We start from the raw sequence: 560,479 nt of genomic DNA on the forward strand, positions 1-560,479 counted from the left end.
TTGGTTTTTTAAGTCATTAGGATGTGGAATGCAGTGTGCTAGCCAGGTAACATCTTCCTTCATACCTTGTGGGGCAAGCTGGGATAGCTCAGTGGTTTGAGCATTGGCCCACTAAACCCAGGGGCTACGTCTACACTGGCCCCTTTTCCGGAAGGGGCATGTAAATTTCACTAGTCGTCGTAGGGAAATCCGCGGGGGATTTAAATATCCCCCGCGGCATTTAAATAAAAATGTCCGCCGCTTTTTTCCGGCTTTTAAAAAAGCCGGAAAAGAGCGTCTAGACTGGCCCCGATCCTCCGGAAAAAGTGCCCTTTTCCGGAGGGTCTTATTCTTACTTTGAAAACATTCAAAACAGCTTCTGAGCATATTTCCACAGTAGCCCGAGCACCTGGTGAGCGTAGGCAATCAGCAGGACTCTTCCCAATTGCCTTTAGTGAGCGGTACTCTTACTAGTAAATAAAAGACACAATTCAGCTGCCAAATTGTGTAGTTAGCCAAGAGAGCAGAGCAGGGGCTCCCCCAATACAACAGCTTCCTCCTCAGTCAAGATGCCACCCAACGATACCTTCGAGATACTCTTCCCCGTCCTAGGGCCAGTGTATGAACCTAACAAGCAGTTTCTCTCTCAGCCTGGGGTGTCAGGCACTCCGCAGCCCTCCAGAAAATGGCACCCAATAGCTCTTCAGTCCGATCCCTGGGTCAAAGTGTCCTTCATCCAAGTGCACTTCCCCCCACCGGCCGCTTTTGGGGCCATTCTGAGACTTGTCAGCAATAGATTCCTTCTCACTGAGGTGTCCCCGCCTGGGCGCTCTGAGGAGACATTGCAGCCACCACACTGTCCCTCTGCGGTCTCCCTGCACTGACCTCCCCCTCACACTTTGGAATCTAGTCAGAGCGCTGCCACCTGGCGGTTTGCTCCAGTGCCCGAGAAAGGCCAGCCTTGGAATAGCTGCCGTGCGCATGCGCCCTGGGCGCAGTGCACTTTGTGTGCCTCTGTCTTACCTCTCTCTACACGGCACACTCCACAGAGCAGAGACTCTCTAAACGCTGTTTGTCCAACATCCAAGAATAACGGGCCCCTAATTCCGACAGGCCCCTGGGCACTACTGTAATAAAAATTATATACACAAGGGGTCACCCACCAGTAAGGTCTTCCATGGTACATGTCCGACAGAAGGCTTAAACAATCAGCCATGTGAGCCATCTGGCATCTGAGGAGCACCTTTTGTGGGTTTTGACGATGCTTCAAGTGCCTTGTCATCGGCTACAAGTTTGAAGCAATCATGACCCGACAAATACCTTGTGAACTTCCTGCACCCTCGTATGCTCACCAACCGCTCCCTCTCAGCTACCTGGCCGAGGTACACCCAAACAGAACGGTGTCAGGACCAGCACGTTTCCCGCCATTTTTGTGACTGAAGTATTGCCCCAGCCAAATCACAGCTGTTGGCATTTTCTGTGATGCGTGTCGATTTTAGGTCACAAAAGCTGATTCTTGGGGCAGGGTCGATGCATGTGGGACATTTCTTAATTCCACCTCTTCTCCTTGCCTCTTCTCTCCATCCCATCCACTCTGCTCCACAGGCCACTTCACCTGGGAGGCAGGGTCACAGTGACCAGCCCCCACCTGGAGCAAGCGGGCCCTGTCCATCACTTCGGCTGCTGGGGAGGTTTTGGGACATGACACAGCTCATAGGCAGCAAACTGTCATAATTCTGAGCCACCCCCAGGACAGCTCTAATTTACACCAGGGGCTGGATTAAAAATATGAGGGGCAAAAGGTGACTTAAAGCTTCCTTTTCTCGCTTGTCCATTCTTTGAGCAGCATCCCCAAGAGACACATTAGTGACCTGGGTGTGCAATCTGTTAGTTCATCTCCGCTCTAACACATTGCCACCGTGCATTTACCTCCCATCCGCACGTCCTGCGTGACGGAGCATTTCACTCCACACAGCGTAGGAAGCACAGAATTCAATCTTTCAGGTGCAAGCGCAGAGACAGTCGGGTCAGAAGCGACCCCACCTCTTGGGAGCGGGGCCACGGAATCTAATGACAAGAAGATGCTGGGACCTCTCCATCCAAAAGATGTGGGCCTCCTGCTAGGCAAAGGAAGTAGCTCCATACCGACTGAGAAGGAAGGACCAGTTCTGATTCCTGCTGTTCTTCCCTGGGGGTCTCCGTGCTCTTTTCGAGGTTGACCAAGGTGTCCTGAGGTGAATCTCTGCCACCTGTGTATGAAGTGAGGGAGTCTGGTCTGTGCCCACTGGAGGAAACTCACCTCAAGCTACCAGCTGCAGGCCACAGCAACGTCCCACGTGGGGCCATCACAAGCCCTGCTCTTTCTCACTGCAGGCTGGTGTAGTAGGCAGAATTCACCATTGTGGTGTCCTGACAGGTATCCTGCGGCATGTGTGCTCAGTAGTCAACACAGCACACTCTGAGAGAGCCCCCAAAGACCACACAATCAGATAAGGGTCAAAGATGCCCAGCCAAGTTTATTGTCAAACGAAGTACAGTCATAGTTGTCAGTAGACTCTGCTGAACCACTATGCAGATGTTCCTCCTGACAACGGACGTGGCTCAGTCACTGCCAGGAATGAGACACTGCCCCCTCGGCCGGACAAAGACATCGCTTGATCTGCAGGTAAAGCATGTTATACATCATTCTTGATGTATCAAGTTGCCACCTTCCGACGTTACTTGGATACAACCCATCGCCCTCAACCTGGTGGTTCGATTAGCACATCTCTGTCCAGCATGCTGTCATTTTAGACCCTTTCCTGAGCCTGGGCCAGTATGTCCCTGTTGTCTGTGGGTACCAAGATGCTTCTTTGCAAAGTGGTGGAACCGTCTTTCTGGAATGTAACTTCAACCTATGCCCAGTGCCAATTCCTGTTCTGCACATGAGCCTGTTGCCAATCAGTGTTCTATACTCTCCACCCTGTTCGTGCCACGTTCAGTGAGCAGGGGCCTGCCTCTTGCTCACAGCTTAGCTTTGCTTTATTTTAGCAAAATCTTGACCATTGTTGGCTGAGCCTCAGGCCTCACACCAGCCTGTGCTTCTGTTTCAGGCCCTCAGCTTACTACAGCTGGACGTATACAGGGAAGTGTCCAGTCCCTTGTCTTCTAGACACTGATCTGCTGCTTGCATGGAATCCATGCACCCCTACTTACTGTCTGCACCTCAGTTCAGAGCTCTGCTTAGCACAAGGCACTTGGACAGGTTGATCTCACCGAACCAAAGTGAATTTGACAAAGCTTGAGCTAAAGATTCAACTAAAAGCAAGTGAAAAGATTTGGAGCCAATGTTGCAGGTAAAAGAAAACACAATGCAATCTAGAGCCAGGACTTCTTAAGAAGTTCAATTTTGGCTTAGTAAAGTATTTCTCCTCCAATGACCAGTCTTTGCAATGTGCGTCCAGTCCAGAAAGCTGCTCCCAAAACACTCCCTTGGCAGGGCGCTGCCTCTGTAGTGGATAACATCTTGTGCCTTCTCCTCTGCTCTCAGGCAGGGCTGGCCTTATCATGAGGTGAACTGAGGCGGCCGCCTCGGGTGCCAGACTGGGGGCGGGAGTGCCACTAGGACCCAGAGTGTAGAACATTGTGTCTGTGCTGGTGCAGATGTCTCCTCTCTGCTCTAGATGCACAGAGATGGTGGAGTGCTGTGCTGGAGGAAGGAGGGCACAAGAGACATAACAGGCAGGCAGGAGAAAAGGTGAGAGGGAATCACAGAAAGCAGCAGGAGCTGCAGGGAGAGAGAGGAGGAGGAGGAGCAGTACCATGAGAGTAGAACAGGAAGAAGGCAGAATTGAGACCTTTCCAAGTTTTGGCCCAAGTGAGGGGGCATGGGGGCGTCATTTGAGCTCCCCGCCTCACGTGCCAAAATGTTGTGGGCCGGCCCTGCTCTCAGGCAGCCCCAGACTTTTTGTCTCTTTTCATCACCAGGGTGGTTTGTTAGTCTGTTCAGAGGCTTTTCTTGGGGTTCCTTGCTCTGTAGATGCTCACTCAAGCTTGCATCTGGTCAAAGTAGTAAACACAGGCTTGGGCTGGGGTGAAAGACGTGGATTGTTCTTACGCTTGGGTCAGTGACTGGCCCCATCTCACGTGACGTGCTTATTCAGCTCTGGTGAAGCCACATCCGGAATATTGTGTCCAGTTCTGGGCCCCCCACTATAGAAAGGATGTGGACACATTGGAGAGGGTCCAGCAGAAGGTGACCAAAATGATTAGGAGGCTGGATCGCATGACCTATGAGGAGAGACTGATGGATTTGGGTTTGTTTAGTCTGAAAAAGAGCAGAGTGAGGGGGGATTTGAGAGCAGCCTTCAACTTCCTGAAGGGAGGTTCCACAGAGGATGGAGAGAGGATATTCTCTGTAGTGACGGATGGCAGAACAAGGAGCAATGGGCTCAAGTTGCAGTGGGGGAGATCTAGGTTGGATATTAGGAAAAACTATTTCCCTAGGAGGGTGGTGAAGCCCTGGAATGGGTTACCTAGGGAGGTGGTAGAATCTCCATCCCTAGAGGTGTTTAAGTCTCAGCTTGACAAAGCCCTGGATGGGTTGATTTAGTTGGGATGGGTCCTGCCTAGAGCATGGGGCTGGACTTGATGACCTCCTGAGATCTTTTCCAGCTCTATGATTCTATGATCTCAAGCAACTTTGGAGGAGAAGAGTACGTGTTCCATCAAATATATCCTATACAAACAGCTTGTCATAATCATGGCACTCTGCTCGTTCTTAGCCTTGGGCACAGGCTACACTTGGCCCGTTGCTTCAGTGCGGGATGGAGAAGCTGGTCAGATATGCATACGATGCCTGCCTGGACAAGTCTGGGCAAACCTGTGTCACACTCTCCCATCCAGGCACTGAGCTGCCCAACTCAAATTAAGCTTTGAGATTTTATAGGCTCGTCACATAACACCACATGACTTCATTTTAAAAAGCGAGGGCTTCAAGTCTGTTTAGCTGCTTACGGTGAAAGTGACTCTCGCATGCCTTATAATACACACATGGAGTAATCGTGTATCACTATTTTCTATTTAACAAGTTAATAATGTGCCAACCCAAATCCTTCAGTACTAACACCACCGGAGGGACTCATTAACCAACTTGAACACATACTAGGGGAATACTAATATTCACAAGACACATTTTTTATATTCATGTTGTTGTTTCTTGTATCCATGACTCAGTTAATGTATTTGGTTTAAACATTTGCTGGCAGATGATTTTCTCTCTCTCTCTAAACATTTATACTGTGCACATCACCATAGTACCCCCTGGTGAGCGATGCGAATGACAGTTTGTCATCACGTGAAGCTGCTTCTAGCTGTCAGGTGAGGGGTCTTTCCATAGACTCTTAGAACCCGAGAGCTGGAAGGGACCTTGAGAGGTCATCAAGTCCAGCCCCCTGCCCTCACAGCAGGACCAAGCACCATCTAGATCATCCCTGGCAGGTGTCTGTCCACCTTCTCTTAAATATCTCCAGAGATGGAGATTCCACAACCCCCCAGGCAACTTATTCCAGTGTTTCACCACCCTGACAGGCAGGAAGTGTTTCCTAATGTCCAACCTCAACCTCCCTGGCTGCAGTTTAAACCCATTTCCTCGGGTACATCTACACAGCAACATTATTTCACAATAACTAGCATTATTTCAAAATAATTTAGTCCACGTCTACACAGCAGGCAGTTATTTCGAAACACAGGAAACCCCCGAGATGCAACTGCCCGAGTTCCGAGCCCCCGCACTTACAACCATTTTTGTAAGTGCAGAAGGGGACAAAAATCCCCGACTTATGTCCTCATCCCGTCTTTAGGACAGCGCACGACACCTATCGTAAACGAGGGTTTGAGTTACGATACCCCCGACATGCAATGCTTCCCCAGGAACCGATCGCATCGCAAGTCGGGGGCCACCTGTAATGTCAAAATACTGACAAGCTGGAGGACTTCTTACTATGACTCTTGTAACCCTCATTGTAGGAGGCGCAAGAGAAGTTGGAGCAAGAGTGCTCTATTTTGTAATAAGTGCGGTATAGACGCTCCCAATTTCGAAATAAGTGATGCAATTGATGTAGCTCAATTTGTGTAGCTTATTTCGAGTTAAGCCCTGCTGTGTAGACGCACCCCTAATGTCCAAGCTAAACCTCCCGTGCTGCAGTTTAAGCCCATTGTTTGAAAAGGGAAAGCAATGCACTCAGTCTTCATGGTGGGGCAGGTGCCTCGTATTGCTCGAGAGGGACCCCTAACACATTCCCATCCAGTTCTCTTTGGCCAGAAGGTTGGGAGGTACGGCACATGGCTCTGGGGAGAGGGGGCGAAGAAGCAGAGAGGTTTTGAGTAGCATAGAGTTGCTCTGGCCTGGGAAGAACAATCACCCCAGTATCATATATATAGTAGCCCAATGTCTATGACTCTGTAATGCCGTAACACTGGCTGTTCCCTCTGGGTGGCGCTGTTGCCTCCCGCCGTGGCGCTCAGCTGACTTCTGCACCGCTCAGCCGGGCCGCTGCGCAGGAGCAAGTGGCCATTTGGGGTCTGTGCTCCCCATGCAGCACCCCCGTGTTGCATGGGGAGCGTGGGGCCCAAACGGCCACTTGCGCCGCTTGCTCCCGCGCGGCGGCCCGGCTGAGCGGTGCAGAAGTCAGCTGAGCGCCACGGCGGGAGGTGAAGGGGGGGAAGGTGGTGACGTGCGGCGTGACAGCGGCTCCAAGCCCTGCCCCTGGCCATGAACAGAGGGAGGGCGGGGAAACGAGGGGGAGGTGGAGGACAACTGGGAGGCTGCAGGATCAGTGCTGGGGTGAAGGAAAACGGTGCAGGGGGGCAGCTGGAGCTCATAGGCAGCTGCTCAGCTGGGCTGCCGTGCGGGCGCAAGCGGCGCAAACGGCCATTTGGGTGCCACACTCCCCATGCAGGAGGAGGAGGAGAAGAGAAAGAGAGAGTGAGAGGCAGGAGGAGGAGGAGAAGAGAGAATGAGAGGCAGGAGGGGGAGGAGAAGAGAAAGAGAGTGAGAAGCAGGAGGGGGAGAAGAGAAAGAGAGACGGCGAAAGAGGCAGGAGACGGAGAAGAGCTCAGGAGACGGAGACGGAGAAGAGCTCAGGAGACGGAGAAGAGCTCAGGAGATGGAGAAGAGCACCTGAGAGAGAGAGGGAGGGAGGCAGTAGGAGGAGGGGAGAGAGAGAGAGATGGAGTGAGAGACCGGAGGCTCAGGAGAGAAGACTGAGATAGAAAGGGAACAGGACGTGAAGGAGAGACCTGAAAATCCCATTTTATGATGGGCTAATTGCCTAGTAAAGACAAGAAATCCCTAAAGCAACTGATCCTCTCCCAGCTGAGAGATATTTCTCACACAACCCAACAAACATCATTTACCTTAGCACACACAAGCGTTTTCTTTTCCCCCTTCACCAGGGTGGTCTGGGCTGGAAACTTTCTCATCCCCTTTGTTTTTCTCGATTCTCTTTGCTTCATAATAAACATGTGCAGACTCGGTGGGGAGGGATATTTTAACTTCAAAATGTGCAGACTTGGTTCAAAACCAATTCAGTGTGCAGGTCATGGAGAGCCAGCGTCAGGACCATGTTTCCAGTGAAAGGGAGGGGTGGCTTGCAGAATGCCAGTTTCCCGGGAGACGTTAGGGGCTACAACAATTAACATTACCATTACTCACAGGTTTATACGGCACTGTAAGGTTTCTCAAGGGAGATTTAGGTTGGACATTAGGAAAAATTTCCTACCTGGCAGGGGGGTTAAACACTGGAATAAATTGCCTAGGGAGGTTGTGGAATCTCCATCCCTGGAGATATTTAAGAGCAGGTTGTCAGCTCACAGGGCCGGAGCCCAACAGGGTTGTTGATTCGCTTCACAACAGAGTTGATTAGGGATAGTTGCTTTTATTAATCTTACTACGTCGTTACTATTACAGGGTTAATACTGCCAGGTGGCTACATGCACAGCAATACGTCAATAAGCATAGGGAGAGCAATGCATAAAAGTGAGCAACAGGCACTTGGAAATGCTTACGCCCCTTCAGTCTGTGGGGAGTCCTCTTCTGGTCACCTTGCACCGCGCTGCAGTAGATGTGGCTCTAACTAGGGGGATCCAGGGCACCCTCCGAAGTCTAGGTCATTGGTGAGACTCCCAGAGGGGCGGGACTCCCAATGATCTTATATTTTAGCTGTTTACCGAGTGTGCGCGAGTTGGCCCAATGCCACTCTCAACGTTCCCATGGGGCTGAGACCCGAGTTCATGTTATCTGTTCCATACGGGGTTCTCAGCATAGCAAGGAAGTTTTGGCTGGTGAAGGCCGTCTGATAAAGAACACCTGGGCTACGTCTACGCTGGCATGAATTTCCGAAAATGCTTTTAGCGGAAAAGTTTTCCATTAAAAGCATTTTCGGAAAAGCGCGTCTAGATTGGCAGGATGCTTTTCCGCAAAAGCACTTTTTGTGGAAAAGTGTTCATGGCCAATCTAGAAGCAGTTTTCCGCAAAAAAGCCCTGATCGCCATTTTCGTGATTGGGGCTTTTTTGCGGAAAACAGTTCTGTGCTGTCTACACTGGCCCTTTTGGGCAAAAGTTTTTCAGAAAAAGACTTTTGCCCAAAGGGGAGCAGCATAGTTTTTCCGGAAAAGCACTGATGATTTTACATGAGATCATCAGTGCTTTTCCGGAAATTCAAGTGGCCAGTGTAGACAGCTGGCAAGTTTTTCCAGAAAAGCTGCTGATTTTCCGGAAAAAACTTGCCAGTCTAGACACAGCCCTGGTGTTTTCACTAGCAGTGCTCAACGCTGGCCTAGAGGAATACAAGTTTAACCCCTGCAGGCCCACATATGGCTTACACTACACAGGTTAGAGAGACACCTGCCAGGGATGATCTAGATCCATGGTTGTCCAACCAGTTCTGAAGCAGTAGCCACTATAGCAAACTAGCCATGCTCAACTAACTACACTCAACCGGCCAAATAGCCACATTCAACCAGGCAAATAACCACATGTGGCTAATGAGTTGGACACCATGGATCTAGATGGTGCTTGGTCCTCCCATGAGGGCAGGAGACTAGACTTGATGACCTCTCGAGGTCCCTTCCAGTGTTCTATGATTCTAGCAAGAAAAAATCCATTTCATCCAACACTTGGGGTAGGTGCTGCCAGGCCCCGTACCATGCGAGTGAAATGGATTCTGAGTCGGAAGTGAAAGCGGCAGAGGAGAGCGACACAAGTTCATCTTACCCTGATGAACTTCCTGCTATGACTGAAGAAGCAGAGGATGTGGTGAGGACACTGAAGAGCAATAAACCTCCTGGAGTGGGTAACATACAGGCTGGACTAATTAAAAGGAGTGGCAAGGCAACCACAACATTTTTGTCAAAGTGATTTGGGGGTCTGGGCAATGGCCCAAGACTTGGACATAATCTCTGATGGTTCCTGCTCAAACTATAACAGTAAGATCTACTTGGAGTCCTCTTGAGGCAGTTCCATGGCTTATGATACACAGAGGGCCAGACAAGATGATCACAAAGGTCCCTTCTAGCCTTGGAATCCAAGAAAGTGTCTGTTTCTGGAAATTCCCACTCAGTCTCACTGACATCCTAGCAAAATACCCTCGCCCATCTTCCTCCAGCGGACTGTGCCCGAGAGAGTCCCTTCCGACTGAAGAGCAAACTGGGTGAAGACCTTCAAGAGTTGCCAGGGAAGACTAACTCCACCTGCAGGTGCTATGCACAGAAGTGTGGAGGGACAGGGGGAGGCGGTGCATGGTGGGGGTGGATTTTGCCAAGGCATTTGGCAGCAGATCGCACGCGCCTTGTTAGGAAATTCTGCCGCCGGTTGCACATGATGAAAGGTAATACGACTGTGGGACTGCAGCAGTGGTGGGGGCTGGGACGGGAGCAAAGTTTGTTTGGTTTGCAGGTGGGTGTCAGACAGGGCTGCTTGCTCTCACTGCCTCTCTTCAACTCTTCTCTAGGAGGTACCATACGAAGTGCCGCTGAGGGAAGCTGGCAACAGGGTTTACCTGTTGGTAGATGAACGATTATTCATCTGCGCGTTGCCAACGATGTTAACTCAACAGGATCATTGCAAGCAGAGGTGCAAACAGTGCTCGAAAGAGCAGAAAGAAGTTAGGCCAGAAGCTGTCACGCAAAGAAGCCGACAGTGATCACGTCTCAGGCAGCTGAAAAGGCAAAGGAATTCCACCCCGATCTGGAGTGCGTAGAGCGCCTGAAATAGCAGGGTAGTGTGACTGCAAGGTATGCTAAATAGCACTCCGAGAAGAGACTGACATGGACTCGTGACAGCTGCGCCAGTGACACCCAGCCACACTCAGAGACGCAAAGGTATTAGCAGCAAGTGTACAATGAAACCGCTTCTGTCTCTTGTCTCCAGCATCTCGCTCGCTGCCTCAGAGGCACCGACGTTAAAGAGACGGGACATTAAGATGCTTCCTGCTTTGGAACTGAAATGCTCCAGGCAATCGCTTCCCCTTCCCTACATTGCATGTACATTTACAGCCTTGCAGGAGCAACGCCTGTTCTCGAGACAGTCAGACAAGGGCAGCTTGAGGGTGTGAGACACGGGGTTTGGATGAGTGGAGGAAGGTTGCTAAAGCAAGCTTGGCATGGACGAGTGCCAGCGGTAGGGCACCCACAGTAAGGCTATGTCTACACTTGTGGCATCTTGCGCGAGTAATATGCAAATGAAGCTAAGCATGGAATATCACCGAGCCTCATTTGCATACCTAATGAGCCACCATTTTTTTCAGACGAGGCTCTTGCGCAAGAAGGAGAGTCTACACTGCCCCTTCTTGCGCAAGAAAAACCCTCTTGCGCAATGCCGTTACACCTATTACTTTTCAGGAAGAACGGCATTGCACAAGAGGGTTTTTCTTGCGCAAGAAGGGGCCGTGTAGATGCTCCTTCTTGCGCAAGAGCCTCTTCCAAAAAAAATGGTGGCTCATTAAATATGCAAATGAGGCTCGGCAATATTCCACGCTTAGCCTCATTTACAAATTACTCGCGCAAGAAGGCGCAAGTGTAGACATAGCCAAAGTGTGGTTCAGTAATGTAGTGTATCCACCACCAGATGGATTTGAAACTGGGACCTCTGGAGCTTAGTATAGGAGCCTCTACCGCTTGAACTATGAAGCCAGCTGGCTCCCAGCTTAGGTTGTAGAGCTCCCTTGTTCTTATCTCTTGCTATAAGTGGTCTAAGTGCCACTCCGTGGGACAGTGAACCACGCTAGGGGTACATCTACACTGCATGTTTATTTCGAAATAAGCTATTCCGGAAGAAATACTCCAAACTAGAGTACTTAGAAATAGCATGTCTACATTTCAAGAAAGCCTCAAAATTAGTCCAAGCAGGCTTCCCTAATGTGGACACCCTACCTCGATTTAGAGCCCCAGGAGGCACTGGGGAGTACTTAGTTTGAATGGCCCTGGGGAGGAGCTATTTCAAAATAGCAGCAATGGAGCGTCCCTGCTACAGCTATTTTGAAATAGCTATTTCAGAAGAGGCGTTATTCCTCGTGGAATGAGGTTTACAGAAGTCAGAATAAGCTGTGTCAGTTACTTCAAAATTATTTTGAAATATCGGCATTGCCGTGTCGACGCATTGTTATTTTGGAATAACGGCCGTTACTCCGAAATAACACAGCTGTGTAGACGCACCCTAGGTGTATGGGGTACAGTGGCTGCCTGGCTGGGATGCTGGACGGGGCGCTTCTCAAGGCTGGGTGAGGTCCACAACATGTGCAGGAAGATTTCTGGCTAGAGACTCTCGTGGGCTGAGACTACTGTTCTTTGAGCTGTGACTCCGTGGACTCTGCACAAAGTACGTATCTTCGTGCGTTGGAGTCTTTGTAAAAGATCGGCCCCAGTTGATTGGACTCCGTGCTGGAATCACTAGGTGAAATCCCTGTGCCACGCAGCGGATCCGAGTAGGTGATCATAACGCTCTCTCCTGGCCACACAATCTACTAAACGTGCGTCGTGCTCTTCAAAAATCTGTCACGCCAACAGGTCCTTGCTTCAGAAAAGCCCGTGTCTATAAGAACACGCGGGGAGAATGAAATGCAAGACAATAGAGAACAAACCCAAGTGGCCGGTGGATTGATGGACCCTAGAGGTTAGGAGGCACACTGTACTAGAACAGGTCCAAGAGAGGCCAAGCAAGCCTCACTACATGCACCCTTACCACTCTGGTAAATCCCCACATGAGAACAAGGATGAAAATATACAGATGGCTGGCGGAAGAGACACATTGCTTTGTCCAGGCTATCTAGGCACCAATGCAGGTTGATCCTGACCTGATATTTTCTAGTGTCTTTCTAGTTTACTTATGAGAATCCCCATGCCCATTGGGCGACCATTCCGCAGCCTTATACATCTCGGTCATGATAGTCATCCTGATTTTTCCCTTTCTTAATTTTTCCCGTGACTCCTGGTTGGAAGGGCTTGCCCCTTTCATAGCTGAAGAAGATTGCCTTGCTTCCTCCTCCTCCTCCTCCCATCTAGCACAGCTGGGTGCACTTAGTACCAAACTCCGTTTTGTTGGCTGGTTTGTGTTTGTTTTTCCAGACCGGTGTGGCTTGGGGCCTCAGGCGCAGAAGCCTCATACTGTGGAGCAGGACAAAGACACCCTAGCTGCATGGCCATGGTGAGGCCACCCTGGGAAGACTGCATGCAAGGAAAGGCACCGCAAGGTACTAACCAAAGGGAAGTAGTTCAGCGAAGAGCAACACAAGAGATCGGGGGTGGCAGAGCTGGAGTCGTTAGGAAAGATTAAAAGAGCCACCTCTATCTATTTTCAGTAAGTGGTGACTCTTCATGGACCCAAAAGCTTCCTTGATCCTTACACCCGTATGTAGAGAGGGTGCAAGCAACAAAGAGGGAGAGGAAGGATCAGGGTGACAGACCGAGGCATGGGAATGGGATAGATCTGAGCAAAGGAAAATGTAGGGTGGCTCTCAGGGGAAATCTCTTAACCCCGAGATGTCAGGATGTGGGATCGTCTCCCCAGAGAAGCGATCAGAGTGCTACTGCTTGATACTTTTAAAACAAAACCAGATCAAGCACAGTAAAATGTCCTGGCAGGGCCAATCCTTGATAGATGGAATGGAGCTAGATGAAAGGTTCTGATACCTGTTCTCCAACTCTGGCTATGTGTAGACTGCAGAGCTTTTCCGGGATACCTCCAGTATCCCGGGAAAGCTCTGCCGCGTCCCCTTTTCCGGAAAAAAGTCGGAAAAGCGGACTCATTTTGTCGACATCCCCGTAAACCTCATTTTACGAGGAAGAAGGGATGTTCTGAAAAAGGGTTTTTTCCCAAAATTTGGCCCCGTGTAGAGGGGCCAAATTTTGGAAAAGCCTTTCGGAAGTAATTCAGAAAAAGATATACAATTTGCGTACCACAAATTGCGTTTCTTTTTCTGATTTATCTTTGTAGACATAGCCTCTAACTCCTGTGAATCCAGCCCTAGAGGGAGACAATAAGTGATGTCCACATATGCAAAAAATAAAACTCTTTTTAATGTGCAGTCTATATAATACAGTGAAACCTTTGTTATCCGGCACTCTGTTACCCAGAAAACTTTGTTAACCGGCATTGCCCTCAGCCACAATACTGTCACATATTCAGGCACACAGGCCTGGCTTAGTTTACCATGATTGGCTTAACGATTTTTTATTTAAGTAGTACTAATCATCTTTAACTCAAAATAGAAATGTGAGACCAACTACCTCACACTACAAAACTACCAATGTTAAAAACTTGAGTTTTACTAATATTGTCCCTTTGTTTTCCTTGGTTGATGGGACCCTTAGATAACTGGAATTTTTAGATAACCGGAATGCCCTAATCCCCGAGCGTGCCAGATAACACGGGTTTTACTGTAAAAGGTTTCATTCATATGGTACATGCAAGGCTACTTTTTTATCTTGACATTCTAATACCATCCAAAAAAAAGTCAAGAAAAGTCAACCCTTATGGTTTATATTTTTACTATGAATCCTAGTGAAAAAACATTGCTCAGTTGGGTATCGTTTATTTTTTACATTGTAATGGTGATAGCAAAAATTCTATTGCTTATGAAGTAAAAGAAAAGTTGAATGCATTTTACAGCTACGTTGTCGCAGGAGAGCTATATTTCAAAGTGAGCATATCATCGGCTCTGAAATGGGATTTTTAAAGGGTAAAAAACCAACACCCTGCCAAAATCTCTTTGCCAGTGTTTTAACTAATAGGGTTACCGAGCATGAAGGACTGGTTCCCACGCCTTGTCAGGCCACCCAATACCGACTGAGTGACTCCGCACACCCGTCTTGAACTTTTAAGTGTAAATGGAAAAAACATCTACAATAAAGTGTTTCTGTTAGAGGAACAAACCTCTTATAGAATGAGTCTTCCCACGCACAACTACACCTTCTGGAAAGGTGGAGGGTCGGTTGTGTGTGTAGGATTTTATCTTGAAATAAAATACCTGTGGTATGAAATCATATAGAACAGAGATGGCTGAAAAATGGAACTTCTGTCCCCCAGGAACGGCTGAGATTTTTCAATGCCCTTTCACCTTGAATCAGAATTTTAAAAAAATCAAAATCTGACTTTTTTGGAAAATGAAATAGTTCTTTTTCATAAGGCTGAAGTGTTTTGTTGAAAGATATGCTGTAAGTCAGTCATAAGGAAACCTCTTGGTGTTATCAATAGGTCATGTTCTGACAGCTTTCTGTTGAAGATGTGGACATAAGCAACATGTTCTCAAGACATTTTTTTTTTATTTTTGTTGAATCTGCGTGGGGAAAAAAACTGTGCCGCTGGAAAATGGCCAACCAGCTGTGACATGGAACCTTTTGGATTCTTTGTTGACTTGGGCCCAGACAGCGTGCTCAATGGCACACAGAACACATGGCCCAGATAGTTCATTTGCAAATTCAGTGCAATCAGTTTAGGGCTGAAGAAGGATCTTAACTGCTCAACGCACTATAACAGCAATTTCCCCTCTCTTTATAGTCACATCTCCGCATCAAACGCTGCAAATGAGCCACTTCTGCCCTGACTTGATTAGCCTCATTAATACTGGTCCTACGCTTGACAAGTAACTTCTTTTGTCGTTCTTATATATACCCCTGCCTCTAATTTCCACTCCGACTCATCTGATGAAATGGGCTGTGCCCACTGAAGCCCTAATAAATCTGTTAGTCTCTAAAGCTACTTCTAAAAAAATATGCAAATGAGGGGAAGCGTGGAATATCAGAATACTAGGACTGGAAGGGACCTTTTTTCCTGAAAAAAAAAGGAAGAATGGCTCTTGCACAAAAGCGTCTTGTGCAAAAATGGAGCCTAATTAATTATGCAAATGAGGTGCGGCGCTAGGCCATGCTTTGCCTCATTTGCATATTTTTTGCACAAGAAGGGGCAGTCGACATAGCCCTCAGGTATGTCTACACATCAAAGTTATTTCGGGATACCAGAGGTGTCTTTTGAACACGGCCGCTATCCCGAAATATAGTGGACGCGCTATTTCGCCATCCACATAAACCTCGTTGTACGAGGAGTAAGGGATGGCTTGAAATAGCGCTTTATTTTGGAATAGACTCGAAATAAGTACGCAATTTGCATAGCGCAATTTGCGTATCTTATTTTGAGCGTAGAGTGCAGTGTAGACAGCCTAAGGTGCCACAGGACTCCTCATTGTTTCTTAAGAACAAAGGGATGCAGGGCAAGCAAAGGCCAATGTTCTATGTTGCAATGAATTGCCAGGCTGGGGTCATGTCCATATTCCAGGTAGTGCAGTATCCTGTCGCTGAAAGAACCTCAGAATGGCCAGATGGTCCATCTAGCCCAGGGTCCATCTAGCCACTGTCTGCCCACAGTGGCTACTGCCAGGTGCCCCAGAGGGAGTGAACAGAACAGGGAATCATTAAGTGATCCCTCTCCTGTCACCCATTCCCAGCCCCTGACAAACAGAGGCTGGGGACACCATTCTTACCACCCTGGCTAATAGCCATTGATGGACCTAACCTACATGGATTTATCTAGTCCTGGTCTTCACGACATCCTTATAAAGTCCTGGTCTTCACAGCGTCCTGTGGCGAGGAGTTCCACAGTGACTAACACCGCCTGATTCAGCAAAAGGCACAAGAATGCCACAATAGCAGGCATGGGATAGTCAGCTCCCCATGGTCTCCTCATCTCTATTAGTTCGAAGCTGACGGACTTTGGTTTATAGCCCTTCCAACATTTTGGTTAGCTTTGCTACTCTTACTCTGGCTGTACATTTTATCCCTCTAAAGCAGTGGTCCTCAACGCGGTGCCCGCAGGCTGTGCGCCTGCCGAGTGACCAGGGCTGGCCCAAACCATTCTTGCACCCCGGGCCCCAGGCGTGCAGCACATGCGCAGCCGGGGGCAGATGACCGTTTTGCGGGGCCCTGGGCAGCATAATTCCACGGGGCCCCCTTTGCCACGGCGCATGCGCGGGGCTTTTAGAAGCGTGGGGCCCGGAGCGGCCGCCCCGTTCGCCCTGCCCTATATCCGCCCCTGTGCGCAGCCCCGCCCCTGGGCACCCGGCAGCCCCAAAAGGTTGGGGACCACTGGTCTAAAGGTCCGATCTCTTTCTGGAGCTTTCCCGAGTTATTGGTCTCAATGGCGTCCTGCAGCAGTGAGTTCCGCAGTCTGGCTGGTGGCTGTGGGAAGAAATCTTTCCTTTTATCGGGTTTGGATTTGCCAGCTCCCCATGTAATTGAATGCCCCTTGGGGATGAGAGAGAGCACAGCAGAGGCTGACTGCAGGAGAGTTATTCCTCATTCAGAATGGTGCAGAGGGCAGGAGCGTCCTTGTGCCTCCATCTCTGTGTTCTGCCCCCTCCCCCCAGTCTGATCCGTGTTCCCATTTTTCAGCCTTGTTTTTTTCCCCCTGCTTCTTTCTCTCACAGCGTCTGCCGTCTCCCATTTCCTCTTCCCTGCAGCGCCTCCTGCTGGCTGTCATGGGAAGTAGCTCTGCTGGCCTGTATGCCCTCTCCTGGTGGCCACCCCCTGCAGCCCTGCCCCAGTCCTCTGCAGCACTGCAGCGTCCTCTTCCTGCCTCGGCCCCAGCTTTGTCACGTTCCTGTTCCCCCGGCTGGGGCTGGGGCGGGGAGAAGCTCTGTCCTAGAGTCCAGGCACTTCCCAATGGTGAATGACGGCAGGGGCAGGGGGACACCTGGGCCCACCTCCTACTCTAGAACCCGGCCAGGGTCCCCGTCATGAGCAGCCTCCCCTACTCACCGTTCCATGGACCATTCCTCCTTGGCCCCGGCACCGTGAGTCTGTACATCTCTCTCTCTCTCTAGCTCCCCGGTCCAGCAGCCCTGTCTGAGGCGCTCTCTTGCGCCAGTCTCCAGAATCCCAGCACCTAGGAACCCGACTGCTCCCTGAAGCAACTGACCCCCTCTGTCCCTGCAGCTCTTTATATGGAGGCCTGCTGGGCCCTGATTGGTTACTCTCCGACAGCCTCTCTCAGATTGGCTGCTCCCTGCGCAGCCTCCCTACGCTGCTTTTAACCTCTTCTCTGCCAGTTTGGGGCAGATGCCCCACCTCACTCGGCATCTCTCCCCCCCCCCCAGCGCCCCACCCACTGTGGATTTTGCCCTCTTCTTTTCTGCACTCCACCCTGGAGTCTTTCCTTGACTCCCCTCCCCTTCGTGCTTACCAGCAACTCCGCTGCTCTTTCCCTCCCACCTCCAGTGGCACTTCCCGGTGCTCCGGCTACGCCTCTCCCTCCCTCCCCGGCAGAAGCCAGGGAGGGGGAAGTGGGCACTCCTGTCTGCCAGCCCAAAGCTCCCTCTGATTTATTTAACAACCCTCCATCCCCAGTTTTGCCGGCGTGGTGGCACCCACAGTCCAGTGTAGCTGGAACCCCGGTGAGGCGCGCCCTTCCCACCGCCCCAGGGGGCTGCCCCTGAGGCCTGACCGGAGTATCCCTCTAAAACCAAGAGAATAAACGTGCCAGGGAGAGAGAGATCCGCTCGCGCTCTCCGGCCTGGGGGCTCTGTGCGAAGCTGTCCCTTCTCCCTGGAAAGAAGGGCTGTTTGAAATCTCACTGCTCCCGTAGACACCGTCACTCTGTGGGGATGCTGGCTGCCACCCAGGAATATAGCTGAGACCCCAACAATTCATCACGCTTGTGACCCAGGTGTGAACTAAGCGATAGGTCCCCCCCCAGCCAAAGAGGCCAGGGTAGTAATGTGCTACCTTATCTTGAGTGTCACTGACTTTGGTCTATTTAATTTTCCCTTTGATTTTAATATAGATTTATTGAAAGTTTCAGTTATCAAAACAAACTGCAGTGGCAAATTGGTGTTCTTCTACAGCCGTACAAGCACCTATAAAGCTGCCAGTGTCTGAAATAAATGGTGCTATAGGGGAGGTCAGTTGTTGCAATAGAAACTCCCCTGGGATTTGCACGGAGTAGTTTAATATTTTTCTTATTACCCTCTTTCTTCACTGATATTTATGCCCTTCTCTTTAAATTTAAAACAACATGCAGCCGTCTGCCAAAACAAGACACTGTTATAAAGTCACCTCTGATCAATCTGTGTCCAAACACTCGCCCTGGCAAACCTTGTCAGCTCTGCCTTAAAATAACCCCTGGGACAGGGAAAGGGAGGAGAATAAAGGGATTTTAGTCCCTACAAAGTTTGCCTGGGCAAGGCCAGCTCCTTGGTTGCTGCTCTGGAAATAACACGTCCTGGCTTTAGGGGACCCCTAGGACGCTTTGTGTCCCCAACTGGTGGTCTCGTAGCTCCTGAGAAACATGTGCAGCATTGTCCAGAATCCCCGCAATGTGTTGTCCTAGCCAGAGTATAAAAAACCATCATTGGGACATTGGTTCATAGATTCCAAGGCTAGAAGAGACCCCTGTGACCATCTCGTCTGACCACCTGTAAATAACGCCCCAGCCTCTGTCAAGTTCCTGGCTTGCGCTAGGGGCTGTACATAATAACAGCATGTCCCCACCAATGTTCCCTCTAATTTTTCTATGCATATGCGGATTTTTTCCATCCACGTGCAGAATAAAATGTGTGTATGCGCACTGAGAGATGTGGGAATGTGCACCACCAGAAGAGACACAAAACCCAGCTGGGGGCACTCTGCTAGTCAGCGGGGAAGCACTGGAATCTTTCCTGCACAGCCGCACAAGCGCCCGGCATACCAGGAACGCTGGTCCCTGCTCCAAAGGGCTTGCGATCCAGACAGGACGGACAGGGCAGGCGAGAGCGAAGGGAGGCACGGAAGGGTTAAGCGATTGACCCAAGGTGCTGTGGGGAGTCTGGGACAACGCTGGAAGCTCAGGTTGGGTCTGTCCCGGTGCCGTCTCGTGCCGGAGCGCGGGACCGTCCGTCCTGGGAGGGCCATGCTTGGCTCTTGCTGGAGTCTTACAGCAGGCTCCAAAACGCACTGGGGTTTGTGAGGAAGAAACAGATCCTGCCGCAGCGAAGAGCCCGTGGAGCAGGTGGTCGTCACACAGCACTGGGCCCTCAGGCGTTGAACCCTCCCAGCGTGAGTGACACGTCTCCAGCCCATCACACTTGGTGAGGCAGCAGGGGATGCCACGTCAGCGCGGGTCTGGAGCTCCCCCCGGGGGTCACCCTGACGAGTAGCAGCCGCTGCCAAGCGCCCCAGCTCGTGCAAAGCGTCCATGCCGGACCAAGGGGGTACGCCTACGCCACGTGGGGAGGCTCCGAGTTGCTGACGGCCTGTTGCTCCTCATTCTCCCTCTCGTGGGTGGTACCTGGGGCAGCATGCTAGTCGCCCCGTGGATGTCACTGGTGTCACAGCCCACCGCCACCTGTCGCTTCTCCAGGGCTGCTGCTTAAGAGATGGGTCACCAGACCATCAGAGCGGCCAGACGGGCTCAGACCAAAGGCCCATCCAGCCCCGTGTCCTGGCTCCCGCCAGCCACCAGGGCCAGCTGTGCCAGAGGGAGTGACCACAACCAGGAATCATCACGTGATCCATTCCCAGCCTCCGCCGAGGGACACCATTCCGACCCAGCCTGGCTAAGAGCCATTGATGGGCCTCTCCTGGAACGCGAGTGGTTCCAGGCACGAGGGACTTCCCGGGCACTGACCATCGGGCACGGGGTTCAGTCTGCCCACCCCAGCGCAGGGACGGAGTGAAGACTCGGGCCTGTGGTGAGTAGGTCGGTCAGGTGGCTGCGTGGATGGAAAAGGTGCTGTTGTCCACTGTCACTGATCTCCGTGGCTGGTGCCAACATGCACAAGGTAATCAGTGTGGAGCCGAAGCAGGAGACCTCCGTGGATCATCTGCAATGGAAGGGAGTGAAATCAAACGGGAGTGACCTCAAACCGTTTCATGGGGACCCGTGATGGGCGAAGCCCATCTCAGAATCCAATAGCTCAATTCAGGCGAGAAATGAGGCTCAGCTTTTTAACAGGGAGGATAATTAACCCACCGGACAGCTCTCCTGGGCTAGTGTGATCAGCCAGCACCCAGCGTCCGTACTGGAGATCAGCTCTCCTTCCAATAGACATGCCCTAGAGGAACCCACACCCCTAGGGGCGGTCACTGTCCCATGGAGTGGCACTTACACCACTTAGGGTACGTCTACACTGCAACACTATTCCGAAATAACTTATTCCGCATCTACACAGCAGGCAGTTACAAAACACTGTCAAGCCAGAGGACTTCTTACTCCGATTCCTGTAACCCTCATTGTAGGAGGAGCTCCCAATTTTGAAATAAGCTGCGCAATTGACGTAGCTCAATTTGCGTAGCTTATTTTGTGTTAAGCCCTGCAGCGAGAGATAAGAACAAGGGAGCTCTACAACCTAAGCTGAGAGCCAGCTGGCTTCATAGTTGAGGCTCCAGTACTAAGCTCCAGAAGTTCCAAGTTCAAATCTGCCTGCAGATGGTTACACACCAGCTCAGCTGAATGTTGCGTGTGATGTAGGAATCTGTGGGTGAAATTCCATAGCCTCTGTCAGGCAGGTGGTCAGATTAGGGCCCATACGTGTCCCTTCTGGCTGTATAGTTTATCAATCTGCTTTGGGCTTTGCCCTGTTCTGATCCAAGTTGCGTTTTATCTCAAGCACCAGAGCAGAGCGTGGAAAATCAGATCTTACCGTTTTGTTCTGTCTATTGGGAGACCCAGTAACCTCTTTATTAGGGACTTCACATGGTTCTGGGTAGATCTGCTTTGAAAACTGCGCACAAACAGATTTTTTTTAAAAAGTAACGAGTTGCAAATCCCTCTGAATTGGGGGGGAAAGAAGCTACACCACTTGGCAATGTTGCCAGTGGATTTTCCAAGTCTGTCGCAGTAATTCAGCAGGGAAGGGAACGCAGCCGACTGGAAGCCTCGGTGTTAACAAGGCCGAGTGACACATGTGCTGCCAGATTGTCTGGCTTGGTGACAGTTGCTAGCATCTCCATTATTGGAAAAATACTGCGAGTGTGTTCCCGTGCATCTCAGCAGTGTATTACCGCAGGTCACCACGGCTTCGGCTCCGGAGGGGGAGGGGGACGGGTGGCAAATGGCTTGCCAGCCCCATGACTTATTCCACCTGCAGAGCTGGCAACGCGCGCTGTCCGCCTGCGCTTCTCCCTGGGCGACGGAAAATCACAAGTAGATTACAGATCTGGTCGAGGTAGCCACCCGCCCGGCGTGCACAGGGGCTGGCCGGACCTCTGCGTGCTCTTTTGCGTAATTATAAGTCCATTAATCTGGCTGTTAGGTGAGTTTTCATCTCTCTGCGTTGCTCTGCTGCTCTCTTTAACCTATCTGTCTTGCGGGGCCACCCGTCTTTCCGTTCCTGGCGTTCCCGGGCATGGCCTCACTTTTCCACCCTCCCTATTGATTTCTCCCTTCCCCCTCTCGTCCTTGCCAGGGTCCCAGTGCCCACCCTCTCCCAGAAGGTGATGAGCTCGGATTTTCTCCGGTGGGACCTAGCGCATTCCGTCTTCCCTCCCCCCATTGTTCTCCCTGTCTCCGTTGGCTCTATGTCAAGGCTGCCAGCGGTCCTCCTCTCCCTCCCAGCCCCGTGAGCTAGAGGAAGGATCGGGTTAGCGCCTCCGTATCCTCGGGTGGGTCAGGCCAGCTGACTCCTAGCGCGGGAGCCAGCCTCTTGGCCGGCACAGCGCAGCTGCACCAAGACCTCCAGGGGGAGAAGCGTCCACTCCTGCGGCGTGCACTAAAGAATGTGAGAACACAAGACCAGCCACATGGGGTCAGACCAACGGCCCGTCCAGCCGAGGCTGCCCACAGCAGCCAGTGCCGGGGGCCCCAGAGGGAGGAATCACAACAGGGAGTCCTCACATGGTTCCTCCCCGTCGCCCATTCCCAGCTTCTGACAGACAGAGGCGGGGGACACCCTCCTACCCCTCCTGGCTGACAGCCATCGATGGACCCACCCGCCATGAATCCAGCTAGCTCTTTTTTTTTTAAAGAACCAAGAGCCAAGCCTTCGTAGCTTTGTACAACTGAAACCTGAGGGGGACCATGGCAGGCGCTCAGCACTGCCGGCAGGACCACATGGCTGCAGCCAGGGGTGGGGCGACTGCAGCAGGCCATGCTGGTGGGCACGCCCGTCAAAGCCCCCTCTCCTCCGTGCCTAGAAGTCACCAGGCCTGATACGGGCGTTGATGCCTCCTCCCAGCTCAGACAGCGGGGACCTCTCCCTCCAGTAGTGAGGTGCCTGTTTCCCATGTGCTGTCGCTGGCCAGAGGGCCTAGCCACTGAAGCCAGGCCGGCACTAGCTGGCCCAAGTGCTACCCAAAAGCAGGACTCAAGCAGTGTCTCTGCCCCAGCAGGGTGTCTGGGAGCCTGCTAACGCTCCCGGCATGGCTCTGGTAACGCCTCCTCTGGTCCCCTCGCTCCCCACTTCGCATCCAACTCCCGAAAGTGCTTGTAGGAAACACCCTGCCCTCTGGCTCACCGGACACTGCCGGATGAGACACCACAGCCAGCAGCCCCCTTCGGACCTGCCCCCGCTCTCCCCAGAAGTCTCCTCACCCGCCAGGCGGATCTTCCGGCCTCTCTGGATAAGCACCCGGAGGAGGAAAGCGCGGAGCAGAGCTCTGAGAGAACGTTGGGAATCCAAGTCATTTCCTTGGCTACCATGTTAAACGGGGGGGTGGAGCTGTAAAAAGGCTTGGAACCGGTGTGAACAAGGTCAAATTAAATCACATTTGCAGGCTGGGGAAATTACTTTTGCCTGCAGCAAGAGAGAGCGGCGCATGGTGTGAATGAAGGAGCTGAGGGCTCCTGCCGTCGGTCTAGCTGTGCTCGCATCCAGTTAACGCAAGATGGATGGCGTGTGTAATTAGTCCATTGAAATACGGCCATGTGGCATGCCAGCCGAGCGGCTTGCACTCGCAGGGTGTGCGGGAGAAGGTGCAAACGAGGCCTGGGACCCCGCCGACCATTCCAGACTGGCACTGTTCATGTCCGTGTCCGCAGGCCTGCTGCGGCAGCTCACGCCTTTTCCACAGCGTCAGGTGAGCTGAGGGAGGAGGCAGCAGTGGGGAACCAGGAACACGGGACTGGCCTCGCTCCCCTTCGTATCGGTGGGAGTAGGACTAGACCCAGCCTTCCCTTCCTCAAATGGGACCCTTGTGTTTAAAGGTGAGTTAAAGAAACCCCACCCGAACCTACACTGGCTTCTTGGCGGCAGGGGATGGAGAGAGCTGGCAATGTTCTCTCTTCCCCGGCGCTGCTCACGGACCGGTGAGTGTGGGGATGGGGGGATGGAAGGAACAGGCGTGAAGCCCTTTGTCTGTCCGAACACACATCGAGTAACTCCGCTGGCCTTTCACAAACCCCAGGAGTGGAAGGGAGCCGTCATGATCATCTGCTCTGTTTCCCTGCGCTCACGGCAGGACCAAGCAGGACCTAGACCTGACAGGTCAGGGCCGGACGGGGTTGCCAGTTTTGGTCGGAGGCATTCTCGGAGATTTAATCACGTGACATAAATCTTTCATTAAAGATTCCTCTTTAATTCCTGGAGGCTCCAAGCAGCCCTCCGATGGCTGATGCGCTCTCCACTCAGATACAAAACCTGGTTACCGTAACGTCCAGTGCATCTCAGCAAGGCCGGTTGGTAACTCACCTCCCACGGCCACTAGAGGGCAGAAGCTAGTCCAGTCCTATGGAGTTACGCCAGCCGAGAATTTGGCCCAAAGGACTGAGCTGTGAGCAAGGCCCGGGAAGCGCCTGGTGCCAGTAACTCTGCGGCCACAGTCAGACACCTGAGGAGGGGTTGAAAATAATATTGAATTGGTTTTAAAATACTCATTTCAAAACCAAGGAGCAGCCCTGTGGCACCTTAAAGACGTACCAACGGATTTATCTGGGCATCCGCTTTCGTGGGCATCTGGCGAAGTGGGTTTGAGGCACAAAAGCGGATGCCCAAATAAATCCGTTCGTCTCCAAGGTGCCGCAGGGCTGCTCGTTGGTTTTGCAGGTACAGACTCCCACGGCCACCCCTCTGAGTCGTCTCATTTCAATCCTTCTGCCTATCCAGGCTCTTGTGCAGGGCCACTGGCAGTCATGGGCTAGCACCGAATAACAATTGAATAGAAAATAACAGGCACCCAAAATGGGACGAATTTAACCCTTTGGGTTCCAATGCCTCCACCTGGATTCTCGGAGCCAGAATCTTGGAATTGTGGGGAGCCCGTTGGCTCCAAGGGAGCATCAGCCAGGCAGCTCCCATGCCAGGAGCGGGGCCTTGCTGCGTGTCTTTTATCGTTCTCATTAAAGAGCACCCAATAAAGGAATAACGGTCGGTGGAAAACAGGGAGGAGACATTCACCGCCTCATGCTAACTCATGGTAGACAGGAGAAGCCTCGTGTCAGACTGGTCATAGAATACTAGGACTGGAAGGGACCTCGAGAGGCCATCGAGTCCAGTCCCCTGCCCTCACGGCAGGACCAAATACTGTCTAGACCATCCCTGATAGACATTTATCTAACCTACTCTTAAATATCTCCACAGATGGAGATTCCACAACCTCCCAGGGCAATTTATTCCAGTGTTTCACCACCCTGACAGGCAGGAAGTTTTTCCTAATGTCCAACCTAAACCTCCCTTGCTGCAGTTTAAGCCCATTGCTTCTTGCTCTATCCCCAGAGGCCAAGATGAACAAGTTTTCTCCCTCCTCCTTAGGACACCCTTTTAGATACCTGAAAATGGCTATCGTGTCCCCCCTCAGTCTTCTCTTTTCTAAACTAAACAAACCTAATTCTTTCAGTCTTCCCTCCTAGCTCATGTTCTCTAGACCTTTCATCATTCTCGCTGCTCTTCCTGAACCCTCTCCAATTTCTCCACATCTTTCTTGAAATGTGGTGCCCAGAACTGGACACAATACTCCAACTGAAGCCTAACCAGCATAGAGTAGAGCGGAAGAATGACTTCTCGTTTCTTGCTCACAACACTCCTGTTAATGCAGCCCAGAATCAGGTTTGCTTTCTTTGCAACAGCATCACACTGCTGACTCATATTCAACTTGTGGTCCACTAGAACCCCTAGATCCCTTTCTGCCGTACTCCTTCCTAGACAGTCGCTTCCCATTCTGTATGTGTGAAATGGATTGTTCCTTCCTAAGTGGAGCACTTTGCATTTGTCTTTATTAAACTTCATCCTATTGACCTCAGACTCAGGTCCCACCCTGCAGTAGGAATTCATCTCCGTGAGAAATCAAAGAAGGAAAAAACAGGTAACCGAACTCCTGACTTAACCCGGCAGTTCACATAAGCTAAGAGAGAAGGTTTCGCCTCTACCCATCTTGCCAACCCCCCCCCCAAGTAAAGCAGCTAAGCTCCAGTGATGTGACAAAGGGAATTGCTGCCCATTTCTGTCTTGGTGTCTCCCCAAGGAGATTTGGTTTCCCTGTGACGTGGCCTGTGAGAGAGCCCTCCAGCAGTAGCCTGCTTGGGCCAGAGTAGCAGCAGCAAACCCACAGAGAGGAGTCAGGGCATGTCTAAAACAGTAAGGTGTGCTGGCGCATAGGAGAGCCAGGCGCTTGGCAGGCGTGTGTGGGGACAGGCCTCCCTCGGTAAGTTTCCCAACGCAGGACAGACAAAGGCGAGGGGTAAGGCTGCGGCGCCAAAGTAACGGCTTTCAGCGTCCAAGGTTCACTCCTGTTGGGTGCCCAACCGGGAATAGTGCAAGCCTCATTCTCAGCACTGTGGGGTCCTTGCAGCTCCCACTGATTTCTGACTGGGAGGTAGGTGGGAACGTACGACTTTTCAGATGGCGTCAGGCTTGTTATCCATCTAGACTAACAGCTTGTCACTGACAGTGACCCCCACCAGATGGTCCAGAGGACATGCAAGAAATCCCACAGGATTCAAATACACAACAGGGATAGCCCGCTCTCTGCGTAAGTTTCCTCCTCACACCAGAGACCCTGATTTTTCCTGCAGAGAAGACTTTATAGCCCTTCCAAAAATCTCAGCTGATTTTGGGCTTTTTCATATTTACTGTTGCAGTTTGGGATATTCTGAATCCTCTTACGTTCCTGGAATCTTGTGGCAATGAGTTCCACAGACGAATAGTGCCCTGTGTGAAGGAGTGATTCCTTTGACACTCAAACGAGGCACCCAAAACTGGTGGACAGTATGGAAATGGGGGTCATGATGACTGGGTTTGTGGGTCATGATGACTGGCTTTGTGATGTCTGGAATGCAGGGTGGTAGTTCCACACTTGTTGGTGTTGTGAATAATGTCTTGGGAGCGTAATGCAAGCCAGACTGAGGGACTGAGGTGAGGCATGAGACTGGAGTCAGGAAAGGCTGAGAAGAGCAGTGCGAGAGGAAGGTGACTCCTCCAGGTACCGAGCAACCAGGAAAAGGCGAAGTCCCTGCAAGTGAGGCAATGAAGAGAGTCTATTTCAATATGAAAGTCCTGCCACGTGCCCCTGGAATGGTCTGTGTATCCCTTAGGAGGCCGGGGTCAGACACCAAGGTGCGGAAGGCCGCAGAACCTGCATAGGCTGAATGTCGTGTAAACTCTGCCCTGGCCCATTTGCACCACATCTTGAGACTCACACTCCCATTTGTGCGCTCCGTGGCAGGGCTTTGAACCCGGCTCCAGCGCTTTCCACGGATGTCAGCAGGAGCCGGCTCAGGCTCTCACTGGCGGAGGCTGCTGTTCCGAGCCGGCCTGCGGAGCAGAGATACCGGATGCGCCATGCAAAGAGCAACAGCAGTTTCACTTGCTCAGACTAAACCGCGCCAGCTGGCTCCAAAGCTAGTGCTCCGGGTTCCATCACCACCGGGAACAGCCGGGACACCGCCGCACGGCAGACTCTAACCATGGGTGGTGGGTGAAGGTAGGACTCGGGGAGGCAAGCTCCCAGCCCCACCCCTTCTGCCCAGGCCCCGCCCCCTGCAGGAGCCAGGCCACACCCCCAGCACCATGCGGAGGTAGGGGCGCAGACCCCAGCCTCCCCAGACCCGGAGCACAGGGAGGGCACTCGGGGGCAGCAAGACTCCGCTCTCACTACGCCTACAGCAGGCCTTCCAGGGGCGGAGTGTGGGCGGGGCCAGCCTGGTGCTTTGGGAAGGCAACGCCTGTCCCGGCCTAGCGTACCCGCCGCCCATGACTCTAGTGCAGGGAAAGGAGGCTCCCTGATGGAGGAAGGGGTCCGGAGGCTCTATTGCCGCAACATTCCCGTCTGCCGGTCCCCGTGAGGATAGCGTGTGGTCGGGGAGCGGGGCAGGGGGCGTAGGCAGCCTGTGTTGGATAGGGGCAGACTCAGGAGAGGCACATTGTGCCCCTCACAGCGATTGCGGGCAGCGTAGAGGCTGCATGGCCGTGGCGACGGGCGATTCAGATGCCCCACAGAATTTGTGTTCGCCCCCGGCTCTGTCCTTGGGGAACAGGGTGGGGTGTGCAGGGGCTCCAGCTGGAGCTCTGCTACCAGGCGGCTGTCCCAGCGGGCTCTTGGCAAAGGGGGTGGGGAGGAACCTCCTGGCAGCCTCGGAGAGGGCGAGATGCACGCTGGATTTTGCTTGCCCTGGAACTGCCATCGGTTTGGTTTTTCAGCCTGTCTCCCCCCCCTCCAGGTTTAACCTCCAATCTTATTAAACAAACATCCGTCCAGCGACAGAAAGTATTTACTTATTTGGGGTTTTTTTCCCAGGGACGAAGACCATTTTGTTGGCATGACAACAGCACTGTGGGCTACCAGGAAGGCTGGCTCATTAGCACCGCACCAGCGCCTTGGGCCATTACGCGAGCCCTGGTCAGTCAACGTGCTGGAGGGGTGCGTGGGTTCCCGGCGCTCCCTCGCTGGCATCGCGGCGCTGGTATCCCAGCCCCTCTCAGCGGGGAGCGCGGCCATTAAGGGGAAGCTCCGCTGCATGCCGGACAGCCCCGCTGAGGCGAAGCTCACCTCCGGGCAGGGGGCCAGCGACAGCGGAGGCACCGCGGCCGTCACCTACGCTCCCAGCCGGGGAGTCCTGCTGACACCGGCCTCGCGCCGGAGCACCTTGGCCGCCCTCCGAAGCCGCGCACACTTGGCCGGCAGGGAACCCCAGCGTGTTACACGGCAGCGTGGAAAACCTCTCACCAGAGGCTGGAAGGTTTGGCTCTAAAACCCGGCCTCTTCTCTCCGCCTCGCTTGTCACACCCTCCCGCTGTGCTGAACGCGGACGCCAGCCCCGCCCTGAATTGCGTCGCGTCTTTGTCTTTATGGCAAAGCAACAGCACACCTGACAGCGCCCTACAAATACGATTGGCAACAGTGAGCCTGGTCCTTCGAAATCTCGTTCAGGAGACGAGCCCCTACTCACACCGGTTATCCCCGGGGCTCTCCCTTCACCGAGGGACCTCACGTTCCACCCTCGCTACCCACAAGGGAGAGAGGCCTTCAAAGCTGGCTAGTTCTACCCGGCTGCCGTCTGGTGGGCTGAGCTACAAGGGAATCTGGCGCCAAAGTTTCCAGCTCCTGGGGGAATGGTCTTTCCCTTTCCCTGCTGAGTCCCGAGGCCTGAGAGTAGGAGAGTGGGTCCCTCAGGACCCGGGGGACAGTGTTCTGTAGCGTGTCCACGCCACTGGAGCAGCGAGGGGCCCTCTGCGTCTCAGCAGCTACAAGGCGGTCCCTGGGATGGGGTGCTTGTGGTCCTGGCGCTGGCGTGCCTAGCGTTTGCGGGCGGTGCCGACTGACCTACAGCCATGCTGGGATTGACGGCGGGGAGGCGCCCCGACTTCTACAGTCAGTGTTGCATGCAGCCAGCTCACAGCTCCCTGCACGGGCCCTCACGCTACGTGCATGCCACTTCCGTACCAACGGCAGGAGAAAACCACGCGGGCGAAACCCCCCGGAGTCTGGCCACCCTGGGTGTGGTGCAGAAAATGGCTTGCAGGCCACACGTGAAACCCCCAGGGGCCGCGAGCTGCCCACCACTTGCGCTGTAGCCTCCTCTTTTGGGGGGGGGGACTCTGCATGCTACTGTGCACCCTTTCTAAAGTGCCCCTGCTCATGTCCGCTTCCTGTCCTGCTGCTCCAGCCGTCCCCTCCTCCAGCCCCGGCACGCTCTCCAGAACTCTGTTCCCTGGACTCTCGCCTCCATGGGCCCAATCCTGCGAGAGGCCTCACACACAGCCTCCCTGCTTGGAGTCCCACAGCATGCCTGCCTCCACGCTGTTCCGCCCCCGCCTCCCTTATGCCTGGAACAGCCCCCGAGTCCCTGTGTGGCTGGCTGCCCTCTCTCCTCGTCCACATCCATGTCACCTCCCCCAGGCCGGTTTCAGCCCATGCACCTCTCTCGGCTGCTGTCCCAGGTATCCCCGTGTCTGTGTTAGGGCCAGGGCTCTTCAGCACGGCGAGCCTGGGCCCAATCCTGAGAGGAACTGAGCACGCTCCTTTCTCAGGGAAGTCGGGGGGGACGGGTGAGGGAGCACAGCACGTCACAGGATCTGGCCCCCCGGTGTGTGCTGTGCCATGCTGTATCACCTCGGGGCGCTCCATAAATAAAATACCAGCGCTAACGGTCCGAAAATAGCCGTAGCGACCAGGGTCACAGCTCTTTGCCAGCCTGCCAGGATCAGAGCTGGGTCAAGGATTGAAGGAAATAACTGCAGAAAGGGTTGTAAATTGCAACTATGGTTCCGTTCTGGTTTTGCGGCATGGCCCGATTCCCATTTCTCCCACAGCACTATTTAGCTTCACGCAAATGTTTCACAACGGAAATTTGTTTTAATTTTGAAAGAAATCACAGCATCTGACTAAGGCTGTGTCTAGACTACAAAATTCTATCGGAAAATACGCAATCTGCGTATCTTTTTCCGCTTTTCTTCTGGAAGAGGCTTTTCTGACAATTGGCCCATCTACACTGGGCCAAATGTAGGAAAAAAAAGCCTCTTTCAGAACATCCCTTCTTCCTCATAAAATGAGGTTTACAGGGCTGCTGAAAAAACACGTCTGCTTTTCCGAAATTTTTTTCGGAAAAGCAGATGCATTCCTTGGACGCGGCAGAGCTTTTCCGAGATACCTCCGGTATCCTGGAAAAACTGTAGTCTAGATGTACCCTAAGATGATCAATCAAAATGGGCAATAAAACATTCCTCTCTATTGCTGCCAATTGGGGGGGAACAGAGCAACAAAGGTATTTTTAATTTTAAAAGTCTGTTAACATTTTAAAAAACTAACAGAAATAGCTGACTGCGTCAGCAATTATGAAAGTTTTTATTCATAAATTCTGGCCAGTTCTATGAATCATTGCCCATTATTAAGCTACTAAAAGTAGCTATCCTTGCTTTGTGTTCAGACTGGAAGGACACACGGAGAGTCAACCGTGGGTCTGGTGCCAGTCAACATTTTCATTCGTGACTTGGATTACGAAGTGCAGAGTATTTTTATAAAACTTGTGGATTACGCCAAGAGACGAGGGGTTGCAAGCACTCTGGAAGAGAGAAGTAGAATTCAAGGTGACCCGACAAATGGGAAAATTGATCTTAATTCTGCAAGATGATATTAAATAAAGTTAACTGCAAGAAACAATAAAATCCACCCCTACAAAATGGGGAATAACTGGTGAGATGTTTGTGCTTCTGAAAAGGGATTAGAGTGGATCACACACTGAAATGAGCCGACAATATGCAAAAAATGCTGGTATCTTGTGGAGTGTATTAAAAGGACTGTCATAGGTAAGAGACAGGTGGTAACTGGCCGGCTGTACTTGACACTGATGAGGCCTAAGATGGAGTATTGTGTCCCGTTTTGGACCCCACACTTCAGGAAAGACGTGGACAAATTGTGGGGAGTCAGGAGGAGAACCTGTAGGTTTTTCTCACCAAGCACTGTTCCAACTTCCTTGATCTTTTTAAGGCCGATATCTCTGGCCGTGGAGGTTGTGTGCAGTCGCCCCATCAGGACAATGGGGATAAATACTCATGCTTTGCATTTATAGCTATTCTAGTTCTAGATTTTATCCCAGGCTACTTATCTGCCTCCCACCCTTCCCCTGTAGAAGCACATACAATAATGAAAGGCAGACAGCAGGCAGGTCGGGCAGTGCTGGGCAGACTGCCAATGAAACCAGAAGCTGGCAGACTCAGAACTGGGCAAAGGAAATGCTTTTGGGCACACAGAACCATCTGTGGAACTCACTGCCATAGGGTATTTTTCGAGCTAAAAATATAGTTGGATTTTAAAAAGGGATTGGACATTTCTATGGAGAATCAGAATACCCAGAGGGAGACTAGAAAATATTTTTTTAAAAATAAGCAAATAGTTTGGAAGAGATATCAACTCTCGTGCCTCCAGGCTTTAGCCCGCATCTAACTATGGGATGTTAGGAGGAAGCTTTCCCCAAGGACAAGTTATGCCAGGAGGCTGGACTTGATGCCTTCTCGAGGTCCCTCCCAGCCCAACGATTCTATAATTGTTACCACCTGGTTTCTCGCATCTGCCGGCGGCGTGTCTGGTTCTGTGTCCTATCGACGCCACACCCCAGGACACTGGGACTGAGTAAGACAGCCATGTGCAATTCAAGCGATTGCCTCTGGCAGTCATGTTGGTGTCCCCAGGGCTTATAGGGTGGCAGCCTGAAAAGCTCCATAAAGCAGAGTCGGGCCTCACAAAATGCCGGGTGTCAACTGCCGTGCTCCTGTAGCGATACAGCGTGGGCCAGGACCTGGCCGCCGGGTGGAATCCCGGGAGCTTTGCAGAATGACGGGAAAGCCAGACCTCAGAGGACCTGTGCGATGCACAGCCCGGCCGGAAAGGAGAAGCAGCAGAGGGCGTGAAGAAAAGGAACGGGCTCGTGATGTTGGTCTAGAGCCACCAGTCACCGGACTCTGGGAAAGCAGAGCTCCTACAGGGAGCCTCATGGTGGCCAGCTCTGAATTCCAGACCTTTGGAATGCAGTGGGGAGGCTCAGCCTGTTCCCGCCTGCCCCCACCACACCGCCGGGCACAGACTGGCAGAGAACAGCACCCCTGGGAGGGGAGTACGGCAAACGCCCGCAACTACAGGTCAGTCACTAGAGCAAGCCCAGCTCCGCTGCTTAGATCAGAAAAACGGTCCCAACTACAGAGGTAAAAGCCTCATCGTCAGGGCCCTTGCGGAGCTGGCCTGAGGCTGAGACAGGAAAATCCAAGTGGCTTCCAGTTCTTGCCTTGAAGTGTGGACTCACCCAGTAAGCCCAGGGCCTCCGTTGGGGTTAAACGAGAGGAGAACAGAGTCTGGACTGGGGCCGATTTTACATTGTCACTTTTCTGGCACATTAACTCCATTTTACAGGAGGCCGGGAGACTCCCAGCGCTTGGGTAGACCAGGGATGTTAACTATCGGTTAATTGAATAGTCGGTTAACCTCACGAATTCTTATCGGTTACTCGACTATTCTATAGTTCCCGGAGGTGGGGCCAGCAGCCAGTGCGCTCCGGCCCCACGCCTGAGGAGCCCCCTGTCACTCTGCGCTGCTGCCTCTGGATCAGCGCGGGGTGCCAGGCAGGAGCTGTCTGCGAGGGGCGCCAGTTTAAAAACCAGCTCCCCTCACGGGCCAGCTGCCTATCACCCCACACTGCTGCCTCTGAAACAGAGGCAGCAGCACAGAGTGGCAGCAGCCCCGTCTAGGGCTACGTCTAGACGGGCATGATTTTGCGCAAATACTTTTAATGGAAAAGTTTTTCCGTTAAAAGTGTTTGTGCAAAAGAGCGTCTAGACTGGCATGTGCTTTTGCGCAAAAGCATCCGTGCCCGTGTAGACGCTCTCTTGTGCAAGAAAGCTCTGATGGCCATTTTAGCCATCGGGCTTTCTTGCGCAAGAAATTAACTTGGCTGTCTACACTGGCCTCTTGCACAAGAATACTTGCGTAAGAGGGCTTATCCCTGAGTGGGAGCATCAGAGTATTTGCGCAAGAACCACTTATTTTATGCATTACAAAGTCAGTGTTCTTGCACAAATACTCGCAGACAGTGTAAACAGTCTAAAACAGTGTAAAATCTTGCCAGTCTAGACACACCCTAGGGTGGGTCTGAGCTCCCAGACCCGGCGTGAGCCAAAACTGATCTGGGCTGCCTGCCCGCCCGGCTCCTAAAGAACTTGAAATGCAGAGCCGCAGCAGGGGTAGGGCCCACACCTCTTTCAAGCCAGAACTGCACTAGGCTGCTGAAAAAAGTACTGGCAAGTAGAGGGGAGAATGTGTGTAGTCTACAGCATTAAGCTACGACCTTTTACTTATCGGTTAATCGGTTAATCGACTAGCACAGCTGTTCTCAAATGTTTTGGGCTCCAGAGCCCTTTACATGCCTAAAAATGTATGTGGAGCCCTAGTGGTCCACTGATTGTATGTGTTGTACCTATCGACGTTTCCAGTTTGTCGACCTCGCAGAGCCCCGGAGATGTCTCGGGCTCCGTGGAGCACAGTTTGAGAAACACTGGACTAGACTATTACACCTCGGCTACGTCTACACTGGCATGATTTTCCGGATATGCTTTTAATGGAAACGTTTTCCGTTAAAAGCATTTTCAGAACAGAGCGTCTAGATTGGCACGGACACTTTTCTGCAAAAGCACTTTTTGTGGAAAAGCGTCCGTGCCAATCTAGATGCGCTTTTCCGCAAAAAAGCCCCGATCGCCATTTTCACAATCGGGGCTTTTTTGCGGAAAACAAATCTGAGCTGTCTGCACTGGCCCTTTTGCGCAGAAGTTTTGTGCAAAAGGGACTTTTGCCCGAACGGGAGCAGCATAGTATTTCCGCAACAAGCACTGATTTCTTACCGTAGGAAGTCAGTGCTTTTGCGGAAATTCAAGCAGCCAGTGTAGACAGCTGGCAAGTTTTTCCGGAAAAGCGGCTGATTTTCCGGAAAACTGGCCAGTCTAGACACAGCCCTCTAGACACAGTGCAGATGGGTGTTGGCCTCAGTCTGTGTACAGATCTGTCCAGAGCGCCACACCCTGCATGCTTCCCTCACTCACGGAAACCGTCTCTGTTTCTTAACCCAGCAGGTTTCAAACTTTTTTTCTCATGACCAAGTTGAAGAGGGGCAGACCTTGAGCAGCTCCCGGCAGCGGGGCAGCGGGCGGGCTAAGGCAGCTTCCTGCTTCTCCTGGCCCCGCAGACCATGCTGTGCCCAGCAGCAGGTTCCCAGCCAGTGGGAGTGTGGAGCTAGTGTGCAGGGCAGGGGCAATGAGCAGAGCCCTAAGCGCTCTTCCCCACACACACCTAGGAGCTGGGCTTCTGGGGCTCAGCGAGTCTGTGGAGCCAGGGCAGGCCAGGAGCTGCCTTAGCACCCCCACTGCTCACCTGATCCCACTGCAGCCACGAGCCCCAGCGCCCGCCGTCCCCCGCCCAGTCCTGGGTCATGACCCTAAGGTTGAAAAACTGTCTTAACAGAACGCTCGCCAGTCGCGTAGGGACAAACTTTAAGTTTCTTTTTTGAATTACATACAGGAGGTCGAGCAGAAATATTTTCTTAACATTAGAGTATTAGAGAGAATTAATTAATTCAATTAATTATTACTGTGCTGGTTATTTGTATGGTGGTCCCAGTCAGGGGCAGAGCTCTGCTGTTCTAGGCACTGGTATGCAGACATGACAAATCATCAAAGGCTTTAAGCCTGCTCTCTCACACATGCGCTTAACTGGGCACACCCTGAGCTGTCCCATTGACGTCAGTGTGCACAGAGTTAAGCGCGTGCATATATCTTTGTAGGATCAGGTCTTGCATATGCTAATTTAATTCAGATTTTAGCATCCTGTGTGCAGTGTTTGCAATCCAAACATTGCAGCCCTCTGCTAGTGTTTGGGGATCTGACAGCTATCCCTGACTTGAAAGGGAACAAAAGTGACAAAGGCAAGTCTAGAGTTATTGCCAACGCTGTATGGTCTGCAAATTCTTTCCTTCCCAATAGGCCCAAACTTGGCCCAAACTTCAAGGGAGTTTTGTTGGTTGAGGTGAGAGTCCTTGCTCATGGATCTGATCACAGGATCAGGACCTTCATTGGTAACACAGATAAGGATTTTTTTTAAACAATCTAATGATAGTAATTCAGTAATTTTCTCAAGTTTGCCTTTGCTGATATTTCTCACAGAAGATAAGTGCCAAGTTTGTATTTTTTTACTCTACGTGTTGTAACTAATTATATGCAACCACAAAACCAAGATCCCCCTGCACTTTTTAAAGCGATTTTCTTAAAGTCTAAAACACAGCACTAGGTCTTCAGCTGGTATTAACTGTGTCTGAGGAATTGCCCCCTTTTTCCATACTAAGAAACTCTACAAACTTACAAAATTGTTGTAATTGCTTTTTGGCTGAGAACAAGAGTAAGAAATTTACACTGAAAAGGTCATTTTTTTTCAGAACGTTGTACCTACCTGAACATATGACATTATCCTAAAACATTTTTAAACCAGAATTCTATAATTGTCCTCGTAAACTGTAATGTGAATGTGATTAGTAACATTGTTCTCATAAGAGTATAACAATGGCCAGGCTGGGTCAGACCAACGGTCCATTCAGCCCAGTGTCCTGTAGGCCAACAGCAGCCAATACCCGAAGCCCCCAAGGGGGTGAACAGAACAGGTGATCCCTCCCCGTCACCCATTCCCACCATCCTAGCTAATAGCCATCGATTAGCCCATCCTCTATGAATGTCTCTAGTTCTTTTTCAAATCTTGTTAAAGTCCTGGTATTAACAACATCCTCTGGCAAGGAGTTCCACAGGTTGACTGTGTGTTGTGCAAAGAAATATTTCCTTTGGTTTGTTTTAAATCTGCTACCTATTAATTTCATTTGGTGACCCCTCGTTCTTGTGGGAACAGGTAAATAACTTTTCCTTATTCACTTTTCCCACACCAGTCGTGATTTTATAGACCTCTAGCATATCTCCCCATAGTGTCTGTTCTAAGCTGAAAAGTCCAGTCTTTTTAATCTCTCTTCATATGGCATCCATTCCCACCCCCTAAACATTTTTGTTGCCCTTCTCTGAACTTTTTCCAATGCTAAGATATCTTTTTTGAGACGAGGCAACCACAACTGTATGCAGTATTCAAGATACGGACATAGTATGTTCTTATGTGATTAGTCGTGTTTTTCTCAAAGAATAATTGTAAATGTTTCTGGAAGGGATGTGTTGATTTGTAACTTGATTTCCTTGCTGTGTGTCAAAGCCATACCATTATTTAAAATGTGGGTAATACATATGAATCCAGAGGAGTAATTCTGGTAGGAGCTGATTGTTCATTCCTCTCGGTATGGAGCTCTTTGCAAAACCAGTGCCTTGAAAAGAGCACCCTTGTGTTTGTGTGTGTGTTTGCCTTTGCAGCTTTTTTAGCAGCTTAGGTTTGGAAAAAAAAAAAAAAAAAAAAAAAGATGTTGGAAGTGAGCAACATGAAAAGCACTGTTTTATTTTAGATGGTTCTGAATGTATATTTCAGTTGCAGAAATTCAACCGTAAGCAGGGGTAAAGGGTGGCTATTACAAATAGCTAGATTCGGTGCATAGAGAGCTGGAACATGAGAACAAAAGAGCTTCAGCTGGAATGGTTAAAGACCAATTTTTACATAACAGTAGAACACTATCTCAGGACTTTGGAGGTACCCGGCCTTCTTCCGTAAAGGGAATCTAGAATTACAATGTTTCATTATTTGCAAAGATCCTTTGTCTGTGGCCTGGATCCTGCCAACAATCAAACATGCACCGTTACTCACATGGCATGTGTCAAGTTGCACACATACTTACTTCTTGTGTCAAGTTGCACATGTGCTTACACACGTGTAGGAGTGGGGTGAGCGTTTGAAAAAGTCTCCCGCGGCCGTCTGCCTTGGGCAGGTGATGCCACACGTCGAACCGCTTTCCATGCGTCTGCTCAGCGAGCGGGAAACCAGCTCCCTGACACTGCGTTATTTCCCGCCAGGCTGGAGATACCAAACCTTGAACGCAGTTCTTCGAGCTTGAACGTCTGACGCCTTCACGAGCACAGAGAACGGTGTCCATCGGCTGCCCCACCCAGGCTGCCCTCTTGCTAAGGACTCAGTGTTTATTTGGGCAGAACACGCAGGCTAATTGTCTTCTGAGCAGCCTTTGAAGTTGGCCGTGCAACTTAAGACACCTCACTTCGGATTTCTTGAAGCCAGTACGCTAGAGGGTGTGGGATGCTCTCCAGCCTTAGCTGTCTAAAGGGGGCACCCTGAGAACGCCCCAAAATCAGTGTCCCCTTCTGAAAATCTGGCTGCTGTTCACGTCCGTGGGCACGAGGCATTCCTGGGAGGCGGCCAGTCGGGTTCCACGAGGAACCCCGGCAGGAAAAGGTTGAACCAGAGAGGAGGGGTGCTGTGAAACGTGGCATGCATTCAAATTCTCCATGGCCCGAGCATCACTTCTTAGGATGCGACGGATGCCTCAGAAGTACCTGGTGTACGTTGTAGCTCTGCCCCCACAAGAATAAGCTGCCTGGAAGGAGGGAGAAGGGCGCCAGGCTGTTCTCGTGGAGATTTCCCTGAATTCTTCTGTCCAGGGCAGGGGGAGCCACTCTTCCAGTCCTAGAACCCCTCCCCGCGGCCCCAGGCAATCCACGCACTCCAGGCTGGCTCCGTCAGGGGCCTCTGCCGGTCTTTCCGTGTCAGTGCCAACGTGGCTCCAGAATCCCCCTTCAAGCCACAACTCCGCACCAGCCTCAGAGCATGGGCACTCCTGATTGCATGGTCTGGGGTTTGTGGGAGGGGCTTGGAGGCCGGATCAGTGCGTGGAGGTTCCTATTTGTACACCGGCCCAGGGAGAATGAGTCCGGCCACAGCACAGCTGGGTGGTACGGGGTGTGATTTCCCTCCATGGGGGTAAAAGAGTTTTGCAAAGCATCCTTATGCGCATTTTACAAATGGCAACGCAGTGAGTCATTCCGTGAGTGTGTCACAGAGCCAGGAATAATCCCTGCCTCCCAGCCTGGCCTGCTGCGGGCTAATCCAGGGAATACAAAGGCCTTTTGCTGTCTGTCCAAGGACCATTCTGACTCACACCACATGCTGTAAGAAATGGTGGAGCAGACACCTCCAAACAGTCGCACGCGTATTTCCTGGAGTACCAACATCTGCATTGCTCTGCCAGGACATGGCCTACAGCAGGTCCTGGAGCAGCGGAAGTAGGAAAGTGCAAATAAAGCGTGTGCAGCATCCTTAGGCACAGGTGTTTGCTGATTTCAGAGGCTTGGAATGTGAGGTTATTTTTATTTTGAAATATTAAGCATAAGGAGAAAGGCTTTGTTTGGCTACTTAGCCTTTTAAGGTTTAATCATGCATCCGGCACACAACCATGCTGACTAGCTAAGAAACCTGGTCTGTCGGAGGTGTTGTAAAAAGGGTGGGTAGATTTCAGGCCAGAAGAGAAGCAAACTTGTGGTCTGCAACGTGTCAGGAGAGTAACTTGCATTTCTTAACCCCCACCCCCACCCCAAACTCCCACTGACTTTGGGCTCCTATGTAACACTTGGATAGTGAAACAAAACTGAAGCTCTAGACAACGGTAGTAACCCTGCACAAAAGCTGTTGCTATTCTCCATGAAAGAGTGAGGATGACAGGAACACACAGGTGTGTGACTCACATCATGCAGACTCACATGAGACAACAACCCAAATTGCTATAATAAAGAGCGGATAGCAAACACATCCCCATTACTCTTCAACAGTGTTGATGAGCAGTCAGATAAGAGGGAGCAAAACAACGTGTCGCTGTATTATTTGATTTAAAAAAAGGAAAGACCTGACTTTTTTAATGTTAAAAAATTATTCCCCTCCATCAGTGCATAAATGTCTCTGATATCAGTTTCTGATGTAGGGGAATTATATAATTCCTTTGTGAACAGGCACAAATGTGTGTGTGCGCATATAGTTAGCAAAACAACCGAGTGGCAAAGGACCTGAGTTTTTTTTTTTTTTTGCTCTGCCACTGATTTTTTGCATGGATTTGGGCATGTCACTTAGGGTACGTCAAACTAGGGAGGCTAACGAGGGCGACCGAAATTGCAAATGAAGCGCCAGATTTAAATATCCCGCGCTTCATTAGCAGGTCCCTGGGCGGTAGCCATTTTGGAAACTGACTAGCCCGGAATAACCACCTTCGTCTACATATGGCAGCGAAATGGCAGTTCAAAGTAAACCCCTTAACTTGAATTAGCTGTTAAACCTCATTCCACGCGGAGTAACAGCTAATTCGAGTCAGGGGTTTACTTCGAACTCCAGTTTGGCTGTCGCGTGTAGATGAAGGTGGTTATTCTGGGCTAGTCAGTTTCCAAAAATGGCTACCGCCCGGGATCATGCTAATGAAGCGCGGGATATTTAAATCTGGTGCTTCATTTGCAACTTTGGTCACCCTCATTAGCCTCCCTAGTTTGAACTAAGGGGCTAGTGTAGACGGACCTTTATACTCTCCATGCCTATCTTTCCCCCTTGCATAGTGTTTTTAACCTGCCCCTGCCTCCCCCTGCTGTTGTGGGGCTACATCACTGAATGGAGCGGAGTGGCTACGTGTGTGAGGTGTGTGAACCAAAACGCGCCTGACTATTATTACATCTGAAGAAGTGGGCGGTGCCCACGAAAGCTCACGATCCCATCTGCATGTTTTGTTAGTCTCTACAGTGCTACCAGACTAGTTGGTTTTTAAGTTTCTCCTGTATCCCGCTGAAGCCTTGTTATGACACCCAGGAGCATAGGATAGCGGTAGAGCTGAGGAAGTGGGCCTGGCCCACGAAAGCTCATCACCCAAGAAACCAGCTTGTTAGTCTTTCAAGCGCCGCATAGTCCTGCCTTTTGTTTCATGGGCTGGGGGGATGGGTTGTGCCCCTCCGGTTACCACTTCTGAATGGCTGCGGGGTTTCTCCGTGGACTGGGCCAGCATCTGGAAGAGGTGCCAGGTGCTCTGTGGCTGGAGTCACAACTGTCGGGCGCGGAACGTGGCGCGTGGGAGACCGACCCACCCGCAGGGCCGGGCGCGCTGGTGGGCACAGCCCGGGGGGGGGGGGGGCGCAGGCCCGTGGTGCAGACGCGGCTCTTCCACCAGCTCTCGCTGCTGAAGCGTGCGCAGGGCGCGGTCCGTGGGGAGGCTGGGCCGGGCTGGCCCCGCGCTGCGGACTCCATTTCCCATGCTCCCCCAGTGCCCTAATGTATTCGTGCTCCGCCGGGCTGTGTGTGTGTGTGCGCGGCTCCAGCCCCCGGAGAGTGGAGGTTCATTCACTGATTAGAGCCAGCCCGGCGAGGCAGCACCCGCCTTCGCTCGCGCCGCGGGAGACTCCAGCGCCCAGGACTTCCCATGCCCCGCGCCCCGCTGCGGCTCCCCCGCGCCTGACCCCGCCGCCCCCGCCCCAGGCGTTTCCACTGTGAGTACTGGCGAGCGAAGCGGGGGAGGCAGGATCCGGGACGAACTTTGCAGGAGCCAAACTTTGCAAGTCGGATTTTGGTCTGTTCTCCCGGCGGCCCCGCACCCTCGGGCCGAGGCAGCTGGTCAGTGGGGCCGGGAGGGGGCAGGGCGCGGATCATGATAACGGGGTAAATGCGACCAGAAAAGAGAGGACCCCCCCCCCCGGCGCCTCATCCGTCCGCGGCCGGACCAGCCAGGGGGCACAAGGGGGAGTCAGGTGCCAGGGCAGCAGCTTTCCAAGTGCGACCGAAAACGGCGCGGCTCCGGCTTACGCCGAACCGGGTTGCAGCGCCGTGTGAACCCCCTGGCGGAGTTCGCTGTTGCCCCGGGGGAGTGAGTCCCTCGCTGGCCCCAGGCTCGCCCGGCGGCATCCGCTCCGGGCAGCCGCGATTTCCATGGTCCCGGGCGCTGCAAAACAAAACCCCGAACAAAACTTTTTCTTCTTTTTTGCAAAGGAAACCAGGCAGGCTCCGCTCCGCTCCGCGCCGCGCGCCCCCCGCACGCTGCCCGGCTGAACTTCGGGTCGGATCCGCAGCAGCCGGTCCCCCGCCCGCCCGCCGTGGGACGCGGGGTTCCGAGCGCACTTTGCACCTGGCCTCTCGCCCGCACTTGGGGGGCCCGAGGGAAGTTTGCGCAGCTCCCTTCTCCCGTCCCGAACCCTTCACCCCAAAGCTGCGCCGAGCCCGCTTCGTGGATCTGGGCGGGACCTGGGCGCTTTAGGCTTGAAAAGCAAAGCGGGGAGCGGGGCCGCGGCGGTATCCGGGGCGCGCACGGCGAAGGCCGGCTGGCCCCCTTTGGCCAGGGGACGCGACAGGAATCGAGCCCTCTTTTCGCGCGGCTACTGCAGGAAACTTTCTGCGCCCTGCCCGGGGGCAGCCCACAGACCCCGCGGTCTGCCTCCTGCGTAGGAACCTTCCCTCCCCCCCCCCCAAATGCCAGCGGGCCAGGCTGTAGATGGGCTGGAAGCTGGAAAATCAGCCCTCACCTTCGGCTCTCCATGCGGGAAACCCATCTGCTTGGCCACAAGGAACCCATTAGGCACCGTCTCCGCAGCGAGCGGCGTGGGGCGCTTGTCCCCCCCAGGAAATGTGCCGGGCACGAAACGCCAACGGCGCTGGGCATCCTCGCGTCTCACGCGCTTTGTTTCGGGTCTTTTCGGGCTTTGCGCGGAAAAGGGCGCACGCCCCGGGCTGTCGGACGCGGGTGGGGAAGCGCCCCGCGCCCCGAGAGAGCGAGCCATTGCTCCGCAGAAAGGCGAGCAAAGCCGGCCTGGGTTTGTGCCCCGACCCCGCTTTCCCCCACTTCGGAGCATTGTTTGGGGTCGGCGCGTTGAACGCGCGTCCAGAACCCGGCAAGTCGCGGCGGAGAAACCGGGGAAGGAAGCGAATTTCTCCCGCTACTTTCCGCGTTGCATTGCGGGGCCGTGGGTGGTTTCCGAGCAAACGAAATCCCCGGGTCGCTCCCTGAAAACCCTCGGCCCCCAACGGGGAAGGCGGGGGCGGGGAGACACCTGTTTAATGTGCAGCCGCCGAAAGCGCAGGCGGTGCGCGCTGCGGGGTTTTGTTTCCCCTGCAAACCCTGGCACCCCCCGCCCCCGGGGGGCTGTGGGGGAAAGGCTGGAAGTTCACAATAATCAGGGACTGGGGGGGGGTGCAGCGAGCGGATCTGGAGCAAACCCAGCTCTCCCCAAACCAGCAGCCGCCCCGGTCCGGCGGAGCGCGACTTGGCCTGGGGCGCCGGGAGGAGCAGCCGGAGGAGGTGCCGGTCGGGTCGGAGCGGGGGTGGATGGAAAGTCCTGGTTGCTTTGCTGGCCGCTTTCTCCTCCTTCACTGTCCCCCTTGCCAGCCGCGGGCGCCTGCTTCGCCCTGGCCGCTTGGCCCTTTCAGTTTCCTTTTGCAACATCGGGAAAGGGGATTTTCCCCAGAGGGCGCGACCGGGCCAAACCCACCCCCCAAACCCAGCCCCAAACCCAGGCGCCCGTCTTCGTCCGGCGGCCGCCTGGCTCGTTTGCAGCCTTGCGAGCGGGACGAAATTTTGCCCAGAAGTTTGCAGCAGAACCAAATCCGGGCCAGAATCTCCCCGGCCGCTACCGCGTCCTCCCTGCGGCCGGGCGAAGCGCAGGGGCGATTTCTGGTCCCTACCCCGATGCTTTCAAATGGCCCCGATTCCCTTTCCATTGCCAGCTGGACCGGCCTCCTCTGCTCGGCGTGGCGGGGCCCTCTCGGGTTCTCTTCTAACCCGGCTTCTTCCCGGGGCGCCTGCAATCGGCATCTTCGGCACCTTTTAAAAAATAAACGGGTTTCCCTTTGCTCCGTAACCCGCCGGGCTGCCTTTCTCGCTCGCATTTGTTTGATTTTTGTGTAATGAGGAAATCCAGCGTAGTTCAAATATATAATCCATTTGCGCACTGAAATCCCCGAACAGCTGGCAGGATTTTGTTTTATAATCTTTGGCTTTTCTACGCCGGACGCATTTCTACATTCCGACCTGACATTTATGGGGGGGAGTTGAATGTAAATGTATATTACGATTTTTTCAAAACCCGTCCTGATTGCCTCTTTGTTTTATTTTTTTTTTGCTGAAGTTTCTTTGCTTTTTTACATCGCGCCTTAATTCATTTTTGAAAAAGTTTGTTCGTGGAAGGAGAAAACTGTGACTTTGTCCCTTTCTTTTCATTTCTGCCGTTTGGAAATGTCTGAGCGCGCACAAAAATGCAACCTGTTGTAATAAACAAAGCGGTGCGCTTGCTTTCTTTCAACCGAGCAGAGAAGCGATGTGGGTTGAGCCGCTTCACGCTTTAGGATATGCCCGGGTTTTAGTCTTGCTTTCCAGACTGGTTAGGAAAAAGGGGTTTATACGTAGAACAGCGGCCAGCTCCGTTTTCTCCACTCACACAACATTTGTGCTGCCTGTTAAATCCAGCCCGTCCTAGATTAGCTTACTTGGCTCTGTCTTTCTCTCTACCTAATTCCAACCCGCGTACGATCTCTTAGAAACAGGGGAATCGAATTAGAGGCAGAGATTACTGATAAAAAGTTGTTCCTTAGTGCGAAGTGTTTTTTTTTTTTTATGGATCAAAGTTAAGGCTGTTGATTCAATTTCTCTCGCTTTTGGCATCTTTAACCTAGCAATTAGTAACATATAATATGTTGGTAATTTATACACCCCTTAAACAAGGCGTTTTAAAAAATCTTCGTATATCAGAGTGGTCCTTTAAAAGCAATTAAAATCACAATGTTTTTTGGTCTGTCGGTCTTACCTCGGTGCCTTATGCAGCCTCATAGATTGTTCCCTACCCCCTACTCCCTCCACTCCTCGTGTAGTTAATTCAACAAAGACTTTTTGCAATCTGTTTGGAGTTTGTCTGATGCCGTGGAAAAGTAGCTGCTGATTTATTCGGTTGCTTTTCGATTTCTGTCTCCAGCCCGTCTTTTTTCCTCCTTTCAGTGGGGATGTCAGCTGTTATTACTTCCTATTGATCCCTTTGCAAAGTGAGAAGTGAACTAAAATTAATGTCAATTCCACTGCTCAGATCAATAGCTGGAGTTATTTTAATCTGGATTTGCACGGGGTGCTAAATTAAAAAAAATCAGCATAGAGGCAGAAAAGTAACAGTTACTTACTTTGCCTTGTGCCTACTACCTTACAGCCACCCAAATGGTCCATCAAGCTGATTATCCTACAATCCATATTTTTTTAATTAAGAAGGTCAGTTAGTTTTCTTATTTTGGGTTCTGTATTTAAACCCATGACATTTTGACATTGGGAGTGTATTAACTATAGATTTTCATAATGACTGGTCCGCCGCAGCCTCATCTGTACATGTTGCTAATGGGGGTTGGGGGGGGAGAGAGAGACAGAGAGGGAAGAGGGAAGTGGGAGTTTAAAAAAAATTAAATTTGGCTGGGTGAGATATTGTAATGTGTTGATTTATTCCTGGCATAATGAAGTTTGCAAACGAATAAGGCGGCCGGAGTGATTCAGAGTATCCTATAAGGAATGTCAAGTGTTGTAGCCAGAGTTCTAATTTATGAAATACATTTAATGTAGTGAGGTGATGGAACAAGTAAAAATAGAAAAAGTGGCAAAAGGGGGGAGGGGAGAGGAATGGTGCTGCTCTCTTCTTTTTTTTTAAAGTCATATTTTCCAGTGATTTCTTAGCCTGACTTACATATTAATTGTTACGTATTTCTGTGTGAGTGCTTTTTTATTTGTATGTGTGAGTTCATTATTTGACAACAGCCTGAAAAAAACTCAGTACCCCAAAATTTACAATTTTGTGACCTGTGTGTCCAGCTGTTCTGTGCTATAACCGCCTGCCCTTGGTTTCTCCCTCTCTGTGGCTAGAACTCGACAGAAAAACTCAGTACCCCAAAATTTACAATTTTGTGACCTGTGTGTCCAGCCGTTCTGTGCTATAACAGCCTGCCCTTGGCTTCTCCCTCTCTGTGGCTAGAACTTGACAGGAAAGTTATTTAAAATTTGGAAGAGAGCAAATCTGTTAATGTGAGATCCATAATCTGGTAATTTAGCAATGATGTCTGTAAGGACGGGTGCCAAATGAGGAAGTCGAGAGATGATGTCCACTCATCTTTACAATTAATAACAGTCACTGAAGCATTTGGGTACAGGATGGCAGAAAGGAAATGTTATCACTGACTGCATTAAAACCGCAGACTGCATTTCATACAGTTTGTTAACCTAGGCTCCCTCATTGACGGAATACAAAAGGCACTCCATTAGGAAGACAGTCTCTCAGTAAGTTTTATTTGAGATGTTTGACCCTTTGGATTTAAGAGAGACAATTTGTAACAGCTTTTTAGTATTATATGATTTTCTGAGCCCTTTGAGCTCTGGCAGGCTAGATTATTGTTTCAAAGTTATAGTTCTTGTATTGTAAGACAGGGCTTGGGGCCTGAATGGGCGGGAGCGGAAGCCGAGAAGAAAAGGCACCGGGGTCGATTGGGATAAGACATACCAAACCAAACCAAACCAATAAAACAGACTAACTCAGAGAGATACAAAAGGGAGGCTTTTTTCCCTGCCTCTTGCTCCTAGGGCTTTGTGGCTGGGCAAATGGATGTGGTTGAGCTGGGAGGCTGAGCAAAATGCAAGGCAGAAATTTTGTTAACATTTCCCTCTAAATGTTAATGGGGGATACAGAGCAGTTTACAAATCCACTTAAGAGCGAGTGCATTAGGAACTAAAATTACCGATCCGCTCTCCACTGCCCCAGACCCGACAGGCAGACGTTTGCAGAGATCGCATGGCAGAGGCACCCGTTACGATTTTAAATATTGTCAGAGACGCCAGGCATTTTATTGATGAAGTCTCTGCTCCTTTAAAAAAAAAAAAAAGAAGAAGAAAGTGTGCGTGCTGTGTGTGTATATTGCACGAGTATGTAACATCGACTCTTGCACATGGGCATGTACCTGCACATACATCACGTGTGAGGAAAAATACACGAATTGCACGTTCCGTGTGCACCATAGGCAGTGCAAACAACTGTATGCATGTTTATTTGGGTGCATGGCACACCGTACAGTAGATAATATGTGGTTTATATGCATTGCATTGCAGTGCTCAGTGGGGGAACATCTCCGTTTTCAGCCACACCTAGATAACTGACGTGGGGATATTTATAGCGCCCGTAGGTCTTTTATCCCCGTGCGTTCAGTAGGGCTTGCCCTCCCTTGTCTGGAGTGGACCAGAGCGGGTTTCTGTTGCTGTGGCTGAACGAGACGGCTCGGTGCGCTGCCGGCCGGTGGGCTGTAATGCGTGTGGCCTTCCCGCTGCGTGGAGTTTCCAGGAGAAGCCGGCGCGGAAACCTCACCGCTCGTGTTTTCTCTTCCCTTCTGTTTCTCTGCAGCTTCGGGACGGCGACGATGCCCCAGTGATCTGCCTGCTCCAGACCCGGGCCTCGCTTGACTTTCCTTCCAGGAAAGACTGTTCCCCTTGTGACCCTGCCGAGGAAAGAGACGCCGATGGACTTACACCGGGCCGCCTTCAAGATGGAAAACTCATCCTACCTTCCCAACCCACTGGCATCTCCGGCCCTGATGGTCCTGGCCTCCACGGCGGAAGCCAGCCGGGACGCTTCCATCCCCTGCCAACAGCCAAGACCTTTCGGAGTCCCGGTCTCGGTGGATAAGGATGTGCACATCCCCTTTACCAATGGCTCATATACTTTTGCCTCCATGTATCACCGGCAAGGCGGGGTGCCAGGGGCCTTTGCCAACCGTGACTTTCCCCCGTCTTTGCTGCACCTTCACCCCCAGTTTGCACCCCCCAACCTGGACTGCACGCCCATAAGTATGTTGAACCACAGCGGGGTGGGTGCTTTCCGTCCCTTTGCCTCCACGGAGGACAGGGAGAGCTACCAGTCAGCCTTCACGCCGGCCAAGCGCCTGAAGAACTGCCACGACACCGACTCGCCCCACCTGCGCTTCTCGGATGCCGATGGCAAGGAATATGAGTTTGGAGCCCAGCTGCCTTCCAGCTCCCCGGGCTCCCTCAAAGTCGATGACACGGGGAAAAAGATCTTTGCGGTCTCTGGCCTCATTTCGGACCGGGAGACCTCGTCCAGTCCCGAGGACCGAAACGACAGATGTAAGTACCTCCGTTACCCCTCTCGGTGTTGCGTCGCTGTGCCGGGTGGGCGCGTGCCCCTCACGGGCTGCCCTGGCGTGCGGCCGGCCCTGCCGAAGGAATGGGCACCGTGCTCGTCCCTTCGCGCCGCGTGCAGTGGTAAACTGGTGCCTTGTTTTTCTTAAATGGACATTGATGGATTTCATGGTAAGGTATATTGGAAGGAAACCCATTTTCAAATGCACCTGCGGGAGAGACGCTGTTCTCTCTGCTTAGAACGGGGGCAGCGACCCGGAAACATGTCTGTGCCACAAAGCAGGGTGTGTGTGTGTGTGTGAGAGTGTGTGAGAGTGTGTGAGAGAGAGGCTGTGTCTGCTTGCGCGTATACAGAAGGGCGCATCTGTGATATACAGCTAGAACTTTTTTCGGGGCACTTATCAGTTAAAACTGGACACGTGGCTCCCCTCCATAATCCCCCCGCCCCCCATGTGCAGTTCTTGACCCTCGGCTGCCTCCCCAGAACAGGACAAAGTTCCCTTCTGCCGTATTTCTCCTCGCAGTAATTTGGGCCCTCGAGCGTTTGGCCGCAGGCCTGAGGCTGGTTACGCTCTTAAAGTGCTGGAAGGGACCCAGCCAGGCCCCTCTATGCACGACCATCGGAAGGCGATCGGCCCCTTCCCCGACCGGCAATTGAACTGAAGCAAACCTGTCCAACGTACGCTGTTGTCACAACTCCCCATTCCTCTGTCATTCCCCCCCCACCCCAGTGTCTTTGCCAGTGGTGGGCAGGCTCCCCTCCTCGCATGAAAAGCTTAAGCATTCGGTAAGGGTACCCCGTTTGGGGGAGCGGTCGCGAGAGAATGGGGCCTGTGGTCCCCTGCTTCAGAGCTACTCGATGTGGCCACATTTAACTGGTGTGATTTCTTTTAAACATCAACGCTTAGCTCAGCGGCCAGGACGGATTTGGTTTTATACGGGCCCCTTTGTACCTTCGCCTGGATTTTCTTCTTTGTAATTTGTAGTTTTTTTTTTTTTTTTTTTTTTGCAAAGAAAACTGCAGCCTGTCTTTCCCGCTCCCCTTCAGATACCATTTTTCTTCTTCCCTTTATGATGCCGAAGAGAGTAATAGAGACATTGCGGCTCTCTCTCCCCTGTCGGCACTGCTTCCTCAGGCTGTCTCCTTGAATTAGGCACTGTGTTAACTTCTAGCTAAAAGGTATCTGCCTCACCCTAGCGTACTTCTTCAAGAAAAGTCCTCATCAAATCACCCTGCCTTGTAAATCCATTGCTCTTTGGTGTTGAAATCTGCACAAGGCTGTCTTATGTCAGCGTTTGCAAGCGTGGGACGATTCCCACCAAAGGCAGAGACGTCTGCAGCCGCTCACAAGCACAAGTGTGATCTCTTCCTCCCACCTATATTACTTTCTGTGCATGAGAACGGCTTTCCTTGTTCCGTATCTCCTCATCAAGGTTGTTATTACGGAGAGACAACCATCGTGGGGGGAAGTGTGTGGGTGGGGATAGAGCTTCTTCAACATACATATTTTTTTTTTTTGGAAGGGGAATGTGGGGTCACGAGGTTCAAAGATATTCTGTGTTGATATTGTATGGCTCCTTCCCCCTTATCGGCATAACCTGGATGTGGAAATGAAGCTTGCTCAAATGAATACTCGGGGAGATAACAGCGCAAAGAGCAGGTGCGCTAGCTAAATGAATTTAAAGCGCATCAGTTGCTGTGAATCTTGCTAGCAAAGCCCTGTCAGATAGCTGATTTAAAGGAGTAAATCTGTTAAAGGAATTAGACCACACGTAGCGCAGCGGTGGACAGAACATCCGCCACATGCACACGCTCCTGGGTGGAAGGGAGAAATCTTGTCTTCACTAAAACTGAGGGTTCTTGGTGGGTGAGGGACTCCTGAAAAAAAAAAAATACATGCTTCACACAGGAGCAAGGCAGCTAGCAGAATACCCGTGATGCGTTCGCTTCTACCCCTCCACTGGGAACAATTAGACGGGGCGTGATAATGAGAGAGGAAAAAGAATAACTTTGCAGGTTGCTTAACAAACTTGGGAACATAGGAAAAGCTCCCTCCCCTGACCCCCTTTCTTAAAAGCGAAAAAGAAATTGGATAAAAGTGATCCACGTTGAATACAATGAACGGAGCCATCTCATCGGTGAATCTCCCAGAGAAAACGGATTTTATTTTTGTTTCCCGTGACTTCTTAAAACCTGGAAGAGTTAAAAATGATTTGTTTCCGTATCATCCCAGTTTTTAGACCTAATTGCTAGCACAGCCGTTTGTGTTGCTGCTTGCATACCCTTTAGGTGCGTATTAGCACAACAAAAAAAAATGCATCTGACGAAGTGGGTCTTTGCCCACGAAAGATTATGCTCCAATAAATCTGTTAGTCTATAAGGTGCCACAGGACTTATTGTTTTTGCAGCTTCAGACTAACACGGCTACCTCTCTGATAATTAGCACAACAGCCATTCATGTTTCATTCATCTTAAAGTTACAAAATAAGCACTAGAAGAATTTAAGGTACATTTGACCTTCCCTCCTTCCTGTCGTGTTTAGATGCTGCACCAAAGAGCATGGATGTCTGAGAATCTTAAAAACAATAACACGGTGGTTTTCTTTACTGTGGGGATAGGATTTAAAAAAATGCATCATCATTATCGTCTTATGGCAGTTTTTAGAAAGGGAAAACATGAGGGGTGACGTGGCTGACAGACAGCACCGCGGAATCTGTTGGGCTGAGACGTGCCCAGATACTCGCAGGGTTATTTATGGTTGTCTGTAAAAATGCATTTCAGGGCCTTTAACGTTTCTCATCTGTGACTCTCCGGATGTTTCTTGGGTTTCTTGTGTGAACACGGATACATAACCCATTGGGAATGAAGGATTCTTTTCCCGCTAGTGCCGGGCCTGTTGCCGGAAAGAGGGTTTGTGCACAAGCTTCCAGGCGCAAGTGTACGGACGAGTGTAATGAAGGTTCATTAGATCAGCAAAGTCTTTACATATTCAGCAGAGGCTCCACAGCACTGCAGGCTCCAATTGCCTGTTTGTATTTTTCAAAACCCTGAAAGGGATTAGACTGTGCGATGGGTGAACGGCTTCGTGGCATGGCCTCGTGTCCCAGCACAACAAATATTTTAACAGAGGTTTTAAATATTTTTGTACTGTTCTCAGAAAATCATCTTTACAGTTAGTCGTTTTCCTTTATATTTAAAAAAAAAAAAAAGAGAGAGAGACTTGGGTGCACTAAGCTTTAAACGCCCCGCAAATGGGTTGTAGCTCAGAAAGTATGGCACGCCATAAATGTGGCATAGCGCAGACAGAGCCCCCTCTATGCACAGCTGTAGCCATACGCAGATAGAGACGCTGTGTGTGTTTGTACACACGTGTACTCTTGGGACCTTGTTCTCATTCTAATTACACCGCTAGGTTCAGGATCCGGCCCCTTTATGTATGCCTGGGGGCTGGGGGAGACCACGTTGTTCTCCTAGAGTACCACTGTTTTATTTTTAAGCCAGGAGGTGGTGTGTCTGTGGCAGCCGCACATCGGACTGCTAATGAATTACCAAGGCATGGATGGCGTGTGTTTGTATGAATGGTCATTTTGTAAATCTGCGAGAGTGGTTTGTGTTTGGGCACGTTGCCTGTGATGGTAGGATGTTGCTCTCGGGATGCCGAGAGAGGCTGTGTGCGCCGTCAGACGTGCATAGAAAAGACACGCTCCATCCAGGGAGGAGACGTTCCTGTTTGTTTAGACACATGCTCTGGACGGGGCCGTTCTGTTTAGATGCTCGCCGGGAAAGATAATGACGTGTATAGAACGGTTTAGGTGCTGCGTGTACAGCACGCATTGCAGACCCTGGCAAACACATTCCATGGGGCTTTGAAAATAAACGTGCCTTCGTTAGTGTAGCTTTCCAGCAGCGGTGGACGCAAATGTCGTGCTCTCCGGTGTGCTAGACATCTACAGCCCCCTGCTGAAAATGATCCCCAGTTTTATTTTGGGATTTAAAATTCAAAATTGTCATGATCACTCCCTGCAGACAGTCCCCACGGCAGTACCCCACCATCCGGCAGAACAAGCCAGCAGGAAACCTGCACGCCGGCGCCTGGCTCGCGAGGCAGAGATCTCGGAGTCTGCGGTGCGGAGCTCTTGTGCTTCTTCAGCCTTCCCGTAGAACCTCCCCAGAAGTGACTTTCCCCCCGCACCTTGAGACGTGTCCAGACTCTCCACAGGGCCCGTTTCACGACTGTGACGGCAAAGTGTTTTTCCTGTGACTGTTCGCTTACTTTTTATTGTGTGTTTCCTTTGCTGTGTCGGGAAAAGCCTGATCTAATGTTAAAAAACACCAGTCAGGAGACCGAGGTGGTTTTTTTTTTTTTTTTTACTTCCATCTCTGCCACTGACTCTCTTTATGATCTTTGGCAAGTCACGTCACTTTTGCCTCAGTTTTCATATCTGTAACATGATAATATTCTAGCTGCTGAAGCTGTTCTAAGAATTCATTAGTTCATTTGCTAGTACTTGGAGAGCTCTGCTCCTCTCCAGCAACATTCAGACAAAGTAGCGATGGTATTTATTCATGTTATTTTTACTCCTACCTTTAAAATAAATGTAAAAAAAAAATCTGTTTGATTATTGGGGGGCTGTCAATTTTCCCAACGTCCCGTTTCTCCCCCTGCGGTTAGGTTTGCGCCTGGGAGGAGGGGGAGAGATTCTCATTCCAATTTAGGGTTTTATTTTTGGCGTTTCTGAAGTGCAGTTAGTTCTGGCTTTTTAAACTAATGATTTAATATTTATCAAGTGCCATGAAAATGTAAATCCCTGTTTAGGTGCTGAGAATTATTGCCATGATGGAGAGTTTTCATTTCTGAATAGTTGTACAAAATGCAACAGCTGTGGCCTGTAGGCCTCACAATACGATCTCCCCTCCTAAGGCATGTGCATGGCTGTGTTTGTGTTGACATGGCAGGTAGGGCCTGTGCTAGTGGGTGAGTGTTGTGGAGGGGTGTGCGTGGAGGGGGAGTGTCTCCTTTTTTTAATTAGTCTATGGCACAGCAGTGGATTTGAGGATGGAATATTTACTGGGGAATGAGCAGCACCGCTCGAGAAATCAAAATCAAACAAATGGAACAATTGCATTTCGTGTGTGTGTGTGATGAGAGAGCAACAAGCGATATGGTGGACAGACAGGTAGTGAGGAAATACAGTCACCGAAGGCCACATTTTATCGCGGTGAAAAAGCAGTGAATTCAGTGGAGTTCCTCCAGATTTTACCCTGGTCGGAGGGAGCTCAGAGCCGGGCCCGGCTTGAGCGGCTGGAATACACAGCAACCTCCTCTTTGTTTTTTTTCGGCAACAACCTTTCTGTGCCCTCGGCAAACTGTTGCTGAGACTCCTTTTCATGCTGTTTGGTTTAATTGTCTTGTTGGGATAAAGAAATGTTTGAACAGCTAAAGTGGAGAAGGGCTGGATGGGAGCAGCCCCTGCCGGCTGCAGGGCCATCTGGCCTGGCGTGGATCTGTCGGTCTCCAGTTTATATTTCTCTTTCTGTTATCCAGGGCTATCTCGCGCACTTGGAATGTCTAATCACCATGGTGAGAAAACTAACCCTGCTGCCTCTTCCAGCACTCGGCCCCCTTCCCCGCCTTCCCTTGCCATCAATTGTCATGCAGAACCGATCCAAGTGACCGTTTTACTGGCAGCCATCCTTGGCCGTCTTCGCCTGGCGCTGGGCAGAAGGATGGCTTTTAATTGATCATTTGGGTGGGAGGGCCAGGGCTGTTTTCTCCTCCAAAATGGTTCCCCAACCAGCCAGCTTTCCCGTACTCTCAGAAATGCCAGCAATTCCTTGTGCCCCCGGCTTCCTCTCGGACTTCTGGTGGCTGGTTTCTGGGTTTATGGCAGCGGCTCTACGGGCGCTGAGCAAAATGTAAATGACACATTTATCCCTCCACATCTGCAGGAATGGGCACGCATGCGGTCAATAGCGATCCTTCTCTTTTGCGCTGTGTGTGTCTGTGTGTGCATGTGTATTTACTGTACTGCGACCGGACAAGCTGCGAATCTCACTGGGCAATTGGCCACCCAAACTTTTCTCCAAAAAAACAAAACAACAAAAAACCCCAATGGCCAAATCCTGCTTCTCAGCAAATATGATATCAGAGGCTGAGTTGGGTTGATTTAACTGTTTTCACAAAATTATACAAGGGACAGGGCAGGCTGACCTTGAGGGTAAAGCATGGATTTGGGTGTCAGAAGCCCCCAGATGTGCAGAGATCTTGGGCAAATCTCTGCACCTCAGTTTTCCCATCTATGAAATGGGGAGAATACATACCTACTTACCTCTCAGCAGCTGAGATTCTCTGACAAAAGGCACTATGTGGTGATATTAATACAGAGCAGTTGGAATATTAGCTACTAACATTAGCCATTACAGTTAAACTTCAGTTATTAAAAGCAAGCACCAAAGCACATTTAATGAGCCAGTGTCCCTGATAGTTACATTTTTCTACTATTTTATTTGCTAACTTGCAAAATTTAGAAATGAGCAGTGGCATTTCCTGCTTGTCCTGCATAGCCAGCTTAAGGAATTAGTAGGGTTACGTTCTGCGGGTACATGGGTACATTCTCCAGGGACCGAAAAAAGAGAAAATACGTATTTTTGCCTCCCTTATTTCTCTCTCTCTCTCAGCTTTACTGGTCTCAGTAACTTTCCTGGGCATTTCTTGGATATTAACGGTCTTGCAAGGAGAGGAAATTCTCAGACATGCAGACTCACAGCAGTGCAAGGGCCCGATCCTGCTCCTTATGGTTAAAAACATACGAGGGATAAGGTATATTTAACATCTGGGAGTTTCTGGAACTCTTCCCAGGGAAATTTTCTGAGACCATCTTTGAGCTGAGGGTTACCCCTTGGTGGGCTAGTTGATGTCTTTTGGACCCGTCACATCAGAACAGCAACATTAATTTTTTTCTTGCTTCGTTCATCTTTCCGATGCTGAGAAATGGTAGAATTATAGATTTTACGAGCCACCTTCCATCCTTAGTTGGTTAATATCTATAGGAATAAAATGTATTCTGTGTGTGCTTGTAGAACACTTGATTAAGATCAATAACTGACTAACCCTAATCTGCATAAAGACCACTGTATGCATGAGTTTTTCTGTTCTGAGAACGAATCCTACCCATCAGTATACTACTGCTCTGTCTTGATGGAGGTTTTCTGATTGTAAGTATACACTGAGGGCCAAGTTTTCTTTTTATACTTGTGCACCAACAAACGCTGAAAGTGAGCGGTAACAATTTTTATTCAGTAATTCATGTCACTCACGGTCTTCCTCAATGTCGATTTTCTTGATAGCCTATGAATGTTTCTACTCTCTGTTGTTTAAGAGACAACGGCAGATTCGGGGACTTTTGAGGACATTTTGCTGCCGCGCAGAGGAAATGAAATTCTTTCTAAAAATATATTTCTAATTGGGACATTAATTCTTTATGCAACGTCCCCCTGAAAAGGGCATGGATCTTTCTTTCTGGATTTATGTGTCTGATCTGTCTCTCCCGTTCTGTGTGTATCTGTCACTGTGTGTATGTTTAGCGCTATGGACATGTAATAAGCACGTACGTCTACATCATGCATGTGTACATAAACATGTGATCTATAGGCTTTCCAGTTAACTTACAGGAATAACTTACTGATATGAGTTAGATTACCTTCTACCCTCTACGGAACGGTGCCGTATTTTGTTGCTGAATGGGTCAAATCGTGCGGTCCTTAATTAGGACCCAGTCCAGCAGTACCAGATGTTCTCCATCTACTTACGCTGGTGTCTTTTGGGATGCCACGAAGGACAGTTTGGTTTACACAAGTGCAAAACTGGTTTGAGAGGAGACTCTGGGTCGTTGGCGTCTGTAGGGTTTTCCAGCTCCGGAAGGACTCAATGTGTCCGGCTGTGCAGGGTTTCATCCTTGAAGTCCTATCTGCACCTGTCATCTTGAGTGTGTGGTGGTGGTGGGGTTTTGCTTTTCCTCTTTAAAGCACTGAGTGTGGTTTTGTAAACCAGTCATTCTCCAAAGATCGGGTAACGGAGTCGTTTTGCACAGCAGCTCAGAGCTACGAGAGAGGGGAAAAGCAGGGCTGGAAAAGAGAGGGCCCAAGAAAGATTTAGTGACCTATGTGCACACCGTGCCTCCTCTCCGTGCCACTGTACTATTTCCAGGGCCAGGTCTCTTGTGCTCCATGTTTCTTAGCTCTTTCATTATGGTGAAGTATTCAACATTTCCGTTTGGGGACAGCATCCAGGCATTTTTCATCATTTTAGGACACGATTAAACTCACTTCTAGTTCAACACCTTCTGTTGCGTGTTTCTGGAAACTCAGAATGGAAATTTGCTTTCTGACCAACGTCTCTTCCCTCCAGTACACAAATATACCTTGTTCGTGTGGGTTGCCTGTGCGCGCTCGCTTTACGGTGTCTGTTCGTTTTATGAGGGAAAATAAAGACGCTAAAAACGTTTCTTTTGGAGGGAAACTGGAAGAACGTATACAAGGGTTTTGCACTGGCACAAAAGGCATTCTCCGTTTGTCTGCTTGTGGCATTAGAGGTCCTTATGAACTTGTTCCTGTCAGAAGTCCAAAACCAAAGTTCTAGATCGGCGGAGCCACGGGCAGGCTGGCTGGCTGAGTTATTCCTGAATGACGCTTCTTGCCAGCGCCATGCTGCGGGTACGCACGCTCCTCTGATTTCAGTCTGTGGTTTCACAGGTGTGCCGGGCTGCGGCAGAACGTGCTCTTCCGAGTTCTCGCTTGATGAATCAAGCAAAAGGTGATCAGGCATCCATCAGTGGGCACACCGTGCGTTTATGGGAACGGGCCCCATTGTCGTATCCGCGCCCAGCTGCAGCAGGTCTGCTCAATAGAATGAGATGCAGCTCGGGAAACTCGGGAACCGAGCGGAAACGTTTCAGCCCGTTGGAATTTTCAGCCAGAGTCCTTTGGATTCTGCTCAGCAAAACGTAACCCCGCCGTGTCTCGTGCTCCCCCAAAGCGATGCTCCTTAAACGGCTCCCCGGGAGGACCTGCCAACTCCTCTCGCGACGGGGAGCCCCAAGATAGTCCCTCAGCGGCGAGGCTCTTTGGGGAGCAGCGCCGGCGTCAGAGGAGTCTGAGAACACGGCGCTTCCTCCGCCCAGGCCTTTCAGTGTGTGTGGACGGCTCCGCCGGCGGGCTGGGGCGGCGGCTGCGTGGCGCAGGGGGTGGACCACTGAGCGGGGGGAGGGGGTCTCCCATCTCTGGCACACCGTGCCTCCTCGCCGTGCTGCTGTACTGTTTCCATGGCCAGGTCTCTGGGGCCCGGGCTGTCACCCGAGCCGGGCACAAACACTCCCCGTGAGGAGTCTGCCAAAGCCTGCCAAGGAACAAGCCCCAAATCCACTGGAGAATGGAGGCTTTGCAACAGAACCCGAAGCGCTGCAAATTCCGGGGGGGAGGGCGGTCCCGGAGCTGAGACACCCCCTGTCCCCAGCTGCCTGGGCTTAAAACCGCAGCTCTCCCATGTGTTCCCTGCTGGACTCTCTGCGCAGAGGCTGGGGTGGGGAGCGGGTGAATGCTTTTCTCGGGGATCCAAGTTGGCGCAGAGATTGTGGGGCGTGTGCCGGTGAGCGGGGAAGAGGGCTCCCCGCGAGCTGAGCCCCCTCATCACAGCCCCCCGCTGCCCGGCCTCCTGGCTGTTCTGGCGGGGGTGGGGTGAGGGACAGACGTGTCACAGTGGCCCTGCCACGTGGCAGCTGGAGACGCACCGTGCGGGCCGGCCGCTCTTCGCCAGCCTGCTCCGGCGCCTGCAGGGGCCTGGTCCTGCGTGGTGCCGACCGTGCTCCACTGCCGCAGAGGGAGGGTGCGCCACACCCCTGCCATGCCGCTGGGGGCCAAGCGCCCGGGGCAGTAGCGAGCCGGAGAGCCCCAGTTCCCAGGCTGGCTCACCTTCCGGTCTGCACGTTCCTACAGGGGGACTCCCCACGAATGGGAGAGGAGCTTGGGGGGGGGGATGGGCCATGCGGGCACCCACCCCACGGCTGCGCCCTTCACCTCTTATTCCCCTCGCTGCCTCCACCGAGGCCTGTGCACGCAGGCTCTGAGCGCCGCTGCGAGGGGCGGGGAATTAACCGGCCGCCCAGGGAGCCCGGCAGTAAATCTGGCGGTATCACCCTGGCCGTCACGGTGCAGTCCGGCTTTGCGACGGCAGGTCCCACAAAGCAAAAGGGGTGTTGACAGATCGGGGAGAGGGGGTGCCCACGCTGGCACAGGTGGGGACATCCCCCGCGGAGCAGGCTACTGGGGGTTGGGCGGGGGCGGCAGGTGAGGGCCGAGATAAAATCATGAGTGGTGTGGAGAGGGTGGATAAAGAAAAGTTATTTATTAGTTCCCATAATAGAAGAACTAGAGGACACCAAATGAAATGAATGGGTAGCAGGTTTAAAACTAATAAAAGAAAGTTCTTCTTCACACAGCGTGTAGTCAACCTGTGGAACTCCTTGCCAGAGGAGGCTGTGAAGGCTAGGACTATAACAGAGTTTAAAGAGATGCTAGATAATTTCCTGGAGGTTAGGTCCATAAAAGGCTATTAGCCAGGGGATAAAATGGTGTCCTTGGCCTCTGTTTGTCAGAGGCTGGAGAGGGATGGCAGGAGACAAATCGCTTGATCGTTGTCTTCGGTCCACCCTCTCTGGGGCACCTGGTGCTGGCCACTGTCGGCCGACAGGATACTGGGCTAGATGGACCTTTGGTCTGACCCAGTATGGCCGTTCTTATGAGATGTGGGAGCAGAGGTCTGTGCATCCCAGGGCAGCGCTGGGATAACAGGGCCGGTTCTGAGCCGAGTCGATGGGGCCATGTCGACACACAGGAGTGCACCAGCGAAGGGGCGGGGGTCAGGACACAGGCCAAGGGGAGTTAGTGCTGCTCGCGGCTGCCTCAGCGAATAGCAATGCCTCCTCCTCCCCCTGCCCCCGGTGAGAGTGAGCCCTCCCACCTGTGAATGGGGAGGCCGTGGCGCAGCGCGGAGAGGAACGGTTTGGGCTTGTGCACCTGAGAGGTAGCATCAGCAGAGTTCCGCTGGCGTAGGTCAAGTGGCAGTGCCGTCAGGATCAGGCCCGCAGGGTCAACGGGAGCCATGCACTGAAGACCCGTTCTGCTCCCTTGTTCCCCCAGTTTGGAAACGCCCAAAGGCCCCCCCACCTGCCATGGCACGGGTGGGCGTCTCCCAAAGTTGCAAGCATGCTGGGCTGTAAGGCCGGTGAAGGACGTAGTGTGAAGGGAGGGTCTGAATCCACTGACGGGTGCAGACTTGGCGGCATGGGCACCAGTGCGGGATCCGCGAGGGAAATCCCAGGGAGTCTCATGCTGTTGTCTTGGCCCCCCCAGGGCTGACAGGCTTCTGGAGGAAGATTTGTTTTTGCTAGCACCGCCCTTCTCCCCCCCGTGCGAGGCAATTCTCCAAGAGCTGCTCACGCTCTCAGGAAATGCACGATTAGTAGCTGTCGTTTTATCGCATGCGTCTACCCTGCCCGTCGCGCTGACCAGTGCATTCTTGGCGTGAGTGAGCAGGCCTGCTGCTCGCTTGGCTCCTGCCTGGCAGGGAAAGTGTTGCCCGTACACTGGGAAAATCGGGGTTCCCGTGCTCACGGTGCCCCTGGCTCTCGGGGGCCGTGGGGGCAAACCAGTTACTCACTGAGAAGTAGGGCTTGCTGCACTACTCTGCCACGTCGGGAGATGTACTTTGAAGAGCGACTGGCGATCGTTCTTGTTTGAAGTTGGACGAGCTGTTGCAGACGGTGGCCCAAGAGCAGCCAGGGAAGACACAGAAGAACAGTCGTGAGCGAGGTGCATGAAAGTGAGAGAGAGAAGGATTAACGCAGGGCAGGATGAGTAATCGGCATTCTTGGAGTCGAAGCGCAGGCTCCAGCTTCCTTCCTGAACTGTAAAGTAAAATAATAATCAAAAAAAGTCTGTAGCACAACAAAACCCTGGACGCGCTGGTTTCCTTCCTGACAGACCCAGCCTCGTGGCGTTTGTGCGTCCTCATCAGCAAGGAGCGCGGATTTACCAGCCAACAGAGCAGGACGGGTGGATTTAACTCTTTGATGGACAAGTAAAAACTCGGTTGCAAAACCGGCCTCTGCTTTATTTGTGTGTGTCTTCCACTCCGGGAGCGTGACTGGCCGACATCTCTGTGTGTGTTAGACCGTCATCGCTGTGAGCATCTGAGAGTAAGGACTTGTCTGCACTTACCCAGAAATCCACCCTGCAGAGATCCATCTCCCGGGGTTTGATTTAGCGGGTCTGGTAAGGACCTGCTAAATCGACTGCCGATGACTCCCTGTCAGTCCGGGTCATGAGGAGTAAGAGAAGTCTCCTGTCGACCTCCCACAGTGGCAGCGCCGTGGTAAGTCGAGCTAAGGTACCTCGACTCTAGCTACGCTATCCATGTCGCTGGAGTTGCGTATCTTAGTTTGCCTTTCTCCTGTAGCATAGACTTGCCCCAAAGGGCCACGTGACTTTAGTTTGCTGTGGTCCCCTGGATTCAGTTCTTCATTTTAACCTTCACCCCACCGCGCTTTTGGGGACAGCCCCCTTCGTGTGTGGGATTTTGCTGCATGTTTCATTCTATACAAAGTTAATCCTACTTTCCGATCCTTTGGGATTTATTCACCTTAGAGCCCCTTCCCCCTCGTATGCGCCGTTGGCTGCGGGTTGCGTGCTTCACTCAGGGGTCTCCAGAGCAGCATTTCGGGGCCTCTCTGTTTCTTGAGAATTTGTGCTTTTACTGTAAAAGACCCCAAATTCCATGTCTGGTTTGTTGGTTTGTGAAGAAGACCCCCCCAAGACCTGGCCCAGCACTGCGTCAACTAACAGCTGGAAGTGCCAGACCAAAAAGGATTAACTCTGAACCCTAATGATGAACACTGAAATGCAAACATTGCTGTTCCGTGGCTGCTTATTCTAGCTGTGGCATGCAGTTACTCTGCTTTCCCAGGACCCTTGCATGGCGCAGGCCGTAGAGATGCGAAAGGCCGGGTAGGTGTGCAGTGTAAACCCTTCTCCCCCTGCATCCAGGGTTCCTCTGGAGGGGAGGGAGAACGCTAGGAGAAGCGTGCAGATCCGGAAGGGATGAGTGGGCTTTGAAGCGAGCTCTCCAAGCGCTGACCGCACTCCGCGGGGCTCCACTCTCGGCAAGTCCGAAGGCCCGACTTAATTCTCCACAGCTGACAAAATATTTATTTTCAGGTACTTAAAATATTGTAATTGGAAGTGGAGTTGGGGGGCCCTGGCAGGAGCGGAGCTTTTTCACGAACGGCGTCAGAGGCATGGCTTTCCCCCTCTGCCCTGCCAACAAACACTCCGAAACCAGCCGTGAGGCAGGCATCCCCGTGCTGAGTCGATGAAGCAACGTTCCCATTCGCCAGGAACTTGCCAAAGGCTGAAGCTGTTGCTAGCCCTGCGTACCCGATCCCTTAGTCACCCCAGGCCGGTCCCTCTGGTTCACTTGGCAGACCCGGGCAGAACGTCATGCAAACAGGAGAGGGCTGCTTTTTAGAAGTGCATCTATTTGTATGTGGATCTGAATGAGTCCGCACGCCCCTGTTCCCTGCGGGATGCAGACCGGCCCCCTCCAAGGAGCGTGGTAGCCGTCCATGTTGTTATACATTGTCTGCTGAGGACCCTGGCGCTTGTGATGTGACCAACCGTGGTGGCTCTAACAACAGGTGTCAGAGTGAGGTTGTCAGATCAGGTGTGAATTTGTGAAAGTCCGGGGTGGCACCAGGGTTGCATCAGGGCCAATGATCCCTTTAATATTTCCCCCCCATTTATGTGCAGAATAAATTTTGTTCTGTGCACCAAGGTATGTGTGGATGTGCACCACCAGTAGAAACATTTGCGACTGGCTCTGGGTGCTGTGGGTACTCTGCTAATCAGCTGGGCGGCATTTGAATCTCTCCTGGGCAGCTGCCCAAGCGCTCGGCTTACAGGGAGCCCTGGTCAGGACCGATCCGTTGGAGAGCCTGGTGCGCGAGGGTGTTATGGTCCATCCTGGGGGCGTGTGGCTGAAAAGCATCCAACGCCACTTCTGAGCGACTGAGGCAGGCCGGGTCTCCGAGCGCTTATGGCCTTTCGCAGCTCCCAGGCTGCTGGGGGAGGGTCTGGCTCTCGCACCAGGATAACAGGACAAAGCCGAACACCGGTCTGGTGGAGTCTTAGCTCTGCTCACCCCAGAGCTGTCTGCGCGTCCAGCGGCGAGACACGGCGTTCATGCCGGAGGTGGCTGTCGGAGGATGTCCGGTTTGCTGCAGCTGTTTGACCTCTGCCTGCAGCTGTGTGCTCAGCTCCCAGCCAACGCCGCCCTTCAAGCAACTGGATTCCGAGGAGCAGCGCCAGCCTTTTCACTCGTACGCCTGCTGTGCCGGGGGGGAGGCAGGTTCGTAGAAGCACAGAGCCCTAGAACTGGGAGGGACCTCGAGGGTCACTGAGTCCAGTCCCCTGCCCTCACGGCAGGACCCAGCACCGTCTAGACCAGCCCTGGCAGGTGTCTGTCCACCCTGCTCTGACATATTTCCAGAGATGGAGATTCCACAACCTCTCCAGGCAATTTATTCCAGTGTTTCAGCACCCTGACAGGAAGTTTTCTCAATGTCCAACCTAAACCTCCCTGGCTGCAGTTTAAGCCCATTGCTCCTTCTCCTATCCTCAGAGGCCGAGGGGAATAACTTGTCTCCCTCCTCCTCGTCACGCCCTTTTAGGTATTTGTGGTCATTTAATCCTGTTTACTATAGCAGTGCCTACAGGACAACCAAGACGGGCCCTGTTGCCCTTGGCACCCTAATACGGAGCAAGAGGGCCTCGAAGAGCAGGCCGTGTAAACAGACGCGGGGAAAGGGATGTGACCCGCAAGTGCGCGGCGGCTGCGGAAGTCGCGGTACCTCCGTGGTCAGTTGGCGTGGGTGGAGGGAGCGCTGGTTGGATCCAGGCTGACACTTCCGAGGGCTCTATGGTGACGTTTCAGCGCGACACTAACGCAGCACCTGGCAAATAAGGAAATCCGTAGTGCGCAGGGGGGTCGTAACGGAGGGAAAAGGCCTAGTGGGACTGCAGGAGACCGGATCGGAGAGGAAAGCACTGCTAGATTGTGCTAGATCTCACTTGGAAAGCACAAGACGTAGTTTTGTGTCCCCGGTAAAAACTTTCTTCTGTGGCTCTCGGTTAATTCCCTTAGGGCAGGTCTACACAAGGAAACTATTTCGAAAGAACTAAAATCACTTTCATTACCCCCGAAATAACAAAATCGAACGCGCGTGTCCTCACTGTGAGGTAGCCTCGAAATCAGTCCAAGGCACGCTCCGTTAATATGGACGCGCTACCTCGGCTTAAAGCCCCAGGAAGCACTGGGGAGGAATTAGTTTGAATGACTCTGGAGCTATTTTGAACTAGCAGCACCGGAGAGTCTGCACAACCTCTCTTTTGAAATAACTATTTCGAAAGTAGTGTTATTCCTCGAGGAAAGCAGGAGCCCAGATTTCGAAATAACGGGCTTGGGGGTTAATTCGACCTCCGGGGGTTATTTCGAAAGAACGCCCTCGTGTGGACCAGTGCTGACTGTGTTCTGCAGGGGACTGGTAGCTGTGGCCGCAATGGGGAATACAGCGGGGGGTTTTACCATGAGCGGTACGGTGCCGAGCTGAGTGGGAGGTGCAGTCAGTTGCACACGGCTGTAAACGGGTGCTCCCAGCGGCTGGGAATTTCAGGAGCTGCACAGTGATCAGTAAACGCCAGTCTAGGGACAGTCCGATGACGCGGGTAGTCGTGGCGAAAGGCCGAAGTGTTCCAAACTAGTTTGGACACAGCTCCTTGAACGAATTTGCGGGGAACAGCCTGGCACCCGCCAGACGGGTGGATTTTCCCTCCTCTGGCTTCTGTGTGTCCGTTAGCTCCTAGGGCGCTGCTGATCCGTCTGCCACGCGTCAGCGTTGTGTTGCTGCTTGTAGGCTTGGCCTGTCGGCGCAGCCAGACTGGGTCAGCCCACGGTCACTCCGGTCCAGTCGCGGACGGCGGCCCGTGTCCGAGTGTACGGGCCAGGCCGTTGCAGAATGACCCGCGCTTGCGCGCCCACAGGGCTGGCCTTATCATGAGGTGAACTGAGGCGGCCGCCCCAGGTACCAGACTATGGGGGCCAGAGGGTACAACATTGTGTCTGTGCTGGTGCAGATGGATTCTCTCTGCTCTAGGTGCTCAGAGATGGTGCAGTGCCGTGGGAGGAGTAGCACAGGAAGGAGGCAGAATTGAGACCTTTCAGACTTTTGGCTCAAGTGAGGAGGTATGGGGGTGTCGTTTGAGCTCCCCGCCTCTGGTGCTAAAATGTTGTGGGCCGGCCCTGCCCCCCACCCTGGCCTTTGGTAGGCAGGAAGCTCGGGCTGCCTGGAGCTAGGCGGGGGGAGAGAGGGCTCAGCTTTCATCCCAGGGGGGACTCCTTTGGTGAGGGACGCAAAGCGGCTCTCGTGGGGAAATGCGGCCTGTGCAGGGGCGCGAGACGTGCACGTCCGTCGGGCCAGGTCACTGTCTCTGGTCCACAGAGTCCATCGAAGGGCACAGCGAGCTCGCAGGCCGGCCGGCCGCGTGTGCCGCCGAGGGAGCCGGCTCTGGGCGGCATCGCGGGGGCAGCAGCCCGGGCCCTTGAGAGGCAGAAAGCAAACGCTACTTTGCAGGGTGTTCCCTGGCCCGCGGAGCGCCCTGCCCTCCCGGTACGAGTAGGGGCTCCGTGCAGCCTCTGCTGAGCTGCGGCTGAAATACCCCCGCGTCTGACCTAGAGGGAGCTCTCTTACACGCAGATCCAGCCGGCCTGCCCGGCCGTTATGCTGCATCCCCCCTTGTTCTTTGTGCATGGGGAGCACGCTGCTTCCTGGTGTCTCTCGGCATCCATTGGGCTGTGGGGTCTGTCCCGGATCGGCCCGGCGCGGGGGAACCCGGCCTGGAGGGCAGGCGCACAATCCCAGTCGGGGGGCAGACAGGAGGCAGGGTTTCTCCTCCCTAGAAGACATTCTCCTTGATTACATGCCGATTCGTTAAGAAGATACCAGTGCCTAGGTCCCCCCCGTGACCCAGGCAATGCCTGCGCTGGAGCTGGTGGCATGCTAAGAACAGAAGCACAGCCCCAGGGCTGCAAGGGGGGGTGCCGATTCGGCGCCCCTAGGTATGTACGGGGGTGGCTAGCCCCGCTGGCTGAGACAGCACGTCGGTGGTCAGTGCTCTCGCCCGCCAGAGTTACTGAGCAGGACTTACACCTCCCGCTCCTGTATAGGCGCACCCCGCAGCAGCCCCCGGGCGGTTTTGTCTCTGGAAGGCCCCGGCCAGCTCCCCATGCCCCCCGTGGGGAGATCCAGCCTCATCAATTCCAAGCAGAGATGTGTCTGGTGTCCGCCGTCGGGGTGTTGGGCTGGAAGGGACCGTGAGAAATCGTCTGTCCAGTTCTCTCGTGCCGAAGCAGGGCCGTGTGACCCTCGCCTATCCCTGGGAGGGGTGTGAAATCCAGTTGAACGGTTAACGGGTTGAAGGGAGCATTTAATGGGTTAACCGATTAAATTGGGGGCAGGCGGGCTGGAGCAGGCTCTCCCTGCGGTGCGCCAGGGCCCGCCGTGGACAGCGACTACTCCAGATTGGTTGGAATGTCCCTATCCGTGGCAGGTTCCATGGGGCTGGAGCATCCCCCAGCCTGTGGTGGATAGGGGGCTGCTCCAGCCCCCGTGGGTTAACCGGAACCAGAAAGCCTCACCCGTTAACCCATTAACTAGCTAACGTTTCACATCCCTAATCCCAGGCCGGAGTTTGTTCAGCCTGTGCTTCCGAGGCTCCTGCAGCTTCCCTTGGATGCCTGTTCCAGCACTTACGTGCCCGGAGAGTAAGAACGTTTTCCCGGCCAATCTCCACGGCTGCCGGTTGAACCCGTCACTTCTTGTCCTACCTTCAGAGGACAGCAGAGAACAGATCACAGCCTGCTTCATGGCCCTTCGGCTGATTGCAGACTGTTCTCGGGTCCTCCCTCAGTTGCCTTCTCTCCAGACGCCGCATGTCCAGTGTTGTCAGCTTTTCCTCTTGGGGCCAGCTTTCCAACCTTTTCATTATTCCCGTTGCTCTTCTCTGGACTCTCTCCAGTTTGTTCACATCTTTCCTAGAGTCCCGTGTTTTACATGCAGCCCTCCTCGGAACACACCCTAGAAAGCCACTCACATTTTTCGTGGTCACATCCCAGGGTAGCTCTCACATTGAATGTGCATCAACACCAGCCCCCAGAGCTTTTGCAGCAGGACTGCCTCCGCGCCAGGTCTTCCACACTTGGTAATGATGTATTTGGGTTTTTTTCCCCTTTCTAAATAAAAAAACGTTGTTTCCGACTTGATCACGTTTCATGTTGCTGAGTTCAGACCAGGGCTCCACACAGTCACGGCTGTCGGGGATTCTAACCCCATCCTTCCAAGTGCTTGCAACCCCTCCCCGCTTGGCGTCATGCGCCAGTTTTGTAAGTCCGCCCCGCATTGGGAGCTGCAGGACCTCACTACATACACCCTCCCCGTTGACAGTGACCCATTGATAACTATGCCTGAAGTATGGTGTGTCAGCCAGTTTCGCAGGCACCTTATAGTAATTTCGTCTAGACTGCATCTCCCTACTTTGCTCATGAGAATCTCATCGAATCATAATCCTAGACTGGAAGGGACCTCAAGAGGCCATCAAGTCCAGCCCCCCACCCTCACAGCAGGACCAAGCACAGCTAGATCATCCCTGGCAGGTGTCTGTCCAACCTGCTCTTAACTATCTCCAGTGATGGAGATTCCAGAACCTCCCTAGGCAATTTATTCCAGTGTTTCACCACCCTGCCAGTTAGGAAGTTTTTCAACCTAACCCTCCCTTACTGCAGTTTAAGCCCATTGCTTCCTGTCCTATCCTCAGAGGCCAAGGAGAATAATTTTTCTCCCTTCTCCTTGTAACAATCTTTTAGGTATTTGAAAACTGCTTCATGTCCTCTCAGACTTCTCTTTTCTAAACTAAACAAGCCCAGTTCCTTCAGCCTCCCCTCCTAGCTCATGTTCTCCAGACCTTTCATCATTCTTGTTGCTCTTCTCTGGACCCTCTCCAATTTCTCCACATCTTCCTTGAAATGTGGTGCCCAGCACTGGACACGATACTCCAACTGAGGCCTAACCAGCGCAGAGTCGAGCAGAAGAATGACTCCTCGTGTCTTGCTCACAACACTACTGTGAATGCAGCCCAGAGTCATGTTTGCTGCTTTTTTTTTTTTTTTTTTTTTTTTTTTTTTGCAACAGTGTCACAGTGTTGACTCATATTTAGGTTGTGGTCCACTCTGACCCCTAGATCCCTTTCTGCAGGACTCCTTCCCAGACAGTCACTGCCCATTCTGTACGTGTGAAACGCATTGTTCCTTCCCAAGTGGAGCACTTTGCATTTGTACTTGTTGAACTTCATCCCCTTTACCTCAGACCATTTCTCCAACTTGTCCAGATCATTTTGAATTATGACCCTGTCCTCCAAAGCACTTGCAACCCCTCCCAGCTTGGTGTCATCTGCAAACGTAATAAGCGTAGTCTGTATGCCATCATCTAAATCGTTGCTGAAGATATTGAACAGAACTGGTCCCAAAACAGACCCCTGCGGAACCCCACTTGTTATGCCCTTCCAGCATGACTGTGAACTATTAATAACTACTCTCTGAGAATGGTTGGTTATCCAGCCAGTTATGCACCCACCTTATAATAGCCCCATCTAGGTTGTATTTCCCTGGTTTATTGATAAGAAGATCATGCTAGACCGTATCAAATGCTTTACTAAATATGACATCCACCCCTTCTCCCTTATCCACAAGGCTTACTATCCTATCAAAGAAAGCTATCAGATTGATTTGTTCTTTACAAATCCATGCTGGCTGTTACCTATCACCTTATTTTCTTCCAGATGTTTGCAGATGAATTCCTTAATTACTTGCTCCATTATCTTCCCTGGGACAGAGGTTAAACTGACTGGTCTGAAGTTTTGTGGGTTGTTCTTATTTCCTTTTTTATAGATGGGCGCTAGATTGGCCCTTTTCCATTTCTGGAATTTCTCCTGCCTTCCATGACTTTTCAAAGATGATCACTAAAGGCTCAGATACCTCCTCTCTCAGCTTTTTGAGTGTTCTAGGATGCATTTCCACAGGTCCTGGTGACTTGAAGACATCTAACTTTTCTAAGTGATTTTTAACTTGTTTTTTTTTTTTTTTTCTTAAATTTTATCTTCTAACCCTACCCCATTCCCACTAGTATTCACTGTTAGGCGTTCTTTCATCATCAGACAAACAAAGAAGTCATTAAACACCTCTGCCAATTCCAAGTTTCCTATTGTTGTTTCTCCCTCTTCACTGAGCAGTGGGCCTACTCTGTCCTTGGTCATCCTCTTGCTTCTAATGTATTTGTAGAATGTCGTCTTGTTCCCCTTTATGTCTCTAGCTAGATTGAGCTAATTTTGTGCCTTTGCCTTTCTTATCTTGCCTCTGCACACCTGTGTTGTTGGCCTAATTACAAAGGATGAAGATAAGCAAAGTTCCCACTTTTTATATGACTCCTTTTTTATTTTTAGACCATGTAAGATCTCCTGGTTGATCCAAGGTGGTCTCCTGCCAGACTTTCTATCTTTCCTTGCAGCGGAATAGTTTGCTTTTGGGCCCTTAATCATGTCCCTTTGAAAAACTGCCAGCTCTCTCCAGTTGTTTTTCCTCTCAGTGATTTGGACTGTATTGAAAGCCTCACTAAAATCAAGATATATAACATCTACTGCTTCTCCCTTTTCACTATGACAGTAAACCTGTCAAAGGAGGAAAGGAGGTTGGTTTGGCACATTTTGTTCTGCACAAATCTCTTCTGGCTGCTCCTTATAGCCATATTATCCTCCAGGTGCTTACAAAATGACAGCTTAATGTTTTGTTCCAGTATTTTTCCAGAGATTGAATTAGCAGCCTGTTTGTTCCCCTTTTTAAAGACAGATGTGAAGTTTGCCTTTCTCCAGATCCCTGGGACCTCACCTGTCATCCAGTTCTCACAGATAATGGTTCCAAAGTTGAAAGTGGCCCGTTGCCTCAGTTTCCCCCCTTTCCCAAGGGACTGCAGGGACTCTCGTCTTCTTGTCCAACAACAGTCTGTTAACAAACACTGTGCAATCAGTCTGTAGCAAAAGTCCCAAAATAGGGGCCTCTGATCCCAGGGCAAATAGTCCTTAAAATCGCAAATCCTCTTGGGTGTGAACATAACACCTGCCCCATTCCAGCCTCTTCCTCCACCTGCAGCCTCTGCTAGTCCTCCTCTGTCCTTCTGCCAGGACAGCCCTCGCCCTTCCTTCAGGGGTGCCATCCTGCGCTGCCTTGTGGAACCCCACAGCCTCCCTGCTAGGAGCATTTTCCTTTCTCTGTTCCTCCCCGTCCAGCTGTCCAGCCGGCAGGCTCTTCTGCTGCTCCCTTCTTCCAGCCCTCTTCCGCCTTTGGCTCTGACTCTCCAGCTGGGAGCAGAGGCAGCTCCTTCCGCAGCTGCTGCAAGCTTTTGGGCCCCCTCCAGCCCTGCCTCTCTGGCTGAAGGACCCTGCCAACGCCTGCAGCTCTCCTGCCTTTCTCCCAGGAACCGCCATCAGCCCCCAGGGCCTTTTCCTGTCCCCAGACAACTGGCTGGCTCATTGAATGACCCAGCTACCCTGGTGCCGTGACTTTCTCCACCCTTTAAACCACAGCTGGAGCTCACGTCTCACCCTCCCTATCTCCCCCGTCCTTAGGTCTTTTCTAAGCCTCTTGGCACGGTCTCGCTTTCTTTAGCAGCTTTCTAACTTCTAAGAGGCTTAAGAGTCGGGGGAGTAAGTGGGCTGCGCTCTGCCTCACACAGCCCCGGGCCATGAGGAGTTGATTCTATTCAGCTGATTCCGGTTGATTGGGAGGAGTAGAGGGTGGAGTGGGGCAGGAGAGGAAGTTGTCCCTTGCCCTGGGTTTTGGAGTGTTGTTTGTTAAGACCACAAGCACGGAGAGGGACCGAGTGCCCCTCAAACACTGCTCAGGGAACAAGGGTGCCGCCAGAACTGGTGCCTCTTCGGCCTTGCTCTTTGGGCATCGCTCGTTCTTCATGTCTCTCTCCCTGCCGGGATAGCGGGGTGCTGCTTCCGTCTCGTCCCCTCTTAGTCCCCACCCCTAGAATCATGGAGTAGAAGAGTGAAAATAACTGGCAGGTTTGACGGGCGGATGAGAAAAGCCAAGCATGGAAAACCAGACAGACCAACATTTCCGTTGCAGAATGAAGTCGGAAGCTGAGGGACCCCCCCTCCCCATGGAGAGTTTTGATAGTGGAATTAATATGTAACTGGATTAATTTGTCCTGATAGCTTGGCCCCTCTTTATGGCTTTCTGGGTGACCCTGTTAGCTCTGCTGCCCTCCACCATAGGGACTTCTTTAAAGGAGAGTGTGAGGTGGGTGAGGCTGGGGAAAGGAACCAAGGCCGGGGTGAGGGGAGGAGATGGAGACTGGCAGAGGATGTTTTCCTATGGTAGCTTTTTTCTTCCCTTTGACATCTGAAGAGAGGGCTGGGGGGGAAGGGGATGAGAAGGTAAGTGGAGAAGATAGCGGGCGGAAGGAAGCCTAGGGAAATGCAATGAATGAGATCCACACTGCGAGATGTATTTTCATCCCGACAAACGGGGTTGTTTTTCTGGAGGCGGGGTGGGGAAATGGGGTGAGAGAAGAGCTACTTGCGCAGCCGGTGGTTTTGAAATGCCAGCATCATTTGGCATGAAACAGCAGAAGAAAAGGTCTGGGCCTTGGAACAGGAACCACTTCTGAGAGTGGAGGCCCATAGAATCTTTCCTCGGGGCTGATTCTTTTGGTCTCTAATCGCCCACCTACGTAGGGGCCCAGAGAAAGCCAGCTCTCCTCCTTCCAGTCCATTGGGCTGGAGCAGGCTTCCCTGTTCCATGCTGGCAAATCATGTCTAGCTCCTCCCTGTCAGTCCCTCCCTTTGTTGGGGAGGGAGATGCTGGATCGAGGAAACTACCTCCCTGGGCCTGTTACCTTTACTTTTTGAGGAACTAGATGACTGTTGTCGGGCCAGCAAACTGATCAGTTGGATTTTGGGGCGCAGTGAATGTCCCTGTTGGTCAATAATGCCCATTCCCCGTCTCTTCCCACCCCCAGCCCTTTTCTCCCAAAGAAAAAGCCACAGTGTTGCATATAGCTGGCATGAAATATAGCACTGCAAGGACCTCGGCAGCAGGGAAAACCACCTCAGAAGCCCGACACGGTGGCATTTCATTTCAGAAAGGAGAACTACACGAAAATGAGGAGGTTAGTTACACAGAAATTAGAAGGTACAGTGACTAAAGTAAAATCCCTGCAAGCTGCACGGAAACTTTTCAAAGGCACAACAATAGAGGCCCAACTTAAATGTATACCCCAAATTAAAAAAATACAGTAAGAGAACCAAGAAAGTGCCACCGTGGCTTAACAACCACATAAAAGAAGCAGCAAGAGATAAAAAAGACATCTTTTAAAAAGTGGAAGTCAAATCCTAGTGAGGAAAATAGAAAGGAGCATAAAGTCTGTCAAATTAAGTGTAAAAATATAATAAGAAAAGCCAAAAGGGAGTTTGAAGAACAGCTAGCCAAAACCTGAAAAAGTCATAGCAAAATGTTTTTTAAGTACATCAGAAGCAGAAAGCCTGCTAAACAACCAGTGGGGATCTTGGATGATCGAAATGCTAAAGGAGCAATTAAAGACGATAAGGTCGTTGAGGAGAAGCTAAATTCTTTGCTTCGGTCTTCACGGCTGAGGATGCTAGTGAGATTCCCAGACCTGAGCCATTCTTTGTAGGTGACAAATTGGAGGAATTGTCCCAGATTGAGGTGTCATGAGAGGAGGTTTTGGAACAAACCGATAAACTTAACAGTAACAAGTCCCCGGGACCAGATGGCATTCGCCCAAGAGTTCTGAGAGAACTCAAATGGGAAAATGTGGAACTATTCACTGGGGTTTGTAACTGACCCTTTAAATCAGCTTCTGTACCGCGTGACTGGAAGGTAGCTAACGTGACGCCAATATTTAAAAAAGGCTCTAGAGGTGATCCTGGCAATTATAGACCAGTACGTCTAATGTCACTACCGGGCAAATTAGTTGAAACTATAGTTATGAATAAAATTGTCAGACACGTGGATGAACATAATTTGTTGGGGGGGGGGAGGGGAGTCAACATGGGGGAGGAATAGCTCAGTGGATTGAGCATTGGTTTCCTAAACCCAGGGTTGTGAGTTCAATCTGTGAGGGGCCCATTTAGGCATCTGGGGCAAAATCTGTCAAGGTGGTACTTGGTCCTGCCGTGAGGACAAGGGACTGGACTCAATGACCTTTTGAGGTCCTTTCCAGTCCTAGTATTCTATGGTTCCTATAAAGGGAAACTCTGCCTTACTAATCTATTAGAGCTTCAGGGGATAGACAAATTAGTCTGTACAGGATAAACTTAAACAACAAATAGTCTGGTAGCACTTTAAAGACTAACAAAACATGTAGATGGGATCATGAGCTTTCGTGGGCACAGCTCTTAAGTAAAGTAACTTGTCATGGGATAAGAGGGAAGGTACTTTCATGGACTGATGACTGGTTAAAAGATAAGATATAAAGGGTAGGAATAAATGGTAAGTTTTCCAAATGGAGCGAAGTAACTAATGGGGTCCCCCAAGGGTCTGTCCTGGGACCCATCCTATTCAACTTATTTATAAATGATCTAGAGAAAGAGGTGAACAGTGAGGTGGCAAAGTTTGCAGATGATCCCAAACTGCTCGAGATAGTCAAGACAGAAGCAGACTGTGAAGAGCTTCAAAAAGATCTCACCAAACTAAGCAATTGGGCAACAAAATGACAAATGAAATGTAATGTTCATAAATGTTGAGTAATGCACATTGGAAAAAATAACCTCAACTATACATACAATATGTTAGGGACTAATTTAGCTACAACTACTCAAGAGTCATATCTTGGAGACATTCTCTGAAGACATCCACTCAGTGTGCAGCGGCAGTCAAAAAAGCAAACAATGTTAGGAATCATTTAAAAAGAGATAAAGAATAAGACAGAAAATATCTTATTGACTCAATACAAAATCATGGGATGCCCACATCTTAAATACTGAGTACAGATGTGGTCTCATCTCAAAAGAGATACTGGCATTGGAAAAGGTTCAGAGAAGGGCAACAAAAATGATTCGGGGGTGGAATGGGTTCCTCATGAAGAGATTAAAAAGACTTGGACTTTTCAGCTTAGAAAAGAGTAGATGAAGGGGGGATAGGATAGAGGTCTATACAATCATGACAGGTGTGGAAAAAGTGAATAAGGAAAAGTGATTTACTTATTACCATAATATAAGAACTAGGGGTCACCCAATGAAATGAATAGGCAGCAGGTATAAAACAAACCAAAGGAAGTTTTTCTTTCTGCAGTTTTTCTTTCATAGTCAACCTGTGGAACTCCTTGCCAGAGGATGTTGTGAAGAGCAGGACTTTAACAGGGTTCAAAAAAGAGCTAGATAGATTCATGGAGGTTAGGTCCATCAATGGCTGTTGGCCAGGATGGGTAGGAATGGTGTCCCTGGCCTCTGTTTGTCTGGGAATGGGAGACAGGGGAGGGATCACATGAGGATTCCCTGTCATGTTCCCTCCCACTGGGGTAGCTGGCGCTGGCCACTGTCGGCAGCCAGGACCCTGAGCTGGATGGACCTTTGGTCTGACCCCGTCTGGCTGTTCTTATGTTCACCTGCCCAATTGGGGTTTAACAACCCATAACTCCAGCGGTTGGTTTTCCAAGCCTCCAGGAACCCCAGCACACCACAGTGCACCTTGATGCCTCCCTGGCCGTCAGGAGCTGATTGGGCTCGACTTGCAGACCTCCCATGGCCAAAGCCTGACGTTTTACCTGGGCCAGAGTTGCCCTGCGGGGCCGACAGGACACAATGCTAGACCGTCCGTGGCTCCTTTCACTAAAGCTCTGATTGGTTGGATTGACACCTCCACCCCATGGTGAGGCCCCGACTGGGCCTAGCTGGTTGTATTGAGGTGCGGCATCGTCGCGTCAACGGTCCTCCGCCACTGGCGAGGAAATGCTGCCTGCATTCTCCCGGCTTCTGTGGCTCGGCTCGGCTCGGGCTGCTCTGGGTGGGGTGGTTTGAAAGTCTCAGGGTTGAGGCACGTTTCCTTTTCGCATACACCCAAGTGCCCTGCCTCAGCTGTGTCCCTCACAGCATCCCACCTCTGCCCCGGGTGATTTTGGCCTTGCACAGACTCTTTCAGAAGCATCGGTGGGTCTGTAGTGTGTGCAGGGGCTGGGCAGCTTGTCCTTGCCATCCTGGAAGGGCGGGGCATGCTGGTGTGGAAGCAGGGAAAGGAAAGAGGGAATTTGTGTAGAGCCATCTCTCTTGTTTGTTAGCAATAATGCAAGACTCAGGCTAATCCCGAGGCCATGCAACGCGAGAACGAGAATTGCAAGAGACGCTTTCTTCGCCTCGCTCTAAAAGACTAGGATGGAATGCTGATTCCAGTGGGAACCTTGAGATAAAGTAGCATCTCAAGGGAATTGTGTGGGCAGACAGATAATTTCTAGCCCTTGTTGCATGTAACGGGAAGGTATATATATTGCCCTTTATACTGCTTGTATTTCAAGATCTGCTTAGGAAGGAGGACCCCTCGCCTGTCCGGCCGCAGTCTTCCCTTGCAATTGCTTGAAAAATAAACCCTCTCTGACTTGTTCCTTACAAACACAGAGTGAGGACTTTGTTTTCTTCCACACTGGTTTAACGATGAAACTGACGATTCATTGCGGCTCATGAAACATTTGAACTCCCTTGCTCCCGCCTTTCTCTTATCAGCCAATCAACAGGACTTACCACTCCAGCATGTTTGTTTGAGGAGTTGATGGAGTCTCTTTGTAGCAGGGGAATTGTCTTTTTTTTTTTTTTTTTTTAAAGTCCATAGAAGAGACAAAATCCTAGAAAATACGGCCGTATGGTACTGACTCCATGGAGCGTTGTGTTCTAATGAAACGTACAACCTGAAGTGAGTCTCAAGTGACGGTGTCTTCCATTTGTGGCAAGAAGGTGAGACATGCTGAGTAAACTCTGAGCACAAGGCAAGTGTTTTTGAGCCGCCTGGAGGGAGTTTTGAGAAGAACAAGAGGGTTCCAGGAGCGGGTGGAAGATTAAAGGAGCTTGCCAGAGTAACTACTCGTGAAAGGCAGAATTGTTTACCTGAAAGGTGTAAGGCCCTACGAGGGCGTGAGATTGGGTAGGGGTGAGACAAGGGGATATAATGAGGAGTTGCGGGCTGGACACAAGAGGAAAAGGTTGGCTTTAATCTTAGGGAACTCTCCCTGGCTTCTGGGGTGTTCACAGTGATGTGGCCTTCCAAAGGAAACATCATCCTTGCAGACACTGTAAAACCGGCCCATGCAAAAGGCTGGAATGTTTGTGGAGAACAATGTTGCAATGGCTGGAACATGGAATTACTGGCAGGTTGGTTTGTGTGTCTTGCCTTTGTCCATTATGTGATACGTTGAGTCAATAGTCAAAAAGACCATTCTCTGCTTTTAACAATGAACGATTCCAGCGTTGACCTGGATCTCGGATGGAGACAGATCCCTGCCTTCTCAGACAGAGGTGCCCCGTGCTGGAGTTCTGAACTCCAGGCTGGATTTCCACCGCTGCAACCCTTTGAAAAGACCTTTCCTTCTCTCCTTCCTTCCTTGCAATACAGCCGTGTAGGCCACACTCAAAGCCAGGAATCTTCAAACATTCATGCTTGGGTTTAAGATAAAGTGGTAGATAACTTGGTCCAAAACTGTCCTTTTGTGGGAGTCTAATTAGCAATTAAAGCATAAAAAATAGCTCCAACCAGCAACTCCTAAATAAATGCTCGTCACTGCTGATCAGAGTCGCTTTATTTCCGTGCGTGTTTTCCTCGCCTCTTTTTTTGTGTGTGTTGGGTCTAACTTACGGCTCGGTAAATGCTTGGCAGCTGTTAATATGATTCTGTCGATACGTTTCCCATGGTGATTTGGCTATATTTGGCGAGCGTGTGAAGAAATTACTCACTGGTTGGAAGGAGGCAAGACAAGCTGTCGATATCTAGGGAGAAATGCTAATAACCCTGCTGACAGATCATCCCAGGGAATCTCAAAGGGTTAAAAAAAAAAAAAAGCAGGTCGTACTTTCCAGAGAAGGAGGCCCTGGCAGAGGGAAGGCGGAGCTAAAAAGACACCAGCTGTCATCTCCCACTCGTGTGCTTCACCACCTCATTTAAAAAACCCCTCGGTTCTTATGCAAACAGACTGAGATTTGTTTGTTTTGAATTATTTACTGGTGGGCGGCCTCTCCAGGAAGTATCTATCTTCATTGAGAAATAGGTGGGCTCATGAAGTTCTGCTGTGAACCGTCCCCAAACTGGCACGTTCTCCCCACGACTGACCAAATGCCGCTTTTTCTCACCGGGGCAAGCTCAGAATGAACTCCCAGGGAGCCAGCGGAGCTACTGTGAGTGAGAGCGGCACGTGGCCATACGCACCTCAGGGTTGTGTTCCAGCGTCTGACTCTGCCACGTTAGACATACACCTGCTGCCGTTTCTTGTGGGTGCAATCACCCCATCTTCCTGGCTCCCCGCAACCCTTATTCCCGTATGGGGTGCGTGTTCAGTCCGTGCTGCACACCGTGCATGCACAAACGCACGCCTCTCCTTCTATCCCTTTCTTACCAGCATTAACCCTTTTTAGACTCCAAGTGATGTGTTTTTGTTAATTATTAAACCAAGGGCAAAATTCACTTGTTGATTCCCCTCTCTGCACGTATGTAACTTCCGTTGACATCAAGAGCTCTGTGCTATTTTGCAGTCTCTAACGAGCTAATTGCGCAGCCAGTAAGACTCTCGTGAACATCGGAGGGCGCTGTATTAGGCCAGGGGTCATCAACAACAGACAAACCACCGGGCCACTGCTGATCTCCAGGTGCTTTTGAAAGGACCCTGAAATCTTTTTATTTACTTATTATTATCGTGGTCGCGGCTAGTTTTTTATTTTCTTTGGTGTCTGGACCTTGGCTTACTTCGACGAAGAAAATTGCACCTTGCATTGGGCCTGGCATGCATAGTTGGACAGCTCTAGGATTTTGACAGACAAATAACCCCAAAGTTAGTGCGATCAGAATAACTGATACATCTCCCATAGGTATTTCTGGGCTGCCCGGTATTGCTGTCATCTGCCAGCGTCAGTCACCTCCTGACTCAGTGACTTGCTTCTTCCCTTTTCTTCATGGTCTGAGGTCAGAGAGCACTGGTTTAACATCCCTTTTATGTTTGCGCATTAGCTCCTCCTCTTCCTCTTGGCCGTGTTATGGGATAATGCGACTTGACTCCCATAGCTCTAATACCAGTTAATTATATGGCTTTGTTACCAGGCAATCCCAGGGTTTGTAAATATAGTGAGCTCTCCTTCCAAACGGCCGGTCCGCAATGAGTGAGGAGGCCAGTGGGTAGCGGTCGCACATTTCTGCACATCTCTGACAACAAAGAAAGAGAACACCCTGAAAAGAGTCTTTAAAGGGAAGTGAACAAGCCTGGTTTTCTTGCCTGGATTCACTTCTAGATTCACCAAACTACAAAGAGAGAGTCTAAGGTCTATTTTCTGCTTCCCATGGGAAACAGAGCGCAAATCAGAGCAACTTCAAGGGCTGTTCGTCGCAGTCGCAGGGACCCGGTGTTCTGTTCCTGCCTCAGCACAGAGATGAACGTCAGCCTCCTTTTTTCTTTGCTTTGGGCCAGGCCGGCTCTGTGTGGGTGTAGCTGTCGTGGACAGGTACAGGGAGTGATGGGTGCACGGGGCAAGCAAAAGTGAGTCCTTTATCTGAACCAGGAACATCATCGTGCAAGATTCCACTAATTCTTCCGCTCAAAGTCTCTGCAGAAACACTTGAGAGCCCTCCCCCCCGAAAGTAAATAGCAAATGCTGCTCTGACATCTAGCTCCTGCAGGCTTGGTGCGGCCTTTCTGGGCCCCAGTCTCGTTAGAACATAAGTACGTCTACACTGACATGATTTTTCGCAAATGCTTTTAACGGAAAAGTTTTCCGTTAAAAGCGTTTTCGGAAAAGCACGTCTAGATTGGCACGGACACTTTTCCCCAAAAGCACTTTTTGCAGAAAAGCGTCCGTGCCAATCTAGACGCGGTTTTGTGCAAGAAAGCCCCGAGCGCCATTTTCACCATCGGGGCTTTTTTGCGCAAAACAAATCTCTGCTGTCTGCACTGGCCCTATTGTGCAAAAGCTTTTGCGCAAAAGGACTTTTGCCTGAACGGGAGCAGTACAGTATTTCCGCAAGAAGCTCTGATTTCTTACATGCGATCGTCAGTGCTCTTGCGGAAATTCAAGCGGCCAGTGTAGCCAGCTGGCAAGTTTTTCCTCAAAAGCAGCTGCTTTTGCGGAAAAACTTGCCAGTCTAGACACAGCCAAGCAGTTTGAGGCCGGGTCTTTGGGCTTTGCTCAGAGGCCATGTTTTGCTCACTCAGGCTATGTCTACACTGCGATCTTCTGCCAGAAAAAGATGCGCATGGACGTACCTTTTTCCGCTTTTTTTTCCAGAAGAGGCTTTTCTGACATTTGGCCCGTCTACAAGCCAACTGTGGGAAAAGCCTCTTTCGGAAGAGCCCTTATTCCTCATAAAATGAGGAATACAGGACTTCCGAAAGAACGAAACTATTCCGAAAAAGCGGTGGCATTCCCTGGACGCGGCAGAGGTTTTCTGGGTATCCTGGAAAAACTCTGTAGTGTAGAGACAGCCTCACAGAGGAGTCTAATTTGGTGTCTACACTTACAATGCAGTTGCCCAGCTGCACGGTGGTAACCCTGCGGTAGAGACACTTGTGACAGGACAGGCTCTCCCGTTGCTGTCAGTACTCCTTCCCTCAAATGAGCTACCATCCGTCAGGCAGGAGCATTCTTCTCTGGGTCTAGTGCTAGCTAGGCTGGGGCTTAGGTCGGCTGAACCGCGTCACACCGGATAGGTTTTTTTCACGTCCCTGGGAGATGTAGCTAGAGACACAGATGTAACTTTCCCATGTCGCTGGTCGAAGGCGTCAGCGGTACCAAGAGAGGCCAGCTCTACAGTAAAGCTCGACCCAGCCCCATTACTCAGCAGTGTCAAAACGACATCCCCCTACACAATGTTGTTAAACCAACCTCGCCCCCTTGGTAGACAGACTTCTTCTGTCGCCCTGCGACTGCGTCCCAGGGAGGTTTTGTTAGCGGCAGGGTGAGAGAACCCTTCTCGTCACTGGTGGGTGTGAACACAGTTGTGGGGCTGGAGTAGTTGCAATGTAGCTGGTGCCTTTGATGAACATCTGAACCAGCCCTTTTGGCTTCATGCTTGTGTGCCCCGCGCTGCTGTTTTTCTAAAAGTTTTCTTAAAGTATCTTGATTTGATTCAAATCAGGGTAACAACCTTCGATATTTACTCTACAATTACGTAGGCGTATAAACCCCGTCACAGTATTTTAAATAAAATTGCCACGTGATCATCTTCATATAAAATGAGGCCTCTTCGTTTCCAGCTAATTGGCTAGCTCCGTGTTAACCCAGGGCAACCCGCTGAGAATCACTGGCAGAATAAACGCCTGCCAGTTGTACTAAATACCTAGCAAGGGGTTGCTGGGTGTGATGGATTCCCGAGTCCTTAACCCGCCTCTGACACTGACCCTCTGTGTGGCCTTTGGTAGGTCATTTAACTTCTGTGTGGCTCCGTTTCCTCATCTATGAAAGGTCCCCATCACGTAATATCTGGATGCACATAAAACCGCAGAATAAAACACACGATTCACTAGCATCCAGATAAAGCTTTGTTTGGCCATCGGGCTCAGTGCGGCCAGGGATGGATCCCCGGGAAGAGTTCAAATCCTGGGGTAAGCTGTACACACATAACCCACCCCCTTCAATTCGGGCACAAGTCTGAGCATGGAGATCAGCCGGTCGCCCTACTCGGAGTGCCCACAGGCCTGGGCTGCATCCATCCATGAGCAGGACTCGGGCCTCAGAGCCGGAGGCCCCAGATGTTCCAGTCGAGGGCTGGTTAGCGAGAGTCCCCCAGCTAATTCCAGCTGCCGCGACAGCACATGGGAGGAGAGGGCCCGTATCTCTCCTCTGAGGTCATCAGCCTGGCGAGAGGAGGCGGGGCCAGGCCTCTCAGCCAGACAGGCCCCTCCCACTTTTCCTCTTTTGGGCCATTTCCATCTCAAACACAAGGCCTTGGGTCTCCCGATCACCAGAGGGAGTTCCCAGCCTGAACCCTGACCCTGGAGACATTCCAGGGGGAGGACTCCGGTCTGCTAGCAGGTGGCTCATGGGGTTGGTCGCAGATCCCATACCCTCAGAGCCCTCAATAAACACCTCGCCTCCTCGGCCTAGACAAGGTTCCGGGCTAGATTCTGTGGTAGATTCTATCTATCGGATTACACCGAACAAAAAACAATATCAAAGACTCACATCCTGGCAGTGCAGGAATCAAACGACGAGGGGAGACACTCGCCTGGCTCTCCAGAGACCTCCAATTCAACGTACATCAAAAAGAGAGCCGGAAAAGCGCAGCAAAATCCAGGAAACAAAAGTCCTCTTGGCCTTCCTCTGAAGAAGGAAAATTATTGGACTCCAGCCTAAGAGGAACCAGAAGTAGAAACTCAAGAGCAGCTTCAACCTACAGTTAAACGGGACACGGTGGAAGGGAAGGTCCGGCAGGCTCTAGGTGTTGAACCAGATGAGGAGGAACAGGAGCGGAGGCATCGAAGGGTTCTCCAAAGTGTATTGTGTCGTCCTCCACAGGCAAGCTTGGTGCCCCCAGCGTACCCTAGGGAAAAGGATAAAATCATCGGGGGAGCCTGAAGTAAGTAAAGGGATCTCCCAGGCCCTGTGCAGTCCTGGAATAGGCACCAGCCTGTCGTGCTTTCGGGTGGTTTCCTCTTGAGGATGGACCTTTCCACGATAGGCTACATCAGCCCGATGACCAGGTTTCTCTTGACCTTCATTTGGGTTCTTTGTGTTCAGGGGGAGCTTGACTCGACTTCAGGCCGGCCGAGCAGGCAAAAGGGAGTCAGCCTGGAGCGCGATGGAGTTGAAACGATTCAGGTGTCCATAGAGTGAGAAGGAAATAAAGACCAGTGCAGCCAACTGTGGTCCTGGCTCAGACTTTCCGAGGCAGAGGGCCACCAGAGACTGGTGCGGATGGGATGTGCAACACCCTCTGGAACCCACGTGGACGTCCTGGTCTAAGCCTAACTGAACAGGAGGAAGTCGCCGAGAAAAGCCTTTGAGCAGCTCCTAGTCACAGGCAAAAGAGAACCACGACCTTCGCTGGGAAGGCCTGCGTCACGGAAGAGCACAAGGCAGGGGGACGGGATTCTCTGGTTCGCGTCAAGGCTCGTCAGTGATAAGTGTGTTTTCGTAGGCTCCCTCGGTACATCGTGCCAGCTGTGCGCATCATAGACTTCACCGAGCCCCCAAGGACCACAGACTCCGATCAGATACAAAGGCACCCGAGTTGGGTTTATTGTCGAACGAAGTACATTAATAGTTGTCGGTAGCCAGACGGCCTCCGAGCCCCTACGTCTCTGTACCCAGGACAACGGACACGGCTCAGTCGATAGTGTGGATTTCACTGTCGCCCCCTAGGCCGGCTTTCACTCTTGTTGTTTCAAACTATTTTATCACGTACTTAGCTGGGTGTCGCGTGGCCGGTGGGCGGGTTCGTCCTTCGTCCCTGCAGCACTTGCCCGTTAGCCACTGGGGGCGCGAGGAGAAGCCGGGGACCGTGCAGGGGCCACGTCCGAGAAGAGCTGGGCTTGGGAGGGGTCACGCACCCGCTCTTCCAGGAGGCACCGCGTGAGGCGCAGGAACAGGGTTCTCTTTCAGCACTTTTGCAAGGGCCCTTTTGGCTGAATAAAATCTAATGTGGCATAGCCCTGGTGTGCCACAGAGCCCTCAGGTGGGAACGGGGTGGGCTAATGTAGGCCCATGTGCAGGAATTTCTGTGTGGGGGGGGGTGCAAACTGTGGGAAGGACTGGTGGCTGCCCTGCCCCCAGGCCTCTGTCCTGGGGGAGGAAGGAAGGAATCAGCTCCAGGCTTGCCCCGGCCGGCCAGAGCACGGGGAGGGAGGCTGGCAGCACGCCGTCTCTGCCTTTCTCAGACTGGCCGGAGTCAGCCCCATGGTGGACCATAAAGGGCCGTGTGTGTGTGGGGGGGGAGTGCGTTTGCACCCCCCGTGCGTACGGGCCTGTAATGGATACACCCTTCCCTGCAAGGGGGTGGAAAGAGTCCTGGAGTTAAACAGCGAGACTGCTACAGCGGCATCCCCGTGGCCTTCCGGGGAGGATTCCTTGGCGCCCGGGGGCTTCTGCAGGGTTTTCCGCCTTCTCTCTCCCGGCCGTCCCTTCGTGCCTAAATACGTCCCACCGGGCGTGCACTTGTGCAGCTCCAGGGAGGGCTGGCCTGGGGAAAGCCACCCCTGTTCGCCCCTCTGCCATGTTTCCTGGCAGCCTCACTGCTCGGTCAGCAGGCTGGTGTTCCGAGCCGTCGCCGCGACGCACAGAGCCAGACACGTGCCCTGCGGGTCCCCGCTATTCCTCTGCTGTTAGGTGCGGTGGAAGGGCCCGTGCCTGAGAGCATCTCCAGATGTGCGCTGGCCGGGCAGCCTGCGATTACATCACCCCGCGTGGCACCGCCCGAGGCTGCGGTCCGGGGGAACAGGTGGGCAGCGGGGCAGGCAGCTCTACTTCTCCTTCTCTTTATCGAAAGAGGGCTGGGAAGGATAAATTCTATGGAGATTAAGTTATAATTTAAGGCAGTGAAACATGTGCTCTGCTGGCGGCTATAAAGATTCAAATCATAAAGTTTTACAGTGGAACGGTTTCTGTAAAAGCATCGTTAGAAAGTGGGAACCGTGCCTTTAATCCTTATGACATATGGGGCTGCCTGGTTTGTTTTGGTTTCAGTGGCATTTGGTGAGTGTGTGTCTTTGTAATTAAAGTCAGACCTTCCTCCTCCTCCTCCTCCTCCTCCTCGCCCTTGTTATGCATGTGCCTTGAAACGGGCTGGGGACGCGGCAAACCTTTCCCTTTTCATCCTTTCCCAGCGAGAGATTTGGGGCTTCTGCTGTGGGCCGTTACAATGACTTGTGGGTGCTTAGTTTTTATTTGACATCGTCAGCCCTGCCGGTGTCTGTGCACCACGCCCGGTCTGTGTTTCGGGGCCTTTCCGTCCCAGCGTTGAGATCAGTGGGACAGGGAACTCTTCTGCGAGTGCGTGCAGGTGTGGTCTTAAGGGCAGCACGTGTATGGCACACAGGGCGGTGTGTGCATGGGAGGGAATGCCCCCCCCTCGCCTCCCGCCATGGCTGTTCTCTCTAGAAACAAGAGACCGGGAGACTGGTCGGCATTTGCAGCTGTGACGCTGGAGGGTGAAGCAATGGGATGGGATTGGGGCAGTGAAGGCTCAGAGAGAGTTAGTGAGCCTATAAATGCCTAGATACTGTACATGTTAACAACGGTGCTGTTCCAGATGCCATCCTTAGGGTTCAGGGCCAACACTCCACTCGGGCGCAGACCCGCTGGGCGGCTGTTTCAGGCTGTCCCGGGGCTCTGGAAGATGCTCCTGCTCTGATTCCACCTGGTTCCATTTCCAAAGCGCTCTGCATAAAAGGCTGGGCTGGAAACGTGTGTGAAAGGGAAGCGAAGGGCCGGAGGGATAATACGGCGGCGAATTCTGCCTGTGGATCCGCGGGGCCCAGGCTGGGAGCCACGGGCTCTGTTCTGCTTAGCAGCTCCTGTGCTCCGGCCGTGGAGTTGTTGGGTTGGCAAGCGAGAGCAGGGTGAGCTGGCGACGGTCACCGTGCTGAGTGTTAGCTGGTAGCCTGGGGCCAGCTCCCCTTAGCACGGGGTATCCCAGGCATGTAATCCCAAGAATGGCGAAGGGGCAGTGGAAGTTTATTCCAGCTGGGGGCCGTGTCGGCAGGGTCCTCGTGCACCCCGCCCATTGGGTGATGCTGTCTTCTTACTTCCTCGCCTTTGCTGGTGCCTGCAAGCCTGCCGTGAGCTCTGAGTGGGCTGTAGAGACTCTTGTGGCCCTGGCACGTTCCTGTTTCACATCCTCCCATTGCAGGGACCACGGCTCAGCCTGGGTGATGCCCGTAACCCCGCGTTATCGAACCTGTCCTCCTTGCTTTCCTGGGCCGTCACACCCGCCTGGCCGGATTTGCAGGACTCAGCCACGGACAGCCCGGGCCCCGTTTACTCCGAGGAGCGGATCGATAGCGGAGGCGGGTGATAGATGAGGGGAGTTAGGGATGGATAATCTGCTGAATTTACATGACCCGGGGTGGTCCGGGGAAAGCTGCAGCTTTGCTGGGAGACTTTCAATAGGAGCCAGAAGCCTCCTCACTTTCCAGCTGCTGCCTGCATTTTAAAACCATTGCAGAGCCTGTTTGGGTGGGAGGAGGGGACTCTACCAGTGGTGAGACAGAGAAGAAAAAGGCCCGTTTGCTGCCTCCACGCCGGGACCCTCCTCCAAGCTGCTCTTCAGCAGCCCCGAACAACCCAGTGACACACAGGGCTTGGCACAGAGCTACCCCCAGGGGTGGATATTCGGTAATTTCCCACTGTCACGCCTTGGGGTCTTTTTTCAATTCCCTTTTGTTGCGTCTTTCTCGGAAGCTTCGGGCACTGGCCAGCACCGCAGAGAGGATACCAGGCTAGAGGGGCGTCAGGTTTGATCCAGTCCGGCAATTGTTCTAGTCCAACGCGGCCGCCTCCCTCGCGAGACTCCTCTCTGAGTGGTGCCTGCTCTGAGTTTTGGTTCTGTAAAAGATATTTAAGATGTTTACCAACCCTTAGCAGAGAGAACATTCTGCAATTTCATCTGACTACTTAAAAGAGTCCAATAGAAACCCACCTTTTCCCCTTGTTTTTCTTGGGGGTTTTTTAAGACCCCTTTCCTGCAACATCAGGAATTCAAACACAACAGCTTTAACCCACTGCACAGTCCAGTTAACTAGAAAGTGGCTTGAAAGAAGGCGAAACCAACTAAATTATTTTCAGCCTCCAAACTGAGGAAAATGCAAAACCCAAAAACATTCACTCTACTCAGTCACTTTTCCCTCCCCCAAGAAATCCCAAATTCGTCAGCATTAGCAATGTAAAGAAACATACATTTTCAAAGATCTTTCAGATGCCATAAACTCCAGACATTACTAGGAACAGAGGTGAGGAGAGTGATGGTTTTTTTTTTAAACCAGACTGTATCCCATTAAGCCTGCCCTATAGTCTATTATTTTACTGGCTGAGGCTTTGCACCTGCAATAAGATCTTTCCAGGCAAACCCAGGCATGAGAAGAATCCCAGGGGGAAAGTGGGTGCCGACACAAGGACACCCCCTTTTTCCCATTGAAGGGATATTGTGAACTGCCCTCGCAGATGCCCTGAGCCGTTCATCTATAATTTGTCCCACAATTCTAGTGCTGGTGGACGTGCCGAAGGGCTGATGTTATGAGTGTTGGGTTGCGTAAAAATTAATAGGGGCCTGGGATAGTGGTAAGGGGCCAGCCACAGCGGGCACTGCTTTTTAATCATGTTTCCCCCCTTTGTCCTGGCAGCCTTAAAAGATGGTTACACCAAACAGCCTCTTGTGTTGTCTTTGCACTTGCTCTACAGACACTTCCAGGGTCGGAGTTCTTTCCCCCTCCCTGTAAGCTGCTGATTAAAACAGTACGTAACGTTAATTTAACTAAAACCCAGTAAACAACAAACAGGGGTGGGTACCATTGTCTTCATCACCTGCTTGTTAATATTCAGTGCATACTAGTTAACATGACTAAGCAAAGTTTAAAAAAATAATAACAATAATCATTAACGTACTAACATAAATAAAAGGGCATCACGGGTGCCAATTTGTTGCCAGTTGGAATGTGGCGCTGGGGGTCTGAGGTTAACGTGCGTGGGCAGTAAAGCAGTTCCGTTCACCCCATCCACTCCTGGGTCACTGGTTTCTTCTATAATGTGGAGCAAACTCTGGACAGAGGTGGAAGGGGGTTGGCTCTAGTTTTTTATACTGGATGTAATCGATCCATGAATGGTAGTGGTCAGTGATTGGTCAGTGTCTCAACCCCAGGCTGTGCCTACAAGAAGAGCCCGGGGACATGCACATGCATCACGTCTGATATTTTTAAAGCCAGGCACCACATTTTATCTTCCAGGTTCATGTAAAAGGACCCGTGACTCTATTGCAGTGTTTCCCAATTGGTGCTCCGCGGAACCCTGGGGTTCCGCGAAGAGCCGGCTCTTCCCCGCCTCCTCTTAAAGAGACAGAGCCGCGGCGGCGGGGCTTTTTTTTTTTTTTTTTTTTAAGGCAACCCTAGGGATTCCGTGGCCAAATAACAATGGGAAACACTACCCTAACGGGAGGCTTGTTTTCTGCTCTCGGGCTGAGTTAAGCGTCCCAGGATCTGGCCTTCAAAGGATATGATTGTCATACGGAGACATGAAGAGTAGGGAGGGGTGAACGGGGTTGGCGAGAACAAAATCTCTGCTCCTGGCCGTATCGTTCTGCGTATCATTCTGAAGAAGTGAAAGAGGCTTGGCCGGGTTCGGAAGCCCACGCTTGTGTCTGTTCTTCTGCTTCTGTGTGGTTGTAGAGTTTTTGCAAATCTTCCCGGCGACTTGCCCACACACGCCTCTTGGGGGGCCGTGACTGCCCTGGTATAGCAACAGTGGGAAAGCCCCCTCCGCTCCCTGTGTGGAGACGGTTATACTGGTATAAATGGGCTTAGTGCACACAAGAGAAGAGCAATAAACCACACAGGGGCCAGACGCTGCTTACGTAATCTCTTGCCGACCTAGCCAAAGTAGTTAGACCAATACAGAAACTATTTGCAGACTAAGCCTTGGTTTGAATCTGCTTTAGTGCTCCTTCCCCGCCCCTTTTGGAGTGGGGAAACGTCAGGGCCAGCCCCCTAGGAACCGAGCACAACAAACGAAAGTGTGAAGGGCAGCATTCAAATGAGCGTGTGTGCTCAGGCCCTCAAGAGCCGTCTTGTAAAGGCCGCCCTGGGCTGAGAAGACACTCTGCAGTGGCATGCCAGGGCCTGCGGGACAGCCCGAGGGGAAGCGGTCCAGGAAGCCTGGCTGTCGGGTGACGGGCGAGTGGAAAAACTGGAGCCTGCTCCCGTGGAAAGGGGACGAGCAAGAGGGCCACGTGTGCAGATTGTAAACCGATCCAGCGCCAAGGGGACGAGCCCGCAGGAATAAGGAAATTCAAAACGGGAGCGGAGGAAACGTGTTTGCGCTCGGCGACTGGCTAGACGGCGGCTCTCCTTGTCATGGTGTGTTGCGGAGGGCAGGAACTCAGCCGGGTCGGAAGAAGAATTGGATATTTATAAGGATAACAAGAATATCCAGAGTTGTTGTAGTTAATGCAAGCGACGAGTGCTGGGAGGGATAAACCCTTCAAGCTCCAGGGCTTAAACCAGTCTCTGTTAGGGATTATGACGAGACTTCGCTGGGGGCAGATTAGCTCACATCTGTTTCCTTAGGCCTTTCCTCTGAAGCATGCCGTGTTGGCCACGGTTAGAGGCAGGCTCCTGGGCGAGAGAGGTCTACGGGCTTATGCCTGTGTAGGGGAGGAACGGAAGCGTGCAGATGGACCCAGGAGTTCCGTTTCCAGCTTTTGAGGGGTGTATGTGTCCATATATGTGTGTATACTCGCTGTATCTCTACCCACACTGTGCATGTGTATACATGCATGCATGCAAATACACGAGAAAACAGATATACCCAGATGGGCTCCTTTTTAGTTATGTTTTATTAATAGGCACACGACGGAGCAAAGATCCTTTCCCTTTCTACGGCCTGACGTTTCAGGGAGAAAGATGCCCCCAGATTGCTTCAGTGAAATAGCCGCTTGAGTGATCTAAACCAAAAAAAGCCCCTGTATCGCTCCCGACTCCCGCCGCAGCTCCCGCTTCCCCCTCGCTGTCAGAGCTGCGGCAGGCACCCTCCACGCTGTGTTTTAATTCTAGTCTCTAATCTCAGCGGCTCCTGTGATAAATTAATTGTAATGATAGAGGCCCACGTTACGAGGTCTGCACCGTTTGCTTGTAATCTGAGCGACAGGTTTAGGGCCTGCTTTATTTAAGATGCGAGGGTAATTACATGGGAGTTAGCATATGCAGGCAGGGAGATATGATTCATTCTCCCGGCGACGGCCATGACACAGCTGTTTGTCGGATAAAATAGAGGAACCGTGTTGTTACAAAATGTTCCCCTTATTATACCTCATTAAAAACAAGGCTGCGATAAGTCAGACCTGGCAATGAATAAAATGTATTGCCCCCTGTAAAAGCTGATAGGCGAGAAAGGGGGTCTCTGAAGCAGCCGTTGGTCATTTATTTATTTTTCTGGCCTCGCGCGCTCGGTCTTTTCTTTTCTTCAGTCGCCGTGTTCCTGCGTCTCTCCAGCCACTTGGAGAAAGGAGAAAAATGTTTCCCTTTTCTTTTCCGAGCCTGCTGTTGCCCTCTTGGTCTTGGAGCGATAACAGAGAACACAAAGTGTGGCCAATAGCAATTAGCAAAGCCTTTCCCAGAGAACAAACGGAGAGATTTGTTCTCCTCGGCCTCACACAAGTTGTTCCTCTTCACCTCTCCTGAACGCAACAGGCGGAGAAAACTCTGAAGCTCATTGAGGGAGCTAATAGGCCCAATTCCTTCAGAGTCCAGTTATTAAAAAAAAAATCCAAAATAAGGCGAAAACCTTTCTTTCGGGAGAGGAAAAATAGATTTTTTTCTTTCTTCTTTTTTTTCTTGTCAATAGCTGTCACAGTTAAAGCTGGCTCCCCTCTCCTCCCCAATCGCCCCTCCCTGCCCTTCCTCCTCGGGCGGAGAACAGTGACAATTTAAACAATAAAAGTGAAAAGCTGGAGGGAAAAGCAAGCGACTTCTAAGGATCCGAGCAGGGCAGGATGTCGGGAAAGGGTTTCTCTGAACTGGCTTGCTGGAGCAGATGCATGAATCCGTCGTCTCGGAGAGCACTCGGGTGCTGAAGTTCAAAGCAACTCTGTCGCTAGCTGCCCCACTTTACACATACTTACTGCTGTCAGACTTTGTGGGTGACAAGCACTTGGTTTATTTATTTATTATTTCAGCGCCCTAAGGATAAGCCTTGACTTTTAGTTTAACTTATTTTTATTTGAGAGGAGATGGAATAGATTTGAAAGAGTAACCATATCATCCCGTGCATTTCCCCCAGAGGTACCAGGGTGGGCCGAAATCAACAGCCAAGCTGAGCAAAATCAGGGAGGATGCAACTGTGGCTTTTTAAAGCTGTTTGCATTGGAAGGTTTAGGTGAATCCAAATTTTTTTTTTAAAGGAAAAACAAGAATCTATTCAGCTCAATCTTACCCACTCATCTCCTGTCCTGACCTTTGGATGGACGCAACTGAACTTCTCTTCTTCTTCTTCTTTTTTTTTTTTTTTAATCACAACAGTGGAGATTAACCTGAGAGTTAGTGAGACTGGCTACCACTAGATTGGCCAGTTATTTTTAAATTCAGCTGTTACGGTGTGATTTACAAAAGGACCAAAATCTTTTTCTCCCATGAATGTTTAATCTGTAAACGGCTTAAATGCTGCAGCAATGTAGTTGACTAATCAGGATTTTTTTTTTTAAAGTGTAAGATGTCTGATATTTTGGGAATAAACTTTTCAGAAAGCCATCCCAGTCCTGCTGCCGTTTTCTACGAAGTCTAAGGGAAACGGGTTAGGCAAATGTTTTAGAATGAAACCATTTTTTACAAAAGAAGGCAGCGATGTCTAGTGGTCAGAGACCTCTACTGGCTGTAGACACCTGGGTTCGGTTGGCCAGGAAGCTGCCTACTGTGGAGGATAGTAAGGAGAGAGCACCCCAGCTTTCTGAAGGAAGACCCCCAGCATTCGTGGGAGAGAAGTGCCCAAGTGAAGTGAAGCTGTCCTGGAAAAAGCGAGAGGCTGGATTCTGCTCCATGGTTGGAGAAGCAGAGATGGCAGTAGGCAGGCTGGGATGGTGGGGGAAAAATGCCTGGAATAGCAGAGGCTGGCTGTCAAGGCCGGGAGGGTCTAAGAGATTCCCTAATGCCTGTGTGTACAGGAAGCTCAGAAACTGGACTGCCGGTCTCCTGCGCTGAGGAAGGCTGAGAGGGAGAAAGCTCGGGTGTGTCAGAACTGGAGGCCCTGCCACAAATACAGACTGGGAAACAGGACCTGGTCTCGGCAGGGTGTGTGTCCAAGGCTATGTCTACACTACAGAGCTTTTGCGGCAAAGTGGCCGTTTTCCCACAAAAACTCGCAGAGCGTCCACACCTCAAGCGTGTTTTAGCACAAAAAAATCCAAAGAGCAGAGGGGGTTTTGCGCACTAGGTATTCCTCTTTCCACGAGGAAGAACTCCTTTTTGTGCAAGAGCTCTTGTGCAAAAATGTGTGTGTGGACAGGGAATGGGGGATTTTTGTGCAAGAAGAGGCAATCGAAAAAAGGCCTGGTGCCCATTCTATAAATAGCAATCAGCGTTTCCTTTTGAGACCGCATCCAGACTGCCTGGATGCTCTCTTGCGTAAAAGCGCATGGCTTTTTCAATGCGCTTTTGCAGTCTGGACGCGCTCTTGCACAAAAGCGCATGGCTTTTTCAATGTGCTTTTGCAGTCTGGACGCGCTCTTGCACAAAAGCGCATGGCTTTTTCAATGCGCTTTTGCAGCCTGGATCTCTTCTGCAAAAAGCGTCTTGCGCAAGAAGCCTGCAGTGGAGACGCAGCCTGAGCGTGCTCCCGAAGGGCAGCCTTCCCCCGGCTCCCCAACGGGCAAGGTCTGACCTTGTTGCTCCCGCCCCGGGAAGCCTCGTCAGTGGCTAAAAAGTCCAGTTCCTCAGCAACTGTTGTAACCCCAAATAGCACAGGCCCAGGGCACAAGGCCAAAGAGTGAAACTAAACACTGTTTGCACACGAGTCCTGCTATTCTCCTCTCTCGTCATCGCCTCTCTGACTCCCTGGGGCTGGGTCTCCCATTAGGCACAGACGACAGGTGTTTAAGGGCACCTGCAAGTTAAAAGTTTCATTTTTTACAGAAAGCAGGAAGGTCAGCTCTAGGAAGGGGGGCACGGACGGTTCTGTGCCCAGGGTATCTCTGGTGGGAGTCCAGCCCTGGGGGCAGCCCTCCGAAGTGCTCCTAGCTGCATCTGCCCAGCTCGCCGGGTCGGTGCCGAAAGTTTTTTCACCACCATGCAGATATCGCTGATCCTGAGCTTTAGTCAGCCTGGTGGCCTTGAAGCGTCTGTAAGTTGTCCGTGCAGGAGGCCTTTGGTAACGCATCTATCGTCCGCCTGCTGCTGCTCCAGCCATCTACTTAAGCAGACACCTGTGTCTGGGAGGGGTGACTAGAACGGGCAGGTTTGCTTTCTCAAGTAATTTGGTGTCAAGAACTTCGGTTTCCTACCTGATTTTTAGACTATCACGAAGACAGCCTGTATGGACGGCGTCCAGCCTTCTGTCTTGCCGTCTGTAGGGGGTGCAGGTCTTGCCAGCAGCGTGCTCAAAATGCAGGTCAGGGACATACCTATCTCGGTGTTCAGTGTTAGTTTCCTGTTGTAGAATCATAGAACACTAGGACTGGAAGGGACCTCGAGAGGTCATCGAGTCAAGTCCCCTGCCCACATGGCAGGACCCAGCACCATCTAGATCATCCCTGACAGATATCTATCCAACCTGCTCTTAAATATCTCCAGTGATGGAGATTCCACAACCTCCCTATGCAATTTATTCCAGTGTTTAACCATCCTGACAATTAGGAAGTTTTTCCTAATGTCCAACCTAAGCCTCCCTTGCTGCAGTTTAAGCCCATTGCGTCTTGTCGTGTCCTCAGAGGCCAAGGAGAACAATTTGTCTCCCTCCTCTTTGTAACACCCTTTTAGGTACTTAAAAGCAGCTCTCATGTCCCCTCTCAGTCTGCTCTTTTCTAAACTAAACAAGCCCAATTCCTTCAGCCTTCCCTCATAACTCGTGTTTTCTAGACCTTTCATCGGGTTTTTTTTTTTTTTTTTTGCTCTTCTCTTATCCCAGATGTGCTTGGTCAGGGGGCGGAACGCAGTCACTCCCTTTAGCTAGCTGTAAGAATTAATCTTCTCTGCTAGAGGTAAGTTATCCAGTACAGTTGATCTTAGACCAGCCCTGTGTGTTTGGTGAAAAGCATTCTCATGAGCAGGTATTCGGCTTTGCTGTTTGCTCTCAGACATGCAATGTGGAGTCGTGTTTTGTCTGACCGTGTGTGGAGACGTACGCCCTCCGTGCTGGGTGAGAAAGCACGGCAAAGTTGAGAGAGGCAGGAACTGGAGAGAAACCGAGTCCCATTTTGGTTACTTCACGTGAAGACAGATGACTAATATTGACCAGTTTGATAAAGGCTTGCATGCAAATACTTGAATGCTAAATCCTAAGATGGGTGAATGTGAGCGCCTGGTGTTGAATGAAAATGTGATAAAATAGGTATCCCAGAAGTTTGGTGGAACAGTGATATTAGGGTGCAGTAGACGTCTGGTTGTGCGGAGGAGTGGAGTGACACTGGAGGGGAAGACAGCCTGGAGTGACACAGTAAAAATCTTAAAGGGACCAACCTGTGCTATAGAATCTCTGTGGAGCCGAAGTCCGTGCTTGAATAATACGAGGATAGCAGGAGGAGAACGCGACCAACCGCCTGGCCAAGGTGTGGCTGTGAGACGCTCAGGAGATGAGGCAGGCTACAAAAACAGAAAACGCAATAATAATGGGATATTTCAACTCATTAGAACATCAGAATGGCCACACAGGGTCAGAGCAAAGGTCCATCTAGCCCAGTACCCCGTCTGCCCGCAGTGGCCAGCGCCAGGTGCCCTGGGGGAGTGAATCGAACAGGTAAGGATCAAGCGATCTCCCTCCTGCATCCATCTCCATCCTCTGACACACAGACACTGGGGACAACATTCCTCCGCATACTGGCTAACAGCCATTTATGGACCTAACCTCCATAGAATCATAGAATACTAGGACTGGAAGGGACCTCGAGAGGTCATTGAGTCCAGTCCCCTGCCCTCACGGCAGGACCAAATACTGTCTAGACCATCCCTGATAGACATTTCTCTAACCTGCTCTTAAATATCTCCAGAGATGGGGATTCCACAACCTCCCTACGTAATTTATTCCAGTGTTTAACCATCCTGACAGTTAGGAACTTTTTCCTAATGTCCAACCTAAACCTCCCTTGCTGCAGTTTAAGCCCATTGCTTCTTGTTCTATCCCCAGAGGCCAGGAAGAACAATTTTTCTCCCTCCTCCTTTTAGATACTTGAAAACTGCTATTCTGTCCCCTCTCAGTCTTCTCTTTTCCAAACTAAACAAGCCCAGTTCTTCCAGTCTTCCTTCATAGGTCATGTTCTCTAGACCTTTCATCATTCTTGTTGCTCTTCTCTGGACCTTTTCCAGTTTCTCCACATCTTTCCTGAAATGTGGTGCCCAGAACTGGACACAATACTCCAACTGAGGCCTAACCAGCGCAGAGTAGAGCGGAAGAATGACTTCTCGTGTCTTGCTCACAATACACCTGTTAATACCTCCATGTTGGCTTTTTTTTGCAACAGCGTCACACTGTTGACTCGTATTTAGTTTATGATCCACTGTGATCCCTAGATTCCTTTCTGCGTACTCCTTCCTAGACAGTCGCTTCCCATTCTGTGTGTGAGAAACGGATTGTTCCTTCCGAAGTGGAGCACTTTGCATTTGTCCTTATTAAACTTCATCTTATTGACCTCAGACCATCTCTCCAATTTGTCCAGATCATTTTGAATTATGACCCTATCCTCCAAAGCAGTTGCAACCCCTTCCAGCTTGGTATTATCTGCAAATTTAATAAGCATCCTCTCTATGCCAATATCTAAATCGTTGATGAAGATATTGAACAGAACCGGTCCCAAAACAGACCCCTGTGGAATCCCCCTTATTATGCCTTTCCAGCAGGATTGGGAACCATTAATAACTACTCTCTGGGAATGGTTTTTCAGCCAGTTATGCACCCACCTTATAGTAGCCCCATCTAAGTTGTATTTGCCTAGTTTATTGATAAGACTATCATGCGAGACCATATCAAATGCCTTACTGAAATCTAGGTATCCCACGTCCACCGCTTCTCTCTTATCCACAAGACTCGTTATCCTATCAAAGAAAGCTCTCAGATCGGTCTGACATGATTTGTTCTTTACAAACCCGTGCTGGCTGTTACCTGTCACCTTATTATCTTCCAAGTGTTTGCAGATGAATTCCTTAATTACTTGCTCCATTATCTTCCCTGGCACAGAGGTTAAACTGACTGGCCTGTAGTTTCCTGGGTTGTTCTTGTTTCCCTTTTTATAGAGGTGCACTATATTTGCCCTTTTCCAGTCTTCCGGAAATCTCTCCTGTCTTCCATGATTTTCCAAAGATGATAGCTAAAAGCTCAGATACCTCCTCTATCAGCTCCTTGAGTATTCTAGGATGCATTTCATCAGGCTCAGGTGACTTGCAGACATCTTACTTTTCCAAGTGATTTTTAACTTTTTTTAAATTTTCTCTTCTAATAAATCTCCATGAATGTATCTAGCTCTTTTTTAAACCCTGTTATAGTCCTAGCCTTCACAACCTCCTCTGGCACGGAGTTCCACAGGTTGACTGTGCACTGTGTGAAGAAAAAGTCCTTTTATTTGTTTTAAACCTGCTGCCAATTAATTTCATTTGGTGGCCCCTAGTTCTTATATTATGGGAACATGTAACAACTTTTCCTTATTCACTTTCTCCACACCACTCATGATTGTATAGACCTCTATCCTATTCCCCCTTAATCTCCTCTTTTCTAAGCTGAAAAGTCCTAGTCTCTTTAATCTCTCTTCATATGGGACCTGTTCTAAACCCCTAATCATTTTAGTTGCCCTTTTCTGAACTTTTTCTAATGCCAGTGTATCCTATGGACTGGCTACTTCTCAGCTCTGGGGGTGATGCATGGGTAAAATTTCTTGGCCCCTTAGTGACGGCATCTTGGAGCAGCTAGTCCTCGACAGTATAAGAAGAGACACAATTCTTGCTTTAGTCCTAAATGGGGCACAGGGTCTGGTCTAAGAGGCGAAGAGTGCTTTGGAATAGAGACAATAACGTAATGACATTTAACGTGTTGGGGGGGGGGGGGAGGAAGGAGTACCAAAGAAGCCCCCATTTAACTTCAAAAAGGGCAACTCCACAAAAAATTAGGAATCTCAATAAATGAAAAGTAAAACCAGAACATACACAGTAGTGAAATGCCTGCAAGCTGCATGGAAATTAAGTAAAAACACCATAACAGAGGCTCAAATTAACTCTCCCCTCCCCCCCCCCCCCCAAAAAGTAAGAGGACCACCAAGAAAAAAAAAGCCACCGTGGCTTTCTTTCTAGGTGGCAGATCTGAGGAACTGTGGCAGATTGAGGTGTCAAGAAGATTGTGGAACAAACTAGTTGAAGAGCAATACGTCACCAGGACCAGGTGACAAGGAGTCCTGTGGAACATGCATCTGACAAAGTGGGTCTTTGCCCACGAAAGCTGATGCTCCAATAAATCTGTTAGTCAAAAGGTGCCACAGGACCCCTTGTCGCTTTTGCAGATCCAGACTAACACGGCCACCCCTCTGATACTCAGACCAGCGGTATTCACCCAAGAGTTCTGAAGGAACCGAAATGTGAAATTGCAGCCCGGGTCATCCCTGTGGGGGTGGGCACAGGGTCTGGACAACCCCCCGGGGCAATCCTCTTGGTCGTAAGCCTGCCTCTGCTCCACCCTGCTCCACCCCTTCCCCCAAGTCCTACCCCTGCTCTGTCCCCTTGCCTGATGCCCCCTCTCCCAAGCAATGTGAGCCAGCGAATTACGGGGGACCCTGGCGGGCGGCAACAGCAGGGGTAGTCTCGGCAGCCTGCTGTGCTCCATCCTACTGTACAGTCCTCTCCCAGCCACTGCACCAGAAATCATGGGGAACGGGAAATCATGACCCACCGATCGACTAGAATTCTTTGAGGTCATCGACTGTATGGCCAAGGGGGAGCCAGTCGTCCCTCACCAAAAGCTCTTACGCGAAGGAGGCAGTTGTGGGATGAGAGCGAAAGCCCCGTCACGCATTGCTGACTGGTTAAAAGGCGGGAAAGACAGGCTAGGGGAGAGTGAAGTGGCCAAATGTGGAGATGCTACAAATTAGTCAAGATGGCCAAGCCCCGGGCAGACTGTGAAGCGTTGCACTGACCTGGGAGCGGGGACAAGAAAAAGGTGGATGAAACTCATGGTTGGGACGTGCAAAGCAATGCACATTGAAAACCAGCCTCGGCTCGATACATCGCTATGCAGCTGCTACCCGCAGGAAAGTGTGGGGGCGCTCTCTGAAAGCATCTACTCAGCGCGCCGGGGAAGGGGAAATGCAAACAGACTATCAGGAAACGGATGGTTAGGAAGACACTAAGTGGACGGCTAATATGTCAATCCATGGTCTGGAGTGCTGCATGCGGTCTAGGCTATGTTGAGACTGCACTCATAAAACGGAAAAAGATATGCAAATTGTGCATCCTTTTTCGATTTCATTTCAAAAGAGGCTTTTTTGAAATTTGGCGCGTCTCCCTGGGGCCAAATTTCAGACACGAGTGCTCTTTCACGCCCTCCCGGATTCCCCGTAGAACGAGGTTTACAGGGATGGCGAAAGAGCGCGTCCGTTCTCACCAACGTTCTTCCGAAAAAGCAGACACGTTCCTTGAACACGGCGTTGCTTTTTCGGGAGGCTTCCGGTATCCTGAAATAGAAACACAGTCTAGACCTAGTCACCCCATCTAAATGTGTATAACTGGGTTTGAAAGAAAACGAGGCACGCTCATGGAAGATAGATCCCTCGGTAGCTATTAGCCTAGACAGTCATGCGGGATGCTCCTAAACTTCTGCCTGCCAGAAGATCCGACTGGACAGTGGAGGATGCGTCATTTGATTATTGCCCCAGTCCCGTTAATTTCCCTCTGAGCACCTGGCAGTAGCCACAAGACAGGACACCGCACTAGACAGACCCAGTGTGGCCGCTCTGAGGTTGCGATGAACCAGCAGGGACAAGACTATACCGCAGAGTGTCTGCTCCCGCTGCGGTGGGTTTGAAAGCAGCTGGGTTGTGCGCCAGCACACGGGACCGTGGTCCTGGAAGGGTTGAACCAGGCTGGCTGAGAGGCTGCTGGATGTTCCAGCTCAGCAGAAACTCGCATCTCGAGGGCGGCCCGTGCGAACGGCCTGTCAACCGCGCGAGGGAAGGGAAGTCCGGTGGCAGTCACTCTGGTTTGCTACAGTGCCAGGTGCCTGGCAGGGAAGGAAGATGCGGTGACCCAGGCTCGTTTCAGGACCGCGGCTGGGATCCCGTCTCTTCCCGAGGCCGTCCCCGGTGCGGGGAAGGAGAGGAACTTTCCAGACCCATTTCTCGATGGCTCGGTGTCAAACTTTTCGACAGCCTGGCGCCTGCAGTTAGAGGGAAGAGTGGGGCCGGTCGCGCGTACAGGCCTGCCAAAGGGAGGGGGCGACAACTGGGGCAGTTGCCTCGGGGCCCGGTGACTCAAAAGGGCCCATGGCTCCTGGCCACTAATGCTACAGTGGCAGCGGCCAGAGGCTTCCAGATCTCCACCGGAGCCCCACGTGCCTCACGGAGGGCCGGTGGGACGGTGCGGTGCGGCCTGAGTGTCTGTCCCGGCCCTGTCCCCTCTGGGGCTGTGGCACCATTCCCCCGCCTTGCCCAGGGACCAGGCGGGTCTGTCTTCTTCCCCTGAGCGCGTGTAATAAGTCACCGCGGCAGGCGCTCTCCTGACAGCGGGCTGGGGTGTGCGTGGGGGAATGTCCAGGCAGCACGGGGCTGGCCGCAGAGTCCTCTCCCACCATGGGGCTGCTCACACCGGCCAGTTGGTCCCTCTGCCGGTGACATCCCCCTGAGGATGGGGGCTGCACCTGGAGGGGGAAACCCCATTGCAACAGCCCTCCTCTAGATGAGAGACGTAGCGCCCAAGACTGCCCCACGAGCGCCGTGTGGCCCAAACTGCCCGAGACGCCGAAAGCTGCGGCTTCCCTGTCTCCCCCCACTGGGCGTGGCATTTCTTTAGAGCCGGGGGGAGGATGCCCCAGCTAGCTCTCCCTCCTCTGATTCGGGGGGGACTCTGGCAGGCTGCCCCAGACTGGCTCTATGGAGAAAGATGAGAGGAGGCAGTCGCAGGGGGACACGGGTTACGAGTCCACGTGCAGGGCCAGCAGCGTGTGCATTCTGTGGCCGGTGCAGGCGTGGGCTCCTCTCTGTGGTCGTGGGCGGATCCATCCATCTCGAACCCAAGTCCTCCCAGATGTCCCGTGGGGCCTGTGCTCTTGGATTGCTTTGATCTTTGAGGAGCAGCGGGGCTGCCGGGCGTGGCGCTCCAAAACGCCGCAGCACCCGCTGGGGCTAGTAGAACAACGGGGAGTCCCATGGCACCGTAAAGACGAACGGATTCATTGGGGCCGGAGCTTCTCGCTGCTTGGACGAACCCGGCTCCCTCCCCGAGAGTAGACCTGGAAGGGACGGGGGGTTAGCGGGACCTCGGGCCGGAAGCGTAAGTGAGGCCACCGCTTCACAGCGCAGGCGCCGGGAGCCCTTCCGCCGTCGGGAAGGGACGACCCTCGTGCCTGCGAGGAAAGGGGAGCCCGGTGGAAGAGGAAGAGTCTCAGCTGTGTCAGGTTGAAGGGGAAGGAGCCGTGCTCTGTGGCCATCAGACGCTGGGGCCTGGCGCCCGGGGCAGGACCGTCCCTGAGCTAAAAGTGGAAGGTCCTGAAGGGGCTGCCTCCCCGAGAGGGGGCAGGAGGCAGCCCGAACAGCCAAGGGGGTGGAACCCGGCGCTGCCTGGTGGCTCTCAAGAGGCAGGCGAGTAAACCAACCCGCCGGGCCCTCTCGCGGCAGGGCCTGTCTCTGGGCCCCGCACAGAGGCGCTTGCGTTTGGGTGCGTGTGGGGTGTGCCGGGCCCTGTGGAGCCGCGACCCAGGCCCGCAGAGGCGCTGGGGGGGAGGACAATAGAGCAAGCCGGCCCGGAGCAGCCAGCGGGGCACAATGCCGGGGGTGGGCCAGGGAAGGGCTCTTTGTCTGCCTGTTTTATCCCCTCTCTTTTCAAGGTGCGGAGGAGGGAGAGGGGCCGAGAAGTTTTTGAATTTCAATCAGATTGGGCTTTGAAAGCGTTTGGCTTTTGTTGAGTGTGGGTGGGTGTGTGGGGGGTGCGTTTCAGCTGAGCCGGGCCGGGGGGTGGTGCTGGGCAGGGTTTCGTTTGCAGGGGCTGTGATGACGCCCACGTTGGCTCTGGGGCTAGCCATCCCAAACGGGCCCTCTTAGAGCCACGGCTCCTTGTGGCTGCGCCCGCCGGGGGGGGGGGTGGGCAGGGCTCCGTGTGCCGCCTGCGGGACTGTCCCGGGGGCGGGGAGCTGTAAAGCACGGTGCGTAACATACAGGCCTTTCTGAATGGCCTGTCCCCTCCCCGCCCCCTCCCCCCCCCCCCCGCCTCCACGGCAGCTTTGACGGGAGTAAGCCGGGGAAGAATGAACCCACCCATGCCTAGAAACGCCCCCCCTCGAGAAATGAAATGGACCAGCGCGGAGCGCGAGCACCTGCCTGCGCCTTGGGGGCCACCCGCCCTGGGGCTCTGTCCGACCGCCTGGCTGGGAGGGGGCAGAGGGTGTCAGGCAGGTTCAGCGTTCAGGTCTGGTCCTCCCCCCCCACCCGCCTCTTGGGGAATTAACGCCGGCGACGCTGTCGGGCGCCCTCAGGCGTGTGGTGCACCGCCCCGGGGCCGCCTGGTTCTGTGGCCCGCCCGGCCGCGTGTGTTCCTCCCCTTTCAGGGGGGAGGGCAGTGAAGCGTGTAGCCCCCCGCCAAGAGGACACGGCGGCCGAGGGCTTCTTTGAGCTGACAACCCCAAAACTGTGGGGCGGGCCGCATGATTCCCAGTCTCACGGCTCTCTGAGGAGGCAGCGCAGGCGAGAGGGCAGCCTGCCCCGGTTCCCCCGGCCCCTCCATTCCAGGGCAGTGGCAAAGTGGGGACACCCACCCCCCTCTGCCTCGCAGCTGGGCTGCGCTGTCGGGGGGCGGGAAGGAGGCAGCTGAATGGCTAACGTCTGTCGCTGCCTCTCGGGCACACACTGCGAATAGCCGCCGCGCCGCGGCACAGCCCGTTCCCTGGCCGCCTGCCTGCGACGCCAGCCCGCCGGCCCCGCTTCCAAGCGCTGTCAGACGCACCGTGCAGATGGCCCCCTCTCCTTTTGTACGGCTCTGCGCTGGGCTCCTCCATTCAGCGCCAGGAGACATCACTGCCCTTTTGTTGGGTGTCAACTGTTTAAAACAAAACCAGAGAGGCCCCCTTGGCACTCGGCGGCCAGAGGGACACGCCGCTCGCGCCCACGCATGCGGTGAGCCGGTCTCCATTCCGCGCCTTGGCTTGCCCCCGCGCTGCAGCGGGACTAGGGACGGAGCAGCCTGGGTGGTCAGTTCACTGGTTAACTCATGAAGTAGGATGGGGCAGGACCGCGGTAGCCGGGCTGCCGCCGTCCCCCTTCGTGCAGCTGCTGCTGGCCACTTCGGCTCCTCCGAGCAGGGCTGCTGCTGGCCCCAGCTGCTGCCTTTCCTGACGCCAGCTGCCTCCCCCAGCCCCTGTGGCCTGGGCGAGGCTGCCTCCAGCTGTCCTAGCCCTGTGCAGGGTTCATGCAGGGCTCCTGGCTCCTGCCCCAGCCCATGGGCTGCTCCCAGGTACCGGTTAACTATTACCCAGTAAGCGTCGCCCAGTAAGGGGAGTGCTTTCCGGGTAACTGGTTAACCAGTGACTCCCCTCTCAGGCCAAGCACACTAATGAAGAAGCGGGGGTGGGGGAACCAGCCGCCTGCCGGGGCGAGGGTCATTCAAACTTGATGAGAACCCGACAGGAATCCTTAAGGCCGAGTCTTGCCTTCCAGTTCGTAAACCACAGAGCGAGCGGCACACTCCCGACCAAGGAATCAGCTGTCTGGATGGGGGGGTGTGCACAGGGTGAGCTGTGGACGTATCCCGTGGCTGTCCACGCAGTGCGTGTGCTACCGCCCGTTTCCTCTGCCCTGTTACAAACAGCTGTGCCCTGGCATCTGCCTATTCGTGCTGCTGCTTCCCACCCTCTAAAGCGCTACCCATAGCAGCCACCTTCCATTCAAACACAACCAAAGTGCCAAGAATTTATCTGCGGGCCTCTCTGTCCATCTTTCCTCAGACTGGGTGGAACCACAGCAGGAATTACTGGCCCAAGATCCAGGTGTGGCTACATGCGGTCCTGGGCCAGTGCAGGTCCATTGAGTTGGCAGGCCGTGCAGAATCATGATTGAAGAACAGCGAAATAGGAGTCAACAGGGTGTCACTGTTGCAAAAAGAGCAAACCTGATTCTGGGAGGCATGAACAGGTGTGTTGTGAGCAAGACACGAGAAGTCATTCTTGTGCTCTCCTCTGCACTAATTTGGCCTCGGTTGGAGTATTGTGTCCAGTTCTGGGCACCGCATTTCAGGAAAGATGTGGAGAAATTGGAGAAGATCCAGAGAAGAGCAACAAAAATGATGAAAGGCCTAGAGAACATGAGCTGTGAGGGAAGGCTGAAGGAATTGGGCTTGTTTAGTTTGGAAAAGAGAAGACCGAGAGGGGACATGAAAGCGGTTTTCAAGGCTCTAAAAGGAGGAGGGAGAAAAATTCTTCCTGGCCTCTGAGGACAGAACTAGGGTTCACCAAATGAAATGAAGGATGTTCCATGCTTTCGGGATAGGATATTTTATTTCAGAGGCTGCTTAGGCACGTGAGTGGCTTAGGGTCATCCCAGCCGAGATGAGCAGTGGGCAGAGTCCATGTGACATCGCTAAAGGAATAGAGCGAAACCTACCACTTCCTCCTTATCTGCTGGGGGGGCGGGACATGCTTGTGGACAGCGCTTGTCCACTTCTAAACCCAGACGTGTTTGCCATTCAGCGTGACTCTGCCGGTAACGATGTCCATAATCTCCCCTGTTTGGGCGCGACCCACACCTATGGGACGGTGTTTGTCACCAGCCTTTTCCACCTGACGTGGGGGTTTCTTAAACAGCCTTGAGAGCACACTGCCTCCCTTCCCATTTAGATAAGAACATAAGAACGACCGTACTGGGTCAGACCAAAGGTCCATCTAGCTCAGTAGCCTGTCTGCCGACAGTGGCCAGCACCAGGTGCCCCAGAGAGGGTGGACCGAAGACAATGATCAAGCGATTTGTCTCCTGCCATCCCTCTGCAGCCTCTGACAAACAGAGGCCAAGGACACCATTTTATCCCCTGGCTAATAGCCTTTTATGGACCTAACCTCCATGAAATTATCTAGCTTCTCTTTAAACTCTGTTATAGTCCTAGCCTTCACAGCCTCCTCTGGCAAGGAGTTCCACAGGTTGACTACACGCTGTGTGAAGAAGAACTTTCTTTTATTAGTTTTAAACCTGCTACCCATTAATTTCATTTGGTGTCCTCTAGTTCTTCTATTATGGGAACTAATAAATAACTTTTCTTTATTCACCCTCTCCACACCACTCATGATTGTATAGACCTCTATCATATCCCCCCTCAGTCTCCTCTTTTCTAAACTGAAAAGTCCCAGTCGCTTTAACCTCTCCTCATATGGGACCCGTTCCAAACCCCTAATCATTTTAGTTGCCCTTTTCTGAACCCTTTCCAAGGCCAAAATATCTTTTTTGAGGTGAGGAGACCACATCTGTACACAGTATTCAAGATGTGGGCGTACCATAGTTTTATACAGGGGCAGGAAGATATTCTGGGTCTTATTTTCTATCCCTTTCCTAATAATTCCTAGCATCCTATTTGCCTTTTTGACCGCCACTGCACACTGCGTGGAAGTTTTCAGAGAACTGTCCACGATAACTCCAAGATCTCTTTCCTGATTTGTCGTAGCCAAATTAGCCCCCATCATACTGTACGTATAGTTGGGGTTATTTTTCCCGATGTGCATTACTTTACACTTAGCCACATTAAATTTCATTTGCCATTTTGTTGCCTAATCACTCAGTTTGGTGAGATCTTCTTGGAGTCCCTCACAGATCACACGGCTGTGCAAAGTCGCTTCACTGAGTCTCTTGTTTTTCCAGTTCCCTGGGGCGGATGGGACTGCCACCTTTCCAGCCCTCCTCCCCGGCCACTAAGGTCTCCAGGCTGGCCACGGAGCAGTCTGGCTGGTGTGTGGTGCTCAGAGGTTAAAAGAAGGGAGGAGGGGCTGAGCAGGGAAGATCTGCCGTCCCGTGGCAAGAGTTTCTCTGTGCCCCAAGTGCCTGGTGAAAAGGAAACCTCGCCCCTCTCGGGTCCGGCCACGCTTTCCCGGGCTTCGCACACCTCTCCGGCCGCAGCCTTGGGCAGTGCTTGGGCATGTCTGGAGCAAAGGCTTTGCCCGTGCTGCACTGGCAGGTCTCCCGCAGCGTGTAAGATCCAGGCAATACGGGTGGGGTTGTCCTGCCAGGCGCTATGGCGGACGGGTGCCCTGTGCAGCTGGCTCCATGGCGGAGCGCGAGTGAGGGTCGCCGGGGGGGGGGGGGGGAAGAGGGGGGATGGGAAGCCTGCCCCTGGGGTCAAGTGTGGCCGGACAGACGGGCTTAGCCCCAAGACTGCTTAGTCCCACCGTGAGGGTAGGAGCCTGGACTTGATCACTTGCCTTCCTGCTCCAGCTGTTGATAGTACTACGGTGGCGGTGGCGGTGGCTGCTGGCTGCGGGCAGCCAGGTCTGTTCCCTCATTGCCACCAGCTGGGGACTCTGCCAGGGCAGGGCACCGGACCGGAACCACCTGCAGAAATTCCAGCGGTGGCTGATTTGGGGTGGCGCTTGGATCCTTCCACCCTGGGTGAAGGGGAAAGGTTTTGCCACCAGGGAAATTTTAAAAACCCAGCAGGCGTGGAGCGGGGACAGTCCTGGGGCGTGCAGACCCGCCAGTAGCGGCCCGACCGTGCCGTCGGCCCAGTTTGCCGAGCCCCTTGGTTCCAGTGGGATGCTGGGTGGACACGTGGCTCTCCCTCCCCGATCCAGTTGTGGGAAGTTGCAGGTCTCTGGCCCCGATCCGGAGGCAGAGAGGAATGTTTCCTCGTGTGAGTCAACAGTGTGATGCTGTTGCAAAAAAAGCAAATATGATTCTAGGTTGTATCAACAGGTGTGTTGTAAGCAAAACTCGTGAAGTCATTCTGCCGCTCTACTCTGCACTAGTTAGGCCTCAGCTGGAGTACTGTGTCCAGTTCTGGGCGCCACATTTCAAGAAAGATGTGGAGAAATTGGAAAGGGTCCAGAGAAGAGCGACAAGAATGATTAAAGGTCTAGAGAACATGACCTATGAAGCCAGGCTTCATGAACTGGGCTTGTTTAGTTTGGAAAAAAGAAGATTAAGGGGGGACATGATAGCGGTTTTCAAATATCTAAAAGGGTGTCACAAGGAGGAAGGCGAAAATTTGTTCCTCTTGGTTTCTGAGGACAGGACAAGGAGTAATGGGCTTAAAGTGCAGCAGGGGAGGTTTAGATTGGACATTAGGAAAAAATTCCTAACTGTCAGGGTGGTCAAATATTGGAATAAATTGCCAAGGGAGGTGGTGGAATCTCCTTCTCTGGAGATATTTAAGAACAGGTTAGATAGACATCTGTCAGGGATGGTGTAGACGGAGCTTGGTCCTGCCTTGAGGGCGGGGGGCTGGACTCGATGACCTCTCGATATCCCTTCCAGTCCTAGGATTCTATGTGTGATCCAGAGAACAGGAATCAGGGGAGTTTGCTGGGGACCTCAGCAGGGGCTTGCCCAGAGGGCGCTGCAGTGTGTTGCTTTGTTTTGGGGTCTTTTCCTATTCTAATCTCCCTGGGGCAGAGGCCAGACCGAGGGGCAAGAAGGGCTGTTTGTCACCAGGAAATGTGTGTTTGTTTTATTTAGAAATCGGGGGGTGTATGGCGGGGGGGCTCACAGCTGGCTTTCGGATCCAGCCTCTCTCTGAACTGAGCTGCGGTGTGATTGAGCAGCCCCTCTTCGGGGCTCGGTTCTGGTCCGCGGGAGGCCAGCGTGTCCAGCGCAGTGACTCTGGATTTGCACCCGCCTAACGGAGACCAGACGGCGGCCCCGCAGCGTTCGCTCTGCGTGGGGCGACGGCGCGGGGCCTGTGGGAGTTGCCGTTCGTTTGGGGCGTCTCCTGCCACACGGTGTTTTGCTTTTGCCTTTGAAAAAGACTCGGAGGATTTACTCCACGCTCCCGGGGCTGACCCGATTCCCACGTCTTGGATCCCTCCGGAAAAAAAAAAAGAAAAGTCCCCGCTGGTTTAGTAAAACTGCTTTCCTGTGCATCCCGCAGGGCAGGTTGAGCCTGTGCGGGCTCTGGTCTCAGGAGATCCTCCGCCACCCCCTTGCCTCGCTCCGTCGCCGGCAGCTTTTTCATTATTTATTTAATGTCTTGTACCGTAAATAATGGTGACTTTATGGTTATTAGGAACGGGTTAAGGTACATGCGGGTAGCACCAGGCTGCCTTCAAAAGGAACAGGCCCGGCATAAAATGTTGTGATAATTGCTTTACTGCTGAGTGCTTGGTCTTTATTTTGTGTCCGATTTGTCTCTTAAGCCAGCGTAACATTCTCCCCGCCGCAGGAGAATGCAGAGAGCAAATTGAAGGTCTGAGCATGAACAATGCAACATGGTGCACTGCTGGGTTTTTCTTTTCTTTTCTCTTTCTTCGTTCCTCTCTCGACCTCCCTCCAGTCCTCTGCGCTCCCCCTCCCACCCCGGCTCTCTCCTGCCTCTCGGCCGCGCGGGTTAACCGGCCGCTGCCGGCTTCCCCGCGTCCTTTTCAGGGCAGGTGAGCTTGAAGGCAGGTCGTGTCCCCGAGCCAAGCAAAATAAAGGGGGGAAGCGCCGCCCGCGCCCGAGCCGAATGCGTGTTTCTGGCTGAGCCCCACGCCAGCTGATTCCGTCGCTGCATTGCGGGCAAAATTTGTGTGCAAACAGCTGGCGGAGGGGCCTAGTCCGTCAGCTGCATGGCAGCCGGGTGGACTTGGCCCCTCGGGTGACCGGCGAGGAGAAATCAGGGTGACGGGTGTCTTTCGAAGCCATGCTGGTTGGGTGCTGACTCCCCGGGAAGGGCCGTGCCGCTCTGACCTGGCCGAGAATTGCCTCGTTAGCAGTGATGAAAGGTGGATTTGGGCTCCGGTTAGCACAAAGCTGCCCCCTTGATCATAACAGGCACTTGCGGTTGAGCTACGAAGAGCGGATGGTCCCTGCAGCCGAGCAAACCCACTGATACCTCAGTCGCTCCAGGGCCCTGTTAGCCTCCCTCTTCCCCATCCCTCTCCTCCCAATGAGCTGGCAAGGCTGGGCTGCAGTTTTTTCTGGTGAGATTCAACCTCAGCAAAGGGGGTTTGGTGCCGCTTGGGGCTGATGGAGAAAAGGGTCCGGGAGCGCCGCCCACGGGCGCCTGGTCTCCGCCCTCTCCTCTCTGTGCGACTGGAGTAAGTCGCTTGGCCGCTCTGGTGCCTCAGTTTCCCCGCTTGTACGTGGGGACCATCTCCGGGATTAATGCCCCCTCCCTGCTTGGCAGTTCTGGGGGTGTGAGGATTCATTCCAGACACAGCTGCCGACCGGCTTTCGGCACGGAGGCGTCTGATGAGAAAGCAGAGCGAAGTTGTACAGGGCGGATGGTTGATTGAAAATCAAGCCAGCGGGTGCCCCAGTGGTGATAGAGGAGGGAGCTGTGCAATCCTGGGGCTCACCTGTTGCTTCTCCACGGCAGCTGTCAGGGTTTTCGTCAGTAGCGTCAGGTGTCCTCTTGGGCCGGGGAAAGCAGGCCATGCTGGCTGGCTCAGTTATCTGGGCTGATCTGCTTTGGAACACGCGAGCCCCTCTTGGGTCCAGTACGTGCCACGGTGCTGTGACTGCCCGGGGTCCGGCTCCCACGCCGGCTGCACTCAGGATCTTTGCTTTGCTGGGGGAGAGACGCTGCCATGGTGGGTCTGATTTAGAAAGGCTTCTCCTGGCTTCCTTTGGGCGCAAGTCTCTGGAGTTCTTTTTCGACCTGGCCTCTCTCTTGGGACCTTCAGTCTCTCACCTCCCACCCAACCCCTGCAAGTGCAGAGGAGCAAGGCTAGCCCCCTCAAACACGCTCGCTTGGAAATAGCCCTGGGGTGAGTTTTGGCCACAGTTTGGAGGTCTGCCTTTATCAGGAGTGCACCGTCCAACCTGCAGAGCAACCAGGCTGAGCTGTTTGACCCCAACTTTCAACTCCCTCTCAAGACCCCAAAATGACTGGAAAGAAAAAGCAAAGGCGGGGCGGGGGGGGGGGGGGGTTCTGCCTTACCTGTGTCTCTGAGAAATGGCTTGCTTAGTGAAGCAAAATTATTATGCAACAAAGGGGGGGTGTTTTGTTTGGTTTTTTCTGCAAGGAGCAAGAGGTTATTTTAATTAGAAATTGCTAATCGTCCATTTCAGTGCACCAATCGATGGGCTGCCGTCCTGGCCCAGAGTAAATGGGTGTTGCACATCAGAGCCGTGGTCAGGTTCGGGTCCCTGTTGCCCCTTCCGTTCCCCGGACGGCGACAGAGGGAGCAATGAAAAGCCAGGAGTGGAAATAGGGATGAACAGGGGCAAGGCCGGGGGGAGAGGAAGGATTTTCTCTGAGTAGCTGAACAGCTTTAATGAGATATTTGCTGGGCTCTAGCATGGTAGCTTGCTGGGGCAATCCACTTAGAAGGGTTGCCTTTCATCTCGGTTAGAGGCTCTCGTCTCGTCGGGGAAAGCTGGCAGGCGGTTTTTAGCGAGGCGCAGGGGAGAGGAGCAGGGCTTAGCTCTGGCCCTCGGAACCCCCCAATTGGAGTGACCCTAAAGGAGCTGGCTCCTTAGGAGCGTAACTTAAAACAATCCCGCTCTCCTATAGATGGCTCCCCGGCCACCAAAGTCAGCAGTAAAATGGGCAGCGCAGCCTCTCCAGGCTTAATGTGGCCTGTTTTCTGACCCCGAAACGTTCGCTTTGTGAGAGGATCAAGTCGGGAGCATTGTCCCAGCGCCTTGAAAAGAGCTGCACAGAACGCTCTTTTGTGTTAAGTTGCCTTGTTTTTTTTTTTTTGAGCTACTGCCTGCTGGTTCTTTCCCCTCCCCCCTCCCTTTGCTGTGGGTGTAGGGGAGAGAGACGGGGACAGGCAGCCATACAGAGACCGTCTCGATGAACCATCTGTGCCGGGGTGTAATCCAGTGGAGCTGAAAAATTAAACAGCATTTTCAATTAACTTTCGGCTCTTTTTTCCTGTTGTGTGGAAGTTTTATTTTAACCCTTTTACGGCCCCTGGGTTGGGAGGAGGCTGGGTCGGGGCTGGGTTCTGTGGGGGCTTTGCGGGGAGGTGGTAGGAATGTGTGAATTGACACACTGGATCAGATTAGCAGTCCACTACCTCCAGTCTCCTGTCTGGGACTGTAGCCAGCACCTGATGCTTCAGAGGAAGGTTAAAAAAACCTCATGCGGTAGGGATTCTGGAATAAACTGGCTTTAGGGGAACAAAAATTCCTTCCCACTATGGCTAAGTGGTTGATTTATCCCCTGAAGCAAAAGGGTCCATATCTCTCCTAGCAAATAAAAGAAGAGTTTAGCCTAATTAATGTAACAGGGGATGCTCTCAAGATCCATATACCCAGCTACCCATTTAAAAAAAATCCTCCTGTGACCTTTGCCTTAGTGATATCTTGTGGCGGTGAGTTCCACAGTTTAACTGCATCTTATGTTTACACCTATTGCCTTTTGATCAGTTTTAAATTTGTAGCCGTTCAGTTTCATTAGACATCTCCTTACTTTCCTCACTGGGGAAATGTGTGAAATAGGAGAACCCAGTTTCTCTTCTGCCTATCATTCATTATTTTGATACATCCATCATGGGCATCCATATTCATCTTCTCTAAGCTGTCTGTCTTTTCATTCTCCTTGGATGTAATGTTCCCCCCAGGCCTTTCATATTTTTTCTCCCCTTCCCCCGCCCTCGGTTTCTTTCTGAGATGGGGTGACCAGAACTGAAGCTGAATACAATATCCCAGCCAATGATGAGCTATTGACTTACAAACTTGTTTCACGATGTTTTCCATATTGTTCTTCATCCCTCCTCTTATGCAGCCTCACATTTTGTTTACTTGTTTTGCCTGCTGCTTCGTCGTGAGCTGAGGACTCTATTGATTGTCCAGACTGACTCCCAGGTCTTTCTCTTGAGTGGCTGCCATTAATTTAGAGCGCAGACATGGGTGTTAAGAATGCAAATTATTCCTTCCACTGCGCGTTACCTTGCATGTGTTAGCATTTCATTTCATCGCTCGTCATGCCACCCATCCCCCCAGCGTTGGCGTGGCATTCAGAGAAGCACCTTGTTTTTAATAATGGCAGATCATTAACATCTGTTTTTAATCTGAGACAGAACCTTGCCTCTCAGACCTTGTGTAAACTTGGAACATTTAGCTGCACCGCTTTAGGGCTCCAGTGTAGACACAACCGGCGCCAGTCTCCCACTGCTCCCATTAATCCCTCTGCCTGAGGCTACATCTAGACGGCATCCCTCTGTCGACAGAGGGAGGCAGATTAGGCCCATCGAAATTGCTAATGAGGCAGGGATTTAAATAGACCATGCTTCATTAGCATAAACATGGCCGCCACTTTTTTCGACATGGAGCTTTGTCGACAAAAAGCGACAGTCTAGAGGAGGAGCTGTCGAAAATAAAGCCTTTTTTGACAGATCCTGTATTCCTCCTCTAGACTGTCGCTTTTTGTCGACAAAGCTCCGTGTCGAAAAAAGCGGTGGCCATGTTTATGCTAATGAAGCATGGGATATTTAAATCCCTGCTTCATTAGCAATTTTGATGGGCCTAATCTGCCTCCCGCTGTCGACAGAGGGATGCCGTCTAGACGCACCCCGAGAGGCAGTAGCAGGCCTGATGGACGAAATCTTCCAACAACCTAGTGCTGTCTACAGGGGGACGTCGGTTGACATAACTTTGCCATACAAGGGTGTGAATTTTTCACTTCCCTGAATGACATTGTTGAGTTGACCTAGTTGTCTAGTGTGGAGCAGGCTAAGGATGTTAAGTATTGGGTAATAGACTAATCGAGTAGTCGATGCATTTTTGCATCGACTATTCGATGAGTCGATAGGGCGCTTAGCTGATTAGTCAATAGGACACTAGTCGACTAGTCGATAGGGCACTATTTGATTAGTCGATAGGGCTGTTGCTACACTTCAAAGGCAAAAGCGCTGGAGCCCGGGGTCAGCTGGGGACTCCCCCGCAGCCCCTGGGCTCCGTGTGGCACTGCCACTGTGACACACTGGGCTCCTGGTGGCATTTCAAAGCGGCAGCGCCGCATGGAGCAGCTGACCCCGGGCTCCGTGCGGAGTTGCCTCTTTGAAGTACCCCCGTTCCCCTCTATCAAGGGGGAGGGGGAAGCAGCTAGTCGCCTATCCTGTTGACTGTCCGATAAGGTTGTTTGGGGAGCCGCTCAGCCCTTGCGGTCGAACCTCCCTGCAGAACTGCGGGGCGGGTGCCCTAGCTCCCCCTCTTTTTTACACCCCGGCCCTGGCAGCCCCACGTCCCCGCTGCCTGCGGCGTGGCAACCGAATGGCCCTTCTCTTCTGCCGCTGCTTCCCCATGAGCCAGCTGGCCTGTGGGTTTCTCTCTGAGCCCTGCGGCCCTCCCCTCTCGCTTCGGGCCGCCAGGGTGAGCCTGCGTGGAGGAGACGGGCGTGATGCCATTTGGCCCTGCGCTGGCCGCGAGCAGCGGAAAGGGGGCCCTTGACTTGAGACAGCGCTACCCCCGCCGGGCGTCTCCGCAGCAGCGTGGGCCGGCTGCCGGTGCCATTGTGACCCTTCCCGGCCCTCACTTGGCCACGGAGCCAGGCCACGCCGCGGCCACTCGGCATTCCTGGAAATCCTGCCCCTCGCCCCCTCCCCCCCTCAGGATTCTTCCCGCTGGCCAGGCTGCAATGGATGCAGCCCTGGCTTCCCCCTCGCTCTCCTGCCAAGGGCTGAGGCTTTCCCCAGAGCCAGGCCTGCCTGCTCCGCCCGGCCGCTGGGTCCTGCCCCCCGAGGCTGGCTGTGGGCAGCGCCGCACCTGCTGTGTCCCCTCCCCAGTGAAGCCCAGGAAGCCAAGCTCACGCTCTCAGGGGAGTTATTGCAGCCCGTGGCGGGGCCGTTCTCCGGCAGGGGCTGCCTGCCCAGCCCCTTTCCCCTCAGTGTCCCTGGAGCCGTCCCCAGCTGCCCTCCCCGGCTCGGGTCCCTTGTTGTCCTGAGAGCCAGCGGGCTGCTCTCCCTCCCCCCGACGCTGCTTTGCGGGGGCCGCCTCGTGGCCACGCTGGCGCCAGGCAGGCACAGAACACGCCACCAATTGCTGAGCTGCCCAACTTCCCGGGGCCCTGGGTTAGACGTAACAAAACCCAAGAGGGGGCTTGGTTTAAAGCCGGCGACTGGCGGCCGTGGCCCCGCGCTGGGGCTCGCACCCCCAGGCTCAGCGCGCCGCCCTTCCGCACCGTCACTCCGCTACCGGCTCGCTCACGTTTTCTTTCCCCTCTCGCCCCGAGGAGCTGGCCGGCCCTTTGCGCTCAAAGCCGGGCGCGGCCTGCGAGGCCCCGTCCCGCTCGGCGTGGAAGGGAAGTGGCTGTAGCGGCAACACTTCTTCCTTCAGGGGCCCTCTTCGGCCAGCCCGCGGCCTCCGGGGCGGTTCCCTGCAAGGCCCACGCGGGCGCACGCGGCGCCCCATCCAGAGGGCAGGCTGGTGGGAGGGAGCAGGCTTAGCAGAGGCGCGAGGCCAGGTCCGAGAGATGGGGGGTCTCAGCTGAGGAGCAGTCGCCGAGCTCAGGGCTTCATTGGGGCCTTGTGGCCTTTCCTTGCGGCTGCTGGGACCTGCCCCCCCCCCCACTCTGGCTGTCCCCAAAGCCTTAGGCTGGCTGGGCCTTTCTTCTCCCTGGGTCCGAGACACCCCGCGGTGGCTCCCGAGCCCGCTGGGTGCCAAATGGTCCCTCCCCAGCCCTCTCAGACTTGGCCGTCCAGCCGGGCCCGGCTCTCCCTGGCTCTTCTAGCATTCGGCGGCTGTGGGGATGGCAAGAGAACCGCCTTTTCCCACAGGGCTCCCGCCTGAGACAAAGCTGGGGCACAGGGGGCATTGGGACCAGGGTCTCTCCCCCTTGATTTCTAGTGGAGCCGGCGCGCCCGTCTCCAGTGCTTGTGTAACCCGCACAGCTAGTGTGGTTACTGAGCAATGCAAGTGGTACCTAGACCACAGCAACAGTTAAGATCACGAGACCTCTACAGCATGGGCTGGGCAGCCAGGCCACTGGGCTGCGGGGGCCCTGGTCTGACCTGTCTGGCCGCTCTTACGAATCCGCCCCCATTTCTCCTTCCCGCGCAGCTGTGAGCCGATAGACTCGGGGCCGGCTGCTCTGGGTCCCAGCCTGGAAACGGGCCCTACGCTGGTGTTCCAGGCAGGGACGTTGAGGCGGGTCCCAGAAGCACCTGTTCTGATGTTAGGCCAGAGCCCCGTGGGATCGTGGGCCAGCCCTGGCAGGGGTGAGCATGGGCCTGGCACGTCTGTTCCAAGCCATGCCCTGGCTGTGCTCCCCAGGCGGCCAGGTTGCTCGCTGCCCCCTTCTATAGTAGGTCCAGGATCCTCCTCGCGCTCTCGCGTGGTCCTGAGGAACGCCATGGGAGCGCTGCCCCTGCCCGCACGCAGCTCTTCTCTCCGGCGTTGCACAGGTGGCATCGTGGCAGCAGCATGCAGCAGGCTGCAGTTCCTCCGGCGTTACGCCGCCGACCGGGCGCCAGCGTGGGGCTGGCGGAGCCGGAAGCGGCAGGTGGAATGTCAGCTGGGCCCGTGGGCTAGAAGATCCTTCTTGGACTTAGTCTGGGAAGAAGGGAGGCAAACGGCTACGTATCGAGTGAAAACGCCGGCGGCTCCACGCCCGGTGCCGGCTTCCTCTCGCTCCTTTCGGCAACCTCACAGTTAAAAACTTTACCAGTTTCTTTCTTTCCTTTTCTCCCCTCTTCCTTCCTTTTCAGAGTTGACAGGGGCAAAATAAAGGCTTTATTTTTTTTTAAACAATTTTGTTCCTTCTGGGAGTGATGGAGCGAGAGTGAGTGAAGATTATAGCTCTGTGTGCTGAAGACCTTCATAATGGGGGGAGAAGCAGTGACATAATGGGAACCTAATGGCAGTAATTGGCCCTGGTTTTGACAGGGCCTATATCACGGCTCGGGAAAAAAAGAGATGTTTAAAGTAAAAATTTACACAAAATTATACGGTTTGGGGGGTGAAAACGGCTGTTTGTTTTCTCTCTCTCTTTCTTCCCTCTCCCCTCCGGGGATGGGCCCTGGCGCTGTGCGCGCGTGTGTCTCCGCGGCCGTCACTCCGTCAACGCCAGGACTCAAGTGCCCGGCAAGGGAATCCGTGGTGCATCGCCTGGAGATCAGAGCGCCGGGGCGGGTGCAGAAAGCCTGCGCAGTTGGACGTCCTCTGGGGAGAGAGATGGGCCGTGGGACGTTATTTCCCGGTGGGCTAAGAACGGGGGCGGGGTGCTCAGGTGGGGGCCAAACTGTCCGAATGAAGTCCCGTACTAGCAGGTGAGGGTGGAGTGCAGGATACAGCTGGGAGAGAGGGCACGAGCATGCCGCCAGATGTTATTCACGGCTCCACCCCCCACAGCCTCGTGACCCCGTGCGGGAACAGCCCCACTTCTCTCCTGTCTGTGCTGGTCTCCTTGTGTCCCTGTGCGAGAACAGCCCCGCCTCCTGCAGCCTTGTGTCCCCGTGCGGGAACAGCCCCACTTCCCTCCTGTCTGTGCCGGTCTCCTTGTGTCCCTGTGCGAGAACAGCCCCGTCTCCTGCAGCCTCGTGTCCCCGTGCGGGAACAGCCCCACTTCCCTCCTGTCTGTGCCGGTCTCCTTGTGTCCCTGTGCGAGAACAGCCCCGTCTCCTGCAGCCTCGTGTCCCCGTGCGGGAACAGCCCCACTTCCCTCCTGTCTGTGCCGGTCTCCTTGTGTCCCTGTGCGAGAACAGCCCCGTCTCCTGCAGCCTCGTGTCCCCGTGCGAGAACAGCCCGCTCCCCTCCATTCTCCTTGTGTCCCCGTGCCAGTGGAACTCCTGGCACTCCAAAAGGGCCAGGAAAGGGAACGATCCCTAGGAAGGAGGGTGCAGACTCAGGCCCTATGATTCATAGAATCATAGAGCCATAGAGCTGGAAGAGACCTCAGAAGGTCATCAAGTCCAGCCCCCTGCCCTAGGCAGGACCAGCCCCAACTAAATCAACCCAGCCAGGGCCTTGTCAAGCCGAGACTTAAACACCTCTAGGGATGGAGACTCCACTACTTCCCTAGGGAACCCATTCCAGGGCTTCACCACCCTCCTAGGGAAATAGTTTTTCCTAATATCCAACCTGGACCTCTCCCACCACAACTTGAGACCATTGCTCCTTGTTCCGTCACTACTGAGAACAGCCTCTCTCCAGCCTCTTTGGAGCCTCCCTTCAGGAAGTTGAAGGCTGCTCTCAAATCCCCCCTCACTCTTCTCTTCTGCAGACTAAATAGACCCAACTCCCTCAGCCTCTCGTTGTAGGTCATATGCTCCAGTCCCCTAATAATTTTGGTTGCCCTCCGCTGGACCCTCTCCAATGCGTCCACATCCTTCCTGTAATTGGGGGCCCAGAACTGGACACAATACTCCAGATGTGGCCTCATCAGAGCTGAGTAAAGAGGAATAATCCGCAAACTTGCTGAGGGTGCAATCCATCCCCTCATCCAGGTAATTCATAAAGATATTGAACAAAACCGGTCCCAGAACCGAACCTTGGGGCACTCTGCTAGAAACCGACCGCCATCCTGACATCGAGCCGTTGATCACTACCTGCTGGGCCCGACCTTCCAGCCAGCTTTCTATCCATCGTACCGTCCATTCATCCAATCCACATTCCCTTAAGTTGTGGGAGACCGTATCAAAAGCCTTGCTCAAGTCAAGGTATGTCACATCCACTGACTTCCCCACGTCCACAGAGCCAGTTACCTCCTCATAGAAGCTAATCAGATTGGTCAGGCACGATTTGCCCTTGGTGAGTCCATACTGACTATTCCTGATCACCTTCCCCTCTTCCAAGTGCTTCAAAATGGATTAATGAGGATCCCTCCATGATTTTTCCAGGAACCTGAGGTAAGACTGACTGGCCTATAGTTCCCTGGGTCGTCCTTCTTCCCTTTCTTAAAGATGGGCACGACATTTGCCTTTTTCCAGTCATCCGGGATCTCTCCCGATCTCCACGACTTTTCACAGATAATGGCCAAAGGCTCCTCAATGACATCTGCCAACTCCCTCAGTCCCCTCGGCTGTGTTAAGTCCAGACCCATGGACGTGTGTACGTTTAGCTTTTCTAAACAGTTCCTAACCCGTTCTTCCCCCCCGAGGGCTGTCACCTTCGTCCCATCTTGCGTCACTTAGCGCATTAGTCTGGGAGCCGACCTTGTCCGTGAAGACAGAGGCGAAGAAAGCATTGAGTGCTTCAGCTTTCCCCACATCATCTGCAACTAGGTTACTGCCCTCATCCAGTAAGGGCCCCACACCCTCTCTCATCACCTTCTTCTTGCTAACACGCCTGTAGAAACCTTTCTTGTTCCCCTTCCCTTGGATGCTCGCAGAGCGGAGGTGCAGGCTGGTCAGGGTGTTCTGTTGCTTATACATCCCTGGGCCCCAAAGGGCTTTTCCCCTTCATGGCGGTCACCGCCCGGGGACTCCCCGATTGTTAACGCGATGTGGGTGCAGCTGAAAACGGGCTGTGAACGGCCGTGCTCGGGTGCGGTTCCTCTGCGGGCCGCGCGGAGGCAGAGGTCAGAACACGGGCAAGGGACGCAGTACGTTAAGCGGGGAGCACGCACGCTATGTGGGGCCCTCCCGGATGTGCGGGATGCATTTTAGCCGGCCGCACACACAAAAGGGCACCTTCCTCTGCAGTCGGTGGAAGCTGTCTGTGCTGAGATCCAGGCCGTATTTGGCTGGGGTCGCCCGTTAGAAGCTCAGCCCCAGCCTGCAGATCCCAAGTAGCTATTTCCTACTCCAATTACAGGATGAAATTGTGGCGGGTGAGGTCTTGGGGCAGGACAGGGGCTGCAGAGGGAATGGAGCCACCCCTGTATCCTGTCCCAGGGCCTCACGTATCACCAGTGCCCAAACTGGAGGGTGCAAGAGGTTCTCGGGGGCGCATGAAGAAGGAGGGATCCCTTTCCCCCCTCAGGACCAGCTGCCGTGAGAGTGGGCGTGAGATAAAAATAGAGGAGGTATTGCGGGGTGGAGTGGGAGCAGGGTTGAAAACATAGTCCTCCCACATTGCAGAAAACATGAATGGCCCAGCCAGCAGCCGCTGCTGTCCAGCCGCCCAGCTCGGAGGAAGCAGCACAGAAGCCAGGGAGCCCTTCAGATTACAAGTCATGGGGGAGTGGAGTGGGGAGGAGGGGGAAATTCTGTGAATGGGAAAGGAGGCATGACCGGAAAAGATTATGCACCACTGGTCTAAGAGACCTGGATGGCCACAGTTACTGTAGTTTAACATATTGCCGTACGGAGAGGCTCACACGCGCCTGTGAGGTACAGCAGTGTTGTTATCCCTCTTGCACACAGGGGAAACTGAGGCACGGGGTAGGAGTTTGCAAAGACACACTCCCCAGTGCAGATACTCCCGGTTGTCTGCACTTGTTCTGTGGCGTTCCAGTGCATGTACGGCTGTGTGCGAGAGCAGCCTGTAGATGTATTAGTGCACTGTGTGTGTGTGTGTGTGTGTGTGCGCGCGCGCGCACACCTGCCCGTGTGTGAAAGTCGTTGGCCTTTTCGGCTCGTAGGCAGCAGGCTGCCAGGGATTTGGGGGGAAGCAACATCTGCTCAAAACCAAACACTGCCTCCTGCTAAATGGCCTAGAAAGCGGGTCTTGGGTGGCGGGGCAAACGCTGGGAATGTTTTGTCTGGAGGAGCCGGGATCGGAGGGGGGCGTCCACGGGGACTCCCACATCCTGAGAACCAGCCACAGCTGGGGAAGTCGTTTGGCCTGCCCGGCCGGCTCCCCAAGCATTCCTGGCTTTAATGACTCGTGGTGCCGCAAGAAGTGGCCCTGTAATGGCCATTCCATGCCTGGCCAAGGGAGCAGACGGGGTTTCTCATCCCCGCCGGGGGAGCGGGGCTTTCCGCTTCCAGATTGCCCAGGGCTAGGCAGCCGGGAGACTCCCTCTCCTGCTTGTAGGGGCTCCGGGGGCTTAGGGGGCAGTGAGGTGCCCCTCGTAAGGGGAGTGCGTGGGGAGTTTCCTAAGGGACAGCAGCTCGGTGTTAGCTTGGCTCTCTGCTGTGCCCACTTCCCGGCCCAGTGACTCAGAATGAGCCCGGACACGGAGCTTCCTAGCCGCTGGCTCAGCCATGCCATGGACTACAGCCCTGGGTCGGCAATAGGGGGGTCATTAACCGTGCAGGGCGAGGGTGAAATGGCCGGCCAGTAGGCTAGTGCCCTTGCAGCCGGGCTGGTCCCGATCAGCCCCCCACGCTGTAACATTCGCGTCCGGAGCGGAATTCTGCAGAGGACGGAGTTCTCGACAAGGCCTGGCAAGACTGAGTGAGCCACCCCACGGGGTACCGACTAGGAGTCAGGACGCCAGGGCTAGTCCCGGCCCTGCCAGCTGCGCCCCCTTGGCTGGGCTTCGGTTTCCCACCTGCGCAATGAGACGCCACTGGCCCCTTGCACACGGCCTGGATGTCTGTGGATGACGTTTCGCAGGATGTCCAAGGCATTTTGTTGACTACGCCCTTTCCCTTTGTGGTGCGATTGCCAGCTGCTCCCTGAATGTGACACTCGATTTTTTGTTAACGGACCGGGCCGGGTCTGGCACTGCTGAGGGCGTCCGCTCAGGGCGAATTGCTCAAACTCAGGGCTCCTTACAGCCTCAGACTGGAGACCTTCCCAAATAGGCCACGAACCAGTCACACAGAGCACTTCAGCTGCCTGCTTGGCCAGCCAGAAGCCTCAAGAGCAAAACCCCCTCCGACATCCAGAACCCAATCTCACCTACCCCAAACGGGTTCTTCCGGTCCCAAGAAACCAGCCACAGTTCCCAGGTCAATTTACACTGTGGATCTCACCACAAGATCACGCTGAGCCAATCCTTTAGAATCTAAACTCTAAGGCTGCGTCTAGACTGGCAAGTTTTTCCGCAAAAGCAGCTGCTTTTGCGGAAAAATTTGCCAGCTGTCTACACTGGCCGCTTGAATTGTTTTGCGCAAAAAAGCCCCCATCGCAAAAATGGCAATCGGGGCTTTCTTGCACAAAACCACCTCTAGATTGGCACGGACGCTTTTCCGCAAAAAGTGCTTTTGTGGAAAAGCGTCCTTGCCAATCTAGACGCTCTTTTCCGCAAATGCTTTTAATGGAAAATTTTTCCGTTAAAAGCATTTGCGGAAAATCATGCCAGTGTAGACGTAGCCTAAAGGTTTATTATTAAAAGAGAGAAAAGCATGAGCGTGAGGTTGTTAAAGGAGAATACATTACATGCATCGAATCTCCCAGTTCTCAATGCAGGCTCTTAGCAGAGATGTTATAAATTGCTGTCTTAAAAGTCTCTGGTGTACATCCTATGTCAGGATGGGTCACAGTTCTTTCCGGCTCATTGTTCCCTGCAAGACTGCATCTGGCATTCGGAGCAAAACTGAAGACCAAGATGGAGTCTGCCACATGGCATTTTATATCCAACCCTGGTCTCTTCCAAGCTGGAGTGGGTCACATGGTCAGTGGCCAGGTGTGTCTTTGGCGTTTAGCGATCCATTGTCCCTGTAGCCTCGCTCATTAGCATATCCATTGGCTGAGCATTCCTCGCCCATTGCTCAACCACAGACAGACACGTTTCCAGTATTCACACAGAGTACATGCCTATAACTCTACATACAGACACTATGCAATTACATGAATAGCCGATACAGAATCAGTAGAAGGTTAGCTTTTGTCTGACACCTCACATGGCCCCTTTTGTATACACTTTTAGGGCAAACCCCCCCCCCCCATGGGTGCAGCAGTGATCTTGGCTGCTCCCCTTAAAATCCAGTAATGTGACGTACGTCCTTTCCCTTTGTAGTACGATTACCAGCTCCTCCCTGAACGTGACCCTCTATTTTTTGTTAACCTCTAAGGGTGCGTCTACACTGCGGCGCTAGCTCGAACCGAGCTACACAATTCGAGCTACGCAAATTGCCTACCTTCTTTTGTACGCATTTCGAGATGGTCGAAATAGAGCGCTATTCTGACAAGTCCCTTAATCCTCGTGGCACAAGGTTTACTGGGACGTCGGGATAGCTTATTTCCATTGCATTTTGAAATAACAGGCGAGCTGTCGAGATGCGGAAAACGCTACTTTGAGATGCTGGAGGTATCTTGAAGTACTGCCGCGGTGGAGACGTTCCCGTGGTGCCCCAGGATGGTGCGTTGGTTTTAAAGTTGCTGGCTAACACGGATGTAAGACTGCCAGGGAAAGGCCTCTCAAACCGACGTTGCCACTGCTGTCAGGGCCGTGCTGATCACTGCAGGATCGGGGCAAGGCAGGCGGGGTCGTATCTCTTACTGTAGTGACTTCCGCGGGTGAGGGAGGCCCGAGGAGGAGTTCTGTGCAGTGCCGACGCTCGTCTCTTTCCCCAGCCAGGGACAGACGTAACCTCGCCCACCTCGTTTCTCTCCCACCAAAGCATTCGTCAGACGGAGGTTTCTAAACGCGCCCCTTCCGAATGATTGATAAATGGCTCTGAACGTGGCTTGAACCCTCCGATCCCAGCGTCAGTACAGTGCAGGGAGGCTCCGGTTTAAGCAGTAAGCATTGCCTTACCGGCGTGCTCTCCGTGGTTAACCGGCGCCCCGCCTGGCTGGAGCAGCCCCCTGCTCGCTGTGCTCCATCGCCCCTTCTCCCGCGGTGCGGCAGTGTAACCGGTTAACGAGCTACCCAGGAGTTTACGTCCCTGGGGGAGGTCAGCACAGCGTCGCCGCCCGCACCGGGCCTCGCGCTGGATTTCGGGCGGAGGGGAAGGACTATTTCTTACAGGCGCCGGCAGGTTCTTTGCCCTCGTATAAGGCGTCGATGGGTGTCCGGTGGGGTGACATCAGTGGTGCAGAAGGCCTCGTGCTGAGTCTCTTCACGTTGCTGTTAGTGACCATGTGCTGCTGCGAGGCCTGGCCCGAGCCCCGTCCGTCCGAGCTGGAGCCTTGAGGCACCTCAGCCTGAGTAGCGAGAGGGCTGGAGGGTTTATCCTGTGTCCCTTTCAGGACCTGTGACTCTTCATTCCCACTGACCCCTGTGTGGACCCCCCACCTGCCCCCAGAGACCAAGCCCCCCCCAACTGCGTGGCAGGTCCCCTGCCCAGCCGCGCTTCACCCGGATCGGGGCGGCTACTCAGACAGATCGGTGTCTGTTTTCCATGTCGCGTCCCCTAATGGGACTTGCCCCTCCCCATCGGCCACGTCTCTGACAGGCAGTGGCCAAAGAGCCCCTGCCCCAGGCAGCCGCGTCGGCCTCATCCGGGCCTGGAGTAGTCAGCAGCTGGCTTCAGTCACGAAGCCTGTCAGTAAAGTCAGCCCTCACCCAGCAGAGGCGTGGCACCCGGCCGCGGTGGCGCTCGCTGGTGAACGGCTGGCAGAGCGTCTCCCCTCCGGCTTCACACTGAATCAGAACGTTCTGAGAGCCACAGGGCTCCGTGTGTGCCACGGCCAAACCCCGGCACCTCTGGGCCCGGCGGCTCAGAGCCCGGCACCCCTGGGCCCGGCGGCTCAGAGTCCGGCACCCCTGGGCCCGGCGGCTCAGAGCCCGGCACCCCTGGGCCCGGCGGTTCAGAGCCCGGCACCCCTGAGCCCGGCAGGTCAGAGCCCGGCACCCCTGGGCCCGGCGGTTCAGAGCCCGGCACCCCTGGGCCCGGCAGCTCAGAGCCCGGCACCCCTGGGCCCGGCGGTTCAGAGCCCGGCACCCCTGGGCCCGGCAGGTCAGAGCCCGGCACCCCTGGGCCCGGCGGTTCAGAGCCCGGCACCCCTGGGCCCGGCGGCTCAGAGCCCGGCACCCCTGGGCCCGGCGGTTCAGAGCCCGGCACCCCTGGGCCCGGCGGTTCAGAGCCCGGCACCCCTGGGCCCGGCGGCTCAGAGCCCGGCACCCCTGGGCCCGGCGGCTCAGAGCCCGGCACCCCTGGGCCCGGCGGTTCAGAGCCCGGCACCCCTGGGCCCGGCAGCTCAGAGCCCGGCACCCCTGGGCCCGGCAGCTCAGCATCCTAGCACCCCTGGGCCCGGCGGTTCAGAGCCCGGCACCCCTGGGCCCGGCGGCTCAGAGCCCGGCACCCCTGGGCCCGGCGGCTCAGAGCCCGGCACCCCTGGGCCCGGCGGCTCAGAGCCCGGCACCCCTGGGCCTGGCGGCTCAGAGCCCGGCGCCCCTGGGCCCGGCGGCTCAGAGCCCGGCACCCCTGGGCCCGGCGGCTCAGCATCCTAGCACCCCTGGGCCTGCCACATCAGTCGTGAATGTAAAAACCTTGAGGCCCAGCACGTTTCCCATGACGAATGGAGCCTGCAGTCCTGTGCTGGCCGCCCCGAGGGGCAGGGAACCATGCCGCTAGCAGCCCTTTGTGTCTTCCCCGCGCCGTATTTAACCCGCTGCGGAAGGAGTTGGGTGGGCCCCAGCCCAGGGTGTAATGGGCAGGCGTCCAGAGTGCAAAACCCGCTTGCAAACGGGCCCCCTGGTTGGCAGCCTTGGCCGAGGGGCCGAAGACCAGCTGGGGCCATGGGGACGCAAGGGTGAGCCTGGGACGTGACGGGCGCGGGTGGGCCAGTGGATCTGTTCCGTGGCTGGGCGTGGCAGCGACTCTGTGCTCCCACAGTGAGCTTCGAGGCCCCCGGCGGGCAGGCCGCACGGCGCTGGCTGCAGGGGGTGATCACGGCGTCTCCCAGCGCGAGCTCTAGCGCTGCTGGCAGGAGAGCCAGTGGCAGGGAAACTGAGGCAGCGCAGGTCTGCCCCGTGAGTCTGCACCTCGCCCTTGGGCTGGCGTGCCGGAGGGGCGCGCCCCACGGAGACGTGCGCCGGAGGAGTCACAAGGCTCAGGGCCCCCGGAGCAGCACAGGGAGACGGTGTGTTTAATGAAAAGGCCTGGGCTATATAGAGAGAGTCACACACGGGAGGATCCGTTTGTTCCTTCTGGCCCCCAGCGCCATGAATCAGAGCCCTCCCATCCTGGCTGGGCCCAGGTCTCCGCTGCACCTCCTTGCCCCGCAGTTGGGTTCGGACGCGGCTCTCCGCCAGCGCCTGGCGTCAGCGTGCGGCAGACCCGGGAGGCTGCAGCTCCCTCACGAGGCCCTGGATACGGGGGCCGGGGGGCAGGCTGGGAGCTCTGAGGGGCTGGGGGTCAGACAGAACCTCTGGCCTTCTTCAGAGAAGGGAAGGGCTGTTTCCTGTCCCCCTCCCCTTTGGTGCACCCGCTTAGTTGGCCCAGGCCTGTGCTTTGCTCGTGGTCACTCTCTCGGCCACGGAACCGTGGGCGGGAACTGGCCTGGTGGCGCCGTATGAGCCTCAGCGACCGTCCCAGTGAGGGCTCTGCTAAACCTGGCCAGCAGGGGGCAGTCTCAGAGTAGATGGAATTTGGGATGCCCCTGATCTACCCACGGGCCACATGTGGGTGCGTGGGTCAGAACGCCCCGTGTGCGCCCCTGCACCTTCTCCCCTCCACTCTGCGGGCCCCCCAGGCCACAGGGAGTGACTGGTCCTGCAGAGAGCTGGCTTTCCACCCTGAGCCACATGGCAAGAAATTTGCATATGCAGATGGATGCTTGGGAGGCCACACTCGATCGGTCACGCCAGGCGCTGGCGTTTGCCTTATGGGGAGGGTCCGGCGTGTCCCTGGGAAGTCGGGAATTCCCCTCCCCTTGCTCAGAAGGGCTCGTAAACCCGCAGGTGTGGGATGTTGTTATTTAGTCTACGGCCTGGTATGTGACGGTTTCTTTGCTGCTCAGAGTGGTTTCAGATAATTAGTACATTACGATCCCCCCACCCTGTGTGGGGGAGAGGGGAGGGGCGGCCCGGCAGCCCACCCTCAGACTTCTTGTAATTTCACATCCTGTGTTTTATGGACCCAAACTGTTTGGGGTGGGGAGTAGAATGGGGGCGGGGGGGGTCAAAGAGTAAATAGCCCGGCCTCCCCCACCCCCATCAACCAAATCCCAGCGTTGTTACGGCAACCCAGTGTTATGTCCCAGGTTTGCATTTGACTCATTTGTAAAAGTTTTTTTTTTTTTTTTTTGTAAAGGGGTTGAATGCCAAGCGGGGAAGAATGAAAACAAGATGCTCTTTCTCCCTATCCGCCTGCTCTCCTCTCTCTCTCCCTTTTTATTACACGCTTATCGCTTCTTTCCCTCCTGCTTTTGAAATTGATTTCCTTTCCTTTCTCCCCTATTCAGGGCCTAAATGCTGAATGTTCGATATTTCATTTGAGGCCGCTAATCGCATTACCGCCCTTGACGTTTTACAGATATCATATTATGGGCGCAAATTTGGCAAATTATTAGCGCTGTAATGTATAGCTTGTCAAAGGTATTTAAGACTCTAAGAGCCCTGGGCTTATCGGGGTTAGCAGAGAGCTCTGCTTGAGCTTTTGAAATGCAGAGAGCCGGTTATAAAACACACTGTGACTCTCTTTTCAGCTTGTAAAAAAAAAAAAAGGGAAGAAGAAGAGAGAGAAAGTGAGAAAAAGGAGGGGGAAATGTCATCCGTCTATCAGGGGTTTCCAGGGCTGATAACAAGCAAAATTCTTCTCTGTGGCTTTCACTGGAAATGTGAGACGCTTTTAAAACATTTCACAAGCTGTCTGGGAAAGAGGGGAAAAATCTTTATTGAAAGGATGTAGCAATCTTTTTATTGCCCTCGATTTATTATCTCCTGGGAAAAACCTGTGACGAGCAGCTCCCCTACTGGTCAGTGGCCTGTATCGGGGGCTTCAAGCCGGAAAAGTTAGGAACTGCAGTTACCGGGTGCTCTCGGCGGTGACTCCTGCTGGGACGTTCGGGGATTTCGGGGTCTGTAAGCCGCAGAACCAGCGCTCCAGCTCCTGCCCGGACTTCCACGGCTTGAAGCTGATTTCTGCTCCCCCCCAGCTCAGCCACAGTTGAGTGGTGGCTACCTCCCAACGGGCCGGGTACCGAGTCTGACCCAGTAAGTGCTGAGGTTTGCTGCGTGGTGGCTGCTTTCCTCCACCTCTCCCAGAGGGAGGGCGAGCTGGGGGGGGGGGGGGTCCTCTCTAACCTGCCCCCCCCCCGTGAGTTTATTAAAACGGTTTCAAGTCCTAGAAAACCCCGGTGGGGAGGCGAGCCTGCCCCTTGTGTGCGTGTCTCCTTTCAGACCCGGGGAGGAGAGGGAGGTGCTGGTGCCGGGGTCGCCCTTTGCCCCCGACATTGTGATGCTAACAAGCAGCGGAGTTCGCGAAGGCGAAAGCTCTGCTCTCGCCGCGCTGGGGAGGGGGCGGTGGTGTCTCCGCGCGTCACTCCCTGCTGGCAGCAGAATGGATATCATGCTCCTTATTATGGAGTTAGACAGACAGAGGCCTACCGCCGAGAGCTGTCAGTCCAGCTTCTCGCTGACAGGAAGAAAAAAAAGGCCGTAAATAAGCAAATGCTTGGCAGCCAGGGTGTGGGTGTGTGCAAGGAAGAGAGAGAATGGGCGTGTGAGCGTGTAACGGTGCGTGTGTGACGTGCGCAAGGCTGGCCCGTGTCCGGGAGGTGCCATGGGAGTGTGTAGATGGAGCCGGGACAGGGAGGGAACGGTGTAGGGGTGGGCGGGAGCACACAGGCGGTCATACGGCAAGGCGGTAGGAAGATGGTGGCCGTGACTTTGGTGGCGTGACTGTGCCGAGGAGAGCTGGTCCCGGCGACAGGCGTGCGTCTACGCATGGCCAGCAAGTTTTACCAGGGCCTGCGAAGGTCTCCGGCTCGCCCGTCCTTTGGAAGCAGCCGTTGGCAGGGAGGGAGGCACCCTAGCTCTTGACCCTGCCACAGTCTTTCTGAGCCCCTGCCAACCAGAGTGACGTGGCCGGCCCTGCGAGGGCAGCTGTGGGATGGATCTGACACCGCTCACTTTCTGAGGCAAGCAGGGGCTGACCTGCCGCTCTCTGCCTCTGCCGGCTGCCTGCAGCCCTCCTCAGCCGTGGGGCCTGCTGGCTTCTCCTGCCCTCTCTTCGCGGGATGTGTGTGTGAGGTACACGTCCATCAACAGACCTCTCCAGGCTGCTCCTGCGTAGCCGGTCCGTGCCGGGGGGCGGCTCATGGCTGTTGCCGAAGGCCCCACTGCAGGGTAGAGGGGGCTAGACATGGATGTTGGGGGGGAGCTTGTGTGTGTGGTGGGGAACACTGTGTTATCGGTGTGCCCGCTGGCAGTAAAGAGGTGGCCCCGTCGTGGTCGGGGGGACGCGTGCGTGTTTGGCACGTCTCGGCCCCGGCCGCTTGCACGTGGCAGGCCATGTGCTGAATGAGGGGGAATGAGGAGCGGGTTTGGGGAGCACCCCGTTGTGCCCCTGAATGCAGCAGCTGGCCGTTCTTGAGTGACAGGCCAGCCCCCGTCCTGGAGCCACCACCAGGTTGGGACACATGCAGTGGACCTGCCCCAGCACTGACCGGGGCAGGGGGGGGGGGGTCGTGTTTGCAGATAACACCGTGGCAGGGTTCCCGCTAAGCTGAGCGCTTGGACGGCCACTGAGGAGAAATTCAGAAGACCTGCAGCATCCGCAGCCGGCAGCGTGTGTTGCTACGAGTGGTGCACGTCCGCACCTGCCTCAGCGCACACAACAAAATTTATTCTGCACATGGGTGGGAAAAAATAGAGGGAACGCTGCATGGCCGGCGCAGGGGGTCATTTTCCCAGGCTCTCTGCCCTTCAAGATTTTTGTCCTGTGGCATGAGGTTACGTGGGGCTCCTCCGGACTGAAACGTGTCAGTAGTCTGGTGCCCCATTCCGGTCCCGACGCTTGGTACCAGCCGTGCACCAGCTGGGAGTAGCCGTCCCACCGGGTCTGCACGTCTCAGGGAAAGAAAACGACAAGGGAAGGCCTCGCTGCCTCAGTTTCCCCTTCCAGGCCAGGCTAACTACACTCCCCCGCCTTTCGGACACAGGGTGAGCACAATGGGTAACTTGGTGCCGGCAGCCGGGGCGACGCAGCAGCCAGCGGCTCTGATTTTGGGGTGGCTCTCTGTGAATCGGGGTGTGGGGGCCACGCTCCCCCGTGGAACGCAAGGAGGCGGAGGCGTTTGGGCGGGGCGTACAGAGCTGTGCTGTTTAGGACAGAGGGACGCCAGGCAGAAGCTCCTGGAGAACCTTTGCGGTAACAGCCCCAGCGCCTGCGGTTTGGGCGCCAGGGCGGGCGTGGCAGTAAATACGGGTAAACCACAATCATCGGCGTTACAGGCATCGGCGGGGAGCCCCCAGCTTCACCCCCTCCCCGGCATGTCGTCCTCTCCGGTTGTTCCGACTCTTGCCTGTTATCCTGGGATCTGTCAGACACAGACTGTGTTAGCACCCGGCTTGCCCTGTGCTATAGGGGAAGGTGCCTGTCACCTGGCTTCAGGGAGGGCTGGGGCCAAGCCTTAGCTCATAAGCCCTTGGCAACAGGCCCTGGGGTTGTTGGTAGCTGACAGTAGCCCTCAGGGCTCGACGCGGTAGCCTCGACCCAGGACTCCTGGTTCAATTCCCGGATCTGCGAGAGCGTCGGCGTGACTGTCAGTAGCTTGCTGCCGTGGCTCTGCATTCGGAAGGAACCCCGCTACCGCCCCAGGCCTTGTGTGGCCGTTGGGGTTTTCTCTAGCACCCAGCCTGGTTCCAGCGGCGTGGGGTTAATGGAAACAGGCTGAGTGTGCTCCGGGGTATGTTACGGAGCCGACGCTAGCCTGGCTCCACATGCTGGGCCGCAGCCTGGAGTAACTCGGCTGGAACGGGCGGGATGGCTTCGCGGTTGGGCCTGCGAGAGCGGAGAGCAGGGTCCGGTCCCTGCGGGGGGCGTTGGCGCCCTGCTCCCCCACCGGGCAGAAGTTTTTGCTTTGCGTGGGGAGCGCCGCTGCGCCCCCTCTCTGCTTCCTGAGGATGCAGTATTCTCCCGCGCTCCTATGAAGTGGCGCATCGGTAAGTGCTACTTAAGAAAACACATGTTCTCCCCCTTGAAAGCAGTCCCCCCTCCCCCCCCAACACCTTTCTTTATTCGACCCAAACCTCACCAAGGGGAATTTGCAACAACTGCGGTGATAAATCCGCCCGCAGATAATTGGCAAGAAAACAACACTTGTGCAGTATATAACGTTTTATGGTTGTTTCATGTACTTTATTATAATACTAATGAGCAGTTATAACTCAGGAGCTAACTGCACGCCGGATTAGCTTGTTAGCATGATATGAAATGGCAGAGCAAATAGTCCAGTCCCCTCGCCCGCATGCCCTCCCCCCCGCCCCTCCTTCCCATTTGCACGGAGTAATTAGTATGCAAATTAGACCCTGGGACCACACAAGTTCTAGTATATTACAAGGGCTTTATTATGCTCTTGTGAGTAGATGATGGAAACGGCCCATGACAGTGTTTATCTCACTACCGCTCTCTTTCTCTCTTACACACACACGGGCAGAGTAAACACACACAGAGCCGGGCCGGCAACCTAACGGCTCCCTGAAGGTCCCCCAGCCCGCCTTCCTCCCGCTCCGTGCGCTACAGGCCTCCGCCGGGCGCACCGCCGCAGGGGTGTGGATGGGGCGAGCAGCCGTGGCTCTGGTGGGGACGGCCACGCGTGGAATAGCCAGGGGAGAGCCCTGGGTGGAACAGCAGTGGCTAGTCGCTGCTTAGACGGCCCTTTGGCTCTGCCCGGCCGGCCCTGCTTTCCAGACCTGGCTGCGGCGTCCTTCCTCTGGAGAGGTCTGGCCGCGAGCAGCGTGTGTCCCGAGCTTGCCGGATCTGGAGTCGGGATGGGCGTGGCGGCGCGCAGGGCATCCCTGCTGTGGAGAGGACACAGCTCGGCTCTTGTTTGCGCCCGACACCGCCCGTCTTGCCTCCCGTTCGCTGTGGTCCTGGCTGTCTCCTCCCCCTCGGCTCAAACACAAGGGCCCCGGGATGACCTCTCTTTTCTAACGGGTGCTCGGGAGAGGCCTGAGCTCCATGGAGTCTGGAGTCCCCAGCTTCTCCACAGAGTGCCCACAGCCGGCAGCATGTGTGTCTCTTGGTGGTACACATCTGCACAGGCCAGGGTGCACGGAACAAAATTTATTCTGCACATGGATGGACAACCTCAGAGTGAGCATTGTTGGCAAAGGGTGAGAGTGGGGTTCGCCTCCATGGCGTGCCGACCCCCCGCTTGGGCTTCCACGGGGGGGGGGACCATTGTTGCGATTTTTGAAGGCTCCATCACCACAAGGATGGACCACCAGCTCCTGGTGCTCAGGGTGCCAAAGAGCTGACTTCTTGTCATCATGAGCTGAGTTGGACTAATCTGGCGCCGTGTCCTTTCCCCTGGCCCATCCCTCCTCCCCCTCTGTCTCTTTCCCCTGGAGTGCCGGGCGCCAGTGGAGATTGCCCCCGGGGGGTGTCGGGTTTGGTCTGGCTCCCGGCGTTGGACTTGGGCGTGGGCCCGTGGCGGAGGAGGAAGCAGGCAGAGCGGAGGATTTGCCGGCGAGGGCAGTGGTCAGTTTCCACGGGAGACGCAAGCTGGGGGAAGATGACCCCTATCAGAACCCCGGGGCTCCTCCCTGCGGCTTCGGGGCTTCCCCAGGAAGGCCGTTTGGTCTCCCCCTGGCGTTCCCAACCTGCGGCCCTGGGACCAGCCGGGGTGCAGCGCTTGCAAGAGGTCCCCAGAAAGTCGCCAGGGCTCGTGGCCCTACTTGGGAGGGGGCGTGGAATCGAGGTGCGTGGTTCACGTTATTCTTAAAGGGCAAACCGAAGACAGGAAACCCTCCTTCCCCCCGTGTTCCTTTGCTGGGCAGGCCACAGGGGTCGTGTGTGTGTCCACGGAAGGGGGCCCGCCCACCCTCCCGTCTCCCGATGCCCAAGACGTGGCCTGAGCTGTCACGTGTCCGAGCAGCCTGCCGTGGCAGTTGGGTCAGGTGGCTGAGCGCCAGGAAGAGGTGAGGCCACCGCTGCCCTGCGTGGCCCTGAGGGGGTACCGGTCTGGAAGAAGCAGGCAGGGCTGTGGGTGGGGACCGCCGGGTTGCTGTCATAGCAGCGGGCGGCTTGTTGGGTTTGAGCGTGGTGAGCCCGTATCTATGGAGGTTGCAAACACGGTGTTCCATGCAGCCGGTGTTTCTGGGGGAATCTGGTGTTGGGACAACGAGAAGCAGCTGAGGTGCAGAGCAGGAAGAGAGATACATGACATGAAGCTGAATCCACATTGGGGAGGGTGCGTAGGTCCCCCGGAGCAGGACGTGACGGGTCCATGCGCAGCCAGAGAGCTTCCAGTCTCCCAGCCCCTGGCACCGAGACATCCGCCTTTTCAGTTTTCTTCTGAGCCTTTCTTTTTGTGGCTGGCGTTCTCGCTTTCTTCCGGCATTTCGGGCTTACCCCTCCGGGTACCTGCTCTCCCAACGGGGAAGAGGAAAAGCAGTGCTCGGAAGGGGATTGAAGTGGGGGAAACCTACAAGCCAGGAGAGAGAGATTCCAACGTGTGCCTCTTGGAGGTGTTCTTTCACGCCCGGATGCTGAAGTGCTCAGTGCCTGAGCCGAAAGATCCGTGAGCCCCTAAAAAGAAAAAAATTGGCTGCATTGGTACTTAGCATAAGGAAGGAGGGAGGGGGAAAAAAAATCTGTGTAGCCGGCAGTTTTTGTAAAGCGTTGAAGTGCACCACACATCAGCCTCTGACAGGCCCTGATGTTAGCTCCCCGAATGGATCACAGGAGACTCATTAGAAAAAACAAATATTATCGCACGCTGAGATGATTTATGGAGAAAAATGAAAAATTTGGTGGTGCTGCGTCTTTCTCTCCTCGGCTCCGTTCGGGGAAGTTATTTATGGCCGCGGGCCCTTAACAAGAGAACGGCGAAGCGCTGAGCCAATCCTCCCTGCAAACGGCCTGCATTTGATTTTTATTAGGGACTTAAAACTTCCTTCTTTTCACCCCCCGCCCCCTTTATTATCCCGACCGCACTGAAATGCATTGGAACGTCTGCTACCTGGGCCTTTACCGGCGATCTCCCCCGCCTCAGCAGCACAGAAAGTGCCTTTGACAGAGCGGGGGAGGCGCGAGAGCCAGCCGGGCAGACAGGAAGGAGTTACTGGCCCGGGTGTGCTCCCCTCGGCTGTGCGGCGCCGTTACCTTTGCAGTAACCGGAGAGGCATTTTATTGTCAGAGGAGCAAGCGCAAGGGGGGAAATTCCTGCTCCCGGCTTTGTGTTGCTTTCCATCGCGGTATCGCGCTGCCGTGGAGGCCTGGAATCAGGCAGGTATCCCGGGGCAAGGGTTCGAATCCCCACAGAGCGCGCCGTTTTTCCACCCCCACGGGTCCTCTGTCACGGGTGCCGTGCTTTAAAATCGGAGTCGGTAGCGACGCAGAGCACACGCTGGTGATGCCAGACTTCCCGAGGGGAGGGGGCACGCACGGGAGGTGCTGGAGGCCTCGCCAGAAGTAGCTGGCCTCTGCTGTGCGCTCCGCTCCAGAAGGGGCTGCATCGTAGAGCCGGGGAGCCCCGGGTTGTTACTGGTTTCCCAGCGCCAGCAGGGAGCTTGACTCTGCCCAGTGCCTGCGCTGGAGGCGGAGAGGAGGAGGTGGGTTTCTTGCCAGTGGTCTGATCCCTGGGGTGAGAGCTCAGACTGGCTCCCGCACGGGCCTCAGCCCGGCCTGCCTGAGCCGAATGCAAGCCCCGGACTGGACCCGTAGCTGCTGCACCCAGCTCTGGCGCACGCTCGTTGGGTGGCCTGGCGCAAGGGCCCAGGCTGCTTTCCCCAAAACGCACAGGGACAAGGCCCCGCCCTGTGCGCCTCCGTGGCCCGCTGGAAAGGTGTCTGTCGGGCGGGGCTGTTGCACCCAGCCCATGCCGCGGGGTCTGCCCGGTACAGGCGAGGGAAGGGGCTGTCACTGCAGCCAGCCCCCCCCCCCCCCGAGCGGCTACGGCGATGGCACGACCCTTCCACGGACAGGGCGCCGCTCGGCCGGGGTGTAGGGCCTGCTGAGCGGCGCCTCTCGGGAGCCCTGTGCAGTGTGCGGGGCTCAGCGCAAATTGAACCTCTGTGTCCCGCCCCTTTGAAAATTATACTGCTCCCCACGCCGCGCCTCTGTCTCCCCACGCCGTGCCTCAGTCTCCCCACGCCGTGCCTCAGTCTCCCCAACCTGCGCCTCAGTCTCCCCACGCCGCACCTCTGTCTCCCCAACCTGTGCCTCCGTCTCCCCACGCAGCGCCTCCGTCTCCCCAACCTGCGCCTCAGTCTCCCCACGCAGCGCCTCAGTCTCCCCACGCAGCGCCTCAGTCTCCCCACGCCATGCCTCAGTCTTCCCGTGCCGCACCTCAGTCTCCCCGTGCCACGCCTCAGTCTCCCTGCCCTGCGCCTCAGTCTCCCCACGCCACGCCTCAGTCTCCCCATGCCACGCCTCAGTCTCCCCACCCTGCGCCTCAGTCTCCCCACCCTGCGCCTCAGTCTCACCATGCCATGCCTCAGTCTCTCCACACCGTGCCTCAGTCTCCCCACCCTGTGCCTCCATCTCCCCACGCCACCCCTCAGTCTCCCCACCCTGTGCCTCCATCTCCCCACCCTGCGCCTCAGTCTCACCATGCCATGCCTCAGTCTCCCCACCCTGCGCCTCAGTCTTCCCACCCTATGCCTCAGTCTCTCCACGCCGCGCCTCAGTCTCTCTGCCCTGTGCCTCAGTCTCCCCACGCCGTGCCTCAGTCTCTCTGCCCTGTGCCTCAGTCTCCCCACGCCGTGCCTCAGTCTCCCCACGCCGTGCCTCCGTCTCCCCACCCTGTGCCTCCGTCTCCCCACCCTGTGCCTCAGTCTCCCCACGCCGCCCCTCAGTCTCCCCACCCTATGCCTCAGTCTCCCCACGCCACGCCTCAGTCTCCCTGCCCTGTGCCTCAGTCTCCCCACGCCACGCCTCAGTCTCCCTGCCCTGTGCCTCAGTCTCCCCACGCCGTGCCTCAGTCTCCCCACGCCACGCCTCAGTCTCCCTGCCCTGTGCCTCAGTCTCCCCATGCCACGCCTCAGTCTCCCTGCCCTGTGCCTCAGTCTCCCCACGCCGTGCCTCAGTCTCCCCACGCCACGCCTCAGTCTCCCGACACTGGGCCTCAGTTGCCCTGCTGTAAAATGGAGAGAGGCTTTGGGCGGCCTCCGTGGCGCAGGCTGAAGTCGGACGCTGCGGGGGACAGAGGCTTCGTTCAAGCCCAGGCGTCGGCAGTGGCGGAGGGACGCTGGTTTGGCTGGGCCCTTGTTCCTTCACCTTCCACAAGGGTTAACAGCCTCCGCGGCGCCCGGCTCCAGCTCTTTGGGGGGCATTCCCATCGCCCCCCTCCAGCGCCCCTCCCAGGCCTCTGCGTTCATGCTCCAGTAGCTGCTCTGAGTAAATAGCGAGGGAAGATGGAGTCCCCGCACAGGAAAGGTGGAACGTGCGTGTGTTTAGGCGCTTTCTCCAAACATAACAAATATCCCTGGGCCGGGGGCCTCTGCCAGCTGCCCTACGAAACACAGTCCCTCTGTCTGTCTGTCTGGAGGCGGGAGGCCCTGTGCGTCCGGACAGGAGCTAGGTCCTCTGCCCCCCGAGGCCTGAGGGAAGGGCGCGCGGCGAGGTGAATGCTGTGGTGGTTGAGCTACGAGGGGGAGGAAGTGGGGCTGGAGGGGGGCGGTGCGAGGGGGAGGAAGTGGGGCTGGAGGGGAGCGGCGCGAGGGGGAGGAAGTGGGGCTGGAGGGGGCGGTACGAGGGGGAGGAAGTGGGGCTGGAGGGGGCGGTACGAGGGGGAGGAAGTGGGGCTGGAGGGGGGCGGCGCGAGGGGGAGGAAGTGGGGCTGGAGGGGGGTGGCGCGAGGGGGAGGAAGTGGGGCTGGAGGGGGGGCGGAGGGGGGGCGGGGGTGGGGCGGAGGGGGGGCGGGGGGAAGAAGTGAGGCCGGAGGGGGGGTGGCGCGGGAGGGAGGAAGTGGGGCCGGAGGGGGGGGTGGTGGGGCGAGGGGGGGAGGATGTGGGGCTGGAGCGGGGGGGAGGGTGGTGCGGAGGGGCTAGAGGAGAGTGGGGCGGAGGGGGGGAGGGGGGAGGAGTGGGGCTGGATGAGGGTGGTGTGAGGGGGGGCGGGGGGGAGGAAGTGGGGCCGGAGGGGGTGGTGCGAGGGGGGGGAGGAAGTGGGGCTGGAGGGGGGGGTGGGGGGAGGGGGGGCTGGAGGGGGTGGTGTGAGGGGGGGAGGAAGTGGGGCCGGAGGGGGTGGTGCGGGGGGGAGGGGGGGGGAGGAAGTGGGGCTGGAGGGGAGTGGTGCGAGGGGGCTGGAGGGGAGTGGTGCGAGGGGGGGAGGGGGTGGGGGGGGAGGGGGCGGTACGAGGGGGAGGAAGTGGGGATGGTATGAAGGGGAGGAAGTGGGGCCGGAGGGGGGCGGCGCGAGGGGGGAGGGGGGGGGGAGGAAGTGGGGCCGGAGGGGGGGGAGGCGCGAGGGGGGAGGCAGTGGGGGGGGAGGGGGGAGGCAGTGGGGCTGGAGGGGGGCGGAGGGGGGGCCGGAGGGGGGCGGCGTGAGGGGGAGGAAGTGGGGCCGGAGGGGGGCGGCGCGAGGGGGAGGCAGTGGGGCCGGAGGGGGTGGGACGTGAGTGGGGGGGTGTTGATTGTGCAGTGTTATAGGGTCCTAGCCTGGCTTGGTAAGGGGGCGTCCCCCCATTCTGCCCCGCTCCTTGCAGGGCACGGTGGCCGGCCAGGGGTGCTGCGTGCCGAGGCCCCAGAGCCCGGGCGCCAGGCCGAGCCAGACCCCTTCGGCGCGGTGAACCCGCCGGCCAGCCTGCGCCCGGCACACACGTGGGCAGGCCCGGGCCAGCGCGTCCGAGTGCCGTGTGGACCTACAGCGGCAGGGCCCCCCGCCTCTCCTCACGCGCCCTGGGCCTGGCCGAGCCGCGGCAGCGGGGCGCTGAGCCGGGTGCTGGGGGCGAGGGGCTCGCCCGCGCCCTGGCCGGCCTGCCCGTGACAGGCCCCCCGCGCCGGCCGGCCGTTGCTAAGTGTCCCTAGAGCAGCGGTGAGCACGCCGGCTCTGGGCCTCCCCCAGGAAACTCTTTGGGTGGCTGGACAGCCCCATTCTTCCCCCGGCTGCTCCCTGGCTGAGCGTCCCCACAGCGGAGCAATAAGCTTTCCGGAGCGATGGTTATCGGCTGGCCTTTTCCGCAGCGTCCTCTTTGTGCTCAGCCTTCCACTGAGCCAAGCCCGGGAGACCTCCCGGCCTGCCCCTCCCTCCCCGGCTGCTTCCTCGCGGGGGCCGGGCCGCCTTTCAATGGGGCTGGCAGCCAAGCATGGGTTAATAGCAGGGACACCTGCAGCACGGGGGGCGGGAGGGACGGGGAGAAGAGATCGTTGGTGGCTTTATTATGTAGAGCTCAGCAGGGCCGGGGGCCTTCCATTGTCCAAGTGGCAAATAAATAAATAGGAGAAAGCAAATCTTCCCTACGGCTCAGCAACGGGAGGTTAACAGCTGGACATGACATGACAAATTGGGCATTTTTCTGTGGGGGCTGATCCTAGCAGCTCCCTGTGTGAGAGCCAGGGAGGGGGAAGGGATGGGGGACGGGCAGAAGCCGGGGAGAGAGGGAGAGAATTTTTGCAAATATCCCGTTCACTTTGTCACTTCGGTGCAGCCCGTGGCTCGGTCTGCCTGGCTGGTTCTCCCCCAGCCCACGCCCAGCCCTGTGCGGGAGTAACTGGCCGTGCGCCAACCTGGGGGGCGACTCTCGGGGAGGGATTCCGAGGGGTACGCACAGGGGTGCACCCCCAGGCCCGATTCCCATCGACGTGCGACGTGAAGAGCCGAGGACGCCTCGCACGGGAACCCTCGCGGGTCTCTACCTGACTGCTGGGTCCCTGGATGGAACCCGACGTGGCTGTTCCGTGGCCAGGGAGCCATTCGTGCCGAAGGGGCGGCGGGGAGAGTGTGGGCGGCGAACGAGAGTGGGAATTCACAGGCAGGAAAGGCAAGAGAATTCGTCGGCAGTTGTGTCCGGGGGGGTTTGGGACCAAGGTCCCGGGTTTCCCTTTCAAAAGGAGCCGGAGAACGCGTTCCGTGCACCTTCCCCTTCATGGGCGGCCGACGTGGCTACAGTGGATGTGGGAGGACGTGAAGGGCTGTCAGGGCTGGCTAGAGGCTGCCACGTCATCGTGTGGGCTGTTGGGATTGAAAGGATTCTCCCCCGCGCCACAGAGACCTGCCCCCCCGCCCCAATTTCCACCCTCCTCCAGTCTGTCTTGCGTGCCCAACACGCCTCTCTCCTGGGGCTTCTCCGTTGGGATGAGCTGCTGGGTATGGGATGGGCACCATCTTGGCTGACACGCCGGGGCTGGACTGTGGCTCTCGCGCCGAAAGCATGAGCTGAAGCCAGGAGCCCATCTCGAGTCTAGCCGAGAGCTGTGGCAGACCCCCAGCGTCTGCGTACGGGCCGCCGAGACACACGGCACCTGCTGACCAGCCGCAGACGGGGCTGCAGTTCCGGCCTGGCCGTGGTCGCAGGGCGTGGGATGCGATCCACCCTCCCAGGTCCCTCCCAGGCACTTGCGAGGGGCGGGGGAGGAGGCCGTAACCCGGTTGTCTGCTGCGCACGGGTGATTTGGGGAGACACCTGCCTTCGTTTCCTCCCTAACGAGGGGCTGAAATATCACCTGGAAGAATGTGTCCAAGACTCAACCTCCCGCTCCGGCTCTTCTCCCTCCGGGTGGAGGGCAGGGGCTTAGGACAGCCCAATGTCAACTCATGAATAGGAGTTTAGTGGAAGACTTCCGGAACAGCTGGCGTGGGGGAGGGACAGACGTGCCCCTTGTGCCTTGAATCCCGTCAGCAACCCAATGCCCATTTCCGTGGGCTCCAGGGACGGTGGCGGCTTTGGGCGAGGACCGAGGGGTGTGCCTGGCTCCCGCAGCCGCATCGCTGCTAGTTGGGGGTCACTGTCTCCCGGGAGCGGAGCCCCCGCGCTCCGACACCGAACACAGAGCAGTGCCGCTGCGTCTCGTTCCCGAGACCGGGCCGCGTGGAGCGGGGAAGCCGTTCTCTGTTACCCCAGTGCACCGGAGACCGAGCCGGGTCGCGCTTGTACCGATTTATTCCGCGGTGCTGTGGGATTGAGCGAAAAGGGACCAGGACTCCTTCACGCCCGCGCACTCCCACACTTAGCGGGCGGCGGGCTGTGCAGAGGGGACAGAAGAAGCCAAGCTGGGGGGTCTGGCCTGCAGTCACCAATCCGGGCCGGAGAGCTGATCGTACGGCCTGGGGTCTGCGGGCTCTTCTTTTTATTGAGCTGGGCCGCCCCGTCACGCGCACGGAGTTCTTTCTCTGTGTCCGTCACCGAGAGGCCCACCCAGACCCCATTTTCCTCCTGCATATGAATTCTTCCTTCTCATCCTCACGACACCTCCGTTTCTTGTCTTCCTCGTGTGCATGCGAAGATTAGATCAGACCCCACCTGGCCCCTGGCTCCTCTCTGTAGCCTCATGGCTCCTCTCCACAAAGGCACAGACATTTACCCTGTTCACACACTGACGCACCCTGTTCACACCACTGGCATGCACCCTGTTCACACCACTGGCATGCACCCTGTTCACACCACTGGCATGCACCCTGTTCACACACTGACGCACCCTGTTCACACCACTGGCATGCACCCTGTTCACACACTGACGCATCCTATTCATACCACTGGCATGCACCCTGTTCACACCACTGGCATGCACCCTGTTCACACCACTGGCATGCACCCTGTTCACACCACTGGCATGCACCCTATTCACACCACTGGCATGCACCCTGTTCACACCACTGGCATGCACCCTGTTCACACACTGACGCACCCTGTTCACACCACTGGCATGCACCCTGTTCACACCACTGGCATGCACCCTGTTCACACCACTGGCATGCACCCTGTTCACACCACTTACGCACACCCCCTATTCACACCACTGACATGCACCCTGTTCACACCACTTACGCACACCCCCTATTCACACCACTGACATGCACCCTGTTCACACCACTTACGCACACACCCTATTCACACCACCTACATCAGGGGTGTCCAAACTTTTTTCAAAGAGGGCCAGATTTGATGAAGTGAACATGCGTGAGGGCCGACCATTTTGCCTGACATTCTTTGAACCATTAAAATTAAATGCAAATTAACTATTTTATGCAAAGTTTATTGCAAACGGCATACTTTTCATTTCGTCACATAGATAACAAATCTAAACAGGTGTTAAATCACTCTGCCTTTCATATCTGAAGGCCAGATGAAAAAAAATCCAGGAAGCTGAAATATATGTCAGGAACATTGTAAAGTACATTACATATTATTGGTAATAAAGGTTGTCTGTCAACTTTTAAGTTAAAAAAATATGAACAGGAACATAACACCAAGTATACATGTTGTGTCCAAATATATTTATAACTGATTTAGACCAACTGACATTAACTGAGATTTTACAATGTATTCATCTCAATACATATGGATTCGTTGGGGGCCATAAAAGATAGATATTGCCAAATTACCTGGGGGGCCGTATTAAACCGGAACACAGGCCGCAATTGGCCCGCAGGCCGGACTTTGGACATGCCTGACCTACATGCACCCTATTCACACCACTGGCACACCCCCTATTCACACCACTTACACACACCCTATTCTTACCACTTACACACACCCTATTCTTACCACTTACACCCCCATTCAAACCACTTATGCACCCTATTCACACCACTTGCACACCCTATTCACACCACTTACACGCACCCCTACTCACACCACTGTCTTGCACCCTATTCTCACCACTTACACACGCTGGCTACCTCTACATTGCACTCTCTTGCGCAAGAACATATGCAAACGAGGCGCAGCAATGAATATCACTACACCTCATTTGCATACTTAATGAGCTGCCATTTTTGCGCAAGGGGCTTTTGCGCAAGAAGGAGCAGTCTACACTGCTCCTTCTTGTGCAAAAAACCCCTCTTGCACAAGGGCCGTTCTGCCGATGATTTTCAGGAAGAACGGCTCTTGTGCAACAGCCCCTTGTGCAAAAATGGTGTCTCATTATGTATGCAAATGAGGCGTGGCGATATTCATCGCCGCGCCTCATTTGCACACATTCTCACGCAAGAGAGTGCAATGTAGACGTAGCACTCTATTCACACCACTTGCACACCCTATTCACACCACTCGCACACCCTATTCACACCACTCGCACACCCTACTCACACCACTGCCTCCCCCTATTCTCACCACTGACACATTCTCTTTTCATGCCACTGACATGCCCTGGTCCCACCACTTACTCACACCCATGCACTCCCTTCTCACGGGATAGACTGGAGCTTAAAGATCCCACAGGCAGTAGCTGGAAGTTACAGAGTTTGCAAGAAGTTGCAGAACTTGAAACCTGCCATGGAAGTTCCCGGGCTGGCAGCGGAATGGGACCTAACTTGGAACAGCTGAGGGCTGCGTGGCTTGCCAGAGCAGCGCACCGGGGGACTTGCAGTGTGGCTGAATCTGACGTCAGCTGCATGTCTTTCATTCCCGTGACACTGCATCGGGCGGAGGTTTTACACAGCATTCACCAGCATTTCCCGTGGAAAGGGCCTTAAAGGGCGGGGGGCTGACTTTGCTTTGGAGAGCTGGGATGGTGGAACCAGACGGCTGGTGAGTGTTTGGCCCAGCACCTCTGGTTCTAGCCCACAGGCGCCTGCGTGTGGCTGGTCCCGTTCTCCCGCCTGCCTGGGCTGGGTCTGATGCCGCAACGAAGGCCTGGTAGGAGGCAGATGCACCCGCACCGGAGTGATGGGGCCAGCTGCTGTCACAGCTCCCCCGTCTGTGTCTGGGCTGTTGGTTTCTTCACCCTTTCCAGTCACACCCGCCCCGTGCAGCCGGCTCCCTCTCCCCAGGTGATGGAGCCAGGGCTCCGGTTGGCCCCTTTTGCTCTCCGGACCCCCCAAACAAGCCAGTGCCTGGAGGGCCAGAAGGGCAGGTGTGGCGGTTGTCCCCGCAGTGGCTGTGAAGCTCTCTCCCTTGGGTGCTCCGAGTGCCCAGCCTGGGGTATAGATCATGGCCCCACTTACCTTCCCGTCCCCTGAGCCATAGCTCTCCCTGCGGCGCCAGGCTGGCGGGGGTGTGCGTCGGGGTGCCCAGAAAGCCTGATTGCCCTCGCGGGGCAGGGGGAGACGAATGCCAGGGTCTGCCTTCACCCCGGCTCATGTGCCAAGGGCGTCACCTCGGGGCTTCAGCCTGGGCCTGGGGCCCCGAACCAGACCGACCGTGAGCTGCCTCCCCCCCGCTGGTCTGAGTGGCCTTTCGCGGGCTCCCTTCGCGCTCTGCCTGCGTCTGCCTGCCTCTCGCAAGTGGGGGACCAGACGGGCCCCCACCCAAGCGTGGAAACGCAGCGTGTCTCCCTCAGGGCCTCTGCCTGCCCCTCACGTGGCTCTCCCCTGAGCTGCCCTGCGTGGCCTAGAGAAGTCCAGAGCCCCCCCGGCAAGGGGCGGGAGCTTAGGGACCCTGGGGGGCTACAAAACTTGAGCCGCTTGGGGATTGGCAGGGGGCAGCTGTCGGAGAAAATGGAGGACGCGTCCGTCGTGGGGGCTCTGACGAGTCCAGACCGGACCGTGTCCAGCGCTGCCCTGCGGCTGGACACGCGGGTCGTGCTACCAGATCCCTGCCAGACGGTTACAAACGGCTCCTCCGTGCCCTTCTAAAGCAGCAGCGGCCAGCCTCCACGCTTGCCCTGGGCCCCTCTCCCTTTGCTCCTTCCCCAGAGCCTCTTCCGACCCCCAACTAGCCCCGTCCAGGTCAGAGGCAAAGGGAGTGATTGAGGGTGGCCCTGCCCTCTTCTGGGTGGACTCAACTGTGTCCCATAAGCCTTATACTGCTCTCTGCTAATGGAGAGTCTCCTTTAGAACTGACAGCACGAGGGAGCAGGAGGAGCTGCGTTCTGGGCCTGCGAGTCCTAAGAAGTTCCACGTGGCCACAGGGTGCCACGTCCTCCTAGCTGTGGTTAGCCCTAGCTTTGCAGGCCGGGGGAGCAGCCAGCTCGGACGAGCAACAAGACTGTCTATCACTTGTGACAGATTCCCTTCCCTGAGGCCATGGAGGAGCAAAGCCACCAAGAACCAGGTGGAAATCCAGTCCTGTGCTCCCAAAGGAGGTTTGAGGAGAGGAGCCGGCGTTGGGAGGCATCTGATCCGGCGCTAAGCTTGGCGCTTCGGGCTCTACCACAACCCGCCTCCCTGCAATGCCAGAGATCTTGCTGGAGAGGGGCAGAATTTGGGTGCTCGGGTCTGGTGCTCGCGGGAGCCGTCCACCTCCCCGTGGCTTTGCTGGAGGGCCCGGCTCTGCGTCTAAGTGCTGAAGGCAGGTTCCCCCTGGCAGCCGGTGTCCTAAGAATGGGGTGGGATGCTGGAGAGGGGAGCCGGGCCGCCCCGGCCTCGCCCGGCACGGCACCGTGGCACCGCCGTGGCACCGCAAGGGTTATCATCGCACGAGGGGTGGGGAGGTGGGGGTGAGGGCTATGAGGTCTTTCGGTTTCCAGGAATCCACCCCCCTCCCCCGTCGCCTTTGCTCTCCTCCATAATATTCCATGCCATGGCCCATAAAGGCTGCTGCGAGCCCACAGCCTGATTGAATTTGGAAGCCTTTGTTTACAGACGTCTGGCTGTACAGGGGTATTTATTGAATTTTCCATGAAATGTTGCTCCCCTAATGCTGTAAAGCACAAGCTGCCCACATCAGAGGCGCTGTGCGTTAGCGGATCGGGTTACTCCGAGATGCATTGCTCTCCTGCGCCATCGTTCCACCCGGCCCCGGGAGGCGGGCGCACGCCGCAGACCAGGCGTTGCTGGATGGAAGGGGAAAGGGGTCTCCGGCGGCCCAGGGGACTGTGGGGGTGGTCGGGACCCACCCTCTAAAAGGGGACCGCTGCCGTTTGGTGACCTCTATCCCGGCACCGGGAGAAGAGCATCACCTGAGTCGCCAGTCTCGTTTCCTGTGTCGTTCCCTGGGGCCCCCCAGCCTCTGCCTGGTGGGTTGGGATCCGAGGGCGCGTCGGCGGCAGGCTGGAAGTGGTGGGGTCCGGGAAGTGGCCTTCATGGCCGGCAGATTGTCTCATCCCGCAGCTGCGGGTTTCTTGCAAAGCATGAGGTGCACATCAGGAAAAATAACCCCAACTATACGTACAGTATGATGGGGGCTAATCTGGCTACGACAAATCAGGACAGAGATCTTGGAGTTATCGTGGACAGTTCTCTGAAAACTTCCACGCAGTGTGCAGCGGCGGTCAAAAAGGCAAATAGGATGCTAGGAATTATTAGGAAAGGGATAGAAAATAAGACCCAGAATATCTTCCTGCCCCTGTATAAAACTATGGTACGCCCACATCTTGAATACTGTGTACAGATGTGGTCTCCTCACCTCAAAAAAGATATTTTGGCCTTGGAAAGGGTTCAGAAAAGGGCAACTAAAATGATTAGGGGTTTGGAACGGGTCCCATATGAGGAGAGGTTAAAGCGACTGGGACTTTTCAGTTTAGAAAAGAGGAGACTGAGGGGGGATATGATAGAGGTCTATACAATCATGAGTGGTGTGGAGAGGGCGGATAAAGAAAAGTTATTTATTAGTTCCCATAATAGAAGAACTAGAGGACACCAAATGAAATTAATGGGTAGCAGGTTTAAAACTAATAAAAGGAAGTTCTTCTTCACACAGCGTGTAGTCAACCTGTGGAACTCCTTGCCAGAGGAGGCTGTGAAGGCTAGGACTATAATAGAGTTTAAAGAGAAGCTAGATAATTTCCTGGAGGTTAGGTCCATAAAAGGCTATTAGCCAGGGGATAAAATGGTGTCCCTGGCCTCTGTTTGTCAGAGGCTGGAGAGGGATGGCAGGAGACAAATCGCTTGATCGTTGTCTTCAGTCCATCCTCTGTGGGGCACCTGGTGCTGGCCACTGTCGGCAGACAGGATACTGGGCTAGATGGACCTTTGGTCTGTCCCAGTATGGCCGTTCTTATGTTCTTTTGTGCTGCGGGCCACTGTCAGAGCCGGGATGGGCTGCATGGCCGAGCCAGTCTGGAAATTCCTGTGTTCCTGTGTTAGCCACACTCCGCGTTTCCATACATCCTCCTTCGGCCAGGCCCTGCTCCGCGTTTCCATATGTCCCCCCTTCAGCCAGGGCCTGCTCCACATTTCCATACGTCCCCCTTCGGCCAGGCCCCACTCCGCGTTTCCATACGTCCCCCTTCGGCCAGGCCCCACTCCGCGTTTCCATATGTCCCCCTTTGGCCAGGTCCCGCTCCGCGTTTCCATACGTCCTCCTTCGGCCAGGTCCCGCTCCGCATTTCCATACGTCCTCCTTCGGCCAGGCCCTGCTCCGCATTTCCATACGTCCCCCTTTGGCCAGGTCCCGCTCCGCGTTTCCATACGTCCTCCTTCGGCCAGGTCCCGCTCCGCATTTCCATACGTCCTCCTTCGGCCAGGCCCTGCTCCGCATTTCCATACGTCCTCCTTCAGCCAGGCCCCGCTCCGCGTTTCCATACGTCCCCCTTCGGCCAGGTCCCGCTCCGCGTTTCCATACGTCCCCCTTCGGCCAGGTCCCGCTCCGCGTTTCCATACGTCCTCCTTCGGCCGGTCCCGCTCCGCGTTTCCATACGTCCCCCTTCGGCCAGGTCCCGCTCCGCGTTTCCATACGTCCTCCTTCGGCCAGGTCCCGCTCCGCGTTTCCATACGTCCCCCTTCGGCCAGGCCCGCTCCGCGTTTCCATACGTCCCCCTTTGGCCAGGTCCCGCTCCGCATTTCCATACGTCCTCCTTCTGCCCAGCCCCGGCCATGGGCCTCGAGGCTGCAGAAGACAGGCGCAGGGGAGAGATGCTCGAACGCAGGGCAGGGCGTGATTTGTAACCTCCCGCGTGGGTGGGAAATGAGGCGCCGTCGGGCTCACGGAGGCGACGTCCGGGCCCTGCCCTGGTGCGGCGGTAGCTGGAGGAATGCCTCTTCCTTCCGCAAGCGAGAAAGTACAAAACCATCTTGCAGAGCCCGGCTCAAGAGCCCCAGGATTTCTGAAGTCACATAAACGGTTCTCGGGCGAGAGCATGTGTTCGCCATGTTAGAAAAACAAGCCCCCTGCGAACAGCACACACGGCACTGCCGGAGGAGCGGGCTTCGCGAGTGGATGAAGGGGAACCATCCTAGCGGAAGAGCAGCCCCTGACCCCACCCGGACGCCTCCCCTCACACTGGGCCGGGGTGGGGGGTGGGCTGGCTGAGGGGGGTGGGGGTTGTTTTCTCAGATTTGATTGGTTTATTTATCCTTGGTCCGGGCTCCCATCTGGTCCAACTTCAAACCGGGGCTGCGCCGAAGGGTGGGAGCCGCCAAGAGAGATTCTGCAAACAAGAGTTGGGAAAAGTACATAAATATTCCCAGACATGAAAGAGACTGTCTGAGGAAGGATCCCGTGGCCTGTGAATGCTGCTTAGCATGGGGCCTTGTCCCCCGTTCCCCCTGGCTTGCGGAGGCTCAGCGTGGCCTGCCCGCGGGCGAGACGCTGGGCCGGGATCAGCCCCGGGAAGGGCTCCCCTCGTGGGTACGCCAAAGGGGCAACTGATTTGGGGGCCCCTAATTCTGGAGCTTCCTGAGATGACACCGTCATCAGAGGCGCTGGCCTCCGAAACAGGAGCTCCCGTTGTTACCTAGTGAGGCGCACTCAGCAAACCTGGCCCTCCGCGTCTTCTGTCGGACGCCCAAAAGGAAATGGCTGTTCTTGAAAAATGCGACCTACATGCCGTTGCTGAGTTCATAAGAACGGCCAGACGGGGTCAGACCAAAGGTCCCTCCAGCCCAGCGTCCTGTCTGCCCACAGCGGCCAACGCCAGATGCCCCAGAGGGAGGGAACAGAGCAGGGAGTCATGTGATTCCACCCTGTCACCCATTCCCAACTTCTGGTAAACAGAGGCCAGGGACCCCTCCCTGCCCTGCCTGGCTAATAGCCACTGATGGACCTAACCTCTAGGAATGGATCTAGCTTTTTAAAACCCTGTTGTAATCTTAGTCTTCACAGCATCCCCTGGCAAGGAGTTCCACAGGTTGTGCATCATGTGACTGTGCACCATAGAAGACCCGGGACAAAGGCAGTTGTGTCAGAGTTACATCTTAGATGGTGTTTAAAGGGTAATAAATACTGTGCCAAGGAGACAGACTTCGTCCAGAGCCAGGGCTGGGAATGCTGTTGGGTGGACTCGAGGGGTGCCTAGCAGGGGAAGGCAGAGATCAGCCTTAGGTGCGGTCTCCGCCGTATCCGCTAGCAATCTGGAAGGGGGCGTGAAGGCCGTGTTGCTGGGGTCTGCTGGCCGTACACAGCTGGGAGGAGGTACAGGCGCCGGTGAGCACAGGCTAGAGAAACCATATAAGAGAGGGAGGCCGAGGTGGAAAACAGCAAAAAGAGACTGAAGCCCGAAGTCGGGTCCTCGCTGGGAGGCAGGGCCCCTGGGAGCTGGAGGAACTGAGAGGGGCAGCCTATCAGACAGGAGTTTGCAACAAGATACGGCAGCAAAGCAGGTCAGCGACGTTTGGGCCTGCAGGCATAGAGGCATCGTGTCCATCCGTCTGTCCCTCCCATCCCCTCGTCTGTCCCTCCCATCCCCTCGTCTGTCCGCTGGGGCACGCTGGCATCCGTCTGTCCCTCCCATCCCCCTGTCTGTCCCTCCCATCCCCCCGTCTGTCCGCTGGGGCACGCTGGCATCCGTCTGTCCCTCCCATCCCCCTGACTGTCCCTCCCATCCCCCTGTCTGTCTGCTAGGGCACGCTGGCATCCGTCTGTCCCTCCCATCCCCCCGTCTGTCTGCTAGGGCACACTGGCACCCGTCTGTCCCTCCCATCCCCCTGCCTGTCCGCTGGGGCACGCTGGCACCCGTCTGTCCCTCCCATCCCCCTGCCTGTCCGCTGGGGCACGCTGGCACCCGTCTGTCCCTCCCATCCCCCTGCCTGTCCGCTGGGGCACGCTGGCACCCGTCTGTCCCTCCCATCCCCCTGCCTGTCCGCTAGGGCACACTGGCATCCGTCTGTCCCTCCCATCCCCCCGTCTGTCCGCTAGGGTACGCTGGCACCCGTCTGTCCCTCCCATCCCCCGTCTGTCCGCTAGGGCACACTGGCATCCGTCTGTCCCTCCCATCCCCCCGTCTGTCCGCTAGGGTACGCTGGCACCCGTCTGTCCCTCCCATCCCCCGTCTGTCCGCTAGGGCACGCTGGCACCCGTCTGTCCCTCCCATCCCCCGTCTGTCCGCTGGGGTACGCTGGCACCCGTCTGTCCCTCCCATCCCCCGTCTGTCCGCTGGGGCACGCTGGCATCCGTCTGTCCCTCCCATCCCCCTGACTGTCCCTCCCATCCCCCGTCTGTCCGCTGGGGCACGCTGGCATCCGTCTGTCCCTCCCATCCCCCCGTCTGTCTGCTAGGGCACACTGGCACCCGTCTGTCCCTCCCATCCCCCTGCCTGTCCGCTGGGGCACGCTGGCACCCGTCTGTCCCTCCCATCCCCCTGCCTGTCCGCTGGGGCACGCTGGCACCCGTCTGTCCCTCCCATCCCCCTGCCTGTCCGCTGGGGCACGCTGGCACCCGTCTGTCCCTCCCATCCCCCGTCTGTCCGCTAGGGCACACTGGCATCCGTCTGTCCCTCCCATCCCCCCGTCTGTCCGCTAGGGTACGCTGGCACCCGTCTGTCCCTCCCATCCCCCGTCTGTCCGCTAGGGCACACTGGCATCCGTCTGTCCCTCCCATCCCCCCGTCTGTCCGCTAGGGTACGCTGGCACCCGTCTGTCCCTCCCATCCCCCGTCTGTCCGCTAGGGCATGCTGGCACCCGTCTGTCCCTCCCATCCCCCGTCTGTCCGCTGGGGTACGCTGGCACCCGTCTGTCCCTCCCATCCCCCGTCTGTCCGCTAGGGCACGCTGGCACCCGTCTGTCCCTCCCATCCCCCGTCTGTCCGCTGGGGTACGCTGGCACCCGTCTGTCCCTCCCATCCCCCGTCTGTCCGCTAGGGCACGCTGGCACCCGTCTGTCCCTCCCATCCCCCGTCTGTCCGCTGGGGTACGCTGGCACCCGTCTGTCCCTCCCATCCCCCGTCTGTCCGCTAGGGCACGCTGGCACCCGTCTGTCCCTCCCATCCCCCTGCCTGTCCGCTAGGGCACCCTGGCACCCGTCTGTCCCTCCCATCCCCCCGTCTGTCCATTGGGGCACCCTGGCACCCGTCTGTCCCTCCCATCCCCCCGTCTGTCCGTTGGGGCACCCTGGCATCCGTCTGTTCCTCCCATCCCCCCGCCTGTCCGCAGGGGCACCCTGGCACCCGTCTGTCCCTCCCATCCCCCCGTCTGTCCGCTGGGGCACCCTGGCACCCGTCTGTACCTCCCATCCCCCCGTCTGTCCGTTGGGGCATGCTGGCATCCGTCTGTCCCTCCTATGCCCCCGCCTGTCCGCTGCGGCACGCTGGCATAATGTGTGGTGTTGTAGGCACCTGGGCCCTGTGCGGCATGAGGTTGGGACGAGGCTAGTAACCATTAGTCCCCACTACCGCTGGCTGGCTGTGCTTGTCCAGGGAACGGGGCAGGATGTCCACGTAGCAACTCCCCGGGGCTTGTCTGCAGCCTCGGTGGGAGCCTGCGGCTGGGAAGGCCTCATCCCGAGGGCAGGGTTGAGGGCGTTAGCCGGGCCGTGCAGGCGGAAGGCTGCCCCTGGCTGTCCCTGCCTTGGGCGCCCGGGCGGGCAGTCCAGGTACCCGGATCAGCGTGGCTCTCGCTCGACCGTCAGCCGGAACCCCGACACGGTGAGACCAGGCAGAGGCGTCTGGGTGGGGTGGGGGCGTTTCCTCGGGGAAGCTCTTTGCTCTCTGGACACGGGCTCTGCTGTGTGTCTGGCAGGTCACCCGGCTGTGGGCATCCCGGCGAGATCTTCCCAGGCACCTGAGCTCACCCCTGCGAGCGCTAGGCCCGGGCTCCGCCCCGTGGCGGGAGAGGGGCCATGCGTGTGGCCGGGCTGGGTTACCGAGGCTGGCGTCGAGCGGGATGGCAGAAGGCAGGCGTGGCCGCGTGTGCCGCTGCTCTGCAGGGGCGGCCGGCTGCAGCGTTTGCGCCACGGAGGGGCGTGGACCTCTCCTCCGCGTGGCGGGTCACAGGTTGAGTCGCAGCGGGAACCGGGGGGGAGGGGGTTTCGGGTCCAGCGGTTTGAATCTCAGCCCCTCGGGGCTCAGACCCGGCAGAGACGCGCTTGTAGCTCAAGGAGCAGGCTCCTGGCGCCAGTGGCACGAGAGGATCCACGTTCTCTCCCTTCTGCTGCCACTTGGCGCCAGGCGGCCCCGGTGGGCAGCGTAGGGGCATCTGCGGAGGCCTAGGAGACCTAGGCAGGGCGTGAACCCAGGGCATGCAGCATAGAACGCGCCGGACGTCGGCGTCCCCTAGCGGCCGCCGCCTCGCCTCGCGGGGCTCGTGGGCAGATGGTGCAGCTGGGGCGGGGGGAGGCAGGTCCCCAGCCCCACCTACAGCCCCCCGCTCCACTGACGTCCTGCCCCCATGGGGAGGGAAGGAGACGGGGCAGGGTACCCAGTGCTGCTAGCCTCCCTGGAGCGCCGGGTGGTGGAGGCAGAGCAGCTCCCGGAGCAGCGGGCAGGGGAGGCGGTCGCGTGGTTCCCGCCCCCCAGGCCAGGCGCAGGGGGGAGGGCAGGTGCTGGGGGAAGCCAGACTCCGCCATCACCTCCCGTCCTTGCGGTGGGCTGACCGGCCGTGCGGGGTGCGCGACCCGGCTCCCCCGCAGGAGCGGGGGCTCATGCAGACCCAGGGGTCTTCGGCAGCAACCTCGCGTCTCCTGCGGCAGGCGCTCAGGGATGCAGTGCGGGCGGGCCAGGCTGGCAGGGGACTGCTGGGGGGGCCCCGCTGAGCCCCCAGGAGCAGAGGCGGGTTCGGAGCGGCCCCGCCGCGCCGGGGGAGAAGGCTTCCGGGGGTGGCGACGCGCTGGAGGGGCTCCGGACCGGCGGGCGTTGTGCAGCAGGGGGCACAGGGCGGGGGAGAGACGGAGACCAGACCCCAAGGGGGGGAAGGAACCTGACGGCGTCCCTCTCGCCACAGTCCAGCCGCCGGCCGCCTTCCCGGGAGCAGCCGCCGCCTCTCGCCAGCAGCCTCCCGTTAAACACGATCCCCCGGTCTCCGAGGGCCTGCCTGGCTCTTACTGGGGGCGTCCAAGCGATCCTCCCGCCAATTCCTCCGCCCCTGCTGAAACTTCAAAGTCCACCCCCCCGCCCCCCGGCCAAAGCCCAGCCTTTGATGTCTGCCGCCCCCCTTCGTTACCTGTTCCCGGCCCGCTCTGCCACAAGGCGTTTTACGAGGTGTCTGCTGTCGCGCCGCGTGTTCCTGGGTCTCCGAACCCCCTTGGCAGCGCCCCGGGGGGGCAGCTGGGAAACGATGGAAACTCGCTGGGGGGGGGGGGGGGCTTGCTTCCAAAAAGCACCTGGCTTCCCCTCCGCCACCTGCAAGCGACTGGAGAACTCTCCCTCCCGGCCGGCGCGTGCCTTGTCACCCCGGTGGCTGCGTGCGCAAAGGGTTACCACGCCGTCCGGCCCGCCGTTCCCAGGGCTGGGGGCTCGCTGCTCCCCTCGGCCCCGGCCGTTCGCCCTCGGCCTGCCCAGCCTGGCACACGTCGCCGTGGCCGTGCCGGCGATCGTCCCCCCTCGCCGTCTGGGGCGCCGAGTCAGCCCCCTTTCCTTGTCGATAAAACACCTTGGCTCGGCGGGGCCTCACCGGCTCCCCGCCCTCAGCGCCCGTCGCCGGCCTCGCCTCGGCTCTCTTCGCTCGATCTCTTCCGCCACATGGGCAGCTCTCGTCCTTCTCTCCACCCCCGCCCGGACCCTCCTTCCATCCCCTTCCAAAGCCAGCCTCGCCCCAGGCTCTCTCCCCCCAGGCTGGGGACGGAGCCAGCTTTCCGGATCTGGTAGGTGTGCAAGACGCTTTGCACACCAAGGGCCTGGTCCGGCCCTGCGGCTGCTCTCTGTGCTGACGCCAGCAGCGGCCATCTTGTTCCCCAGGCTGGCTGCCTTGTTTCCTTTCTGCCTTCCACATGGGATCCAAGTGCCAACCGGAACAGGGCTGCATCGTGTCTACAGACCCCTGCGGGGCGGGGGAAACGCCCCATTCGCTTCACTCTGACGCCTAATGCCAATTTCAGTGTCAACACTCGGAGGGTGTCTCTAGAGTTTTTTTGAAAAAACGTCACCTGCGTCTAGGCGACAGCCGCGCTCTTTCGAAAGTCAATCGAAAGAACGCGGCAGTTTTTTCGATGGCGGTAAACCTCATTTGACACGGAATAACGTCTTCTTTTGAAAGTACTCTTTCGAAAAAAGGCACTGTTGAATGCAAACTGCTTTTTCGAAAGAGAGCGTCTGGACTCTCTTTCGAAAAAGCGGCGCGCCTTTTCGAAACATCTGCGGGTAGTCTAGACGCTCTCTTTTGAGAGAGGCGTTTTCGAAAGATTCTTTCGGAGGAGAGCCTCTATGCAGCAAAAGCGCAACGAAAAAGCGACGTGCGTTTTCGAAAGATAGCGTCCACATTGATTGGACGCTATCTCGCATTTCCGTTGTGATTGCTGTGGACGGAGTGGCCACCAGGGCACCTGTGCTTTTTCCTGGAGGCCTCTTCTTTCGAAAAAACACCCTCTTCCACGTCCACACACGCCTTTTTCCAAAAACGCTTTTTCGGACGAAGGCTTCTTCCTTGTAGACTGAGGTTTATCGCCGCCGGGAAAACCCCTCTGTTCTTTCGACTCTCCGTCGAGAGAACGCAATGGCCGTGTGGACGTAAGTATTGTTTTTCCGAAGAAACTCTGCAGTGTGGACATACCCTGAATTAGCTCTTTCTCCAGAGCGCCGAGCGCGGAGAGAGGTGTCGCAAGCTGCTGTGAGTGGCAGCTTTTTTTTTTTGGCCTCAAAAGTGGGCGGGGCTTGCTTTGTGGGTGGGGTTTGGACTCGTGCCACTGCGCCTCCCCCCAACCTCGGCCCGTTCCAAAGCTGTCGACTGGCACCCAAATGAAACCCCGTCCCTTAAAACACCAACCGGCCCGGGAGAGGGCGAAATAGTGCGTGTCGCAGGCCAGGCGCTGTGTGCGTCACCGTGGGGCTGACAGCATCGGGAGGAGTTCGGTGCCGTTTGCAGTGGTTAGGGGAGGGGATTTATTTGTCTTCAGTGGACGTCGGTGGAAATGGATGGCGAGACTCTTACATGTGCTACCGGCTGGAGAGCAGGGAATAAGGAGCATGAATCATGTCACTAGCTCTGTATTTAATCAGATCAAACTCGTTTGGTTCTCCAACAAGTCAACATATATTATCTGTGTAAAAAAGGCATTTTGCAGGCTGGGGAGTCTAAATATCATTTATAAATATTTAATCCTACAAGTGATCTTTGCAAAAGAAGGATAGCTCTTCATTATCATACCTGGGTCTATTGAAATATCACCAGTATTTGTCATCCACAGCTGGCGTTGCGCCTTGCCTGGGACGAGAGGCGTTGTTTTGTGCCGGAGGCCTTGGCGCGCCTGGCGGTGGAAACCGAGTCAGCGTGCGTTTCATCTCCGCCTCTCCCAGCAGGAGGCGCTGTGGGGGCTAAGCTCTCCCTATGGCCGCGAGTGCTGGCTGAGACGCATTTCTAGCTAGTTGGGAGTTAGGGATGGATGTAAGTCACGAGCCGACAATCCGGTGAGCAGAAGCTCATCAGATAGTTGACTAGTCCCTCGCCCGGTCGCCCTCCGCTTGCTGCCTCTGTCGGGCTAGGTCTAGACTACGGGGCTGTATCGGAAAACGCAGTTTGCGTAGCTTTTTCCGATCACTTTTGCGAAGAAGCTTTCCCGCCATTTGGCCCAGTCTAGTCTTATGCCTCGTGAAACAAGGTCGACAGGGCTCCCCGAAAGAGCAAAAAAAAGCAGAAGAGCAAACGTGTTCCTCCGGTATCCTGCAAAAATCCCGTAGTCTAGACGGAGCCGCAGAGGCAGCAGGGTGGGATAGGGGATGCTGCTGCTGCCAAGGGCTGTTGGACTCAGCGTGAGCCGCCCGGTGGCTCTTACTACATTTACAGTGCAGAGCCGCAGCGCGCGTGACCCCCGGAGCCGGCACGAGCCGGGACTGCTTAGCCCCCGTTCACGCCGGCTCCTGGCGCGGCCCCGTCGACTAGTCGTGTGGCCGATACAACCGGTATCGACTCTTCGCTTCGCTCGGTAACGGCAGGGCCTGCCTTTCCCAGCAGGGGGAATGACATCGGGGCATTGGGTGTGGCGAGTTTGCCGGCACTCAGGTTCGAGCCTCTCCCCACCGGCACGCGGGAGGGGGCCGCGTCGTGGCGCAGAGCCCCAGGCTGCCGGCTTGTGCTCGGAGCCGGTTCCCACCGAGCAAACCCCCGTGGCCGTGGCCGTAGCCGTGGCCGGCTGTGCCGTGGCCCATCCCTGCCTGTGGCTCCGGGCTGTTTAACCTCTCTGACATTGAGCCCGGCTCTGTTTTGACTCCTGACAAGCCTTTCAATTTGCTCTGCCCTCTGAAGAGCTGAGAAGCCGGCGCTCGTTCTCCCTCTGAATTATTGAGCCTCGGCATCGGGTTTCGGCCCCGGCGGAGCGGCCTCGCGTGCTGATCCACAGGGCTCAGGTTCAGCTGGCGGCCGGCGGGGGCCCAGCCCCACCTGGGGCACTGTGGTCTGCGGGAATGCTCAGAGCAGGGCTCCCCGCCTCTTTCCCCTGCCCTGGGGGGCTGGCCCCCTCCCCCCGCCTCACGGCCCCTATTGCTCCATTGGGCTGGCAGGCGTCCTCCCCACGGACTGACGGGCTGTCCCTTCCTGGGCGGGGCGGGCAGCGCCTGGGACGGGAACGCGGGACGGAGAGACCCAGGGCGGAAGTGCGGGGGAGGGGCCGGCCCCCTCAGACACCCCCGCCCCCGAGATCCGCCGGGATTGCTTTAGCCAAGCCGAGGTGATGCTAGCGGCAGACGCCAGTCGCTGGACTCAGGGCTGAGATTATCCAGCGTCCCCCTACGGCCGTGATCTCCCTGGTCTGTGCAGATCCCAGACGGGATGCCGGGATGCACCCCATCCCATCCCATCCCATCCCATCCCATCCCATCCCATCCCACGCACCTGTTGGGAAGAGCCTAAAGCCAGTGATGGGCAGCAGGGCAAGGGTCCCAGCTCGGGGGGGAAGGAGGAGGGCAGGACAGCATGGCCTAATAATGACCAATACAGAAAACACAAAGGAAAAAATGCGGGGAGAGAAGGATGGTAGGGAAAAGGGCAGGGCCAGGCTCTTCGCCCAGGGCTCAGCGCGGCCCAGCGGCTGTCCGTTGCACCGTCAGCGCCGCCTCTGGCAAACCAGGGAGCATCAGAACAGGGCATGGCAGGACTCCCTTCTCCTCTGGCTCGGTTCTTGCATCGCGCTGCTCTCTCTCCTCCTATTCTGCAGGCTACTGAGAGGGCTGTGGTTATAGAAAGGCAGTGGGAGTCAGGAGTTAGGAATTCATCCCCTTCCTGGCTCTGCCACTGACTCACTGTGACCTTGGGCCTGTCCCTTTTCCCCGATCCGTGCCTCAGTTTCCCCTTCTGTGACGCAGGAGTCGGGAAGAGGCCTTTCAAGCGTCTGCCGGGAGGTGGTGGAAGTTCTTGCAGGATAGACTGTGCCTCGCACCAGCCCACGGCGGAAGAAAGCCTGCGTCTCCCCAGTAGAGAAGCCGATCTTAGCTTAAGAGAAGGGGGGCATCCACGGCGAGGCTTCTTCTCGGTGGCCAGCCAGGGCTCTGCTGTGGCCGCTGGTGGAGGAGCGGACGCATAAAGGAAAATGTCGGGTCACAGAAATGACCGGCACGGCTTTAAACCAGGCCTGTGCATCCGCCCCAGAAACGGGTTAGGAATCCCTCGCGACGTGTGTTGTTTCCTGACACCCCAAGAATGTTCTTGAGCGAAACGGGGTTCATCCAAAAGTCATGACCAGCGGGGGGGGGGGGGAATTCTTGGGTTCCAAACTATGCCCCAGCCTTTGAGCTAATGGCGCTCTTAGCAGTAGAGGGCCTATGACACACAGTATTGGCCAGTGGTTTCTCTCTTCCTCAGAGACCCACATGTCCCCGTGGCGGGGCTGCGTCCCTGCGCGGGTGCCTTTAAGAGCCCGGGAGAAGAGGACGGGTGCGCCCGGGTTTTATTAAGTGCTAACACATTTTCAAATCCGATTATGGGAAATTTTCGGGGGCTCCACAGCATTGATTGGCGGGGCCGGGATGGGAGAGGCTGAGCAGCATGTCAGAGCAGGTGCAATCGGATCCCATCCATTAGGCTGATCGATAGCCACCGCGGGGGGTGGGGGGAGGCCAAGGGGAGTGGATGGGAGTGTTGACAAAACTGAATAAATATAGACGTGAGAGCTGAGAAATCACATTACGGCCCCGGGATCGAGGACAACACGCCTCACCCTTTCACCTTCCGCCGGAGCAGGGGCAGGTTAACCCTTTCCGGGCTGGCCTCTGACTCCCGCTGGAAAACCATGGGAGGGGGTAGCACTAGAACCCTTTACCGCCGATGGGGGTCCTTTGTGCAGCTGGTCCCGCTTCAGAAATCTCTCCAGTTTCCCAGAGCGCTTCAGAACATAAGAACATAAGAACGGCCGGACTGGGTCAGACCAAAGGTCCATCTAGCCCAGTAGCCTGTCTGCCGACAGTGGCCAGCACCAGGTGCCCCACAGAGGGTGGACCGAAGACAATGATCAAGCGATTTGTTTCCTGCCATCCCGCTCCAGCCTCTGACAAACAGAGGCCAAGGACACCATTTTATCCCCTGGCTAATAGCCTTCTATGGACCTAACCTCCAGGAAATTATCTAGCTTCTCTTTAAACTCTATTATAGTCCTAGCCTTCACAGCATCCTCTGGCAAGGAGTTCCACAGGTTGACTACACGCTGTGTGAAGAAGAACTTTCTTTTATTCCTTTTAAACCTGCTACCCATTAATTTCATTTGGTGCCCTCTAGTTCTTCTATTATGGGAACTAATAAATAACTTTTCTTCATCGGCCCTCTCCACACCACTCATGATTTTATAGACCTCTATCATATCCCCCCTCAGTCTCCTCTTTTCTAAACTGAAAAATCCCAGTCGCTTTAACCTCTCCTCATATGGGACCCGTTCCAAACCCCTAATCATTTTAGTTGCCCTTTTCTGAACCCTTTCCAAGGCCAAAATATATTTTTTGAGGTGAGGAGACCACATCTGTACACAGTATTCAAGATGTGGGCGTACCATAGTTTTATACAGGGGCAGGAAGATATTCTGGGTCTTATTTTCTATCCCTTTCGTAATAATTCCTAGCATCCTATTTGCCTTTTTGACCGCCGCTGCACACTGTGTGGAAGTTTTCAGAGAACTGTCCACGATAACTCCCAAGATCTCTTTCCTGATTTGTCGTAGCCAAATTAGCCCCCATCATACTGTACGTATAGTTGGGGTTATTTTTCCCGATGTGCATTACTTTACACTTATCCACATTACATTTCATTTGCCATTTTGCTGCCCAATCACTGAGTTTGGTGAGATCTTCTTGGAGTCCCTCACAGTCTGGTTCTGTCTTGAGCCACAAGACAACTGAGGCCGGGCTGTGGGCTGGGATGCCCGGGTTCTGTTCTCTGCCACACCCGCGCTGCGTGTCCTCAGGCAAGTCACTTAATCTGAAGAGTGTGAAGCTCTTTTCATGGAGCGCTGGGGCTCTTTTCCCCTCCACCGTCCCCGGGCGGGGGGATTCCCGGCGGCGCGCTCGCATCACTCACACCCAGAAGTGGAACTTCGGCAAAGACTGAAGAAAGCGCCGGGGGTGTTGACGGCCTGTCAGCATGAGAAACGCTTTCTGATGGGGGCTATTTGTGAAACGGTGCCTTACACCATTGGTGGCATGTCTGCCGAAGCCCTCCCGGGGCAACCCATGGGAGCCAGGAAGTGAAACGGGCCCATGCGGGTAGCACTGACACCGGCAGAATAAAGTCGGGGGGAGGGAGGTAACAAATAAATGACTTGAAAAAAGTTTTCTCCCTGTGAATAATCTCAGACGTGGCTAGGAACGTGGGGGGGCGTGGATGCGCTTTCAAAAGAGAAAACGTAACCGTTATGACAACGCGGAGTCGGGGGCACCTCAGAGGCTAGCAGATGACTTTGGTCAGCCGCGGGTGTGGCTAAACCACATGGAATCAGAGCCGCGCGTCTGACAAAGTGGGTGCTGCCCACAGAAGCGGATGCCCAAATCAGTCTGTTAGTCTCTCGGGTTGTTCCTGAGACACGGCCCAGCCCGGTGCCCCGTGGAGACTCAGCCATTCTCGTTTTGTGTTTTCAACGAGCCGTACGTGCAGCAGGCGTGAGTCTGAGGTCGGCTGCCTCGCACCCAGGCAGCATCACCCTCATCCCACACGGCCACCATGGCGCCATGGCCTCTCCACCTTCGGCACCTTCCCTCCCCGGCCCCCTCGCCCTCCCAGGTGCTCCAGGGCGCTGGAACCGAGGGCGTAGTTTCGGGGGTGCAGCGGCCATGTGCACAGGGAAGCGGCTTGCTTTTCATCCTGCTCTCTGGACTGTCAGGGAGCGAGGGGAAAGTACCTCCACGATTTACTCCTCTGCCCCCTCCCTGCACCAGCCAGGTGTGAGAGACCTGCGCGGGATGCGAGTACTTTCCCCTCGCTCCCTGATGGTCCGGGGAACAGGATGAAAAGCAAGCCACATCCCGGTGAGCACGGCTGCTGTCCCGTCCCTGCCGCCCTGAAATTCCTCCCTTGGTTGGATCAGTTTGCACCCGCGTGGTGCTGAGAGCCACTGAACCGAACTGCGCAGCTGGGACATGATGGAAATCCTTTCACACCAAGGGGATGCGCCAGCCCACCCGAAGAACATAGGTGCTCAGCCCCGAAGGTGCTAAACTTTTGTTTTCCCATTTTGCAGCTGAAACACATGAGGAGATAGAGGGAGAGATGACTTGACCAAGGCCTCAAAGTGAGCCAGTGGCAGAGTGAAACCCAGTAGGCAGGTCTGGTGTTACCCGCCAGCGCCTCTCCTCGCAGAGCCATGCTGTGGGCGGTGGAATCCGCCAGACCTGTCTGAGGAGCCCCCAGCTCTCTGGCTGTGTCCCTGCAGCCTCCTCTCCCACCTGCCTCTTGACGGCTGGGGAGCGGAGTCCAGACGCCCCTGGCTGCATGTTGCCGTCTCCTGTGCCTGCCCCGGCTCTCGGAGCACACCTGCAGCTGGGTCCAGGAATCCTTGGCCAGTTTCCCTAGCGCAGCCCTGCCTGCCTGCCCCAGCCGGCCTTCCTTGGGGCGGCCAGAGCTTGACACATCTAATTAGCAGACATTTAACACCTTGTTTTGCTTGGGCTCTGGCTTCAGCCAGACAACACATGGGTGGCCTTTGACCTGCCCCTGGGCCGCCTGGCAGCTCGGCGCGCTCGGTGCGCATCCTGCGGCGTTTCCTCCGCCCGCCCGCCCGGGCCCAGGGGCTGGCTGGCGCGGCATGGGGGTTCGGCCGCAGCGTTTGCCTTGGTAAGCGCTTTCCTGAGCATGATTTAACGCGCCCCGGCGCTAAGTGAAAGGAAAGCCTGTAATAAAGGCAGCTGGCTGCTTAGGAAGGGGGAAAGGCTGCACTTTGCTTATGGGCACGTTAATTAGCCAGCGCTAGCGGGAGATTTATAGGGGGCTTCAAAGATGGATGGACAGACAGACCGTGCGGCTGCCAGAGCTCCCGGACATGCCTGGTGCCAGGAAAGGAGTGGCCGGGCGAGGAACCGTAGTCCTGAGGGGGAGGGAGAAGGGGCAGCAAGCACCCCACTGCGAGGGGGGGTGGCCCCCCGTACAGCCAGGCAGGGGAGCGTGGCTCGAAGCTGGAGGGTGTCAGGGCCGTGCCCTCCGGAAAGCGGCGGAAAAAACCAGGGTGGGGGGGAAAGTCCCTGTGGAAACAGCAGGGCGCAAGGGGGCCGAGACAGGCAGCGCTGCAGCTGGCCCCGCGGCCCCAGGGGGGCAGCGCCTTCGATCTCTGCCCCTTGCGGCGGCTGGGACCAGCGTGGGGCGCTGGCTGGTCCCCGCAGACTTGCGGCCACATGGATGCCATTATCGAGCGAGAAGAGACGTGTTTGTTTTCACTGCCGCGCCGCTCTGCCTCTGCTCCCTTCCTCGCTGCGGCCATCAAATATTTTCCTACCGCCCAGGCCAAACAGCCCCGTGAACGCGCCGTGCGAGCATCAAAGCGCCGGAGGGCCCCTTGGCTCCCGGCTCAGCGCCGCTCCCGGTTGTTTGGTCGAGCCCCTGCCGGTTCAGAGGGTCCGTGTGCTCTTCACCCCGGCCCCCCGGCTCGTGCATTCCGGGCGCAGAGAGAGCAGGCGGCGTGGTGCGCGAGGGGCATGGCAGCCTCGCGGGTTAACGCTCAGGTCGGCCTGGGGCCTGAATCTGCGTCTCCCGAATCCCAGCCGTGCGCCTGAGCCTTGCGCCGGAACGGTCTTTGCGCCGGGGTCAGGGGCAAAGAGGGACCCCCGGGTGGCCTTGCGCAGGGCCGGCCTGGGTCAGACCGAAGGCCCATGGAGCCCGGGGTCCTGTCTGCCCACAGCGGCCAGGGCCGGGTGCCCCAGAGGGGGGGAACGGAACCGGGAATCGCCAAGTGACCCCTCCCCTGCTCCCCGTTCCCAGCCCCCGACACACAGACGAGGGACGCCCTCCCCGCCCAGCCTGGCCCGCGGCTGGATGGGCCTTCTCAGTCCCTCCCATTTGTTGGTTTGTATTTCTTGTGCCAGTCCCCGTCTTTCCGGCCCCTCGGGGCTCCAAGCCGTTCTCCGCACCGCCCTGCGCCCCTCTGCGTCCTGCCCTGCCCCGCGGAGCTGGGGAGCCCTCGGCGGAACAGTGTCCAGACAAGCCGTGTGAGCCGCCTCCACGCGATTCCCCGTCCCGTCGCCGGGCCCCACCCCGGGGGTGTAGAGCAGGGTCTGCCGGGAGCTCTCCTCGCCGCCGCACTGGGATTTCCCCCACGCGCTCGCTCACGCCCCCTTCCCCCACCGGCCCGGGGCAGTACCCGGCGCTTGCGTTTTCTTCTTCCTGGTATTCCGGGAGCACTCCGCGGTCCCAGGAGAGACCAGGCCCCGGTGGCGGATTCTGGGCACCGGCAGGGAGCGAGGCGGGCTCCGCTCTGAAGAGCTGAGGGTCCCAAGTAGAAAGGACGGGAAGGGTCTGACCCCACGGAGCATTGAGACCAGAGTCCCAGGGCGCGGACTCGGGGCCTGGAGTCCCAGCTGGGGGCTTTATCGCACGACCCTGCGGCTGCTGGCAGAGGCCCGGCTGGGAGCGGCACGCCGCGGCTGGGGGCTTGATTTGTCTCACGACTGACGGGCCCCGGGTTTTACGAACCCTTCCCTGGGTGTTCCAGGCTGGATCTCCCCGTCCTGCCCTCCCCCCGCGCCCGGGTGAAATAGCGAGCGGACTGTGACCGGGCATCGCTCGGCGCGTCCTGTCGCTTTCACGAGGCTGTTTGCGGCAGGGGGGTAGCAGGCACCTCCCAGCTGGCCCTCGCGGGAGGGGCGGGGGCCCGGGAGTGCTGGGCGGGGAGGCCGAGGTTTCCTGCAGCCAACCCGATGGGCACCCCTCTTTGCCCTGGTCTCATGGGTTTGTGCAGCCAGCTTGATTGGCTCCTCCCTGGCGCAGCCGGTGAGACGGGGCACCTGGCGCCTGGCCTCGGCGGGCACGCCCAGAAGGGACCTGGCGGGGGGAAAAGCCCCTCCCTGGGGCTCCCAGCCATGCCCAGATTGCCGCCATCGGAGGCGCCCGCCCGGTCTCTGCCGCTGCTCTGCTCTGGGCATCTCGCTGAGGGCAGCAGTGCCCTGCGGGCTGGGCTGCCACGGCTGCAGAACCCATTTGTGACCTGGATTTCCCAGGGCCCCGGGCTTTTCCCCGCGCCTCCATTTGGGGCCCCACTCTGCTCCCACCTTTTCTCCAGTTTTATATCGAATTAAGAAAACCAACTCCCCCCCTCCCCCCAGCACATCTACGTTCTTTCCCCGACTTTCTGCACCGAGGGCTGGGTCTGCCCTGGTTTACTGCAGAGGGAATCTGGAGAAACTCCATCGGCTGGGAGAGCCTCACTCCAGGGCAGGTGCGAACAGAATTTGGTCCCCCATCAGCCGGGCGCAGGAAAGCTAGAAAACCTCGGCCAGAAGCGGGAACACGCGACAGAACAGAGCGTCCGGCTCCCTCTGAGGCTGGACCTCCAGCCCCCTTTCCAGTTTGAATCGCCTTAACCGTCGCAGGGCTGGAGTGCTCCATCTGGGGACACTTGCCTTTGAAGCCAGTTTTGCTTTCCATTTTAGCCCAGCCGGGCTCTCGTAAGAGACCCAAGTCCAAAGAGTGACTGGCTACGTCTAGACTGGCATGAGTTTCTGCAAATGCTTTTCACGGAAACGTTTTCCGTGAAAAGCATTTGCGGAAAAGAGCGTCTAGATTGGCACGGACGCTTTTCCCCAAAAGCACTTTTTGCACAAAAGCGTCTGTGGCCAATCTAGACGTGGTTTTGTGCAAAAAAGCCCCGATCGCCATTTTCGCCATCCGGGCTTTTTTGCGTAAAACAAATCTGAGCTGTTTGTACTGGCCCTTCTGCGCAAAAGCTTTTGCGCAAAAGGACTTTTGCCCGACCGGGAGCAGCATAGTATTTCCGCAAGAAGCACTGATTGCTTACATGCGATCGCCAGTGTTCTTGTGGAAATTCAAGCGGCCAGTGTAGACAGCTGGCAAGTTTTTCCACAAAAGCAGCTGCTTTTGCGGAAAAACTTGCCAGTCTAGACGCAGCCTGTGTTGTATGTCAGTGACAGTCCTCAGAAAGCACAGCACCTCTACTACCACTCCAGCGTCTGCCTGCTGGAAATAGATTGGCTGGTGTGAACTCAAGGCCGTGGGAGATAAAGTCAAGGAAGTGATATTTGCGATGTAGCACAGATCGGAGTCCCGTCCTGTAAGCGACGGTGCTAATGTTGTAAGAGACAGCACCTGCCCCCCATATAGACAAAGTGGGAGGAGAAGTACCCGGCTCCTAGTCTCACAGGTGAACCGCGAAACCTGCCAGCCTGGTCCGTGGGCTAGCTGTTGGACCACACTGCCCTGTAAGTGCAAGACCAGTCTCCTTCTGGGTGGCATTTTAAAAGGTTCCCAAGGCCTTTAGTAAAGTTTGGGTCTGAGTTTTGGGTGGAAGTTTAGGCAGGTTCATGGTTCCCCTTTTTGGTTTTGTTTTAATTTAAACTCCTCTTCCATCATCCCCCCAAAAAACTCATAAGACAATACAACCCACAAATAAAGCAAAATTGGTTTGCTAAGTGTCTGCTTCGTAGCTTATTGCGGGCAGCTCGCCAGCCTGACGTGAACGATCGTAGGTGAGGTTCACCGTGTGCGTGTCGTCTTTGTTGCACTGTGCTAGCACTAAGCCAGTGACATCGGTATTAATGCCTCTGTTTACAGAGGGAGAAACGAATGCACGGTAGGGACGTAAAATCCTGTTTTAAAAGTTAAGGGGTTAAATTTAACCACTTAACCAGGATCCCGCGGGCAGGGGGCTGCTCCAGACCGGCCAAGCCACTGGTTAACTGCTTACCTGGTAAGGGTAATGCTAACTAGATAACCAGTTAACTGGTTAACCCAATACATCCTTAATGCATGAAAAGGTCCAGTGGGAATTACGACTTGCTACCGTACAATCCTCAGCTCAGGCTACCTGTCTCTGCTCCTCTCGCCATGGGAAGCAGAGATCTCACTGCAGCGATCTGACTGGCTACATAGGAGGGCTGAGGGATATTTTTTGACTGAAAAAAAAGTGGTCCCCCCAAGTTGATCTTTTGGGCAGGCCACCCTCAGTGCCAACGAAATATTTAGATTTTTCCAGTTAGGAGACGAGAAACGAATCGTTTTGCTTTGTCGCGTCGAATTGTTTTGCGGCCGTTCTCTGTGCCCACGTTCCCGCTGAGCCGTGTTTCAGACGCGTTGGCTTTGCAGACATTGGCCGTCCTGTGCCCTTTTCTGCCCGGTCAGAGGAGAAAGCACCCTGAAGTGTCGCCTCCGGGATTCCCAGCAGCTCTGCCTCACGTCTCAGAGCCTCTGACAGCTGCCACGCAGGGGGTGAGGCAGCAAGCAAAGCAAGCAGGGCCACAGGCTCCCATGTGTAGAGTGGGGTGTCGGGTCGGGGGGCCCGGTGCTGGCCATGCCCCAGCCAGGGAGGATCGTTCAGCCCTCCTGCCCAATCCAGTGGCCTCCCAGCGCTTCCTTTTGATTCCTGTCTGTCCGGTGCCCTGCTACTGGCGTGGTTGGCGACGGGGGCTCTCTCTCTCGGCCTGCTTTAGAAGTCAGTGTACCTGGGAGTCGCGTCTGCTTCTGTCTGTTCTCTCAACACTTTGCCGCACTGGGGCCAAGGTGCCCTTTCATTGTTTCCAACTGTGCGCAGAATAAGTTTTGTTCTGTGCACCAAGGCATGTGCGATGTGCACCACCGGCAGACACGCACACTGCCAGCTGTGGGCGCTCTGCTAATCCGCCGGGCGGCTCTTGAATCTCTCCTGGGTGGGCGCCCAAGCGCTCGGCTTACGGGGAACACCGGGCTATTGGAGATGCACATCCCCTGCCGGGTCAGTGCGCTATCTGTGCGCTGCGCATATCTGTGCGCTGCGAATTCATTCCCTTTCCCCCACCCTCCAGCTCTGTGCGGTGCCCCCTTCCCTGCCGTGCCAACGTCGGCTTGTTCCGCGCAGGGCAGCCGGGCTGCTAGACGCGCCGTAGGGCCAAGGTTTTGCTAGGAGGCCTTGGTGGCAGAAGCAGCCAGGAGGCTCGGGGTGATGGGTCTCCAGGAAGGAGGGGAGCCCTGTATGGAAGGCCTGCTGGAGCGGACCTGCTGGAGGAGGACGGGGGGACCCGCTCCAGGGGGAGGTCAAAAAGGCAAAGTTTCCTGGGAGGTGAATGATCGGGGGAGCAATATTGGCAGGTCAAGCACCTCAGCGCGGGGTAATAGAGTTAGGGGGCGCGCCGCGCAGGGAGCCCAGGCCAGGAGCGCCGCATTAAACCGATGAGCACAGCTTAATCTGCCCCGAGCCAGGGCAGCGGGGTCTTTAATATTGTGTCAGGCTCGCGGGGCCGCGGTGGCGGGTTATCCTTCACGGCAGCTAATGCCACCGGGCTAACTGAATTAGCCCCTCCTCCGACGGGGTGAGCGTGGGGTTGCCGAGAGGCCGGCCGTGCCTCGCAGCTGCAGCGCGAGCAAGCGAGAGCCTGGAAATTCAATCAGGGGAGGAGGCAGCCGCGGTCCCCGAAGACGGGATGCGCCCGCCCGCTGGATGCGCCCTGCGGGAGACGGGGAGCGGGAGAGCCGGGGTGGGGAGGCTCTCTCCTGCGCCCCCTACTGGGCCCCCCGCTCGCCCACACCTCAGAGGGGGTTGATTGGCCAGGAAAGCGCCACGCACGGCCCTGCCCTCTCTCCTGCCAATAACAGCCTGCCGCGCTCAGAGGGCCTGGCACTGTTGGGGACGGAGTGGGGGGTCCCGGCTGCTCTAGTCACTGGCCTGCCTGCTCAAACCACTAGACATCCCTGCCTTCCTCGCGCTGGGCACGGACCCCGGCGTCCTAACGGCCACCCAGTCGCCTGCCCCTGTTTCCATAGTAAACGGGGCCCTGGGTTCCATTCCCGGCTTCACCGGGTGGGTGGCTTGAGGCAAATCGCTTCTCCCCACTGCGCCCAGGGCGAGAGTTGGTTTGGAAAGCGCGAGGGAGGAGCTGGAGCTATTCCTGTCTCTGCGTGGAGGAGCAAGGACACAGCAGGCCTGGGAGCGACAACTGAGGCCACCTCGCCCCATGCCCCAGTAGTTTGTCTAAGCCTGGGCAAAAGTCCGTCCCAGTTTCCTCACCCATTAAACAAATCGAATGTGAACCCACAAGCCGTGATACGTTCCTCCTCCAGACTTTACTTTTGGTTTCTCTTCGTTTGTAATGGCATCTGCTTTTAAACCAAATTCAACCACCACTGCTTGTTAATACGTCGTGATGTAAAGCCCAGGGCTCCCCAATGCTGCCTCCCGACAGGATGTGTGTCATAGGCCCTATATAGCTCACGTCTCACGGGGAGAGGTTTCCTTGAGGGGCCTTAGTATTTGGACCACGAGGCCGGGCCGTTCCTTACCTGCTGCAGTGAAGGTTTGAAAATGTGGCCCAGAGATGTTTGGATGAGCCGTGGCAGACTGCGTCAGAACCCTAAAACCGCAGCTGGCCCCGGTTGTGTTAGCAGAGTGATAATGGTTTACACTGTGAGGGGAAGGGACCCCTCACCCGCCCGGACCTCCCCGCGCACACATGCCAGCCCCTCTCTTGCCTCTCCTGCCTGGCCTCCCCTCTGTGCCCCCGCCACCTTCAGCGGGTCCCCCCTCCCACCGGGCTTCGGCGCGGTTATAAATGGAGGCTCTGGCTGCCGTTAAATAGCCCTATCCATCAGGCGCGCTCGCGCCGGCCATAAATTGTACAGTAATGATGATTTTCTAAATGGGCCGACTGGAGCTATTTCCGCTTCAGCCTCCAGTTATTGCTCACACGTGTCAGCCTGCTCCCCGCCTCTCCCCCGCCCTCGGGGCGCCCCGCTCCACGTGCTGTCCCCCATGGGCGGGGGAAGCGACCTCCTGGGCCGCCCCCCACTCCCTGCTTCGTGTTGGGGCTCCCGCCCCCGCTGGTACGGCGAGGAGGGGCTGGGCGGGAGCTGGGGGCGTGGACGGGGGACACGCCGGCCGGCTCCGCACAGGGCAGAGACCGGCTCCCGAGGCAGCGCCGTCTGGATGTCGTTAGGGCCAAGCTCTTTCACGCCCTCCCGGTGGGTGAACCAGGCCCGGGGCGTGAGCGCGCTAATGACGGGCCAGCCCCTCTCCCGGCGCATGGTTTGAATTTGGCACAATGGGACTGTGCAAGGGAGACGGGGAATACAGATGTCATCTGTGCGCATTTGGCACGGGCGCGTCGGGAGCCCGAGTGGAGACGGGACAGAGCTTTGGGGCGCCCAGTGTAACCCTCTCCCACTAAGGGCAGCCCCCCCTACTTGGGGGCCAGGACTCCTGTTTGCATCCCAGTGCCCCCGCGTGATGGAGCAGCAGGACGATGTCACAGCCCATCCCCTCTCCGCCCCATGGCGCAGTAGGGCAGCGGGAGAGGCTAGGAGAAGGGAATCGGGGTTCTGCTGCCAACTCACCGTATGGGCCGGGCACGTGGCTTCTCCATGCCTCAGTTTTGCCATCTGTACAATGGGGATGAATGGTGCTTGCCCTCCCCCTTTGCAGAGCGCTCTGCGCCCTGGGTCAGAGCAGGGTCTGATTGAGCCTTCCCGCAAGCGGAGTGATGGGACGGGAACCTGGCGTTCTCGATGGCTCTCCCAGGAGGCACTGGGCTGAGTCACTGGTCGCCACGGGCACGCGCCGGGGGGGCGGGGGAGGGCAGGGCGCTGCCCGTGGCACGTTCTTGGCTCGAAGCCATTTCGGTAGCTGCTCTGGGGCAAGGCCAGGACCAGGGAGCTGCTCACAGCACTCGCGGCTCTGAGGCTGTCCTGCAAAGCCTGGTACAGTCGGGTCCGCTGGCCTCAGCCGGGTGGGGAGGGATCCCATGGAGAAGGAAAAGCTCCAGCCGCGTGAGACCCGCTCCGGCTTGTCTTCTGTGGCCTCCCGTGACGGGGAGGCAGGTGGGCGCAGGCGGGCGTGGTTTGGATGGTGTTGGGGTGCCGGGGGCAGAGCAAAGGGCTTGAACAGCTCTCAGGCCTTTCACCGCCGGGCTGCGACTTGAAAACCAGCCTCAGGCAGCAGCGGGGCAGGGCGGGGGGGTGGACCTGTTACCTCTGGCGGCTGCTGAGTGGCCTCACCGGTGATACTAGCTTCATAGAATACTTGGAACAGGAAGGGACCTCGAGAAGCATCCCCGGCCCTCATGGCAGGACCAAGCATCATCTAGACTATCCCTGGCAGGCGTGTGTCCAACCTGCTCTTAAATATCCCCAGGGATGGGGATTCCACAACCTCCCCGGGCAACTTATTCCCGTGTTTCACCACCCTGACAGGCAGAACGTTTTTCCTCCTGTCCAGCCGGAACCCCCCTTGCTGCAGTTTAAGCCCCTGGCTTCTCATCCTAACCTCAGAGGCCAAGGAGAACGATTGTCTCCTTCCTCCTTGCCGCACCCTTTAGATACGTAAAACCACTCTCGTGTCCCTCCTCAGCCTGCTCTTTTCTAGACTAAACAAGCCCAGTTCCTTCAGCCTTCCCTCCTAGCTCACGTTCTCTAGGCCTTTCCTCACTTTTGTGGCTCTTCTCTGGCCCTCTCCAGTTCCTCCACATCTTTCCCGAAAGGAGGTGCCCAGAACTGGACACAAGACTGCAACGGAGGCCGAATCTGCGCAGAGTAGACTCCTCGGGTCTAGTTTGACCAGGCCGAGCCTGGTTCGTAGTAGGACAGGCGGCTCCCTCTCAGCAGGAATTGGCAGGGTCCTTCTCTGGTCTGCGCCAGTTCCTATCCCAGCGGATCTGAGCCCTTTCCCGCCAGGCGAGAGGCAGCAGGACTCGCACCCGTTGCCCGCGTTCTGCCTTCCTCCCCTCCTGCCCCCCGGGAGGCTGAGCGCAGGCGGGTGCGCTGCTGCGGGAGGGATGCTCGAGGGACCACGAGGAGGTGGCGATGTGTGTCCGTGCGGCTGTGCTGTGTTTACCTCGGCGAAGGTGGGGCCAAAGCGAGTACCCCTCCTGCCTACGGCGCTCCCCCGGGGCTCATCACCAGGGCACTGTGTCTCTTCGAAGGCCGGTCTGCGGGTCAGAGGCTAGGTCGGCAAGGAATCCTGGAGCTCTGTTTCCACCTCCAGCGTACTTGGCTCCCTCAGCCCCGGCCTGAGAGCTGTCTCCTTTCAGCCGGGCCTGAGCCAGAGACGCTCTGGCGCGTCTCACACACACGGGCACACGTGGGGGGCCCTGCATGTGCTCTGGGCTGGACGTGGTGGAAAAGACAGTCGTGTCCTAGCTGGGGTAGCAGCGGGAGCTCAGCCCCTCAACGTACGCCGCGCTGGTCTGCGCTGGCCACAGCTGAGTGCCACGTCCCGGCCTCTGCCCTGGCTGGCCACGCGTGCCTTTGGCTTGGTATCACACATGCAGGGTGCGCACGTATGTATACGGAAAGGAAGGAGGGTCTTGTGGAAAGGGGGGGGCTGGAAGATACGCGCAGTGTGCTACTCTGGCCATCTGACCTTGGGCAAGTGATGCTGTGCCTCAGTTTCCCCATTTGTAGCAGCAGGAGAGAGGAGGTAACCACACCCTCCTTCATAGAATCATAGAATAATAGGACTGGAAGGGACCTCGAGAGGTCATCGAGTCCAGCCCCCCGCCCTCAAGGCAGGACCAAGCTCCGTCTACACCATCCCTGACAGATGTCTATCTAACCTGTTCTTAAATATCTCCAGAGAGGGAGATTCCACCACCTCCCTTGGCAATTTATTCCAATATTTGACCACCCTGACAGTTAGGAATTTTTTCCTAATGTCCAATCTAAACCTCCCCTGCTGCACTTTAAGCCCATTACTCCTTGTCCTGTCCTCAGAAACCAAGAGGAACAAATTTTCTCCTTCCTCCTTGTGACACCCTTTTAGATATTTGAAAACCGCTATCATGTCCCCCCTTAATCTTCTTTTTTCCAAACTAAACAAGCCCAGTTCCTGAAGCCTGGCTGCAGGGCGAGGCGGCGTTGTGTGAAGTTGCCGGCTGGAGCAGAGGAGCGGATTATTGCCCCGTAGGCGTGGGGAGTGCGGACATGCCACCCAGAGCCGTGTACACGCGCTCTGTGCCGTCTGCTCTGTAGCCACTAGGGGGGTCATAGTGCAGTCGATTAACCCATTAACCGACTAGCAGAAGCGTGTCGATCACTGCTATAGACTACACGCATTTCCCCCCCCCCCCCACTTTCTCAGTAGGGTGGCCAGCAGCCCAGCCCAGTGTGGAGTGGCGGGGGCTGCTTGGGGTGGGGCCAGAGCGCACTGGCTGCCAGCCCCACCCCAGGGACTATAGACTAGTCCAGTGGTGCACAACCCGTGGGTCATGACCCCCAAGAGGGGCGTGGATGTCTTGCCGGGGGGTCGCGGCGCTCAGATCCGGCTGGCCAGGGGCTGGGTACGGCGCAGCACTTACATGCGGCTGGGCCCGGCAGTTGGCGGCCCCCACGGCACGGGGGTCACAGATCAAAAAAGGCTGCGCACCGCTGGACGAGTCGAGTAACCGATAAGAATTCCCGCGGTCCCTCGACTATCCAATGAACCTTTATCTCACATCCCTAGTAGCCACGACGGCCCCTCGTTCCACACTCCGGAGAGACGCCGTTCTCGCCACAACGTCTACGTGCAAATCCCGGCAGCGCTGGCCAATCAGAAGCCAGCGCCCGACGAGCTGCCGTTCCTGCTGTTTCCATGCTAGCCATGTTCTCTCTTTCTGCCTTGCCCAGATCCCCAGGCCTGCATTCCCGGAGCCCTTCTGGGGCTTCCCACCTCCGCTTGCTTGGGGCCATGGCTCCTCTGAGACAAGGCTCTGAGCACAGGACAAGATGCAACGGGCTTAAACTGCAGCCAGGGAGGTTTAGGTTGGACACGAGGAAAAACTTCCTGCCTGTCAGGGTGGTGAAACACTGGGATAAATTGCCTGGGAGGTTGTGGAATCCCCATCTCTGGAGATATTTCAGAGCAGGTTAGACAGACGCCTGCCAGGAGTGTTTCTCAAGCAGAATCCCCTGAGGGGAACTCGAGAGACGTCTGGGGGGCACAGCGGCACAACTGAAATGTGGAGAAAACGGAGTTTTTGTGTTAAGTTTTACAGCGCTTGATTATTTTTGTACTTTTGACACCCAAACATTTCATCGCCCGCCTGGCTCCGATTAAGTTGTTTAAACAAATGTGTTGCAACGGTAGAAAAAACGTGTGTGTCTGAAAAGTGTAGGTAGGGGGGTACTTATCTTTTTTTGGGGGGGGGAAAAAGGGGTACTTTATAAAAAAGGTTGAGAAATACAGATCTAGACAGTCCTGGGTCCTGCCGTGAGGGCAGGGGACTGGACTTGATGACTCTTGACATCCCTTCCTGTTCTAGGCTGGTGTCCCGAGTGGAGGCAAATCGCATCCCGAAACCCCCTTCCCTAGGAGCTGGCGAATTGGCTGCCGCTCTCTGGTCCTATCTCCCCGGCCGGTTCCCTGGAACCTGACACACGTTTCAGATTCGGGCCTGGCTGGAAACCCTTCCGCCCTGCAGAGCACGGCCGGCCCTCTCCCAAAGGCACACTGCAAACTCTCAGCAGTCCGGAGCTCCAAGAGCTCAGAGCCCCCAGCCCGTGCCAGGTCCTCGCCCGCCGGCAGGGCTGCGGGGGACGCCGACGAAGGCGGGGGTGGCGCTGAGGCTGCGTGTGCCATTCCCAGGGGTGGCGCCTGCTCTCCGGAAGCGGATCCTCTCGCCAGGAAGTCACGGCCTGGATTACTTTGTCTTCCGCGTTGAAGAACATCCCTAACTGCTCCTCAGATAGCTCAATTAGTAAAGTGAATATATTATATAAAGTCTAAAAGATTAAACTATCATAGGCAGCCCATAATTTCATGAAGAAGTCAGGGGAGCGTATCCCTCTTATTAACTCTATAACAAATGTGATGAAAATGTTCAAATAGAATGTTAATGCAATGTTACGTGCAATTTTCCCAGGCGATTCTCTGCTGAAATATTTCTTTATTAATAGTAATTGAGGGTATAAATTATGAATGAGGCGATTTTCTCCTTTCACCGGGAAAGACATACTAATGGCAATAATTCTTTATAATAATTTGGGGGGGGGGGAGAGTGGGGAGGGAGCTGGGGCAAGGGGTTTAAAGAAAAAAAAAACCCTTGAAAGGGATTACCAAATAGACCGATTGGAGGTGAGGGGCGGGTGGTCATGCCGGGGGGTTTGCCCTGGGGAGGCTGAGTGCGGTGCCGGGGGCTCTAAACTCCCCCGACTTCACTGGGCCTGGAGTGCCTTCTTTGTCTCCTGGGGGTCCACGCTCCAGCAGGGCCGGTGTTTGCTCCCCGTCCTTTGAGAGTAAGTCTGCTTGCAAGCGAGGGGAGTCTGGGGGTGAACAAGACAGGACAGGCTCCTGCTCTTGGCGCGTGGTCGGCAGCACCCCTCTCTGTCTTCCCGAGCCCGGCTGTTTCTTGGCTCTTCCGATTGTTCAGCGGCACCCCAGGCGAAGCCGCCCCCTCCGGCTGTGGCCACGCAGCACGCCCCGGGTGCCGAGCCAGGGGCCTGGGAAAGCCAGCGGGAAAGGTGAAGGCTCTGTCCAACCCCAGCCTGCGCGGAGTCTCTGAGCAATCGCCCTCCGCTGCAGTCTCCCGAGGCACAGGGGACAGGGTCTGGACCTGTCCCTTGCTCGTCTGGACTCAGCTGCATGGATCCTAGGGCGGGCAGCCAGACTGCGCGAGCTCTGCTTGAGTGGCCGGGTCGACAGCTCCCAGCGCACACCCAGGGGGCAGACGAGTTTGTATCGGGTGGCTCGCCCGATCCCCCGCCACGGCCAGGTGGCCCCAAGCCGAGCCAGTGTGTGCGTCTGCCTGCGTGGGGGCGCGCGGGGCGGGGCGGGGCCCCGGTCAGGCGGAGGCTCCAGGAATTCACTGGTTTGGACGCTGCCAGCCGAGCCAGCGGGGCTGTCTAGGCTGCATCCCAAGGATGCGGAGGGCTCCGAAGCACAGCTGGCCGGCCCGGGTTGTCTGTGTATTTTTTCAGTGATCAGTTGCAGTTGGAAGGAAAGAGACATCGCAGGGAAATCAAACGGGTGTCGTTGCTGCTGTGATTTCTCTGGCTCTTGAGCGAAGAAAGCGATTCAGACGGTTTCATCCCATTGCCCTTCCACACGCCTGCTTTGGGTTGGGGTTTCGGTCCCCCCCCCGTTTTCTCTTCCTTTTTTTGTTTGTAAGGGAAGAAGAAAGTGGAGTAGAGGAAAGGGGGGGTCACACAAAGTGGCTTTTTCATTTCAGTTCAGTTTGCTGAAAAATCAACCAAATCTGAGACACGTTACCCAAAAGGAAATGTTTGCATTTTGCTTGAAACGTCACAGAAAACCCCGAGAGACTGGGGACCGTCCCAGCCCCGCCTGCTCCCAGCACACAAACCCTTGCCGCTGAGCTCAAGGAGAATCCCCATCAATTGTAAGCACCGGAGGGTCTGTGACACACAGCTGAGACCTGCATTAGCCAGTGTAGAACAGTAAATCATATTAATGGCTAAGACTTTTTTAAGGGTCAAATGTGCTTGCCCGTTTGGAAGAGAACAGGAAAAAGGGGCAGTCTGATGCATAGCCCTTCTCCCTGCTTTCTCCTTCAAGCTCCAGTATGGGAGTGACGGCCGGGAGCCCTGGGGCGGAGGGGATACTCCTGCTACCTTGCCCCATCACCTGTCCCCCTAGAGGGACCCTGTACGCAGAGGGGAGCTACTCCAAGGGCAGGCCATGAGGGATGATCCCGGCTTGCTTGGCCCCTGCCCAGTGGATAGCAAGGCAGCGAATCAAACTGAAAGCAAATCTGAGCTCATGATCCTAGGGGTTCTAGTGGACCACAAATTGAATAGGAGTCAGCAGGGTGATGCTGTTGCAAAGAAAGCAAACATGACTCTGGGATGCATTAACAGGAGTGTTGTGAGCAAGACACGAGAAGTCATTCTTCCGCTCTGCTCTGCACTGGTTAGGCCTCAATTGGAGTATTGTGTCCAGTTCTGGGCACCACATTTCAAGAAAGATGCGGAGAAATCGGAGAGGGTCCAGAGAAGAGCAGCGAGCATGATGAAAGGTCCAGAGAACATGAGCTAGGAGGGGAGGCTGAAAGAATTAGGTTTGTTTAGTTTAGAAAAGAGAAGACTGAGGGGGGACATGAGAGCAGTTTTCAGGTATCTAAGAGGGTGTCCTAAGGAGGAGGGAGAAAACTTGTTCATCTTAGAACAAGAAGCAAGGGGCTTAAACTGCAGCAAGGGAGGTTTAGGTTGGACATTAGGAAAAACTTCCTGCCTGTCAGGGTGGTGAAACACTGGAATAAATTGCCCAGGGAGGTTGTGGAATCTCCATCACTGGAGATATTTAGGAGCAGGTGAGATAAATGTCTATCAGGGATGGTCTAGACAGTACTTGGTCCTGCCGTGGGGGCAGGGGACTGGACTCGCTGACTCTCGAGGTCCCTTCCCGTCCCAGTATTCTGTGATTCTATGATTCTATGAAAGAAGGGGGAGAAACTAGGGAGGGAATGCAAAAGGCAGGTCTGTAATCAGCTGCTTGGGGGCCAGGGCACCCGTTTTATGGTGGGGTACAGCGACCCCTTGACCTCCGGCCTCTCCACAGACCCCCGCGGAGCTGCCGCAGCCCCGAGACGCTGCTGCGGAATCGGCCCATGCCCAGGCTGGCGAGGCCGGCGTGCGCCGCACCGACCCTCCTCAAAACTAGGGTCATAATTTATGATGTTAAACGGGACAGTTAACAGCTGGGCCAGGCCATCCTTCGGCTACTAGAGCGCACCGGCCGGGCTGCGATGAGTCCTCAGAGAGTTCTTCCCACGCCGCGGCCGGAGCACCAGCGCCTTGGCCCCAGCGATACCTCGGAGAGGCGCTGGCTGGTGCCGCGGGCAGCCCCTCGCCCACGCAAACCCGAACTCAGCCCCCAGGAAAACGGGCTGGGAAAGGGGACGACGCCTGGGACAGCTTCCCGGGGCTCAAGGGAGGCTCGCGGCCGTGGGGGGTGAGTACTAGCCCTGGGGTTCTATGATTTCTGCCCCCATCCTGGCTAAATTCCAGCTCAGCACATCACTGTCTCCCTCCCGTCATTCCCCCCAGGTTCAAAGAGAAACGATTTTATTCCATCCCTTCCCGCGTTACACTGTGCTGTGAAACAGCTTCCTCAGGCCACCCCAGTGGTAGCTGCATTTCCGGGGAGTGGTGCTGGCTAGGGATGTAAGCGACTAAGCAAAAGCTTATCAAATAGTCGACTAGTCCCTCCACTAGTCACTTCCCCCCCCCTCTTGCTACCAGCAAGGGGGGGAGCAGGAGCTGGTGCTGCGGGAGCTGGCTTAAAAGCCGGTTCCTCCCAGCACCGTCTCCCCGGGGGGCAGCTAGCGAGGACCAGGTACGTGGCGGGATGATTCTTGGCTCACGCCCACTCCCAGACGCTGCGCCTCTGCTTTTTAAATGTCTAGAAAGCCGCCGGCTCTTAATACGTTTAAACAGCAGAGCTGCAGCAGGGTTGGCTCCCGGGGCCGGGTACTAACTCCGCTGCACCTCCCCCGCTTATCGACTAATCGATGAAAAATCCACTGAGTAGTCGATTACAGTAAATTGAACGTCCCTCGTGCTGTCTAGTTAAACCTTATGAAGTGACACTGGCGGGGAGGAGCCGTTCGGACTCAGGGCGCTGTTAAGACGGCACAGTTCTTCCTCTCCTGGGGCGGGGAAGCGCTCGGGGGCTAGCGGCCCTGTGACAGGAGAAAGGCTCTCTTGCTGCAGTGGCACGGGCACCACGCCAGCTCAGAGGCGGGGCTGCAGGTCGGAAGTGAGGGGCACTCGCTGGGTTCTGGGGGGTCTCTGGCGGAGCCGGGAGGGGGTGGGGCAGCACTGCGGGGGGGTCCCCCAGCTGGAAGAGACGGGGAGGCAGCGGCTGATGCTGCGGGCAGGCCGCTATGAAATCTGGGAGGTAGAATGAGAAGCAGCATCTACCGTTAAAATTCGCTTTTGGGACTAACAAAACCCATGGATGGGCTCAGGTGCTTTCGTGGGCACAGCCCACTTCTGCAGACGAGTGGAGTTCAGGGGTCCAGGTACGAATACGCAGCAGAGACAGAGGGGGGATGGGGAGGGAAAAAACGGGGGATAGGATCTTGTCCGTGAGGGCGTCCGAGCTGACTGAGGCTAAGGGACAGGCTGCTGGCACTCGGCGCTCGGCTCCTCGTGGCATTGGGGTGTGGGATGGTCCTTGTTCAGCCCTCGATCCCAGCTGCCGAACTCGTATTCACGGCAAACCCTGCCCCAGATGAAACAGCTCCTCAGTGGGGAGGGGGGCCGGGTCTAACACAGGTGTGTTGTAAGCCAAACTCGTGAAGTTATTCTGCCGCTCTACTCTGCACTAGTTAGGCCTCAGCTGGAGTACTGTGTCCAGTTCTGGGCGCCACATTTCAAGAAAGATGTGGAGAAATTGGAAAGGGTGCAGAGAAGAGCGACAAGAATGATTAAAGGTTTAGAGAACATGACCTATGAAGCCAGGCTTCGTGAACTGGGCTTGTTTAGTTTGGAAAAAAGAAGATTAAGGGGGGACATGATAGCGGTTTTCAAATATCTAAAAGGGTGTCACAAGGAGGAAGGAGAAAATTTGTTCCTCTTGGTTTCTGAGGACAGGACAAGGAGTAATGGGCTTAAAGTGCAGCAGGGGAGGTTTAGATTGGACATTAGGAAAAAATTCCTAACTGTCAGGGTGGTCAAATATTGGAATAAATTGCCAAGGGAGGTGGTGGAATCTCCCTCTCTGGAGATATTTAAGAACAGGTTAGATAGACATCTGTCAGGGATGGTGTAGACGGAGCTTGGTCCTGCCTTGAGAGTGGGGGGCTGGACTCGATGACCTCTCGAGGTCCCTTCCAGTCCTATTATTCTATGATTCTATGATTCTATGATAATCCCGGGGAGCAGGGGAGGGCCCAGCTGCAGGTGCGGGGCTCACGAGAAGGCGAGAGCAGCCCAGAGACCCGGCCCGGGAGCAGCCCGGACGCAAAGGCCTCGCGAGCCCGGGGGCTTTGCGGGGCAGAATTTGCCGGCTGGAATTTGGGAAGCCACAAGCGGGACCCGGCCCATCTCCTCCGGAAATGCCCCTCGCTCAGGAGACGGGGGGCTGAACGGGCTGGCTGCCCAGTGGCCATGTGGGCCCACGCGCTAGGGACCTGGCCTTTCCCTTCCAGCCCCGCTTCCGAAGCCAAGGGCCCAGTGTGAGCAGCACTGGACACATTTAGGAGCAGGCTGGATAAACATCCCTCAGCGATGCCCTAGATGGTGCTTGGCCCTGCCGTGAGGGCAGGGGGTTCCCTTCCCCCGAGGCGTGGCAGGCTCAGGGGGTCCTGGGCAGCCCTTCCTGGGCTCTGCCCTACGTCACGGGGCCCCTCGCTGGCCGCAGGCCCGTGGCAGTGGGTGACCGGGTAGCCCTGCTTCTGCCCCAGGCGAGAGGCGTGCCAGGCCCCTCGTTAGCTTCCGCCCTGCCGCCCGTGTCCCTGCGCGCCCCCTTCTCCCCGTAGCGCCCGCGGGGTCTTGCCGGAGAGAGCAGGCGGCCGCAGCTCTGCCCCGGCAGCCTCAAGGCGGCAAAGGCGAGAGCCGGGGGGCGGGGAGAGAGGGACAGCGACAGCAGGCCCGGTGGGGCCCTGGCTACCCTCGAGATGGCTGTGGGGTGGGCGCAGTCCATCCCGCTGCCCCCCCTTTTACAGGGGCCCTCCCCACAGGGGGCTGAAGGGGCCGTGGGCTGCGCCCACGGTTGGGCGGCTCAGTGGGGCAGTGGCGAGGCTCATCCGGCAGAGCGCCCGTTTGGCCGGCGAGCAAAGGCCTCCGGGGCGGCCGCTTGCAGCTTCTCACGCACGGAGCCGAACCGGGCCCGGAACCCCCCAACGTCCCACCAGACAAATTCCGGCTGGAACGCGGCACCCTCCGGGGCCGGCCCGCTGGGCTCCCTCTGCGGCCCTGCTCGGCCTCGCCAGGCAACCTCCCTTGTGTCTTGGACTCCCGTGGGAAACCCGGCCGCGCTCCCCCCCCAGCCCCGTCGCCCGCCTGGGCCGCCAGAGCCCGGGCCCGGGGGCAAGGGACCAGGCATCTGGTGAAACGGGGCGGCTGGCTCTGGGCACCATGGGGCGGGCTGGACACAGGAGGAGGATTGTAAACAGCGCTGCAGCTGGGATCCACGGAGCCCGTGGGGGCCGCAGCCCCGGCGCGGCGGGACACGGTGTCAGGGCATTGTCGAGGGGAGAGGGGGAACGAAGCTGAATAAACAAACACAGCTTGGCCCTTTTTCTTCTCTTTTTTTCCTTCCAGTGTTGTTATTTCAGCCGGACAATTGCTCTGCAGAGCGAGGGAACAAGCTGGGGTCCAAGGGATTTTGGCCTCTTTCACTTTGTGTTTTCTCGTGGGAATTTGCCCGTGTGCGTGTGCGTGTCTGTCTGTCTGTCTGTGGGGTAGGAGGGTGTGTGTGTGTGTGTGTGTGTGTGTGTGCGTGTGTCTGTGGGGTGGGGAGGGTGTATCTGTGTGTGTGTGTGTGTGTGTGTGTGTCTGTGGGGTGGGGTGTGTATGTGTGTATGTGTGTGTGTCTGTGGGGTGGGGTGTGTGCATCTGTGGGGTGGGGAGGGTGTATCTGTGTGTGTGTGTGTGTGTGTGTGTGTGTGTGTGTGTGTGTGTGTGTGTGTGTGTCTCTTTGGCTGCATCCAGACTCAGGGATTTTTTCAAAAAAAGTAGCCTTTTTTCGAAAAAACTTCACCTGCGTCTAGACTGCAGCCGCGTTCTTTCGAAATTAAATCGAAAGAACGCGGCTTTTCTTTCGACGGCGGTAAACCTAATTCCACGAGGAAGAACGCCTTTTTTCGAAAGTGCTCTTTGAAAAAAGGCGTTCTTGAAAGCAAACAGGGCTTTTTAGAAAGAGCGCATCCAGACTCACTCGCTGCTTTCTTTCGAAAAAGCAGCTTGCTTTTTTGAAAGTTCCGCGTGCAGTCTAGACGCTCTCTTTCGAAAGAGGCTTGCAGTCTAGACATAGCCTTTGTAGGTGGGATGTGTGTCTATCTGTGTGTGTGTGTGTGTGTGTGTCTTTGTGGGGTGGGGAGGGTGTATCTGTGTGTGGGTCTGTCTGTGTCTGTGGGGTGGGGAGGGTGTATCTCTGTGTGTGTGTGTCTGTGGGGTGGGGAGGGTGTATCTGTGTGTGGGTCTGTGTGTGTCTGTGGGGTGGGGAGGGTGTATCTGTGTGTGTGTGTGTGTGTGTGTCTGTGTCTGTGGGGTGGGGAGGGTGTATCTCTGTGTGTGTGTCTGTGGGGTGGGGAGGGTGTATCTGTGTGTGTCTGTGTCTGTCTGTGGGGTGGGGAGGGTGTATCTGTGTGTGTGTGTGTGTGTGTGTGTGTGTGTCTGTGTCTGTGGGGTGGTGAGGGTGTATCTCTGCATAGAGACAGAAACTAGCCTACAAAAATATATCCCTACTGGGGCGGTGTGTATTTGCTTTCGTAAAGCTTGTGCGGGTCCGAATGTGCTGGCTTTGGCTCCGGCGGAAGGTCGGCTTTCCCCGGGTGTGTGCCGCATGCAGCAGGGCGTGTGTCTGGCGCGCGGGGCATCCCTGCGCCTCGTTTCCACGCCACGCGGGTCCCCTGAGGATGGGGGAGCCTGGGGTGCCGCAGAGCGGGCAGCGAGCTGCCTACGTCGGTGGCAGGGCGAGGAGAAGAGGCCAGGACTCCGGCCAGTCGGCCGGCCCCAGGCGCTGACCACGAGGTCGTCCTGGATCGCCAGGGAAATGCATCGCGGGGGGGGGGGGTGGATTTGGCGAGGCGGGGGCCCCGCTGCCCACGGCTGACTCTGATTTCCCCACTTCTCTCTCTCAACCCTCGACGTGCGTCGCCGGGGCGCGCGGTCCGGGGGGAGGTAAAATCCAATGACACGTGGCATTTGGAAAAGGTCATTCCTCCCATCGGGATTCATTATCCTGCCTCAGGCCAGGCAGCCACAGGGCGACCCCTCCCCCCCAGACCGCTGGCCCCCTTGAAGCGGCGAGGGGGTGAGCTTTCCCGGGCAGGGCTGGAAGTGGCGGCCCGGCGGAGGGTCCCTGCGGCTCCCGCCTCTCCCAGGAAAGGCAGAAAACGGGCTCCGGGACGCCAGCCGAGGGAGCCCGTGGGTTGCGCGGGGCCCACTTCCCCCTGGCGTGGCCATCCGGCGGCTCCCAAGGGATGGGCCCGTGAGGCAGCCAGCGGCTTCCCTTCGCAGCCCAGGGCACGCGACGCCTGGCCAGCCCGGCCCCGCCGAGAGCTAGCTGAGGGAAGGCAGCGTGGCCTAGTGGTTTGGTGGTGGGGCTGGGAGAGCTCTCCTCCCAGCCGGCCCTCTGGCGGCATGGTGGCCACGGCCGGGTCACGTCCCTTCCCCTGCCCGGGCCGGAGCCTCCTCTGGACATCGGGCGCACGTCGGGTGCGCGGCGTGGGAATGTCCGTGCCACGCAGCCGGGCATCGCCCCGGGGTGGGGGCTGGCTCGGGTGAGGCTGCGGCCCAGGGTGAGGCGCTCTCCCTCCGCAAGGCCCCGGAGCCCCACGGCCCCTCTTCCCTCTTTCGCTTGCGGTGTCTGTCGCGGGGCGTCCCTGCGGGCTGCCCCTCCCTCGCCCGGCCTGCCCAGGGAGCCCCTGCGAGCTCTCGGGGGCCCCCAGAGTCCTCCCGGGCCCCGGCCATTGTGGTGAGGGCCCCGCCGTGCCGGAATGCACCTGGCTTTCACTTCTGCAGAGCGGCAGCTGAGCCGGCTGTGGCGAGGGGGCGTTGGCTTCGTCCCAGCCCTGCTCCGTACAGAGCTCCGGCCGCACCGGGGCTGAGGGGCGCAGCCGGGGGGAATGTGCAGGGTGAGGGGCACGCAGGGCCGTGGGGGGCTCTGAGGAGGGACCGAGAGGCGTCCAGCGGGGCAGGCAGAGGGGTGGGGGGCACACGCCTAGCGCCCGCTTCTTTGCCCAGCGCTCGCCTTTCCTTCTGGGCCGGGCCGGCTTCCGGACAGCTGTGGGGTCTGCGTGCAGCTCGCCCCTCCACGGCCCTCCCCAAAGAGTTCCCCAGGCCTGGCTGTGGGTCCCAGGCTGAGGTGGCCGTCGGGTTCCTCCCCTGAGTAGCGGGGCCGATCGCCCTGCCCTGTCGGGCCTCTGGCGACGATGACTCCGGGCCCCTGCGTGAGGCCAGCTCCGAGGCTAACTCCCTGGACGGGCGTGGGCCCCCACCACCTTGGGCCTCAGTTTCCCCACCTGCCAACGGGCGCGTGGCGGGAGGGAATGTTTGCGCAGCGCCCAGAAGGGGCCGAGCCCCAGCCTGAGCAAGGACCGCAGGAGCGCATCTTTCGCGGGGCGGGGTGGGGGGAGCAGAGGGGCGGATGCTCGGGGGGTGGGGGGCAGAGAACCCTGCTGGCTTTCGCGGCGGGGAGAGGACTTTGGTGCCTGCTGCACGCTGACTTCTCCCTGTGCGAAGGGTGAGGGCAAGCGGACCACCGGTGAGTTATGGGCGCCCCAGCCGCTAATTATGCAGTCAGGCCCAAATAGCTCCGTCTAACGAGGCTGACAGACTAATATCTCAAGAGCCCTTAATGCGTTATCATCTCCCGCGGTATGACCTCATATTTATAACTGCTCGGGGGGGGGGGGGGCTGAGACGCGTCCGCCCTGCCCCCCCCCCCCCCCCCCGCGCAGGGGCGCTTCAGGAGGAGGCGGCAGACTCGCCCCGCCATCCATCACCGGCGGAGTTTGCGCAATTAGATGATTAAAGACGCTTTTTATAATATTTGGAAGAGGCTTTGAAAGGTCTCTGGGACCGTGTGATTGATGCCGGCTTAACCCCTTCCTGTCCAGGCTCGGCCGTCGCCTCCGCGGGGGTCCCGGGGCCGCTGCCCCAGCTCTGTTCCCCTTGGCTCCGGCGGGCGGTTGCTCCCTGACAAGGTGTGATTCATGGGCACCTGCAGGAAGCGCAGGCCGCCCGGCTGTTCCGAGCCCAACGGGGCCTTGGTGGTTTCTGAGGCTTCAACGGCTCAAGCGCTCAGGAAGTGTGTCTCCCGAGGCTGCTCTGCACCCGGCTCCGCGCACCGGCTCACACTCCTGCTCACGCACGGGCCTGCTTCCGCGCCAGGCACCCACGCAGGGCCCGGCACACGCACAAATGGGCGGAGAGGAAGGCCTGACTCCGTGGGCTCTTGGCCCAACAGAGAGAGCAGGGTAACACCGGCTTAACCGCACACGCCGCTCTCCCCCGAGTTTCATGAGCTCCCTGCCTGTCTGCCTGCCTGCCGCAGTTTGCCGCCAGCCCAGCTATCTGATGGCACTGCTAAACAATGTTCCCTCTAATCTTTCCAACCATGGGTGGATTTTTTTCATCTAGGCGCAGAATAAATTTTGTTACGTGCGCCGGGGCATGCACAGATGTGCACCACCAGGAGAAACACAAACCTAGCTGTGGGCGCTCTGCTCATCAGCTACCTCTCCTGAGCAGCTGCACAAATGTCCGGCTTACAGGGAACACAGCTGCTAAGGTGCCATCACCGTGACATCTCTTTAGTCTCGGAGGGATTTGCTCAGTGATTTTCACAGGCACAAATACCAGCGGGGCACCTGTGAGGGTCATTGGGATCCGTGAGTCGGGGAGAGTCCCGCTTCGGGTTTAGTTACCCTCAAGTCCCATATGTGAAGCCGCCAGGGGTTCCCCGGTAGGCACAGTGGATAGCTAGGGAACCTTTTCAGAATATCTGAGGTCAATGGTTATTTATTCCAACATGGGCGTGGCCCTCCCACCTCCAGCTTGAGAGCTAAACCCTTCTCCTGCGGTCAGTCGCAATGTTTCGTAATCTCCATTTCTTGTCAATTGATTGCCAGATAGAAGCGACAGCCAAAGAGGGCCACAGCCGTCTGCCAGCTCCACCCACCGCTTGGTTTTAACTCTGCCCCTCTGTAAGTTCTTACTATTTTATTCTTCTTGTTGTTGTTGTTGGGAAAGAAAGAAAGAAAGAAAGAAAGAAAGAAAGAAAGAAAGAAAGAAAGAAAGAAAGAAAGAAAGAAGCTAACTTACTTATTTCCTGGTAGTACTTCCATTTATAAATAGCTTATAAGGGGTTAACAATGATTAATAGATGTTTTAATTAATGGTTAATCTATCATTAGAGAGTCCAAGAGGTTACGGGTTTATTATAATCACAGCTTATCACTCACTATGGCACCTTCTCCTCATTTGCTTATAGCACATGCTACTCATATCTGTAACGTGCCTGCGATATCATTTTTAACCCTCTGTAAACCGCTCACCGAGGGCACCGTAATGAAAGCAGGATCAAAATCCACATCTGGCTGGAGTCTCAGAACCCCTCCAAATGGCGGGGCGGGAGTGTGTGACTAATTTTAGCTTTGCCTCAAGTGAATGGGTAGATCAGGGAAGCAGAAAGACAGCTGTGGAAATCCCTCAGAATGGCACACTGTGGTGCCACGCGCTCTGGTGCCACGCGCTCTGGTGCCACATGCTTTGGTGCCACGCGCTCTGGTGCCACGTGCTTTGGTGCCACGCGCTCTGGTGCCACATGCTTTGGTGCCACGTGCTCTGGTGCCACACACTCCGATGCCACGTGCTTTGGTGCCCCGCATTCTGATGCCACGTGCTCTGATGCCATGTGAGGGCACAAATACAGAGGGATTCAACACTGCGCTTCTGTTCACTTCATAATAGCCCAGCCCTCTGGCACACGCGTTTGCTTCCTAGGCCCCCCTCTCAGCATCTCTCCTCCAGCCAGGGATGGCCCCAGCTGGGAAGCCGGGCCGGAATGCAGCCTCGCTTCACGGGTCAGGCGACGTGGCTGCCCCAGGTTGCGTGAGGAGCAGCCCGGCTCTCCTGTGACCCGAGCCAGCACCCGGAACTGGCTTCCTTCGTGTATTCCTGTCCCTGCACCTTCCCCCCGGAGCGCTAATGGGGAGCCCGTTAGCTCCCCCGCCCGCCGGTGCTCACGGGGTTCTCTGGAGCCCGAAGGTCCCAGGAATTTAAATCGGTGCCGGAGCACCGGAAATGCAGATTCCCTGCCTTGGCTGGGGTTGGTGCAGGAAGCGGGTGTAGCCATGGGGTCCTGACGCGCCCCCGACTGCCCTGCCCTCAGCCGCGGCTCCCCGCAGGGATGTGCTGGGTGCCGCGAGCAGGGGCACTGGGGGCGTATCACAGGTGAGGTTAGGCATTTGGGTCGCAAGGCCGGAACATCCCATCGCGGACCAGTGGTCCATCTACACTGTCTTTCCCCTTGGTGCACGGGGACGGAGCCGGCGGGTCCAACATCCCTCTCCTGCTGTCGCAGATGGAGACGGGAGATGAGGATGCCCAGCGCTTCCCAGGGCCAGGTCCGAAGTCGGGATGTAAACGAGTTGCCGAATAGTCGATGGCCCGATAAGCCTAGTCGACTATTTGCATCCTCCCCCTTGCTGCCTCTGTATCAGAGGCAGCAAGCGATGGGGAGAGAACAGGAACTGGTGCTGGGGGGAGCCGGCTTAAAAGCTGCGCCCGTCTCCACCCTGCCCCAGCTGCACACCTGGCTCCTACTACATTTAAACAGCAGAGCCGCTGTAGGGACAGCAAACACTCCCCCACTGGCCGCTCAGTGAATTGCAATTTAACATCCCCAGTTCAAAGTGAGGTGCAAGCATCTCCTAGTCGCCTCCACGGGTTCACTCTGAACCCTAATGATGGCGCCTTACCCAGGTCTGTCTCGTGGCCTATGTGTCCAGCGAAGGCGAGAGAGGAGACGAAGCGCTGCACTGACATCTGTAACAACTCTGCTCGCATTAGCAGATACATTCAGCGACTCGGAGACGGTGGGCGGAGTTTGGGATTTGGGGGTGGAGCTTGTGTTTCCCCCTCCACACGGACCCCTGCTGCGTGAACTGAGGAAGGGCACCGAGAGCCGCTCTCCCGAGTGTCGGGGCTGAGCGCTCCTCCTGGGGGGAGGCAGCTTTGTCCCTGGAGCAGCTGGGATAGGGACCATGTGTGGAACGCAGTGACCGAGGTGCCACGGTGCCGCGTGATGAATGGTGAAGGACCCACGCACAGGAGTCCCTGCCCCCACGGCCGTCTCCCTCCCTCTGCAGCTGGGAAGAAGTGGGGTGGGAGAAAGCCCAGGTCCCAAGCCAACCTTTGGCACATTTATTGACACTCCCTGAGTTCATACCTCAACTCTACAATCTTTCCCCGAGATTATTAAAAATTAATTGATCTCTTTTATATCCCCTCGGCTACCCAATGCCGCTCCGAGCCGGGCAGCCGGGGGAGGAAAAAGTGGGGGGGAGGGGAAGAGGGCTGCGTAAAAAACACACTGATAAATGTTAATTACTCTTTTACGGCCCTTGTCAAATTCCAAAGCAAGTCGTAAATTCATTAAACTCTAACGGATTAAGCACATGCAGCTTATTTAGTCACCATAAACAAGATCATTTGGATGTTGATTTTTCCTTTTTTATTGCTCTGGCAGAAAAGGGGGGGGAAAAATAGAGCCGGGGAACAATTGGTCAGTTACTAGGGAGTCTGAGAAGTCTGGGTGTTATGAGTACCTGGCTGCTCTCTGTATTACAGTAGCACAGCCCCAATCGGAGCTGTCTGGGCAGGGGGCTGTGCATGCCCGGAGAGGGAGGGTCCATGCCCCCAAATAGCTTACAGCCTGCATAGGCCAGGCAGAAGGGAATCTGGCCGTCGTGATGCCCGGAGCTACTCGATGCTGAGGGGCAGGCAGGGTCTGGTGAGAGAGGGCGCAAGAAATCCCCTTACTGGGATCCCCTCCCCCATCCCCGTTCCGTTTCAGGGGTGACTTGTGCCTGGATGGGCCGACCTGGCCCGTGCGTGTTAGGAGCTGCCCTGGGCGACTCTGCCAGGCTCTGGCGGGCACGGTCTGCGCTCATCTTGCTCTGCATGGGCTGCCGCTGAGCTAGCGGTGTCCGTGAAACATTCTCCATGCCGACCAGGGCCGTACTGGGCCCAACAGCGCACCCACTCCAGAGACAAGCGGGGCTGCCGCCCTCCCCATGTCCGGCCACGGGGGGCAAGGAGTGCCTGGGGAGCTGAGGAGTTATCCTGTGCCCAGGGCTCCCCACCATGGCTATAGGAAGGCCCCAGAACCATTTAGCCTCTAGACATGGCTGCTCTATATCTGCTCCCTGCCGGGCCTGGTGCTGGTAACTAGTGCTCCCTGGAAGCCAGGCGCTTGTGCAGCTGCACCGGAGAAATTCCAGTGCCGCCCTGCTGATTAGCAAAGGTTTGTGTTTCTCTGGGTGGTGCACTTTCCCGCATGCCTCAGTGCACAGAACAAAATTTATTCCACACAACCATGGCAAAAATCCGCCCCCGGTTGGAAAAGGTTGGCAGGAACATGGCTGGTAACGGGGAGGGATTTTTAAAGCTCAGAGTGACTTTGTCGCCTGGCCATTTCCAGCTGATCCAAAGATGTAGGGCCCTTTTCCGTAAGAGCTTCACTTTTAATGGCGATCCTGGTTAGCAGTGGGGAGAGGCCCTGTCCGCCTCACGCCCAGCCGTCCCTTCGTCCTGCCTCCTGGCTGCCCGTCTCCCTGGCCTGAGCTCATCCAGGGGCTGGCTGCTGGGGAATTGATCGGAATGGGAATTGTCCCATTAGGAATGCGGGCCTGTCCCAGCCAGATCTGTCCGCTGTTGGAAAGGCCACGCGAAGGCTCTTTCCACCGCGTTTAGTCTGGCAAAAGCCTCCCGCTCGGCGCGGGCCGGCAGGGGTTAACAGGAAGCACATGCCCCATGCGAAGCAGTAGCTAACAGCCACCAGCTAATAACTTTATGGCTTCAAAGCAAGGCATTTATCATGCGGGAGTTTGTTTATGCACTAGTTATATGGCACATTAGACCCGATCTGTGTTGGGCTGATAAATTCTCGATGACAAGCAAGGCTACCGGGGGGACTTGCCGAGTCCAAAAGACCAGTAGCTTTTTCCTGAACTCTGCTTTGCGAGATAAGGGCTGGTTTTTTCCCCGCTTTTGTTTTGTACGGAGGGGGAGAGAAATCTAAACCAAAATGACCTCCGACAACCTGTAAACCAGACCCAAAAGTGAGGGGTTTTTTAGCCATACAACATCCAGGCTGGGGGGGCTTTGGGGCGGTGGGGGGCAGAGCAAGGTCGGTCGGCTGGGTCTGACTTTGGAGACTGATCTTGGGCGATCACCTCTGTGCCGGAAGGGTCTGAGTTTGGTGCCACTCTGGGTGGGGGGCGTTCTCGGCGTGGACCCAGCTGGGCCTCTCCTGTGCCCATCTCTAGTGGGGGTGCCACCCCGTGGAAGTTAACGTCCCCCAGCCCTCGTGTTATTACTCCTAGGTGTCGTAGCTGCACCTTTGGGGGGGGCTGTTGCGGGGTACAGTGGAGCTGCCGGCTTCTCCTGCACCCCTGCTGCGTTGCAGCTCGTTATGGGATCGTGACGTGCATGGCTGTTGTAACAAAGCTGTGTCGATTGCAAGCACCAGCCCACATCAGAAACTACAGTGAACTCCGCCTCCTGGCCCTCTAAAATGATGGGGGGGACAGTTTTATTCTCCCCATTATATTTATGGGAAAACTGAGGGATAAAGAGAGGTCATCACCTGCCCAAAGATCCTGTGTGAATCCCTGGCAGAGTAGAGCCCCGGGCTCCTTGCTCTAACCACTAGACAATGCTCCTGTGTTGAAGATACCGTGAGTCGGCTAGGGGCTCTGCGAACCAAATGAAATTAATGGGGAGTAGATTTAAAACTAATAAAAGAAAGTTCTTCTTCACACAGCATGTAGTCAACCTGTGGAACTCCTTGCCAGAGGAGGCTGTGAAGGCTAGGACTATAATAGAGTTTAAAGAGAAGCTAGATAATTTCATGGAGGTTAGGTCCATAAAAGGCTATTAGCCAGGGGATAAAATGGTGTCCTTGGCCTCTGTTTGTCAGAGGCTGGAGAGGGATGGCAGGAGACAAATCGCTTGATCGTTGTCTTCGGTCCACCCTCTGTGGGGCACCTTGTGCTGGCCACTGTCGGCAGACAGGATACTGGGCTAGATGGACCTTTGGTCTGACCCAGTACGGCCGTTCTTACGTTCTTACGTTAACCAGTCTCACTCCGGTTTAGCGCCCCCGCTGGAAGCGCCGGTGTCTCAGCCAGGGGGCGGAGGCTGCGCCGTTCTAGCGAGACGGTGCAGGGACGGGCCGTGGTCTCGCCCATCAGCCGCGGCTACCTGGCAGGCGCGCTCGCGGGCCCTCCCCCGCTGCACCCAGCCAGGTGATGTGTCCCCAGCCTTTGATCCCGCGGGAGCTGGTTCAGCGCCCCCGGCGGGGAGCGCCGCTGCTGGGAAACAGCCCGATGAACTCATCGGCCTCTGGCGGGATGGCGCCGAGATCTGAACCAAAGAGCCGAGGGCCTGGTGGACTTTGGCCCCCGGGGATCAGGGCGGGCCGAGGGAGAAGCGAAAGGGCGCTGGGTTCCAAGGCGTGGGGGCCGGGCCTGACTCCGAGCAAGGGTGCTGGAGCCCGTGTCCGTGGCTCTAGCGCCACGCCCGAGCGAGGGCGTGAATTCCCTTCCCCCTTTGCCAAAGGCCGGAGCCCCTGCCCCTCGGCCCGCGGCGGGGTAGGTCTCTGGGCTACCCGCCGTGCCTCCCCCACGGCTCCCCGTGCTCGCCGTCACCTGCGTGGGTGCGGCCGTCCTCCCGGGGCGTGGGGGTGTGGGGGGGGTGCGTATTCCTCGGCACTTCCCGTGTCCCCAGCCATGTGCCGGCCCCCGGCGGCTGTAAATCCTGCCGGCGTGTCGGAGGCTGAGCGGTTTATAGCTCAAGGTCAGGCCCGTGAATCATAAAGAGGTGTCGGAAGGAGCATTAACTCCTGGCCTTCGCCGGGCGCTGGGTGGTTTCAGGCGGGGCCCTGGAGGCGGCGATTAAAGCCGGCACCTTCCCCTTTCAGTTTTACGGGAAAAGGAAAGCAGTAAATTAGAGGCCCACGGGCTTGGGGCAGGCCCAGCCCCGGCTCGCCGAGGTACCTGCCTTGCCGCCAACCCGCCCTGCGCCCGGCCGTGTGGCCACTGGCGGCCCAGGGAGCCAGAGGTATCTCTTGGGCTGCTCGTGGGCAGAGCCCGGGTTCCTCCCGGGTGGGGACGGGGGAAGGCCACCCCACAGCTGCGGGCTCTCCCCGGACAGGCTGCTGCTGTCTCTCCGGCCCTCTCCTTCCCAGCCGGCCCGCGCCCAAGCTGGCGGAGCAGCTGACGAGCTGGGGGTGGAGAGGAGAGTCTCTGCCGGCGGCTTGGGATCGCAGGGGCCGGGGGCGAGGAGGTGGCGGAGACGCCCGAGAAAAGAGTCTAAGGGATGGACTCAAGGTCCCTGCCCCGGGTGCCTCCTTCGGGCCTCCGCCACTTCCCCCGAGCCCCCGCCTGGGATGATGTGTCTGAGGGGGGCAGAGCTCGGGCGTCCCGCAGCGAGTGGCCGTTGGCTCTGGTTGGGAGGCGCCCAGCGCCCCTCGTCCCTCCCATTGCGACTCCCGTCATCCTTCCCTGCCGGCAGGGCCTAGTGGTTAGAGCCGGGGCTGGGAGGGAGGGGTCCTGCGCCCTGCCCCAAGCGCTTGCGTGAACTCACAGTGCAGCGGGCCCTCTCTGGGCCTCGGTTTCCCCACGGGGGTCACGAGCACCATGCTGCCAGCCCAGAGCCAAGGGGGACTTGTCGCCCGGCTGGCTGTCCTTTTGGGAAGGGGCCAGGCTGGAGCAGAGGTTTCGCAGTCGTGCCCGGGGCTCTGAGCCCAGCTGGGGGGCTGCTCTCCCGATCGCAGCTCGGTGCCTGGCTCTTTGGGGCCAGGCCCCGAGCCCTGGCGCAGCGCCTCCCCCTCCCTGTGGACAGCCCCCCATCCCCCCCCCGCCTTGCTGGGGATGGCGCGAGGCGGGTGAGCCGAGCAGAAAGCAACAAGCGCGAGCAAACAGGCGGCATGTCCCCTCGCAGACACAGCCGTGCCACGCTGTGCCGGGGGCTGGGCCCGCTGGCTCTGTGGCCCCGTCCCTGCCCCACAGCTGGGGTCCCTGCCGTGCCGTCCCGAGGCCCCGCTGGGCTCCCCCCAGTGCCCCGGCCCGCACAAAGCCGCCTTTCTCTGCCGGCTCACAAGTGCCGATTGTTCCGCTGTTTTCCCTGCCGCCGCCTTGTGTTGCTTTTCGGAACGGGACACAAAGAGGGGGCTTTCGGCCGTGGCGCGGCGAGACCCGCTGGATCTCACTGGGCTCGGGTGACGATGCTAGAGGAGGCCTGGCAGAGAGGGGCCAGGCCTGCCAACCATGCAGGGGGCACATGGCACCTAGGAGCACGTGGCTGGGGGGCAGGAGCTGTCCCGCCCTCCATCGGCGTCCAGAGGGACCTGCCAGGGGCCGGCCGGCCCATCCTTGCTCTCCCTTTCACGGCCGCTGCGCCGGGCCCTGCCCCCGGGGAAGCCCCCCTACTGCCGCGGTGCCTGGGCGAGACCCCCGGCCCGCTGGTGCAGGCGTCAGACCAGAGGGTCACCCAGGCCGGTGGGGGCTGTGCAGCCTGCGATTCTGTTCCCCTGTAATTGGACCGGGGGGGGGTTAACCCCCGTTGCCCTGCTCCTGCCGCTTAGCGGGGCTGCTGATTGGCATTCGCAGGCTGTCTGACCGAGCGCTGTTCTCCTGCCCGGTCCGTGGGTCCGTGTGCCTGCCTGTCTACAGCGTCTCTCCCGCGGGCAGGCTGGTGTCAGTCGGACGCGTCCCGGACGGGACCCTCGCAATCCCACCGTTCCTTGACGTCGGTTTCTGCAGCGCCCTGCTCCGGCTGTCGGTGGTCTCCCTCCTGGCGTGAAACGGAGACACCCGCCTGCCACGAGCGTGGGGCAGGGGCCACGGGAGACGCCTTTGCTCCGAAAGCCTCGCCCCGTCGCTGGCCCTGAGGTGCGGCCCTCCCGGCGGGCAGACGGGCGCGTGCCGCAGCGCAGGCGAACCGGTGCCTGGTGGCGACAAACCCCGCGTGGAACCCAGGGCGGGGGGCTGGGTGCGTAGGCCAGGGGCGCCCCCCGGCTCCGTGAGGACATGCCCAGCAAGAGAACCACGCCGTTCGGGAAGAGCCAGGCGGCCCGGTCGCGCCCAGGCAGAGCCCAGATGGCCATGCGGGCTGCTGAGTACCCACAAGGCGGAGCGTCAGCCCTGCAGCCTGCCGGCTCTGCTCCCGAGATCCGCGCCCGTTCAGGGGGGCTGCTAGATGCCAGGGTCTTCCGCGCTGCCTCTGCCCACGCCCGCTGGCTCTCGGAGGCCGGGCCGGGGCGCACAGCCCTGCTCTGCCGTGTGAGCGGGTCCGGGGCCTTGCCCCGGCTCAGGGCCAGCCCGGCTGACTCGCGGGAGGGGAGCCGGATTCTCTTCGCACGCGCCCGAAGCCCCCCGGCCAGCAGGTGCGGGCCCCGGCCCCAGGCCCTCACTGCGGGAGAGACGGGCAGCGGAGCCGCAGGGCACAGGGCTCTGCACAGCCGCTGGACACGGGCCTAGAAGCCGCATTTGCAGGCGGGGGCTCAGGCAGCAGGATCCTACTGAAATGGCTCCCGGTCGCGGTGCTACCCCGGCAGGGGCCGGAGCCGCGAGCCCTTTAAGCCTCCAGCCCCCAGCAGCTCGGGGGGAAGCTCGTCCCCCTTCCGCCCCGGGGGGCCTGGGAGCCTGTGACCCACGTTTCGAAATTCATGGCATCCCCTCCCCCCTCCCCCCTCCCCGCCGCGACGGTTGTCGCCCTCCCCTGGGCTGTGGGCTGCTTGGAGCTTTGCGTTCGCTCCCCCGGCGCTCTTAATTCCAGGAGGAGCAGCATGTCAGGCCGGATGAAATTGGCCGGCCGGTGGATTTATTAATTTTTCCTTCCCCTTGCCGCCCGGCCGGTGTCGGGCTAAGCGCCCGCGCCACACAGCCATCTCGCTAAAGCCGAGGGGGCTTAAGGCTTAAGTGGTTTTCTGGCCGCGGCGGAGTGTAAAGCTTGTCGCCAGCGTGAGAGCTCAGGGCAGCCGTGGGGAGGGGAGAGGTGCAGGGGAGGGAGGGGGGGGAAGGGACAGGAGAGGGGAGGAGAGAGGTGAAGGGAGGGGAGAGGACAGGGGAGGGGAGGGGACAGGAGAGGTGAGGGGAGAGGTGCAGGGAGGAGAGACGGGAGGGGAGGGGAGGGGTGGAGAGAGGTGCAGGGAGAGGATGGGGAGGGGAGGGGACAGGAGAAGGGAGGGGAGGGGAGAGGTGCAGGGAGGGGACGGGAGAGGGGAGGGGAGAGATGCGGGGAGGGGAGGGGCAGGGAGAGGTGCGAGGAGGGGTGGGGAGGGGCAGGGAGAGGTGCGAGGAGGGGTGGGGAGGGGCAGGGAGAGGTGCAGGGAGGGGAGAGATGCGAGGAGGGGTGGGGAGGGGCAGGGAGAGGTGCAGGGAGGGGACGGGAGAGGGGAGAGGAGAGATGCAGGGAGGGGGGAGGAGAGGGGAGGGGCAGGAAGAGGTGCAGGAAGAGGTGCAGGGAGGGAACAGGGGAGGGGAGGGGCGGGGAGAGGTGCAGGGAGGGGACGGGAGAGGGGAGGGGAGAGATGCGGGGAGGGGAGAGGCAGGGAGAGGTGCAGGGAGGGGAGAGATGCGAGGAGGGGTGGAGAGGTGCAGGGAGGGGACGGGAGAGGGGAGGGGAGAGATGCGGAGAGGGGAGGGTCAGGAAGAGGTGCAGGGAGGGAACGGGGGGAGGGGTGGGGAGAGGTGCAGGGAGGGGACGAGAGAGGGGAGGGGAGGGGAGGGGGAGGTGCAGGGAGGGGACGAGAGAGGGGAGGGGAAGGGGGAGGTGCAGGCGTCCGTGCTGAGAGACGGGTTGTGGGCAGAAGGAGGCGTGAGGATTGATCCACGTGGCGTCCCCTCCCCCAGGCGCCGGAGCACTGTGGCGTCCGGCCCACGACGTGCTGCTCACACCCGCCTGTGGGTGCGCCTGGGACGTGTCTTCCCGCAGCCCCGCGCAACGCACGTCCCCCCGAGAAACGTGGCCGCGCGGACGGGTCCGGGCACATTTCTCCGAGGCCAAGTCACACGGGCCGGGGGAAGGCCGGCTAAGAGACACACACAGCGCCGCTGGCCTCGACAAACCTTAAGCCGAGCTTTGGCGCTGTCCTCCCAGCGGGGGGTGGAGGGGAGAAACGCTCCCGTTGGCTTCCCGTCGGCCACGCTGGCACTTACAGGCAACATCAGAGCAGCCAGGCTGGGTCAGACCAAGGCCCATCCAGCCCCGTGTCCTGTCTGCCTGCAGTGCCCAATACCAGGTGCCCCAGAGGGAGTGAAGAGAACAGGGAATCACCAAGCAATCCCTCCCTTGCACCCATTCCCAGCCCCGACAAACAGAGGCCAGGGACACCCTCCCTGCATTTCCTGGCCAATAGTCATTGATGGGCCAACCTCCATGAATCTAGCTAGCTCTTTTTGGAACCATGTTAAAGTCCTCATCTTCACAACCTCCTCTGGCGAGGAGTTCCACAGGTTGACTGTGCGCTGTGTGAAGAAAAACTTCCTTTGGTTTGTTTTAAACCTGCTACCTAATAATTTCATTGGGCGACCCCTAGTTCTTATGTGATGGGAGCAAGTCAATCACTTTTCCTTCTTCCCTTTCTCCACACCCGTCACGATTTTATAGACCTGGGTCCTATCCCCCCTTAGCCGTCTCTGTTCTAAGTTGCCAAGTCCCCGTCTCTTCAGTCTCTCTTCATGTGGGACCCGTTCCCAACCCCTCCTCAATTTCGTTGCCCTTTTGTAGCTGTGATACGTAGACGCTGCTCCGCTGCACGCGCCGGAGGGCGGGGGCTGCCGAGCCCCCAGCGCCGAGGCCCGGGCGGTGTTTCATAACAACCCACAAGGCCAGAGCACCAGGGCCAGGTTGCGTTTTGTGATCCCAGGGATTTCTAGCCCACAGGCCGGGCTGTGCTGCTCCCTCCAGTATGTGCCAGCACCACCTAGCTCACGTCGAAGGGAGCGCGGCTTCCCCCCTCGCACGGGGGGGGGAGGGGAGGCTGCAAATGGGGAAGAGCCCCCCCCCGAAAGCGTGGCCCTGTTCTGTGACGAGGCGGAGGGGCAGGGCTGGGGGGTGACGCGTCTGCTGCTCTCCACACACAGCCTGGGCGGCGGGGGCGCAGTAGCTACGCGGTGGGCGTGGGGGCCGTGGCAGGGTGGGGGACAGGCCGGGGGTGCCAGGCGTGTGGGGGGAGGGAATGCCTGCAGGCAGCCGCAGAGCCGCCCGCCAGGGTCCGTGTGAACAGGGGCAGGGCCCTGCCAGGGAACAAGCAAGGCCCGTTGGATCGCCTGCCGGGGGCGGGAAAGGGGAACCCGGTTCCTTGGGCAGGGCCTCTCGGCGCTGGCCCGACGGGGCGGGGAAGCTCAGAGCCCCCATGGGATGCGCCCGGGGGGCCGGTGGCTGTGATTCCCCACTGTGGGGGGCTGCCGGGCCCCGGGTTTGCACTGGGGAAGGAGGGCGGGGAGATCTGACGAGCCGTGGGCACGTTGGCGGCTGGGAGGCAGAGTTTGACAAGGGCAGTGACCCCCTGCGGCCTGCAGGGGTCGCACTCCCCCCCTCCGCTCCCTCCATGCTGCACATCTGGCCAGGTGCCTTCGGGGCTCCTTCCTTCGTTTAAAGCATCAGCCACTGACCCGGATTCAGTGGGTCGTCCCGGCCGGCAGGCCCAGCGGGCCAGGGCTCGGGCGGGTGTCCACGGCGTGCCGGGTCCTCGCTGTGCCACGCCGGCGGCAGCCGGGGCCTGAGACCTGGTTCCCATGAGACAGCCCCCTCCCCTTTCGCTCCCTTTCCCAGCGGCCCCCCCCACGGGGAAAGGAGCGCAGGCTGCCCAGGGCTCTGTATTCCCAGCACCTGCCGCAGGGCCCGGCTGGTTCCACTCAGCTGACAGTGGAGAACGGGAAAACACGAGTCTGCTCCCGAGCAGGGGCACAGGAATGACTTGAACAGCTTGGCCCAGTCGCTGGGCAGGGAGCTGGTGCTGGGCTCTGCCCCCTTCGCTCGGTGGGACCAAGCCCCCAGGCCGGGCGGGTCCCGGAGACCCCCCCGACTCGAGCGCAGGCCTGGAGGCACCCACCTGCCTGGGCTCCTCCCCGCCCGGCCCCCCAGCCGCCCCACACATTTACCTAACGCTAATGAGACGTATTGATTGGAATGATGGGATTTGTAAAGGTCGCGGGGTTAAAGTACATAAAACCAGCCTTTGTGGAGCTGCAGCATCAGGGCCGATGGGTCTGGTGGGAGAGATTAAAGGCCTCGCACCGCAAGAATGGAGAGGGCTGACAGCAATTACGTTTCAGATGTGTGCGCCATTATAACACGCCCCCCGAGAGACAGGCCGCCACGACCCCGCCACGGCACAGGGGCGGCTGCCCTTCTTCCCCAAAGCAAGTCGCGGTGCGCTTCCAGCCAAGCACATCAGCGCGCCGGGAACTGGCAACGCAGGCGCTCGCCCCGGCCCGCCGGCTGGGGCCCGTCCTCCTTCCCGAGTCCCCGCTGGGCCCATCGCGCGTCAGAGCCGTAGGCGCGGCGCAGACACGGCCCTCCCTTGCGTGCGCAGGGCTCTGACTGCTGCGGATGAGCAGGCGGGGCGTTAGCCCCACAGCTGCCCCTCGCCGGCTCTGCTTGCACGTTTCACCCCCGGTGAGCGCCAGGAGTGGGCGGGAGCCGGGCACAGCTGGCCGGGCCACGCCTCACGCCCCTGCCACGCAGTCTCCTTGCACGGCACATCCTGGGCCAAAGCAGAAGAGAACGCAGGCGTCTGGCCAGGGCGCTTGGGTTGACGCTGGACCGGCCCATCGGTGTGGTGCTGATGGGAGCTCCCGGTGGGTTCCCGGGGGCTCTGGGTGGAATTCGAGGATCCGGGGGTGGGTTAAGCGACGCCTGGGTGCTGGCTCCGTGGGAAGGAAGGGCAGCACTGGATCCTAGCTCCGGGAGGAGCAAACCAAAGCAGGATCCCTGCCCCAGATGTGACGGAGGCCTGCTCCGGGCCTGCCAGTCCCCGCTGGCCTTTGACGGCTCCGTTCGCCTTTGATATCGGAGGCCCTCTGAGTAGGTGGCATGTGTCTGGCTCACGGGAACCCAGCAACCGAGCAACAGCTGAGAATGCCAGCGCCGGGGAGGAGCCCCAGAATGAGTCCCCAGGCGGCGTGGGGCGGGGCTGCAAAGGGGGTAGGGTGACATTATCAGTGCTCGTTAGGAACCCCGGAGCCCTGCTCTCCTTTGCCCGTTTCTTGCCTTTCCCTCCCCCCAGCACGCACTGGATTCTGGCTCTCCCCAGAAGCATGTTGCCCGCCGGGGATTCGGTGCCAAACAACCGGCTCTCTGGCTGCGGCACCGCCCACGTGGCTGCATCTTCGTTTCTCCCTCCAAGCCGCCCTGGCAGGCTCTCTCCCCCGCGCTCAGCCGGTAATGAGTGGTTTGCAGTGGGAACTAAATGAAGTTGATTGCCCACTGGTGTCTGCCATTAGTGGTAATTAGTTAAAACATCAGAGTATAAACAGTAAATTGGCTCTAATAATTAATACTAGCACTCAAGCATATGAGAGACACGGAGACCGGGAGAGAAACAGCAGCAAGCTTGTAAAATCAGCTGGGGATGTTTTAATTAAAAAAGAAGGAGTGGAAGTAACAGGGTATTGGAAAAAAGACAAAAGCCATTGGCGCTCACTCAATAGGAGCGTGGCTCTGTCTCCTTCGGGGGGGGGGCTCTAGAGGAGAAGGGTTTGCCCCCAGCCTCGTCTACCCCAGCGCCCAGCAATCGCGGGGGACAGCACCAGAGAGGGGTGTAGCCAGGCAGTGCAGATCACACCTGTGATGGGAATTACGAGGGGACGCAAGAGGATCGCCCGGCTGGCCGGGGCGTGCGGCGTGTCTGCGCCCCTCTGCCTCCCGCGGGGCTTGGCTGCGTCTCGCCGGGGGCTGAGCGGTTTTTCTCAGCTTGGCGTTTCCGCTCACAGCCTCGGGGAGCCGCCGTCGGGGGCGCTTTCTTCTCCGGCGCTCCCTGGCGGAGCCGGCTCCCTGTGGGAGAAAGGCTCTGTCCTTGGGTGGCAAATCCGACCCACGGCTCCCTTTGGCAGGAGGAGAGTTCCGAGGGAATCCGGTGGGCGGCCTTGCCCGGCTAGGGGAGGTTAGCATGGCTCCGAGAGACAGCCGCCGTTCTTGGCCCTGGCTCAAGGAGCGACGCAGCGACGTCTCCCGTCAGCCCGCGGCCTGGTGCCGCCCCTCCCCGCCGCTCGGCTTGGAAAAAGCGCGCCGGAACAAGTCGGCAGATGACAAGGGGGTTGGAGCTGGCCCACTGCCGTCGGCGCGAGCCGAGGGTGCACGCTGCTCCGGATCAGGGCCTGTCATTGTGATCCAGCCTCGGGCTGGGGTGGCAGAAGCGGGCGTGCATTGCGCGGGGAGGTGGGGAGGCTGCCTGGGTTGTGATTAATCATCCCCCGAGCGCGCTAACGATGCTAATGCTGTAAGTGACACTAGCCCATCTCAGCTCCTGATTTAAGGTCTCTGAACGGAAGCCGGGCTCCTGGGAGTAAATGCGCGAATTCTCCACTGATACTAAACCTTCCAATAAATCTCGCGCACACCAAAAAGCCCTGGGCACTGAATCCCAGGATCCGGTAATTGAAACCCTCCGAGGTCTCAGAAGCAAGGTAATGTGCGTGGGTTTATATCCTGCGCAGGGCCTCTGTCCCTGAGCCGCCCCCCCGGAGGCAAACGGGTCCCCGGTGCATTTCAGACCGTTCCGGTCACGCCTGTGAAATGGGGGTGGGCAGGTGTGTGGGACGGAGAGCCCCACGCCAAGGGGGTTTGCGGCGGCTCCTTGGGGTGCCGGGCGCAGGCTGTGTCTGAGACATGGCTACAAGAGGCCTTCCGCGCCTGCCACATGCTTCCCTTCGGGGCTCCAGGGACTTTTCCTGCTCCGGCCACTGTCCATCGCCCTCTGGTGTCGGCGTTCCACCTGCTCCTCTTGGCCCCGCATGCATGGGAACGGGGTTTTACTTCTGCTTGTGCGCTCAGCCAATCAGGGGACAGGAAGAGGCGATGATGCTTACCTGGCCAGTCTCAGCCAATCAGGAGACAGGAAGAGGCGATGACGCTTACCTGGCCAGCCTCAGCCAATCAGGAGACAGGAAGAGGCGATGTCGCTTACCTGGCCAGCCTCAGCCAATCAGGAGACAGGAAGAGACGATGTCGCTTACCTGGCCAGTCTCGGCCAATCAGGAGGCTGGAAGAGGCGATGTCGCTTACCTGGCCAGCCTCGGCCAATCAGGAGACAGGAAGAGACGATGTCGCTTACCTGGCCAGCCTCGGCCAATCAGGAGACAGGAAGAGGCGATGTCGCTTACCTGGCCAGCCTCAGCCAATCAGGAGACAGGAAGAGGCGATGTCACTTATCTGGCCAGTCTCAGCCAATCAGGAGGCTGGAAGAGGCGATGTCGCTTACCTGGCCAGTCTCAGCCAATCAGGAGACAGGAAGAGGCGATGTCGCTTACCTGGCCAGCCTCAGCCAATCAGGAGACAGGAAGAGGCGATGTCGCTTATCTGGCCAGTCTCAGCCAATCAGGAGGCTGGAAGAGGCGATGTCGCTTACCTGGCCAGTCTCAGCCAATCAGGAGGCTGGAAGAGGCGATGTCGCTTACCTGGCCAGTCTCAGCCAATCAGGAGACAGGAAGAGGCGATGTCGCTTACCTGGCCAGCCTCAGCCAATCAGGAGACAGAAAGAGGCGATGTCGCTTACCTGGCCAGTCTCAGCCAATCAGGAGACAGGAAGAGGCGATGTCGCTTACCTGGCCAGCCTCAGCCAATCAGGAGGCAGGAAGAGGCGATATTGCTTACCTGACTAATCCCAGCCAATCAGCCAGTCGTCTCGTGCATTTCGACACACGCAGAGAACAATTCACCATCAATCCCTCGCTAACAAAGAACATGGAAAAACCGGTTAGCAGCAGGATGTAGCGCCCCCGCCTGAGACCGGACACTGTGCTAGGAGCTGTACGTAGAGGTAGCCTGCTATCGTCCTGGCCTCGGAGAGCGTTCGGCCGAAAGCCCCAACCCTGCAAACATTTCCGCGGGCTTCACTGTGCAGACACGATCCGTCCCTCGAGGCACTGGATTGCTCGCGCGAGGGAAGCGAAGGGTGAGTGTAAACGTCTCCCGGCGTCGAGCCGGATGTAAAGCAATACCGAATCGTTTGAACTAACGAGTGCCTTTGAAATTCATCAGCGAAACGGCCCTTGGGGGTTAGTCGCTGCCTCCTGCCGCCCGTTTCTTTCAATAGCGAAAGGCCAGCCCGATTGCATGGGGGAGCGCTAAATCACAGGCGGCTTTTTGTTACGGCTTTAATATTGGTCCCCGATCCCTGGCGAATGCCTCGGCAGGGGTCATCTTAGAAGTGCAGTGATTCCGATAACGGCGCATCTCCTTTGCAGCGGCGTGCCGATGGGACCACGCGTCTCCAAGGAGAGGTGCTAGCGACGGGCGCCCACCGGCTTTTTGTTTCACATTCAGAACGAATCTTATTTCTTCCTTCTGACGCCCCTGCCTCCCACAGCTCTGCTAGCCCCTTGCACTCCCCAGCGAGCGAAGGGGGGAGACTGCACAAGTCCCTTCCCTACAAGAGCATTGTCCTATCCCCTCGCCCTCGGCGCGGAAACTGCGCCAACCCGGCTGGCGTGACATCACCTAGCAATCGGGAGGCGCAGCGATGGAAAACGAATCCAAAACTTCAGACTCCTGGGTGCCGGCTCTAACCACTCAACCGCATTGCCTCCGACAGGTGGGTCTTTCTTCGCACCGGCTGTGACTCTGTGGGAGTTCGCAGCCACGAGAGCGCGCCACGATTTCAACCCTGGTTTTTTCCTTCTTATCTGAATGACCCTTTCTAGTCTTCTGAATCATCTCGCTAATTACTTATGCCATGTGGTAGGTTTCCCAAACCGCAGGAGCGCTGCCTCCCAACGCCCGCCCGGCTGCTGTAAAAGCTGCATTCCAGGAAGTCATTAGAGGCGGTTCTGGAGGAGTTAGCGCTGTGCGGCTTGCAAGCCGAAATGGGTGTTTGGTGTAACAGGCTCTCAGCTCCCCCAGGCTCAGCCGGTCCTGTAGTAGGAGCTGTATCGTCACCTCAGGAACATGAATGGGGTGACGGCGGGGGAAGGGATCCTGGAAGTATTTTTAAACCCCTTGTCCCATTTTCCCTCCCCCCAAAACCTAGAGTGAGCCAAAGCACCCTCATTTCTCAGGTCACTGCTTGGCTAATGGTCTATTAATTTGTTCAATTGTCCCCTGTGAGGCAAACTCAATTTCTGCGCACCATTCCTGCCTGTCGACGCTGTGATTGATTGGACGAACAGCTGTCACCGCCGGCCTGAATTCCACCCCCCCCCCGATCACCGATATGCACCCATGTCCCCCCGCACGTACGCGCACACTCACAGGCATAAAGAGCAGACCCTAAAGAGGACCGGTCCTCCGCCACGTGCCCAAGTATCTGTCGCCGGCAATGAAAAATGACAGAAATATTTAAGCGCAAATCAGGTTTACAAACCCAATTTAAAATTATTACGGGCGGCCCGGCCGCAGATGGGCCCACACCGATCCGCGGCAGCAATCAAATCGAATTTCCTTATCGTTGTATTATTTTAGGGCGTTATCTGACGCCGTAATGCAGTTATAAATTCAATTTCAAGCGGCGCGCATTCATTGTTTACTGTCGCCTGTTTGCCCGGAAAATGTAAACACTTTGCAGCCCTCGGCTGCGAAATTAATTTCTGGCTCCGAACGGGAAAGGGGAGGGAACGCATAAGATGGCAAGAAGGAGAAAACGCAGAGTGACTCGTGTTTGCCGGGGCTGGCCCTGGAGGGTGGTTCTTGCACGATCCTCTGACCCGGCCTAGGACACAGGATGGTGTGTTTGACGGGCGTTGGCTAGCGGACGCAGCTGTTGGCCTGCAGACACGGTTACGCTGAAGCGCCTCGGTGGGTGTTTGTAGACCATGGAATAACGACACGGCTGTTGCTGCAGGGTGAGCCTGGATGGGAGTAGCTGGACACTATGCCTGCAGCCAGGACCTGTGCCTCTCTCCTTCCTGCCCTTGCAGCTGGGAACCGGGGTAGGTGTAGGCGGGCGCTGCCCTGTGGCTTGTCTGATGAAACCGTTCCCTGCTGAGACAGGCTGGGACTGCAGGAGCTCTCCTGCCCTGCAGCACTCCCTGCTGGTGGAGAACAGGACTGCAGCGCTCCCCCTACTCTGAAATCGCGCTGCCTCGCACCCCCTGCTGGAAGAGGCCAGGACCGGAGTAGCCCTCGGCTCGCTTTACAGCCAGAGCTGCTACCTCTTGTCGGGGCAGTTTGCAGTCACGTTTCCCCCAACTCGGTCTCCACCATTCCTGTCGGTCCCCTCTTGCACAAGTGGTTGTGGGCTCACCATGGCTCCACGGCTGCTTTCACTTTTCCGTCCCACCTCCCGGCGTTTCCCCCGTGCAAGGGAGGAAAAAAAAAATCCAATGACCGGCTGGTGCTGCCAAGGGAAAGTTGAAGGTCTCCCATTAATTCAAGACTAAAAATGACAAATTCATCTTCTACGACAATTAAATGAAGTCGGTAATTGATGCTAATTGATCTTCAGCCGAGCGGGTGCTTACTGCCTTGCCGCGCGCTGCCCATCTTTTCAGCACTTTCCCCCGGCTCTCCCGCTCTTGCACGCCGTGCGATGTGCCTGGCACGTCCAGCCCTCGGACGTGTGCCGTGAGTTGGAAACCCGACGTCCTCACAGACTGTGATTTCCACATCAAAACAGGCCCTCCGCACACCATGTGTGTCTCTCCCTCACTCGGAGGGCCTGGCTGCTTTTTGAAAGCAGGTCCCAGGCCTGGCTGAGTTAGCGACAAAGGATTTATAGCCTACAGCTGTGTAGGTTTCCACTTAATTTTTATAAGCCCAGCATAAGAGCCAGCAGGGGGTAACGCACACTTGGATTTTCTCTACTTAAAATATTACAATGTTAGCACTTTTGCTTCAGCCCCGAAGAGGGGGCAGAGGGGCTGGATGTGTGTGTGCGTGTGTTTGGATTTTTTTTTTTTTACAAGAGCCCTTTAATCTCGAGCCAATATGTCAAAATCAAATTAAGCCTTGGAAGGGGGACGGGCAGAGCATGCCAAGTGCGCGCGCTCGGTTGTAAATGTCGAATTGTTTCTGGGAGCCGTTAGCAAGGCGACGTGACTGGTGCCCATTAAGGGACCGTGACGTCACTTCCTCCGGCCCGCTCTAGAAAGCCCCCCTGTCGGAGTCGAGAGAGAGGGCTGCAGGGAGCCGGGCGGTCCGGATCAGAGGGCCCCCCGAGCAGTGCAGAGGATGAGGGCCCCCTGTGGGCTGTGGGGAGCCGCCAGCCTTGAGAAGGGAGGCGAGGTGGGTGAACTGGCCGGGGTGCCCCGAATTCGATTGCACGACCGCTGCTGACGCCAGCGGGGGGCAGGGCTGTGAAGCTTTACGGAGAGTCGGGGGTGGGGGGCTGCGGGAAACTGCAGGTAGCCTGTGGCAGGGAGTGTGTTTGGACAGCGCCCGGCACAACGGGGTCCCAGAAGGGACAAAAACTCTTGGGCACAAGGGAAATACAGAGAAGAAAATGCCGGACCTGCAGGCAGGGCGGGAGATGGCCTGGTGGCTAAGGGGTGTCTGCACAGTAGTTTGGGGTACACAGATTCCTCACCTCCGCCAGGCCAGGCGGTCGGTCTTAGTGGGCCGACTCTCTGGGAAGCACCTGAAGGCTGGGCAGCCTGGGATCAGTTCCCACTTCTCCTCCAGCCCCACTGTGCCTCAGTTTCCCCCACTGTAAAATGGGGATCACGATTCTCACCGCTCTCCCAGGCACATGCCAAGGGAGGCCTCTCAAACAAAAGGGGGAGGGGGCCCCGCCCCCACAAAGGAATAATAAAAAACCAAAGGGCCCTTGCGGCCAGTGTCGCGGCTGCTCCCCTGTTCTCCTCTTTGGCGGGAGCTGAGGTCTCCTAGGCGAGGCGGTAGCAGAGATCCGCCTGGCGTCAGTGAGAGGTGGCAGGTCACCAGTGCGGTGAGCACATTGAACTCAGGTCTCTGCTTTCCTGATGTTCCCTCCAGGCAAACGAAAAATAATCACGACGCTGCTTTCAAAGTCGCCTGGGCTGAGGTTGGCCACCCTTCATTCAAGAAGCAGAAGGGGCGGGGCTTCTCCCTGCAGGGGCGGGGCTTCTCCCTGCAGGGGCGGGGCTTGCCAGCGCTACGGGAAGAAGTCGTGGGGGTCTTTGCGCTACAGTGCGATTTGCTCTCTAGCCTTTCCCTGGGAGACCAGTGCTGTAATGACGAGGCCGAGGAGTCCAGTGGATTCAGCCGAATGGCAGGGCGCCGACATCCTGAAATTACGCCTCTTCATTTGTTTTGACCAGCAGCCTCTCTGCTCCCTGGAGGGAAATGACAGCACAATTAGCTCTATCCTGCGGTCTTATAATTCCCACTCCGTCCTGTGCGATATATTGTAAGTGAGCTTTGGAGCTACAAGCAGTGCTCTGGGGGGCAAGCCAGCTGCAAACGAACGCACTGAACCCTAACGCTGGTCCCCATCACAGCTGGAAGTCAAGACCCCGGTCGATTTCTCATGCAACTTCCACTCCGTAGCCATGTAGTTCCGTGGCACCTACGGGCGTGTCCGCACCGCCAGGCTATTTTGAAAGACGTTATTTCAGAATAAGAACTCCCGAAAGAACTCTTTGGACATAGCACGGCCGCACTACAGGGAAGCCTCGAAATCAGTCTGATTTCGCGCTACTTCGACTTAGCGCCCTGGGAGGCGCTGGGGAGTCATTACTTTGAATGGCCCCGGGGAGTCGCTATTTCGAAATAGCATCCATGGAGCCACACAGCTGCTATTTCGAAATAGCTGTTTTGAAATTGGCGTTATTCCTTGTGGAAGGAGGGTTTATTATTCCAGAATAAGGAGCCTGTATCGTCGAAATAATTTCGAAATAACGGGCCTGCGGTGTGGACGCTTGTGGAGGCGCATCGGGGTTCCCCCGCCTCCTGCACCCTCATAATGGCACGGACAGACTCCACCAGCCAGTAGAACAGAGCCAGTTTATTGCTTCTCCAGGATACAGCACAGCACAGATGTGATCGGTTACAGGGCAGGCCTAGGATGCCTCAGCCCCCCTTGAGATGGGGGAGTCTGGGCCCCTAAATCCCAGCCCGTTGCCTAGGCTGCTTCCTCCATGATACCAGACAGAAACTAAAACTCTCTTCCAGCCCTGCCCCCCAGCCAGGTGCTGGTCTCCGCCTCCTCCCTTTGTCTCCCTCCCTGGGAGGCTGAACCTGGGTGTCTGGGTTAATCCACATTTGGGAGAGTCTCCCATCCCAGCGCAGGGAGACCCCCGGTCACAGAGCAGGCAGCCCCCGCACTACGCCACAACGCTCACCTTGTTATTTCGAAATAATGGGAACAACCCTGCAGTATAGACATGCCCTTCGGCTACGTTTACACTGCACCGTAGTTTGAAACCAGATACGCAATTTGAGCTACGCCAATGGCGTCGTTGATTTGGATCCTATTTCGAAATAGCTTAGTTCGTAATTTGGTGGTGTCCACACAGGGCCAAATTTCGAACTAACCCGCTATTCCGAAACATCCCTTCCTCCTCGTGGAATGAGGTTTACAGGGACGTCGGAATAGCGAGCCTGAAATAACAGGCTTGCTGTGAAGACGCAGGATAGCTATTTCGGAGTACTCCGGGATCCCGAAATAGCGTTGCAGTGTAGACATAGCCTTAGGGAACGTCTACACAGCAGGGCAAAACTCGAAATAAGCTACACAACTTCAGCTACGCTAATTGCTGGCGCTGTCTACACAGCAGTTATTTTGAGATAGAGCCCTCTTCCCCCAACTTTCCTGACTCCTTGTACAATGAGGGTTACAAGAGTCGGAGTAAGCAGCTTGACAGTACTTTGACATTATGTGGCAATAACTACTTGTGTGTAGACGTGGGCTCTGTTATTTCGGAAGAACGTCAGTTATTCCAAAATAGCGCTGCTGTGCAGACATTCTCTAAGGTTATGTCTACACTTGCACCCTCTTTTGAGAGAGGGATGCAAATGCAGCTCAGCGAAATTGCAAATGAAGCGCGGATTTGAATTTCCCGTGCTTCATTTGCATATTCGCGTTATGGCGCTATTTTGAAATCGCGCCGTTTCAAAAAAAGAAACGCTGTCTAGACTATTTTGAAAGAAAACCCTTCTTCCATGCGGTCTCTGTTTTATAGAGAGGGAAACTGAGGCACAGCAGGGAAGGACAGCATGTTGTAGGAGGAATAAGGTTTGTAGGAGGAATAACGGTTATTTCAGAAGAAGGGTTTTCTTTCAAAATAACCGCGTCTAGACAGCGTTTCTTTTTTCAAACCAGCGCAATTTCGAAATAGCGCCATAACGAGAATATGCAAATGAAGCATGGGAAATTCAAATCCGCACATCATTTGCAATTTTGAATGTCTACATTTGCATCCCTCTCTCGAAAGAGGGTGCAAGGGTAGACCTACCCTGAGAGAAACACCAAAATCTATAGAATCAGGAACTTTCATGGGCAAAACCCACTTCATCAGATGAACTGGAGTGGAAAGAACAGAAACCAAAAGATCTAGATAACAGCAGAAGTACCTGTCCATTGTAGGCCGGGTGGATGAGGCTAATTAAGTGGGCTGGATATGTCCCATTCAGAGCTTTTGATGTGGAAATGCGGATGTTAAAGGCAGGAGAAATTGGCTTTGTAATGTGCCAACCAGCTAATAGCTTTGCTTAGGCCCAGGGCACTGGTGTCAAGTCGGTAGATAAATTCTGGTTCTGCAGACTCTGTAAGTGGTTAGTGACATACTTTGTGTGGGAATGGCTATTTGTAAATCCACGATTGAGTGCCCGGGCAGGTTACTACTGTCCCATGCATCAGTAACAGTAACCCGAAGCCTTTTCTGCGACCTGGCATCTATGAATCGAAAAGCATTCATCCCACCAGGATGGCTTAACCCTCTCAGCCCCACGAGGCCGGCAAATTTGATCGTCTTGGTTTCGCAAACAGGGAAACTGAGGCACCGCATGTCCATGACTTGCGGGAACAGAGGCGAGGGTGGAGTGGCCTGCCCCGGGTTTGCACCTGGGGCAAAAGTTAGTGGCCAAATGATCCCGAAATAGTGAAGAATCGACCCGTGCGTCGCTTGTTATCCCCTCGTGTTCCTGCAGCTGTCCTCGCAGGGTCAGTCCAAACCGACAGCGCCCATCCAGGCTGCCTTCCTGTGCCTCCTGCGCGGGGCAGTGACTTTGCATCGTCCGTCCGCGCGCCGCAAGCATCCGAAACATCACAGCCTCTCCGCTTGGCCGGCTCTCGGGTTCCTGAGCGAGGGGGGAGTGCGTGTGAAACCAGGCTGGGTCATTCCGCGATTCCGAGATGTGCAGCTCTGGCTGGTTTCCGGGAACGGAGAGGAGCCGGGTGGAGATAAATAAGGGAAACAGACATGCCTGCGCTAAACACACATGATGCAGCGCCTGCTCCCCCCGCTCCCGCGCACGCCGTTCTATTAATCCTGACAAATTATGACGTACAGACGTGTAATACAAACTGATTCATCATACATTCAAATCCGCCGCGCCGGAGCAGCGGGAGGGCAGAACCAGACAAGTGTATTACACGGATAATGTATTTGACGTATTAATAAAACCCGCCGCATTGCTCAATCGGGGGAATGCCGATACACGATGACAGATCGCATATTGATGGGATCCAGATGTTTGGAACCACAGTCTGGGGACCTTTCTCATATTGACTGAAGGTAAAAAATGCAGCCTGTCAGCGCATTAAATCTCTCCTCCGCGCTCAGAGGCTGGGGGAGTGATTATTTATTTCTGCCATGTGAGCAAACTGCCCCCTAATTCCTGTTAGCTCCGCCACCTCACTGCGTGCCGGGGGGGGGGGAGGGAGTTGGCAAAAGGGGTTTTTAACTCTCTTGCCTACTTGGTCCCTTAGCCCTGGTCTATGCTAGGGCTTTATTTTGAAATACCCCCTTAGGGAGGATTTATAAGCGGAGCATCCACACGACCAAGCCCGTTATTTTGAAATCACGAGGCGCTTATTTCAAAATCGGTACATGAGAACGGGGTGACGGGGTGATGAAACCCCACCCGGCCCCAAACCGGACTCCAAAGGAGGGCGGCGGCTGGCCGACCCTCCCCCGGGCAGGAGAAGAAGCGGCGGTGGCCGGAACACGCCAGGCGGACGGCGGCGTGACGGACGCTGACACAGGCGCCTCGGGAGGGAGCCTGAGGAATGCCGGCGCACGCGCACTAAAGAGCAGGCCGGGAGATGCCTGCGAGGGCGGGGGCAGCGTGAGCGCGGGAGACGCCGGTGCAGGCGCACGGGGGCCAATGCGGAGGATGGCGGGTGGTCTACAAAAGGGAGAGGGCCAGCCCGGTGGGGGGGGACGGAAGGAGAGACGGGTGAGGGGGCACAGGACCCCAGGGAAGAAGCCGGTGGAGGGACTCGGTGAGCGGGGGTGAGGAAGTAGCCCAGGGCGGGCGGAGGGAGTCTCGCCTGCAGGCTAACGAGTTAAAGCGGCTAGCCCCGTCAGCCAGGTGGAGGGAGGAAGACACCCCCACCTTAGCGCCCTGGGCTGGGGCCTGGAGAGAGGGTGGGCCCAGGCCCCCCTCACATCCCACTCAGGAGGTAAATACGGGACCACGGATCCACGCAAGCCCCACGACGGGGGGGCCACATTGTGGGTCGGGGATAAGAAGACGGGGGGGGGTGGACATCGCGGCCAGGACCCCCCTTCACAAACGGCCAAACTGGGTCAGACCAAAGGTCCATCTAGTCCAGTGGCCAATACCAGATGCCCCAGAGGGAGGGAACAGAACAGGGAATCCTCACATGAGCCCTCCCCTGTCATCCATTTCCAAACAAACTGGCTGGAGACACCATCCCTACCCATCCTGGCCATTGCTAGACCTAACCGCCATGAATCTAGCTAGCTCTTCCTTGAACCCTGTTAAAGTCCTAGCCTTTGCCACATCCTCTGGCAAGGAGTTCCACAGGTTGACTGTGCGCCGAGTGAAGAAAAACTTCCTTTGGTTTGTTTTAAACCTGCTGCCTATTCATTTCATTGGGTGACCACTAGTTCTTATATTGTGGGAATAAGGAAAGAACTTTCTCTTATTCCACACCAATCATGACTTTATAGACCTCTATCCAATCCCCCCCTACTCTTGCTTTTCTGGGAGATAACGCTCATTTCGAAATAGTTATTTCGAAATAGCGGTCGTGTGGACGCGCCGGTGCCGCGACTTCGAAATAACTCGTCCCCAGAGTCATTTGAACTAATTGCTCCCCAGTGCATCCCGGGGTTCTAAGTCGAGGTCACGCGTCTACATGAGGGGAGCCTGCCTCGGACTCATTTCAAGACTTTCCTGTAGTGGGGAGGCGCCGGTTCGATTTTGTAAAATCGGGAGTTATTGTGTCGCATTTAGTGATTTCAAATTAGTTTCCTGGTGTAGGCACGGCCTGAGCAGCAATGAAAACCAGCCTGAATAACCTTCAAAGAGGTCCCATCCGATTAAAACTCAGGACCAGATCCTGAGCTAAGGAGCTCGGTCTGCATCCACAGACGCTGCATTGAAGCGTACACCGGATGAGGCTTTGGTCTCAGATATCTGACCGGCAGTATTTCTGACAGCACTGCAAACCAGCACGGCTGGAAACACTGTCACAAGCCCGGGGGCTTTTCGCTGCTGATGCCTTTTTTGCTTGTCACGCTGCACAAAGAAACCAGGTTGGTCAGTTTGACTTTTTGGTTCTGTTTCTTGTCAGCTCAGCTTTCTGCTGCCGGAGCCCCGCATGGATGGCTTGAGATAAACACCACAGTCAGAACGGTAGCGACAAAGGGACTTGTGTCCAGAGAGATTTTTTTTTCATTCTTATTTTTTATTGGCGCTTAAAAAAAAAATTCCTCTCCGGAAGTTTTCCTGCCACTGATTTGTTTCGTCTCAGAGGTCATGGTTTTAACACACGGTTTGGTCTCGTTGGGAGGTGATGGTTTCCTTTTAAGTGGAATCAGTTTCTATACTGGAGGTAAAAAAAGGCCGGTTTGAAGACCAACTAGCTGCCCTGTGATTTGTTCTCCACGCGTGCGGACGGTAACCGATATCGACCGCACACGCAGCAAGCAATCGCAAAACAGATGAATCCGTCATCTCCACGTTGTCCGACCCTGTTTGATCAACCTAGTTGGCTCTGTCGGCTCCCGATCTCCGCGGGTAAAATTCAGCCCTGTTGGGAAAGAGAGGGCATAAGTCCAGGTTCAGACTTTCTCTCTCGCGACCCAGTGGAAGACAATGTTTGCTGACGCCACCCAACAGAATGTGACTGGAGTGTGGAGACTGAGGGAGGGAGCTTTGGGCTGTAGGAGGGGGCTCTGGCTTGCGGGGAGGGGAAGGGCTGGGGCAGGAGAGGCTGACTTTGAGCGGCTCCCCGCAGCGGTGCAGCGGGGGGGGGGGGGGAGCTAAGGCAGCTTCCTGCTTCTCCTGACCCCACAAACCATGCTGCCCCCAGAAGCAGCCAGCAGCAAGTTCCCAGCCAATAGGAGAGCGGCGCGAGTGCTCAGGGTAGGGGCAATGCACAGAGCCCTATGACCTCCCCCCACACACACACCTAGGAGCTGGGCCTGCTGCCGGCTGCTTCTGGGGAGCAGCGAGTCTGTGGAGAGAGGACAGGCCGGGAGCTGCCTTAGCGCCCCCACTGCTCACCTGATCCCCCTGCAGCCGTGAGCCCCAGCGCCCGCCGTCCCACCGCCCCACCCTGGGGCACGCCCCGTCCTTTGGAAACCGCTGACTTCAGTAGCCCTGGGGTGATGTCGAAGCCTGGTGCTGGGGGGCGGATTCCATGCCGAGGGCTCAGCGCTGCACAGCTGGAGGAAACTTGGTCCTGCCCTGTGGAGCTCACCTTCCCCCCCAGACAAACGCGAGGCAGGCCAGGCCCCACGGCGCCCTGGGTGCCCGGAGGGTGGAGCCGGCACAAAGCAATAAGAGGCTTTAAAAATAATCCAGCCAGTGTCAGTGAGACTGGAGCAGGGGGCGGGGGGAGGCGGGGCTGGATTAAGGTTACGAGGCTCATGGGAGTGTGAATTCCAGATTGCAAACAAGACGACGAAGTCGTCAAACATTTCTCGGCGTGCAGATCTGCGGCTTCTGTACGGCACGGTACCGAGTTTGCACGCACTGCACAAGCAGGCGCGTCTGAGCGAGCGGCCGGCCGAGGGCTGCTCCGCGGGCCGTCTGCTGGGCCCCCCTTCCGGGCAGCATGGTGCCTTCTGAGTGCAGGCCTGGGCTCTGCCCCACGCCCCCCATTGCCGTCCGGGAGGCAGCTCCGTTAGAAAACCACGCGGTGTAAAACCACGGAAGCGGAGGCAGCGGGAGTGGGGAGTGGCGGTGGGTGGTGGGGTGTTGTAGGCTGGTTAGGCCTCAGTTGCAGTCTTGTGTCCCATTCTGGGCAACACATTTCAGGAAAGATGTGGAGAAATTGGAGAAGGTCCAGAGAAGAGCCACAAAAATGATTCAAGGTCTAGAGCATGGGTTCCCAAACCGGGGGGCTTGAAGAAATTCCGGGGGGGGGGGGGGGTGAGGCGACCCAGCCCTCCTATTACCCCCCCTCCCTCAAGTTTTGCTGCTATTTTTGTTTTTCAGCTCCAGTCAATTCCCTTTTTTTTTTTTTGGTCGACATGTTTTGCTGCTATTGGGGTGGAGGGGCGTGAGCGGGTTTCTCAAAAATCAAAAGGAGGCGTGATGCCGAAAAGTTTGGGAACCACTGGTCTAGAGAGCATGAGCTACGCGGGAAGGCTGAAGGAACTGGGCTTGTTTAGTTTAGAAAAGAGCAGACTGAGGGGGGACATGAGAGCAGCTTTCAAGTACCTAAAAGGGTGTCACAAGGAGGAGGGAGAAAAATTGTTCTCCTTGGCCTGTGAGGACAGGACAAGACACAATGGGCTTAAACTGCAGCAAGGGAGGTTTAGGTTGGACCAGTGTTAATGACGCTAATTAAGTCAGGGTGGATGCGTTTCATTCACAGTATTTGATGTGGAGATGTGAATATCAAAGGCGGGGAAATTGCCTTTGTAGTGCATTAACCACTTCAGATCTTTATTCAGGCCTAAGTTGATAATATTGAACTTGTAAACTTGAACTCCAGGCTTGAATAAAGATCTTAGCTGGTTAACACACTACAAAGGCAATTTCCCCACCTTTGATATTTGCATCTTCACACCATATACTTCAAATGAAACACATCCACCCGGACTTAATTAGCATCGGGCATCCCAGGGCAGAGAAAGGCATCAGAGACCACAGCTGGATGTCTCTGAGTGTTAGTGTGGTTCAGGGCGGTACATCTGCCCCAGAGCAGTCTGGCTCTGCAGCCCCTCGGCAGAAGGCCAGGGAACAGGATTGTGCTGGTGGCAGCGTGAGGTATGTTGCTTTTCCTGCAAATGTGTGGGAATTCGCTCCTTATACATGGGAAGGGGGGCGATAGGTCTGGCTGGAGCTGGATAGAGCATGGGCAGGTTCTGTACAAGCCCCCCACCCTACGGCTCTGGTATTGCCTCTTCCCCCCCCCCTCGCCCCATGGCTTGCCCCCCACAGGCACTCACCAGTTGCCCACATGGAACGATGGGCCCATGCGGTCTCTGTTTTGTAGAGGGGGAAACTGAGGCACCGCAGGGAAGGACAGCGAGTGGAGAAGTGGCCACCCGTTTTGGGCTCCCCTATGCTCGGGTGCCTAATGGAAGTCTGAGGGCCTGGTTGCCAGAGGTGCTGAGTGGCAAGAACGCCAGCTGGAGTCAGTGGGGAGCAGGATGTGGCCTTTGCTGTCTTGAAGCCCCTCTCTCCACACCCCAGGGCTGATCTTTGTTCAGAGGTTGCCCAGTCCCTCGCACAGGGCACTAGATCAGGAGTTTCTGGCCTCAGCCGAGGCTGTTGAGTGTGATCGGTTGTGTGTGACCAGCGTGCCAATGACTTTGAGTGTACTTCTGCAAATCCCATCCTGAACCTCCCCGGATGTGACCAATGTGCCCTCTAAATCTATTCCACCCATCTGACGATTTTTTCCATCAGTGTGCAGAATAATGTTTTTTCCATGTGCACTGAGACATGTGAGAATGTGCACCACCAATAGCAACAAAACCTAATGTGGGCGTTCTGCCAATCAGCTGGGCGGCACTGGACTCTCTCCCGAGCGCTCAGCTTCCAAGGCACCCTGCCTGGGACAATGCGACGGTCACCGCCGTGGGGGACGTTGTGCCAACAGGGGCAGCTGATTCCCGGCTCACGCTGGGTGTCCCCACTGTGCTTCAGCCTTTTAAATGTACTAAGAGCCAGCAAGTCCCCCGCCCCCAGCTCCCGCTGCGCTTCTGCATAAAGAGTGGGCAGGCTCTTAATATATTTGAAAGGCTGAAGCGCAGTGGGGGGGACCCGGCGTGAGCTGGGAATCAGCTGTCCTGTGCCGGCAAGCTCTTAATACATTTAAAAAGCAGAGGCGCAGCATGTGGGACTGGGCGTGAGCCGGGAATCAGCTGATTCCCAGCTCATCCCTAGTCCCTGCTAACCCCCTGCCTCCTGCGGAGACGCTGCTGGGAGAAGAGGTGGGGCAGAGGCAGAGACTTGGGCAAAGAGGTGGGGGCAGGAACGGGTTCTTGGGAGAAAAGGCAGGGCAGGGGCGGAGTCTTGAGAGAAGAGGCAGGGCAAAGACAGAGCCGTGGGAGAAGAGGTGAGGCAAGAATGGGGTCCTTGGGAGAAGAGGTGGGGCTGGGGCGGAGCCATGGGAGAAGATGTGGGGTTGGGGCGGAGCTGTAGGAGAAGAGGCGGGGCCTTGGGGGAAGGGGCGGGGCTGGAGCAGAGCCATGGGAGAAGATGTGGGGTTGGGGCGGAGCTGTAGGAGAAGAGGCGGGGCCTTGGGGGAAGGGGCGGGGCTGGGGCGGAGCCATGGGAGATGATGTGGGGTTGGGGTGGAGCTGTAGGAGAAGAGGCGGGGCCTTGGGGGAAGGGGCGGGGCTGGGGCGGAGCCATGGGAGAAGATGTGGGGTTGGGGCGGAGCTGTAGGAGAAGAGGCGGGGCCTTGGGGGAAGGGGCGGGGCCTCCGGGGTCCAGTTACCAGCCATTAGGAGGCGGCTCCCTAGGCTTACCTGGGTTGCGGGCCAGGTGTGCCTCGGCCAGGCAGATTCCCCGGTGTGGGGTGTCCTGCAGAGCTCCGCTGTCCACGCACAACCACGGACGCCCCCAAGAGGGACTCTGGCAGTTCCTGCCTCTCTGCGACAGGCCCCCTTTGGCCGATCACACCCAGGGGCCCCTGGCTAACCGGGAGGCCTCAGGGTGATGGGGCTGACCCAGTAGCCAGCTCTGGCAGGAGCCTCACTGAGACCCGGGCTGCGGGGTCCCTCCCCGAGAGCCAGCGGCGGGAGTAGCAGGCCCTTGCCGGAGAGGAGGCCCTGTCAGACCTATGCCCACGAACTGGCCGGGGCCGGCACGAGGCCGGGACCACCTATGTCGCACTTAGCCCGGCGAGGGGCGGGCCACAGGCTGGAGAGACCCCCTCCACGCCGGCGGTGCTGCCTCTCGGGAAGGGGGGCCGGCGGGCGGGTGCCCGGCTCAGGTCTCGTCAGGCGGCCAGGCGAAGAGAAGCGTTGCTGACAAGGCGCTAAGCGAGGCGGAATTAGGGGAATGATAATAAATGTAGATGGTCAGGCGGGGGAATGAAATGATCCATCTTTTGCATGGGCGGCAGGCGGTGTCCGCGGGCTCCCTCGGCCCCGCTCCCGTTCAATCAGGGGCTGTCAGACCTGCGGCGGCCCGGCGTGTTTGTGAAGAATCTCTCGGCTAAAAATTGTTGTCATTCCTATTTCCTTGTTATCAGGCGGCGGCCCCTCGCCGGCGCCCAGAGATTAACGCCGAATCACCGGGCGCGCATCCATTCCCGAGGAACCTTATCCATTACGCCGCGCTCGCCGGGTCCCTCCCGCCTCACCTCCCCCATTCATCATCTTTAACGCTGACAGCCGGGCGCAGGCCTTTCAAATTTATCTCGCCGTGTCCCGGGCAGGCTCTATCCGTCAAACTGCGCGCCAGGGAGCAAACCGAGCAGGGCCTCCGCTCCCCTGTCGGCCGGGGAGGGGGAATCCTGCCTGTGTGAGGGACTCGCTAAAAGATTGGTCCGAGATACACAATTAATCATGGCTCGCATCAATTTGGTTGATTTACTCCCTGGAGGGAGAAGGGGCGTAAACACGGTGTGTGCAGAGGCAGTGTGGAAACATAATGTGTCTGTCTATAGGAAAAACATTAACACATCATCCCGTTGCGGCTGATTGATGGGGCAGTGGGAGAGGGGCCGCCCAGTGCTGGCAGGGTGGCAGGGAGCCAGGAGCCTGCCAGAGAGACAGGCCCACCTGGGAGATGGGGCCACAGGGTAGGGCACGTGGAGATGGGCAAACTCGACCGGCCTCGCCGGGGCCCTTGCAGCTGCAGTGCGCTTGTGCCGCCCGCTGGCCAAGTGTTCATTCGAGAGCTCCCCGTCGCGCGTAGCCTGCTCCAGCAGAGGCCACGGTCCCGCCGAGGATCGAGATGTGGGCGCCACCTCAGGCTGCCGTGCCCTCGGTTGGAGGGGAACGCTGCAAGGGAAACAGGAGGCGAGCGCTTTTCACCGCGGCAGCGCACGGCTGGCGGGGCGAGGCTAGAGGGCATCAGGCTGCTACAGGTGTCATCTGAAAAATGGCACCCCAGTCCAAGGGCATCCCTGCCCCTCCTTGTTACCCACCTCCAGAGAAACAGGCCAGGGACACCATTCCTGCCCATCCTGGCTAACAGCCATGGATGGACCTAACCTACATAAATCTAACTAGCTCTTTTTTGAACCCTGTTAAAGTCCTAGCCTTCACCACATCCTCTGGCAAGGAGTTCCACAGGTTGACTGTGCACTGAGTGAAGAAAAATGACCTCTGGTTTGTCTGAATCCTTCTATCTATTAATTTCATTTGGTGACCCCTAGTTCTTATACTGTATGACTTTTCCTTATTTGCTTTTTCACACCAGTCATGATTTTATAGCTCTCTATCATATCCCCCCTTCATCTCCTCTTTTCTAAGCTGAAAAGTGTAGGCACATCACCCAAAGACAGGCTGAAGCTGTAGGGGCTATTGGAAAAAGGTTGAAAGGAGCTCCAGGAATTACACAGCCAGGGTGAGAACCCTGCAAACTGACCCATAAGCCTTTTTAAAAAGCAACACATTTTATTTGTTTTCTCTACATGTTCCCATTTTTCAGTTAATGGAAAATTGGGGACAAGAGGCTGACATTTGGTTGGTTCCCTGCCCCCCCCCCCTCGGTTCTCCCCTTTTCAGTGGCAAAAGGAGAAAAGGTGGCGCTAGAGGGAAAATGGGGATGGGGTAGAAAGAAATGAAAGAGGAAGGGGAAATTTAAAAAAGGGGTTTAAAATTTTTGAAAAACGAAAACAAACGTTTTCGATAACATTGCCTGGCAAAGAGACCTCTGGAGACGGTTGCTTTTTGAACCCCAGGGACCTGAAATTGTTTGAAAACCTTCAATGGTTTCAGCCGTTCTCACCATCCCTAAGAAAGAGGGATAGCTCAGTGGTTTGAGCATTGGCCTGCTAAACCCAGGGTTGTGAGTTCAATCCTTGTGGAGGGATTTGGGGCGAAATATTTGTCACGGTTGGTACTTGGTCCGGCTGTGAGGGCAGGGGACTGGACTTGATGACCTTTCAAGGTCCCTTCCAGTTCTAGGAGATAGGCCTCTCCATTAATTTAATTTAATTTAAAGGAGCCACCCAGTCCGATAAGCCCACGAGAGGGAGTTGTGCTAGATCATTCCAAGTTAAGGGATTGTGGATTGGATAAATGGACGGTAAGATGGATAGAAAGATGGCTAGAAGGCCGGGCCCAGCGGGTAGAGATCAACTGCTCGATGTCAGGATGGCGGTCGGTTTCTAGCGGAGTGCCCCAAGGTTCCATTCTAGGGCCGGTTTTGTTCAATATCTTTATGAATGACCTGGCTGAGGGGATGGATTGCACCCTCAGCAAGTTTGTGGATGACACTAAACTGGGGGGAGAGGTAGATACGCTTGAGGGCAGAGTTAGGGTCCAGCGTGACTTAGACAAATTGGAGGATTGGGCCACAAGAAATCTGATGAGGTTCAACAAGGACAAGTGCAGATTCCTGCCCTTGGAACGGAAGAATCCCAAGTATTGGTACAGGCTGGGGACCAACCACTTAAGTAGCAGTTCTGCAGAAAAGGACCTGGGGGTTCCAGTGGATGAGAAGCTGGATATGAGTCAACAGGGCGCCCTTGTAGCCAAGAAGGCGAATGACATATTGAGGTGCATTAGGAGGAGCATTGCCAGCAGATCCAGAGAAGTGATTATTCCCCTTTATTCGGCTCTGGGGAGGCCACATCTGGAATATTGTGTCCAGTTCTGGGCCCCCCACTACAAAACGGATGTGGACGCATTGGAGAGGGGCCAGCGGAGGGCAACCAAAATGAGGGGGCTGGAGCATATGACTTATGAGGAGAGGCTGAGGGAGTTGGGTTTGTTTAGTCTGCAGAAGAGAAGAGTGAGGAGGGATTTGAGAGCAGCCTGCAACTTCCTGAAGGGAGGTTCCAAAGAGGATGGAGAGAGGCTATTCTCAGTGGTGACAGATGGCAGAACAAGGAGCGATGGTCTCAAGCTGTGGTGGGAGAGGTCCAGGTTGGATATTAGGAAAAACTATTTCATTAGGAGGGTGGTGAAGCACTGGAATGGGTTACCTAGGGAAGTAGTGGAGTCTCCATCCCTAGAGGTGTTTAAGTCTCATTTTGACAAAGCCCTGGCCGGGTTGATTTAGTTGGGGTTGGTCCTGCCTAGAGCAGGGGGCTGGACTTGATGGGCTTCTGAGGTCTCTTCCAGCTCTATGGTTCTATGATTCTATGATTCCTGGCTGGGCTTCTTTGTACCTTCTGGCCTCCAGCTGCTGGTCCCACGCACCTGGCCATGGGCTCACAGTGCCTGCCCTCCCTGAGCATCTACACACAGAGTGCTGCCCCCTCCTCCCACCCCCGCCCCCGCCCTGCCCTCCCACACCAGGTGAGGGAACGGCTTGTACCCGCCCTACCACACCTGAGCTGTTCTGCCCAGCCCAGCCCCGCCCACACCACCATGCTCCCGGTCAGATACACGCTCCTCTCCTCTGCCTCGCAGGCACCCACAATTGAGCCCGCTGCGCCCGTGAGCCAAACACGGAAACTCCACGGTCTCTGCATTCTCGAAGAGTCTGTCTTCCAGAGCTCCGCCCGCCTCCCACCTAGGGCCCTTGGTTAATTGTTCCCCTGGTTAATGGTGCTCTCCCTGATCAAATCTTTCCCTCTGCGAAGGCCTGGCCCCGTTCCCGCGGCCATCCTCCCGGGGGAGCAGGACCAGTCTCCGATTTTCCCTTTTCTTGAGTAAATGCAGCCAAGTCTTCCCTGCAGCATTATTCCTGGCCGCAGAGATTTTTCTTTTTCTTTTTTTTTTTTTTTTTGTTGTTTTCTTTTATCGTGTGGAAAGGATCCATAATTTTGTAGTGGCTGTTAAAATATATATACATAAGCTATTTTTTACAGCCCATTTTTATCACCTTTTTATTACCTTGGGTCAAAAGCTTTACTGAGTTGAATTCAGGGAATTATGCAAACTAAGAGAAAATACCATAGGAAAACTATAGATTTTCTCATTAAACTCTGCTTGGACATGTAGTTATTGTAGTAAAACTCTAGTCACTATTACAGGGCTGCATATAAAATGATGGGTTGACACCTCGACCTGACTGGCCTTGCCTTGGGTTTAAATTAACCCTTTCTCCCGGGGATAAAGGCCGCTGCTGGAGGTGTGGACCTGGGCTCTTTGCTGTGCCTCGGGAGGGAGCGCCATCCGTCCGGCCCGCACGGGATTGATCGGAATCCTGCCCCCTAAGTCGTGGGGAGGGTGTAGTCTTAGTCATCGTATCAGTGTCCCCGCTGTTGTGCGCTTTTCATCGGAGGTTCTCGAAGGCCTTGACAAACCAGCCGATCCACGTTGCACTGCGGAGGCTCCGTCTGATTGACCCCCTTTTACAGCGGGGGAAACTGAGGCACAGAGCGGTGAAATGACTCACTGAAGGTCACTCAGTGAATCGGTGGCAGAGCCAGGAGTAAATCCCTGCTGTGTAATCCCCTCCATGCTTCTTTTAATGTAGGGTTTTCTATCGCACCCCTCTCTTCAGTGTTGTAAGCCCCCAGCCCTGCAAACGCAGAATCATGGCAGAAGTGCGTTGTGCCCACAAAAGCTCATGCTACTGTCTATAATTTTGGTTAGTCTCTGAGGAGCTGCAGGACCATTTGTTGTCAGCTTTTTTTAACGTTTTTTTAGGTACAGACTAACACGGTTACCCCGCAGAGACATGATCACGTGTGAATTGTCAGCACGTGAGTGTCCTGTTGAAATCCAAGCAGGTGAAATTAAAAGAGTTTGCAGGATCAGGGCCTTCGCATTTAACCTTGAGAGTCCTTCCTGTTTGGTGCAAGCTCCTCTGGGTTTGCACCGTGCAACGGGGTTTCATCCCCTCTGGGCAGCTGTGCTGCTCTGAGCAAGGCGTCTTCCAGCATGTATGTAAGAGGCGATGGAGACAGTCAGTGATCGAATGACCTTGGGCCAGATTTTACTCTCAGCAACACTGGTATAAATTTCAGACCCTCCAAATTAATGGTGTTGCTCCACCCTTAATAAATCCACCCACGTTCTCTGGCGGATTTCTAATCCCCCGCAGTTACACTCGGATAATCGGCCGCGTTTCTCTACAGGCGGATTTCTGTCACAGTAACTGTGTGCGGGGTTGTAGCAGACCTCGCACAGTCCGGCGCGGATGTGGAAATATTTCCTTCCGAGTGTCTGATTAACATTTTAAAGCCGTGTTGATAATAACCTGGGGTAGCATGACAGTTCAGCAACTTCATTCGAGGGAAACTCTTAATCATATTTATTATGTAAACACAGCTTGCCGTGGCCCCATTAAATTATTAATAGTGCCATTAACATATTTACATATAAATCTTACCACCACTGATGGAAATGGCTTCACGAACCTCGCCCAAGCTCCCTTTTTCATAATGGAGCCTCGCTCGCAACTGCCCGGGTATTAAAGGGACAAAATAGGAGTTTGTTGTTCAGCGTACGCGTCAAAATGTCACCGTTTGCCTTTTGCAAATGGCCATTGACACGAAACCTACTGACGGGGTTTTCTGTCTTTGGCCAAAAAATTTGCTCTTTAAAGAAAAGAAATTGGTTCGGTCGGAGCAATTAACGAGAAGGCTCCTCACGGTGGGCGAGTCAGTCCTCATGCTATCGAGGACGCTAAGCTGAACAATGCACATATTCAGCGGGTTGTCTCTTCGCCTTCCCCCCTAGTAAGTATGTTGAGGCCTCACCTTAAACACAGGCGTACGCAGGGTGCCGTGTAGGGGCTCAGAACGAAGCATATGCATAACTGCCTGCAGCGATGGAGCCGAAGGGGGAACTGCAAATTAACGTTTCGCCGTCAGAAGGGCTGTGCCTCTTCAATGGCCCGCATGGTGTTGTTGCACTCTACAGCCGTGCCCTGTCGGACAGGGGACGCCCGGGGCGGTGGGAGCTCCCGAGACGACACGGGCTCTGTGCGGGAGAGTTTACAGCCTCACTGCTTCAGGCAGACGAAGGACGGGGCGGGCAGTAGCATGAAATGGGAGGCGAGGGGAGGGGAATGAGGACTGGGCAGTGGATGAGGTTGGCCGGCAAAAAACCAACAGGGAAGGCAAAGACGGGGGGTGGGAAAGATGCTGGTCCCCTGAAGACAGAGGCATTACAGTTGGGTCTTTTCCCATCCAGAGCAGACCTGTCCCCTCTCTAAGAACACTGCTGTTCCGTTTCTCTGTCAGCTTCACCGCGGGATCCGCCGGCCGTCACCAGGGTTGCTGACGTTTGCCTCGAGTCTTCCCGTATTTGGTGTTTCTCTTAAAGTCCTGGATCCTGAAGTCCTGAGATGAGGCGCGATCTCGTCTTCCATCTCGCCCCCGGGGAAGGGGGCTGTTTGGAACCTCGCCCTGAGCACGCCCCCGTGGCTTGGAAACCGGAGAGCAAAGAAAAAGATCCCTACGTGTCTCTAATTATCCAACCATCTCATGGCAGCGGCAGGACTTTGGCATGCCTGGGGCTGGCCTTGCCAGGTGGGCGTTGCGAGATGGACTCTGAGGCTACGTCTACACAGGCATGATTTTGCGCAAGAACTCTTTTGCGGAAGAGTTCTTGTGCAAAAACTCTTCCAGAAGAGAGCGTCTACACTGGCAGGTGCCTTGCACAGGAGAGGTGCTTTTGGACAAGAGCATCTGTGCCAGTGTAGACGCTCTCTTGCGCCAGAAAGCTCCGATAGCCATTTTAACCATCGGGCTTTCTTGTGCAAGAAATTCATGTTGCCTGTCTACACTGGCCTCTTGCGCAAGAGGGCTTATTCCTGAGTAGGAGCCTCATAGTTCTTGCACAAGAAGCTCGCGGCCAGTGTAGACAGGCAGCACGTTTTGGTGCAAAAGCAGCCACTTTTGCACAAGATCGCGCCAATGTGTAGACAGCCTGAATCGCTACAGACCCCACTTCTGCTCCCCTGGTGGCAAATGCAGCCGTGCCTGGGCGTCAGATGGCAGCCGTTCCTTGCCAGGGGCACCATGCGTGACCTGGGGCTCAGCTTTGTCCCCTCTCTGGGCGGCGTTTTGCTTTCGGTACAGTTGGGAAACCGGCCCTTCCTGTCCTTTGCAAAACACTTGGAGTTCGGCGCCCGAGCGGGCCTATTGCAGAGCCAGGCGTTATTAGAATGGGGGAGATTATGAGGAAGCAAAGTGTGGAGTTGTTCTTCCAATTAAACAAACCCAATCACCTAGCCCATTGTCCCCGCGCCCTCGCGTGCGCGGCTACGACTGTCTCTTAAAAACTGCGTCGGAGTTTTCCAGCCGTTTCTCATGAAACAGGCACTTTCAGAAAGATCATAAGAAAGCAATCGTTTCAAATTGGTCATTTGGGACTCAAATTACTAATCTAATACATTTTTTATTGAGGGTTGCTGAAAGGTTCTATAAAACACAGTCTATGAAGCTGCCCAAACTTGCCAGACTTTGATTTTGACAAATCGAACCCAACAATCAGTTCAGGTTTAGGGCCCTGGAAGCTGCCACCGAGATAGAAACGTTTATATTTCTACATCAATAGTGCCTGTCTCATCAGCTGCTTAAATGCTCGGGGGGTGATGGGGGTTTTTGGTCTGTCTCAGGGTTTGGTTTGTTTTTGCCAGGGGAGGGAGGTGACCGAGAGAAGGTACGTGAATGAGAAACAAGTATTTCTCCTCCCCATCTCCAGGCTGCTATTCTGCTATAGGGCTCAGCTCGTTGGAGCTGGAATACCCGGCTGTGTCTTGTCCCTTTCCCCTCGGGCGTAAGGCGTGAATTGGGTAGCTCTGGAGGGAGGCCGTGTGGACCAGCGTAGCTGCAGCTAGGAGTCCTGGGTTCCATTCCCGGCTGACTGCGTGGCCTTGAGAAAAGTCACTTTCCGTTTATGCCGTGTCGGAGAAAAGTACAGCGAGTGCGGAGTAGTTTTATTTGGGCTGCCCCCGCCTCGAGGGAGAAGAAAAAGGAGGCGTCTCCCTCAGAACGGCGTTAATAAAAATGCAATACAAGTGAGGTGTGGGGAGCAAAGACAATCCAACGGAGACAGCCAAATGCCAGCTCAGAATTAATTTCCCCCCTTCCACGTCTAAGCAAGGCTTTTCTCGGGCGAGGCTCTCCTTTTCGGTAACAGCATAGAAGCGTGGCTGGAGGGGGAAGTGTGTGGTAGTGCCAGCTGCTCTGGACCAGCCAACAGACAAATCAGGGGGGGAAAAATATAGACTGGGCCAGTGCTTTGCTTGGGAGAGGAGCTGGGAAGGGCAACAGGGGGTGCTATTGCAGCCCCCCCCTTTCTTTGGATTAGTTGACAGGGCAAGTTGTAGAGCTGCTTCATGCGTCGTTCCTCTCTCCCGCAGCCGGCGAGGCGACCGGTGGCCGGGCATCACGCTCTTTCCTTTCACCCACAGAGTGGGCAGCTAACATGCCTGCACTAGGGAGCTGTGGTGCACATGTAACTGCCACCAGTGGATTTGAACCTGGGACCTCAGGGCAGGAGCTGCTACAGCCTGAGTGATAGAGCCAGCTGGCGCTCAGCTTATGCCTGCCTTGTTCTTATCTGGAGCTCAGTGCCCCTGCACAAGACAGTGACCCACCCAAAGGGAGTGGGTTACACTCACCCAGCCTCCTGCGTGTGAGCGGTGGCAGCTGTAGCTATCCGGGGGGCTGTATTGTGTGAGGAACAGGTCTGTCTGTCTGTCTGTCCACCTTCCTGCCTGCCTGCCCTGCATGCCTTCGCGGGCGACACCCCACGGAGCCCCACACGCGCCGGGACTTGGGCCCACGTCAGCCCAGCCGTTGGAACGCCCAGGGGCAGAGCCCGGCGGGATTTCGCCCTGGGAGGACGAGAGCGTGTGCCAGCGTGTGCCCGGGGATTTCTCTCCGCGCCTTCGCCCCACGTCCAGCGTCTCCCGCCTGCCCCTCCGCTCTGCGGGGCCAGGAGAGGCAGGAAGCTGCCCTAGTCCCGCCTCCCCCCACTGCCTGGGAGCCGCTCGAGGGGACCCCCTCCTGCCCCCTTCCTGACACCCCCAAAGCCAGAGCCCCCTCCGATACCCCACAGCTCCCACCCCGGGGCCTGCACTCCCGTCACTCTCTGCAGGGTCACAGCAGAAACAATTTTCTTCAGCGGGTCATGAGAAAAACCCAGTCTGAAACCCGCGGGCTACACCCGGGCTTCTCAACCGCTCCCACCCCCGGGTCCATGTTCCCTGCCATTTGGCAGGTGGCAGAGCGAGGAGCAAGGGTCTCACGTTGCAGGGGGGAGTCTCGGTGGGATAGTAGGACAAACGATTTCCCAAGGCGGGTGGGGAAGCGCTGGGAGGGGTTCCCTAGGGAGGGGTGGAGTCTCCATCCCGAGAGGTGTTTCAGTCCCGGCTGGACAGAGCCCTGGCTGGGTGATTGAGTTGGGTTGGTCCTGCTTTGGGCCGGGGGCTGGACGTGGTGACCCCCTGGGGTCTCTTCCAGCCCTAGGAGTCTATGATCCCCCTCGGCCCCGGCCAGGGCCTAGCTAGCGATAGCTGATGGACCGGGCAGGGACGTTGCAAGCCGGGGGAGAGCGCCTGGACTACATACGCAAGGGGAGTTTCGCTCCCGGGCTGGGACCCTACTAACCCGGGCCCAACCCCTTCCACACACCCGCAGTCTCCCGGCGGACCCGGGCAGAGCTGTGCTGCGGCCAAACAGCTCCCAGCCATGGGGCGCCTGGCCCTGAGCCGCTCCCCACGCTCGTCTGGTCGCCTCCGCTCCGCCTCATCGTCTCCTCCGCTGTCACCGATTGTGCCGTGGGGTCCCAGGCGTGGATCCAGGCCTCGCTGTGCAGCCGCCGTACCCACCCAGAACGAAGACACGGCCCCTCCCTCCACGACCTGTTCAGCCTGAGTCCGTAGCAGACCCCCGCAGACCGACACGGGGCCTGCTCCAGCCTGCAGCGAGCGGAACGTCGCACCTCTCGCCCTCCCGCGGCGCAGTCATTCGGTTTGCTCCGGGGCTCGCCCGGGGGGGTCTTTCCTTTCACGGTCGGCGCTGAGTCGCGCCCGCCCTCCCCCGGGTTTTTAGCCTCCTTGGGTGAGCGCCACGGAGCCTCGCCACCACGGCTCTATTTTAGCCCCCGTGGCCCAGTCCTGTTGTGGGCGAGGCGATGATGGAACGTCTCCGCTCAGGACGGCCCGGCACGCTTGGCTGCTGAGAGGCCAGGGCGCGCCAAGCGCTGTGCTCGCTTGCCCCGGGCCTCCCTTCTGTAGGGGCAGTGGATTGCCCCGGATTCCTCCGGCCGGGGGACTTTGCCCCGAGGGCTCCATGCCGTTGTAAATCCGCGGACGGGCGCAAAGGCCGGCCTGGGATTGGGGTCGTGATCGTGGCCGTGGTAGGACAGAGCGGCCTTCGGTCCCCAAACGCCAGGGCCCAGGGAGGCCGCCCTGGGCCGGGTGTTAAGTGGCAAAACTCACCAGCCCGTTGGCAGACACGGACACTGGGGCCCGCGTGCCCCCCAGCTCAGAGGACAGCAGAATAAGCCGACAAGGACCGGCCTCGACCCTGCCCTGTGTCCCAAGTGAGCCGCTGGGCTCCGAGCAGCTCACGCCGCATTTCCCAGCCTCGCCGTCGCTGGGCCGCAGAGCGAGACGCAGAACGGGAGCCGCGCCGGGGAGACCGGGCAGCGAGGCTGGAATCGCAGCCGGCCGGCAGGACCCGGGGCCTCTGCCGTCTGCCCGCCTTGCCGCCTGATTCCACAACCCCGTCGCCAATGACATCTCTTTCCATCGTCCTTCCCCTCGTTAGCGTTGCCGCGGTAATAGGGCGATTACAGTGCCATAAGCTAAACACAAGCCATTAGCCGGCCTGCAGCCATGTTGAGATCCAACCCCCCCAATCAAAGCTGGTTAAGTTTTCTCATTAGGCACATGAAAGCTGTGCGGTGGGAGCTGATCAAAGATCACAACACCCCTGTGCTTCCCTGCCCCCTTCCACCTGAAATCTGGCTTCCCGCTCTCTGGATTCATTAGTGGCCACAGCTGTGCAGCCAGCCAATTACTTGGGAATAATAAGTACATTTTGCAGTAAATTAAATATTAATTAGCCCTTGGCAGGTTGTTTTTTTTCCTTACTCCCCCCCTCCCCACCTCTGACACACACACACACGAAAACAATGGATGGCTGTGTTGGCATGTCTCTGGGAGGCGGTGGATTCTCTGTCTTGTGGACACACGTTTCTTGCTGGCCCTGGTACATTTTTTTCAGCCTAGATGGGGTCACTGGGGCCCCGCGGGCTGAGAGTCACAAGACCTGGGTTCTATTAACAGCTCGACCACTGGCTGTGTCTCGTCCCTGCCCCGTGCCTCAGTTTCCCCACTCACTCTGTGGCGACACAACGAGAAGTCCTGTGGCACCTGATAGACTAACAGATTTATTGGAGCATCAGCGTTCGTGGGCAAAGACCCACTTGGTCAGACGCATGTCGTGGAAATTCCAGAGGCAGGTATAAATATGCAGGCATCAGAAAAGAGTTCCAATCAAGAGTAAGGCGAGAGGTAACAAGGTCAGCTCAGTCAGGTAGGAGGAGGCCCAGTCTAGCAGCTGGTGTGGAGGTGTGAACACCAAGAGAGGAGAAACTGCTTTTGTAGTTGCCTAGCCAGTCACAGTCTTTGTTTAATCCTAAGTGTCAACGTTGCAGATGAATTGTAGCTCAGCAGTTTCTCTTTGAAGTTTTTTTGCTGCAGGATGGCTGCTTTTAAATCTGCTATTGTGTGTCTAGGGAGAGTGAAGTGTTCCCCTCCAGGTTTTTGTATAGTACCGTTCCTGATATCTGATTTGTGTCCGTTTATTCTTTTACGTAGGGACTGTCCCGTCTGGCCGATGTAAATAGCACAGGGGCATGGCTGGCACACGATGGCGTATGTTCCATTGGTAGATGTGCAGGTGAATGAACCCGTGATGGTATGGCTGGTGTGGCTAGGTCCTGTGATGGTGTCGCTGGTGTAGCTATGTTCTCATTGTTTTTGCAGATTCAGACTAACACGGCTACCCCTCTGATATCGGTGGAGACAGTCAGTTCTCTGGGGCAGGGACTCTCTCACTATGTGCCGGCGCAGTGCCCGGCAACATGGGGCCCAGCTCTTGGGTGGGGTCTGTAGGCTCTCCTGCTGTTTGGTGTTTCTGTTCCATGCCAGGACAAGACCCCAGTGGGCAAAGCAGTGCAGGAGGGGGAGCAGGTCTGTGCCGGCCCTGCGGGCGCGCAGACTGTGGTCACACCCTCCTCCTGCCTGGCCGCACGCCCTCGGCGCCATCAGGCACGGCTAGCCACCGACGCTGTAGGAGCAGAGCCGCTAAAGCCCGGCGGGCAACAGAGGGGCCGAGGGACTCACTTGCCGTGGGGCAGCCCCAGAACCCAGCGCAGGTGAAAGTGGCCCAAACGTGGAACCAGTCTGGGCCCGTGTGAAAGTTTCACTTTGCAAGTAGCCTGGACCCAAACAGGTCACGGGGCGGGAGCCCTGCAAAGGGGGTGTCATGGACCAGGCGCCCCCCAGCCGCAGGGGCCTTTGTGCTCTGAAGTTCCCCTTGTCCGGTCGTCTGGGGATGGGAATCGAAGTGCTGCTAACATCTACGGCGCGGGGACCTCGTGTGCTGCTGGTAGGTTTGCCAGATGCTTTCAACAAAAATCCCAAACATGGCAAACTTGGCTGAGCAAAAAAAAAAAGGAGATGCTGCGCCTTTAAATGGCTCCGTGCTCCTCACTCCCCCTCCAGACGCGGCAGGGGAAAACCGGCCCCACCAGGCTTCTGGGTTTTTTTACCGGAGGGGGGATCCAAATACTGAACTGTCCAGTATACTTAAAACTGGACACCCCTAGCTGCTGGTCCCGGCCCGGTATGAGGGCCGGTCGTCACTAGCAACCGCTGAACCGCATGGAGAGGGGCTGTTGGAGGAAGCAGACCAGCCTGCCTGGCTCTGCTCCCATTTCAGCGGATGGGGATTAGGGATGTAAAACCCCCTTTGATTGGTCAACCACTTAAATTTTGTGTGAAACTGGATAACGGGGGCGCAGGTTGTTTGTGCGTGCGGGACCCGCCCTTTGTGCTTGCAAACGCGTTTGAGTAGCTGCACCTCAAGGCAGGGGTGGAGCCATTTTTAAAAGGTGGATTTTGCACCGGCAATGAGCTCTGAAGTGCTCTCACTCCTCCAGTCGGACATTGGAAACTTGCCATAGCCAATCAGAACGCCTCCAATTGTGGATGCCAAATACCCGATCTGCTCTCTGAGGAGATTTCGAGTGCTCATTAAACCACGTTTTAAAAATGTTTTCCACGGACACCCCCTAAATGATGATGGGCACGTTTACACGCCGCGGAAAATTGCTGTGATCAATCTTGCGGGGTTTGATTTAGAGGGTCTAGTGAAGACCTGCTAAATCAAACTCAGAGGGTGATCAGTGCTCCTGCTCCTCATGAGGATTAAGGGAAGCTGATGGGAGTGTTTGCTCCCGTAGGCCTCCCACTGTGTGGACAGCATGTCAACTCCAGCTACGTAATTTACGTAGGTACGACTAGTGACGAAACGCTGTTTAGCTGGAGTCCCTGGGTTCTCAACCTGGGGAATCAGGAAGACTCTCTGCTCTTCCCTTATTGCTAAATGGCGGAGGGACCAGATGTGTGCTGTGGCTGCCCCAGGAGGGGCCGGATGGAGACTCATGGAGGGGCAGTACCTTGGGCGTGATAGTAAACTCCATGGGGCAGGGAACTGGGTTTGGAGAGCGTCGGACGCAACTTGGCGACTACCGTGTTTAAATAACGAGCGGGGGGAAGAGGGGGAGAAGCTGGAGGGGCCTGTGCTAAGCCGTGGAAGCCCATGATACTGGCCATCACCTGTTTGGTGTCATGCCCAGATCCACACAAGGAGCAGCTGCTCTTCTGTCTCGGCACTAGCAACGGGGGGATTTGTGTGCGTGTGTAAATCTCAGTGGATATTTTTGTAGCCAAGTAAAAATGGTTGGGCAAATTCCAGGGAATAAATGACATGGGGGGGGGGGGTTCTTTCTTTCTTTCTTTCTTTCTTTCTTTCTTTCTTTCTTTCTTTCTTCCCCGCCCATCCAAAGGCACTCTGCATTCAAGGTAGCTATTGCTCAAGGTGAAATGAAGGCTCTGGGTGGTGTTTGGTGCTGCGGCGTGGGGGGGGGGCCGGGGAGGTGGCCGCGGCGAGGGGGCAGCGTAGCAATGCAGCCTGATCTAGTGATTAAACAAAGGGATTCAGCCAACATGTGTAAAATTAAGTGATCAAGAGTTGATTACAGAGTGCATTGATTGTGTACTGATGGATTAAACCGAGTCGTGCTCGGGATGCGATTTTCCCTGCCAGAGAGAGAGTGCAGGCAATTGACGCGCTGGCCAGAAGGACCCGCTTCTCCCAAGCCTTGGCTTTTATACATTCTCCGGATAAATCTGCAGAGAGGCCCATGGAATTATAATCGATTATCCATTTCTCAAAGTCACTTAAGGGCCCTGAGCTACAAGCTAAAGTGCCGGGGCTGCGAAGAGGCATTGGGTATGCGCCGGCATGTGCGGGCGCTGGCGCGGGGGGGACTGTGGCATTGACCCTGCCTGCTGCAAGCTGATGAATCTATTTTCTTGTAGGAAACAGTTTTGACAGTTCAATATCTGTGTTTTCGATATGTGCCCCCCCCCCCACCGCTGCACGCACCCGAGGGGGGCGGGGCAGAGCGGGAAAGTGAGGAGGAGGGGAAAAGACTCTGCCCCGTCACCCTGTCCCATGATAGGCCTGTCGGCGTGTCACCGACTAAACAGGCTGCCCTCCAAGTCAAGGACACGGCGCCAAGCGGCCGCCTGCACAGGGGCCTAGCGGGAACGGGATGGGGTGTGGTGGAGGGGGCTTCTCGGCACAGCTTGCCTGGCTCCCGTCTAGCCCCCCCGCCCCCGGTTCCCCTGCCAGATGTTTTGCTAGTGGCCGCGTCCCACGTCGTTTTTAAAATGGGGTTTGCTCCTTACATCAAGCAATCGAGATGGAGACCGGGGTTGTGTGGGCGTGTGGCCTCCGCTCCCTTAGCCGCTGCCGGCCATCTGCTGCCTCATGGGCCCATGTCACTGGCCTCCGAAGGGGGCCGCTGTGTTCGTGGCAAAGCGATGCCGTGGCTTCCGCGGGGTTCGGGCCCCGCCCCCGGCGCGTCTCCGTCGCGCCGTGGGGCCAGCTCGGAGAGCGACAGTCTCACGAGCTGCCGCCAGGAAGGGGCCGGGAGAGCCCCGCGGAGGTAACGCCGGCCAGCCGAGCACCCGAGCGCCCGCGGGGCTGTGCCAGCTGCTGTGAGAAAAGGGGCTCCCAGAACGCCGCCGAACCCGGCGTCCGAGGGTCCGTCGGCTCAGCGCCGTACGCCTGATGCCTTGCTCTCCACGCACCGGCCGGGCCTTCCCTCCGGCCTCACGCAGAGCTCCCTGTGACACGTCCACCTCCGGCCCCCAGCTCCCACGGCCGCTGCCGTTACGGAACGGGGGGAGGAATTGGGGACCGGAGCCATCCTCTCTGGACCCAAGCGCCGGGCGCCAAGCGCGGACCACGAACCAGGGTCCTCCCCCCGTGCTGCGGGTACCGCTGTCCAGCGGCGTGGCCTCGCCCTTGCGACGCGTGGCGGTTCTCCTCTGGCCCGAGGCGCTTCGCCATCACGGACACGAGCCTGCCGGGGACGGGTGCCTGGGCCACATCCCGGGAGACTAAAACTCCTCGGTTCATGCGATACTTGCAGCGGCCTTCCAGCTGGAACGCAAAGGAGACCAGGTGACAGGAACCCTTAGTCTTGCTGCAGAAACTGCCTGCCAAGGGGCCGTGGCTTTAACGTCCCAGGCCCCCGGGAAGTGGCCCGAGCCCCACTTTGCTTCACGTGGGGCCACGAAAACAGCCTCCAACTGCAGCAACTTCTAGTCACCCGTGATCTGGAGCCAGGTTGAAATCGGCAGCCGTCGAGGCACGAGATCCAGCTCCTATCCCTGATGCCCCCGCCCCAAGACACCCTTGCGGCAGGCTTTGGCAGTGGTGCGGGACTCTCCTGTGTTTTGCCCGGCTGGAAGGCCTGCAGCCCGGAGCTGACTCCTGAGGGATGCCTGTGTCCGCTCTCCTAGCCGGAGACGTGGCCGTCACGAGGATAGAACCCGAGGCGCCCGCCACGCAAGAGAGGCCAGGTTGGGAGGAGGAATCCAACTGAGGACCCGGCTCCCCCATTTCTCCCGGCGAGCCCGTGGGGGCAGGGAGCCCCAGCCGGCCCGGCGCTCGCAGGCCAGCCGCCCGACCTCAATGGTGTCAATGTTTGGGTGCAGACGCCGCTTCCCCCAGTGAGCCCTGCAGAGGCGAGGAGACGTTCTCCGGCTGAACCCCGGTGCCCGGCAGAACAGGCAGCAGGAGACGGGCTTAGCGCCGCTCCACCCCCCACTAGTGACGAATTCACCTGCCCACGGGAATTGGCTGCCGGCCCGTGACGGAACATGGCAGCCGAGTGCCACCCATACAGCACAGTCGGGTGTGGCTGGGCTGAGAGACGCAGGCCGGAGGGAGCCGGGGGAGCGAATAGCCAGGCCCAAGGGGACGGCAGGGCAAACTAGGACAGGCTCCGAACGGTTCTCTCTCTTGCCCGTGAATCCCGGGGCCGTGCTGCTGATTGGCTGCCACACGGCGCTGCTGCCTGTGCCTGGTACAAAAGTAGCACCGGGGCGGCCAGTGGCCCCGGCTCCGGGCACCTTTTCCTCATTCCCCTTCCCCTCCTGCCGCGCTCTCCCTTCCCTCCGCTCCGCTGGGCCCAGGCCGGCGTGCCTCTCATCGAGAATTCATTGTCTTGTCAGCCTCTCGTTAGCCGGCGTGCGTGCGAGTCATAAATTACACCGCCCGGGCCTTTCTGCGAGGCTTCAGCACAGACAAAAAAATTGCACTCCATCACCGTGTCGCCCGGCTTTTAGTGGTATTGATCAACGCGGCTCCCCCCCCCTTTCATTTTAACCGAGCCGGTTAAGTGCAGTATCTTATTTTGTGCTGGGACAAATGAAAAGAATATTAGCCAGGGCTGAAATATATCTCTTTTTTATCTCTCTGCTACTTTTTTATTGAATCTTTCTGAGTAGGTGGCTTTCCGCAGGATGACAGCCTCATGACAGGCTCCTCATTAGAGCCCAGACAGTAATTGTGATGCATTTCCCTGCGCGGCCTTTTCACTTCTCCCCCCCACCCGTCCCCCTCCCTTCTCCCTGATTTGTAAAGTGATTGGATGTACAGACTCACTCCGTTCCTTAAATGATTGCCCAGCACAATCCATCTTCCTCGCGCCGGCGATAGGCAGCTGTACTCTGCTGATGGAGTGCGGGGGTTTTGGGGGTCTCCCCCCCCGGCCGGTCTCTCGTGGCGTCCTCTGCTGGCCACCACTGGAGACACGGGAGCCGCCTCGGCGGACGTGGGATCTCGGTTCCCGGGTTCCTACAATCACTGGCGCTGCTAGGAGCATCAGGCGTCGTGGTTGAGCGTCGCCACACTGGGCTATCTCCTCACCTGGGGCTAGTGGGCTTGACCCCGGCTGACCATCGGGGCCTTCCCCTTGGAGGATCCTGTTTGTCCAGAGACGCAGCTGCCCTGGGAACCCGCCTGTGACGCGTGGGGGGAGGGCCAGACAAGTGCCGTATTGCGGCCACCTGTTCCCCGCGGAGCCTCCCTGTCGCGGGCAGTCGGCGCTCGAGAAGCTACGAAGGGCGGGTGGTTAGCGCCGGGCCTCCGGAGACGTGGGTTAAATGCTCAGCGGTGTGTGACCGACACCCCCCCTGGCCTTGCTGCCCGCATCTGTGAAATGGGCACAGCGCCTCCCTTCGCACGGCCTCCCGCTCACCTCCCTTCGGGCTCCCGGCGGCAGTTCCCTGTTCCCACAATGCTTGGCGCAGGGCAGTCCCCGTTTCAGCTGGGGCCTTCCCCCGGCTCCGGTAAGGAAATAATGAGTACTAACGATGTTTGACATCAAAAGCAGCCCCACTCCCCTCCGCCCCGCAGAATCAATGTGCCGCTCAGCCTCCATTACCACAGCCGTGCCGTCACTCACGCAGCGACCCCCCGGCGGAGGGGCCGACCGTGCTCACCGAGCGCCTGGCGTGTGGGGAGCGGGGGCCGGGGTGTGCGCGCTCGCAGGGCCCCGCTCTGAGCTGCCCGCTGGGGGGGGGTTACTCTGGAGTCACCTCACTGCCCCCTGCAAGGTGACCGCGGGCCTGGCCATTGGGGGCTGGTTCTCCCCGTACAGTCACTAACGCCCGTCCCGCCGTGCGACCTGGGTGGCTCTTTGCACGTGCCTGGGCGATGCCACAAGGTGCCAGGCTGGGGAGACTCAGGGCCGGGGTCGTTTTGCTCCTGCTCCAGCCCCCGGAAGGAGACGGAAAGGCGCCCGCTGAGTCCAATGGCAGAGGTGCTGCCGCCGTGCCCGCCGGCTGGGTGACCTCTGGACCCGCCGGAGCCCAGCGCAGGAGGGCAGCTGGTCTCAGGGTAGCATTGCCAGGGCTTGGTTTTCTCCCAGAAGGGCCGGCTGGGAAGGGCCGTGTCCAGTCTGATTGCACTGACCGGGCACCAGAAATCTGGTTACCGTGGGAAGGCAGGGGTGCTGGGCTTTTGACCCTCGCCAGCCCCCATCAGCCAGGGCCGTGTGCTGCTGTTCACCAGAATCGGGCCCTAAGGAAAGCTCTGAACCCCCCCAGGCACCGGGCCCCCTCCCTCCAGCAGGACAGTAAACTGCCTGGTGCGAGCAGACCCCCGCTAGCACGGGGCTGGCTTTGAAGGCGTGCTCGGGAGCTGGAAGGGGAGGAGGCCTGTCACACCAGATATCGCTCTCCCGAGAGCAGGCCGGTCCCAGGCGGGAAAGGCATCGCTGCGGAAACGCGGAGGTGTGCGCGGGGGTGAATTACAGGCGCTCGCAGCCGCAGCACCCCCGGGGGGCCGTGTCAGCGTGAGCCGGCCCACCCACCCGGCCTCAGCGCCGGACCTCAGGTCCCCGCAGGAGCCGAGGAGTTTGCGATGAAATGATTGTGACGGCTTGTGAGCGGTGGAGGCGTTTTAGGAAAACAGGCAAAAGTCAGCGAAGGAGACGGAGGCGGCGTCTCAGCCCCCTCACGCGCCCCGGCCCCGGCTCCCAGCCAGCGAGGGGGGGGAAGGAGGCTTCCAACCGTGCGGCGGTTTCAGGAGGCTGGGACGGGGGTGATGCTGAGGCGGGGGGAACGACCGGGGGGAAAGCGATGGGGTCTTCGGGGGCCCCCTGCTGCTTTTCCGCCTCACTCCGGAGACATTGGCAGACACGACCCGGGTAGAGCCCGCCAGAGCCGGACTAGCTGAGGGACGAAGGGGTATTTCTAGGGCGCTGTGTTCAGGGGTTCGGTCCTGGTGCGCGACTGGCCGCCCCGGCAGGGTCTGCCTAGTCGAATTCCTGGGGCCGGGGGCTCGTCTCCCGGCTCCGGTCAGAGGATGCGGGTAGGAGCGGAGGGGGGCTGTTGTGGCGAACGCCTGCCTGCCTACGGCGGAGACGCTTGGGCGCCCAGGAGCCTGCTCCTGTCTCCGGCTCGCATCTCTGCCCGTGTGACCTATTGGAGGGATTTCTGCAGCAGTCACGGCCACAGCGGCCCAGGCTCTTATAGAACCATAGAGCTGGAAGGGCCCTCAAAAGTCATCAAGACCCTCCCGGAAGGACCAAGCACCGTCTCGCCCATCCCTGAGGCTAGGTCTAGACTGTGGAGTTTTATGGGAAAAGGGACACATACTGTGCTCCCCAATTCATGTACCTTTTTCCGTTTGTTTTTTCAGAAGAGGCTTTTCTGAAATTTAGCCCGTCTACACTGGGCCAGATTTCGGAAAACCCTCCTTCTGCCTTGTGAAATGAGGAATTCGGGGGCTTCTGAAAGAGCGTGTCTACTGTCCCGCAAAAAATGTCGGAAGAGCAGACACGTTCCCTGGACGTGGTGGAGATTTCCGGGATACCTCTAGACATAACCCAACAGGTGTCTGTCTGACCTGTTCTTAGATATCTGCAGTGATGGAGACTCCATAACCTCCCCAGGCAATTTATTCCAGTGTTTAACCACCCTGACAGGCAGGAAGTTTTTCCTAATGTCCAACCTAAACCTCCCTTGCTGCAGTTTAAGCCTGTTGCTTCCTGTCCTGTCCTCAGAGGCCAAGGAGAACAAGTTTTCTCCCTCCTCCTTGAACACCTTTTGGATATTTGAAAACCACTATCATGTCCCCTCTCGGTCTTCTCTTTTCTAATCTAAACAAGCCCAATTCCTTCAGCCTTCCCTCCTGGGTCGTGTTCTCTAGACCTTTCATCATTCTTGTTGCTCTTCTCTGGACCTTCTCCAATTTCTCCACATCTTTCCTGAAACGTGGGGCCCAGAACTGGACACAAGACTCCAGCTGAGGCCTAACCGGCGCAGAGCAGAGCAGAAGAATGACTCCTCGTGTCTGGCTCACCACACTCCTGTTCATGGTTATAAATCCAAAGCATTTCCCTCCCTTCTCTCATCTGTCCATGGCTCCGGCACATCTCACTGACCCGCGGCTCTGGGAGCTGAGATGCTCTCGGTATCCATGTGTGTAATGGGTATTTGTGATAGTCACGATTCCTGGCCCTGGGGAGGGGAGTGTGGGTTAGTGGTGATAGTGGGGGTGGGGCGGGTCAGGACTCCTGGGTTCTGTTTCAGATCCAGGAGAGGGTGAGGCCTGGTGCTTGGAGCAGAAAGCTGGGAGTCCGTCATGGGCCTGGCACCGACCCACCATGTGACTTAGTGGATTCATTTCACCGCGGTGTGCCTCAGTTTCCCCACCTGTGCCATGCGGGTAGTGACACTTTGCCCCCTTGCTGAGTCTCTGTGGCACATCTCGGTGCCGCCGAACTTCCTGGCCCTTGCACCGCGCCCGTGAGACCCTGGCCCAGCTGGGCCTCGGTGCGGCTTGAGCTGCCTGCGAGCGGCGCTCCCCAGTCTGCTGCGATCCCCGTGGCTGCTCCTGCTGCCTGGGGACTGGCCTCCTGCTGCCGTCGGCACACGGCTCGCCCTTCCCCCGGGGAAACGGAGCAGGCCCGAAGGAATTCAGCAGCAGGCTGCCTTACCGGAGCTAGTGGGGACCCTCCTCCCCCCCCCAGTGCTCTGCTGCATTCGCGGGGTGCTTGCTTCTTGGGGACGCGAAGGGGAGGAGACTTTACTGGGGGGCGAGTCACCGCTCAGACGAAGCTGAAGGGGGCCCAAAGTTTCAGAGCGGAGGAAGGGCTCCGGGGCGTTTCCATTGCTGATTGTTCGCAGGCAACGAGTCCTGCCCGTCTTTCTTTTTAGAGTCATTCCAGCAACGTGCTCACACAGCCCTGCCGGTGCCCCCCAGTACCACCCCGCAGCCCCTGCCGGCCCAGCCCTGCCGGTGCCCCCCACTACCGCCTCGCAGCCCCTGCCGGCCCAGCCCTGAGCTCCCCTCCTCCCCCAGACCTGCTGGTGCCTCTCACTCCCATCCTGCAAACCCTTACCGGCCCATCCCTGAACTCTGTCCCCCAGTTCTGCCGATGTCCCTCAATCCTAACCCACAGCCGCCTCCTATCCCAGCTCCCCTGCAATGCCGCTCTGCCAGTGCCCCTCAGTGCTGACTCTCAGCTGTTCCAGCCCTGGGTTCCCACACAGCAATCTCTACCAATGACTCTCAACCCTGACTCACAACCAAGGTTCCCTCTCATTTTTTTCATCCATGTGCAGAATAAATTTTGTTCGGATGCACATGGGGACGTGCACCACCCACAGAAACACAGGCCGCCGGCTGTGGGCGCGCTGCTAATCCACGGGGTGGCATTTCAGCCTCTCCTGGGCGGCCACCCAAGCGCTCAGCTGACAGGGCTCCCTGCTCACAACCCCCTCGGCTGTTTCCGCTTCGGCGGGTGGGCAGGGGCTGCTTTGCGACCGCAGCGCGTGCCAGGGACTGAGCCGTGATTGCCAGACGCACTTCACAGATCCCTGAGCCCCGTTCCGAGTCCAGGGCCCCGATCCTGCGTTCAGACCCACAGGTATAAATGTGGGGCAGCCCCACAGCGCTCGGGGGAACTGCCGTGGATTGAGGAGCCCAGGGTCGAGCCCCCCTTCTGCAGCAGGGAGAGGCGAGAGCGCTCCTGTGAATTCAGTAGCGGCCTGGGTAGCGCGCCATTGGCCGGCTCCCGCTGGAGGGACTTGTGGAAAAATTCCACCGCGCAGAGGTTCATTTGTGTCTCAAGGAGTCTCTGCTTTCAGGGCAGGAAATATTCAGTTTCAACACTTACAGGGAAACATTTCCTCGGAGCCGCGGAGACCATGCAAACAGCAGGCGTGCCCAGGCGCGGCCTTTTCATCTCTCCGGCGCTCGCCGGCGACGGGGAAACGCTGCGGAGTCGAGGAAGGTAAACACTGGAGCGCAGCCCTGCCAGGCACCGAAGGGGGGAGAGAGAGGCACGGAAAACAAACCCCCGGCTGCCCAAAAGGAACCCTCGGTCAAGCGCCTCAGGGGCTCGCAGGCGCGGGCTTGGCGCTGGAGCTGAGGGCACCGGCTATGGCCGCCCGGGGGCTCTCCCTGGCCCCCCGGTGCCAGAGACGTACCCCTCTCCCTCCGCTCCCGTTTCCAGTGGCGTAGGCTGAGGCGGCGACCTGCTGGAGGTCACGGCGCCGGTGATGGAGAGGTCCCTGCCAGCCCCTGCCAAGCGGGGGTCCCACCCTGCCTCGCCCCTCCTGGTGCCCCCGGGCATCTCTGGCACTGCATGGTGGCCGGGGAGACGCTCCGGCCGGGGTGCGCTCGCCTTGCACGCAGACGACACGGCGTTGGCCTGAGGGGCGCTCCCTAGTCACCGTGAGTCCTGCAGGCCTGGGAGCCGTGGGTCGGAGTCCGGGGGACCCTGAGCAGGAGGGGGGAGCTCTCGCCCTCTGCCCCCCACCACGGTCCCAGCGGGCCGCACGGAGGGCTGCCCCGGGCTTATTTGGCCCACCCGTGGCCCGATCCCCTGGGCGTAGCTGGCGGCTCAGGGGAGCGGCTCATGGCTCCTGCTGAGGGGCAGCGGGGCCGTGCCCGGCAGGCTGGGAACACAGGGCCCCGTCCAGCGCCCCGGGACGCCGGTCAGTGGCTGTGGGCGAGGAGGGCAGAGGGGAAGCCCCGTGGAGGCCTCGCAGGGCTGCAGACGGCACCTCGTGGCGAGGGCAGAAAAGGGAGCACGGCGGCTCCCATTCCGCGGCCCAGGGCGCCCGCCCAGCTCCGGCAGCTGGCGAAGGCTGGCCGGGGGGCAGCCCATTTCCCCGTCCATCTGTGCGTGCCGCAGCGGGAACCCGGCAGGATTTCCCCTGCGCTCAAAGCCGGCCTGTTTATTTTGGGAGGGCGCGCAGGCAGCCCCATTGTTTGCGTGCCGGGCCGCGCTATAAATAGCCGGCGGGAGGGACTGTGTCAAGCCCCCGCCACACAACGGTGGACAGGCTCCAGGAGGAAGCCGGAAGGGCTCAGAGGCCGGCCTTTCCCGCCGGGTCAGCGCGCGCGGGTCGTCGGGCGGGGCGTGGTTTCTGGGCACTCTTTAAACCCCAGAGACGAGGCGAGCGCGTGTGTCTGAGAGACGAGGGGGCTTCTGTTGTCTTCCAAGCCCCAGCAGGGGCGTGGGGCCTAGTGGGTGCAGAAGGGGGGGGCCGTCAGGACTCAGGGTGTGTTCTGGGCTGCAGGCAGAAATTGGGTAGAGTGGCTGGAGGGGGGTGGCGGCGTTCCCTGCCTGCCTGTGGGAAGGAAGCGTGAGCTAGTGGTTAGAGCACAAGGGGCTGCATAGAGCCAGCGATTGGACAGTGTTGTTCCCATCTCCAGCCCTGATCTTGGACACGTCCCTTCCCTCTCGCCAGCTCCATTTCCTCACCGGAAAAATAAGTCAGCATCTGCCTCCTGCCATAGGGTGCTGGGGTTTATTACCAGCCTGGCCTAACATGCTGGAGAGCAGGGTTCCCTGTAAGCTGAGCACTCGGGCGGCCGCCCAGGAGAGATTCAAATGCCGCCCAGCTGATTGGCAGAGCACCCACAGCTGGCAGCAGCCAGCAGCCTGTGTTTCTCCAGCTGGTGCACATCGGCGCTTGCATCGGTGCACAGAACAAAATTTATTCCGCACATGGAAGGAACCCATTGGCGGGCGCATTGCTTGAGAGCCCCCCAGAAGCCCCGTCACTTGCTGTGTGGCCTTTTGGAAGGCAAGGAGGAGCCGAGAGCATTTCCCGACGTATTTCTGGCCTTTCCTCGCGGGGGATGTGGGCGCAGCCCGGTTCCACGCTGAGAGGCAGAGCCCCCGGAGCTGTGGGCACCAGCAATTTCTCCCCCGAGGCAGCCTCATCCTGGAACCGGGATTCACTGAGTTGGGCTCCACCGATCCCAGGGGCCTTCCATGTGCAGGGCCGCCCCGCGCCGGGCTGGGACCAGTTTGCTCCGCGTCTCGGACATAAATAAAGAATCCGGCAGCAGGGCTCCCTGCAGGTGACACGGGGCAGCCGTCAAACACGCTTCCCCTGGCTCCAGCACTCAGAGCTGTGCTCGGCTCGCCCCCTTACGAGCACAGCCGCTACTACAGCTGGGAGCGGGGGCCTGGGAGGCCGGGGGGGGGGGGCAGGTCTGTCGCTGCACCGGTCGCTTTAGTGGATGGGAAAGGCGCTGGATGTTCCTGCCGGAGGGGACAACAGAGCATCTGGGCCAGCAGAACCGGGCTTAGGAGCGGGGAGCTGAACAGAGAACTCTGGCCACGCGGCAGAAAAACCAGAGCAGCTTCCGCAGGCCTGGGGCGGGCGGCAGGGCTCTCTCTGGGCTCTCCGCCGTCTGATCCTGTCGGGTGCTGAGCACCCCCAACGTCCAGGGACATCAAAGGCGGTCAGCACCGCTCAGGACTGGGCCCCTGATAAAGTCAGCGTATGGGGCGATGAACGGTGGTCCCTTGGGGCTGGGTGGAGGGCGGAAGGGTGGATCTGGAGACCAGGAGCCCCTGGGGTTCCCTGCCTCTCCCCACAGGAAAGGAGGGAGTCCCACTGTTGTACGCGAGAGAGGGGAACCGCGCCCTGGGTTCGAGACTGCTCTGCCGCTGCCTCGCTGCATGGGCGGGGGGAGTTCCCCTTCCTCCACTGGGGATAATGATCCTGGCCCAGCTCAGACAGGCGACTGTCGGCTTCCCGACGGTAATTCTGGGTTTATCGTCCCTCCGTCGCCATCAGAGCAGCCACAGCGTTCCCCGTTTTCGAGAGGGGGAAACTGAGTCACGGAACAGGGGAAAGGGCCTGCCCTGGGCCACCCGGAGAGGCAGTGGCAGAGACAGGAATATGATTTCGGTGCCCACGGGGCCCCGCGTCAGACAAGAGACGGGACACAAGCAGGCGAATACAAGGAAATAGGTCCCCGACTGCCAGCCCTCAGCTCTGCTCACTAGACACCACTGCCGCCGAGGTGTGCAGCAGGCCTGGCCGCAGATTCTTGAATCTACAGGGGCCTTCGTGCTCTGCTGCGAGGGCGTGGAGTTCGTTAGAAAACAGTCCGTGCCGGTAGCTCCTGTTCCGTTAGTCACGCACCCGAGCAATCCCCTGGCCCTGTCTCCAAATCCCCTATCTCAGGTCTGCCAGGGAACAGGGCCTGGAGGCTGCCTCCGGCTTGGCTGGGAAACCTCCAGGCTCTGTAGAAACCAACCCGCAGGGCCCCACCTTTCCTTGTTGCTCCCACGGAGTCTCTGTGCCCATCTCCTCCCTGTTAGCCTCTCCGTAGCCAGTGGCCTCGCTCGGGTCCGCGGTGCCAGGCCAAACCCTCCGTTACACCAGCACAGACACACTGCTGGGCTGTGGTCAAGAGGGAGACCCTGGAGTCCTGGCGGAGAGTGGTCAAAACACCAGCCTGAACATTGGGAATCATTTAAAAAGGGTTCAGAACTAAGAGAGAGAATATCTGACCCCTCTGTGTAAATCCATGGTGCACCCACGCCTTGACTACTGCAGATGTGGTCTCCTCATCTCAACAAAGATATCTTGGCATTGGAAAAGGTTCAGAAAAGGGCAACAAAAATGGGGAAGGGTTTGGAACGAGTGTCATATGAAGAGATTAAAAAGACGGGGACTTTTCAGCCTAGAAAAGAGGAGACGAAGGGGGGATATAAAATTATGGCTGGTCTGGAGAAAGTGAAGAAGGGAAAGTTCTTTACTTAGTCCCACAATATAAGAACTAGAGGTCAGCCAATGGGATTAATAGGTAGCAGGTTTAAAACAAAGGAAAGGACGTTTTTCTTTACACAGCGCACAGTCAACCTGTGGAACTCCTCGCCAGAGGATGATGTGAAGGCCAAGACTTTAACAGGGTTCAAAAATGAGCTAGATACGTTCATGGAGGTTAGGTCCATTAATGGCTGTTAGCCAGGCTGGGTAGGGAGGGTGTCCCTTGCCTCGGTTTGTCAGAGGTTGGGAATGGGCGCCGGAGAGGGATCGCTTGGGGATTCCCGGTTCTGTTCACTCCGTCTGGTGCCCCTGGCGTTGGCCGCTGTGGGCAGACAGGACACTGGGCTGGAAGGACCTTTGGTCTGACCCCGTCTGGCCGTTCTTATCTTCTTCTGTGTGCTCTTAAGGTCAGTTTCAGCCGAGGCGGGCTTGTGCCGGCATGCGAGTTAGTCCTCTCTCCCCTCCTCTTCCCACAGGCAAAAAGAAAGCCACCTTGTTCGACAGCCAGGCCCCCATCTGCCCCATCTGCCAGGTCCTGCTGCGCCCCGGCGAGCTGCAAGAGCACATGGAGCAGGAGCTGGAGAAACTTGCACAGCTGAACATCAGGTAAGGAGCTGCCCTGTCCCACCCTCTCTCCGCCCGGAGCTTGAGATCCGGGGGCGGGAGCAGGCGCCCCGGGGACCGCGGGCTCTGCCCGGGCTGGGCCGGCCGGTGCTAGCAAGCGGGGTGGTGGGCGTGAAGGGCCGGGGGAGCAGGCGCACACCCAGATACCCATTTCACCTGGGAGCCGCGGGCCTGATCCGGCCCCTGTGGAAGCCGCCAGAGTCCTCCCGTTGGCGGGGCGGGGAGCGCAGCCCCTGTCCCGTCGCCCTCGGGTCTCCAGAGGACCAAAGGCCACCGAGTCCCCAGCAACGCGCCGTGTGCTTGGGAGACTCAGAGCTGGGCGTGGCCCCTCCCTCCCACCCCTGCCTTGCCCCCGGGGGAGATGGTCTGAGACCAGCCTGCCCCCCACGCTCAGCCCCATTCCGCTACCTCGGCCCCTGAACACATTCCACGGACTAGCCATCCGGGGAACGTCTCCCTGGCGTTCACTGCAGCTGGACGCCGGACGCGGAGGCACTTCTCAGACAGCAGCTAACGGCTGAGGCCATCCATGGCTTAGCTGGGATGGGCCGGGCTAGTGTCCCCGGCCTCTGTGTGACAGGCGAGGGGTCACTAGGTGATCGGCTCTTCTGTTCATACCCTCTGGGGCCCCTGCCAACGTTCCCTCTCATTTTTTCCATCGGTGTGCGGAATCAATTTTGTTCTATGCACCAAGGCATGTGTGGATGTGCACCACCAGCAGAAAGCCAAGCTGTGAGGGCTCGGCTCATCCGCTGGGCAGCATTTCAGCCTAAATGGACCTTTGCTCTAATGCAATGGGGCCGTTTTTCGAGCCCCGCCAAGTCAGGGACGTGCTGCTCTGCACGGGGGTGCGTGCGTTCGGGCCAGCAGGTGCTTGGAGCTGTCGGCTCGAGGCACCCCCGGTACTTTGCTTCAGCGGGTATCGCGCGAAAGGGGCAAAAGCAGCCTGCCCCCACCCCGAGCCGCGAGCCGGCTGCCCTGGGCTGCCTTTCAGCTCCGGCTGCCTGCCACTTTTCCCCAGCCCGGCACAGTCCCCTGTTTTAAACCAAGAATTAATTGCAGTTTAACTGTGAGCAGTTATTTAGGAAATGGCTGCAGCCAAGGGTTGGCAGATCCCTGCCCCTGCCTTAATAAAACTCAGCCGCCTCGGGAAAGAGCGTGTTTATTTCAATTATTAATGAATTCCCCGGTCATTAAAAGGTGAGAAAAAGAATCAAACTGCCGACTGGAAGCTAAGTGACGTCATGGGGGGGGGGGGCGGGAAGGGAGCGGGGGGGGGGGGGGAGTAGCTCAGATTAATTGCCCCGCAGCACCTGTCCAGACCACCAAGGAGGTTTGGAGAGGGAGCCTGCTGCAGATCGGCTCAGGCCGGTCGGTTTCCCCAGCCACGCGGTGACCGAGCGCGGCTGCCGAGGTCGGGGGGACCCATCACAGCGACCTCCCAAATAGGGGCTGGATTGAGACCTCCCCGATCCGTCACCCAGGTGGCACTCGGCTGCCAGTCAGACCCAGGGCTCTTAGAAGGAGAGCCGGGGGGGGGGGGGGGGAAGGAGCCTCCAACCCATTTATCCCCCGTGACACCCAATCCCCCGGTGCGCGTAATTTATGATGTCATTTGGGCGGCGTCCAACTTCAGAAAGGGCCACTGCAAATTAGCGAGCAGGTTTAAATGAACAGAAGCAATTAGTGGTGGGGGCAGCCCATGGAGGAAGTTGGGCCAATCTCGGAGTGAAAGGGAAAGTGCTGAGCAGCCCGGGGTGGGGAGGGGGAGGTGGCGTTTAATGGGAAAGGGAAGGAAGCCCTAAATCATGCGGCGTGACAAGGGCCATGGTGGGCCGGCTGACAAATGGGACAGAATGGCATTATTCCCTTGGATAGCAGCGGCCGCTACCGCCGAGATAGCTCTCCCCGGCGCGGCCTCTCCCCCGGCCGGCTCTGGCCGGCCCCGCGCGGCGAGGGAGACGCTGGGGTCTTTATTAATGATCCCGTAACCACTCCCCCACCCCCGGGCCGTGACCGGCCGCAGTCCGCGCAGACGGTGGATTCGGCAGGGGGTTCACACAGCAGCGGGGCCGGACGGGGAGGGGAGGGCGCCACTGACCGGCCGGCGGGGAGCATCGTGCACCTTGTACCGCCGCGGCGCAGGCGTCCGCAGGAACAGGACACGGACGGGGCTCGTTTCGTAGCATCCTAGAGTCCTAGCACTGGCGGGGACCTCGAGAGTCATCGAATCCACTCCCCCGCCCTCGTGGCAGGACCCAGCACGGCCTAGACCAGCCCTGGCAGGCGTCTGTCCAACCTGCTCTGAAATATCCCCAGGGATGGAGATTCCACAACCTCCCCAGGCAACTTATTCCAGTGTTTCACCCCCCTGACAGGCAGGAAGTTTTTCCTCATGTCCAACCTAAACCTCCCTTGCTGCAGTCTAAGCCCATTGCTGCTGGTATCCTCAGAGGCCGAGGAGACCAATTTTTCCCCCCCCTCCTTGTGACACCCTTTTAGGTACTTGACACCGCTCTCCCCTTCCTGGCCCCGCCACATGGGCAGTGACAACCCAGGGGGTCATCTTCCACATCCTGCCCTGGCGGCGGGTCCCAGGAGGGGCCACGGCCAGGGGAGAAGCGGGAACTACTGATGCTCTCGGATAATGTAGTCGACACCCCGGCGCGGGCAGGGCCGTAGACAAGATGGGGCTGGGGGTGGATACCCGCCTGCTCCCTGCCAAGCCACGGCTGTCACTGGGGAGAAACGCCCCCGGGGCTGCTTGCCGGGGGCCGGGTTTGTAACGCAGGCTGCAGCCCGCCCTGCCTTGGGGCTGGGAAGTGTCGCGCACCCGGAATCGTTCACAGCAGCCGGGAGGGAGGCTGGTTCGTCGCGGGCTTCGCCGGGGCAGGAGCGGCGTCCTCCCACGCGTCCTGGGGCGCCCGCTGGCAGGGGGGTGCTGGGCATCTGGTCAGCCTGGGGCGTGGGGCTCCGGTTCAGGCAGCTGTTAGTGGCGTCCCGGAGGGAGCGTGGGGACGGACGAGGAGTGGTGGCAAAGGAAGCCCTGGGGTGATGGCCATGCCACCGGGGTAGCAGGGGGCAGGGAGAAGGCGCCTCTCCAGCGGGCCGAGGCCAGGGAGGGATGGAAGCTCTGTTCTTTGGGCCCTGGGCAAAGGCCTCCCCCCGACAAGGGAGAGTGGCATCTGCGCCGCAGCCCTTAGCCACGGGCCAGGCGCCGTTTGGCTCAGGCAGTAGAAGCAGGTGGCTCTAGCTGCCACGGTCGCAGGTTCAACCCCCCCAGCCGCCAACCTTCAACAAGCAGGGTGGCTGCTCTTCTGCGTGGGCAGCCCCAGTGTGCGCCGGAGCATCCTCTGTCCTAGGCAGCAGTGACACCGGCGGGGGCTTTTCCAGGGAGAGCGCTTGGGGCTTGCAGGAAAGAGCCCCCGTCAGGCAGGGCGGGGCAGGAGAAGCTGCCCTCGCGGCCCTGCCTTGAGGGGCTGAGGAGGGAGCAGCAGCACGGAGGCCGGCCACTGAACCGGAGAAGGGGCGGTTACTGGAAACCCCTTTAAGGCTCCGGCTACACTGCAGGGTTTTGGGGCCAAAGCCCCGCGGCGGGTCCACACCTCACGCGGGGTTTTGCGCAAGACAACGTGCAGTGAACCGACGGGGGGGGGCTTTGCGGCGCAGGTCGGCCTCTTTCTAGGGGGAATGGCTCCGTTTTGCGCCAGAGCTCGTGAGGGTGGGCAACAGGGGGGTTTGCGCAGAACGCGCCAGTGGAACAAAGCCCAGGTGCCCTGGTGGCTAGTCTGTGAACGGCCGTCAGAGCTCTCCTGCGGGTGCGCGTCCGTGCGGCGTGGACGCGCTCTTGCGCAAGACGCCTGCAGTGTGGACGTAGCCTGAGTCTCGGGTGGGTTTGCACCAAGCTGGGCTCTGGATCCGAACCCCTCCTTGCAGTGGGGTGAGTTTGGGAGCCGGCCCCCGCCTAGCCCTGCCGCAGCCCCCCGCCACCCAGCATGGCAGGGTAAGGGGCCCGCTGGCTCTCTCCCTGGGGCTCTGCCAGTCCCTCCGTGGCTCTGGCGTGGGCCTGAGTCCTGCCCCCCCTCTCGCCCCTCAGCCCCAGCTCAGCTTGGGGAGGGAGGGAGGGAAGGGAGAGGGCTCATGCAAATTTCATTTCTGAGCCACTGGCGCTGTTTCAAGAGCCGGCAGCCTCGGAGCCCTTCTCGGCGTTACATATGTAACAGCCTCATTGAACTTGACATGTCAAATTCAGGCCATTTGTGCAAAATCTCCCTTTAATAATACCGTTTCATTTCGCTCAAATGAGACTTGAATGCATGTAAAATGGGAAAGGATATTTAAGCGCTAACATTAGGCAGATGTCTTGCCAGAGGCCGATTGAATATATGAGATTTTGAAGTGCTTAACGTGGTTTCGGTGCTCCCTCTTAGAATATGTCACCTGGCTTCCTCCCCCCCGCACCCCCCCTCGCAACCCCTTTTCTTTTTTCCCTCTTTAAGCCAAGGCCGCAAATTGAAAGTAAACAAAACGACAAGCCCCAGCGATATGAGGTTAACCCCTTCCGGGCTGGAAAACTCAGGCTGTCCCTCTGCCGAGACGTTCAGCAGGAGCTTAGGGAGTGCCGGTTCCACGCCGCCACGGCCCGCTGTGAATAACGGGGGTTGGATGCAGCGCTAGTCCCAGGAACTCTTTGGGGCCCTCTGCTCATTTGATGTACGTGCCGCCCCCAGCACAAGGAGCCCCGATCTCTGATTGGGCCCCCAGGCAGGATTGGGGCCAGGGAGGCGCCTGTCTGTCCCGCCCGTCGTTATGGGCGTGTGACCCCAGCCCCGAGCGAGGCAGCGAGGAAGCAGTAGCCAGGCCGGGTGTAAGATGGGGCAGGCAGTACCACCCCGCAGCGGATCCAGGTGCGTCTCGGTGCAGCGTGGGCTGCATCTCTCTCTCCTATGGGTTGTTCTGGGAACGAAAAGCATCCCTGTGAGACTCAAGTCCCGCAGCCTGGTTTGACCTGCCGGGAACGTGGCCCCAGGAGGATGGAGAAGGACGTGGGGTAGGGAAGGGGGTTAAATACAGCCACTTTTTGCTGGCCTCTTCCACGCTCCTGGCCACACGGCTCCTGATGCAGCAAGCTGGGCATCAGGCCCGCCTAATGATGATGAGCTCGTTAGCCTGCTGGGGGGCGGGGCCTTGCACAGAACCTGACCCTCAGGAATATAGGGTAGGGTGTGGGTCTGGGTGACTGTTATAAGCAGAGCTAGTAGGGAAGGCTGCCTGACACTTTCCAATGTAAGACCCTTTTTTTAGTTGCTTATAACTTGCCAAACGTAAATCACATGGGCTGAAATTTCCCAGGCTGGATGTCTGCCTCAAACTGAATTTTCGGTGGGAAATATCGGCTACGATGAGTCGGTTGCTTCTGTGAATGAGGCAAAAGAAAAAGGCAGCCTCGTGTCCTTGAGAAAGGACGAATACACATGGGGAGGCTCTAATGCCTCCCTGCTTTGGAGCAAGCCCTTGACTTTATTGAGGGCGGGCAGGCATTTTGGTGCCCGGGAGCTGGCTTTTGCTGTCGGCTTGAAAAAGTGTCCAAATCTGGCTGTGACGCGGCTCTGCAAAGTTCTTGGTTCTCCTCTGCTATCAGCACATAACTGGGAACCCCCCTGGGTAAGCGTGTGTGTCATGGCTCCTTCCCCGCTCTGGCATGATAAATACAGAAGTGGGGCCCTGCAAAAGGACCCCAACACCTTATCTACCAGGCTTTGGTAAAAATCTTCCCCCCAAAATCTTAACAACCTAGATTTTGGGGATGAAAACTCTGCTGCCACCACCCAAGTAATGATAAGAAAATCTGAGGAGAGATCCCTTGAGAAATCTCACCCCTAAAGTACAAACCAGGACACAAAAATTAACCAATACCAGGTTAAGAAAAAGAAAAGAGAAAGAACTTTTATTATCACCACAATATTCCTGTTGCAAGCATAATGACTAGATGGTAAAGTCACAAAGTAGATGGAGAATTCAACCATAGATAGGCCCAAACTTAGTTACAAAGGAGAGCAAAACCCATTTTAAATGCACAGACATTTCCCAAACCATAAAACAATAAAACCTAACAGATTTATCTACTTACAGAAGAGCGAAGAGTCTATCCTTGGAGGGGACATTCTGTCTGACTCCCTCCGTAGCTGGAGAGAAACTGCTCAGGACAAAGGAGGGAAAAACCAAAAATTCCTTTGTCCCAGTTTGAAATTCCTACCTACATTCCTATTGGCTGAATCTACCTGACTTAGTTCCCGGGCTGCTGACTAAGCCTCATGATCATGACAGCGTGTCTCGTCTAGTGGCAGGGTCACATAGAAGATAAAAACCTTCTACTGCTGCCCAGTGAGCTCAAGTGGTAGAGGACTGTGCTGTGCCCTTTTGCTGACTCGTGGTGGTGGGTGGTTCAGTGTGCGGTTCCACATGATGGAATTTTTGCTCCTTCCATTTGCTTTTTTATAATTGTAGGAATTGACACTAACCACTCCCCTATACTTCTCGCCCGCCCCACTCCCACCCCGCATGTTACAAAAACATGAAGACTGCAAAGTGAAGCACTCAGAAGCTGAACCTGCCAGAGTTAAGGATGCCTGTGCAACCTTAATTTACCCCTTTGTGTGTATCTGCATTCGGATCGTCTTTAAGGACTTTGCCACCTTAGTGCTCAGAGCTGAGAGCTCATAGTGCCTAAGGATGTGAACCAGTAATAGTGCAGGAGGCAGCGTGGTCTGGTGAATGGGGCACTGCTGGGTCCATCTGGACTCCTGGGCTCTGTTCCTGGCTCTGCTGCTGACCTCGAGACCAGCTCTCCCGGCTCAGCATTAGCTTTGGCTATCTGTGGCGCAGCTCTGGAACCAGCCGGGTCCCCAGGGCTCTCTCCCTGCCCTGGGGGCCTGCAAATATGAAGCACTGCCTGTGGAGAGGGACGATTTTCCAGCTCATCTCGTTTGGAGCGGGCTAATGCGGAGTCCTGCTCACCGTGCCGGCGTCCTTTTATTTCTGTGCCGCCATTCAGCAGCAGACGCGCCAGATCTCTTCCTCCCCGGGATGGACTGCAGGCCCCTAGGCATCGCCCTCGGTAGCTAGGACGTGAAACCGCTGACCGGAAGCAGCTCTTAACGCCTTGTAGGGGCGTATCCACAGACTCTGGGAAAGGGGAATGTAGCTTTCCTCATGCACCCTTTGCTCTAGGAGGTTCGGAGAGAGGGGCTGAGATTTGCCTGGGATAAGAGGTTATGGACCAGGATACACGGTTACTTAAAGAAGCTACAGTGATTTCCTTTTTCTTTCTTTCTTTCTTTCTTTCTTTCTTCCTTTCTTTCTTTCTTTCTTTCTTTCTTTCTTTCTTTCTTTCTTTCTTTCTTTCTTTCTTTCTCACCCAGGGGCTACGTCTACACTGGCATGATTTTTCGCAAATGCTTTTAACGGAAAAGTTTTCCATTAAAAGCATTTGCGGAAAAGCGCGTCTAGATTGGCACGGACGCTTTTCCGCAAAAGCGCTTTTTGTGGAAAAGTGTCTGTGCCAATCTAGACGCGCTTTTGCGCAAAACAAATCTGAGCTGTCTACACTGGCCCTTTTGCACAAAAGGGACTTTTGCCCGAACGGGAGCAGCATAGTATTTCCGCAAGAAGCACTGATTTCAGACAGTAGGAAGTCAGTGCTTTTGCGGAAATTCAAGCGGCCAGTGTAGACAGCTGGCAAGTTTTTCCGCAAAAGCAGCTGTTTTTGCGGAAAAACTTGCCAGTCTAGACACAGCCAGGGTGTGTCTGAACACCTCTCTGTCGACACAGAGACGGAGATTAGGCACTTTGAAAGTGCAAATGAAGCCGGGATTTAAATATCCCGTGTTTCATTTGCATAAACATGCCTGCCGCTTTTTTTTCCGAAACGGAGCTTTTTCAAAAAGAAAACGGCAGTCTAGACGCAGATCTATCAAAAAAGAAACCCTTTTTCGAAAGATCCTGTAAACTTCATTTGTCGAAGTGCTTGATTTGCATCCCTCTGTCGACAGAGGGATGCCGTCTAGACGTAGTCCCAGCATGCTAGTACCTGTGTGCACGGGAAACAAGAACAGCGAGGGAGCAAACGCAGTTCACCTTTGCTCAAGCCATTTGAATAAATACCATTTTTAAAACCTGCCACCCTCCCTTCGCTGCGGCCAGTCCTGGATAATAGGCCCGTGCTTGCCCCGAGGAAGAGGCCGGGGGTGAGGTCTCTGGCCACAGATTGTAGGAGTTACAGGGGGGACGTTGACACAGCCATGCCAGGGTGCTCTCCTGCATCCTCCCCGGTCCCAAGGCATCTCCCAGCCTGCCACCACGGCCGGCTCCTTGGAGCTGGGTGCAAAGGGAAAGGGTTCGCCAGGGCAGGGAGCGGCGAGGGCAGTGGGGCGGCAGGAAGGTCCATCCAAAGCAGGCGAGGGTGGCGGGGGGGCATAGCTCATCCCATTCCGGCTTTGATTCGTGATGTTGGGAAGAGCCAGACACAGGCACGTCAGCGGCTGCTGCTCCCACGGCGGCTCTCAGCGACCCTGCCAGGGTGTAAATCTCCCCTCCCGGTGGCCCTTATGGTGAGCCTCTCTCCCCTTTCTTCTGCCTCCGGCGAACCGGCTGCCTTGGCTCCGGGCAGCTGCTCCCTCCGGGCCGGGCCGGAAGCTGCGTCTCCGGGCTGTGGGCAACGACAGAGGGTGGAGGCTGCCCCCAGTCGGACCGGACCACGGGAGCCGGGGAACCTGCGTCCGATATGGCTCCGCCCCACCCGGTTCAGGCTGCTGTCCTGCAATGGGAGCCTGCTTCGCATGGTGCAGCCGGGCGCTGCCGCTTGGGGTGAGCCCCCGGCTCTCACGCCCGGTTGGGGGAATCCCGCCTCCGACGCCAGTGTGTAAACAGGGCTGCTGCTTGCCCTGCCTTCTTCCCTGCGCTGATTCCCGAGCGCGCCCCCGGGCTCTCTGTGGCCAAAGAAGGCTCCTGGCACGGAGCAGGGAAAGGCCTGTGGCCGCCCTGCCCCTCCCTCCCACCACCCAAAAGCCTCCCGCGGAGCCGCCGGTCTCCAAGGGGCAAGCGCGGCGCACGCCCCAGCCCCACCACGGCCGCCAGAGTGCGTAAACCCCAAATGAGTTCTGTTGGCACATGGCACGTAGGGTCAGGGCGCTCGCCTCGCCGCCGGGCTCCTAGATTTATGCCCAGGGCCATAAACCCATCAGCCGGCACGCAGGCACTGCCTCTGCGCTCCCGAGCAGCCGGGCCCCAGACCCACCAGGCTTCCGGGGAGCGAGATTAGAGACATTTATGAGTGAGATCTTTTCTTACAAAGCTCCATTGAAATACACAGTAAATCTCTCCCCTTAAAAGCAGCGAGACAGGTGAACCTCGCTCCAGAGAGAGAGGCCGAAATTGAACGAGTGTCACAGAGGGAAAACTAGCCGGCGAATCCTCTCCTTCTCTCTCCCTTGCACCCTAACTTTTCGTTCTTTCTTTCTTCCCCCTTTCTCCCCCCACCCCGCCCCTCCCTTCCGCCATATCAAGGCGACATCTCCAAGCCAAGTACTTTTAATTTCGCCTGTGGCCCTTGCTGACATGGTGGATATGCACAGCAAGTTAAATTCCCGCCTGATCAATAAAACAGAAGCAGTGTGTCCGACCGGTCGATATTTTTTTATCTGTCTTCAGTCCAGCCCTGCTGATGACAGCCCCCTGCGCTTCTGCAAAGACACTCAAGGGCATCGGGCTTTGGCAACACAGCGCTTTTTTTTTTTTTATTTAAATTAAAAAAAAAATCCAGATGCCTACAAAAAAAAAAAGTTCATGGAGTTTGGCCTTTGCTTAATAACGGTTTTATGATTTATCTTAATTTTTAATTGAAAAAAATTTGCGAATTAATTGATTTCTGGGACTTGCCAATTAACATTGTAATTGGGTGCATGATAAATTTCGAAGGAGCATCATTTTTCTCCCTCTCCCTCTTGTCAGCGAGAAGGGGATTGGTGAGGGCAGATGCTTCCTCTCCACTCCCCCCCAGGTACGACCACCCGCCCCCCTCCCCGGCTGCTGCATCTTAAAGAAGGAACAAGAAAGCTAATAAAGTCGTGTTATTAGAGTCTCCCAGAAGTGACCTCGCCAGGCATAAATCCAGGCCTGGAGATCCTGGGGACAGGGACTATTAAGTGCCTCCCTGGACTTTCTGCCAGGCAGGGGCGGACGCCCGCCCCATCTCCTGATTGATCTTCGCCCAGCCTGCCCGGCAGCCCGCGGGGAAGGTGGCTCAGCCAAGTCCACACCTCAGCCGGGGCCCAGGCTTGGAGCCAAGCCGCAGCCGCCGGGGGAAACGTCCCCTACAAAAGGCTTGAAGTGCAGGGCCGTCTCCCGCGCTTCTCCGAATCCCTCAGGGCTCTCGTGGGCTGGGACTGGCGTCTCCGGGGGGACCGCGACGGAGCCTGGCTGTCAATGTCTCAGCCTTGGGCTGCTGCTGCCTCCGGGCTCCACCGGGTCCCCACACGTCCAGACTTACCGCCGAGGGACTGGCCCCTTGAACGCCGCCCCTCTGCGATCTCGCCCTGGGTCCCCGGGGGTACAGCCCAGCAGCTCCCCATGGGGCAGCAAGCGTCCCCCTCAGAGGCACCCGCCTTGACTTCCCTGTCGGCCGCTGCCTCCTGCCCCCGGCGCGTCTGGGAACAGACCGGCATGGCACAGGAGGCTGGGGAAAGTGGGGCAGGCCTGGCACCGTCCCTGTGCCAAAGGCAAGACATAAGAACGGCCAGACTGGGTCAGACCCAAGGTCCATCCAGCCCAGTGTCCCGTCTGCCCACAGTGTGCCCCAGAGGGAGTGAACCGAACAGGTAAGGATCAAGCGTCTCTCTCCTGCCATCTGCCTCCATCCTCAGACACACAGAGGCTGGGGACACCATTCCTTACCCACCCTGGCTAACAGCCATTAATGGACTTAACCTCCATGAATGTATCTAGTCTTTTAAACCCTGTTATAGTCCTTGCCTACACAGCCTCCTTAGGCAAGGAGTTCCACAGGTTGACTATGCGCTGTGTGAAGGATTTCCTTTTATTTGTTTTAAACCTGCTGCCCCGACACCAGCCTCCTGTCCCCGTCGTCCACATACGTGCTGGTGCACTCCCAACCCATCACACCCCTGAACACACCCACCCTCGGCATGCCACAAAACTGCCCCAGCCGCCACACGCTCCCACATATGTACTGATGCGGCGCCACGTGTCTCGGGAAACATGCCGTGTGCACTCAGACTCAGTCGCCCAGGCACACTCTCGTGGTTTTACGCACGCTCGCGTGCTGTGATACAGCCACGCAGGCCTGACCGACTCCTCAAACTGAGTCACCAAACCCACACCTGGCTGGAGCCGTGTCAGCCTAAGCCCCGGGGTAGGTGCAGCCAGGTCGGTGAATGAAGGCTCCCGTCGGCCTAGCTACCGTCGCGTGGGGCAGCAGCATTCCTATGAGCGTGACAACCCCCTTCATCGCCGGGTCTGCACCCTGGGGTGGGAACAATGCTGCTGCTTCCCGCTTGTGTAGACACGGCCTCGCACGCCCTCGTGCATGCCCGTGCTCGCCTTTACACACGCGTGTGCACATCCACGTCAGCCCCCGCTCTCGTGTATCTGCCTACGCTCTCATGCGTTCCCTGCAACGTCTTCCCTTGCTGCCATGCGCTGGCACGGGCTCACAGATATGCCCGCGGGCCTGTGTGCACACGGGGGTTCTCTGTGTCCCCCGCCCTGGCTCCTGGAGAACGGGGTAAGTCCTCAGCGAGGCTGTTTGCTCTCCTCTCGCTGCTTCTTGCCGGGATGGTCACGTCCCGGCCGCTTGCTTTGCTCTACGGCGTTAGAGCGCGGACCCTAGGGAGCTGGAGGGCAGGATCTGTGCTGAGCTCTGACTTTGTCTGGCGGCTGATCCGCCTGTGGGCCGGGGTCTGCCCTGGGGATAAACTGCACAGGCGTTCCTGCGCCCTCCGTCAGGAGAGATGAACACCCGGGTCGGGATTCCAGGGCAGCCTCCCTGGAAGCGCCCAGTTCCGTTTGCCTGATGCAATTCTGTGCAGTTTGCAAAGCAGGAAACGGACACCGCTGGCTGGTGTCGGTGGGCGCCCTCTCCCACTCCCCCCCGCAGTGTATGGAAACAGAACTGTGTGTCATGTGCCCCACGCTGCAGAACACGAGGGAGATCCCCATCCCCTTTTAAATCAAATGAGGTTTTGGAGCCATAGCAGCTGGGTTGGTTCCCTGGCAGCCCTGGTACGTAACCTAGGGATACCTGGGGTGTGATGGCTTAATTTCAATGTGACATTAATATAACCCTGTCACTGTCCAGCATTAAACGGTGCTGAGCAAGATACACGGAGACCTGCGCCTGCTGAGCGCCACAGCAAACTCATCCCCAAAAGCCCTTCTAACCTTTCATGAGCTACCTGGAAAAGCGGGGAGGCAGGTAAAGCCGTGGCGAGGTAGCCCATGAAATACACCTTTCATTTGAACGCCACCCCCTCTCCAGGCCCTTTCTCTGGGGTTAGACGGAAAGTCCCTCTGGCCTGGCTCGGGTAGCACAGCGGGAACAGCCACCGAGCCAGGGTTTGGGAGCCGGGACGGGGGCTGGTGTCACTGTGTCCGTCTGTCCCGTTCTGCTCAGGACTCCTTGTGGAGCAGGATGGGGAAGGCTGGGGTCCCGGGAGACGGTGGATTGGCTGCCAGGAGAGTGGGAGTCTCTCAGGAGCGTCCGGAGCATCTTTCCATCTGTCCCGGGTTTGGTTCTTTCCTTCGCCGCGCCAATCTCCGTCTCTTCAAGGACCCCCCGGGGCGTGGTGGGTGGACTAGCCCGTCCCCTCTGTATCTGGTCCCCCAAAGAGGCTTCACCGCTCGTTCACGTCTGGCTCCACCCCCTCCCCCCCCCCCACCTTTTTAACTGGCTTAATTTCCACCTGCCCTGGAATCCCCCGGGAGGCCTGTCCCCTTGGCTGCAGGTTGTCTGTCTCCCTTCCGCACCTGTTCTCCTCGGCCTTTGTGGCGAGAAGTCGCCGCGGCGCCGTAGGGACGGTTATGCCCGTTCTCGAGCGGAGCTGCACAGGCGGTTGCTTTGTCACCCCAGCGGCCGCAGCCTGGCCAGAGGGCCCCCCCCAACAGCGAGCAGTGACACAGCGGTGCTGGCTCTCCTGGGGCCCTTCTTCGGCAGAACGAGGGGCTTTGCGGTTCCCTGCTCCCGCCTGGCCCATCCCAGCTCCGATTCATCAGCGAGTCTCCGGCTGTAAAATCCCGCTCCCATGCTGGATTTCAGCCCCCAGATCAAAGGGGTCTGGAGTCTCTGGGCTAGGCCCATGTCTAGATCTCTGGTTGCTGGGGGAACCTGCCATTTTTAATTCTTCACTGCCCCGGTCACGTGGGTTTACCCGGAGCCTGGGCCGGAGGGGGCCAGCCAGGAGATGAGAACGTCTCAGTGAGGCCAAACCAGGACGCAGTCAGATCTGAAGGGCCAGCTGGCTCTCGGCTCTGGGGGCCAGGCCCCTGGGAACTGGCCCCCAACTCCCTACCCCAGGCCACCACCTCCTCCGGCCCCGGGTCGTCACCCAAACCCTCTGCACCTCCCCTCTTCCAGGTCACAACTCCCGCCCAGACCCTGCACCCTTCCCCCACCCAGAATCCTCTCCTGCACCCAGACCCCCATCCGGACCCTGCACCCCAAACCCCGCCCCAGGTCACAACCCCCTCCTTCACCCAAACTCCCTCTCACACCCCCTCCTATACCCCAAACCCCGCCCCAGGTCACAACCCCCTCCTTCACCCAAACTCCCTCTCAGACCCCACATCCCCTCCTGCACCCCAAACCCCGCCCCAGGTCACAACCTCCTCCTTCACCCAAACTCCCTCTCAGACCCCACATCCCCTCCTGCACCCCAAACCCTGCCCCAGGTCACAACCCCCTCCTTCACCCAAACTCCCTCTCACAGCCCCTCCTACACCCCAAACCCCGCCCCAGGTCACAACCCCCTCCTTCACCCAAACTCTCTCAGGGTATGTCTACACTAGCTCGTTAGTTCAAGCTACGTATGCAAATGAGGGCAACCGGAGTTGCAGATGAAGCCCAGGATTTAAATATCCTGGGCTTCATTTGCATGTTCCCGGACACCGCCATTTTTAAATCCTCCTTAGTCCGAACTCCATGCCCGTGGCTACCCGCAGCACAGAGTAGGTAGTTTGAATTAGAGATCCTAATTCAAACTACCGTTACTCCTCATTCCTCTTTACATTAGCCACCAGGTCGAAAACGTTTGGTGCCTAAAGTAAGTCTTGCAAATTCGTGCGATGGCCTTGTTGTTCTGGGCGTTTGGGGACCTAGGATTGATCCCTGGCTCTGCCACCATTTCCCTGTGTGACCCAGGGCAAGTCCCTTAATCACTTGGTGCCTCAGTTCTGCGTCTGTAAAATGGGACTAGCACTCAGCTACCTTATACAATAATGCCATTCACACGAGAGTCTCTGGTACGCTGGTGACAGGGGCCATGTACGTTCTAGACAGAGGATTGTATCATGCATTCATGAACCTGGCTGTGTGGGAGAGGGGGACATGGAAGAAACAATGTGAAAAAAAGAGCTGGGGAATAACTCTCAGAGCCCTTTTTTCCCCTAAGCAGTGTACATATAAAATGGGAGCCTTTTCCGGTGTTAGTGGTACCACCAACTGGGGCTAATTAGCCACTCATCACTCTGGCAGGCACGGAGAGCCCCTAAATCAAGCTCTCCTCCTACTTTTCCCTCTGACTTTTACCTTCCCTTTGTGGATTTGGGGTTTGTTTTTGTAACCTCCTTTTTGCCTGGGTTTTAAACACCGTGTGTGGCCAACACAAAGCTGGAAAAATAAAACTCCGTAGTAAAGAGAAACCGCACCCTCCCACCGCCCACTCATCACCGTGATGGCCAAGTGGTTACAGGGTAGGACGTGGCACCTAATAGGGTTTCTCTGCATGGGTTCAAATCCTGATCCTAGCAAGGCCTGTGTTTTTCCACTCTATTCTGCGCTGATTAGGCCTCAGTTGGAGTATTGGTTCCAGTTCTGGGCTCCGTATTTCAGGAAAGATGTGGAGAAATTGGAGAAGGTCTAGAGAAGAGCAACAGAAATGATGGAAGGTCTCGAGAACATGAGCTATGAGGCAAGGCTGAAGGAATTGGGCTTGTTTAGATTGGAAAAGAGCAGACTGAGGGGGGACATGAGAGCGGTTTCCAAGTATCTAAAAGGGTGTGACGAGGAGGGAGACAAATTGTTCTCCTTGGCCTCTGGTGACAGGACAAGAAGCAAAGGGCTTAAACTGCAGCAAGGGAGGTTTAGGTTGGACAGTAGGAAAAACTTCCTGCCTGTCAGGGAGGTTAAACACTGGAATAAATTGCCTGGGGAGGTTGTGGAATCTCCATCACTGGAGATATTTAAGAGCAGGTTGGACAGACACCTGCCAGGGATGGTCTAGATGGGGCTTGGTCCTGCCATGAGGGCAGGGGGCTGGACTCGATGCCCTCTCGAGGTCCCTTCCTGTTCTAGGGTTCTATTATTCACTGCATCCTTCAGCCCCTACTAAAAGCAGACGGGGGGGGGGGAGGGCTTAGGGAGCAGAGATGCTGCCCTGTTTAACTGAGCTTGCTAGATACCCTGAGCTAGGGAGACAGCGCAGGCTAGATTAGATCCAGGCCTCTCCCGCTGATGCCTAGAGGCAGCGGCTCAGCCGTGGACGCTTGCTTGTCAGAGCAAGTTCTTGGTGAGCGTCGGTCGCAGGGCAATGGGGGTGAGATTACCCAGAGACTGCGGTCGGGGTGGGGTAGGTGACTGTTGGGCCGGGTTTCATGCCGTCTGCCAGGGTTCCATTTTGTTTGGGGGAGCAGGGAGACGCATTGCTGTCCCAGGGGGCCAGGTTTTCAGCTAGCTGTCAGGTGCTAGGCGTTCGGGCAGGTGCCGCCGACAGGGCCTTGTGAGGTTAAAAGGCAGGGGCCAGCCGCTCCTTTCAAGTCCACTGGAGCTCTGGCCCTCGGTCATTTTAAAAAACAACCCTCCTTTCTCTCTGTAAGTTTGCAATGACACCTCCACGTTTCAACAGTCGCCAGGGGCTGTTGGTTTGCTGGAGAAATCAATTGTTCCCACTGGGCCTTTTCCGAAAGGAAAGATTTCAGTTAGTTCCCACTTGGAAACAGGTTGAGTTTTGCAAAATCTAATCCGGGAGCCAAATTCAGTGTGGCGGGTTGTCTTCCCAGCCAACGGCCCGACAAGAATTATTTCTCCAACTGGTTTCCTAGGAGAGGAATAGCAGGTATGTGGCAATCAGCAGCTGTCAGTGGTACCCTCGCACCCGCCTCCTTAAACCCTGCCGTTTTATATTCAGAAGTGAACACAAGCAATCTGAACGGCCGGAGCACAAGGAAGCTACTACTCATTAGTATTCATGATGGGGTAGCACCCCCCGACTGCAGACCGGATGTATGAAGTCTGGGTTCTCTCCGCTCTTTGCCCTGGCTAGAATCCTTCGCAACCTTCAACATCGAACCTGCTTTGTGGGCAACTTCAACATGCTCTCCTGAGAGTCAGCCGCTGTTTGCAAAAGCATTTAAAGATTTTTTTTGGCGGCAGTGTGGGCTAGTGGTTAGATCAGACTGCTTTTGTATTACAGGTTGGACCTCCCTGGCCCAGCATGCATGGGACCTGACTGGTCCGGAAAGAGGAAGTTTGCTGGACCATTCATTGATGGACTCCAGGCTTGCCCGAGGTCCGACAGCAGACTCGGCCAAACTCCCCAGCCCCAGTGGGGCTGGGCTGCCCCCAGGGCCGCCGTGCCCCCTGGCTCCTGGCTCTGCTCCCTGCCATTGGCCTCCCAGGGCAATCTGGTTCAGGGGCTCCTCTGGGCTATCCATGGTTCTGCTGGACCACGGACGTTCCCAGACCAGAGAGGTTCAACCTGTACAGCAGAAGGGGTATGTCTAGACTACATGGATCTGTCGCCAGAGCCAAGTAGATTAGTTTACTAGATATACCCAAATGAAGCGGCAATTTAAATAATCGCCGCTTCATTTAAATTAAAATGGCTGAGCCGATCAGCTGTTTGTCGGCTCAGTGCGCTAGTCTGGACGCTCCGCGGTCGACATCAAAGGTATTTGTCGACTGCCCCGGCAAACCTCATCCCACGAGGCATAACGGGGCAGTCGACAAAGGGCTTTGATATCAACCGCGGAGCGTCCAGACTAGCGCGCTGAGCCGACAAACAGCTGATCGGCTCAGCCATTTTAATTTAAATGAAGCGGCGATTATTTAAATCGCTGCTTCATTTGGGTATGTCTAGTAAACGAATCTACATGGCTCTGGCGACAGAGCCATGTAGTCTAGACATACCCAAGCTGTGCTATGAGAGATGTCTCGTCTCAAAGAGCTGGCGCACAAAATAGACAGAAAAAGGAGCATTAGCCCTGTTTTACAGAGGGAGGACTTAGGAGATTTGCCCAAGGCCACACAGAACGTCTGTAGCAGAGATGGGAGTGAAACCCTCCCCCGCCCGCATCCTAGCCTAAGACCTTGGCTGCAAGCCCAGCCTTCTTCTTACTCCCGTGGGTTCGCTTGAGTTAGCATCCCCTCTCTGTTAACGCCCATAAACCCACCTGCCAGCCGCCCTCCTGAGCTGAGGCCAAGGTGTTGAGCAAACAGTTCCCTCCACAAGGGTCCTCAGGTGGTCCATGAGTCGGCCCCGGGTGGAGCCCTGCGGCATGGTGATTCCAGCCTGGCTCCCAAGGAAAACCGGCCGCAAGGGGGCCTCCCAAAACAAACCAGTCCACTTGACCACCCATCTTCTCTCTGGAGAGGTGGCACCTGTAGAGCAACCCGCCGACCGCAAGGGACTTGAACAAAGTGAGCAAAAGCAAAAGCTCTTTCTACTGCACCAGTTATTAGGGGGCTTGGAAGGTCCGATTTGTAGGGGTAAAGGGCCGGATTGGGGATGTTAAATATCCGTTAATTGGATAGTCGAGTAATCTCGGGATTTCTTATCGGTTACTTGACTAGTCCCTGGAGTGGGGCCAGTGCGCTCCGGCCTCATCCCCGAGGAGCCCCTTGCCACTGCTTGCTGCTGCTGCTGTATCAGAGGCAGCAGCGCAGGGTGGCAGCAGCTGTCAGCTCCGCGCACCCCCTCCCCTACACGCCGGCGCGGGGCTGCACGTGCACACTCCCCCAACCCGGGGCGCAATTCAGCTGTCTGCCCGGGGCACCAGAATGGCTCGGTCCGGCCCTGGGTAGGGTCAGTTGTGCAGTTTCCCCTCATAATCAGTTAAATAGTTGGTTTCTGCCTCGTTAAAAAAAAAAAAAAAACCCTTAAAAATCAGGCCACCAGAAATGTCAATGATGCGAACTGTATTAGTATCTCGAGAGAGAGATAAATAAGCAAGGGTATGTCTACACTACCCCGCTAGTTCGAACTAGCAGGGTAATGTATGCATACCGAACGTGCTAATGAAGCCCGGGATTTGCATTTCCCGGGCTTCATTAGCATAAAGCCGGCTCCGCCATTTTTAAAAGCCAGCTTGTTCGAACCCCGTGCTGCGCGGCTACACGCGGCACGGGCTAGATAGTTCGAACTACGTAGTTGTTCCGAACTATCTGTACACCTCATTCCACGAGGCGTGCAGATAGTTCGGAACAACTACATAGTTTGAACTATCTAGCCCGTGCCGCATGTAGCCGCGCGGCACGGGGTTCGAACAAGCCGGCTTTTAAAAATGGCGGAGCCGGCTTTATGCTAATGAAGCCCGGGAAATTCAAATCCCGGGCTTCATAGCACGTTCGGTATGCATACATTACCCCCCTAGTTCGAACTAGTGGGGTAGTGTAGACATACCCCAAGAGAACTGAACCACTCTTACAAAACGCTTTTAAAAGGACTTTTAAAATGAGAAATCAGAGCTTGCATTTCAGAAGGCCCTATCAGAAGATAGTGTGTTTTTTTTAAATTGTCATGTTAAAATCAAATTGACAGTGTCCCAGAATTGCCAACCCGAGCATTCAAAAACTATGAGTCAAGCCACAAAAATAATGAGATTGGCTGAAAAACCATATGATTGTTTCAAAATAATCAGTGTTGGAGTCTTTTTATTTGTCTTTTGATTTGTGAGCGTTTAAGTCTTATAGAGTAACAGATTTATTGGAGCATAAGGTTAATGGGCAAAGACCTACTTGGTCAGATGCATGTGACCAAGTGGGTCTTTGCCCACGAAAGCTTATGCTCCAGTAAATCTGTTAGTCTATAAGGTGCCACAGGACTTCTCGGTTTTTTTGCAGATTCAGACGAACACGGCTACCCCTCTGATATTACGTCACTCTTGGTCAAATTTTCAGTCTTTTCTCCCTTGACCACAAGGGAGAGAGGGAGGGAGGGAGGGAGGAAAGAAAGAAAGAAAGAAAGAAAGAAAGAAAGAAAGAAAGAAAGAAAGAAAGAAAGAAAGAAAGAAAGAAAGAAAGAAAGAAAGAAAGAAAGGGGGAGGGAGGGAGGGAGGGAGAAAGGAAAGAAAGATTCTCTTGTAGCAGCTGGATTGCAGGAGTTGGGTCTTTAAGAAAAACAATCAAGGTCGCAATACTTGTCATAAACTCACAAGAGTTGGCAACATTTAGACACCTAAGTCCCCTGCGGGACATGTCAGGAAGGTCCCTTGAATATCAGCGCTGCCTGCTGACAGTGGCCAATGCCAGATGCCCCAGAGGCAATGAACAGGACAGGGCAGTTAGCACGTCATCCAGTCTAGAAATGCCCAGAATATGAAGTTGCAGCCTCCTGGGTCACGAATTCTAGTCTCCTCCTAATGCCGACAGCCAGCCAGGGCTTGCCTCTGTCTCTAGTCACCACGCTGTGCCCCAGAGACGCCCTGCGAGACACACCTGCTACGACAGCATTGTTGTCCTGCCAGGTCCCTCGTGCCGTGGCGTCTTTGGTTTTCACGGCGTGAGAACAGTCCCCTCGGGGATTATGGGGGTGTCGTGTTCTCTGTTGGCAGCTGGAGGCCGGTCGCTGCCTGAGAGGACAACCCCTTTTGTGTGGTGTGGGCAGTCACGGGACGTGGCAAAGGTCACGCCCCGTGAGAGCGAACGTGGCGCTGGGTCGTGGCCGACACCCCCGAGACTGCAGGGAATGTGGTGCTGAGGGTGAATTACCACCCGTTGGACTTCTGGGCCAAGGAGGACGTGGGGCTGGAGCTGCACCCGTGGCCTTCTGGGTATTAGAACAGCCACGCCAGGGACTTCAGTAGATTCTCCTCAGGAAGTCAGGGCCTCTTTGAAAAGGGCCCTGGCCCATCCATGGCTTCTCGCCTGCTTCTGTAAGCTGTGTTGAAAGGGAATGTTCCTCAGAACAGCTGGTGTGAAACAAGAAAGGGAGGGGTTGAAGTCACCCTAGAGCTGATACAGGTTCCCAGCAATGCATGGGTATCCAGCCACACACACACACACACACACAAACACACAAACACAGCACACACACACACACACACTATGTGTACAGGTGCAAATTTCCTAAACATGCATCCCCATAGGAGCACCTGTTTCTCTGATCAAAATGAAAAGCCGCAGCAATGAAAAATGAGGGCGCCCCCGAATGCCTAGGCATTATTGGGGTGCTCCTTTTGCACCTGCATAATTTTTTGTGCGAAGGAGACAGAAGTTGTTTTGTGGTAATGAACTAGATAAACAATTCCCCAAATAGATTAAAACTAACTGTAACTTATAAAAACGGGTAGTAATTATATTTTATTAGCTAGCAAAACACCATTTTTTTATTTCAAAGGATAATTCTGTGTAAATCACCTTAATTAGAAGTGTCAGAGGAGCCAGGGAATATCGTACTTAGTAACTAATTTCCTATGTACAGGTTATAATTTAAAACACATGGATCACTCGGCGAGTGGAAATATGCTAGCCATGAAATAATGTGGGGAGGGTCGGGGTTATTACTATGTAAATGTGTGATCATTTCAGACCACTGCAGACTTGCTTTAGTGATTAAAGAGAATTCCGAGGTCTCCAAAGATTGTGCTCTCCACCAGAGCCTAGAGCGAAAAACTTTAAAAGGCACCGAAAAGTGTTTGAACTTTAAAGGTCTTGATTTCCCTTTTACCCGTTTTAATTTGTCTGCGGTGTTTATGGAAGGGAAGGTTTCTCTTTGCTGATGGCCTTTCGATTCTCAGCCCATCGCCAGCTTCTCTTAATAGCTCACTGCCTGGAAGCGCCCGCCGCCCGCGAAGGAGCACAGCCGCACGGTGCTTCAAAGCCTTGATTGCGGATTATTATGTAGAGGAGCTAGGGAAGTGCAAACTCAGCCAGAAACAAGATGCATCAACTCTGGGGTCCTGCCTCCAACAGAGGCTAGCGGGGAGAAACACCACCGCGGGCGTATATATGCCACAATGTGTTCCCGACCAATGTGTGGTCCTGGGGCACCTTGGAGACTTACCAAAATATAGAGCATCAAAGAATCCGAGAATTGGAAAGGACCTCGAGAGGGCATCAAGTCCAGTCCCCTGCCCCCATGGCAGGACCAAGCACTGTCTAGACCAGCCCTGACACATGTGTTTAACCTGCTCTTAAATATCTCCAGAGATGGGGATTCCATAACCTCCCTAGGCAATTTATTCCACTGTTTAACCACCCTGACAGGCAGGAAGTTTTTCCTCATGTCCAACCTAAACCTCCCCTGCTGCAGTTTAAGCCCATTGCGTCTTGTCCTGTCCTCAGAGGCCAACGAGAACAATTTTTCTCCCTCCACCTTGTAACACCCTTTTAGCATCATGAGCGTTTGTTGGTAAAACCCACTTCCTCAGAGAAAGCTTTTCCTAATCCCACGAGTTCAAGATTGGCTTATACCCTGACACATGAAAGGTTATGGCCATTCCAAATCTGGCTCGCTCTCCCTCCCTTTATTTTTGTTCTTTTTCATTTTTAATATTAAAAGGACTCGTGCGACAGGACTACATTTGGGGCAAAATGAGGGGTTTACTTGGAAGACTTACAAAAACTAAGACAAATAGACACTTTGCCAGGGAAATGTACCCCAAAGTCCAGTGAACATGTAACAAGCCTCCAGTTACCTGTTGGGTTTGCGCTTCAGCCTTTCAGCTGTACAGGTTTGAGTCAACGCTTGGTGAAGTCCACAAAAGACTGTCCGGTGTCTACAGTGCCCTGTGAGTCAAATCCCTTGAGGGCTGAGTAATTGTTATTCTGTGTGGACTTTGTGGGCAAGAGGGGCGAAGGCAACACACTGAGCCAGTGGTTACAGAAAGAACTTTTTCAATCAAAGATTTATTCTTCCTCCCCCACGCCGGTCGGTCGTGTTTGCAACTCCAAGCCTCGGTGGAGCTAGGGGGCCAGCAAATCAGACTGACTACAAAAAGAAAAGTGTGAAATGGACTAATCGTCTCTCCTTGTGCAAGGGGGAAGGCGACAAAGAGCCAAACAAGGGGATCACTGATGAAAAATAAATAAGATTCTCCGTGTTGCGTTTCGGTGGAAGCATTCCAAGTGCCATTCACAGCAGAAGGAATGAAACTTGTTTGTAAAAAATATAATATTTACCTAAAAGGGGGAGAAGTTGTTTCACACCTTTAAATAAGAAGATAAAGTTGAAAATCAAGACTCAAGCTGATTGCCTGTTATCCAGGGCCAGATTTGGAGCTGGTGTAAATGGGTGTGACTCCACCGAAGTCAGTGGAATGGGATTTGCTTGCAGGGGACTGGAATTATCCCTCTGTGTTAGTTCTAAATTGCAGAACTTCTCTGATGGTTCCAGTTTATAAAGTCCTTGTTTCACGGGGACAGCCCTGTCCTGCCTGCAACCTCGTGACCCCTCGTCCCCATGTCTCCCCAGTGCACACAGAGTGTGCTGGTGGTAGGGAGCACACACTTTGCACTTTGGTGTCTTGATTGTGACAAATAATTCCTCCTCTCCCCCCCTTCGGCAGCCCAAAGAGGGGTGCGGGCGGGTGTGGTGGGGGCTGTGGAGGTTTGTTGCCTGCGGCAAAGCCACCTTCCTCCATTCCTTCTCATTTCATAACACCCAGCCATCTGCCAAATCAAGGCAGATTAAAGCCGGCCAAATTCAATTTCTCCCCGCTGCCACGGCGGCGCAGCATCTGGGGCTAACGTGTCCCCGACAAAGCGAACATGACAGCCACATTGCTTTTTTGTCACATCTCGTACCGCGGTGAGCTTCGAAAAGTCTCATCAAAATTTATTGATGTCTCCCATATTGCCGCGCTGAGGAAGGGAGGGGCCGGCGTGTGCGGATCCGTGCGCGCGCCGGGGTGCGTGTGTGCGCGGGTATATTAATGTTCCTGAAGTAGATCTCATTTGATATGTCTTGTTCTATTGTCAGCAGCTGTTTGGCGAGGCTTTTTAATACTTTCTGGCTGCCGATCACTCATCCTTAGCCTGGGATGCCGGCTTGCATACAGATTTTGTTATTAAACACAATTCCATCCCCCTCCCCATCGCCGCCTCCGCCCGCTCACCTCCCCCTCCGCCCACCCATCCATCATCTCCCCGGGGCTACGGAGAGGTGGGAGCCCGCCACCCCGCCACAATGTACTTACAAGTGCAGGCGTTGGGCTGGCAACATATTTCAAGCGCCTTTTGCCGGCTGCCGGTGCTTTGCGTTGACAAATCGAATCACGGGGAAATAATTTATTTCCTAATGCTGTTTGCAGCGTGTTAGCGGGAGAATTTACATGAGAGAAATTACTTTAATAAGCAAAACATTACAGCGCGGGCCTCCCCGCCATGTCGGCGGTGATGGGTAATTGTTTCAAGTTTAACCTGTCTGGAGGGGGGAAGGTGTTATTAAATCTGTGATAGAAATGGAGCCGTGTGAGTCTGGTGTAGCTGAAACAAAACACAGGACTATGTAGCACTTTAAAGCCCAACAAGATGGTTTATTAGGTGAGGAGCTTTCGTGGGCCAGACCCACTTCCTCAGATCAAATAGTGGAAGAAAATTGGCACGACCAGATATACCAAAGGAAACGTTTTAATTGTATCCTTTGGTATATATGGTTGTGACAATTTTCTTCCACTATTTGATCTGAGGAAGTGGGTCTGGCCCACGAAAGCTCCTCACCTAATAAACCATCTTGTTGGTCTTTAAAGCGCTACATAGTCCTGTGTTTTATTAAATCTGTGGCATCTCACACCAGGGAGGGGTCGGCGGGGAGGAGGGCGCTGACAGCGATCGCATTCCCCTTGGAAAAGGAGCCACGGCCCGGGGACTCCGGCCGGCGGCAGAACGGCACCTCAGCTCTGATGGCGGGGTGGGGAGGGGAGTTTCCTGCATCTCGTTCGTTTTCGGGGCGAATCTCGCTCTCTCTCTCTCTTCTCCTGCTTTCCCAGTCCCTGGCCCTGCACAGCGCCGAGCGCCCTCAGTGCCTTAGTTTCCCTCTAGGGCGGGGGCGGGCACGCAGGGAGAATTGCAGCCCCGCCCGGCTCCTCAGCAGAGCCGCCCAGCAGGGGCCGGTGTGAGGCTGGCTGCTGGCGGTGGCGGGCGAGGTCCGCGAGCTGGGGCGGAGCTGGGCGCCTCTCCGCGGTCCCCGACTCCCTGGGGCCGGGGCTGTGTGGTGGCTGCCTGGCTGCTCCCGGGGCAGGCCGCGTGGCGGGCGGCTGCTGGAGCTGGGGCCGGGGCTGTGGTGCTCCGCGCATGGGGCGGGGCCCCCCTGTGTCCCTGTTCCCCCCTCATTGCCCTCCGACTCTCAGAGCCCCCTGCCAGCTCCCCACAAGGCGCTGCTTCAGCCCTGCACTCCCTGCACACGCTGGGGGGCCGGCAGCAGCTTCCCCCTGCCGCAGGCTGGACTCCCAGCCAGCCCCGTGGGGAGCACCCTGGGGCAGCCCCTGCCCCGGAGCAGCTCCCTGGGGAGAGGGGGCAGGTCTTGCCTTCTCCCACGAGGGGGGGCAGGGCTCGGGGGCCGGGCTGGGGTCTCTGCACTGCGAGAGTCTCTCACGCTGGCACCCGCCCGACAAGCGCCCGTGACCTCAGCGTTGGTGCACGAGACACAGCTTTGTGGGAAATCGTAGCCGGCTCCCGGCTGGGGGCCACACCGGGTCGGGCCCCTCGTTGCTGCTTTGTGGGGCCCGCGGTCCCCAGGAGAGGTGACGGCAGCCGGCAGGGGAGGGAATGGGCTTCCCGGTGCAAAATCTCCTCAGGTGTGCGAGGTGGGGACTGCTAGGCCCAAACCCTTCCCCGCTGGCTACGCTGCCCCGTCTCTGATCTGCCCCCGTACTCCCGCCCCGGTCTCTCCCCACCGTGCCGTGCGGAGGCCGGGCCCACTCACTCTCCTCTTTTCTCTCTTGGCAGTAAGAACTCGCTGCTGAAGGAGCCCGTGGCGCCCGGCACCCCCAAGGTAAGTGCGGAAAAGCGCCACGCCGTTTCACGCTCACTGACCGTGACCTCTTCCACGCCCGCTCCCCCTCACGGGCGGGTGGGGACGTGCGCACGCCAGGCCCGGGACGACGAGTGTCTCTTGCACGGGGGCTGCCTGTCGTGGTTCCCCCCTGCGGCGAAATGCTCGTTTTCGAGCGCCGGCCTATCCAGCTGAGGGAGGAAGGGAGGGGATCGGTGGGAGGCCGCATCCGCCAGGCCGGCTGTCAGGAGAGCTCCCCGCCCACGCCACGCCACCCCTCCTTGCACCGGAAGGACCGTGCCGCCGCAGGGTGGGCCAGCCGCCAGGACGCCGGGCTGCGTCCCACCACAGCCGGGAGCCAAGGCGGCTCGTTGAGTTCAAAGCGCCAGCCAGGGCTGGCGGCAGCAGAGCCAGACGCCGGCTGGGAAAGGGCGAGTCAGACCGTCCGGGGGAGTGATGCCGAGCAGGAAGACGCGCCGCTGCTCCGGGTAGAAATGGCGCCACATGTTGACCCTCCCTACAGTCCCTTCAGCCCAGCACGGTTCCCAGTTCCGAGAGCCCCAGGGGTCGCCCTCAACGTGCAGCATCCCCATTACTGGCTCTGCTCCCGTGACGAGGCCCCACACGCCCCTGAGTCACGGCGCCGTGCTGGCCCCCTTTTGATAGATTGGGAAACTGAGGCAAGGAGACATCAAGTGACGTGCCCACGGCCGCGGAGATTAAGAGGCTGGGGCAGACTCCATGCATCCTGCCTGCCAGTCTGCCCGGCTCCGCGGCGGGTTGGCCCAGCTCAGCGAGGCTGGAATCCGGAGTTGAAAAGGTCTCCGTTGGGTTTTAGCCACGCCCTGCGTGCCGTTCAGCAGTGAAACCCGCTTGTTTCCAGGTAAGACAGTCACCGGGAACCGGGTGTCAGAGCTCCTGGGCCCGGTGTGGGCAGGCACTTGCACTCTGAACTTACCTGCTCTGTGCCTCAGTTTCCCCATCACACACAGACACACACACACATGAGAGGCCCTCTCAGGTGGAAGCTGGGAGAGCTGCAGTGCCAGGTTGGGGGTGGATGTTACCATGTAACGGTTTCCCAAGACCTCCAGGAAAAGAGGTCACGGTAACAGGGAGAGTAGGGACACAGCGACACAGTCGCGCATACCTTGAAATAAGCGCCGCAAAGTTTCGAAATAGATCGCTATTCCAGCGTCTTCCTTACTCCTCGGGCAAGGAGGTTTATAGGAAACCAGAACAAGAAGCCCGTTATTTCGAATACATTTCGAATAACGGGCGTGCTCTTATGATGCACAGAAGCTATTTCGGAATAAGGGTCGTTATCCCAAAATAGCGCCGCTGTGTAGACATACCCTAAGTGACATGCCTGAGGTCAAAAGTAAGTCAGTGGCACAGTCAGGACTAGAACTGGGGCGCTCCCCGGTTGCATACTGAGAGCAAGACACAGCTGTCTCGGCACCTCCGCTAAGTCAGAGCCTGGTGTGAAAAACAAGCATTGAGAAAACCCCACACCCCAAAGCATGTTTAAAAGATCCAGACTCTGTGCAGCTGCCTTTCGCCATCGCAAAGGGGCAGGAAAGGGCGCGGTGAACTAAAACCCCTGTGCGTGGCAGGGTGCCCTCTCACCGGCTGTCAGGCTGCCTGCAGATGGCGCGCGGGCCCCCACTGCAGAGCCCAAGGGAGAGGGCGAGGGCAAGAGAGGCGGATTAGCCGCGTGGAGGTAAACACGCTGCGCTGGTGACAAACACCGGATAAGTCCGTCTCTCGGCAGGCCGGGGCGTTGGAAGCTTCCAGGGACAAAGAATCCCATTTGCTGCACGAGAAGGGATTAAACTGGCACAGGAGCGTCGCTCTGCGTGAAAGAGATCCCTCGGCCCCCCCCCCCCCCCCCCGTCGCCACACGGCTGGCTGAGTTACGGCGTTCCAGGCCCGGGGGCCCCTGTCGGAACCCGACCTGCCGGCCGGGAAGGGATGCACCCGTGTGGCAGAGAAGAGGGGCGGGTGGTGAGTCAGACCTGCAAGGGACACGGTGCTCCGACTCGCTTTGCAGCCATCTTTCCCCCAGGCCAGGAGAGCTGGGTTTCTCTCTTGCAGGGGGCTGCTCCTCGGCCTGGCCCTGCGCTCCTAGGGCCTGGCAGGAAGGCTGCCACAGCCAAGCGTGAGAGGCTAAGCCAGGCTCCCCTCAGCCGGTCTGCGCGGTGCACATCTGCTAACGTCCCCGCCAGGCACCGTCTCCATGAAAGAGGGTGGGGGGACAGACCGGCCGGGTGTTACCGACAGTCCCTGGCACCAGCCCTGCTACTCTGGAAAGTGCTGGGAGGGGTCTCTGAGCAGCAGGTCGAGTCCCACGGCTGATTTTCTCCTGTCCTGGAGCTGCTGGGCCGGGCCCCGCCCGGCATGACTGGTGGAGGTGGGTTGTTTTAACTCCAGACCTTCTCCAAGAGTCTGTTGTGTATTCAGAGCCCTTGTGTGTGCTCCCTGCTCGCCCCGCACTCCCCCACAACCGCCTCGCTCCCCCGGCAAAGGTCGGGCCGGGCAAGCCAATCCCTGCTGTAAGCCCGTGTCTCGCCTCCGCTGGCTCCCTGCCCCTGAAGAACTGTCACTCACCGCGCGGGGTCAATTTCCATGGCACGATGTCAAAGAAAATCCAATCACTCAACGCGGTATGTGATGAATCCCAGATTATTATATCGGATTCTTCTATTACTGGAGCTGGCGGAGATCGCGAGGGCCCGGCTCCCGGCTGCAAAGCCACTCTCCCTCCCTGCCCGTCAGCGGCTACGAAGGAACCCAGCTCAGCATCTGTGTTCCTAGGGGGCAGGCCCCCCAGCCTGTGACTGCTGCCCAGCCTGGACCAGCCGCTGCTGCTTGACCCCTGCCGGTGGTGGCTCCTTTGGCAGAGCTCGATTTTGAGCCGTCTTCCCGGGCACGTGGCTCCGGGTGTCAAGCGCCTGGGAGCTCTTCTCTGTCCTGGCCTCCTCCCTTCCTGCGCCCAGCCGCTGTTCCGGGTCCTGAATCGATGCTGCCTCTGCTCCCAGTGGCCTTGGTCTGCTGCTCTGCTTCCAGCCCGCCCTGCCTGGGACAGCCCTGGAGGCCTTGTTCCCGGAGCTCTCTCCCCACCGGGGATGGAGCCAGCTGCCGAGTCCCAAGGCCTGCAGGGGCCAGGCAGCCTTGTACGTCTGCCCTGCGTCTGAGGGGCTGTGAGGAGCCGCCCAGCGCCCCCCCCCCCCCGTATTCACACCCTGCGGACACCGCGGAGGAGCCTTTGAGCGGGAGATACCACGGCGGCGAGGGAGCCAGCCCAGCAGGCCCGGAGCAAGAGAGGGAGGCGGGTCTCACTGACACCCGCGAGAGGCCCAAAGGGTCCGTGATGCTTCTCCAGCACCTCAGGCCTAGGCATGTGCGCGCTTCGCCCCAGCTCTCCTGCGAGAGGCGGCCGGCGGCGCCTTCCACCCCTCCTGGCCTCGCTCGGGAGAAGCTACCGCAGAGCTGACCTGAAACCAGCCGGCTCCCGCGCCGCAGCCGGGCAGCGTGAGCAGGAAGAGGCGGCGTTTCCCGCTCTCGTGCTGAGGCCTGGTGCAGCCTGATCGCCGGGGAGACCAGCCCCCGCCCCAAGGGAGGAGAGAGCGTGGGGAAAAGGGGGGGCGCAGAGAAGAAGCAGGAGGAGGAAAGTCCTTCGACAGCCCATGGCGGGACAATATTCTGTGCCTCATGGCTGCTTCGCACCCGGCCCGGGGCCTGAGCTGCCCAGCCCCACCCCAACAGCAACGACCATTAGCCACCAACAGGCAGACCTACCTAACACGGCCTCCGCGCGCGCCCCGCTAGCTGCTTTCTCACCCGTGCTCGGGGCTGCCCCCTTTTTACAGTGGGGCCTGGAGAAAGGAGATTCTGGAGTCCCAAAGTCCACGATCCACATGACTGGTGCCCCGCCAATAACTGATGAGCCGGCCCGTTTGATCACAGACGGCCTGCGGCCAAATGAGGAGTCTCTTCATTTGCATGCCCTGTTTTTCACATTCCCTCCCCCCCACATTCATAATTCTCCACCGAAGCCTTTCAGTGACTAGCTGCTTCCCAGGAAAGGGATTGTCCGTGGACAATTGGCGCTGAGTGTGATATCCCAAAAAATCAACCTGCCGTTGGTTAGCTGTCACTGGACACGTAAGTCACACAGGATTACTGCTGTTCCTTGTTTGGATGAGGGTAACTCCATGGACCAGGTTGCTGACATGAATCCCAGTAAAAGAGTCGTTTTTACACAATGCATGATTCACCTGTGGAACTCACTGCCACAGGATATCCATGGAGGCCAAGAGCTTAATAGGATTCCAAAGGAGATTAGACATTTATATGCATAGTGAAACCATCTTCAGGGAGAGGTACAGGGACATGATTTAACCTCTCATGCTTTAGGGTGTTGTTAATGTCTAACTGATGGGGGCTACGGAGAAATATCCCTCATCGTTCCATCGTTGCTCCCTAGGTTTTTCTTGCACCTTCCTCTGAAGGAGCTGACGCTGACCACGGAAGAGATTCTGCTGATCTGTTCAGGGAGCTCACCATTTATTTCCCGGCAGCAATTTCGAATATACCTTGAAACGTTTCTCTTTACATTAACGTTTCAGCCTGCCAGCTGGCTGCCGTTGCAGCCTCGTGGCACAGAGGAATGGCGAGGAGCCGCTTCCGCGTCTTCTCCCAGAGAACGATTGTGGCTGATTCGTTTTCGGAGTGTGCCCAGCTTCGGTGAGGGTGCCTCGAAGCAGGCAGCCGACATCCTGCGCGGAGACCTCCGGCGGTGCTGGGAACACAGCGACAACGCTTGTGTCCCTTCTTTGACAGCCTCGGAGAACAGATTGGAAAGGAATTACTACCCCGAGTGGGAAATCTGACCCCTAAAGCCCTCCAAAACAAAAGAGCTTTGACAGCAAGCTAGCTATGGAGCCTTAAACCTTGGCAAAATCTCAGTCTTAAACCCTTCCCGGCGGCCTCAGGCTAACCGGAACTGCGAGCCCAGCCAGGGAGCTCTGCTGCAGCGCGGTCTAGTGGTGGGAGCAAGAAGCCAGGCTCTGGAGTCCTAACTTGGCCACGTCACTGACTGGCTGTGGGAGGACATTTAGCACAGCCGGCCTGGCTGGCTAATGAAGAACACTTGAGAGCGAACGTGGCTACGGGACGACCGTGGAGCTGTCTACAGGGTGTGAACACGGGAGGACGGGGTTAGGAGGGAGGGGTTAAAATGAGGAGCAATGGCCTGGCATGAGGCGAGGACGCATGAAGGCTGGAGAGAGGCAAATCTGTGAGGCTCTCGGTCTGTCTCACCGCCCCCTCGACTGCCTGCTGTGTTTCTAAGGCCCCTCCCCCCGTGGTACCTCCCTGCCGCCCAAGAGAAGCAGAAGACGTCATCGGACAAGTTGGTTTCAAGCTTGGCGGGATGTAACGTGAAGCCTGTCGGCACGGAAACAGCCTGGCTCGTGTAATAGGCCTGGCGTGGGCGTCTGCAGCACACGAGCCGTCCCTCCATCGTGCAGCCTAGAATCATAGAATCATAGAACCTTAGAGCTGGAAGAGACCTCAGAAGGTCATCAAGTCCAGCCCCCTGCTCTAGGCAGGACCAATCCCAACTAAATCAACCCAGCCAGGGCTTTGTCAAGCCGAGACTTAAACACCTCTAGGGATGGAGACTCCACCACTTCCCTAGGGAACCCAGCCCAGCGCTTCACCACCCTCCTAGGGAAATAGTTTTTCCTAATATCCAACCTGGACCTCTCCCACCACAACTTGAGCCCATTGCTCCTTGTTCTGCCATCTGTCACCACTGAGAACAGCCTCTCTCCAGCCTCTTTGGAACCTCCCTTCAGGAAGTTGAAGGCTGCTATCAAATCCCCCCTCACTCTTCTCTTCTGCAGACTAAACAGACCCAACTCCCTCAGCCTCTCCTCATAAGTCATATGCTCCTGCCCCCTAATCATTTTGGTTGCCCTCCGCTGGCCCCTCTCCAATGCGTGAACCCTCTCCAATGCGTAGGAGACAGCCCGGGGCAAGTCATTTCCCCTCCCCTCCGGTGTGTGTCTTGTGCCTTTTGACTGGAAGCCCCCCGGGGGTGAGGCTGGCTCTGCGTGTGTGTCAGGGGGCCCCGACCTGGCCCTGGGGTGTGCTGCTGTAACACAGCGAGCACACGAACCCCCCGAGAGGCGCAGTCTGCAGCGAGGCTCCCTTCGGCCCCGTTTCCTCCCCAGGAGCATGCTGGTTCTGACACTGCCCCGGCGTTACACCTGGCCGCGGCACCAGCCTGCTCTTCTGCTGTCGCCGGTGGGGGGCGAGGTTAGCTCCGGCTTTCCTGGCAGCAGGATCAGGCCCGTAAGAAAGTTTCTCCGGCCTCAGCATCGTTGCGTGCAGGCTCCTCCAGGACTCGCATCAAACCCAGCCGGCGGAGGGCGGGGGGCGGAGCTGGTATCAGTCCTGGCTTTCAGGTTACAGTTCCCAAGTGATAACAGCTATTAGCGACACTTTGACGGCTTCCCCGCCGCGGCGGGGAGGGAAGGAAACAGCAAACATGTCAAGCCATCACCTCCATGTTAAGTGATAAGTACCTATTTAGCCGGCAGAGGTAAGGCTGAACGCACCCACCAGGAAGCACTTTGGGCCGAAATAAAACGAGGGCCAGTGCGAGCTAGGAAAGGAAGGGTTCGGGCGTTTGTTCGGCTGACAGCAGCTGTGATAGATTGTGTAAGAAAAATAGACTCCCTGTGTTTTTCTGGGGCTATCAGAAAGCAAGAGTCCAGCACTTAATAGTCTCAAATGGCTGGCCTTGAAAGGAAACAGGATGTCAAAGGCATCTGCCAGCCTCTCCCCAGGCTGACGTCTGACCTCTCTGCAGCACAGGGAGAAGGTAGTTAAGGGTGGGGGAGGCGACGGTTAGTGTGTGCTGGCAATTTCAAGCCATTTCCTTGGTGCGGTCGGTGGCGGCACCCCTACACGAACCATCTCCGGCTCTCTCCCAGGCGCCCTCTCTCGTGTGCCGTGCAAGAGTCCCGTGAGATCTGTTTGCACGCGCGAGTGTGCGTGTCCACCTGCAGGCACCACGCCGTGCTCCCACGCCGCGCACACGGATGGGCGTGGTTGCCCACACAGGCACGCCCGTATGCAGCAGCATATATTTGTGTAAACCCATGTGCCCGGTTACACATGCCTGTGCAGGTGTGCCCATGCATCCACGTGCATGCCAGTCCTTTCACACATGGAATTTTCCTACACGGCCAGGGCATGCGAGGTGCCCCGAGACTGGTACTCTGCCCAGCTGCAGAATTTGCCGAAGAAGGCACCACTCCTGGAACTCAGGGAATTCAGCTTTCGTTTACACACAAACGAAGGACCCGATCCTCTGACGTCCTATGGCTGCTTTGCACCGCTCCTGCAACGTGGCCCTAACACCAGCCACGGGGGATCACTGCAAGAGGGACTGTTCGTGACCTAGGGCTGTAATTAGGACTGCTACAACCCTCTGGCTTTCCCCTCTTTTTCCTGCTGGTGTGGCAGGGGGCGTGGCCATAACACTGCTGCTTGGTTACTGTTTGCAGCCAGTGTAAATGAGAGCTCCCCTCGGGCTGCTCTAGTTCGGCATGAGGGAGCCTCTGTGCCCAGTGTTGCCATAGGGTTGGGCGAGCATTGAGCTTTTGGGCTGATGGCAGGATCATTTGTAATGAATCGAGAACAAACACTTTGGAAATGAAACAAAGCTGCTGCAGCCTTTCTAGACACCGCCCCCGAGCTCTGCAGAATGGAGCATTCGGGTCCACACATGCAGAAAGTGAAATTCACCCCCTGGCAGAGATCCAGCATACGGTGAACACACACCCTGGGACTTGGGCCTTTGTGCTCCACCTTCTGCTCGGGGACTGAATCTAAACAATGCATCTGCCCTCTCCATGCTTGCGCACACATTCACTGGTGCCCGTGCTCACAGCCACAAAGTCCCCCCGCCCGCCCAGACACAGCGAACCCTCTTCCCGCTCCGGATCCTGGAAGTCAGGCTCCCGAGGGAAGGGAAGCAGCAGGAGGCAAAGCTGGTAGGGGAAGAGAGAAGAAAGTGAACGTTCGTTGACGGGAGCCACGCCGGAGACATGGCTGCCCAGACCGGCAGTCGGGGAGGGAGGAGAGGGTGAGCACACGTCTTGGACAAGATTGATGGCCTCGTTGCCATTAAGAAAAAAATTAGCCGGTGGCGGCTATCATATTAAAGGGTGAAGAAGCCGTGAATTATTTTCTTAAAGATCTTATCGCTTACAATGATAATTTTACCTTCCAAAAGGCCACTTTTAATGAGGCGAGCCAGGCAAAAAGTCATGATTTAATGCCAGATTTTTTTTTTCCAAACACATTTTACTGCTTTTTTGTCCATGTTTAAAAAGCGCCGATGACCTTTTTTTATTTAGCTTGCCCCAGGTGTAATGCTGCGGCTGATCCTCTTAGGGTTTATAACCTCTACCGAGAGTGCCTCTATCCTATGGAGAAATGATTTAAAGGGGAGGGAGAAATATGAGGCTGCGCTGGCACTCGCGCAAGGCCCTTGCTGTGTCTTTCAACCCCCAAGAGGCGGCTTGGCTTGGCTTGGCTTGCCAGGGAGGGGCGAGGGGAGCTTGCCCGGAGTCCTTGGCCCAGGGATACAAAGCCTGCTTACGCACAATCTGGTCCGGGTCTGAAACTGGATTACGGCTGCTATGTGGAGCAAGGGGCCAGAGGCAAGCTCTGCAGGGCCTGTTTCCCCAGCAAGAAAAGGATCGATTCAGGGTAAAGGTCTCTTGTCCACGCAATGAGGAATCCTGCTGGGAAGTCACCTCCGGGCCATGTCAGCCTAAAAGGATCATCTTTGCCTGTCATCGAACCCTAGAACGGGAAGGGACCTTGAGAGGTCATCGAGTCCAGCCCCCTGCCCTCACGGCAGGACCCAGCACCGTCTAGACCAGCCCTGGCAGGTGTCTGTCTAACCTGCTCTGAAATATCCCCAGGGATGGAGATTCCACAACCTCTCCAGGCAACTTATTCCAGTGTTTCACCACCCTGACAGGCAGGAAGTTTTTCCTAATGTCCAACCTAAACCTCCCTTGCTGCAGTTTAAGCCCATTGCTTCTTGTCCAATCACCAGAGGCCAAGGAGAACAATTTTTCTTCCTCCCCCTTGTAACACCCTTGAAAGCTGCTCTCATGTCCCCCCTCGGTCTTCTCCTTTCCAAACTAAACAAGCCCAGTTCTTTCAGATTTCCCTCACAGCTCATGGCTTCTAGACCTTTAGTCCTTTGAATCATGTTTGTTGCGCTCGCGTGTACAAACACACCAGAGTCCTGTGTGCGAGAGCCAGAGAACTAAATCAGGATAATATGACTCCATCACTGGAGATATGTAAGAGCAGGTTAGACAGACATCTATCAGGGATGATCCACAGTGCTTGGTCCTGCCGTGAGGGCAGGGGACTGGACTCAATGACCTCTCAAGGTCCCTTATGGTTCTAGTGTTCTAGGATTGTACGACTAGCACCCTGTAAATCCGCGGGTATCCACTTTATATCCGTGGGTATTCGCACCTGTGGGTGTGGCTGCAGATACCTGCGGCTCCTTTTTATGGATGCAGATAAACATTTTGTATCCGCTCTGGGCTCCATATGTGAGTCGTGCATCAGGGATACGTTCTGGGATGAGGGGACTGGGCTGGAGTTATGACACCCCCCCAAAGACAGATTCCTCTCGCAAACTGTAGCCCCATCTGCACTGTCGCCACTAACGTGACGGGATCTGGTGACCGCACAGACAGGGTTCAAACACAGCTCAGGCTTGTTACCAAGCCATGCAAGTCCGTGGCTGCAGCACTACTGGGGAGACAGATGAAATGTGGCTAGAGCCAGGTGGCCCTGCAAGACAGACCTAGCCAGTCCCACCCCCCGGCATAATATTCCTGCACTGTCCATGCCGGCGTTGCTCGGGCGACGTAGGTAGAATAACGGATGGTTCTCGCACAAGTGGCAGAAGTTTCAGGAAGACACGCTTTGTGCAAATGGCTGCTCACCAGGGGGTGCTACTTACGGACACGGTGCTCAGGCGGGCAAGCGCCGATGTGGGTGCGGGGAGTTTTCTAACGCCTGCTAGTGTTTTGGCAGGCCTCCAAGGGAACGGAGCATTTTTACTCCATCGGTTTCCTACCCTCTTGGACAGTGAAAAGCTCACGAGGAAATTGTGGGAGATTTTAGCCACTTCTCACCTCAGCAACAGGCCCCTTCCAGCTCCTGATATGACCTAGCACTAAACCCATAAGGGCTGACCCACGTTTGATTCCCAGGCGTCTCTGGCCCTGGTCCCTGGATTCGGCATTCTGGACTGGGCCTGTCTCTCTTTGTTACTGATCTCTAAGTGCAGGGGTGGGCAAGGATGCGGCTTGCGGGCCGGATGCTGCCTGCCAGCCCTGGGCCTCCCTGCCACTTCCCCGCCCCCAGGCCAGTGGGGACCTGGGGGCAGGAGAGTGGGCAAAGTTATTCGTTGTTCAAAGCAGCTAGCGGCTCCCTCCCCCGCCCCGCTAGGGGCGTGGCACCTCGAGGGACCCGCCCCTCTCTGCCAGAGGCCCCGCCCCTTCCAGAGTGGAGTTGGCCCGCGACCACGAACCAAACTTTGTGACGTGGCCCCCCTGCAGAAATGATTGACCGCCCGTGGCCTAGCGAATTGTGTTCGCATCCCCGGCTCTCCGACCCATGTCTCCGGGCCTCTTGCTGGACCCAGTGATGGACTTTTCCCCTGAGGAGATTCAACTTCAGGGGGTTGTTGGCTTCTCCCTGGAAAGCCTGGACCAGAATTTGTGCCACAGCTTGGTGGTTCGGTCCAAGACATGCAACGGCTTCATCTTCCCTAACTGGCTGTCTTGGGTCATCCTGGTGCTGGTCATTCTGCACGGAAATTGGCAGCGGCCAGTCAGGGACTGTCCAAGGGCTGGGGAAAGAGAGCCTGCTCCCCCATGGGAGTCCTGCGCCCTGAGCACGAAGACTGGGGCAGCGCTAGCACCACTAGGCACTACTACCCTGCTCTCTCCATGCTAGCTGTGCTAGCGGGGCAGGCATGAGCTCGGCCTGCAGAGGGCAGGTGCTCCTGGGGGCTGGTGCCACGGCAGAGCCTCTCCGCCCTTCCCCTCCAGCACTGAGATGCCAGGAGGCAGCCGTGAAACGACTGGTTAGGATAGAGGCGCCAAAATTGGGGTCGGCCTCATGCAGAAATAAGGTTGGTCTCAGACCGTGGCGAGTTTCTAACCCCCAGGCCCTACGCCTGCTTTCCCCCGTCTTCAGGCCTACGTGCCGGGCCGGCAAAGCTCCCGCCGCGTCGCGGGGAAATGAGAAAAGCAAATGAAGTCCGGTTTGCGCCCAGCCCTGGGGAAGTGCGCCGGGGCCCGGCGAGCGCGGGGTTCCACAGGCTGGCGAGGGGCTGCCGTGGGAAGTGCTTGCGCACCATGTAAAAATAGACAGTTTATTAATCTAAACTGCAAGTGTATGTAGAAGAGGCCTCGAGACTGACATCTTTGGGATTAGTTTAGCCCTGCGCTTTGCCAGAGGTCATCGCCATGGTGCTCGGGAGGGCGGTGGAATAAATGGGGCCGGCGTGCTGCCCGGGACCGCACGCTAAAAACTAATACATAACGTTTAATTTACTGTCTCCGGAGCGCGCCCGGCCATTTTTCACATAATAATATTGGATTAGAGCTACCGGCGGTGGGGGGCGGAGCAGGGAGCGGAAAGGACCGGTCGGGGGGGCGCTGTGTGTTTTTCTCGCCTGGACGATGACGTGTTTTTCACACACACACCCCCAGCACCGGGATGGTCAGCTTATTTCAGGAGGGTTTGCTACACGGGGGGGCTGCCCTAAGCCAGACGGGGAGCTCTCAGACGCAGGCCGAGACCCCTCCGCCTTCATTTTTCAGCACGTTCCGCCATCTCGGGCCTTTCCAATGCCGCCTTGTCCCGCTGTTCGGGGGCGGGGGGGGTTCCTTTCGAAGAGGGACACGGTGGTTTTCAACAGCATCCCCCCGGCAGCCGCTGAGACGTGTTACGGAGCCACTGCCGAAATAATTCACCGTGGCACTAAGGAGGGGAAAGGGAGATGCCACCGTATGCAGCCATGTTAGTAGCCCAGGGCAGGGCAGTGCATTGTGGGAAACTCAGCTAGAGGCAAGAGCCTGTCTCCCCTGTCCTACTCTCCCCGGTCACTGGCTCACCTGAAGTGCACGAACGTTCCTCACGCAGGGAAGCCGCGTCCGGGTTACATCAGGACCTTCCCTGAAGCCCTGCCTTGGTCAGGGAGATCCCCTGCTCCCTGACGAACAAGGGCTTAACTCCAGCGACGCTTCCCTCTCCTCTAGCAAGCTACTTAGATTAGGGCCGTGTGAGAATCCCCATGGGCTGACCACTCGGTTCTGTCTAGACTGCGCACTACACCCGCGGTCTGACTCATGCTTGAGCCCAAGCCTTCCTTCCATCCACACCCAAATCACTGACTTGGGTTAGCCAGCACCCAGGCCCCACGGCCTAAAGGAATCTTCTATGGGGGCAGAGCAGCGCTCCAGCCAAGCGGTGTCGTTTTTCAGTGCCTGCTGAAGCTCTGCGCAGTGCAGTCTGGATGCGTTAGCACGGCTGTGAGAACCGGGGCCGGCAACTCTAAACCCAGTGTGGACGCTCAGACGTGGGCTGGGAACCACTGAATCCACAAGGCCTGGTGCCCACAGCCAGGCTTACAATGCAGTATCGGCATGCCCCCATCCTGGCACATGCATTTGGTCAGCGGGCCCTTCTGTTCTGCCGACTCGTTTGACGTGCTCTTCCCAGCCACTCACAGCTCTGGGAAAAAAATCACATTTGGGGTTGAGATTTTTCCATGTTGAATGCCAGCCCAAAGGCAGAGGTGTGTGGCAAGTTCTCCTTCCTCTGAGCCTTTTGCGGAAGAGTTCTTGCACAAAAATGCCTTGTGCAAAAGCGTGTCCAGATCTCAAAACATATCACAAAAGTGATGTGCTTTTGTGCAAGAGAGCGTCCACACTGCATGGATACTCTTGCGCAAAAACCCCTCCCGAGCATCCACACCTGCCTTTTTGCGCAAGAGCTGTAGCACGAAAAGGAGTTATTCTTCGTGGAGAGAGGAATAACTCTACCCCAAAAATCCCTCTGTTCTGCTGATTTACTTGTGCAAAAACATGCTTGAGGCGTGGATGCTCTGCCGGTTTTTGCGCAATAATCTTGTAGGCTACGTCTAGACTGGCATGATTTTCCACAAATGCTTTTAACGGAAAAGTTTTCCGTTAAAAGCATTTGTGGAAAAGAGCATCTAGATTGGCACGGATGCTTTTCCGCAAAAGCACCTTTTGTGGAAAAGTGTCCGTGCCAATCTAGATGCGGTTTTGCGCAAAACAATACCGCGTTGTCTACACTGGCCCTCTTGCGCAAAAGCATGTGCGCAAGAGGGCTTTTGCCCAAACGGGAGCAGCATAGCATTTCCACAAGAACACTGACACTCTTACATGAGATCATCAGTGTTCTTGTGGAAATTCAAGTGGCCCAGTGTAGACAGCTGGCAAGTTTTTCCACAAAAGCAGCTGCTTCTGTGGAAAAATTTGCCAGTCTAGACACAGCCGTAGTGTAGACGTAGCCTGAGGGATTGTGCCTTCTAACGGTACCATCCCCACACTTGGCCTGGTTACGTCTGGTAATTTTCTTCTTTCCCTTTGTGGACTCACCCACCTCTGAGCAATCATTTCTTACTGCTGCAGCCTACCGCCTGCCCCTCAGAAACACATCTTGGTGAGCCGGAGTGAGCTTGTTTTACTGTGTCGCTTGGCCAGACATTCAAGCTGGGTCTATACTAGAAATGCTACTGCGGAACTGTGGCCTCTGCACTTCTGCCAGCCTGTAGTGTAGACGCTTACTACAGCAACAGGAGGGGTTCTTCCATCGCTATAGTCAATCATCTCCCCAAGAGTCGGTAGTTGTGTTGACAGAGGAGTTCTTCCATCAATGCAGCACTGTCTACACTGGGGCTTAGGTCGGCTTATCTACATCTCTAAGCCTTGGTCTGCGCCAGGACCTTATTTCAAAATAACCCCCCCCCCCCAAGTTCAAATTTGTAAGCTGTGCGTCCACACTGCCAAGCCCGATATTTCAAAATCACAAGCCGCGGAATTTGAACTCTGTACTCCTGCTTCTCATCAGGAGTAATGCTAATTCCAGAATAGTAATTTGGAAATAACGGTAGTCTGGATGCTCCAGTGCCGCTAATTCAAATTAATTACTCTGCAGAGTCATTCGAACTAATTACTCCCCAGTGCTTCCTGGGACTCTAAGTCCGACTTAGCGTGTCCATATTAATGGAGCCTGCCTTGGACGAATTTCGAGGCTTCCCCTTAGTAGGGACACGCTGGATCGAATTTGTTAAATCAGGAGTTCCTAAGTCGAATTTGGTAATTTCAAAATAGTTTCCTAGTGTAGACACAGCCTTAGAGGGGAGAGCAACATTGTGGGGTCCACATAACTTTCTAGTGTAGACCAGCCAAAAAAATTTGAATGTTTCATAGACTTTTTCCTTCAAGTCTTCTACTAATTACATTAAATTATTGCTGGAGGCATGTCCTTTAAGTATTGTCCACTATTCCTGTGATTTCCCATTAGTGGTGGGATGCACTGAATTTATGCTTCCCCGCTGTTGCGTTGAAGGTTATCAATATATTTCTGATGTCACAAATAAAAATAATTTGCTGATTTGGTCCATAACCTTGTGCAAAAGTCTGATCTTCCAGACACTATCTATTAAAATATATTCCAGAGTAATAGTAAATTACAGTACAATGTATATGAATGAAGCATCTTTGTTAGTGAGTGTAGCGTGAATGTATGCTAACAGTCAATGCTTTTTATGGTTGTTATGCTTTCATCTGTTGAAGGATGTTCTCTGGTGTGGGTTTTGGGTTTCATGGAGTCTATGTGTCTACTCAGTGCTACAAGATGATACAAATATGTATTTTACAACTTTAGATAACTTGGGATTCAGCTGTGGGAATTGATCGCTTGTTGCTGCTCTCAGACCCAGCCCAACCATAAGGCCGCATGGCCTGGGCTCTCCCCCAGCCGAGAGGCCAACCCCTCCCACTGTCGGCCGTGCTAACATGCCGGCTCTGGGCTTGCTGCAGTATTTGTCGGCCAGAGAGACAACACATTTCTGCTGGGAATGGGAAAGACCTTGACACCGCCTGTGATGTATCATTGCTCTGCCTTGCTCACAGTGTAAATTTCTCCTTTCCTCCCTTTCTCTTGCAGTCAATTTTGTTGTCAGCCTCAATCAAGCGGGAAGGGGACTCGCGAACAGCCTCGCCTCACTCCTCAGACGATATCCATCACTCAGACAGATACCAGGTGAGACGGCAGCCAGGAAACGGCCAGCCGGGGCAAACCACTGGTCTTAGCACAGGACTGGGAGCCAGGAACTCTTAAGAGCGACTCCGCGACCTTGGCCTAGTTCCTTCGTCTCCCTGCCCCTGTTTCTCTGTGTGTAAAATGGGGATATTCATGCTTCCCTCTCTCCCTGAGGAGCTGTGAGGCTTCACACATGACGTGTTGCACTTGGAGAGCCCTGGATAGAAAGGGCTGTAGACAAGCAAATTCTTAGAACAGCGAAGTTCCTGAGGTAATATTTAGAGCCCTGCAAATCCACAGAGAGCTGCTCTATATCCCTAGCTCATTTTTGCGGATACGAATACAAATATTGTATCTAGAACCGGGCAAAATTGCGGCTGTCTGTTTATATCCCTGGTATCCGCATTCTCAGAGGCGGACGCAGATCTCCACGGCTCAGTTTCACCAATACCGATGCAGATACAAAACATTGTGTCTGCGCAGGGCTCTGAGAATATTATTTATTAGTACTAGCAAAGAGCCGGCTTGCTGGGATGTTCCCGGAGCAGGCGTACACCCCCTGTAGCTGTCTGGGAAGATCCGGTTTCTAGCATTGCATCAGAGGGTGTGGGCGTGCTTGGCATGCAGCAGAACACACCCCTGCAGGGTCAATGCAATCCAGTCGCGTATTCTACCCTCAGTTGTGTGCCACTGACATGGATGGGGGGTAATTTGTGGCCTCTCTGCCTACTATATAGCTGAATCATGCGTAGCTGACTCAATGTGTCGCCATATACACAGGGAAATGTTTCCTTCTGCCGCTCTGATTTACAATTTCCCTGCAAAATGAACGTGATCAAGGCTCAAGAGAGGAAACATTCATCCATGTATCGATGGCCCATAGCTAAGACCCAGTGACTCCCACTCCAAAGGACTATAGAAAGGAAGATCCAGAGGAATCTGATTTGAACATTACCATGGCGCAGTCTAATTTAGACTCGTATTTGTAAGCCGTCCCTGCGCCGCCGAGCCCTGTTGGGTTGGACTTGGGGCTTGCAAGGAACCTGCGTGTGAACAGATACAAAAATGAGCTCCAGTGACATTTCTAAATCATTTGAAAGAGATTTTTCTGAGCGATGTGGGACTTGGCACAGAACACAGGCCAGCGTGCGAACGGCCCCATGGCGTGGGCCTGGGCTGACCTGCGGCTTCTGGGTCGCAAGATATAGTTCTGTCTTGAGCCTCCAGAAGTGCCTGTGTGCGCTTCACAGGCACACTCCCCGCCCGCAGGGATAGATGGCCTTGCTTTGGTGTTTTGCAACAAGTAAAGATCAAGGGTGATGGGGAAAGCGGCCGGCCAAGGTGGTGACAGTAAAATCACAAAGTTACTCCTGTCTCTGCTGGACTCGGCAGAACTGAGATGATCATAGAATCTCAGGGCTGGAAGAGACCTCAAGGGCCATTGAGTCCAGCCCCCTGCCCAAAGCAGGACCAATCCCAACTCAATCAACCCAGCCAGGGCTTCGGCAAGCCGGGACTTAAACACCTCTAGGGATGGAGATTCCACCTCCTTCCTAGGGAACTCATCCCAGCGCTCCCCCACCCACCTAGGGAAATAGTTTTTCCTAATCTCCAACCTAGACCTCCCCCACTGCAACTTGAGACCATCGCTCCTCGTTCTGCCATCGGTCACTACTGAGAACAGCCTCTCTCCTTCCTCTCTTGAACCCCCTTCAGGAAGTTGCAGGCTGCTCTCAAATCCCCCCTCACTCTTCTCTTCTGTAGACTAAATAAGCCCAAATCTCTCAGCCTCTCCTCATAGGTCATGTGTAGGGTTGCCAGATGGTTTAAAAAAAATACCGAGCACACGTGCTAAACCATTTTTGAGCAAAAAACAAAACAAAACCCAACACCATGCTTAACACCCAATGGGAACTTCATTAACAACAATCTCAACAGTCCTCATCCTATATTTTACATTACATTATGCGGCCTTTATCAATTTTCCGGAGGGAACAGGCAGAAATTCTACCCCAGTCAGTTTTGGCTGAGACAAGAGCCCATAGAGGGAGCCTAAATATGCAGTCAGAAGGCACCTGCGGGCGTCTGTCCAGACTACCTCCTCCCCAAGGCGTCACTCCCTCATCAGACGCAACTAGACACAAGCGACCAGCAGAGGGCTCCCAGCGCCGAAATGCGATTGTGGCCCCGCCTCCCCAGCCACTCCCCCCGCCCCCGCCAGGCTTCCGTCGGGTGCCCAGCCGGAAAAGCTGAAAATACCGGACATTGCACTTGTCCGGTATTTCCTGGGTTTTTTTACGGGAAAGATGCGATTTCCGGACTGTTCGGGTGAAAACCAGACACCTGGCAACTCTAGACATGTGCTCCAGCTCCGTTATCATTTTCATTGCCCTCTGCTGGACTTTCTCCAATGCATCTACATCCTTCCTGTAATGGGGGCCCTAGAACTGGACACAGTGCTCCAGATGTGGGTTCACCAGAGCCGAATAAAGGGGAATAATCACTTCTCTAGGTCTGCTGGCAATGCTCCTCTGAATGCACCCCAATATGCCATTCGCCTTCTTGGCTACCAGGGCATCCTGATGACTCATGTCCAGCTTCTTTCGATTACAATAGTGAACTTTCAGACCGAGCTTGGATGAAATTTTCTTTTTGTAAAATTATCAGCTGGTCCTGAAAGACGTAGAGCATCCTAAACGCCAAGCTTCTTGAAAGTCTAGGCTCTGTGCAGCTTGCCAACATGATTTTTTCTTCACCCATCCTTCCGTACAAAGATTCACATTGCACTCCTCCTCCAGGGGCTGAGTCTAGCTCAAATCTGTGAGTGTGTTTTACGAGGGGTTGCAGCCCCGGAATGCAAATGCAAAACGGGAATTACAGTTTTGAACTGCAGGGAGAAAAGACCTCGGGGTCGGATTTTCATTTGCACGGCAGCGTGCCACTCTGGCAGCGGAAAGGGCCTTTCAAGTGGATCCCAGAGCAGTGTAAATCCTTTGTGTAAATGAGAATTTGCCCCTCTAAATTAACAAGTAAAACGCGCAGGAGTCAAAGAATGGGGAAGCGTGATCCACGGGTGCATGTGCAGAAGAATTGCCCCGGGCCTTGAAGGGCTGTAGAACAGAGCTGTGCACGTGCAGATGCGTGCTAGAAGGATGTGTGCTTCGTAGAGATGCAGCACTCGGAATTTTGCATCGCAAGTTCCCTGGGTTATTTATGATGCAAGTGAGAATGTACAAGAAATCAGTCAAACGCTGGCACTCAGACTTCTGCTCTGGGCAGAGGTGGCTTGCTAAGGCGTGGCCTTGCTCGCCTTTTACAAGCACTTTGGTAGTGAGGTGGCCATTTGGGAATAGCAAAGGTAAAAAAATAGCGGGTTGGGGGGGAGGTTGAGCTGAGCACTTCCAGGGCGGACCCAGCTCTTCCAGATGTCATCTGAAGTAAACAAATGCAATTCCCATGAGAGCCGGGGGATCTAGTTCAAGATCAGCATGGCACAAATGGGATCGCGTGCCGAGTGCTGGAGTACTCAGCTCTGAGTAACACGCCTCCTCCCGTAGGGAGCTTAGAATCGGAAAGATCTTGTCAGATTTCCGCCATTTGGAGTCCAAACTCTATGCGTTGTGAGTCCCACGGGCCGGAACCTTGAACCCAGCTCCAGATCCAAGCACTGCTTCAGTGGCCCATCTGTAGTCGTTAGCAAGGTCTGTCTCCACTCAGAATGGGAGGGTGCCTTTGGCTACTCCATGCACAAACGGGGCGGATCAGAAACCTGGAGGGGGCAAGAGGGTGTGTCTTGGACCCGTTTGTCACTCGGTGACGTGAGGGCTGAGCGTGACGCACACACTGAAAGGCAGTGCTGCTGGTAAAGCCGCTAACGTGAGAATGACAAAAGAGGTTCAAACCCTGCTCTCCCCATCAGTACAAGGAGCCCCGCTGCCCTCTTATGTCCATTTGCCAAGCAATTCATTCCCAGTGCGAAACTTGCATCGTCTTTGGGCCATGACGGAACTGGGCCCCGGGTGTCTTTGGAGACCTTAGAATCCTAGAATCCCAGGGCTGGAAGAGACCTCAAGAGTCATCAAGTCCAGCCCCCTGTCCAAAGCAGGACCAACCCCAACTAAATCAACCCAGCCAGGGCTTTGTCAAGCTGGGACTCAAAAACCTCTAGGGATGGAGATTCCACCCCCTTCCTAGGGAACCCATCCCAGTGCTTCACCACCCTCCTAGGGAAATAGTTTTTCCTAATATCCAACCTAGACCTCCCCCACTGCAACTTCAGACCATTGCTCCTCACTCCACTTTCCTTCCTGCTCCTTGATGCAACCATAGCCTGAGCCTCTAGCCACTGCGCTGCCGGACTTTGGCAGAGAGGACGTACCAGGATGTCTCCTCTGGTGTTTCCGACAGTGCCAAGCGCATTAGCGCTCAGCCAGCGACCCGGAACGGCAGGGGATTGGTTGTGCACAATTTCTGCCGTGCTGCTGTGGCATCAGCTACTCCCATGAGAGTTCAGAAGCATCCAAACTGGAAAATGGGCCCCGAATCAAATTCAAACCTGAATCACCCTGGAAAGCTCAGGAGTTTGGATTTAAGATTAAAGTTTGGCCCCTGCCCAAAACAGGCCGCACCAACCAAACCGAGACAGGGAAATAGACTAGCTGGGAATGCAGCTCATTGGAACACGAGCTAAAAGGCAACAGGCTTGAATCAAAGAAAAGTTGTTGATTCCAGGATCACGTATCTGGGAAAGGCTTTAGCTCCTTCTCTGTTGATGGGGGCAGCAGCCACAAAAGCGGTGGGGGCTATGGAGTTCCTCCAAGGTCTGGGGGTTGGATTTGGCCCCAAACACTGCCCGGCACAGAAACCCCCCTCTCCTCCATGCCACGCCCATTGATTGGAGCTTGCTGCAGGACCCGTGGCTTAACTGTGATGTTGCAAGCTGGTCTAGTACAGGAAGTTGCCATACAGTGGTGTGAGGTCTCTCTCGATAGAGTGCTTCTGTGAACAAGTGGCTTTCTGGGTGTTTGCTGGAACAGGCGAGGGCGCTCGGCAAACATGAACATGGGGTCACCCAATGAAATGAATAGGTAGCAGGTTTAAAACAAACAAAAGGAAGTTTTTCTTCACGCAGCGCACAGTCAACTCCTTGCCAGAGGATGTTGTGAAGACGAGGTCTTTAACAGGATTCAAAAAAGAACTAGATAAATTAATGGAGGTTAGGTTCATCAATGGCTATTAGCCAGGATGGGTAGGAATGGTGTCCATAGCTTCTGTTTGTCAGAGGCTGGAGATGGATGACAGGAGAGGAATCACGTGATGATTCCCTGTTCTGTTCACTCCCTCTGGGGCACCTGGCATTGGCTATTGTCAGCAGACAGGATACTGGGCTGGATGGGCCTTTGGTCTGAGCCCATCTGGCTGTTCTGATGAACCAGGAGGCTTTTCTAAGCACAGCAGTTGGGTAGGGAGAAGGCATGAAAGACTGATCGTGCAAAGCAGGATGTGAATGAAAGGGTTAAAGCCCGTGGTCAGATGGGAAGGAGCTGCTTGCTGCTGCCCCAGCGAGTAGAGGTTCATGCATGACATGAGATGATGGTCACAGCTCCAGCTCTTTTTTTCCATTCTCGTAGACATTTCAGCTCTGCTCATTTGCTCTGGGCCTAATCCAGTTCTCCCTCCCTCTGAACTCCGTGGGAGTTTTGCCTGCATACTGGTCACAACAGTTTTTCTTGCCAGCATCTCTCCACCAACATCACCAAGGGAGAAAACAAAGCACTCACAAAAATAGTTCAGCTTGGGAAACTCATTGTGCCTTAAGAATAATATTTCGGGCACCTTCTCCCAGGGGAGAGAACAGCCCGAGTGGGTTAGGTAAGCCTGATGTGGAATATTTGTGGCTGAATAATATGTGAATAAGTAAAAACATGTGGCTCAAATCTGGTCCAGCAAAGCCTCACCTCTCTGTACTATTTGAACCACTAAAGTGAGCCTCTTCCCACTGTCGCTTACTTCAGTAAAGAGTCAGAAACAAGACTTAGCAGCTCTAATTTGGTAAGTGAATGTGCCATGGGGCGTGACCACTGCATTTCAAAGACATACATTCCTAGGAGCAGTGAAAGGCAGATACCCACATAAAGTAGGCACAAAATCTAGGTTTGGTTTAAACCAACAAACAAAATTGTTTTTGGAAAAGCCAATATGTTCCTGTGAGGTTAAGGGGTTGAGGTGGGAAGCAGAGTTTGTTTAGGTTGAAGCCTTTCGTAGCCACATGGGTAACCCACATATTGCAGCCTTTGGCTGCCAGTCTACCAGAGCCTGGAGGCACATCTACACAGCAGGGCAAAAGTCGAATTCAGCTCCGCAACTTCAGCTACTTCAGTTGAGCAGCTGAAGTCGAAATAGCTTAAGGTGCTGTCTGCACAGCAGGAAGTGAAAGGAAGAGCTTTCTTCCCCAGACTTCCCTTACTCCTCGTGAAATGAGGGTTACAGGCGTCGGAGGAGTCCTCCGGTGCACCATTATGTTGAAATAAAGGCTTGTCACGTAGATGCATGTAACTCACACACCTAGGCTATGTCTACACTCGCGGCTTCTTGTGCAAGTAATATGCAAATGAGGCTAAGCGTGGAATATCGCCGAGCCTCATTTGCATACCTAATGAGCCACCATTTTTTTCCAAAGAGGCTCTTGCACAAGAAGGAGCGTCTACACTGCCCCTTCGTGCGCAAGGAAAACCCTCTTGCGCAATGCCGTTACACCTATTACTTTTCAGGAAGAACGGCATTGCGCAAGAGGGTTTTTCTTGTGCAAGAAGAGGCAGTGTAGACACTCCTTCTTGTGCAAGAGCCTCTTCGGAAAAAAATGGTGGCTCACTAGGTATGCAAATGAGGCTTGGTGATATTCCACGCTTAGCCTCGTTTGCATATTACTCGTACAAGAAGCTGCGAGTGTAGACATAGCCTAGGTGGTTACTGAGCAATACAAGTGGTACCTAGACCACAGCAACAGTCAAGATCAAGAGATCTCTGGGAGCCAGCTGGCTTTTAGCTCAGAGGGTAGAGGTTCCTGTACTCAGCTCTAGAGGTCCCATGTTCAAATCCAGCTGGTGGCAGTTATATGTGCTCCTTGTTATTTTGGAATAACGCTGCTGTGTAGACATAGCCTTAGTGAAGCTTACTAGAGAGAGGAAGAAAACTGAGGAGTTAGTGTTGTGTGTCCGAATTAAGCACCATGCAAAAAAGAAAAGAATAAAAAACCCCAGAAAATGGAATGAGATGATTCCAGTTCTTTGGATTTTAGTAATCTGAGTTGGCGTTAGCAACTCAGGGAAGGAAATCTTGTTTTAAAAATAGGATTTTTGATCTATGCTCCTTACATCTAGCCTTGTGCATTTCAATAGGGGGTAATTAAGTGACCGTATTTCTGCCTTGACGGATGGATGGAAATGAAACAGTTAATGGTTCTGTTGGCATCTCTCACATATCCACCAGCATGGAGCCTAATCCTGTTTGTCACTGAAGCCCAATTCTTCCAACGTCTGTTGAGTTAGGAACCAAACTACCTTTGGGGTATGGGCCACAGTGACCCCAGATCCCTTTGAGATCAGTTGTAGATTGAATGCTTAACACCCCAGTTGTGGGGTTCATCATTTCACAAGACCAGGGCCTACTCTACTAAACCAGGGATTTGGACAGTAGAGTCCCAAACACAGCAAAATGAGGTGGCATCGGAGTGGGGTGCATCTGCATAAAAAACACTAAAAAGCTGAATTCCCTCTTCCTTCATATGAGCTGCCTTGATATTCCAAGAGCCTCTTTGATGTTCCATCAGCCACAACTCCTAATATTGCTTTGATGGCCTCCGACAAAGAGATCAAGGAATCCTGTAGTATTACTATGTATTTTCACTTTCCTCTCCCCGGCTCCATTGGTCCAACCTGTCTAGTTTTTATAGGCCGTGGTCTTCGCTCTTCCCACTCAAGGATAACACATAAACCCTCCTGGCAGATGTGTGTTTGAATGATAAGAGTGACTGAATCCCCTTTGGTGCCCACTAAACTTCAAATTGGGTTAGAGGTTTCTACACACAGAAGAACAAAGATTAGCTAATTGTGATGCTCTGGGTTCTGGGTTTAGTCACTGAGAGAGATTCCATCGACCACCTGTGTGCATCAGATAATATGGATAAAGCTTCTAAGAAGACACCAATAAAGACACCTGCGGGAGGCTTACAGTACTAGAACGAGTCTGGCAGCTGAGGCTCTGCTTGAAGCAAGAATTACCCTTTTCCAAAAAATATGCATTTCCCAACTGTTTTACCTCCAAAACCAGCATCTGACAATCTAGGAGCTATAGAGAATTTCATTCGCTCTGCAGTTTGTGGTGGATGCGGCCACACTCAAGACGTTCTTATGTCATTTACCGGTTGCCTCATTAATCGGAACAGGCAAGGCGGACATTGCTTAGCAGGGCCGGCTTTAGGAAGCGCGGGGCCCAATTCAAACCGCTTCGACGGGGCCCCGGCAGCCAGGATTTTTTGCTGACCAAAAAAAAAAACCCCAAACAAACAAAAACCACAGCACACACAAAAAAAGTCACAGCCCCTTTGAATCCACAGCTACAGGGCAGAGTCCCGCCATCCAACAAAACCCAGGGGCCAACTCACCCCTCCTGCGCCACACAGAAGCCGCCGCGCTCCTGTGGGGCCGACGCCCCCTCCCGCAGCGTGCCCGGCACGCCAGCACACTTCCGGATTTAGGGCACGGGGTCCTGTTAGGCGCGGGGCCCGATTCCAGGGAATCAGGCGAATCGGCCTAAAGCCGGCCCTGTTGCTTACGATGGTTGGTGGCTGCTTTAGCGGGTAGAAATCTGAAAGAGGGTTGAAAAATCTCCTCACACACAAATCTAGGCTAATCCCACTTCTGTGTCACCTCCTGAGCTCCATTAATGTCAGTGGGCTAAGCATGGATGAATTCAGGGTGTGTCTCCCTTCCCTGTCTGGCCTGGGGCTATTGGCATAAAACTGCTCACCAAACGTAAAAATAAACTTCAATTGAACTCTAAATGTTTCCTTTTATTTTTTCCTCTTCTTATTTGTGAGTAATCTCACCTCAAGCAAGGGAGGAAAGATATACACACCGTCAATCAGGGTTGTTTGGATAATGCTGTGTACTGACCTGCCAACCTACTCTGTATCCCAGCTCCAGTTTAGGGTTAAAAGTATTTAAAAATGCTACAAAATGTTGCTATTCTCCCATTGCTGTTACAATGGGTGCATTGGCAATACAGTGCGGGAGATTCCATTATATTCCAACAATTCAAAAAATCAGTTTTAGGAAAACATCTGGAGGGTCTTAAAGATTCAAAAGAGATTTTTCTTGCATTAACTTGTTTTTTTCAGCGTCCATTCAGAAGTTTAGGGCTTGATCCTGCAAACACTATCACTTTGCTTTAAGCACACAAGTCTTGCTACTTATTTTAACAGGAGCACCGTGAGTAGAGTTAATTGCGTATATAAGTACTTTCAGGCTCAGGGCTTTACACGGCAGAATAGAGAATGCTTATTTGCACAAGTCCTTCCTGCAGCAGCTAATGGTGATTTCAAAGCAAAGAATAATCACCCTTGTGCAGGGGACATAGGTGGTGAGATTGTCACTCTCGAATTCTGGAGCGGCGCCTGTGCTGGCCCACCTAAGTACATGGTTTGAGTCAATGTTTGGGGCTATGGCTATGTTGCGGTGGGTGGGTTTCTATAGGGATGCCGTTCTGGGCCCTAGGACTGTGCAAACATAGGCAGGAAGCCCTTCTGAGTGCAGGACAGTCGGGGGAGATGGGTCACTGCTATCCAGGTGGGTGGGTATGTGGCACAGGGCGGGGGGGCCTGTTTCCTGGTCGCCTGGTTCCGATCCAGAGCCCAGCTCCAGGGGGAGGTTGCCAGGAACCACAGCTCGGTCTCTGGCCCAGCTGGGCAGGAGCGCTGGAGCAGGTCTGGACACAGCTCCCGGCTGCTGGGGTCTCTCCTGGGCTGATTGGCCCCATCTGCTGCCCTGGGCGCGGGGGGGGGGGGGGGCGGGTGCCAGGCCCCTGGGTGCTGGGGGGCAGGGGGAGGGGCTGGGGGGGGGGGCCCTTGGTGTGCTGGGGGGGCACAGGGGGAGGGGCCAAGCCTGGCTGTGCTGGGGGGGCCCTTGGTGTGCTGGGGGGCACAGGGGGAGGGGCCAAGCCTGGCTGTGCTGGGGGGGCCCTTGGTGTGCTGGGGGGGCACAGGGGGAGGGGCCAAGCCTGGCTGTGCTGGGGGGGCCCTTGGTGTGCTGGGGGGGGGGGGAGGGGCCAGAAGGGGGAGGGGCCAAGCCTGGCTGTGCTGGGGGGGCCCTTGGTGTGCTGGGGGGGCACAGGGGGAGGGGCCAAGCCTGGCTGTGCTGGGGGGGCCCTTGGTGTGCTGGGGGGGCACAGGGGGAGGGGCCAAGCCTGGCTGTGCTGGGGGGGCCCTTGGTGTGCTGGGGGGGCACAAGGGGAGGGGCCAAGCCTGGCTGGGGGGGGCTAGGCCTGACGGTGCTGAGGGAGGGGACATGAGGCCTGGCGGGGGGAGGGGGAGAGGGAGAGCGGGGCCTGGCCCGCGCATGCGCAGGAAGGGGTGAGGGCGCGAGGCCGCCGCGGCCCCTGCCCCACGGGCCGGCTTCCGCCGCCTGCCGGTTGCTATGGGAACCCCCTTTCCGCCCGGCGAACTTTCACCCCGCTCGGCGGCGGGTCACATGACCGGGCCCAACATGGCGGCGGCCGCTGGGAGCTGAACCGAGGCGCCGGCCGGGCCGCGCTCCATCCAGCCGCATCCCCGGCCGCTGGGGCTCCGCAGCCCCGCCCCGCCGCCTGCCGGCCCGGCGCCCGCGGCGATGCAGAGCGGGGGGCGGGCGCCCTGCGGCGGGGGCCGGGAGGAGGTGGGCGCGGGCCTGCGGGCGGGAGGCGGGTTTGTTTACATCGGGCCGGCGGGGGCGGGGCGGGGGGGTCCCCGGGGGGCCGCCCTGGGGCGCCGGGCCCTGACACTGCTCTGCTCTTCTCCCCTTTGCAGACCTTCCTGCGCGTGCGAGCCAACAGGCAGACCCGGCTGAATGGTGAGTGGTTTGGCGGGCACGGGCTGGCTGCTGAGGGCGTCCCCGCCAGGAAGTTGCAGCCTTCCCCTTTCTCTCTCCTGCGACGTTATTTTGAAGCATTAATTGGTTCCCGTTGCCTGGCTGTTTAAAAATCATCTTGCTCCCACCCCCTTCTCTTCCAAGACAGACTGTTCCCCCTTTACGGGCCTGTTAGTTTCCTCCCACCCCTCTCCCTAAAAACCAGAGCAAATAAAGTAATTTCTGATGCCTTTTAAAGCCGTTAGAAACTTACAATGCAGAAATGCAAATATGACGAATAATTGATCTATAGCTGAGCTCTATGTTTATATTTTTACATATTTGCTTTGTAAGTAATTGAAAATAGTATTTAATAATCCTGTGGAACCCACTCCTACAAGTTGGTTCATCATCTGCATACATGAAACATTTTCCAGCTTTGGGGTCTTAGCTATGGTGTGTCATTTAGTCTCCAATCCTCCATTATGATTAATGCAGATGCTCTGCAGTAGTGGTATGGACCATGTTTGTAGGTGAAAGCCTTAACCACAAAGGCTTATATTAGCAATTTTCAGTGTACTTGAGTCTCTGGTGTCTATGCGGATCTTCTGATTTCCTTCCCTCATCCCCCTAGAGGTATTGGTCCACCTGAGGAAGTGGGTCTTTAAGGCCCATGAAATCTTATGCCCAAATTAATCTGTTAGTCTTTAAAGTACCCTAATTTTTGCAGATAAAGACCAAAACACTTACCCCTCTGATACTTGTCACCTGTTTCATTGTACTTCTTTAAGGAGGGAGGGGCATAATATGTCTATTTTGCAAAAGTAAAATGTTTTGCACTAATCAAATATCTCAACCGCTTTATCTTTAAATGACATAAATTGCTATCTCAGCATGTGGAAATAAGTCAGTAGAATGTTCTTTTTCCTGCTCAGTGCCACTTCATGGTGAAACCTTAAACTCGCTTGGATCAGAACATTCAAAAGTTACTATTCACACAGCAATACTCATATTTGATGTCTAATGTTATACAGTAAACTTCCGATAATCCGGCACCTTTAGGACCCAGGGGTTGCTGGATTATCAGATATGATGGACTATCAGAAGGGGGGTTATGAGGGGTCTAGGGTGGGAGGGGGATGCCACCCCAGACCCCCCATAACCTCCCCCCTTCCAATAGTCTGGCTCTGCCCCAGGCATCCCCGATTCAGCCGCTGCTGGTCAGTTTCATCAGCGGCTGAACTGAGGATGCCTGTGGCAGAACAGCTGGGGTGATGCCGGGTTGGTCCGGTAGCACGGCCCCTTGGCGCTGTGAGACCTACCTGGCAGCACCCCAGCTGCTCTTGGGGATGCCTGGGACAGAGCAGCTGGGGTGCTGCTGGGTTGGTCCCGCAGTGCCGAGGGGCAGCGCTATTGGGCCCAACCCAGCAGCACCCCAGCTGCTCTGCCTCAGGCATCCCCGATTCAGTTGCTGCTGAAACTAACCGGCGGCTGACCAGAATCAGCCACTGGTCAGTTTCAGCAGCGGCTGAATCGAGACCACTGAGGCAGAGCAACTGGGGTGCTGCCGGGTTGGTCCCAAGGGGTGGTGCTACGGGACCAACCCGGCAGCACCCCAGTTGCTCTGCCCCCGGCTTCCCGGAATCAGCCACTGGTCAGTTTCAGCAGTGGCTGAATCGAGACCCCTGAGGCAGAGCAACTGGGGTGCTGCCGGGTTGGTCCCGAGGGGCGGTGCTACGGGACCAACCCGGCAGCACCCCAGCTGCTCTGCCCCAGGCGCCCAGATTCAGCCGCTGCTGAAACTGACCAGCGGCTGATTCCGGGAAGCCGGGGGCAGAGCAGCTGGGGTGCTGCCGGGTTAGTCCCGTAGCCCCAAAGGGCAGCACTATGGAACCAACCCGGCAGCACCCCAGCTGCTTTGCCCCCGGCTTCCCCAATTCAGCTGCTGGTCAGTTTCAGCAGCGGCTGAATCGGGGAAGCCGGGTGCAGAGCAGCTCCAATTGTCCGGCTGCCCCAGCGCTTCCGGGTTCCCGATGGTGCCGGACCATCAGGAGTGCCAGAGCATTGGATGCCGGACCAATGGAGTTCTACTGTATTAATGTTTACTATTGAATTTGCTTCAATATAGATAGCGTAGCCAATTTACAGTTCTTAATTTAAATTTTATTTTGGTACTAACGTAACCAAAATATTAGACCTCAGAATTAAGCTAAAGAAAGGGAAATGTATTTTACAAGTGTGTTAAGTGCATCTCAGAATCTTTCTAAGTGCAGAGTCTGGAGGAAAAGGAGTCCTGTGCGCTTTCATTCATTGTTAGCTGAATCCAGGGCAAGCGTGAACATCTGAAAATAATGTTTTCAGCACGCACACTCATACACCCAATCTGATAAGTGTTCAGTGATAAAAATGCCTCTTTCCCCAGCATGGGCATCTCAGACCTCCCTTCCTATTGCACAAAGCACCTTTTTACTGAGAATATACACTGGAAGTTTTTGCTAAAAGGAATACATGTTAGTTCCCCAACATTTTGCGTCTTATAAGTACTCAAAATTTGTGAGCCATTTTTTATTATAATATTATATCTATCAAAAGATTCCTGATGTAACAAGAATTGTTTTATTGACTTCATTAGAGCCAGGGATTCACCCCAAAACAAATATATATAAATCCAAATGTATCGTCATCTGATTTTCCTTCTCCGTCATTTTTGCTGGCACTTCAAAGAATTATACTAGATTAGAGAGTTCACTTTTTTTCCTTTGCAGAAACCAAAGTAATTTGTCCCTATTATACTGTGATCTAGATGTTTTAGAATGATTTTTTAATTGTTATTGCAACCTGTGTATACCCTGACGTGAAACTCACCAGTCTAATTCCCAGGATCATCTATAGTGGTTTTCTCTTACAGAGAAAGATTTGCTTTCTTGCAGCATAAATAGCCTATTTTTATGAGCATTTATTTCTGGTGGTGGCTTAGATATCTCATTCTCTCATCCCTTCAGACCTCTAAGGTACCTTTCCTCTTCTGGGGGTGACTTATTGCTCTTCAATCAGCCTGTTAACAGTGTCAGTTGGCTTCTAGGGGAAAGCCTACCAGGTATAAACCTGCAGGCTAACAGAGGCTGTCCCTGATGAAATTAGGGCATGGTGTATAGTTAGATTGGGGCCTCACCTAAACTCCTGATAGTCAGAAAGTTTATTTCTATAGGTCAAACTAGGGATGTCAATGTCAATCCTGTGGACTACACGCATTTCCCCCCCACTTTGCTGCCTCTATATCAGAGGCGGGGAAGGGAGGTGGGAGCTGGTGCCCATGAGGAGCCAGTTTTTAAGCTGGCTCTCCACGAGCACCGGATCCCACAGAGCCACCAGGGGGACACACCCCCTCCCTTCCCCAGGTGCTACTGCCTCTGATAGGCAGCAGCACAGAGGCTGAGGGGTGGCAGGAGGGAGCTGGCACTCGTGGGAAGCCAGCTTTCAAGCCAGTTCCCCATGTGTATTGGCTCCTGGAGAACCACCCTCCCCCCACTCCACACTGCTACGTCTCTCCCATAAATACCAGGTCCACCTGCCCCTATTGGAGGCAGCGGGGCAGAGGGGCTGGTGCGGATCAGCCTCTGACCATGGTGAGCCCAGGCCCACCACGGACAGAGACTGCTCAGTGGATGCTGGCTCAGCCTCTGTCTGAAGCACAGGGTGGTAGAGGGTTCCCCAGGAGTGGGGCCAAGAGCACACTGGCTGCTGGTCCCACCCCCAGAAATAATCATATAACCGCTACATTTGATGTGGTTACACAATTATTCAATTACACACTATCTAACATTCCTAAATCAGCCCCTTTGAATTATAAACTGGATGGAAGCTGATGCAGGTTCTGGAGTACCAGTTCCACATGCTTCCTGTGGGAGACACCAAGTGGAAATCTACTTTCTGTACTAAAGTTTCCAATTGACTTTTGTGCACCAGTCCAGCACTTGTCACTTGTGCTAACCTCACGTTGTGGTGTTCAGGAGGGTCTGATGCACGCTTTTTGGAGATGGGCTTCTGTCTCCTTCAGAATGTAGGAACTACAGAGTAGGGATGTTAAATATCAGTTAACCGAATAGTCGATTAATCTCATGAGTTCTTATCGATTAGTCAACTATTTTATAGTTCCTGAGGGTGGGGCTGGCAGCCAGTGCACTCTGGCCCCACCCCCCAGGAACCTCCTGCCACTCGGCGCTGCTGCCTCTATACCAGAGGCAGCAGCGTGGGGTGCCGGGCGGGAGCTGGTCTATGAGGGGAGCCAGTTTAAAAATTAGCTCCCCTTGTGGACCAACTGCCTGTTGCCCCCATGCTGCTGCCTCTGATACAGAGGCAGCAGTGCAGGGTGGCAGCAACCCCTGTTGGGGGGGGTTGAGCTCTCAGACCCGGTGCCCACCAGAACGGAGCCGGGCTGCCTGCCTGCCTGCTAATACTCTTTAAATGCAGAGCTACAACGGGGTAGGTCCTGGACCCGGCGCAAGCTGGGACTGAGCGGGCTGCTGGCCTGCCTGCTGAAAAAGTACTGACAAGGGGGGAGAAATGCGTGTCGTCTATAGCACTAACCTATACGCTTTTGCTTATCAGTTAATCGACTCCACTATTACTTCCCTACTACAGCGCATCAGTTTCTTTATATGCCCGCTGAGGGAATTGTGACCCTAGCTTTCTTGTGCTGTGCTTGCGCAGTTTGTGGACTCTTGCAGCTGTATTTTCCAAGAGGCCTCAAAGCGGCTTCTAGATTGGGGCTTCTAGGATTGGGAATTCCAAAGCCTGTGCAGTCGGTCCTGCAAAATCACAGGGAGCAGGCTGTGCAGCCACAAATGGTATAGGTCAGTGTGAATCCGGCAGACCCCGCATGGGCCCATCTGTGGTGCGTGCTTGTGAAGCCAGACTGGGGGCCGTTTGCCATGCAAACGGAAGCGCTCCCTTCAGGTCCTCTTGTGAATATAGCCAGCAGTAGCCTCTCTTAGGCTTACAAGATCTCAGGCAGTTTCAATTCTGACTGTCTGGAGAGTTCTCCGTTCTCTTGCTCTGCCCAGTTCTTGAGCTGGCCGCTTCCACTGCCATTGCTGTGCGTGTTCTCTTGATTGAAGCATTTTTCCTGATGGCAGTTCTGGGACTAGGCCCCAAAAGGTTTTTATGGGAGTCTCACCAAAGTGCGTCTACCCAGGAGACTCACCGTCTAGTAGAACTCCAAAGAATCAGTGCCAGCTAAAACCTCCAAATGTTTGAAAGGTGTTTTTATTTTTTGCTGCAATTTAACCTGAAGGAAGGACGAGATGTGATGGGCTTAATCTGCAGTAAAGGAGATTGAGATTAGACATGAGGAAATCCTTCCTAAATCTAGAGAAGCTATGGAAGAGGTTTCCAAAGGAGGTTCTGGAATCCTTGTCGAAAGTGTGTAAGATTGGACAAATGCTTGTCAGAGCTGGTCTAAGTTTCCTTGGTCTTGCCTTAGCTCAGGGGGCTGGTCTGGATGACCTGTTGGGCTCCTTTCCAACCCTATGTTTCCATGATCTTTGTAGAAACTTCAGTAGAGCCGTTAAAGGTTGCTAGGTTCATGTTTGTGTCTCGTTTACAGCTCCCTCCCAGAAAGTCTAAGGGTCTGGCTGAGTCCTGTGCTGCCGCTGATCCCAAACCTGTAATTGTCTGGGTGCTGGTGGACGCCTTTTGCCACCCCGTTGGGCTCTGTGCGCATGGACTTCTGCACTGGCACGGAGCCCCGCTGAGTAGTCTGTTGCAGGACTGATGTTGTCATTAGCAGTTCTTGCTTCCATAGTCAGGCAAAAAATGACAGCCCTGTGACACCCAGGGAGAAAATACAGGGTTTGTTTGGAACTGACAATGTCTGCACTTAGTTTGATTGGGCTGTTGTAGTGTGTTGTAAGTAGTTGCTGCTCATTGTGTCTGCACTCCATGGACCCTTGGACTGCCTGAAGTACCATTAGTAACATACTGACCTTTTTCGGCACTTTGTATTTTAGTGGTTTTATCCAGGTTGTTGATAAATTGTATTCTCCGTTCCTTGACTACACTTGGATTCGTTATGGAATGTGTACAGGAACCTACTTTGACGGGGTATGGAATGTATACAGGAACCCAAAAAACCAATATCCTCAGGTCTGTTGTTAAAAGTCAATAATAGTACAGTACAGGAAGACCAATTCAATAGAATACCCGCTACCTTGTGCAGGCTTTTGAAATTCGTGAACTGCAGGTGTGCTCCCAAAGTTACACCTTTCAGGCCCAAGTATTTCTAGGATTAATTCTACAAGTTAGAAAACTCTTTAGGTGTCACTAAAATCCAGCCCGCCAGTCTTATTACTTTCTTAATTTGTTGTTTTGTTCCTTCCTTATCTTTATTTTCGGTACTTGCATTCCGGCTGCTGATCTGCAAAAGGCCCTCCCTCGCTTGTTTCGGCACCAAAGGCTCATGTATTTTGCCTTTGGCAAGGGTTCAGGTTTTCTAATGCCGGAGCTGACTTTCCAGGTTTGCAAAGTGTTCTGGAATGCTCAGCGGAAGTGACCAGGGTATAGGAAGACATAGGCCACTGGAGGCCACGGACCGGTAGAAACAGATGTGCTGTTGATACGGTGTCTAATGTTCGCTGCAGCATGTGGTGTGATGAGTGTATATTGCTATGATAAATATGCTGGGCTGACATCTAACGCTCAGTGTGGCCCTGGTTCCAGGAGGTTCTCTGCTACTGAGGCACAACGGCAGCAGTGAAAATGACGAGGGTTGCTCCCTTCGCCCGCTAGCTGAGATGTGATCGGAAGTGACTGGGAACGTTTAGGCCAGGCGGGCGCAGCAGTTGACCTGGAAGACCCCATTACGGGAAGATGGCATTTCACCTGCCCAGCGTCCATCACTGCCGCTGAGCCCCAAGGTGCCAGCAGTCAGGATGCCAGAGGGCGTGCGCCAGTAGCTTGGCGTGGGGGGGGGTCTGGAGTACACGTGGGAAGGACATGAACCACGGGTGATGCACCTTCTGCAACAGCAGAGAATCCAGCACTCTGCTAGAGGCCTTTCGCTGTGTCCAGAGCAGATACTAGAGGCAGTGGTCTCTAGTTCTCCCTGCCACACTGGCACCCAGTAGCAGAGGAGAAAAATAGCTTCCCCTGCTCACGTTGCCTCTGGGGGCTGGTCTAGCCTTGCCCCTCTCTAGCAGAGCGCTGAGGCTGCAGTTCGGCTGTAGTCAAGGGTACTGCTGAGCAAGAACCTCAGTTAAAACAGAGGCCCCAGTGGTGCTGACCAGCTGCTGATGGTCTAGTAATACCCATGAGCACTCATAAAAACTCCTGCACTCCTCCCCTCTTGGCCCAGTAGCTTGGTTCCATCAGCGATCGCAAGGGGCTGCTTCCTGGATAGCACTCCGGGGCTCTCCAGTGAAATCCTCCCTTCTCCTCTTGCTTACCGCAGGATTTTCGGAGCTTTTCTCTTACTGGCTTAGGGACAGGGGAAAAATCCGCCTCCTCCCCCTTTGGTCTTGTGACAGGAGCACAGGGGAGAGGGATTAGTGAGCTAATTAGAAATGATCGCATCTATCAGCACTAATTAACCATACTGTGGTCTCACTTGCCTGTTCTTTTGAGCTGCTCCCCTTCGGGACAATTCCACAATCGCCCCTTGCCTTTGGGGTGGCTCTGTGCCTTCTGCACTGATTGGAAGTGATAGCCCAGCGCCGCGGCAGGGAGAGGGAATCCTGCCCAGGCTGCGCTTTCCAGGCGGCGGCGTTCCCTTGCGCTCGCAACCCTCACCAGGGCCCCGGCGGCTTCCCGCAGCGCCACGCTGCTGCTAATGACCACCGAACGGAAATGGCAGAGGGATTTGGTTTCAACACCTCGTCCCTCCAGTGCCTCTTTCGCTCCTGGCACTGTGCTGCTCCGGGAAAGGGCGAGACACAGAGTGCAGTCCATTGGATCTGGGATTGGGAGAGACCTGGGTTCTCTTCCCCTTTGTTCTGCTGACGCCGCCTGCCCCAGCTTGCTTTGCGAGGCTGGGCGGGTTAATCAGCCCGGACGCACACCCTGCCTGCCTGCCTGTTAGGTATATTGTTAGTGCCTCCTTTGGGTTGGGGTGGCAACGAAAGACACCTAATAGCATTTAATCACTTTTAACTTGCCCAGCAAGCAGCTTTGTTTCCCTAGCGGGAGCCTTGTTTTTTAGCTCCTCCGTGCATGTGTTTCCCTACTGATCCTTGAAAAATGAAGGTGAACGGGCAAGAGGAATAACACCAGGATAATGCTGCATTTTGAGATCTGTGGATCTCATTTGGAGATTTGAGGGCTTCTTTATACTTGACTATTAATGACCTTGTCCCTTAACTACTTCGCAGAGGCAGTCACGCCTTCTGACTTGGCGACATTCATGCGCTTTCTTTCTATCCTGGTGAACTGCTTTGCCTCTGCCGAGCTGTGGGAGAGGGAGCTGGATTCAAATCTGCGTGCAACATCGTTGTAAAATCTCTCTTGTGGGTGATGAAGTGTGAGCTCCAGCATCCCCAACTTGACTCGCAGACCCAGGTGGAGTTTGCAAAACAGGCAGTTACAAAAAACACTGACTTGTTTAGGCACAGAGCAGAGTTGACCAGGACTTATTGAGACCATAAATAAGGCCCTGTGGTGCCTTATTAGAGTTACTTCTCTGGGCAAAACAGACTAGAAAAGACTTGGAGAGGGTTAGTCTGTAACAGGGAAAACGTAAAAAACAGCAAATAGTCTAGTAGCACCTTAAAGACTAACAAAGCATGTAGATGGTATCATGAGCTTTTGTGGAGTATAAGAAGTCCGATCCAAGAATAAATAAGGGGGAGGAAAAAGAGAGAGACACATTGAGTAGATGTTTCAAGTAGTTACAAGAGGCTGATAAGAACAATTAGCATCTCCATTGTTTGGTTAAGTCATTAGGATGTGGAAGGTAGTGTGCAAGCCAGCTGATATCCCTGTTCTTTCCATTTGCATAAGAATTAAACTTGTAAATGAAGTTAAGTTCCAAAGCTTCCCTGTGTATTTGGCTGGTGGAATTGGCCTGAAACAACAGGGTGACTTGGAGATCCCTTAATGAATGCTCGGGCAGATTAAAGTGCTCTAGGAAAGACCTGTTTCCCTTGGGAAGTAGGAGGTGATAACCAGGTGTTTCCCTCGCTGTTTAGAGTAGACCAGACGGACTTTGAAACTCCAGGAGCATGCCCCACCAGACACGTTGAAGTGTCTGATGCTTACAGTGGGAAGCAGTCTCCTTGTTAGCTCCTTAGCCAACGTGAGAGACGCCCCAGTGTACAGATGGGGAGGGTTCTGGAGCAGGCGGGGGTGGATTTCAGATATCTGCTGAAACCAGTTGGCTGAGGGAACATCCTCATTGTAAACCGGCCCAGAGTTAGGTTCCTGGAGGGCTTGCAGTGTAATTCTCTAGGATCTGTAGCTGCCTTTGCACAGTCTCCTGTAATGGTTCCTGCTCTAGTGAGCTAGCCACACTCAGCTGGCCAGATAGCCACACGTGGCTAGTGTGTTGGGTACCACGATGCTAGAAAAATCAGGCTGTTTTTGTTGAGCTGGATACACCGGAGGGGGCGACAGTTCCAAGTCTGTTGCCTCCCTGCTTTGTTGTCCATCCCCTAGCTAGGTTTGCAGCACCTTCCCAGTCTCGCATTGGTTGTAGTAAGCCATAGATGTTGCCATCCATCCCCGCGCTGGCATGAATAGCGCCTCTTTCCAGGCACGTGGCAGTGCTTACCATGTCAATAACAATCTGCGCCTAACACAACTTTCCAGTGGTGTCATGTCTCATTACCACATGGGCTTTCCTTAGGCTCTTTCTTGTCTCGTGTTCGGAATTTTGACCTTCCTCGTTAATTAAACAGAGACTTTGCTCCAGCCAGTGATTGAGTTACCCAGTAATACCTGCCTAAAGCCATCATCATAAAGGACAGAAGTTCTTTTTAATGCAAATCATTTGGTTCCAGATGTTTTGATCACGTTTAACGATGGCTCAAATTAACGAGAGATTGGATTAAGTGACAGGCTCTCTCGGCTGCTTTTCCTAATCAGTATGGTTCTCGGTATCTTTCCCCCAGATTGCTCTCTTGGGCGTCGATGCAGTTTCCAGTTTCTCACTGCGTGGCTTGGATGTACTTTAAATAAAAATAACACAAATGCAAATCAATTTGAGAACCAGGGAGATAAAAACCCCCGTGCGGGGATGCAGACCACCTTTCACCCAAAACCAAATCGCCCGTCCTCCCCACATGGCTCCTGCCTCGATCCGACCTTCTAGGAAGGGCGCATGCGAGGGAGCATGAGATGTTGAAAGTAACCGTTGTATAACAAAACTGAGCCTTGTAGGTCTCCTAGCAGATACTTACACAGAGAGGAACTCTCTGATTGTAGAGGGCTCTTGGATCTATCAGAAGGAAGGCAGAACAAGGCCCATACACTCGATCGTCCAGGCTAGAAAACAAGGTGGGGCCCGGGTGGAATGGTCGTCACCCGACAGACGCTGCTCCACGCGGGTGGAGGTCTTGCGTTGCGCCATCTGTGCTCTGCACTCCTTGGAGCCCCTTAAAGCTTACTTACCATTGGGGGCGGTCATGTGTATTTGTGTCTGTGGTGAACCAATAAGCCTGGGCTCGTCAGTCGACCCACACAGGCACACACACGCTGCCTCTGATACAGAGCGGATGCGTGTGCGGAGCCGGCTTTTGAGCAGGTTCCCTGTGCGTTCCTGCTCCCCACCACTGCCTCTGATAGAGAGGCCACAACGCAGTGGCGGAGAGAGGGCAGGCAAGAGCCGGTGCTTGTGTGGAGCCGGTTTTTAAGCCGGTTCCCTGCGAGCACCAGTTCCCCCTGCCCTCCCCCTCGGTGTGTAAACGTGCAACTGCTACGTTCACCAAAATAAACATATTCAAGCATCCCTACTTCCATCACATCCACTGTCCTTGTTTGGCACGCGACCTCACTGCTGGCTTGTCACCCGTATCCATTCTGGGTCTGTTCTGTGCCATGTGCGTGCTGCACTGCCACACCGCTCGCCTTGGTGGGTTGTGTTTCCTTGGCACATCTCGTGCACCTCTTCCCTCTCTGCGTGGTCTACCTCTCTGGCCTTCGCGTGCCCCTGTTGTCTTTTATTTCTCAGTTTCATCCGTCTTTGCAGCATTGTCCATTTTAGCCATCACCCTCCCCCCTCTTATCTCAGGAGCAGGCTACTCTGACAGCTACTGTATACCCGGTTTCTTGTGCCCCCCTCCCTCTCAGATGGATCAGACGGAGCAATAAAAGACAACAGGGGCATGCGAAGGCCAGAGAGGTAGGCCACGCAGAGAGGGAAGAGGTGCACGAGATGTGCCAAGGAAACACAACCCACCAAGGCGAGCGGTGCTGTGGTGCAGCATGCACATGGATACGGGTGACAAGCCAGCAGTGAGGTCCAGGGTGGTTACTGCTGGAAGAGCTGGGGCATGGTGGAGTCTCCCTTACATGGTCATTCCCTCAGGTCTGGGTGACATGCTCTAGCTCCGCTCCTGGAGGTGGACCGGATGTGGGGGGAGATTCTCTGGTCTGTGCGCTTCGGGAAGTCCAGCCGGCTGGTCGGAATTGTCCCGTCGGGCCGGCAGCGAATTGGTGTTCCTGGGCGGATGCTCCTCAGGGGAGGCAGGGAGCCGGCAGGGGAGCGGGGCTCGCGCTAGCCCTCGTAAAGGTGACGTTCTTCCTCTCTCCCCGGTTTCTCCACGCAGCTCGGATTGGGAAAATGAAACGGAGGAAGCAAGACGAAGGGCAGGTATGTCCCCTCTGCAGCCGGCCTCTGTCGGGATCCGAGGAGGAGATGAGTAGACATGTGGAACAATGCCTTGCAAAGGTAGAGGCGCAGCGGGCCCACCTGCCATTCCTTTCTCCCTGCTCTCTCGTAGTGGCCCTTCCCACCCTGCTGCGGTGAAGGCCGGGCTGTAGGGTGTGCAGGCCGGGAGCTGCGGGCGCTAGGCCTGGAGGGCGGCTCAGGAGAGGGCCTGTCTGCCTCCTGCTGGTGGCTTTGGTTTTTAATACCCACCCACGCTGTGTGAATGAGCTCCGGCTGGGTAGCCCAGGCCCCTGCGGTGTGTCCAGGCTCCGGCCTAGCACCGCGAAGGGGGTTCTTTCCCGGGCTCTGCCTTTGCAGCTGTCTCAATGTTGCCCGTTTCGAGGCGATTTCTTGAAAATGCTGCTTGAGCGTTGCGCAGTAGGCATCGGGGCTCCTCAGACTGCCCCGCCTCCTGCCCGCGGGAAGGTGAGCCCTGTCCAAAGCCGGGGGAGGGGAGTAAACCCTGCCGACGTCCCGCCAGGGCTTTCTGTAGTGTCCTGCTTCTGCCCGCCGTGAACCCCCAAGCAAAGCGGGTTTTAAAAGACCGGGGTTGAGACCAGCCTCCCAGCACCAGGTGTCCAGAGGAATCCGCTTCTGGCCCTGCCGAAGGAGCTCTCCTGGGCGACGGGCGCGTGCTGCTTTCGGCTCAGGGTCTGCGGGTCACGTGCCGGGACGGTGCCGGCCAGGTTGCATTTGGGCACATGCCAGTGGCGTCCTGGGGCCTACAGCTCAGGTGGGCCTGTTGGATTGTGGGAGGCCCTGAGGGCTCTCGGCGCCTGTCGATTCCGACCAGACACAGCCGCCCTGTAGGAGCAGTCCTGACCCCCCCCAGGGGATTTCGGGGTCTTACTCTCTGCCCCTTTCTGCCTGACACAGAGAGAAGGCTCGTGCATGACTGAGGATGACTCCGTGGACATCGAGAACGAGAACGGCAATCGCTTTGAGGAATATGAGTGGTGCGGGCAGAAGAGGATACGTGCTACCACCCTCCTGGAGGGGGGATTCCGAGGTAGGGGGAAGTTTTAGGGGGGAGGGGCTGACTTGAGGCACATCTACCATGGGCATGGGCCAGTCGCTTCTCTCCGGAGGGAGGGGCTCGAGCAGCGTAGCCACCCACCGATGGGTGGGAACTTGCAGTGATTTCAGCTCTTACCGCCCGGACCGGCCAGGGTAGCACTGTGTTATCTTGCACAAAAGCCAGGCTGTACTTAGCATGCAGGCAATGTAGCCACGAGGGGCGAGGGATTGAGAGCGGGTGGAGGGCGAGCTCCTTTGGGAAGGAATCCGTTCCTTGTTGGCACATATTAAGAAATACATGGACGTATTTGAAGGAGGGGGGGCGGGGAGAGAAATGAAATTGTAAAAATTCCCAGCCTGGAGTGACGAAAGCTGGTTTATCAGCCGCTGGTGATGTATTGAAGGTGACAGCGAAGTCGCTTTAGCACCTGAATAAAATATTAAAGGGCCGGTTATGCATTTATCACTCCATCCCTTTTAAGGTTGATAAATGAGAATCCAGCAACCTGCTGTGTACCTCCAGCGCTGCAGGCCCTCAGGGCTCCGAGACAAACACATTTTATTTTCCCTTCTTCTGCTGCGCCTTCCCCCGTGACAGGGAAACCGGTTACAGAGGAGAAAGAGTTATAGCAAAATTTGACCTGGGGTGAGCTTTCCTGGTGAATGCAATTGTAGCTGGAAACCTGGCCTCGTTCTTACACTTGGCCCTTTGGCCTCCCGCCGCACGATTTACCAAACTGGTCTCTGGGGTGGACGGCTGGCACGAAGGAGAGTCGCCCGCACGCAGCCCAAACACGCGCGGAAACGCCAGCTGGGCCCTTTCGATGAGGAGGGGAGGCTGCGTCTTCAGACCTCCGCTTGGGTTTGAATTGAAAACACCTCGGGGCTGAGGGGCTCAGCCTCACGTGCCCATGCACCTGCTGGCTCTTAAGTGACCCCGGGTGCTCCGGATCTCTCTGGAATAGAGGAGCAGGTGCTCGGGACCACGGAGGTTAAGTAGCAGGAGTGTGAGGCAGCTGCGCCGTGTTCCTAGTGAAGGCTGCGTTCCTGGCTCCTGCAAATAATTGTCCCAGACCCAGAGCTTCATCCACTCGCCCCCGGACCAGCACGTGGCTTGCGAGGAAAGTGGTGCAGGCCGGGGGGAGAGTTTGGTCATTAACGTAACTGCTCGCGTCGGCAGTACAGAGCAGGGGACGCTGTTCTCTTCAGTGCTACGGCATCGGCGCGCCTCTTCCTACCAGTCTGCCCAATTTCCCACCCCTCTGTGCAAGCGTGACCTTTCCTCTTCCACCGCTCCTTTCACCTCTTCTCGTCAGCGGGGTGGAACCTCTCCCTCGGGCCCTGGCGTCATCGCTGGGTCACCTTACGGCCATGATACTCCCAGTCCCTTCTAGCTGAGAACTGGCGTGTCCCCTTAAACTTTTGGTCCCACCCCCTCGCCGGGACGGTGTTTCAAATGGCGCGGCGGGAGGGAGAGTGCTCTGCAGCCCGTATGATCAGGCTCGGGGGACGTGCAGGATCCTGGCTCGGGGTTCTTTAAAATGTGCAGTAGCTCCAGGGACTGAATTGGGTGGAGGTTAGCCATGTGTCGCAGCAAAGGCCACGCTCCTCTACCTTCAGAGGGCTGCCCCCAGCGAGCGTGGCCGCTTCCAAACACAGGTATCGAGCGCGGGTAGAATTGTGCCATCCCACATTGGAGCTCATTAGGGATGTCAACGTGTAGACGGCAACATGATGAACCGATAAGCCTGGGCTTAACGGTTAATCTTGTTGATGACATGCCCTCTTCTTCCCGCCCCCTCCCCCCTTACCATGCTGCTTCTGTATCCGAGGCAGCAGCGCCGGGGGGAGTTGCCAGGAAGCTGCCTCTGTCTGTGGTAGGCCAGGCTCGCCGTGGACAGAGGCTGCTCCACAGCAGCAGCTGTCTGCAGGTTCCAAGCTCCCCGTGGACCGTGGCTTCTGCAGGGGAGCAGCCTGTGTCTGCAAGGAGTTCAGCCCTGCTGCGGACAGGGGCTGCTGCCGCCTCGTGTTGCTGCCCCTGTATCGGGGGTGGCAGGCGGGGGCCGGTTTGCGTGGGAAGCCGGTTTTTAAACGTGCTCCCTTTGTGGACTGGCTCCTGCCTGCCACCCCACTCTGCTGCCTCTGTACCGGAGGCAGCAGCACGGGGTGACAGGGCTCCTCGGGAATGGGCCAGACGCGCACTGGCTGCCGGCCCCACCCCCAGAGACTATCGAATAGTCGTGTAACTGCTAAAGTGTCCTGCAGATACACAACTATTCAGTTACCCGCTAGCTAAACATCCTGCATGCCCTTGGAGGATGAGCTCTAGGGCAGGGTGGCCAACCCATTAAATGAAGAGAGCTGAAACAGCGGCAGAAAAAATGCGAAGAGCTGCACCAGGACTGTTGAGCGCAAAAAAAGAAGGAAGAGCTCCCCACCAGCCACAGTTGTTGAGCTCTCCCCCTTCCTCCCCCCCAAAAAAGGACGCTGTCCCTTTAAAAACTGTGGGTTAGGCTTTTTGGCCACATCCGGCTCCCATTGGCCGACGCCATCTTGCCGCGCTGGACGGCTCCCCCGGGGGAGGCTTCACAAGCCGCACTCTCAGGGGTGAAGAGCCGCATGTGGCTTGCGAGCCACGGGTTGGCCACCCCGCTCTAGGGGATTCCTTCCCAGAGAGCCTCACCAGATGTCTTGCGGGGGGGATGAATGTAGGTTGGTAAAAGAGATGGGGGGGCTGGGAGCTTGTCACTGGGGGGGGGGGGGGGGCGTAATCGAGCATGTTTTGCTGCTAGTTTTCTGCTTAGCATCCCTAGAATCCTGCCTCAGCCTCCCCAGAACAGGCCTGCCAGCTGACTCTCCCTGTGCCACCCGACGGGAAGTCCTGGCGTGGCCGGTCCATGAACTCTTCGTAGTCTGAAACAAGTTCCGGGGGCATCAGCCTTTCCCTCCTGTCCGGGCCTCCTCCTCCCCTGGCATGCAAGGCTGCTGAGTCTTCCTTTGAGAGACCTCTTCTGTGAGGCTTGCAGGGAACTAAATGTGCCTCTTTGCCATTTTCTCCCATGTTAATGTCAGCTCTCTCCACCTTCCTGGGACAAAAAGCTGGCCATTAGTAGCCCGGCAATGTGGCGCAGCCTTCTGGAGATGCCCTGCCATGCTAAAAACGGCTTCCTGCCGACTCGGTGGCATCACTTAACTCTTCCCACTCCTGAGCCCACCGTTAGCCCAGTCCCCTTGGCTGAGAAGGAGCAGCGATGTGGAAATCTAAGACATTTTTAATGCCAAACAGATCTTGCTAAGCTCCATGGATGTTGCTAGTATCTGGAGAGCTGACATGGAGAAATGCATGACACTGGAGGGAGAATAGCTGTCCATGTGTCTCATCCATTTCTCTTTTAATCGTGTTGGTTGCTCTGAGGAGCTGTCACGGCCCGGGGGAGAGGAGACGGTGGCCAGCGTTTATTGCGCAGTTCCAGCTCAAATCTAGCAGGCAGCATTGCAATGCTGACCCGAAATTGGGAACCATTCGGAGCCTTTTATTAGGTGGTTGGATTTTTTTTTTTGTTTGGTTTTTGGTCAGAATGTACAAAAATCACATCAGTGATCACGATCTTCAGACATATAGGGGCATAAACTCTGGCAAGTCAAGTGTAAAAGTATAATAAGGCAGGCCGAGAGAGAATCTGAAGAGCAACTGGCTTAGGTGGAAAAAAATAACAGCACAAAAATTGTTTGAGTACATCACAAGCAGCCAGCCTGCCAGTCAGCCCGTGGGCCTACTGGCTGATCAAGGTACTAACACAACACTCAACGAAGACAAGTCCATTGCAGAGAATCTAAATTAATGCTTTGCATTGGCCTTCCCTGCAGAAGATAGGAGGGAGAGCCCCTCTTGCAAGCCGTATTTTTAGGTGGCCCAGATGGAGGTGTCCACGGAGGAGGTTTGAACAAATTGATAAGCTAGAAAGTCATAAATAAATGTTCTTCACCCGAGAGTTCTGCAGAAACTCAAGTATGAAATTGCAGATCTACTCAATGTGGTATGTAAATGATCACTCACATCCTCCGCGCCAGATCACTGGAGGGTAGCTAACGTAAAAAAAAAAAGCCTACAGAGAAGATCCTGGGAAGCTTAACTTCTCTACCAGGCAAATTGTTTGAAACTGTAGTAAAGAACAGACTAAGCGGTCACGTAGAGTCAACACTCTTGGAGAGGGAAACCATGCCTCACCAGTCTGTTAGAATTCTTTGAGGGGGATGAACAAATATGTGGTCACCGAGTCCTTGAAGTTTCAGCAAGCCTTTTGACAAGGTTTTTCGTCGAAGGCTCTTGAGCAAAGGAGCCGTGGGATAAGAGAGAGGGCCCTTTCATAGAACAGGAACCGACATAAAAGCTAAGAAACAAAAGAGAGAAATCAGTGGCCATGTTTTCATAATGGAGGAGTAAATAGTAGCCATCTCCAAAGACCTGTACTGGGATCTGTTCTGTTAAACACTGATCAGCTGGAAAATGGAGTGAAGAATGGGGCAAAATTTTGCACACGGGATCAAATTACTCAAGAAAGTGAATGAATGTTAGGAACCAGTAGGCCAGGGCGAGAGAAGACCGAATGTGTAATAGTCCATGGTACACCCACACTATGAATACATCTCCAAACAGAGGCATTCGGATTTAGAAAGGTGCAGAGAAGCGCAGTGAGAAAGTCTAAGATCAGGGAGCTGTCCTGCGAGGAGAGTTTAATAAGACGGGGACTGTTGAGTTTCGGAAAGAGATGGCCCACGAGAGGCTATGACTGAGGTCTGTACCTCTATAAATGGCGTGGGGGACAGTGAATAGGGAAAGGTTACTACCCCTTCAGGTAGCACAAGACCGCGTTCACCCAGTGGAATTAATAGGCCGCAGGTTTAAAAGAAAAGCAAGAGTGACTTCACAGGGCCCGTAGCCAGCCGATGGAGTTTGTTGCCAGGGGATCGTCGTAAAGGGCAAAACTGTAACAGGGTTCAAAGGGGGTATTGGATAAATTCGCGGAGGACAGATCTATCGGTGGCTATTCACCAAGAAGAACCCCCAGTGTCCCTAACGCTCTGACTGGCCAGCTGGTGGAAGTGGACGACGAGGTGGATCACTTGATTCCCTGGGGGTCACCTGACATTGGCCACTGTGGGCAGACGGCACTGGACTAGATAGACCTTTGGTCTGACCCAGTGTGACTGTTCCGATGTTCCTAGTCCAGATTATTGCATAAAATAGCAAAAAGCAGGTGTGACTGCATCCCCCGGTGCCAGTCTGCACCGCGTGTCTTTATGGATGCTGAGTGCTTAGTTGTTAGCAGCCTTGGATGTTCATATTGTCTGGGCAGTCTCCGGCCAGAATTCTTGCCCTCTCTACAACCTTAGTGGGAATAGTCCTGTCTGTGATTGGCAAGGCTGTCCTGAAGAATCGGGCTCATCCGCATGTTATCAGTACTAGTGCGGTCTTACCTACAAATCCCAGCCAGGGCCTTAGACACTGTGCACACATGGAATAAAGGCAGGCCCTGCCCCCCAAGAACTGAGAACAAGTCCAGAAACAGGCGGAAAACCCAAACCGGAAACAAGAAGGTAATAGGGACGCGACGGTTGGGTGTTACACCCAGCACTCTGGCTGTCTGGCCTTGCAGCGTGGTGTCAGTGTTTCATAGAGGGGTTCGTGGGCATTTTGAGCTACCTTCACGTTTTTTAAAACACTGGCAGTTTTCGTCACTGAATCTGTTTGCCAAAACCTGGTACTGTCGTCTTGTGTGACTCGAGGCTGTTAACAATTCAAGAGGATTCTAGGTGTTCTCGCTGGGGCCACGTCAGATGCCGCAGCAATGGGACATGGGGCTTTCCAGAAGTTATCTTTGTTTAAACTAGGACTTTGCCTTGGATAGGGAGGACAATCTTCTCTTTCTCCTTTGTCACCTCCCTCTGCAGCCTCCGAGTAGCGGGGCAGGAATCCACAGATCTGCAACATCTGCCAGATGCTGCTTTTAATCAGGTCCTTGTTGTAAGTGAGAGATTAACTAGAAATCATCTGAGTGAAACTAAGAGGTAGGGGTGTAACCCTGCCTCCCCTCAGCAACAGTGGTGTCTGAACATGTGTTCTTGAAACGTGAGATACCACAGTGAGAGATTTTGCCCAGTATCCGAAGATTTCATCCCTAGGGTCATGGGACGAAAACTTGTTTTGAAATATCCTAGCATTGACTAGCCATCCATTTACATAACTGATCAACGGAGAGAGGTCCTTGCATTCGTCATTTACATCTTCTGTGTCTTTTTGCTCTTTGTTACAAGGGATTATTTCACGCAATCTGCGTCTAATAAGCTTCAAGCCTGTCTGTATTTAGGCAGCAGCCAAAGCCCAGCAAATGAAAGCGCTGAGCGTTTCCCTCTCTGATTTTTAACTCTCGGCATATTTGTGCCAGTTCTGTTCCTCTGCAGAATGGATGCACATTCCCCCAAGTGTTTACACTGTAAAGTGATCCCTTTAAAGAATTCCCGAGGGAAGTTCAAAAGGGGATTTTTCTTTGAAACGTTTGGTGCCTTTTTGTGTGCGCGCGTTACTTCAAGGGGGGGTAGAGGGAAAAAAGTGCTTTATCTGAAAAGAATCGCATCAGCTTTGCGCTGATAGAAGCCGCTGTCATCTCTTAAACGGCTTAACGCAGTCAAAAGGCAAGCAGACTTAAAACAGTGTCTTACACAAGGATCGATGGGTGGAACACACAACTGGTAACTGGGGGGAAAAAAAGCAAGCGCGAGAGAGATAACAGTAATGAATGCATTAAGGGACGCTTGAGGGAGGCTGGTTCTTTGTAGCAGCTTCAAAGGTGCCTGGGCGGACGCTCGAACAAACTGTCCTCTGGAAGTTACCGTTCCCGCACCTCTCTGGGAGACGGGTTTAACTCTCCCTTTCCTTAGAAGACGGGGCAAGTGGGTCAGGGCATGATGGATTAGCGGCTCCTGTCTGCATCACCTTTGGAGGGGTGGGGATCTTTTGTCATGCCTCCATCAGAAGGGGCTTGGCCGAGAGGGGAAGGCTGTGGGGGGAAGGTGGGGAGCGGCTGGGGGGCGCCGGCCGGAGCGGGGGACAGCGTGTCAGTTTATCGATCGCACCTCAGTCAGGAGAGCTGCAGGCGCGGTGCTCGGAGCAGGAACAGCAGCATGCTTAATGTGATTGAAAGGCAGTTAAAATGGCGGTGACCTTTTCAGGGGGAATTAGATTGCCTGCCAAGAGTGGTTAGAGGGAGTGATAACGCCAGCTTGAGGAAGCTGTCCAGTCAACTTCAAAGGCAGAGAGACAGAGACAGGAAAAGCAAGCTAGCAGCAAGTACCATTTAAGCTCCGAACCGCCCTGTCTGATGGAACAGAGATTGCTGTCCTCTTTAGCTAGGGAAGAATTGTAGCTAAGCTCTTGCAACCTGCCCGTTCCCCCCCTGCCCTTCCGGAGGGCACCGTAGCAAGTCACTTGCCCGGTGCTTGCATGGATTCCTTTTCCTCCCGCAGAGCAGGTGCCTGGAACATAGCGGCGAGGAAGCCTTGGAATCCATTAGAACAGTAAGCAAGGCCTTTTCGGGGATGGATACAAAGATCAGCCAGACAGGAACCTAACTAAGATGGATTGCGAGGCTGGGAGGGGAAACCCACCGGGAGTATTTAATTCTTGAGTTTCTCTTTGCCCCCCCCCCCCCCCCCCCCCCCAAGATGGCACAGGATTTATAGCCAGCTCCAGTAATGTCCTTAAGAGAGGAGCCTGCCCCGGTCCCCTCCCTGAGTAGCGCATCCGGTAGGGGATGCGGAGGGCTTGCTGAAGCTTGATCCTCTGTGACAAACCAAAGTCACTCCAGGGTGCTCGTTAGCTGTGGCTCTCGTGTCGCATGCAATCAGTGCAGCGGCTTGAAAAGGGGGACTGATTCAAATACAAATGCCTGAAAGTTGCCAGCAGATGGCTGCAGTCCCGCTGTCGGCTCTCGGGCAGCCCTTGCCCTGCCAACGGGCTTCAGCAAATGTCGCTGGGCCGACCTGCCTGCCGCCCCCCTCCTCCCCCGAGCCGATCTGCTGGCTTCACAGAGCTGGGGAAGGGGTGGGACAGCAGCTGTGGGCGTTGTACGAGAAGCGTGCAAGCAAACGGGCAGGTGAGGCCCACGCCCTCTTGCCCTCCAAACGGATGCGGCCAGGGACTAAGGTGTCACAGCCGATGATCGAGCAGTAACGTTCGGCCCTTGTCTGGGAGCTCCCTGTTTGATCGTTTTCCATTAGAATGGGGGCTGAGGGCAGGCTCCAGCATTGAGGAGAAACTGAATCTCTCGCCCTTCCAAAGCACTTCTAGGAGCGCCACCCATCGAGTCTCACAAGATCTCTGCGACATGCTGATGGGCCCTGTTTTACAGATGGGTAGACTGAGTCACGCAGCTGTGACTTGCCCTATGGCCTGCATGCAGAGTCAGGGGCAGAGCTGGGGTGAACTCACCCAGTGCCTGCCCTAGCCCCCGTCCAGCAATCAGCAGCTTCTCCAGTCTCGGCCAAAGCCGGGCCACGGGCAAGCCTGCAACACCCCACCTCCCTCCGTCAGTCCCAACGCCTTAGGTGAGATCAAGCCAAAGAGAGCGGAAGCCAAGTGCTACGTTTAGAAAGACGGCAGTGGCGCGGCTGGTGCGGGAGTGGCAGGAGAGTGAAATTTCCCTGGAGATGGAGGTGTCTGGAGCGCATTCGGCGCCCGCTGGATGAGTGAATGGGTAAACGGCATCGTTACCCCGGTTTCTGCATTGACTCGACAGGGCACCCGCCGGTGAAGCCCACTTTAAATCTGAAGCAAGTCACCTGCAAAAGCATGCAGGGGTGCAATGAAGTCTTTAATCTCCCCTCCCTCCAGATCCCAGCTTCTCTCCGTCACGCGTGTCCATCGTCCCCCCGCCTCGGCTTTGCCCCTCCCTTAAAATGTCTTATGGGGCGCTGTCCGCGTAAGCGGCTCTTGCGCTCTTACAGCCCTGGCCTTCCCAAACAACGTGTCGTCTCGAAGCTCTTCTGGCCAAGGCTCGGTTCTATGGGCCTGCGTCCCCCTCTGGGGCCTGGGCCCGCTGCCCACCCCAGGCAGCTCTGTTCGCAGGGGCGCAGGCTAAATGCAGCTTCCTCTCCGGCTTTGCTCTGTACACAGTGACGTCTGAGTCTTGCATGCATTGACATTTGCTCCCTTGCACAGGAGAGGCAGGGCTTTGTCCAGGAGCTTGTTCTAGAGCTCGGGGCAGAAAAGGACCCGTGGGTTGCGGGCCCTTGCTGTAGACGTGTAATTAACAAACCAGAATTAAGCTTTCCCAGAAGGCTTTTATTCATGTGTAGGACCTGAGGAAAAGGTCCATTCAGTGGCTGATGAACTTCTGCCATAAAGTAGCCGAGCAGTAGTATTGAAAGGGTTGGTTTTAATAAGGAGGATGGAGAGATGAGAGGCAGGGACGGACACACACGTGCGCACGCACACACATTGTGTAGTGTGTGTAACGCACTGCAATTGATATGTAATCATCTCAGTGATACTTACTTCTTGCATCACAAACATTAGCCACATTGGGGGAAGATATTGTCCTAGATGCTTTTTTACTCGGACACTGCAGAGTTAAAAATCTCTTTTTCCTGTTCTCCTAATCAGGCCTGTAGTTTGGCTCTTACAAGTTTCAGTTTAATATTAATCTCTGTTAAGAGATGTCCAGAGAGCCTACGGTTTGTGCTCAAGCTGCTGTAGAGCATTAGTTTATCGTCTCCCTTTAAACGAACACCAGTGTCTACAGATTTGTGTGTCTTGTGTCACATCTAAGGTCACACAAGCTGGAAAGCGATTTGGAGGGGGAAAGCAACTGTTCTCGGCTTTATCTCGCTCTGCTCGTCCGACCGCATTTTGAGTGCAGTCGGTTCCCCTGTTGCATGGGGGGGGGGGAGGTCTGTCACGCAGCAGCAAGGGAGGGAGACAAATTAATTAAAAATAAAAAGGAAAATGTGCTTGTAAAACTACCAGAATTGGCAGAGAGAGTCCAGGGGCATTTCTGGTACCTGAAACGACTCAGTCGTTGAAATTGACTAGATTTCGAGTTGACAGCATCCCTTTAAACTTCTATTTTCCTCGATGTTGGACATGCAGGATAAGATCATCCAGTCCCAGCTGCAGCACACGCCGAGCTGTTCCCTCCAAATCCATTTTTCTAGTGCTTTGTCCAGTCCAGCTTTGAAAGTCCCAAGCTTCAAGACAGCCATTTGATAATTTTTCAAGCCGTCTGCAGTTCTGCTCGAACTGCTGCCTACCTCTTGGACTTGCAGGTCAGATTTCAGCCTTAGCCACTGAGTCGCTGATTGACGTGATTTTAATAGCCTTTTAGAATACAGTTGTTAAGTCTGGGGCAGGGAGATTTTTCTAAAGGAAAAGCGTGGGCAGGTCTCAATGGCTCTAAACAGCGCCTGTCTCTGCATGTCGTCTCTTACGCCCGGCGGTGAAACGCATTATCGAGTAGTGCCCGGAAAGTGGCTAACTGCGTTTGACACACGCCAACTCCCTGCCTCCACACTGGATAATTGCATTGTCAACTGTTCAGCAAAGTGGCAGGTGACACTGCAGCCCGATTGATTGTCCTAGCACCGAGGCTCCTAGGGCTGTCAGCTACCCAATCGATAGAGTTTACACAAGACACCGTGACTGCATCTGTAACTAATTTCAGTTTGAAACTCGCAAGACGCCGCTCTCCCTGGTCCCTGGCTTGTGTTCTGACTCACTTGCATCCTCTCTCTCCCTGGGCTGGGAAGTTGCTTTTTCCTTTGAAAGCGCGTCTCGGTTTTTTTTTTTCTTTCCTCCCTCTCTTTCCCCCTTTTGGAGCAGCAAGTGCAGAAATCAATGGTGTGTTTTGTGGTTTCAGATTTGAGGGCATTACTGCACATGGCTAACTAGCAGCTCCAGTTTCTCAATCAATAGGCTGATCAATTGATTAAATTAACACTGATTTTCTTTCTTCTTCCTGGCCTCGAAAAGAATTAGTTTGGAGTCGAGAGTGCGGGTTTGGCTTATGAAATGTAGGCCTCGTTATTTCAGCCCGCCACTATTTCCACCCACTCTTCCTCCTCCACCCACAAATGAAGCCTTTCTGTCGAGCATTCCTCAAAGCGGGTGATGGTGGGGCCCACGGCTGGCGACGGCCTCGGGAAGCCGTGCTGTCGCTTTCGGCTGCTCTCCAGCCTTGCCGCTTCATGCTCGGCTGCTTTAGAAAAGGCTTTCTCTTGGCTCCTCGGTGCCGCTTTGTTATTGGCAAAGTTGCGACATGCCTTGATCCCTGTCAGCGGTGCTTATTGATCCAGTGATGTGAATCTGCTTAGTGATTCGAGATTACTTGAATTCCCCTCGTCCCTTTTCTCTTTCCACCTTCTCTCTCCGGGAGCTAAAGCCTTCAGAACCCTCCCCCCCACTTCGATCGCAGAAATCAAGCCAATGGGTGCGCAGACCGGGCGTCCGAGTCTCCTTTTGTATTGCCGCAGTTGGGCCTGGCGTGGCCGCCTTCCCTCCGTGCGTGCCACAGGCACGGCGCTCCCGGAAGCGCAGTAGCAATTGCCATATTGGGTCAGACCACCGGCTGAGTTCACTTTTCTGCCTCCAGCCGCAGCCCACGTGCAATGCTCCACAGGCAGGCATGCCCGAAATCCCTGCTATGTGGTTTGCGGGAGAAAAATGTTTCTTCCCTGCCCCTGAGGTGGTCAGCTCCCTGGGTCTTTGATTTCCTTCATCTTGGCCTGTATGCCTCCAAAATGCTGCTAGCAGTCACCACGCTGGACAGCCCTTTCTGTAAAGCCAGCTGCTCTCCTGGCTTTCCGTTTCGGGTCCGAACTGCGCACTTTTACTTCCCAGCCCAGCAGTGACCCGGGAGGTCTGTGCAGACAGGCTCTGTCCTTGACAGCCGTTCTTCTGCGGCCGTTTCCCAACAAGTTTCCGATTCACATGCGCAGGAATTGGGGTCCTGACGTTAGCTGGAAATACAGTTCTGTCCTGCCGACGGCTTTCCTGGATTCCGCAGTGTTCATTTCCCCCGGCGTGGGGAGCGAAAGTCGGGAGCAGAATTCTCGTCTGTTAAATCCTATGGGACAGAAGAGTGGAGGAACCACTCAAAAAACTGTCTGATAATCGGACCCGGTGAAACCTGGTTGGTCGGCTCATATCCCTAAAAAGGGGACACACCGCTTCATTTCCTCCCCCGCAAAACCACACCTGTGCCAGCTTGGCCCCTTTGCACTAGTTTGGGTTCTTTCAGGAAATCAAGCCAGGTTGGAGCTGTTCTTAGGAAACCTGTGTGGGGCCTGGCGATGCCTTTGCATAAAATGCTTTTGTCGCGTTCTGTGTGTTTCCCCTCCAAGCAGCCAGGCAGTGACCTCTCTGTAAGGAAACCCGGTGCCTGTGCTGAAGCGCGTGAGGGCAGCGAGTGCTGCGGGCTGGGGGTCATTCGCCAAATCTACAGTTTTGGAAACTGCCGGGAGGGTTTTCCTTCCTGAGCATGCGAATTCCCTGCGAGCCACATGGAAGCTTCGCTCCCAGCCAGCTCAGCTCCTGTCAGGCCTGTGCCCCCTGGAGCTGTGTTTGGATCCAGGCCCCCTTGTAACAGGTTTTATGTTTGGAGGAGGAATTGAGCATGTGATAATGATTCTGACCAGCGTTCAAGCCCCTCCCTCCTTGGAGCCGAGCAGCGTGAAAGGCCCACTTCTTGCAGGGGGGCAGCCCCGGCGCTCGCCAGCTCCATCCCCAGCCTGCAAGCCAGTTTGCCTGCTGGGGGCTCCTCCCTTTCCCCGTTCCTCTGGGCGGCGCTGCGGCCCATTAGCTCAACGTGCTGAGGGTCATGAGCCCTGCAGGAAAAGCGGAACCCAGCAGGAGTAATGCCTGGGTGGATTTGGTCCTCGAGCGCAGTCTTTCGGGGCGGGGGCATGTACAGCGCTTAGCGGAGAGGGGCCGTGCTCCCTGAGCAGGCCTGCTGGGTGTTGCTCTAATAGAGCCAGGGAGTGCAGACCTGCTGGGTCGGGTTTGCCTTCGTAACACACACCTGCTGAAAGAAGCTGCTCCCCAGAACAGCGTTGTGCCGCGGAGCCGGGGCTAGCGAGGGGCTTGCCTGCCCTGCCGGGCTGCGGCCATCCTAGGCTGCCCAGCGTGGCTTTGTTCTGGCTTTTCCCCTTCCAGCTTTCCCTGCCTCCCGGTAGATTCAGCCTCCCTCCCTGCCGGGGCTGCCGCTGTTCCTGCGAACACGTGAGGCAGCTTCCGCTGTCCCTTTGACCATCTGTCGCCAGCTCCTGCAGGAGACAGGCACGCGCTCGGATTCACGCCCCCGGAACATCCTGCCATGCTCGAGATCGACCCGGGTATTGGGTTACTGGCGCGGGAGCAGAATCCACGGCCGCTGTTGGGGGAGCTGTCCTCCGCGGACTGTGAGGAATGTTGACACGTCCCAGGTCGGGCAGATCTTTCCAGATCCAAGGGACAACCAGGGAGGCGGCACAGTGATCCCGTGGAAAACTTGTGGGAGGAGAGAGAGCACGGCTGCCCGGACGCCCATCTGCATCCGTTTTTCACCTTCCTGCTAGGATGCATGCCCGTTCTCCTTGGAGCCTGCCGCCTGCCTGGTGGCCAAGAGGCCTTTGTTTGCCCACTGCAAAGCGTGACCTCCATAGTTCGGTGGCCATGGGGCTTGTCGGGAGCGCTTAGCCTGTTCAGAAACGGCTGGCGCGTGTGCCGAGGGCGCCCTGCTGACGGCCTGCAGGCGCTCTAGGTAAGTGATCTTGATAGGTACATTCTGATTGATGGGCGAGTTTGTCTCCCAAACTGTCACACGGTTTATAAAGGTGCCACTCAACACCGGGGCTGGAATTGCTTGTCAGAGCTGCTGGCTACAAGAGCAATGGGGAGGGGAGGACAGAGCTGGAACTTTGTTTTTTCTCAGCTTAATGGCCCCGGTGTCTGACCTACCTGCTCACTCTTATTTGTCTGGCCCTTAACGAGGCAGCTGGGATTAAGACAGTCAGAGGATGGTGCTGCGGTAGCAGCCGGAGGGCTGGTTTTCTGTGGAGGGCAGCCTAGGAGGTGTCGGCTGCAGGCGGAACCCACGGCGTGAGCAGAAGAATGCTTCTGTTGGAGTGGAACGATGTGGAAGGGTTAATTTCTTGTCGGAAAGCTGTGTAATTACAATGCACTGTGGCCCTTTGCCGGCTCCTTCCTCGTATGATCCATGGCTACTCATGGGAGTAACGGCTGCACGATCTAGGCCGCCTCCACGTTCCCAGCTCCAGCTCACACCGTAGCTTTCAGGTGACAGCAGTGTTCCCTCGAACTTTTTCCATCCACGTGCAGAATAAATGTTTATGTGCACCGAGGCACGTGCCAACGGCACCACCCGTAGAAACAAAACCTAGCAGTGGGCTCTCTGCTCATCAGCGGGGTGGCATTGGACTCTCTCCTGAGTGCTTGTTGACAGGTGTGACTTGATCAGGTTCAGGTTCTCAGAACTGGCCTCTCGGCGAAGAGGAAAGGGGCTTTAAACCTGCTTTGTAGGCGGCTTTGCCCATATCCGTGAATGACTGTGCCACCTTCAGACAACCGCGCCAGCCCAGAATAACCCCTCTGGTGTTCATCGCATTGCAGTGAGCCATCAGTCAGCCAGCTGGGTGGAACAGTGTGATGTAGAGTCTCCAAGAGGGTCACGTTGTGTTCTAGTACAACACCCTCACTTACGTACCAATTCCAACCCGTTCTCTGCAGCCCACCCCGTGCTCCGTTTCATATTTTCCCACTTTCTGGATGGCAACCTGCCCATGGCAAAGGGCAGGCAGGCGGTGGGAGTTCTAAGCCCTTGTTAGAAGCAGGTGTGACCCTATCAGGCTGGCCTTGCATTTAGTGGTCCTCTTAATCCATTTATAACAGCACTTGTCCAGAAATCTGGTTTGAATGAGCCTGAGATGAATAATTAATGTCAAGCGGTTCAGACGTCAAATATTTGAACAGCTGCTTGGGTGTTTTCGCTGGCTTTGTGCAGGGAGGCAACACCAGCAAAGTTGCACCAGGAGGGACGTGTTAAAACTCTGGCTTCAAACCCTGACCTACCGGAACTGGTCTTAAAACTACCCTTCCCTTGGGTAAACGGGGTTTGAAAGTGTGCAGGATGGACCCGCGGTCTCACGGGCTGATCTCCGGGCAGGTGGCACGTTCCCTCTTGTTCTCTCGCATTCCCCTGTAGACGGAGGCAGTTCCGGGATCGATGGGCTTGTCCTTCAGTCTTGACCCCTCTCAGAAACAAGCTTTTCCTTCCGCGAGCAGGGATCTGTGCGTGTCTCACACCGATAAATAACGTTGCTTCTATCTCAGCGCTGCCACTAGGCATGTGCTTTTGCTTTTGTTGCACAGGCAGAGAAATACCCATTCCGGACGCCTTGTGTTGATAATCGGTGATCTAGAACAGCTCGCAGGAATGTGTGTTGGAGAAATACCTGCGGCAGGGTTACCTTAGCTGAACCTCTGAGGTCCTCCCCGCATCCCCTCTGCTGCTCAGTCTGGAAGGCCTGCCCTCCGGCCTCTTGTCTCAGCACCCCCACAATATGTTTTGATGTGTACACCGGGCTCGTGGCTTGAGGGAGCTGCCCTCCTTGTCGTGGCTTTCCAGCTGTGTCAGGTTGTAATAGCGTTGTCCTTTATAACACACCTTGGGTACCCAAAACCCTGGTCATTCTGATGCTCTTATGCGAGGGCTAATAGTGAGGATGTGAACATAAGAGTATCAGAATGACCAGGCTGGGTCACACCAAAGGTCCGTCCAGCCCAGTATCCTGTCTGCCCACAGTGGCCAACGCCAGGTGCCCCCAAGGGAGTGAACAGAGCAGGGAATCACCAAGTGATCCCTCCCCGGCGCCCATTTCCAGCCTCTGACACCATTCCTGCCCATCCTGCTAATAGCCATGGATAGACCCATCCTTCGTTAATGGATCTTGTTCTTTGTTGAGCCCTGTTACAGTTCTGGCCTTCGCGATATCCTCTGGCAAGGAGTTCCACAGGTTGACTGGGGGGATCACAGTCCTTCTCCCCTCCCCACAAGGCAGACTTTTGCTGTCTGGCCCCTGCTACCTCTCACCATGTCTGGCCAGCACTGCTCCTATTACTTCCATTAAACCAAGGTTTTCAAAACTGATTTGCAGTTTTAGGGTACCCAAATGGACAGGCCTGGCTTTCAGGAAATGCTGAGCACCTGCCGCAAAACAGAGGCACCCAAAATTACTAATCTCCTGGGCCTAGTCTGGACTCCACTAGCACAAAACACGTGAGTAAGGGGGGAGGATACGATAGAGGGCTATAAAATCATGGCTGGGGGTGGGGGGAGTGGATAAGGAAGTGTTCATGGGTTAGCAGGTTTAAAGCAAAAGGAAGTATTTGTTCACACAAGGCACAGTCAACTTGTGGAACTCTCTGCCAGAGGAGGTCGTGAAGGTCAGGCCTTTAACAGTGAGGATGAGCCCAGCTGGGCAGGGATGGTGGCCCTAGCCTGTTTGCCCACAGCTGGGAATGGGTGACACGAGGAATCGCGTGATGATTCCATTCTGTTCATTCCCTTCGGGGCACCTGGCGTTGGCCACTGTGGCGGACAGCGGATGGGCCTTTGGTCTGACCCAGCCTGGCCGTTCTGATGTTGTTCTGACAGTCTCAGACAGATGCTGTTTCGCTGCTGGCGGCCGAAGAAGAGACCTGCTTGCGTGCTGTTCCGCATGTGCTGCGGAGGCTTGAGGCGGCTCTGATGAGAAGATTGGAGATTGTGTAGCGGGGAGGATGAGTGTGGAGTATTGTGCCTCCATGAAATGTCTCAGGAAGGCGCTTTGTCCTTGGGTTTGAACTGTCCAACTTCCTTTACTGGCCTGGCGTGGCACTTTACCAACTCCCCCCACCCCCAGCGGCCAGTAACTCTGTGCTGACTGAGCAGACAGGCTGAGATGGGGGCCAGACTCCCGAGGTCATAAGGGACATTCCCAGACGTAGCTACATCACAGGTATTGACTCTCCCCACCGGCCTCCTCCAGTTCTCCTCCTGAAGGCAGGCCCAGCCACGACGTGCCAAAATGGCAGGCGCGCGCTTCTCTGTGGCTGTATTTCAGGCCCGACGCTGGGGGAGAGAGGATCCCTTTCCTGGGAATACGGTAGAGACCGTTTGTGAGCGTGCGCTCTGCAAAGCTGGGCCGCGTTGGGAGGAAGAGCAAAGGACTTGTCAGTGCGTCGTCATTGGCCATAGAAAGGCTTCCCCCGGCGCAAATGAGAGCCGGCGAGGATGGGTTCTGAAATTGGACGCCCTGCTGTTGGTAAGCTGCCAAAGGCAGGCAGGCCGGAGACTCCTCCACTCTGTCCATGATCCACTAGACCACGTGGAGTGGCCGATTTGAGAAACAAAACGGAGCCAGACGTGCTCACGTCCCCTGTGCTTGACATCCTGGAGGAGGGATGGGCAGACAGAGGAACCAAAGGAGAAATCCCTTTTACATTCTCTCGGTTGACCCCCGACCCTCCTGCCGATGCTTGTTCCAAGTATTCGTTCCCTGGCTAACATTCAGATCGCTTCTGGGACTGACCACGTCACTGCTCCAGCTTTGTCTGATTTGTGGCTCCCACCTCTTCGAAAGAAAAATGAAGACCCGGGTGTCCAAAGCTGCTGGCCTTTGAGAAGTGATGGGCGACAGTAATGCCTGGTGCAGAAGATGGTGTTACAGGGGGTTTAAGGTCAGGCTTGTAAATTACCACCGCCTCGCCCCCGGTGAGTTCTCAGGCCGCGTCGCGAGAACATCCAGCTCCTCTGACAGCTCTTTCCTCCAACTCTAAATCTCCCAAACGTGGCGATGAGCTGAGAGTCGAGATTTACGGGCTGAGCCCTCGCGGGGAGCGAAGGCAGCACGGGGCGTACCGTGGCTGCCAGCCTACAGCACCATTCCGCCTGTACTTGAAATGCTTCTCCCGGCAGAGGAGCTGCAGGGCCGACCGGCCAGGCGCTGAGCCCAAAGCTGGGCCGTGCCTTCTGAAGCAGGAGCAGGAAGCTGCCGTTCTCCAGACGCCGCTCGTGGCAGTTGTGCAACTCTCACGAGAGAGAGAGAGAGAGAGGTTAAAGCTGCCCCTTGCTGGCTGAGTGAATCTGGAGAGGGGAGTGCTACAAACGCCACCCATGCTCTACAGGGCGAGAGAAGCATCGAGCCTTTAGAAACCAATTTTATTAGCAGCTTAGCTGATAACGTGGCCATTCTCGGCGCCTGACAGTGACATGCTGCATCCGAGTGGTGTCCTTGGAAAGAGATCTTTATCCTCGCGGGCTCCCGCTGGGGATATAGCCAGCTAGAAATACTGCTCCGCCATTGTAGGGGGCGGGGGGCACGCAGATCCGGTATTGACAGCATAAGCTGGGTTGAGAGCACGGTTATTGGGAAGCGAGTCAAGCCCTTGTGTTGGAGGGAGACGAGGACAGTTCTGGTTTTATGGGCAGCCATCAATAACCCTTCCCAAGCTCAATATCCCTAAGTGAAGCTCATCCGCTTTTCCCTGCCAGGGCCCGTTCACACTGCACAAGAGGCTTTTGCGCTCAAAGCCCAATTCAAATGGGATTAAGGCACATGCCGACGTGAGCCAGAGTTAGTGATCCGATGCTTGACCCTGCCACAGCCCTGCAAAACGGGGAGAGGAAGGTAGTCTCGCGGTTACTGCACCGAGCTTGGACTCGGGACGCCAGGGTTTGTTTCCCAGCTCTGCAACAGGCTCCCTGCTCAACCCTGGGCAAGTCACTTAATTGGGTGCCTCAGTTCCTCCATCTGTTGAATTGTACACTGTGTGGGGTAGGCATTCGTGCTGTTTGCTCAATTAGCTCAGCAGAACCTGATCATGGCGGGTTGGCCCGTAAAGCACTTAACAGAGGTGCTCAGAGATCTTTCTGGCCTAGGTTGACGCGCTCCTAAGGAGTTGCACTTCTTGTGTGGCTTCCTAAATACCTTCTACTAAGTATTTGGGGAGGGGGGGTGCAGCCCTGTGGGGGACTGGGCACTCTTAGCTTCCCTGTGTGAGAGTCTGGGGTGCTTAGCACTTCACGGGATCTGAATTTGCTGTTTTCCCGTGTCTGAGATGTCACGGGATGAACAAACTTGGTAACCCTCAAGCTCCCCTTTTACCTTCAACAGCAAGGAGAATTGAGGATGTAAATCTCTGACTCCGCTGTCTGCCTCTTTCTGGGGCCCGGTGTAAGCCCAGGACATTTCAGGCACTGTCTGCCAATCTGCCTGTTCCTAGAGAGGCCCCGCGAGAGGGAGCCAGAGGCCCGGGTGGAATGGCTGCCTGCCGTTAATGACGGCGCGCCGACCGCCGGCCCACGCAGCCCAGCCTCTCCCAGGGTTTCCCGCCAGCGCTCGCCTCGTGTTGCTGCATTTCACTGATCCGCCCCTTTCGGTCCCTCCAGGCTCCGGGTTCATTATGTGCAGCGGCAAGGAGAACCCAGACAGCGACGCCGATCTCGACGTGGACGGGGACGACACACTGGAATACGGGAAACCACAGTATCCTTTTTGGGCGGTTCTTGCTCGGCTGAACTGTAGCCGCACGTTGGGGGCGCCTGCCCCGCTGAGATGGCCTTGCTCTCTGTGTGACGCTGGGGGGGAGGGGTAGCTCAGTGGTTTGAGCATTGGCCTGCTAACCCCAGGGTTGTGAGTTCAATCCTTGCGGAGGCCATTTAGGGATTTGGGGCAAAAATTGTCAGGGATGGTGCTTGGTCCTGCTGTGAGGGCAGGGGACTGGACTCAATGACCTTTCAAGGTCCCTTCCAGTTCTAGGAGGTAGGCAATCTCCATTCATTTAATTTAAAAAACACAAGCAGCTCCCTGGTCCTCTGTTTTCAAACACCGCTTCGATCCCGCTGGGGCCACGGGGTCCAGCCACGGCTTGGCCGGCTGAGCGTGGCTAGCGATAGCAGCTGCTGCTCCAGAACGGGCTGGACACCATGGCCTTGGCATCTCCTCTGGCCATTGGTTCCCTGCCCAGGCCCTGCTGGTGGAGCCCCAGGAAACTGTCGTATGTTTGAGCCTTTGGGCTTGTCCGAAGTTCCCTCTGGCCCGTCCCTGCATAGGCCTCCTTGCTCTGCCTCACCAAAAGCAACGCCATCCCCTTCCTTCATCCTCGGAGATTGTCCCATAATGCACTTTGCTCCTGGAGCAGCAGAAGCCTCTCCCCTGAGGCCTTGCTCCCACGCCATGTTTTTCCCCCAAGACCCTGCCGCCTGCTCTCTCCTCTCCACTCCCCCCCCCCCCCCCATTGCTCACCCTTAAGGCCAGTAAACAGTTATGGGGCTATGGCCCTCCGGCCCTCCCCCTTTGCTCCAGTTACTTGGTTAGGGCTGGAACACCTTTGCCCAGAAATTTGGGCCAGGCAGCTAGACTCTACCTAGCAGCTCTAGTAAGTATCTAATCACAGACTCACAGAGCACTAGGACTGGAAGGGACCTCGAGAGGCATCAAGTCCAGGCCCCTGCCCTCCCGGCAGGACCCAGCACCATCTAGACCAGTGTTTCTCAACCAGTGGTGCAAATCCCCTTAGGGGTGCCCGAGAGAAGTCTGGGGGGTACGTCAACACAACTGAAATTTGGAGAACTGAATTTTTGTGTTAAGTTTTACAGCACTTTGTTCTTTTTGTACTTTTACACCCAACAATTTCACTGCCCACCTATCCGCCTCCCATTAAGATGTTTAAACGAATGTGTTGCAGTGGTAGGAAAAAAAAGGGTGTGTCTGAAAACTGTAGGTGCTGCAGGTACTTATAATTTTTTAAAGGGGTACTTTATAAAAAAAAAAGGGTGAGAGACACTGGTCTAGCCCATCCCTGGCAGGTGTCTGTCTAACCTGCTCTGAAATATCTCCAGTGATGGAGATTCCACAACCTCCCTGGGCAATTTATTCCAGTGTTTCACCACCCTGACAAGCAGGAAGTTTTTCCTAATGTCCAACCTAAACCTCCCTGGCTGCAGTTGAAGCCCGTTGCTGCTTGTCCTGCCCTCAGAGGCCAAGGAGAGCCTCTGGCAGGAGGTGGAGCAGCCATGGGATCTGAATTCCCTCAAGGCAGGGCTTAGAGCAGGGTGGGGAACCTTTTTTGGGTTGGGGACAGCTGAGCCACAGAAAAATCAGTCGGGGGCTACACACAAGTGAGAAGCAAAGAAAACCCCAAACCCTCCCGGATGAGACCCATGACTGAGGAGGAGAGAGACCCTCCCGCGTTCCCCTCGCACGCCAGAGCCTCAGGGGTGCCGCCTGGTAGATTGTGTGTGCTCCAGCCCCATGAGAGGACTGTAGAAGGGCTGGAGTGCCAGGAGCTCTGAGCCTCAGGGGCCAGATCCAGGCAAGTTGGGGGCCATGGATTCCCCACCCTTGGTTTAGGCCAGTGGTTCCCAAACTTTTCGGCATCACGACCCCTTTTTGATTTTTGAAAAACCCTCACGCCCCCCACCAGCAAAACACAAACACACACAAAAAAAGCAAAACTTGATGGGGGCGTGGCTGGGTTGCCTCGCGCGCCCCCTGGAATGTCTTCACGCCCCCCAGTTTGGGAACCCATCCTTTCGCCTCTGGAATTTGGGGGTGGTGTGGCTTATTGGCTCTGTTCCGGGATTTAATCAAACCTGCACCAGCTGGCGCGTCGCTCTCCCGGAGCTGGTGGCCTGTGCAGAGGATCGGGCCCTGAGGCTGATATTCTAAAACCCAAAACCCCAGGAGCCTGAGCCTTTCTCTCTCAGAACAGCTCTTGCCCTGTGTTGCTACCCAAGGAATCGCTCCACGTGGCACAGGGCCTGGCCTTCCTGTGTGTCTGTTACCATGATCCCTGTGCTCTCCGAAATCAAACATGGGCAAGCGCGTCCAAATGACCTCGCTCTGCATCCTTTGTACCGCGGCCGGCTGGCTGAGCCGAGTCCCGGGGCTGTGCAGTAGGTGGGATGTGCTGCCTCCCCTCCTCGCCCTGGGCAAGCTGTGTTGCTCCTTAACCCTCTGTGCGCAGGTACACGGAGGCCGATATCATCCCGTGCACCGGGGAAGAGCCGGGCGAAGCCAAAGAGCGGGAGGCTCTCCGCGGCGCCGTCTTAAAGTAAGTGTGGGGCCTCTGGCATCGGGTTCACCATGCTGGCCAGGCGTGAGCCGAGGGGGGAATCCCTGTTGGGTCAAGCGGCTGTGACCCCGCCCGGGACAGGCAAACCACGCCAGGCAGACAACAAAGTGGCTGTTCACAGGGGTCTGGGGCTGGTTTCTAGCCCTCGGCCCTGCGTGGGAATAGGGCTTCGGTTCCCCGTCTCTCTGACTGCGTGATGCTGGGAGGCCCCGGCTGAGGGACGGATAGCGCAGTGAAAGGAAGCTTTCCAGCTGCTTAGCCTGCCGCAGAGGATGCCTTGACATTCGGTTCCTCTCTAGACACACGGGATTGGCTCTGCAGGATCACACGGTTGGCCGGTCGGCGCTTTGCCTTCGGCAGTGGCCAAACCCTGTGTGGCAGAATGAGGTAGAAGCAGCCCCCTTGCCAGAGGGGCAGGTGGTCCTACGGGGCTGGGGGCCTGCAGACAGTTGTCGGGTGTGGGCTGGGGGCAGAGCGACCCCTGGTACCTACGAGGTGACGTTCCTACATGCTCTGCGTTGCCTTGTGGCCCCGGATCCCCTCGCCCGCTCATTTGCCCAGCTGTAAGAGGGGGGCGATTGTACTTAATCTCTGCAAAGTGCTTTGAAATTCCGGCCCAGGGTCTGGAGAAAGGCAGAGTCTGATGATTAGCTCCTGCCCGGAAGCCGGAGGCTAGACGACCCTTTTAGTGTAACCCGTGTAGCGCCAGGAGCTGACAATGTCACGCAGGGAGCACGATGACCCAGGCTCCTTTCAGATGTCTCCTGTGCTGTTGCCTCCTCGATGCGACGGGCTCCCGAGTCACGGGCCACGACCGCAGCCTCTCCGCTTTAGAGCAGCGGCTCCCCCAAACGTGAAACGGCCGTGCCTGGGGGAAGGCGGGCTCTTCCTAGAGAGGCTATTTCAGCCTAGAAAGAAGCCATCGGCCATAGAGTCTTTTGCCTGGCTGCAAAACTCGGCCTCCGAATTGGGACCCGAAGCCTCCAGTCACCAACCCAGCCGCGGTGCGGTTCAGTACAGAGGGCCTGGCAGGCACCAGGCCTGGACCCACAGGAGTGAGGCACGTTGAGAGCTCCTGACGCGCCACAGGGGTCAGCGGGAGGGAGTGTTTTTATTTAAGCTGCTGATCCCTACGAGGCCCGTGCCCGCCGCTGGGGCCAGGCCCCTCCTGATCCGCTTTCAGCGCTGTCTCTCTCCTCTGCTTCCAGCGGCGGCACGCCCAGTACCCGAATAACACCCGAGTTCTCCAAGTGGGCCAGCGATGGTGAGTGTTCGCCCACAAATGCCTGTTCTCTGGCAGGTTGGGATGGTGGGGGCCTTGGTGATCTTCCACTTTGTGCACGTTGCGGGCACTTGCCTAGTCAGGGCTCGTCGCGACGGCCGGTGGAGGGAAGCAGCTGGCGATTTGGGGTATGCGTGGCCCTTTCATCCCAACCGGACCGCTGTTCACATGGGCACTCGCAACACCCTGTCCATCTGAGAAGGCCCCCCCGGCTATTCCTCACCACGGGCCTTCGAGGGGCCCACCCTGAGCCCCAAAGCCCGGGAAGGCTCAGTCAGAGGCCAGATCAAGAGCAGCCACGGGGCCTGGGGAACCAGGATGGCAGTTGGTCACTCGTGGTGGGAGCCGTGGCTTGTCTCCCGGCACCACAGGTCCGAGACAGGGAGCTCTCAGGCCGGCAGTCAAGGAGTGAGGGTGGTGGCCGGGGGGCAGGTGTGTCTAGTCGTGGCTTGGAGGGATGTGACGATGGAAGTTCCCCCTTGCTAGCTCTCTCCCCAGCAGCAGCCATACCACCCTGGGTTGTTCTCTCCAGTCCCCGTAAGCCACTTCCCGTGGGCGCTGTGGGCTTGACCCCGACGCCTGTTCAGTGCTGCCTTGTCCCCTTCCCCGTTCTGAGACGCCAGCTCAGACAAATGCAGGTTTCAGCCCCCGAAGAACGACGGAGGCTCTCAAATGAGTATCGCTGTGGGCCACAACTCAAGCCCCTTTCTTTGCGGGAGTTGATTTGTAAATGCTGGCAGCCCATGGGCACATACCTCATCCTACAGCAACAAACTAGCGGGGGGAGTGAGCAGGCCCACCGTAATGACACCCCGCACGTTGCGGCTGGAGAGCCCTCGCTGGGTACGCGCTGCCGTCCCTGCTGTGCAGAAGGGGCAGCAAGCGGAGCGGTGTTAGGAGACTTTTCCTCAGTCTCCCAGGAGACCCAGGGCAGGACTAGAACGCTGGGCCCTTGTCGCCCAGGCCTCTGCTCATCAGCATCCACACGAGACCGTAACCGAGCAGAGGCGAGGACAGACTGGGTGAAAGAGTCGGGAGGGAATCGGAGGACTTGCCGCAGAATGCGGTAGCAAACCCTTTCTGAAACGCAGCGCCACTGGCACAACCAGCTGGACGGCCACGTGGCAACTGCTGGATCTTTGGGACGCCGTCTGAGGCACAGGCCTTTCAGCCAGCCAGGAGCACGTATTGTGGGACTCCTCCTTCTCCCTGGGGATTGACAGTAAAGCGGCTCCTTTGCTCCTGCACCTGTTAACACGTGTAGACTTTTCCATCTGCGGTCTGACCATTCCTTTTACCAAACGCCCTGTCCTTCCCTCCACAGAAATGCCCTCGACGAGTAACGGGGAGAGCAGTAAGCAGGAGGCTCTGCAAAAGACCTGTAAGAACAGCGACATTGAGAAGTGAGTATACAGCGCCACAGCCCGGCCCGTTGTGGGGAGGGGACGCCCTGACCCCACCTGTCCGGGTGACTCGGAGGGGCACGCAGGCACCCTTGTGCACTGAACCAGCTAGCCCTGAAATGTTACTTCCGTCCCAGACATCAGCCTCTCCACTCAGCACCCACCGTGTGAAGTGTCTGACAGCAGGGTCCCTGCCCTCGTGGGCCGAGGCCTGCGGGTATTCATGCCTGGCAGCTATGCCTGCCTCTGTGCCTGGGCGCTCAGTGCGGTCCTCTCCCGCAGGCCTGGGGGGGGAGGCGGGGTGACCACGTGTTGTATTTGGAAGTGCCCTGTGGTCTCCGGATCCCGCTCCGAAAGGAAGCCCCCTGTGCTCGCGGCCCTTCCCCCCTCAGACCCTGCCGTGGGCCCTGCTTATTCCAGCTCCTCTCCGTGGCAGGGCTCGCGAGAGACCCGAAGGCCACGTTTTGAGGGCAAAGGCTGAATGCTCTTCCTGGAGGAGCCAGACAAGGGCTCCTAATGAGACTCCCTGAGCCTCCATCTCCCAGGATCCCAGCATGTCGCATCGGCAGCCCTTGGACCCAGCATTCAGACTGCACAGCTGTGCTCTCCTCCCCGCTGCAGCGTGGACGTGGCAGGGCCGGGGTGGAGCCATGTCACGCTGTTGGCTGGGTCAGAGTTCTCTCCTTTGGGGATGCCCTCTTCCTGCCTCAGGGTGGCTTGTCCCTCCCCACCCTCCTCCTACAGCCTTGTGAGGAAACGCGAGCTGCTTGGGCCCCTCGGGCTCTCCGGATCCCTCCATTGCTGCTGTGGCTCGTTTGAATTCCCCTTTTGAAGAGAGGGCTGCTAATCGCCTAAGATCAAAAGGTCGCACACCGATCGGGCAAGGAATAAAACGTCTCTGAAGAGACAGGCGCTGTGATCTCAAACCCACGTGCTGGTGATTTGGGATGGGGAAAATCTCTGCACTTAAGAACATCAGAACGGCCACACTGCGTCAGACCAACGGTCCATCCAGCCCAGTGTCCTGTCTGCCCACAGTGGCCAATGCCAGGGGCCCCAGAGGGAGGGAACACAACAGGGAATCCTCCCGCGATCCCTCCCCTGTCACCCATTCCCAGACAGAGGCCAGGGTCACCATACCTACCCATCCTGGCTAATAGCCATTGATGGACCTAACTTCCATTAACTTCTCTAGCTCTTTTTGGAACCCTGTTCAAGTCCTGGTCTTCACAGCATCCTCTGGCGAGGAGTTCCACAGGTTGACTGTGCTTGAAGATTCTAAATAACTGCATCTCAGACCAGTCTGAAATCCAGTTCCTTCTCCTCAGCTTTCTGCCCTGGCCCGACTTCGGGCCTCGGTGTCCCCTGTAAATGGGAGTCTTCTGACAGCGAAAGCAGCTTTAAGGTGCATGGTTAGGTGTTAGCAAAGGTCATTCCCTGCTGCCCTTGGTCTTGGGACTGGTTTTTCTGTTCTAAAGCCCCTCTCCCCGTGGGTCCCAAACGTGAGTTATTTACACTGCTCAGACTCTGTTTGCGTCTGATGTTTCCATGCGTACCAGTCAGTAGGTAGGAGTGAAAGCCACAGGATTTTGGGGGGTTCTAGAACACCTCAAGGGAGACTTATCTTTCCAACTAGCTAGCCCTGTGTGTTGAGAATCCCTTCGCAATTATCCATTGGCCTCTGTCTCACGCCTCCTTTGGGGTGTTGCTCAGCCTTCCACAGGGCCTCCTAACCTCTCCTGAGAGCCAACAGGTCTGCCCTCCCTAATCCCCTCTTGTGGAAGGGCTGAACGGATTTGGCCGTTTCCAAAACACTTGAGCCCAAGAGAGAAATTGACACTACCTCCGTCGTAGGGTAGCTAAAGCGTGGTCTAGGGCCGTGGTGTCCGACCAGTGCTGAAGTGAACTAGCCACGTTATTCGGAAAACGTAAATATTTTTGTGAGCCTACTAGCCACACTCAACCAGCCAAAAAGCCACATAGGGCTAGCGTGTTGGACACCAGGGGTCTAGAGTCTTTTGCAGGGCCCCCAAGCGTTTCCGGACAAGGCGTAAAATAACGACATTGTGAAGTGTGTGTGTCCGTCTGTCCGTCCTATCCCATCATAACCCTGTGACTCCCAGTCCTTCTGGAGCTGCTGGAAGGCCGGCCAAGCTCATTAGAAATTACAGGTAAGCCCCAACTGGCTTATTGACTCTTCCCAGGAAATTGCTCATTTAAAGAGCTGAGAAGAGCTGCGTCGCTTTTATTTAAAGGCTTTTCTTTCCGTCGGGATCAGAAAGTAAGATGGCGTTGGAGATGGATTCTCCCCTCAGATGTGTGCGTGATAAATCGTTCCTGTCCTGCGGGTTAAGGAGCCTGGACGCTCTGCATGTTTGTCTGCGTAGGGGGTTGTGTTACGTTAATTGATAACAGCAATCAGACCTAGAATCCTGCAGAACGCGAGGCGGGGGGGGGGGTTCATGCTGTCTGGCTGCTTCCCACTCCGCTGAGGAGCTGTGATATATGGTGACCCAGCCCAACAGGCTAAATTGATTCATCTCCAGTTCCTGTTTCTTAATCTGGAGCTAAATTGGTTTCATTTTTCTTGTTTCGGATGGCGCTTGCAGCAAGTTTTAGGCCGAAGCACTTTGCTCCGTTGTTCATAACTTTAATTTTTGCTTTTAGATCTGGCTGTTATTGATTGGGGTGTTCAGCTCCGCGTAGCATCGGATTAGCATTTTAAAAAGTTTAGAAGCACATGGTTTATCACCTGTGTCAGTGGGGCTCTCCATTTGGAACAATGGGTAATAGAGTTAGTAGCGATTCCACTTATTGATCCTACGGTTATAAGAATGACATTCCTTCCCCCCCTCTCCAAAAATAAGTCTGGGCTTGAAGAGACTGTTTTTAATTAGCTAATACGATACAGTGAGCTGTCCTTGTTTCGGCAGGCCGCTAATGTACTTTGGTTGAAAGTTAATGGAATCTGCACTTCAGGCTTCCTTAGAAGACTCTCTTGCAAGCAAATTGACGAGCCGAGTGATGCCAGGAAAGTCCCACCTCCATGTAGCGTGACGGGTCTCTGTTGTCTCCAGCCGGTTTCCCACACCAGTGACCTGCCGCCTTGCGTCGCCTGTTTTGCACGTCAGATAGCAGCCGCTAGGGACAGGAACGTGAAACCGTGTACACGGTTCACCGATAAGCCTGGGCTCGTGGGTCAACCTTCACGGTTACACTCCTCCCCCCCCATTGTCCCTCCGTGTGTAACTGATGGGTTTTGTTCCCTTGCGGTTACACGTTTCCCTAGTTAACTGCATTTTAACATCCCTAGTAGCCTCTGGCTGCCAAGACGGCCCGGGGATTGGTCTGGGGACAAATCCCTTTATGGTCAGAACTGGGGTTGTTAGAAATCGTTTCATTTCGTAATCGTGTAACCACAACCGTTCTTAGCAGTTACACGACTATTTGATGACCCCCGGGGGCGGGGCCGGCAGCCAGTGCACTCCTGGGGAGCCAGCCTGCCAGTCTGAGTTTGAAATGCGGAGCACGCAGGGGAGGGGGAGGATCCCGCTAAATCTCAGAGTTCAGAGTAGGGAAGTTAGCGGCTCGCCGGGACCGTTCGTTATGCGGTTGTCCCGCTAGCCGCTAACATCCCTACTCTGAACTCTGAGATTTAGCGGGACTCTCTAGGCTTGACTCCATCACATTTCTGAAGCCGCGCAGTTTAGTTCTGAAGGAAATGGGGGTTAGGGAGGGGGGAGGCTAATGTAAGCCCTCAGCAAATGGGCAGATCTCGGGAGGTGAAGCACGCGCCTGGTTGGGCTGGAGACACAGCTCTGCAGCGGGCGTGGAGAGATTAATCGACTCCTCTGACTGTTTGTACGCGTGCCCAGTTTCTTCCACTCGTGCTGGACTTGCGTGTGTCAGGCCTCGCCTTGAGCCGCAGAAGCTGTGACCCCTTTTCTCCCTCCCTCCTTCCTTCCCAAGTAACCCGGCGCCATTTTGGAATCCAGGTTCCCCGGGGTTAAAAGCCAGCATCTTAATTCAGAGTGCCAATGTTCAATTTTGCTTTCTGCCACCAAACGAGATTGCAGGCCAAGCGGAGAGTCTGGGTGAGCGGCCCACTGGGTCACCTCCCATTTGTTTTCCTCAATTTTGTGTTGTCATAAATTCATTCCAGTCCGTTGTGGTTGATCAGTTTATCTCCGTCAGGGCAGGGAGCGCTGCTAGCATGATGTATGACATGAAACATTGTAGCCAGCCTCTCCATGAATCACTCCAGCTGTTTGGTGTCAGCATGAAAGCAAACAGGCCCGGGCTGTTGAGTGGTGACCGGGATGAGCTCAGAATGGGAAGAGACATGACGTATGAATGTTTATTTAATAATTCTCTAATATTTCCAGCAGAGTGTGGCTGGGCCGGCCGGGGAGGGGGAGCGGAGGGGAGGCTGAAGGGGGAAACTCTAATCTGTTGGGGTGGGCCATAAATCAGCCAGACAATATCATTAATCAGGGATGGAACAAAACTGGAAGGAGGTAGGACTCCGGCTGCCATCCGTGGTGGGAAGGGGCTGTGCTCTTTTTTTTTTTTTTTTTTTTTTCATATAAAGCAAATCTTGTTTTGGATTCCAGTTAGCGCGGTCCGTGCACCTCGCATAATAGCAAAGCAGCGCCGCACGCTACCTTTGCTCTAAACCTTGCAATTTAAGCCCCCCAAGCATTAAATCCCTTTATAATTATCTGCTTTCTATAACACTTCATGCGCCTCATGCTTCGCTAGACAAGACGCCTGTTGGGTTGAGGAGAGGGTTTTAGAGAAGGAAAGCCGTTGTGTGTGTGTGTGTGTCCCCTCCCCCCGTCCCCAGCACCTTTCTGAAGCAGCTTTCTCACACCAGCAGTTCCCGGGGAGCTAGCAAAACGCACGGAATTGGTTACTATTGAAGCGCGCCACACCGCTGGGTGCGGACTGAAGCGTCTAATCACCGGGAGCAGCACGTGAAAGAGGAGTGTCTCTCTTCAGGGGACTTCTCTCCTACTCCGACACGGCGCTGGAGACGGGAGGAGGGTGGGGGCTGAAGCAATAGGATTTCCCCTGGTCTAAAAAGACAGAGCTGCGGGGAGGGGACTGGAGAGACGACGCCATGAATTCACACCTCTGGATAATCTCTCCCGCCCCCTTCTCCATCGCTGCAAGCCCCGGATGGGGCGTGGGTGCCAATGCAAAAAAGCCGCCGGAGAAGAGAAGCGATGACAGGGAGGTGGTGCTCTGACCGGTGTCTGCCTGGAAGAGAGGACAGTTGGCGGTCCCGATCCTGTGCTTGGTTCCGTCGCGATCTGCCTGCACTGAGCCAAGTTAGGACCAGAACAGAATCAGTGAGGGGATGAGTTGAGGCTGGATCGCGCTGTCTCTGGGCAGTGTCACATGTGGGAGGGATAGCTCTGGTCTGAGCATTGGCCTGCTAACCCCAGGGTTGTGAGTTCAGTCCTTGTGGAGGCCATTTAGGGATTTGGGGCAAAAATTTGTCAGGGATGGTACTTGGTCCTGCTGTGAAGGCAGGGGACTGGACTTGATGACCTCAAGGTCCCTTCCAGTTCTAGGAGACAGGCAATCTCCGTTATTGAAAAAAAAAAAAATGTGGCTTCTGCGGGTGGGTTTTTTGAAAGGTCACGGCTCTGCCTGGAAATGCCATCACCGGTGCACTGGATCTATGCCGGGGTGGGCAAAAGGGCCTCTGTGGGCCTGATCCAGCCTGCCAGGTAGGTTGACCTGGCCCGCGGAGGCCCTGCCACTCCCCCGCCTCCAGGCCAATTAGGATCTGGGGGTGCGGGAAGCGCACGAAGTTTCCTCCGCCCTCCCCCTGCCCTGCGAGGAGCGCGCAGCATTTCAAAGTGCCGTGTGCTCCTGGCAGGGCGGGAGGAGCTTTGCACGCTCCCCGCCCCCGGGCCAACCAGGCCAATCAGGGCCGGGAGGAGACTTCCAAGTGCTGTGCGCTCCTGGCAGGGCGGAGGAAACTTCGTGCGCTTCCCCACCCCCAGGCCCTAACTGGCCTGTGGGTGGGGGAGCGTGGGAAGGGGGAGCCAAAGGGGCTCCCCCACCCCCAGACCAATCGTGGACTGGGGGTGGGGAAGCCCGGAAGCATCCTCCCCCCGTCTTCTGTGTTAGGCCTGGCCCCTGGCCAGAAATGATTGCCCACCCCGATCTCCGCCCACACGAAACATTGCCTTCAGGAAGGCGGGCGAATAGGTTTCTGGCCTTGCGGAGGGTCGTTAATCTGCGTCCGCATGGCCCGCGCGGCTGAAGGTCACAATGGTTTTGCCAGGAGAGAGCCGGGCGCGGTGTTTGAAGCTATTCCCCGTACAGGCAATTTCTCCTCCTGGCTTGAAAACAGTCAGACCCCCCGCCAGCCTAGCGCTATCGAAATCCTGGTGAGTTTCCCCAGCCGCCTGGCGGGGTATAAATCTCACCAAGGCAATGCCGTACCAGCGAGCCTGCTGCCTACCTTTGCTTAAGGGACCATGGGACTACGCCTCCCTGGTTGCAGCTGTCCGTGGTGGAGGAGCCATGGAATGCTTTGAATAGGGTTACCAGATGGCCTCAAAAAATACCGTACACACTTGATCTCAGATGGGGGAGGGGACTGGCCAGTGGGAGGCGGGGCTGGCTAAGGTGGGGGGTCGGGGCAGTGGGGCATGCCAGGGGAGATTGGGAGGAGGCGGGGGAGAACTAGCTGGCGGGAAGCAGGGCTGGTCGGGGGGAGCGGGGTTGGCTGGGAGGGGGTCGGAGGGACCAGGTCTGGCTGGCAGGGGGAAACGTGGGGAGAGGATCGGCCGGCGGGGAGCGGGACTGACCCAGGCGCATGCAGATCTCGGGGTGCTGCCCATCCCTCCTGCCCCTGCCCCACCCACCTCGCGTAGTTGTGTACTGCCTGGCTGGTGGACACACTGACGCAGCGAGCGTGCATCTACCAGCCAGGCAGTTCGCAACTACGCCCTGATACTCCTGATAATAAACTGACCTAATTAGAAAATACCCAACATTTTCTATGTCCGATATTTTCTCAGTTTGTTTCCTGGACAGAACCCTCAAATAGCGGACTGTCTGGCTCAAAACCGGACACCTGGCCACCCTATCTCTGAACCCTAAAGGCCTTGGGCTGCAGGACCACGCCGGAGCGGCAGGCGAGAGCGGCTGTCTCCACCGAGTCAGCGCCTGGCTCGGGGACACTCCCAGTCCTCCTGCCACAACTAATCAGGGACGGGCGGCCTTGTGTCAGAGGTGCAGTTCAGGCCGCTTTGCCCTTCGAGGTTCTCCCCCTTCTTTATTTTTAAAGTTTCAGAAATGCTGTTAACTGTAATTTGCAGAGTTGCTTCTGGAGAGTGGAAAATCGATGGGGGGCTAGCGCAGTGTGAAATTCGACTGTCACCGCTGAGCTGGAGAGTTAGCACAATGTCTGAGAAGGTAAAAAATAAATTGTGGCCCAGGCAGTGCTCAGCTGTGCTATTTCCAAAGGGATATGAGGCTGATGGGCCGTTAGAGGGTATTTCACTTAGATGGATGATGATTCCCTGTGAAATATTGGGCCTGCTCCATAGGTAACGGAAACTTAGAAAACACAAACAGCTGCCTTCTCGCAGCTTCATTCCGCCCGGGGACGTGTGCGCAGCTTGTCAGAGAGAGGACGTGGCCTTAAAAATCCACCTTTTCCACCTAACGATGCCTCTGGCGAGGGCCTCTGGAGCCCATTGCGGTTTTTGGTGGCATTTCAAGGATTTGGTGGAATGTTTTCTCCTAACGTGTAAGCTTGAGGGGGCAGGAGTCCCTTGGGGAGGGCGTGTAGGGTACCTCCCACGTCGGGGCGCCCACTCCCGTACTAATCATATAAATGATAACTATTGTTAATGATCGGCTGAGTTCTGCGTTTGAGCCAAGTGTTCCCATGTTCATTCGTCCAGCGTGCAGGCTTCAGCGGGATTTGACCAAACATCCTGTCCTGCACCTGTAGAGTCAGCTTCTGGTCCCCTGCTTTTGGGCATCTGCTGCATAGAATTATATCATAGAATCATAGAACTGGAAGAGACCTCAGAAGGTCATTAAGTCCAGCCCCCCGCTCTAGGCAGGACCAATCCCAACTCAATCAACCCGGCCAAGGCTTTGTCAAGCCGAGACTTAAACACCTCTAGGGAGGGAAACTCCACTACTTCCCTAGGTAACCCATTTCAGTGCTTCACCACCCTCCTAGTGAAATAGTTTTTCCTAATATCCAACCTGGACCTCTCCCACCACAACTTGAGCCCATTGCTCCTTGTTCTGCCATCTGTCACCACTGAGAACAGCCTCTCTCCATCCTCTTTGGAACCTCCCCTCAGGAAGTTGAAGGCTGCTATCAAATCCCCCCTCACTCTTCTCTTCTGCAGACTAAACAGCCCCAAGTCCCTCAGCCTCTCCTCATAAGTCATATGCTCCAGCCCCCTAATCATTTTGGTTGCCCTCCGCTGGACCCTCTCCACTGCGTCCACATCCTTTTTGTAGTGGGGGGCCCAGAACTGGACACAGTACTCCAGATGTGGCCTCACCAAAACCAAATAAAGGGGAATAATGACATCTCTGGATCTGCTGGCAATGCTCCTCCTAATGCACCCTAATATGCTGTTAGCTTTCTTGGCTACAAGGGCACACTGTAGACTCATATCCAGCTTCTTATCCACTGGAACCCCCAGGTCCTTTTCTGCAGAACTACTACTTAACTGGTTGGTCCCCAGCCTGTAACTATGCTTGGGATTCTTCCGTCCCAAGTGCAGGACTCTGTACTTGTCCTTGTTGAACCTCATCAGATTTCTAGTGGCCCAGTCCTCCAATTTGTCTAAGTCACGCTGGACCCTATCTCTGCATTCATAGGCCTGGCTATGTTTCCCCATTAGGTACCATTTTCCATGCGGTCGCTATAGAAAAGCACATGTTTGTTTCATGTGCACTTGCTGCAGCAAGTAAGGGGCTTAGAACATGGATTCCTGGCCCTCTGTGCTGTCTCATGGCTGCCGTGGCAGCGTTTGGAGCTCACGGTCCAATCTGTATTGGTTGGTTGGTACAAGCTGTATTAACCCAACCGGGAAGTGAATAGTTGGAGGGAGGGAGCTGACGAATTCCTTTTTCTCAGCTGCACTGTTTGGGGAACGCTGCCGTCCCTCTAAGGTTACGTGGCGCTTTCAGCCTCCCAGTTCTGGGGCCCGCGCTGCATTGCGACCCACGCAGGGCGCATGTCGGCGTCATTCTGATGGTGCGTTTTTTCTCCCTCTCCTTGGTTTCCACTTGATCATGTCAGATCTTCCCCAGAAACCTCCCTCTCTGGGATACGAATGCTCTTCTGGCCCCATGCGGTCACCCTTCGTTGCTCCGTGGCTTGGTCTCGTGGCTTGGTGGCTTTATGGTTTCTTTTGGCCTAGCACTTGGTTCAAATGCAGTATAAGGAAACATGTAAATGCAATAGACTGCTCGAGGAGTTTATGCTGCCTTCTCTTCACAGCAAGGGAGCTGGCTGACTAGCTCGGATGACCCCAATTCCGGTCCATTCGTTCAGCACACAAGGAGCGATTCAGTACGTCTCCTTAACTGAGATGCGCAAGTCCCAGGGCAATCAGCGTGATTCCAGGAAGCCACCTTGGGGAGATGTTACCCTGACACCCCAGTAATTCCTAATCAATAGCCAATAATGGGAAGTTCTGTGACATGTATCCGCTAGAGGCGAAACCCCTGAGAAAGCTACAGAGTTCTTTGTATTCCTGGAAGCCTGAAAAATTCTTGTTTACTTCAGCGGTTGGATTCTGTCCCCAAGTGCCAGAGGGATTTCACTGTACATAGGAACAGCCACACCGGGTCAGACCAAAGGTCCATCTAGCCCAGTGTCCTGTCTGCCGACAGCAACCAACACCAGGTGCCCCAGAGGGAATCACCAAGTGATCCCTCCTTTTGTCATCCATTCCCAGCATCCCTGCCCAGCCTAGCTAATAGCCATTAATGGATCTGTCGTGTATGAATTTAACTTGGTTCTTTTTTGAACCCTGTAACAGTCTTGGCCTTCACAACATCCTTTGGCGAGGAGTTCCACAAGTTGACTAAGCATTGTGTGTAGAAACACAGCCTATGCAGGCAGTGCACAGGATTCTCTGCAGAACCTCTCTTTGCCCCATTTTCCTTGGGGCACCCGTGTTTCATCTAAACGAGGCAAACAGTGGCCACGAGGCTACACCCAGCCTATATAAAAGGGTAAATTTCGGCCACCTTTGCTCTTTCATAGAGGTCTCTACACAAGTGCCCCATTGTCCGTGAATTGGGTGTGTCCTTAGGCTGTGTCTAGACTGGAGCGGCAGGTGCCGTTTCCAGCTCTAGTGGCCACGCCTACCGTCGCTACTGGAGCTAGTGTGCGAAACGGACAGTGGGCTGGAGCGGGCTGCCCTGCCAAAACCAATGGGACGTGCTCCGAGCAGCTAGCCCACTTCGCTGCTCTCACCATCGCGGTGTGACAGGTGGGGGGAGCCCTCCTGAGCAGGGCAAGTGCGCCCATCTGTCTCGGCAGTTGGGGTGGAGCATATGAGTCTTACGTCTACGCCCCCCCGCCTGAGTCCTTATGCTCGCCCTGAGCCACGGGGCAATACTGCCTGTGACCAACGTCCCTACGTTCGACCTTGTCCACGGGATAGTAAGACCCAATGGCCAGTCGGGCACGAAAAGGGGGGTGAGGTTTACAACCCCAGCGGGAGGGTCCAGGCTCTTCCTCCCCAGGCTGCTGACCCAGCGGGGCTAGGCTCCGTCCAAAGCACGCTGACCCAGAGCTTCGTCCCACTCGCTGGTGTGCCATTTTATCCCCACTGGCTGCTTCCTGCCGTCGCCCTGCTGCTGCGGTCTGGGAGTCCCTGTTCTCTCTAGGTTCCCCGGTCTGCTGCTCCTCTGGCGCATCCAAACCCTGCGGGGCCTCTGTCATCCCCTTGGCGTCGGCTGAGGCTGCAGTGTCTCCTGTTCCTACTGCCCCAGGCTTCTGCTGAGCTTTGCTGGAACAGGCGGCACCTATCCTTCCTCTTCAGCGGTCTGCCCCAACTGAGCAGAGCTGCTGTCTTTTATACTGCCACATCTGGAGCATGCTCAGTGAGGCGGGGGGTGGGGAGTGGCTTCCTCCGCCCACAGTGTAGGGTTAACCCCTTCCTGTCCTGTGCGGGGCGAGTGCCTCGTCACACAGGGACGTTGCTATTTTTTGCTCAGTCGGAGTGGGCACGCATCTGTCTGCCCAGGCTGGAAGTTACTCCTCCGGCTCCGGTGTTAGACATGCCCTGAGAACAAGATGGGCGGCTGTAGCTTGTCTCTGCAAGCCTGGGCTCTGCGTTAAAGAGGAGGACTGCAGTTTCCAACTCCACAGGCTGCCCTCGGGGGCTTTCCCTGTGTGGGCAGGGAGCCTCACGCCCCTACCGTGTAGAAATACACTTTGAGCAGCTCCAGTATTGCAGGTGCGTTTGAAAGAGGCTCTGCTGTATTAAAGTGGGCTAGAATATGATTGGCCTAGAATTTGGCTTAGAAAATTATTTCCTAAAACAGCCAGGCCTGCTTTGACAGACAGTCTTGCCGCAGCGGAATAGTCCTTTGGGGTAAGGCCTTTCTTTGAGAGTCACGCTGCTGCTCTAAAGCAATGCGGGGCCTGGGGTTTCTCTTCGGAGCAGGGGACATAGTCTGCCGGTCTGCACCAGGGTGACCCATGGAGTCTGTCTCCCTCGTTTCATGTAGCGCCGTCATTGCCCAAACGGCGCACGTAGGATTCTGGCGCCTGCTTCTCGAGCCTCCTGTTAAATCCATTTCAGGGGCTGGTGGACACCCCGCAGACGCCACTAAACATGCGGACTCGGCGGCTTGCTCCTTTCGGAACGTTGGGAGCGCCATCTGGTTCCGTTTTGATCAGGGCCGGCCGTGTGTCCTGATAAAGTGCAGGCCAAAAAAGAAATGAGCCAGCGCCTGAATTTACTCCCTGCTTCTGTGAAAGACATTGTTGGGTTCGATGTGCAGGGGACGTGTGAAAGCGGAATTAATTCTTCTGTCGTTTAATTGTTCGGGGAATCTATACTCGGGTCCCACCTACATGCGGCTTAGGGTAAGCCCCCCTCAGTGATATTGCGACGGTGCATGCAAGTGTAAGAAATAACTCGTCTGCAGGGAGAAAAGAGACCATGCTTTTGGTTTGCATCAAGATGAAATTAGTCAGAAGCCAACTGCGTGCTTGCCAAGCAGCTGCTGGTATTAACAAGTTGTGCAAGCAAGTATAAAATAGAGCTGCTTGTGGCTCTCCATGTGGGTGCCCTAGCACGCACCCTGCTCCGAATCCAGAACTTAGAACACGGAAATTAGAAGGTGGAACGTTTGTATTATTCATAACTTGGCAACCAGGAGCCAGGGCACTTTGCCAAAATCAACTATCCTCTATAATTACAGGTGAAGCGGCGTTCTTTAATATCTTACGATACAAAAACATGCATTAATCAGGAGGGCGCTTTTTTTTTTTTCCTAGACAACAATAAATTAGTATCCGTGCCAATACATGTGACAGTCCTTTACAGGATTATAAATCAGCCTTTTTAAGGGAGGCTAGTTTATAAACAAACCCAATAAATGAGATTTTTAGTTTGGTAATGGGGAGGCTAGCTTCTAAAATAATAACATCTTGCCAGAAGAGTCATTTCCACACAGGCATTCTCCGAGACAGTAGGCCGGATCCTGAGGTGGTGCAAATCCGTGTTGCTCCATTGCTTTCTGCATTGCTAGGCCGATTTCTACCCGCTAAGGATCTGGCCCCTTCTGTCTTAGCTGCTCGTCCAGTGACATAAAATCCCAGCTTATCTGCCAAGCTCGGCGCCGGCACCTTCTGGAGTGGCATGGAATGGGGCTGCCACAGATGTCTGAGGCTGGTGTTCTGCAAAGCCCTGAGGCTTTTGAGCTGTGCGATTGGATCGCATTGGCCTCCTTGAAAGCCCTCTGGATATAAAGTAAAAATTGGGCAGGTTCCTTTTTAGCCTCGCTGTGGGTCGTTCACCCACTGGTGTCCCTTTATGGCCAGTCCATAGGAGCGCCAGAAACTTGGGTTGCCAGACGCTGAGTTTCACAGTGGACGAGGTGGAGGCTGTGCCCTTTAGATCAGGGGTGGGGAGCCTGGGGCCAAATGCGGCCCCCTGCTTGCCTGGATCTGGCCCCTGAGGCTCAAGCCCACCCCAGGAAGGTTCCCCACCCCTGCTTCAGATGAGGCAGCCCCTGGCTGGTCGTGGGAGTGAGAGACAAAGCTCCTCATGCTGAAGAAGTGCCTGTCGCTGGCTGTGCAGCACCCTAGCTGTGCGTAGGGCTTCACAGGCTAGGAAGCCCCTCCCTGCTCCACCGAACTTCTCTCTGGTACAGATTTTAATTGAGGGGCAGGGAAGAGGGGGGTAGGGCAAGGAAGTTGGAAGGTCACAGCCATGTGATTGGGGATTTGCCTTGTTTTGTTGCTTGCATCGAGATTATGTTGGATCATCTCCATTCCCTTCCCCCCCAAATGCTTAGTGTCAGCAGGCGGCCTGACCCGGCCCTTAGCAAGAGAGGATAAAGTGTGTTGTTTTTTCCCTATCCGTGTCTTGAGGAGAAGGCCGACTCGTCTTTATTCAATAGCCGTTGCCCGGGAGTTTGTGTGAAAAAGGGGTGGCTTCTCTCCTCCCCCCCACCCTCCGTGTTTACAGGCGTGAGAAAACAAAAATAAACGCGTGAGGAAGAAACGGGAAGGTCAGAATATCAAGTGTCAAAAGTAGCTCGTGAAATTTTATTGGTGCATTTAATCAGTGCTAAATGGTTTTACAAGGTGCATACAAACGGGAGCTGTAAAAATTTATGGAATGTTATGTACAGTGTGGCCATTTATGAAGAAGGGGAAATGTATACCCTGCTGAAATAAACAAACCAGAGGGGTGTTTTCTGCGAACACCTGATGACAGAGTTCCTGGCGTGAAATCCCCGGGAGGTGGGCCCCTCTTTCAGAGCCGGCCAGGCTGAAGGGGTGTGACGTGCGTCTCGTCCTGGCCTCTCGCTACACAGGGAATCGAATGCGGTGGGCATTCTTCTGTCTGTGACGTGTACCTGCCCTGTGCAGTGAATCCCTACCAAGCGGCCTGCCGCCTTTCCCAAAGGGCCGCCTGGAACCGCCTCTTGTGAAGGGTTAACAGAAGTCAGTCGTGCTGACATCAGCATTTTTTTTCCTTTGGTCAAGTATTTTGTTGAGAAAGCACAATCATCAGTATATTGAGGGATTCCAGGCCTGCAGAATCAGAGGTAATTTAATTAGTGGAATTGCTTGAGATTGCCTACTGGGACGTCAGGTGGGAATTGCTCCGTTTAATTTGAAGAAACAAAGATTGCATGCATGCAAATGTTTGACAAATGACCGTGGGAGGGTGGGGGTGGGGAACTTGCCTTTCCTAACCCATGATAGCTGAGTAATGATGCTAATTGACTTGCACACAGATCATTTGCTCTTGCACAGTGCATCTATGCCTGTCCCCTGTTGGGTACCTGAAGAGAGCAGGTGTTTGGGTGGGGTTTGCTAAACAGTAGGGGGAAGGGTGTAGAGAAAGAGAACTGCTATGAACAAGCGCCAGAAAATACTTCTGCTGCTGGTTTTCGTTACTCTTCTGTATGCTCCATCCCCAGTAGCATACAACTGCTCCCTCTCTTGGAGCAGACGCAGCTGCCTCTGCCGTGGATGGCTGCATGGCTCTCTGAGCCACGCAATCCCGTGACTAGGCAGCAAATGGCATTGGTCAAAGCCTCATCTTCAAGGAAGAGTAAGGTCTCTCTTTCCCCAGCTGCGGGTCACAGCGCTCGGGTTCGCCAGCAGAACACCTGTTAGTGGGCACCTGTAAGCACAGGACCCTCCCTCTTGAAATTGAGTGACCCTCAACTCCCCCTTCATGGGCTTCTGGCCTTCCCTGGCTGCAGGGAGCAAGTGATGAGCGTTCTGGCTAACTACACCGGGAGTAAAGGGAGGTGGCGCAGCTGAGCCTCATGCATGTGTAGGATGCCGAGGGGAGACTCTAAGGTCAGAAGGAACCATTATGATCATCTAGTCTGACCCCCCTGCACAGTGCAGGCCACATAATCTCACCCAGCCTCTCCTAGAATAACCCTCTCACCTATATCTCAGATATTGAAGCCTTTGAATAGTTTGAAGACCCCAAGATGCAGAGAATCCTCCAGCTGTGATCTGTGCCCCATGCTACAGAGGAAGGCGAAAAACCTCCAGGGCTTCGGCCAATCTACCCTGGAGGAAAATTCCTTCCCGACCCCAAATATGGCGATCAGCTAAACCCTGAGCATGTGGGCAAGACTCACCAGCCAGACACCCAGAAAGTTCTCTATAGTAACTCCTATCATCCCTCCATTAGAATCATAGAATAATAGGACTGGAAGGGACCTCGAGAGGTCATCGAGTCCAGCCCCCCGCCCTCAAGGCAGGATCAAGCTCCGTCTACACCATCCCTGACAGATGTCTATCTAACCTGTTCTTAAATATCTCCAGAGAGGGAGATTCCACCACCTCCCTTGGCAATTTATTCCAATATTTGACCACCCTGACAGTTAGGAATTTTTTCCTAATGTCCAATCTAAACCTCCCCTGCTGCACTTTAAGCCCATTACTCCTTGTCCTGTCCTCAGAAACCAAGAGGAACAAATTTTCGCCTTCCTCCTTGTGACACCCTTTTAGATATTTGAAAACCGCTATCATGTCCCCCCTTAATCTTCTTTTTTCCAAACTAAACAAGCCCAGTTCATGAAGCCTGGCTTCATAGGTCATGTTCTCTAGACCGTTAATCATTCTTGTCGCTCTTCTCTGTACCCTTTCCAATTTCTCCACATCTTTCTTGAAATGTGGCGCCCAGAACTGGACACAGTACTCCAGCTGAGGCCTAACTAGTGCAGAGTAGAGCGGCAGAATGACTTCACGAGTTTTGCTTACAACACACCTGTTGATACAACCTAGAATCATATTTGCTTTTTTTGCAACAGCATCACACTGTTGACTCATATTCAACTTGTGGTCCACTATGACCCCTAGATCCCTTTCTGCCATGCTCCTTCCTAGACAGTCGCTTCCCATCTTGTATGTATGGAACTGATTGTTCCTTCCTAAGTGGAGCACTTTGCATTTCTCTTTATTAAACCTCATCCTGTTTACCTCTGACCATTTCTCTAACTTGCTAAGGTCATTTTGAATTATGTCCCTATCCTCCAAAGAAGTTGCAACCCCACCCAGTTTGGTATCATCTGCAAACTTAATAAGAGTACTCTCTATCCCAATATCTACATCATTGATGAAGATATTGAACAGTACGGGTCCCAAAACAGACCCTTGAGGAACTCCACTTGTTATCCCTTTCCAGCAGGATTTAGAACCGTTAACAACTCCTCTCTGACTACGGTTATCCAGCCAATTATGCACCCACCTTATCGTGGCCCTATCTAAGTTATATTTGCCTAGTTTATCAATAAGAATATCATGCGAGACCGTATCAAATGCCTTACTAAAGTCTAGGTATATGACATCCACCGCTTCTCCCTTATCCACAAGGCTCGTTATCTTATCAAAGAAAGCTATCAGATTAGTTTGACATGACTTGTTCTTCACAAACCCATGCTGGCTATTCCCTATCACTTTATTACTTTCCAAGTGTTTGCATACGATTTCCTTAATTACCTGCTCCATTATCTTCCCTGGGACAGACGTTAAACTGACCGGTCTATAATTTCCTGGGTTGTTCTTATTCCCCTTTTTATAGATGGGCACAATATTTGCCCTTTTCCAGTCTTCTGGAATCTCCCCTGTCTGCCATGATTTTTCAAAGATCATAGCTAAAGGCTCAGATACCTCCTCTATCAGCTCCTTGAGTATCCTGGGATGCATTTCATCAGAACCTGGTGACTTGCTGACATCTAACTTTCCTACGTGATTTTTAACTTGTTCTTTGTGTATCCTATCTTCTAAACTTACCCTCTCTCTGCTTGTATTCACTACGTTAGGCACACCTCCAGACTTCTCGGTGAAGACCAAAACAAAGAAGTCATTGAGCATCTCCGCCATTTCCAAGTTCCCTGTTACTGCTTCTCCCTCCTCGCTAAGCAGTGGGCCTACCCTGTCCTTGGTCTTCCTCTTGCTTTTAATGTATTTATAAAAGGTCTTCTTGTTTCCCTTTATGCCTGTAGCTAGTTTGATCTCATTTTGTGCCTTTGCCTTTCTAATCTTGCCCCTGCATTCCCGTGTTGCTTGCCTATATTCATCCTTTGTTAGTTGTCCTAGTTTCCATTTTTTATATGACTCCCACTGATAACGAATGGTCAATTAGTTACCAAGATCATGTTATCTCATCAAACCATCCCCTTCATAAACCCATCTAGTTTAATCTTGAAGCCAGATAGATCTTTTGCCCCCACTACTTCCCTTGGAAGGCCGTTCCAGAACCTCATTCTTCTAAGGTCCATAAAAGGCTATTAGCCAGGGGATAGAATTGGTGTCCTTGACCTCTGTTTGTCAGAGGCTGGAGGGGGATGGCAGGAGACAAATTGCTTGATCGTTGTCTTCGGTCCACCCTCTCTGGGGCACCTGGTGCTGGCCACTGTCGGCAGACAGGATACTGGGCTAGATGGACCTTTGCTCTGACCCAGTACGGCCGTTCTTATGTTCTTAATGGTTAGAAACCTTCGTCTAATCTCAAGTCTAAACTTCCTACTAGCCAGCTTATATCCATTTGTTCTTGTGTTCACATTGGTATTAAGCTTAAATAATTCCTCTTCCTACCTGGTATTTATCCCTCTAATATATTTAAAGAGTGCAATCATGTCCCCCCTCAGCCTTCTTTTGGTTAAAGTAAACAAGCCAAGCTCCTTGAGTCTCCTTTCATAAGACAGGTTTTCCATTCCTCGGATCATCCAGTGCCGGAGAAACGCCAGTGCTGCAGACATGGCCCTCCCAGCTGCAGTAGCACCTTGGCGATCTCTCGGTAGTTTCCAGACCTTGAGGAACGTCGTTGTTCGTGTGTGTGACGTGGTAGCTGTGGCAGGCAGACGGCTGGGATGACTTGTGACGTCACACGGTCGGCCAGCAGTCGAGCTGCGGCTAGAACCCAGGAGTCCTGTCTCCCGCTCCCGGGCGCTGTCTGCTGGTTCCTTCCGCTTCCCGTGAGCGATGGGTGGAAACGAGTTGGCTGACTCCCTCCCCCTGGCGTCACTTGCTTCTGCAGCACTTCCCAAGCCAGGCCAGCCTTTCTCAGGCCAGCCAGCATCTCAGGAAGGGGTTCCCAGCCTGTCTGCTCCAGGAAGATTTGCTGTTGCGTGATGCTCCGCTTTCGCATCCAAGCAGTTGGTTAACGGTGAAATTTGGCAGTGGACCAGCTTGTGTTCGGGGTGGCACAGGGACCAGCGACGAGGGAAGTGACTCCTCGTCTACGCAGAAGTGTAAGCTTCCTTTCTGCACTAGGTTCGCCCTGTTTCCCTCGGCCTCGCTTCCTGCCTCTCTTTGGAAGCTCTCGTTTGGTTTGGAGCCTTGTGTCCTTTGCGTCTGCTGCTCCAGGAGGCTTCTCGAGAGAGCAGTCACGAGACACGCACTTAGAGCCAAAACCTCTCTCGCAGCTGGTGAGCTGGGGCCGGGTCTTATCCCTGGGTCTTTAGGGTTTGTTCTGCGCTGGAGCTTGGTGCGGAGGCATAGGGAGGTTAAAAGTCTAGTGCTGAGCGTTGATCAGAGCTAGGAGAGGTTGCACTTGTTAGAACTCCCTCTCTGCCGAGGGCACCCCAGCCTTGTTAATAAATGTATGTTTAACAATGTCTGGAGCGTATGAAGTGATAATAACTAAATCGATAGCTCCCACATTGATTGTCCAGGATCCCAACAGCGTGACGCACACAGCAGCACGGTCATTTTCCAGCTAACTAGCGCCCTGATCTACAGCCCTCCTATTGATTGGCCATTGTATCAGGCAGGCTCTGAGTGTTATTGCTTATACTTCTGTGCGGCGTCCTTTTCTGATTTCATTCATTTATTACTGGACAGGCGCAATTATCTCGGCGGCTTCACAGAACAGCTGATGGGATCAGCCCTTGAGACTTTTGCCCACAAACCATTTGCGCTCCCCTCCCGTTGTTGGGCTGGTCACTTTCTTTTAAGCTGCGCCTCTGGGCTGAGCTGGAGACAGAAACATTTTGTTCTGTCAGCCTTGAAGAATTTGATTGACACTGACGTTTTCCTGGTCCCCCACCTCTGCTGGGTTACCTGGCGAAAATCTGGATTCTGGTCAAGCTCAAAAACTGTCAGAAATCTCCTTATGCCTTTCATTAGATAGAGGGGAGAATTAGCCTGCAGCCACGTCACTGTATCCTTTCGGGTGCAGCAGCACCCTGCACAGGGGGACAAGTGGAAAAGTTCTTGGCAACCTTAAAATTGGTGGCTCGTCCCTGCATTGCAGGCTGGGATTGCCGCTGTGAGAGCTCTGCGCGGATTATGCCCAAAGAAGGCTCTGTACGGATTGTTCCTACCTTCTCTCCACCCCTTCTCTCTGCATCCTCTTCAGCGTTAGGGCTTGGTTTCAGGCCAGGTGGATCAGTCCCCAGGCAGTCAATTTATCATGTCTGCAGAGACACGATAAATCGATCCCCGAGAGCTCTCCCGTGACTCCAGCAGGATAAAAGTGGGCGGAGTCGATGGGAGAGCAGCCTCCACGGAGAAGACACCGCGGTAAATACATTGAAGTTGTGTAGCTTTGATGGGCGGCGGGAGATGGGGTTAGTGTGGACAAGGCCTCAGTTGGGCTCAGAAAAGTGATTCTGAGGATCCTTTGGGACCCAGAGCCATTTCTGCTGTAATTCAGAGCCACTTGCTTTATGGTCACATCCAGGGGTTTCCATCGTCTTGACTCCGCCCAGCCAACATGGCAACAGGAGAAACTAGCAAGATTCCCTTCTGCCTATGAAGAGACAAGAGATCGGCCCTTTCAGTTCTCTTTCCATAGCCTTGAGTGGAGGTGATGGTGACCAATACACCAAAAGCCAGATACATGGATCTGCTGCTGCTTATCCCAGTCCTGAGTGTTCACAGGCCCCTGCCTCAAACCACGTGTACCCGCCTGTTCACTCACCGTTTGCTGCAGTAAGTTCTTTAGGGCAGCGCCTGGCTTCTCTTACAGGTGTTACTGAGGCGCGTGGAATAAATTCTATGTTGTCAGATGGTGGGTTTTTCTTGCCGCCTTCTGATTTGGAAGCTGCATAGATAGGTCCTGAAATTAACTTGGAATGAAATATCATAGAATCCGTCGACTGCTAGAACTGGAAGGGAGCTCAAGAGATCATCAAGTCCACTCCTCTGCCCTCATGGCAGGACCAAGCACAGCATCCTGACCCCTTTTTTAATTTTTGAAAAACCCGCACGTTTTTTTCTCCCCCCTCCCCCCCCCCAGCAAAACTTGTTGAGCAAAAAAAAAAGAGGAACTGACCAGGACAGCAAAACTTGATGGGGGGGGCTGGGTTGCCTCGCACCCTCCCCCCTGGAAATTCTTCACGCCCCCCCAGTTTGGGAACCCATGGTCTAGATCATCCTTGATAGATGTCTGTCTAACCTGCTCTTGAATATCTCATGTGATGGAGTTTCCACAGCCTCCCTAGGCAATTTATTCCAGTGTTTAACCACCCTGACAGGAAGTTTTTCCTAATGTCCAACCTAAACCTCCCTTGCTGCAGTTTAAGCCCATTGTTCCTTGTCCTGTCCTCTGAGGTTAAGAACACTTTTCCCTCCTCCTCCCTGTGACATCCTTTTAGATACCTGAAAACCGCTCTCATGTCCTCCCTCAGTCTTCTCTTTTCCAAACTAAACAAGCCCAATTCCTTCAGCCTTGCCTCATAGCTCATGCTTTCTAGCCCTTTAATCATTTTTGTTGCTCTTCTCTGGACCCTCTACAATTTGTCCACCTCTTTCTTGAAATGTGGTGCCCAGAACTGGACACAAGACTCCAACTGAGGCCTAATTAGTGCAGAGCAGAGTGGAAGAATGACTTCTCGTGTCTTGCTCACTACACTCCTGTTTGTGCAGCCCAGAGTCATGTTTGCTGTTTTTGAAACAATGTCACACTGTTTACTCCTATTTAGCCCTTGGTCCTTTATGACCCCTAGATCCCTTTTTGCCGTACTCCTTCCTAGACAGTCGCTTCCCATTCTGTTTGTGTGAAACTGATTGTTCCTTTCTAAGTGGAGCTCTTTGCATTTGCCCTTATTAAACTTCGTCCTGTTTACCTGAGACCATTTCTCCAGTTTTGTCCAGATCATTTTGAATTACGACTCTGTCCTCCAAAGTACTTGCGACCCCTCCCAGCTTTGGATCTTCTGCACTGCGGCTGTGGAGCAGCAAACTCTTTTTCTGGCTGCAATATTCTGTAAAAGGTTTTAAGAGGAAAGTCAAAGGGAACTTAGTTATGTCTACACAGTGAAAGGCTGGTGTTTCTCCTCTTCCTCAGGCGTCCTTTTCAATTAGACGCCCTTCTCGGTCGCTCTCATCTTGCCTTCCGTTTTCTCGCTCTTGCCGTCTGTCCAACTCTCAGCTGTCAGCCAGCTCTGTTAGCCTGTCAGAATCATGACAATGCACTTTGCTGTCCTTGCGGCCGTACCTGTGTGGCGCTACAGTGCTGCCCATCAAACATGACCCTGAGCAAATGGGCAAGACGGGCTTACAAAGCTGCTTTCATATCTAGCTCCTTGACATGGTGTTTGTAGCTGTGGCGTTCTGCTCCATTCCCTCGTCTGTTCTTAGAGCAGAGCTTTTAGAAAAACAAACTTGGATGCAAACATTGCCAGTCATGGAGAACCTACCACGAGCCCTGGTCAGTTGTTCCAGTAGTTAATTACTGTGAAAATGTATTCCTTATTTCTGGTCTGAATTTGTCTTGCTTCAGCTTACAACCACTGCATCGAGTTCTACTTTCTTCTGCCAGGTAGAAGAACCAGTTATCAAATACGTTCCCTGTATAGGCACTTACAATATAATCAAGCGATCCCTTAATTGTCTCTTTTTTAAGCAAAATAGATTGACCGGCTTGGTTCTGTTGCTGGAAGGCAGGATTTCTAACCCTTTAATCCTTCTCAAAACTCTTCTGTGAACCCTCTTCAGCTTCTCAACCTCCTTTTTCAACTGGGGATACCAGAACAGGAAACACTGTTCCACCCATGCCGAATCGAAAGGTAAAATAACCTTTCTGCTCCGACTCCCAGGGTCACATTAGCTCCTTTGGCCGCAGTGTCACCCTGGGAGCTTGTGGTCAGCTGACTGTCCACCATGACCCCCAAATCTGAGTCCCTGCTTCCCAGCATAGAGCTCCTATCCCAGAAGCATGGCCTGCATACCTTGCTCCTTGATGTAAATATTTACATTTAGCCACATTGAAATGTATTGCGTGCTTGTGCCCAATGTACCCTGTATCAATGAAGAGGACCAGTTACTATTTACCCCCTGCCCTGTTGTTGTGTCATCCACAAACTTTCTTGGCGGTGATTGTTTTTTCTCTGGCTCGTTGACAAAACGATTAAATAGTGCAGGGCCGAGATCTGAGCTCATTAGAAACATACCTGCTGTGGATGATGAGTCCCTATGTACAGTTACTTTCTGAGATCTATCAGTTAGCCAGCTTTTGATCTGTTTAACATGCACCCTGTACATTTTACATCAGTCTAGTTTTTTAATCAGTGTGTCACAAGTCAGAACGCTATACAGAAGTCTAAATATCAGCACTGTTGCCTTTATTAACCAAACTTGTAATCTCGTCAAAACCAGTTAATTTGATGGGATTTTTTTTCTGTAAATCCATATTGATTGGCATTAATTATAATCACTTCTAGTCAAGTCCTTTAATTCTTTATTAATCAGGTCCTTTATGCCCTGCTCCATTACGTTGCTCAAGATCGATGTCAGGCTGACAGGCCCATAATTACCCAAGTCAGCCCGTTTACCTTTTTTACATATTGGCACCTCATTAGATTTCTTCCAGTCTTCTGGAACTTTGCCAGTGTTCCAAGACGTGTTGAAAATCTACATTAGCTGTTTGGGGAGTGCCTCGGGCAGCTCTTTTAAAACTCTTAGATGTGAATTATCTGAACTGCTTATGTAACCCACACACCTAGGCTATGTCTACACTTGCGGCTTCTTGTGCAAGTAATATGCAAATGAGGCTGAGTGGAATATCGCCGAGCCTCATTTGCATACCTAATGAGCCATCATTTTTTTCGGAAGAGGCTCTTTTGCAAGGAGCATCTACACTGCCCCTTCTTGCACAAGAAAAACCCTCTTGTGCAATGCCGTTCTTCCTGAAAAGTAATAGGTGTAACGGCGTTGCGCAAGAGGGTTTTCTTGCGCAAGAAGGGGCAGTGTAGACTCTCCTTCTTGCGCAAGAGCCTCTTCTGAAAAAAATGGTGGCTCATTAGGTATGCAAATGAGGCTCGGCAATATTCCACGCTTAGCCTCATTTGCATATTACTCGCGCAAGAAGCCGCGAGTGTAGACAGTGCCCTAGTGTGGTTCACTGTCCCATGCAGTGGCACCTGGACCGCAGCAACAAGATAAGAACAAGAGACCTCTACAGCGTGGGCTGAGGGCCAGCTGGCTTTTAGCTCAAGCAGTAGAGGTTCCTACACTAAGCTCCAGAGGTCCCAGGTTCAAATGCGCCTGGTGGCAGTTACACTTATTTCAAAATGTCTGACTTCAGTAACATCTGTGTAACATCCTCTTTAGGGACTAGTGGGAGGGACAGAGTCTTGCTTTTGCAGTGTGAGAAACGCCTTTCCGTCTCCAGAGCCGCACTCGGAGCTGTGTCGGGGGTTGACCCGGGGCATCTTGCAGCGATAGAGAAAGGAGGGAGTAAAGGGGAGAGACTGCTGCTTCCACCGTTTCGTTTCGGCTGAATCACGTTCTGTGTAACATTTCCCACCCACGGCTCTTCTCTTTTCCAGAGCTCTGCTTTGCAACGTGACAGTGTTTGCCAGAGCTTCTGGCAGAAAGGACACAAGCCATGGGCTTCTTAGCAAGCCTCCTTTCCAAGTAGCCCTTTGCATATGCTGAATTGGTTTCTTTGGACCTTGTCACTGCATCTTCTTCACTTACCAAAAAGGACTCTGAATTTAGCTTTCGGAAAGCCCTAATGATTTCATGTACCCAGCAGCCCTGACTTTCACCGTCTCTTTCAGAATTACAGAAGACTCGGCAGTGACGACGTTCGAAGCGCTAAAGGCTCGCGTCCGTGAGTTAGAAAGGCAGCTTTCCCGTGGAGACCGTTATAAATGTCTCATTTGCATGGTGAGTAGCACGCCGGTTGTGGCAATGAATCAGAGCATGTCTTGGTACCTTTGGCTTGTCTTGCTGAGGTGGGGAGAGGGTAAATCCTGTTTCTTTGGTAGCGTGAAGGCATCCCTGTCCTTACCCAAGAGAAAAACATCTCCTCCAATCTCTGGGTAAATATGCTGCCAATTTTTTTCCGTGTGTGTATCCGTTCTATGTGTGTGTGTTTGTTTAAAATATTTTTACCCTGCCTCTCTATTTAAAATATTTGAGGCGGCTTACAAAATTTTTAAAACACAATACATTTATATATAGATATATACAGGGCTTGACAAACGGCGGCAAAAGCCGCTCGCCAGCCTCGCACTGCACATGCACAAGAGCCGCATTGCGCATGCGCGCGCTGCCGGTAAACGGGGCGCGCGGCTCTAGTTTGTTGAGCCCTGGAGATAGATATAGATATATAAAATAAAAAAGTAAAATACAGGACTCCAAAGGGGAGAACATAAAACCTTCTATCACTTAATTGGTGTTTGTAGCTGCCTGTATTAGCAGAAATGTCTAACTTCATAGGACAGCATTCTGTAAAGCGGCCAGACTGGGTCAGACCAAACACCCATTTAGCCCAGTGTCCTGTCTGCCCACAGCGCCAATGCCAGGGGCCCCAGAGGAAGGGAACAGAACAGGGAACCATCCAGGGAATCATCCAGTGATCCCTCCCCTGTCGCCCATTTCCAGCCTCTGACAAACAGAGGTTAGAGACACCATTCCTACCCATCCTGGCTAATAGCCATTGATGGACCTAACCTCCATGAATTTATCTAGCTTTTTTTTGAACCTTGTTTAAAGTCCTTGTCTTCACCACATCCTCTAGCAAGGAGTTCCACAGGTTGACTGTGCGCTGCATGAAGAAAAACTTCCTTTTGCTTGTTTTAAACCTGCTACCTATTAATATCATTTCTTAACCCCTGGTTCTTATGTTATGGGAACAAGTCAATCACTTTTCCTTATTCACTTTCTCTACCCCAGTCGTGATTGACCATGCGTACTCCTAAATGCCTGGGCTCTTCTCTTCCTGTGCATGCAGAGTTGCACACATGGAAGGAGAGGAGAGCGCCTGATTTGAGATCCACCCGGTGGCTTGCAGGCATGAATTTTGCCTGTGCATTTCAAAGTTGCCTGTGCCCTATTAGCTGTACATGTGGTGATGCTTTGGCTTCCCTAAAGAGAGGCTGCAGCTCCCTCTAATGGCTCAGAACCTGCAGCTTTTTGCCTCTCTCGTTTGGTTTTATCCCCGAGCTCCGTTTGTCCCATGCTTCAAGTGTTGCTGGGCTGGAGAAGCCAGTGACATGCGAGCTGGTGCAGGGAAGCATTTTGACGTACTCCAGGCCGGTCCTAGGTCGGTCGGACAGACTTCCATCTCTGACTCGAGGCCAGGCCTGCGGTCCGACGTGGATTCCTGCCCTTCGCAATCAATCACTTGGAGCAGCGAGAGGGTGACGGTGAAATGACCACAGTGTTCTCAGCGGCTAGTTAAGTTTTTCCAGCAGGGTCAAAGTTAATCTTCCCCCTTATCTCTGCCCCTGCGCAATCTGACGACAGAAAGCGGCATCACCGCCCCACGATGAAAGACCCATGGCACAGCCACAGCCAGTCTGTGGCAGCTGTCTCTGACTCGCAGGGCTGTATCGTTTCAGTGAGGACGTACCTCTCTAGGTCATCAGGTTGCCCCCATGTGGGTTATGGGCAGGGTTCCCTCTAAATTTTTTGCCATCCGTGTGCAGAATAAATTTGTGTTCTGTGCACCAAAGGCACATGCCGATGTGCACCACCAACAGAAACACACTCTGCCGGCTGTAGGCGCGCTGCTCATGAGCTGGGCAGCACCTGACTCTCTCCTGGGCGGCCGCCCGAGCGCTCAGCTGACAGAACACTCGTTCTGGGCTTCTGTCAAGCAATGAAATAGCCTGTGGGAGACTGTCTCCCTCGGCTGCTCTCGAGCCCGAGTTTGAGCTCCCTGCTCGGTTGTCACTTGGGCCTGAAGTTGGCAGGAGTTTGCCTGAGTTCTGCCCGGCGCATGCTGCCTTGCTCGTAGGACTAGGAGCAACTCCTGAGCTGTGGTCTGAGTGAGGCGGGAAGAATGGGAGTGTTTGCACAGGTCCTGCTCTTCTCCTGCTCCCTCCCCACAGCCAGGCCCCGGGGGACATAAATGCAGCGGGGGCTCTGCCAGCCTTTGATGTGACGAGCGTCTTTGCTTTTTCTCTTCAGGACTCGTACACAATGCCCCTGACTTCCATTCAGTGCTGGCACGTGCACTGCGAGGAATGCTGGCTGCGAACTCTGGTGAGGCACTTGGCTACTTCCTCGTGGGTTCCTAGACTTCTCCCCCTCCCGATGCATGCCCGTACCTCAGGGGAGAAGGCTCGTCCTTGATAGGAAATGGGCGAGGTGGGGGTCTGCGTTGACGGGGTACCCACCACCCCAGCCTGCTCGGAGTCGTGGGGTGGAACTGAGTGGCCCTGCTAACGATTTACGAGCTGGCGGGAGGGTTCGGGCTAAGTTCCTGTCGCTTTCCAAAGGCATTCCGCCCACCGTGCGGCTGCAGAATTGGATCCTAGCGTAGACGCACGTAGCTGGGATCAGTTGCCCTGCGCCGCACGCAGCTTCTAGGAAACCCAAAGAAAAGCGTCTCTGTAAGAGAGACTGTAATAGATCACCTTTTTTCTTGATACGGTTTTCTTCTCCTTTTCGGTCTACCTGAAACAGCGTTCTGCCATGTTGAAATAGCTTGGTTGGTTGCCTGGAAAATCAGTAAAATCGATAGCTCTCAATCCTTGGGATTTGCCACCTTGTTAGTTTCACAGGGACACTGTTGTGTTTGTTTAAAAGTGGGGTCCTTTTCTTTCCAAACCCTGACTTTGCTTGGCTTTTGGTTTGTTTTTTAAATCTGCTTTTATTTTCCGCTGACCCCAACTTTTCCATTTTGCTCGACGCGGACAGTGGGAATTTTAAGCGAGTCGCTTGAACACATTAGTGAGATGCTCCAGGGTCGCACATGGCATGCGGGGGATAGCACTCTTCGAAAAGCTGCTGCTGTTCAGTCCTGCAAAATCTTAGCTTTCCAGAACACACTGGAAATTTGGAGCTTCAGCTAACCAGGCGATGATCCTTTAGAGACTGTCATGCCTGCAGCAGTCGGTATTAATAGCAACCTTGGTAATTGGCCTCTCCCTGGGCTGTATTTTATGGCTCTTCACAACACCCAGTCCCTGCTCAGCTTACGCAGGCCTTTTTAGGCAGTTAGCTGCACATTGCAGACGCCGCGTAGCAGTAAGGTCTTTAGATGCATGTACGCGCCGTTGCCCTGGCTGAGCCTGGATATAATCGAATCCCTCCGTGCTGGCTGCAGTAGAGCGTTTCTATCCCACGCTGGATTTTACTTTCCCGTTCCCGTCGCCCGTCTTCTCCCCGCCGGCCTGGGATGGTCTCTTGAGTCCACTGCCCCTCTTGGGAGCCCTTCTAAGGCTTGGCCATGGCTTCTGTCCTGCGCGGAGAGACGTGTTCAGACGCAGTCTGGCCCCGCTCCACCCGCGGCTGTGTGGGGTAGATGGGGACCGGGTTAGCCATGTAGCCGCCACGCCCAGAGCATGGCTCTGAGCACGCAGGATGGCAGGGAACATTCCAGCAGGACGTAGGGCGAGGTGCTGGCACTTGTGTGGGGGAAGCAATTAATAAGCGGCCGCTCATCTGTTCCCCAGCCTTCCCCTCTCCCTGCAGCCGGCGGTTTATTAAACCAGGGCCTTTCCCAAGGCACGCTCAGACTCTCCCCCTTCGCCCGAGTCTCCCAGCCTGCGTTCTCGCGTTTCTAACGTAACCATTAAAATGTAGCCCGAAGACAGCAATAAAAACCCTGGAACGCCTTGGTGCTTTTGTGTCTTGATCAAAGTCAATGTGTGTAATCTCGTTAAGACTGCCCCCCCCCCTTTTATTTTATGAATTTAATGGCGTACAGCAGCTGGGCCCAATGTTTAATACTCGCCAACCTGCACTGTTCTAATTAAGGTATCTCCTTTTATTTCGGGCACAAAAGAGACGTGTTTTCTTTAACAAGCAAGGAGCTGTTGGGTAGTGTGGAATAATTGCTGCTGTTACCTTTCCCTGGGTAGAGAGCCAGCTCCCCACGGGGGCGGCAGGGGAAGCGGCGCACACATGGAAAGATTGGGCGGGGGGGCGCGGGAAGAGGGGCGACATTTTTCTTCTGTTGTGCAATAAACAATTTGTTGGAGTTAATGGGCGTTGCGGGCGGGTGAGTTGTGCCGAGCTTCCGGCCGCCGCTGAGCAGGCTGGAGCTCGGCCATCCTGCGCCGGGAGCAGCCTCGTTTTTCCAGGCACAGCTGAGATGTCGGGTTAGGTTCGGTTTTCTGGTGCCCTCGCTCGAGGCCTGAGAGGCAAGGCGGGGGAGTAGGAGAGGGAGCTTCCCGCGTCACACAGGAGGGCGCGTGCTGCCCGTGCCGGTCTCCGTGGAGCAGGTGGGATGATACCAAATCCTGAATCCTTTCTAGAGCCGTGTCGCCCCAGGGCAGAGCACCCCCGGACGCCCTGGTGCTCTCGACAGTGCTCAGGATCGGGCCCTGAGACCTTCGGCGAGAGGCATCCCGGGCTTCGTGCTGTGTGTGTCGGACTCCGGATCAGACCTGCAGAGTTGATCAGTGAAACCTGGGGGGTCATTTTTTTTTTTCCCCAACAGCTGCTCCCCCAGGCTCGCTGAGCCCCATGTTCTGCAGTGGGCGCGTAGCTCGCCCTTCTGTGAACAAAGCCTGAGCCCAGCTCCCGAGGCCGGGTTCGCGTGCAGGGGTGAGCCGAGCCGGCGGATGGGATCGTATACCCGCAAGCCTGGCTGGTGACAAGGGCCCCTCCCGCTCGCTCACCAGAGCGGAGCTGTACTTCCCCGGGTGCATCCCGAATGTGCCAAACTCCAGCGTTTGATACGGGCCTCTTCGTGCAACTCAGGCCTCTCTGAGGGGTGGAGAATCCCTCTGGGCGGGCACAGTCCGAGCACTTTAAACACGCGACCATCTTAACGGCTCACTCCTCGGCCTGCGCAGAGCAAACCCGCCAGGGCCCGAGGGCAGCCGTTGGCACACACCTGCGCTCTGTGTGGTTCTGAGGGTGTGGGTGATGGATGGTGGGGGGGACGCATGTATCCAAACCCAGGGACCAGCAGGGTCCTGCCTGCGTTTCCGGTAGGGACGTAAACGTTGGGGAAAATAGTTAACTGGTGAAGCGATAAAAATGGTGCCGTTTGCGCAGGCACAGGGCAGCTGGGGTCGGAAGTCTTACCGGGCGTGGTGGGGCGCAGCCGGGTCCTGCCAGGACTGCCGCAGCGCGACCAAGGTTCCGTGTGCCCACGGCGGGGCTGAATGCTTACCGGGTAACCAAATACAGCTCTAGTTTCCAGCGCGATCAGTCTCCCCTGTACCTCTTCGTTTGCTTGCAGGCTGGTTTTTCAGACCCTGTTTGCGGGCAGATTTGTGTGGGCGGGGCTCCTCAGCGCCACATGTGAACAGCAGCACCTCACACGTCCGGGAAGGAAGCGGTGTCCTTGTGCCCAGTTGACAGACAGGAAGACCACGGCACAAACCTTTCAGTGATGTTTCCCAAGGTTGTCCTGGAAACCTGGGCAGGGGGAGAGACCGAGAGTTGCTAGCTCCGTGGGCAAGCGGGGGAGTGCTGTGTTCCCGGAAGGAGTGGGGCTTCAGGCCGAAGGGGCGGGACTGGGACATGCAACCCCCACCCCTTCTCCAGCCGTTGGCCCCACCCGGAGCTCTGGCGGCCCGTTTGAATTGCCGGGCCCCAGGGCAGTTGCCCCCACTCATAAGAACATAAGAACGGCCGTACTGGGTCAGACCAAAGGTCCTTCTAGCCCAGTATCCTGTCTGCCGACAGTGGCCAGCACCAGGTGCCCCAGAGGGTGTGGACCGAAGACAATGATCAAGCAATTTGTCTTCAGCCCTCTCTCTCCAGCCTCTGACAAACAGAGGCCAAGGACACCATTTTATCCCCTGGCTAATAGGCTTTTATGGACCTAACCTCCATGAAATTATCTCGCTTCTCTTTACACTCTGTTATAGTCCTAGCCTTCACAGCCTCCTCTGGCAAGGAGTTCCGCAGGTGGACTACACGCTGTGTGAAGAACTTTTTTATTCGTTTTAAACCTGCTACCCATTAATTTCATTTGGTGTCCTCTAGTTCTTCTATTTAGGGAACTAATAAATAACTTTTCTTTATCCGCCCTCTCCACACCACTCATGATTTTATAGACCTCTATCATATCCCCCCTCAGTCTCCTCTTTTCTAAGCTGAAAAGTCCCAGTTGTTTTAGCCTCTCCTCATATGGGACTCTCTCCCGCTCCTTCCCCCCTCCTCAGCAGGCCTGGTGCAGGATCTCGCACATCCGGGCCTGAGAGGGTCCACGTAAATATTCGGATATTCTAAAGCCAGGTGGGAACTAGTGTGTGGCGCAGGCAAGAGAACATCCCGAAAGGATTCTTCAGCGTGATCTTTGAGAAACGCCTGCAATCGTGAGTTAAACGGACAATCCACCGGGACAGTCGAAAAACGTTCCCACGGTTAATTACCCAGCCCCACAGGAAGCCCACCGCAAGCAGGGGCTGCTCCCGGCATAGAACCCCCATCCTGTGCATACGGCTGGTGATACTTGTTCCCAGATGGATCCCTTTACAGCTAGCTGTATTAAAACACGCGCTATGTTTGGCACCCAGCTTACCAAGGGTTCCAGATTGCATGGACTCAGTCATCTCCTCTTCATCATCTACCACGCCCTTAATTTCACCATGGTTTTATGTTTGCCTCTGTGCCACTGATACAACTAGTGACAAAAGTCTAAATAAAACATTATTCCCTTTATCAACCAAACATGTCATCTCATCAAGAAAGAGATCAAGTTAATTTTCCAGGATCTATTTTCCATAAACTCATGTTGCTTTGCATTAATAATGTTACTCTCCTTTTAGTTCTTTATTGAGTTGAGTATCAGCTGCTCCATTTTCTTGCCCAGGATTAATTCCTTGGGTCAGACTATTTTCCCTTTTTAAAAATCAGAACAACATTAGCTTTCTGAAATGTCCTGTGCGCTCCAACACTTACTGAAAATCATCATTAACAGTCTAGTGAGCCAGCTCCTCAGACAGCTCTTTCAAAACTCCTGGATGCAAGTTACTTGGGCCTGCTTCTCTTGAACACCTCCAAAGATACTAGTGGAGTGGAAAGAGCATTATTGTCACCATGAGATGAGAGAGCATCTATTTTTCCCAAAATATAAAGCAAATATTTCTTGAAGACTTTATTGGTAATTCTAATATTTCCATCTAATCCAGTCCCATTATAAGAATTATTTTTGTTCCTAATATATTTTTAAAATTAATTGTCCTTAATTCTACTGGCCACAGATTTCTCTTAGTGTCCCTTTGCTTCCCTTATCAATTTTCTACAACTTCTAACATCTGATTTGTATTCATTGCTATCCATTTCCTCTTTCTTTCTTTAATATTTTTATTTTATGTTGCTGCCTTATTCTCCCACCCTTTAATTATCCCTGCCTTCTTCCTCCGTTGTGAGATTGTGGCATTTCAGCATCTAATTAGATGTTCCTAAATGCTTTCCAGTTATCATTCATGTGAGTTACAGCTCCAAGACCACTGTCTGTGTCTTAGGACATGAGCTCTGTGCGAGATGTGGCTGCATGGTAGTAGCGGATGGGAGAGCCTTCTTCTCGGCTCTGTGCAGCCAGACCTAGCACCTCCTTGGCATACTCATTCATCATCTGGCTAGTAGTTCTTAGATTTGAATGGAAGTATAAATGGTGGCCATGGTGGGCATGTTCCCCGGTGACAGCCGCGTGTCCCTGAATGCAGGCCGGGTGCTACAGGCGGCTGGAACTCTCTCCTGCCTGTATCTGGCTCGTGCCACATCCTTCAGGGCCTTTTCCTGATGCTTCCGGGAGTAGCAGTTCTCTTATCGTCTGCCCACGCTGGGCATAGCCCCTGCCTTGTAAATGTCTTCTCAGCCACGCGTGTACCTCGACTGCAGGGGGGAACAAAGCAACTCATGCACAGTCGAATGGCAGGCTTTGAAATGGGACCTATAGCACGGGGGGGGTCATATTTTGTGTACGCACATCCATACGTAGGGGCGGAAGTAGGGTCTAGTTCAGAGGCTGGGGAATACGGGCTCTCTTCCCACCTCTGGCGCTGGCTCTCGGGTGTCTTCCTGCCATGTGTTCTGCCTCAGTTTCCCCATCTGTAAAATAGGCTTACTAAGCCCCCTCTGTAAGCGTGAAGCCCTGTTGGCCTTAATCTCCTCTGCGTCTGGATAGTGCCGCCTGTTTGGAGACCGATCGTGGTTCATGACTAACAGGGGCAGGAACTGCCTAAGACCTGGCCTGGTGTTTCTTGCCTGTAGCTGGTTGCAAACAACCGCTGTGTAATGCTTTTTTCAGAGGCAGCTGTAAGGCGACAGGCCCCCGTCCTTCCTGGCACCAAATAAGCCCGAACTGCTTCTCAGCACTGCCGCGCTCGTTAATGTATTCTTCAAACTACCCACCGTGATTAGCCCGGTTTGTGGATCAATCACTTGCCAAATTTCAATTAAGGCGGGAGGGGAAAAAATTAATCCGACCCTGGTCCCAGCCCCTTTTCTCCGCCTTGCTTCAGCCCGGAGCAAACTTCTTGCCGCGGAGTTTTATAAATCAGTGAAAAGTGAGGTTTATAATGGAAAAGCTGAGATGGCCTTTACTGTAGCACACGCTGCTTGAACACATCAAGGCTTTTCCACGGAGCCAGGATGAAAGGAGCAGAAGGACCGGGGGGAGGGGGGAATGGCCGACAGGTGGGACTTGTTATTCCACACCATTTTTATTTTAAAGGAAAAGTTTAGTAACCCCAGCTGGCAGGTGAGTGGCGGGGGAACAAACCCTTTTTTGTTGTCCCTGTGCCAGGCATGTGTGCGTGTTTAATTGCCTGTGGTAATGAATACTGTACACCACCAAAAATGTGCTCAAATGCAAGGAAGGAGGTTGGGATTTGAGCACTTCAAAATGCCTCCCGAGTTGGAACGGGCGGTTCCGAAGGTAGCGCGTGTGCTGCTGTGTGCAGGGGCGTCCGCTTCGACAACAACAGTCACTGCTTTTTTCTGGGCTGTTGAACACCAAACATGAGTACCCGGGATTCCCAGAGACCTGTGTGCAGCCAGCTGCTTCCAGTCCGAGCCACAGAAGGTAGATACGGTGGCCTTGATCAGGCTCCGTGCACGCTCCTGTCCTGTCCGAAACAAGCACGGGCCAAACATTCTCCTCCCCCTCGCAAACTCTCCACCCCCAGGTGTTTCCCTTGGGGGGACCCCGCCGGCTGGTTTGGACTCAGCAGCCTGGAGAAGGTTCCGAGAGCGAGGGGAACATGAAGGCCTGGCTGGCGGGCAGGACTCTGCCCCCGGGGAGGGGGTGCCGCATTCGGGCGGGCCTGGACGTTGTTTCCACGAGACTCTCCAACTCCAACGTGGGAAAGGCGGTTCCTGCGACATGCCAGCTGGGCTGGAAACAACAATCCCGCCAGCAGCCATCCCGTACGGGCACCGGCAGGTTTGATCGCTCCCCCCCCCACCCGCTTTGCAGGCCGTAGGACTAGAGAAAGGACCGATTCATAGATTCTAACCCGGGAGGGGCCAGTGGGAGCTAGTCTGGTCGCCTCTACAGCCCAGGCCAAACCCCAGGCCCTAGATGAGAGCTGTCCCGTGCGAGCTCCCGGCGTGCAGCTGAAGGGAAGGGCAGGGAGGGAGCCGGGCGATTTCTGTGTGCTCAGGATGAAACTGCAACGGGAGCTGGGGTTTGAATTGCTTTCTGCCTCCTCCTCTCTTCCCAGCCAGCTCTGGAGCGCAGGGGAGTGGCTCGGCCCAGCTGGGGCCGGGGAGGGCTGCGGCCCAGCCTGCCCCGTGTTCCAGGGGGGCGTGCTGGTCCCCGTCCCGGGACGTGCGTGGGGCGGCAGTGGGTTCTCTCTCCCATGGGGCCACCTGAGCAGGAAAGGTGCCATTTACGGTTCTTCCCTTCTCTGTGTGCGGCTCCACCAGGCAGCCTCATTGACTGCAGGGTGCGGTCTGCTCTTCAGCACTGCCTGAGAGCATGGAGCATCTGTGGGGCGGGCAGCGCTTCCCCCCAAAGAGAGACAGCCCCACGCCATCCCGGGGGGCGGGTGCCGCAGGAAGAACCCTCGTCCCTTGTGTAACCAGCAGATCGGACGCGGTTTCCACTCGCTCTTCCGTAACAGCTGTTCCTGTTCTCGGGAGCGTGTCTGGGGAGGAGAGGGTCGAGGCAGATGTGCGGGAGCTCGCCACATCTGGAACGCCTGTAGCCCCTTGTGGCTGCTTCTCCCTTCTTCTTGCGGCACCTGCCGTCTGGAGTTAAGAACTTGCCTGCCACCCCGCCCTGAGTTCTGCTCACAAACCCCTCTGCCCCGCCGCAGACCGTGCGCCCATGCCCTCCTGCTGAGAGGGGAGGAGCGAGGCTGCAGGATCCCCTGGACTCGCCCTGGCCCCCGGGAGCAGGGCTCCGCTCTGTAGAAGAGCGGTGGCTCTTCTTGGCAGCTCCAGAATCCGGAGCGCAGACCCTGCGAGAGAGCCACTTGGTGCGGGGGGGGAGATTATAACCGTGGTGTCTGAAAGCGCGCGGACTGCTGCTGTGAGGCCTGCCTGCTGTCGCAGGGTGGGAGCCGCCCCGAGAGGCTCTGCTGAGGGTCGGCTCTAGTCAGGTGCTTGCCTGGCCAGCCCCGTGTGCCAGGCGCTGCGCGGGCAGGACAGAGCCAGGCCCTGCCCGGAAGAGCTGAAAATCTGCCGAAAGGAGACCCAGGGTGGGAGGGGAAGCCGAGGCTGAGAGCGGGGCAGGGACATGCCAGAGGTCACCGCGGAGCAAGGAACAGAGCCCGGCTCTCCTGGCTCCATCGGCGCCCGTGTCCTGAGGGCGCTTTGGGCTCAGCGGGTGGCTTTCTGTGGTGCCGCGTTAGGTCTGACTTGGAGGGGTCGAGCGCTTCCCTCTCCCACGTGGGGACAGCGCGGCCCCTCGGGAAGAGCCTGGACTTGGGCCATTCGGAAAGTCAGCGGGGGACAGGAAAGGAGGCCAAACCCGGCCCTCAGGGAGGAGTTTGCACCAGTGGCTAGGAACCCTGTGCGGCCTGAATCTGTCCGGGAGCCTGAGGCGTTCCCTGCTTGGGTGCGACGTTCCCTGCCCCCCCACACACACGCTCGTTCAGCAGACCCCTGCGCAGAGCCGAGCGGATGCTAATTCTGGCGTGAGCGCACGGCCTGCTCGTGTCTCGGGGTGCCAGTTCCCTCTGGCAGCCGTCCCCACGGCCTGGCCGGATCGAACGCCAGGCCCCGACGCCCACTTCCTGCCCTGGCCGCAGACGCCAACACATAAGAACGGCCGTACCGGGTCAGACCAAAGGTCCATCTAGCCCAGTAGCCTGTCTGCCCACAGTGGCCAGCACCAGGTGCCCCAGAGAGGGTGGACCGAAGACAATGATCAAGCGATTTGTCTCCTGCCATCCCTCTCCAGCCTCTGACAAACAGAGGCCAAGGACACCATTTTATCCCCTGGCTAATAGCCTTTTATGGACCTAACCTCCATGAAATTATCTCGCTTCTCTTTACACTCTATTATAGTCCTAGCCTTCACAGCCTCCTCTGGCGAGGAGTTCCACAGGTTGACTACACGCTGTGTGAAGAACTTTTTTATTTGTTTTAAACCTGCTACCCATTAATTTCATTTGGTGCCTTCTAGTTCTTCTATTTAGGGAACTAATAAATAACTTTTCTTTATCGGCCCTCTCCACACCACCAATGATTTTATAGACCTCTATCATATCCCCCCTCAGTCTCCTCTTTTCTAAACTGATGAGTCCCAGTCGCTTTAACCTCTCCTCATACGGGACCCGTTCCAAACCCCTCATCATTTTAGTTGCCCTTTCCTGAACCCTCAACACAAGGCACTCCAGAGCCAGTCCACTTCCTCCCTGCCGGGCTGCGTGAACCGGACCGGCCAGCGGGCGTTCCCGGCGTGGGGCAGCAGCAGGCTGAGGAGCTGGGTGTCCAGCCCCAATGGCTTTGGGTGCCATCCGTTAGTGTTTAAAGCCGGCACCGGCTGATTTCCTCAGCTGCTGCCCTGCTGGCTCGGAGCCGTCTCTCCCGTCAGCTGTCTGTCGCCCCTGCTCCTCTGACAACCACCCGCTTCGGCTGCCTGGTTCTGTGGCTTATCAGCCCCTCTGCCTGGTGGGAGCCGTGGCGGCTGGGGCACCAGCCACGTTCCCTTCCCGGCACTGCCTGGCCTGGCTCTGGAGCACCCCGGCAGCAGGTACCGGCTCCTTGGCATTGCTGTTCCTAGAGCTGCATCGTTGCGGGGCTCGGAGGCCGGGCCCAGGGAGTGCTCTGAACCCCGGGTCGTCTCGATCCGCCTCACTCCCTAGGAAGCAAGAGGGCCCCGCCTTGGGGGGGATGGACGTCTAGCCCCATGGACAGTGGTGGCTCCAGGAGGCTGAGCCCGTCCCCCGCCTTGTGGGCTCATGGCCCCCACCACGGCAGTGCGGGGTGGACGGGGGCCAGTGTGGGAGGCTGCAGTCACTCTTCTGGATGCCGGCAGCCCCTTCCGTTCCCTCCTTGTCCTGAGACGGGTCGGGGAAAACCGCCCCATGCTGTCCCCTCTGGCGCCGTAAGAGCAGCGTCTTCCCCCCGCGCCCTCGCGTCCCGGGCTGCTGGAAAAGCGCCGTTCTGTGTAACGTAACCCGCGGGGGGACGGACCCAGGACCCCCAGCCTGTGCCTCTCCTGCTCAGAGAGTGGTCCAGCCCTCAGCGGAGGGCAGAACTACCCAACCTGTGGGCTGCCTCTGACCCCCAGGGCCAGCGCTCAGCTGGGGCAGCCAGAGCTCGCGGGGGTGCTCTCGAGGGGGCTCCCTCGCGGAGGCCGGGCTCCGAGGGGTGTGGGGCTGGGAGGCGAGCCGAGCCGGAGGTCGGTTGCACTGAATTTCTGTTGCTTGCCGAGCGCCGACCAGCTCCGAGCCCCGTGCGTGCTGGTCGCTCTCGAGAGGAGCTGGCAGTGGCCCTGCTGCATGAAAGCGCTAATGAGGGTCACTCGCGCGTGGTTGGCCTCTCCCTCCTGTCCGGGGCTGGTGGCATCCACGGCCGCATTCCAGGTTGGCTGGGGAGAGGGCGGGAGCCTGGCTCCCCTAATGGAGGGCTCCTATGTGCTGTCGTCTCGTGGCTGCTCCCTGCCGTGGCCGGGCTCCCAGGCCTTTCCTGCATCCATATTGTCATCCCCACTCCTCCGGCTCGCCCGCCATCCTCCCAGGTGACATGTCTCTCTTTCCCTCCGCTGGCTGCAGGGTGCGAAGAAGCTCTGTCCTCAGTGTAACACCATCACGTCTCCCGGAGACCTCCGGCGCATCTACTTATGAAGGACCCAGCCGGAGGGCGGGCCGCGGCTCCCCGGCTCCTCCCACCAAGGGGGAAAGAACGACAACAAAAAGACGTTTTAAAAAAACCACAGACTCCTGATGTGGCCACGAGGGCGAAGGAGCAGCGGGGAAACCTCGGCTTCCGTGTCTCTCGTGTTGGGACCTCCCGCGGCGGCCCTGCAGCGGGCCAAACCAAACCCTTTGTTGTGATACCCCCTTTTTAAAACCCAGGATTTCCTTCTCCCCGGAGCTGGCTTTGCATCGCGGACGGCGTGAGCCCCTCTTGGACTGTGCTGCTCACTACACCAACCCCAGAAGGCTCGGAAGGGACCCTTGACAGAAAGATGTTAAATAACCTGTAATTTGTGTTTTGTTCAGTTTGGTCGGTTGGTTTTTGGTTGGGTTTTTTGTTTGTTCGGGTTTTTTTGTTTTTTGTTTTTTTTGTTTTTTTTTTTTTGTGGTGTTCTAGTGATTAAAAAAGGTTTAAAGAAAAAACACACGGGCAGAAAATGAAGCACATGTAATATAGATTATATATGTTTACAATGTTGTGTATAAATGGGATAGACACAAACATTACATACTAATAAGTTACCCTTCTTTTTGGTTGTATTTTTTTTTTAAGAAAAAAAATGAGCAGAGAACATTAAACCCATATTTTTCTTGGTTCTGCAAAATTTTGGCATTAAAGTCGTTAGTTTTAAAAAAAGTATATATAAATATATATATACACACATATATATAATATAAATGGTTTAATGTTCTGTGGTGTATATTTCCTCATTCAGATATGAAGTTAACAGCTTTTTAGTGATGGCTGTAGCAGTGCCCATAACTTACAGGACTTGTGGGGACTAGGGGAGATGGGGTTTTGTCATTCGTGGTAGCTAAGGGGGCTATTTCTAATCGAGTCTTTATCCCACAGACGGACGCCGACGTTTAGTTTCTCATCGGGGACGGGAGGGCAGTTGGAAGGGTCTGGTGCAGGAGCATTTGCCTCTTCCGGACGGGACGGGCGTTGAGATTAGGATGAACGCGGCCAAGGGTAGCTTGTCTCCAAGCTACAGTGAACCCAGTCATTGCCCACGAGAGCCAAGCAAAAATTGTCCAAGCAAAAATCAGCCATAGGCGTGTTTTGCTTCCACTGGAAAGGAATTCACGGCCCAGTGGCCAGGGTGTGTTCCCTGCGCTGGAGCGGTTCACGGCCCAGTGGCCAGGGTGTGTTCCCTGCGCTGGAGCGGTTCACCGCCCAGTGGCCAGGGTGCGTTCCCTGCGCTGGAGCGGTTCACCGCCCAGTGGCCAGGGTGCGTTCCCTGCGCTGGAGCGGTTCACCACCCAGTGGCCAGGGTGCGTTCCCTGCGCTGGAGCGGTTCACCGCCCAGTGGCCAGGGTGCGTTCCCTGCGCTGGAGCGGTTCACCACCCAGTGGCCAGGGTGCGTTCCCTGCGCTGGAGCGGTTCACCGCCCAGTGGCCAGGATGCGTTCCCTGCGCTGGAGCGGTTCATGGCCCAGTGGCCAGGGTGCGTTCCCTGCGCTGGAGCGGTTCACCGCCCAGTGGCCAGGGTGCGTTCCCTGCGCTGGAGCGGTTCACCGCCCAGTGGCCAGGGTGCGTTCCCTGCGCTGGAGCGGTTCACCACCCAGTGGCCAGGGTGCGTTCCCTGCGCTGGAGCGCTGCCTTTGCCTGCAGAAGAGGTTGCCATGCAGGGCTGAGCAGTAGAAGGAGCCTACAGGGTGGGCAAGGAAGGCTCTTGCTAGAGGCGTTTTGCTGTGCTACCGTCTTGTGCTCCCTGGCCAGGAGAGGCGTCAGACTTGCACTGACTTCCTTTGCTGCAGTGGAAGGGGTCTTCCAGCGCCTGCTGCACTTTCCTCCTCGTGCAACACAGCAGAGTCACTTCTGCAGGCAAGGCAGGGCCCCCCTCCCCGCCCCCAGCCTCGCTGAGCTAAGGTGAGCAAAGATTGCGATCCTCCCAGTCCGGGGTGGTGAGCCCCAGTTACCTTCTCGCTCCTTCCACAGGGGCATCTCGCGTGTCCTTCGCGTCCGGTCCCACAGCCTTGCAAAACTGTCGCCGGCCACGGGTTGCTAGCGACTCGCCCGTTCCCTCCGGAACCAAGAACCTAGGAAGATTTTTACCTCCCAGCAGGCACGTGACAGCCCTGGAGCCAGCTGAGTTTTTCAAGGCTGTGTCCTTGCTAATCAGAGGCCCACCCCGCTGGTGGCTCTTGGTGCCGGTTGGGTGACCTCGCCACCCAGCGCGGAACGGCGGGAGGAGGGATGTCGGTGAAGTTAACCTTGTGTTGCTGTTCCAGGGTGTCTCGAAAGCTGTCTCCTGCCAGGCAGCCCTCTGGCTTCATGGACCTGAGGGGGGAGACCAGAACACACTAGACGTGGGCACGTGGCAAGTCCAGGGTCGTGGTAAGGCCGTTGGCAAGCTGACCCCTGCTAGCTGGATTTCTTGGTGTAGGACCCCTGGCCACCCTGGTTATGCTGGCACCACTGGGGTTGACATGTACGAATCCAGACTCCTCCCCGGCACTGCCAAGGTGACTTGTATCTAGCAGTAACACGACGTTTGCTGCGGCACCTTGTCTGTGCTGCTGTTTCTGCCCCAACTTCCCTGCCTACGGGCGGGAGGTCTCCTGCCGGCAGCCAGCTTGGTCAGCGTCTCGCTGTTTGGCTTCTAAAGGACCCTGCGGCACAAAATAATTCGGTCAGGAGACAGATTTGTCGTCCCCCTTCCCTCCACCACGAAGACCCTGTTGTGTCCCTTGGAGCTTCCTGTCGCTCCAGTCTCGCTGTGGGTCTATCCGGGCGAACGTGGCCGTTCCCCGCGGCTGGCGTGCAGTGCAGGCCGCACCTTCTCGGGCGGTGGGTGGGAGATGACGGGGCAGATGCCGCTCGCCCTGCTGGGAAGCCGTAGCACTTATACCCTGGGAGAGACAGTCAGGAGGTTTGGGGGTTAATTTGGAATAATACACTCAGCCTGGTGAGACAGCCATGCCTGGCCCTGGCAGGACCGGGCTGCATTGGCCAGCAACGGCTGCTGCGCTTAGTCCCAGGGCTGTGGCCTTTGGGAATGGAGCTGGAGGTGATGCAGTGACTTTAGAGGCAGCGGGGAAGGGGCATGTGGAGGGAGAGCCCCTGAGCCCTGCCTTGCGAGGAGGCACCGAGAGCCAGGCTCTGTTTGGAGCAGCACCGTGTGTAAAACCGTGTGTAACCCGTCCCGTTTTATTTTCACGTCGCGCCGTCCCTGTTTTTAGGAAGGGTGGGGATCGGAGTCCCGTGCCGGCCTTCTCGGGAGCCAGCCGCGGTCCGCACCGCACGGCGCTCGCTTTCTCCCCTTCCACGAGCTTAAAATAAAAATGTTTAAAAAAAAAAAAAAAAAAGCAAAAGGAATTGACTGTTTGCCCAAAGAATCCCAATTGCACAAGGTGATATTCCAGTTGTGTCAATGATTGTGTGTCAATGTATATTCTATAAAAAGGTACTTGTCATTCCCGTTTGTAAACTACATTTGACATTAATTAAACGAGTATAAATCTTTCCGGCCTCGCCTTCCTTCCCTCTCTGCGTCTCGGCTCTCCGAATCAGGATGGGATGGGAATACGGTACAACCGGCATGGACCTGGGGCGACAGGCTCTGAGCACTGAGCCTGCTGGCCCTAGGCCCAGGCACAAGCAAGTGTTGTGGGGTCAGAAGGGTGAGCAATGTACTGCAGCGTGTACAGCTGCCCACCAGCTCCCTGGCGGTGGCAGGGGAGGTGACTGTGGTGGGAGGAGATGGGCGTCAGCAGAACGGTGGGAGATGGAGGCTTCTCCAGCCACCTCTGGTCTCTTCACCAGACTCAGCAGAACGGAGATGATCATACAATCCCAGGGCTGGAAGAGACCTCGGGGGTCCTCAGCTCCAGCCCCCTGCCCAAGGCAGGACCAACCCAACTCAATCAGCCCAGCCAGGGCTCTGTCCAGCCGGGGCTCAAAAACCTCTAGGGATGGAGATTCCACCCCCTCCCTCGGGAACCCAGCCCAGTGCTCCCCCACCCGCCTAGGGAAATCGTTTTTCCTAATCTCCAACCTACAAGAGCTGCTTGTTAACTTGAGCCCATCGCTCCTCGTTCTGCATCCGTCGCCACTGAGACCAGCCTCTCCCCATCCTCTGTGGAACCCCCCTTCAGGGAGTTGCAGGCTGCTCTCAAATCCCCCCTCACTCTTCTCTGCTGCAGACTAAACAAACCCAAACCCCTCAGCCTCTCCTCGTAGGTCGTGTGCTCCAGCCCCCTCAGCACTTTGGTCACCTCCGCTGGACCCTCTCCAGTGTGTCCACGTCCTTCCTGTAGTGGGGGCCCAGAACTGGACACAATACTCCAGATGTGGCCTCCCCAGGGCTGAATCAAGGTGCATAATCACGTCACTAGAGCTGCTGGCAATGCTCCTCCTAATGCCCCCTCATGCCATTCGCCTTCTTGGCTACCAGGACACCCTGGTGACTCGTATCCAGCTTCTCTGCAATCGCCGGGTCCTTTCCTGCTGAGCTGCTGCCTGGCCAGTCGGCCCCCAGCCTGTACCCATGCTTGGGATGCTTCCGTGAGCGTAAGCCAGTGGTTTCCTAGTCCAACCGCTCGGGCTCCAATAGAGTCTCAGCCAGAAGGACCTGCTGGGATGAGCCAGGCTGATCGCGCGTCGCTCAGCCCAGCCCCAAGAAAATCCCCAGAGCAGATCGTCTAGGTGAACATCCAGCCTTGACTTAGAAGTTGCCAGTGATGGAGGCTTCCCAGCCCTGGGTGAATTGCTCCGGTCGGTTCCCCCACCAAGCCTGTACATCTGCCGTCCGGTCCGTGGCTGGCTTCAGCGGCCAGCGATGGGATCGTGGCAGCCCCGGCTCTGCGGGGCGGAAGAGCCGCTTGTTAAGTATTCGTTCCCCACGTCCAACCCTCCCTCGGGTGCGGCTGTATCCGCGCAAGTGGCCGTTCTCCCGCTTAACTCGTCCCCAGGCACCAGTCCCCCTGGGATCGGCAAGCCGTGCAAAATCCGCATTGTATATTCATAGGCTGAGAGAGGAGCGGGCAGTTGCACTTTGCTTGAGTACTTCATTGATCTTTTTGAAAAAAAAACAAAAACCAACCACCCCGCTTTTTTCGTTCTTCGCTCCAGAGTCCCTGCTTTGCCACGCGTGTGCGCGCGCGCAAGGGCCAGTTCAGAGTGGAAAACCTGCATTTTAATGGTTAAGATTTCCCAGCTTGTCACAGGGAAATAAAACCAATTCTCAGTCCAAACCCCCCGCCCCGTGCAGGAGAGATTCGCGTTTCGCCCCGCTGTGATCTTCCCCTAACAAAGTTCTGGGCTGCAGGTAACTTGCCGAGGCTTGTGCTAATGAGGCTTTTCCACGGGAAGCTACAGTGTGCGGATACCCAGACCCTCCACGTGCCAGCAATGAAGGACGAGGGAAGGATTGGAGTGTAGGTAAGAAAATCAGGCCAGTTTGGAAAAAAAAGAGCCATAGACTGACCGACCCTTTGTCGCTAGGGGGGAGCAGGCGGCTTGCTTAGACCCCGTTCTGCTCTGCGCAGGGCCCGGGGAGAACACGATCCCTGGCCAAGCTGTGCCAGTCTCCTGTCCCCGTCAGCCTTGCGTCACCATTGCTGGGAACGTTCTGGGAACGAGATGCAAAATCTCCAGCCCTCAAATGTAGACGCGTTTCAGTTTTGTGTCTCCGGCTCTGGTGCAGCAGCAGGAGGCCGTGATGTGTTGGGATGAACCTGGAGCAGGGCACGGGAAGATCTGAGACTACTATGTGCCTATTCCCGGCCTGGCTCCAGCTGGCCCGCCGGGGGTCGGGTAACAGCACGCCGGAGAGCAGGGCCTGGCGGGCGGAAGAACTGTCCTGCAAACGCTCCGTCCTTTTTGGGCACTTGAAAATCCATCCTGCCAGTAACATCCCCACCACGTCCCTTTTGCATTGGATGCTGATGCAGAGGTTATGGGTTCCCCCGCTAGCCGAAGGGCGGCCTAAGGGACTCACGGAACCCTACTGTGTAGTATCCGAGGCCCTCCCGGCTTTCACAGGGTCAGCGTCACCACCCCGTGTGCACGGCCGAGCCCTGATCCCCTATTACCCAGCATCTGGGCTGAATAGATCGCTGCCCCCTGGTCTCTGAAGAACCAGGCGTAGGCCCGGCTCCCCAGCTTTGGTGCTAGTGGGGGATCCATGCCCACGTGACATGGAAGTGCAGGGACAAGCAGGCGCTGGACCGCGGGGTTGTCACAGGAGCCAGATCCTGCCTTTTGGGCGGCTGCCCTCCTCCTAACGTGGGAGGCCGGCGGGGCCGAAAGGGCAGGGTGGGCGTCGCCCCAGTGCTCCACGTGGCCTTGCTCAGCAGGGTGTGTTCTGCCACCCGTCTCCTCCCTCTCGGCAGGGCCATGCCGCTTCGCTCCCCTCCCCCGGGGCACCCCACCCGTTCCCAGAAACGCGCGGCCACGGCGGGATTTATGCAACGTCTAATGCGGTTACCAAGCAAACGAGGTTAACTCTGGCGCAGACAGATGGAAAATGGTAATCGGCCCAGATCAATCATGTCCGGCGGGGATGAAGAATGGCCTGCGGCCGCCGGAGACTCATGTCACTAGGAAAGGAACAAAAGGCAAGCGAGAAAACGAAGCTGCCGCATTGGTTCGTTAGAGGGGAGGGGGAGACACAGCACATGCTGGCCCTGAGCCTGGCCACGGTGCCGCAGGCTGAAAGGCTGCTGGCGCAGGACTTCCATCATCTTGGGAAATTTCGTGCTGTCAATGCCCACCCCCTGGGCGCGGGGGTTTTGCCAGCCTGCGGGTCGCTCCCACCCAGCACCAGCAGCCCCTGGTCCCAGGGTCTGATCGCTCGCCAGCGTGGAGCAGAGCACGCTGGTTTGGTATTACAGAAGAACATAATGGCCAGGCGGGGTCAGACCAAAGGTCCATCCAGCCTGGTGTCCTGTCTGCCCACAGCGGCCAATGCCTGGGACCCCAGAGGGCGGGAACACAACAGGTAATCCTCATGTGATCCCTCCCCTGTCACCCACCTCCAGACAAACAGAGGCTGGGGCCACCATTCCTACCCATCCTGGCGAATTGCCATCAATGGACCTAACCTCCATGAATCTACCTAGCTCTCTTTTGAACCCTGTTAAAGTCCTGGCCTTCACCACATCCTCTGGCAAGGAGTTCCACAGGTTGACTGTGCGCTGAGAGAAGAAAAACTTCCTTTGGTTTGTTTTAAACCTGCTGCCTAGAAATTTCATTTGGTGACCCCTAGTTCTTGTGTTATGGGAACAAGTAAATAACTTTTACTTACTCACTTTCTCCACACCAGTCATGATTTTATAAATCTCTATCATATCCCCGCCCCCCCTTAGTTTTCTCTTTTCTATGCTGAAAAGTCCAGGATTGTAGGGTTGCTCATACCCACTGGGCAGGGGGACTGTGACTCCGTGAGAGAACGAGACCAAAAAATGTTGACATTAGTAAACCAAGTTAGCTGTTGCACATGTTAGAAGCGGAATGGCTGGGTGTCTTGGCATACCCTTTACTCTGCCCATTGCACGGCCTGTATATTAACAACACGAAGTGTAACCTCGACATCACACTGCTATACCCCAGCAACACCGGCAGCATCACAGCCACAGGGGTGCTGGTGTGTCAGAGGGAAGGCACAGCGCTGCGAAGGGGTAGCAGCGTGGGGCATAGGACACACACCGTAGCAGTCGGTTCTGATTCCAAGCAGCGGGGGGCCGTGGTGCCACGGTTGGGCTAGGCTGTGAGGGAGCTGGCTCTTTCTGCCCTCCCGGGGGAGGATCATGACACTTGGGGGGTTCCTGGAGGAAAGAAAAGGGCTTCTGCCACCTGGGCACTTCAGCCCCTGGTCCTGCAGCCAGTTCACTGCACCCTCCCCGTGCCCTGGTCTCCCCCAGCCCCGAGTCTCTCCTAAATCGGCAGGGCCTGGGCCAGCCTGTTTGCTGGTGGGGGGCTCGTGGAGGGGACGGCAGCCTCCGAGCTGGGTTTTACAGCTAGTTCTGCACTGCCGGGAGGCCGGGGTCTCTTCGCTCTTGTGGCGGTGAGTTCCGCAGTCTACCCTCAGCTTGACACGCCTGCCTCGCCAGGGTCCTTGTGGGACGCTGCGCTGCTAGACACCACAGCAGGGATCGTGGGCTGGACTCTACGTTCAGTGCGGGAGCCTGGGCAAGAGCCAGAGCCCCGGAGTGACACGGGGTCAGCCACCTTTGCTGCAGATACCTGAGCTGGCAACCTGCCTGTCCCACGGGCCCATTGGCCTAGCCTCTGGGCACCTGGTACAGGACCAGGTAGAGCCCTTTCTCCAGGGGAGCGGGTGCTGACCCGTCCTGTGAGAAGAGCCCGGCCCTCCAGCGGCAGGGACACCCACCGGAGCAGGGTGTCGGCAAGAGACTCTAGGGCCCTGACAGCGCCCACCTGGCCCTGCCTCAGCCCGGGGCCTGAGGGACCTGGTCCAGACCCACCCGCTTCCTCATTCCAGCCATGTGCAAGCAGGTGGCTGCTACCACCCTGGAAAGAAGCAGGGAAGGGGCAACGTGGCCCGTGGCCTCTGTGGGCAATGAACGGAGCACGTTCCTGTGTGAGCAAAGGAGATTTTAACCCTCCTAATGGCATCAGCCTCCCAGCGCTTCCCTCCCTCCCTCTCTTCCTTCCTCTTACTCCCTCCCTCCCTTCCTTCCTCCTTTCCTCTTTCCTTCGATACAGGGAAGATAGCTAGAGAGATACACAGGGGCTGTATGGGGAAGGATGGATAGATTGAGCCAGACACAAGGTGCATGGGGATAGATAGATGAACAGCTAAAGACAGACACAGGGGCTGCATCTACACTGGCATGATTTTCTGCAAATGCTTTTAACGGAAAAGTTTTTCCGTTAAAAGCATTTGCGGAAAAGCGCGTCTAGATTGGCACAGACGTTTTTCTGCGAAAGCACTTTTTGTGGAAAAGCGTCCGTGCCAATGTAGACGCGCTTTTGCGCAAAAAAGCCCCGATCGCCATTTTCGCCATTGGGGCTTTTTTGTGCAAAACAAATCTGAGCTGTCTACACTGGCCCTCTTGCGCAAAAGGGCTGTGTCTAGACGGGCAAGTTTTTCCGCAAAAGCAATTGCTTTTGCAGGAAAAACTTGCCAGCTGTCTACACTGGCCACTTGAATTTCCGCAAAAGCACTGACTTCCTACTGTCTGAAATCAGTGCTTCTTGTGGAAATACTGTGCTGCTCCCGTTCGGGCAAAAGTCCTTTTGCGCAAAGGGCCAGTGTAGGCAGCTCAGATTTGTTTTGCGCAAAAAAGCCCCGATCGCAAAAATGGCGCTGGGGGCTTTTTTGTGCAAAACCACGTCTAGATTGGCATGGGCGCTTTTGTGGAAAAGCATCCGTGCCAATCTAGACGCTCGTTTCCGCAAATGCTTTTAACGGAAAAACTTTTCCATTAAAAGCATTTGCAGAAAATCATGCCAGTCCAGACGTAACCCAGGACTTTTGCCGGAACGGGAGCAGCATGGTATTTCCGCAAGAAACACTGATTTCTTACATGAGATCGTCCGTGTTCTTGCAGAAATTCAAGCGGCCAGTGTAGCCAGCTGGCAAGTTTTTCCCTGCCAGTCTAGACACAGTCAGGGTGTGTGTATGGACAGACAGGCAGGCAGAGGGGATGCTAGGCAGGCAGGGGGACGCGGGGCCCTTCCCGCTGCTGCGCTATTAAAGCGACGGCTCCGATGGCCACGCTCTGGGAGGGGAATAAACCCAGCGCGCGAGGCAGGGGAGGGGCTGGGCCTCGGGCAGGTTCACGCCACTCCTGTGACTAGGGCCCTGCATTTCCCGGGGGGGAGCAGCGAGACTCTCTTCGGAGGCCCTGCGTGGAGCTGGCCTGTCGCTGCACCGGGAGACGCCCCTTCGGCTTTCGGCTCATCCAGCGGCCCCGCAGTCAGGGCCTGCTGCTGGCTGGGTCCTGGGCAAAGGCCAGTCCCGCGGCTGGCTCGGCCGCCCCACGCTGGGCCCAGTCAGATCACCCCGAGGGGCTGCCAGCTCCCTGCCCCAAAGAGCTGCCAGTCTACGCAGCCAGGAGCGCTCGAGCCGAGGGCCGTGTCGCCGCCATCGCTGCGCCCTGCGAGCCTTTACCAGAGCCGCTCTGCGGGGGCCGGGGCTTTACTGGGGGGGGCTGCGTGGGGCCCGTTCCCTGGAGAGCTTGTGGGTCTGGGCCCAGGGTCTGGCTCCTTTCCGTGCCCCTGGGTGGGCTTGGCTGCCAGTGCAGCGCGGGGCCCGTCCAGCAGCCGCTCGTTGGCCCTGGGCGATTCCAAAGGGCCGACAAGGCCACGAAATCGCCTCCCGCCCGGCCAGCGCAGAGAACCAGACCCGCAGCGCCTTCGAACCCAGCTCCCTTCAGCATCGGCCCGGCCCTGGGAGGCGGCGGGAGCGAGGCAGGGATGCTGGGGCCACGGGCGCTGCTGGACAGAGCCACGGCTCAGCCTGGCGGGGGAAGGGGGCCCCCTTTGGGGCACCGGGAGAGGCCGAGCTGGGGGCGACGAGGAATCGGGGGCGGGGGGAGGGGCTGAGCTGTGCTCCAGCCTTTCGGGGTCCCTGTACGGCCGTTTCCAGCCTCCTTGGCACAAACGGGCCCCTCCTCCGAAAACAACGCGAGGCCCCGGAGCCGCCCGGGGCTCAGGCCCTGCCGCTCCCCGTGGCTGCCCCTGGCTATGGCCCCCGCCTGCTTTTCCCGGCGTGCGCCGCTTCCTGCAGCTGGCCCATAAAGCTGAGGCGAGCGGCAGCCGCTGCGCTCTGGGGGCCCCGTGGAGGTGACCGCAGGGGCCTTCCCGGCTGGCACGTCCCTCCCCCCGCACGGGGCTGCGCCTGGCTTTGCCTGAGAGGTGCCATGTGGGGCCGGCGGCCAGGCAAGCGCCAGCCTGGGCCTGGGCCCCTTCCATGCACGGGGAGGGGAGGGGCATGGTGGGGGGATCGCTCCCCAGCTCAGCGGCCCCTCCCTACAGCTTCCCCAGGGAGGTGCAGCCCTGCTGAGCCCCGACAGGCTCCCGGCCGCACCCCCGGCCCCGCTTTCCCGAACTGGCTGCGGCGCGTTCCCTGGGTCCCCAGCCCGCCTGGCTCCAGCAGCGAGACTGGCCCAGCAGACGCCTGGCGGCTGAGCCGGGACAGATTTCCAGCGCTAAGGAGCAGCACCAGAGCCGCCACTAGGAGGCGCCCAAAGCCCTGCCTCCTTGTAGGCGCGACCGGGGCTGTTCCCCTCGCCCCACAGTCGTCCGTCCCCCCCGGCTCTGGGCGATACAGGTGCTGTAACGACCGGGGGCATGACTGAGGGGGCTGTGGCCAGTCGGGGGCAGTGTGTGGCCAGGGGCACGCTGGGGGTGGGATAGTAGCCAGACACACGTGCCCCAGGCCTCAGCTCAGGGCTCAGGACGAGCCGTTTGCAAGGCGGCGGGATAGAGCCCTTGGGGTGGGGAGGGGCGTGTCTCCCTGGGAAATCGCTTTGTAAGTATCTCCCCTTTAATGGCAGCTGGTGCAGCCCTCTGGGCACGGGCGGTGTCTGCCCCCGGGGTGCCCACGCCAGAGCTCTGTCCTCCCCTGGCTCGAGCCGGTGAGATGACCTGGCTGAGGGGATGGGTTGCACCCTCAGCAAGTTTGCGGGTGACACTAAGCTGGGGGGAGAGGTCGATACGCTTAAGGGCAGAGTTAGGGTCCAGCGGGACCTAGGCAAACTGGAGGATTGGGCCAAAAGAAATCTGAGGAGGTTCAACAAGGACAAGTGCAGAGTCCTGCCCTTGGGACGGAAGAATCCCAAGTATTGTTACAGGATGGGGACCGACTGGCCAGGCAGCAGCTCAGCAGGAAAGGACCCGGGGATTGCAGTGGATGAGAAGCTGGAGATGAGTCAACAGGGCGCCCGTGTAGCCAAGAAGGCGAATGATACGAGGCTGCATTAGGAGGAGCATTGCCAGCAGATCCAGAGATGTCATTATTCCCCTTTATTCAGCTCTGGTGAGGCCACATCTGGAGTATTGTGTCCAGTTCTGGGCCCCCCACTACAGAAAGGATGTGACACATTGGAGAGGGTCCAGCGGGTGGTGACCAAAATGCTGAGGGGGCTGGAGCACATGACTTACGAGGAGCGGCTGAGGGACTTGGGTCTGTTCAGTCTGCAGAAGAGAAGAGTGAGGGGGGATTTGAGAGCCGCCTGCTACTACCTGTGGGGGGTTCCCGAGAGGCTGTTCTCAGTGGGGGCAGATGGCAGAACAAGGAGCAATGGGCTCACGTTGCAGGGGGGAGGCCTAGGTTGGAGATTAGGAAAAACTCTTTCCCGAGGCGGGTGGGGAGGCGCTGGGCTGGGTTCCCTAGGGCAGGGGTGGAGTCTCCAGCCCTAGGGGTGTTTCAGTCCCGGCTGGGTTGATGGAGGTGGGGCTGGTCCTGCTTTGGGAGGGGGCTGGACGCGATGGCTCCTGAGGTCTCCGCCGGCCCTGGGGGGGTCTATGATGCGCAGCCCCTACGGGGGACCAGCGCCACTGGGGCGCGACCGGCGCACACAGGTGCACCCGATAAAGCACAGCCAAGGGGGTGACGCTCAGCTGGGGTGACCCCCTCCCCTGCCACACGGGCTCAGTCTGGGAAACATCAAGGCCCCCGATGCCCTAGAGCCAGGGCTTTGACAGTGGGGCCTCCGTCAGGCTCCCCGCCTCCCACCTGCGGGCCCGGCTGGGCGGATCTATTTCCCTTGGGCCTGCAGGCCGGGGACTTTCTCGCGGTGTCCTAATTCCCTGTAATAAAACCTGTATCGAGTCATAAAACGCCGGCCGCCTCATTCACATTCATATGCTCCGTGTCACCAGGCGGTTCCCTGTGGCTGACGGTCCATTACACCCCTTCGCCGCACTGCCGCGCTGTGCGCATTCCAGCGTGTGCCGCCCTGCGAACCCAGCCGCCTGCCGGCTTCTCCTCTGCTTCCCTGCGGGCCAGCGCTCAGCCCGCCTGGCTGCCAGGCTCAGTGGTGTGGGGCCCGGCCCTCCCGTTGGCTAATTAGCGCGCCCTGGGCCCGTCGGGGTCCCACGTGCTGCATAAACCTGGCAGCAGCTGCTCAGCCCACCCCCCCCTCCACCAGGGAGATGGTAGCGACATCGGTGTCCCCATGTCACAGGCAGGGAAACTGAGGCACAGCCCGCAACTTGCCCACAGTCAGAGAGTGGGGCTGGTGCTTCGGTAGCTCAGGTCTGGGGGCATTGCTCTTTGTAGTACCCTCGCACCAGCCCCCCGCCCTGGAGTCCACAGCCCTGCAGGCAGGGCTCAGAGCGGGGGGCGGGGGCAGGAGAAGGCATCTGGGGCCCGCTCCGTGGTCACTGCCCCGGCAGTGGGGTTCCCCCTGGGCCCTCTGGGTGGCCCCTGGGTGCATGGAGGGGGGAAGCAGAGACATTGCAGGGGGCCTGCTCCCGCCCCACGCGCCCGGCTCTGCCTGGCCGCAGGAGGAAGGGGCGACCCCACACGGCGCGGTCGCAGGGCTGGGCCGGTCACAGCCAGAGGGGCCTGCAGGGCAGGGGGCTGCCCCGGGCAGGGGGCACCAGGCGGCTGCCTGGGTTCGGCTGCTGCCCGCAGGTGGGGGGTTGCTGACACCTGCTGGAGGGAGCAGGTATGACAGCGCCTGGCACCGCACTGCTCTCGGGGCAAGGGGATGCCCACCCAGGTCCCCCGGCCCGGGCTGCCGCAGGGAAGGGGCGCCAGGCATGGCAGCGAGCTCGGGGCAGCCTGGCAAACAAGGCCCAGCCGCAGGCCCTGGCGTGGCGGGAGATGGGAACGTCCCCTGCCCCCTGGCTCTGTGCCAATGCGCTGGAGACCCCGGGCACCCCCCTCTGCAGCACCTCCCCATGCAGCCATGACCCCGAACCCCAGCGTGTGGCCCAGGCCTGAGGGCTTCACCCAGCCTTGACACCCTGCCACTGACCCAAGCGCGGGTCCCCGTATTTCGCACCGGGCGCCTGGGACACTGGGCGGGGCTAGCCTGAGCCCCTCCCCCGCCTGGCATCACTGCCTGCACGAGCTGCCCCCTCGCCTCCCCACCCCGGCGCGGGGGTCACCACGCCCACGGACACTGCGCCTTCCCACGCACGCACCCCCCCAGGGACCAGGCGCTGCCAGCGCCCCCTGTGGGCGTGAGGGGGCTAATGGGGAGCACAGCGCCCCCTGTGGGCCTGAGGGGGCTAATGGGGAGCCCAGCGTCCCCTGTGGGCCTGAGGGGACTAATGGGGAGCACAGCGTCCCCTGTGGGCGTGAGGGGGCTAATGGGGAGCACAGCGCCCCCTGTGGGCCTGAGGGGACTAATGGGGAGCACAGCGCCCCCCTGTGGACGTGAGGGGGCTAATGGGGAGCACAGCGCCCCCTGTGGGCGTGAGGGGGCTAATAGGGAGCACAGCGCCCCCTGTGGGTGTGAGGGGGCTAATGGGGAGCACAGCGCCCCCTGTGGGCGTGAGGGGGCTAATGGGGAGCACAGCGTCCCCTGTGGGCGTGAGGTGGCTAATGGGGAGCACAGCGCCCCCTGTGGGCGTGAGGGGGCTAATGGGGAGCACAGCGCCCGCTGTGGGACTGAGGGGGGCTAATGGGGAGCACAGCGTCCCCTGTGGGCGTGAGGGGGGCTAATGGGGAGCACAGCGCCCCCTGTGGGCGTGAGGGGGCTAATGGGGAGCACAGCGTCCCCTGTGGGCGTGAGGGGGGCTAATGGGGAGCACAGCGCCCCCTGTGGGCGTGAGGGGGCTAATGGGGAGCACAGCGTCCCCTGTGGGCGTGAGGGGGGCTAATGGGGAGCACAGCGCCCCCTGTGGGCGTGAGGGGGCTAATGGGGAGCACAGCGTCCCCTGTGGGCGTGAGGGGGGCTAATGGGGAGCACAGCGCCCCCTGTGGGCGTGAGGGGGCTAATGGGGAGCACAGCGCCCCCTGTGGGCGTGAGGGGGCTAATGGGGGGCTAATGGGGAGCACAGCGCCCCCTGTGGGTGTGAGGGCACTAATGTGTGCTCCTTTAGCTCCATTGGCACCCTCATTCCCACAGGGGGCGCTGTGCTCTCCATTGGCACCCCCACATCACAAAGCATGGGGGGGCTGTGCCCTCCAATAGGCCCATTAGCTCAAAGATGCCCCCAGAGGGCCCCCCCCTTTCCATAGGGCACTGCAGCCAATAAGCAGCTGCTGGGGGCGACACTTGTATTTGAACCCCCGACCTGGCGCACTGAGTGACATGGCCAGATTCCTCCTGCGCTCGGCCGGGGCTCAGGGCAGGTCCAGGGCAGCCTGTGCTGGGCAGGGGTGTGGACGGGCCAGGCGTTGGCTGGGTGGGGAGGTCAGGCTGGGTCGAGGGCTTTCACTGGGGGGGGGGGGGGGCGTCCGCTGGGCAGCCAGGTCCGTGCGGGTCGGTGGCAGCCTTGGCTTGGCCCCACTGGAGCCTTTTCCTGCCACCCAGCAAACATGATCCCGTGCTCGCTGTTGCCCCCTGCTGGAGCCAGACCAGCCTGCACCACGTGAGAGTGACGGGGGCAGAGGGTGGCACACTGCACTGCCCCCCCACACACACACCCAGGACCTGCTCCAGGGAGCCGGCTCTAGCCTTTCCCTGGACCTGGGCAATGCCCTGGCCTGATCCCGGCCCTGCAGTTGCCCTCCACCCCCACAGCGTGGGCACCAGCAGCCGGCTGAACATGCCGCAGCCCTGACTCTCTGGGGCACCCTGCTCTCTGCCCGGAGCCGAGAACCCAATTACAATTGACCAGCGCGCACGTCCTGCCTGCCCTTTGACCCCGGCCATGTGGCCCGCGGAGGGCAGAGGATGGGGTGTCAGGTTTGCTAATGCCCCGGTAATGAACTCAGAGCAGCTGCATCATCGTGTCGTTTCACCGCGCCGGGGGCGCAGCCCAAACAGATCTATACGCCTGCATTAGGAGGCCACAGGCCCGGGTGTCGCGTTACCCCCGCATGGGGGGCTAAGTGCCAAGCCCCCGGGGAGCAGGCTGGGTGGCAGGGGCCGGAGGTCACCAGCGCTGCTGACTCGGGCGGATGCAGGCGGTGCCACGGTTGCTAGTTTACAAGCACTTTGCAGACAGGTTGCTCGAGCCTCCCTGGTCCCGCTCGCTCGACCCCCTGCAGCCTCTGCCCCAGTCTGGGCCATGGTCGCTGACACCATGGCTGGGGGACAGCCAGTGCCCCAGCTCTGCTCTGCCCTGTGCCCATGCTGGGCTCTGGCCTCCCTGCCTAGTGAGGGGCGGGGGGCTAGCTGCTGTTGGGAGGCTCTGTTGTCACACCCTGAACGCACATGGGCCTCGCCTGACGGGTGGGGGCTCGCATGCACCAGCGGTTACTGCAGGGTGGGACGCCTGGCTCCGGGGAGCCTGGGGGGATAGAAGTCGGGACCCCTGGGCTCTGTTTCGTGCCCTGACACTGACTTGCTGAGTGCCCTTAAGCAAGTCACATGACCTGCTCCGTGCCTCGGTTTCCCCTGCTGTAAAACCTACCTGAGAGAGCAGCCTGTGGTTCTGTGTGGGCCAAACACTTGCCCAGCCCTGCCTGGAGGGTGGCGTGGAGAGGCAGAAAGGAACTGTGCACACGCAGGAGAGGGTCTTGTAGCCGGTCTGCGTCCTAGGGGAAAAGGGGCAGCTGCAGAACAAGCAGGCTGAGTCAGCCCAGAACTGGGAGTGGAGGACGTGGTGCCCATGTGGGGAGTGTTTCAGGATGCTGAGAGGAGTGGGACTGAGCCTGGACATGCCCAAGACAAGCACTGGCCCTGAGGTCAAGGAGAATCTCCTTCTGCTATCTGTACTATAGGGCTTATGACACACAGGTGATTGGTCTGACTCTATCCAGTAGTGGGCAGAGACACGCCCTGTACAAAATGAAGACACACCTTTTCGGGCTTTTTTTATTTCAGTTAAAATAGACTGATCGTATTCATTTTAAAACATGCTTCTGTTGCGCTTGGGAGACCATGCCAGCAGCAGGGGGTGAGTGTGTGAAAACACGACTGGGAAGCAGACTAGAAACAGGAAAGCTGTGTCTAGACTGGCACGTTTTTCCGCAAAATCAGCCGCTTTTGCGGAAAAACTTGCCAGCTGTCTACACCGGCTGCTTGAATTTCCGCAAGAACACCGACGATCTCATGGAAGAAATCAGTGCTTCTTGCAGAAATACTGTGCTGCTCCCGTTCGGGCAAAAGTTCCTTTTGCATAAAAGGGCCAGTGTAGACAGCTCAGATTTGTTTTGCGCAAAAGCACATCTAGATTGGCACGTCTAGATTTTGCAGAAAAGTGTCCTGCCAATCTAGACGCTCTTTTCCACAAATACTTTTAATGGAAAACTTTTCCGTTAAAAGCATTTGCAGAAAATCATGCCAGTGTAGATGTAGCCAAAGGGGAAACAGGGCCCCTGGCAAAAAGCAGAGACAGAAAAACAAGTAGCCAACGAGGGTAGCTTGGATCCATCCCATTTCACTAACTGAAGGGGCTTGGTTCTCCCTTAGCTCCTCCGCTGCACTGTCAGCAGCAATGTGCCCCAGCTGACTGCGAAAGGGTCCCTGCCCGTCTAGCCAGGCTGCCGGCATTGACTCTGCTCTTTCCAGGTTTTTCTCCTATAGAATCGCCAGCTCTCCCCGGCACGCAAGATCAGGAGCCGGTCCCGCTTCCCACTCCCAGTTCACGAGCTTGGTTTGAGACTCGCCTCAAAGAATCGAACTTCGGGTGCTTTTCTGGGTTGCTGGGCTGTTTGCATGCTTCTCCCCACTTGAAACGTGCAATCTGAGCCTCTCCACTCATCACAGGTCTCCAGGAGGTGGGGCTTTAAGAACAAACGCTTCATACCGCAGTCCCTGGGTATTTTCCTTTCAGTGGTGCATCGAGTGACTTGTCTGCCTTTCCAGCTGCTCTGGGCCTCCGCTGGGGTTGGCTGGTCGTACTGGGCTTTTGGGTCCAGCCTTCCCTTCGTTCCTCTGGTCCCGGCTTCTCAATTGCTCAGCGTTCCCGAATGGAGAGAGCAGGCCCGGCTTCCCTGAGGGGTGCAGGGTGTGGCAGGCGCCGGCCTGACCTGAGTGAATGCTAGAGGGAGCAAGGGAAACATGGAGCCACCCACTAGACCACCGGCTGGTCACTGGAAGACGGGTTGATGGGTTCTCGGCCCACGTCCGCTTTGGAAGCCCTTCAGCGGGGAGCAAGATCAAATCGGGACAAACCTGAGCTGTCCACCGCGGGGCATTCTTGTGAGGCATGGTGAAGGGGTGCTGCTCTGCGTTTTGTGGACCCAGAACCCCAGCGTGGGCCCCTTGCACCAGGCCATGATGGAAAGACCAGCTAGAAAGGGGGCGAGGGGCAGAGGCAGACAAGGGAACCGGTGCCCTGGGAGGAGCAAACTGCTTCCAAGCCAGGCAGGGGACGCGAGGCCTGTCTTCGGGGCAGGCCTCTCCCCAGTGGGGCTGCTAATATTTTATTTAAAATATCTTTAAAAAGTGGAGGGCAGTGATGTATCGACTGTATTGAGAAAATGCTAATGTGTAATAGTGCGTGTCAGGGGGCTCGTCCATCACCCCGCGCCGCCTTCTGGGGGATCCATATCTAATTAACAGTAATGAATGAGGGCGCTGGGCGGCCGACAGCCCGCCAGTTTGTTATGGAAATAAGGCAGGCCCATTAGGCAAAACACTTAATTAAACAAACCGGCCTCCAAGTGGAGTCGGGCTGGGTGGGGTCTGGGCCCGTCTCAGAACAAGCATCGGGGCAAATAGAGACGCCTTCGTTGTTGTGGGGAGGTGACAGGCAGCTTGTCTGGGTCTGGCTGCCCACTTCTGCTGTGTGTTCACACACACACGCACATGCACACGGTCCCTATAAGCACGTGGGGACCACCCAGCAGCTTAGCAGAGCGCCCACAGTGCCCAGTCAGCAGCATGTGTTTCTACTGGGGGTGCACATCTACCCATCCCTCGGTGCATAGAACAATATTTATTCTGTACATGATGGAAACATTAGCGTGAATCTTGCCCCACACCCATGTACCCACACACCGTAAATACCCCCCACGCCCACAGCCCCATTCCAGCCGTGCCTCGGCAGCCATGCCAGCTCACACACTGCATGCTCCCACCCATGGACTGGAAGACGGCGCCTGTGGGAAAAACCTCTGGGGGTTTGTGCTGGAGCTGCCAGAAAAAGGGGAGCGGCTCAGGGTCCCACGCTCGGGGCTTTGCAAGGTGAGCTCAGTCCAGTGTGCTCCACCGTAGGCCGGGAGAGGAGATGGGTGCTCACCAGTGACCCCTCTGGCTGAATGCAGAGCAGGGTCCCCGGGCTCCAAGCCTCCCCCTTCCCCCCCACACACACACCCCGTCATCTTTACTGGCTGACAGGCTGAGGCTTCGTCTACACTGCAGTGCGTATCCTGAAATAGTGATCCTGCGTCCTAACAGCAAGCCCGTTATTTTGAAATCTCACAGGCTCGCTCTTCCGACGTCCCTGCAAACCTCACTCCATAAGGAGTAAGTAAAGGACGTGTCGGCATAGCGGGTTACTTTGAAATGGCAAAAGAAGGGATTTCAAAATTGACTCAAATTAATCTATGCAGTTGGCAGAGCCCACACTCCGTAGCTTATTCCGAGAGACGGGTGCGGTGTGGGTGCACCCTGAGGCTATGTCTACACTGGCAGGTTCTTGTGTAAGAACATCTTGGCTGCATCTAGACTGGCAAGTTTTTCCGCAAAAAACCTGCCAGCTGTCTACACTGGCCGCTTGAATTTCCACAAGAACAATGACAATCTCATGTAAGATTGTCAGTGTTCTTGCGGAGATACTGTGCTGCGCCCGTTCGAGCAAAAGCCCTCTTGCGCAAATGCTTTTGCGCAAGAGGGCCAGTGTAAACAATGCGGTATTGTTTTGCGCAAAAAAGCCCCAATCGCGAAAATGGCGATCGGGGCGTTCTTGGCAAAACCGCATCTAGATTGGCATGGACGCTTTTCCGCAAAAAGTGCTTTTGTGGAAAAGCGTCCTGCCAATCTAGACACTCTGGCTGTGTCTACACTGGGCCACTTATTCCGGAAAATCAGCCACTTTTCCGGAATAAGCTGCGAGCTTTCTACACTGGCCCTTGAATTTCCGGAAAAGCAACGATGCTCTACTGTACAAAATCAGCCGCTATTCCGGAAAAACTATTCTGCTCCCGCTCGGCCATAAGTCCTTATTCCGGAACACTGTTCCGGAAAAGGGCCAGTGTAGACAGCCCAGTAATCTTTTCCGGAAAAAAGCCCCGATCGCGAAAATGGCGATCGGGGCTCTTTTCCGGAAAAGCGCGTCTACATTGGCCACAGACGCTTTTCCGGAAAAAGGGCTTTTCCGGAAAAGCAGCCTGCCAATGTAGACGCTCCTTTTCCGGAAAAACTGAAAACGGAATAGTATTCCGTTTTAAGCAGTTCCGGAAATTCATGCCAGTGTAGACACAGCCTCTTTTCCACAAATGCTTTTAACAGAAAAACTTTTCTGTTAAAAGCATTTGCGGAAAATCATGCCAGTCTAGACGCAGCCAGATAGGTCTCTGGCCCGATGTCTGACGCTTGCCCCTGCGGGGGCCAGGGAGTGCCGGGGCTGGCTCCGTGGTGCTGTCTGGTGGGCTGAGCTGGCTGAAGTGGGGGAAGAACAGCTTCATTCACATGCACCTCATGCCAGCTGTGACGCGAGGCCCCCCAGACCCTGGCTTCACGGGCTCACGCATCAGTGGGCGCAGAGGCACCGAGAGGCCAAATGCCGATTTCCAATCCCATGCATGTACTTGGCTCCCGGTCTATCGACACTCGGGCAGTGGGGGCTCAAGGTTAATTCCTTATCAATACGCTATTGTCAGCTCGTTAATCAAAGGAGGAGGTCGGAGGCTGGGGGGTGCTGAGGCATGATGGCATCTCCAGGCCAGAACCCAGCACGTGGCAGGACTTTGGGGAGGACAGCAGCCTCATCTGTGGGTGGTGTGGTCTGCAGCCTGCCTGCTGCTCCAGGCCTGGCCTAGACACTCGCTGGGGATTTAAATGAAAGCTGAAATTACCGTCCATCCGTAAACACTCATGGGAGGGGGCTGCAGCAGTGTGTTTTCTGGGACCTCCCATGAGCTTTGATCTCCTGCATGCCTTATGCCCACACACCGGCTGCATACACATGTCACCTGTCCTTAGACACACACCCAGCCATGCACACAGAGACCTGCACAGCCACACACAGGCAGGCTCGTGTACGCGCGCACGCACGCGCACACACACACACACACACAAACCCTTACTGACCTGTACAGAGATGGAGAAGACCCGCTCCCTGACGCAATAGTGCCCTGCACCCAGCCCTGCACACACAGTCAGCACAGGGGATGTACCTGCAAACAAGTTCTCGCTTGTATGCAACGGACACGCTCATTTTCATACCATCATTGCGTTACTACTAGTTGCGACCAATGTCCCCTCTCATCTTTTCCATCCCTGTGCAGAATAAATGTTGAAGTGCACCAATGCACGTGTGAACGTGCACCACCAAGAGAAACAAAACCCAAGAGTGGGCACTCTGCTAATCAGCGGGGCAGCCTTGGAGTCTCTTGGCCGCACAAGCGCACAGCATACAGGGAATCATAGAGTCATAGAATACTACGACTGGAGGGGACCTCGAGAGGCCATTGAGTCCAGTCCTTTGCCTTCATGGCAGGACCAAATACTGTCTAGACCATCCCTGATAGACATTTCTCTAACCTGCTCTTAAATATCTCCAGGGATGGGGATTCCACAACCTCCCTGGGCAATTTATTCCAGTGTTTAACCACCCTGACAGTTAGGAACTTTTTCCTAATGTCCAACCTAAACCTCCCTTGCTGCAGTTTAAGCCCATTGCTTCTTGTTCTGTCCTCAGAGGCCAAGATGAACAAGTTTTCTCCCTCCTCCTTATGACACCCTTTTAGATACCTGAAAACTGCTCTCATGTCCCCCCTCAGTCTTCTCTTTTCTAAACTAAACAAACCCAATTCTTTCAGCCTTCCCTCATAGGTCATGTTCTCTAGACCTTTAATCATTCTCGTTGCTCTTCGCTGGACCCTCTCCAATTTCTCCACATCTTTCTTGAAATGCAGTGCCCAGAACTGGACACAATACTCCAATTGAGGCCTAACCAGCGCAGAATAGAGCGGAAGAATGACTTCTCGTGTCTTGCTCACTGTGACGGCGCGTTGGGGGTTCCCCGTCTCCTGCACCCCGAAATGGCACAAACAGACTGCACCAGCCGGTGGAATAGAGGAAGTTTATTGCCTCTCCAGGATACAGCACAGCACAGATGTAGTCTGGCCACAGAGCTGGGCTAGGATGCCTCAGGCCCCCTTGAGATGGGGGAGACTGGGCCCCTAAACTCCAGCCCCTTCTCCTAGGCTCTCCTCCATGCTCTCCCACAGTAACTAACTAAATTCCCTTGCAGCCCTGCCCCCCAGTCAGGGCCGCATTCCACCTTCCTTTGTTCCTCTCCATGGGGGGTGTCTGGCCACTGGTTCAACAAGTTTGGCATTACCTCTGCCTAGCGAGGTTTTCCCTGCTGGGTCTTGCTCCAGACAGCAGGGGTCACCACAGCCCAGCAATTACCCCCACTACGTCACAGTTCTCCCCCCTCCGAGAGCGAACTGAGCAGGGTCACTCCGCTCGTGACCTAGGGAAGTTCGGGTCCTCTGCGTGGGAACCCGCCCCGGGGACATGGGTGCTCCCCTTGACTCAGGCCGGCTGTGGCAAGGCCCCACATGAGCTGGCTTCCCTCTGTCCACTCGCCGCCCCGCTCCAGGGCGACTGGTGCAGGCCTGTCCTCGGGGGTCACACCCACCCTTCCGCTGGCCTTGATCTCTGGCCAGGGTCTCTCGGGCCGGGGCCATGAGCCCAGTGAGCCTTCTCTGGACAACCAGCGCGGCTTCCACCCCCGAAGCTCCATCCAGGGAGGTCTTCTCCTCCCATAACTCTCTCAGCAAGCCCAGAGGGTCTATCTGGGGTAGAGACCCCCAAGCCGCTTTCCTCCTGTCTTGGGCCTTCCCGCCCCTCTGGCAGGAGTCACAGGACCGGCAGTACCGCTGCACGGCTGTAAAGATTCCCGGCCAATAGAAGTGCTGGAGCAGCTTCAGCCGGGTGCTCCGGATCCCCCGGTGGCCCCCAACGGGGACATCGTGGGCCAAATACAGCAGCTCGAGGCGATACTTTCGGGGGACGACCAGCTGCCGCTGGACCCCCCATGCCCTCGCCTTCCTGGGGGGGAGCCACTCACGGAACAGGAGCCCACGCTCCCGCAGGAATCTCTCCTGGCCACCTCTCCCCCGGGGCTGAGCTGCATGGAGGCCAGCCTGGTCCCTCAGCCTCTGCAAGGAGGGGTCTGCCTGCACCTCAGCCTGGAATTCAGCTGCTGAGGCAGGGATCGGGACCTGTCCCCCACCTCTGCCTAGGTCCGGAGTCCCAGCCTGGCTGGACCCCGTGTCCACTGGGATGGGACCCTGAGGACGCTGCCAGGAGTCCTTCCCTGGACCCACGTTGTCAGCCCCCCGCTGGCTCTGGCTCCGGGTAGTGACTAGAGCCCGCTGGGATTCATGGGGCCACTCCTCTAGGTCATTCCCCATCAGCACCTCGGTGGGCAAGTGCGGGTGCACCCCCACTTCCTTGAGGCCCTCCTTGGCCCCCCATTTCAGATGCACCCTGGCTACAGGCACCTTAAACGGGGACCCGTCTATGCCCTTCAGGGTCAGCTGCGCGTGGGGTAGTATCCGCTCCGGGGCCACTATGTCGGATCGGGCCAGAGTCACCTCCGCCCCCGTGTCCCAGAAGCCCGTCACCTTCCTACCATCCACCTCCAGGGGTATGAGGCACTCGCTCCGCAGGGGCCGTCCTGCCCCCACCCGGTACACGGAGAAATCCGCCTCCTGAGAATCAGACCTCCCAGGGGAGGTGCACTGAGCATCCTTCCCCTCTCTCTGAGCTGAGGTTTGCCTGCCAGCCCCTGCCTCTGGGGCAGCCTGCCCTTCCTCCCGCCCCAGCCAGTTAACCCTGGAAAGTCCCCGGTCCTGGGACCTGGTGCACTGAGCCCTCTTGTGGCCTTTTTGCCCACAGCGATGGAAAGTTAGGCTTTGGGTTGTCTCTGTCCAGGCCCTGGCTGGTTCTCCGGGGCGCAGACGACCTGTTCCTTGGTCTCGCCCCGTAGTTGACTCCCTCCGTCGCTCAGCCGAGATCCGGTCTCTGCGCGGTTCCCTCTCTCTCCGGGACTCCCGTTCACACCCGGACCGGCTCTCCGTGAACTCATCCGCCAGTCTCCCGGCCTCCTGGGGGTTCTCTGGTCTCCAGTCCTTGAGCCACAGCCTCAGTTTGGGTGGGCACGCTTCATAGAACTGCTCCATCATGACCAGCTTGAGCAGCTCCTCTGCGGTCTGGGCTCCGACTCCAGACACCCACTTGCGGCAGTATTGCGCCAGGCGGGAGGCCAGGTCCACATAGGTCTCCCGTGGCCCTTTCTGTACCCCCCAGAACTTCTTCCTGTACATCTCGGGGGTCAGCCCGAACTTGTGCAGCAGGGCCTCCTTGACTCGGTTGTAATCCCCTGGCTGTAGGTCCTCCAGCTGACTGAGCACTCCGGCCGCCTCCTGGTTCAGTGCGGGGATGAGCTCCTGCAGCCAGTCAGCTGGGGGGACCCGTTGCAGTCCACAGGCCCTCTCAAAGGCACTGAGGAACCCGTCTATGTCACCCATGTCCTTCAGTTGGGCCACCACGAGCCTCTCCAAGCGTCTGGCAGTCCTGGGACCCTGGGGCCCATCCGCACTTGGTGCAGCCGGTGCCCCGCCGGTTCTCCGCTCTGCCATGGCCAGCTCATGCTGTCGCTGCCTCTCTCGATCTTGGCGCTCCTTCTCTCGGTCCTGGCGGTCCTTCTCTCGGTCCTGGCGGTCCTTCTCTCGGTCCTCTACTTCCAATTCCCTGATCCGCAGCTGGATCTCCAGCCGCCGCAGCTCCGCTGGGCTGGCCCCTGCCCTAGATGGGCTACGGCTTGCAGGCCTCCCGGGAGACGCTGTCTCATCTCTCCGGTGGGTTCCAGCGCTCCTCCCCCTCTCTGAGCCTGACACACTCTCAGGGGGGGTCTGGCTGCTTCCCCTGGGGACAAGATCCTGGCCCTGTGGCTGGTCATTATCTTCCAGCTGGGCAATCAGCTGAGCCTTGGTTGCTTTCTGCACAGGCAAGCCCCTCTCTCTGCACAGCCCCACCAGCTCTGCCTTCAAGAGTCGGGCGTAGGCCATCTGCCCACTGGGCCTCTCGGTGCAGACTCACCAGTCTAGTGCTGCAGCGCCCCACGATTCCCAGGAACCGCTTCGCTCTGTCTCCAGCACGCCTGGCTCCAGGGCTCTTGCTTCTCCTGCGCCTTGTCACTCGCCGCTGGAAGCTCCAACCACGGGGTGCAGTGCATCCCACTTCTGACACCAGTGTGACGGCGCGTTGGGGGTTCCCCGTCTCCTGCACCCCGAAATGGCACAAACAGACTGCACCAGCCGGTGGAATAGAGGAAGTTTATTGCCTCTCCAGGATACAGCACAGCACAGATGTAGTCTGGCCACAGAGCTGGGCTAGGATGCCTCAGGCCCCCTTGAGATGGGGGAGACTGGGCCCCTAAACTCCAGCCCCTTCTCCTAGGCTCTCCTCCATGCTCTCCCACAGTAACTAACTAAATTCCCTTGCAGCCCTGCCCCCCAGTCAGGGCCACATTCCACCTTCCTTTGTTCCTCTCCATGGGGGGTGTCTGGCCACTGGTTCAACAAGTTTGGCATTACCTCTGCCTAGCGAGGTTTTCCCTGCTGGGTCTTGCTCCAGACAGCAGGGGTCACCACAGCCCAGCAATTACCCCCACTACGTCACACTCACAACACACCTGTTAATATACCCCAGAATCATGTTTGCTTTCTTTGCAACAGCATCACACTGCTGACTCATATTTAACTTGTGGTCCTTTATAATCCCTAGATCCCTTTCTGCCGTACTCCTTCCCAGACTGTCGCTTCCCATTCTGTATGTGTGAAACTGATTGTTCCTTCCTAAGTAGAGCACTTTGCATTTGTCTTTATTAAACTTCATCCTATTTATCTCAGACCATTTCTCCAATTTGTCCAGGTCATTTTGAATTATGACCCTATCCTTCAGATTAGTCGCAACCCCTCCCAGCTTGGTATCATCTGCAAACTTAATAAGTGTACTTTCTGTGCCAATATCTAAATCGTTGATGAAGATATTGAACAAAGTCGGTCCCAAAACAGACCCCTGTGGAACCCCACTTGTTATGCCTTTCCAGCAGGATTGTGAACCATTAATAACTACTCTCTGAGTACGGTTATCCAGCCAGTTATGCACCCACCTTATAGTAGCCCCATCTAAGTTGTATTTGCCTAGTTTATTGATAAGAATATCATGCAAGACTGTATCAAACGCCTTACTAAAGTCTAAGTATACCACATCCACTGCTTCTCCCTTATCCACTCATTATCCTGTTAAAGAAAGCTATCAGATTGGTTTGACATGATTTGTTCTTTACAAATTCATGCTGGCTGTTCCCTAGCACCTTGCCACTTTCCAAGTGTTTACAGATGATTTGCTTAATTACTTGCTCCATTATCTTCCCTGGCACAGAAGTTAAACTAACTGGTCTGTAGTTTCCTGAGTTGTTCTTATTTCCCTTTTTATAGATGGGCACTAGATTTGCCCTTTTCCAGTCTTCTGGAATCTCTCCTGTCTCCCATGATTTTCCAAAGATGATAGCTAGAGGCTCAGATACCTCCTCTATCAGCTCCTTGAGTATTCTAGGATGCATTTCATCAGGCCCTAGTGACTTGCAGGCATCTAACTTTTCTAGGTGATTTTTAACTTGCTCTTTTTTTATTTTACCTTCTAAAATTACCCCCTTCCCACTAGCATTCACTATGTTAGGCATTCCTACAGACGTCTCGGTGAAGACCAAAACAAAGAAGTCATTGAGCATCTCTGCCATTTCCAAGTTTCCTGTTACTGTTTCTCCCTCCTCACTGACCAGTGGGCCTACCCTGGCCTTGGTCTTCCTCTTGCTCCTAATGTATTTATAAAACGTCTTCTTGTTTCCCTTTATTCCCTTAGCTAGTTTGAGCTCATTCTGTGCCTTTGCCTTTCTAATCTTGCCCCTGCATTCCTGTGCTGTTTGCCTATATTCATCCTTTGTAATTTGTTCTACTTTCCATTTTTTATATGACTCCTTTTTTATTTTTAGATCATTCAAGATCTCATGGTTAAGCCAAGTCGGTCTTTTGCCATATTTTCTATCTTTCCGACATCGGAATAGCTTGCTTTGGGGCCCTTAACAATGTCCTTTTGAAAAACTGCCAACTCTCCTCAGTTGTTTTTCCTCTCAGTCTCAGTTCCCATGGGACCTTACCTATCAGCTCTCTGAGCTTACCAAAATCCTCCTTCCTGAAATCCATTCCTTCTATTTTGCTGTTCTCCCTTCTACCTTTCCTTAGAATTGTGAACTCTGTGATTTCATGATCACTTTCACCCAACCTGCCTTCCACTTTCAAATTCTCAACCAGCTGAGAGCTCAATGGGACTTGGACACCTACATCTTTTACGCATCTCGCCGGTTGTATCTTTGCAGGGACTCTCTCTACGTTGGTGATTTGCTCTGCTCAGCACCTATGCGCTTGTGAAATGGTTCTCAGCAAGGAGATTCAGGAAGGGAGCAGATTTACTGGTGTCTGCAACTGCTTCTCAAAATAGCCCCCTCACTGAGCCAGAGAGAGTGTGCATGCTCTGGAGCTTGTCAAACGAGGACTCCTAGCACCCTCTGGTGACTCTGGTGTAATATTGCACTGGGTAGCCTGGGACCTCTGAAATGCTGCACGTTTGGGGGTTGGTTTGTTACAAATAAAATTATCTCTGGGCACAGAATCCTGGTATTTCTGCCGTCCCCAGTTTTGGGCGTATTCAGCGCATTTAATTCAAAACTGCGCAGTGCAGCATGGAGGCCACGATTCCAAAGGGAAGAGAAGGCATTCTTCCCCTCTACTTTGCACTGAGTCGGCCTCAGCTGTGTCCAGTGCTGGGCACCACATTTTAGGAAAGAGGTGGGGAAATTGGAGAAGGTCCAGAGAAGAGCAACAAAACTGATTAAAGGTCTAGAAGATATGACCTCTGACCTTTGTCAAAGCCTCCCAAATTGAAAGCCTGTTTGTTTAGTTTGGAAAAGAGAAGACTGAGAGGGGAGGTGATAACACTCTTTTAGGTTCTTGAAAGTTGCGAACAAGGAGGAGGGAGAAACATTATTCTCCATAACCTCTGAGGACAGGACCAGAAGCAATGGGTTCAAATCGCAGCAAGGGAGGTCTAGGTAGGACATTAAGAAAAGCTTCCTGCCTGCTCAGAGAGGTTAATCTCTGGAATTAATTGCCCAGGGAGGTTGTGGAATCTCCATCACTGGAGATTTTAAAGAGCAGGTTGGACAGACACCTGCCAGGGATGATCTAGATGGTGCTTGGTCCTGCCATGGGGGCAGGGGGCTGGAGTCGAGGACCTCTGGAGGACCCTTCCAGTTCTAATGCTCTAGGATTCTTTCTTAAACAAAGCTGTGCAGAAGCTCAGCTTTGGGAAGTTATTTCTGAATACCGTAAATTAGCGTATATAACCCGCGCACATGTATTACCCACTCCCATGTGTAACCCGCGATTTTTCCTGATTGTGTAAAAAAAGTCTTAGATAACCCATGCATGTGTATAGCCTGTGGGAGATGAACCACAGGTACTGTTAATGAACAACACCTGTAATGAAGTGTTAATGAACTGCAGCTGATGACACTCAGTATGTATGCTACAACCCATATTGCTGGTATATAACCCCTTTGAATCCCACCACTTTACCATTTATTTATTCCTTTAGTAGTTTTAACCTGTAATGAATTTTTTTAAAAGTATTTAAAATATGTTGCTTTTATCAATAAGAGTCAGTCTTGTCTCCCTGTAATTTCAGTAAAAAAAAAAAACCTTGTATAACACACGGACGAGTATAGCTTGCGGGGGCGGGGATTGTAAAACCTTGCATAACCCGCAGGTTATATACGCTAAAAGACGGTAGTTAAATCAGACAAGCACAGTCTAAAATAACTTTCAACTACTCTAAGGGCACGTCTACACAGCAACAGTATTTCAAAATAACTTAGTCCACATCTACGCAGCAGGAAGTTATTACAAAATAATGTTGAAATACGGTCCAGCTGGAGGACTTCTTACTCTGACGCCTGTAACCCTCATTGAACGAGAAGTAAGGGAAGTCGGAGGAAGAGTGCTCTATTTCCAAATAAGTGCGCAAGAACAGTTGCGCAAAAGGGCTTATTCCTGAGTGGGAGCATCATAGTTCTTACTCAAGAAGCACTGATTTCATACATTAGAACATCAGTGTTCTTGCACAAGAACCCGCCAGTGTAGACAGGCAGCATGTTTTTGCGCAAAAGCGGCTGCTTTGGCGCAAGATCACACCAATGTAGACACAGACGAGCAGTGCTTCTCAACCAGTGGAACAAGTAGGGGTACTCGAGAGACGTCTGGGGGCTACACCAACCCAACTGACATTTGGAGAAAACTGAATTTTTGTTTCAAGTTTTACAGCGCTTTATTATTTTTGTACTTTTTACACCCAGAAATGTCACCCCCCACCCAGCTACAATTAGGTTGTTTAAACAAATGTGTTGCAACAGTAGAAAAAAAATTGGGTGTCTGAAAACTGTAGGTACTGGGGGTAGGTATATATATATTTTAAATAAACCTTTATAAAAAAAGGTTGAGAAACACTGGACTAGGGCTTAAGTTAAACAATCCCAGTCTTCTCCATCCCTCTATGTCTCTGTTTTGGAATAATGCCACCTTCTTTACTCTCTGTGGGGGAGATGCAGGCCCACTCACCTGTATGACACGAAAGCTTCCCAACACTTACCCAGCTCAAAGTCTGCCCCCCAAGCACGCCCTACCAGTTTTGAACCCAGATTAGCAACCTGCGTGTCGCCGTAAGCACAGAGCAGCTACTGCAGATGGTTGCCCCGAGGACATGCAGGTCACACACTGAGCCCGGAGAAGGCCTCTTGTGTTTTATTTGCCCCGGTAACCCTTTTCCCTTTCAACCTGCAAGCATGGCCTCTGTAGTGCTCTGTTGCCAAGGAACTACCCAGATGCAAAAGGAAGTCCAGTGACCTCCCAAGAGTCACCTTCGGAATATTATCACACTTTTGACATCTGACTTGCCGAAAGACACGTTACAACATCAGTGTCAAGCCAGAGAGGAGGAGGAATAGGTCTAGTGCTGCACCTGTCGCTCATTTCTTGGGATTACAGGTCTCTTTTTCATACCTTGTCATGAGGTATGGGACATCCCGAACAGTTCAATTCTGCATGCTTCTCGTTCCACTTTCACTGTCGTATCAAAGCGCCTTCCCCCTGTGTATTGGGCAACATGAAGATCTGCCACGTTTGCTTTGTTGTGTCTCGACTTCTCTCCCAGGGAAGAATTGTGTGTGCACAGCTTTGTTCTGGGGTGGGGGTCATAGAGTCATAGAGGAGGGTTGGAAGAAACTTTGGGAGGTCAACTAGACCAACCCCATGCTCAACCTTATGTAGGTATTTTGTGCATCCATGATTTCTTTTTTCCTATTTATATAGCCCCACTGGCATGGATGGACCTTGCCAGACACATATGAAGACAGGGCCCTAGTCCACAGAGTTTACTGTCCAAATAAATAGTCAAAAGACGCTTTGGGGGAGAGGAAGGGAATGCAACAGAAGAACTTTTATAATTCCTTTCCTAGTTCTGTGTATAGTTTAACTTTTGCCTATTTGCCTTATTTTAAGTTCTGATGCTTAAACAATCGTTCCACCATTTCAAAACAATCATTTTTTAATGCTTACTAAAGTCTCTAGAGCAGGGGTGGGCAAAGGGGCCTCTGCAGGCCAGATCTGGCATAACAAGCCGATGGAACCAGCCTGCAGCCACCCCACCACTCCAGGCCAATCGAGACCTAGGGACGGGGCAGCACACGAAGTCTCCTCCCCTTGCCAGGGACGCACAGCATCAGGGGGAAACACCAGCTGTTTTAAAACAGCCGGCGGTTCTCTCTAGCAGCTGCATGCCCCTGGCAGGGCAGGGGAAGGGGGCGAGACTTTGTGAGCTCCCCGTCCACAGTCTCCTCCCACTTCAGTGCCTAGAGAGAACCACCAGCTGGCAATTCTAAGTGCAAGAGGAGGGAGAGACTTTACGTGTTCCCCCAGATCAGGGTCTGTGGGCAGGGGAGCACGAGAAGACTCCTGGTCTCACCCCTTCTGCCCGGGGCTCCGCCCTTTTGGAGGCAGCCCGGGGCCACTTCCGAAATGTGTGACATGGCCCCCTTTTAAAAATGATTGCTCACCCCGGCAATAGAGCGCATGCTTTGCTGGCCCCATGGAAACTGACCGAGTTAGGCTCTGCTCAAGCAACGTGTGAATGCACATGCTTACCTTGACTTCCGTGGAATTAGGCTCTTGCCTACAGCTAAGCAGCTGTTTTACGTGTTTTGCTGGATCAGGATCTTATATCAAAACAATAACCGTGGGAACAGTGAACTCAGAAAATGTTGGTGAGTGCATCAACGCCAGGGCCTGTTAGCCAGTGGATGATCATTATCGTACATGTAGACTATTAAGCTAGAGCCCATAGAAGTTCGCACTGACTTCAGTTAAGCTTTAACATTTATACATCACACTATCTCAAGCAGATGAGGAAATATGAATGGACCCACCCATCCGCCTCTCCCCCTCAAGCCTGGGTGAACCTGGTGCTCATAAAACATGAAAGACTGAGAGCAAAGGCCAGAAGCAGGCCTTGGGGGAACATTTTACGTAGCTAATTCCCAGGGCTCGACAAACCGTGGCAAAAACCACTCACCAGCCCCACACTGCGCATGCGCAAACTGCCGGTAAACGGGGCGTCCAGCTGAAATCTACTCGCCACAGGCAAGTAGATAAGCGGATTTGTCGAGCCCTGCTAATTCCTATAAAACAGTCCCTGCCACTACACTTCTGTTCTGCATGCCCCCTACCCTTCCAGCTCCACAGCTGAGTGGAGGCAGGACTGGCCATTTACATATTCCTTGGTCTGCAGTCAAAGGAGCAATAACCATTGAGTGCTCTAAGAGGGCAGTGTCGTCTCCAAAGCAAACCTCTTTAGGACTAGAATTTGCAATACTCCGGTCAAGGGCTGAGAGTGTGGATAGAGGGGCACTATGCGTTACGCCCTGCAATGGAACCAGAAATATATTTACCACGCTAAACTTTCTCCGAGCTCCTTCGCTTGCTGCCACAGACCTGATTTGACGGGTCGGATGCAATTCTAGTGAAAATCAGAATTTTGGGTTTTAGTGTGCAGTTAAATGTGGAACTCACAGCAGCAGGGTGCTAACATCACTCCTTACCCAGTAAAACAGCCAGGCCAGCTTCTCCAGAGATTTCAGTGGCATCACACCACCACCCTGCTAGGCAGGGGAGACCCTGCTTTGTGAATCCCGATGGGGCTTATGCCAGGTGCTGAGCTGCTTGGTGGCATCAAGACCACAGCGGCTGCACGCATGCCCCCACCAGCAGAAATGTAGATACCATGGGGAATTTACCAGCAGAAACTTAGGCATATACAGAATTTAGGTGCCTATAGGTTTAGGCAGTAGCTGAGCACAGTTCTGTGAATGCCACTGACATCTAATAGTTGTATTTAGGATACTTGGACATCTAAGCCCCCTCGTGACCATGGCCCCAACCATGAAGGCTCCACCCCACTGCAGTCCTGCAATACCCCACACCAGTTTAGTGCTAGGATCTTCCACCTCTGTCCACATGCCTGCAACTAGACCAGTTGGCCTTCCCGCTAGCACGGATGGTCAGCTGTGCCTCACTGCGTGGTGGTTTGGAAAGGTGGACAGATACCCACGCAGGAATAAGATGAATTATGCTAAAAAACTATAGGGCTCTCATGAGGCCTGGAAAAATGAGCACACTGGTGAAGCTTTGTGCTTATAGATAATTTTGAAATTAATTTGGCTTGATATGCATTTGCCTGCTGTTCAATGGGGCATGAGGGTATGTGCATTAGTCCTTAATTTTAAATAGGATTCATTAATCAGGGAAATTCATATAAATAGAGTCCACAGCAGTTTTCTCTACTGACAATAGAGCAGAGGAATGGTGGGTTTAGAGCTGCCACCTTCTGGCCATACTGTGCAATAGTTACCAGTAAATGGATGCGCCAGCGTGGACAAATCTGAGCACTTCATTTCCTGCTCTGATGCAATTGTATTAATTCATGAAGTGTGTTCAATTAAACGCTGTCTAAGAAAGCTGCACCTACAGAAGCCAGTGCGGTGACAAGTGCTAGTTAGTTTAATAACCTCTATTATCTCTGCTCCTTAAGAGGGAGCGTTTACAATCCTGCACCTGTTGGTTTGATGTTCAGAATCAAAAATACAGCAGGGCTCTGTGGATTCTGCTAGTGAACGAGAATCTAGGGAAAGAAGCTTGCTACCAAAAGAACGCTGCACTGGCAATGCAAAACAATAACTTTACCATCCAGATTAGCCTCCAAATTAAAAATATACCACAAGCAAATGTGCCTGTGTATACACTGCACTGGGGGCACTGTTCAGGAGCCAGGCAGGAAGGTTAAGTAATGTCGGAGTTTCACAAGCAGAAGGAGAGGAAAAATCTGAGGTGAAAACTTGTGATGGGGGAAAAGATAAGCACCAGCATCCTAATGCAAATCACAGAAAATGTCCTAGGATGCTGGGGGAAAACTAACTTTAAAAATGTAACAAATTGATTAAGAACCCCCCAATTAAGTCAGCACTCCAGTGTCCCCTTTCCAGTTAATTCACACACACACTGCTTATATGCAAAGTGTAAGGACAAGATTGTGTTGCCACATTGTTTGTTATCCTTTTCCTTCATAGTTCAGATAAAAGCCACCTCACTGTTACTCCTACGGGCCCTAATGTTAGGGATTGGTAGCAACTTATTCTACATTGACACTTTTTTAACAGTGCAGCTGTTTTCTCCAGAGATTTGAGAGCTTTCCATTGTTACTGGGCCCTGCATTCTTCCCTCCCCTTGTACTTGTAGGTTGTTTGCAATGCTTGGGCAGGGAGGGAGCGGGTGGAGGGGATATGACAGGCTCTGCTTTTATCTCCACCAAAGGCTCAACAACTGGGAACGTGGTGCTACAGTTTGCTTCTCCGTGAGAAAGAAGCAGTGAGTCTTCAGGGTCTGCGTTACACTAGATTCATTGGACAGCTGAATCACACGATTACAGCCAGAAACAGGGAGTCGTTTTTGGAAAGGTCATTGTAACTTGCGTATTTTATTTCCCTCTCTCACCTTTAATTCCTCATCCCAAGGGGGGCTTGCCACAATATGTGAGAGAAAAGGTAGAATCAAATTACGTACAAATCTTATATCAGTGGTCCCCAACGCGGTGCCCACGGGCGCCGTGGCACCCGCCGGGCCATTTCTGTGCACCTGCTGAGTGACTGGGGCCAGCCCCACCGCCAGGCATGTGGTGCATGGGCGGTGCCGGCCCCATGGCGCGTGGCACATAGGCAGCCCCGCCCACGGGCGCGTGGTACATGGGTTGTGCCAGCCCCGGGAGTGTGGCGTATGAGCGTCCCCACCCCTGGGCACACAGTGCAGGAGCGGCGCCAGCCCCAGGCGCGCAGCGGCCTGGCGCATGCATGGCCCCGCCCCCAGGTGCCCGGCAGCCCCAAAAGGTTGGGGACCACTGTCTTATATGAACTAAACTATTCCATAGAATCTCTGTGGATAGTAATTCCATGGTCTAATAATATGAATATAGCAATAGGGATATATTACCAACCACCTGACCAGGATAACAATAGTGACTGTGAAATGCTAAGGGTGATTAGACAGAGCCTATAAAAATAAACTCAATAAGAAGGGGGAATTTCAACTATCCCCATACTTACAGGGTACACATCACCTCAGGACAGGATGCAGACACAAAGTTTCTTGATACCTTAAATGACGGCTTCTTGGAGCAGCTGGTTCTGGAACCCACAAGAGGAGATGTAATTCTTGAGTTAGTCCTAAGTGGAGCACAGGATCTGGTCCAAGAGGTGACTATAACTGAACCACTTGGAAATAGTGACCATAATATACAAAAAATGTAACATCCCTGTGGCAGGAAAAATACCACAACACCCCAACACTATGGCATTTAATTTCAGAAAAGGGAACTATACAAAAATGAGGTTAGTTACACAGAAATTAAAAGGTACAATGCCAAAAATAAAATCCCTGAAAGATGCATGGAAACTTTTCAAAGACACCATAATAGAGGCTCAACTTAAATGAATACCCCAAATTAAATAACAGTAGGAGAACCAAAAAAGTGCAACCCTTAATTACCAAGGAAAAGAAGCAGAAAGAGATAAAAAGGTATCATGTAGAAAATGGAAGTTAAATCCTAGTGAGGAAAATAAAAAGGAGTACAAACTCTATCAAATGAAGTGTAAAAATATAATTAGAAAGGGGAAAAAGGAATTTGACAAACAGCTAGCAAAACACTCAAAAAGTAAAAGCAAAATTTTTCAGTACATCAGAAGCAGGAACCCTGCTAAACAACCAGGCTACGAATAGACTACAAGTTTCTTTCGGAAAAAGCTTTTCCAGAAGAGATCTTCCAGACAAACTTTTTTTCGGAAGAATAGTGATAGAAATGTAGCCGTGTTAGTCTGGTGTAGCTGAAACAAAATACAGGACTATGTAGCACTTTAAAGACTAACAAGATGGTTTAAGTGCTACATAGTGCTGTATTTTTTTTCGGAAGAGAGTCTACACAGCAAAAGCTCAACGAAACAGCAATGTGCGTTTTCAAAAGATAGCGTCCACATTGATTGGATACTATCTTGCATTTCAGTTGTGATTACTGTGGACAGAGTGGCCACCAGAGCATCTGTGCTTTTTCCTGGAGGCCTCTTCTTTCGAAAAAACACTCTTTTGTGTCCACACACACCTTTTTCTGAAAAAGACTTCTTCCTTGTAGAAAGAGGTTTACCGCTGTTGAAAAAACCCCTCCATTCTTTCGACTCTCTGTCGAAAGAATGCAATACAGGCAGTCCCCGAGTTACGTGGATCCAACTTATGTTACGAACGGGGTTTTTCTCGCCCCGGAGGACGGGAGCGGCGGGATGCCCAGATGCGCCGCGGTCCCGCTGCCCGAATCCTCCGGGGCGAGAAAAGCTGCTCTGCGTCTCCCTGGTCTGCTGGGGGGGGGGGGGGAAGGCCCCCCCCCAGCAGACCAGGGAGACGGGGAGCAAAGCCGAGGAGCACTCGGGCAGCGGGACAGCCGCGGCACGTCTGGGCTGTCCCGCTGCCCCAGTGCTCCGCGGCTTTGCTCCGCGTCTCCCTGGTCTGCTGGAGACCAGCAGACCAGGGAGACGGGGAGCAAAGCCGCGGAGGACCCGGCCGGCGGGACCGCGGTGCGTCTCGGTCCACCGCCCGCATCTCCCTGGTCTGCTGGGGGGGGGGGGGCGCAGCTAGTGAATCAGGACGCCTGGGGCAGAGCAGCTTGGGTGCTGCTGGGTTGGTCCTGCCCCGGACTTCCTGGAATCAGCCACTGATCAGTTTCAGCAGCAGCTGACTTGGGACGCCTGGGGTTCTTAAGCTGAATCTGTATGTAAGAACTGGCATCCAGATTCAGCCTGTTGAAACTGATCAGCGGCTGATTCCAGAAAGCCCGGGGCAGAGCAACACTGCCTCGGGCTTCCTGTAGTTAGCCACTGGTCAGTTTCAGCAGCGGCTGAATCTGGACGCCAGTTCCGACTTACATACAGATTCAACTTAAGAACAAACCTACAGTCCCTATCTTGTACGTAACCCGGGGACTGCCTGTAATCTGCAGTGTAGACATACCCCAGTGAGCCCACTGGATGACGGAGATGCTAAAGAAACACTCAAGGATGATAAGGTCACTGTTGAGAAACTCAATGAAATTTTTGCACCGGTCTTTATGGCTAAAGATGTGAGGAAGATTCCCAAACCTGAGTCATTCTTTTTAGGCGACAAATGTGTGGAATTGTCCCAGATTGAGGTGTCATTAGAGGAGGTTTTGGAACAAACTTATAAACTAAATAGTGATGAGTCACCAGGACCAGATGGCATTCACCCAAGAGTTCTGACAGAACTCAAATGTGAAATTGTGGAACTACTAACTGTGGTCTGCAACCGATCTTTAAATCAGCTTCTGTACCTAATAGCTATCCCCTAGTTAATGTGAAGCCAATTTTTAAAAAGGGCTTGAGGGGATCCTGGCAATCTGTGGGAGAAAAGTCAACATGGTTTCTGTAAAGGGAAATCCTGCCTCACCACTCCATTAGAGTTCTTTGAGGGGGTCAACAAGCGTGTGGACAAGGGGGATCCAGTGGATATAGTGTACTTAGATTTCCAGAAAGCCTTTAACAAGGTCCCTCACCAAAGGCTCTTAAGCAAAGTAAGATGCCATGGAATAAAAGGGAAGGGCCTCTCATGGATTGGCAACTGGTTAAAAAACAGGAAACAAAGGGTGGAAATAAATGGTCCATTTTCACAGTGGAGAGAGGTAACTAGTGGCGTCCTACAGGAATCCGTACTGCGACCAATCCTATTCAATGTATTCAGAAACTAGCAGACTTACCTGGCATTGCCTGGGTCCAGCCCTTGGGAGCACACAGGTCTCCTGCCAGCACACGCCCAGCCAGCTAGGGGCCTGGCCGAGGACAGAACACTAAAACTGGAAATGACCTCAAGAGGGCATCAAGTCCAGTCTCCTGCCTGCACGGCAAGACCAAGCACTGTCTAGAGCAGGGTTTCCCAACCTATGGGTTGGGACCCAAATATGGGTCGCCATTACCTTTCAAAAGGGTCTCCAGGTGTCTCCCTAGGTGGCTCTTACGGAGCCATTCACACATTTTTTGAATTGCCCTGGGTCACCAAGTCTTCCTGAATTGTCAAAACAGGTCCCCATCTGGAAAAGGTTGGTTACCGCTGGTCTAGACCATCCCTGGTAGGTGTCTGTCTAACCTGCTCTTGAATATCTCCAGTGATGGAGGTTCCACAACCTCCCTAGGCAATTTATTCCAGTGTTTAACCACCCTGATAGTGAGGAAGTTTTTCCTAATGTCCAATCTAAACCTCCCTTACTGCAGTTTAAGCCCATTGCTTTTAGTCCTGTCCTCAGAGGCCAAGGAGAACAATTTTTCTCCCGCCTCCTTGTAACAACACCCTTTTAGGTACTTGAAAACTGCTGTCAATGTGACTATAATGCAGGGCTGAGAGAGATAGGGTAGAAATAGGAGAAGACTGGCAATGGGGTGGGGAGTGGGAGAAGGCGGAGACACTGCAGAACTTCTACTGAGCCAGTGTGGGATGGAGGAAACAGCAGAGAAAACAAAACAAGGCTAATCTGAGAGCCGAAGCTGTCAGAGAGGGCCCAGAACTGCTGCAGCATAACAGGAGTTATCAGTGGGTGTCAGAAGGGAGAAGGCAGTGCTCCTCCACACAGCCGTTAACTTGCTCCTTTCTCTGGCCTCCTGTAGCAAAATGCCATCTCCATGAAAGCTCCTTCCCAGCCTCCCATTGACTTCAGAGGGGTCAGGATTTCACCCTTATTATGTAAGTGATTCCCTGTTTTGACTCCCCTGGATCTACTTAGTATCATGGTCTCTGACTGGCCCAACAACGGATCTGGAGGCTTCAGACATCCAGCTGTGCAGTAGCTGTTGAGAAATCAGCGATTCTGTGCCTCCCGCCTCTGGGGAAGGGCAGTGGGTTGAGGATTTTATTGTGAGCAGGGAGCTGTTGAAGAGGCAGCAAGAGCAGTTTGTTTCCAGCACGCTCTGTAGGGGCCTTACGCAGGCCTCTGCCTTGGGGAAACCGGTGAGTTTCCAACACAGTCACACATGAAAGACGTGCAGAGGCTGCTGTAATAGGTGGGATATGCCCGCAGGTGACTGACATGAGCAGAGTCTGCGAAGTCCACAGCTCTCACCGCCACGTTGTGCTGCCGCCGTGCTTCAATCATGTGCTCTATGTCACTGGCCAGGATGATCCTATCGCCCTTGGAGTAGAGGTACAGCTCGGGCCACCTCGAGGTCTCCTTCAGCAGGGCATCATAATGGCTCTCGTGGAAGAGGCGAGTCACTGGGTACAGCAGGATCCGCAGCACCAGCACCAGGATAGCGAAGACCATCAGGAGGCAATACTTGAGCAGCACGTTCGTTGATCCCAGGACAGCTGCCAAGGCACGCAGGCTGCCTATCACGTTTCTTCTACCTGGGGCGCTATCAAAAATGGTGCCGGCAACCTTGAGGCTGCTGAACTGCCTCTCCGTGTGGATCAGCTCTAGGATGTAACGGTAAAGCATGACCCCGCCATTGCTGAACACATGAAACAGCAGGGGGTTCTTTTCAATGTTATAGTCAAAAAGCAGCTCCAGGAGCTTCCTAGCTGGGCTCTGGAGGGACCTGATGCCAAAGGGTTCTGTGAAAAACACTGTCTTCCATGGAGCTGTGTAGCGGATAATTGTGCACCCCTGGGAGGAAGACAGACAGACACACATCATGGCGCACGAAGGAAAGCAAGCAACAAGACAGCACTCCCCATCTGCCACCATGTTCACAGCACTTGCTCTAGAGGACAGAGTGCTGGTCCCTCTCCCTGGTCAGTGCTGGCTCCCCATGAGTGTATCTTTAGTAGAACATCCTGCACAACACTGGTGAAGGAGGAGGAACTGGTAAAACTTAGCCTAATCAAGAGCCTATGTATATGCCATTTTATGGCTGCCTAACATCTGATCCTTTTTTGAAGCTTGCTAATCTCCAGCAATTTAAGCAGATGTGGGGAAGGGGTCATAGCAGATTCCACTTAATAGCCACCTGGATATTTACATCTTCTCGTTAATAGCAACATTTGCTGGACCGATCCTGTCCCATTGACTGTAATGCTAATGAAATTTGGATACTGGCAAAGCCGTGCTGATTATTAGCAGTAAGAACCCCAACTGCAGGCAGGGTTGTAGGGTTGCAGCCAGGCAAGGAAGTGCCGGTACACACCGTCCCTGACTGCAGCCCTGTAGCCTGCCTCCAACTAGCACACTCCTGAGTTTCCTTCCAGGGTTAGCAGATACCAGAGCTACACTGCTCCTCTCCAGACTGAACCTTACACCCAGGGAAGGAAGCACTGGGACATCTGATCCTTGACCGATTGGGAGCTCAAGAAGACTCACCACAGGGCTCCCATACCCTGTAGAAAGTCCCACCCTCTGGGGTGCATTCCCCTCCCTGCTGCTGCCCTGCCTGCAATGCAGGCTTCCTTTCCTGGCTGCAGCTGACAAAGCTGCTTTCCATGTATTACGACCTGCTGGATAATGTCAGGTTTTGCTGGCCACAAAGGTTTCAACTGTTAATAGCCAGAAGTTACTGCATTTGGTTACACATACTAGAAAACTTGGACAGCTAAGCTCCCATATTTAGATATATATATAGTGTTACTCTGAGCATTCACTTTACTAAGGGAGGGTATTATAAAATCAGGCACCCAGGTGCTGAAGCAATGGGCCCCCCAGAAGTTTCTAAGTAAATGTGGGTGAAGCTAGTTGTAGAAGCACTCAATATTTTACAGTAGCTCAGCAAAGGCATTCCTTGCTATGACTGCTTGAGAAATGCAGAGAAATAGCATCAAAACAACCCTCCAGAGAATCAAGCATCATCCAGTCCATCCTGACAGGTGTTTGTTTAACCTGCTCTGAAAACTCTCCAATGATGAAGATTCCACAACCTCCACAGGCAATTTATTCCAATGATTAATCTCTGCCTTGTAACAACCTTTTAGGTACTTGAAAATTGCTATCAAGCCCCTGTCTTCTCCTTCCCAGACTAAACAAACCAAATTCTTTCAATCTTCCCTCATAGATCATACATTTTTCAGAGCTTTCATCTTTTTTTTTTTGCTCTTTTCTAGACTTTCTCCAATTTGTCCACATCTTTCCTGAAATGTGACAATACTCCATCTGAGGCCTAATCTGCACAGAGTAGAGCAGAAGAATTTGTTCTCATGTCTTGCTTAATACACTCCTGTTAATACAACCCCATAATGTGTTCTTTTTTTGCAACACGTTTATACGTTGACTCATTTAGCTTGTGGTCCACTATGTCCCCTAGATCTCCTGCCACAGTACTCCTTCCTAGACAGTCACTTCCCATTTTGTCTGTGCACAACTGATTGTTCCTTCCTAAGTGCAGTACCTTGCATCTATGCTTGTTGAATTTCATGCTACTTATCATTTCTCCAGTTTGTCCAGATCATTTTGAATTCTCCAAAGCATTTACAGTCCCTCCCAGACTGAACCTTGCACCCAGAGGTGCAAGGTACCATCCCAGCGGTATGTCCAGAGAGGATTGGGGAGAAGCGAGGAAGATACATTTTAAATCATCAGAATAGGTGAAAGTATCTGGGTTTTGCATTTATACTCCTGGGCTGTGTCTACACTGGCCACTTATTCTGGAAAATCAGCCACTTTTCCGGAATAAGCTGCGAGCTGTCTACACTGGCCCTTGAATTTCCGGAAAAGCAACAACGCTCTACTGTACAAAATCAGCCACTATTCCAGAAAAACTATTCTGCTCCCGCTCGGGCATAAGTCCTTATTCCGGAACACTGTTCCAGAAAAGGGCCAGTGTAGACAGCCCAGTAATCTTTTCCGGAAAAAAGCCCCAATCGCGAAAATGGCGATCAGGGCTCTTTTCCGGAAAAGCGCGTCTACATTGGCCACAGACGCTTTTCCGGAAAAAGGGCTTTTCCGGAAAAGCAGCCTGCCAATGTAGACGCTCCTTTTCCGGAAAAACTGAAAACGGAATAGTATTCCGTTTTAAGCATTTCTGGAAATTCATGCCAGTGTAGACACAGCCCTAGTGGGTGCAGCTCCCTTCCCGATCGCTGTTAGAACCCTATGCAACCCTGCATCCCTACCCTCAAGGATCTCTCTCCTCCCCATCGTTTTTCCAGCCATGGAGGACTTGCCAAGAGTGCCATGCCAGCATGTCAATAACGCTCATTTAACCAGCAGGGATGACAGTTGGCCATTAGCCAATACAAAGTACTGTACTGCCCTTCTTTTCCCACTGGCTAAGCAAGCTGCCTCCTCTGGGCTTCCACACATATTATGTCCGAGGCTGGCAGGGGCACTGGGGTCTCCCACATGGCATCACAGAACACACAGCCATCATAATGTACCAGGTGTGACCTCCCTGTTCTGTTTCTGAGTCCATAAGCACCCTATGGCTTAAGTTTCATTTGTAAAGATTCAAAAAGTTCAATTAAGACATCTGGGAATTAGGGAAATAAAATCCAGTAAGAATAAAAAAGCCAACGTAACATAACTGCAGCTAAGTACATAAAAAACCCACCTTCCAAAAGTCTCCCCAATCTCGCCAACCCTCCCATAGTTTATGATTTGAAGCTTTTATTCATACTATGTATAAATATAGCTGGAGCAGTGGCTACATTAAAACTATTCTAGCATCACATCCACAACTAGGCATTTGCAGTTATCAAGCCCTTAGGATATTTGATCATTGGTGCAAAGAGCAGTTTAGTTTTTCTATTTGGAAAGCAGCATGTGGCAGTTCCAATCTAGCAGTGGAGTTCTCAGCACATAGAAAACAGGGACAGAGACAAGAGACCTACAACCCTCACAAGGCACTGTGCTACCAAGTGCAATTCAAATTTTCCATGTTTAATTTTTAAAAAATCCACAGAAAGCAGAATCTTTTTGCAAAAAAGTAGCCCAAACCCAATTTTGCATTAAGACTGCAACGGATTTTTTTTCTGCCAGACATAATTGTGTGGCTTAATCCTTGTAAAGTGCTAAACATTATTCGTGTAAGAATGAGAAAGAAGTTCATTCCCCATAGCTCATTCCATCCTCAGTGTCTCTCCTAACTAGTTCCCTTTAAGCAATCTTAGCAAACTGTGTACAGGCAGTCCCCGACTTCGCGGATCCGACTTATGTCGGATCCGCAGTTACGAACGGGGCTGCCCCGGAGTACACGGACTGCGGGACCTCGCAGTCCCGCCGCCCGTGTACTCCGGGCGAGAAAAGCTGCTCCGCGTCTCCCTGGTCTGCAGACCAGGAAGACGCGGAGCAAAGCTGCTGCCCGAGCCCCCCCCCCCCGGCTTTGCAAAGCCTCGGGGAAGCCGGCAGCGGGGCAGCCCAGGCACGCCTGGGATGCTCCGCTGCCGGCTAAAGCCGCGGGGGGGCTCAGGCAGCGAGGCAGCCCAGGCGCGCCTGGGCTGCTCCGCTGCCGGCTTCCCCGAGGCTTTGCAAAGCCGTGGAGGGGCTCGGGCAACGAGGCAGCCCAGGCCACCTGGGCTGCTCCGCTGCCAGCTTCCCCGAGGCTTTGCAAAGCTGCGGGGAAAGCCGGCAGCGGAACAGCCCAGACGCCCCGCGGCTGTCCCGCTGCCGGCGTCCTCAGAGGCTTTGCTCCCCGTCTCCCTGGTCTGCTGGTCTCCAGCAGACCAGGGAGACTGGGAGCAAAGCCGCGGAGGACCCAGGCGGCGGGACCGCGGTGCGTCTCGGTCCGCCGCCCACGTCTTCCTGGTCTGCTGGGGTGGGGGGGGCGCAGCTAGTACGCCCCCCCCCCCCCCCCAGCAGACTAGGCTTTTCTCCGGACGCCTGTGGCAGAGCAGCTGGGGCGCTGCCGGTTGGTCCCGCAGCGCCGCTCTGGGCGCTACTGGACCAATCCAGCAGCACCCCAGCTGCTCTGGTCCTGATTCAGCCGCTGCTGGTCAGTTTCAGCAGCGGCTGAATCAGGACGCCTGGGGCAGAGCAGATGGGGTGCTGCTGGGTTGGTCCAGTAGCGCCGAGGAGCGGCACTACTGGAGCAACCCAGCAGCACCCCAGCTGCTCTGCCCCAGGCGTCCTGATTCAGCCGCTGCTGAAACTGACCAGCGCTGACTACAGGAAGCCCGAGGCAGAGTTGCTCTGCCTCGGGCTTCCTGGAATCAGCTGCTGATCAGTTTCAGCAGCAGCTGACTTGGGGACGCTTGGGGTACTTAAGTTGATTCTGTATGTAAGTCAGAACTGGCGGTCAGTTTCAGCAGCGGCTGAATCTGGACGCCAGTTCCGACTTACATACAGATTCAACTTAAGAACAAACCTACAGTCCCTATCTTGTACGTAACCCGGGGACTGCCTGTATTTTAGAATGCAGATACCTATCTTTCTGGCAATGGGACTGAGACACCAAATGTATTTCATGCCTGATACTGAGCGTTGCATGATGGTGTGGTCAGCAGCAGCTGAGCAGTGAAATGCTGTTACCAATCCTGAGACACCCAACAAGTCATTCTCTACTAAAACATACTTTAATTTATGTGTCTCAGATGTCAGGATAAACAACAGCTTAGAGGCTGCCATGTGAGGTTGTCATGCTGGGTAATATTCAAAGTCAAGCTTTAGCATCTATCCTTACAATAGGTTTGGATCCAAAATAAAGTCCATTCTCACATATTGAGAAAGAGATGAGAAATAACGGGCCTAAATTCCACTAGGCTCAAAAACCAAGAACTTTCCATCATTCCATGGACCAGAACAGCAAGATTTTTTTTTAAAGAGACTGATAATAAGAGACAGACACTCAGAACCTTCTACTTCCAGGACATTATTCCAAATCCTGTCCAGCTAATGACCGAACATGGTTACCATCTGATGGTTGTTCCATAAATTGTGTGAAATTAGTTTAAGGGCATCAAATCAATCCCCAGTAGCCAGGCAACCAGATCACAATAACCTGCACACTATTAGATCACAATAACCTGCACACTTATTAGTCTCAGAAGAAAGGCCAGAGGCTGAATAAGCCGTCACTGAACTTGCCTTCAACCCTTACAGTTGGCCCTGCTAGGTCTGTATAGATGTATATTGGTGAAGATGTATGTATGGAGCTTGCACTCTCACTGTCCATGTTTTATCTGGTCTGTAGATAAACAGAGGACAAAGATTTACACGGGTTTAAAAAAAAGTCTTAAAAACTTCAGAAACTTAGGAAAAGGCAGAAAAGAATTCATTTTATATATATAACCAGGATGCTAAAGACATTACGCAGAGAATGTCAACACGCTACTTCAACATGCAAGGAGTTTTCAAACAAAAATAAAGCCCAACACTTTCTTCTGGAGCTTCTTTGGCATCATAAGAAAGGGTAAGGTCTTTTTACCAGGATGGAGGGAAAAAATCCCTCACATAGCCTTGCTATAGCTTTATGTTGGCATAGACAGAGGAACAATCTACTCACCTTCTGATGATAGATGGTGCTGTATTTTGCCAGGTGTTTATCATGGCAGCCACCCCACCCCAGCAGAATTACCACCGGTTGGTTATTTTTGTTTCCCCACTCTGGACTAGAGTCTGAAATAAATCAGGAGATTTTTAAGAAATGAAACTGCCCTTCAGTTCACTAGAGTCAAATCAAAATTACAACCTAACTACTTAATAAGGATATCAATTTTAACCCTACTCCTGAGCCTCTATTGTAACTACTGTCCTTATAATTGGATTCCTTCGATAGTCTATAAGTATATAATTTAGCTATTATTACCATATTGTATTACAGTACAAACTAAAATGACAAACCCTACTTCAAACAACTTTTAGTGTAAAGGACAAAATGCTATAGGCCAAAGTAGGACACAAATAAGGATGCAAAGATGCTAAAAATTAGAAGCTCACATTATAAATGTTTCTAAAATTCAGGGTTCAAAAAAATCCATTTAGCAGTGGCAAATGGCAGGTTTTCCCTTACTGTACGTGAAGGAAAACAGGTTCATTGATTTTTGGAGAAGTTTACATTTTCATTAAAAAAAAAAGTTTCCAGATCATTTGGCTACGTAAGGCTTATCTACACATGGAATTAGCTCTGACTTTTTAGAAGTGGGTTAAGCAAAGTAGAAACCAAGCATTATTATCCAGAGAATAAGAGTGTCCACATGGGGAGTTAATTAGGAATAACTCTGTATAGAAAAGTCCAAAGATATTAGTTTTATCTTGTTTTTAAAACACCCCAATAGTGCTCTCAGCCTATTCAAAATAAATAAAAAGACGTGATCATTGTCCCAAAGATTTTCCAATCTGGCATGAGATGCAGTGGAATGAGACTAACAGAGAACAGCTGGAGAGAGACATGGGTCACAGCAACAAGCTTACAGTGGCAGTCTGGCCCTGCCCAGCACGTTGTTTCCATACACAGATCATTCTGCTACGAATAACTCTTGATAATTAACACTCCCAAGCACAACAGAAGTGATTTAAAGGAGACGGGAATAGGATTATTTGGCTAACAGACACGTGAAATAGAACAATTAAGAGCAAGTCCTTCAAGAGCAACAACCCTACTGCTATGCAGCACTGGGCCACCAGAGACCCAGACTGCACTGTCCATGGGGGCATCAGATAATCACACCCTCCACCTGGGGCATCAGACACCAGCTTCCCGCATACCAGCCCTCTGGGGCACCACCCACCTGCTCCCTTGCCTTATCCCGGGGGGTTCAACAACCTGCCCCACACTGTCTCTCCACCAGGAGCTTCAGGTCCGACACATGCTCCCCTCATCTCTTCTCCAGAGAAAGAAACACCATCCCTGCTCACCTCCTCATTTCTTCCCCCACCAGGGCTACATACACCCACCACCCTCTCAACCCCTTCCACCTCCGGGGCCTCAGACAGTTACCCCCACTGCCTCCTCACTCCTCCGCAGGCACTCGGACACCTGCCCCCCCACCTCCTCCTCACTCCCCCCCCCCCCGGGCCCTCACACACCTGCCCCCCCGCCTCCTCCTCACTCCCCCCCCCGGGCCCTCACACACCTGCCCCCCCGCCTCCTCCTCACTCCCCCCCCCCGGGCCCTCACACACCTGCCCCCCCGCCTCCTCCTCACTCCCCCCCCCCCGGGCCCTCACACACCTGCCCCCCGCCTCCTCCTCACTCCCCCCCCCGGGCCCTCACACACCTGCCCCCCCGCCTCCTCCTCACTCCCCCCCCCGGGCCCTCACACACCTGCCCCCCCGCCTCCTCCTCGCTCCCCCCCCCGGGCCCTCACACACCTGCCCCCCCGCCTCCTCCTCGCCTCCCCCCCCCCGGGCCCTCACACACCTCCCCCCCCTCCTCCTCCTCACTCCCCCCCCCGGGCCCTCACACACCTGCCCCCCCGCCTCCTCCTCACCCCCCCCCCCGGGCCCTCACACACCTGCCCCCGCCCCGCCCCGCCCCGCCCCGCCCGCAGGGCTCGTGGGGACCCGTTGCACGGCCAGCCCGTACCCAGGCGGCCCCCCGCAGGCAGCTCGATGGTACAGCCCAGCTCGCCGCCCCCCATCCCGGCCGCCCCGTGGACCGAACGCCCGCACTCCACACCGGAAGTTGCCGCCTCTCGCGCCGCAGCAGCCAATGGCCGAGATCGAAGTCCGCGCTCTGTGACCTTTCGCCCTGGCAACACGCCGCTCCCGGGGCAACAGACCCGCGGCCTAGCAACCGCCTGTCTCCAGCGCCCGCCCACCGTGACGCAATGAGCCTGCCCTGTGGTTTGTTCGGCGCCCATGTCAATCAAGGTGAAGATTAACTCCCTGGAGAGAAGGTGAGAAGGTCTCGTGTCCAATGAGCCCGCCTCGAGAGGGGCCCAGAGGTGGGGGGGCAGGGCTGGGGGTTGACAGGTGGGGTGGGTGGGTGCTGGGGGGGCAGGGCTGGGGGTTGACACGTGGGGTGGGTGGGTGCAGGGGGGCAGGGCTGGAGGTTGACACGTTGGATGGATGGGTGCTGGGGGGGCAGGGCTGGGGTTGACAGGTGGGGTGGGTGGGTGCTGGGGGGGCAGGGCTGGGGGTTGACACGTGGGGTGGGTGGGTGCTGGGGGGGCAGGGCTGGGGGTTGACACGTGGGGTGGGTGGGTGCTGGGGGGGCAGGGCTGGGGGTTGACACGTGGGGTGGGTGGGTGCTGGGGGGGCAGGGCTGGGGTTGACAGGTGGGGTGGGTGGGTGCTGGGGGGGCAGGGCTGGGGGTTGACACGTGGGGTGGGTGGGTGCAGGGGGGCAGGGCTGGAGGTTGACACGTTGGATGGATGGGTGCTGGGGGGGCAGGGCTGGGGTTGACAGGTGGGGTGGGTGGGTGCTGGGGGGGCAGGGCTGGGGGTTGACACGTGGGGTGGGTGGGTGCTGGGGGGGCAGGGCTGGAGGTTGACACGTTGGGTGGGTGGGTGCTGGGGGGGCAGGGCTGGGGTTGACACGTGGGGTGGGTGGGTGCTGGGGGGGCAGGGCTGGGGGTTGACACGTGGGGTGGGTGGGTGCTGGGGGGGCAGGGCTGGGGGTTGACACGTGGGGTGGGTGGGTGCTGGGGGGGCAGGGCTGGGGATGAAGCAAGTCAACAGGGTTGTATGGACAGATGTCTTGCTTCCTGTGTAGTACCTCCTTTGGCTCCAATTCTACACGCACCCATGCATGTGCTTAACTTTAAGCCCCATTCTGGGACTACTCACAAGCTTAAAGTTAAGCATGTGTGTTTGCATGATCAAAACCTATGTGAATAAACCATCTTTAGCTTCCAGAGTTGTCAATCTGCGCTTTTTACCAGAACTAATTACACTTTAAAATTTGTAAATTTGGGGGCGGGGGACAAAGTGCCCAAATATGTCAAAGAAGTTTGGCAAAATGGGGATCACTGTTTTGAAGGTCACAGCATCTTTTGGGGCTTTCTATGGCTGTTCTCTCCCGTGGATTATTATTTCATTATCCCTCTGCCCCCTGCCCCTGAAAGCTGTGGGCACTTGAAAAATTAAATAATAAGCCATGAGGTAGGATAAATGTCCCAAATTCAAAACCCAGCCTTTCATCATCAAGGCCCTATGCATCGCTGTTCTTATTTCATCCTGCTCACCTTCTGGGAGGGCCTGTCATGTGATCAAATATCCATCCTGCGAAACTAACAGGAATCTAAGATTAAGAAAATTAGCAACATTAAAGTGTTGTATTCACATCTGGGAGGAGACTGCTCTTGTGAAGGTGATCTTGTGAGTCAATCAGGAGATCTGGTTTCTAATCCTAGCTCTGCCACAGATTTACCATGTGGCCTTGGGTAAGTCAGTTAATCTCTTTATTGCCTCAGTTTCTCTAGATGTAAAAATGGGTTAGCAATGTGACTAAAGGAAGACAAGATAACATGAATCAATGTTTGTCAAGTGCTTTTGTGGTTCTTAATTGGAAAGCCCTAGAGAAGGGGAAAGTATCATTCGTGTTGGTGTTGCTCTTCCTTACAGCCTACATTTATCTGTAGGGGTTTCTGTAAGCTTCTCTCTCTCTCCTCAGGACAGCAGTGATCATGACTTCCATAAAGGAGCAGGCAGCCATCAGCAGACTGATGGGGTTCTTGCAGGAATGGGACAATGCTACCAAAGCTGCTCGTAGCCACATTCTGGACAATTTCATTAAGGCGAACCAAGGCAAGACAGGGCCAGAGTTGGAGCTGGAATTCTCCCAGGGAGCCAGCTTGTTTCTGGCCCGCATAACTGCATGGCTTAGGCTGACGTATCTGCTTCCTTGGGTGTTGGCACAAGAGAAGGGAAGATCCTCTCCCAAATGTCCTTTTCCCCAATATGATTTAAGGTAGCTCCCCTCCCCCATGTGGAAATACCTGTGGCCAGCTAAGTAGTTCAGGGAGAAGAGCTCAGCCCGTGAAAGCTGAAATCTGAGGGAAGTTCCACACCAAGAGCATTAGCGTAACGCCTGCTTTCTGTGACATGGAAGTTTTTGGGTTGCTATGCAAGATTCCCCTTGTTTTCTCCTTCTCCTCTCACAGGCCCTATCTCACTACATCATCACATCCTTCTAGCTGAGGACAAAATGTGACTCCCTGCCAAGGCCATCAAAGCTGTCATCAGGGAATCAATTCACACCCGCCGGCTGCGTCTAGATTGGCATGATTTTCCGGAAATGCTTTTAATGGAAAAGTTTTCCGTTAAAAGCATTTTCGGAACAGAGCGTCTAGATTGGCACGGACGCTTTTCTGCAAAAGCACTTTTTGCGGAAAAGTATCCGTGCCAATCTAGATGCGCTTTTCCGCAAAAAAGCCCCGATCGCCATTTTCGCGATCAGGGCTTTTTTGCGGAAACCAAATCTGAGCTGTCTACACTGGCCCTTTTGCGCAAAAGATTTGCGCAAAAGGGACTTTTGCCTGAACGGGAGCAGCATAGTATTTCTGCAAGAAGCACTGATTTCAGACAGTAGGAAGTCAGTGCTTTTGCGGAAATTCAAGTGGCCAGTGTAGACAGCTGGCAAGTTTTTCCGGAAAAGCGGCTGATTTTCCGGAAAAACTGGCCAGTCTAGACACTGCCACCCTGAGGAAGAGTATGCTGCACCCTTGGTGGCTTGTGACCCCGCTGGCCTGGAAAATTAAGGCCTGTTCCCTTTCCCAAAGACAGGTTCCCCAGGTGCAGTCAGTGCCACATATGGGCACCAAGGTGCCAGCCACAGCAGTTGCAGTGACCAGGTTTAATGTGACAGATTGTCTCCGTATTTGTTCCTTAACATTGTCAATCAGCTATATGTACGGAACATACCTAGATCGGCAGCTAAAGTCGATTGGCATCTTCCTGTCAGCTGCAAGTAGGTGAGTATAACTATGTCACTTCAACAAGGATTCTTTAGGGGGTTTGAACATCCCAGAGCTGTACCAGGGTGGGGATTGGGAGGTAAGAGGCCAGTTCTAATATTTTAGTGAGCTTCAGAGGGGTAGCTGAGTTAGTCTGTAACTGGGAAAACTAAAAAAACAATGAAGAGTCTTGCAGCACCTTAGAGACTAACAAAACATGTAGATGGTATTGTTTCAGGCCCATTTCACAAGCCAACTCCGTAGGAAAGCCTCAGAATTTAACTTCATTTACAAGTTTGATTCCTATCACAGAGGTATGAACAAAGACTGGCTGGATGGCCCACTACATTCTACATCCTAATGACATAAAAACCAAACAATGGGTACTTAAATACAGTTAGTACCTTCTCTGTCAGCTTCATGTAGCATGGACACTCTGACTATTTCTTTCACCCTTTTTTTCTTCCTTTTCCTCCTCTTCCCCCCATCCCCTATTTATTTAGAAACTGGACCTTTAATACTCCAATCATCTGAAGAAGTGGGTTGTGCCCACAGAAGCTCATGATCCCATCTACATCGGGGGTCTCCAGTCTTTTTAAGCACAAGATCTCTTTTTGAATTTAAGTGCAGTCCAGGATCTACCTCAAACCCAAATACCCTTACCTCACCTCCTTCCTGCCCCTACTCACTCCATCCTCCCTCCCTCTGGCGGGGCAGAGGGTTGGGGCACAGGCTCTGGTCTTGGGCTAAGGGATTTGGAGTGGGAGGGGGCTCTGAGCTGAGCCTGGAGCAGTGGCTTGGAGTGCAGGAGGGGATTCATGTCTGGGGCAGGGGATCAGAGCTGGCTCCAGCTGGACCCTGCTGACCCCAGGTGGCTCCTGGGGGGTGGTGCAATGGGGATAAGGCAGGCTCACCCCTGCCTGTGGCCCTGCACCACTCCCAAAAGCAGCCAGCAAACTCCATCCCTCCCAAGCTCTGTTGTGCCCCCCCATACTCCTCGTTCTGTGGAGATAGAATACAGGGTAGGAGAGGGGACACCCTGACATCAGCCCCCCCTCGCCTTTTCCCTTCTCTGCTCTTTACTGCATGCAGGAGGCTCCCGGGGAGAGGCAGCTCCAAGGCAAAGGGCAGGAGGTGCGCAGCAGTGCGGAGAGGGGCAACTGAAGTGCTGTGCTTGATCGCCTCTTGGCCAAACCAGTCAGGATCAGCTGTCACAGGCGCCAAGACCTACCAGTCAATCCCCATCGACTGGTTGGTGGCCACTGAGCTACATGTTTTGTTAGTCTCTAAGGTGCTGCAAGACTATTTGTTGTTTTTTGAATTTTATCGTGAGGATTGTCTGGAAAAGGGCAACAAAAGCAGGGATCATGGTCTGTTCCTTTCCTGGTCCCTTTGTGCTTCCCAAGAGGTCATTATCTCCCCTGGTAGCCTGTTGGTAGCCCCTGTATGTGGAAATATCTGTGCTTACCAAGAATACTGTAAACAATACTGTCCAATTGCTCAGTGACGCCCAGAAGTGGACTGATTGCTAGCACACTAGTTAGGGATCCAATGAGCACCCTGTGTATGGAGACCCACGTTCTCTGTGCATGTACTTCAGTACCCAAATGTGGACACTCATGGTACGTTTACACTGCGGTGCTATTTTGGGATACTTCTGGTATCCTGAAATAGCTATTCCACGTCCTGACAGCGTGCCCATTATTTTGAAATATCTTTCGAAATAACCAATGCAGTATTCCGACGTCCCTGTAAACCTTGTTCCACGAGGATGAAGGGACGTTTCGGAATAGCGGGTTATTTTGAAATTTGGTGCTGTATGAAATAAGCTATTTTGATATACACTCAAAATAAGCTACGTAATTTGCATAGCGGAAATTATGTAGCTTATTTCGAGCTAAGGGTGCTGCATAGACGCACCCTCAGAGGTAAATATCTCACCTGGTAGCCTATTGGGAGCCCATCATACTGCCAGACCGCTCATTCATATTGGGGTTCCAAGTCAAGTTCTGGTTCCTGTCCTCTCGGTGGTGGAACGTAGAGGAAAGGAAGCAGGAAGAAGGTTCCCAGTCATCTGGAGATCCAAGGAAGGAAGATTTTGTTCGAAGTGTGTTACGTTTTCTGCTTTGTTCCTCTCATCCCTGTAGCCTCAGGTATCTTATAGAATTTCTGGAGGTTGGAGGCGTTCTGACTCTTCTGGAAATACTAGGGCTAAACCAACTGAAGGAAGCGGACAAACGGGAGTCGATAAAGCTACTCCAACTAGTAGCAAATGCTGGCAGGAAGTATAAGGAGCTCATTTGTGAAAGCTATGGTAGGTGCCATGCCATTCATTGTCTTTATCAATGGAATGGCACACATCCATATAGGCAGGGACATACTCTCTAACCGCCAAACATCAAGGGCTCTTCTCCAAGCTAACCTTGTTCTTTTCACTTTATGGGAGGCCTAGCGATTGGAGATTGTTTTAGATTTTTTCTTGTTGAAAGGAGTTCATAGTCTCAGCCATTGCTGAGGGGTTACATTTAATTCCTCTTCTAATTTTTAAGGAGCCTACTTTTGGTACAGTATTTTTCCTTTGATGTATTTCAGTAGTCATGCTGGATACAACGGCGATGGTTAAGGTTGCAAAAGAATTGCCATTACAACCTGCTGTGTTTACCCAATGCTACCTCTCCACATTTTCTCTCTTGGGGCTATAATTTTCTCTAGTATCTACTGAAAAATCAGGACATTTTCTGAAAAGGGAAAGAGAGATCTTTTCAGATGTTTTTTGAGTCTGGAAAAAATAAATGCTTTTCCCATTGTAAAAAGGAACCCCTCACTACAATCAGTGGGGCTACGTCTACACTGGCCCCTTTTCCGGAAGGGGCATGTAAATTTCACCAGTCGTCGTAGGGAAATCCGCGGGGGATTTAAATATCCCCCGCGGCATTTAAATAAAAATGTCCGCCGCTTTTTTCCGGCTTTTAAAAAAGCCGGAAAAGAGCGTCTAGACTGGCCCCGATCCTCCGGAAAAAGTGCCCTTTTCCGGAGGCTCTTATTCTTACTTTGAAGTAGGAATAAGAGCCTCCGGAAAAGGGCACTTTTTCCGGAGGATCGGGGCCAGTCTAGACGCTCTTTTCCGGCTTTTTTAAAAGCCGGAAAAAAGCGGCGGACATTTTTATTTAAATGCCGCGGGGGATATTTAAATCCCCCGCGGATTTCCCTACGACGACTAGTGAAATTTACATGCCCCTTCCGGAAAAGGGGCCAGTGTAGACGTAGCCTGGCAGATGCTCAAGATTTGAACAACTTCCTCGGGAGTGAGGTAAGTGTGATGGAATCAGGAAAGTGGTGCTCAAGATGCATGGGGCCAGATTAATTGTTGGTGTAAATGCATGTAGTTCTATTTACAGCCACAACATTTTGCCATTCTACACCAACAAAGAATGTAGCCAACTATACTTTAAAAATGCATGTAATCGCTACAGATAAACTCACAAGAATTACGATTACTCCCCATCTCTACCTCTCCAGCAGTGATTAAAATGGGACAGTGTGTCTGATTCATTGTGGATTTCAGCACAATTACCTAGTTACTGTCTAATCTCAGTCAGCTATGTAACTGCCTTGGCTTTCCAACCATGCAATTCAGTGAATCATCTTACACACAGGTGTACGAGCAATAGCTGAGTTTTTGGCCATTTCCAAGTCAGAAGAGACTCAAGAACAAGTGCAAATTCTGTTGGATTCTTTAGGCCATGGCAATCCCAAGTATCAAAACCAAGTATACAAAGGCCTGGTTGCTTTACTGCCATGCACATCCCCCAAAGCCCAACAGCTGTCTTTACAGACCCTCCGGACTATGCAGGTGAGCAGAACAGATGTCATCAAACTGTAGCCCATTTGGGAATACCTGTCTAGGGGTGCATATCCTGTGGAGCAGTGTTTTTGTGGAGGTTTTTTAACTAAGGGAATGAGATTTTGGGTGTTCTTACCTCCTTTAAATTCTCTCTGACCTGGAAATATGCACTCACATAAAAATGCTAGCTGTATGTCAATAAGCCAGGCAACGATAGAGCTAAGCAGTGAGGTAGGTAGCACCTTTGGTGGTCTAATGCTCTTGAATTCTGGCAATCTCTCATTTGAAATTTTAGTCCCTAGGCATCATGGAAGGGTGGGTGTCGCTCCATCCTCAAATCAGTAGGAGATGGAGCCTTTGCTTTTGAATATAAAATGAATGTCTGTCTCTTCTGTCACCCACCACATGAGAGAGGGGATCACAGACATAGCACTATTAAAATCTGAAATCTGTTCTAGTGTCTCTGTTAGCTGGAGATCAATGAACCTCATACTCAGGCTTAAGGAGTAGTGAGAGACGGCGAGGATTTTATGGAGATCTTTACAAGATTTTGTCTTCCGTTCCCCCACACTTTGCAGAACACTTGTCTGCTTTCATTGTAAGCTCTTTGGGGCAGGGAATTCTCTATCTCTTTTTCTTACTGGGTCCCTGATCCCGATTAGAGCCACTGGGCACTGCCATGTTAAAAATATTAACAATAATGTGCTGCTACACCAAGGCCTGAGACCCCTAACGCTAGACTTACATGGAGTCCTATTCAAGAGTAACTGCTCACCAACCTGGGAAAGGGTTACAGAAACAGCCCAAGAGGTGTTTCCCTGAGCCTCTCAGAGCGCAGGACCCTGCAGTTTCTCTGTACTTTGAGGATCACGCACGTGCACACAGCAGGGGGCTGAGATGTGTGACAGCCGTGCAGAATAACACCCGCCTTGTTCCTTTCCTTGGCAGGCCATCGTGGGCCCGGCCCATCCCAGCATTGTGAAGGCGGTGCTGGGCGTGCTCCGCTCTGTGCACCTGGAAGTTCAGCACGAAGGTAGGAGCCATCGCTGTACTGCACACCCCTGATGCTGTCTGCCCAGGAGGAACCCAGTTTGGAATCATTCCTGGGGAGGTTAATCTCAGGGGGCCTCCAGAGCCACTTCCCTGGCAGCAGCCACAGGCTAGGTCTACACTGCAGCTTCTTGCACAAGAACATCTCCACACAGCTTTTCCGAAAATGCTTTTAACGGAAAACTTTTCCGTTAAAAGCATTTTCGGAAATTCATGCCAGTGTAGAAGTAGCGGAGGGAGGAAACAGTAACCCAGCTGTGTGTTTGTCAGTACTCACTGCTCAGCTTCATGTCCCAGTATTGCTCGTGCTCTGGCTTTTTCCTCCTGTCCCACAGGGTCCATGTCTCCCACTGCTGCCTGGTAGGAGCAGGGCTCAGGGCTCAGAGCACAGGTCTCTGTAGGAGATTAGTGAGCTAAGCACTGGGGGAGCTGGGGCCAAGCCGCCCGCTCTCTGCTGCCCCAGGGTGGGCTGTGAGTCTCTGCAGGCTTGGGGTGAAGGCTCAGCAGCCCTTGCACCAGCGTTTGCCCGAAGTGACCAGCACCACAAAGCTGCCTGCCCTGCCCTGCCCCACCCCAGGGAAGTGCGGAACGAGGCACCCCCAAGCTCCTGCTCCTGGGCTGTCCCCTCCTCCCCGGAAACCAGCGTGCAGGCTGCGGCTGCGCAGTGTGCCCAGGGATGCTCATTTGCATACCCACAATGCATTGCGCACGGTGACCTGCGACCTGATCCGTGGGGTAGAGTTTGCTCCTAGGACCCCTGGTTCCCACGCAAAACTCGGGCTATCAGTGCGCCAGTGCAATAGGCTGCAGGGGGACGTGGGTTTGCGGGCGGTCCGGTGCAGCCACTGTGATCTGAGAAGCAGACGCTGTTTGCCTGGCAGCGCCTCCGCGGCGCGTTTTGTATACTCTGGTTTCTCTTCAGATCGTATAAATCTTTCGCCTTTTACTAAAGATTTCCGTGGAGAGGAACATTTACGAGTTTGTACCCAATTTTTTGAGGCTTCACTTCGGTGAAGCTCCCTGTTGTGGTCAAAAATAGAAGCGGTTTATGGGTGTATTAGATGGAATTAGTGCAAGTGATTTTGCCTGTGTGCGCTGCGATAGACTGACGCGCCTATGTCCATTACTTAACAGTGTCTGGTTTCAGCTGCTGGAGTCACGTTTAACGTCACTGATCTTAACTAATTTATGCAGAGCACATTTCTCCTGTATGTTTTCTCTAGGAAGTGTCTCCGTATTTCTTTCTCTCCCGCGTTCATTCATTTTCAGACAGGAAGGGTTTTCGGACATTGATCCTTCTCCAATTCGGTGCTTTCCCCGGTACTCACTCAGGGACGTTGATCTACCTTTCCATGTTTATATATCATGGTACAAAGTGAATCAATCACAGCAGCTTCCTCCTCCCGCCATGTTGTTCTATATTTTTGGGAACTGACTCATCATTTTAGGTCTTTAGCTCCGCTTTGCAGTTGGAAAGACGCGCAGCGGACGCAGTCCTGTTCAAAGAGCCGCCTTTTCCCCTTGTGGTGTCCCTATTTTGTCTGAGTATTTTGCAGCAGGTTTTCGTGCTTCAAGCCGGACCTGATGGGTGGGCACCTTATTTTTTAATGCCGGGTATGTAACGTGCTAGGGCACAGTCCGTGCTACAAGCACAGGGCGCTCAGGACTCTGACGTTTATTTCTGCCGGGATCCGGGGGACATTCAGAAGCGCAGTGAGAGCGCTGGCTCCCGCGTCCCGCAACCGTGGCGCAGGCGGAGGGAGCCGCAGCAGAGCGAGACAAGGTGCTGATCGCGCACACACGCGGAACTGCCCAGCCCGGCCCGCAGCAGCGAGCTAGGGGCTGCAACCGCAGCTCGGAGATCTGAGCTTCTCCGCGCGCTCGGGCGTACCCAGGGGAGCTCATTTACATACCCATGATGCATTGCGCACAGAGATTCGCCACCCGCGTCCATGGCGCAGAGTTTGCTCCTAAAACCCCTGTTTCCCACGCAAAACTCGGGCTGTCAGCGCGGCAGAGCAACAGGCTGCAAGAGGGGGGGCGAAATTTGCGGGCGGTCCGGTGCAGCCACCGTGATATGAGAAGCAGACGCTGTTTGCCTGGCAGCGCCTCCGCGGCGCGTTTTGTATACTCTGGTTTCTCTTCAGATCGCATAAATCTTTCGCCTTTTACTAAAGATTTCCGTGGAGAGGAACATTTACGAGTTTGTACCCAATTTTTTGAGGCTTCGCTTCGGTGAAGCTACCCAATGCTGTTAAATAATAGATGTAAACGGTTTTAAGACAAATTATTTTAAACTGCAAATTTTTTAGAAAGGAATTGTGCAGAACTGAAACATTTTTACAATTCAATATATGGATTTTTTTTTCTGTGGGCTGTCTGAGCTTCTCAGGAGCTGTCACAACCTTTTGCTATCGTTTTTTGTAGTCTATTATACCAACACCCACCCCAGGTATTCAGATTGCTTTTAATCATTCACCCGGGTTAATTGTGCTTCAAACTGAAGACAAAACTAGTAGGCAATTCTCTAATTGGCTACATTTAGTCTGGGTGGATGGGCATGATTTCGTGTTAACAGAAAAGTTTTTCTGTATTTGCGCAAGAGAATGTCTACACTGGCTTGATGCTTTTGTGCAAAAGACATGGGCCAGGGTAGACGCTCTCTTGCGCAAGAAAGCTCCGATGGCCATTTTAGCCATCAGGCTTTCTTGTGCAAGAAATTCATGTTGCCTGTCTACACTGGCCTCTTGCGCAAGAACAGTTGCACAAGAGGGCTTATTCCTGAGCAGGCGCATCATAGTTCTTGTGCAAGAAGCACTGATTTCACACATTAGAACGTCAGTGTTCTTGCGCAAGAATTCCCCACCAGTGTAGACAGGCAGCATGCCAATGTAGACACAGCCAATGACTCCAAAATCTTTCTCGTGATCATTGTAGTACATTAGTTCCCATCATATGAGCCTCAAGGTGGCACTTTGGCTTCTTTCCTTGTCCTCAGCCATTCAGCTGATCCAGGATCTCATGGCCTATGAAGTCCGGCCAGCACTGTTGAAGGGCCTGGTTGAATTACTTAAACCACCAGGGATGGAGGCTGCTAAAGGGAAAGGCAAAATCCTGGAAGGTAAGAGGCCTCCGCAGTTTCTCATCACATCTGCTTGGAGGCTGAAGGCTGCTACCAAGTGGGGCTGCAGCAGCAGACTGTGGAGGAGGACAACTGGTTGGTGCTGGTTCCTGCTGGGAGGCTGATGTGCCCTGCAACAGGAGACCCAGCAAGGGCTGGGTGTCCCCACCCACTTCCCAGAAGGACCTAAAAATCCTGCGTTCCTTCAGCTCTGCCTTGCCAGAGGCCCTTCTAGAAGGGACTCTCCCTCTTTTCTCCTCATGCATCAGGGCAGCTGAGCTCCATGGGGAAGCTGGGGCAGTCCCAGCAAGTGGGGGACAATGCCCGGCATTGTGGACGGCCGCCCTGCCCCGTGGGAAGGTGAGAGGAGATGGCAGGATGTGTCCCGATTGGAGGCCGGCTCTGCCCTCTCCATGCCCTCCCTCTCCCCTGCGCCATGCCCACAAACGGGCCTTTGCATGTGCAGGTCACAGCTCCCGTGGTTGCTGCTTTCCAGACAGGATCCTGCGTCCTGTACTCAATGGCCCTCCGGCTAGTTGGGGAGATCAGCGTTGTCTGGTTGGGGGGATGGGCGCGGCCAGGCCAAACCAAACCTCCAGCTTGTGGGAGCCCTCTGCAAAGGAACGGGAATTGTGATGCTATGTGTGGGTTGGGCAGGTTTGTTCAGCTTAACCCTGCGAAGCTAGCGGAGGGCAGGGGCTGCCACGCGGCCCTTTGGAGGAGATCTTACACTGACTGCCGATGAACGGTCCCAGGGCGTCATTTCAAGGGTCATGGCAACCAACAGCCTGTCTCAATGAAACAGGCTGTAACGTCCCTGCCGTGCTGCATTCGCTGGACAGGGTCCCTGAGCAGTGACGGCTGATGGTAAAGCACTGAGCTCCAGTACAGGTGGCTGGAGCTCACCTGGGGGATGTTGCTGTCACAGATCCTCTTCTGGTGCAGCTGGTCTAGTTCCCCAGGTTGTTACTACAGCTTGATGGCAGATGTGCGGCGCTAGCTGTTGTTGTCATGCTGTCCATTGTTCTCCCATTCAGAGCTAGTCACTCACCATCTCGCTGAACCCTTGTCGGTGCATGTACAGCAGGCCGCTGCGGCAAAAACCATTGGGTAAGAAAGCTCAGAGCAAAATACAAGAATTTATCTAGGGCACGTGCAGGGTTTAGAGCAGCTGCTTCCTAGAATGGCCTGGGTAGCACTTAGTCCTGCTGGGAGGCCAGGGATCAGACTTGACAACCTCTCGAGGTCCCGTCCAGTCCTCTGAGTCTCTGATTCCTGTCTGGAGCGAAGGCCAATCCTGCTAGGCAGTCTTCAGTCCTCTGCCAGTGAGAATGTCCCTGTGGCTCTGCAGCTCCTCCACAGACAGACTTGGGGGGCTTTTGCACATTCACAGTCCTTAGGAGCTTAGAGAGAAGCTTCTGCTTGGGCCCAAAATCCAGGCCCTCCCCTGTTACCGCCACACCTGACATTCATTAGAGGTGAAACGTAGCATGAGCCTTTCCTTCGGCCATTAACACACAGTCAGAACGTTCCCTCCATTCCCAGCGTTAGCAGCTGGCCACAGAACTGACCTGAGCATGCTGCGGATCAGCACCCAGCCTGGAGTCTTCACGAGGGTCCCTTGGAGCGAAATGCCTCACTGAGCAATTTCACATCACCAGCACGGACACCACGTTCAGTGTCGGACCCAGGGAATCCCCAAACTCGGTCTGTCTCCACGCTTCTCTGGAGATCAGGCCCTGGCAGAGTCCACAGGATGATCCTGTGCCACATTTCCCCCTTTAAAAGCAGAAGACGCAAAGCACCAGCCAGGTTGTTTTCCCCAGTGATGTGCCCAATAGCAAAATCATCTAATGTCAAGCTCTACGCTGGATAGAACCATAGAACCCCAGGGCCGGCAGAGACCTCAGGAGTCATCCAGTCCAGCCCCCGGCCCAAAGCAGGACCAACCCAACGCAATCAACCCAGCCAGGGCTTTGGCAAGCCGGGACTTAAACACCTCTAGGGATGGAGATTCCACCCCCTCCCTAGGGAACCCAGCCCAGCGCCTCCCCACCCGCCTAGGGAAATTGTCCTAATCTCCAATCTAGACCTCCCCCACTGCAACTTGAGACCATTGCTCCTCGTTCTGCATCTGTCACCCCTGAGACCAGCCTCTCTCCAGCCTCTCTGGAACCTCCCCTCAGGTAGCTGAAGGCTGCTCTCAAATCCCCCCTCACTCTTCTCTTCTGCAGATGCTGCATTCCATGGGGTGGATTTGCCAGGAGTTCATATGACAATCAGGTGTTCTCATGGTCAGTCATTACAAGCAATGTAGATCCCCAAACATAGATTTAGAGCCCGGGGCTTCCTGTTGGGGTGAGGAAAAGCATCTGTCCTTGCTCGTTGGTGTCAGTCATTCACTGACGAGCACAGTCAGGCGGATCCGCACCACACATCAGGCCTAGAATCCGTGCTTCTGGATTGCTAGATGAGGCTCTTCCGTTTCATTCCCAGGATGCTCTGCTTGGGGCGGGATTCTCCTCGGAGCCTGACTCTGCCGCTTTCCTTGCAGCATTCTAGCCAAGGACTCGACCAAGCTGGCCGAAGAGCTGATCCAGTTGGGCGCAGTGCATGGCCTCATGTGTGCTATGGGGAACCAGGACCACACTGGCTCCCAGAGGCAGGCCAGCATCGCTCTGGAGGTGAGTCTCTCCGTGTCATTCCAATAGAGGCACCAGTGCTGGTACAGCAACATTCCCAGGATTTCCGGTACCTCCACTGCTTGTGCTGGAGGATCAGCTTTGCCCTTCCTCACCCAGCTCCTCCTCCTGCTTAATTATCATGATTCCCAGACAACACCCTTCCGCGAGGTGGAGACAAGGGCAGTAGATACATGGGAAGAGCCCTTCATAGCACAGGTTGCAGTTTTGAATAATACCGACTCAGGAAATCCAGCATAAAGGCCACGCTTCAAAACCCCACCCTGCACCCTAGAGAAGTACGGAGCGAAGGGCTTCCCATCCAGTCCACCGGGAACATCATCGCCCGAACTGCCCAGCAGCATGATGGTTCGCTCTGTCCCTGCCGATCCGATCGCAGTAGCGGAAATAGCCAGCTGGATGGGCAGAGCGGGGCAGGGGTGGAGTAACAGCCCTTTCCCCACCTATCTAACCCGGGCCGCCCGCAGCGTGGGTGCTCCCAGAGCTGAGCCGCGGAATGGGGTAGTGGAGAGAGAGATCGGAGCTGGGACGGAGAACCGGCTGGTGCTTCGCGGTGGAGCCAGATCTCTCCCGCGCGCCGTTCGGCACTTACCGGAAGTGTTTGGTTGCAGCATTTGGTCCGGATGTTTCCCACCGTGGCGGAGCATGTGAGGAAAGCCACAGGAGAGAGACTGTTCCAGCTTTTTATGGTAACTGGGCTTCTCTAGCCGCCCGGGCCATCGGTCCACTCGGCAGGGTTAACGGGGCCTGGGGTCCATTCCTCTAAAGCCACAGGGAGCTCCAGTCCTGATCAGACGCCAGAACCCCTAGGGGCAGATCACCGTGTCCTCAGGTACACAAACCCCTTGGGCGTGGGCTCAACATCCCCACAGCATCGCTCCAGGCACTGGCTGGCAATGCACTCACCTGCCCGAAGGAGCTGGGAGAATTGGGGTGAACCAGGGGGCCTGAGGTCTGACGACCTCTGGGGAGGTGGGTGGCTCGGTTCTGGCTTGGGCCCATCTCGGAGTGCCGGGGAGGGCCAGGTCTGGACTCACCTTTGTGTGGCGCTGCTGGCAAAGGGGCGAGGAATCACGGCCAGAATGAGGCTCCCTCTGCATCCGAGCTCTCTTGCCGTGAGGGCCCAGGGCCCTTTGAACCCGAGCGGGACAAAGCCATAGGAGACGCCTTGCCGCCAGCAATCGTGGGCTCTCCGTACGCAGTGAGTCCTCCCAGACTCCCTTGGGTTTCCTGTTGGGGGGGCAAGGCAGCGATCTCCGCTGGGTCCGTTCAGTGCAGCAGGGCTGCGCCCATTTACCTCGTGCACGGGGATGGGCGCTGCCTCCTGTGCCTGGCTGTTCAGCTGCATCTTCCTTTGCTTGAGCATTTTGGAAGCCTTGTCAGGAACCTTCCTCCCTCTCTGGCTGGCCCTTCCCATGCCCTGGCTGGTTCTCCAAGTCCCGGTAAGCTGCTCCCTTGCCTATTTTGCTGTTTCTTTGGCCTAGAGAGATGCCAAGACCTTGTATATGAACATGGATGTGATACAGGTGGAAATTCTGGCATCCAATAAAGTGACCATCCCAGGAAGTGAATCCAGCCCAGAAAGGATGCTGCACATGGAAGGTGAGTCAGGGCCATGAAAGGCTGACGCCGAGACTCTGCGACAGCTGGAGCCAGCTCTTCCCTCATGTACACTAGGGCTGCATCTAGACTGGCCAGTTTTTCCGCAAAATCAGCCGCTTTTCCAGAAAAACTTGCCAGCTGTCTACACTGGCCGCTTGAATTTCCACAAGAACACTGACTTCCTACTGTAAGAAATCAGTGCTTCTTGTGGAAATACTACGTTGCTCCCGTTCGGGGAAAAGTCCTTTTGCACAAAAGGGCCAGTGTAGACAGCTCAGATTTGTTTTGCGCAAAAAAGCCCCGATCGCAAAAATGGCGCTGGGGGCTTTTTTGCGGAAAAGCGCGTCTAGATTGGCCACGGACGCTTTTCCACAAAGGCTGTGTCTACACTGGGCCACTTATTCCGGAAAATCAGACGCTTTTCCGGAATAAGCTGCGAGCTGTCTATACTGGCCCTTGAATTTCCGGAAAAGCAACGACGCTCTACTGTACAAAATCAGCCGCTATTCCGGAAAAAGTATTCTGCTCCCGCTCGGGCATAAGTCCTTATTCCGGAACACTGTTCCGGAAAAGGGCCAGTGTAGACAGCCCAGTAGACTTTTCCGGAAAAAAGCCCCGATCGCGAAAATGGCGATCGGGGCTCTTTTCCGGAAAAGCGCATCTACATTGGCCACAGACGCTTTTCCGGAAAAAGGGCTTTTCCGGAAAAGCAGCCTGCCAATGTAGACGCTCCTTTTCTGGAAAAACTGAAAACGGAATAGTATTCCATTTTAAGCAGTTCCGGAAATTCATGCCAGTGTAGACACAGCCAAAAAGTGCTTTTGCGGAAAAGCGTCCTGCCAATCTAGATGCTCTTTTCCACAAATGCTTTTAATGGAAAACTATTCTGTTAAAAGCATTTCCGGAAAATCATGCCTGTCTAGATGTAGCCCAGGTGTAAATCAAAGGCCAGCCCTCCTATGCCAGAGGGGATACCCTGGTGTGAGAGGAGAATCGGGCCCCACGTATGTAGGGCCAGGGAGCCAGAGGCTAGGGCAGGGGGCCAATCTCAGGTCTCCTGCCTGGAGCTGACCTGTCGGTGTCTGGATGCTGGAGGGTTCACTATACAAACCAGCCTTGGAGTAACCCCGTGCACAGCCAGACCTCTTCACCTCTGCCATAACCACGCCCGGCTCTGCTTTGTTCTTCCAGAGGAAGGCAGCATGGAGTGAAATCTTCAACAGCAGCAGGCCAGCTCTTCTCCCGCCTCCCTCTGTCTACCGCTCCCAGCCGGGCGGTGCCCTTCTCGCCCCTGCACACCCTCAGAAGCGGAGGTGGGCTCTGAAGCTGGCCCCCCACACGTGGCCTCTCCGAATCGGGGTCTGCAGCCTCTGGCTTTGGTTCCTTCCGCTCAACGCCCCCCGTAGCGAACTTCCCCCTGGGCTGTGATTTGGAAACCACATGGCCTGGCTGCTCCTCCCTGAGATCGGGACTCCCCTCGGGCCACCTCTGCAGCAGGACTGTCTCCCCAGAGCCCTGGCTGAGCCCCCTGAGAGCAGTCCCCGCCTCCCATCTCCACCGAGGCAGGGAGCAAAGCGGGGCAAGGGCTGCAGCCGGCAGCGGAGGTGCCCCACCCAGGACATCACTTGCATACCCATAATGCTTTGCGAAAGCAAGGCGCCTTCTTGCACCGTTTGCTCTTTGTGTTTTACCATCGCAAATTCCAGTTCTAAAGTCCACGTCCGACTCGGTTCCATGGTTTTCTCTTGGTATCACCGGTTAAAACCTGTATTAAAACTAGTGTTTGAAATCAAGGTCACGTTCCAGAGATTTCGAGGTTTTGTACCTCTGGGGTCACGCTTGGGTTAGGAAAAATTCCCAGGCTCGATTACAAAGTTTAAGATACACACAGCGGCCACCGCAAGCATCGTCCCCATTTGTGACAGAACAGTCCGCCCCACGAGAGCCTGTTTTCCTTTGCCCTCCCTTTACCGTCTGCGCACAGAGCCAACGTAGACTCTGCTGTGTGTCCTGGCGCCAGGCCTCGGTTCCGCCATGGTCAGGGAAGTATCGGACAGCGGAGTGAGCCGCTCCCTTTGGGGAACAAAGAACAAATCATTGCAAGGCTCCTGTTCTGCCCTGCTAGGAGCACAGCGGCAGGCAGCCTGCTGCAGGGGGAGGGGACTGACACTGCTGCTTTGATAGTCTCTGGCAGCAGCTGTCTGGTTGCAGCAGGGAGAGCAGGACAGGGTGTATTGATGGAGACATGGCGAACGTCCCAGGAGGTGCCTGGAAAAGCCACCTTCAGGGAGCAGAGAATGAATCCCCTATAAAGAGCCTAATGCCCAGCAACAAACACACACAGTGTACCAGGCTCCCTCCACACGGCTCTGACAGGGATGCTCTAAGCTATGCATGGTGCCTGCAGGACATGAGGGTTGGACCCAGTGCCCCCCTCTGGTTTAGGGCCTGAGGCGCTCATAGAATCCTCAGGAGTCATCGAGTCCAGGAAGAGACCTCAGGAGTCATCGAGTCCAGCCCCCTGCCCAAAGCAGGGCCAATCCCAATTCTCAGGTGCCTAGTCATTGTGAAGACCAAGCCAGACACCTGTGGACAGGATCACAGAGGTAGGGACCTCCCAAATTCAGTCAATTTTGGTCAGTTCCATAGAATCTCAGAATCATAGCACACTAGGGGTGTGTCTAGACTACATGCCTCCGTCGACGGAGGCATGTAGATTAGCCAGATCGGAAGAGGGAAATGAAGCCGCGATTAAAATAATCGCGGCTTCATTTAAATTTAAATGGCTGCCCCGATCTGCCGATCAGCTGTTTGTCGGCAGATCGGGGCAGTCTGGACGCGATGCGCCGACAAAGAAGCCTTTCTTGATCGACACAGGTATGCCTCGTGAAACCAGGTTTACCTGTGTCGATCAAGAAAGGCTTCTTTGTCGGTGCATCGCGTCCAGACTGCCCCGATCTGCCGACAAACAGCTGATCAGCAGATCGGGGCAGCCATTTAAATTTAAATGAAGCCGCGATTATTTTAATCGCGGCTTCATTTCCCTCTTCCGATCTGGCTAATCTACATGCCTCCGTCGACGGAGGCATGTAGTCTAGACACACCCTAGGACTGGAAGGGACCTCGAGAGGTTGTCAAGTCCAGTCCCCTGCCCTCATGGCAGGACCCAGCACCATCCAGACCAGTGTTTCTCACTTTTTTTTTTAATTATAAAATATCCATTTTTCAAAAAACAAATAAATACCCCCAGTACCTACAGTTTTCAGACACAAAATATTTTTCTACCCTTGCAACACATTTGTTTATACAACTTAATCATAGCCGGGCAGGCAATGAAATTGTTGGGTGTAAAAAGTACAAAAATAATAAAGTGCTGTAAAACTTAAAACAAACATTCCATTTTATCCAAATTTCAGTTGTGTTGTCATATCCAACTGCCCCCCCAGACTTCTCTCGAGTACCCCTAAGGGTACTCGTACCACTGGTTGAGAAACACTGGGCTAGACCATCCCAGATCGATGTCTATCTAACTTGCTCTTAAATATCTTCAGTGATGGAGACTCCACAATCTCCCCAGGCAATTTATTCCAGTGCTTAACCACCCTGACAGGCAGGAAGTTTTTCCTCATGTCCAACCTCAACCTCCTTTGCTGCAGTTTAAGCCCGTTGTGTCTTGTCCTGTCCTCTCCCTCCTCCTTGTAACACCCTTTTAAATACCTGAAAACAGCTATCATGTCCCCCCCTACTCTTCTCTTTTCCAAACTAAACAAGGCCAATTCCTTCAGCCTTGCCTCATAGCTCATGTTCTCGAGATCTTTCATCATTTTTGTTGCTCACAACACTCCTGTTAATGCAGCCCAGAAACATGTTTGCTTTTTTTGCAACAGCATCGCACTGTTGACTCATATTTAGTCTGCAGCACTTCTTCCACCTAGACAGTCACTTCCCATGCTGTATGTGTGAAACTGATTGATCCTTCCTAAGTGGAGCACTTTGCATTTGTCCTTATTAAACATCATCCTGTTTACCTCAGAGCATTTCTCCAGTTTGTCCAGATCATTTTGAATTATGAGCCTGTCCTCCAAAGCACTTGCAGCCCCTCCTAGCTGTGTGTCATCTGCAAACTTAATAAGCCTCCTCTCTATGCCAATATCTAAATCGCTGAAGATATTGAACAGAACCAGGCGCAAAACAGACCCCTGTGGAACCCCACTTGTTCTGCCCTTCCAGTATGACTGTGAACCATTAATAACTGCTATCTGAGAACGGTTATCCAGCCAGTTATGCACCCACCTTATAGTAGCCCCATCTAAGTTGTATTTGCATAGTTTATTGATAAGACCATATCAAATGCCTTACTAAAGTCTAGGTGGCCCACATCCACTGCTTCTCCCTTAGCCACAAGACTCATTATCCTAGCTTTCTTTGTGATCAGATTGGTTTGACATGATTTGTTCTTTACAGATCTATGCTGGCTGTTATCACATTATCTGCCACATGAATTCCTTAATTACTTGCTCCATTATCTTTCCTGGTCATAGGCGTTCTAAGTGATAAATTTCATTTCAGATATTTAAATCTAAATTTTCAGTGTTGTCATTGTGGGTGGTTGCAAGGTTCTCATACGGGCTTTGCGGTGCCGCTACCTTGTACTGCCACTGGCCACGCTGCTTTCAGCGCTGCAGAGCAGCAGCTGCTGACCAAAAACCCAGCTCTGAAAGCAAAGCTACTGCCAGCAGCTGTACAGAAGGAAGGGTGGCCTGGGAAGCTGTTGCCACCTTTACATCTGTGCTGCTCCCTGCAGAACGGGACCCTTAGTCAGCAGCCACCCCTCTGGCCACCCAATTCTGAAAGCAGCAGCACAGGAGTACGGGTGGAAATGCCATGCGGCCCTTACTTCGGTACTGCTGCTGGTGGGGCAGGATCTTCGGAGCTGGGCACCTGACCAACCTTGCAACCACTGCTCAACAGCTGCCCAGCTCTGAAAGCAGCACAGAAGAGTGGCAACATCCCAACCCTCCTAAACCCTCCCACATCAAGAAGGATGTGGAGAAATCAGAGCGGGTCCAGAGAAGAGCAACAAGAATGATGAAAGGTCTAGAGAACAGGACCTATGAAGGAAGGCTGAAGGAATTGGGTTTGTTTAGTTTGGAAAAGAGAAGACTGAGGGGGGACATGATAGCGGTTTTCAGGTATCTAAAAGGGTGTCAGAAGGAGGAGGGAGAGAAATTGTTCATTTTGGCCTCTGAGGATAGAACAAGAAGCAATGGGCTTTAACTAGCAAAGGAGGTTAAGGTTGGACATTAGGAAAAAGTTCCTGCCTGTCAGGGTGGTCAAACACTGGAATAAGTTGCCCTGGGAGGTTGTGGAATCCCCATCTCTGGAGATATTTCAGAGCAGGTTAGATAAATGTCTATCAGGGATGGTCTAGACAGTATTTGGTGCTGCCGTTGGGGCAGGGGACTGGACTTGATGACCTCTTGAGGGCCCCTCCAGTCCTAGTATTCTGTGATTCTAAAATAACCTTGTGATCCCCTCTCTGCAACTCTTTTGGATCAGGACCCCCAATTTGATAAACAGGAGTCACCTTCCATGAAATCTTGCTACCCTGTGCAATCCACATTTCATAGGACGACACCAGATTTCATGGTCTGAGACACATTTTGCAAGGCAGTGAATTTGGTAAGGGCCTCTACATTGCCTTACTGCAGAACACTTTTGACTGGACCCTAACATCATTTTATTTACTTATTTCCTCTGATTACAGCTTTGGCCAAGGAATTCGGACCTTGACAAAAAATAATTGAGTGGCCAGGGCTGGTTGTGCAGCTTGCAGGCTCAGAGTGAGGCACTGAATGCGCTCTGCAGCGACTGGCTGCCTTAGTGTGCTAGTTTAACACACCAGAATGACACCACACTAATGCAGGCACCTGGCTAAGAGGAGGGTACAACAGTCAAACACACAGGGCCCTCCGACTTACTGGAAAAGAAATACTGCTCCTGGGCAGTGTTTCCGGTGCAGACAGCTGGGGTACGTCTAGACTGGCAAGATTTTGCACAAAAGTGGCCACTTTTGCGCAAAAACTTGCCAGCTGACTACACTGGCCGCTTGAATTTGCGCAAGAACACTGACTTTGAATGTACAAAATCAGTGCTTTTTGTGCAAATACTTTCACGTTCCCACTCAGGAAAAAGCCCTCTTGCGCAAGAGGGCCAGTATAGACAGGGAAGAATTGTTTTGTGCAAAAAAGCCCCGATGGCTAAAATGGCAAGCGGGGCTTTCTTGCTCAAAACCACGTCTAGACTGGCCACGGATGCTTTTGTGCAAAAGCATCCGTGCCAATCTAGACGCGCTTTTGCGGAAATACTTTTAAGGGAAAACCCTTTCCGTTAAAAGTATTTCTGCAAAATCATGCCAGTCTAGACTCAGCCCTGGTGTCTGAGCAAGTGGTGTCCAGCCTCAGTAACTCCCAGCCTCTCACGTCCACTAAAGCTTTTGTTAAAACAGCTCGTGTGTCTGGCAGCTCAGCTCCGGGATCGCTCCAAGGCCATTGCTAGGCTGGTTTTACCGCGCCTGGGGGGGAAGCTGGGGTTGCCTGTGGTAGCACCTCAGTGCAGAGGCTGGATTCCAATAAATCCCAAATTGTGTCTCAGAGCAGCCTCTGAGCCCTTCTAAGAGCAATCCCAATAGCTACTCCCCTCATTTCACCCTCTTTCTGGAGAGGAGACAAGGCTTCGTCCTAGGGGGTTTAAGTACCTTCCTGCCACTTCAGCACAAAAATCCAACATCTAATCAGCTGAGACCTCAAAATCTTTGCGCAGGTGCTGCCTAACTGTGGAAGCATCTCCTTGTCTACTGGTCAAGGCACTTGAATTCCTGCCCCTGGCTACATGCAAACTGCTGGTGGTGCTGAGCTGCTGCGTGCCTTAGGTCATACCCGAGACAGGCCGGGTTCTCCAACTAGGTCTTTGCCTCCTTATGGCACCTCTGGGGTCTGGCCCAGCAGAATGGGGGATGTGAAAACCGGTTCCTCACATGCCACGTGTGGTGTGATACACCACTGCAGTGCAGCCTCCATCTGCATGAGTGTCAGGCACACCCTGCACCCATCAAACCTGTAAACAGTATTAACCTGCTCCTGGGGCTGGCTTGTTAAAAAGCAGTTGCCTGGCAAAAGAACCCTCCCTTCCCACCCCATCTCCATCTTTTGGATGTCAAAGCCCACCCACAGGCCATAGCGTTGCTAAAATCTGAGCTGGTGGCAGCAACTAAGTCATTTGCTCAGCTGCACACTGCAGCGTTTGTAAAGGATGTGCTAGGAAGAGCAGAGACAGGTGGCACGCTGGGCTGTAGCCACCTGCCTTCAGGAAAGTCACTAGTCCAGAGACTCATCTCCCCCGTTTCCCTTCCAAAAAACAGGAGACGAGATACTTTAATTGATTTTTTTACTTAAATACAAACAGCACAAATTTCAAAAGATTTGAAATGACCAACCAGTCCCCAAGGCCAGTCTCTGCCATAAAGGCCAGTCTGTTTTGGAGGGAAGGTTGTCAGCGAATCTCTCAAAGAACTGACAGTCAACAAGAAATATTCTGTAAGTCAATAAATCCAGGAATATTTATCTACAAGTCACATTTCTTAAAAAAAAATACAGATTTTATTTTATTCTTTTTACAAGTGTAGTCCATTTCCTTTGGAAAGAAGCTAGACTTGCAGTTCTGCACCATTTCACAAAACATCTAAGGAGCAAAAAAGTTTATGTACACCAGCATATACAAGTGTCTCTAGTTACATCAGAGTGGGTGACGGTCACTAAGGAGGGGAAGAGGCGTCTAATGACAGACCTGACAAGAGGGCATTTCTAGAACTACCACCACCAAGTCCCAACAGATGCTGGGTCCTGCATGGTAAAATGCTGCTATTCTGATGCGTGGTCTTCAGAAAGGACTGACGTAAGAATACTTTATTGCATCACATTTAAAATAGGCAGAGTTAACACAGAAACCACTAGCACGCGACACACACAGAAGAGAAAAAACAGTGTTTGCGAATCAGGCTTTGGTATATTTACTAAGGCCGCCTCTTACTCATCTGCTTGCTGGCTTGCTCCTCCAGCTGCATGGCAACAGCCAGGGACTCCACGACATCTGCAAGGAAGTTTGGAGTTAGTGACTGACTTGTACATGTGGTTACCTGAGCATCTGAGACCATTTCGTGGCTGTTCACAGAACCCACTTTCCAGTCGCTGGGCCCTGAAGTTGAAGAGGGCAGGAAGAGCAGGGAGGAGGTGGGGGAAGCAATATAGCCGATGAAAATCTGGAGTCCCTCACTCCCAGCGAGGAAATGCACTCCTGCGTCTGCTCCCCCTGCCCGCCACACTGTAATCATCTTTGTGCAAATATGCCATGTGATGAACCATTTAAAAACCAACTCTCTGGTCACTGATCTGGTGAAACATACCTAGGCCGCTGTGTGTCATGTTACACAATTCCCTGTATCACGTTAAAGGCGCACAGTCAAGCTAGGGATGTAATAGTGGAGACGATTAACCTACAGACTACATGCATCACTGCCAGTATATTTTTTTAGCAGGCTGGCCAGCAGCCTGACAGTCCTGGCTTGTGCCGGGTCCATGACCTACCCTGCTGCTGCTCTGCATTTAAAGCATATTAGGAGCTGGGTGAGCAGGCAGCCCAGTTCAGTTCCAGCTGGCACCAGGTCCAGGAGCAGCACAAGGTGACAGGCAGCTGGTTTTTAAACTGGCTCCCCTCACGGACCAGCTCCTGCCTAGCACCCAAAAGAGGCAGCAGCATGGAGTGGCAGGGGGCTCCCCAGGACTGCGGCTGGAGCGCACTGGCTGCCGGCCCCACCCCCAGGGAATATAGACAGTCGACTAACTGATAAGAATTCATGAGGTTAATCGACTATTCAATTAACTGATATTTAACATCCTTCGCTCAAATTCATACGCCTGATTAGGTAGAACTGGTTCAACAGTCCTGTCACACAAAGGGGCTTGTAGTTTACCTCCATTTGTATACAAGCTATAAACGGGGGTGTGAAAGCGGGAGGGAGGAGAGACAAGACCAAGAATCTGCCTATCAGCATGCACAAGTAAAAACAAAGAGCAGGAAGCTTCCTTCTGCCACATCTCGCTCTCAGCTGGCAAGAACTTGGAACACCACTTTCCCTTCCAGGGTATCAGGACTATCAAGGTAAGGGGCACAGAGTCACCTCTCCCTACTGCTCTTTCACTTCAGATTAACAGCCTACAGACTTGGGAGCAGATCCTGGTCAGAGCTTGGTCAGCAACATACCGAAACCACGTAGCAAGAACTTCAGCATGACCCAAGTTTAGAAAACAAACATTCTGCTTATGTGTTACCAATTCGGACTAATGCCCCGTTATTCGTATGCAAATCTTTGTAGTTTAATTTGTTTTACTCAATAAAAATTCATCTAGTGCTATGGATTATTGGGGTAACTCCATTTAAGGCAAGATGCTGTTGTGTACGATCCTGGGGAGAGGGGAGCAACAAGCAGCCAGAATTAGCTCCTGGCAAGTTACTGGATGCTTTATTTACCTGAGCATCCCCAGGAACGGCTACCTGCAGCTCCCAGGTTGCTGTTCCCAGCCAACAGCAGCTGTGGAATTCGTGGCCACTGGGAGCTGCAAGTGGCCGTCCCTGTGGACAGTCAGGGAAATGAAGTGTCTGGCAGCCCACCGGGGCTAACACAGGCAAAGTGCATCTGGCCTGGGAGCCACTTTATTGCCCACCCCTGCTCTCGAGGGCAATGGCCATAGCAGAGGGCTGTACAGTGCAAGCCATGCTCTGGGGACGTCTGGGACTAGGAGTGTGTGGGGGTCACCCTGCGCATAGTAACCAAAGCTGCTGGAAGCCTGTGTGGCTGGGGTGTTGAAGAGCAGCTGGATCAGGACTGTGGCTTTACACAGCTATTCAGGGGGTGCCCACAGGTGGGAGCTACAGCAACAAAGCATTGAGAGGCATCCCGAGTTGCAGGGCTTGGTAGGACTGTAGCTCCGAGTTACAAGGATGTGTCTGTTCTAACGTGTTAGTGACTAGATGCCAGCCAGAACTGCTTACAGAAGCAGAGGCAACAGGACGCTGGTTTCCTTGGACAATCACCTTTGCTCTGCCCCACCCCAAGTGTAGGAAGAGGCTGAGTTGCATCCAGAAGGATCCCAGAATATCTCAGAAGGGGCAGTGACCTTTTCAGCCTGCATAAGAGCTCTGACTAACAGGGTGTTGAAGGTATGCCCTGATAGCATGCTTCGAAGGAGCCCCAGCTTACCTCCCATACTGATGAAGTTTCTTGATCCTTCCTTTATAAAGCATCTGGCTCTGTTCACAAATGTCTCCAGATCATAGTCTGGTTGCTCCGTCATTTCCAACAGGTCACCGAGTTCAGTCATTTTCTGGATTTGGAAAAGAGACATTGATTAGCAATTGGCTTTTTTCAGGTTTGGAATGTTTTCATGGCATCCCCTCTGCTTCTCAAGCACATCTGAGCTTCTGAAGCAGCCTACAGCCAATGTCAGCACCTACTATCTGAAGGCTGGAACAGTTGTAGGCCACAAACCAGTTTATATGGAGGCTGCACCTAGATTGGCATGATTTTCCAGAAATGCTTTTAACAGAAAACTTTTCCGTTAAAAGCATTTGCGGAACAGAGCGTCTAGATTGGCACGGACGCTTTTCCCCAAAAGCACTTTTTGCACAAAAGCGTCCGTGCCAATCTAGACGTGGTTTTGCGCAAAAGAGCCCTGATCGCCATTTTCGCGATCAGGGCTTTTTTGCGGAAAACAAATCTGAGCTGTCTACATTGGTCCTTTTGCGCAAAAGCTTTGTTTTTATTTGAGCCTTCCCCTTTACACATTTTAAGTTGGTTACTGTGCTACGCAGTTTTCATTTTGCATTTCTTTTGTTTTAGCTTTGCACAAAAGGGACTTTTGCCTGAACGGGAGCAGCATAGTAATTTCCGCAAGAAGCACTGAATTCTTACAGTAGGAAGTCAGCGCTTTTGCGGAAATTCAAGCGGCCAGTGTAGACAGCTGGCAAGTTTTTCCGGAAAAGCAGCCGATTTTCCGGAAAAACTGGCCAGTCTTGACACAGCCGGAGAGTCTGGGAACAACACGCTTTATCATTTCCCATGCGCATCACAAGCCCAGTTCCTACAACACCCAAGTATGGCAAGTTGATATCAATATGAAGATGACCACTTGGGCTCATCTGAATCTTCAGCATACCTGTCTCATTTCTCTAAGTTCTTCTACGGCCTTCTCCTCTAGCTCACTAATCCGAGTCATGGCTTCACAGAAACTGGACATATGGGGAGACACCTCTTCCTCCTCCTCCTCCTCCTTGAAGACCTAGTGTTCATGGGAAGAAAAATACTAAGTATAGAGAAATTGCATTTTGAGCCTCCAAGTTCTGTTCTCAAAACAGGTTCTTAGCTAGCTGCCTGCTTTTCAGTCTGGTGCTTAAAATAGTGTGTGTGTGTGGAGGGAGGGGGTTATCTTTGTTTTAAAATAGATATTGCACATTTAAATAATTCTGAAATGTAACCAATAATTTTAGACTTTGAAGTTTAGTTTGAAAGATTCTATAAATAAATTTGTCTATCCATTGATTGTGTGTACATTCCTAAATGGATACTATTATATTAACAAAAGTACACAGTAACAATAGATTTGCTTTTACACAGTAACCAAGTTCAGACATATATTTTAAAGAGATGTAATAACTCCAGTTGTATTCCATAAACTGTATATTAAGAAAAAAACCCAGCATAGCTGTTAGACCTGGCTTGTCTAAGCATCTTTAGAACATTCTGATAGTCAATTACATATTATCTTATTATATAAGTTAGTGTAGCTGACCAGTTTATAACTTATTTAAAAACCCACATATTTCCTTTGGCTGCCCAGGGATTTTTTTCCAACTGTGAACTAGTTTCCTGGTGTTTTTATTTGAGCCTTCCCCTTTACACATTTTAAGTTGGTTACTGTGCTACACAGTTTTCATTTTGCATTTCTTTTGTTTTAGTAACCTAAATTTATAAACAAAATAACTTATAAGGACCAAATCATTTGTAACAGAAGTTACGGTTTGTTTTTGTTTTCCCAGTTTTTAGCACAAATACGCCCATTTAGATGCTTTTGCAGTTTTGCTTCAAGACATTCATTTTTACCTTCATGTGCATTACTAACTTTTTGTAGCTTAGCAGGAACCCAACATGGTTAATTCGTCTCTGAAGTATATTTCATAACAAACTGAAGTGTGGGCAAGCCATTAATACACAGATCTACAATTCTACATACATCATGCTGAAGACTTGACTCTTCTTCACTGGTCTCCAGTTCTTCATTCTCTGTTTCCATACAGTTCTGTGCCTCACCATTCCCGCCACTGTGAGGACTCAGCTCCTTCACCCTGGACAGAAGGAAGATTATGTCCAAATCTGCTCTGCCCTCAAGGAAACAGTTACTTGGCAAGGGTCGCCTCAAATAGCTACTCCACGTCAATACCCAGTTCTGAGAAACGTGCCAGGCTAACAGCACTGACTGTCAGTGCATCACAGGGCAGACCCACAGCTAGCAACTGCTACTGAGGGGTGTTTTCGGGACCTAGGGCTAATCAAGCCATGATCTGTCAGACAAGCTGCCAAGGTGGATGGCAACATTGAAAACTGTCAGTTGACGTTTACATTGGGACTAACCAATCAAGGTTAACTGACCTCAAATGCTAAACAGTGAGTGGCACGTAAACAGAGGCTGGGACTTGAAAACGCAGCACTATACTAGCTGTAGGTTACCTGGCTTGGAAGGAGGGGGATGAATCCCCCACCAACTCCTTTTTTTCCCAGAACATTCATAATCTAAGAATGGGGCATTTGTAAATTATTCCAATAATCAATCAGTTTTTATGGGCCTGAGGTGGAAGCCTGAAAGGCAGAACTGCTTTTCCACTCCATGTTGAGAGTATCCACATTTAATTATTTCCTTAAAGAGCTTTAAAGCCACTTACCGCCATTAAAGCTGCCACGATCTAATCACATAACTATCCCCTCCCAGCCTGGTATGTGAGTGGGCACACCATTGGGACTAGGCAGCTGTAGTGTAGCTACCTTTCGCCAGCAGTACACGGTGGCTGCATCTAGACTGGCAAGTTTTTCCGCAAAAGCAACTGATTTGTGCAAAAACTTGCCAGCTGTCTACACTGGTCGCTTGATTTTGCGCAAAAGCACTGACGTTCTACTGTCTGAAATCAGTGCTTCTTGCGCAAATGCTCTGACGTTCCTGTTCGGGCAAAAGCCCTTTTCCGGAAATGTTTTTGCGCAAGAGGGCCAGTGGAGACAGCTAAAAACTGTTTTGCGCAAAAGCGCCCCGATGGCGAAAATGGCGATCGGGGCTTTCTTGCGCAAAACCGCGTCTAGATTTTGCGGAAAAGCGTCCGTGCCAATCTAGATGCTCTTTTCCGGAAATGCTTTTAACGGAAAAACTTTTCCATTAAAAGCATTTGCGGAAAATCATGCCAGTCTAGACGTAGCAGGTATGAATGGAAAGAACAGCATTGCATTGGCATAAGGATACAGAACCAAGGGCGTGTCTATACTACTCAATCAAATCAGCTTCAGCTGCATTGTTTCGTGTCCACACTACTCTGCTCCCTCCCACTGGTGTGCATCCTTTCCAGGAGCACCTGCATTGATTTAAGAGGGGCAGTGGTGGAGCTCAGAGCCCAGTCAGCAGCCAGGCTCACAGCTGGAGCCCCACCACCTGCTCTGGGAGGGCAGTCTGAGCCCAGCAAAGTTCAAAGCAGGGATCCTGTAGCCTCTCTCATCAATTTCAGGGTTGCTTTAGGCTCAGAGCCTTAGTGGGTCACAGCTGAAGCAAGGCAGCAGGCTCCCTGCTGTGAAACTGAGGGCTACACCAGCCTGCCACCTCAGGGTTGGGGAGCAGGGATCCAGCTGTATTTCACTGTAGGGAGCCTACGCCACCCTCTGGTCAAATGTCATGGTTCCAGCTGTGAGCCCACTGCTGGAGAGCAGTGCTGTGAAATTGACAAGAATGACTGCCAGCCACCCACATAAACAATACACTGTCAACACACACTGCTCCCCTTCACAGCACTGACATAAGCACTGCACCTCTTGAGAAGGAAGAGTTAGTGTCAGTGTAGTTGGGCACTGATTATAGCAGATCTACATATATGAACTAGAGACAGCTCCCTTTGTAAAGGTTTTGATAACGAACAGCCTTTCAGGAGGTACTCGGGAAAGCTGTAAAAAGGAAGACTGCAGAGAAACAGAATCCTGTGGAGTCCAGGTGCCTCAGCTTTAACATCAGGCATATCCAAAAGTTACAAGTTCTGTATCACTAAGATTCTTCCCCCCTTGTGAATCCCCCCTTCTCTTCCCCAGTTTCATGGCGAGAAGGGACAATTATGATCTAGTCTGACCTGCAATGTAGCACAGGCCAGAGAGCTCCTCCAAAATAATGTCTGGAACAGATTTTTCTAGACGATCCAATTTTTATTTAAAACCGGCCAGCGATGGAGAAACCTACCATAACCCTTGGTAAATTGTTCCAATGGTTAATTACTCAGCAATAACGCAGGTACACTTACTCTGTCTGAAGGTGTCTAGCTTCAACTTCCAGCCACTGGATCATGGCAGACCCTTCCACGAAAGACTGGAGAGCCCAGTATTATTTTCCACTGTAGATACTTACAGTCTACTAAGTCAACCTTTAACCTTCTTTTTGTTAAACTAAATTGCTTTAAGTGATAGATTACAGTAGCTCAAAGGGGTAAGGAAAAATACCTTCAGCATCCTGAGGGCTCTGTTCTGAACCTCTCCATTTAAATGCCCTTTAATTGTCGGTATCAGAAACTGGACACACTATTGCACCTTCTTATCAAACTGGTGGGGGGCAGGGGAAACCTCGTCCCATCTGCTGTTGTGTTACTCAGTTTAATGACGTCCTTTTGTAACTCTGCAGTCAGCTTTGGACTTCACTATCATGAAGAATTTCCCTTTTTCCAGATAATGTATTAATGTTCAACACTACTTGTCCCAGAACAGATCCTTGAGGGGCTCTGCTGTTCACCTCTTTCCATTATGAAAACTGGCCATTTAGTCCTACCTTTTAACCAGTTACTGATCTACGAGAAGACCACACAGTACTGCACTGTACTTAAGAGCGTTTGGTGTGGGACCATGTCAAAGGGTTTCTGAAAGTCCATTTATTTAATTAACATATTTGTACCCTGCCCCTCAATTTAAAATATTCAAGGCAACTTACTTTAATATATATATATAAAAATTAAAATACGAGACACTATAACGTGCACTATAATGACTAGATCACCCTTTCCCACATACTTGTTGACACCTCCAAAAGAATTCTAATAGATTACAAAGAGAAATCGTGTCTCAGCATAGACTTAACTCTTCCTCACCATTTTGTGCTCATTTGTGTGTGACAATTCCATTCTTTACTCTAGATTGAGCCCATATGCTTGGTACTGCAGTTAGTCTCTAGCCTGTAGTTGATAAGACTCCAGAGGAGAGTCTGGCTGATTTAAGTGATAGCTTACATACCACAGTTAGTGGTCCCGCACTGGATATTTGAGTGCCTTCAGAATTCTTAGAGGAATGCCGTCTGGTCCTGATGGATTATTGTTAAATTTGCTTTAAAACCTTCTTTATTGGCACCTCAAGCTGGGGCAGTTTCTCAGATGTGTCAGCTAAAAAGAATGACTGATGGGGAATTCCCCCACTCCCATATTCCCTTTAGTGAAGGCTGATGTAAAGTATTCATTTAGCTTCTCTGCAAGAGTTGTCTTACCCAATTGCTCCGTTAGCACTTGGACTGGCCAACAAGCAGCCTTCCAAACAACTTTTTTTTTGCTGTTTGCGTTTTTATAGTTACTCTTCAAATTCTTTTTTGGCCTGCCTAATGTCACTCTTACCCTTGACTTGCCAGGGAGTTTTGGTCCTTCCGATTGAACTAAGTAAGATTTGACTTCCAAATATCCTCCAGAGAGACCAGTGGAAGGAGCAAGTTATCACCACATAAGACCACATCTGTGTCTTCCCCAAAATACTGAAGAAATGTTTCTTGAACATTGCCTCTTGTCCCTAATAATGCACAAGTCTTCCATTTCGTAATGGACCAATACCACCCAGGATTCTTTTTCTTTGTAATAGATTTTTACAGCTCCTTATTGGTCATGGGTTTCCCTTGTCGAAGATTGACAAGGTAATCAAAGCGATAGAGCTTCTAACGTGTTTTATATCATCAGCAGCTTTCCCTTTCTTCCATCTAGATTATATTTTATAACAGACTTCACTTCCCACCCAAACCAAATTGTTGTTTTTAAACCAGTACAACCTTCTTCCTTGCTTGTAGCTTTTGGCACATATAGTACAATGTTCTTAGAATGATTCCCAGTTATTCACCTTTTCCTGATTACATTCTTCCTCCCAGATGTTTTGGCTCATAATTGTTCCCAGCTTTGTGAAATTGGCCCCACTAAAGCATCAAGTGCATATATTACTGTTATGACTTCATTCTGCTTGCACATTATATATGTGATCCAAATGATCATGATTTTATCTGAGCTACCATTAACTTAATTCTGTCATCAGTTCCTCTTTACCTGTTAGGACTTTACACAGATGAGGTCAAATGCAGCATTGTTAAATTGCTCAGACTAGAGCGATGCAAGAATTAAATTAGTCAATGAACGGAGTGGGAGAGAAGACAGTCCAGGGGCTATGGTTAGACTGACTAGACCCCTGAGCTTAATTCCCTGCTCTACCACACATTTCCTGTGCAACCACAGGCAAGTCAGTCTCGGGGCCTCATTTTCTCTGCTGGGATATGTAAATAAGTCTGCAAAAAAAGTCCATTTACTCCCTCTGTTCATGGGTCACCTGTTTCTTCTCTAACGTGGCGCAGGAATACCACCACCAGAATAAGGTGTTCTGAAGGCAACTACATTAAAGACTGAGGTACTTGGGTTTTACTGTAACAATGGGAAGTATTTAAAGTTAGCATCAATACCACATGTGAACAAATCTGTGGGACAATATCTATGTTTAAAAGTCAGTAGCATACAGGACAGAAGTATTTTGATCAAGTCTGCTGTCAGCATTAATCACTAGCTACATCTCCCAGCCAAAGTCATCACTATATCTAATGCCAGAGCCAGCAATTGCAACTTTAACAAATTCCAAACATCTTAACACATGTATAGACGACACATCCCTTTAGGAGAGTTGGCATTAGTTTCAAGTGGATATTGAGAAGTTGGCTTTTATGCAACTACAAGAGGCAGAAGAGGGAACAAATCCATTTTTCCTTTCCAGATCACTTTTAAAGTGCAGTTCTAACCCAAAAGGCAGGAAGCCTATTAACCAATGATTCAAGGCAATCTTATTGGTGATTATGCCTAAGCCAGGAACCAGCCAAGTTGGCTTTCAACTGAGGGAGCAGATTTGACCTGGAGTCAGAAAACCAAGCAGCATTGAGAGTGAGTGACCTAAGACAGGCAACAAAAATGTTTGCTCAGGAGCTAGCGAGTCATGCAATGGGTGAAGAAATTCACAGGTGAGAAAGGCCCTTACCTGTCAGCATATCTCAGGGTGTTTAAGGTGTACTCACACGAACTCATGCCTGGGGAAATCATTGCAATCTGAGAACAAATGAAAGATAATAAGCGTATGTCAGTCTTGCTCACTGCTGCATGCTCTGCCTGGCGCCTCAGCCAAGCTGTTCAAAAGATTATTAAAACAAAGGTTCTCTAGAAAGCAGCTATTTCTAGAACATTGCACAGAGTTAATGGCTACAACAAGTCTGAGAACTATGAACTTGGTTTCTATTCCCAGTTCTGCCAGACTCACTTGGGCCTCTGAAAGAGCACTGATATGCTTGATAATGCGAAGTACTACATCAGTCCATGTTCATAGCAAGTGCAAATCACTCAAATTTACTTTGGCCCTGTTCCCAACTGTTATTCAGAATCAGGGATTTAACTCACAGTTCACTAACTTTTATCCCTCTAAAGCTACAGGATGGAGAGCTGGTTTCACTGCCTTTCAGGCTCATGTCTTTATAAAGCAGTATCTAAATCCTGAATGCAATGCCTTTCTGGCTCTTCAGCAGCCAAGAACCAGCTTTCAAAGGTAAGGAAAGTAAACACCTTTTCATCTGTGAAATGACCCACTTTGATCTGAAGTCAGACATATACGGCTACTGTGGTATCAATAAAGTCAATTGTCAGAGTTGGTCCGCACTAAGTATTATGAACCCCAAAGATGACACATAGAAGGAGGAAAATAAGAACATGCATTTTAAGGTTCCCATAAAGTATTTATACTTACCATGCAGGTCCTGGAGTTTGCCCCTATGAAAGAGTCTCTCAGGACCTGGGTCAGCTTGCTTTCCCTGAAAGGTGTATGAGATTTGTTCTGACCTAGCGCTCTGATGCATTCCTGCAGGGGTGGAAATAGATCCCATTAATGTAATGCCTGCCATCTTGCTTGGCAAGCCGCCACAGAACAGCTCCAGAAACTAGCTATTAATAAGCTAGTGTAGTAGCACCTAGGACTCAAACAGGGTCAAGACCACATTCTGCTAGGTGCTGTGTAGACACAAAGGAAGCTATGGCCCCTGCCTCAGAGCTGCTAGTTAGACTCTTATAGCAACTCTTTAGGATTAGCCAAGTGCTTGGGTTTTTATATATGCTACTTGGGTAGAGCGCAGAGAATTGTTTCAGCAGTCTCAGGCTGACAAGGTATAAGCTGTTAGGCTGACAAGGGTTGTGAATGGAAAAAAGTGCAGCATAACTTTCAAAGTACAGAGCTGGGCTCCATGGAGGGTTGTACATTTATAAAGTGTGGATGAGAGCATCCTGTAAGACCAGCCCTGCATTACAAGGAAGATGAACTAGACAATTCAATAGGCCATTCCTGTCCAACTTTGCTGATTAACTTGGCGTTGTTCTGAGTTACTCTACCTTCAAAGCCAAAAGGCTCTTGTTTATTTCTGCCCCTTCCATGCGCGTCTGCCGATCAGCACTAGAAGTGTCTGCACCTCTCTCATTTCCAGCTAAGTCTACCAAGGAAAATTTCCCATGCAGTTTCCCTCTTCTGCGGAGCAGGATTTGGAAGCAGGCATGTGACCGAGAGGAACTAGAGTTTGCAAAGGTCTGTCCAGAAGTCCTATAGCAGAGATATGGATGAAGTTAAGATGTAACAAAGCACCCTTCTTGCATAGTGCTAGGGAGCTAACCATGAACATCCGTAAGCTATTCACAAGTGAAAGCTGTAGAAAGTCTAGTTTACCTGCTTGGTTTTATTAAACAAAAACCACACACCAACAAACTAAAACCCAACAAACTTTTGACACATTCATATAATTTAAAAAGTCATTTCATTATTCCAACAGCTTGATTTAATCAAGCCGCCCTTCCCCGCTATACTCCTTTGCGGACACTTCCATTCCCGGTTGCGCTTTGAGCCTCAAATCAAACATATCTGTAAGGAGACTCCAAAGCTCTATTTGGAAGCCATCACTAGTACAAAGGAATGTTTTTCCTGATTGCATGGAGAGCAATGCTTCAGAAAGGAGCTGGGGCTGGGGGTAAGCTAGCAACAGGAAATGTATCAGCACCTGTGCCTCAGAAGTCTGACCCTGATGTTTTGTAGCTTGAGTGTTCACTACCAGCAGCTAGAGATGTCTCAGGATCAGCTTTCCTAGACAGAATGCCCATGTACACTCCAATTCCTTACAGATATGCTATGGTCGGTATCATTCTAGGCATCTCTTGAAGCCCTATACCCCACATTCAGTTTCTCTACCATTTATATCCTAGAGTAGACCACATGCCATGCCATATCATTAGGGCCCCCTACCAAATTCATGATCCAGTCAGACCAAGGATTTTAAAAGCATGATTTCAGCTATTTAAATCTGAAATTTCACAGTCTTGTAATTCTAGGGGTCCTGACCAAAAAGGGACTTGTGGGGACCCCACAGTTACTGTAAGAGGGGTTGTGGAATTGCTACCCATACTTCTGTGCTGCTGCTGCAGTGCCCCTGCCTTCAGAGCTAGGCAGCTGAAGAGTGGTGGCTGCTGACTGGGATCCCAGCTCTAAAGGCAGAGCCACCGCCAGCAGCAGAGTAGTAGGATGGCACAATATTGCTGCCCTTACTTCTGTGCTACTTCCTGCAGAACTGGGCTCAGTCAGCAGCTTCCACTCTGGCCACCCACCTCTGGAAACAGCAGTGTAGAAATAAGGATGCTATGACAACATATTGCCAGCAATACTTCTGTGCTGCTGCTGGCCAGGTGCAGCTCTGAAGATAGCACTCAGCCAACAGCTGCCATTTTCCAGCTGCCCAGCTCTGAAGGCAGCACAGAAGTGTTAATACTGCGATTCCCTAAAATAACCTCTTGGGGAGCCAAGAAGGTAGAAGGTATGGATTCTATGCCATGCATGGGGCACGGAATCCATACCTTCTGCAAATTTCTCCGCTTCCCCACAGAAAAAATAAAATAAAAAAAAAATCTGTGAGGAACACATGCCCCATCCCAACAGCTCAGGTACTGGCTGGACTTATTTGTGTGCATCCCTGGAGAGATGGAATGGGGGCAAAGCACCTGCCTGCACGTGATGAGACAGGCGGACAGACACTTTGTCTACACTGGCAATTGAGCGACAAAGCTTTTGTCCTTCAGAGGTGCTTAACCACCCCCAATCTCCTCCCATGACAAAAGCTTTGCCCTGGCAAGTACTGAAGTCAGGCAGTGAACACACTGTTGGACAAAAAACTTCCACCTTCTAAGCACAGCGTTTCCTCTATCAGCAGGAGCGCTCTCCAAGCTCTATTTACACTAGGGGTATGACTACAATACCACGTTGTGTCATCAAAACCTGCACCATGCTGTCAACACCGGTTTTCAACTCTTGTCCAGAACAGCATTCAGGACTTCTGATTTGTGTGACCAGCAGTTAGTCTACAGCCCTTGCCTCCCACTCAGACCCCTTGTGGGGCACACTTCCTGCGCTTCTGGTAACCAGATAAAACCTATCAAGGTCACTAATGTTATGTATGAGCTAGTCTCTGTTTCCCCATCTCTGACACTTGGGCTACTGCTGATTTGCTTCCTCGGGGTGATGAAGCATGTGCTTGTTATTGGGGGACAATGTTCATTGCCCCTAATTTTAAACCTGGCTACAGCTGTCCTTTAAGGGGTGTAATAGGAAACAAAGGCTAGAAAGCTAAAAACCATTAAGGATGCAGAAGTGCAGGAGGACAAACCTGCAGGCACTGCCCATCTCAATCATTCTGATCACATCTTCAGCACAGCTGACTTGTCTCTCTTGAAGACCAACTACTTGGACCTGCTGCTTTCCATCCTCAAGCACTCGGAGCTTTGCCTTCTTATTCAAGAGATCAAATACCTGCATTTGCGCAGAGAATGGAGATGCACAAGTAAAGAACCATCCCCGACACCTCTTTCACACAGTTTCCCCATGCAAAGGAAAGGTACCTAGCATGGAATTATGCATACCAGAAACGCATGCCCCAAACTTTCTAACTCCAAAGGAGCAAAGGCCCCATGGTTCAACAGTGATGTGAGGATGGCTAAAGTTATACCATGTATCAAATGCAGAGTCTAATCTTAGGCTAAAAATCAAGATCTCACCTTTCCATTATATATTTCAAAGAATGTCACATAGACCTCGAGGTCTTGATTCCTATACCTGGGCTGGCTCTGAAGGAGGAAGACATCTCGTGCTGATGAGGAAAAGAGGGGTAAAAACATGACTTAGTTAGATTTAGAATAATTTCAGCTGCCTTTGTGTCCCTTCCAAAATGTGTCAGAGGCAGTTCTCTCTAGTAGCTGGACTGACAATTGCCCCAGACAGATAGCGCGGATATCTGCACAGCAAAACATTTCCAACTGAATGGGATTTGAGCAGCATCCTCATGAAGACTGAAAAGTGAAAGGGATCATGGGAGCTGCTACTTCTGAAGCAATCAGTGAACAGTGATGTTATTTTCTGACACTTAATACAGACCGACAAGTTTAAACTTTTCATAACATCACAATCCTCTAACTTTGAATCATATGTAAAGAGTATTAATTGTTATTCTTACATAAGGAGACTTGCAGGCAGAATTCAGAAAAGAGGAAGATTCTAGTTTTGAAACAGTCCAAAAGCAAGCCCAACTTCTTCCCCCCCTTATCCTGAAGAAGTTTAGCATCAGGGTGAAGCTAGTACTAATTTCTTAGGAGCCAACGATTCCCCCAGACACATTAAACAGCACAGAGCATGCACCTCTGCTTCAGTTTGTTTTGATTAATTTTTTACTCTGAAAAGAGTTACTGTGAATACCATTAGACTCAACATAGTTTTGGGTTATATCTACATTTTGTGATTTATATAAAATATTACAACCAAATGTATCACTTATTAAGCACAACACATGATAAATCAGGAGTTAGGAATTCTTTAAATGTTTATTTTAAAGTTCTTGATGAAGGCCTTATGGACCTCACTATATAGGTGAGAAGTTACTGAAGTCTTAAGGAAAAATACTGTACACAACTGATTTAAAAACCTAAAAGTCAACTTACATGCAAAAGCATATATCCCCTTTGAGACATTCTGAGTTTTCCCGGAGAAGTCTCCTCCCATAGTCTATTAAAAAAAAATCATACAAGCCATTATAGTGGTACAATCCAAGCAAGTCAGGCTATCACTCAACTGTAGTGCCAACAATATTCTAGGAAAAAAGTCAAACAGATAGATCTCAATGAACTATCCTTCCATGGTGCTATGCAATGTAACTCAGGACAAAGTTACAGATTGATGTAACTGTGCTAACTCCTTCGGAGTGTTTGGAACTAGTCAGTGTAACAGCTACATTTTCCCAGCACCTAAGACACCAGTTATCAAACTCTGGATTGAGACTCTAAATTGGGGATCTTTCAAACTTGCAAGAAAAGGACACTAAGGGGGAGTGTCCACAGCTTCACTCGACGTGGGGGCAACGTATTAGGCTATTCTGGCCAGTGACTTGCGAGGACTGAAATTCAGACTTCGTTTCCAGTAATAGGGAAGTTACAGGGAAAAGAAACCAGTTCTAGCTACTGAAATGCAGTGCCATGTTTGCTATAGGCCGGGGTTCTCAAACTTTATTGCACTGTGGCACCCCTCCACACACACTTCTGACAAAATTACTGAACTATATGACCACAGGGAGAGCAAGATGGGTCTGAAGCCCAAGCTGCATCACCCTGGGTGTGAAGGGAGCTCGGGTTTCAGCCCTTGGTCTCAGCAAATCTACTGCTGACCCACAGTTTGAGATCAGCGATTCCAGGCACAAGTGTCCACACTTGCAAGGTCTCCCCAGCCTAACAGCTGGTGTGATGGCAGCAATGACCCAGGCTCAGAGTGATGTCAAAACATCAGCAGAAAGCCTGCTGTGGAAAAGCAAAGTTTAAGTACCTTCATTGCTGTAAGTGAGATCTGCCCCCTCCACAAGTAATGTCCAGAACAGGGGCTTCCATGTATGAGAAGAGGCTTATTCTTGTAAGAGAACAAAGGGTTTCTGAACTCTTCAGAAGTAGGAGACAAATAATCCTTTCACCTCCTGAGGCGGCGGCTAGTTCCCTACATCCCAGGCTCGTGAACTGAGGCAGAGAGATTGAGACTTGCCTGAAGTTAGTGACAGAGCCAGGATTACAATCAGCAGTGCCTGGTCCTGCTCTTCAGCCACTACATAACGTTGCCAGAGTCAGCCTCATTACTTTCTCTGCAACACCGAAAGGAAGCAGCCATTCACTTGCACTGCAGGTTTAATGGTTACCAGCTCATCTTCTGCTAAGGTGAGGGACCTCTCCCCATTACCATTTCAGAGGACAATTTAAAACCCAAGACCCAATTGCTGGATGAAAGATTATCTTAAAATATCCAAAAGCACTTCGCTCCATTTATCTGAACTGAGACAGCCAAGGCCTTTAGAAAACAGCCACTTACATGTGTTTTGCCGCTGCCTGTTTGGCCATACGCAAAACATGTAGCCTTTCCACCCTCAAAGATGGTCTGTACAAGAGGCCTCGCAGTGAACCTAGGAATTCAAAAGTATAAAAAAAATTAAGCACAAAGAAAGGGAACCGATTCCTCACTAGCCAAGCCTTGGCATTCACGATCACTTGTACTTTAAATAATTGCCAGAAACCCCAACGCATGGAAGCGGATCCAGTAGTAAGTATTAAGATCAGACAAACTAAATTAAGGGAGCCTGTTCAATGTTTCACAGTCCCCTGGTTTCTGCCCAAACCAAGTATGGTTAGCTGTATTGTACAATATTATCTCTTTTACTAAGACAGTAATCCCTGTACATTTTTATTCTGATCATGTTAATCCTGTAAGAAGATCAATTACCTATAAACCACCTCATTGGAAGCAGTTTCATCAAATGAAAAATCAAATCTAAACGCCTGGGTCTCAAGGTATTTTGTTAGGTCCACTTTCAACTTCGGCTCATGCACCAGCAGGACACACTTGCTGGGAACTGTAATCACATCACATTCCTTCTTGTGAAGTTCTGTGGATGGAAAAATACTTTTGTAACATGAATGACAAATGTCAAGTTGGCCTCCGCGTCCGGGCTAACTTAGTAGCACACTTACCTTGCTTATTTAAGGGACGCTTCCTTACACAGACGCAGATCCTGTGCTCTTCCATCTTGAAGAGAAGAAGTTAGGGTAAGACTGAATGCTGAGTATCACTATCCCCCTCCAAAACCTGTGCTAATCAGCGGTGCAGTAGGGGCTGTAAGAATGCAAGGGCCTGGGCTACATTCAGTTGACGTAAGCCAATTTACACAGACCTAATTACATCAGCGTATGCAATACAACCTCACTCCCACCCACGTAAATGCCTATTACACTGACACGAGGGACATAGGGCTTTTGTCGGTGTAGCTAGGGCAACACAGAGTCCCTGTAGCTATGTGCTACTTACATCTATTGGCAGCCATTCTTGTCAATTTCATCACTCCAGGCTCCCCTGACAGGCTGCTGCCTGGTCTCTGCTCCAAGCTAGACTGCCAGCCAGGCTCAGGCTGCTGCCTGGGCTCCCAATAGGGGCCCTCCTGCCACAGCAGGCTTCCCGGCTCCTTGCCAGGAGCATTGCAACCAAGGAACAGGACACCTGGTAGGATCTTCCCCCCAGGAGCCTACCTGCTGCCCAGGTTCTCAGCCCCCACTCCCCACCAGGAGGAAAGCTGACCCCAGCAGGGAGTACTGCAGTAGGAGTTTTGGTCCCCAGTACAGCTCAGAGCTGAGAAGCCTACTGTGGCTGCCCATTCCTGCCAGGGAGGTGCAGGCTGAGGTGACAGCCCTGAGTCAGTCTCCCATGATGCCTAAGTCAGTGGAAGCGTTCTGGTGAGAGCGCACACCAACAGAAAGAGGACAGCATGGATACGAACCACCGCAGCAATTACTACAGTGGCTGCAAGTCAACGCAACATAGGTCAACTTCAGCTTACACTGTAGGCATGCCCAAAGTCACCATCATTTCCTGCTCACTGCATCAAGGTGAGGACTCTCCCAAACTAAAAGACCCCATTCTACATGCATCTTTTGGCTCAGCCAGTGGTGTATTTAAAGAATTTGTAGATTGGACAAATCCCTCTTCTGCAGTTTGGAGGCATTTCCAACAAAAACACTACTTATTTATCAGCTTCCTCATGTTAGAAGCCCTTGACTGAGATGCCCAGAATTTGGAGCATGAATCAGCAGCTAGCAAGTTACATGTTACTTTTCTGGACTCAAGTTGTGTGTCTGACTGGTCAGAGTAAGATTCCCCCCATGACTAGACTGGTACTTCAGTTATCCTGGAGTTTAATGTAGTCTTAACTGTAGAGAAGGCAGCATCCACCAACACCTTCACAGTTTGTTCTGTGAATCTGCTTTGACGTTACTCCTAACATTTAGTCTACATTTCCATGATGCAGTGTAAGCTCCACACTAAGCCATGATGTGGCACTGTCCCTGCTTATCTGAACCTACACAGAGTTAAACTAGACAAGTGAGGTATTTCTGGTTACATCCCTAATGAAGACAATCAAAGCACCAGTTAGAGTTCAAAGAGTGAAAAATCAAAGGTGATATTAGTACATTGTGATTCCAAATATTTACTTACTGGGTCATTCATAGATATTGGTTGGCAGTCTAAAGTAGCTCTGAATTCCTTGATCATCCGTGCAAACTCCCAATTTGGACAAGTACTATCATACTCCTGCAAGGCAATGGCAGGCATTAGCATACTTATCAGCTTTAGCAAAACAACCAAAAAAAGGTGCTGCCGCCGAGTGCAAAGGACACTTGTCTATATGCAGCTAAAGAACTCAATGTTATTACTCAGCCCTCATGCTGCAAAGACATGTGAAAGACTGGATCTAGAAATAACCTGAGGGAAGGATTAGTACTCTAATCTCATTTTATTTGGAAGGGGGAATCTTCCTACACAGCAGGAAGCACAGAGCTGAAGGAGTTTCCAGTATTCATTTCAACAGAAGCACACCACCTCTCTACCCATCCATTGTTTCCTCCCACCTACACACCACCCCTGTATTTCTCCATTTGTACCCCAATTCCCTCCCTCCCCCAGTACCAAATTTGTGTGCTGTGGCTGTACAGTAGCACCTCAATCAAACTGGGAAGTTTACACTGACTGCCAGTGTTTCAAGACCATTGACAATGCAGAACAGTAAGAGCATTAACATTTAAGCATGGTAAATTCCTCCCTGGAGTAGAAAGATAATACTGCTGCATTATGTCTGCAGTCCATGATGCAAATTCACATGACAGAGAAGAGGTGATAACATTCAGTAGTAATCTAGGATTGTCTGTGGCCCAATTACTGAGTTATCAGCTCATAGTTAACCATTTGAACAGCAGCTGACCCCACCATTTGTCAATGAGTTTTGGTATTTGCAGTTGTTGCCACTTTTCCATTGCTCGTGTCCAATCATTTATGCTTAGTTCAGTTACCAGAAAAGTGATTAAATCAGTTTCATTAAACACTGATAGTTTCAAGAACTGCATGTTCAGTTCTGGGCTTCATGAAAGAGGAACAAACAGGAGAAAGTCCAGAGGAAAACAACAAAAGTGATTAAAGGTGTAGGCTCCATTTTTCAATAAGGAAAGATTCAACAGACCCAGCATTGTCAGTGTGAAAGAGGAGAAAGGGGAACATGACAGTCTTCAAGTACATACAAGGCGGTTATGGAAAGGAGAGGGTTTGTTCTTCATGTCCGCTGAGGAGAGGATAAGTAGTAATGGGCGTCAGTTGAAGCAAAGAATTTAGACATTAGGAAAACCTGACTGCAAAGGTAATTAAGCCATAGGACAAATTACTGAGGGAGGTTGCGGAATCTCCCTCACTTGAAGTTTTTAACAGCAGGTTAGACTGGGATGAGCAATAATTTTTGATGGGGGGGGGGGGCGTTCCAAGATTTTGGAAAGTGGTCAAGAAATGCACTTTCCTGTGGAGTTGGTGCGGAGTCTGGGATGGGGGTTGAGTGAAGACAAGCGCTCAGGGTAGAGACCTAGGGTGCAGGAGATGGTGTGGGGGAAGAGAGATTGAGTGAGGGAGGGGGTTGTGACCTGGGTAATTGGATGTAGGGTTGGAGAGAGGGTATGGGTGCAGTAGAGGATTCTGGCCTGGGAAAGGAGCGTAAGAGGAGTTGTAAGGTCTGGGAAGGAGTTATGATCATGGGAGAAGGGGGTGTAGAAGGTTTGGGAGGGAGTTGACACCTGGTTTTGGGCGGGGGGAGTGCAGGGGGTTTGGGAAGTGACCTGAGGCAGGAGGAGGTGATGATCTAGGGGCAGGGAGTTGGGATGCAAGGGGGGGATGCCAGAGGCAGGCTCTGTCTGGGAGGCACTCACTTAGGCGTTTCCCAGCCAGCAGCCCTGAAAGATCCCAAGGCAAGGTGCCTGCCTGCCACAGTCCCAGCACTGCCCTCGCCCCAAGCACAATCTCTCAACTATTATTGGCTAGCGCTGAGAAACAGTGATGGGGCAGGGACAGCAGATGAAGCCTCCTTCTCTCCCTGGGGTCCAGAGCAGAGAGCAGTCAGTCCCTTCAAGTGGCATGAGGCTGCTCTGGGCCTCAAGGTCCCAGCAGGGCAGATGATGGGCCACACCTTTCCCACCCCTGTATTAGAGGTTTGTCTATCAGGGATTGTCTAATATTTAGTCCTATTTCAGTGCAGGGAGCTGGACTAGGCGACCTACCAAGGTCCCCTTCCGGTTCTACATTTCTACAATTCAGTTGGAAGAGGCATTTCTGAATAATAGAGCAAGTGTGGGATTTAAAAGCCTCCAACTGTAGCAACTATTACCCAGGAGACCCCTAAACAAATTCAGTCTGGAGAGAAGAGTCAGGTTTTGTTTACGTCTTTATACAGGATTTTGTTTTAATGTCCATGTGGTGCAAACAGAAACCAAACACTGCACACATCAGTCCAGAATGGTGTCTGACTATTCTGAACACGCTGTCCTATAACATTTCTCCTTCTCAGAGTTTAGTCTATGGAACCGAAGGTTATTCCTGGATCAAATTCTGTACCTGTGCCCGTTTTGTTCTGATCTCACTTATCTGGGCTCTCTTCTCTTCCCTTTTGTTTTTCATTTTCTCCATCTCTTTCACGATATTAGATTTCCTCCGAACTGAAAAAAGCAAGACATTAACTTCACTTATGGGAAATGCTTACCAAAAACATGTGTCCTTTAAACCAAATAATTTACTGATCTACCCCTTCCCTTCCTAAGCACACACAAAACCTGCTTTTGTACAAACTAGAGTATCATGACCTAGAGTACTGTTCTGGACCCTTAGTTGTGTCCTGTGGTTGCGACAATCCAGGTACAGATATTACAGGGGTCTGAACTCCAAGGAGTTAGTAACTGAATCAACTGGTTTGGTGTACAAGATTGTTGTGAAGTATAGTCTTATGAAAGCTTGTTGTGATCTGAACTTGATGGTCGCTAGGAGAGGTGTATATTGACTACGGTTATTAATCTATGTACATAACACACTTTTGTGCTCATGAATTCCACTACAATTTCAAATATATTGCAGACCAAGCAGGGATCCCATTGATCCAGGCGTTTAGACAAAACTAGACAAGTGAAGATCCACTATACAGCTTAAGAAGAGAAACAGTGAACCATTGCAGTCATTGGGAAAACTCTGAAATGCCCATTACCAACTGGAAGGAATTTCCCATGCTCTGAATAACCATGATCTGAGAGGAAAAAAGACTGCAAGCCTTGTTAAAGAGGAAGGTGCTTGAGGACAGAAGGCTTCAGCAACGGAGGGGCAGACTATGAGGGAAGCGGTCCATGAAACACTAGATTCCCTTGAGGGAAGGTTGGGTGGAAACACTGCATTAGCAAAGGGAATTTATCCAATACAGACACAGCCTGAAGTTACATCTATATGTATTTTGTACAACGCCAGTTTGCCTTTCCTGATTAGGTCACCTGTGATTTTTTTTTAAAATCAAATGAATGTTATTTTTACTTCTAGCATATCTGTGCAGTGCAAAAGCCCAAGCAAACAGATAACGGAGGGCTGTTCACATTTTGGGGGGAGGGAGGGGGCTGACAAGCAGAGGGGAAATCAGAGTTACAGAACTTAGGGTATACTTGAGACTGTTGGGGTCCCCCAGCAAGGAGTAACGAGGCTAGTGGAATCCAGGTGAGAACTTTATGCTTGTGGGCTGCTTACTAGCATCAGAGCTCCAAGCCATAGCAGCACAGCAGAAAGGCACCTAAAGTTAAAAGGCAGGAAGACACCTTACTGGTGTGGGCAATTCCTCTCACCCCAAAAAGAGTCAGTGACCAGTGGTTTCTTGACAGAGCATAGCTAGCTGCTACTGAAGCTACTTAGAAAGCCACTGACTTGTTATTCTGGGGCAAAGCCAGTCCTGCCAAGCAGATCTAGTTGTAGATCAAAACTGTACCATATTTAAATTGCAAGTCACCAGGATGTTTGCTTTTGCTACTAAGCCACCTTCCAGGAAATCATATGAAACCTCTGACCCACTGGGGAAGTAATTTTGACCAATGTTGCTTAGAAATGCAATGCTGGCCAATGAGCCAGCCAGCCCTCAGACAGTAGCTCCTCTTTACCTGGATTTGCTGAAGAGCTGCTTCGGATAGATGGGTGTTCCTCTATAACTTCATGTACATTGGTCAGTGAGGATTCTGTAACACAAGCTGGTCTGGTCGTTCGGGCTCGGCCAGCTGCTGAAAGGAAGCAGGTCAATGAAACAGTATCTATCAGACCTTAGACATGAGGGAGAACAGCCTTCTATTTGCAGGACCCCAAGACAACAGTAGCGGGGAAGGAGAGGAGTCTGTGCCTGCAGCTGTCAAGGGCTCTGTGCCCCCAGCCCTCCCTGAAGGGTACCTGGGGGATGGGAGGATTGGGCAGTGCCAGACCATGGAGGAAGGTGATGCCCCCAGTAAGCCCCTTTCACTTGCCGGGTGATTGTCTCTTTTCTGCATGGTTTTATGCGTCTCCATATGAAATTGGGGAATGAGGGTTCACCCCCTCAGCATAATCAAACCTGTACCTTGCTTTATGTTATAAGAGGAAGCTTTTTACTAAATTCAGTGATCCTAGTTGTTATCATCTAGGAGGAGTTTTTGAACAGACAGACGGATGGGGAGACAGACACACTTGCTCAAACTCTCTCCAATAGACAGATTAGAGCAGAGTTCTGCAATATCCTGTGGTTGTACTAAACACAGCCTTAGCTTTATTCTCATTTGGGTGCACTATGGTACTGCCAACTATATGATCAGTTCTTTGCATGAATAGGATTCAAGATAGTTACCTAAATTCTTAACTATGGGACTGAACATTACTGCAGTGAAGATATCTATGCACTGTGCCTTAGCTTCTGCATTTAACATCATTGCTTACCTGTCCAGCCTTATATTTATAGATTTTTGCCCTGATTTCTTTTAAAACATTCAAGGTTTGCTCATGTAAAGGCTTAAATTTGACACACAAGATGGGGGAGGTAATCTCTTTTCATGGACCAACTTCAGTTGGCAAGAGATATTGCCTCCCCCATCTTGTGTCGCCCCCCCCCCCCATCACCACTCAGCTCCAGCACCAGCACCAGCACCAGCACCAGCACCAGCACCAGCACCAGCACCAGCACCAGCACCAGCCCCCCTGCTGCCAGGGCTTCTCTGGAGCTCCCCACAAGTTGCCAGCACATCCACTGTACTGCTGGCCTCACCACCACAAGCCGTGGCGAGTAGATTGTAACCCGGAAGATCTGGGTTCGAGCGATCTGCGCATGTGCAGATCGCCAGACAGCACGGCTGGCAAGCGGGGCTTGTGACGGTTCAGCGAGCCCTGCTCATTTGCATACCTAATGAGTCACCATTTTTGCAGAAGAGGCTCTAGCACCAGAAGGAGCTGTCTACATTGCCCTTTCTTACACAAGCAAACCCTCTTGCACATGCTGTTATTCCTGAAAATAATCAGCGTAGCGACATTGTGCAAGAGATGTTTTCTTGCGCAAGAAGGGGCAGTGTAGACAGCTCCTTCTGGCAGAAGAGCCCCCTCTGCAAAAATGGCGGCTCATTAGGTATGCAAATGAGGCTCGGCAATATTCCATGCTTAACCTCATTTGCATATTTCTCTCACAAGAAGCCACAAGTGTAAACTCTGGGATAGGAAGGCTGTGTCATGTATGCTATCGTGCACGGTTAAACAGATGTCAGACACTCATGGTGGATTAAGTCTTCTAGTTTGTTCAACATCAACAGAATTTCTAAAGCGATTTGAGATCCCTCTTCGAGGTCCTAGATAAAATGCACCATCACCATCATGACCCATTGCGATCTATTCCCTTGTTTAAAAAAAAAAAAAATGGGTGGGGAACCCAGCTTCCCTTGATCTATCCTGCAGCAAAACTCATGCTCCAACCACATGGCAAGTCTTTGAGCCTTGGTTGTGAGAGATTTTTTCACCTTCTCATTTAGGGGCCAGATCAATAAGGGGGTTTTGTTTGTTTTTGCTTCTCCCTTGTGTGTGGCTCCCCAACTGATTTTTATATTGGTCAGTTGTCCCCTCGGTTCACCCAAAAAAAGGTTTCCCCAAACCCTGGCTTAAAAGACAACGACATTTTGGTCTGTTCCTTCTGCTTTTACGGTTGGTACATTCTGAAACCTAAGACACCAAGCTCATTTGAATTACATTTTACTGGGCTTGTCTCTACTCACCAGGCACTGTGGAATGGTTTCTTGTTTGTGTAGAAGTGGAGGGATCTACCTCCATCTCATTCTCTTGGAGGCTGCCCTGGGATTCTGTGATAACAGACATCCGGGTAGAACGGCTACGTAACACTTAGGAAACAAAGAACTCGAAGTTAATATGAGCACTGACAACAGCAGGCCAGTTTCTTCGAGAGATCAATGTGCGCACAAAAGTACAGAATAAGCAGCAAAGAAGCCTGGTGAAAAACTCTTCAGAGCAGCATCTTGGAACCTTTAAAGAAGTTTAGGGTGAGGCAGGGTACTAGGAAGTTAGTTTGGTGAAAGCGTTCCTGAAAAATGCCAGTAGTGCAAGATAAATTGTTCACTCCAGATTTGCAATTCCAATTCATTCCTTCTCCTATTCCACTTAAATTAATGAATCCCGATTCTCTTTCAATTAATGCTTAAGTTCCTGAGCTCCCATTCTTGATAGGAATCAGAAGGCTCATCTTCATGCCTTGTGGTTACTGGATCAGCCAGACTTGTTGAAGGTGGCATAAATTCAGTGACTGTTCGAAAGAAATTTCCCTTAGTCCACACATCACACCTTCATTAAAGTCTCTAGGAGACATCCAAAGACAGCATAAGCATGGAGATCACTTCCTTGTCATCACTGTCGCTCCAAGTGAGGGTTGAGGAGGTATCATGCCCGTCACCATGGCACACAAGTACAGTTAGAGCCAGTGTAGGAAACTTCCACCAATACTAAATGCATTTAAAAGCTAGGATTATGGCACCTCAAAATTTCCCATGCAAGCTGCAAGGGAATTAGTGTCTTATCAGTCTCACATTTAAATATCTCTTGCTTTAAGATATTGGCCAGCTTCTTACTTGAAAAATTCTTTTAGAGCTTTTATGCCATTGCTACTCCACCCAAATAGTTTAAAATGGGCCTTTTTTGTGAAGAAAGCAAATCTGACATGAAAGATTTGGAGTGCAGGTAGAGCAAGAAGTATTCACATGTGAAAACAAGATGCCTGTTGCACACCAAGTGTTTATTACAACTGTGGATAAACCCTATGCACAGGAATAGTAATTGTGCCCATGACATGCAGGACAGTTCACACCAGAATTCTGTACCTGGAAGCTGCTGCTCTGGTGCAGAAACATGAGGTGTCACTGTTGCCACTTTAGGGACAAAAGAGAATTGTACTTTCATTATGCTTGGAGAAGGAATTAAAACGTGTCCTGTGTGAAGTGTAAATATTCAAACCTGAGCTCACCAGAAACGCTCAGTGTCTAATACTCTGATCACTTCATTCCAGAAAGAAATGGCATGCAGTATGGGGACACCACTGCTCCCTCACATGACAGAATACCGTAATTCATAAGACTGACAAGATTAAAATGCCTTACAGAGTTTAGGCAGAGCCAGTTTTACAATTAATTCTGAAAAAGTTACTATTGCAGCTTTCCCCTGGAGCAGATACAATAGTACACATTACACACTGATTGGGACTTTCCTACTTCATGTGCTCAGTCTAAGAGGTCTGTAGGTCCTGAAGGTGGTGGCAAGCTTTTTAACCAGTGTAATGCACGGCTCAAAATAGGAGGCTGTTCCCTGCTACTGCAGCACATATGTTTAGCAAAAGAACAGACTAGCTTGCTTTCCCACTGGATTTAGAGCTGGTCTTCATGATCTAAGATCAGGGGTGGCCAACCTGCGGCTTGCAAGCTGCATGTGGCTCTTCAAAGGAAAAACTGTGGCTCCCGCACCCGCGCCTCTTATGTGTCATGGTCCCCTGCTCTTGACCTTTTTGCTTTGTCTGGGCAGGGCAGGGCAGTGAGATCTGATGCTGTGGCTGCAGCTCTTAAAGGGGCAGCTATTTTTTGCTCAACAACTTTCCCTCAGCTCTTTGCTCGGTATCCACCACTATTTTGGCTCTTTGTAACGGATTGGCCACCCCGATCTAAGACAATGGTTTGCAACCTTTCAGGAGTCTGATTGGTATTACAAGCCCCTCAAATTTTCCTCCTTTAATAATTATTGGCTTACAAAAGTGTCACAATGTTACTAAAAAATTGCTAGTATTTGCATTTTTATCATTGCACACAATGATAAATCAACCGAAATACAAATACTGTAACTGTGATGCCCCCCCCATGCTTTTCAAGAATGGGCTTATGAATATGAATATGCATAACTTGAAGATGCTTTAGCCAAAATATCACATGTAACCTATCCATTTTAATGTTACAATGTACGGAATCCATATATTCTATTTTTGTGCATGTATCTTTCTTGGATGCTGTTAGATATATGAAGTGCAAATCATTTATAGCTCTAAATGTGATGAGACACACTGCTGGTGCCTCGGCAATCAACTCAACAACCTGTAAAACAGCCTTGTATGTCCTGTAAGCCCAAACAGCTGTTGGTCCTAGAAAGTCACCTGGTACTGGAATCCATTTTCAATCTGGTATCTTTCCATGGGAAGGAGAGATGCCAAACAAAGGATTCCCACCCTGGGGTAAAATCTATTTAAGCAATGGAAAGCTATCAGCTTTGTCTTTTGCTTGCTTTTGAAGCTTCCTGACACACCACAAGAGGGTATTTGAACTCTGAAAGGCTGTACACCCAAGTCAGAGTAAAGATCATCTCTGATGTGAAACTCAGACCTGCAATAAGAACAGATGTTTTGTGTAAGAGTTTGCACGTAACAGTTTTCTTAGTGAAGAACTAGCTATGCGTTTTCTATTTTTAAGTTTAGTAACTTACTTTGATCTGACTGTATTCACTTGCAGCCACTTAAATCTTGCTTTTTACTCTTAAAACTTGTTTATGATCAAGCACAGTGTAAACAATTGTTACTGGAGAGAAGCAATCACTGCATCTCTCGCTTTCATTGAAAAAGAGCTAATTTTATGACCTTTCCCTGTGTAGAATTCTTTACTCAGACAAGACTAATTTGGGGTTTTGATCCCTTTTTGGGGCTGGTTTCCTGGGTACTATGCCTTGTAGCGGAGTCCTCCCAGTGCTGAAGTGGTTCAGTGTATGCATTGCTCTGGAAGGAAGCAGTAACCCCAACTCTGTGCATTGTCTGGGGGAAACCAGAGGATCCGGCCCAGGACAGGGTGGTGGGGAGCCCCAGTGAGCAAGAAGGCAGGTGTCAGTGGCATGATCAGCATACTGCAAAAGAATCCCAGGGGGACTTCTGGGATTACACCTAGTCACATTACATGTCCGTAAATAGACTCGAGCAGCATAAAAAGTCATTCTTGGGGTACGTCTAGACTACATGCCTCTGTCGCCAGAGGCATATAGTCTAGACGTACCCTCGGTGTGCAATTGCAGTTTGTACTGACTTCACTAGTACTTTTTATATAGCCTATTGTAAAACTAAACCGATATCTAGATGAAAAATGCACCCTCAGGCTATGTCTACACTGTCAGTTTTGCCAGCAGTGAGTATGCAAATGAGGCACAGATTAGTATACCATCGTGCCTCATTTGCATAATTTATGCAAGCCATTTTTACACAAAGGGTTTTTGCGGGGAAAAAAGTAGTGTGGACATTTTCTTTGTGCAAAAAACCCCTTTTCCGCGAGATCCTTATGTCCCAAAGAAGGAGGTTTACCAATCTGGCAGGAAAAGGGGTTTTTGAGCAAAAAAAAAGTTCACACTACTCCCCCCCTGCAAAAACAGCTTGCATAAATTATGCAAATGAGGCACAATGGTGTACTAATCTATGCCTCGTTTGCATACTCACTGCTGGCAAAACCGGTAGTGTAGCTGTAGCTCCAAAGACCTCAAAGACTAACCACTGCATTAAGAGACGGAGACAATAATCAGGGAAACATGCACTGCAGATTTTTACTTGTATTCAAAGCGTACAATATAAAAGTCACCTCCAAGGTATGGTCCATCAGTCAGTGACTGGCTGGATAATAGGACTTCACTGGTCAGTAGCCATTCACTTCCAGGAAGTTAACTGCCTAGAGATAATTACTCCTTAATTCTCAGTACAATTTCCAGTCTACCAGTTTTATGGAGAGTTCCCTGGATTAGGCATGGATTTCTGTCACTTGGGATGACTGGGTTGTTCCTGCCAGACCTGGCACTTCCTGGAACAAGATTTGTATTGCATACCATTGCCAGCCTCACAGACAGAACCAAGGGAAGGGGAGCATTCAGAAAACCAGTAGCAGCTGGAGGTGGAAGCCTCCTGTTCCAGATTTTAGAGCACTACTGTACTGGACAGGACAAACAGTAACATGCAGGAGGCTTGCTGAGCTTTTGGGAGGAAGGAAGGCAGAACCAACGTAACGGGGGGAAGAACACCACAACACAAGATGCTACTTCGTAACTTAGAATTCTATGGAAAGTTAGTTGCATTTGTGGCAATTAAGCATTAATATGGCAAAAATTTTGCCTCCCCCAAACTCACTAAGAGCTCCAAAGAATAAACTAGTCTACTAAAACCTGAACATTATATATGGGAAGAAAGGAACTACATTCCCATTTGGCCCCACCCTATTAGCCCAGGAAGAATGACCTCTTATGGATCCCACCTTCCTTTGCAACATCCCAATCCTTCACTGGCTTTGTTCAAAACATTTTATTCCGTTGACACAAGTATCAAGGTACCCAAAGTTGGAACCCTGCAAGATGTACAAGAATCTCAGATGAGCTTATGACTGATTTAACTCAAAATCAATAAGGAACCAGCATAAAGCATAGTTGTTTATACATTTTACAGAATTCTGTCACCTAAGTTAGAGAGTGCCTCCAACATAATTGTCAATTTGTCTTTCCTATAGTCACAAGACTCGAGTCATTTTTACCTTCTCGTGGAGCAGGAATTTTTGAAAGGGTTGTTCTACGTTTCTGTTTCTGCAAAAAAGTTAAAAAGCCACTCTAGTAAGTAACTAAATCACACTGTTTGCATGTTAGAATTAAGATTTGGGAACAAAGACAAGAATGTAACTGTATAAAACACAGCACAGGAAGCTCAAATCTAAATGGAACAAAACCATGCATACACATAGACTTTGAAGTTTCAAACAAAGTATGAGTGAAAGTCACCATAGTTTTAAAAATAATCTGTTTATTTTGCAGTGTTATTTAAGTTCTACGTGTACTGTCTGCATTTTAGTCCCGTAACAAGCGTATGAAGAGTTAGAGTATTTCATACCTGTACAGTTACATTCTCCTGCAAAGGCAGGTTCTCTTTCACATCAGACGCAGAAGGAATCTCTTCTAAAATCTCTGGATTTATTGTTATCACATCTTCAATTTCAATCTGCAAAGGCAAGACAAGATTTAGAAATAATCAAAATTGTCTGCTAATTCCAATGGAAGACGAATAGCTTGACATAAACCTTAAATAAGAACAACCAAATATATGCCATCCTCTTGTTTGATGTGGAAAATTAGGGTTGCCTTGGATTAGTAATGCAGTATTTTAAATTCCACTTGATCAGTTTAATCTGACTACAAAGAAATTTGTGAGTTAGATCATCTACCAGTGCCTGCCAGACACCACACAGTTCCCCAGGAGCCATTGGGCACTTCTGAAAACACTGGCAAAGCACACTTGTCCCGGTTTTAATCTCTTGTGGCTAAACTTAGTAAATCTCTCAATCATAGCATGACTTCCGCTCTAGAAGAGCACTACGAGTTTACTGTAGAGTTGTGCTTACTGAAATAACTTAAGAGCTATTCAGAGGTAAATGAAGCGTTCAGCATTTAAACCAAAACAATTCAATACATCAGCATTTTTTCCATATTCACCCTCCTGCTATTTGCAAGTGGAAGTAGATAAGTGATTTCACCTCAAGCTCCAACCTCCTGCTTTACCCTGTAGTGAAGTCATAATCCTTTAGTGACAACATTCTGCAACTCTGGAAAAGTGTGATGTCACAAGTGAGGGAGGAGGTTAGTCAGGAGTTTTACAGTGAAGGTGAAACTTTTGCACAAACAGACTCTCTCCCTTTCATTTACGGAATAAGCATAATCTTATAAGACACTGAGTTTATCTGCAATATAGTTGAATAATTATCACTTTATCCTTCACTAAAACTTAGCTGCCTTTGATACTAAAATCATTTTCTTATGCAGAATAGGTGCTAAATTTATATTAACCTTTTAGAGGCTTTAGGTAAAGATAATGGCATTTAAACCTCTATAAAATGAGCAAAAATATAATATTAACTGCTCGCATTCAAAACAGTTAAAGTATTCACCAGATTTTTAAAAATTGATATGATTGCCTTTCCAATTATTACAGAAACCCAGGACAATAACTGTCAAGTTTAGTCACTTCCAAGTAAGATCTTGTTAAAGGCCAGTCCCTCAAACTCACTGGGCTGACCATCATGGTTCTTCCCATTACAATAGTAGATCATTTGGGAGGCTCTGCAAGTCAAAAAACCTGGCCCTCATGATACTTACGCAACCTCACTGATGTTATGATCGTGGGTTTGAACAAATAGCTAATTTAACTTGCAACACATCCATTAATGGTAATTATGCATAGACATTTAAAGTACACAGCTTCAGTGTCAGAGCCATACTTCATCTTTCAAACCCACCTCCAGGTGCTGGTACATATTTAGATTGCTGACTAGCATAGATCAGATAAGAGTTTCAAGTCTCAGACAATGCAATTAGTAGTTGGACTCTGACCCAGTGTCATGACTAATTCCCCATCTGTTGCAAAGAAACCTGGGATCTCACGAGCAAACTCCTCACTATAAACGCACACCAAGTTTCAGGAAAAAGCAAAAGTGTCCTATAATGTAGCTAACATAAGCAGAACTAAAGAAAGGGATGTGGTAAATTGTGCAGGCAGGACAAGATCAGAATCCAAAATAAAAGGGGAAAAAAGAAAAAACCTGACAGTCAAAAGCTGTCTGGAGAATTAGAAATACGTCCAATTCTTTCTTCACTTGTCTTTCAAATAAATGTTATTGGATCACCAAGTTCAAGTATGGTTTAATACACAACTGAGTAGGGGGTGTTCAAGTATCTAAAACTAATCTCACATTTTGCCATGTGTTCAGGAATTCTTCCAGAAAACTTTTAAGAGATTCCTCTTTTAAGAGATTGTTTAAGTTGTTAAATATCAGTACAGAGCTGTTTAAGTGGCATAAACCAGGGCTTTATTAAGAGCATAACAGTACAGCACCAATGGAGATGTCATAAGTGATTAGACACGCAAGACAGATTTATGTAAATATATAAGCATCCAGTTTTATTCTGAATCAACTATTCTTATTAGAAACACCACTTTACCCTCTGAGGCACTGCACGTAAGCAATACTACAGGCAGTCCCCGGGTTACATCAATCCGACTTACATCAGATCCCTAGTTACAAACGGGGGGGGGGGGCAGCTAGTGCGGGGTGCCTCCCCCACTGTCGCTGCCTCCGGTGGCGCGGGGAGCGCTTCCCCCAAGCAGACCAGGGAGACATGGAGCTAGCGCCCCCCCAGCAGACCAGGGAGACGCAGAGCAGCTTTTCTCACCACGGAAGATGCGGGTCTGCTGGGGGGAACAAGACACCAGCCAAAAGGGGGCACCCCAGAGCGGAAAAATTAATTTCCTAGGGAACAGCAGGAGCAGCAGCCAGCGAGACCCATTGTGTTACAGTCCCCACCTTGGGAGCAACAGCTCTTTCCCTCTTTAGCACTAGAGCTGCAAGTATCTTGTTAGCATCACATGAAATTAACAAGTCCCTTCCAGCCTGGCAGAGGTGAAGCTGAAAAATTACCCAGTGGTGTGGGTGGGCAAGAATGGGGAGGAGCAGGACAGAAGGGAAGAGGGAATAAGCCCCAACCCCACACCCTGGCTGGAGCGGACCAGGGTAAGCCCCGAGGGGATGGGTCTGGTTGCAAAGTGGGTGAGTGGACAATGAGGACCCACCTGTGGCTAAACTCCTGTTCCCAACACAGAATTTTTCTTTAAAATTAATCCTGTGGATAAATTCACACACACACTTCACAGGAAGGGATTTCCATTTTCTGCTCAGCAGAATACAACAACAGCTTTGATTGTATCAATATTTCACTGTGCTCTCCAGTGACTATTGATTACACATAATACCCATTTCACTTAACCATCTGTAGCAAATTCTATTTGGAACAGTAATATGCATTGAATAAACTTTTTTTAGTTATAAAAAACAAAGATTCTGACTATTAAATGAATAACTGGGATCTTTCAGGTACCCCAAAAGGAAGATTTGGATATAGCATGAAACACTGAAACTTATGATCAATTTTTAATTAAAATATCAACCAAAAAAACCTTCATATCAAAACAGAATGTGTTTTTCTTAGAATAAGGAAGTTGTATGTTAGGTCTTTTCCACCTAACTCCAGCTCCCCGTCCCGTCCCGTCCCCCCCACAAAATATGTACCAGTTCCGACTTACATACAAATTCAACTTAAGAACAAACCTACAGTCCCTATCTTGTACGTAACCCAGGGACTGCCTGTATTGTTATTTGTGATTAGTTGGATTACAGTAGGTCAGCTCGCAATAAGGGATATTCATAGCTTTCTTACCATCAAACTAAAGAGACAAAGACATATATGGCCCAAATTAAGGATCTGTAAAAATAGATTTACAAAAACTAAGGCCAATACAAAAAATCTTAACCTATTTTCATGGAACATGATGTAACAGACAAACCTTCATCTGCAGCATTTCCAAACCATTTACATTACATCTGCATTTGAATCTGAAGAGTTAGAACATAGTAGAAGCAAGAAGCGAACTACCCAAGCTGTTCTTGTTCCAAGGAATTCTATGTAACATGCACAAGAAAACTGGCTTTAAAGCCTAAAGGATCTTTTTTACTATACTATCAAGGATTTCAGGCCCATGCTTTATGCTGATGCAATTCAAAGTTCTGTCTAAAGTTAGACAGATTGGGCAGTGGTAGGGATAGGCTCTCATACTCACCTCTTTTCCTTTGGTTGATCCCCCTTCAGACCATTCCACCGAGACAGACAGCCTCTCAGTGTTTATAGTCTTTATAGTTGCACTGTGAATTAACCCTGAGGATTGAAGATAAATTCACACTTCATCAGATCATTCAACAAAACACACTTAACAGTTTGAGAACAAGTCCCCATATTCAACTCTGTAATATCAATTCAAGGTTAGTTGCAAATTCCTCTGAAAAACTAGCCTTCTTATGCTGAAGAAGTTAGGAGCAGTTAAAATCTGTGGGCATGGCCTTCAGACTATAAAAATTCAAGACCCAAAAGAAAACCAATGAAACTGTTAGGAAATTGCTGGCTGACAGAGTTAAGAGTACCAATATCCTTGAGGATTCAGCTGCCCAAAGGAAATTAATGCCACAGAAAAGGGACAACAGTAGCTTAAAAACCACATTCCTAGGACCCTGGTATGTGCTAAAAAAGGTGCTGTTGGTACTATTCTTTTGAATTCAAACACTGAAAGACTTCTGGTTTACTTAGCTTATTTTAGCAACATTTTCTGTATGCTTTTCCATCCAATTTTTTTTTTTTAATATATATATGATTTTCCTACACAGCAAACAGGGAGGATTTTTTGGAAAGTAGAGTCTCATATGCCTTGGGTCACTGGAAAGGTTTAATTAATAATTGAATGGAAGTGTGTAAAATGACCAGGCTCCTAAATGGAATCATAAGCAGCAAGTGCAACAGAAACAACCAAAGGCAAGAGTGAGGATATAAAATAACCACACTAGGTGAGACGTTATTGGATTTGGTTGTTCCAAATCCTGTACAAAGTGGGCCAAGTGCCACACTTTTTTTCCTGTGCCACACTCATAACTTTAAATACAAAATGAAGATGTACTTTTATGTCAAATGTTTGTTTCTGGGAGACATCAACAGGCTTGGTTAACCTATTGTGAAACGGTTGCTAGTCAAGTGAAAAGCAGTATTTGACTGACAACCAGTTTTAATAGGTGCCCATTCAAATCTGATGAGCTTTGCCATGAATGTTCAGACCCGCGTGTAAGCCATGGCTGAGACACGCACAGACAGGTTACTTGCTTGTGTGACAATCTCCATCACAGGACATCCATTGTCCTTCTGTGAATGTAATTCCTTCCATAGGGGGGCCAGGATATAAAGAGGGCCCTGGGAGTTCCTCCAACTGTCTTCATTCCAACTAATCATTACTGGAGCATCTTTGCTATGAACTCAGCCCAAAGGGACAGATGACCCATCCTAACAAAGGAGGTAATTCCACAGACTTTAAGACCACAGTTTAATCCATCTCTGCTACAAGCCTGCACCAAGAATTTTGTAATTGGCATATGTAATTTGATTCCTTTTACAGTTTTATGTTCAACTTTTTTTCTTCTTTTTCTTAGCCAATCCTTTAGAATCTAAAGGATTGGCTAACAGCGCACTCTTTTGATCGGAAGTATAAATTGACCTGGGAATGGAGCTGGTCCTTTGGAATCGACAGAGCCTGTTTGGATTTGGTGATATTGATTTCATATCCTCTCATCTGTGTAAGGAGTGGTCCTGGCTTTGAGACAGAAAAGCTGATTTGACCCTTTCAGCAGTTTCCCAGAACCCTTCTATATTACACTGGGGTCAGACCAATGGTCCATGTAGACCAGGATCCTGTTTTCCAATAGTGGCCAGTATCAGATGCTTCAGAGGGGAAAAAAAACACATTGTAGGGAGGCAATATGGACATACAGGTAACCCCCACCTTACGACCCCCCGCACTTCCAAAAAATGGTCGTAAGGACCTGCAGGAATCAGGCCTAGGTCTGGTTCTTTTAAAAACCTTATAAATGACTTGGGTAACAGCTTAGAGCAGGGTTTCCCAACCTATGTGTCAGGACCCAAATATGGGTTGCCATTACATTTCAAAAGGGTCGCCAAGTGTCTCCTCACATGGCTCTTAAGGAGCCATTCACACATTTTTTCAATTGCCCTGGGTCACCAAGTCTTCCTGAATTGTCAAAACGGGTCCCCATCTGGAAAAGGTTGGGAACCGCTGGTCTAGACCATCCCTGACAGGTGTCTGTCTAACCGGCTCTTGAATATATCCAGTGATGGAGGTTCCACAACCTCCCTAGGCAATTTATTCCTAACCCGGACAGTTAGGAAGTTTTTCTTAACATCCAAGCTAAACCTCCCTTGCTGTGGTTTAAGCCCATTGCTTCTAGTCCTGTCCTCTGAGGCCAAGGAGAACAATTTTTCTCCCTTCTCATCTCCCCAGGTGGCTCTGCCCCTCCCCCATTTTTTAATTGGCTTGGGTCACCAAGTCTTCTTGAATTGTCAAAATGGTCCCCATCTGGAAAAGGTTGGGAACTGCTGGCCTAGAGAATACGCTTTTATAAAGTTTGCAGAGGATACCAAACTGGGAAGGGGTGCAAATTCTTAAGGAAAGAATTAGAATTCAGAATGATCTTGACAAAGTAGAGAAATGTTCCAAAATAAAGAGGATGAAATTCAATAAGGATAAATGCAAAGTATTACACTTAGGAAGAAATAATCAATTGCACAAATTCGGGTTGTCAATTTAAAAAAGAGCTCCCTATGTAGATCATCTGCTGCCCTGCTGAAAAGCCAGCTCCTGCCTCCTACCCCACTGCCTCTGATACAGAGGCAGCAAGGCAGGGGGAGAGGTATGCATGTAGTCATTAGGACTGACTGATAAGACCAGGCTTATCTGTTAATTGTGTAGTCCACCATAAGTTGACATCCCTAGCACAAATATAAAATGGGAAGTGACTGCCTACGAAGGAGTCCCACAGTAAAGGATCACAAACTAAATAAGAGTCAATAATTTAATATTGTTGCAAAAAAGTCACTTTGTGATAGATTAGAAGTGCTATAAGCAAGACAGAGGAGTCTGTAAGCCTCAACTGAAGGCTGGTGGCCAATACTGCGGAAAGCCCACAGGAGCACAACAGAAATTATTAAAGGCCTGAAAAGCATTGAAAGACTGAAAAAAAAATAGTTTAATTGGTTTAGTCTGGAGGAGAGAAGCAGGCAAGAGGGACAGATCGGCTTTCAAGTAAGGTAAAGCTCACTGCGGGGAGGAGAGCGATAAATTGCTCCCCATTTCCCAAGGGGCAACAATGGGCTTAAATTGCAGCCGGGGAGATTTTGATAGACATTAGGAAGATGCCCCATCAGGGCAGCGGAGTTCCCGCTAATCTAAGATCCAGGTTCAGGCGGCGCCCAGCTGACTGGCAGTGCACTAAGGGAACCCCCAGCCTGTGTTTCTAGGGGTGGGGCACAGACGCACATGCCTGGGCGCACTGAACAAAACTTATTCCGCACGCTGATGGCAAACGTTAATGGGAACACCGGCTGCAGCCACTTTCAGGGACATCCCAGTAACTAGGAACAGGTGTGTGGGGGGGTGTGGCCAGGGGAGGGTCTCTGTGGCCCCGCCCCAGCGCGGAGGGGGAGGGGGGGGGAGGGGGGAAGGGGGGGGGCCCCGCCCCAGCGCGGAGGGGGAGGGGGAGGGGGGGGGGCCCCGCCCCAGCGCGGAGGGGGAGGGGGAAGGGGGGGGGGGCCCCGCCCCAGCGCGGAGGGGGAGGGGGAAGGGGGAAGGGGGGGGGCCCTGCCCCAGCGCGGAGGGGGAGGGGGAAGGGGGGAAGGGGGGGGCCCTGCCCCAGCGCGGGGGGGGAGAAGGGGGGGCCCTGCCCCAGCGCGCCCCCCCCCAGTCCGACTGCCCCCCCTCACCGTTGCTCCGCTGGATCTTGATGAGCAGGCCGGGCTGCAGGCGGCTGCAGGCGGCCGAGTCCATGGCGCCGGCGGGCGGGGGAGGGGGAGGGGCGGGGGGCTCGGAGGCGGCCGGCGCGAGGGGCTCGCGGGCACCGCGTCCAATCAGCAGCTAGACACGCCGGGCCGCCGCAACCGCCGCCGATTTAAACGCCGCGCGCCGCGGGGCCGCTCGGGAAACGCGGCCGCGCCCCAGCAGGCTGTGCGTGCCCAGGGAACTACCTCTCCCAGCATGCCGCGGGGCCAGGGCCGCGCCACCCGCCCTGAGAACCACAACTCCCGTCATGCCGCGGGCCCGGCTCTCACAGAGCAGCGGAAGGGGGCTCTGGGCGAGAGGCATCCTGGGACATGTAGTCCTTCTGTGGGCAGGACGGTCCACGTGGTGCTGCCAGGCTGAGCAGGGTGAGTTCCCCTTCTGCCTAGGCCCCAGGCTGGAAGGCGAGAAGAGGCGTAGCCCTAAGTGAATCACAGGATCTGGTCCAAGAGGTGACTATAACTGGACCACTTGGAAATAGTGACCATAATGTAAAAAATGTAACATCCCTGGGGTGGGAAAAACACCTCAGCAGCCCCAACGCTGTGGCATTTAGTTTCAGAAAGGGGAACGACATAAAAACGGGGAAGTTAGTTAAATAGAAATTAAAAGTGACAGTGACAAAAGTAAAATCTCTGCAAGCTGTGCAGAAACTTTTCAAGGACACCATAATAGAAGCCCAACTTCAATGTATACCCCAAATTAAAAAACACAGTAAGGGAACCAAAAAAATGCTGTAGTGGCTTAACGACCAGGTACAAGAAGCAGTGAGAAAGACATCTTTTAAAAAGTGGAAGTCAAATTCTAGTGAGGAGAATAGAAAGGAGCATAAACTTTGTCAAATTAAGTGTTAAAATATAATAAGAAAAGCCAAAAAGGAGTTTAAAGAACAGCTAGCCAAAAACTCAAAAAGTAATAGTAAAATGTTTTTTAAGTACATCAGAAGCAGGAAGCCCGCTAAACAACCAGTGGGGCCCTTGGATGATCAAGATGCTAAAGGAGCACTCAAAGATGATAAAGTCATAGCGGAGAAGTTAAATTAACTCTTTGTTTCAGTCTTCACAGCTGAGGATATTGGGGAGATTCCCAAACCTGAGCCATTCTTTTTAGGTGAGAAATTGGAAGAATTGTCCCAGATTGATGTGTCATTAGAGGAGGTTTTGGAACAAATTGATAAACTTAACAGTAACAAGTCAGCGAGATCATATGGCATTCATCCAAGAGTTCTGAAAGAACTCAACTGGAAAATCGCGGAACTGTTAACTGTGGTTTATAACCTATCCTTTAAATAGGCTTCCGTACCTAATGATTGGAAGATTGCTAATATGATGCCAATCTTTAAAAAGGGCTCTAGAGATGATCCTGGCAATTACAGACCGAATAAAATTGTCAGACACATGGATGAACATAATTTGTTGGGGGAAAGTCAATATGGTTTCTGTAAAGGGAAAGCATGCCTTACTAATCTCCTATAGAGTTCTTTGAGGGGGTCAACAAATATGTGGACAAGGGGGATCCAGTAGATATAGTATACTTAGATTTCCAGAAAGACTTTGACAAGGTCCCTCGCCAAAGGCTCTTAAGTCAAGTAAGTTGTCATGGGATAAGAGAGAAGGTCCTTTCATGTATTGATAACTGGTTAAAAGACAGGAAACAAAGGATAGGGATATATGGTAAGTTTTCCGAGTGAAGAGAGGTAACTAGTAGAGTTCCCCAAGAATCTGTCCAAGGACCCATTATATTCAACTTCTTTATAAAGGATCTAGAGAAAGGGGTAAACAGTGAGGTGGCAAACAAAATTGCTCAAGAGAGTTAAGCCCAAAGCAGACTGTGAAGAGATTACAAAAGATCTCACCAAACCAAGTGATTGGGCAACAAAATGGCAAATGAAATTTAATGTTGATAAATGTACAGTAATGTACATTGGAAAAAATAATCCCAACTATATATACAATAAGGCTGTGTCTAGACTGGCAAGTTTTTCCGGAAAATCATCTGCTTTTCCGGAAAAACTTGCCAGCTGTCTACACTGGCCGCTTGAATTTCCGGAAAAGCACTGATGAGCTCATGTAAAATCATCAGTGCTTTTCCGGAAAAACTATGCTGCTCCCGTTTAGGCAAAAGTCTTTTTCCGAAAGACTTTTGCGCAAAAGGGTCAGTGTAGACAGCATAGTACTGTTTTCCACAAAAAAGCCCCGATCGTGAAAAAGGCGATCGGGGCTTTTTTGTGGAAAACCGCGTCTGGATTGGCCACGGACGCTTTTCCGCAAAAAGTGCTTTTGCGGAAAAGCATCTTGCCAATCTAGACGCACTTTTCCGAAAATGCTTTTAACGGAAAACTTTTCTGTTAAAAGCATTTTCAGAAATTCATGCCAGTGTAGACGTAGCCTAAGATGGGGACTAATTTGGCCACAACTACTCAAGAGAAAGATCTTGGAGTCATTGTGGATAGTTCTCTGAAAACATCCACTCAGTGTGCAGCGGCAGTCAAAAAAGCAAATAGAATGTTAGGAATCATTAAAAAGGGATAGAGAACTTATTGCCTCTATATAAAACGATGGTATGCCCACATCTCGAATACTGTGTACAGATGTGGTCACTTCATCTCAAAAAAGATATATTGGCACTGGAAAAGGTTCAGAAAAGGGCAACAAAAATGATTAGGGGTTTGGAACAGGTCCCATATGAAGAGATTAAAAAGACTTGGACTTTTCAGCTTAGAAAAGAGGAGACTAAGGGGGGGATATGATAGAGGTCTATACAATCATGACTGGGATGGAAAAAGTGAATAAAGAAAAATTATTACTTATTCCCACAAAATATCAACTAGGGGTCACCAAATGAAATTAATTTGTTTAAAACAAACAAAAGGAAGTTTTTCTTCACTCAGTGCACAGTTAGGTTTGCCAGATGGTTTCACAAAAAATACCAAACCCCCAAAAAAACTCTGTTGAGAAAAAAAATTCTGTTGAGAAATAATAAAGGACCAGGGCCGAAATGCAGTCATGGCTCCTTTAATTCACTGTTCCCCCTGCCTCCACCCCAGCATGTCCCACGCAGCCTTCCATCGGGCACCTGAACTGGAACTTGGGAAAAACATAAAAAAACGGACATTTTAGGTGTCCAGTATTTTCTGAATTTTTTTACCGGATTGAAGGTGCAAATACCGGGCTATCCAGTTCAGTACTGGACACCTGGCAACCCTATGCACAGTCAACCTGTGGAACTCCTTGCCAGAGGATGTGGTGAATGCTAGAAATTTAACAGGGTTCACAAAAGATCTAGATAGATTCATGGAGGTTAGGTCCATCAATGACTATTAGCCAGGAAGGGTAGGAATGCAGTCCCTAGCCTCTGTTTCTCTGGAGGTGAGTGACAAGGGAGGGATCACGTGAGGATTACCTGTCGTGATCCCTCCCTCTGGAGCATCTGGTATTGGCCACTGTCGGCAGACAGGATACTGGGCTGGATGGACCTTTGGTCTGACCCAGTTCGGCCATTCTTATGTTCTAGGATGACAGGAGAGGACACCCTATCCCAGCCCCGCCTGCCTGTAGGAGTCAGACCCAAATAATCAGGAAAATGGAAAAGGGGGTAGACAGTTATTCCCACTCCAGAGAACCCCCCCCCCCCGACTCAGCACTGGATACCCCACTCCCTCCCTCCAGCCTGGACTCCTTGTTCTCTCCTTGAGCAGGGAGCACGTTACAAACGCCTCAGTGTATTTCCCATGAAAGCTGTAAAGTAGCCTCCGTCCCTAGGGCAGGTGCCAGCTGCTGCGGGATGGATTCTGTTTGGGTTCTGCCTGGACAGGGGGCAGCTCACCCGTAGGATGGCCATGCAGCTGTGGCCCCTGTATGGCGCTGAACCACATCTGTGTGTTGGGGCTGTACAAATTTCTGCTGGTGAAACAGACAAGCTTTTGAGCTGACACAGAACTGTCAGCTTCTCTCACCAACAGAAGTATGTTCAACGAAAGATATTACCTCACCCCTTGGACTTGCAATACTGACCGCTTCTTCTACCCAATGATTTCTCCTCACCAAAATGAAAAAGCTCATTACTCTAAAAATCCAAAAGAGAAACCCTTCCCCCTCCCCAGCAATTTTTAACTTTAAAAAAAGAAGAGCCAGAGACTCCACAAAATCCTTTCGGAGAGTTAGTGGCATGTCCAATCCATCTGGAGCTGAGTCGCCAGGACAAGCACATCTATGACTCTGTCAGAGGAAGGAAGGTGAGTGGACCCTTCTGGCATTGGTCCCAGCACTGAGTCGAAGCAAAGGAATCCCAGCAGAAGAATCTAGAGACAAGCAACAAGAATAGGATCTATATGATAATGCTTCCACCTCACGTGATGATGATTTGGAATGCATTTTGACCAAAAAATGCCACTATGCCCATGAATTATTTTCCGCCAAGCAGCCCAGTCAACACAGCAAACATCCAAAACCCCACAGAATGTAATCTTGAGGCTACATATGACATGGAGTCTGTTTTCCGGGCAGCCAAGAACTGTAGAACATGGCTGCTTCAGAAATTACAGAAGAACCCATGCAGAAAGCCAGAATGAAGCTGCTCTAGAAAGCTCTACCAGGAGCCAGCTTGAAAACATGGAGGGGAGCTCACAATGTTGTGACCAGTTGGACATGACTTCCCGCTCCCCCCCCCCCCCCCCCCTCGTTGTATTTAAAAGTGCTGCATGGGATCTTTTCAGGGGGAAAAGGCAAAATGCCACATTTGTTGGTAATACACACATTCAACAATCAACACTTTTCATATGTATATGATATATATCACACACATGCATACCCCACCTTATTGTTGTAAACCAATAGTTGCTCCCCCTAACTGCACTGGCCAGGTGAGTTAGGTGGGGGAGGGGTTTTTCCGTTAAAAGCATTTGCGGAAAAGAGCATCTAGATTGGCATGGATGCTTTTCCGCAAAAGCACTTTTTGCGGCAAAGCATCCGTACCAATCTAGACGCGGTTTTGTGCAAGAAAGCCCCGATCGCCATTTTCGCCATTGGGTTTTTTTTGCGCAAAACAATACCGCTTTGTTCTACACTGGCCGTCTTGTGCAAAAGCATGTGCGCAAGAGGGCTTTTACCCGAACGGGAGCAGCATAGTATTTCCACAAGAACACTGACAATCTTACATGAGATCGTCAGTGTTCTTGCGGAAATTCAAGCAGCCAGTGTAGACAGCTGGCAAGTTTTTCTGCAAAAGCATGTGCTTTTGCGGAAAAACTTGCCAATCTAGATGCAGCCACTTTGTATACTTTCAAATAGAACATAGAAATTTTGTACTAAGTCTTTTTACATAGAAACCTTGTATCTTGTAGATATTGTATCAACTTTTGTTTAATTGATTGTCCTGTTGAGTGAATGAGGTGTGAATGGATAAGGCATGAAAGACAAGCACCTCTGGGCACTTGCAAAGGTTGGAGAGGGGATGGAAGCCAGATCCAAGAACAAAGAAGATCTGGCTCTTCAATGAAGTGGGCTCATTGAAAGAAGACTGGACATATGGGCTGTGTCTAGACTGGCCGCTTGAATTTGCGCAAGAACACTGATGATGTAATATAAAATTGTCAGTGTTCTTGCGCAAATACTATGATGCTCCCATTCAGGGGCTACGTCTAGACTGGCATGATTTTCCGGAAATGCTTTTAACGGAAAATTTTTCCGGAAAAAATCATGCCAGTCTAGATGTAGCTAGTGCCTATATAAAAGGAATTAATACAATGAAGCTAAAGACTTATTACAATGCTAAAAGGACTAAAAAGTTAAAATAAAAATTTCAATGAGAAAATGATTAATACAGAGATTAATGAGATGTATTTACACTCCTGCCTCTTCACTGGTGTCTAGCTGACCAGACATACGCCTCTGCTTTTCCCTTCTTCCCTTCCTTGACTTTCTTAGTTATAATTTGTTAAGCTTTTTATTGTGCCTTTGGTACGTTACAATGCAGTTTCTTGTATTCTTAAAATCAGGAATAAGGGACCTTTCAGAAAAGGCTTTATTTTCCGAAAGATCCCCATCTAGACTGGCGCTTTTCTCCGACAAAACCCCGAGCCGGAAAAAAGCAGCAGCCATGTTTATACAAATGAAGCGGGAGATATTTAAATCCCCCGCTTCATTTGCAATTCCGACTTGTCTCATCTGCATCCCTTCTCCGGAAAAGGGGTGCAGTGTAGACACAGCCGCTGTGTCTAAACTGGCAAGTTTTCCCGCAAAATCATCTGCTTTTGCGGAAAAACTTGCCAGCTGTCTACACTGGCCGCTTGAATTTCCGCAAGAACACAGACAATCTCATGTAAGATTGTCAGTGTTCTTGCGGAAATACTGTGCTGCTTCCATTTGGGCAAAAGCCCTCTTACGCAAATCATTTACGCAAGAGGGCCAGTGTAGACAGTACAGTACTGTTTTGCGCAAAAAAGCCCCGATGGCTAAAATGGCGATCGGGGCTTTTTTGCACAAAAGCGTGTCTAGATTGGCATGGATGTGTTTCCGCAAAAAGTGCTTTTGCGGAAAAGCGTCCGTGCCAATCTAGACAGGCTTTTCCGAAAAAGCTTTTAACGGAAAACTTTTCTGTTAAAAGCATTTCTGGAAAATCATGCCAGTGTAGACGTAGCCACAGAGAAAAAGCAGTAGCAAAGCACTTTGGCGCCGAGTTTCATTAATAGCTTCAGCTTTTAGCTAAATTGCAATCTTATGCTGCATCTAGACTGGCATGATTTTGCGGAAATACTTTTAACTGAAAAGTTTTTCCGTTAAAAGTATTTCCGCTAAAGAGCATCTAGATTGGCACGGATGCTTTTGCGCAAAAAGTGCTTTTGCGCAAAAGCATCCGTGGCCAGTCAAGATGCAATTTTGTGAAAGAAAGCCCCGCTCGCCATTTTAGCCATCAGGGCTTTTTTGCTCAAAACAGTTCTCTGTCTACACTGGCTCTCTTGTGCAAGTATTCTTGCGCAAGAGGGCTTTTTCCCAAGCGGGAGCGTGAAAGTATTTGCGCAAGAAGCACTGATTTTGTACATTACAAAGTCAGTGCTCTTGCGCAAATTCAAGTGGCCAGTGTAGACAGCTGGCAAGTTTTTGTGCAAAAGCGGCTGATTTTGCACAAAATCTTGCCAGTCTAGACGCACCCATAGAGGTATATAGCCAAATGGGGCTGCAGCAATCTTGCAAAATGCATAGAGACATTCAGGCACTGGTGGCTATGTGAACCCTTTCATTGGTTCAGAATAAGCAGCCCATATTGCAGTATAATTTATGCTGATCTGCAGGTGTCATAAAGAAGCATGTAAGGCAAAGATAATGCTCCCTCAGCCCCCAGCCCTGAGCTCTCATGCGCCCCAACTCTTACTCCTATACCCTCATCCTCAGCCCCTGCCCTGCCTCCTGCCCCTCCCACCCTAACCCCCTGCTCTGAGCTCTCATATGCCCCAACTCTGACTCCTATACTCCCCCGTCCTCAGCCCCCTGCCCTGCCTCCTGCCCCCCTCCCACCCAAGCCCCTCATACACCTGAACGCTGACTCCTGCACCCCCGCATCGCCTGAACCGCAGTTTAGGGGCTGCAGCCGCAGCTCGGGCACCCTAGCTCCTCCGCGCTCTCGGGCGAGCCCAGGGAGGCTAATTTGCATACCCAGGATGCATTGCGCACCGTGAGCCACGACACTGGTCCAGGGGCTGAGTTTGCTCCTGTAGCCCCAGGTTTCCACGTAAAATTCGGGCTCTTAATGCGACAATGTAACAAGCTACAGAAGAGGGAGGATTTGCGGTCGGTCCGGTATAGCCACCGTGATGTAAAAATAACACGCTCTTTGCCTGCCATCGCCTTCGCAGACTTTCATGTATACTCTGGTTTCTCTTCATGTCGTATAAATCTTTCGCCTTTTACTAAAGATTTCCGTGGAGAGGAACATTTACGAGTTTGTACCCAATTTTTTGAGGCTTCGCTTCGGTGAAGCTCCATATTACTGTTAAAATACAGAATAATAAAAAGCAGGATAATGTGGCACTTTTAAAACTAGTGTTTTCATCATGTGTATCAAAGCAGTAACCCGTGTTAGTTTAAAATTTGCATGTGTGGGGAAAAGTTTTGTGGGATCTTATAGGTTAGCTGAAGTGTGGGACTATAAGCTTTCCTGGGCATGCCTACTTAGTCAGATGCATGTAGATGTATCTGAGAAGTGGGTCTTTACCCATAAAAGCTTATGCTCCAATGCTTCAGTTTAGTCTATAGGGTGCCACAGGACTCCTCGCTGCTTTTGTTATTTGTGTTAATATAGAGCTGTGATTTCTTGCAACTTGTTAAGAGAGAGTTTAATTTTTTTCGCTAAGGGGCTGTGTCTAGACTGCATCCCTTTTCTGTAAAAGGAATGCAAATTAGACACATTGCAATTGCAAATGAAGGGGGAGTATTTAAATCCCCCCCTCCATTTGCATAAAAATGGCTGCCACTTTTTTCTGGCTGGGAGCTGTGCTGGAAAAAAGCACCAGTCTAGACAGGGATCTGTTTGTATGGAAATAGGTGGCAGGAGAGGGATCACACAAGGATTCCCTGTTGTGTTCCTTCCTACTGGGGCACCTGTATTGGCCACTCTTGGCAGACAGGATACTAGGCTAGATGGGCCGTTGGTCTGACACAGTCTGGCCATTCTTATGTTCTTATCTATCTGTCTGGAGGTGGGTGACAGGGGAGGGATCACATGGGGATTACCTGTTGTGTTCCCTCCCTCTGGGGCATCTGGCATTGGCCACTGTCAGCAGACAGGACGTTGGGCTAGATGGGCCTTTGGACTGACGCGGCCGCTTTTGCACAAAATCATTCCAGTCTAGACGCAGCCATCCTGTTGTGACTATAGACTTATACTCAGATCGGCCTGGTTTGGAGATGCAACTTTGGTTGCAAGAGTTGTGTTCAGATTCTATGCTAGGCATTGCTTGCACAGCAGGGTAGCATTTCAATGAATGCCAAGAACTATATAGTTATGGTATCTCTTTCTTTCTTTCTTTCTTTCTTTCTTTCTTTCTAGATACTTTTAGGGACAAATTGGCTCATGAATGTTGCATACACCAAATAAATAACTTCTAAATCACCTGTCTATAAAAATTTCTAACCACTTCTTTGGAGATAATCCATTGCCCAGTTGCTCTGGGAATACAAGGGGCGTTGATTAGAGCACACCCTGAGATTTTGTGGGTCTCCAATTCAGCTCATCGCAACATACATTTGTCCATGTGTGAACAACAGCACCGGTAGCCATATACCAGACGTCTGGAGGCTTCGTCTTTTGTTGATGGTCATTGCAAAGGCTGGAATTCTGTTGTTTTCTCTTTTTGGCCTATCTTGAATTAGTTCATGCCTGGATGCTGTTTTGGCTCTGTTGATCTTTTTTTCACTTCTCCAAGTGGGTATTTCAGTTTTATGAATGCTCTATATAGATCCTGAAGGTGTTTGTCTCTGTCTGTGGGTTTGGAGCAAATCTGGTTGTATCTTAGAGCTTGGCTCTATACAGTAGATTGAGAAATGTGTCTGGGATTGAAGCTAGAGGCATGAAGGTAAGTGTAACAGTCAGTGGCTGTGTCTACATTGGCACCCTTTTCCGGAAAAGGGATGCTAATGAGACCAGTTGGAATTGCAAACAAAGCGGGGGATTTAAATATCCCCCACGGCATTTGCATGAACATGGCTGCCACTTTTTTCCGGCTCGGGACTTTGCCGAAGAAAAGCGCCAGTCTAGACGGGATCTTTCAGAAAATAAAGCCTTTTCCGGAAGATCCCTTATTCCTCTTAAAATCAGGAATAAGGGATCTTCCGGAAAAGGCTTTATTTTCTGAAAGATCCCATCTAGACTGGCGCTTTTCTCCGGCAAAGCCCCGAGCCAGAAAAAAGCGGCAGCCATGTTCATGCAAATGCCGCGGGGGATATTTAAATCCCCCGCGGCATTTGCAATTCCAACTGGTCTCATTAGCATCCCTTTTCTGGAAAAGGGTGCCAATGTAGACACAGCATCATGTACACAGCCAAGCCCTAAGATGCCAATGGATGGATTTGCTCCAATCCCACAGACAGAGACGAACACCTACAGGTTCTATATAAAGCATTCCTAAAACTGAAATATCCACCTGGAGAAGTGAAAAAAACAGATCGACAGAGCCAGAAGAGTTCCCAGACATGAACTACTTCAAGACAGGCCCAAAAGAGAAAACAACAGAATTCCACTTGTCATCACCTACAGCCCACATCTTAAACCCCTCCAATGCATTATCAACAATCCACAACCTATCCAGGAAAATGACTCCTCACTCTCAGAGGCCTTGGAGGAAAGGCCAGGCCTGCAGACAACCCCAAACCTCAAGAAAATTCTCTCCAGTAACCACACAACATATCTCCATCATAATCATCCAGGAACCAACCCCTGCAATCAGCCCTGGTGTCAACTCTGCCCACACATCTACACTAGCAATCTCATCACTGGACCAACCACATCAGCCACCAAATCAGAGGCTCATTTAACTGCACATCCACTAATGTGATCTATGCCATTCAACATTGCCCCACTGCCATGTATATTGGCCAAACTGGACACTCTCTATGGGAAAGAATTAACGGACACAAATCAGATATCCGAAAAGGCAATACACAAAAACCGGTTGGAGAACACTTTAATCTGCCTGGACACTCATTAATGGATCTCCAAGTCACCTCAGCTTTGTCTAGACTGGCATGATTTTGCGGAAATACTTTTAACGGAAACGTTTTTCCGTTAAAAGAATTTCCGCAAAAGCGCATCTAGATTGGCACGGATGCTTTTATGCAAAAAGAGCTTTTGCACAAAAGTATCCGTGGCCAGTCTAGACGCGATTTTGCGCAAGAAAGTTCCAGTGGCCATTTTCGCCATCGGGGCTTTTTTGCACAAAACAGTCCTTCCCTGTCTACACTGGCCCTCTTGCGCAAGTATTCTTGCACAAGAGGGCTTTTTCCCAAGTGGGAGCGTGAAAGTACTTGCGCAAAAAGCACTGATTTTGTACATTACAAAGTCAGTGTTCTTGCGCAAATTCAAGCGGCCAGTGTAGACAGCTGGCAAGTTTTTGCGCAAAAGCAATTGCTTTTGCACAAAATCTTGCCAGTCTAGATGCAGCCCTATTGTTGCAGGCCAATTCCACAGGCCAAATACACAGGGAAGCCTTGGAACTTAACTTCATTTACAAGCTTAATTCTTATGCAAATAGTATGAACAGGGACATCAGCTGGCTTGCACACTACATTCCACATCCTACTGACTTAACCAACCAACCCAACAATGGAGATGCTAATTGTTCTTATCAGTCCCTTGTAACTATTTGAACCATCTACCCACTCTTTTTTTTTCTTCTTTCCCTCTCCTTTTTTCTCTTTTTTTCTTCCTGACCCTTACCTTATTTATTCTTGGATCTGGACTTCTAACACTCCAGTCATCTGAAGAAGTGGGTTACACCCACAAAAGCTCATTATACCATCTACATGTTTTGCTAGTCTTTAAGGGGCTACTGGTCTATTTGTTATTTTTTAAGTTTTTACTATATTAAGATAGCCCACTGCTGCATTTGTTGCTGTCAATGTGCCTCTCCTTTGGAAGTATTCACCATCTCCATGATCGCTTGCCCACATCCCCATATGCATGCTGAATAATTTCCTGTTCTGAGTTGGCATGGCAATCCATGGGGATAGCAAGGATGCCTGTATATGGCGTGCCTTTTAAATGGGATATTTTCCCTTCACCCAACTGCAGGAGCCAATCGGCATATGCTGTAAAGCTCCTGGCTTCTTCTGAGTGGCCCAGTTACCTGCAATTTTAAGCTCTTGTATTCCGTGTCAGCTCGAGTACAATGCATTGCTGCCACAGAGGTGACCTTTTTAAACGCACATCAATGATTGCTGATTTCCGTCCATGTCGAAATAGTGTAAGAATTTGGCAGAAATCAGGCAGCAGGCCCACTGTGTTATCATCGCCAAGCATTTCAGCCTGAGACGCTCAGTGATACCCAGCACTAACAGCCCCCCCTCCCATCACCTAGCTCCAGCTGCCCCCCCATTCACATGTCCCCAGTCAATAACAGCCCCCCCAGTCACATATCCCGGACTGGCCCCCCCAGTCACATGTCCCCAGCCAGTAACGGCCCCCCCCAGCCATGTGTCCCCAATCCAGGTAACAGCCCCTTTCTTCCCCCATGGCGTATCCCCAGCTCGCCCCCCCAGTCACGTGTCCCCAGCTGATAATAGCCCCCCAGCTCGGGTAACAGCCCCTCCCTCACCCAGCCACGTGTGCCTGGCCCGGGTAACAGCCCCCCCTCCCCAGCCGCTTGCGCCCTGGCAGCCCGGAAGCGAGGCCGCGCTCCAGCTGGCTGCAAGCCCGGAAGTGTCTGATCGCTGCTCCGGCCGCCGCCATTTACCCGCCCCACCCCCCTCCCAGGCACATTCCGGAAGTGTGACGTCATTTTATATTTGCATAGAGTTCCCAGAAGCCTCTGCGGCGATCTGAGGGTTTTGAGCGGCCCAAACGCGCGGAACCCCTTAAACCCGCTGGATTTGGCTTGCCCGTCGGGGTGCAGAGGGCAGCGCTGCTCTGGGCACTTCGGTCCCGGCTTCCCGCCACGGTCTGCCGGGCGTCCCCCTAAACTGATAGTCTCTGGCCCGGCAAGGCATTATGGCGCCGGCGGGTTTTTCGTTAGCTTTGCGCAGTGGCAGTATCGTAGCCAATGAGGTTAATCCGAGGCGCGATTATTGCTAATTGAAAACTTTTCCCAATACCCCGCCATGACGACTTGAAATATAGTCGGCATTGGCAATTTTTGACAGTCTCTACGGAGACTGAATTTTCTGGTGAAAAATAGAATTAATCTCATTATTTCTTCACTGTCTACTTTTGTTTTCTGATTGTTTCTACTGTTTTGCTTTAGCGGTTTATAATTAATGTTCTGGGGAAGTAGAGACTAAAAAAAACTGCACCCTTTTCTCAGATTTACTGGGTTGTTACACCACATTTCAAGCCCCCAAACCAGATCCACTAAGCTGTTACCCCACAGCTCACTTCTCTAGCAGTTTCTCCCCCCCCCCCACACACACACCAGATCCTCTCGGCTGTCACCTTACAGCTCACTCCCCGTGGCTTTTTTTTTCCTTTTCGCAGGGGGAAGTTTTCTACCATCTCCCCGCCCCCGCACCACTCCTCAGCTCCTATTGGTGAGAAAGCTAGTCAAAGACAACCCATCCTCTTGGTGGTGGTGCTGCAGGTCTGGTGGCTTAGCATCTCCCAAGCCCGAGCCTGCCTCTGACACCCCAGCCCCTCCCACACCCCAACTCCCTCCCCCAGGACACTATCCAAACCCTCTGCATTCCTCTCTCCCCCCCTTACAACTCCTTCCCAGACTCTGTACCGGTTCCTACACCCCTCCCCCAGGCCAGCTTTCTCTCCTGCACTCAAACACCTTCCCTGACCCTGCAACCCCACTCCCCTGCCCCAAGTCACCACCCAAACCTTCTTCAATCTGTACCCCCTTTTCCCAAATCACAGCTACCTCCCAGACTTTGCACTCTCTCCCAGTGCCCCTCCTCCAGGCCAGAATCCTCTCCTGCACCCATACCCCCTCCCTGACCCTACACCCCAATCCCCTAGCTTTGGTCACAACCCTCTCCTTTGCCCAAACTGCACCCCAGTCCCTTATCCTGTGCACCCTTCAGCGCTCAACCTCAATCCTAGACCCCCCACATCTCCTCTACAGAAAAGTGTGGCCCCTGTCCACTTTCCAAAATCTTGGAGTGGCCCCCTGCCAAAAATTATTGCCCACCCCTGCTCTAATGCAACAACTTATTTTGCATTTTCTAAAAATGTTTCAAGTGACAGACACGTTAATTTCTACTCATTTTTTTGAGGCTTAACTTCTATGAAGTTTTCCAGTGGTGTGAAAGAAAAATAAACAACAAAACCTTTGTTTTACTTCAAGTATTTGATATGGGCTACGTCTTCACTGGCATGAAAAGTTTTCTGTTAAAAGCATTTTCAGAAAAGCGCGTCTAGATTGGCAGGATGCTTTTCTGCAAAAGCACTTTTTGCGGAAAAGCATCCGTGGCCAATCTAGATGCGCTTTTCCACAAAAAAGCCCCAATCACCATTTTCGCAATCAGGGCTTTTTTGCGGAAAACAAATCTGAGTTGTCTACACTGGCCCTTTTGTGCAAAAGTTTTTCGGAAAAAGACTTTTGCCCGAACGGGAGTGCTTTTGCGGAAATTCAAGCAGCCAGTGTAGACAGCTGGCAAGTTTTTCCACAAAAGCAGATGATTTTCCGGAAAAACTTGCCAGTCTAGACACAGCCATGGTGTTTCAGGTTCCTTGAAGATAAAAAGCTTTTTAGAAGCATGCAGAAGTGAGATGAAAGTGTCATTCTCAAAATTCAGCTTGGTATAGTTTAGGGGGTCAGTGTTTTGTTAGAATTGTGCGTGCATGATGTAGAAAATAATGTTCCTCTCTGCATTTTAAAACCGATTTATTTGCAAAGAAGGGAATTACAATAGCCAATTTCTATGAATATAATTTAGCTCAATATGCATGTTTTGGGGTATATAAAACTACTAAAAGGGGGTACTCATATAATTGTATCTGATTATTCTAGAGGACTTCACACTCTTAAGCAAGCAATGTTTTCACTCCCATGTTTTCCTGCAAGAAAGTTCATAGTGGCTCAAACCAAGGGTGCATCTAATCCAGTGTCTTGTCTCTAACATTGGCCAGTACAACATCCACTCCCCTTTCCCGTTTAAACTGTACTCAAGAGAAGTCTGGGGGGGAGGGCTATGTCAACACAACTGAAATTTGGAGAAAACTGAATTTTTGTTTTAAGTTTTACAGCGCTTTATTATTTTTGTACTTTTTACACCCCAAAATGTCATTGCCCTCCCGGCTATGATCAAGTTGTTAAACAAATGGGATGCAATGGTAGAAAAATTTTTGTCTGCAAACAGTAGGTACTGGGGGTACTTAGAATTTTTTTTCAAAGGGGGTATTCATAATTTTTTAAAGGGGTACTTTATAAAAAAAAAGGTTGAGAAACACTGGTCTAGATGGTGCTTGGCCCTGGCAAGGGCAGGGGACAGAACTTGATGACCTCTGGAGGTCCCTTCCAGTTCTATTGTTCTATTTCTACTCTTCCTGCCAGTATGCTTGCTGGAGAGTGGGGGGGGGGGTGCAGTGAGCTTAGCCCCCCTGGTCCCACCCCGCTTCCTTGCAGGAGCTCCAGTCGGGCAACACAGCAAGTGCCTGGGCCCAACTCCAGGGACCCCCTCCCACTCCATTCCACTCTCTCTTAGACGAGCTGGTGGGAGGAATCTCTTCCGTTCTCCTCCCACACCACCTCCCCTCAGCACTGCCCACCCATCTGAAGTCGTAGCCCACCGAGTGGGTCACCTTCTGGCCTCGCCACTACACTGGAGAGAACGCGGCTCTTCGCGAGCGGGTTAGCGAGCTGGGCGCTGGTGCAGGCTGAGGCCAAACCGCCAGCTCTCTGCTGCCCCGGGGCAGGCTGCCAGTCTCTACACCTTCCGGCCGACAGCTCAGCGAGCGGGCTTTCCACCGGCCCCGCGGGCGGGCGGCAGAGACCCGCGCACCGCGCGATAGGGAGTCCCCAGAGGACCCGGGGAGCCAGGGCGCGTGCTGCGCCCGGAGCAGCGGCGGCACCTGCTGCCGCTGCCCAGCCCAGCTGGGCCGGAGCCGCGTTCTATGCAGCCGCAGCTCGGAGACCCGGGCTCCTCCGCGCGCTCTGGCGTACCCAGGGGTGCTCATTTGCATACCCACGCTGCATTGCGCACCGTGACTAGACTCCCTGGCCCGAGAGCTGGCTTTGCTCCCGATCACGGTTTGCGACGCTAAAACTCGGGCTATCAGCGCGGCTGTGCAACAGGCTGCAGAAGAGGTGGGGAATTGCGGGTGGTCCCGTGCAGCCACCATGATGTGAGAAGCAGACGCTGTTTGCCTGGTAGCGCCTCTGCGGAAAACTTTGTATACTCCGGTTTCTCTTCAGATCGTATAAATCTTTCGCCTTTTACTAAAGATTTCCGTGGAGAGGAACATTTACGAGTTTTTACTCAATTTTTTGAGGCTTCATTTCGGTGAAGCTACCCAAAGCGGTTAAAAAACAGTTTGAGAGCTTCCTCGGTATATGCGTAAGTTTCCATAAGCCACAGTTTTTAATAAGTTGATAAAAGAGTATTTTATAGGATATTTAGCGTCCAAATTTGACCTGATTTTTTTTCTCCAATTGTGCGTCAATCATTAGAATGGGGCATGGATGCCTTTTTTTAGGGGGAGTGGTGTTATCAGCCTCATTGTGCCGAAGGGAGGCCCGGAAGAGCTGGGGTGACGTGCCCGGGGTTAGCCAGGAGGGCTGGAGGTGTGAGGCGTGTGTGCGTGTGCGGGAGGGGGAGCGGAAAGGGCGGATGCTTCTCCTAGTGGGAGGGGGGAAGATTCCTGTGCCTCCCCGGGGGCTCCTGGCTTCTCCACCCACCCCCGCTTCCTTCTTGCCCCCCCGTGTGCTCCGGATGCGCCCGGCTCCGGAGGGCGACGGGCCCGGCTGGGCCGGGGTGTCGGGGGATGGGGGGGCGAGAGCGGAAGCCGCACGGAGCCGGTGCCTCCCGAGTGGCGGCCCCCGCCCGAGCCAGCCCCTGCCGGGTGTGCGGGCCGCAGCCGGGGAGAGCGCCGGCGGGGTCGGGAGTCGGGGTGCAGCAGCGCCGCCGGGCTCCTCGCCGCCGAAGCGGGGCTCAGGCCGGAGAGGGGAGAGAGAGCGAGAGAGCGGGCGGGGGCGTGTCCCGGGCGGAGGGGCGGAGCGGCGTGAGCACGTATGCAGATGCGGGCGCGAGCGGAGGCTTGTGGGAGCGGGAGCGGGCTGGCGAGCGGGGCCCGCCTTGGGCGAGCGGGGCTCGGTTGTGGGTGTCGGGGGCGGCTTGGGGGCGGGTGCGGGCGGTAGGGGAGCGTTTGGGGCGCGGCGGTGCGGGTGCGCGAGGCGGCGTCCCCCGTGATGTGAGAGGGTTTGGGCGGTGGGGGGCAGGCGGTGGTTGTGCGGGTGGAACTCATACTTACCTGGCAGGGGAGATACCATGATCACGAAGGTGGTTTTCCCAGGGTGAGGCTCATCCATTGCACTGCGGGTGTGCTGACCCCTGCGATTTCCCCAAATGCGGGAAACTCGACTGCATAATTTGTGGTAGTGGGGGACTGCGTTCGCGCTTTCCCCTGGTGCTCGCTGTGAAAAATAGAAAAAAAATGCTGTGCTAGCTGTTTTGTTTATAACGCTGGTTGTGCTTGATTTCTGCGCACGTAGCACTTTACGTGTTATCGGTCAGATATAGCTTAACTATGTCTAGACTAGCATGATTTTCCAGAAATGGAATAGTTTTTTGTTAAAAGCATTTTGAGGAAAGTGCGTCTAGGGATGCTTTTCTGTCAGAAAAAACCCTGATCTGGGCTTTTTTGCGCAAAACGAATCTGAACTATCTACACTGGCCCTTCTGTGCAAAAGCTTTTCGGGAAAACTTGCCAGTCTGGTTTCATTTACTGGCTCCCATGAAGCCCCGGGGAAGTCCTAGTCTCACTCTGTGCCTCAGTTTCCCCATATATGCCAGGGCTGCTAGGCTGATACCAGCCAGAGCCCACCGAGGGGCTGTGCTGGAGAATGGGTCCCCCAAGCCTGGTACAAAGGAAACCTGGCGGCTGGGTTGGTAACAACAGTGGGCACAGCGCCACACGTCCGTGATCTCCCTGTACCTGTTTGTCTGTCTAGCCTACCCAGCCAGCTGTGCACTACCCAGCATATGCAGCAGCAGCGCTTCAGGCTCAGGGAGAGGCACTGATAGATCTCCCCCTCCAGGGACCCCAGTCAGCCTGCAGCCCAACCCACCTTGGGGCAAGGTGCAGCTCATTGAGCTCTGGGCATCCCCCCCATGTCGGCCACACTGAGCCCCAACCTCGCTGGCTCAGCTTGTGCTCAGGGGCAGAGGATGGGCAGCAGGGACACTGGCCCCAGGACCAGGCAGGAGGCTGCAAAGATGTGTGCTGAGACCAGTGGGGATGAGGGCTCAGTGGCAGACAAGCTGGCTCAGGCCCTGGGAGCTGCTAGAGCCCGGCTACCCAGCAGGGCCCTGCCCAGGGGTTCAGCTGCTCTCCTGGGGGGGAGGACAGTGACCCTGCTCCAGCTCCTCTTCACTAGGTCTCATGCCAGGGACGTGACCGAATCTATTCTGGGCGTGCTGGGAACGGGAACTCAGCCCTTGGCTCGGCCCAGTGGATTTTAGCTCAGCCTGGGGCAGCCGATGGCTGGTAGCTGCTGGATTCTGTGCTGGCCTCTCGGCCAGGGTGGGCACAGCCCCCCTTCCCCCGGGAGCTCGGGAGCTGAGAGGCAGCAGGGAAAGGCCATGGATGAAAGGGACGTGGGGGTCACTGCTAAGTCTGCGGTGGGGGCTGGGCCTTTCCCAAGTGCCCAGGCTCAGCAGGGTGGGGCTGGGACAGGACCTTAGCAGGGCAGACCAGGACCATGTGGTGCAGGTGATTCAGCAAGCGGGGGAGGGGTTGCCCACCAGGCTTATGCAAGTGGGGGGCAGCTTTTCCTGTTCCTAGTGCCCCAGTAGGGGGGTTACCTGGAGAGGTACCATGCCCTGCTCTGGTCCTCTCCCACCCCCCCAGAAGGGCCCAGCAGCTGAATGCCGTCTGTGCAGTGAGGGGCAGGCTGTGACTGCTCTTTGTGTGGGGTGTGGGCTGCTAAGTGACCATGAAGTGGTGGCATCCAGCCCCTGGCTCAGCCGCACTGGGCTGGCCCACGTGCCAGTCACCCTGCACTGCTGTCAGTCGTGCCTGCACTATGGGCGTGCCCAGAGGGGTGCAAAGAGGTGAGCTACGCGCCCAATCGCCAGGCCGGCAAACAGCCACGGGAGCAGGGGGCCTCTGGGCAGCGCTGAGACCCAAGGCACCAGAGCCGGGCACGGCGGCAGGGCTACCATCCGCCCACGTGGTCACAGGAGAGTCGTTCTGGCCAGGCTGCCGGCTGGGGGAAGCAGGCAGGGGCCTCAGGCACATGGCCAGTGGCCAGGCCTGTGGGCTCGGCAGCACCTCTCCAGGCCTGGTGTTTGGGGACCCCAGAGGTGGCAGCCCCAGAGGCAGGGTCTCGGGTGCTCGTCATCCAGCACATTGTGCCTCAGAGACTCACTCACCCTCCGTGTGCGCAGGGGACTGGTCAGCAGGGCCGGGGCAGGATTGGGCCCCTGTGCAGCTGAGTGATCAGCAGCTGAACGAGAGAGCCCAGCACCCGCCCTCCCCCCGCCCCACAGGGCTGCCTGGACCCCTCACGCAGATAGCTGGACGCAGCGCGGAGCACAAGTGAGGGCCTATTTGAAATCATGGGATGGTGGGCGGGCGAAGCCCGCCCACCTTCTAAAAGCCCCTCCCCAACCTTATGGGAGGGACACTGAACCCATGTCCAACTGATTGCTTGGGACAAATAATGACTAAAGGATCAAGAAGTGCGGGCTAGAGGTTCAAAATAAGGGAGCCGGATGGGGACACCGAGCAGAGAACCCCAGACAGTGCCCACTGCTCCTCAAAGCTGTCGATGGAGCCAGTGGACGCCGCCCAGAGGAACTCTGCCCGGATTCGTGACACGAGGGAAGAGCGGAAATAGGCCCCACAGTCGCAGAGAACCCCTCTCGTCTAGCATCCTCCTCCTGCTATTGTAGATGGCAGCTTTCGCTAAGGCCAGGAGGAGGTTGACGAGGACGTCTCGCGACTTTGTGGGGCCACGGATGGGGTGTGCGTAAATAAAAAGGTGAGGGGAGAAGTGCAGCCAGAACCTCAATAAGAGGTTCTGGAGGAGCCGGAATAGGGGCTGCAACCTGGCGCATTCGAGGTAGGCGTGCACCAGGTTCTCCCTCACGCCGCAAAAGGGGCAGGTGTCTGGGATGGGGGTGAACCGCGCCAAGTACACGCCCGTGCTCACGGCCCCGTGAAGGAGCCGCCAACTGATGTCCCCGACGGGCCGCGAAATTAAGGTCGAATAAACGCTGGCCCATCGGGGTTCCCCACCCTCTATAGGTCTGAGGTAGTCCCGCCACTTTGTATGGGGGCGGGACACGAGGGTGGGGAAATGCAAAGCGTGGAGCACGAGCGTGTACAGCTGTTCCCTGGGCGCGGTCCGGAAACAGACCGGCTGCAGATTTTGCAGCCGGCTGGGGGTCCAAGGGTGGGGAGGCCGGGGGGGCCCGCGGGACAGGGGCCCAATAAAGAGGGACGGAGGCTTTGCAGGAGGGGAGGGGCGGAGCGTTCCCTCTCGCAGGGCTCTCTGTAGGAGATCGCGAGCGGGCTGCGACAAAGCCGCCTTCACTTCCTGGAGTAGGCGCAGGAGGTTTCGGGGGGTGGAGAGCCCCATGCGTTGAGCGAGCGCTTGGGGATCCACCCAGTCCTCCCTGTCGTAGTCCAGGAGGTCCTCGACCATGGTGTTTTCTGCCAGGATCAACATCCGGCGCACCGAGGGAGACTCCGCCACCTGCACGTGCAAGGCTGGATTGTGGAGCAGGGGCTCCGCGAGGAGGTCTGCTCCCTCGGAGGCCACAACGGACCTGGTCGCCAGAAACAGCTTCCAGGTCTGGAGGAGGTCCTGGTAGAATTCTGGCAGCTCTGAGAGGTCTTGTGGAAGGCCCCTCGGCTGGATGAAAAAGAGCTGCCGGTCATATCGGAGCCCTCGGAGGGACCAGGCAGGACCACAGGGGCTCAGCATCAGCTGGCGTGAACAGGTGCCCTGAGAGCCCGCCCCCGCCTAGGAGCCTGCTTCACGCCCCGGGCCAGGGTGAGATGACTCCTTGGCTTGAACCAGCTGCAGAGCAAGATCTGGGGCCCTGTGTGCACCCCCCAGCTGTGCCCAGCCTGCAGCGCCCTCTGCTGCTCTGCCTGCCTTGCTATGGCTGGCACTGCTGGTGCCCCTCACCCTGCTAGCCCAGCCATTGGCTCCCCCCATCACCCAGCTCAGCCAGAGCCCCTCACTCCCAGCCCACAGCCCTGCCTCTCTCACTGGTGCCTCTGATGCGGCTGAGTGGGGCTCAGGAGGGTCCCCCCGCCCCGGATCCGAGCTTGGGGCTGGCACACGGTGTTCCCTGCCCCCACCCCGAGGGCTTTGCTCCCGGTGGCTCTGGAGCCCAGAGACCCTAGGGGCAGGGGGCAGGGGGCAGCTCGTGCCCAGCCTGGCCAGGTCCAGGCTGCGGTTCCAGCAGCCGGCCACACACGCCCGGCCCGGTGTGGCCCCTTGGTCGGGGCTGGCACAGAGCTGGGCGGGGGGAGGGGCATGCCCCCCCCCCCCCGCACCTGAGCCCGTGTCCCCTCCCCTCCTCCCCCCCCCCATCTCTGGGCGACGCTGCCGAGGCAGAGGGGGAGCCGCCCCATCCGGATCCCGGGGCGCAGCGAGGAGCCGGGGGCGACTCTACCTGGCACCCAGGGAGCCGCTCAGAGGCGCGCGGGAGACTCCCTCGGCCCCGGGCCACGCGCCCCAGACGCCGCGCGCTAAGCTCCGCCCCGCCCCGCCAGACTCAGCCTCCCGGCGGGGCACGTGCCCGGGCGCGTGTCCCGGGCGGAGGGGCGGAGCGGCGTGAGCACGTATGCAGATGCGGGCGCGAGCGGAGGCTTGTGGGAGCGGGAGCGGGCTGGCGAGCGGGGCCCGCCTTGGGCGAGCGGGGCTCGGTTGTGGGCGTCGGGGGCGGCTTGGGGGCGGGTGCGGGCGGTAGGGGAGCGTTTGGGGCGCGGCGGTGCGGGTGCGCGAGGCGGCGTCCCCCGTGATGTGAGAGGGTTTGGGCGGTGGGGGGCAGGCGGTGGTTGTGCGGGTGGAACTCATACTTACCTGGCAGGGGAGATACCATGATCACGAAGGTGGTTTTCCCAGGGTGAGGCTCATCCATTGCACTGCGGGTGTGCTGACCCCTGCGATTTCCCCAAATGCGGGAAACTCGACTGCATAATTTGTGGTAGTGGGGGACTGCGTTCGCGCTTTCCCCTGGCGCTCGCTGTGAAAGGCAGATGTCAAAGTGTCGTTCTGAAAACTTCTCACAGCAGGTTTGTTTGGACGCGGTTTGTACTTGTGTTCAGCGCTCGTTGGTGTTTGTTTTTGTTCTTGTTCCTTGGCTTGTTTCGTGGCGCTTTGTTTGTTTCTGTTCAGACCCGGTTGTGTTGCTTGTTGCGGTCTCTTGGCAAAGGTTTCTACAGGGCTTCTGTTTCGCGGGGATTTTTTCTGATGCTTACCCGACTTGAGAATTTAGTGGAGCAAATTTCTGCGTCTTAGTTCTGTTCCTCCAGGGGGAATAACTTTTCCTCTGCCTAATAAGCTCACGCCCCTCCGCACGGAACACGCCCCCACCCGCATGCTCCGGTTCACAGGAGGCTGCGCTCGCGCCTGCGCCTGCTCCCGCCGAGCGCTGCACTGCTCCCGGAGCGGGCTGCAAAAGGCGCTCCCGGGAGTCGTTACGAAGCGATTTGCGCATCCCCTCCTCTGTATCGCTGGCAGCGTCTTAAACCAGCCAGGAGCTGCGATGACGCACCCGAGCGCTGCAAGGGCTGGTCGGGAGGGCCGGCGAGCCCCAGGAGACACAGGCGCCAGCGCCGCCCGTCAGTGAGTGCGCATCTCGCTCGGGGGCCTGCCAGCGCCTGGGTCCAAGCGCTACTGTGCAAAGGGGGTGGGCCTACTTCTTCAGCTAGCACGGGCAGCTCAGTGGCCCTTACTCGCGGCGAGCGGCAGCGACCGGCGCCCCAAGCCCGCCTGCCCCGCCCTAGGGAAGCGCGCAGCCCAGCACCCCCAGGCTCCTGGCCCAGAGGCTCCTGGGGAGCCAGCGCGCGAGCTGCGGCTGGAGCTGCAGCGGGAGCGGCAGCCGCTACTCAGCCCAGCACCGAGCCGCTTTCTAGGGGCTGCAGCCGCAGCTCGTAGGCCAGGGCTCCTCTGCGCAGTCGGGCGTTCCCAGTTATGCTCATTTAAACACCCAGGATGCATTGGCACCGCGACCCAAGACCCTGGTCCACGAGAGAGAATTTGTCCCTGATTCTCACGCAGAACTCGGGCTGTCAGCGCGGCAGTACAACAGGCTGCAGAAGGGGGAGGATTTGCGGGCGGTTTGGTGCAGCCACCGTGATGTGAAAAGAACTCGCTGTTTGCCTGGCAGCGCCTGTGCTGCCTGTTTTGTATACTCGGGTTTCTCTTCAAATCGTATAAATCTTTCGCCTTTTACTAAAGATTTCCGTGGAGAGAAACATTTATGAGTTTCTATTCAATTTTTTGAGGCTTCACTTTGGTGAAGCTGTCTAATACTGTACAAAATAGACAAAATGTGCGAATTCTTTCTATGTTTTTAAATTTCTTTTTATGATGTTTATCTTTCACAAATAAAAGTTTTTTTGTGAAAGCTTTCTTTTCTCACTTGCAAGAATTACCGCGTTTTTCTAGAAAATCAGCTGCTTTTCTAGAAAAACTTGCCAGCTGTCTACATTGGCCACTTGCTTTTCCTGGCAATCTACTGTAAAATTGTCAGTATTTTTTCTGGAAAAACTATGCTGCTCCTGGGCAAAAGTCCTTTTCCGGAAAAGGGCCAGTGTAGACAGCACAGTAGTCTTTTCCGCAAAAAATCCCCGATCACGAAAATGACGACCGGGCTTTTTTCCAGTAAAGCGCGTCTACATTGGAATAAGGTATCTTCTGGATGTAAAAGCAGGCTCTTTTCTGGCCAGGCCTCATGCGCATAGCCTTCCTAGCCCAAGATTACCTTCCCCTCAAACCAAAAATCCTGCACTATGTGGCTGTGTCTACACTGGCATGAATTTCCGGAACTGCTTAAAACGGAATACTATTCCGTTTTCAGTTTTTCCGGAAAAGGAGCGTCTACATTGGCAGGCTGCTTTTCCGGAAAAGCCCTTTTTCCGGAAAAGCGTCCGTGGCCAATGTAGACGCGCTTTTCCGGAAAAGACTACTGGGCTGTCTACACTGGCCCTTTTCCGGAACAGTGTTCCAGAATAAGGACTTATGCCCGAGCGGGAGCAGAATAGTTTTTCCGGAATAGCGGCTGATTTTGTACAGTAGAGCATCGTTGCTTTTCCGGAAATTCAAGGGCCAGTGTAGACAGCTCGCAGCTTATTCCGGAAAAGCAGCTGATTTTCCAGAATAAGTGACCCAGTGTAGACACAGCCCAGGGGCTCGTCTACACTGGCCCCTTTTCCGGAAGGGGCATGTTAATTTCAACTATCGTAGTAGGGAAATCCGCGGGGGATTTAAATATCCCCCGCGGCATTTAAATAAAAATGTCCGCCGCTTTTTTCCGGCTTTTAGAAAAGCCGGACAAGAGCGTCTACACTGGCCCCGATCCTCCGGAAAAAGCGCCCTTTTCCGGAGGCTCTTATTCCTACTTCGAAGTAGGAATAAGAGCCTCCGGAAAAGGGCGCTTTTTCCGGAGGATCGGGGCCAGTGTAGACGCTCTTTTCCGGCTTTTCTAAAAGCCGGAAAAAAGCGGCGGACATTTTTATTTAAATGCCGCGGGGGATATTTAAATCCCCCGCGGATTTCCCTACTACGATAGTTGAAATTAACATGCCCCTTCCGGAAAAGGGGCCAGTGTAGACGTAGCCCAGGAGTAAATCACCAGGCAGGTAAGGGTCATGCAAAGTTTGCGCCAGTCAAGGGCCATCTCACCTCCTCCCCTTCCCCCTCAGCCTGTCACTAGGCAGATTGAATCTGTTAAGACTATCATAACTAAGCGCAGGAAAGCTCTTGCTCTCTCTATAAAGCAGCTACCTCTCCTGCATGCAGTTGAGGGTTCCTGAAAATATTGGAAGGCAGAACACGAGCCAGGTTCTGAGGGCTGATCACCCGAAGGCCCCCTCCCACTCACCGAATCTACTGAATCTTCCGCAGAGCGTAACGAATAACGAATATGCTGTTGTCTCTGTTGTCCCTTGTACGTCTGATAAGTGTGAGTATTGCTGTGTAAAGTTAGTTAAAGGTTTGATAAATAATAGTGTTAAGAGTAAGTTAGTTAGAAGTTTGTTAAATAGTATAGTTAGGAGTTTAGATAGATGTCAGACCTTATTATGAGTAAAATTAATGTAAATATAACTGATAAAAATCCCTGGGGTGTTATTGATAATTATTGGGACTTGGAAAAACCTCAAGGTATTTTCCTCTATTGTATTGCAGTTTGTTTATTATTACTGTTAATAGTTATCTGGCACCCACGCCTGTAAAAAGCTGATAAATAAAAAGTTATAGTTAAAAGCATTTTTAATAAAAGTTAAAAGATATGTAGTACAAGGCTGCCTGTTTCTGCACCTCTCTGGGGCTGGCCACATTCTCGAACCTTCCATTTTACCTCAACACCAGAAAAGGGTTTATTTTCCGCAAGATCCCATCTAGACTGGCACTTTTCTCCGGCAAAACCCCGAGCTGGAAAAAAGCGGCAGCCATGTTCATGCAAATGCTGCGGGGGATATTTAAATCCCCCGCGGATTTGCAATTCTGACTGGTCTCATTAGCATCCCTTTTCCGGAAAGGGGTGCCAATGTAGACACAGTCTGGCTGCCTGAATTTCCACAAAAGCACTGATCTCATGTAAAATCATCAGTGCTTTTCCAGAAAAACTATGCTGCTCTCGTTCGGGCAAAAGGGCCAGTGTAGACAGCATAGTACTGTTTGCCGCAAAAAAGCCCCGATTGTTAAAAAGGCGATCGGGGCTTCTTTGCGGAAAACTGCGTCTAGATTGGCCACGGATGCTTTTCCGCAAAAAATGCTTTTGCGGAAAAGTATCCTGACAATCTAGATGTGCTTTTCCGAAAATGCTTTTAACGGAAATGTTTTCCGTTAAAAGCATTTTCGGAAATTCATGCCAGTTTAGACATAGCCGAGGGGCTTACACTACGGCTACGTCTACACTGGCATGATTTTCCGGAAATGCTTTTAACGGAAAAGGTTTTCTGTTAAAAGTATTTCCAGAAAAGCGTGTCTAGATTGGCAGGACGCTTTTCCGCAAAAGCACTTTTTCCGGAAAAGCGTCCGTGGCCAATCTAGACGCGGTTTTCCGCAAAAAAGCCCCGATCGTCATTTTCGCAATCGGGGCTTTTTTGCAGAAAACACTACTGTGCTTTATACACTGGCCCTTTTCCTTAACAGTTTTCCGGAAAAAGACTTTTGCCTGAACAGGAGCAGCATAGTTTTTCCGGAAAAGCACTGATGATTTTACATTAGATCGTCAGTGCTTTTCTGGAAATTCAAGGGCCAGTGTAGACAGCTGGCAAGTTATTCCAGAAAAGCGGCTGATTTTCCGGAATAAGTGGCCAGTGTAGACACAGCCCCCCTACATGAGGGCCGACCATTTCTATTCCCAGCTGCACATGTGTACACACCAGTCACATGTGTACACCCTGTGGTCTCCATGCTGCCTAACTTATGGGGCTACGTCTACACTGGCCCCTTTTTTGGAAGGGGCATGCTAATTTTGAAAGTGGGAATAGGGAAATCCGCGGGGGATTTAAATATCCCCCGCGGATTTAAATAAACATGTCCGCCGCTTTTTTTCCGGCTTGGGGAAAAGCCGGAAAAAAACGTCTAGACTGGCCCGATCCTCCGGAATAAAGCCCTCTTCCGGAGGATCTCTTATTCCTACTTTCAGTCTAGACGCTTTTTTCCGGCTTTTCCCCAAGCCAGAAAAAAAGCGGCGGACATGTTTATTTAAATCCACGGGGGATATTTAAATCCCCCGCGGATTTCCCTATTCTGACTTACCTGCTTTGCATCCCTTTTCCGGAATTTGGGGCCAGTGTAGACGTAGCCGAGGGGTTTTGCCCGAACGGGAGCAGCACAGTATTTCTGCAAGAACACTGATGATCTTACATGAGATCGTCAGTGTTCTTGCAGAAATTCAAGCTGCCAGTGTAGACAGCTGGCAAGTTTTTCCGCAAAAGCAGATGATTTTGCGGAAAAACTTGCCAGTCTAGACAGCCTTGGGGCTCGTCTACACTGGCCCCTTTTCCGAAAGGGGCATGCTAATTTCACAGGTCGTAATAGGGAAATCCGCGGGGGATTTAAATATCCCCCGCGGCATTTAAATAAAAATGTCCGCCGCTTTTTTCCGGCTTTTAGAAAAGCCGGAAAAGAGCGTCTACACTGGCCCCGATCCTCCGGAAAAAAGCCCTTTTCCGGAGGATCTCTTATTCCTACTTCAAAGGAATAAGGAATAGGAATAGGAATAAGAGATCCTCCGGAAAAGGGCTTTTTTCCGGAGGATCGGGGCCAGTGTAGACGCTCTTTTCCGGCTTTTCTAAAAGCCGGAAAAAAGCGGCGGACATTTTTATTTAAATGCCGCGGGGGATATTTAAATCCCCCGCAGATTTCCCTATTACGACCTGTGAAATTAGCATGCCCCTTTCGGAAAAGGGGCCGGAGTAGACGTAGCCTTGCAGAAATACTTTTAACGGAAAAACTTTTCCTTTAAAATTATTTCCGTAAAATCATGCCAGTCTAGACGCAGCCTTTGACTCCTTCCCCCAGCCACTTGCCTGACCAGAATGACTCTCCTGTGACCACGTGGGGGCTCTGATGTCTCTGGTCTCAGTGCTGCCCAGAGCCCCTCTTCTTGCATGGCTGTGTTTGGAGGCCTGGCCGTCAGGCACATAGCTCACTTCTTTGCACCATTCTGCCCACCTGGACACACCCCCTAGTGCAGCCACGACTAACAGCAGTGCAGGGTGACTGGCACGTGGGCCAGCCCAGTGCAGCTGTGCCAAGGCCCAGGCCTGCTTCTTTCTCTCTCTGCATCAGCTGATGAGTCAGTGCATGCCAGAGCACTCAGGCAGGGCTTCCCGCAAACATCCTGCCAGGCCTCTGCTCTACGGCCACTTAGCAACCCACACCCCAAACAAACACCAGTCACAGTCCACCCCTTCTTACTGCACAGCCTGCACTCAGCTGCTGGGCCCTTCCGGTGCCATGGCCAGAGCAGAGCGTAGTACCCACTGGCTACGTCTAGACTGGCATGATTTTCCACAAATGCTTTTAACGGCAAAGCTTTCCATTAAAAGCATTTGCAGAAAAGAGCGTCTAGATTGGCACGGATGCTTTTCCGCAAAAGTACTTTTTGTGGAAAAGCGTCCGTGCCAATCTAGACGTGGTTTTCTGAGCCCAATGGGGATGAGGGCTCAGTGGCAGACAAGCTGGCTTAAGCCCTGGGAGCTGCTAGAAGCCAACTACCCAGCAAGTGCCTGCCCAGGGGGTCAGCTTCTCTCCTGGGCAGGGGCCCTGCTCCAGCTCCTCTTCCCCTGGGCCTGTGCCAGGGATGTGACCGAATCTATTCTGGGTGTGCCGGGAGCGGGAGCTTGGCTCGGCCCAGGGGATTTTAGCTCATAGACTGGGGCAGCCGAGGGCCGGCAGCAGCTGGATTCTCTGCTGGCCTCCTGGCCAGGGTGCACATGGCTCCCACCCCGGGGCTCAGTGGCTGAGAGGCAGCAGGGAAAGCCCACTGCTATGACGGAGGTGGGGGGTGGTCTCAGCTAAAGTGGAGTGCATGCTGGGCCTTTTCTCAAGTACGCAGGCTCAGCAGGGTGGAGCTGGGTCAGAACATGGCCAGAGCAGACAAGGACCACATGGTGCAGGGGAGGGGTATGTCCACCAGGCTCGTGCAGGTAGAAGGCAGCCATTCCTGTCCCTAGTGCCCCAGTTGATAGGTCATCTGGGGATGCACCGCTCCCTGCTCTGGAAGGGCCCAGCAGCTGAGTGCAGGCAGCGGCTTTTGTGGAAAAACTTGACAGCTGTCTACATTGGCCACTTGAATTTCTGCAAGAGCACTGACGATCTCATGTAAGAAATCAGTGCTTCTTGTGGAAATACTATGCTGCTCCCGTTCAGGCAAAAGTCCTTTTGCGCAAAAGCTTTTGCGCAAAAGGGCCAGTGTAGACAGCTCAGATTTTTTTTGCGCAAAAAAGCCCCGATAGCAAAAATGGCAATTGGGGCTTTTTTGCGCAAAAGCGCATCTAGATTGACCATGGACGCTTTGCCGGAAAAAGTGCTTTTGTGGAAAAGCATCTGTGCCAATCTAGACGCTCTTTTCCACAAATGCTTTTAACAGAAAACTTTTCCGTTAAAAGCCTTTGGGGAAAATCATGCCCGTGTAGACGTAGCCGAAAAGTAATTCTTCCGCTCTACAGGGTGAGGATTCGGCCTAGCTGGAGCATTGTGCCCTGTGGGCGGGAAGGGAGGCGGGCTCATACAAATGGGAGACAGGGAATGCAGAAAAATGCAAGAGAAACGACTGTGCGGGGCGTAGAAAGCATGAGCCTCTGAGGGAAGATTGGAAGGGAGTCTGCCAGAGGGGAGCTGCTAAGAGTTCTCAGGGCCATAAAAGGCTGCTAGGCAGAGAAGGGAGAACTTCTGGTTCTTCTGAAGCTTGGGGGGGCCAGAACGAGAAACAAGGGGCTGGGGCTGGAGCTGTAGCCCGCCAGCTGTTAGGGGAAACTTCCTGTAAGACGAGCAGGGTGGCTGAAGAGGAGCATCAAAGGCTTAGGAAAGCGATGTGCTTCCCGGGAGATGGCGGAAGAAGCAGAGAGAAGAGCCCACCGCGGGCCGGGCCAGACCAAGCCTGAACACAGAGCAGAGTCAGAGCAGAAGAAAAACACAAAACTAGCTGCAGTACAGAGAAAAAAAGCGAGGACAGGAACAGGAGCACTCCCTCGCCGTTCGCCCGCCGCTCAGTCTACTTTTTACAGCGAGCGCCAGGGGAAAGCGCGAACGCAGTCCCCCACTACCACAAATTATGCAGTCGAGTTTCCCGCATTTGGGGAAATCGCAGGGGTCAGCACACCCGCAGTGCAATGGATGAGCCTCACCCTGGGAAAACCACCTTCGTGATCATGGTATCTCCCCTGCCAGGTAAGTATGAGTTCCACCCGCACAACCACCGCCTGCCCCCCACCGCCCAAACCCTCTCACATCACGGGGGACGCCGCCTCGCGCACCCGCACCGCCGCGCCCCAAACGCTCCCCTGCCGCCCGCACCCGCCCCCAAGCCGCCCCCGACACCCACAACCGAGCCCCGCTCGCCCAAGGCGGGCCCCGCTCGCCAGCCCGCTCCCGCTCCCACAAGCCTCCGCTCGCGCCCGCATCTGCATACGTGCTCACGCCGCTCCGCCCCTCCGCCCGGGACACGCCCCCGCCCGCTCTCTCGCTCTCTCTCCCCTCTCCGGCCTGAGCCCCGCTTCGGCGGCGAGGAGCCCGGCGGCGCTGCTGCACCCCGACTCCCGACCCCGCCGGCGCTCTCCCCGGCTGCGGCCCGCACACCCGGCAGGGGCTGGCTCGGGCGGGGGCCGCCACTCGGGAGGCACCGGCTCCGTGCGGCTTCCGCTCTCGTCCCCCCCCCCCCCATCCCCCGACACCCCGGCCCAGCCGGGCCCGTCGCCCTCCGGAGCCGGGCGCATCCGGAGCACACGGGGGGGAGGAGGGGGGGGCAAGAAGGAAGCGGGGGTGGGGTGGGGGGAGAAGGCAGGAGCCCTCTGGGGAGGCACAGGAATCTTCCCCCCTCCCACTAGGGTGCTGTGTCTACACTGGGGTAAATCCTTTTTGTTAGCACTACATAGTCCTATATTTTGTTCTAGCTGGAGTAGACGAACACAACTACATCTGTATTGCAATTTAAAAAAAAAAGTAGCAAATGTTTACTCAGCTATAGCTCCATTTTCAAATAGATGCTGCTATCTGCAAGGTTCATTACAAGACACCGATATTTCCTTTCTATTTTTTCACACTATTGGGTAGCTTCACCGAAGCGAAGCCTCAAAAAATTGGGTACAAACTCGTAAATGTTCCTCTCCACGGAAATCTTTAGTAAAAGGCGAAAGATTTATACGATCTGAAGAGAAACCAGAGTATACCACAATCATGGCAGAGGCGCTACCAGAAAAACGGCGTCTGTTTCGCAGCTCACGGTGGCTACACCGGACCGTCTGCAAATCCCCACCCCTTCTGCAGCCTGTTTCTCTCCCGCGCTGACAGCCCGAGTTTTGCGTGGGAGCCAGGGGCTTTAGGCGCAAACTCTGCCCCATGGACGCGGGTGGCGAATCTCTGTGCGCAATGCATCATGGGTATGTAAATGAGCTCCCCTGGGTACGCCCGAGCGCGCGGAGAAGCCCCGATCTCCGAGCTGCGGCTGCAGCCCCTAGATCACTGCCGCGGGCCGGGCTGGGCAGCTGCTGCCGGTCCCACCGCTGTTCCGGGCGCAGGTTCCCCATTTGGGCCGGTAGCCTGGGGGTGCCGGGCTCCGCGCTTCCCTCGGGAGGGGCAGGCGGGCTTGGGGCGCTGGTTGCTGCCGCGTGTAAGGGCCGGGGCACGAGCCGCTGAACTGCCCCGGGGGCGGGCGGGTCAGCCACGGAGCCTACAGAGGATCCAGCCCGCCCCGCGGCAGCGAAGGCGGCGGCTTGTCCCCAGCCTCCAGCGCTGCAGCCTGCACCTGCGGCCCTTCTCGGTAGCCCGCCCGCTGGGATCGAGCCAGACCCCGGGACACCCGAGTGCGATTCTCCCCCGCCCGGGCCGGCTGGTGCTGCCCCCGGTTTGCTCGGGCTGTTTAAACACCTCAGTGTCCGCCCCTAGGAGCTTCCGCTCCCTAAAGGAGCCGGGTTCGTTCACAGCGCGGAACAGACCAGGAACAGGAACAGACCAGGAACAGAAACCCTGGCCCGGGCTCTAGCGCGGGGTTTGCAGCCCCCTCGTCTGGGAGCGTCACTGGAACCAGCCTCTGACACGTTCTGGAGAAGCCAAACCTGTTTTACTGGCCAGTTTTGCCATCGGCCCCGGACACTTTAGCACCCGCAATTGGCAAGGAATTAAAATACGTAACCCTTAACACTAAGAGAAAACAGTACACAACACTACTAGCAGATCAGACAATTGGCACATTATACAAAAAAACTAACCAGCGTGTTTGATTTCTAATGGTACCAACAGCGCTGCTATAATGAATTTGACCCTAGCATCAATTCTGCTTTTTTCACACCATCAGGGAGCTTCACCGAAATGAAGCCTCAAAAAATTGGGTACAAACTCGTAAATGTTCCTCTCCACGGAAATCTTTAGTAAAAGGCGAAAGATTTATACGATTTGAAGAGAAACCGGAGTATACAAAAGCTGCCGCAGAGCCGCTGCCAGGACCAGTACGTTATCTTCTAACATTAGGGCGACTGTTTTGCTCACCTGCGGAACCCCTCGCTGTTAGGAGAAATGGACTTGGACCTTTTCAATCCGAGTTTCAAAATCAGAACCCGGGTCACTGGGAGCAAAACCCGACTCTTGGAGGCAATCGCTTCACTGCTCGCAGTGCACTATGGGTAGGCAAATTTGTTTCTCTCACTTTTGCTGCGCTTTCCTCAGCTGAGCCCATATTGTGGTGATGGGGCAACTGTTCGGTCCTCCAGTCCTAATGAGGCTCAAAGGCATGGAGGACGCTCACCAGTCCCTTAATCAGAAGCAATCCCCACTCCCAACCCGCTGATCACAGGTGTAGGGAGGCTTTTTTTTTAGACTTTTCATTTTTTATTTTTAAAAATAACATTTGCATATATTTCTGTTTGGGTGATTTTGCTGCTTGGCTGGGGAGTGGGGCATCACGAATTTATGATCAGGAGAGCACAGCTGATATACAAGTATTCTTCTGCAAGAGGGCTTATCCCTGAGCGGGAGCGTGAAAGGATCTGCGCACGAAGCACTGATTTTGTACATTACAAAGTCAGCGCTCTTGTGCAAATTCAAGCGGCCAGTGTAGACAGCTTGCCAGTTTAGACGCACCCAGCCTGTGTCCCCAAATTCCATTGAAAGATGTGCCATGGTCTGCAAGTCATACACGTGGGCTGTGTCTAGACTGACAAGTTTTCCACAAAATCAGCTGCTTTTGCGGAAAAACTTGCCAGCTGTCTACACTGGCCGCTTGAATTCCCGCAAACGCACTGACTTCCTACTGTAAGAAATCAGTGCTTCTTGCGGAAATACTATGCTGCTCCCGTTCGGGCAAAAGCCCTCTTGCGCAAATCATTTGCGCAAGAGGGCCAGTGTAGACAGCACAGTACTGTTTTGGGCAGAAAAGCCCCCATGGCTAAAATGGCGATCGGGGCTTTTTTGCGCAAAAGCGCATCTAGATTGGCACGGACGCTTTTCCGCAAAAAGTGCTTTTGCGGAAAAGTGTCTGTGCCAATCTAGATGCTCTTTTCCGAAAATGCTTTTAACAGAAAACTTTTCCGTTAAAAGCATTTCTGGAAAATCGTGCCAGTCTAGACGTAGCCTGCATGTTTACAGGCCTGGAGATAACTTAATGGGGTTAGATGATCCCAGCTCTACTTCTCCCAATAGATACAGGACAATTAAAGCTAATGTGTAAAATCTAAAGGCCAGGAGCTTAATTCACGATTCCTTTTAATACAAATTACAGCTCCATATGAACCCAAGGCCCAGAATACATAGGTCTCTTAGGGTACGTCTAGACTACATGCCTCTGTCGCCAGAGGCATGTAGATTAGGCTACCAGACATAGTAAAATGAAGCGGCGATTTAAATAATCGCTGCTTCATTTAAATTTACATGGCTGCCGCGCTGAGCCGACAAACAGCTGATCAGCTGTTTGTCGGCTCAGCGCGATAGTCTGGACGCGCGGGTGTCGACATCAAAGGTATTTGTCGACCACCCAGGTAAACCTCCTGGGATAAGGTTTACCTGGGTGGTCGACAAATACCTTTGATGTCAGCTCAGCGCGGTTAAATGAAGCGGCGATTATTTAAATCGCTGCTTCATTTTACTACGTCTGGTAGCCTAATCTACATGCCTCTGGTGACAGAGGCATGTAGTCTAGACGTACCCTTAGTTACGTTCATACTAGTTTTCCGTACACAGAAAACGTTAGATCAGTAATGGGGAGTTATAAAGAATGTTTCACCTCCAACTGGTTGAAAAGCGACACAGGTCCTGATGAAGCAGTGGCTCCAGAGTGACTGGCCTCCCTCTCATGTCCTGTCATCTGAAGGAGAGGGCTGTATCTAGGGGTATGTCTACACTACAAAGTTAATTTGAATTAACGGATGTTAGTTCGAATTAACTTTGATAGGAGCTACACTAGCGCTCCGCTACTTCGAACTTAATTCGAGCTAGTGGAGTACTTAGTTCGAACTAGGTAAACCTCATTCTACGAGGACTAAGCCTAGTTCGAACTTACTAGTTAGAATTAAGGGGTGTGTAGTCCCTTAATTCGAACTAGTGGGAGGCTAGCCCTCCCCAGCTTTCTCTGGTGGCCACTCTGGCCAACACCAGGGAAACTCTATTGCCCCCCTCCCGGCCCCGGACCTCTTAAAGGGGCACGGGCTGGCTACGGTGCCCGTGCCAGGTGCAAGCCTGCCAGCACCCAGCTAGCAGACCCTGCACCTGGCACTGCTCGAGCCAGCCACCCGATGCCCCCCAGCCCTCCCCCTCTTCCCGGGACCAGGCTGGCGGCTCCCAGGAGCTTGCCCAGGACCACAAGAGGCGGGCACCCGCCTGGGCTAGTGCAGACATCGTGGACCTCATCCATGACCTCCGCACTAGGCACAGGAAAGCGGCCATCTAGGGCAGGAGAGCTGCCAGCCTGGCCACCCAGGAGCAGGTTTGCATGAAAATCAAGGTGGTCCACTGAGACCCCTGACCCTGAGCTTACAATGGCCGTACTGGGTCAGACCAAAGGTCCATCTAGCCCAGTAGCCTGTCTGCCAACAGCGGCCAACACTAGGGACCCTGGAGGGGATGGACCAAAGACAGTGACCAAGCCATTTGTCTCGTGCCATCCCTCTCCAGCCTTCCACAAACTTCGGGCAGGGACACCACTCCTACCCCCTGGCTAATAGCACTCCATGGACCCAACCTCCATGAATTGATCTCACTTCTCTTTAAACTCTGTTCTAGCTCTAGCCTTCACAGCCTCCTGCAGCAAGGAGTTCCACAGGTTGACTATTTGCTTTGTGAAGAAGAACTTTCTGTTGTTAGTTTGAAGCCTGCTACCCATTCCTTTCCTTTGGTGTCCTCTAGTCCTTCTATTATGGGAACTAATGAAGAACTTTTCTGTATGCACCCTTTCCACCCCACTCGTGCTTTTATAGACCTCTATCATATCCCCCCTCCATCTCCTCTTTTCTAAGCTGAAAAGTCCCAGTCTCTTTAGCCTCTCTTCATATGGACCTGTTCCAAACCCCTGATATTGTAGTTGCCCTCCCCTCTCCCACCTCCTTTTCCCAGTCTCCCCCAGTCTTGTTCAATAAAGAGAGATTCTATTTTTGAACACAATTGTCCTTTATTTTGTACATCAGAAAGGGGGGCTAGGGAGAGGTAAGTAGAAGGAGGTGAGGGAGGAATGGGGTACGAGCCCCCGATGGGGAGGACTGGGCTGGCTCTGTGGGCTCCTCGGGGTGGAAATTCTCCTGAAGCCCCTTGATTGATCCCCCCTCCGGATGGCAGCCTGCGGCAAGTGCAGCCAGTCTGATGGCCGAGTGCTGTGATGTGCCCAGTGTGGGTACTCCAGGCAATCCAAACCAGGACTGCTTTGCAAGCGGGGCACCCCTGAGAACTGTCTGTCTGGGGTGGGGGTTGGATCTCTTTAAGCACAGCCCTCGGCTAGCCTGAGGCAGCAGCTCCATGCTCTAAGTCCTCATCCGATGCCCTGCCGGCACTGCTTCTGGCAATCCTTAACCCGGGTTCAGGGTCCACAAAACGCTAATTCGGACTAGTTTTTTAGTCTGGATGCGTTAGTTCGAATTAGCTTAGTTCGAATTAACTAAGTTAGTTCGAGTTAGCGCTGTAGTGTAGACGTACCCTAAGTTAGTTCGAGTTAGCGCTGTAGTGTAGACGTACCCTAAGTTAGCTCGAGTTAGCGCTGTAGTGTAGACGTACCCTAAGTTAGTTCGAGTTAGCGCTGTAGTGTAGACGTACCCTAAGTTAGTTCGAGTTAGCGCTGTAGTGTAGACGTACCCCAGAAACGCTCGTGATCCCATCCACATGTTTTGTTAGTCTTTAAGGTGCTACTAGACTATTTGTTGTTTCTTAAGTTCTCCCTCACATGCTCAGGCCTCACTCAGGGAGCTAGGGCCCGACACCTCCTTGGAGATTAGAACCCGCCCTTCCTCTGGAGCGGTCAGCCCAGCCGGGTGGGGCTGTTTTGCTCAAGGGGGCAGCTAGCAGGCGAGTAGCAAGCGCTTCCCCGGGGTGTGTATGGCTATTCCCGAGGAGAGCCGGGCTGTTCCCAGGGCCCAGCGCGCGGGGCGTCTGTCCGAGGGGCAGCCATGGGGGGTGTCCCGGGGCCCCCCCCGCACTGGAGCAGGGGCAGCGCGCGGGCGCAGGGCACGTGGCGGGTCTGGGCCCAGGGAGAAGGGGGCGTGGCCGGCCCGCCACGCGCGCAGCAGAACGCTCCTGAGTCCGGGCAGCAGCAGCCGCGCCCGAAACCCGGACGAGAAACCGCCCCCACCCCTCCCAACGGAAGGCGCGTAAGCCCCTGCGTATCACGTGCTTGGGTCGCTGTGGAATGTCGTAAGCGGGGCTCGGCGCTATGACGTGCCCGTCTCGCGAGATCTCGGCCCCACAAACCGCCCCGTGAGCCTTTGCGGCCCCTCTTTGCAGCCGGCGCCGCTCGGGATGGGTGAGTGAAAGGCCGCGGCTCCGGGCCTGCCGCCATCCGCCGCCATCCGCCCGCGGGCCCGGCAGCGCGAGCCCCTGTGGCGGCGGGCTGGGGGCCGGAGGGTGCGGCGGGGCTGCGGGGCTCTCGATCGTGGGCTGCCGCTGCTGTTGCGGGGCGGGGGCGAGGGAAGATCCCGGGGGCTGGCGTAGCCTCGCTGCCTTCTGGGGGTGGGCCGGCCTGGAGCCCAGAGTTCGGGGGGGGGGCCGGGGCTCCCGATCCTCCCTCTCCCCAGCTGGCGCGCGGGGTCTTGCAGCGGGCGCGAGGCCTCAGCGCAGGCCGGCCCGCCCTGCACCCCTGTGGGTGCGAGCTCGGCGGGGCGGGCCGCTTGCAGGGCTCGTGGCCGCAAAGGCCCCCGTCGGGGAAGCGACAGTTTCCTTTCTTGCCATGTGCTGCTTTGCTGCACCCTGAGTATCCGTGATGAAGCTTTTCTAATTGCTGCATTATGCTGAATGCACCATGTGGAAATCAACCTTGGAGAGCTGAGTACTCAGAGCCTCGCTGGTGTACGACCTGGCTGACGGGTCTTCCTACCTGATCTGCTGCTCTGTGGTTTAACCCAGGTATCTCTAGGGACAACTGGCACAAGCGCCGCAAGACTGGGGGCAAAAGGAAGCCCTACCACAAGAAGAGGAAGTATGAGTTGGGGCGACCTCCTGCCAACACCAAGGTGGGAGATTTGGACTTTCGGGGTAACTGGCTGTTGCTCCCCTGGCTAGTTTAGAAAATGCTGTGTTCGTTTCTGCCCGCCTACTACAGTAGGAAACTGCCCTGCTTTATCAATAAACTAGTTTCTGCCTATGTTCCTCTCAGCAGGGGCATTCTCCTGTTTGGGATTTTGACATTGTTCGTTCAGGGTTTTATGCAGTTAGGAGGCAATTGGAATGATGAGAACTTTGCCTTAGGTGGGTGCTGTGAGCCATTTTGGTTGCAGTTACTGCACCTGCCAATGCTAGGATCTGTCATAGTTACACTGACCATGTTGCCTTTTAGCCTGAAACTCCCAATCTGCTTACTCCTGAGAATATTGAATTTGTAGTTTGACACAGCTATGTTGTTTTGTTGTGACAGATTGGCCCACGCCGAATTCACACGGTGAGGGTTCGTGGTGGTAACAAGAAATATCGGGCTCTACGCTTGGATGTCGGCAATTTCTCTTGGGGCTCTGAATGTAAGTACAGAGATTAGAATACAGGCTTCCCACATTTCAAAAGCTACCCAGTCTTTCTCCTGCTGTGTCCGCTATCAGTGCTAATGCTGGCCTGGAGAAATGCTACAAGCAAGCAGCATGGATGCTGATCTTCAGCAATGCGGTTGTCTGTACAGGGTTTGGTTCTGGAACAGTGTGAACAATGATGATAACTTTTACCTTAGGTGGGCTTATTAGGAGTCGTGGTGGGCTCTGTTAAGCTCACAGTGATAGGAATGTCATAGTTACACTGAGTACACTGTTCACAGAAGCTCATGTCTCAGTTGGGAGCAACTATCATGGAGTTTTCATGTGAAAACAAATGCTTGTCAAATGACTTGTGTGGTGCACAGATACAAACAGAGAACACACTCCTCGTCCTACAGTGTTTGTCTAAATCCAGACAAAACAGTTCAGGAGAAAGAACATGAGGGTTCTTGACAAGAATGGTTTGCTGGAATAAGTGGAATTGAAAGAGAATGTACCTGCAACAGGAGTGGAGGGCAGGGAAGAGGTTTTGGGAAGGGGGTCAGGCATTAAGTTGAGAAGCTGGGGGTATGTAACTCTTCTACTGTCATCTGTACTCTTGAAGGCCAGGAGTGTGTTTTGCTTATACAGTGTTGAAACCAGCAGCCTCAATTCCTGAGCCTTTTAGATGCTTCAGTAATACAAATAATGAATAGTAAATCTGATGCAGGTTAACAGTCACTGAAAGCTGGCCTGCCTGACATTAGGTAAAGCAGGGCTGGTCTCTTTCCAGTTACTGGTGTAAGGATGTTAAGTAGCGTGTATTTCGCTACTCGAATAGTCGGTGCATTTTTCATCAACTATTTGATTAGTCGGTATGGCGGGGCTGCCCCATTGAAATGCTGTAGCATGCATGGAGGCTGAGATCAGCTGGGGACTCCCCAGCTGACCCTGAGCTCCACGTGGCGCTGCTGCTTTGAAACGCTGTGGTGGTGTTTCAAAGGAGCAGCACTACACAGCTGATCCCGGGCTCTGTGCCGCACTGCCCCTTTGAAGTTACCCCCCTGTTCCCCACCTTGCTGCCTCTATCTGATAGAGGCAGCAAGTGGGGGGGAAGCAACTACTCAATTAGTCCTTAACATCCCTATACTGTTGTACGTGGTCTCTACCATGTACTTTATACTGGTGTACATGGTTTTACCCCACTGTGGTCTCTAAAGGCTTGTGGAGGGTGGGAAACCCGCCTTACAGCTTGGATTACAAAGTAAAGTCTTCTTTCAGATGAGGGGGAGATCCGGGGAGGATGATGATACACAATAGTTAGTGCCCACGTGCCGTTTATGTGCACCCATGGAACAATCTGGGCTGGCCTCGCCTTCGGGCGTGTGGCGCATGCATGGCCCCGCCCCCAGGCGCGCGGCCTGTGAGCGTCCCCGCCCCCGGGCGCCTGGCAGCCCCAAAAGGTTGGCGACCACTGAGTTAGAGCATCCAGTAGTTGGAGGATAAACTTTGGAGGAGGTGTGGCTCCTGGTGAGGGTTGAGCATTGAAGATGCTGTGTTGTCTGCTTTGTGTTTTATGTCGCAGCTGTTATAAAAGCTCATTTTGGGCCTCGTCTTGACTTGTGCGGGGTTTCATGAATTCCCTTATTTTCCAAGGCTGCACCCGCAAGACCAGAATCATTGATGTCGTCTACAACGCTTCCAACAATGAGCTGGTGCGGACAAAGACGCTGGTCAAGAATTGCATCGTTCAGATTGACAGCACCCCGTACCGACAATGGTATGAAGCCCACTATGCCTTGCCCCTGGGACGCAAGAAGGGCGCTAAACTGGTACGTGCTCGGCTGAGAGATCTGTGTTTGATGCTCGGTGAATCATGCCAGTCTCTCTGCTTGGCAGGGAGTGCAGAGTCTGCACTCCTGCCTTGAATACCGTTAATGCCTCTTGTACATGGTGTCTGAGAATTGCATTTGGCACCATCTCTAGCCATTTGAAATGTTCTCATTTGGAGTCATATGGCTGTTCAAAAGCCAAGGCTGGTTCCTTAAAAAGTTTTCTATCCTCCCCCCCCAGGGGTATAGCACCTGGCAGGGTTAGATGAGTGGGGGGGTCTCTGCCCCCATAAAGCTTCCTCGTCTTCTGATGATGATAACTTTGTCCAGTTCTGCTGCTGAGTGGAGAGCGATGACAACTTGTGACTCTGAAGAAGACTTTGCAGTGGGCGAGTTCAGCTCCTTGTTTGGGATTTAATCTGTAAATATTACCCTTATTGGGTGATGCTGACTGATTAACTGGCGGCCCCCCCCCCCCCCCGCAGGATCCTGGTTAAGCAGTTAGCTGGTTATAAACGTAACGTTTAACCGGTTAGCTGATTAAATGGGATTTTACATCCCTGGCCCACACATCAGGGAGTAAACATCTGCTCCTAGAGTTGATTTCTGTATGTTAGTCAGTTATATAGGAATTTGGGTCGTGCCTGCAGTGTTTTTTTTGGAAGGGGCTAGTTTGGACTGCTCCCCTTTACTGTTGGATAGTGTGTGATGGGTGTGGGTTGCTGGGTTGCTCAGTTAATATAGTTTGGAGACGAATTCCGATGCTTGCCTCACTGTGTCTGGTGGGGGAAAGTGAGACTACGTTCATTTCAGGAGGAGGGTAGATGAGACTTTCTGTGGTTTTGGGGAAGGGTTGCTTTGCCCGTAGAGTGCACATCCCTTCAGGAGTCTGATCCCTGGCCCTGTCAACTAACAGCAAAGTCTGGTTGGGGTTACAGCTGCTTTTCACGCCTTGCATCTTAGGCTTTTGGCAAGCGCAGGTGGCACATTGTATGTGCATGGGAAATGACGAACAGCAGACATTGGCAGAAGAGGGAGGAATAAATTCATTCTGTCAGTGGCCACCTTTCCTACTCTGTACGTAGCCAGGCACGTTTTGGGTTAGGACTGTTGCAGCGTAGTGTTCATCAAAGTGGTACTGGAAATACAAAGTGCCTGTCTGCCATGAGTTGGGTACTGTGCTCTAAAATCAGCCTTTTCCTGTGTAAACAACATCTGCTCCTTTCCGGACTTGGAAGGAATATAGAGATTACACTGCAGAAGGGGGGTGAAGTGAGAGACTTCCACCAAATAGATGGCCAGCCATCCAGTTGAATGCAGCCTGTTCAGTCCTTTCTCTGGCTTTGTTTCAGACTCCGGAAGAGGAGGAAATCTTAAACAAGAAGCGGTCAAAGAAGATCCAGAAGAAATATGATGAGCGGAAGAAGAACGCCAAGATCAGCAGCATCCTGGAGGAGCAGTTCCAGCAGGGAAAGCTGCTTGGTGAGTCCCAGGGAGGGAGAACGCAGTGAACTGTAAGACACAAAGGAAAGGTGCCAAGGCAGAAGCTAGTCTTGCTCAGGTTTCTAAAGTCCGGTCTGGATTAGCCAGCAATTATTTAACAAATGTCGAGATTCAAAAAATTAGTGTTATAACCATTAAAGCACAAATTATGAGCATGAGATATCAAATTATATCAAGTAAATTAAATCAAACCCTTAAATGCTAAAATAGCGCACTCTATAAGCATTGATAATTCTGGTTGGAAATGTTTGCTTCATCAGTTTGTGTTGTGAAATAGACATTTACCAATTAAAAGACCAAACAAACCAAAAACAATGGTAAAGCTAGATACATTTGTGGAGGTTAGGTCCATAAAAGGCTGTTAGCCAGGGGATAAAACGGTGTCCCTGGCCTCTGTTTGTCAGAGGCTGGAGATGGATGGCAGGAGACAAATCGCTTGATTGTTGTCTTCGGTCCTTCCCCTCTGGGGCACCTGGTGCTGGCCACTGTCGGCAGACAGGATACTGGGCTAGATGGACCTTTGGTCTGACCCAGTACGGCCGTTCTTATGTTCTTAATGCTTTAAAGCCTAGTTGTAAAATGTTTCACTGGATATTACCTAGGGATGTGAAGGACTAGTTGCTCTCCCACACCTTTCTGGCTCTATCAGATAGAGGCAGCAAGAGGGGGGAAAGGAGAAGGGGTTCTTCAAATCGGCAAGGCCATTTGAAGCTCGGGGCCAGACTCTGGGTTCCACGCAGTGCTGCCATTTTGAAAAGCCGTGTGCAGCCCGGGCCAGTGTTTGCCTGGAGGAATCACAGCCGGGGGAGGGGGGGGGGAAGAAGAGCCACATGTGTCCACAGGGAGCCGTGCAGGTAAATGCCCCCCATTGCCCTCACATACTCCCCCCTGATGCCGCACCTCCATCCTGCTCCTGCACCCTTCCTTCAGCCCAGCACTCCCACACTGCTCCTGCATCCTGTCACCCACGCAGACCCTCCACCCCACAGCCTGCTCCTGCAACTTCCCTGCTGCCCACACCCCACACCTCCAGCTTGCTTGTTTTTTGCCTCTTGCTTTTGTTTGTGGTCCCTCCCTGATTTTTCTGTGGGTCAGTGGCCCCCAGTCCAAAAAAGTTTCCTCATCCCTGCTCTATATGGCGTGTAGAGGGCTGGGAGAAACTACCAGGCAGCTGTGGCTTGATAATCTGGCTTTTCTCTGGTAAGACTTGCTGATATAAAAATCCTAAGGCCAGGTTTGCACTGCAGGCCTCTCTAATGCCGATGCTCAGGGCTGTGGAAAAATCCACATTTGAGTGCCATGTCACACCTAGGGATGCTAAATGTAGATTATTCAACTAATCAAATAGTCAATGGAATTTCCATCGACTAGTCGATAAAGGTGCCTCCGCCTTTAAGTGCCATAGGGAGCATGGGGTGAGTGGGGGACTCCAGCAGCCCCCTGCTCTTGAAATGTACAAGAGCACTGTGATAGAGGCAGCAAGTGGGGGTGGGGGAGGAAGCGACTAGTCGAGTCGCTAGTTGACTGTCCGATAAACATGCTTATCGGTTAGTCGACTAGTCGCTTACATCCCTAGTCACACTGACCTAACCCCCAGGGTAGATGGTGCAAGGTGAACAGGGGAATCTCTCCTGCTGGTGTAGCCGCGCCGTCTGTACCTGCTGTAGTGCTTTAATGAAGGCAAGCCCTAATTCTACTCTCTCTGCGGTAAGGCAGCTTTTGGGCGCTTAACAAGTAACAGCTTTTAGCTACCTGCCGTTATACATGGGTGGCCTGGTACTCTGAAGTCTTCTGGTGATGAGATCTCTGTCCAGTTCTGCTACTGAATTTGAATGATGACAATTGGGAGATCTGAAGAGGACTTCCCTAGTGCCGGCCCCGCCTTACAGCTGTGCTTGAGCGGGATCCTCTTAGGCAGATGCTTATGGTCATACTGGCTTGTCTGAAGACCTGTTACTGGTCTTGGCTTCAGGAGGCCTGTGCAAGAAAGATTGACAGCAGAGGGCAAGGGACAGTCCAGCTTGTTTGGCTTGACGCTGTGGTTTGAGAGTCTGTAGGGGTGAGCTCCCGTTTCCCCCGCCCGCCCTAATGTCTGACTTCTCGTTGTAGCATGCATCGCCTCCAGACCTGGACAGTGTGGCCGAGCGGATGGCTATATTCTGGAAGGCAAGGAACTAGAATTCTACCTGAGGAAGATCAAGGCCAGGAAAGGCAAATGAATGTACAATACACAACTAAGAGACCGAATAAAAACCCCAGAGTCTTGTGATAAAAGGGTCGTGTGCGCATTTGTGTGGTGCGAGGCTTGTGATGCTGCTTTCTCCCACGGAAATGGGAAAGCAAAGGGGCTGTAACTGGGGATTTCTGCTCTCTCCCTGCTTTCAGTCAGTCCAAGACCAGGTTGGACCCCTGTGCCCCACAGTGCTGAGATGGGGCCCACCAGGAAATGTATTGGAGTGACTTAATGGGCCTGACACAAACGTGGAGAAAGAGGGTTTGTTAACGACTTAGTTTGTGTGGCAGCTCCTAGTCTACACCGGGGGTGGGGGAACCTTAGGTGCAGGGGCCAGAGGTGACCCCCAGTTTGCCTGGATCCAGCCCTGGGGGCCCCCTCCAGTATTGGGGAGCCTGTGCTGGTGCATCAGCCCCCACAAGTCTCCTGCCGGGCTGGAGCACACACAATCTACTAGCCTGCGCCCCCCCAGGCTCTGGTGTGCAAGGGGAGTTTGGGGAGTGTCTTTCCTTCTCAGTTGGGGGGCCATGTTGGTTCTTTTTTTTTTTTTTTCTTCCCTTCTCACTTGTGTGCGGCCCCCGACTGATTTTTTTTTTTTTTTCCTCTGTGGGTCAGCGGCCCCCGATCCAGAAAAAGTTCCCCACCCCTGGTCTACGCCATTGATGTGGGCTGGTGGTGCAACGCTGGCTGTCCTAGATCGGCTAACTTCAGTTGCTGATGGAAAGGGGTATCTTTCTACACCACTATGTTAGCTGGAAATGGAGGTTCCTAGATTGAAACAGACCTGTGGCTTGTCTAGCCTGTTCTGGGTGACTAGACTGGATTTATTATAGGAGGAGTTAACTCAATGCTGCACCAGTGGGGCCTTTTTGCTGGGTGATGGGAAAATTTCCATTTCCTGTTCTGGACACTGGTTTCTGCCTGTTAATTAATTTACATTTTGTACAGAGATTTGGCTAATAGGTTTGGGGCACCTAGTGGCTTGTTTTAGTTTCAGATGGACATTTGTGGAACCTCTTAGGCTCGGGTAACTTTCTAAATCTTACTGAGCCATTTTAGTCAATATTCTGTTACTTTGAGTCCTCTGTTACTCCTCCAAGTGCCCTCCCCCTGCATTTATTTTGAACTTGTACGTTTAACCCAAGTGTACGGGTTCTTGGGTGAGATGTTAGAACTGGTGCTGCACTGTCAAGTGTCTGGTTGGTCTTCCCCTTGACCTCCTCAGTCTCATTGCAGTGCAAGATAAACTCCCTTCTAGCAGAAGGGTCAGGCTGCTTCAGTGGTCTGTCTCTTTCGATGGTTGGGTACAAGCTTCCCTTTCCCTGTACTAGACCTGGTGGATCAGTCGCTGCGGCGTGGATCCACCTTGTCGTGGAGATGTGCCCTAAGAAAGGTGTAGACTTCTTTGATCCATAACTAGAATTCACCTTGACTTGGAAACTGGCTTAATCAGCTTGGTGGTGAGCGCCTATCCTCCAGGGCTGGTGCAGAAGGTGCACAGCAGAGGCATCAAAACCTTTATTTACCCTGTGATCCAGTTTCTGGAGAATACGAGCTGCTGTTTTAGGGTGGGGGGAAGTTATTCTTCAGCCCCTGTGATGACAGAATCTACTAAACCAGTGTAGCTCTGCTTGTATTTTCCTGCTTACAGACAATCTGAAATCTCTCTAAGATGGGCACTGGCTTTCATACACTCTTCATGTAACTTCCCTGTGTTCCCAGCTACTTAGAGTAACATATGTACAGAAAATGCATGGGGAAAAAGGCCATGTACACAGTTGCTGACCCCACTTTCCTATTTTTACCTAAAACTGACACCACTCTTGGTCTTTGTATACATCTCTGTACAAAGAGCACCTATAGCCTATATAGCCATAAAAAAGGATTTTTTTTGTGCAAAATGGCCCCATATACACCGCGTTTTTTCCACAAAAAGGATCGGAACATAATATGCAAATGAGTGGGAGAAATGCTAATGAGCACTTCATTTGCATTTCCTCTTCCACAAAAACCTGACAGTGTAGACGGAGCCTAAGGGGGAGGAGACTTTTACGTGTGGCTGAGCTGTTCTATCAGAGGATTTGCACACACTCCAGAGGGACCTGCCAGCAGTGAAGAGTTCTCAAATCTAGTCTGGAGTGGCAGAGAAGAGTTGAGTGACCCCTCCAGTGTACTGGAGGGCTTGTCTACATAGGAGAGAGCCTAGAATAACAATTCACAGCCCGCTTACTGCTCAGTAGCTTCCCGGTCTAGACAGGTCTTTGATTACATTACTTTCTTCTTTAAACATGTAATGGTTTCAAAACCACCCTGTCTGTAGATTTTTCTTACAAATGGATGGGAATCCATGCACTGCACTTGAGCTACGTATATTTTTAAATCAGAAAAGTTTGTGTGTGCGCCAATGACATTGTACAGTGCAATATAAAATGGTGATGCTACAACTTACTTCTCCAGAATTCTTTTTAGTGCCCAAGAACCAAAGCCTGTGGGGTAGAAGGAAAAGGGCTTTGGAGCATGTGCAAAGGCCTCATAAAACCCACCACTGGCCTCGGTGCTCACTGCAGTCAGAATGAGAGGTGTGGATAGGTTTGGTGTGTCTTACTGCAGCATATTCGACAGTGTTTCACACGGGCTGTGTCTAGACTTGCCAGCTGTCTACACTGGCCGCTTGAATTTCCGCAAGAACACTGACGATCTCATGTAAGATTGTCAGTGTTCTTGCGGAAATACTGTGCTGCTCCTGTTTGGGCAAAAGCCCTCTTGCGCAAATGCTTTTGCGCAAGAGGGCCAGTGTAGACAACGCGGTATTGTTTTGCGCAAAAAAGCCCCGATTGTGAAAAAGGCGATCGGGGCTTTTTTGCGCAAAACCGCGTCTAGATTGGCACGGACGCTTTTCCGCAAAAAGTGCTTTTGTGGAAAAGCGTCCGTGCCAATCTAGACGCTGTTTTCCGCAAATGCTTTTAATGGAAAAACTTTTCCGTTAAAAGCATTGGCGGAAAATCATGCCAGTCTAGATGTAGCCTCAATGTCTGAGACTCGGAGAGGCAATGCAGGATCAAATTCACCCTTGAGGTAATGGTACCTCCCCAGGGAAGGTTGGGGGATGAATACCTGTCTACTGCCATCCTGAATTTGGCTGTTTGCCCCACAGTTCACACAAGCACCATGAATCACCTTTACTTCACCCCCTAAGAAATGCTAAAGGTGGGTGAGAGAAAGAGCAGAGCCTGAAAAAAATCACTTCCTGTACCCCAACTCCTCACCGGTGCACATGGAGCATATTCTCTGTTGCATGGATGGGGGGGCGGTAGGCGGAATGAGGCACAGAGCTTGTTGAAAGTCACACAGCAATTAAATAGCAAAGTAGGAAATAGAATCCAGGCCTGCTGATTAGGATTATGCCTAACCCATATGTCATACTACCACGATTCCCTTTGTTCCTGGCTCCCTGCTTCAAGCATGGGAATATTCCGTTGGAGAGAGCTGCACTCAACATCTGGTGGCCATACAAGATGGGGGACTCATGCTGGGAAGTGGCAGCTCTGGAAAAGATTTGACCGTGGTGAATAGTCAGCTGATCATGAACCCCCAGGGTGACGCAATGAGATCCTGGATGTATGATCAGGAATCTTTCTATTTGGCATTGGAGTGACTGGCTGGATGGCTTTTAGCCATCGGGCTTTCTTGCGCAAAAAATTAAGGTGCCTGTCTACAGTGGCCCTCTTGGGCAAGTATTCTTGCGCAAGAGGGCTTATCCTTGAGCGGGAGCATCAAAGTATTTGCGCAAGAAGCATTGATTTTGTACATTACAAAGTCAGTGTTCTTGCACAAATTCAAGCGGCCGGTGTAGACAGCTGGCAAATTTTTGCGCAAAAGCAGCTGCTTTTGCACAAAATCTTGCCAGTCTAGACGCAGCCAACGTGTGGGCTGGTTTTCATGTAGTGCAAAGTATAAGGCTGTGTTTACATTGGCACGATCTTGCGCAAAAAAGCCTTGCTGCCTGTCTACACTGGCGGGGAGTTCTTGCACAAGAACACTTGACGTTCTAATGTGTGAAATCAGTGCTTCTTGCGCAAGAACTATGACGCTCCTGCTCAGGAATAAGCCGAAGGCTACGTCTACATTGGCAAGATTTTGTGCAAATACTTTTAACGCAAGAGTTTTTGCGTTAAAGTATTTGCACAAGAGCATCCGTGCCAGTGTAGACGCTCTCTTGTGCAAGAAAGCTCTGATGGCCATTTTAGCCATCGGGCTTTCTTGCGCAATAAATTAATGTTCCTGTCTACACTGGCCCTCTTGTGCAAGTATTGTGTAAAAGGGCTTATGCCTGAGCGGGAGCATCAAAGTATTTGCGCAAGAACCACTGACTTTGTAATGTACAAAGTCAGTGTTCTTGTGCAAATTCTTGCTGCCAGTATAGACAGGCGGCAAGTTTTTGCGCTAAAGCAGTTGCTTTTGCACAAAATTGTGCCAGTCTAGACGCACCCTTAAGTGTCTGGGTTTGGAAATTTGGAATGGGACCAGGGTGTTGCTACTGCCACAGTGGCCTGTAGGGGGCACACTGCTTATACAGTTCCCAAAAGTCACAATGTTTGTAACGAGTTGTGGACTGTAGGGGGTGCTGGTTTATTATTAATGGAGCCTTGAATTAGCCATATAAAGCTTTCTGTACATTCACAAGCCTGGGAAGAGACACAGCAGCTCTGAAATATTCTAAACTACTAAGAACCAAGTGTAAATATTTTAAATGCTGGCCCTTGAATGTTCGTGTCTGAAATGAATGGACCTGTGTTCTTGAAACTTGGCTGGATTTTGTAGATTTCACTGAGATCTTACAAAATGCAGTTTGAAGACAAGAGTCATGTCAGCCGGCGTATCCCTTTACCCTCCCACTTCCCTGGGCCTCACTTGCCCAGAGAACAGCAGTGCCCGAAGTCTGGAGATGCAAACAGTTCAATGTTTTTGGGGAGTTAGCCTTCAGCATCCATGGATCCATTTTTCTTCCCCGCCACCCCCACATACTGTTTGTCCCTGACGCATACAGTAATTTCAGGTATCCCTTACCCAATCATTCTACTGAAATGTAACTTAAGTAATCCTAACTTACTGTAACATGATTACTTAACCAATGATATCCCACTGCCTTAAGTGGTTTACACTGAGCAAAATTAATTATGCAGGAGACAGAACCAATCAGAAAGCCCGACAGAACCATACACACAAACAATAGGTGGGGGGCATAATAACAAAGCAATAAATGAGGTTTTCACAACCCCAACTATTGAGAAATGGGTCCTTGCCAGAGAGGAAGCTCTCAGCCTACGTTTCCTTTAAATCTTCTATGCTTGTCCCTTGAGCAGGAGGCCAGATTGGATCCCTTTTCTCCCAGCTCCGAATTGCTTTATTTTAACGTGACTGGTTTGGGATGTGCCAAGATGTGACCGCACAGTTTCCCAGCTTACGGATGCTCCTGCTGCTTAACCAAAAGCCTGAGCTCAAGAGCAAGGCCCCAACCCACCAGATACAGGTAGGCTGTGTCTAGACTGGCCAGTTTTTCCGGAAAATCAGCCGCTTTTCTGGAAAAACTTGCCTGCTGTCTACACTGGCCGCTGGAATTTCCACAAAAGCACTGACTTCCTACTGTAAGAAATCAGCGCTTATGGAAATACTACGCTGCTCCCGTTCAGGCAAAAGTCCTTTTGCGCAAAAGGGCCAGTGTAGACAGCTCAGATTTGTTTTCTGCAAAAAAGCCCCGATCACGAAAATGGCGATCGGGGCTTTTTTGCGGGAAAGCGCGTCTAGATTGACACGGATGCTTTTCCGCAAAAAGTGCTTTTGCGGAAAAGCCTCCTGCCAATCTAGACGCTCTTTTCCGAAAATGCTTTTAACGGAAAACTTTTCCGTTAAAAGCATTTCCGGAAAATCATGCCAGTGTAGACGTAGCCATAGACTGTGGATTTTGATTCTTTGTTTAAGAACACACCTAATTCCCGGGTTAGCGTGTGGGTGTAAATGGTCACAGTCGGTCCAGCGGTCCCTTCTGCCCTAACAACAGCCTAGGCAGGTGGGCGGACGCGTCTCTACGGGTCTGGGATGTCTCAGTGAAACGGCAGCTCTCACTGAAAGGCTGAAGAATTCAGCGGAGAATCCCTCCTGCAGATCTTCCTTTAGCCCCATTGCCCCCAGGGTCACACATGTTTGAGGTCTCTGCATTTTTATTGTTGAAAACTACTGGACATGGGCAGTAAAGCATCGCAAAGCCAAGGGAGGGAGGGAGGGATTTAGGGGCCCTAACCAGAGGCATCTCACAGCTGTCTAAGTTTCCTGTATGAACTGTTCTCCTGTGTCCTGCCATTCAGGTCTTTGTCGTCCGCTGAATCCAACGGTCGGGCAGTGGCAACGGGAGGGGTGTGATGGGGAGCGGGTGACTAGCGCATGCGCCTTGCTGAGCCCTTGGTGGCAGTGGAGCTGATCGCTACAGTCTGGCTTTCTGCCCTGAGGGCCTGCTCCGAAGGCCACTGAGGCAGCAAGAATCTCCCTTAATCTCACTGGGGTTTGGACCAGGCCCTTAGCCAGGGGCAAGGCCAAGTGGGCCCGGTTCTGCGCTCAGGCACAGGCTGAGGGAGGAGTGCTGAGGCGCACGGAGCTCACTACCCCAAGGCAGCCGCCTGGTCCCCGTCGATGCTCTCATTGGAGGGCCGTCTCACTTGGATTTGAGGGGTCTCCCTCTGAAGCCTCTGGGAGGCCTCCAGCCGGCTGGGGACCTTGAGGCGGGTGCTAGGCGTGGGGGGCTCGCTGGCCTCATCTTCTGTCGTCTCCTCCTCGATGCGGCCCACCGATTCGGGGTCCTCGCGGTGGCGGGTGTTGGGGGAGGGGAGGCCGCCCTCGCCCCTCAGGCGCAGCAGGTGGTGGTGGGCCCGGTTGTTCCTCCCGAAATTCTTCAGGCTGATGGCGGGGGAGGCGGCCGCGGTCAGGAAGCGGTTGAGCAGGGGCGTGTGCATGCGGGGCAGGCTGGGCGAGGCCTCCACCTGCTGGCTCTGCTCTGGGTCGTCGCTCATCCTGGGGAAGGAGCGTGGGATTAGGGGATGGCTTCTGAGCCTGGGCTTGGCAGCTGCCGGCCTCGGGTACGCTTTGCCTCCCACACCAAATGCACGCCGATTTCACAGGGCTAGTGTAAGTAAAGTCACGTTGCAAAATATCCCCTCTCCTCACAGGCCTGCTCCTGGGCATCCTGCCGCGCTCGGGAACGGCGTTTATGCCCATGAGCCCAACACAAAGGGAGCTGGAGTCTCCTCCGGCCTGGGCAGCAAGAGCCAGACCCGCTCGGCGTGCAGAGCGATACCCTTGTGCACCAAGCCTATGTCTGCACTTGCGGCTTCTTGCGCAAGTACGGCCGTTTTTGCGCAAAAATCTGCAGAGCGTCCACACTGCCCGCCCGCTCTTGCGCATTTACAGTCCGGCGTGGGAAGAGGGGGCTCCTTGCGCAGAGCGACGCTCTTTTCTGACAGGTGTAAGCCCTCTTGTGCAGGAGCGCGTGCGCAAAAGCACAGCTCGCACATGGCGGTGTGGACGTTTTCTTCAGCAACAGTTCTTGCACAAGAACACTTGCGCAAGAAGCCGCGAGTGTAGACACAGCCCAAATGTGCTTGGCAAAACGAGAGCGGTTTCCCCCTGCCTGCAAGCCCTGCAATCTCACTGCAGCCTGGGTTCTTCCCAAGTCACGCAGCTGAGTAATTCCAATGGCTGAGACTGGAGTCTCCCCTCCTTGCACCCAATGATCTTCGTGGTTTGCTCTCAAGCACCCCTGGGGCTGTGTCTAGACTGGCCAGTTATCCGGAAAATCAGCCACTTTTCCGGAAAAACTTGCCAGCTGTCTACACTGGCTGCTTGCATTTCCGCAGAAGCACTGACGATCTCATGTAAGATTGTCAGTGCTTTTGCGGAAATACTATGTTGCTTCCGTTCGGGCAAAAGTCTTTTTCCGGAAAACTTTTGCGCAAAAGGGCCAGTGTTGACAGCACAGATTTCTTTTCCGCAAAAAAGCCCCGATCGCGAAAATGGCGATTGGGGCTTTTTTGCAGAAAAGCGTGTCTAGATTGGCCACGGACGCTTTTCTGCAAAAAGTGTTTTTGTGGAAAAGCGTCCTGCCTATCTAGACGCGTTTTTCCAAAAATGCTTTTAACGGAAAACTTTTCCGTTAAAAGCATTTCCGGAAAATCATCCAGTGTAGACGTAGCCCTGGAGATGACAAGATTTACTTAGGTGTAACTAAGGGCAGCATTTGACCTGCAGGGCCTTTATAAAGGGATGATGCCAGAGCTAGAATTCCCCACCCTCCAGATTCCAGGATCAGTGTGTGGCGCAGGCAGTAATCAGCAAAACCACCTCCCTACCTGTAAGCTGCGTAAATCTGATCTGGTGTGTCGGAGCGGCAGGAAGGGGCACCCTTTGTAGAATGACTTTTCAGGTCCAAGCCACCCGTCAGAGCCCTCCCAGATGCTCTCGGGGGAGGAGGAGGGGGAGGTAGCTGGAGTCCTGCCTTAGGAAAGATGCTATTTTGGTTTGGAATGGTCCCCGTGACTTTACCGCATATCGAAGGTGGAGCCCAGGAAGGAAGGTTTCAAGGTCTCTGCGGCCGTGGCGATGGTGTAAGGCGGCTGAGCTGTGGATTCGTTCCAGTATTTGTCCTTCCCGGTTGGAGGCAGGTTCTGGTACATGTCATCCACGGAGAGGAGGGACACCTGAGGTAGCAAAGGGCATCAAAAGGAGGAACAGGCCCTGCCACAGGGGGGCTGGAGCTGTAAGGGGAGCGGGGCTCCGTCTTGCCCAGCTGATCTGATGGGCTGGGATTCAGTTTCCAGACCCAGCTGCGGGAGCATGGGGCTGAGGAGGCGGTTGGCTCTGTGGCTGCCCCTGAGGGTAACAGAGAGAACGATGCTCCCACGGCGGCCTGGGATGGGCCATTTGGGAATGGGGGGAAGGACTCCAGGGAGGGAGCCCTGAGGATCAGCGGCTCAGGTAGGATCCCGGGAGGGTCACCGCTCAGGAGGGGCCCAGCCCCTTTGATTTCGTGACTCCTTCGGGACTCCAGTCTGCATTTGTAGCGGTGCCCAGGTGGGGGTGCTGCCGGGAAGCCAGGCCACGAGGGGCTATGGCGGGGAAGGCAAAACTCCCCCTTCCTCCCAGGAGGGCGGTGCCTGAGTGTGGAGTCAGACCCGGGGGCTGCGTCCAAACAGGCTCTGGTCCTGTATCCACCCCAGCCGAACGCAACAGGCGCAAAATCGGGCCCCAGGGAGCAGCATTCGTCTGCGACGGAACAACCCGCCGGCTCGGCTCGCTCTCCCCCAACTCCTCTCCTTTGTTTCTGTTTCTCCTGTGGGTTTTTATGCCTAATTCATCCCGGAGGCTGATGTCTGCCACCCCCACATAGGCATCAGCAGCTCTAGCTTCTCCCTATTACACTGGCACCCCACTCCAGCTGGGTTTGCCCCCTGTTCTGGAGAGAGCCCAAAGCTGAAGTCCAGAGGCAGCCCGGTCGGTCTGTGACTTTTCCATGGCAATGCCGGGATCGCCGGTGAAGGTCAGTTTTGGGGTGTGGACACCAGCCTGCGGCGAGCCCCCGTTCACTGGATCTAGGCCCACAAGGCCTGGATTTGGCTTGGCCACTCAGGCTATGTCTCCACTCGGGGCTTCTTGCGGCAGAAATATGCAAATGAGGCAAAGCGTGGAATATCGCCGAGCCTCGTTTGCATACCTAATGAGCTGCCATTTTTGCAGAAGACGCTCTTGCGCCAGAAGGAGCTGTCTACACGGCCCCTTCTTATGCAAGAAAACCCCTCTCGCGCAATGTCATTACACCGATTATTTTCAGGAAGAACGGCATTGTGCGAGAAGGGTTTTCTTGCGCAAGAAGGGGCCGTGTAGACAGCTCCTTCTGGCGCAAGAGCCTCTTCTGCAAAAATGGCGGCTCATTAGGTATGCAAATGAGGCTCGGTGATATTCCACGCTTTGCCTCATTTGCATATTTCTGCCACAAGAAGGCCCGAGTGTAGACATAGCCTCAGAGACGAACGGCTCCGTGCCCTGCCCCTTAGCCTGGCCTGTTACACCTCTGTGCCCTGGCGATTCCAGTTTGCAGAGCGCGCCCAGCACACGTCACCTGACCACACCCTCTTTGGAGGGACGGGACACACCTGCAGGTTCCTGTCGATCAGCTTGTTAGTTTCAAAGTCATCGTCGTCCTCTCCGAATGGGTTAATGATCTGCTCTGCTACCTGTCGAAGGAAGGCAGCACGCCCCGTCAGGCACACGCCCTCCGCCACCAGGCTGCTCTGGTGCTTGTGAGACACGCTGCACGGACAGCTGGCACTAGGATGACCACGGCGGCGCTGAGGACCACCGGTGCGTTACGTGCTGTCCCTTCCACCAGGTCAGAGATCACAGCACACGCGCAGCTGATGATGTGGACAGTGTGTTTGAACACACACGCAGTGCAAGCCCAGCTGAAGGGCCAGTCTCAGAGCCACGTGCCCTTGATTTCTAACCTTTTCTCTTTCTTCGCTGTTCTGGCAACGGATTGTCACTTCAAGGGTTTACCACAAATGTGCCTCTTTAGCAGGGATTTGCAGCCCTGGGGGATGGAGACCTGTGCTTGCCCACCGAAGAGGTACAACTGATAAACTGTAATTTTTCATGATGCTAAGAGGGTCCACATGATGGGGCCAGTCAGAGGGAATTAGTCGTGAGGGTGGGGGGACACTTGTCTCACTAGGAATGACCAAGACCCCAATGAATCTCTCAGGGCACATCTACACTATGCAGAAGATCGGGGTTTGATTTAGAGGGTCTAATATAGACCCACTAAATAGAACTCAGAGGGCGCCCCGGTTGGTGGGTACTCCTGCTGCTCACCAGGAGTAAGGGAAGCTGACGGGATAAGTTGTTCCTATCGGCCTCCTGCTGTGTGGACAGCACAGAAACATGACTCTCAGTGAACTGACAACAACCTTGACTCCAGCTATGTAAATTATGTAGCTGGAGTTGTGTATCGTATTTCAACCTTCCGCTGTACTGTAGACTGTGCAATGAGACTCCCCCACCTGGGTTTCCTCCACACCAGTGACTGTGACACACAGGCCCCCTGGCACCAACTGGCAAAGGGTTCCCAGCCCCATGTCAGCAACTCCTAACAGGCCGACAAACCCTGCGCCTAACAGCTTGTTTTCCTAGGATTTATCCCTAGACAGGGCCTTGTAATGTCTCACATGAAAGCCATAAGAACAGCCACACTGGGTCAGACCGAAGGTCCCTCTAGCCCAATGTCCTGTCTGTTGACAATGTCCAGTGCCAGGTGCCCCAGAGGGATTGAACAGGGCATCATCAAATGATCCCACCTCTGGTCGACCATTTCCAGCTTCTGGCAAGCCGAGGCCAGGGACACTATCTCTGCCCAGCCTGGCTAACCTAACCTCCATGGATGTATCGAGCTCTTTTTTGAACACTGCTATAGTCTTAGCCTTCACAACATCCTGCAGCAAAGAGTTCCACTGGTTGATTGTGCTTTGTGCGAAGCCAGGACCATGCTGGCCATTAATATCACTGTGAAATGCATAGACTGAGGTGATTTTAAATGTTATGTGTATTTATTGAATATATTACCTGGTCACACTGGGAAATATTGCTGTAGGTAAGACGCTACTTTAGATAAGGATTTGTGCCGTTAAAGTGAAGCTTCAGCTCTGCTAAGCCTGCTGCACGCTGTTTCCCGTGTGACCATTCTGCTGCTAACACTCTTGCTCACGACTCGTTTGGAATTTGGACCCCGGCTCTTTGTCAACAAATGGATTTGTGTTTGTATTAGAAATAACTCCTGGCACCATAGGTAACGTGTGTTTGGGGAGGACGTGGGGCCACGTTCCCCCTAGATGAGTCATGTGCCCCCCTGGATTTTAACTGCTAAAGCTGGGTGCCCTCACTTTATCCCCTCTCCCTGTCCCCCATCCCTGCAGGCCTGGGGCCCCTCTGCCTAGCGCCGTGGTGTCAGGCAAAGCACAACCCCAAGGTGACGTGTGCCCTGGTCTCTTTCCGGGCAAGTGAGCCTGTTGCTGGGTGCGACCGAGGCAGGCGCTGCAGGGTGTGCCGTGAGGACTCAGGGTGGGTCTCTGAACGCTCACACGCTCTGTGACCCGGGAGTATGGGCGTGTGAGGCCAGAGGCTGTTGGTTTCAGGGAGCAGGCAATGTCAGGGCACGTCACAACCCAGGTGCCGTGAGGAGCATCAGAGGGTCCTAGAGGCGAAAGGCTCCGGATTGATCCCTGAGAGCTCCGGTGCTATGTCAGCTTTGTAGAGGGGGGCCAGGGCTGCAGAGGGGTCTGGCACCCTGGGGCAAGAGCAGATCCCTCAGGGGCCCACGCCGGACCCACGCTCACCTTCAGCCAGCCAGCATAGAAGAAGAACTGCAGGAGGGTGGTCAGAGGGACGTACAGATCCAAATCGCTGTCCTGGTCTGTGTCCAGGGGCTCCAGGAACTGCCGCCCGATCACACACAGGGCGAAGAAGGAATAGACGGCGATTGTGACCACCTGTAGCAGAGGCACTTGGTTAGCCAGAGTGGGATGGGCAGGAGGAATACGGAGCCTTTGGGGGCTGGTCACAAGGCGCACGGGAAATCCTAATGGGGCAGCCACCGCTTTGGACGAGGAGACTAGATACAGTTAGAGAACATCGAGATCCCCCACCGGTGAGCCTGTCCGTGAGAGGAGCCGCTCTGTGTAAGTGGCTAGCCTGGCCACATTCCAACACAGGGAGATTTCACTCTGTCACTCTACACCCTTCCTACAGCGTCATTAGGAAACAGGCTGCTTCTTCCCTCCCTGTCTGAACCCCTCTTTGCACAATGTTGCTGTGTGCTGTTCAACAGCTGCCCCACCCCAGAGGTGACGCAGTGCAGGGACGGGTGATGCGCCAAGGGCTTTGGGATGAAAAGCGATAGAGAAATTCAAGCTATAGCTAGGAAGGCATGGATATACCTCACACGGGAAAAGAAATGCTTAAGGGGGGACACGACTGAAGTCTATAAACTCATGACTGGGGTGGAGAAAATAAGGAAGTGTTATTTACTCCTTCCCATAACAACAGAACTAGAGAGTCACCAAATGCAATTAATAGGCAGCAGGTTTAAAGTGAAAGAAAGAACTACTTCACACAATGCACATTCAACCTGTGGAACTCCTTGCCAGAGGATGTTGTGAAGGCCAAGACGATAAAAGTGTTCAAAAAATAATTAGGTAATTTAATGGATCCATTAATTGTTATTAGCCAGGATGGGGAGGAATAGTGTCCCTACCCTCTGTTTGCCAACATCTGGGAGTGGGCAGTCAGGAATGGATCACTTAGGCTGTCTACACTGGCAGCTTCTTGCGCAAGAACAGCCGTTCTTTCGCAAAAACTTGCCTGCTGTCTACACTGCACACATGTTCTTGCGCAAGTAAATTTTCAGTATAGTGTTGTAAAACGGGGCTTCTTATGGAAGAATAGTGATATAGATGCAGCCGTGTTAGTCTGGTCTAGTTGAAACAAAAGACAGGACTAGGTAGCACTTTAAAGACTAAGAAGATGGTTTATTAGGTGAGGAGCTTTCGTGGGCCAGACCCACTTCCTCAGATCAAATAGTGGAAAAAAATTGGCACGACCATATATACCAAAGGGATACAATAAAAAAAAGTGAACACAGAGAAAATTGACAAATCAGATTTTAGAACAGAGGGTGGGTGAGGGGGGAAGGTTAGGCTATGGCTACACTGGCACCCTTTTCCGGAAATGCTTAAAACGGAACAGTTTTCCATTATAAGTATTTCCGGAAAAAGCGTGTCTACATTGGCAGGATGCTTTTCCGGAAAAGCACTTTTTCCGGAAAAGCGTCCGTGGCCAATGTAGACGTGCTTTTCTGCAAAAAAGCCCCGATTGTCATTTTCGCGATCAGGGCTTTTTTCCGGAAAAGACTACTGGGCTGTCTATACTGGCCCTTTCCAGAACGGGAGCAGCATAGTTTTTCCGGAAAAACACTGACGATTTTACAATAGATCGTCGTTGCTTTTCCGGAAATTCAAGGGGCCAGTGTAGACAGCTGGCAAGTTATTCCGGAAAAGCGTCCGCTTTTCCGGAATAAGTGGCCCAGTGTAGACACAGCCTTAGTGTCTGTGAGGTAATGATATTAGGGGTGATAATTGGGGAAACTATCTGCCATTACAAAGATAGCTTCCCCAGTTATCACCCCTAATATCATTACCTCACAGACACTAACCTTCCCCCTTCACTCCCCCCCACCCTCTGGTTCTAAAATCTGATTTGTCAATTTTCTCTGTGTTCACTTTTTTTGATTGTATCCCTTTGGTATATATGGTCGTGCCAATAATCTCCCACAAATTGACCTGAGGAAGTGGGTCTGGCCCACGAAAGTTCCTCACCTAATAAACCATCTTCTTAGTCTTTAAAGTGCTACATAGTCCTGTCTTTTGTTTCTTCCGGAAGAGTTATTCCTCTCCTCACGAGGAAGAAGCCCTCTTGCGCAAGAGCTCTTCCAGAAGAGGCCAGTGTAGACAGGCAACATGAATTTCTTGAGCAAGAAGCCCCGATGGCTAAAATGGCCATCGGAGCTTTCTTGCTCAAGAGAGTGTCCACACTGCCATGGATGCTCTTGCGCAAAAGCACATGCCAGTGTAGACGCTCTCTTCTGGAAGAGTTCTTGCGCAAGAAGCTGCCAGTGTAGCCGTACCATTGGTGAGTCCCTGTGGTTCTTGCGCAAGAAGCTGCCAGTGTAGCCGTACCATTGGTGAGTCCGTGTGCTTCTTGCGCAAGAAGCTGCCAGTGTAGACGCTCTCTTCTGGAAGAGTTCTTGTGCAAGAAGCTGCCAGTGTAGCCGTACCATTGGTGAGTCCCTGTGGTTCTTGCGCAAGAAGCTGCCAGTGTAGATGCTCTCTTCTGGAAGAGTTCTTGTGCAAGAAGCTGCCAGTGTAGCCGTACCATTGGTGAGTCCCTGTGGTTCTTGCGCAAGAAGCTGCCAGTGTAGCCGTACCATTGGTGAGTCCCTGTGGTTCTTGCGCAAGAAGCTGCCAGTGTAGCCGTACCATTGGTGAGTCCCTGTGGTTCTTGCGCAAGAATCTGCCAGTGTAGCCGTACCATTGGTGAGTCCCTGTGGTTCTTGCGCAAGAAGCTGCCAGTGTAGACGTACCATTGGTGAGTCCCTGTGGTTCTTGCGCAAGAAGCTGCCAGTGTAGACGTACCATTGGTGAGTCCCTGTGGTTCTTGCGCAAGAAGCTGCCAGTGTAGACGTACCATTGGTGAGTCCCTGTGCTGTTCATTCCCTCTGGGGCCCCTGGCATCGGCCACTGTGGGCAGACAAGAGACTGGGCTAGATGGACACTCTGGTCTGACCCAGTCTAGCTGTTCGTATGTCTACCTCCAGAGCCCCGTAAGCTCTCTGAAGATGCTCCCCGGAGAAGGTCTCTACCCTGTGTGGAACTAGCGGTTTATCTGGGCAGGGTGTTTGGTTGGCATGGAAAGGAGCGGTCACTGGGAGAGTGGGGAGGGCTCAGTTTCTAGGGACCCCCCCCCCCGCAGGATGCCGATGCAGGATGTGGGAACGGAGGGGAGCTGACGCCGGGGCTCTCACTCACCTGCGTGTACACCAGCGGGATGCTGATCCAGTCGTAATGGAACAGCATGCTGCATTTGGCCCGGTACAGATTCAGCTCCTGCGCAGCGGGGAAAGCAGGGGTTAGGCTGGGGCACACTCCCCTCACTAGCAGCTGACACCCCCCGTTCCGCCCCCTCCCAGATCCTAGCAACAAGCCCCTTGACCTGTCCCCCCTCCCGCCCCTGGACTTCCCAGCCCCCCCCAAACCTACATCGATGAGTAAGCGGAGGGCCACGTCGTCCCTGACGCGCCCGTCGCGCCTCGCCTGGGCGGCCAGGTTGGTGAACCACACGCAGGGGATCCAGTACTTGTTAAAGTCTGAGTGGAGGCTCTCAAACTTCTTGCGCTCCTCCTGCATCATGAAGCCTGCGGCGCGGGCGACAACAGGTGGGGAGAGATTCGGGAATCCAGCAGTGGCGAAAGGCAGCCGGCCGGCTGCAGCGCCATCAGCACCCACCGTGAGACGGGGGAGCGGTGCCCTCTCTAGGGGGCAGGGAGACGAGGGCAGAGCAGGCCCCGTGACCTGCTCAGTCCTGGGTGTTTGCTGACGCGGCCAGCGAGGGAGCTAGGTCGGGAGGGGGGGGCGTTGTGAAGGGGACCCCGTCTCATCAGGAGCCGGATGGAGACCAACGCTTATTCCGCACAGGCCAGCAGGCAGCCCGCAGCTGGTAGCGACTCCCAGTTCCCACGGGCGTGGGCTGGATCTGAGCTGGGGATGAAGAGCTCTGCCCGCCCCAGCTACCCAGCCCCCCTCCTGTAACTCAGCCAGCATGGCGCTCCCAGGGAGCCCCTGGACCAGCTCCAGCGAGTGGTGAGGTGCTAGGCGGGGTTTCGCGGCTCAGCTGGCCTCTGGTTCCCCAGCGGGAGTCGCCGCAGCGCCTCCCCACCCGCCTAGGGAAATCGTTTTTCCTAAGATCCAACCGAGACCTCCCCCACTTAAGCCCATTGCTCCTTGTTCTTTCATCTGCCACCACTGAGACCAGCCTCTCTCCATCCGCTTTGGAACCCCCCTTCAGGGAGTTGGAGGCTGCTCTCAAATCCCCCCTCAGTCTTCGCTTCTGCAGACTGAACAAACCCAAATCCTTCAGTCTGTCCTCATAGGTCATGTGCTCCAGCCCCCGAATCATTTTCACTGCCCTCCACTGGACCCTCTCCAATGTGTCCACATCCTTCCTGTAGCGGGGGGCCCAGAACTGGACTCCAGACTCCAGGTGCGGCCTCACCAGTGCAGGGTAACGGGGAATAATCCCTTCTCTGCACGTTGGAAGGAGGGCTGCTGGTAGGAGTCAAATCCTCCCTCGGGAGGGAAAAAGCAGAGGGAGAAGTGGATCCCTCCGGATGGGAGGGAGACAGGAAAACACACCCTGCCAGGCTAGGTTTTCCCTAGATGCTGACCCTAACTCCAGCACCTGCTGCTCCCCAGGCAGCTAACTGCTGGCCATGGCCTTGTCACTAACCCAGCATCAGTGTTCCACCCTGGCCCGGAGACAAACTCACCTGCTTCCACCAAGTGGTCCATGGTCGGAAAGCGCTTGAGCACCCTGGTGCTGACCGAGCGCAGGATGAGCACGGAGGACAGGTTGGCGTAGCGGATGAGCGAGCGCCGCAGGATCCTCCCTCTTTCATCCTTCCCGTGGACAGAGCTGGAGATAACGCACATCAGCTGGTCCGGCAGCGGGATGCTGGTGTACTGGGCCCACCACCGGTTCACGATCAGCGTGACGTAAAAACCTGCCCCAGGAGACACCGTTACTCGCGGGGGAGCGTGGCCGGCAGCAGAAGCTGCGCGTTGCAGGCCCGGCGATGAGAACGGCAGGAGCTAAGGGGCCGTCAGCCACGGCGTCTGCTGACGTGCGGGCTGCGCGGCGGGCGAGGAGCGACTGAGCTGCGGCACCACGTCTAGACGGGGGTGTGAGCACGTGGGGTGCAGGAGGCAAACGCAGGTAAGACTTGTGGGGCCCCATTTCCAAAGGGATTTCGGCACCAAGTGAGACTGAGAAGTGGTTTTGAAACACCCCCCCCCCCGGAGCGTACCTAAATCCCTTGGAAGATCTGACCCACACCTGCTCAGCAGCCCAAGTGAGAGCCCCCCCTCCCTCACTGGCTTTCTCATGGCCAATTCGGCCTGTACTAGACTTGCTCCAGTGCAGGACGCAGGTTAACATCGGCCCCTGGAATCCATAAACTCTACGGCAGGGGCGGGGGGAACCTTTTTTGTGGAGGGGGGGCCCCGCTGACCCACAGAAAAATCAGTCAGGGGGGGTCGCACACAAGTGAGAAGCAAAACAAACAAAAAACCCCGAACCCGCACATCCTCGCTGACGCGGGCTCTGTCTGGGAAGCAGACACTCCCCACACCAGAGCCTGCAGGGCCCAAGCTAGTAGAGTTTGTGTGCTCCAGCCCCATTGGGGGGTGCTGGGGAGCCCCGAGCCTGTGGGGCCGGATCTGGCCCCTGGGCCTTAGGTTCCCCACCCCAGGCGAAGGATCGCGGTGTGTACGAGCTGCACGAGGGTGGAAGGTTGGTGGGGAGAACACGGGCGATGCATCGCACCGGGGGGTGGCTAGCGAAGAGAGACGAGCGGCTAAGACGCCCAGTCCCCACGTGTGTCTCGTTTCTGCCGGAGACGGCGTTCCCTGTGCAGGGAGACGCAGGGTCGCCGCGCTGTTCGAGGGGCTTTGTGCTGCGTCTGACTCACTTCCCCTGGCAAGCGCGGCAGGATCAGGACTTGACATCCGCCCGCCCGCAGCTGGGCTTGAATGAAGAGCTCGCGCGCTGAGCCAGCTCTGAGAGGAGAGTTTGTAAAGAGCAGTGAAAAGACCGGAACCCCCGAGGGAACAGCTGGCAGATCCGCCAGCCGAGGCCTTTCAGCGCCGCTCAGACAGGGCGACAGTCACCCTGGTCATGGCCGCACTCTTTGCGCCAGCCAGCGCTCTGCATGGGAGAATACTGGGTTCTTGGGACCCTCAGGCCTGGGCAGAAGGGGGCAGCGCAGGGGCAGGTGGCCACCTGCGCTCGGCAGGTGAGCATCTGCCGGAAGGAGGACGCAGGTTCCTCATTTCTCCTGCACGAGGGAGGGGCAGGGTGCCACTAAATCATGCACCAGAGGCAGCTGTCAGAGATAGCTGTGTTCCCAAGGCCTGCAGAGGTGTTCAGGGGCGCTGCTGCATTCCCACAGCCATTGCCCGGCTTCGACTGAGCAAGGGTTTGTTTTATCCAGGAATTGTCTAATCATTAACCCCACGCTCTGTTCTCGCAATCTCCCCCTCCTGCTTGGTGCCTCTCCCTCCGGCATGTGTCCCTCCGCTGTTCACATCTGGGCAGGACGTCTCTTCCCCCGAGGACCCTACATGTCCTGCCCTTATCCACAGGGGGCGCCACAGTGCTTGCTGGAATGCGGCCACCTCTGGGGCAGAACAGCAGTGCTGCATAACAGCGTTGCGGAGCGAGGGAAGGCGCCTGCGGCCGGGGGCATGGAGAGGCTGAATGGAGTATAATGGGCAGGAGTGCGGACAAGGCCTGGAGTTGGGAGGCAGGACTCCCATCCATCCGCTCCAGCCTTCCCCGGCCGCTGAGGATGGAAACCCAATGGGCAGGCGACCCGGGAGGGGGCACTTTACCCAGGACAAAGGACATGGGGATGAAGTCCGTGGAGCGGTTGCAGTACTGGGCCACTTTCCCATAGATGCGTTTCTGCTCTTCCGTCAGCAGCCGCCTGCGGGGACACAAGTAGCAGGGATCGAGCGCTAGAGCCTGGAAGGAAACACCAGCCACCCTGTGCACCGAGTCAGGTTACCTTTCCTCTCCCGGCCCCCTCACGGGGACGCTCTGCTCTCTCCCTCCCCACGTGAATCCTCCTCCTCCCCCCAGCCTGTGCAGGACAGGTCCTTGTGGGATGTTGTTACGGCTTTTCCACGCCAGCTGTTATATCCCAGGCCAGAGATCTTTCACCGACGATCTCTCCAATGGCAGATTCTCCCTGAGACCAGCATTTCCAGATGTTTTCCAGTCAAAAGGATGGATGCTCTAATGGCAGGTAAGGGACACAGGCATTTCCAGCAAACCCAGGGGGGAGCAAAACAGACTGGCTGCTGCACAAGAAGGAAACAGCCTACTACTGCTACCGGCTCATGAAATCAATCCTTTGTCCCCAGCGGCCGAGGGCTTCCATGGGCCCTATGCCTGTGGACAACCCATGCTGGGAGGGCGTTCCATAAACTCACCGGTAAGTGATGCTCAGCATTGCGTACAGCGCGACGAAGACAATGAACTCCTTGTAGAGCAGTTTGTAGATGCTCCCCTTCCACCTGAAGAGCAGCTTGGAGAAGCCCCCGAAGTGGGCATTGGCCACCTTCAGCGTGTAGGAGACTGTCATGGCTGCCCGGCCTCTGCCCCCTCTGCGCTATTGCTGGGAGACAAGGTGCTAGCGTGAGATTTCCCCTCGGCCTCCCTGGAGCGCTGTCTGAGGAAGCTCTGTCATCTCGTGGCTCAAGCGCCGAGGCTGGAGGTCCCGGAGCCCACAGCTGGACGTCAGGCTGGGATCCAGCAGGCATGTCTCGCGCAGGCCTCGAAAGGGCCGCAGATGCCACATTCATGGCCCAGCTGTATGCCGGCTGCACCAGGAAGGTAGCTCAGCCTGGCCCCTAGGATCAGAAGCGCCTACCTGCGAGCTGCAGGAATTTCTGTGCACAGCCATCCCAGGGAGAGGAGTCCCATGCTCTGCCCGCCACCGGGGGGCAGCCGTGCACACTGCCTGACATAGCCCATGCACTAGATGGCGCATGTGCAACCCACGCTAGGCGACCATGTCTTTGTCGCCCTCTAGTGGCTGTTCCGCATAAGAGGGTAAAAGTCTACTACTACTACCAGGTGATCATTACTCTTCTAGCTTAGGTGGGAGAGGCGGATGCTGAGGGTCCTGGGTTCCTTCCCTGCAGGGTGCTAGTGAGGAAACCGTACACATTCAAGAGCACACACACAGCAGCAGCCAGATAGTGCCAGCTGACCGAGACACAGGCGAGAGGCTACACACAGGCAGCAGTAACTGCTGTTCACAGATGGTACCAGCTGAGCAGCTGCTTCTCTTCATCGTGCCAGTTTTATTCAGACCTATTGGTTCTGGTTCAACCCAGGGGCAGTCAGATACCACTGGGCTGAGCTCAGAGCTGCTCATGCTGGGTCTGGATTGGCACGAGCCCCTCTAACACGGCCATGCCAGAGAGCCCAAAGCTGCAGCATGGCCCGGTACTGACCTGACGCTCTCCCGGCTTAGTATGTAAATTCCCACTGGCACAGAGCATGCCTGAACCGAGGTCCGGAGGGAGGCTGGCAGGATCCGTCGCCTTTCCTGTGGGGGTCTCTGCTCTGGGAGGCATTGCAATTGTGGGAAAATCCTGCTCTTCAGAAGTCAGCCCCCGGCTGGGATGGCTTAGCAGCATCCAGAGAAGGGGATGCAGCCCACCCAAGCGGGGGGTCCCCTCCACCCCCCACTTTGCTTCTCAGAGTCCCCCTTGAAATCCACGGAAGGGACAGTGCCACCTGGGCTCAGGCCCTGGGATGTAGACTGCAGACGCTTTGTTTCTGTCACAGCCAGACGAGTGGTAACAGCTGATTCTCCCACGTGGCCCTGTACAGGATACTGCTAGTGCAGAGCTATGCCTAGGGTGACACCCTACAAGCAGCCCTCCCGCTCCCACCCGTACCCCTGCCCAGACCAGTTGCTGCTCCTACCTGCACCGAGTGTGTGGCCTGTCCTTTTGTGTCCCACAGGATCCAGGCAGCGGCAGAGCTCTGACACTCTCCCTTTAAATACCTCCCCATGGCTCATAAACCTCATTCCTCCCGGTGATGGATTGGGGGTTATCGCCAGGCAGAGAATAGGGAACTGACAGGGAGGGTCACACCAGCCCTGCTTTCGGCAGCCGGTCTGTGCCCCGACTGTAACGGAGCCCCTCCGGCGAGGTGTACCCAGCACTCCGACCCACAGCGCCCGCCTGCTCTCACCCAGATCTGCCAGGCCCAGGGCACTGCCCTGTACCCTCCGCAGCCCCCGTGCGGAAGAGATTCAGGAGAGACCCAGGCACAGGTGTGTCCCAGGATCCCTGCTCAGCCTCCTCAGGAGAGCCCGGCATTGTGGCCCGCACCCCTGGGTCATTTCCCAACGGGAAGCACGGCATTGTGGGATGGCGTCGGGAGCACCAGCTAACCCTAATGCGGAGGCAATGTCTGTAGCTTCCCACCCCCTCCGGAGAGCCAGGGTGGCAGATGGCTCTGGTTCTGGGGAGCCCAGGTTTGGCTGTGTGTGTGCGTGGCCTGCCGTGGGGTGCAGACAGTCCGAGCTGGGCATGGGGAGAGAGGTCAGGGTGCTGCTCTGTGCCGGGGCCGGGGGGATGTTACCGAATTGGAGGGAAGCAGCCAGATTGCTGCTGCACCCCTAGGTGGGGGTGTTGGCCCCAGAAATCTGTATGAAAGGGAGCCATGTGGGGTATTGAATGGGAGCTTGTTGTTTTCTGATCCTGTGTACACTGTTTATGTGAGTATATAATGTCTGTGTGTGTAGATCTGTAATCTGTGTGGAAACTGAAGATTTCCCTGCATGTGGTTAAGCATTGGGCAGGGCCGAGCCTGCGGAGCCTGTGGACATGCTAATTACCTGTGGGACAATGGTTCTCAATGGGCCAAAGACACACCCAAAGAATGGGGGCTGTCCTGAGAGCAGCCAGCAGGGAACACAGAGAGGCTGAGGACCAGGTGACCTGCTACATACTAGAAGAGGCCAGGAAGGAGTATAAAGAGGCCATGTGGTCGATGCCATTTTGTTCTCAGCTCAGCACTTCATCCCAGAGGCAGCACTGCAGGGATTGAAGAGCCCAGAAGACCTGTGAACCCATCCTGATCGTAGGATGTGCAATAAGAACTTTTAACCAGAAGCTGCAACATCTCTGCTAGAGCCTGCATCGAGAACGGGGAGATTCGGTGCATGTAACGTACTGTACTTTAATAACCTTACTCTCAGGCTTTTCTTTCTTGTAATAATAAACCTTTAGATATAGATTCTAAAGGATTGGCCCAGCGTGATTTGTGGGTAAGATCCAGAGGGTAAATTGACCAGGGATCTGTGGCTGGTTTCTTGGAACCAGACAGAACTTGTTCGGGGTAGGTGGGATTGGGTGCTAGGACCCCCCACCCATGTATAGGCCCGGGGCCATCTGGGGCACGGATATTGCTGGGGTGTCGGAGGGGTTTTGCTCGGGAGGCTTCAGGCAGGCTGCTGAAGCGCTCTGTGGAACTGGTTTGTGGCCTGTGTGGAGAGGTCGCCAGTCAGGGGGATTGTAAAGAGCCCCGGATTTGAGCAATTCGCCCTGAGCGGACGCCCTCAGCTGTGCCCAGACACGGCCCGGTCTGTCACACCCAGGTTTGGCTGTGTGTGCGCGTGGCCTGCCATGGGGTGCAGACAGTCCGAGCTGGGCATGGGGAGAGAGGTCAGGGTGCTGCTCTGTGCCGGGGCCGGGGGGATGAGCCAGGGAGGCTGTTGCCGTGAGACACCAGAGCAGCCTTTGCCTGCAGGGAGGTTGGCTCCCACGGCCAGAGGCTGCTGCCTCGCCAGGCTGCTACCTCTGACACAGAGGCAGCAACGCGGGGTAGGAGAAGGCTCCCTGGGAGCGGGGCCACGAGTGCACTGGCTGCCGGCCCCCGGAACTAGTGAATAGTCATGAAAGCGCTAAAATTGGAGGCAGCTCCACGATTCTTCAACTGCTCGCTGTCGAACGGCGCGTCTACACTGCACTCGGAACTCAAAATAAGATACCCAAGTTGCACCACGCAAATCGCGTCTCTTACTTTAATTCGGAATAGGCTATTTTGAAATTGGACGCAGCTACAGGGTGCCAAATGTCGAAATAAAGCGCTATTTCGAGCCATGCCTTATCCCTCGTGCGACGGGGTTTACAGGGATGGTGAAATAGCGCGTCCGTTCTTTCGAAAAATATTTCGAACTAACGGGACTGTTCCTTGGACACGGGGCAGCTCTTTCAGGATACCTCTGGGATCTCAGAATAGCTTTGCAGTGTGGACGCACCCTAATCTTAAGCAACTTTGTTTTGGGAACGGCTTTGTTCCTTTAATAAATCCAGCCTGGGGGTCAGGGCGGTAGCTGAACCAGAGAAGTGTTCGTTCGGTAGCTTGAGCGAGCGAGCCCAGAAAGGGGGGAAACTGAGGCAGGGTGCCTGCAGAGAGACCCCCAGCCAATGAGGGAGTGTCCAGGGCCGGTCACTCCATTCACATGCCCTTGTGCTGGCTGAGAGACTCTGGCTAGTCCCTCCAGCTCACCTTTATTGACCGACCGCGTCGGATGCCACATGGGGACAAGGGACCCTGTTTGGTCAGTGCTAGGAAGGAGCCACTTTCTCGCCGTGTGGTAGATTTGAACAGATTCCCCTCGTGACTAAAAGGAAAGCGGCAACGGAAGGAAAACTAGTTCCTGGTCTCTGGAGTGAATGTACCCTGCTGCTGAACCACTCACAAGGCCCTGGATGTGTGTGTGCGAGGGGGAATAAGCTAAACACAAAGGAAGGAAGCACACCTGAGGGAGTCTAATGTCTCCAGCTGGAAGGATCGGTGCTAAGCCTGCACCGCCGCCAGCAGAAGCGCGAAGAATGGCAGGCAGGCTGTCCCAGGGGCACCGTGGGGGTAAATTCTGCAGGCTTCCTGGCATTTGCTTTCTAGTGCACGTCCCCGTCGCGCGCTCCCCTTCCTGCCTGGCTGCGTCCTCACGCTGCGCCTCCTGTGGGAGCCCGCCTGGCACGGAGCTGCTGGCCGGCGCGTAGTAACCAAGAGGCATCAAAACATGTTAAATCCTGACGTGCGCTCCCTTTGTTCCGTTGGCAGATGCAGATTCCGTGCGTGTGTCTGCGGCTCCGCTTGGCCTGGTGAATTTCAACCGCACTGGTAAAACTAAATTCACGGTCATGTTAACCACTTGTTACTTCCACCAGTGGGGGGGGGAGGGGGGGGCGTGAGGGGCTGGGCTGTCAGCCGGCTGTTTAAAAGACGCCGCCTTTCCTCACAACCTCCTGGGAGGGAGGCGTGTGCCGGCCGAGTGGCTCAGCCACGCTGATCACCCTCACTCCCGTAACCCGCCGGACACTGATCGCGCCTGGTTCTTCCGCCGTCGCTCGGGTGTTGCTGGGGGCTTGGAATTACCCTGCAGTGACCCCCTGGAGGAAAACTATGGGGAGGTTATAAATAAATGCTCCGCCTGAAACAAAGCCACGTGCAGGGCCGGGGCTCCCGGCCAAGCAGAGTTCTGAGGGATGATCTCACGTCGCAGGAAACACTGCTTCCTCTGCTGGAGGCACTGAAAGCTCCCGGCCCACCCCTGCCTCGGATCTCGCTCACCTCGCAGCCCTGCCTTGCCCTCTCTGCTGGTGAGCGTGGGTAGGTGGGGGAAGGCCGGCTGTCGTCTGCCTCCTGCGCCCCTCTCTTCCCCAGTCAGCGCTTTGCTCCCCCTGGGATCTGGGGGAGATTCCAGCCTGAGGTTTAGGGGAGAGCCAGGTCAGGAAGTGATGGGTTCCCAGGTCGGCCTTTTGGTGTGGAGGCTGAAGGAAGGTTAACGAAACGTTCCCCCCTCCTTCCTGTGGCCAGCGAGCCTCCCACCAGAGGGTTAACGCCAGCCCGGCCCGCTCCTGGCCCCGGAGGCGTGGGAAGTCCCGGTTCCCACAGCCTGGTGCCCTCGGGGAAGAGAATTAACTCCCTGTTGTCCCATTGCTCTACCCCCTGCCCAGCCCCGCTCCTTCCCCCGTCTCCTAGAACCCGTGTGCGCCACAGGCCTTGCCCCGGCCCCAGCCACCTTCCAGGGAGCAGCCGTGGAGGACTCTGGGGTCCGGCGAGAGCCCCGTGGCCCCCGGAGGCAGCCCTAGGGAAGTCCTATCGTTGCAGCCGGGGGAGGGAGGGACGGCGCAGATGCTGCGGGCAGAGAAGGGCAGGCTGGGCCCAGCGGGCAGGTGAGGGGCTGAGGCCGGGGTGTCACCCCACACAGCCTATCCCCACGGCTTGCGGTGCCTGTGCCCCTTGAACTGCGCCAGGTAGGGGATGATTTACAGCCCGCTGCTGCCCTTCCCCTCTTTCCCACTGCAGCAGCTCGGGGGCGAGGGCGGCCAAGGGCCGTTATTTACAGCAGGCAGCGCTGGTGACAGCTTCCCTGTGCAAAGGTGCGAGTCGCCCGCTGCGGGGCGGGGCCGCGACACACGGGCGCTGCCGAGGCTCAGTCTCCCCCTCCCCCACCATGGCAGCGGGGGCCTGGCTCTAGACACTAGCGCAGAGCAGCACGGGCTGGACCAGGTGGAAAGGGGGTGCCCCTGCACGGCCCCCGGGAAAGGGCCACGGCCGGTGCCGCAGCTGTCACAGGCTCAGGGGCCTCACAGATAAGCCGAGGAGTGGCTGGAGTGGGGTGGGCCTGGGGGCGAAGCTGCTATGGCTGCCCATACAGCCATCCTTCACTCCCAGGGCGGCAGGGGGGCGCCCGGCTGGCTCACCCCGGCTCCAGCGCCATGCCGGCCGATTGCTGCAGGGCTGGCTCAGCCCACCCGCAGAGCCTGAGACAGGGTGGGAGCTCAGGGCCGTACGGGGGGCTCCACTGGGAAGCCCAGCCCCTCGAGTCCCCCATAGCGGCTGGCAGGACGTGGCGGCGCGGAGGGGCAGGCCTGAGGCTGGGGTGCAAAGGAGGAAAGCCAGGAAACCTTCATCCCTCCAACAAGAATAAGATGCCCCCACCCCAGCGGGCTGCCTGCCCCTCACCCCACAGCCCAGCTCTGGCTTGTGCTCCCAGGGGCCCCAGTGCAGAGAGGCCAGAAGGGTTTGGGGAGTCGGTGGCTTGGGCCTGGTCTGGCTCTCGGAGGCGAACAGCTGGATGGCGCGGCAGCAGGGCTGGCCAGCTGCACAGCCTGGCCCGTAGCGGCCTCCTGCTGTGCTTTGTATGTTGGGGGCCCGGGGCCGAGCCGGCTCCACCCTCAGGGAAGAGACACAGGCTGCCACCCTGCAGAGGCATTGCCACGGGACATTCCCGGCTCCCGCTCCGGGGCCCCCGCCGCTAGCTCGCCCCTCCGGCCTAGGGAGCCCTGGAGCCACGGGACTGACGTCAGGGCAACTGGCTGCCTCAAACACCACGTGCAGGGCCAGAGCCCAGCCCCCTTAGCCTGAGCCCCGGGGAGAGAGGAGCCGGCCTGTTCTGCATGGCATCCTCCCTGCGCTTTAAGTCCCCGGCCTGCCTCCATGCTGTGACAGGGCCAGGAGCTGGGCCCTGCTGCTGCCCTGGGGCATTGTTCTTGGTCACCGCGGCTGGGGCTGGGGTCCCGGGGGGCTGGGGCCGGCCCCCTCGCTGCCCCCCTTTCTCCCCAGCTGCTGCCCTGGGGCATTGTTCTTGGTCACCGCGGCTGGGGCTGGGGTCCCGGGGGGCTGGGGCCGGCCCCCTCGCTGCCCGCCTTCCCCTCTGCTAGGGGGAGTTCACGGCTCAGGCCCTGCCCCCCGGGGGCACATAGGGCTGCCGCCAGTGCTGCCTTTGCACACACACCCCCATCACTGTCCCTGGGGAGCACAGTCGGTTTCAGCCCGCGCTGTGGGCCCAGCCCCTCGTGAGCGGAGGAAACGCCAGGCCCCCGGAAAAGGCAGAGCCCACCGGGGGGCAGCCAGGGCTGGGGAGACACCTGACCGGTGGGGCCCTGCTCCTTCGCCAGGGACCAGACCCCGTCCCCAGCAGCCCAGACGTGGCTTTGCCAGGCCCCATTCGCCTCAGTCCCGGTGGTTTTGCTCCTGGGCCACTGCAGTAGCTCTGAGGGGGACGGTTCCAACCTGCACCTGCAAAGGCAGGAGCAGAACCAGGGCCCTGGCCTCCACTCCGGCCCCATAGGCAGGGCTGGGAGTAAGCCAGAGGGCGGCCTGGCTCTCCCTTCTCAGCCTGAGACCAAAACCTGACCCGCGCCCACCCCAGCCTTCCTCAGACCCGCTCCCGTGTCAGGGCCACCCCCCTCCTGCTTGGGGCTCGGCCTGGCACGTGTGCCCCCCCCGCAGCCTGTCTCCAGCTGCCATGGCTGTGGCGGCATGCCCTGATCGTGCCTGCTGTGGGCACTGCTGCGCAAGAGGCGCTGTGACCCCTCAGCACAGGCCCGGGGCGCTCAGTCGCTGTGGTGCCCAGGCCTGGGGCGTGTGAAAGGGGGGGCTAGTTTCCTGACCTGAGCCTGCTCTCCAGGGACAGCTGGGGAGGATGAGATAGGAGGATCGGGCTGCGCCTTTGGGACAGGGTTGAGACGCCTCTTCCCATCAGGAGGAAGAGAGTAGGGGAAGAGCTGACCATGGCAGGCAGGGGGGGGGGGGGGGGGAAAATCGAGTCACGGAGGGGCTTAGAATCTAGAAGTCACCACATCCCGCCCTGCAATGAGCCAGCCTGCGCCGTTTCCAGACATTTATCTCACGTACGTCAGCTCTTGCACCCGTCCAATGGAGCGCAAGGACCATGGTCCTGCAAGTGAGAAAACTCACCGCCCTCCCCCTGGATCCTGCCCCAGCGTCCCTCTCACCCTCCGCCGGGTGTCAGCATGGGCCAGGCCCGGCCCCCCGTTCCCACCCGCCCCGGCCCGGCCTCAGTGCAGGTCGACGTTCTCGTACTCCTGGTGGTCCGAGTCCTCCAGCTCGATGGCAGGCACCAGGTTGTAATAATCCGCCGCCTGGCTCATGTAGAGCTTCTCGCGGTCCACCGAGTCCTTCAGCACGTCCGTCACGCTCACCGTCTCCGCCTCCGGCGCGCTGCCCGCCTGCTCCTCTGCCGCCGCCGCCGCGGGGCCCGGCTCCTGCCGCAGGCTGCCTGCGTTCACCAGCACCAAGGAATCATCGGAGGCCCCCAGCTGGATTTCCACCTCTTCGTAGAGGTCCCGGTTGCTCCCCAGCAGGGCGGTGGCCGGCTTCAGCAGGATCTGGTTCCTCAGCAGCACGTTCTTCTCGCTCTCGGTGGGGGCGGCGGGCAGCTGGCACGGGAGGTAGCGGGGGTGCTCTGCCGGCCCCTTGGCGCCGTTCCTCTCCACCGTGGCCAGGTGGCACTCCGGCTGGTGGCTGAGGGTATAGCCCGGCTTTCCCTTCCGCCTGCAAAAGCACCAGGTGGCCACAGCTAAAACCACCACCAGGGGCAGGCAGATGAAGAGGGCAGTCAGGCTGTGGGCCCGGCACAGCTCCTGCTTCGGGATGTCCCCGATGTCCCGGCCACGGTACCGCTCTGGGGCGCTGCACAGCACCACGGGGCCCTGCCTGTTCCCGCTGGGTGGCGTCCGGGAGTACCGCTCCAGGTCACTCTGCAGGGCACAGGTGCAAGCCCAGCTATTGTTCAAGAGACCGAGCCGGGCAAGCGAGGGCTGAAAGACAGCGGAGGGAAGGGAGGCCAAGTCATTGCAGCCGAGGTCGAGCTCTTGGATTCGGGAGGACGCGCTCAGGAAGGACTCTGGCAGCTCGCGGAGCTTGTTGCTGTCCAAGCGCAGGACCCTCAATTGGGGGGCATCTTGGAGGAAGCTTTCCGGAAGCTTTTCCAGCCAATTGTGATCCAGGTGCAAGATCTCCAGCTGGACGGCCGCGGCGGTCACGTTGACAATGTCCGATATGCCGCAGTGCGAGAGGTACAACGCTCTCAGCCCTGTTAGGCCGCCAAAGACGCTCCAGTCCAGCAAGTCAATTTCAGTCCCGGTGAAGTTCAGACAGCATGCCTCGGGGGGTGGGGATGCCTGAAAGTTGGAGTGGGCCCCGGCTGTACTGCAGTTGCAGGCTTCTTCCCCAGCGTCCAGGGCATGTTGCGCTGCTAGTGGCAGCACCCCCCAGAGTAGGAATGTCCACAGCGCAGGACCTGTAGCAAAGAGAGGAAAATAAACATTTCTCAGTCGTGAAGACAGCTTTGGAACTAACTCTCCACGTTGCTTGAGCAGCAAACCCCAATCACGGCAGTTCGAGCCATTTAATAGATCAATGTAACTACTGGAGAAGGGTTCCGCTAACTGTACCACGTTCACGTCCTCCAGCCCTGGAATGCAGCTGACTCTGGGGTGGAACGCTGCAGCGTCCAGTAACTGCAAAGCGACGCAAGGCAGGACGTGAAGAGCAGCACTGCCCGAACTGAAGCACAGCCGGACGGCGCGCAGGCACCCAGCAGAGAACTTAGCAAAGGCCGACCCTGCTGCTTTGATGAAAGGCGCCACAGGATCGGTAACAACGAACGTCCCGATTTCCGGCCCGGTTGAAAGGGAGCATCCCCTGGCAGCACATCGCCCCCAGCTGGCAGTGCATCTCGGACCACGGCTGGTTTTCAATGATTAATTCAAGGGCTGTATTACGGGTCACGTCTCCCCGACTGTGCCGCCGCTAGCATCTTGCGTGACAGCGTCTGGCCGCAGCAGGGAGGAAGGGGTTGGGGTAAACCCGTTTTGAGCACTCAGTATGTGACCCACTAGCATCCCCCAGTCGGATCTGGCATGAAAGCGGACTCCCTGCCCCGCCCGGCTCCAGCCCCGAGCATGGCCCAGCCCCCCGGAGCGGCCACCCCCCACTGCTCGGGCTGCGCCAGGCCCCACGCGTCTGAAGGACGGCCCTGCCATACCTGGCGCCCACTCCCAGCTCCTGCCAGAGACGCGGGACCATCCCCGCCCAGCCTGAGGAACAGCCATTGATGGACCCGGGTGTCTCTAGCCCTCTTTTGAGCCCTGTTCCGGTCTTGGCAGGGAGCGCCGCGAGCGGCTGTCTGAAGACAGGCTGCCTTTGCATGTGGGGACCCCCGTTTCTCATGCCACGAGGAGTAAACACTGTTCCCACCCCACTCGGGAGTTCACAGTCCTGCCCCCCCATCATCTCTTTTCAAGCCGGAAAGTCCCAGTCTACCACCCTCTGCTCAGCTGGATTCTGGCAGGCAGCTGATGCCAAGCTGTTGATATGGTTTCTGAAGCAACCCAGCCCTGGTGCAAACACACCCAGGCAGGAGCCCTGCCTCTGACCAGACCCTGCTGCTTGGCAGTTACCTGCTCCAGGGGAGCGGCTGGCAAAGCGCTGCATTGGCTCGGGCGCACCCCGCTTACACTCGCTCCAGACGAGAGCGGTTCCCCCGGCTGGGCACGCCTGAGCTCTCGTCCTGGAAAGGGGAACGCGTCATTCAAACCAGAGGCAGCGCTTGAGACTTGCCCTCCCGAGGGCACCGAGACTGACCCATGACCCTGCTGCACGTGGCCAATGAGCGATCCGGATGCCTAGGCTGGATCAGCGGCTTCAGTGCTGCACGACAGCCTCCCAGGGCTCCCCGCGCCTCCCCCCTCAAGTAACCTGCAGAAAGACGCCAGGCCTGGTTAGATCCTGCTGGGACTGAAGTCTGGGGTTCCAAGGAGTCCAGGGATTGCAAACAGGACGCTCTCTGCTCCGCCACCCTTTCCAGCAGGTCCAGAGCCCGGACTAGCTGCCTTTTCCCCTCCACAAACTCCTTCCTCTGGCTACAGTCAGGCTTCCAGGGCACCAGCTGGGCTGAGGCCCTTCTGTTCACACCAGCGCTTGGAGGCATCTCTCTAGGAGGCATCTCCGGGGCAGAATTCCTCCAATAGAGCGGAATCGGTTCCATCCTGCCGCGCAGAGCCAGGGGCACGCTGTGGGGAACTGTGCAGAGGGGCCTGCCCCCCAAGCGTATCAGGGATTGGGGCTCCCGGCACCGCAGCGAGGGGGTCAGGGCAGGGGACAGCTGCCCTTGCCTCCGGGGAGGGGGAGCATTTCACAGACATCACGCTCCTGCGTGTGCAACGACAGAGCCAGCGCCATTAAAGCCACGGACCCAAAGGCCACCCAGGACTCCGGCCCCACAATGTGACCCGAGGAGCTGGAGAAGAGAGCTCTGGGTAAGCACGAGAGCTTCCCCACTCCCAACCAGGGAACTGGTCCTAGGAAAGAGCCCCTCGCCCGCGTTGTCGCTCCAACGTCCTGGGGCGGAGACGGCAAGAACAGCCCAGCCAACAGGGCCGACCGTCCCTTCTCGCCCCCCCCCCCGGCCCATGTCCTCGTATGAGCCCAGCTACCCCCGAGTGCCCTACTCCGGGCAAACAGCCAACTCAGCAGGCCTGGCTCGGCACTGAGGCCACCGCGGCAGGGCGGGGCTGCTGGAGTCCAGCTGCCAGACCGATCAATTCAGCGAAGCTTTGCTGGCATAACAAGGAAGCAAGTCAGCCCCCCGGGGGTCTGCTGGAGCAAGGGCTGGAGCCCCCGGGTGGTGGCTGCACAGGGCACTTGGAGTTTTTCAGCGGTGCTGGATGGTTTCCCCCCGCTGGAGCCATCGGTGACCCCTAGTGGGGCCTGTGGGGCACTGCAACAGTGGAGAGGCGACGGAGGCCGTGTGCCCTCCTGTTTCCCTGCGTAAGGGTCGGATGCTTAAGACCCTCCATCTGCAGCTCCAGGCCTGGCCAGATACCAGCACATCCTGGCAGCTGGTCACCGCTCGGGTCAGGCTGATGCTGGCAGGAACAGGGGTGAGTGTGGGAAGCGAGTCCCGTCTTGCCTGTGTCCTGGGAAGAAGCAGGGGCGTCCATCCCCTGGGCTGTCGGGCAGGGCAGCCGGTGCCGAGAGAGGCGTCCGAATGCGCACGGGCTGCAGGAAAGGCTCAGGGGCCAAACAGCTGAAGGTGGGGAGAGTGGAGCCGAAGCCCCAGCAGCAGGCCCTGCGGATCAGCTGCACGTTCTCCGGAGCCAACAGCCCGCCTGGGGCCAAGGGGTTGGTGCAGAGAACGACGCAGCCGAGTGCTGGAGACAGAGACCGGCCACAGCTGCGGGCAGGAGATAACATGGACCCCACGCTGCTCAGCTGAGCTCATTCCCAGCTCTCTGCCTGCCGGGCCAGCCCAGCAGTGGGTTACCCGGGACCCCACTCCGTCCCCCCAAACCTACGACTCCCTGGGCCGGTGGGAAGGGGATTCCACTGACAGGTCTGGTTCAGTACCCGTCCCCCACCCCCCGCAGTCATTTCTCACCCTGCTTCCTGCCCTTGCTGCCTTCCTTGGTCCCATCCCCCCTTGCGCTCCGCCACGCCTCCGTGGCCAGGCTCCGAGGCCACGTGAACTCCACGAGATGCAGCCCCAAAATGGGGTACGGCCCCTGCTTTTTCTGTCCCGGGCCCTCCGCCGAGGTGCTGCCCGTCCAAGCTAGCACGCCAACGGGGACCTTTGGGATTTCCCCTCGCACTTGGAGAAACTCCCTGGAAGCCTCTGCAAAACAAACGCAATATCCCCCTTCAAATCCCTCCAGCTCTCCTTCGCCCGGGAAGCCTGCCAATGGCTGGGCCACGCAGGGAAGGGATGGGAACGGCTAGTCAATCCGCCGACAAGCAAACGCTTGTCACAGTCCACATGCTGGTCGACCACTCGCTCCCCCCTGCTTGCTGCCTCTATCAGAAAGAGGTGGCTGGAGTGGGGGGGGGGGGGAGAAGAGGGGCGCTTCAAAGCAGCAGCACCATGCGGAGCCCGAGATCAGCTGGGGACTCCCCCACGGACCCCAGGCTCCACGTGGCGCTGCTGCTTTGAATGGCCGGGGCCAGAGGGGGTCAGCTTGAGTCCCCTGCTGGCCCCGTGCTCCCCGCAGCACTTTCGCCTTTAACAGCCCTGGGGCCTAACCCTACCCCTGGGGCTGTTGCGACACTTCACAGGCGGAGACGTCCTAGCGACTAATCGACGAGTCGATGCAAATTTCATCGACTATTCGATTAGCCCATTCATCGAAATGTAACATCCCGAGTGCAGGGAGCCCTGCCTGTCACGCTAGCCAAGCCGCTGGCCCCCTCTACTTCTCCGTCTGTCCCCGCCTGAGACCTCGTCTCGCATTGCAGACTCCCTGGGGCAGAGGCTGCCCTTTGTCCGGTGTCCGTGCAGCGCCTAGCACCATCGGTCGCAGCCCTATCCGGGGCCCTAGGATGCTACGGGGACACACACAGCAATCACACTGCACGCCGGAGACCTTAGGGCCCGGGTTCCCTTCCCGGCCATTGTGTGGGGCAGGAAACTGCAGCACTTTGGCCCGTGTTCCGGTTACCGCCGGCCAGGCTGAGCAGGGGTGGAACAATTAACAATCTCCGCTTATCAGCCACGCCAGCCCCAGCAGAACTCCTGCTCTGCCAGACACGCCCTGGGCCTTCCTGGCCACTGCCCTGACCTGCCTCGGCTTTTCCTCCCAGCCCTGCTCTGCTTAAAGGCCCAGGCCCGGTTTTCAATCAAGAGCCGTAACGGCTCTAAGCGGCCTGTTCTGGACACCGGCTTGGCACGTGCTCGGCTGTTCCATGTGAAACAGGGCCCGGGTCCCGGCTGCGGGAAGGGCTCTCGTGAGGGAGGGGGTGGCTCTCAGGAGGGGCTGCGTGCCAATTAAGAGGCAGCATTGACGGGGTGTCTGCGTGTGGGGTGCGTGGCTGGCTCAGGAGAGCAGGACAAGACTTTCAGGCCAGCCAGAGGCTGGGGAGACATTGGGCTTAAGCCAGGGTACTGGGGCTCTTTCACCACGAGGGGGCTTCTTTCAGTCAGCACAGACCAGTTGGCAGTAACGCCTGCCCTGGCTGGTAGCCCCAGCACAAGGCCAAGGAGACCAGCGCTGCTGTCAGGTCTGAAGGGACCCCTCTCGACCCCAAGAGCCTTTCCTGCCCTGCCCATAAGAGAACCAGGCTCCAACGCCTGGCACTGCACGGCGCGAAAGCCCTGCCCGCCCCGACGGCCCAGCTCAGCTGTCAGCTCCGTGCCCGGCCCCAGGATGCCAGCTGTGCGCCAGCCCTGCCTAGAAACAGGTTTTCTGTGACCGTCCCAAGCTGGGACCTGGCAGCCACAGAGGCCGGTGCAGGGACGTTCCAGCTGTCACTGCCAACAATCGTCAGGCTGAACCTACGTTGTCCCTGCGCTGCGTGGCCGTGCAGCTGCCCAGGAAGCCCCACCCAGGGGCTTGGGCCTCCAGCAAAAAAGGGGGGGGGATCTCTCCAAGCCCTGAAGCTGCTGTGGCTGGTGGGAGAGGAGCCTCTCCCCACCAGCCCCAGCATGGAGCCACCCAGGTAAGTTCAAATCCCAGCCCCCTGCCCTCCCGGAGCCTGAACACCCTCCTGCATCTGAAAGCCCAGATCCCAGGCCAGAGCCTGTCCTCCCTCCTGCGCACCAGCCCCCAGCCCCTCCCCAAACCTGAATCCCCCTTCCCACACCCCAAACCCCTCATCCCCAGCCCCACAGATCCCACACCCCCACCCCAGTCCTGAGCCCCTCCCACACTCAGAACCCCTTGGCCCCACTCCCACCACTCGAGTGGTGTTATATGCCCCAATAGGAAGGTGATGTGTCACACGGCCCCTCCCCATTGGCGCACATAAGAAAATTTGTTCCACTTGGGGTGGGAAAAGTTAGAGGAAACACCAGTCGTAACCACCCCCCCCATCCCCAGTGTACTCAAGGGAGATCATGTTCCATAGCAGATGTTCCCCCCCCCCTCCACGAATCTCTCATCTGAGGCCTCCTACCTCGTGTCATGGGTGACACAGCAGATGCTGAAGGAAGGCTTGGAACGACCTGGATAACGCTGAGGAGCGGGGCTGGTCAGGTCACCTGGGCGGCCCTCCTCCCATCTGCGATATCGAGCGTCCGTTCATCCTGCTCGGCAGCTTCACCGAGCCCCTGCTCCTGGGTCTGGTTCCTCCGAGCACAGCCCATCGGAGCCTGGAACTGCTCTCCCCCCCGACACCCCTGCCGGTTCAGCTCTCCCCTCTGTCTGGCCCACGGACCCAGCAGGGTGGCAGACGGCAGCAGGGCCAAGCGGCTCGCTGACTCAGCAGGAAAGGGACGGGACTCCTACGCTGTTCACCTTCCCTTCGGCCTCTGCGGGCCGGCTGTGCGCCACCGCGCCCCACCAGGGCCAGAGCAGGGGGTGCAGCCAGCACGCGGGACCGTCCCGCCTGCCTCGCTCACCCCGTGCCTCTGCACCGCCGGCCCGTTCCGCAGCCGCCAGGAAAGGCCCCACTCCCTTGGCTGGATACTGCGTTGCTGCCCCGCTCGCGTGGCCAGGGGGCTGCCCGGTCCCTGAGCGGCGGGAAGCACGAGGGCACTTTGTGCCTTTTCTTTTCACTGCTTCCCCTTCCGTGCCGCACACCCCCATGGGCACAGGGCGCTGGAGAACACAGCCCTCCCGACTCCACGGGCCTGGGGTACACCAGGGTAACGGGCAGCCGAGCATGCCCCACTCCTGCACGGCAGCCATGAGCCGTCAAGGCCAGACGTCCTGCGGTTAGACTAGGCAAGAGTTTCCGTGTCAGCCCCTGGCTTCTGGGCTCCCCATCCACTCCCTGGTCCCCGCTGCCCCTCCCTTCAGGCCCCACCATTTCCTTCCCCATTGCCCCAGGCTCCCTTCTGTGCCCTCGGGTCCCAGGCCCACCCAAGGTCTTACCTCTCAACACCCGCTCCAGCCCTCAAGGGGTTCCCCCATGTTTTGGCTGCATGACTATTTTAATTCATTCCTCCTAAGACCCCAGGCATCCTCCACATGCCAGCCGCCGCCCCATCTGCCGAAGGCGCCTTGGGGACGGCTGGACTGGGGATTTGGGCAGCTTTACTCGCACGTGCTTTCGAAGGGGCCAGTTTTTCCAAGCGGGGTGCTCGGCACCGAGAAATAGGCCCCAGGTTCTGCCCCCCGACCCACTAGCCACTTGTAAAAGTCTTGGCCTCTGACGGCTTCATTCCTGAAGCCCCGACAGTCCTGCCTCCCTGTTCAGCCACGATGCACCGTGCACGGCCCCAGCCCTCTCCCCCCACCAGCCTCAAGGTGCCAACGTCGCCTCAAATCCACCGGGGAAACGCACCGCGCAGCCTCATCACAGATAGGCAGAGGCTTGCAAACGGAGTCCCCGGCAGACGGAAGCCAGATGCCCAGTTCCTGCTGGACCAGAGGTTCTCAACCCACAGCCCGAGAGCACACGGCCCACATGCCCGCACAGGTATGTGTCTGGGGCCTACGGAATTACGGCTGTGACTCGGTTATGGAGGTCACGGATCCCAAGACTCTCAGGGACCTCTGATTTCTCTGGAGGTAGGGATGGAGCAGCCGTCAGCCCCGGGGTCACCAGAGACCACCTGCACAGCGGCTGGTTTGGGTCAGCCCCACGAGCTCTGTCTGCCCCACGAGCAGTGGGGGAGGGGCACCTGGAGCAGCAACAAGCCCCAGCAGTGCTGTTTGTGCATCCCAGGTATTTTTAGTAAGAGCCAGCAGCCAATCAAGCGTTTCCGTCAATTTGTGTTTATTGCCCAGGACCTGGCCCTGACTTTTCCTAACAATGCCTGTGACAGACGCGTAACCCGACAGGACACGGCTGCACATGCAGCCCACACCGGTGCACGGGGGTGGGGGACGGCTGTGCTAGACAGCTTCCCTTTTGAATCCAGGTAAAGCCAGCTGACAAACCCTGGAGTCGTTCTGCAGGGCCACCTCCTGCAGCGGGCCCCCAAAGGCCCTTTTCAAGGAGTCCCGTCTTACACTCCTGTCACCCTGCTTCCCCCCTTCACTGAACTGCAGCCACCTCTGGGGTGCGGCCTGGGAGCGGTTTAACAGCATCAGACAGCGCAGCAGATGAATGGCAGGAAACGAAGCCTCCTGTCCGCAGCTGCAACGGGGAGGGGAATGGAAGCGGCCGCTTTGGAAATCGATCAGGACGCTGGTGTGAAAGTTCCCCCGAGAGCGCGCCCGGGCTCAAGTTTTCCTCCCCGGACGGAGGTGGCAGGGCTCGGAGCCGCCAGGCCCGGGCACGACACAAGCTCCGAGGGGGACCAGGAACCGACTGGCCGGTCTCCTGCCCGGCAGCCCCGTACCCGCCCGGGCGGACGAGCGCCCCCTGGGGAGCCGCTTGGAGAGCCCGGAGCACCGGGGCGGTGCTCGCTGGGGCCGGGGAACCGGCTCCGGGCAGGGGTGCTGGAGGGAGCAGGTGCCCGCTGCCCGGCCCGGCGGCTCCCGCGGACCAGGCAGGGCGCTGGGGCTGGGCCGCCGCCGGAGAGACCCCGCCAAGCCGCTCCCCGGCCTCGCTCAGAGCTCACAGGCCCCCGGGGCAGGGGGGCTGGAGGGAGGCGGAGCCCCCGGCCCCGGGACAGAGCCCGAGCGGCGCCGTCACTCACCTCCCGCGGCGCGTCCCATCCTCCCCCGGGCGCCGAGCTGCGGGGCCCCGGCTCAGGTGTCCATGTCGGGCTGCGCTCCGCGCTCTCGGGCCGGCCCTCCCGGGGTGTGGCCCGTCCGGGGCAGCCGCAGGGGCTCCGCCTAGGCTCGGGCCGCCTGCGAACAGAGGCGAGTAACTCCCCGCCCTCCGGGCTTTCCCGGCGCCCTGGAGCCAGCCCCCTCGCCCCCAGTCCCCGCTACCTGCCCCTTGTCCTCCCCAGCCAGCTCTGAGCGCCTGTCTCCTATCCAGCCCCCTTCTCCCGGCCTCCAGCCCCCCATATCCAGCCCCCTTCTCCTGCCCAGCCTCCAGCCCCCCATATCCAGCCCCCTTCTCCCGGCCAGCCTCCAGCCCCCCATATCCAGCCCCCTTCTCCCGGCCAGCCTCCAGCCCCCCATATCCAGCCCCCTTCTCCCACCCAGCCTCCAGCCCCCCATATCCAGCCCCCTTCTCCCACCCAGCCTCCAGCCCCCCATATCCAGCCCCCTTCTCTCGCCCAGCCTCCAGCCCCCCATATCCAGCCCCCTTCTCTCAGCCTCCAGCCCCCCCATATCCAGCCCCCTTCTCTCAGCCTCCAGCCCCCCCATATCCAGCCCCTTTCCCCAGCCAGCCTTCAGCCCCCCCATAGCCAGCCCCCTTCTCTCAGCCTCCTTCTCCTGCCCAGCCTCCAGGCCCCCCATATCCAGCCCCCTTCCCTCAGCCCCCCATATCCAGCCCCCTTCTCTTGCCCAGCCTCCAGCCCCCCAGCCAGCCTCCAGCCCCCCATATCCAGCCCCCTTCTTCCCAGCACCCTAATATCCAAGTCCTCCTCCACAGCTCCCTTCCAGCCCCTCCAATAGCCAGCCCCCCTCATTCCCCTCAATGCCCGTTTTCAGTGCCCCAGTACAGTTCCCAGCACCCCTTCTCCCATTCCCCACCCTTTCCAGCTCCCTTTAGCCTACCTCTCCCCTCCCCCACTCCCTGGCATTCCTCAGTTTTAGCCTTTCCCCCTCCAGCCCCCACACCTCTGCTGGGCACCTGGCTGAAGCCTTGGGTCTGGTGGGAAGCAGCCGTGGGGGCGATTTCCCCGGCAGTGGAAAGCTCCTGGGATTGGAGAGCTCCCACATGAGCAACGGGAGCCTTAGGTAGAATCTGCCCAGCTAATTAACCCCTTGGGGCCCATTGCCGGCTCTGCCTGCACAGGTGTTCCCGATCCAGTGCCGAGGGCTGTAACTAGGGGCTGGGTGGAGCTGAGCAGGGCAGCACTTAGCCTGGGGTTTGCTTGTGGAGCGTGGGGCCTGTGGCGGGGCTGGCTGGGACCCACCACTTGGCATCGTTCCAACTAGATAGGTGGAGTGCTGCGGGCCTCAGGCCACAGCGGGGTTTAGGTGTTGAGCAAAGGGCGTTAGATGCCTGGATACTTTTGAAGAGCAGGGCCCAACTCCTGTGGGTGGAGAAGTAATAAAATGCTGATTTCCACCTGGACTCTGGGAGGCAGATAAAAATTACTGTCCAGCTAGGTAAACTGAGGCCTGGGAAGGGGGCAGGATGCCCCAATGCCCTGAACCTTGAAACCACCCTTTACATCTGTACCAGGCTTGTGCATCAAATCAGGGCACACATGGGAGCAACTGGGGAAAATCCAACCTGGCTTGACTAACGGGTGGGAGTGATGCTACTGGGCTGCGTCTAGACTGGCGTGATTTTCCGGAAGTGCTTTTAACGGAAAAGTTTTCCGTTAAAAGCATTTTCGGAAAAGCGCATCTAGATTGGCACGGACACTTTTCAGCAAAAGCACTTTTTGTGGAAAAGCGTCCGTGCCAATCTAGACGCGCTTTTCCGCAAAAAAGCCCCCATCACCATTTTCGCGATCGGGGCTTTTTTGCGCAAAACAAATCTGAGCTGTCTACACTGGCCCTTTTGTGCAAAAGGACTTTTGCCTGAACGGGAGCAGCATAGTATTTCCGCAAGACGCACTGATTTCTTACAGTAGGAAGTCAGTGCTTTTGCGGAAATTCAAGCAGCCAGTGTAGACAGCTGGCAAGTTTTTCCGGAAAAGCGGCTGATTTTCCAGAAAAACTGGCCAGTCTAGACACAGCCCCCGTGTGGGTCTGATTCCCAAGCCTTGTCTGTACTTGAAAACACTCCCACTGTCGCTAGGCCTTCAAAAAACTTTTAGTGTAGACACAGCTGCACAAGCAAACAGGAGCTTTGGATACCAGCGTGAAAGCCGACAAAAGCGGGTTTTGGCCGGTATAACTGCGTCTACAGTCGGGCTTTTGCTGGTCCAGCTACATAAAAAAACAATTGAACGCCAACTGGCACTGCTATGCCGGCAAAACTTGTAAGTGCAGGCCTGGCCTAACAGTGGGAGAGATCTAGGTTGGAGATTAGGAAAAACTATTTCCCTAGGAGAGTGGTGAAGCACTGGGATGGGTTCCCGAGGGAGGGGGTGGAATCTCCATCCCTAGAGGTGTTTAAGTCCTGGCTTGACAAAGCCCTGGCTGGGATGTTTGAGTTGGGTTGGTCCTGCTTTGGGCCGGGGGCTGGACTCCATGACTCCTGAGGTCTCTGCCGGCCCTGGGATTCTATGGTCCGTGTCTGAGCATGCTCAGGACAAATGGTTCCCAGATACCGGAGGAGGCTCGGTTTGAGCGGAGTGCTCCTATGGCTAATCCGAAATGGATCTGGCCTCCTCTCCAACCACTCTGCCTCTTAAGCACCTATTAAGCACCCCAGAGACCACAGTACATGCCTAGGATAAACTCTGCCATTAGACGCGCTAAGACTCGGAGATTGTTATGGCTCATCATTTAAGACAAAGGAACGTAAGGGCCAATTATTTACTTGATTTTATCAGCTGACATATGTGAGGCATCCCTGCGCGTTTCAGTGGGGTTTGGTGCTTCCCATGTTCTCTCCATCTTTTGAGGGTTTTTTACACTTAAATGAATGTGTCCAACTTAACAAATAGTGCAGCGGATTGGAGGTTTTGTTGTGTGTGTGCAGCTGCTCGCACAATAGGGCCCTGCTCCATCACCTTCCCCCAACTTCTGTTACAAGCGACCGCTAAGATTAGTGTAACTGAAAGAGGTTGGGGAGGGGGAAAGGAATGTCTGAGTTTTCCAGTGTGTTAGCTTTGTGTGTTAGCCATTGGTGGGTCTTGTCAGTTTCACGGTTTCCTTTGCAGGGGCAGGTGGTTTGTCAGTTTCCTGTCTTGTATGTACGGTCCTTTCTCACAGCAGCAAAGGAATGAAAAACTCTTTAAAAACAGGAAAATGTGGTTGTCAAGCCGCAGAAATTGGCAAGGAGATCCCGGGGCAGCCACGGGTTTGGAAATGGCTTTTAACCTTTTTTTTTTTAATTGACTAGATTTCAAATCGACCGTATTACCAGTAAGAGTCCCCCAGCTTTCCCTCTGGATGACCCAATATCTGTACCTTACGCCCACTAGAGACATTGCTGACACATCTGGGCCTCTCTCTGGACTCAGGTGGGTCAGCAGCAAGACCTTTGGGCAGCAGGTGAGCTTCAGACCTTGCAAAAAAGGCAGCCGGGCTCCTTCTGCAGCAGACAGCAAACAAAACAAATGCCATAGCAACAAAGGCCAAGTGTTCTCCTGCCTGGGGATTTCACACAAGAAGCAGAGCTGGTGAAACAGAAAGAAAAAAGGGGCTTTTCCTACTTGTGTCTGAAGGTTACAGAAAGCAGGTGTAGAGAGGAAGGACGGTGCAATGGTTAGTGCACTAGCCTGAGAAACCTGGTTTCAGTTCCCTCCTCTGCCACATTCTCCATGTGTGACCTGGGGCATGTCCCTTAGTCCCTGTTTCCCATCTGTACAATGGGTCATAGCCCTGCCCTCCCTGCGGGAGTGTTGTGATGGTAAGACCATTAGACTGTGAGGTTCTAGATCAAGGGTGGGGAACCTCAGGCCCAGGGGCCAGATGTGGCCCTCTGCTTGCCTGGATGTGTCCCTCTGCTTGCCTCAAGGCTCAGAGCCCCCCCCCCAGCATTGGGGAGCCTGTGCTGGCACTCTAGCCCCCTCCCCCTCTGCTTGACTCTTTCCGGTAAGGTCCATTTGAAATCTAGTCAATTTCCTCCTCCCTCCCCCGACCTGAAAAAAAAGAAAAGAGTTAAAAGCCAAGACCCGTGGCTGCCCCGGGGTCTCCCTGCCAATTTCTGCGGCTTGACAACCACATTTTCCTGTTTTTAAAGTGTTTTTCGTTCCTTTGCTGCTGTGAGAAAGGACCGTACATACAAGACGGGAAACTGACAAGCCACCTGCCCTTGCAAAGGAAACTCTGAAATGGGAACTCACAAAATCTACGAGGCGGCACCCCCGAGGCTCTGGCGTGCGAAGGGAACGTGGGAGGGTCTTTCTCCTTCGCTGTCCGGGAGGGTGTGGGCTTTTCTGCGCTTCTCACTTCTGTGCAGCCTCTGACTGATTTTTCTGTGGCTTAGCAGCCCCCAGCCCAAAAAAGGTTCCCCCGCCCCTGCACTAGCCAGAGCAGTGATGGGGGCTAGACGCAGATGCGGAGGGGCGCCTTTCGCTATGCAGTACTCAGCGCCGTACGCCGGGAGGGCTTCCTCTACGCCCTGCAAACGTGGGCTGGGGTCAGAGCGTGATTGGAACCATTCATCGAGCGTGTGACTTTGGGCCGAGCTACCACGGATCTTTCAGAAGACTATCCCGGTGTGATTGAATTAAAATGACAGCAAATTCTCCCCTGCCCTAGGCCTGTGGTTCTGATGGCTCCTTACCATCACTGTGAGATATCAGGCCTTATTTCCAGCCTGGGTTTGCCTGGCTTCAGCCTCCAGCCATTGCATCTCCTTCGGCCTTTTCCTGCTGGATCAGAGTTCCTGGCTGTCTCAGAAGTCTCCTCCCCCCAGAGGTACGTCCCCGCTTTGTCTCGGACAAAATCAATAGACTGAGCTTCTTCAGAGCCTCCTGGGCAGAGCGTTCTCATAGCCCTGTCCTGAACCCTTTCCAATGGGTTACCACCGGGGCTGAAGTGTGGTCACCAGAGATGGGTGCAGCAGCCAGTAATGGCCTGGCTGAGGCAGAATCCAGAGGTGATCCTCGCCCCCTTAATCTGCCTCATCTGCCATTCCCAGCTCTGTCACTGGGTGCCTGGGCAAAAGCCGACCCAACTGTAAAATAGGGGGCGTGTTCCTGCCCCCGCTTTGCCAGGGCTGCTGAGCTCTGGGAATGAAAAGCCCCGTGTGACGTTGTGGGGATTTTTGTCCCCTCTTCTAGCCCTCTGCGTTCACTCTGCTTTATACTCACCATTTGCTTTGCTGTGCTGTACACAATTTCTACTGTGCTCTGCTGCTCTGCAGTGACTCTGTGCCTCAGTTTCCCTGGATGAGGAGGGGGAGGCTGGGCATGACTCACTGGGGAAGTACGTTCAGTCTTTCTCACGTCTGTCCTGACGGACCTTGGGCCTGGAAGTAGGTCAAAGCGGGAGGCGGGGCTGCCTGGGGGCTGGGAGCAGTGGCTGGGAGTGAGAGTGAGTTTTTCGACTGGCTGAGGGAGAAGGGAGCCTTGCTGGCCTGGAGGGCTGGGGCAGGGGCCCAGATCTGGGGCTCTGGGCTCCCCTTTCCCCCAAGATGGGCTCTACTGACGACTCCTGATTCCAGTAACAAGAAGTCTGAGCTACGCTGTGTCCCTGGGAATCAATAAACCTGTTCTCCTGGCTGAGTCTCACAACTGGCTGCGGATGGGGGGCAGGGCCCGGGGACTCCCCCACACTCCATGACTGTGTATCGGCCAGGGTGTTACCCCGTTCTGTGCCTGCCCCCCCACCGGGGAGGAGGTTCCCGGTCTCCCCTCTCCATGGGCCATTCCCCCCAGAAACATCAGCCCCAACTCTGGCATGTGTTTGGTCCAGGCAGCAATGCCCTGTGTCTTCCCCGTGGAAATCTGGTGCCTGGTGGGGCCCCAGAGTGGCTGAACCACGCACGTGTAGCAGCTGCATCGGGTCGTTGGCTGGCCACTGACTCCCTGCCCGGATCGCCTGGGTTTTCAGCACAGAGAGCCTGTCTCCCAGGTCGATGGCCCGACGGCCATTCTGCATGCGCC

General features: G+C 54.4%; 7 protein-coding genes and 16 non-coding genes across 38 annotated transcripts; 16 read left to right on the forward strand and 7 right to left on the reverse strand.

Annotated features, from left to right (window-relative positions):
- The first annotated feature begins 40,625 nt into the window (after positions 1–40,625).
- Positions 40,626–368,217, forward strand: RNF220 (ring finger protein 220). 6 transcript variants are annotated; one of them, XM_075935807.2, is made up of 16 exons: positions 40,642–40,820; positions 46,731–47,470; positions 179,563–179,637; positions 237,151–237,280; positions 262,692–262,737; positions 278,068–278,163; positions 289,223–289,265; positions 301,019–301,140; positions 301,996–302,128; positions 321,618–321,714; positions 324,197–324,283; positions 325,513–325,568; positions 326,911–326,989; positions 351,227–351,335; positions 353,586–353,660; positions 364,757–368,217. In XM_075935807.2, the coding sequence occupies exons 2-16, from the start codon at positions 46,846–46,848 to the stop codon at positions 364,826–364,828; spliced, it is 1,845 nt and encodes a 614-aa protein (XP_075791922.1). In that variant the 5' UTR covers positions 40,642–40,820; positions 46,731–46,845; the 3' UTR covers positions 364,829–368,217. The 6 variants fall into 6 exon arrangements, with proteins under 6 accessions (XP_075791926.2, XP_075791927.1, XP_075791922.1 ...); XM_075935809.2 differs by having other exon boundaries at positions 40,643–40,820; positions 301,019–301,062; XM_075935808.2 differs by lacking the exon at positions 179,563–179,637 and having other exon boundaries at positions 40,644–40,820.
- A 31,908-nt stretch (positions 368,218–400,125) lies between these two features.
- TMEM53 (transmembrane protein 53) lies at positions 400,126–412,552 on the reverse strand. 2 transcript variants are annotated; one of them, XM_075935824.2, is made up of 3 exons: positions 412,369–412,552; positions 410,255–410,367; positions 400,126–404,493 (listed from the first exon to the last, which is right to left on the reverse strand). In XM_075935824.2, exons 1-3 carry the CDS (start codon positions 412,550–412,552, stop codon positions 403,810–403,812), a joined length of 981 nt encoding a protein of 326 aa, XP_075791939.1. In that variant the 3' UTR covers positions 400,126–403,809. The 2 variants fall into 2 exon arrangements, with proteins under 2 accessions (XP_075791939.1, XP_075791938.1); XM_075935823.2 differs by having other exon boundaries at positions 412,276–412,403.
- On the forward strand, positions 412,450–437,411 carry ARMH1 (armadillo like helical domain containing 1). Of its 3 annotated transcripts, none has more exons than XM_075935821.2 (12): positions 412,450–412,588; positions 414,306–414,524; positions 415,537–415,605; positions 417,735–417,901; positions 419,244–419,440; positions 420,380–420,464; positions 423,480–423,602; positions 424,640–424,712; positions 426,157–426,286; positions 426,916–426,993; positions 427,789–427,906; positions 437,168–437,411. In XM_075935821.2, the coding sequence occupies exons 1-12, from the start codon at positions 412,551–412,553 to the stop codon at positions 437,170–437,172; spliced, it is 1,302 nt and encodes a 433-aa protein (XP_075791936.2). In that variant the 5' UTR covers positions 412,450–412,550; the 3' UTR covers positions 437,173–437,411. The 3 variants fall into 3 exon arrangements, with proteins under 3 accessions (XP_075791936.2, XP_075791935.2, XP_075791937.2); XM_075935820.2 differs by lacking the exon at positions 437,168–437,411 and adding an exon at positions 429,098–429,699; XM_075935822.2 differs by lacking the exon at positions 437,168–437,411 and adding an exon at positions 429,098–429,699 and having other exon boundaries at positions 412,552–412,636.
- LOC112544401 (U5 spliceosomal RNA) lies at positions 421,384–421,499 on the forward strand. The gene has a single exon (XR_003087744.1). It is a non-coding gene; the product is annotated as a U5 spliceosomal RNA (small nuclear RNA).
- LOC112544399 (U5 spliceosomal RNA) lies at positions 422,609–422,724 on the forward strand. Its single transcript, XR_003087742.3, has one exon. It is a non-coding gene; the product is annotated as a U5 spliceosomal RNA (small nuclear RNA).
- Positions 435,549–473,137, reverse strand: KIF2C (kinesin family member 2C). 5 transcript variants are annotated; one of them, XM_075935815.2, is made up of 22 exons: positions 472,974–473,137; positions 469,222–469,316; positions 465,448–465,555; positions 465,098–465,146; positions 461,393–461,440; positions 460,280–460,402; positions 458,165–458,278; positions 456,597–456,697; positions 454,167–454,262; positions 452,651–452,705; positions 452,403–452,565; positions 451,995–452,085; positions 450,590–450,653; positions 449,654–449,745; positions 449,266–449,408; positions 446,957–447,161; positions 446,322–446,432; positions 445,566–445,633; positions 440,251–440,362; positions 439,177–439,299; positions 438,222–438,345; positions 435,549–436,054 (listed from the first exon to the last, which is right to left on the reverse strand). In XM_075935815.2, the coding sequence occupies exons 1-22, from the start codon at positions 473,035–473,037 to the stop codon at positions 435,978–435,980; spliced, it is 2,226 nt and encodes a 741-aa protein (XP_075791930.2). In that variant the 5' UTR covers positions 473,038–473,137; the 3' UTR covers positions 435,549–435,977. The 5 variants fall into 5 exon arrangements, with proteins under 5 accessions (XP_075791930.2, XP_075791929.2, XP_075791933.2 ...); XM_075935814.2 differs by having other exon boundaries at positions 458,165–458,281; XM_075935818.2 differs by lacking the exon at positions 461,393–461,440.
- Positions 473,138–480,905: 7,768 nt separating this feature from the next.
- Positions 480,906–481,021, forward strand: LOC112544389 (U5 spliceosomal RNA). Its single transcript, XR_003087732.2, has one exon. It is a non-coding gene; the product is annotated as a U5 spliceosomal RNA (small nuclear RNA).
- A 4,744-nt stretch (positions 481,022–485,765) lies between these two features.
- On the forward strand, positions 485,766–485,906 carry LOC112544397 (U4 spliceosomal RNA). Its single transcript, XR_003087740.1, has one exon. It is a non-coding gene; the product is annotated as a U4 spliceosomal RNA (small nuclear RNA).
- Positions 485,907–489,089: 3,183 nt separating this feature from the next.
- LOC112544387 (U5 spliceosomal RNA) lies at positions 489,090–489,205 on the forward strand. Its single transcript, XR_003087730.3, has one exon. It is a non-coding gene; the product is annotated as a U5 spliceosomal RNA (small nuclear RNA).
- A 951-nt stretch (positions 489,206–490,156) lies between these two features.
- Positions 490,157–490,320, forward strand: LOC142830694 (U1 spliceosomal RNA). Its single transcript, XR_012906136.1, has one exon. It is a non-coding gene; the product is annotated as a U1 spliceosomal RNA (small nuclear RNA).
- Positions 490,321–494,948: 4,628 nt separating this feature from the next.
- LOC112544386 (U1 spliceosomal RNA) lies at positions 494,949–495,112 on the forward strand. Its single transcript, XR_003087729.3, has one exon. It is a non-coding gene; the product is annotated as a U1 spliceosomal RNA (small nuclear RNA).
- A 1,174-nt stretch (positions 495,113–496,286) lies between these two features.
- LOC112544388 (U5 spliceosomal RNA) lies at positions 496,287–496,402 on the forward strand. The gene has a single exon (XR_003087731.2). It is a non-coding gene; the product is annotated as a U5 spliceosomal RNA (small nuclear RNA).
- Positions 496,403–502,849: 6,447 nt separating this feature from the next.
- Positions 502,850–503,013, reverse strand: LOC142830706 (U1 spliceosomal RNA). Its single transcript, XR_012906148.2, has one exon. It is a non-coding gene; the product is annotated as a U1 spliceosomal RNA (small nuclear RNA).
- Positions 503,014–503,885: 872 nt separating this feature from the next.
- Positions 503,886–504,001, reverse strand: LOC112544391 (U5 spliceosomal RNA). The gene has a single exon (XR_003087734.2). It is a non-coding gene; the product is annotated as a U5 spliceosomal RNA (small nuclear RNA).
- A 1,128-nt stretch (positions 504,002–505,129) lies between these two features.
- Positions 505,130–505,245, reverse strand: LOC112544400 (U5 spliceosomal RNA). Its single transcript, XR_003087743.3, has one exon. It is a non-coding gene; the product is annotated as a U5 spliceosomal RNA (small nuclear RNA).
- A 4,380-nt stretch (positions 505,246–509,625) lies between these two features.
- On the forward strand, positions 509,626–516,566 carry RPS8 (ribosomal protein S8). The gene is made up of 6 exons (XM_075935826.2): positions 509,626–509,765; positions 510,365–510,471; positions 510,873–510,972; positions 512,614–512,789; positions 514,142–514,271; positions 516,402–516,566. Exons 1-6 carry the CDS (start codon positions 509,762–509,764, stop codon positions 516,509–516,511), a joined length of 627 nt encoding a protein of 208 aa, XP_075791941.1. The 5' UTR covers positions 509,626–509,761; the 3' UTR covers positions 516,512–516,566.
- On the forward strand, positions 510,210–510,294 carry LOC112544393 (small nucleolar RNA SNORD55/SNORD39). The gene has a single exon (XR_003087736.3). It is a non-coding gene; the product is annotated as a small nucleolar RNA SNORD55/SNORD39 (small nucleolar RNA).
- LOC112544396 (small nucleolar RNA SNORD46) lies at positions 510,679–510,784 on the forward strand. Its single transcript, XR_003087739.2, has one exon. It is a non-coding gene; the product is annotated as a small nucleolar RNA SNORD46 (small nucleolar RNA).
- Positions 513,094–513,166, forward strand: LOC112544394 (small nucleolar RNA SNORD38). Its single transcript, XR_003087737.2, has one exon. It is a non-coding gene; the product is annotated as a small nucleolar RNA SNORD38 (small nucleolar RNA).
- LOC112544395 (small nucleolar RNA SNORD38) lies at positions 516,081–516,152 on the forward strand. Its single transcript, XR_003087738.1, has one exon. It is a non-coding gene; the product is annotated as a small nucleolar RNA SNORD38 (small nucleolar RNA).
- A 1,139-nt stretch (positions 516,567–517,705) lies between the features above and the next one.
- Positions 517,706–517,837, forward strand: LOC112544398 (small nucleolar RNA SNORA35). The gene has a single exon (XR_003087741.2). It is a non-coding gene; the product is annotated as a small nucleolar RNA SNORA35 (small nucleolar RNA).
- A 4,691-nt stretch (positions 517,838–522,528) lies between these two features.
- BEST4 (bestrophin 4) lies at positions 522,529–536,623 on the reverse strand. 2 transcript variants are annotated; one of them, XM_075935825.2, is made up of 9 exons: positions 536,445–536,623; positions 535,842–535,936; positions 533,720–533,953; positions 532,434–532,588; positions 532,203–532,280; positions 528,957–529,109; positions 526,722–526,802; positions 525,115–525,269; positions 522,529–523,587 (listed from the first exon to the last, which is right to left on the reverse strand). In XM_075935825.2, the coding sequence occupies exons 1-9, from the start codon at positions 536,594–536,596 to the stop codon at positions 523,179–523,181; spliced, it is 1,512 nt and encodes a 503-aa protein (XP_075791940.2). In that variant the 5' UTR covers positions 536,597–536,623; the 3' UTR covers positions 522,529–523,178. The 2 variants fall into 2 exon arrangements, with proteins under 2 accessions (XP_075791940.2, XP_089636518.1); XM_089780392.1 differs by lacking the exon at positions 522,529–523,587 and having other exon boundaries at positions 525,107–525,269.
- A 5,690-nt stretch (positions 536,624–542,313) lies between these two features.
- LOC142830525 (uncharacterized) lies at positions 542,314–555,581 on the reverse strand. Of its 3 annotated transcripts, none has more exons than XM_075935828.2 (4): positions 555,433–555,581; positions 554,381–554,534; positions 547,260–547,369; positions 542,314–546,097 (listed from the first exon to the last, which is right to left on the reverse strand). In XM_075935828.2, the coding sequence occupies exons 3-4, from the start codon at positions 547,291–547,293 to the stop codon at positions 544,854–544,856; spliced, it is 1,278 nt and encodes a 425-aa protein (XP_075791943.2). In that variant the 5' UTR covers positions 547,294–547,369; positions 554,381–554,534; positions 555,433–555,581; the 3' UTR covers positions 542,314–544,853. The 3 variants fall into 3 exon arrangements, with proteins under 3 accessions (XP_075791943.2, XP_075791944.2, XP_075791945.2); XM_075935829.2 differs by having other exon boundaries at positions 555,420–555,545; XM_075935830.2 differs by lacking the exon at positions 547,260–547,369 and having other exon boundaries at positions 555,433–555,580.
- Positions 555,582–560,479: the final 4,898 nt, after the last annotated feature.

The sequence above is a fragment of the Pelodiscus sinensis genome, chromosome 9 (genome assembly GCF_052426305.1).
Source record: "Pelodiscus sinensis isolate ZL-2025 chromosome 9, ASM5242630v1, whole genome shotgun sequence".
NCBI classification, from domain to species: Eukaryota; Metazoa; Chordata; order Testudines; family Trionychidae; genus Pelodiscus; species Pelodiscus sinensis.

What these genes read in the sequence shown, in the direction of transcription:
- RNF220 (XM_075935807.2), top strand. Translation starts at nt 46,846, where the DNA reads ATGGACTTACACCGGGCCGCCTTCAAGATGGAAAACTCATCCTACCTT. An exon ending in CAGGCAGACCCGGCTGAATG is followed by an intron (nt 289,266 to 301,018) that starts GTGAGTGGTTTG and finishes TTCTCCACGCAG; the next exon opens with CTCGGATTGGGAAAATGAAA. An exon ending in CTGGAATACGGGAAACCACA is followed by an intron (nt 321,715 to 324,196) that starts GTATCCTTTTTG and finishes CTCTGTGCGCAG; the next exon opens with GTACACGGAGGCCGATATCA.
- ARMH1 (XM_075935820.2), top strand. Translation starts at nt 412,551, where the DNA reads ATGTCAATCAAGGTGAAGATTAACTCCCTGGAGAGAAG. An exon ending in AGGCCAGCATCGCTCTGGAG is followed by an intron (nt 426,287 to 426,915) that starts GTGAGTCTCTCC and finishes GTTTGGTTGCAG; the next exon opens with CATTTGGTCCGGATGTTTCC. An exon ending in AAGGATGCTGCACATGGAAG is followed by an intron (nt 427,907 to 429,097) that starts GTGAGTCAGGGC and finishes TTGTTCTTCCAG; the next exon opens with AGGAAGGCAGCATGGAGTGA.
- TMEM53 (XM_075935824.2), bottom strand. Translation starts at nt 412,552, where the DNA reads ATGGGCGCCGAACAAACCACAGGGCAGGCTCATTGCGTCACGGTGGGC. An exon ending in GCGAGAGGCGGCAACTTCCG is followed by an intron (nt 410,368 to 412,368) that starts GTGTGGAGTGCG and finishes GATTTATTTCAG; the next exon opens with ACTCTAGTCCAGAGTGGGGA. An exon ending in GCACCATCTATCATCAGAAG is followed by an intron (nt 404,494 to 410,254) that starts GTGAGTAGATTG and finishes TCTTCCTCCCAG; the next exon opens with GGGTGCACAATTATCCGCTA.
- KIF2C (XM_075935814.2), bottom strand. Translation starts at nt 473,037, where the DNA reads ATGGACTCGGCCGCCTGCAGCCGCCTGCAGCCCGGCCTGCTCATCAAG. An exon ending in CAATATCTATGAATGACCCA is followed by an intron (nt 452,706 to 454,166) that starts GTAAGTAAATAT and finishes CTTCTCTTCAAG; the next exon opens with ATGGAAGAGCACAGGATCTG. An exon ending in GCGTCCCTTAAATAAGCAAG is followed by an intron (nt 452,566 to 452,650) that starts GTAAGTGTGCTA and finishes TTCCATCCACAG; the next exon opens with AACTTCACAAGAAGGAATGT.
- RPS8 (XM_075935826.2), top strand. An exon ending in GCAAGAAGGGCGCTAAACTG is followed by an intron (nt 512,790 to 514,141) that starts GTACGTGCTCGG and finishes GCTTTGTTTCAG; the next exon opens with ACTCCGGAAGAGGAGGAAAT. An exon ending in CCAGCAGGGAAAGCTGCTTG is followed by an intron (nt 514,272 to 516,401) that starts GTGAGTCCCAGG and finishes TTCTCGTTGTAG; the next exon opens with CATGCATCGCCTCCAGACCT.
- BEST4 (XM_075935825.2), bottom strand. Translation starts at nt 536,596, where the DNA reads ATGACAGTCTCCTACACGCTGAAGGTGGCCAATGCCCACTTCGGGGGC. An exon ending in CCCCATGTCCTTTGTCCTGG is followed by an intron (nt 533,954 to 535,841) that starts GTAAAGTGCCCC and finishes CTCCTGGGGCAG; the next exon opens with GTTTTTACGTCACGCTGATC. An exon ending in TCCCGCTGGTGTACACGCAG is followed by an intron (nt 529,110 to 532,202) that starts GTGAGTGAGAGC and finishes CCTCTGCTACAG; the next exon opens with GTGGTCACAATCGCCGTCTA.
- LOC142830525 (XM_075935828.2), bottom strand. Translation starts at nt 547,293, where the DNA reads ATGCAGCGCTTTGCCAGCCGCTCCCCTGGAGCAG. An exon ending in CAGCCGCTCCCCTGGAGCAG is followed by an intron (nt 546,098 to 547,259) that starts GTAACTGCCAAG and finishes TCTTTGCTACAG; the next exon opens with GTCCTGCGCTGTGGACATTC.